Genomic DNA, 576,716 nt, shown 5'->3' on the forward strand with positions numbered 1-576,716 from the left:
GGAATATAATACAAGAAATCAAAGACCCCGAGCGAGGGATGATTACAGACCCAGATGGAATTGGAGATGTGTTTCACACATACTATCAGAAACTATACTGTGAGGAGTCACCTGGGAACTCAGGAGACATTGTGGCGTATCTTAACCCAATCCCTTCGGAACAATTCTCCCAGGAAGACCGACTATGGCAGGATGAACTTCCGCAATGGATCAAGATGTTATTATGCATCAATAGCCTCCCCAATGGCAAGGCCACTGGTTTAGATAGTATACCTCTCGAATTCTACAAAAATAATTCAACACTGCTCAAAGAATGTATGTCTCAGCTATTCATACAAGTATTCAAGGGTGGAAGACCACCCGAATCCTGGTCACAGGCAAAAATTGTAATCTTTCTAAAAAAAAAAAATACCATCTGAACCCGGTTCATACCGCCCTATAACCGTAATCAATAGCGATAGCAAAATTTTCTCTAAAATACTTGCCACTCGTTTGGCCTCTGTCATCCATAAGGTTATCTCTATCAGACAACATGGGTTCATACCAGGGCGGGGGACGACGGACCATATAAGACGGGCCATCTCACTCTTTGATGCTGCAAATATCTCCAGTGACCCAATGGCATTAGTTTTGTATGCAGAAAAGGCCTTCGACAGGGTCTCCTGGCTCTTTGTACGGGAAACCCTGGCGAGAGTCGGAATGGAAAAAGGACTCCTTCAAGCTTTTAAAACGTTGTATTTTCAGCCTACTGCACGCCATTCTATCAACGGAGCACTCACGGATACTTTTAAGATAACGAGAGGTACCTGCCAGGGATGCCCAAGCTCGCCGCTCTTATTTGCAATTTATATTGACCCTGTTTTACGCCAATTGGAAATCAATGAAATAATTAGCCCCATTGTCACCAAAGGCTGGGAAACGAAAGTTCTGGCGTAGGCTGATGATATCGCCCTTGTGACTCCCGACCCCGTATCCGCCATGGTCAAAATTGAGGTAGAAGCAGCGAGATATGGATCAGGCTCTGGGTACTCCCTTAATCGTACCAAAACGCAAATCATTGGCAATCAGAATTTAACAATCAATGACACCCGCGCAGTTAAACATGCAACTTATCTCAGCATTGACATCTCTGCTAACATTGATAAAATTGTTAAAGATAATATAGACCTGTTAATTGCTAAAACGAAACCAGACCTGATGAGAATCCATAACCTACATCTGTCTATTATCGGCAGGTGCAATATCATCAAAATGTTATTTTTTCCTAAATTTCTATATCTCATGCGTGCAATCCCACTTCAATTTTTTTTAGATAATCAGCGGAGAATTCAAGACCTATTTTCCTGTTTTATCTGGGCATATGCCAAGCCAAGAAGAGCATACAAATATTTGTTTTTACCTAAGGAGAGGGGAGGATTGGGTCTTCCTAATATAAGACTCTATTATTGGGCTACAACACTGCTATACAATCTAGTCATAATATAAGAGAAGCCAAAAGACTATTCGACCTAGGAAGTGCCTACTCCCCTCAAACTCATAATGGGTGTTGAGGTGTGGGGCTGGGCTTGGTGATTTTTAAACGACAGCCACTATAAGAAAGTCAGTTTCAAAACCCTGCAAGGGAGGCATAAAAACTGGAAATCAGTTAGTAAATTGATGGGTCTCGCCGCTACAATAACTATATACCCCTTTTCAATAATCCCAATTTACCAGAGATTTTCAAAGGCCCAATTATTCAAAAATGGTGTGACACCAGGCTGACTAAGCTGGGAGCTTTTTTTCCTCATCAGGCCTGGCCTCCTTTGATATTCTTAAAGAACGGTTTGCATTAGATCGGAGGGATTTTTATAAATACCTCAAAATTAGAGATTTTTTAAATAAGAAAGGTGGAGGGCCTATTGGCTTCGCTAGTAACGATATAATCGATAATTTGAGAAGGGATAAAGACCTATCTATACGTCTAGTTACAATTACTTTAACTCTCTAATGACAGACGATATGGGTGCACGGGCGTTAAAGAGGGGAGTGAAAACTGGGGCCTCTGAAAACCTATTTTTTCACTCTGTCGAATTAGCACAGAATACCTTGATTCCGGCCCGCCTCCAGGCTCAATATTATAAAACTTGATTCTCACTTTATTACACACCTAAAAGAATTGCGAAATGGGGGACGGGGAGAGGAACCTTTTGCCCGCAGTGTGCCTTATTTCAGGCAGATTTGATGCATATTTTAGCCTCTTGTGATGCCCTTCGCCAACTCAAGCTAGACATTACTAATTTTTTCAAGGTATGTCTAGGTGTTGACCGTGTCCTTTCTCCAACCTTGGAAGGACTCGGGGTAGCCCAGAATACTCAGGGGAAGTTTGGAGAAGAATTGGTGTTTATTGGAATGGCGATACTCCGGTTATGTCTTGCATCCACATGGCTGGATCCTAACCCTCCCTCATTTCAGCAATAACTATCCAGTTTTCTAGCAAATTACAACTTTGAAAAAGCTATATACGCAAAAAGGGGAACATGCACTCATACAAAGGGCCTAAAAATCTGGGCACCTCTGACAAGATGGATTGAGGAAAATGGGTAAATAATAAAAAAGGAAACAAGACAGAATCCAAACTAAGGAATATAGGTTGTGGCCAACTGCCTCTCAGTCCGGCGGGTGGGGGGGTGGCCCATTCCATCTGGGATGGGCCCAAGGGGAGAAAACAGATAAAAATGTAATGCATAACTTTGACTTCCTTTTGTTATCTCGTTTTTTCTCTTCTCTTCTCCGACCATGAATGATAATTGTGGTTATTTTTTGTATATTAATGTCGAACATGCATTAATAAAAAAAAAAACTGCTGAGAATTTGCACTTTTTGTTTTGACAGCAAAGAAGTTCTTATAGTATGCAAACAATCTGTTATTGCAGTTTTGGAAGCAGCAAAACTTCGCAAGTGTTAATTTGTTTTTTTGGAATGACACTTGTTTCCCCAGTGTTGAGTTTTTTGTGTTAAAACCTTTTCCAGTTTCAAAAATACCCCAAAAAATACAAAAAAAGATTCTAAAAAAATCAGAAAAAAGGTTCTTGTTAGAACCACCTTTCTTGGTTTACAACAAAGATAAACTGTCTCTGTATGTATAAGAAAGAGTATGAGTCAGTGCTTTCATGTGTGAGGGGGTGAGTAAGTGGATGTCTAAGTTGTTGAGTGAGTGGCTGTATGGGTGAGTGAGTGGGTGTGTCAGTGGCTATATGATTGACTCAGTGGGTGTGTCAGTGTGTGTATGAGTGAGTGAATGCATGTCTTAGTAGCTGTATGAATGAGTAAGTAGATGTGAGAGTATGTGTGTGGTTGAATGAAAGTGTGTGTGAGGGGTTGTATGAGTGAGTGACTGGGAGTGTGCATGAGTGAGTAAGTGCATGTGTTACTAGCTGTACGAGTGAGTCAGTGTGTGAGTATCTGTATGGGTGTGTGAATAAGTATATGGGTGAGTGAGTGACTGTATGGATAACTCAGTTGATGTGTGAGTAGGTGTATGGGTGAGTGAGTGGCTGCATGGGCAAGTGAGTGGCTGTGTGAGTGGTTGCATGGGTGAGTGGCTGTGTCAGTTACTGTATGGGAGACTGAGTGTGTGTCAGTAGCTGTATAGGTGACTGACTGGCTGTGTTAGTAGCTATATAAGTGAGTTAGTGGCTGTGTAAATGAATGAATGGGTGAGTGAATGGGTGTGTAAACAGCTGTATGGTTGAACAATTGGGTGTATCAGTGGTTACATGCAAGTGTGATTAGGTGTGTTAGAGATTGTATAGGTGAAGGAACGGGTGTATGAGTGGTTGTATGGCTGAGTGAGTGCTTGTGTCATTGACTGTATAAGTGAGTGAATGTGTGTGTGTTACTATCTGAATAAGTGAGTGGGTGTGTGAGTATCCTTAAGGGAGAGTGCATTTGGTAGGTGCTGTATTTGTAATTGTATTTGTAATTGAGTCTGTGTGTTACTGACTATATGGGTGAGTACGTGGGTGTTTGAGTAGCTGTATGGGTGTATGAGTGACTATATTGGTGTTTTGCTGGATGTCTCAGTAGCTGTATGAGACTCTCCCTTGGTGTATACCTTGAAAATATAAGTTTGTTAAACAACACAGAAAGAAGTCATTAGGAAATTACTTTACTCCACTAGATGGCATCATTCATCTGTTGAAAAAGAAAAAGAACATAAATATAAGTTAGCATTACATTTACAAAATTACCCAAACAAAACAGCAGACATAGCTTATGCTGTAAAGGTATTTCACATTATAGTAAAGCCTTTAATTTTACCTCTTTTCTCTTCTCAGCTTTCATACTTATACACCATAAACAATGGACTGTATAAAGATTCATCCTTGAACAGAGAGAAAAAAACAATCACAGAGATTGTATTAAAACCCAGAACTTCACAATATATAACTGCAAATAAGTGATGCTATACATTGCACTCACTACAATTATTTAATCAATTGTTGTACCTATAGGTACTGAACTAATCTCAATAAGCATATTATAAAAATGACTGTATTAATATTCGAAGTGGTACAATTCTATTAATAGATATAAAGCACACTTGCATTTTGCAGACTATTTTGAAAACATAACCCTTGGTAGGCCAAATGATGTCTAAAACACTGACGATCCACGTAGAACAAATACCATATACCACTTTTTAAACAGTAATCCTCCTTAGAACCTTGGTTGAAGAAACAAAAAGTAAGAATTAGGTAGTCTGAAAGTCAGTTTTGTTTGAATTTAAGGTTGCTGTCATTGCATTCTGTCCATCCACTTTCACCCTTTAAATAGACAGTATAGTGTCCAGATGTTACATTAAGTCCTTTGTGAAAGATGATAGCCATAGTAGTATAAGTTCTCCCTGAAACTGATATTTGTCCAGCATTGAAGTTTGTAATTTCTGTTACCAATTTAGATCCATCTGCTCTGCATTGATGCAGCATGAATATAAGGTATTTTCCACTTCTTCATATATGCAATGTAGACAAAACTTCTGATCTACAATTTGGGCAGGTCGTATTTTGGTTAGTTTGATCTATCTGTTGAAAGGCACAGTTTTGGAATCCGGTCGTGTTAATTACAGAAATTGCTTTGAATTGATTTGAGTGGTAGACATAAAAGGACAATACTCACACTCATGGTTCCATGAGTAACTCAGTCCAAATAAGTCATCAATATTTTTTTTTCCTCCTAAAACTCCAAGGATGGCCATTATAAACTATTGTGCATCTTGTTGAGTGTTTTTAGTAAATCATTCTGTTGTACTACATATATCTACAAGGTCTCTAATGCCTGAAGCACAATGTATTACAGTCCTATCACTACATAAACGTTGCATTAAACCACACAGAGCAGAACACAATCTCTTCTGTGGATTCTGTTCAATTGCATATACAGGATGAAGTAATTGAAAGAGTACATTGAGAATAACATTTGCATAGCAGTTGACATCAGCAGGGTATGACAACTGATAATCTAAAATATCTCCCTCATTCTCCAGTTTTTTCCTCTTAACACGCTCCTTGTTCTCCTCCTTTTCAGCAACATTCATAGATTATTTTGTAAGCTTCCGCTTTGGACAGATTATCCGCTTTTCATAAATGCAATACAGTCCTACATGAGGACCATATACACTTTTAACTGATTATACTCTTTGGCACAACTTGCATCAGCACTTACTTTACTATTATCAAAATCAACCAAAAACAAACAAGGCAATGTTCTAACTCGAAACAATGCTATTAATGGCATAACTTCTTTAAATACAGTACTACCAATATTAATAAAAGCTGCATCTAGACTTAAACCTTGAGATGTATGGATAGTTACAGCACATACTGGAGAGACTGGGAACAGTTACCGCTGGAAATATAAGTCTATTACAAGCAAAGAACATACAATATATCTACTAATCTGCTTCACACCATCAATCTGATCAAATTCACTTTACCCATAAAACCATGTCCTAATCCTTCCTCAACATTTAATTTATGCAGCAAAATTACTCCATATTTTTGCATACGCGTAAACACTTTTCTAATCCTGCACTCCTGGAAAACTATTCCTCCAATGAATCCAATTTTGCTTGTAGTTTTCCACTTAGCAATACTGCCACCTCCTGGTGTTCCATTTTATTGCTTACTGTAATTTCCAAATATTTTCTTTCTGCAGTTTTAGTAATTGTTCTTTAAAATCGGAGCACTTCAGAAGTGTAGGCATGAGGCAGACTATGGATTTTCCTTCTTTAATGAAATTGAACATTTGCTGTGCTACTGTCTTGTCTAAGCAACGTTTCCCCTTTGTCAGAACTCCTACTCTAATATCCTTCAGAATATTTCCATATTCCACGTCAGAGCTTGACACATATTTTTAAGTATTTCCTTGTATTGGCAGTTTAGCCAAATATTTATTTTTTCAATACTTCCCAAGGGATTCAAAGTTTCATCATGGAGAAGTGTCTTGAACACAGGCTGTCCTTTGATGGGATAAGTTGTAGTAGACCACCAAAGACAATCAAGTGCTTTCCTCCAAACAGAACATCATTCTCTTTGTTTTTTTTAATCTGTTGCATTCTCAAGTGTACATAGGCAATCATTAAGTTTGAGATCATGCTCACCTCATCAATGATTAAAGGTTTCAGTTTCTTCAGTACTCTTGAGACTTCATGACAAGCTCCACTGGATAACAGTTGGTACTCCAGTTTATTGTCATGTTCAACAGGTAGCATAAGTAGTCGATGTAAAGTAATTACTTTCATGTTGTGTGCAGCGAATCCAGTTGGTGCTGTTACTATACACGACAAAGTTGATTCTGGAGTCCTCTGTAGGTAAGCAGTGAGAACTTCAATTAAAAAGTTTTCCTGGTGCCCGCTTGACCACTGACATATAATAGTATTGGTTTAAACGATGAGCATTTACATTTATTCTTCTTGTGGGGGAATCCATGCTTTATTTTCTCTATTTTACCTACATGTAAATCTCGTTCTGTTCGTCATTCACTTGTCTACCAAACTGTTCCAAACCAACACTTTCCTGTCTTGCATGTTTTTTTGGTTTTTTTTTGCAGAGTTGTATATAGCGCGAACTTGACCTGAATCCAATCAGGTATCAGAGCGCTTTACATAGCACCAGTTACGTTACATTAGGACACACATTCATTCTTTGTTAGGCACGGGGAGATTAAGTGATTTGCCCAGAATCACAAGATGTTCAGCGTCATTACCGAGACTCGAACCCAGTTCCCCAGGTCCGAGGTCAAGCGCCCTAGCCGTTAGGCCAACTCCTCTCTGTTGCATTGCAAATTCCACCTCACTCATGGCTATTGCAGCTTTATTTTCAATAATTGGTTGTCCATGAAGATCTTGACTAAGTGGTCCAGAACTTTGGCTACTTTGTGAACTCTCTGTAGCAATCTTAGCAGCAATTGTTTCTTCCTGTTCAATCTCATAATTTAACATGTGCAAATACTTTGGAAACACTGAATGTTGTCTTTCACACCACTGAAAGATTCATCGTAGCAGTCTTACTCTCCGAGTAATTCCAATTCAGAACACCAAGGATTGAAGAGTTGTAGAAGTGCAAATAGAAAAACTCTTTTGTTTGGAGCTTGGCAATTGCATTTTCTGTGGTTATTAGATTTCCTTTTGTGTGTTGGACCAAACAACTGTCACAACCAACTACTGCATATATCCCTTCATCTAGGTTTTCTGTTACATTGCTTCTATGTCTGTAGTGTTGAAGCATTCCATAAACACACATTTCATAGATGTGGACTCCTTCTTTGGATAGTATGTGTCCAACAGATTTGATTTCATCACAATATCTGTACTTTCCGGGTTGAAGTCTGCTAGCAACTGAATTTCCCGGAAAGACTTCAGCACTATATTGCGTGCTTGCAAGGCCTAGACTTACCCAAGCAATTCCCATTGACTTGGAGTACAAACTGGCTGACCTCAACCAATCTCAGCATTCCTAGGAGCCTATCTCTCTATGGGAAAGCTTTTTCGAGTTGAAGCTGTAAAATGTCTTGGTTAGAGTTTTTTCTGCAAGCACTTCCTCCCACATCACCTTCATCTCTGTCTTTTGTAATGTACAAAGTGACGTAAAGAGCAACAGTGATGGAGCTATCTGCAACAAATTGTATATCCATATTAGCATTCCACATTTTCAGAATCACAGGGTTATACTCATTAATATACTTGGAGGCCTCTACTCTTCTCAGGTTCTATATGTTTTTCGGTTATTTTCGTGTCAGTGTACGTCTGACTGCAGATTAAAAGCTGTTCACTCTTGGGAAATGAGAGGTTGTGGAAATCCAAAACAACATCTTGTGTATAGTTTTCCTTTACATCTGTATTTTTGATGGCAGTACTTGCAACATCTATGTGTTTGAAAGCACAGAACGTTTTGTCTCATTCCTTTTTCATCATGGTCTTACGGAATGGCGCATGTCACATACTGTTCTATGAAAGAGAGTACAGAGTCATCATTGTCTGTTTCAGATTTCAGTGCATCTTTTATCCATAACAGCATGTGAATATGAGGAGCATCTCTTGCTTGGTACTCTTTACACCACTAACTTAACCAAGAGGAGGATTTCTAGTATTGCCGATAAAAGACAGCATGGCTTGAAGCCGTGGTTAAAATATCTACTAACATTAGCAGGAACTAAAGAGCAAAGACCTCCTGCTGTCTTCACATTGATGTCCTTAATGGTTGAGCTTGCTTCTCTCAAAAATTCAAGTAAGTCATCCCTCGCATACTCTGCACAACTCAGTGTCACAAACCAAGTAGGTACACCTACGTTTCTCAACATACATTTCAGTTCTCCATGACAACGATGTCAATACTCAGTTGTCCTGCGTTGGCACCCCATCAAATTAATCAAGTTGTATTCCAAGTTCTCATCCTTCCTATGAACTTTGTCAACAAATTCCTTTGCAGAGAGATTTTGTAGGTTAACTCCTGTCTTCTGTATGTGGTTTACAGAATATAAAAGTCCAGACAAGTCACTCTTAAATAGAAGATGGAATACACTGGCGAAATCTAGGATCCTGTGAAAATAATCTGGTTGACCTGTATTCAGCTGCTGGTATTTGTATGAGCCGGTCATCATACCAGCCACCTGCTCCAGTGGGAAATAGTTATGGAAAACAGTGGGCTTCTAAACATTTCTCCCAGACATTCAATGGGGCTCCTTTAGCTGGTTTCATTTGAAAGAGATCAATAGCATCACCAATAACTTCTTTGGAATGCCGTGGATGGATGCTATAGTGTTCAGATATTTCTTCTGATATGGATCTATCTACTTTTACAATCTGTCCAGTTGTTGGTAGTGTTTCATCCAAACACACAAGTTGATGGCCGGAATGTTGCACATTGGCAAAACATTCACCCCCAGTCACAGATCTGGTTTTAATCCATCGTTATTTTGCTCACCACGCCACCCCAGTTTAGACATGGCCATATGCAAATCAGTCTTGACCCTGTGCCTCATGGGAACAGTCCAGCCCAAACTGCCAAGCCATTTCTTCCCTGGACCGGAATCAAGCATCCTAGGACCGGTTTCGGGGTTTCACCCCTCTTCAGCCAGGATAGCTTGACTCCAGTGGCGTAGTGAGCATGGGACCCACGTCTGAGTATACCCTTCCCACATAGGGCGAACAGCAAAACACACAAGCTGATGGCCGGAATGTTGCACATTGGCAAAACATTCACCCCCAGTCACAGATCTGGGTTTACTCCATCGTTATTTTGCTCACCACGCCACCCCAGTTTAGACATGGCCATATGCAAATCAGTCTTGACCCTGTGCCTCATGGGAACAGTCCAGCCCGGTAGTGTTTCATCCTCCATACAACTTGCATCTCAAAAAACATCAACATTTTTATAATAAATATTATTTAGTTTTAGGTACAATGTAGCTTTTGTTACTTTATAAACATCCACTAATTCTAGATTGATTTTTTTGTTGTTGGTAGTGACATCATTTACAAGAACGATAAGTGGTTCATCAAGATCAGTTTCAATATTCCGTTTAAACTCTAAAGGTAAGTACACAACTATTCCATTAAGGCCTTTCTATAGCTCAGTTGGTGGCAGCTTCCCTATCTTTGGTTCCCTATCTTTGGTTCCATACAAACGAAAGCCTGAAATGGGTGTATAGATCATATGAGAATTGATTCATAAACATTTACTTCTCTAAGTTCTTCTGGAATTGATACCAATTCTAACTTGTTATGTATTGCTATGGCTGGCATTTTGTTATCATACCAATACTTGCATATAATTTGCATATTGACAAATCAAAGTTTTCTTCTACAAATAAATATACAGCAAATTCTTGCCACTTATCTCTGTTATCTTGTTCAGTTTTTGAGAACAAAAGAACATTGCAAGTTTGGCTTTTGTGGTGAGTGCATCGACAACAAATACAAAATTTGGTTTCTCTGAAGAAACTGTTTTAAACTTTGCAATGTCTTGATTAAAGAAATCAATACTAATACCTGTGTCTTAATCCTCTATACCTGCACACACCATCTCCTTATTCCCCCTTCAAGACTACAGAAACAAAACTGAACATCTTTACTAACTTTTTCTACCTCTGCCATGTAATAGAGCTCTATTAATTTCTCCTAAACATAAGGCAGGTGTTTTCACAAAGTAAAGTCTCCTAACCAAATTTCGCATTTTAGAGTGATGAACAGCTAACACTCTGAAGTGATGAACGGCACTTCTGCACACTTTCTTCAACAGACATGCCAGTGAAAGTCCCTGAAAATTTGTATACTTTCTTACTTTGCATGGATCTAATCCTTGCAACGTGACGATTTTTTGTTTCAGACTACTGCATGGACATTATTTAGGAAAGTTCACAATATATCAACTGATTCCCGCCAAGCACTGCAAATACTGCTACAGTTCAATTTGTGTACAAAGGCCAGTCTATGCTTTCCTTGTACCTCTTCAGCTATCGCTTCCTCTACATTCCGTGGAACTATCTCTGTGGTCCCCATCAATGACATGTGGGTGCCCTGGGTGGGACCAGGGCACCCTCAACAGAGTCCGGGTCCGGCGAATGGGGTCTCTGAAGCCAAAATCAGCCCAGGAGGGGGGTCGCGCGCCCACTCCCTTTATTTATAAAGGGAAAAAAGAAAGGCCGGGCCCTGTGGGATGTGGTCCCTGGGGCTGAAATCAGTCCGGGGAAGTTGCTACACGGCCCCCCTCCCCATTCCAAAAATACTTGGCCCAGGGATGGGGTCCTTGGGGCCGAAATCGGCCCAGGGAAGGGGGTCTACCCAGCCCCTTTCTTAAAAGAAACAACATTCCAAAAAGCCAGGCAATTCACCAAAGGCCCCGCCTTCTTTCTCCACCACTCTGCAAACATGCATCCTGGCATGCTGCTGGTTGAAAGATGAAGTCCCCTTGTCTCCAGAGGGTCCATGGTGGCCAACAAGCCCTCCTGTTATCTTCAGTAAGTCCCACATAGCGGGATTACGGAAAGGTCTTTGGAGGCCATGCCCGCTTTCTCACCACAATGAAATGCGTCTACTGGTGCGCTGCCGGTTGGGGAATGAACTCACCTTGCCTCCTGTCGTTCTTTGGGGGCCAGAAACCCCTCCTGGCTAACAATAACTCACCCCACCCGCAGTGCATTGCTTATGACCTCCCATATTACATCACTCATGCAATGATCAGTGACATCACTGATGACATTTCCAATGTCATCACTGATGGCATCATCCACAGAATCACTAACACACCCCATTAGACCTTTGATACACCCACTCCCACTCAACCATTCACAGACCCATTCATAGACCCATACCAGTACTTACACACCCGCTCACTGCTTAAGAGATCTAAACACACATCCACTCACTCATCCATACAGCCACTGATACACTCACTCAAAAATACAGCCACTGACATATCCACACATACACCCATACAGCCACTCACACACTGAGCCAGTCACCCATAGAGCTAATCACACCCCTAGTCACTCACCCATATAGTCAATCACACAGCTACTTACTCACTTATACAGACACACACAGACCAACTAATTTACTCCTACAGATACTAACACATGATCACTCACCTATGCAGTCACAGACACAAGCACACACTCACCCATACTGCCACTCTCACATTCACTCACTCACCCATACAGTCACTCATGTACCCCATCACTCACCTAAACTGCCTTTCACATACCCAGTTACTCACCCATATACCGCTAACACATCCATTTACTCATCCACACAGCCATTCATACACTCATTCACCCATAAAGCCTCTCACACATACACTCACTAAACCATACAGCCACTGGCTCACCCACTCTCTCATCCATACAGGCAGTCAAACACCCCCTCACCCACCCACACACTCAGACAACCATACATGTACTCAGGTAACCAATCACTCACCAATGCAGCCACTCACTTACCTACTCACATACCCATACAGCCACTTAGGCACTAACTGACAGACTGATACAGACATTCACACAACCAGTCACTCACCCATACATTCACTGAGACACCTAATCACTCACTTATACAGGCAGTCACCAGTCCACTGAATCATCCATGCACCATACACCCACTGATTCACCAATACACCTTAGTATATATATTTAACACTCATATTTGTTTTAAACACTCACAGTCACTGAATGCTGTTATCAGTGATGTCATTTGAGATGTCATCAGTGATATCCATGACCATGTCATGAGTGATGTAATATGTGAGGTCACAAGCAGTACATTGCAGGGGGCACAATTTATAGTTAGCTCAGCTAACTAGAACTGCTGAATTTCACAGATTTTGTACGAGTGAAACCTGAGCCTATCTATAATGTCCCTGTAACCTTTGTACTTTTCAATGAAAATATATATATGTAGAGAGAGAGAGAGAGAGAGAGAGAGCGAACAGAACAAGAGAGAAAAAAACAAAGTTTAATAGCCGCGTAATGTTTAAAACTAAAAAAATCACTGAAATTTACCAGTTATAGCTATCTCATTTAACTATAACATGCCCTAAGGTAACTATAACTGGAACCCCTACCATGCACAGTCAATTAATCAAGAGGTATTTGTATAGCGCTGCTTTTCACCAATTAGAGTATCCATGAGCTTGCTGCAGGGCTTACTCAGAGTGAGGTCTTGAGTTCTTTTACTGAAGTTGGTGAGGGTACCATGTGGAGGTAGAGGGGGAGGGCATTCCAGGCTTCGGCAGCAAGGTAGGAGAAAGATCTTCCTCCTGTGCTGCTTTGGAGTATGCGGGTGATCTCTGCGAGGGTGAGGTGTGTTGAGCGGATGTTCCTGGGTGGTCGGTGGAAGTGCAGGCAGTGGTTCGTGTAGGCAGGACCCTGGTCATGGAGGGCTTTGTAGGCGTGGATAAGCAGCTTGAAGAATTATCTCTTCTGAACTGGAAGCCAGTGAAGGTCCTTCATGTGGGTTCTCTTGGGCAAGTTGAGGATCAGTCTGGCCGTTGTGTTCTGGATAGACTGAAATCTGTGCATGAGGGTGGAGGTGGTACCTGCATAGAGTGCATTGCTGTAGTCTCGTCGGCTGGTTATGAAGGCCTGCATTACTGTCTTTTTGGTGCAGATGGGCAGCCACTTAAAAATCTTAGACGGATTTGGTTTGGCTTTTCTCGGATAGTTCGCTGTTGAGAATGATGCTGAAATTGCCACCAGGAGTCATCCCAGATGGCAGTGTGTTTGCCGAAGATGAGGACTTCAGTCTTGTCTGTGTTGAGCTTGAGACAGTTCTCTCTTATCCAGGCTGATACGCTTTTCTTCACATTTTTTAGGGGGAGGGAGGCACGCGCCCCCCGGCCACGCCACTTTTGGCCCCAGGGAACCTATACCCCGGGGCCCAGTGCATTTTCTTGGAGGCGGGGGCATGCAGCATCCCTACCAGGACAGGCAAGAGCAAAGACCAGTTTCCCTGCACGAGCAGGCAGGGAATCCGCTATGTCCAGGGGTGGACTTCCCAGTACATAACATTTGAGCCTGCCCTGTCGGTTTGGGTCCCCAGGGCCATTATTATCTCAGGGAGGGAGGCCATGTGCCCCCCCTCACTTATTCACTTATTCTTTAGGTTTTGTTGCGCTGGGGCATTTAGAGACTCTGGGATGTCTGCATAGTTGCCCCCTCCCCTTAAAAAATGAGTCCAGCCCTGGGTGATCGGTCTTCGGGTTGAAAGCAGCCCAAGTAGGGGGCCACGTCCCCCCTCCAAGTTAAAATTGCATCTGGGTCCTGGGAGATGGGGTCCCGGGGCCAAAATTGGCCTGGCGAGGGGTGCACAGGTCCCCTCCCTGTTAACATTGCAGCGGGCCTCGGAGCATAGGGTCTCCAGGACCAAAATCAGCCAGGGAAAGGGGGCCGCACGCTCCCTCCCCCTTTAAAAATGTGTCTGCCCCGGGGGATGGAGTCCCCGGTGCTGAAATCATCCTGGAGCAGGGGCCAAGTGCACCCCCCAAAACATAAACATCATAAAGCTTTGAGCATGAATTGCTCAAAAACTGAACGGATTTACACCAAAATTCAAAACACAGTCTTTGTGGACCTAGATCTAGCTTCCTGCCAAATTTAGTGTAAATCCTGTTCAGATGTGTGGGCGTGTGGAAAACACGTTTTGGGACCACCTTTTTTTCTCAACCCCGCTTGATTGATAACCCTTAAACTTTCCACGCGCAAACTCGGCAAAAAAGAGCACTCTTTTGGAAAGTTACATGGAGATTCGTCACACAGGGCCAAAGTTAATAGCAACACAAAAATATGCATTCCCTATGGAAACGCAATCCTAACTATAACTACCCAGTGGGTAATACATACATACATATATCTATACATATATATATTTATTTTTATTTTTTTGACATTGAGGAAGGCGTGCAGCCGAAACGCGTCTGTCCACGTTCGTGTGTGTGATTAAATTCTAAAATACCGTTGTCAGAGTGCGCCTCGATTTGTGACCGAAGTTGGAGGAGAAGGTCACCCTGCTGGATATATATATATATATATGCAGCAACTTGCTCAAGTAGAAGCAAACCGAGTTATTAATTGAGGTTAGTTTCACGCGCCAACCTAGTAATGAATTATGGAGTGGTTTACAGGCGATATGTATCTATGCCTGTGGCGTGTCACCATATGGGGTTCCTATATGAGCTATTTAAATCTATTGCAAAAAAATATTTATGAAATCTTTTCTAAGCAATATGTGCTCCCAGGTTTTATGGTGCCCCCTAACCATGCCCTAACAGATTTAGATATTTCATTTATCTCTATATATCTCTGTGGCCTTCTCTCGTTTTTTAGAGATTACAATGTATTTCACATGTATGAAAACGAGTTTACGAATTGTATGCGTATCTTAGACATTTGTGTTAAAAAAAACAACATGAAAATCTGTTTTCTATGTTCATTGTGATGATGTCACGCAATCTTGCACTTGCACTTTAAAAATTCAGGCTTCTGACGACAGCGTCATGTGATCAAGGCCTCCAGTAGGCCGAAACGCGTAAGGGCGGTGGTGCAGGTTATGGACTGAATAAAAATCAAATAGCACCTACTTCTGGGTCCGTGTTCGTCTCTTGCGCGCGTATGCTGTGCAACCTTTGAGGCGATTCCTTGTGGCGTTTATAGTTTCTCCGTTCAGCTTCTACGGAGTGTCACGGACCCCTTCTTTGCTTGGGCCGAGCAACAGGAAGCACCCTTCCGGTCACCCGGAAGTTCTACGAGCTCCTAGTCGGAGCGGATGCGGGAGCCCCCAGTCAGCAGACTACGACCCCTACCGTGAGCCAGAGGCCAGCTTGCTTGGATTGCAAGCGGCCGTGAAAACTGCAAAGGTAGGAGGTGTGGCATTGGGAACCGGTTAAGAAGTGTGCTTATTCACCTACGCGAGCATCGCTATTCAGCGCAGTGCATCTAAAGTGAACTTATTTTACTACAAATTATCCGAAACCTGAGCACTATAGCCGCCAGCGCTGTGAGAAGCCGTGAGGAGGCGGCAATGGAAATGTTCGATGATTCACCAGTCATTGAATCTGAATCGATTAGTTCTGCGGAGGTCCCCAGGGTGGGCTACACGGATTTAAAAGAACTATTTAGAAAACTAGAAAAGGCTATGCGAATTGAGACCTCGAAATGGTGGGAGCATCGTTCCCTGTCACGCTATCTGGAAGTTGGGCGCATACCGCATGGTTTGCGTATTATGCTGGCGCCCAGCTATGAAAATCCGGACCCTCAGATGCTGAAAGATTGGGCGGAATGCAACTTACAGTCGTCTGCCAACCTGTTGAGAATCCTGGTCAGGTATGCTGAAAGCGATCGTTTAAAAATCCAAATAACCATCGAAGAACTAAACGAGCAAATAAACAAGCTTGGTTCCTCTGATTTGGAGAAAAAATATCGTGAGGAGATGCATACCCGATTAGCCAAAGAAGAAGAGTCCATCAAGAAACGAAAGGCCTTTAAATTTCAAAGGGACAAAATTGACTATCAAAACGGTCAAATATTTACATTCGCAAAGAAGTTTGTCACCTTGAAACAGAAGGTATGTCAGTCTGCCACAACATCTCAGTTTGCAGCCAGCAAAACCGGGGGGCAATCATCATCCTCTATCTCTGACCTCAGCTCAATTCCAGGTAGTGAGTCAGAAAATGAACAAGCCTCTGCCAGCAAGGATTTGGGGTTTATAAGGCTTACCCCGGCGCAAGAGGTGGATTGCCTGCGGCACGACAGACGACAAACTCTAAGGCCACGCGCACAGAACGCAAGAATGGCAGGAGAAACAACATCAAGCGAAGGGAACGTAGGCAACACCGCAAAATCCAACAGCGGTCAAAGACCGCAGAACAGCAAAAGAGGTCAGAAGCGATGGACTCGCAAGCATTGAATGCGGCTATCAAACCCCTCGCTGTCATCAACCTCACCAACATGCAACTTAGTACCAATGAGGAGAAAATCCTTGCCCTCGGCCTCTCTTTCTGTCCAGCTGACAACTTCAACTATGCGCAAACTCGCATAGACGTTTACAAATTGATACGGAAGTTGAAACTTCAAACGTTTTTTGAGCTAAACAAAGACAGAGCTAATACCACGCAAAGGGAAACACCTGCTATGTACTTCAGTCCTCCAGTAGGCACTGTGGGTGACTTCAATCTTCTTTGTGATCTTCAGCGGCTACACGAAGAGGGCCGAGTTGACGATCTCTCGCAAGTTGATTTTGCTCCTATCACCAACAAACCAGGTACAACACCGTTTAAACCAAAGTTCACATTTAACCCCATCATGGTCCATGACAACATAGAAATCTACAATGAAATGGTTACCTGCCAACTGAAATCTTTGCACAAATCTGTCAAAAGTGCCCGGCAAATTCAACAACACTGGAATCATGGTTATGGGCAGTTGATGAAAAAGATCCAAAGTGATGACAATGTTATTGTCCGTCAATCGGATAAGGGAGGAAACGTTGTCTTGTGGCCGAGGCAGTTGTATGTTGAGGAGGCCCTGTTGCACTTAAATGACAGGATGTGCTACAAAAGAAGCGAGTGGAAAGTGGTAAAAGCAGCATGGGGCGATTTCTATAACAAACTATTGGCATGGAAGAGCGTGGGTCTTCTCAGCACTGAGGAATTCAAATTCTTGAAAGTTAATCATCCCATCATGCCGGTTTTCTACCTTATCCCTAAAATACATAAGAACACTGTTAAACCTCCAGGTAGGCCAATCATCTCGGCCAGGGGCAGTATTTTGGAGAAAACATCGCTCTACGTTGATTTTTTTCTACAAAAGTACGTGAAGGGATTACCATCCTACATACAAGACACTAACGACTTTTTGAGGAAGATCAATGATATTGAGTGGCAGGATGAATACTGGCTAATCACCCTGGATGTAACCGCTTTGTACACCAGTATTCATCATCAGGATGGGATCAAGGCGGTGGAACACTTTCTGAGGACGGAGCCCATTTATATGATGGACCACTGCAAAATGATTTTGGCCATGATTAACATCTGCCTTAATAACAACTTTTTCTTATTCCAGAATGTTGTGTTCCAACAACTAAGAGGCGTGGCAATGGGGGCTTGCTTTTCCCCGAGCTATGCGTGCTTACACATGGGCATGTGGGAAGAGCAAGTCCTCAATAAAGATTTTAGTGATGTCATGACAAATACCATCATTACATGGCATCGCTATATAGATGACCTTTTTGTGGTTTGGAAGGGGTCGAGAACAGCAGCCTCAGACTTCATTCAGGCCATTAATGTCAACCAGCTTAATTTGCAGTTCACAGCCCAGATCAGCCAAACCCAAGTTAACTTTCTAGACGTAGAGGTCTTTGTTCTTGAGGGTAAACTACATACCAAGCTGTTCCGCAAAGCAACTGTGGGCAACACAGTGCTGCATGCACACAGCCATCATCCTGAGCATCTCATACGCAGCATCCCCTATGGGGAGATGCTGCGTATTAGACGCATTTGCAGCACTGATGCACACTGCGTGTCAGCCCAGGAACAAAGCAAACTTAGGTTCCTAGCAAGGGGCTATTCCCCGGCAGTGATTGACAAGGCTATGGCTCGAACTAGATCTATGGCTAGAGACCAATCTCTAAATACCAGAACTGCAAATTCCAATTCTGAAGATGCCTCTAGTCCAGTATCCACTCAAGAGGACACACCTAGACTGATCTTAACCTATAGTCGCCAACATCACAACTTGCGTAGAATCTTCAAGAAAAATTGGTCGCTCATTCGCCATGACCCTGTAATTGGTAACAATGTACCAAATGCCCCTGCCATAACTTTTTGGAAGGCTCGGTCCATGAGCAATATGTTGGTAAAGAGCAGTCCCGAATTAAGTAGCAATACAAGCAATTGGCTACAAGCCAGCAAGGGATTCATTAAATGTTCCTCTTGCAAGGCCTGTATGTTGGGCAAGAGCACAACTACTTATTTCTCTCCGTTCTTCAGCACACCCTGTAAGATTACTAAGAAACTTACATGCAGGACAGACTTTGCAGTTTATGTGCTGGAGTGTACGTGTGGCCTGCAATACATTGGTAGTACCAAATTGCAGGCACACAAACGTATACTCCAGCACATGAGGGCCATCACCAATCATGACGTATCCTATCCTGTAGCAAGACACTTCGGTGATAAACATAACAGCAACCTTGAACATCTCAGCTACTTTGTCATCGATTCGGTGCCTCCACTCAGACGTGGTGGTGATCGGGAAGCTATCCTTAGAAAACTGGAGACGCGGTACATCTTGGAGCTAGATTCCAAGGTACCAAACGGATTAAACTCCAGTGAGGACTTTTAAATTTAACAAATACTCCAAACTTGCCCTGTATGTGTAATCTGCACAGTACCTAATAGCACATGTTCCTCGAAAAAGTTCAGATTTAATGTAACTGGTGATCATTCTTTCCCCTTTGTTTATTTGTTTTTTCTTACAATTTTTGTTATCACCTTTTTTGTCTCTTCCTTTTGTTTCACTAACCACTAAGATGTTGGGTTTAATATGGCAGCACAAGCACTTTTTTGAATGTAGTCAAGCTTAGGAGGTCTCAGCAACTATAGTGGCCAACTTGTCTTCGGGGCAATGTTTAACATAAGTTGCAACGGATTGAACCAGTTATATGCAGCAACTTGCTCAAGTAGAAGCAAACCGAGTTATTAATTGAGGTTAGTTTCACGCGCCAACCTAGTAATGAATTATGGAGTGGTTTACAGGCGATATGTATCTATGCCTGTGGCGTGTCACCATATGGGGTTCCTATATGAGCTATTTAAATCTATTGCAAAAAAATATTTATGAAATCTTTTCTAAGCAATATGTGCTCCCAGGTTTTATGGTGCCCCCTAACCATGCCCTAACAGATTTAGATATTTCATTTATCTCTATAGATCTCTGTGGCCTTCTCTCGTTGTTTTTTAGAGATTACAATGTATTTCACATGTATGAAAACAAGTTTACGAATTGTATGCGTATCTGACATTTGTGTTAAAAAAAACGACGTGAAAATCTGTTTTCTATGTTCATTGTGATGATGTCACGCAATCTTGCACTTGCACTTTAAAAATTCAGGCTTCTGACGACAGCGTCATGTGATCAAGGCCTCCAGTAGGCCGAAACGCGTCATGGCGGTGGTGCAGGTTATGGACTGAATAAAAATCAAATAGCACCTACTTCTGGGTCCGTGTTCGTCTCTTGCACGTGTATGCTGTGCAACCTTTGAGGCGATTCCTTGTGGCATATATATATATATATATATATATATATATATATATATATATATATATATATATATATATATGTATGTATTACCTACTGGCAGTCGCCTGTAGGTAGTTAAAGTTAGGACCTAGTTTCCATAGGGAAAGCATTTTTTGATTTGCCAACAGCTTTGGTGCATTTGACGAATCTTTGCAAAATTTACAAAACTCATGGGCCATTCACTTCAGCTGCTGTGTTGGAAGTTTCAGGGAGATTCAGCAAGTAAGGGCCGAGAAAAAGGGGGATCCCTAAACACTTTTTCTCCATGTTAATTTCCATAGTAAACTTTAGGCACAACTACAGCCTGAACTGCTATATGGAAAAAAAAAGAAAAGTCCTAGCCCGGGGGAGATGGGGTCCCCTGTGCCGAAAATAGCCCAAAAGGGGGGGCCATGCAGCCCACCCTTCCTTGCATTAATTTAAAAAAAAAAAAAGAAAGGCCGGGCGCCTGCAGCCCCATGGACTGCCACCTCCCCAAGCTTTTGAAATAATATGCGGGGGCACCTAGCCGCCCCCCCGCAGCCCCAGGGACCGCCACCTCCCCGGGGCATTGTTCATTATGGGTGGGGGGGGGCCTCGCAAGGCCACCAAGCCCCGGGGACCACCACCTCCCTGGGGCACTAATTATTCAAATGCGGGGGTCTGTTGTAGACCCCCGAGCCCCAGGGACCACCACCTCCCTGGGGCTTTGCATACATGGGGAGGGGCGCCGCGCCACCCTGCTCCTGCCATGTCCCCTGTGGCGGCCACCACCGGGACATTGACGTTTGCTATGGCAGGGCGGGAGCTGTAGCAAACTCTGCTTTCCTTTGTTTAAGCGAGAGCAGGACACCTGCTCTCGCTTCAACGAAGGAAAACAGAATTGATTTTGGGCAAGGGGAGCTGCATGTTATCAGCTCCTCTTGCCCAAAAGCAGTGCCAGCTCCCGTAGGAGGCGGGGAGCCGCCAGGGACCATGGAGGCATTGGGGCTCCCCCCACAGTTCCCAACTTGAGGGCTGGCCCCGGGGGTTGGGGTGCCCTGGGCCACAAGTGGCCTAGGAGAGGGGCCACGCAGCCCCCACCCCTTTAATAAAATTTTAAAAAGGAAGGCCGGCCCCAGGGAATGGGGTCCCCGGGCTCATAATTGGCCCAGGGAAGGGGGGCCCACGTGGCCCTCCTCCTATAAAATAACTAAATTTGAAACAAGAAACCGGCAACTCGACCTCAGGACACATGAGGACTTCATCCCTAGAGCAACAGTACACCAGGAGTCGCGTTTGCAGAGTGGTGTAAAAAGGGGGCGTGGCCTCGGATCACTCTCAGCAATCCAGGTGTGTGGCGCTTACTGGAGGTACGTGGTGGGCTAGTTGGCCCCCAGGGATCCTCAGGAATGAAGGGGACTTAATACCCCAACTTAGAACACGCCAGGAGGTGCGTTTGCAGAGTGGTGGGGAAAGGGGGCGTGGCTTTTGTCCACCTCTCAGCAATCCCACTGTGTGGGGCTTACTGGAGGTAAGAGGTAGGCTAGTTGGCCCCTAAAGGACCCCCAGCAGTGAAGAGGACTTCAATCCCCATCCAAGAGCACGCCAGGAGCGTGTTTGCAGAGTGGTGGGCAAAGGGGGCGTGGCCTGCTATGAGAACTTAGCAATCCTGCTGTGTGGGACTTACTGGAGGTAATTGGAGGGGTAGTTGGCCCCCAAGGATCTCCTTAGGGGCCAACTACCCCTCTTGTTACCTCCAGTAAGTCCCACACAGTGGGATTGCTAAGACGTCTTCGGAGGCCAGGCCCCCTCTCGCCACCACTCTACAAACGCGCCTCCTGGCAGACTACAGGATGGGGAATGAAGTCCAGTTTTCTCCTGAGTGACTTTGGGGGACAAGAAGCCCTGAGGTACCTCCTGTAAGTCCTACACAGCGGAATTCCTGAGCGCTGGTCGGAGGCCCAGCATCCTTTCTCCACTACTCTGCAAACGCGACTACTAGTTAAAGAGGTGTTTGCAATGCAATATGTTTCGCATTTGCGAGGATTAGAGCTATTGGTGTTGTAAATGCAAACGTTTTTTAATAATGTTTTTTGGAGTGAAGTGGATGTACGTTGTGTGTATTGGAATTATGTGGTATGTTGTGCAGTGAAATTATGTGGATAGAAAGTATGTGGTATTTAGTGTATAGGAATTACGTAGAGTGGGATTATGTGTTATGGAGAGTAATTATGTTGTATGGTAGTCTGTGTTGTGGAGTGGTAACCTCAGGTTAAGTCTTCCTCGTTTCCATAGAAGCTCAACAATGAACTCAGTGAGACAAAAAAAGAAGGAATCACTGAGGAGCACTTGTGGACCTAGTCGGAGGTATGAGCAGGGCCACTGGAATTATGTGACTGTTTGGCTGCACCGACTTTTGCGCAATTATACATTTTCTGCATAAATAATTAATCATCTGCTCCCTAATCTACAAATTTGAATAAAAAAAGCCTTGTTTCTAGCTCAAACATTATAAAAAACAGCAGCGACAAGTGTTACAGCGTGGTGGAAGGCACTTTGCAAACCAAGAATTGTCACCTGTCACATATTGCTAAATGTGGGTGTTAAATTGGTACTAGTGGTGTGCAAGCCACTCTTGCTTCCTTCTGCGCCTCTCTTGCCTCTTTCTGCATTTCTATTGCTTCTTTCTGCACGTTTCTTCCCTCTTTCTGCAGGTCTGTTGACTCTTTCTGCACCTCATTTGCTTTTTTCTGTACCCCTCTTCCCTGTTTCTGCACCTCTATTGCCTTTTTCTATATCCCTCTTACATCTTTTGTGTGCCTTTTGGAGGTGTGTCACTCCTTAGGCGTCTCTTATCAGCGCCGACTTTACTGTGCCGACTGTGCAATATCTGGGGCCATGTTCCTGTCATGTTTTTGTCTTTGCTGTGCATGTTTAAAAAGATTTCAACTGCAAACTCTACGATAGTGGACCAATGCTTACAGTTTCGTTTTAAAATGTCTGACACAAGATGAGGAGCACACTTTCCGCTTTACCTTCTCACTGAAGCCTTCAGCGTCATAGTGCCAACACCTCTTCTGTGACGACTCCTCACTCCATTCACGTTTGTATTCCTTGGCTGCAATATGTTGTGCAGGTTAGTGCAGAGAACCACACGGCTCTACGTCAAAAAATGCATGCCTCCATTTTGTATCTACAGGGCCAAGTATTGCCAATAAAGTTAATTTCGTGAATCAGGTACTGACGATAAAGACGGTTTTAAAGTGAGGATTGCTGTGAGCGTCGCTGCCTGTAGATCGTCAAGGGGTCACAGGTATTGTCATTTTAGTTAAGTGAAAATTCCATATTACAGGGAATGTCCTTGTGAAAATATAGAACTAGTATAACATCGCCATCTTGTGACTGTTTAGCGCCACTGCACCAGGGCAAGGAAATATACAGTTCACTTGTCTAAGACACCGAGTAATCTCGAGCATGAATTGAGGAACGATGTTTTGACTCGAGACTTTGTTGAAGATCTCAACAGTGAGTCAGAGAACCTATGAATCACAATGGTGACATTGCCTGACTAGAGACAAGAGAGAGTAAAGGGACATAGAGCCCCCCCCAAAAAAAACTGATCTTGGAAGCCAGAGTCCAGAGTGTGCCCAGAACAGGGACAGTGATTACTGTGTTGAACTTAGTGATATGTTGGCTCTACGTGTTATTAGCTATAGTAAGACCATAAAGGTCAATGGATTAATTGTTGCCTGTTTTGAAGTTTTCAGCAGAGCTATGTACTTCACCTGCTTTTAATTGGCAAGGTACTATTCGGGTGAGAATTTGCTCACCGGTGTTATAGTCTAAATTAATGTGTATTTACATTACAGTGTTTATAGGGAGGTGGATTCCCCCTTTGGGAAGGTACTGCGTGTGTGTGGTTTATACGGAGGTGGATTCCCCCTTTACAATGATTTGGGAGGTTATTGCATGTGTGTGGTTTATAGGAAGGTAGATTTACCCTTTATAATGATTTGGGAGGTTACTGTGATGTAAAGGGAGGAGGATTCCCCCTTTTAAAGGTTACTGCGGTGTGTGGTTTATAGGGAGGTGGATTTCCCTTTTTGTGTGATCTTGCAAAAGTGTGCAGTAGGGGTAAGTGTACGGTATATTACTGTGCGTGCAGTAGAGGGCATGTGATATTCCCTGGTCCTGCTATTTGTTTACATTTATTATTTCTATTTTACAGTTTATTACTTGCATTATTATTACTGCATTACTATTATTACATTTTACATTTTTATAATTATTACTACATAAGGAGAGTTTTTCTAATTTTAGTACTGTGTTATATTACGTTTATTTCTGGGATGTTTATCTTCTCTTCCTTTGTTTATATATGTGTATACTGTTTGATTTTCTTCAATCGTTATAAAGGGGAAGATGTGTAGTAATCTGCTTTGATTAAGTAATGCATCTTTCTTGACTTTGTTCCCTGCCTGATGCTCTTACAGTATGATGTCATTTGGAATGTGAGGAATGTTTGTACTGATGGAAGGGCAGGTGAAGATGGGCTGAGTAGCCAGGAGGCTGCTCCTGGTGGGGCTTATATTGAGATTTGCATTGGAACTTACCAAGATATAACTGAAGAATAAACTACAACTATAAGAGCTTGTCTACGAGACTTTATTTATTTCTACACTTCCCTTGCCTGTTTCTACACCTCTTTTCCCTCTTTCTGCACCACTCTTGCCTCTTTTTGTACCTCTTTTGCTTCTTTCTCCATTTCTCTCTCCTCTTTCTGCACCCCTCGTGCCTCTTTGTGCACCTCTGATGCTTATTTCTGCACTTCTATTGCCTGTTTCTGCACCTCTCTTGCCTCTTTCTGCAACTCTCTTGCCTCTTTGTGCACCTCACTTGCTTCTTTCTGCACTTCTCTTGCTTCTTTCTGCACCCCTGTTGTCTCTTTATGTACCTCTTTCTGCACTTTTCTTGCCTCTTTCTGCAATTCTCTTGCCTCTTTCTGCACTTATGTTGCTTCTTTCTGCACCTCACTTGCCTCTTTCTGCAGTTTGCCTCCTTCTGCACTTCACTTGCCTCTTTCTGTAACTCTTGCCTCTTTCTCCACCTCTCTTGCCTCTTTCTGCACCTCACTTGCTTCTTTCTGCACCCCTTGTGCCTGTTTCTGCACCCCTCTTCCCTCTTTGTGCAACTCTCTTGCCTCTTTCTACACCTCTCTTCCCTCTTTCTGCACCACTCTGGACTCTTTCTGTACCTCAGTTCCTTCTTTCTTCACCTGTCTTGTCTCTTTCTGCACCCTTTGTGCCTCTTTCAGCACCTCTGTTGCTTCTTTATGCAGTTCTCTTCCTCTTTCTGCACCCCTCCTGCCTCTTTCTGTACCCTTTTTGTCTCTTTGTGCACCTATCCTACCCCTTTCTGCACCCTTCTTGCCTCTTTCCACCTCTGTTGGTTCTTTCTGCACTGCTCTGGCTTCTTCCTGCACCTCGGTTCCAAATTTCTGCATCCCTCTTGACTTTTTCTGCATCCCCTTACTCCCCCTTTCTGCACCTCTCTTGCCTCAGTCTGCCCACCTCTTCCCTCTTTCTGTACCCCCCTTTTGCCTGTTTCTGCAACTCTTGCCTCTTTCTGTAGTTCTCTTGCCTCCTTCTGTACCTCACTTGCCTCTTTTGCACCTCTGTTGGTTCTTTTGCACTGCTCTTGCTTCTTTCTGCACCTCTCTTGCAAATTCCTGCACTCCTCTTGCCTCTTTCTGCACCCCCTTTACCTGTTTCTGTGTCTGTCTTGCCTCTCTCTGTACCTCTGTTCCCTCTTTCTGTACCTCTTTTGCCTGTTTCTGCAACTCTTGCCTCTTTCTGCAGTTCTATTGCCTCCTTCTGCACCTCTGTTGCCTCTTTCTGCACCCCTGTTGCTTCATTCTGCACTTTCCATGCTTCTTTCTGCACTTTCCAAGCTTCTTTCTGCACTCGTCTTCCCTCTTTCTTTACCTTTCCTGCCTGTTTTTGCATCTCACTTGCCTCTCTGTACTTTTCTTGCTTCTTTCTACACCTCTCTCCCCTCTTTCTGCACCATTCTTGCCTCTTTTTGTACCTCTGTTGCTTCTTTCTGCACTTCTCTTGCCTCTTTCACGACCCTTCGTGCCTCTTTCAGCACCTCTGTTACTTCTTTCTGCACTCTTCGTGCCTCCTTCTGCAACGCTGTTGCTTCTTTCTCCACTTGTCTTGGTTCTTTTTGCCTCTTTCTGCACTTCTCTTCCCTCTTTCTGCACCCGTTGCTTCATTCTGCACTTTCCATGCTTCTTTCTGCATCTGTCTTGCTTCTTTCTGCACCCCTGTTGTCTCTTTCTGAACTCGTCTTTCCTCTTTCTGTACCTTTCGTGCCTGTTTCTGCATATCACTTGCCTCTTTCTGTACCTCTCTTGCTTCTTTCTGCAGCTGACTTGCCTCTTTCAGCACCTGAATTGCTTTTTTCTGCAGATCTATTGCCTCTTTCAGCACCTCTCTTGCTGTTTTCTGCAGATCTCTTGCCTCTTTCTGCACCCCTCTTGCCTCTTCCTAAACCTCTGTTGCTTCTTTCAGCAATTCTCTTGCCTCTTTCTGCACCTCTGTTGGTTCTTTCTGCACTGCTCGTTTCTTTCTGCACCTTACTTGCCTCTTTCTTCACTTTTCTTGTTTCTTTTTACACCTCTGTTGCTTCTTTCAGCAATTCTCTTGCCCTTTTCTGCACCCCTCTTCCCTCTTTGTGCAACTCTTTAGCCTCTTTCTACACCTCTCTTTCCTCGTTCTGCACTTCTCTCGACTCTTTCTGCACCCTTCGTGCCTCTTCAGTACCTCTGTTGCCTCTTTCTGCACCTCTCTCGCTTCTTTCTGCAGCAGACTTGCCTCTTTCAACACCTCTGCTACTTCTTTCTGCACTTCTCTTCCTTCTTTCTGCACCTCTCATGCTTCTTTCTGCAGCTCACGTGCCTCTTTCAGCACCTCTGTTGCTTTTTTCTGCAGATGTCTTGCCTCTTTCTGCATGTCACTTGCCTCTTTCAGCACCTCTGTTGCTTTTTTCTGCAGATCTCTTTCCTCTTTCGGTACCCTTCTTTTCTCTTTCTGCACCTCTCTTGCCTCTTTGTGCACCCTTGTTCCCTCTTTCTGCACCTTTCCTGTCTGTTTCTGCACCTCTCTTGCCTCTTTCTGTACCTCTCTTGCCTCTTTCTGTACTTTTCTTGCCTCTTTCTGTACTTTTCTTGCCTCTTTTTGCACCTCTGTTGGTTCTTTCTGCACTGCTCTTGCTTCTTTCTGCACCTTACTTGCCTATTTCTGTACTTTTCTTGCCTCTTTCTGCACCACTTTTGCCTCATTCTGCTCCTCTCTTGCTTCTTTCTGCACCTCACTTGCTTTTTTCTGCAGATCTCTTGCCCCTTTGTGCACCTCACTTGCCTCTTTCAGCACCTGCGTTGCTTTTTTCTGCAGATCTATTGCCTCTTTCTGCACCTCACTTGCCTCTTTCAGCACCTCTCTTGCTGTTTTCTGCAGATCTCTTGCTTCTTTCTGCACCCCTCTTGCCTCTTTCTAAACCTCCGTTGCTTCTTTCAGCAATTCTCTTGCCTCTTTCTGCAAGACTCTTTTTGCACCTTTGTTGTTTCTTTCTGCACTGCTCTTACTTCTTCCTGCACCTCACTTGCCTCTTTTTTCACTTCTCTTGGTCCTTTATAAACCTCTGTTGCTTCATTCAGCAATTCTCTTGCCTCTTTTTGCACTTCTTTTGCTTGTTTTTGCACATCTCTTGCGTCTTTCTACATCTCTGTTGCCTCTTTCTGCACTTCACTTGCTTCTTTCTGAACCTCTCTTGCCTCCTTCTGCACCCTCTTCCCTCTCTGTGCAACTCTTTCTGCATCCCTCTTGCCTCTTTGAGCACCTCTTTTGCTTCTTTCTGCACTTCTCTCTTCTTTCTGCACCTCTGTTGCTACTTTCTGCACTTCTATTGCTTCTTTCTGCACCTCACTTGCCTCTTTCAGCACCTCTGTTGCTTTTTTCTGCAGAACTCTTGCCTCTTTCTGCGCCCCTCTTTTCTCTTACTGCACCTCTCTTGCCTCTTTCTGTACCTCTGTTGCCTGTTTCTGCACTTCTCTTGCTCTTTCTACACCCTTCTCGCCTCTTTTAGCACCTCTGTTGGTTCTTTCTGCACTGCTGTTGCTTCTTTCAGCACCCCTCTTTTCCCTTTCTATACCCCTCTTACATCTTTTGTGTGCCTTTTGGAGGTGTGTCACTCCTTAGGTGTCTCTTATCAGCGCCGACTTTACTGTGCCGACTGTGCAATATCTGGGGCCATGTTCCTGTCATGTTTTTGTCTTTGCTGTGCATGTTTAAAAAGATTTCAACTGCAAACTCTTCGATAGTGGACCAATGCTTACAGTTTCGTTTTAAAATGTCTAACTCAAGATGAGGAGTACACGCGCCGCTTTACCTTCTCACTGAACCCTTCAGCGTCATAGTGCCAACACCTCTTCTGTGACGACTCCTCACTCCATTCACGTTTGTATTCCTTGGCTGCAATATGTTGTGCACGTTAGTGCCGAGAACCACACGGCTCTACGTCAAAAAATGCATGCCTCCATTTTGTATCTACAGGGCCAAGTATTGCCAATAAAGTTAATTTCGTGAATCAGGTACTGGCGATAAAGACGGTTTTAAAGTGAGGATTGCAGTGAGCGTCGCTGCCTGTAGATCGTCAAGGGGTCACAGGTATTGTCATTTTAGTTAAGTGAAAATTCCATATTACATGGAATGTCCTTGTGAAAATATAGAACTAGTATAACATCGCCATCTTGTGACTGTTTAGCGCCACTGCACCAGGGCAAGGAAATATACAGTTCACTTGTCTAAGACACCGAGTAATCTCGAGCATGAATTGAGGAACGATGTTTTGACTCGAGACTTTGTTGAAGATCTCAACAGTGAGTCAGAGAACCTATGAATCACAATGGTGACATTGCCTGACTAGAGACAAGAGAGAGTAAAGGGACATAGAGCCCCCCCCAAAAAAACTGATCTTGGAAGCCAGAGTCCAGAGTGTGCCCAGAACAGGGACAGTCATTACTGTGTTGAACTTAGTGATATGTTGGCTCTACGTGTTATTAGCTATAGTAAGACCATAAAGGTCAATGGATTAATTGTTGCCTGTTTTGAAGTTTTCAGCAGAGCTATGTACTTCACCTGCTTTTAATTGGCAAGGTACTATTCGGGTGAGAATTTGCTCACCGGTGTTATAGTCTAAATTAATATGTATTTACATTACAGTTTTTATAGGGAGGTGGATTCCCCCTTTGGGAAGGTACTGCGTGTGTGTGGTTTATACGGAGGTGGATTCCCCCTTTACAATGATTTGGGAGGTTATTGCATGTGTGTGGTTTATAGGAAGGTAGATTTACCCTTTACAATGATTTGGGAGGTTACTGTGATGTAAAGGGAGGAGGATTCCCCCTTTTAAAGGTTACTGTGGTGTGTGGTTTATAGGGAGGTGGATTTCCCTTTTTGTGTGATCTTGCAAAAGTGTGCAGTAGGGGTAAGTGTACGGTATATTACTGTGCGCGCAGTAGAGGGCATGTGATATTCCCTGGTCCTGCTATTTGTTTACATTTATTATTTCTATTTTACAGTTTATTACTTGCATTATTATTACTGCATTACTATTATTACATTTTACATTATTATAATTATTACTACATAAGGAGAGTTTTTCTAATTTTAGTACTGTGTTATATTACGTTTATTTCTGGGATGTTTATCTTCTCTTCCTTTGTTTATATATGTGTATACTGTTTGATTTTCTTCAATCGTTATAAAGGGGAAGATGTGTAGTAATCTGCTTTGATTAAGTAATGCATCTTTCTTGACTTTGTTCCCTGCCTGATGCTCTTACAGTATGATGTCATTTGGAATGTGAGGAATGTTTGTACTGATGGAAGGGCAGGTGGAGAAGATGGGCTGAGTAGCCAGGAGGCTGCTCCTGGTGGGGCTTATATTGAGATTTGCATTGGAACTTACCAAGATATAACTGAAGAATAAACTACAACTACAAGAGCTTGTCTATGAGACTTTATTTATTTCTACACTTCCCTTGCCTGTTTCTACACCTCTTTTCCCTCTTTCTGCACCACTCTTGCCTCTTTTTGTACCTCTTTTGCTTCTTTCTCCATTTCTCTCTCCTTTCTGCACCCCTTGTGCCTCTTTGTGCAACTCTGATGCTTATTTCTGCACTTCTATTGCCTCTTTCTACACCTCTCTTCCCTCTTTCTGCACCACTCTTGACTCTTTCTGTACCTCGGTTCCTTCTTTCTTCACCTGTCTTGTCTCTTTCTGTACCCTTCGTGCCTCTTTCAGCACCTCTGTTGCTTCTTTATGCAGTTCTCTTCCTCTTTCTTCACCCCTCCTGCCTCTTTCTGTACCCTTTTTGCCTGTTTGTGCACCTATCCTACCCCTTTCTGCACCCCTCTTGCCTCTTTCCACCTCTGTTGGTTCTTTCTGCACTGCTCTGGCTTCTTCCTGCACCTCGGTTCCAAATTTCTGCAGCCCTCTTGCCTTTTTCTGCATCCCCTTACTCCCCCTTTCTGCACCTCTCTTGCCTCAGTCTACTCACTTGTTCCCTCTTTCTGCAACCCTCTTGCCTCTTTTTCCACCTTTGTTGGTTCTTTCTGCACTGCTCTGGCTTCTTCCTGCACCTCGGTTGCAAATTTCTGTATCCCTCTTGCCTTTTTCTGCATCCCCCTACTCCCTCTTTCTGCACCTCTCTTGCCTCAGTCTGCCCACCTCTTCCCTCTTTCTGTACCCCCCTTTTGCCTGTTTCTGCAACTCTTGCCTCTTTCTGTAGTTCTCTTGCCTCTTTCTGCACCTCACTTGCTTCTTTCTGCACCCCTTGTGCCTCTTTCTACACCTCTCTTCCCTCTTTCTGCACCACTCTGGACTCTTTCTGTACCTCGGTTCCTTCTTTCTTCACCTGTCTTGTCTCTTTCTGCACCCTTCGTTCCTCTTTCAGCACCTCTGTTGCTTCTTTATGCAGTTCTCGTCCTCTTTCTGCACCCCTCCTGCCTCTTTCTGTACCCTTTTTGTCTCTTTGTGCACCTATCCTACCCCTTTCTGCACCCTTCTTGCCTCTTTCCACCTCTGTTGGTTCTTTCTGCACTGCTCTGGCTTCTTCCTGCACCTCGGTTCTAAATTTCTGCATCCCTCTTGACTTTTTCTGCATCCCCTTACTCCCCCTTTCTGCACCTCTCTTGCCTCAGTCTGCCCACCTCTTCCCTCTTTCTGTACCCCCCTTTTGCCTGTTTCTGCAACTCTTGCCTCTTTCTGTAGTTATCTTGCCTCCTTCTGTACCTCACTTGCCTCTTTTTGCACCTATGTTGGTTCTTTTGCACTGCTCTTGCTTCTTTCTGCACCTCTCTTGCAAATTCCTGCACCCCTCTTGCCTCTTTCTGCACCCCCTTTACCTGTTTCTGTATCTGTCTTGCCTCTCTCTGTACCTCTGTTCCCTCTTTCTGTACCTCTTTTGCCTGTTTCTGCAACTCTCTTGCCTCTTTCTGCAGTTCTATTGCCTCCTTCTGCACCTCTGTTGCCTCTTTCTGCACCCCTGTTCCCTCTTTCTGCAACCCTCTTGCCTCTTTTTCCACCTTTGTTGGTTCTTTCTGCACTGCTCTGGCTTCTTCCTGCACCTCGGTTGCAAATTTCTGTATCCCTCTTGCCTTTCTCTGCATCCCCCTACTCCCCCTTTCTGCACCTCTCTTGCCTCAGTCTGCCCACCTCTTCCCTCTTTCTGTACCCCCCTTTTGCCTGTTTCTGCAACTCTTGCCTCTTTCTGTAGTTCTCTTGCCTCTTTCTGCACCTCACTTGCTTCTTTCTGCACCCCTTGTGCCTGTTTCTGCACCCCTCTTCCCTCTTTGTGCAACTCTCTTGCCTCTTTCTACACCTCTCTTCCCTCTTTCTGCACCACTCTGGACTCTTTCTGTACCTCGGTTCCTTCTTTCTTCACCTGTCTTGTCTCTTTCTGCACCCTTCGTGCCTCTTTCAGCACCTCTGTTGCTTCTTTATGCAGTTCTCTTCCTCTTTCTGCACCCCTCCTGCCTCTTTCTGTACCCTTTTTGTCTCTTTGTGCACCTATCCTACCCCTTTCTGCACCCTTCTTTCCTCTTTACACCTCTGTTGGTTCTTTCTGCACTGCTCTGGCTTCTTCCTGCACCTCGGTTCTAAATTTCTGCATCCCTCTTGACTTTTTCTGCATCCCCATACTCCCCCTTTCTGCACCTCTCTTGCCTTAGTCTGCCCACCTCTTCCCTCTTTCTGTACCCCCTTTTGCCTGTTTCTGCAACTCTTGCCTCTTTCTGTAGTTCTCTTGCCTCCTTCTGTACCTCACTTGCCTCTTTTTGCACCTCTGTTGGTTCTTTTGCACTGCTCTTGCTTCTTTCTGCACCTCTCTTGCAAATTCCTGCACCCCTCTTGCCTCTTTCTGCACCCCCTTTACCTGTTTCTGTATCTGTCTTGCCTCTCTCTGTACCTCTGTTCCCTCTTTCTGTACCTCTTTTGCCTGTTTCTGCAACTCTCTTGCCTCTTTCTGCAGTTCTATTGCCTCCTTCTGCACCTCTGTTGCCTCTTTCTGCACCCCTGTTGCTTCATTCTGCACTTTCCATGCTTCTTTCTAAGCTTCTTTTTGCACTCGTCTTCCCTCTTTCTTTACCTTTCCTGCCTGTTTCTGCATCTCACTTCCCTCTCTGTACTTTTCTTGCTTCTTTCTACACCTCTCTTCCCTCTTTCTGCACCACTCTTGCCTCTTTTTGTACCTCTGTTGCTTCTTTCTGCACTTCTCTTGCCTCTTTCACGACCCTTCGTGCCTCTTTCAGCACCTCTGTTACTTCTTTCTGCACTTCTCTTCCTTCTTTCTGCACTCCTTGTGCCTCCTTCTGCAACGCTGTTGCTTCTTTCTCCACTTCTCGGTTCTTTTTGCCTCTTTCTGCACTTCTCTTCCCTCTTTCTGCACCCGTTGCTTCATTCTGCACTTTCCATGCTTCTTTCTGCATCTGTCTTGCTTCTTTCTGCACCCCTGTTGTCTCTTTCTGCACTCGTCATTCCTCTTTCTGTACCTTTCGTGCCTGTTTCTGCATATCACTTGCCTCTTTCTGTACCTCTCTTGCTTCTTTCTGCAGCTGACTTGCCTCTTTCAGCACCTGCATTGCTTTTTTCTGCAGATCTATTGCCTCTTTCTGCACCCCTCTTGCCTCTTTCTAAACCTCTGTTGCTTCTTTCAGCAATTCTCTTGCCTCTTTCTGCACCTCTGTTGGTTCTTTCTGCACTGCTCGTTTCTTTCTGCACCTTACTTGCCTCTTTCTGCACTTTTCTTGCTTCTTTTTACACCTCTGTTGCTTACTTTCAGCAATTCTCTTGCCTGTTTCTGCACCCCTCTTCGCGCAACTCTTTAGCCTCTTTCTACACCTCTCTTTCCTCGTTCTGCACTTCTCTTGACTCTTTCTGCACCCTTCGTGCCTCTTCAGCACCTCTGTTGCCTCTTTCTGCACCTCTCTCGCTTCTTTCTGCAGCTGACTTGCCTCTTTCAACACCTCTGCTACTTCTTTCTGCACTTCTCTTCCTTCTTTCTGCACCTCTCTTGCTTCTTTCTGCAGCTCGCTTGCCTCTTTCAGCACCTCAGTTGCTTTTTTCTGCAGATCTCTTGCCTTTTTCTGCACCCCTCTTGCCTCTTTCTAAACCTCTGTTGCTTCTTTCAATTCTCTTGCCTCTTTCTGCAAGACTCTTTTTGCACCTTTGTTGTTTCTTTTTGCACTGCTCTTACTTCTTCCTGCACCTCACTTGCCTCTTTTTGCACTTCTCTTGGTCCTTTATAAACCTCTGTTGCTTCATTCAGCAATTCTCTTGCCTCTTTTTGCACTTCTCTTGCTTGTTTTTGCACATCTCTTGCGTCTTTCTACACCTCTGTTGCCTCTTTCTGCACTTCACTTGCTTCTTTCTGAACCTCTCTAGCCTCCTTCTGCACCCCTCTTCCCTCGCTGTGCAACTCTTTCTGCATCCCTCTTGCCTCTTTGAGCACCTCTTTTGCTTCTTTCTGCACTTCTCTCTCTTCTTTCTGCACCTCTGTTGCTACTTTCTGCACTTCTATTGCTTCTTTCTGCACCTCACTTGCCTCTTTCAGCACCTCTGTTGCTTTTTCTGCAAAACTCTTGCCTCTTTCTGCGCCCCTCTTTTCTCTTACTGCACCTCTCTTGCCTCTTTCTGTACCTCTGTTGCCTGTTTCTGCACTTCTCTTGCTCTTTCTACACCCTTCTCGCCTCTTTTAGCACCTCTGTTGGTTCTTTCTGCACTGCTCTTGCTTCTTTCAGCACCCCTCTTTTCCCTTTCTGCACCCTTCTTGCCTCTTTCTATACCCCTGTTCCCTCTTTCTGTACCTTTCCTGCCTGTTTCTGTACCTCTTTCCTCTTTCTGTACCTCTGTTGCTTTTTTCTGCACTTCTCTTGCTCTTTCAGCACCTCTGCTGCTTCTTTCAGTACTTCTCTTGCTTCTTTCTGCACCCCTCCTGCCTCTTTCTGTACCTCTCTTGCCTCTTTGTGCACCTTGCCTACCTTTTTCTGCACCCCTCTTGCCACCTCTGTTGGTTCTTTCTGTGCTGCTCTAGCTTCTTGCTGCACCTCACTTGCCTCTTTCTGTACCTCTCTTGCTTCTTTCTGCACCTCTCTTGCCTCTTTCAGCACCTATGAGTTAGAGGGAGTGTTAATCCCCCTGCCCTATTATTTACTAGGGCCTTACAGGGGAGGTCATGCCAATCACAGGGGTACCACAACCCATATGTACCCTAGTGTATGTAGGTGTTTTCACTGTATTCTAAGTGTCTTTCAGCATAGCACTGCTCTGGGCCTGGTTAGTCAGAGTCAGTTACCACCAGTACCAGTCAGCAAAATGTTGGGGGCACAGGATGACTTTGCAACAAGTCCTCTTTCTGCACCTCTGTCGGTTCTTTCTGCATATCTCTTTCTTCTTTCGGCACTTTTCTTCTTCTTTCTGGACTTCTGTTGCCTTTTTCTGCATTTCTTTTGCTTCTTTCTGTCTCTTTCTGCACGTCATATGTCTTTAGGCATAGTTAAATATCAGCATGTAGAAAACCTTTGAAATTCACTGAAAAAACCATAGGTTTCATGGACGTTATACTTAGGAATTAGCATTTTAAAAAACTTTAAAATTCCCTATAAAAAACATAGGTTTCAGGGACGTTATAGTTAGAAATTAGCATTTAAAAAAACATAAAAATTCACTGGAAAAAACCACAGGTTTCAGGGACGTTATAGTTAGTTGAACATTTCACTTGTATAAAACCAGAGAAATTTGGCCGCTATAGTTAGTTGAGCTAACTATAACTCATGCCCCCACAATGCACTGCTGATGGCGTCACATATTACATCATTCATGACTGGGGCTGGGTTTAAAAAAGCTTGCATCCTTAGTGGTACTAAGGTACAGGGGAAGAGCATTCTGAGTTGCGCAAAGGAGGTGCCTCCCCATCTCTTCCTCTTCGCCTTAGACACTACTGCCACCAATGAATCAGCTGATTATAAAGTTCGAAATGGATGGTAATAAGGAAGTCGTTTAGTTTGATATTTAGGGTCTCATCCATAGAAGGCTCTTTGGGCTAGCACCAGTCCCTTGACCTTCACTTTTTCCCGGATTAGAAGCCAATGCAACCCCTTAATATGGACCTGAACAGAGATGTTCCTCTGGATGTTCAGCAGGAGCCAGGTTGAAGCATTCTGCATCAAATGGAGCCTCATGAGTAGATGCAAAGGGAAACCTCAATATAATGCATTGGTGTAGTCCTGCCAAGAACTAACACTAATAGTTATAAAGAGATTGTGTGCGGTTTCTGTTTGAACTATTATTATCCACAACACATGGATTAAGAATAAGATAATACATTTGTTCACATAAAATATGATACAGAGTGCACATTTGATTACCCCTTTGAGTATTGTTTTTATGAGAAAAGGAGATGAGCAGTGTAAAACAAGAAATAAGCAGCAATATAGCTGAGGTAGTAAAGGAAAGAATACTTTGAAGAGGATGTGCAGAACAGGAGAGAGGGACCTGGCACAGCTGTTGCCTTCAACTACGTGCTAGGCACAGGACCCATATCCAAAATACCCACATGACAGTAAATCATTATTCCCTGTGTTACTCTACATTGGACATGGATTTTAACCCCTTCGCTGCTAGGCCTTTCACCCCCCCCCCCCCCCCCCCACCCAGTGCTAAGCCTTTTTTGGGATATTTGGAGTAGTTCGCGCTTAGGCCCCTGTAACATATTGACCACATAAGGTATCCATGCCAAATTTGCGTCCTTTTTTTCCCAACATCAGGGGGATTCTAAAGGTACCCAGGGTTTGTGGATTCCCCTGGAGGGGACCCAGAAATTAGCCAAAATACAGCAAAATGTTTTTTTTTGTTGAAAAATGGGAAAAAAAGGGCTACAGATGGAAGCATCTGTTTTTTTCCCTGCAAATGGTATCAAAAAGTGGTTGTGGGGCTGAAATCACCATCTTCCCAGCTTTCAGGGACAAGCAGACTTTTGTCAGAAAACCAAAATCTTTTACACAGTTTTTGCATTTTTCTGGGCCATTGCCTATTTTTGCTATTTTTTGTGCTTTCAACCTCCTTCCAGTTAATGGTAGAAATGGGTATGAAATCAATAATGGATCCTGGAAAGCCATACATACAGTAGACAAAATTGTGAATTCAGCAAGGGGTCATTTGTGTAGATCCTTCAAGGTTTCTTCATAGAAACTAACAGTTAAATATAGGAAAAATTTAAAATTAGTTGAAAAAAACAGCCATTTGTGCCAACGTTTTCACCTGTAACTTCTTCTAATTGTGACAGCTGTTTGAAAGCAATGTACCGTTACATCCGCTAGCATTCCGAAATTGTGAGTACCCATACTAGCATATGACTTATAGGTCATTTTTCAAAATGACTTTTTTTTACACATTTTCTTTCATTTGGAAGGCAGAAATGCATCGAAAGTCAATAGGTAATAACAGTTGCTCTACAATTCTGTGTTACCCTACGTCTCCCGATAAAAATGGTACCTCACTTGTGTGGGTAGGCCTAGTGCCTGTGACAGGAAACGGTCCAAACCGCAATGTGGACACACTTTATTTTTACAGTGAAAACTGACCCTTTTTTTTGCAAAGTGCCTAGCTGTAGCTTTTGAACCCTAGCTCTGCCGGCACGTAGGGAAACCTAGCAAACCTATACATTTTTGAAAATTAGTCACCCAGGGAAATCCAGGATGGGGTGACTTTACTGGCTCTCACCACGTTCTTTTACCCAGATCCCTTGCAAACCTCACAATAAAAAAAAAACATTTTCCTCACATTTCTGTGGTGGAAAGTTCTGGAATCTGAGTGGATCCATAAACTTCCACCCACCCCGCATTTCCCAAAGTCTTCCGAGAAAAATGGTACCTCACTTGTGTGGGTAGGCCTAGTGCCAGCGAAAGGAAACGGCCCAAAACGCAATGTGGACACACCACATTTTCACAGTGAAAACTGACTCTTTTTTTGCAAAGTGCCTAGCAGCAGAAAGGCTGTAATGGTGGCGGGGGGTGGGGGCATTGGCGTGCCCGTTTCGGGCAGCCCCCACCCTAAAAACAAATGCACAAAAAAAATCCCCAACGTTTATTGGGCTTTCTGCCCCCAGGGGGATGGGGGGCTACTGAAATAGAAATCCCTCCGGTGCCTGCACCAGAGGGATTCCCGGTGGCATGTGCCATGATAGCCGGGAGCAGTCGTGGGCACACTAGCACCGTTAACACCGAGCCTGGTATTTGTAACTTCAAGGCAGACTGTGTGCTTAGTACCCACATCTGCCTTCAGTCTATACTGTGCAGGCTTTTACCTGCAGAATATGCACAGCATTGCCGGTAGCCATGCGCTTTGCCTAGTACCTTTGCCAGCAGTATTGGGGTGACCTGTGGTCATCTCTGCAGCTGGTAGATTCTTTGTGCCTCAAATTCTCCTCTAATACTGGTTCAATCATTGATCTATCACATTAGACCTTTACAATTGAGACCAATATTATTCTGCATTATCAAGTGCACCCTTAGCTCCCACAAGGTGATATACTGCTATTATTCTCTTGAGTGCACCTTCTACTGCATAAAGAATGAATAATTAGATTTGCTAGGATCTCATCAACTATAAGTACCTATAGTGAACATATTATTATGAATCTAATTTAATTTTAAATACACAGAAGCACAGTGTCAAGTTGTTTATAAGAATATCCATTTTTAATTTTACTTAACACGCAGGGCCCGATTTAGAGTTTGGTAGATAGGATACTCCACCACAAAAGAGACAAAGTATTCTGTCTGTCAAACCGTCAGTCAGCCCGTTCTATTTCAAGTCAGGCAGCCCATCAGTTTTGAGACAGCAGCACCCTTGCAGGCTCTGCCATTGGAAAGCATACTCCAAAAATCTGACAGAGTTGGTACTTTTGGAGTAACGTCATCAGACCACCCACCATATCTAGAGCAGATGGTTTTATGCCTTTTTTCTCTCCATCAGTGCCAGGTTTAATCTGGCAGTCATGAACAGAACAAAAAATAATGACTTCCCTACAACCTCGGAGAAAACTTCTATGGGGTGGTGGTCGTTACATTTTTTGTCTGAAAAACTAAAATGTATGTGCACTACTGTCTTAAAAACAGCAGCCTTGCATCAACATTTCAGTGCCTTCACAGGAGCTGTCATGGCGGCAGCTCCTGCGAAGGCACAGAGATCACCGCAGGGCTGGTGGTGATCTTGAAATTTAGCAGTCAGCAATTCAGCCAGAGTGCTGGAGGAGATGACCTCTGCAACCCTGACAGTGGCCCCCCCCTCCAGGTTTAAATAGGCTCTCAGTCTGTTAACTTGTCTAATCAAAAATAAGGATCTCTGACACTGAATGGGATTTCCCTGTTCTTAGCTTCAATATTGTATGGTTACAAGAAACATCTAGCTATGGACTTGCCACCTTGTCACTACAGCGACAAGCTCCTCCATGGATTGCAAGGCAGTGACGAACGATTCTCTGGATATACACATACGTTTCTTCAACCAAATGTCCAAGGTACTCATTGATGCTGGATCTCTTGTTCACTCTGATATCATGTAGAATACTTTAAATATTGAATTTGATTCCTTGATTCTTGATGTTTGTGGAGTACGACTTATGCAATTAGCAAAACCAACTGGGCCACAACAACAAAGTACTCTGATTACCCTGAAGTAGCAGCCAATAAGTGCATTAGTGCAAATTATACCCGATTACTACATATATCAGAACAATATAGATTATTAAGGACCACTGCAGAGGCAAAGACACAATTCCCTTAACAGCACATTGGCTAAGTATGATGATTCTGGTGCAAGTCTAAATCTCCTTTGGGAACACACACACACACTGTTGGACCTGTCAGCCCTAGGGTGGTCTCCCCTTCTATTTTTGTATCGTGCCTCATTTTTTCCACCCTCATTTTTATGTTGGACTAGGTCTCCGGGCGCCTTTTCATTGCCAATCAGTGTTAAGGTGCAGGTGCTCCCTTCTCCCAAGATGGCTGCCACAGGCCCCTGCTACTGCAGAGTGGTCTTTCATAGTAGCACCCTAGCTGCCAGGAGCTGGCTGGAACCCCACAACAATGTTGCGACTCCAGCCCGCATTTTTGTCCCATAGGTAGAGTGGGGAAGCTCCTGGAATGTGCTGGAACCTTCTAGAAGGGAGGTGTGGTTTTTCTTTTGCCGCCTTGGCCAGAGGTCACCTGACCTAGGGCTACTTAAGTGAGGGAGGGAACTTTTTGTGGTGAGTTGGCCCGTGGGGTGAAGCAGAGCTAGAAGAATCCACCAGGATTGTAGGCGGTAGGGCCTAGCCAGGGACTTATGCCTCTGAGAGTGACAGGATTTAGGTGCTGCCTCTTAAGTGAGTGAGGGACCCTGTGAAACCCACTGATCTTGCCCAGCAGTAGGAGGACCCAGAGAACCTCTGCCCAGCCTGACTAGGAAGGACCTAGTCGCCTTCTCCATCCCTACCCCCCTGTAACAGAACCCCTTTAAGGGCGCCAGATACATCTGCGCCAACAAGACTTCATCTAACTTCTGAGAACAGAGACTTATATGCCAAGCACCGAGACTGCGTGTCCAGACTGACCCCTGAAGCCGTATGCAAAGCAGATTGAAGAGCCACCAGGGATCGACCAGGTATTAGAGCTGTGACCCCTGCGCTCCCTGACCTGGCCTGGGACCCCCGGCAGCGTGCTCCGCTGAGCGCGGAACCCCCATCCTTAACTTGAGCACCCCCCCTGTGACGTGGAAGCCAGCGCGCTCACCGCCGCGGGGCCCCGCCGCTGCCGTCGCAGCTGTGTGAGAAGGTGCGCGAGGCCTGGGGCTGAGTTTCCCCATCATCGCTGGAGCGGACGCCGTCTGACGCCGAGAACGAGGTAAGCCCGGAGGCTGGGATTGCCCCTGGTGCACCCCCTACTGGTTGGGAACCGCACCGCACCCTCAGCCCGGGTCCCCTCTCCGTGGGAGTTCCCCCCTGCCATCGCGACGGAGAGACCCCGCCGAGGGATCCTATCCTTGTGCCCCCGGGACTGCTCTGAAGTGCGGTGCCCTACGAACTGCACCGGAGCCGAGAGACTCGCTCCTCCCGTCCCGGGCGCTCCCCGCTAAAAGCTCCGTGAGGCGCATTGGCTGTCCTACCCCGTATTGAAGTACTCAGTGCCCGTAATTACGAGTAGCGCTCTGTTGCTCCTGTGCCGGATTGAAGTGCTCAATGTCAATAATTACGAGTAGCGCTCTGTTATTCATGTGCCATATTGAAGTGCTCAATGTCAATAATTACGAGTAGCGCTCTGTTATTCCTGTGCCGGATTGAAGTGCTAAATGTCAGTAATTACGAGTAGCGCTCTGTTATTCATGTGCCATATTGAAGTGCTACGTGTTAGTGATTACGAGTAGCGCTCTGTTATTCATGTTCCATATTTAAGTACTACGTGCTATTGATTACGAGTAGCGCGCTGTTATTCACGCCCATGTTGAAGTGCTACGTGCTAGTGATTACGAGTAGCGCGCTGTTATTCATGTTCCATAATGAAATGCTAAATGACATCTATTACGAGTAGCTCTCTGTGCTAGATGCCCCGTTCTGAGGTCGTCACCAGTTAGCGCGCATAGCGCCATAATCACCCCCCTAAGGCGCTACAGGAAAGTGAAGCACGCGTGTACCTCTAGGTGAAGGGTAGTTGTACCTCAGGCAGTACTGATATGTTATGAATGTCATTTATGGTATTACCAGCTTATGAAATGTACTGCTACCTCATGAACTGCATCTAACGTGATCTGCTTGGATAAACTTGAGTATTTACTTAACTCCTACCGTGTGGCGTCACTTATTGTGTGTGTTCCTTGTCCCATGTGAGGTGCGTGTTGCATGGTTGCTTTACACACAGACCTTTGGTGGCCCGACCGCTCGTGTCACGTTACCGCCCCATAGGGCCTGGAGACCCCAGGTCCTACACACATATATGTATTGGTCTTTAATAAAATAAAAGTATATCTGGGATAAAAGGCAATTAGGAACAAGTACGATTAGTACAGAATTTTGAGGTGTATTTCTGCATTAGCATTTGACAGTCTGAGCTGCATGAGATGTACGGTTGCCAAAGCTTCAATTTGATACAGCCCGTAACCGCCACACTGGGGGAGCAGAACTCCAGCCCCCAGTCATCCTTGCGGCAGACACGCCGCCCACATCATTGCGCACCAGGAGGAGCTTTAAGCAGCACCGGGCTCCCACAGGACGGGACGTGCGCGGACACACCCGGGCCAAGGGCTGGCCCATCTGCGCCCGACAGAGGCTGGGCCCACTCTCTTTCAAGTGATATAGGAGCGCCAGCTTAGAGGTGAGTGTTCACTTGTAATAACTGGACTGGTAATAGTTTGGCCAAATACTTGTGAAGGGGAAACTTACTGGCCCACTACCTGCGCCTTCCGCCATTACTCTTGACAACATGCTGGAGAGGGTGGTCAGCATTGCGTCGAATGAGTGAGAGTTAACAGAGCGCAGATTGTCCTTAGGAAGTGAGGCAGTACAGACTGGCTCTGCACCTGGAGGGGTATCAGCTGACCCAGCACCTACTATTACACCCTGCGACCCCCTGCATCAGACATTTGGCTCTAATAAAATGCTGTTTCCTAGTGGGAGCACTCCTGGTGCCCAAGGGCATGATATGCCTGAGACACAGCCAATTATGGGTACCCCAACAACTGCCATAGCACAGGCTACAAAACATAAAAGGAAGCCTGGGAAGCCTGCGTGTACCAAAAACAAACAGCCCCCACGCACTAGTTCATCCCGCTTTTGTTTGTCCTCCTGGATGCAATCATCATCCAGTACTAGTATCTCCGAACCAGCGTTGCGTGGGAAGTTTAGCCATTCTATTTGCACTCAGACAGAAGTTGCACTTGCAGCACCAGATCTTGGGGATGCTTTTATTAATACTGTATGCTCACGAATTAGTGATACGATATACACAAAATTTACATCTCTTATGGAAGCATTTGGATCACTTGGACACTGTAATGAACTCACCAAACGGGGAGAGACAGTCCAAACTAATGTTGTCCCAGGGGGGTTGTCTATTCCTTCACCCAATGCTTTATCTCAAGTCAACCCACCCTTTACTGTTACGTGCCCGTCTGCTGAACCCTTAGTTATATCCTCTTGTAAAACATGCACCCAATAAAGGGAGTGCCTTCTCCCTAAGGTTAAGAAAGTGCAGAAACCTCTTTTTTTCTAACAACGGCCTACCAACCTCGGCTAGGATCGATCCATTTGTGCCCCCCGTTCTTACACTCGAACCTATTATCGGACCGGTTGGTGACCGATAGAATTTGGGCATATTTAGCAGTATTACATCTGACCCACCGAGTGGAATCCATCCTAGGCCTAATACAGATGTGTTGGGACTGCCGCCGGAAGCCTGCCCCTATGTTTTGGTGCTGGCAGGGGTACCAACCCTCAAGAAGGAACAGAGGGAAACCTGGGATCAACTGCGCAACAAATGTGTGGACTGGTTGTCTAAGAAGAAGAAGTTCAATGTGTTAAATGTGAAAGAGAATCATGGTGTGAAGAGTGGGGTGGGTAGGTGACTCACTTAAGAACATAGAAGGGGACTGCATTGTTATTACTTTTCGTAGACCATCTATGATAATGTCATTGTTCAGAAGCAAGGAGATTATAACTACAAACCAGTCAAAAATGTGGTCCCTACCATTGGGTTACTTTTATAAACCAACCTCCAGATGCCCTTTAAATTAGCCTGTTTTCTCAGCTTTCCAAAACAAATTCTCAGCACTGTCCGATTTGTATACCCAGGATAGACTACCATTGCCCCCTGAGACTGATGGGGCGTATCATATATCTATATGCCCTCCACATATAATTGAGACACACGATCATGCAGCTACAACTATCCCTAAGGCCTGTGATAACCTAGATTTGAATATACTTACCTGGAACGTTGCTGGTTTACAATCAAATATAGATCCAGCAGACTGGCTGGAATTAGTTAGACAGCAGGAGATTCTTATGTTCCAAGAAACCTGGGCCACTAAAGACATATATCTTGAAGGGTTTGAATGTTTTAATGTCGTAGCCCCAACTCCCAAATCTGGTTGAACTTTAAATCTGAGTGAAGATTGCCGCAGGGGGTAGTGTCAAGGTTTTACACACCCAAAGTGAGACATTTCAAGCGTTATTATACTAAAGGGGGGGTATCTATTTATCTACTTAATTTCTATAACAATGACTTTCACAGTTCTCCCAATGCAAATTTTTATTAACTTATCCGACTTTGTCACCAACCTAAAGAACTGCAACGGTTCTGACAAAAACGCTGGCATCTGTTTGGAGGGGCGATTTTCTTGCTAAGCGCCCCAGTGAAGATACTCCTGGTCCAAGGCCCAGCAGCAGAGGACAAATTTTCCACAGGGGTGTGCAGTTAAAGAAACATTTACGAAATCATGATTTGAGTAATGTTATGGATATTGCTGCTGTAACTAATAATAATAATAACTTACCTGATCCAACATTCAGAGGATGGGACAGTGCCACTACTACTGATTATATCTTAATTTCTCCCACCCTTGAGGACTTTTTATTGAAAGCGGAGGTTGTTCCCACACACCAAGGCGATCACAACCCGATCAAAGTAGTGCTGAGATTGTCCCCCAGGCCGACGTATAACACAGAATGTGGCACTAGGAATTAGGTACCCTCAACATATGAATTAAGATTAGTGTGGCAAGGGGTTAATAGCGCCGATTTGTTTCATATGGGTTAGAGACAATTTGAGACTTATCGACTCCTGTCCGTCAGTACAGGAATCCAATCTTGAGGTAATTAGCGCATTTACTAAACTTTGCGAGGCCATATAATCTGCGTAATCAAAACCTGCTGTCGCTACACAGCATGGACCTAGATGGTTCAATAGTGACTGTTTAGTGATTAATAGAAAGCTACACAAGGCCCTATCAACCAATCCTAGGTGTCACCTTTTAATTAAGTCGCTCAGACAGAAGTATAAGCTGGCTATTTCCCATAGGAAGGAAGAATTATGAAATGAACGATGGGATGGTGTTGCCGGTATCGCTAGATTAAAGAATGGGAAAACTTTTTGGGCTACTGTTAAAGATATGAGAGCAATGGGACAACCACTAACACCGATCAGCTGTAATATAACTAGCGAGGTCTGGGAGGCTCACTTTTCTATGATATACACAGCTCCCACATATGATGAAGATCCGTTGAGCTCCGAGCCCCTACAGGGATATTAATATCCCTACCTGAAGTTGTGAAGCTATATACCAGAGCCTGGGCAATAAAGTATTATTGTACCAAAGTTTTAAAAAGGGTGATCACTCCTAACCTAGCAGTTACAGACCTATCTCCCTGATTGATAATACTCTGAAAATCTTGGATTAAAACATGGACTGAAGACAATTTTATCCTACAACCATGCCCACAAGGTTTCAAGAGTAAAGTAGGCACTATTGAACAATGTTTAATTCTCAACCTAATAATTGGAAAATATACTATAGCCGAGCGGTCACCAACATATTTGGCAATTATGGACCTGACTTCAGCTTTTGATTATGTTAATCGGTCACGATTATGGTCCATCTTATTAGAACATGGGTTAGACGAGGTTTTAGTACACTTTTTAGCATATTTGTATAAGGATTTGAAAGCTCGGGTCAGGATCAACACTGGTGGGGAGGTCTCAAATGACATCAGAGTCTGTAGAGGGGTCAGGCTGGGATGTGTTCTGGCCCCTTTACTTTTTATTATATATATATGAACAATCTACACAAATCCCTGGCAGTGCTCACTAATGATGTCCCCAGACTTAATGGTAACACACTCCCCGCCCAATAATACGCAGACTATGCAGTATTAATGGGCCACACGCTTAATGCCCTATGCCTTTTAGTGCGGGGTTTTATTGATTTTATGGCCAGTTTAGTCTTATGCACTAATTTAAAAAATCTTTTATAATGGCTTGCAGGCCAAGGAAGCGCCTTTTAAATTCCATCTCTGTGGGTAATCAAAGTTTACAATGCACTAGCACTTTTCCCTATCTGTGGTTGGTCTTTGCTGCTAATGACTCTTGGTTTGATCATATGGTATACTGCAGGAATACGTTTTCTAAAGCTAATAATTCGGTTCCAAGTCTCCCCCAACCTAAGAGGGCGGGGGCTATTTTAGCCATTTTCATTTTCTTAAATTTTCAGTGTATACCTACGTCAACCTATAGCACAGAGGTATGGGGCTTCTCAAAGAGTTGCAGTATCCAGTGTGATTAAAATAGGTTCTGTCGGAAACTTTGGGTGCCCCTATCTCTACGTCCCAATATGTTTGCCATATCAAATTAAAATTACACTATATTGAAGGTTATATAAATGCCCACCATGCTCTAATTTGGCTAGACACATTGGAAAAATCAAGCGGCGTCTATCACAAGAGAGATTATAGGAGCCTGCCTTAAGTGTGAAAAGGGAATGGACATTCCTTGGCTAGCTGAGGTGAGATTGAGTCTATGCAGGGTTAATGATGAACACTTTTTTGTAAGCCCAAATGAGATAGATACCGCAAGCAAAAAAGATCTCTGGACGGCACTCCAAATGCATTATAGTAAGGCAAGACTTGATAGGGAGCACAGGACACAAACTGTAGTCACTTTTATGCCTATTGAGAATACTTATCAGTTGGCCAGCTAGCTCACAAAACCTATAGGCCGTTGGGAGAGAGGACTACTTTTCTGTCTGAGGGCTGGCACAGCAAAATGTTTACTTTGTTTCCCTCCTGGTTTTCACGCCAACTTAGATTTCTTGCTAAGCCCGTGTGACGGCTAGAGAGGGCAAACTACATTACATTTTGTTTTCTTCTGTAAGTTTTATATTAGTATGCCAAACGGTTTTTAATACCTTTTTAAAAAAAAAAATATTCACCTGTTCACCTTGAAGCCGCATATAGGACTATCCTCAATTTGAAAGATGATGAACTGGTCTTTCGTGTAGGCGCCTTCCCGAAAACTGCAGTGCGTGCCCGTAATACGATGTGCACTTTATGAACAATGTTTTATCGGATGTCTTTTATATTTGTTATAAGGATTATCATGAAGTTGTGCATTTTATGTGCTGTATGAGATGTTTTCTTTATTGGATATGTTTTTATCCGAATAAAGTAATTGAATTGAAACATCTTTGGACAATCTCTGGTTAGTGCAGGACAAGGACAAGACTTTCTCTAATAGTGTACTGGTAGGGGCAGGTGCTTTTGATGCACACTTGCAGAGGTTGAAATACCTCAAGGAGTAGATTCTAAGTGTGCCCTATCTTTTAATTCATTTTAATACTTTTTTTTTACTTCTTAATGTGATTTTTAAATTACGGGTAGTAGAAACTAAAAAAACAACTATACATATTTTGGCATAATTTTTGTTTGAGGTGTTGACTTCGGGTATACTGGAGACTCCAATGTCTCTGACGTGCTAACCCACCTTTCGCTTCTGGATCAGATCCCATGGTTGCTTTTGGCACTTATTAATCAAATAAATAATTGTTTATAAATTAATAAAGCAAATTGTGCAATCTCTGTTCTCCTTTTTCAGGCTGATCCTACCTGACAGCACTGGTGTCTAGTTGTGAAAGACATATTGTGGGCTTGCAGCCTGTCAATTGCTTACTATTCGTTGGTTTACTCTCACTCATTCGCCTGCTTCCTGTTCAATGGCTTGCCTTAACCATTGTGTGTATGTCCCGCCCATGGAGCATTTCCTATTTATTTGTGTTCTTCCACTACTCAGTTTTAGGGAGGTACTTTTTCCTTTTAGACTTAAGCACTCCTGATGCATTTTTCAACTGTCTCCCTAGTGTGGCCCCCCCTCTCCACATTGCTTTCTCCTTCGTCCATTTGCTATTCTCTGCCGCCAAACTTATTTCTTCATATATACTGATCCAACTTGGAGGGGTAAATAAAAAAAAAAGATTGTGTCATTTTGTAGGTGCATGTATCTGTGGTATACACGCCTACAGAATGATATGGGCAGGCACAAAATACACTTTTTTAGATTCTTCTTTAGCCATGATAGACAGCATCACTAAAAACCATCGGCAAAGCCAATGGGTCCCAAAAGTGAGACCTATTGGCTTTGCCAAGGCTTGTTTAAGAAAGATGCTACGTGTCAATTTTGGACTTAAGGTCAGCTTGGGATGGTAGCCTTTAAGTAACCAAGAAGATACAATTTAAAGATAAATGCTTGCAATTTAGCAGGCTTCTAGTTAAAAAAGTATATCCTTCCTGTTTTGTAACTAACTTTATTAGCAGTGAAACTGAAAAGTTGATATTACTTTACTTTTTAGAATAACTGCAACAACAGAGAAGTGTTACTGTATATGGTCTTTGTCATTAAAGCTCTTTTTCTTTGGATAAATGGTATAAACTAAGGTGAGAGAATAAAGCATAGTAGATTGAAATGACCAGTTAAAATCCAGAAAGTTCAGATTGACTTGCACCACGAAACTGATATTAATTAGTAATATAAACAGATGTGGTCTCTATCTCAAAACAAAGTGTGGCTGTTAATGTTGGAATGAAATAATTTCTATAACACGCACCCTATTATGTGAATTGTTATCATCACTTTCTGATGTTACAAGGATGAACACAAGAGACCTTTAAACTATTGTCAACTATGTGACTGCTACACCAGCCTAAACATAGAATTCTGCCTTCCAAATATCAAGTATAGAATGAGATTGGCAATAAACTGTTGCCAATTATATTTGCTTCAGTATCTATGATGCGTCCTGTGTCCTCCTCATTGAAAATGTATTGCATTACTACGCTGGAGGTTCTTTTTTAAATATGCATGGTATATCACTCCAGAGATTGCATACTGGAATACTATACCAATGTATTGTTTAGATGTGTATGTGAATATCTAAAATTGGAAACCATATAGGTTAGATATTGTACAGCTTGTATGTCATTTCATTATGATAATTAATTGTAAGACATATTGTGCAATTCACTGCAGACAGCATGCTTATGTAAATCATTAACTAGTGGCTGAAAATTGCTATATTACATCACTTGTATTGACTTAAATTGCACTATATGATGAAAACCTGAATGAATGATTTGTTATATTTACTCCAAAAATCATGCTAATATTAATACATACCAGATTAGTGATTAAAACCCTGCCCATGCCCAGCAATAAACCCCACTCAAACTGATTGCACTCAGTCTTTGGCTATGCACAGCAAGTTCTGATTACGTGACCTGGCTGCCTAACTCACAAGGGGCACAAAAAAGGCCTTCTGGTGTGTGTAGCACATCCCCTAACACCCCAAACCTTAGTAAGGAGAGCCCGAATATCCTTTTATCAGAGATTTGCATATATTATCCTTGATTTAAAATTACATCATTTATCCACTGCCCACAAAACCAACGAGAATGTCCCTTTGGCCATGCCCTGCTTGCAGGACCCATGTTTGCAGTACAAGTATGTGACCATAGTGTGGTGTTCATCTAAATCTGAATGAATAGAAGACCGAGGTACATTTGGTGACCCTTGACAACTCCATTCCAATGATGGTGGGCCTCCAGACCTGTGCCCTCTACTAGAAATCTTGGTCTAATCTTCTATAGGGATATTTGTTTTAAAAATCAAATCCAGGAAGCCTGGTTGAAAGGATTATCTTCAGCTCAAATGTATATGTTAGACACTTTCTTTCCCACACACACTACACATGTTGTGTCAAAGCCTATGTGATGGCTCACAGACTTTTTCGGTCTGGGGGCTCCCTTTGAACAGCATCAAACTTCGGAAGCTCCAAAATGTATTTGTTCATCCAGTTTGCAACCTGCAAGGCAGGCATCATATAGGGGCTGCTCTCCAAGCCTTGCCTAAGCAGTTTAGGAACACAAGCTATAAGACTCTATGCATGAGACACCAAGCCCTCTGTATGACTGGGGAGTCTTCCTTTGTAATTAGATTTCTCAACATGTGCCAATAAGAAATTTCAAGGACTAGTGCCCTTGACCTCTCTTTCAGAACTCTGGAATGCCATCCCGGTCGTATTCTGGCAGCTTGTGGATTTCTTTCAAGAAAGGTCTCAAAACGTTGTTATTTTGTTAGGCTCAACTGTTTTACCACTCTTTGGGCCAAGATGTCTTGGGCAGCCATGCAAGTTATATATGTCAATAAACCTTACTTAGAATAGACCCGTTTATTTCAGTAGATGTTGACATGTTTGAATTAAAAAAAGCATTTGAGTGGAATTTGAAAAGTTACTCTTAGATATCTAATAAGAAAACCTTTTGGTTAAGTTGCAGTTTAACGTTACAAAGGTATCTCTTGATTTCACATAACTTTACATCTTTGAGAAACCTGTACAAAATGTGGCAGACACCTGCATGTTAGTATTACACTGGACATCAAATTTCAATCAGATGCATGAATGTGGAGAGGTAAAGTGTAAAGGGGTAGGGTGTCAAAAAATGATTAATTGTTGTATAAACTGCGACCGGATACGCTGGCGCCGCATCTCCGTGCTATGTTCCTTGCGGCCCACTCGGTGGGTTCCCTCCCGCTAGACCAGCGTCTGGCTACCATCGTGGTTATCCACAAGGAGGGGAGGCCACGGGACCGGGTCACATCCTATCGACCCATTTCGTTATTGAATGCGGAGCCCAAAATTCTCGCCAAGGTGTTGGCCAATCGGCTGGTCGACGTAGTGTGTGACTTGGTCCACCAGGACCAGTCCGGCTTTATTCCCCATCGTAACACAGCGCTTAACCTGCGGCGTTTGCATGGGGTACTCGCACGTGTCCCGTTCATACGGGAGCCGGCCATCTTGGCGTCCTTGGACGCCACTATGGCGTTTGACACACTTGAATGGCCATATATTTGGGCGACGCTTGCGAAATTTGGGTTTGGCCCAGGGTTTATCAGCTGGGTTAAATTGTTGTACTCTGGCCCACTGGCGCAGGTGGTTGTGAACGGTAGAGTGTCGGCTCCGTTTGAGTTGGGCAGGGGCACGCGGCAGGGCTGCCCGTTATCGCCGCTCCTTTTTGCGCTTGCCTTGGAGCCCCTGGCGGAGTGGCTGCGGTGGGAACCTTCTATTCGTGGTCTCCGCTGGACCCCCGAGTATGAGGACCGCGTATCTCTATACGCTGACGATATTCTCCTGTACCTGGCTTCCCCACGTAAATCACTGATAGTACTGGTTGATGTATTGCATTCATTTGGTCGTAACTCCGGCCTTGTCATCAACTGGGCTAAATCGTGCGTGTATGTTCTCTCTGGGGAGGCTCCTATCCTTCCGCGGGGCTGTCCTATCCAGATCGCCCCGCAGGGATTTAGGTACCTGGGTGTCTTCATTACCCTGGACGCGGAGGCCCGGTATGATCGGAACTTGCTTCCCTCCCTCCAGCGCCTGAAGGAGGATGTCGCGCGTTGGCGGCGTTTGCCGCTCTCGCCGCTCGGCCGGGCGGCATTGTTTAAGATGATGTCGCTGCTGCGTTTCCTGTACGCTCTGCAGAATACAATGGACCTCGTCCCGGCGCGCTACTTCCGCGAGGTGGAGAGTTTGCAGCGCCGCCTGTTCTGGGACGGGAGACCGCGTATCGCCCTGGCGAAGCTGACGCTCCCGTGGTATGACGGGGGGATTGCCCTCCCGGATATTAAACGGTATTATTGGGCCTCCCAGCTGGCTGCGATTAATCACGGCCTATACGGGCCCGCCCTAAACCCGGCCTTTGAAATGGATAAGATGCTACTGCCGGGTGGTGACTATAATCGAGCGCTCTACTCCAGCTCGCTCGACGCACGTCTGACGGGCCCCACGCGTGTCATGGTACGAGTGTGGCACGCGGCTAATGTAGCGATGGGGTGGAAGGATCGTTTGACCCGGGCGTCACCACTGTACGCATCTGAGCAGTTGGGCTCCCTGTGGACCTCGAAGGTCTGCGAGAAGTGGGACATGATAGGCATCAGCAGGGTGGGGGATCTCTGGACGAGGGGGGGATTCAAAACGTTCGAGATGCTGCAGACGGAATTCCAGTTGCAAGACAGGGAGTACTTTCGGTATATGCAGATCCGTCATGCACTATGCTCCGCCTTCCCGGACGTCGCCTCCATCCCGGAGTACTCCCCTCTGGAGGAGAGAGTGCTGGATGGACATGTACCGGAAAGCACGATCTCATTAATCAATAAAAAACTGATTAATGACCGCTCGGGATTGCGGACTCATCTTCGCGAGGCTTGGGTTGCCGATGGATTGGAGCTGGACGACGAGGACTGGGTCTCTGCGGTGGCCTCCCCGAAAGAGGTGGCCATACCGGCCCGCCTTCGCTTCGTCCAGCTCAAGATACTCCATAGGGTCTACATAACGGGGCCAAGGCTATTGCGTATGGGCTACGCTGTGGACGGGTTGTGTAAGCGTGGGTGTGGTTGTTTGGGGACCTTTCTTCATATTTTGTGGGAATGCCCAGAGGTGGAGCGATTCTGGCGTGGTGTGCATGAGGTCCTGCGGGTGGTTACGCGTGTGTCGCTACTGCCCGAAGCGAGGAGATGCCTGTTGAACGTGTGGGAACCAACCGACTATTCGGCGCCACCAACGTGGTGGGTGACTCTGGTATATATGGTGGCCAAGCGCGATATTGCTCAACTGTGGGGTTCCCAGAGGTCCCCGACTGTTTCGGCCTGGAAGGAAAATATGGACTGGTGCATGTTTCGGGAAAAGGTGGTGTATGTAGCGAGAGGTAAGCCTGGGACATGGGTGAAAGTATGGGGCCCCTGGAACGCCTACCGCGGGGGAATCTGTGCCCCGCCGTTATTGCCCGATCCATCGCCTGCCCCGTCCCCTTAGCCGGTTTAGCTCTCCGGTACCGGGCACTGAGTCCACCCAGTCCCTGTCCTGACCTTCTCCCCCCCCTTGATACTCCTATGGATTGGGAGGGTCCCCCTTCTAGGGGAGCACATGCTGCTGTTTTCGATCGTGGGTTGCCTTGTGGTTTGATTTTTTGTTGTTATTTATGTTAAAAAGAAACCGTCATGTGGGGTCCGGATGGTGTGGCCATCAACGCTGCTAACTCCTGTACGTTTCCCTTTGCCGCAGCATGCGTTCTACTGTGTGTATCATATGCTCCTCTTGTTTGCTAGCGGCCGGCCTGAAGGTTGTAGGCCCATCTTTGTATATTTTTTGAACTTTGTAATAAACGGTTTCAAAAAAAAAAAAAACAAAAAAAAATTTATTAATTTGCTAATAACTATGATACTGTTTGAGAAATCATTATGAAATTCAGAAGGCCAGTAGCATGCTAAGTGTTGGCATGTCAATTTTGTTCAGATCTATCTAGTGGGCGGTAAAGCTCGAGGAAGGTGTAAAAAAAATCTTTGACTGCCTATAGCTTTGACAAATAGTTGAGAGATTTGCATGAAACATGTGGCTCCAAAACTTGCCTTACAGTGTGCGTGCCCAAACTGAGTAAGACTACTGATGAACACTAAGTGAAGCAATCTTACTTGTTTGCACAGGGAACACACATATACTGCTGTGTAGTTCTTATAAAACTATATAGGATCTGCGCGTTTAGACAACTTACACTGTAGGACTAGTGTCCGGATTGATTCTAGACACCCCCACCGAGTATGTTAGCCTGTATACCAGCAAGCTCACACTCACACTAGAAACCCCTCTTACCAAGGATAGAATAGTTCTTGGAAACTACCGAACATGACAACCCTGATTCCTCAGGATCGTGGAAACAGTGCGATACGTTTCGCTCAGTCACTCGTGCTCACTCCATCTCAAAGAGATGCACAGAATAAACGGTGGGGACGTTTTTCAATAAGCATTTATTGAACCAGCGTCATTCTAATGTAAAATAGGTGTGCTGAAACAACCATAAGACAGAAGCAGATATAAATGATCGTAAGCACCAACAGAGTAAAAGGATGGTAGATAGATTTCTACCAAAGTGCTAAAACAATTAATACAGGCGAGTAGAAAAATACATGACAGTAAAAAGCGCACTCCTACGATGCGAACCTAACTAGATGTACCTAAGTGTACCTAGCATGTATGTAGGTGTAAAAGCCAGGAATCACTCTAGGATAAAGTCAACCCCATTACCTAAAGTGAGAGAGTTTGGGACCCCGTCTTGGTCTTGAGGTGGACACCCCACAAGGGATGTCAGACCACTGGAGTGTCTGCATGCAGGAACCTTAGCGTCCAGGAACCTCTGCGTCTTGTGTCAGTGTATCAGCATGGAAGTCCTTTTCTACTCTCCTGCCTCAGCAAAGATATGGTGTTTATATACCAAATGTGGTACCCCCAGGGAATATACCTTGCTGTGTCATGTCGGACTAGGATGATGGAAGGAATGACCCTTATACATAGTTATTATGCAGGAGATGGTAGTCCTGCTGTGATTCCAAAAATCCTCATGCATAATGAATAAGGCTAGTTTTCAGAGAAAACCCCATGTCTTTTAGTCATTACCGTAACTAGGTAAAAGGTCAGTACCAAGAAGCGTTTTGTAGTGTAATGGTAGGGGAGATATAGGTGAAAGGTCAGGTTGCTACCTGAGCCTATATTGGGCACCTGTATGAAATATTACAATACCATCTCATCCACAATGGATACAGCTCCACTTTGTGGAGCCTAAGAGTGCATGTAGATTATCTGCTGCATCTTGATGATAGCCCCCGTCTTATTCATTTAGAGAACTGTTGTATACTGCAAAGTTATGTAGGTACATTATTAAGCAACTGAACATAATATAAATATGTTATAGCTTTTTAATAATAGGTGCCACTGACTGGACAATACATTATATATTATACTGTGCTACGTATAGCTTTGTTATTGCCCACATCAGCGGCAGCTCCTCCGCTAAGGTGGATGAGCGTAGCCCCACAGCTCACTGAGCAGTTTAAAAGGGAAAAATAAAATGATAAAAACGCAACGTTATCATTTTATTTTACTGTACTGGCTCAGTTGTTGGGGGGCGGGATGGGGCCGGGCTGTTCAGACCTGGGGGAAGAGTGGTAGGCACTTTTTAAGTGTGCATGACAATTTGGCTGGCCGTTTTGGGCCGGCCAAAGAGTCAGGCACACTTAGCATGTTCTCTACCGGGCTGTATTGCACAGCCTCGGTGGAGAACATGCACAGCCTCCCAGCCCCTCTCTGAGCGTCGAACCATGGCGCTCAGACCAATCACAATGCTGCTATAAGGCAGCGTCGTGATTGGCTAGGGGATTCTGGGAGGCTGTGTTCTTCCTGCTGCCAGAGAAGTGGACTGAGGGGAAGCAGCGGCCGGCCAGAGGCACCCAGGTAAGTGCCTTCATTTCTTTTTTTATTTCCCTTCTCCCACCACCTTTGCCCCCGTGTGGGCCACTACTGGCCCACACCACTCTTCAAAAGTTAGACTCGTCTGCAAGACTTTTCTGACACCTGAAAATCAAAGTTGAAAAAAAGGTGGAACTTCTGAAATTCAAAAACTGTCACAACGATTACCCAGTGGCCTCACATTTTGATAGAGTTGGAATAAGCAGAGCATAATCATGCTTTGATTCTTTAGTCCACCGTTTCCGGTTTCTGACCATTTCTCTTAATTCACTTACATTAGGAATTTTGACAGTATCTGCAACAGATAAGGTGTTCACAGTGCTATAACTTTAAACCCCACAAGTGCTTTGCATTTTATATGGTCTAATTCAAGTACATGGCAGCACAGACTAATAAATGTAAATAATGAAGATTCCTTCCTTTTTGCCTTCGCACAACCTGGTTAAAAATGTACATTTACTTAGAAATGGTAACAAAAGTAATAGTTCATTAATTGTTAAATGTACATGCTGGTATTTCTCAAAGTCCAAATGTTGACTTACAAAAATGGCAGGAATTCTTTAGTAAGCAACATCAGTGAGAGAAAGGATTGATTTGATAAAGCCCAGCTTATGCCACTCGTCGGGCATGGCTTGTGCCAATTTGTAAATTACTTGGAACCAGAAGGAGCGAAGAAGCGGGAATAATTTTACGGACAAATACTTCTATCCCAATCATTACAGCTGTAGCAAAATGTTTAAGTTGTTCATGGGCCATAAGGTCACACTCCCTTTTCAGCTAACACATGCTATTTTGCACCTGTATTTGGAGATTCACAACTACACTTTGGTCAAAATGTATTTAGCTTTGTAATACTGGCCCCACATGTTAGGACCATAGCTTAGTACCTTGTTGTAGAGAATTGTAACGGTGCTTGCTTTTAGGGGTTGTTCTTAGTGATAGCAACTAACTCTTTTTCTACCACTATTTTACGTTTTTTTTAAATGTTATGATGATCCAATTGCATTTTTTTTAAAAATAAGTCCTACAATCATGTTTAGCTACTTTGCACAATGACAATGAATTATCCATTTAGTAAAATGTTTTGTATTTCGCTTTTATGACTAATTGTCGAATAAAGCTTGCTTGACTGACTGATTTGATAAAGCATGTTGTGTGCGAAACTCAGAGTTGGCAGATTGAGTCACTGCTCCTGACTGCATTTAGAAAGGGAGTGCACTGTTGAGGTGAACAGTGGGTTGAGGGCAGTGAGGTTCTTTCAAAGCATTGTGAGGGAATTTATGCACTTACATCACGTGGTTCAATTGATACATCAAGTGGTGGGCTTTGAGTACTACAAATTACAAAAGCCTTGAACGCTGGATATATGTGGCCATCACAAACTGAAAAAGACATACAGACAAAATTATCAATACAAATTTATTGGCAAAAATATATATCCAAACCAAAAGTCAATCAAGAGCAGAAACCAACATAATATAATTTTTACAATAATTCCATTGACACGAAGACTTGTAAAAGTAATTTAGAAAAAGCTATATATAAAAAGACAACATACTGTATATTGACTATGAAAATACGTGATAACTTAGGAACTAAGAAAATACACATTTTGTATTGATCCCTCTATTGAATCCTATGGGAACACTTTTGGGAATTGTATCTTCCTTCTTCCCTACACAGAAATGGTGCTGTACCACACTGAACCACGGATAATCCACAGGACAGATGAGCCCAAATGCTTCTCTCAGAGATCCTAATTTATGGCTGTTATAAATGGACAAACAATGTGAGCTTCTTAATGGGCAATTTACTAGCAGACAGAACAGAAAGTACTTGATTTGATTACATGGTTATACAACAAACCGATTAACGCAAACAAAGGTCCATGCTCTTGCATCAGTTGGTCAATAATTTCAATGGAAAATGTTACACTTGTTTTTTTATTTCACTATAATCTATAATTTCCAGAGTTTAGGAAGCTGCAATCACTGAAAATAGATTTCACATCTGTGAACATCAATTACATAAGCCTCTTCCTTATAGATCTCAATCTCATAGTGATTCCTAATGACGTTTCCTCCAGATGGTAATCATTAATAATCCATACCTTAAGAGGTAAGAGTGATAGACGGTTGAAACAAAAGCATCTTTGAGATAAAAGCAACGCTTAAGATTCTTTTTGAAAGGGGTTTATAAAAGTAAAACAAATGTATTCAAAGATTCCCATTGCACATGCGTATTCATGAGCAAGTGCAGGCAGCCATCTTGAAATGGTCAAAAAAATATTTTATAATGACCGCACCCTATAGCGAGGCAAGGGATGGAAAATGAGCTCGAGGGTTGGGAAGAAGAGTATGTGGGGTCATGGTGGAAAGGGGAAAGAAGTTAATAAATTAGTGATGCGGTTAAGACATACGGCGTAGCAGGGAGAGCAAGTGGGCAACAAAATAGTTCCTCACATGCAATGCACTGGAGGATCTGAATGCCAGCAGTAAAGGAATACATTAATCAATGAAAACACAGGGGGACCAAAATGTTTATGGGTGGAACAAACTGGAAAATAGCAAGGAAAGCCATAGAATCAGATGCAGGAAAATGAGATCGACAACATATCCATCCAATCATCAGAAGGCGGCTGACCCATACCCTGTTTTCTGTACGTAATGTATTGGAAACAATAGGTCTCCAAAACATAGTTAAAGTGGTGTGCAGCCAAGAACTAAAATTAGCCCACTCTAGTTTAGAAAGTGAAATAAGGGCACTAAAGTGCTTAAACACACAATGTTAAATATTATATAAATAAACACTGAGCAGTTTTCTTTTAAATTACCACTATTTTGTAAACATTTTTTGAGTTACAACCATGTTTAATGACCCCAGTATATAAATGAAATATGCCACAGAACATGACTATTACATGTATTAATAACTGGTCATCAATTTCAGAACAGCAGATGGTTACTGTACTTTATTATTTTAATTCCTATTCTAAAATATCCAGAGCAATCGGAATAAAAGATACATACAAAAATATTCAATATTTGCCATAGCAACAGAGTTATCTTGAGTAGTCAGCAAAAGGACTAGCTAAACATTTTGTTTGGGAAAAAGAGGATGGAGAATGGGAGTTAAATAATCTCTCACATCATACCAAACATAGAATAGCCTAGCAGCACAGATTTGATGAGTGTTGGTGTAAACTACTGTACTTCACCTGCCTTCAATGATAGCACCATTGCAAAATCCAGAGTAGACTTGATAAAGAGAGTAAGACCGTGATCAACATACTACAAGAAATGGTTTCGTAGGAGTCATTATGTTAATAAAATTAAAAGCATCTAGTTCTGTAAAACATTCCTTGATGGAAATGTTTTACATTTCAATTTAGGGAAATTATATTTAACAAAATCTGCAATATATCATAAAAAAACAGAAAGAAAGTGGAGAAATACAGATTTCTATTTAGAAAGCCATGACAATTTCTGCTCGAGACCAAGACAGGCAAATTCAGCCTGACTACAAGACATTAAAGAAGCCGTAAAAGAACGACACATTACATTGAAATAAACCTTCTGGGATCCCAAGTAGTGTAGAGGCTTTTACCAAGCCTCTCTGGCTCCAATGCTAGCTATTTTTGGCCAAAGAGAAAGGAACTTAAGGGGGTTGATTTCAAATACAAGTTGGAACCACTGTGCTTGACAGCTCCACAGTATTCTGTTGCACAAATCACTTTCCAACCAACAGATTATATAATGTTTTAGCCTGCTTCATCTCTTAGCTGATGACCTGTTATTTGTCTCAAGTGATGCCCCTTCCCCACCCTCAAGAATGGTAACAGACAGCAAGTTACTATTAAGGCTCTGCACATCTGGATTCCACCATGCTGTTTTCATGTGTGTATAGACAAACACATTCCACTACATTGACAACTACAAAATCCAGTTAAGAGGTGTTTATGGGCATTGGCACAGTTGGTTTCCATTCCAATATTATTCTAAGAAAGAATCTTGTAGGATACATCTTGAGATTTGTAGTTAGGCTGCACTATGGTACTAAGATGTAATCAGAATGTTGCACTGTAGTTAAACATTTGAGTACATACATCTTAGTGAACTTGTTCCAAATAGTTTAATTTTCTTGCAACATTTATTTTCACAGACAAGACATACACACACACACACACACAAACACATGCACTACAATTCACTAAACAGTTGTGATACTACATTCAGCGACACCATTAAGGTTTTGCAATTTTAGTGACACAGGTATGTTTTTGACAGCCAATAAGAAGGAGATATAAATGGAGAGAGATTAGGTGTCTGAGACAGAAAACACTTGCATTCAATGGGCAAAGGGAAAAATCTGACTTTCCTGTAAAAGAAAAATTTAACCCCTCTTGTACAAAAAGGCGATCTCTGAATCACAGCCTAGAACATTACTCATCATACTTCAATGGCATCGGCCAAGCTAGAGGAGTACAGGCAGATTTCTCCAGAAAAATATCTCAAAGGTAATCTTTCTTCATAATGAACTAAAACATGCTTCTTTTGTCGGACAAATGTACATGATCTAAATACTTCCAAAAAAAAAAGTTCATCCATCTTATGTACATTTTACGTATGACTTGGATAACACCAATTACAAGGTGAATTTCCAGCAAAGCAGGAAGTACAGCTCAGGGTCGCCTTGCAGCACTGACTACCAGTCCCGTGTCTTAATAGACTAAACCTCAAACCTACGAGGCTATTGCTTTCCCAAGGCACCCACCATCTGCAGCTCTTCTTACTGCCAAGTGACTTTCTTAAGGGAGGATTCTTAAATACATTTTTGTTTACGATTTAAGAAAGCAGTCTTCCCTTATATCAATGTCACTTTCACAGCATATGAAAACGTGCATCATTTTGAAAGCAATGACATATTTGGCCAAATCTACACTTTTTCATTTTGAAAAGCATAACCAAACCTGTGGAAATGGTATTTACAAAGTTACCGATAATTCCCTTCTACTAATCTGAAGAGAAAGTAATGCAGATGCTGGGAGACCGCTGATGACTTGATTGGTGCTTGCTGGGAACAAGCAGTTCTGTCCTTTCAGATATGTACATCAGTTTTTCCTCCTGTAAGCTACTTGCTGAAAACCTATTGGCTTCCACACTGCTTCCAGTGCCAGCCCCTGTATCAACATTGGCTGGACTGTTTGAGACCGTAATACCACTCACCTGCTCAAAGGATCTACTGAAAACAGAAGTGGCAGTGTTGCCCAAGCTGTTGCTACCAGGTTTGGGCAGGGATTGACTTGTTGTTAAAGTTAGCCTCTTCAAAGATACAAGTTCAAGATTTTCACTCATGGCTCTTTGAGTCTGCTTGCGAGCAAGGTGATCACGGCATGATTCTACTGCAGCCTCTTTATCCTTCAGTCCAACCTTGAGTCCTCCGGACCTTCGCTGAATCTTCGACAAGGGTGGCTTGCCGCTGCTGCTGTTGTTACTGTTGTGGAACATGGCTGATTGGCTTGTGCTAGAAGCTGCCCTCGAACAAAACCCCTCGTCAACCTCAGAAATGTCCATCAACTCATCTTGACCTGTTAAATCGACAGCATCTGCCGGAGGGAACAGCAAAAGTCAGATGTACATTTAAACTAAAATAATCTTCTCATTTGATATAATGTATAGACAGAATGCAGAAATCCAGTGACTGCCACCAAGCAAACTATTGGCCAAAACGTGCAAGAAACATACCCATACCTGTATAGGGATTCATATACACCATTGTCCAATTGATTACTTAAGCATCAATGAGTAAAAAGGCATGCCAATATGATCAAGTGCCAAGTCTCGATATGTTATTCATGCAGCAGATTAGAGCACATGAGAAAACCGCTAGACAGAATATACATTATTGTGAGAAAATAAGACCATGAACCCAAGCAGAAATCAGTGTAATCAATTCAGAAGATTTTCAGTGCCCAACAACTTACCCTGATTGTAAAATCATTTTAGCAAACCCCATAAGCATATAGGACTGAAGACTGGAAAGGTCAACTTTTGCAATTGAAGTACACTATGTACGGTTGGTTTAGATAAAGAAACCCCAGTAAACTGCAGGATCAGAATCACATACCTCTCCATGAGATCGGTTCTAAGACATTTTCGGATTCACAATTTATTGGGAATGATTGCCACTTTGTGGTCGGAACCAGTAGACGATTGCTTGGATAAAACGCTTAAAATGTTCTAGAAAAACATGCAGCTTTCATTCAAGATAGTAAACTACTAAAGACTATCCCACAGCTAGATTCACTGTACGATGTGAAAAAATGAATGGTTTTTATTTCTAAGGAGAATCCTGTACACCAATAATGAGTCACTGTCTCCACCAGAGAGTGACTTATGAACATTCAGAGAACCTTTTGTGTCTATTCATTTAACCAAAGAAGAATTCAGACCTGTTCCTTTTAGACCTTACATGCCATTTCAATCACAAAAGGTCCACAATCTAGCGTAGGAATCAAAGATTTCTAGGTAGTAAAGCTGCAGCATTTAGAATATTTTGCAGAGATTCCAATCACAGGATCATAAACATTTACTGCCTCAATAACTTTAGAATTGTTACAAAGAAAATATTTGAAAGAAGGCACTTTTTCTTCACAGTCACTATCTCCCACAATGTCTAAATATGCAGAGGATAAAGATGTACATTTGCTGCGCAGGCACATAGAATTATGGGAAGAGGGTGTAGAGGTGCTGCTATTGCAGAATAGGGGGTGAGCTTAAGGGTGGATTTGAAAAATTCTATTGTGCATTTTTTAAAGATGCTACCAAAACTTCCTCACCGAAGATTAACTTTTAATGATAAACCAAATACTACCATGCCAAAATTTACGTATGCACTATCCACCATCTAAGCATTCTTGCATCATGAAAGGAAATAGGCAAGCAAAAAATGGTTTAATTAGTAGGAACAATGATTGGTCCCCATCAATAAAGAGACCTCCCTGAACTTGAAGATAATTTCATGCCAATGGAGTATGGAAAGAGTGAAAAGACTATAGGCCTCCACCTTGAGAGGACTGGACTGCTAACGACTGAAATCGCACTGTGCAACCACATCCATTTCTGACACAAAGGATGAGAAGCATGGGGCAAATGTTTTAATGAAGTTTCAGAAAATGTCTGTGGATGTCTTGAGAAAAGGAAGAGTGGATGGAGGAAAAGGGGGTCGAGAAACAGAGTGAGTGAGAGCTAAAGCTAATTCAGCCTATGTGAAAAAGCAGTTTCTCTGGAACTGTCTGCAGTCTAATATTGGTCACCTATTCTCCTGCAGTAGGCAAAGGAGAAGGGCAGCAATGGTGTCAGCTACTTGGTAATAACTTTCTTCCGTACTGATGAAGACAGCAAGTCAACCTTGAAAGAGATGGATCAAAACTTCATTTCAACAGGTGAATGTCTAGGTGTAGTATTGGAATCCCCAAATTACTCCTTGAATAGAGCTCATGAATCTGAGGTGGAGGTGGTGGGGGATAGGGGGTGTAATACCACCTCACCCCACAGTCATCTATAGTCTCACAGGAAATACGTGCCCAATATTACATTCTAAACCGACTAAGAGGCTCTCGGTGTGGTGGTACCAGGTAAGGTGTTTGTCCCATAAGACTGATTCTGTAAACACAGACGCTAGTTAAAAATGACAAAAATTCTCTGATAAAAAGAAGATAAATTACAAACAAATGTCACTAAAATGAAGCAGAGAACACTATGTTTCTGTTACCGTCAGGTGCAAAGTAAAATTAAGAGGTATAACACTTGGTATTATTTGCGGTGTAAAACAAGTATGACGTAATTTGGAATCTAACATGTCCTTCTGTCACATTCAAATCTTTGCCAGCTTCATAATCGGCTTCTGGACCTAGTCACCAAGTGGCAGTAGTTCCCAATAATTTGTCAATCAGGGGTCAGCTCTGAGAATAAATTTGATTGTTAAATATTACATAATTTGTAAGAGATTGCTCTATACTTCTGCCTGGTTTACCAAATTCGAATTAACTACAAGAATTCTGAGCTTGCCACACTTTTGAGCGGTACATACATCCAGGGAGCAAGTTAAACTGTGCAGGGTCTGCAGGCTGGTTAAGAGTGTTGTCTGAGACGGTTTTGGCCAAAGGAAGAAGCATCCACACATTGTGGTTGCTGTTCCTCTGTAAACATGCAGCTGTGACCCTTTCACCTTCAGGTACCTTGGAGTGCAGTTGATTACACATTCTTCTAAAACTGCACTCTGCCAGGTGAGTTTATTCCAACTCCATCCTCCACCATTTTCCTTACAGATTTTTGCCTTCTGATCTCTGTTACTCCTCTGCCCTCAGCTCTGGAGTCTGCTGTGGATTCCTGCAATCCCTGCAAATCATTCTCTGTTTGGGCTCTGCCCTTCTCCCCATTCCCGGTTCTCTCGACTGATACGTTTGTGACACTAATTTCAGGAATGATCAGGTTGCCCAACTCAGAAGATTCAACACTGTTCTCTGGTTGTTCTAAAATGGAAGACGATAAGATAAAATAATGGCTGAAACAAAAGGTGACATGATGCAAAATAGAACATAGAAGGAAAAGTCACAAAACTGACAGACGAAAAATAATGCCAAGACAGACCACATGTTTTCATACTGCATTAGACCAACTGTGAAGCTAAGAAAAGTCGCCATATTAGTAAGAATGATATGAACATTAAATGGCGTTACATGGAAACCTTTAGAATATGACCCACTCCCATGGGCTTGTTCTAAACATTCTACTTTGAACGACACATATTTCATTTATAATAGTCTCTCCCTGTGAAGGTTTCCCTCATCCACAATTCTGTTTGTGCTCTTCAGAACAAGGAGAATACACATATAACTGGTTGAATGTGTAGAAGTAATTTTCTTTCATAACAATGCAGTCAGACAGGAACTACCAAGCCACCTGTCATTGTCCTAGGGTCTTTCCTCAAATTCACAACAAAGTGTACTAAAACATAAATAGGAGCCGGGCTGAATAATTTTTCAAGATTTTCTTTTTCACGTTTCTTCAAAAATGATGGTCTCGAAATCAGCCTGTAATTGGGACTTCAAAAATACTGATGGTTAAACAGATGTCAGTCTTGATATTAAAGATAAGAATCAAATGTACACAGCTCTTCCGTAGGACAACTTCATGCTATAGCAACTGGTTTCGCGTCATTTCAATTTTATTTCATCAGAAACAAATTCAGACAATGGGCTTGGTTCACATAGGTATTTTCGGCCATAAACCTAAGCTTTTTGGCAAAAAATACATTCAATAATGCCTACTAGAAATTCACAAAATATTTCCTGTTAAGGGTTAATGGTTTTACTGCTACAAATTTTTCTGCCACAAGTATGGCGATATCTGCGAAGTAAATCCCACAGAAGGGGGCAGAAATGGGCATGACAAGGTGTGGATTGCATTGCAATCTTGTAAACCTCTACAAATGTACATTGTGGGCATTCACAAACTCTAATCTGACCTCTTCCCCACTGGAAATGTTCAAAGATTTACTCCAGCCAAGGAAATAATTCCCTTCCATTATGAGAAGGGAAATGGATCACCCCCAGATTTGGTTGGGGCGTAGGGGGAAGGCTTTGTCCACAGGAGGGGAAAAAAGCGTTTCTGTATATTTGGCTGCCTTTCCCACTATATGCGATGGCATGCTGTGTACCATTCAGCACAGTGGAAACAGGCAGCCTTAAAAAACAGAAAATCACGATCGGTGTAATCGAATGCCCGGAAACCTGGAAACCAGCTCCTGACTTGGATTTCAAGGTATACTATTACACCTTTTTATTAAAATGCTAAACTTGTGAAAGTGGATTCAAGCAGAGTTGTAGAACTCCACCCATACACCTTCTTCTGTAAATTGGGTAGAATATGTCGACAACTTGAGTTTTTTAATATGTGCATTATGGATGACAACCTCACTATGTCTTCAAAACAACTTTTTAGTCCTAGAGTTTTCATCAACAAATCATTTACATCAGATCCGTTAGTCTACTAAACTCAATTAGAGCAATCTAAGACTGCCACACACAGGAGGCCTTGGATGGTCACATGCAAACCCGCCTCGCTTGGATTAAATCCACTGTCATGACGTTAAGAGCGAATACTCCTGCTTATACATATCCCAGCATTCATGTTCTAATGGCTAGATTAGGGACAGCAATTACCTGGAATATAGGTAAATGTAATAACTAGTATATGAATGGGAGTGTCTGTGCACATACACTCACAAGTGTACAACCAGGCAGGCGCTCAATTCATTGCGGTTTGTCCGAATATTGCTTTTAATAATGTTGTAAGCAACAAAAATAAAATGTTAAGTGGCAAAGAAAAGCGACCGGCTGTATATTTTTTTTTAAGCACCCAAATGTTTGAATCACTTATGCCACATTCTTATTGTTCAGCCATACGATTTAGATTGTCTCTCACTAATAAGTTACAGTTAAAAAAAAGGAATGAAATCTTCACTTTAGCCGTTTTATACATGCGTGTGACATGGCTAAAATCTAACATATTTTCTTTTTTGCAGATAAGCAAAATTAATTATCTTTCCAGCTCATTTTATGCTTTAATGAGCACACGAGAATGCAGTAAAAATGTACAAGAGGGGAATAAATCACCCAGTACAAGGATCTACGATCCAAACATTCGGATACCGACAACAGTTTCTCTCAACCAGCTGCGTTGTAAATGGACAATGGGGAATTTGAAAGTTTTAAGCCTGTGGTACCACATTAACTCGCAACAAATGTAAATGTTTCTTTGGGACCCTAACTGTCTGTAATTACATTTATGTATATTGCCATAATCTGTGAGAAGGTATTCGAAAATTGCTTGTAATGTAGCGAGCTGCCTTGTCTTTTCCTGTACTCGGGGACTTGAGTAGAATCAACTCAGTTGTATGGCAGTTACCAGTTTTCTACAAGGGCAGGTGACACACATCTAAAGGAGAGAGTGTGCAATGAGATGTGTGAGGTATTTAGACAGACCCGTGGTGCTTGGCAGGAGATAGTTTGATTAGAACTAAATGGGCAAACTAAACCACGAGGCATCCCTAAAGCATCTGTATGGACTATGTAGTACAAAGCGAACTGTTTCTGTGTCTTTCCGTGCTCTCTTTTGAGTTGAAATAAACTCATATAAAAAGGGGAGTAGAGGAATTCATCTAGGACGTCCCTAAAACTGTATAATTTGAGAACGTATGGGCGGAGAACTCCATCAAAATAAAACTTCATAATGTCATCAAGCAAGATTTTCATGAAGAATGTTTGAGTACCAGCCGGTCAAGACGGTCAAACCTTTGAATCCAGCTTTCCTCTGCGCTTTTCTTTCCAATACATTTTAAAATGACATCTCCCTCCTACCCATCTACCGTTCTGTCTCCTGCACTGCTCACTTCCGCCCTGGCCATTTCCCGTACCCATATCCCATAATATACCTGAATGACTCCAGTCTAGCACAACATTAGTCACAGTAATCACAGCCCGCAGGAGCAAGCACCCCGCTTATGCTCCGGTGCAAGGATCTCCCATGAATCCTTCGTTTCCCAAAGTAACAAGCATTGGCATAGCCAATAGGTCTCGCCTTTGGGACCTTATAAGTGTTTAGCCATGCAACAGTTAATGTTGTTGCAGTAAGGATATTGTGCTGCATAACTAAATACTTATAATGTCCTAAAGGTGAGATCTATTGGCTATGCCAATGCTTGTTTTTGTTTCTTCTAACTTTATTATCGTAAATTCAAGATTGATAACCACATAAATGTAATCGCATAAAATCACAATCCATAACAGATGTGTGATAAAGTTAACAAAATAGTCAATGCATATCGTTTGTCATATCTCGTAATTGTGTATATCAATGACACATACATTTTACTTGCACTGGAAACACAGCGAATGAAAGGAGGTGGTGTACATACAGTTCTGTGTTTGGCTCCAAGAGATAGCATACAAAGAAATACTAAGGCACAGAGTTGAATTGCATTGTCAGAGTTGTTGCAGTCTGGCAGAGCGGTAGAGATCTGAAATAAGGACCACTGAAGCCGTTTGTAGGTCACCATTCTAGAGTAGCAAGAGGTAGCAAAGAGTTGGACTGAAGGCCACTGGCAAAACTGTGTGCGAATCTTACTATCATAATTGCAAGGAATGCTATAGTAGAGGTGCACTGGCATGGTTGTCTTAATCAGTATTAAAATAGTAAGGCGTGAAAATTGAAATAGGGCATAAGCTGAAATAGCTAGGGCGTAGTAATTCAAGTGAACACAAAGCTGTGGGCGCATTGAAAAAGCATGGAGAAGAGGGCGCTGGTGTTTAATACGGAGCTGCATAGGCAGAGCTGTGTGTGGGTTCTTGTGTTTTAATTTGGGGTGGCGGGCTGCAGTCTGGCTCGAGTCACACTGGAAGATCTGACTGAGTCCCAGTGCTGAAATAGTAGGATGTGCTGAAATAGTAGGGTCTGCTGAAGTCCAGCTTGAATTGCGTTGGTAGAGCCTGGTTAGTTACTGAAGAAGAGTAGAGGGACTGCTGTTCAGAACCAAGGCACGCTGGCTGAGTATTGCTTGGGTAATATTAGCAGAACAGTGGGGGTGACTGACAGCCAGTATGGAGGCACATCACTGCAGCTGTGATTAGTACCCACTACTCACAATGAAGGGAGTACCACCATTGAGAAGTAAGGAGCAATCACAATGTTGTGTTTGGATCCCAGTTTTGAAAGAGTAGAGTATGCGCTCACTCAGAATGGAGGAGTATCATCAGGGCTACACTAAACTAGTAGAGGATGATGTGGTCAGAACTGCAATACCGAAGCTGTGTAGTAGCCATCTTAATTGACATGTATCGATGGGAAAGTCGGGACAGAGGTACACTGGAAAGGCTGCGCTTAGGTCCCAGCACCACATTAGTACAAGGCACTGATGTCAACAGGGACAATCACTAGCAGAATTGGCCTTCTGTGCCAGTAGTGGAATAATATATATATATTTTTTTAAGTATGCCATATCAAGAGTGATTGCAACTGAAGGCCTGTGCAGAGGCTCCAGTTCTTGACTAGATGTAGGTATTAGAGGAAAGACTGAGGTGCACTAGTCCTGCTAATGGCATAATAAGAGAGGCTGTTGTCATGACGCGGGAGGCCTTGACAAATCTGTGTGTAAGTTTCCGTGTTGAAATAGCTATAGACGCACAAGGCCACGACTAATGCGCTTCAGAAGAGCTTTTGGGGGTGTTTGTACTGGAATACCAAGAGGGACTGCAGGTCATGATTTAGGTGTATTGGAAGAACGGTGTTTAATGATTCTAGTATCGGAATCGAGGATGCTGCACAGGTCTCTGTGCTAGAACAGTAAGAGTTCTCACAAGTACAATTTCCAAGACGGGTCTGAGAAGTACTGGAAGAGCCAAGTGTGGGGAATGCTAAATATTCAAAAGGGTGTACCTGAAGAGCAGTTTGCGGGTCCTAGTACTGGAATAACACTGGTGTTGCAAGTTGAGACTGAGATTCCCTGGAAAGTATGTGTATATGTGTTGCATAGTGCCCTACTGCTAGAATGAAAGACGCTACACATCAGAAGATTGTTATTTATTTTGCAGTAATTACATAGAGCAAAACAGACCAAAAGTAGTGCAAAGACAAATAACTATACATGGTCCTTGAAGCACAGTGCAGGTTGTAGGATTACACAGACCTATGCAAGGAATGCCATTCATAAGACAAGTTGGAAAACAAATGCGGAGGGAGAGTTCTGCATCAGTCCTAGAACAGTAATAACGGAGAAAGTAGTGTGCGAGGTGGAACTCCGATGGACTGGCAGACTATGGTTTCAGTTAAAAACTTGAAAAGCAGGTGTGAGGCAGATTAAGACTGGTGCATGTTAGCAGAGCTGTGTGCGACTCCCAGCGTCCCAATACATGAGTATGTGATAATACTGCATGAAGGAAGAATGCCAACCAAATGATTCGATCCAGACAGAAGTTAACTGCAGCGGAACTAATAAAAACACAAGGCTACCCGGGATCATTTTTACTAGGATCCACCAGTATTGGGTTGAATGCACGGGCAGCCCGTGTAAGTAGCGGGAGAGTGCTTTCCATAGTCTCTGCTTTCATGCTTCAGCTGGAGATTGAGTACGATAGTCTTTGTCTCAGCAGGGGATGCCCTCCCTACAGTGGGTGCCGCTCGTCGCACAAGGCTGCTGGACACTAGGAGGCTGCTGTTTGCCCTTGCCTGAGACTGCTGGGACTGCTGTGCTTTACGGACTTTGCACTCGGGGAGGCTGCTGCTTGACATCGCTATCCCGGGACTGCGAGGACCAGGGTGCTCGTTGTTGCTCTGATCGAGCACACCTGTGACCTCTTCCCGGCCCCTCCCCCATCTAGTTCATTACTGCTCGCGGCCCCCGCTCCGCGGGTGCCGCTCGTCGCACAAGGCTGCTGGACACTAGGAGGCTGCTGTTTGCCCTTGCCTGAGACTGCTGGGACTGCTGTGCTTTACGGACTTTGCACTCGGGGAGACTGCTGCTTGACATCACTATCCCGGGACTGCGAGGACCAGGGTGCTCGTTGTTGCTCTGATCGAGCACACCTGTGACCTCTTCCCGGCCCCTCCCCCATCTAGTTCATTACTGCTAGCGGCCCCCGCTCCGCGGGTTCCGCTCGTCGCACAAGGCTGCTGGACACTAGGAGGCTGCTGTTTGCCCTTGCCTGAGACTGCTGGGACTGCTGTGCTTTACGGACTTTGCACTCGGGGAGGCTGCTGCTTGACATCGCTATCCCGGGACTGCGAGGACCAGGGTGCTCGTTGTTGCTCTGATCGAGCACACCTGTGACCTCTTCCCGGCCCCTCCCCCATCTAGTTCATTACTGCTCGCGGCCCCCGCTCCGCGGGTGCCGCTCGTCGCACAAGGCTGCTGGACACTAGGAGGCTGCTGTTTGCCCTTGCCTGAGACTGCTGGGACTGCTGTGCTTTACGGACTTTGCACTCGGGGAGGCTGCTGCTTGACATCGCTATCCCGGGACTGCAAGGACCAGGGTGCTCGTTGTTGCTCTGATTGAGCACACCTGTGACCTCTTCCCGGCTCCTCCCCCTTTCTATACATTTGTACAGCATAAGAGTCCCGCCTCTACGCGCCAGCGGAACGCACCCGGAGCGAAGACCGGGCAAAGACCGGGCAAAGAGCGGGCCCTCTGAGGCCCTCAGCGGCACGAGGAGACCGGACCGGGGGAACCCCTTCTTCCTGCCTTTAATCGTGAGTTCTGATCCAGACGATTGTATTGTTAATCATGGCCGAGACTTTGTCCACAAATACGCCCATAATTACAGGTGGTACAAATAAAGGTACACTGGACGATTATTTTACTAAGGTTGCTGTGGCCATTGGGAAGGAGACCATGTTAGCTGAACGGAGGGCTGAGCGACGGCGGTCAATAGAATGTATTAAAAATAGGATGCCCATGGATTGCTTGCTTTCTACTACCCCTTTCGAGCTAAGTTCTCTCACTCTTACTCAGGAGGCATTAGCCACTGACAATGTTCCTATGTTGCTTCGAGACACCCATTCTCCATCTGATAAACTTAATTGTCCGTATGTTCCCATTGATCTACTTCCATCTAGTACTTTTATTAAGGAAACTGATACGATCATTGTCTCTTCTCAACCCGAGGCTAAAGCCACTAAAAAGAAGGTGGGGAGGGTTGCAGTGTCTAAAGCTCCAAGGCCCCCTCCCACTAAAAGAAGAAAGAGGCTAGGTGATCCTTCAAGGAATAAGATTAATCATTCTGACTTTGGCAAAGGACCCATTCACACTTTAGAATCTGTATCCTTGCCAAAAGCAACACCTATTTTATCTACAGTACACACCATGGCCACAAGTACCTCTACTCTATTGGTACCTTCCTCCCCTGATCCGATTTGTCCCCCGCATTGCCCAACTAATGAAGGTTCGTTTGTAGCCCCTCTTGAGGGCATCGAACAATTGTTAAGGTCATTCGTTTTACCTATAATTGAAAGATTAAAAAATATTGAGCAACGTTTGGGGGATTTAGAATTGGCTATCACTAAACACGCGGGGGTACTTAAAGACTACGTACATCCAGTTTTGCCCCCCCGTGGTACCAGTGTCACCCTCTATTTACACCAGGAAAAATGATAAGGTTGGTTCTGATAGCCAGCTTATGGCCAAATCTTCCAATATAGCCCATTACCACCAAGTACAAAATGATGTGGGCGAAACGATAAAGGAAGTGCCAGACCCTACTTTAGGAAATATTCCAAATGTAAGGGGTGGTATTGATCCTCTAGTTAGGGCAATAGACCGACCAAGGCATCAAGTTGACTTACCCCCAGAAGCAGTCCCATATGTGATAGTGCTCACGAGAGTCCCGCTTTTGGAAAAGGGTAAAAAGGAAGGCTTTTATGAGCTTAAAAATAAAACTATGCACTGGCTCATGCTAAACAGGCCCCTTCCCCTTAATGTTAACGGGGAGATACTCCATGTTCGGAGACTCCCTTGGATGGGTTGTAGAACTAAGGATATCGAGGGGGGATATAATTATTATTAATTTCAGAGACCCCAGAGCAGTTACCCACATTCTTGATTACCCTCTGGGTAATACTCGTGGGTCCATTAAGCCCCACGAACTGTCATACTTTTATCCAAGACCCCCAGTCTTTCATAAGGCATATCCCAGGGCCCCGGCCCGAATGCAGACATACCCCCTTGCATTTTCTATACCCTTTGACAATCATCATTATACTTACGCACCCATTCCCGCGATCCACGAAAGCATACCAGATTGGGTTACAGTGCCGTTCGGGAGCCATCGATACGGCCCTAGGAGGGTCGATTTCAGACCACCATTTACCCCCCTGGAAGTCGCAAATAGATTCGATGCCCTATCAGGCTTTGATGATTGCGATTGACAGAGGAGTCTTTCTACTAACGGGCCTAGTACTCTGGAGTACCAGGTTGTGGACACTGACCTGATTCCCCTACCGCAGATTTCTTCCCCGCAAAAATCTACTCCCTCTGGGTTAGCCCCATTTTCATCTGATCCCTACGTATTGCCTCATGAACATGTTTCTGTGTCAGCAGAGGGACCAGCTACAATTATTGACCCCTGTGGCTCTTCGCCCCATGATCAAGCTAACCAAGTTTCTTTGACTGGCCATGTAAAAATTCTTTCTTGGAATGTGGCGGGCCTTAAGAGCAAATTGCCAATTTATGAATGGGGCTCTTTCATGGCCCTCCACGACATTTGTATGCTGCAAGAAACTTGGGCATTATAAAGTAATCAAGCCCAGGGTTTTGCTACATTTGATATCGTGGCTAGCAAGGGTGAGAGGGGTAGACCGATAGGGGGTTTGTCTATCTGGGTCGGTACGCACTTAGGAGTAACTGCGTCACAAATAAGCACTAACTCGCAGGACGTCCAGTGTGTATTGCTGACTACACTGGACGGGCAAAATATTGCATTGTTTAATGTATATTCAAGGCCAGTCAGGCGGGGCTTTGTCTCAGTGGCCATTGAGACTCTGTTGACCCTAATCCACACAATGGATCCATCTACTGTGTTAATTGTGGGCGGCGATTTCAATTGCCACTTTGAGCCACTTATGGATTACTCCTTTGACGATCCAGATGACATTGATTCACTGTGGGCGATTCCCTGTCCATTGGTCTCCAGGGTCAAGGTTTGGTCACCGCTAGTTCTACAACTGCAGTCATTTGTATTAACAACTTCACTTCGTGCCTGCAATGGAAGGGTGGAACCTGATAGACCGGGAAATGTGACATTTAATCGGCACAACCAATCCTCTATAATTGATTATTTATTTATAGAGGCTAGGCATTGGGACAAGGCGCATGAATTTAGAGTTATTGAAAGAACTGATAGCGACCATAATGCCTTGGTACTTTCACTTAGGATAGGGAGCTTTGGGCTTAAATGTCAAACTGTGGCTGAACATTCTGCCACCGTGCCCTTAATTATCTCAAATTGTAGGCGAAGAGTTAAGTGGCCGGTTTTCCAGTTGTCCGATGTAAAGTTAGCTGCCCTATATAAGATCATTATCCCATATATTGAAGCAATGGGAAAAGTTGGACACCTAGACAGGGCATCGGATATCCATGTTAATTTGGTGGCAGCAATTAAGGATATTCTCTGCCCTGTGAGGAGGGCCAATCCATTAAGGACTTCGTCCCCTCAGTGGTTCAATGCTTCCTGTCGAGCCTCCAGGAAGGCTCTTTTTAGCGCCATAAAAACCAGAAACAGGGAAGCCATTAAGCTACATCGCTCCGCGTACAAGAAGGTGCTCAACGATGCTAAAAAGGACTGGGAAGCTGCCAAGTGGGAGAATCTGGGCTCTGCACTTGGCACCAACAACTCGAAACTTTTTTGGACTATTGTAGCCTCTGGGCTTAGCGGCCACAGTTTGGCCCCTGCCCCTAACATTGCCCCCTCTGCCTGGGAAAGCCATTTTTGCGCCCTCTATGGCACTTCTGAGTCTGGTGATACGGCCAACAATGATATTGAATCCCAGCAACTCTATACCTTTAATATGCCTGAAGACCTTACCCGGTCAAGTGTTGCTAGCCAATGTTTTGCCCATGATGAATTATTTACCTTACGGGAGGTTGAGACTGCCCTGGGAAATTTACCCCCTGAAAAAGTTCCTGGTTTGGATAAACTGCCTGGGGAACTTTTTGGGACACAACCAAAAATTTGGGCTCCTTACCTAGTTACCCTTTTTAATGGGATTTTGTTGGGTAATGATTTACCGCCCACCTGGTTAGGAGCCGAAATTGTGCCGATCCTTAAAAAGGGTTGTCCTCTAATCCCCTCAAATTACAGACTCATCAGTTTAATTGATACTTCTCAAAAACTGATGGGGAGGGTTATTTTGGATAGGATCCTCGGGTGGATCAAGGAAAAGGGGATTTTATCCACTCTCCAGGCAGGATTCAGGTCCGGCATTTCCACCTTAGATCAGATATTTCGCCTGCAGGTCCTGTACTGGAAAACAGCCAAGGTCGAGGGTGGCAGCCTCTACCTTGTATTTGTGGACCTGCGGGCAGCCTTTGACCTGGTCCCGCGTGGGAAACTTTGGAAAGTCCTTGCGGAATTGGGTCTCCCGCCGTACCTGTTAGCCATTCTCATAAAATGACATCAAAATAACTTTGCTCAGGTTAGGTCTGGAAGGAACGGAGAACTCACAAACCAATTTCCAGTCTTGAAAGGAGTTCGCCAAGGGTGCGTCTTGGCTCCTACTCTTTTCAGCCTTTACATTAATGGCCTTATTGAACATCTGAAGGGTGCACCTAACATCGATGCCCCTAGACTGGTTACAGGCAGAGTGCCCGCTCTGATGTTTGCGGACGACACTCTTTTGTTGTCCAAAACATCATCGGGCATTCAAAACATCCTTGACGCATTTGTAGAGTTTTGTCATCTTCGGGCTGGAAATCAACATAGGAAAAACAAAATTTATGATTTTCAACCCACCAAAACGTACCCGTCCTAATCCTGTGCTCTTTGGCAGCCCTCTGGAAAGGGTTAAAACGTTCATTTATCTGGGCGTTACCCTTACAGAGAAATTTGAATGGCACAAACATATTGTTAGATCAACACTCAGGCTCACCCAGATAGCAGGTGGACTAACCAAAGTCTTTAAGGAATCCACATATAGGCCGGTCTCCCCTGCCCTTACTATATATAGTCATCAAGCAAGGATGTCAGCAATATATGGGGATGAACTTTGGGGGCATATGCAGTCCCAGTCTGGTGATCTCAAGAGGGTGGAGCAGTCTTTTGTTAGAAACTTGATTGGTCTACCGTCTAGTACTCCGCTGATCCCTTTGAGATTTGATCTTGAACTTATTCCAATAGAGGAGTTGATAGGCGCAAGGCCAATCATGTACTGGAAGAGGCTATGGTCTGTCCCCGAATTGGCTGATTATAGAGCTGAATTTATTGAGATTTGGCCTGTTCTTAGATCCAAAATGATTCCCTGGCTTAGGCATATTAAAGCACTTTGCATCCGGCTTGGTTTCCTTGGACTATGGGATACACCGGAGATTAATTGCGCTGGGTTATCCAAGAAAACACTCCTCTCCTACATTTATACGTCAAATCTCCAGACGTTAATGAATTCATCTTTTGTGGGGAGGTTATCTTCTGAGTTCCTTTTAATAAAGACAGAGCCCAGGGCTGAGGCATTTATGGACTTAATTGAACCCCCAGTGGCCCGCAAGCTGTATGTTCAGCTACGTTATGGCACCCTTCCTATTAGATCTTTTACCTCTAAGTGGACTAAGTCAAATATTTTAGCCTGCCCTGCATGTTCTTACCATACTGAGAATATTTCCCACGTTTTATTTTTTTGTCCCGCCTACTCTGTACCCAGAAAACGTTGGTTGATTCCTATTTGTAGGATTCTCGGTTTTTCGCATTACACATATGCTTGTAGGATATTGACTTATGATACCCATCCTCCCATTGTGTTTGCTGTTTCCCGTTATTTGTTGTACATGTGGCGCATTAAGCAGAACTTTTTTTTAACTTAATGATTTTAAATGTTTTTTATTCTCATTTTATGTATCTGTACTTTTAATGGTCGATGGACCGAAATAAAGTTATTACAACTAGACTTTTAAGGGTCTGTAGTTCAATCGTAATTATCTAACTTGCAACTGTTCTTCATGAGCAAAGACTAACTTGAAACCAAGGTCTCATTTAAGATGTTGCTTTGTTAAGTTGTAAAAGCATACATAATGTGACCTTGAACGTATTTAATCACTTTATCATAACACATTTACTTTACTAAGTGCATCTGTCACCTTGGTACAGCTATTAACTAAGAAGAAGGAAGACTACTAAGACCTATACTGAGAAGGAGAAAAAAACAGTTTTGTCTCTCTGCCGGAAGCAGATGAAATTCCATGAGTTTTGGGGTCAAAAGGGAAAGGGTTCAATAACTTAGGAGCTAGCAGCAAGAAGGTAATCATGCTTGTCCTAGTCTTGTGGACACGAGCAACAGAACAAGCACAAGCGCGGCACGGCAGCAGGGGGAGGGGAGAGAGGAGGGGGCCAGCGCGATTCCCTTGCGGGAGCGAGCTGCAAGGCGCGATAATTGATAACATGGCGCCAGCTGCACACTCCTGCAAGTGAATCGCCAGACGTGCACGCGTTGCCATTGGAAGCAATGCAACGCTTACACACGTTTTTTGCCGGGAAAGCTGTGCCGATTGCTAAAGGTCTCTTTCCTAAGCAGCACATGCGCGCTGCATAGGCGAGACCTAAAAAGGGAATCTGAAGCCATCTGTCACCTGCTTGTGACACGGTGTTTTGGCACCACGAGGCTGCAGCCTACAACGGTTTCAAAGCAGCAGAGGGGCAGTCTTATCAGCACACCCCAATTGTAATCACTAGCACCCTTCCTATACAAGGCCTTGGAACCACACGAATATAAGTCGATGCACGCCCATTCTGACCTGAAGCAGTCAGAACTCATTTCATGAACACAACACCCAAATGTGCCGACTTAGTGGTATTCAGAGCGGATTTACAATATTTTAAAATATAAGTGAGTAAGAATTGCAGTGTCAAGTAGAAAATTGCGTTGCCTTACTAACAGGCAATATTTTACGGTCTTCCTTTTTGTTACGCTACCATGCTCGTCACTACACCCCTTCAACCAGGGCTGTTTCTGTTTGCCTTATTTTTGCTCTGGTCATGCTCTTTGCACATAGTCCCTGCACCTCGTCCTAGTGAGAGTGGCAGGGAATCAGACTAAACCGTTTTCAAATGCCAAATGTGCAGCAAGGCTTAAAATGTGGTTTTTAGGTCGAGCCTGGGCAGCGCATGCACTGCTCTGCGGCATGCTGTGTTGAGGTATGGCATAGAAGCCCCGTCCATCTTTTTAATTGGCTCCTGTCACTGTCCTTGTGAAATCGTTGCCTTTCATTTGTGAATAGGCTTAGTAGTTCCTCTTTGGTACCGCCTTGTCTGCATTTGTTACCTCCCATAATGACAGGACCTTTTACTGTTTAATTACTGAATACCTTGCATTAGCTGCTGGGGAGAACTCTGCTCAATTTATGTAAACAGCACTTGCAGGACAACAGCATTAGCAATGGCGGCCGCTTTTATTGTTTGTATTTATAACGCGCCTTAACGCGCCATGCACGCTTTCACTTTTACAATGCATTCTTTGTCCGCGTCTTTTACTGTAGAGTGGATATCACTGGAAGGCTGCCTGCCATCTCCCTAATTAAGTTAGGTAGCAGTGACCACAACCACGCGTGGTTTCTGCACTGGCGGACATTTTTGGGGTTTGCATTTGCAGCGTGCTATGCACGCTTTCACAATGCATACGTCGCCGTAGTGACACTGCTGCTACTGCGGGGGAAGCTCACCCGGACACTGGATGCAGGCCGCCTGCTCCCCAGGATGAGCATCTACTGCTGCAAGCTCTGTGGCTGCCACTAGTGCTTGGACACGATAGTACTTCACAATGCATTTTTTAAAACCATTTTCTAATGGAGCCATTGTTTTGCAGCACCTTTTACGGCAGACGGGGATATAAATCACTGGAAGGCTGGGAAATGCGGCAGAGGATATGGCGATCAACTGCTAGGCTACGTTTCCTCTAAAGTTCTTGTTAGGTGTGTGTTTCCCGGGTAGGGAACAGTCTCCAAAATGGTTCGATCTACCGGCAAACTTGTAACGTTGTGTTGTGGGTGATCACTCTGTTTTGCATGGACACTCTCCCTCCCCAAATTCACATTTTTAGCCCCAAACATTTCCGAATGCAACAACACTGCCAGGTTGCCATCCTCTCCGAATTTATAAGTGGCATATACAAAAGCTAAATGCCTGTTTTGTGCACCTAACTTTTAATACGTTGCACCAAAACAGTTGATATTATGGCCCTTGTTCTTTAGCTCAAACTGTGACCCTGACAACAACAATGATCTAACAGGTGCCTGCTAATATTTCTAGATTTGGCACATTGGTAAACACCACCATGATAAAGTACCAACCCCCTTAACACACCATGGATAGACTTACCTACAGCACAACCCAGTGTTTGCTCCATGTTTTCCCCTAGCATAAATCTTTGTGTAATATGCATTGGTGCAAGTATCATAAAAGGTGTGCAGTGTGTTTTTTCTTTTTTACACAGCTTTCCCAATATGACACCCCTTCATGTCTCTGTTACGATTTTGATTAGTTCTATCTAGGTTACTCATCCCAGCCTCAAATAATGGGCAACTTCAGAGAATAGGGAAAAAGTCAAATTTGAATTAAATCCTATTAAATGTCCCTGCTTTTTATGTGTTTGCGATATGCATGTTTGGTTTGCGATTGCTGTAAGGAGAGACACGCCTAAGCATTCAATCTATTCACCCGTCACATGGGAAATGCATTGCAGTTGCCCAAGTTTCTGGACATTTAATACAGAGACAATGCTTGTTGTGCTTGCTCTTCACAACAAAACGCGAATGAGGACTGCGTTCTCAACTACAGGATGGGTTGTTTGCAGACTGCTGACAGAATGCGTTTGATAAATCACAAACCACCTGCCTGATGCTAATATCAACTTCAGAGACATAGAAAGTAGCTTTGACAATTGCCCCTCTGGCTGGATTTAGATGTGCCAGCCATATATGATGGCCTACCTGAGGTGAATAGCTGATTCACCAGCACTACAGGGTGGCAAAACGTCTCCTCTCTGATTAATTGGGAGGTGAATTACTTTCTAAAACATGAGGGAAGATTATTACTTTATGCTATTCCAGTCTATCACACGCATGTAGACAATAGCAACATCCTACGGGTGGGAGCGGAAGAATGGGCAATCCCATCCCTTGGTGTGATTGTAGTTTTAAATCACCTTTCTACTGGTAATAGTTGTAGTCCATGTGCTTAAAAGCAAAGTTTAGTTCGGCTTTAATTATTTGAGCACAGCTATACATTTTTTTCTTTTTTAAAGAATCCTTTGATATGCAGCACATGTCATTTTCATGCAGAACCTCCACACACATTTAGACTTGTAGCTAGGCTCAGAGCTGGATTTATGTAGTAGTCACTAGTTTTCTAGTCTTGTCAAGAGTAAATAACAAGCTATTGCAATTCAATAGGTCTCCCATTTGCGAGAGTTTGAGCTATTGGCATTGTAAATGACAATGCCTTTTATTTATGTGTTTTGAAAACCGTCAGGAGGTGCTAAAAAACGCCTTTTTTTGTACTTCTAGTCCTTGCTTAGTACAAGCAAAGCTGGCAATAAAAGAGGCACTGTTACTGCCAGCCTTGCTTCTCGTAAGCAACGACTTTTAGTACAAAGCGTGAGTTTACGCACCGCTTGCAAGTTTTCAAAACATAAATAAAAGGGCATTGTCATTTAAAATTCCAATAGCTCAAACTCTTGCAAATGCAAGACCTATTTTCAGTGCAAAAGCTTGTTACGTCAAGGTGGTAGAGACACAATGCAGTGGCATTCAAGTGCAACTGGCAAATAGTGCACATTCTGCAGGGATACACTGCAGGGACAAGCCCCAACCCCCAAACTTGCTTCAGCAGCACCATTAAAACGCCTGTTCCCATAGCCGATTAGTTATTTCAGGCTTTGTTTACGTAGTTTTATTCTGAGCCTTTATTCTACTGCTTATCTATTTTATTTGTTTATTTTTTTGCTCCAGTACCGGGCCATGTTCAGAGCGGGGTCCAGGTCAAAACGCACAGGCTGCACTCCCCTTCCTATGCTTGTAAAGTCCTTGTAAGCTAGGTGTCCTTTTACCACAGTTGTGTACCTCCCTGGAACAGGCGAATAATACAATCTTTACCCAGAAAGCCTACTCTCAGCAAGCCAGCTCTGACAACAGGGCCTGGAGGAACAATCAACCCCACGTTCATTCTGTATATGCCATGCATTGCCAGGACCGAGGTGCCCATCTAAGACACCTTTTTAAACTCTATAGGGTTTGTTCTTTAAAAGGTGCCTACTTGCTATGCCTTCAAGGTTTAAACAACCACTACATTCATGGATTCACCCTGTCTTGTGTTGGCTAAAACCAAAGACTTACATTTTTTGCACAGTAAAGCACGTGAAAGTAGTACGATGTTCATTGTAGGCGATACCAGGCGCGCAGCACCCATTGGACTCAAAGGGCTTTAGCCCCCCCCCCCCCACCCCCGTCGTGTGTGGCAGCCCGGGATGAGACAGCTTCCCGGGCACACACACAGCCGCGCCCGAGCACTTCACAGGTCTTTAAAAGACCATTTGCATATTAATGAGGCCTTGCCGTTGTTTCACCCCTTCTAAGAGCCCCTGTAGCTCCACTCTGCCTATTGCTTAAAGATTCAGCCCCCCCCCCCAAATGTTTTCTTAGCCCCCCCGAAATTTGGCTCTAGTTGCGCCTCTGGGCGATACTTACTCTTTTCTAATCTGTATATATTGGAGTCTGGGTTTAATCAATATATTTGGTCATGTAAGTGCATACTGGTAATTTACTAAGTAAAGTAAAATATTATGAGCTGCTCAAGAGTGTTCGCGTGATGACGAATGGAGTATCCGGTTAAAGGGAGAGACCATGGGAGTGACAAACGGGTATCTGCTGAGGGAGGCCGAGCAGAAGAACTGTGTTACACGCTTCTGTAACAACACGAAGAAGCTATCTTTTATAGGTGCGCTTTGCTACCTTCTTCCAGGTACCATTGTGTCACTGCAACCATGGAAAGGGTGCAAGCCTTTGAGTGCAGCTTCATGTCTGTATTTTGGGGAGAAGGATGATGTTTTCGACTTTTAAAAGGAAAAAAAACCTCCTATACACGCAAACTCCGGCTCCTCTGAACCCAGGAATGTGAGAGAGTTGAAGGTAGCAACAACACCTTCAACATTCAACTGCTCTAAATATAACAAGGATATTCAGTTCAGGAGCTCTAGTTATTTCTAAAGTCTAAAGCCCCGCCCACCAGATTTACCGACGTCTCTGAAACGGAAGTAATCACACGTCCTGTTTCCTGAGGAGAAGCAGGTGTTCGCTGCCCTGGCTGACACATTTCTTCCTGTATTATAGTTAGCATTTTAGTCATGGTCAGCTATTTCACTGTGTTTTGGAAATTTGTGCTTAGCGTTTCACGTCTGACAGAAGAGTTTTATACAGCCATCTTTGAATGGCCAGTTTAGAGTTCAGGGGGTCCACAATAATGTACAACGAACCACTGAAAAAGGTCCCCAGGTGTTACACTGGTAACAGGCCTTTGCAACCTGTGCAATGGCCGCATCTGGTTTTCAATTGTGAGAAAGAGAAATTGTAGCAGCCATTTTGGGATGGGTTAGGGAGTCCAGTTCTTTAATGAGATTTTAAATATTTAGCAGTGTTGTTCTGCTACTTTCTAAGAATGCAGTGACAATTTCATGTAATTGTACAATGTGGGTGGATCAGGTACTGCATCATTTTGAATATCTGAAGTTCTGACACTGCTAACCGAGTGCTTAGCTGTGGTGTCACAGACCAAACTGGATGTTAGGCATCAGTGTGGTTTAGGGTGGCTCTGTTTTGGAATTTACCTTTGTGCTTACAATCTAACAATTGTGTGTTTATAATCTAATACTTGTCTTACGGTCTTTTTGAGCTACAGTAACTAAAGTTGTAACAACTTTACATTGACCTACAACCATGCCTAAAGTATATTACAAAATCGTACATAATTTCAGATTTTATTCTTCTATGAGTGTGAATAAATAGGAACTCGAAGTTGCAATGTGTGCACTGTTGAAAATATGTGTGCACAATCATTGTGCCACCTTGAGTGAAATGCTGGTTTTAATATGGGTAAAGATCACTGCAGTCCTGTGCTCACTTCACAAGTGTTTAACTCTTCCTCGTCCGGCATGAGTGTAAAGTTTTGTAACAGTGTTGCATTTATATTTGGGCGCTGTGCCCTGGATTGAGTGATACACTGCAGTTGTTATTCACAGGTTAGGAGATATCCTCTTCTGGGCCGAGAAACATCCTATTTCCTATCAGAGCGGTACTCTATTTCATGGGTTGCAGTACACGGTCTCTTGGATTGAAAGATGTCCCATATTCTGGTCTGAGAGATATCCTGTGTTTTGGTTAAATGGATACTATTTTTGCTGGGCTGAATATGATCTTTTGGGTTGATAGTTATTCTGTTGCTGCTGGAAGACTCCGTGTTCAGGCTGGAGGGATACAATTTCCTGGTTTTAGAGGAACCCTGGTGTGAATGGGTTGTATCCATTCTATTCTAGACGTCAACCGTTAATTTTTTGATTCAATGTTGGAAGATATCTGATCCAGAGGATGAGAAATGCTCTGCGGTGGCACAACAGTTGCAGAGATGACCCACTCGTCTTGAAGATACTCATTTGTCAGAGTTTGGATGTTATCTGTGAGAAACGTGGAGCTTGTTTGTATCTGCCTCTGTGCTTACACTACTGAGTCTGTGTGATTGCTTTGTGCAGAATATATGGACTTCATCTTATGGAGTTGATGTACAATAAAGTTCTGAGTTAGTGTGCTTCACAGTCAAGGCGATCCTTTCTAAGGAACAGAAGCTATGCGATTTTAATGTCATTGTTCCACTTAGAAGGAAGACGTATCTTGTGCATTCTGTAAAGAAAGGAGAAGTGCTGTATGATGTGGTGATGTATATCGGGTGCTTACACGCTGAGGAGAGCTGGCCTGGAAGCAGAGTGCTTAGCAGGGACAAGTATTCTATTTCTGACAAAGGTTGATCGGGTTGGCTGTGTATGCATGCTCCATCATACTCCACTGTAAGTGCACAAAGCTAGCTTTTTGGCCCCACTGCCTTCATCTAGAAACAATCAAACTGCCTTCATCTGGAAACAATCATCTTAATCACACAATGCAAAGGTATGTGTCACCAGTGTCCAGTGTTTTAGTGTTTTGCACTGTGGTATAGGTTTCACAAATCTCATAAGCATCTGCCAGTTCCAGGACACACAGCACTCTAGACTATATAGCCAATAACACCCGCACTGCGCCCATTCCATGATGGCATGCAAATCTTATATATATGTATTACCAAAGACGGCCAACACTCGTAGTTTTGTGGTCGTTGTTGGCCGCAGTTTTATTACCTTTACATACCTACACATTTTGTAATTCCCCTGGATGTACTATTATGGCCAGGGCCATAAATAATCATCATGAACCATCATAAAATCGGGTGTCATACATCATTTTGTTGCTCATCATAAATTACGTGTCATAAATCATTGGTGTATCGTAAATCGTTGTGCCACAAGCAGTCATAAATTTGCTGTCATTAATCATTCTACATTATCGGTCATAAACCATCAGCCACAAATCATTTGTTGGTCATAAATCACTTGCTTGTCATAACTCATTTGCATATCGTAGAGTCGTAAATTACCCTGACAGTTCGTTATTCTGCTGTTTGGCAGGCATATTACCTTCCTTGCCACTTTTGGGCTCAAACACTGTTCTGTTGGTTTCCACACCACTTGGGGGGGGGGGCTCTCCCCGAGTTAGGCGCCAACTCGCTACCTTGCTAGTCTCTTTTTGTGCCCTGCCTTCTGGCAGGGTCTGGGCTGTGAGCGCCGTCTCCGTTTGCTACCCCCATTTGTCAGGCCTACTCACCCTGCCGTAAGCATCCCAAAGTGAGCGCCCCTACCCTTCTCTACACCACCCTATTGGTGTGCCTCCATAACCAACTAAATGTACCCTTATCTGCCATGCCACAAAGGAGGCTCACATCTTCCTCGAAAAAAACTTTGGCGCCGCTCTCCAGCTCCACAATGTAGTAGTGAGCTGCAGTGTGGGGGGCGGTGCCTTTTATTCCCCCCCAATCTTCCCTCCGAACTTGGAGGTGCACCCTGATTGGGGGGGATTCAAAACATCACCTGGTCCTCCCCCATTGGCCAGGTGACCAGGCGCCTTTCTTGTGCTAGTCTTCCACGAGGGAAGCGACCCCTCTGCTTCAGGGCGCTTCCAGGCGGCAAAAACCTGCTCCTTGCAGGGCTCTGACGTCCGGTATGACGCCGGCCCTCTAAGCCCCCCTTTGGGGGAAGCCTCTGCAAAGTTGGTTTGAGTGCTCACATATGACGTAAGATTAAGCAATCATCATAAGTTCCACTTAACTGTGATGTCAACTCATACCCCCACAATATATTTAACAGGGGTTCCAAGTTGGTCAAAACACAAAACTAAATTCCCACTGATGCCGACAGATGATTTTCAGAAAATACAAGGCACAATTTGTTTCATATACGGTAATTAACTGCTTAGTTGCTTAGATATTTTGTGACTTCCACAGGTCTAATTCCTGAATTGTATCTAAATAAACTCCATAAGTTATAATACACTGTTTACACGGGTATGTTTACAACACAATTCTCCTGTTTTTACCCAAAGGTTTATTTTTTCAAATGCACTTCTCATGTTTACAGTAAACTTTCATGGTCCCAGAATAGTTTGGGATTCTGAATTGTTGGTTTGTGCATAAATGGCAATTCTCAGTTTTTATGCTTATTTCAGATGTAAGGAAATTGTTACATATAAATATAGACACTTAAGAAACAGTCCATACACCCAAAACAAAGTTTTTTAAATTTGGTTTGCACACTGTCAGGACCTGGCACTTTCTGCAGGGTCACCAAAGACGTCTGATGTTTGCCTTCCTTGGCTGAACCCATTCTTGTTGACTTTTAAGAGTCTGTGAACTTTTTCTCTGCCAACCAGTGATAAATTGTTTGTGCTTTCCCCAATAAACATGGTAAAATTGCCATACACCCAATCGGTACATTTAATTTACTTACAAGTCCCTAGTAAATGGTCACACATGTACCCAGGGCTTGTGAATTAAATGTTATTATGTACTGGAGCATTTATATTGCCAATCACTAATGCAGTGTTTTACAACATGTCTCAGGCCTGCCATTACAGCCTGTAGTGCAATTTTAAACTGCCATTTTGACCTGGAAAAATACGTTTTTTGTCAGGCATAAACCTACCTTTTAAATACTTATAAGCTACCCATAAGGTAGGCCCAACTGCTCATAGAGGAGGGTGCTCGTATTTAAAAAGTTGGACGTGTGGGTTTAAGTTTTACATGTACGGGCAGTGAAAAACTCTCAAAGGTGTTTTCTACTGCTGCAGGCTATCTGTCCCATAGGCTGACATTGGGCACCTTATTACCTTAATAAGTGCTAACTTCAGTTTAGGACCAGATAGAGATATGCTATTTACACTCAAATGAATTGTAATTTTAAATCCTCTTTAATGGTAAAGTTGGGTTTTATGTTCCGATTCTGAAAATGCCACTTTTAGAAAGTTGTCAATTTTTCGACCAAATGTGCCTTTCCACCTGGGTCCACAGTCACATGACTGTCAATGGCTCTCCTGTGGTGTTTTGTATTTTGCTTTCAGACACGGAGACAAAATAGGCCTAGGTGTGAAGGGGAGAGAGTCTTCCTTATATGAGGGCTGGGCAGGAGTTGTGCCCTTCCGTGAGTACACTTCAACGGGCCCTGCCTGCAGCACACACACACAGGAACCTGACACCAGGACTATGTTTGCTTTTGTCACCATTGACAGTTTGGAGCCAGGACCAGCTTTGAGGGAAGGCCTTGGAATTCACCCAAAGGTTGGCACCAGGTATAAATGTGGCATCTTCAACTCCCTCTCATCAGAACACTACTGGACCTTTGGAGGATTCAGAAGAAGCACTGCCCTGATGGCTGCAGAAGGAAGATTGGACCAGGTGCCTTGAACCCAGGCTCCCCAATAGTGAATCCAAGGGTCAATTGGCTGACCTCCTGTTTGGGCTACAGGACACAACAAGCTTTTAGCAGCTGCCCAGTAACTGCCTAGCTGACCAGCACCAACTGGACCTGCATGAGCTCTGTTGCTGACCTCTGCTGGAGTGAGTCATGATCTCCAAGAGGTGCCCTTCAGGTTTTGGACCCTTGGCTGGCATAAGACTGTACTCCCACTGAAGGAAAGGGGAAGATACAGAAGTTTTGGGTCCTCCCAACTGCAAAGTGATCTATTTGTGCAAAGAATCGACCTCCTGTGACGACATCCAATGAGAAGCTCCAGCCGGTGCTGCTCTTTGCGCCGACAGCGCTAGCCCGCGATGACCACGAACACGAAGCTCCATCGATGACCAGTTCTTTGCACTAAAACTGTGACCGTCTGTGATGCCCAAACTGTTCCTCATGCCAACAACGACCTAGTCATCGCCCCCTACAACACAAATGGTAGCTCTTTGCACAGACTTGAGAAGGTAATTCTTCATTAGGACAAACCTGATCCCTGTATCTGACCCACGCACCATTGCAGTTGGCCTGAACTCATGACTTTCCCCAGGTCCAGAGCAACCAGATAAACGCGAGTGGCGCTTTGTGCCTTTTGGTGCTATTTTAAAAACTTTAAAAACTCACATCTCTGGTTCTGCTTACTGCATTTTTGCTGTTTTGGTGTCAGTTTATTTATTACATTTTACTGAACTATTTTAAATTGGTTTGAGATTCCTGCGTTGTCTTTACGCATTGCCTCCAAGTTAAGAAGTGCTTAATTTGAGCCGGTGCTTTCCGGTGCTCAGCACCGGCACTTAATTGGTTTCTGGTGCTCGGCACCTAATTGTCAACACCATACTTGGAACAGTCTACCACATGGCACTAATTTAGAGATGAGCAGAACCTACCTCCCCAGCCATTCCTTTAGCTTTGGGGATCTGGAATAATCATTTACATGCAAGGGAAATGGCTAGTAGTTGTTTTGGCAGTGATGGGTGGTGCAAGCTACAGTGGCCTCCTGGTCAGAGCCCTGGCACTTAATATTTTACAAATTAAGCACTGAAGTTAAGCCCGACTACTTTAGTGGCAAGCTATCAAAGAGTTAAGCTCAGGTTTATTTAGAGACTTTTGTAGTTTATCTGGACAAGGACTGTGTTTATTATTTGAGTGGGGCTCTCACCCCTCTCAGCAAATAACCCAATTTCTTATACACACGATTTTTAGGTCTCGCCTGATCCAGTGCATGCGCTGGTCTGGCCGAGACATTTTGTGTACGGGTTTTTAAAGTGCTGCCTGTGGCCTAAAGCTTGTGTGCACATGAGCGTGCACACGCGCAGCCACCATGTGTCTTTCCTCCACGGCGCTTGATGGCGACCGCGATCACTTTCTCTTTCGCGGGCCGCGCGGCAGTGTCATTTTCACGGCCGCGCGGCCAATGCTTGTTGTTGCTTGTTTTCCTTTCCATATGGGGCCAACCCTCACCTTCCATTCCTCCGTCGCTCTGCCTCCGCAGCACACATGAGCTGCCTCTCTCCTGGTTGTAGTCATTGCTCCCGCAGCTGCCCAACACCCGCCTTTACCACTTTCAGGCTGGCACCAGCCAGGAATGAGGGGGAGGAGGAAGAGCAAGGATCTATTAACCTCCCAAAAGCGGGTCAGAAGCCGGTTAAACTAAAAATTACAAACATGGAGGTCTTGTGTAAATATCAGAAGGTGGTCTGCAGGGGTAGGCTACATACACCCTTTTGATGCCACTGCTCAGCAGGCTGCTCTTCGGTTTACCTATTTGTCAGTTGCGGAGCTGGGTTCTCACCGCAACCAGTGGTCGTTTGAGCTCGAGCATGTGTTTGTGTCAAAGTTTGGAAGTACGCGAGAGTAAACTTAAAAGAAAACCATTGGCAATTGGTTCACACGTTAACTTGCATCCAGATACATTCTTTGTGAAATGCTAAAAAAAAACATTAATCAAAAAGGTACGCTTCTTTTCAATGTGCATGCTTCAAGACAAAAATTATGCGAATTGCTTATTTGACACAGGATCATTGCTTCTCATTTAAATAACCATAACATGTTGAAGCAACAGAAACATCGAAGTATTCGTTTTCCCTAGTAAACAACTTGCAAACAAACAACCACAAATATTAAACTTTTAAAATGCAGGAGGCAAACAAAAGTTTCATGCAAATATAATACGCAGTACGATACCAAATGTGTTGTAGTTGTTGACAGAAATATCGATGTGGTCTATTAAGACGTGTTAGCTCACTAAACTGCCTGCCCAGTAAAGCCTTGCTAGTCTACACACATTACTGAGGGAAAAACGCCCATCATACATTTTGCAAGTATACGTCTGAACATACTACAGTCTGCGTTTCTTTTACTAATAAAGACTCGCACCTCTTCCATTACCTGGTCTGCCCATTACAACAGCACCCTCAAGCACACCCACCCCTCTTGTTAAATCACTTAGTCCTTGCCATTTCACTTCCACCCTTTCCTTATGTTCGTCTCTGCAAAGCAGCCACAACTCCCACACACATATTTCGCTTTTGAATCAGTTTGTTCTTCCCCCTCATTAGTCCTTCATGTCTCTCTTGTGCATTTGTCACTTCTTCCCTCCTTTTAGCCATTTCCACCCTCCTGTGGCCCTCTTCTTAGCTTGTCCCAAGTTCTTGACTTTTTAGCATTCATACATTTTCCTCTCTCTTTCCAGTTTTATTACTCCGGGGTTTTCACCATCTTTCTTTCTTCCCGATTTTTTCCTGTCTTCCTCTTTCCTTCTGCTCCCTGACCCCTTTCTTCTCTCTTCCTCTCGTTCCCAATACCTCTCTAATTCCTTCATCAAAGCTCTTTGTTGAACACTTTTACTCTACGTATGCACTAACTAAATGTGTGCTCCTTTCTTTTTGGGTCACCGTCTCGTGCTAATAGTGCTACACCCTCTCCTCCTTTATATGGTGTTCTCTTGCTCTCCCTTTGCAATTTTACTTAGTGCAAACCTGGCCCAAAGGTATCCTAGAGCTTTTCATAAACACTAGATTATATTACACAGGGTCCCTTTTTTAGGCACAGGGTGATTAAGCGATTTCGCCAGAATCTTACGATGTTGAGCTGAGGTCGAAACTCAAACTTGGTTCCCCAGTTCCATGCTACGCAGTTCAGGCCTCTTTGGAGACATTGCAAACTCTAATGCACTTGCCCCTTCTTTCTTTCCTCTTATCACTAGCTTCTTGCTTTTCTCCTCCTCACTCTTAAACTCCCAGTCCTCTGTCACTTACTGTCCCTTTATCTTTTGTGTGAACTGCAAGACATCTCGAGCTACACATTCGCTCATTAAACGGCAGGAGGTGACCCTCGACCCTGCTCGCAGGCCAGGTCGCTCCCCACGCCGCACGGCTCCTCCTGTGCGCTCCGGACTTCCCCGTGTTGCCTTCCACTGCCGTGAGTTTGCCGCTGGTGTACTCTCCCTGACTCTGTTCTGCTTGCTCTGTTTTGCTGCCTCTGATTGCTCATTGTATTTTTCTGCCAATAATAAGTATTTTCCTGATTGCTCCCAGCGCCCCCTTTTCTTCTGTACCCCCACCGCTCTATTTACCCGTCCACGCTTCCCGTCGCTGCTCCCCTGCGGCCCGCCCCTTTTTACTTCTGTGACCCGTTCCCGCTGCCCCGCTCCGCCTCCCAGCTGTTCCTCCCTCCCACTTCGCCTTATATGGAGGACGCCGCGCAGCAGTGAGTGTGACCCTCGACCCTGCTCGCAGGCCAGGTCGCTCCCCACGCCGCACTGCTCCTCCTGTGCGCTCGTGACTCCCCTGTGCTGCCTTCCACTGCCGTGAGTTCGCCTCGCCGCTGGTGTACTCGCCCTGACTCTGTTCTGTTTGCTCTGTTTTACTGCCTCTGATTGCTGATTGTATTTTTCTGCCCATAATTTGTATTTTTCTGATTGCTCCCAGCGCCCCCTTTTCTTCTGTACCCCCACCCCTCTATTTTCCCGTCCCCACTTCCTGCCGCTGCGCCCCGCCCCTTTTTCCTTCTGTGACCCGTTCCCGCCACCCATTCGCCGCCCCGCTCCCGCCTCCCAGCTGCTCCTCCCTCCCACTTCGCCTTATATGGAGGACGCTGCGCGGAAGTGCAGCGGACGCGTGCAGCGGGTGCGCCACTGGCGCGCCGGAGGCGCGCCAGAGGCAAGCCCGTCTGCGCCCGTCCGTGCCTGGACCACGCCCAGCGCCAAGACCCCTGGACCCCGCAACCGCTGCAACACCAGACATCTCTACGACTCCAGCACCCTCCACGCTCTCAACACCGGCCGAGACCACCGCTGCATCCAGGCCACCCCCAAACGCACCCACGGCCAGTTCTCCTGCTGCACCTGCAGCTTCACCTGCGACCGAGCCACCAAACCTCCCAGGATCAGGGCCAACTACCTTCGCTGCATACTCCTCAACACCCGCTCAGCACGCAAACACGCCATTGAGCTCTGGGACCTGCTCGACACCTCCACCCCCGACGTGGCCTTCCTGATCGAGACCTGGTGGAACGATGCCTCGGCACCCGACATCGCCATAGCCATCCCGGACGGCTACAAGATCACTCGCAGAGACCGCACCAACAGGACTGGAGGAGGAATAGCCATCGTACACAAGTCCACCCTCAAAGTCTCCTCCCACTCAGACAACACCCTTAGTACTACCGAACACCTGCACTTCCAGATCCACACTGACCCAAACACCATCCTCAGAGGAACACTCAATTCAGCGACTCCATCGCCGACCTCGCCAGCACCCACGCACTCGCCTCCACGGACTACATCATCCTCGGGGACTTCAACTTCCACCTCGAGAACAGCAAAGACACCAACTCCACCACCCTGATCGACAACCTCGGCCTCAGACAACTTGTCACCGATCCAACACACGCCTCCGGCCACACGCTTGACCCTATCTTCTCCACAAGCCCACACGTCACCTTCAACCACACCACCGAACTCCACTGGACCGATCACCGATGCGTCCACTTCACCTACAAGAAGCCAACCACACACCACTGCACCAAACAGCTCCCCCGCCGGGGCTGGAGTAAAGTCACCAAGGACCAGCTGACCACCTCCCTCACGCAGAACCCACCCATAGACACCACGGACCCACACGCCGCTGCACGCAACCTCAGCCATTGGATCAACAACTGCGCCAACACCCTCGCCCCACTCAAGAAACCACCCAACAGCCACACCAGAAAGAAGGCTACCTGGTTCACCGAAGAGCTCCAGACCTCCAAACGGACGTGCCGAAAACTGGAGAAGAAATGGCTACACGAACGAACACCAGATAGCCACACAGCCCACAAGGACGCCTCCCGCAAACATCACCACCTCATCAGACTGGCCAAAAGATCATCCCTCAAGAGCCGCCTAGAAAACAACACACACGACAGCAAAGAGCTCTTCAGCATCGTGAAGGAACTCTCCAACCCCAGCGCCAACACCACATCCCACCCTCCCAAGAACTGTGCGACTCACTGGCCGCCTTCTTCCACCAGAAAATCGCCGACATCCACTGCCGACATCCACGCCAGCTTCGACAACACGACCGCCCCACCACACGGGACCCCACCGCCCCAGCGAACACCACCCACGGCAACCTCCTGGCCCAACGTCAACAACGACGAGACACGCAAGATCATGAACTCCATCCACTCCGGATCACCGTCAGACCCCTGCCCACACCACATCTTCAACAAAGCCGACACTGCCATTGCCCCCCAACTGCGGAGGATCATCAACATCTCCCTGAGGACTGCCACCTTCCCGGAAAGCTGGAAACACGCCCAAATCAACGCCCTTCTGAAGAAACCCAATGCGGATCCTAAGGACCTCAAGAACTTCCTTCCCATCTCACTGCTCCCATTCCCGGCAAAGGTCACCGAGAAAGTCATCAACGCACAGCTGACCCACTACCTCGAAGACAACAGCATCCTAGACCCCTCCCAGTCCGGATTATGAAGAAACCACAGTACCAAGACAGCCCTCATCGTAGCCACAGACGACATCAGGACTCAACTAGACAATGGAGAAACATCGGCCCTCATCCTCCGGGACCTATCAGCCACTTTCGACACAGTCTGCCACTGCACACTAAAGGAACGCCTCCAAGAAGCCGGAATCCAGGGAAAAGCCCTGGACTGGATCACTTCCTTCCTCTCCGGCAGAACACAGAGCGTACGCCTCCCCCCCCCTTCCGCTCCAAGGCCACCGACATCATCTGCGGCGTACCCCAGGGATCATCCCTCAGCCCGACGTTGTTCAACGTCTACATGGCCCCCCTCGCACAGGTCGTCCTCCGACACCACCTCAACATCATCTCCTATGCCGATGACACCCAGCTGATCCTCTCCCTCACCAAGGACCCGACCACCGCCGAAACGAACCTCCACGAGGGATTGAAAGCCGTCGCCGAATGGATGAGGAACAGCCGACTTAAGCTGAACTCCGACAAGACGGAGGTCCTCATCCTCGGACCCACACCCTCAGCCTGGGACGACTCCTGGTGGCTGACCGTGCTAGGAACAGCACCTACCCCCACCGACCACGCTCGCAACCTGAGAATCATCCTCGACTCCTCCCTCACCATGGAGAAGCAGGTCAACGCCGTCTCCTCCGCCTGCTACAACACCCTCTCAATGCTCCGCAGGATCTACAAGTGGATCCCCACTGAAACAAGAAGGACTGTGACCCAGGCCCTAGTCAGCAGCAGGCTAGACTATGGCAACGCACTCTACGCAGGCATCCCGGCCAAACACCTACGACGACTGCAACGCATTCAAAACGCCTCCGCCCGACTGATCCTCAACATCCCCCGCCGCAACCACATCACCCCCCACGTGAGGGATCTTCACTGGCTCCCCATCGTAAAGAGGATCACTTTCAAGCTCCTAACCCACGCACACAAAGCCCTCCACAACACCGGACCAGCCTACCTTAATGACCGACTCAGCTTCTACACCCCCACCCGCCAGCTCCGCCAACCTCGCCCTCGCCGCAGTCCCCACATTCACCGCACGACCGCCGGTGGCAGATCTTTCACCTTCCTCGCCGCCAAGACTTGGAACTCCCTCCCCACACACCTACGGTGGACCCAAGACCTCCTCACCTTCATTAGACACCTCAAGACCTGGCTCTTCGAGCAGTAGCAGCCCCCCCCCCAACTATGGATCAAGCAAAACTTAACAGAATCGTTTTTTCTTTGCCTCCTGATACTTTTAGTCTTGTCTACCCGCTTATAAATTCAGTAGCACCACAGCAAAATGCAAAGAAAACTACTGGACCAGAAAAGATACTCGTAAATGAACCTGGTAAACTTACACAGACTTAGTAATGGGGCCCACAGAACACAGGCACAGCATCACTCAGCGCCACCACAGCATCACTCAGCGCCACCACAGCATCACTCAGCGCCACCACAGCATCACCCAGCGCCACCACAGCATCACCCAGGGCCACCACAGCATCACCCAGGGCCACCACAGCATCACCCAGGGCCACCACAGCATCACCCAGGGGCACCACAGCATCACCCAGGGGCACCACAGCATCACTCAGGGGCACCACAGCATCACTCAGGGGCAGCACAGCATCACTCAGGGGCAGCACAGCATCACTCAGGGGCAGCACAGCATCACTCAGGGGCAGCACAGCATCACTCAGGGGCAGCACAGCATCACTCAGGGGCACCACAGCATCACTCAGGGGCACCACAGCATCACTCAGGGGCACCACAGCATCACTCAGCACCACCACAGCATCAGGCAAAAACAAGTTGCCAGCATTGCAAGAACAAAAGAAAACTGAGGAAATGTTTTATTGTAAATACTTTTTTTAATATGGTCGTTCAGTTGTACATAATGCCTTCTTGGTCATATATAAGGTAAGAAAAATTATTCTGACACTTTTTTTATTAAAACTTTTCAGCAAGCTGAACAGCAGCCATACTTCTCAGCAGCACAGCTTAAAGACATTGACAAAGTGAATAGCTCTGGCTAAACACTTATAAGGCCCCAAAGGCGAGACCTATTGGCTATGCCAATGCTTGTTTTACAAGGTACTATATTACCAAAACAATGTTAATAATACTAAAGTGCTCATATTTTTGAGTCGTGCGCTGTGATTTGTAAGACATAATTTACAAGCGTTGCTGTAACACAAAGGGACTTTTTAGCTCATGAATCTTTTTCTTTCCATTCAATTAAAAACACGAGTCTGTTTGATATGGCTTCTTTAAATCACAACCATGCTGGATATGAATGCAGACCGAAGGAATATATATCTTTCCGTACTTGTAAATCAGTTCCACAGTGAGCTCGGGACTTTTCAGATCATTTTAAATCATGTCAGCTAACAAACTGAGACTTGACATAACTCCAAGAATTAATCAGCATGATTGGCCCGCAGCTCTGCCAAGCGGCCTGTCCCCATCACGAGGCGAGGCGAGGCGCGCGCTCCTGCTCTCCGGCTATGCCTACGCTGCAACGTCTTCTCTATTAAAACAATTTACTGTCTGGTACCTTCATATCAAACAGGCTCTGAACTAACCTCATCTCAGATGAAATTACGTGTGTCCCACGCTGAACCAGAGAAGTCGTGAGTGATAAAACAAAGCAGAAACGATCAGGTACTAACTCAAAACAAATTAGTTCTGTCTCACATGCTGTGGAGACGAGACCGGAAACTCGCATACTCTGGCTATCTGTACTTGGAGCCTTCATGAGACATTTTTTAATTATTTGAAGGGTCGTAAAGAGCTTCAGGGGGTACCATCCTGCTTTTAAGCAGTGAGAATACATTACTGCCAGTCGAAAGGTGCTTTTCCTGGTTGGGGGTGGAAATGTTGCCGAACTGAATGCCCAGAAGAGACAGCCCCCACTTGAAACCATAAGAAACATGTGGCCTCATGTAAACTTTATTAGGTAGTAACATTATTGAAACAAATTATAAACCCTGATTCATGAATTATTAATACCATACCTCAGGGAAGGGGATATTTTCTGCATAAAGGTTCTAGTTATTTTGTCTTGCTCTCAATTGGCCCTAACAAACGACACATGGTGTGACAATTAGAAATAAGCGCTGGCAAAGCCAATAGGTTGCATATGCATTATCGGCTATAAGCCAGGCCTACTGGCTTTACCAATGCTTGTGGCTAATAGAAGTGGAGGCCAGAAGATCGTTATCTTAGCTGTACTTGATTCCTAAAACATGTCATTATTTACAGAATGTTATTTGACAACTGGTCACTGTCGGCGTGGGACCCTCACTCCAACATATAGTTGGCCCATTGCATTTCAATAGACAGTATATGCTGAATGAGCACGAAGAAGCTGACCAGCCTGGAGTGTCTATACAACACCTCACTCTTAGGAAATTGTAAAACAAATTTAAACAGTTGTGGTCAGTAGATCAACAATTTAAAGGGTCTCACAATGTTTAACTTCCAAATGGGCCCAAGGCAAACGTCACATCTTCTCCCATTCCAAGATTTTTAGCCAACACCACTCGCATCCTGGATTTATTTTAGGCTAGCATTGAAAGTAAACCTACCAGTCCTACAATGCATCCCAATATTGGCTAAAAGCCAGCACTGGCAGAAGATGTTACATGGCAGCTTGGGCTCTGGAAATTGCCAATTTGAGACCTAAATGGGAAAGCTAGCATTCCATGGAGCCGCCAGTATGTATAGGTGGAGCAAGTAGATCTTTTCTGGCAATAAAACAAGTCAACAGAGTGATTCCTTTTGCATTGAAGGGATAGTCGTTTAGGTCACGTGTGGAATGACTAGGAGAAAAAAACTTGGAGTCATCAGAAAGAGGTGGAAAATGAGATGGGTGCAACCACAACTTACTCTGATGATATGCATCTGAGGGCCTAAAAGTGCCAGGGAACCTTATAATTTGAATGTGGAACAGTATGTAATGATTCTGCACTGTGGCGGCTGGAAGAGCATGTGTTTTAGACCTGCGTTATGTCTGGATTGCCTTGCGCAGGAGGCAGCCTGCTCATCTCTCTCGTTCATGTGAAGCGTTGTTGCACAGACTCTACCACCTAGAGAGCCAGGGAATAAAGTAGTCTGTGAGTGGGCCAGCTAATAAAGGGGAGGAGGTTAATCTGGAGTAGATGGGCTTCAATACGGTTATATTATTGCATTTTTTTTAGTAATTATCTCTGATGAAGCAGTGAAACGGTTTGTAAATATGTAACTTACTATACTGTATGAGTCAATGTTTAATTTGTGAAAAAGTGCTGATGCCCAAAGCTCATCTCAGAAGCCTGTGGCCAGTGCAATTAAACATCAGCATGTGGAATACCAAGGCTGGTAGTCTTTAATCCACTATCAGACTCTCCCTGCTCCTCTTCTCATTCTTGCAGATTCCTGCTTTCTCCCTTTTTGACAGTTTTTCCGTACTTCTCCTTCATTCTGATCTGTGCTCTTGCACTCAGTAAATATCTGATGCTGGTAAATAAGTGCCGGTGCCCCCCCCTCTCCACCCCCCCCCCCCCACCGGCAACCACTGGCTGAAATTAAGCACTGGTAGCAGTACCAAGGATGGAAGATTGTGTTTGTTGAATGGCTGTATATGCCATGCATGAGACCCACAGTACTGCTCCAGAGGTGCAGCTCGAGTGGTGTCCGGCTTTGGACTTAGAAAATCTCAGTTAATGGCAGTTGAAGTACACCTCAGCAAATGATTTGTGGTGTCCGATTAGAGGTTCTAAAGGCTCAGCCTTAGGAAATCCAAAGGGACCTCAGTAAAGGATCTAGGCGGGAGGGGGGGGGGGGGTAGGGCAAAACAGCAGCGAAAGACTGCCTTGGAAGCTTTCATACAAAACTTTCAGTAGTAGCAGTATGGTCAACAATGGCATAACAAAAAATAAAAAAAGTGATGGATGGAATGTGCAAAAGCATTTTCAGCTAATGAAAATTAATGCACTTAACATGCAGACATAACATGTAGGCCTCAAACGAAAAGCCATATTTTAAAACCATGTGAGAGCACTAGGTTTTCACACTTACATGTATTAAGTTAGAAAAACTGCTGAACGCATTTTATTTGTTCTTTCTTCACAAAGGTTAACCTAAGTCAGCTTGTGAGATGTTAAACTTTCTATTTTTTTTTTTTTTTTAAATTTCAAGTATTTTATAATTTTTTTTATAAACAAGTACATTAGCATTTCCGTTACGAGGTACCAGCCAAACGTGGCTGGTGTTGCAGTAGTTACAGGTACTTGGTATACATGTTTAGCTGAACCCCTTTACATTGACTTGCTGGGAAATTAAGGATAGGATGATAGAAAGAGAGAGGATAGAAAAGAAAGGGTGGAGATAGGATACAAGAAGTGTTCTATAGCAGTTAGCCTACTCTGGGTTGTAGCCTTGTGTGAAAACCGACACCCCCAAGTGGCCTCACGGGGGTTCATAGGAGTCCAGATACGTGCCGAGCGACTTCCACATTCCCCTAGTAGCTGGTCTCCAGGGTGAGTTTTGCAGGGCAGTGCTATCTGCAACTCTGAGGTACGTCACCCAGTTGACCCAGCCTTTGTATGATGTCTTAGCGGTAATATTAAACTTTCAATGATGCAAATGTGCTCGTAGAAGCAACATTTAATAGAAATAGTTAGATGTCGACCTTCCCATAGGTATAGTTTTCATATATTAAGATAATGTATTAAAATGTTTAGTTTAATTTCCGCAGAATGTTTCAAATAAAATATTAATTTACTTAAGTGTAATGTGTGAGAAACTGATGATCTAATGAAGAAATGTGAAAGCTTAACCATGAACTGTAGTTTCTTACGCAAGCCTCAATATCGGGAACCCTACGAATGCTTCATTTTATGTTGCTTTCAAGTGCTGATATTTACTTTTGACTGCTTATACAACTGAAGCTTTTCTGTTCACATGATGACACTGTACACTGAATGGATGAGACGATTAAAAAATGCAACAACTTGCTTCAACTATAGATACGAGAATGTTATATCTGTGTGTTCCTAGAGTAGGATCAGGACATTTTCCATTAGGCTATTTTCTTCTTTTGAGATTTCCTGACTTCCCTGAGAGACCCATTCTATTTCCCTGCATGAACTTATACTGCTCTGAGACTCCACTGAATTTCCTGAACCTCTGTTTATGGGAAGTTCTGCTTTGACTGAGATTTGATGCTAAAAGCTTTATGCTTTCACCTCTCAATTTAGAGCTCTTTATTTGTGCTATCAGTCTTTTCGCTTACTGCTCAGTCCTACAATAGGGACTTTTTCTTTTTGGAAAACACTGAATTACTTTTTTTGCTGAATATTAATTGTTTATGATTGCTTTACTGACTACTATTGATGACATTTATTGAGAATTCTAATAATGACTAAAATATTTGAGACTTTAATAAAGCTTTGAAACTCACACCAACTCTCATTGTCTCATATAAGGTTTAAATGGGAACTGTGATGAATACGTTGATTTTGATTTGCAGCTTGTGATTAATTCTTACTTATGACAAAGGTCGATTGATCCGTGTCCAGTAACAGCGGGGACTCTCTTTTGGATGAGTTGGTAAGATTGATATCGTAAACCAACTTATTTAACAAAAGTCTCTGCTTCATCAAATGCTTCAGTCAATCTGAGCCTTTGGTAATTACTCAGCTCCTCATCTCAGTTTTCTTTTTGCTCCCTGGGCCACAGCAAAAAAAAGAACTACCTAATGCAAATCAGTCTTGGCATTGCACCACAGTAAAAACTATAAGGTAAACAAAGGGAGGGATCATGACTCAATAGCTACGTCATGCCGTCTCTGGCAGTAAAAAAAAAATGCTAAAAAGCTTACAACAAATCAAAATGCTAATGGATAGTGCCATTAAGTTGTTTTTCTGAGACATTAGGAAATGGCATGCTGCTTCTGACCGATGACTACTATCAACCTCATCAGTGCCAGGGGAAATAAAAAAAAAATCAGATCATACAGCAAAGTTCCCAAGACTTTCTTTCCCAGTTGGACAACATAAAGCTAACAAAGAGAAAGTGCAGTAAAAGGCCTTTGAATAGGGAGGGTAACAAAGGAACAAGTTACTTAACTTAGGTAACGATATCTCTGTAAGAGACATACATTACAGTCTGACGCCTGGGAGTAATTCTAAGGTAAGGAATCCATAACTAATAGTCTCTTTCAGATACAGCAAAATGTTGGTCTGATTTTAAAATGTCTGATGAAACATAGGCACAGGCAGGTCACAAATACTGGGTGCAAATTGCATACTGATCGACCTCTTTGTTGTTTTGCAATGCATACTAACCGATTGTGTCACAATTTTCCCATTTGTAGAGGGTGCAAAAAATCCTGCATAGACATTTGGAACCCCCAGTGGAAATGCAGGGATGGTGACCTGCAAAGGATGGAAAATCTCCATCCCTGCATTTGCATGCTACACAGGAGCTTTTTTATGTCAGCCTGTGTCCACTGAAGGGACAGGTGTTCTTTTATTTAAAGTTTCCATTTGTATACTGTCAGCTCCCATCAAGACCACCTGACACAATGCCCAAAAAGGAAGCTCTCACAAGGTCCCCTCTTCCTGTGCGAATCTGCTACCACATCATCTTGAGAGCTGGTAACTTTTCAATGTTTTGCGACTGCAATTGAAGTCACAAACAATTGATACATTTCATAATGTATTGCAACTATAAAGGGATAACAGTTTCACACCCTCTCCTAAATGCAATCTACAATGAGTCAAACACCCCCTAAGCGAGTCAGAAAGACTTTGCTGACAAAATGTTTAGTAAGACCTACTGCAACCCTGACCTTGCCTTGCCCTTCTGACTCATGTTGGTGCCTGTCTCCTGCCGTTTTTCCTGTTAGCTGGTCATACTGCCCAGTGTCTGTAGCTACTCTTTGTTTGTGCCATCAGTTCCATCTGCCCCATGCTTCTGTTTAACAGTGCCTTTGTGCATCCTCCACAGACTTGCTTGAAAGTCTACAGAGCATCAGCCTCACCCACCTTGAACAAGGCCCTACTCACATCAACAGACACACTCTGGACCCCATCTTCTCCTCCAGTGACAAGGTTAAAGTCAGCCACAGCACTCCACTTCCACTCACATGGACGGACCACTCTATCGTCTACTACACATAACAGTGCCACCAACCACCCCTATGGAGTCCAGCAACATCCCAAGCTGCTGTTGGAAGAAATGACACAAAAAAGTTCAACAACTGGATCACCACCTGTGCCAATACCCTGGTGCGCTTGAAAAACACCAAACCCAAAAGATCCAACAAACAAGCTAGCTGGTACAATGGTGACATCAGAGAGTCCAAGAGAGTTTGCAAACAACTGAAAAGGAAACGGAGAACCACCTGGGTAACCCGTGCAAGAACGCTACAACTCCGCACCTAGACACTATCACGATCAAGTGAATGTGACCAAGAAAAAGGCTGTGAACCGAGAATCGAAACTAGATCCAACAACTACAAGGAACTTTTTTTCCATCATCAAGAAATTCATCAATCAACATCCGCAACCAACACCGTCACCCCTACAGAAGAACTCTGCAACAATCTCTCCGACTTCTTCCATAAAGAAATCACAAAGATCTACTGCAACTTTGAATCCCAGTCACCCCCATCAACATTCCCATCCTGCTAACCTCATCAACCAAAGACTACCAACAGATAGCATGGAACCATCTATCCATTGAGGAAACTGCAGCAATAATGAAGAGAGTTCACTCAGGGATGCCCACAGACCCATGCTCCCACCATATCTACAACATATGAAGAGCCACAATCAGCGCTGCACTCACTTCCTTCATCAACACCTCCCTCAAGACAGCCACCTTACCGGAAAGCTGGACACATGCCAAAGTCACTGCACGCCTCAAAAAACCCTCAGATGACCTTGAAGTACTCAACAACTACCGACCTCGCTGCTCCCCTTCTCAGGCAAAGTCATTGAGAAGACCATCAAAAGACAACTCTCTGACCATCTAGAATACTACAAGCTCCTGGGTGACTCGCAATCAGCTTCCAAAACAACCACTGCACCAAAACCGCCCTCATCATTGCCACAGATGGAGCACACACACCATCCTCGACTGTGGACAGACTGCAGTCCTCATCCTCCATCATCAGTGGAGTCCCATAGGGATCATCACTCAGCCTCTCACTTTTCAACATATACATGACTCCTGTGGCTAACATCATCAGATCCAACTGAATCAACATCATTTTCTACGCTGACGACACCCAGCTAATTTTTTCCCTCTCAGATGACACTGTCAACACCAAGACAAACTTGCGTGGCCAACTAAATGAAAGAGAACTGTACCAAGCTAAACACCAACAAAACTGATTGGCTGATCTTTGGGAATACCCCTGGTACTCCACCTGGTGGCCTGCCCAACTTGGACCCACATCCACCCCAACTGACCACGCTAGGAAGCTACGCCTCATCCTGGACACCAACCTCACCATGAAGTCCCAGGTCAACGCCGTCACCTCCACATGCTTCCACATCCTCCACATTTTATGTAAAATCTTCAAGTGGCTCCCACTGAACACCAGATATACCATCAGGCAGCCCCTAATCAGAAGCAGATTAGACTATGGCAATGCACTGTACATCGGCATAACCCATCTTCTTCACAGACTTCAAACCATCCAAAATGCCGCCGCCAGACTTGTCCTTAACATCTCGCACTGATCACACCCCGCTCCACTGGCTCCCCATCCAAAAGCGCTGCTAGTTCAAACTTCTCATACATGCATTCTAATCACTACACAACACACGCATACCTCAATCACTGGCTTCACTTCCACCAACCCACCAGACTTTGCTCAGCATTATTCTCACTTGCGCACAAATCCTGCACCCACAGAAGCAGAACGAGAAGTTGATCATTTACCTACCAAGCTGCCAAATCCTGGAACAACCTCTCCCAACACATCAGGGCCTCCTCCTCCTCACTTCTTGAATTGCGCAAGAAGTTGAAGCCCTGGCAATTCAATTAGTCTTTTTGCGGGACCATCAAGGCGGCCTGTACGAAGGCCAGCCTCACCACATGCCTACTCTAACAGACTCAGCATCTGGATACCCTCATGGGTGACAAGCAGTGCTCAACAAATACATTACATTACAAAGCACTCTTTTGCAGACACTAAACCCTGTGATTTTACAGTGTTTGTGACTTCAGAAGTGTTTTGTGCATCAGGTCCTTGGCTCTTCGTTACTAAGCAGCTTTTTCCGATTCAGCACATTCCTAATGCCCAAGTTTGCCGAGTTCATTTAACTTTAAAATGATCAGATAATGACTAACAAAAAGACCATTTCCCTGAAATGTAGAAATAAAAGATTCTGCCAAATAAATGCCTTCCTCATCTTTTTTATATTCAGTTTCAGACTGCCACTGCACAGCAGTTCCTGAAAAAATATTACAGACTGGATATTTCTCATGATGTATGTCCTTTATCTCAATGACAATTTTCTATTTCAAAGTGAACTTTGTGCAACATATCTTGCGAAAATTGAGTTCTCAGACTGTTGGACCAAGGCAAAATAGCAAATCGGTGATGTTTTAGGCAAATAAAATCAGTGTTTTCAAAGTGCATAAAAACTGTTCTGGCGTTTTGGAAAACAAGCCAAGCTTTCTAAAGCTATGGTAGTTATTTAGGAGTTTGACAAAGGGTTTCCCTAAGTTCTTACTTATTCAGGATTTTATTGCTGAAATAGTTAATTAAAATATTTAAAAAAATTATTTAGGATTCACTTTAAACTTTAGATTTCTTGTGATTTAGCGAAACGTTCAGCTCGTAAACCTTCCGATTTTTAAAGATACTCCTCCCCACGTGAGCAGCTTCATTAATGCGGAAATGCTTCTTTTCTTTACATCACAAAATAGGAAGAGACAAAGTGTGATTATTTGATACTTTCCTCTAGTTGTTAAGTAGCTCAGAGCCATGTGCAAAATCTTCAGCTAGTACTTGCTTTTTATTTACCAGTACTTTGCAGGCTGGGATTGTCATAACCATACCTACAGTTATAATCTTTAAACTGAAAACCCCCAAATGCAGAGCCCTGTTGACTGTAAAGCCTGGAATTGCTCGGTCGCTTAGCACCTTTGTTTCTGTAGAAGTGTACTTGGTAGAACTGGCGGTCTCTAGTTGGCAGAGGTAGGTACCTTTGACCAAATAGGGACCCTAGCTTCTAAATCAGGGAGGGGGATTACACTACTGGATAATCCCTGCTCACCCCCTTGGTAACCTGGCACAAGCAGACAGGCTTATCTCAGAGGCAGTGTTAAGCCTTTGTGAAAACATACAGTAATACAGTGAAAACACTACAGATGGACACCACACAGGTTTTATAAAAATAAGTATTCTTTATATAGACGTAACACAAGTCCACAAATGACAAAAATCCACAGTACTCTACTGAAAATAGACTTAAAGATGGTAGAAGTAACTTAGTTCAAGTTGGTGATAAATGCGACACGTTTCGCACAAAAGTACCTGGAAGCGTAACGCAAAACAAACTAAAGGTTCGTAGGGATGGAGATGCGTCAGTTCCTTGCTTCGGGAGAGATGATGTGTCGCGCCTCAATGCTTGCGCAGAGTAGGGGCTGCATCTTGGTCCTTACCGTAGAGGAGGTGATGCGTTGATTCTCGTACTGCATTCCGGTTCCGATGCGACAATATGGTGCCTTGATGCGATGCGACAATCCGGTGTGATGCGAAAAGATGGTGCCCTTGAAGCGACGACAAGAAGACGATGCGTGCACGCCCGGCGGCCGTGCGGCTAATTCTGTAACTTTGGAACCGCGACAGGCCCTGCGACACGCTTCTCCAGTGATGCGACGGCAACCTCTTCGGCGGCGACACGCTTCTCCGGTGATGCGTCAGGTAACAGCTTTGACGAAGGTACGCTTCTCTGGTGATGCAGCGGCAACCTCTGCGGCGGCGGCACGCTTCTCCGGCGATGTGACGGCAACAGCTGCGACTGCGACACGCTTCTTCGTTGAGTCACGCTTCAAGCTCCCAGCGACATGCAGGCTTCTGCGGACAGAATTCCCAGCAAGGAAATTTAAAGGGGAGCTGGTGGTGAAGTCTTTTGTCCCTGAGACTTCAGCAGGAGGCAAGCACAAGTTCAAGCCCTTGGAGTAATATTCTGAAAGATGATGAAAGTTCTTTGAAAGTTCCTTCTCCTCTCCTTGGCACTGAAGACACCACTGTAGGCCAACCCAGCAACACAGCACACTGGCAAGGGGGCAGTCCAACTCCTACAGCTTCCTTGGTTCTTCTCCTTGGCAGAGGTTAGTCTTGTTGTTCCAGAAGTGATCTAAAGTCTTGGAGTCTGTGTCCCCATATTTATACTACTAAATCCTTTGTCCTCTGAAGGCAGAGGGGCCTGTACCTAGTCCAAACCAGTTCTGTGCAGTCCTGGAACACTTTGTTTACAGGACACCTTCTTTCCTTTGACAGTGTGGGCCAGGGTCATCAGATGCACCACAGGAGGTGGAGTCAGCTTTGTGGAAGGCAGGCACAGCCCTATTCAGACCCAGGTGCTACTCCTCCCACCACTCTACATGCAGATAGGTCTATTCAGCCCTGTGCTGACTCACCCTGTCTCCTGGACTCTCCCAGCCCCCGTCACTTACAAAGCCAGACACATAATACACAAGCTAGCAGAGGCAGGCTGGATGGTTAGGTAAGAAAATACCTACTTTCTAAAAGTGGTATTTTCAAACACAGAACGTTAAAGAACAAGTTACTTACCTTCGGTAACGATGTATCTGTAAGAAACATTAGTTAGTTAGATTCCTCACCTTAGAATATCCCCAGGCGTCAGGCTGGATCCGGAAAGATTTTTGTAGCAATACCCCTTGCGCGTCGCTAGGCGTCGTCTGCGGCTCCGCGTCCGTCGTCGGCGTCGTGCGCTGGGATTACGTTGTCAGAGTACTTAGACACCGCCCTCGCGTGCTGACGTCAGTTCTTATACATAGCTTTCCGCGCCAGGGACGCTGAGCCATGCAAGAGACCGACTGGTGCCAAAAAATCTGGGGCCCTGAAAGGGAGAACCTTAACCCTAGATGTCGGTTCGCAGAACGGGGAGGGTCAGTGAGGAATCTAACTAACTAAAGTTTCTTACAGATACATCGTTACCGAAGGTAAGTAACTTGTTCATCTGAAAGAAACACGTTAGTTAGATTCCTCACCTTAGAATAGATACCCCAGCAATACCAACCCCGGAGGTGGGCCTGTGAACCAAGATCACACCAGAAAGTCCTGGAGAACAGAACGGCCAAAGTGGCCATCTCTCCGGACTTGGCTGTCCAGGCAATAGTGCTTGGCGAACGTGTGCAACGAAGCCCACGTCGCCGCCTGACAGATGTCCTGCAAGGGGACTCCCCGTTCCAGGGCAGTTGTCGCCGCTGTGGCCCGGGTGGAATGGGCTCGCAGCCCAACAGGAGGGACCTTTTTTGCCAAGGAATACTAATACACAACACGACCCATCGCGAGATGGTCCGCTTGTGCGCAGCTTTACCCTTCTTCGCACCTACATATCCAACAAAAAGTTGGTCGTCCACCCGACACTGGTTTGTGCGGGCCAAATAAAATGACAGCGTACGTTTTGGGTCCAGACGGTGGAGCCGCTCTTCATCTTTTGAAGGATGCGGAGGCGGAAAGAAGGTGGGCAGCGTGACAGATTGCCCGATGTGTAAGGGAGTCACGACTTTAGGAAGAAAAGAAGGACGTGTCCGGAGGACAACCTTATCCGGATGAACCGAAAGGAAGGGAGGCTTAGCTGACACAGCCTGGAGCTCACTCACCCGCCTAGCGGAGGCGATAGCCACCAGGAAGGCAGTTTTCAGAGTCAGTAGACGAAGTGGACAGTTGTGAAGGGGCTCAAAGGGAGCGCACATCAGAAAAGTAAGAACAAGGTTCAAGTCCCACTGAGGCATTACGAATGGAACAGGAGGGAACATATGAGTAATGCCCTTGAGAAAACGGGAGACAACAGGGGACTTGAAAAGAGAAGGCTGATCAGGAAGCCTAAAGAAGGCAGAGATTGCAGCAAGATAACCCTTCAAGGTGCCCAGAGCAGAGCCCTGCTGGGCCAAAGAAAGAAGAAAGAGGAGAACCTCAGAAAGAGGGGCGGAAAGGGGATCCACAGCCTTTGCTGTGCACCATGCCACAAATTTGTTCCACCGGCAGGCGTATACCGTCTTTGTGGAGGGACGCCTGGCTGCCAGAATGACATCACAGACTTCAGGAGGCAAGTCAAATGGCATCAACTGTCGCCGCTCAATCTCCACGCATGGAGGTGGAGGCTGGACAGGTTCGGGTGGAGGACCGTCCCCTGCTGCTGCGACAGAAGGTCCTCCTGAAGAGGCAGTCGTATTGGGGGATCGATGGACATACTGAGTAGCTCGGGATACCAGTACCTTCGTGCCCAATCCGGAGCCACCAAGATGACTTGGGCCCAGTCGCGCCTGATATTCTTCAGCACTCTGGGCAGAAGTGGTATAGGCGGAAAGGCGTACAACAGACCGCAACTCCACTCGCGACGAAAAGCGTCTCCGAGCGAGTGCCGCCTTGGAAATTCCAACGCGCAGAAATGCTGACATTGCGCGTTCTCTTTGGTGGCGAATAGATCTAACCAAGGCTCTCCCCACTGCAGAAAGAGACCTTGCGCCACGTCAGAGTTCAGACGCCATTCGTGATCCATCATGCACCGGCGGCTGAGCTCGTCTGCTCTGGCGTTCAGAGAGCCCGCCAGATGTTGAACCATCAGGGTGATGCCCTGATGTTCCAGCCATGTCCAGAGGCGCAGAGCCTCCTGACAAAGGGTCTACGACCCCACCCCGCCCTGTTTGTTGCAATTCCACATAGCGGTGGTGTTGTCCGTGAACACCTGCACGACACTTTCCCGGACAGAGGGAAGGAAGGCTTTCAGTGCAAGTCGGATCGCCCTCAGCTCCAATAGGTTGATATGGAGCCGAGTCTCCACCGGAGACCAGAGTCCTCTGATCTCCGCCTCTCCCATATGGCCACCCCCATCCCAGGAGGGACGCATCCGTCACTACGACATGCTCCGGTTGGGGTAGGGAGAGGGATCTGCCGCTGACCCAATCGCGATTCGTGAGCCACCACTGCAGCTGGTTCGCAGTGCCCTCCGAGCTCAGGACATGGTCGGACAGGTTGCCGCGATGCTGGGCCCACTGAAACTTCAGGTCCCACTGCAGAGCCCGCATCCGCCACCTGGCGTGAGGTACCAACAGGATGCAGGAGGCCATCAGCCCCAGAAGCCGCAGCACCAACCTGACCGAAACCCAGGACAAAGGCCGGAAGATGGAAATCTGGGCCTGAATGCCCGGACCCGCTGTTCCGGCGGATAGACCCGGAACTGCGCCGAATCGAGAACCGCTCCGATGAAAAGGAGCTTCTGGGAGGGACTCAGGTGCGACTTCGGCACATTGATTGAGAACCCCAGCGAGTGCAGGAGGTCGGCCGTAGTCTGGAGGTGGGAGACGACTTGCTGGGGCGAGCCCGCCTTCAACAGCCAGTCGTCGAGATAGGGGAAGACTGGAACCCCGGATCTGCGCAGATGAGCTGCGACCACCGCCATCACTTTTGTGAACACCCGAGGGGCACTGGTGAGGCCGAAGGGGAGCACGGTGAACTGAAAGTGCTCTTGACCCACCGTGAACCGCAGGCAACGCCGGTGGGCCGGCAGGACGGGGATGTGGAAATAAGCGTCCTGCAAGTCCAACGCTACCATCCAGTCTCCAGTGTCTAGGGCAGCCAGAACCTGAGCTAAAGTGAGCATCTTGAACCGGTCCTTCCGGAGGAAGGCGTTGACGCTCCTGAGGTCCAAGATCGGGCGTAGGCCCCCTTTGCCCTTCTTGGGAACCAGAAAGTAGTGGGAATAAAAACCACGACCTACTTCTGGACCAGTAACGCGCTCGACGGCCTCTTTGGCCAAGAGGGCCGAAACTTCCTCTCGTAGAAGATGCAAATGATCCCCCGACATACGGTGGTTCAGCGGTGGCATGGCTGGAGGGGTCATCTCGAAGGGGAGGGAGTAGCCCCTTCGGACGATTTGCAGCACCCACCTGTCCGACGTGATGGAGCGCCAGTGGAGCAGGTGATGGCGAACTCTGCCGCCCACTGGCGTTGAATGGGCCTGAAAGCTCGGACTAGGAGGGCTTTGAGGCGGATGCTGCCGGGGTGGATGTGGACTGACCGTCACGTTGACCTCCAGTACCGCCTCGGCGGAATCCACGTCCGCGAACGCGTGCAGGTTGGTTCTGCGGCCGGTGTCTGTGCGGACGTGAAGAGGCGCCCCTTCCTTGGCCACGAAAGGGACGAAAGGCGGAAGTTTGCGGCCGCGGGGCCGAAAGACCCAAGGACTTGGCCATGGCCCGGGAGTCCATGAACCGAGCCAGCCCACTGTCCGCCTTCTCACCAAAAAGGCGAGTGCCATCAAAGGGCATGTCCATGAGGGAACTCTGGACATCCCCCGAAAATGACGTGGACCTCAGCCAGGCGTGACGCCGAAGCGCCACCGTGGTGGAAATCGCCCGACCCAGCGAGTCCGTGGTGTCAAGTCCACACCGTATGGCATGCCGTGCTGCATCTCGAACGTCAGCAAGAGCTTGAGTGAGTCGTGTGCGGGCCTCCACCGGGCACAAGGACAGCACGTCCTCTACCGTATCCCACAGAGAGTGGGAATAACGGTCCAAAAGGCAAGCAGTATTTAAAGACCGCAGTCCCAAACTCAGGGACGAGAACAGTTTCTTGCCGAACTGTTCCAACCTCTTGGATTCCCGATCCGGAGGAGCGGACGGGAAGGAGGATTGGGAGGTTGAGGTCTGGATAACCAGACTCTCGGGGGTGGGGTGTTGGGAGAGGAAACTGGGGTCACCCGGAGCAGGGCGGTGGCGCCGGGCAACGTTCCTGTCCAGAGGAGGGACTGGGAAGGGCTTGGACCAAGTGCCCTGCAGAACGTCAATGAGGGCCTCATTAAACTGCGAGAAGGTTAATGTGCCAACAAGGGATTTATTTTAAAGTGATCTGTTAATTGTGAGTTTCAAAGATTTGAATCAATAGGCATGTTAAGATAAATTAACATCAATGTGAAATCAATTCAGTTAGCTGGACATCATAAATATATAATGATAACAACGCACACGGGGGTTTCTTTTGTGATTTAAACACAATAATTTTTATAGTTTTATCCAAAGTAAAAAGAGTACAAAAGAGACATAAATTAAAGCAATATATCATGAAAACAGGGGACGGAGTTAAGTCCTCATTTCATCTAGATACACACATCTATTCCTGATTAGTTTGAACAGAGATGAAGCTCTTTTTTAGCATACAATCTACTGTGCATAGCAGATAAACTGGAATTAGATGGTAAAGTCGACGTTTCGGTCTTGGGTGGTGTCAATCCGTCAGACCATCTTCAGGACAGTGATTGCTTAAACAAGGACTCCATGTAGAACTTGGCATCAGCAATTGCCAGATCGTATTAATGCGGGAGTCAATCCTGCCGTGGTTTTATTATTTTCTGTCGTTAGTCTTCAGAATGCGAATATGGTCCGTCTGAATCGAGACAGCCTAATTGTGCACTGCGCTGTCATGTGCTTTTAAGGAATGGCTGTAGTTGCAATTAAGGCTGTTTCGATGCAGGCGGACTCCCATCTGTTTTCTGAAGACTAACGTCAGAATACTCTCAGCTGTGTTGAATTGCAACTACAGCCATTCCTTAAAAGCACATGACAGCGCAGTGCACAATTAGGCTGTCTCGATTCAGACGGACCATATTCGCATTCTGAAGACTAACGACAGAAAATAATAAAACCACGGCAGGATTGACTCCCGCATTAATACGATCTGGCAATTGCTGATGCCAAGTTCTACATGGAGTCCTTGTTTAAGCAATCACTGTCCTGAAGATGGTCTGACGGATTGACACCACCCAAGACCGAAACGTCGACTTTACCATCTAATTCCAGTTTATCTGCTATGCACAGTAGATTGTATGCTAAAAAAGAGCTTCATCTCTGTTCAAACTAATCAGGAATAGATGTGTGTATCTAGATGAAATGAGGACTTAACTCCGTCCCCTGTTTTCATGATATATTGCTTTAATTTATGTCTCTTTTGTACTCTTTTTACTTTGGATAAAACTATAAAAATTATTGTGCTTAAATCACAAAAGAAACCCCCGTGTGCGTTGTTATCATTATATATTTATGATGTCCAGCTAACTGAATTGATTTCACATTGATGTTAATTTATCTTAACATGCCTATTGATTCAAATCTTTGAAACTCACAATTAACAGATCACTTTAAAATAAATCCCTTGTTGGCACATTAACCTTCTCGTATCTATCTGCCCAAGCCCTCAAGGGTATATTGGGTTTGACCCCCATCTAATATTTTTCTCATTAAACTGCAGCAGAGGCTCAGTGGAGCTTGCTGTTGGTTGAAGGACCTCAGTGAGGACGTTAGTCCTCACGGCCACAGCAGGCAACTCCAGCCCTAGGGCTTCGGCCGCCTTGCGCAGCACCACTGAGAAGGCTGCACCCTCCTCCGAGGCCACAGTCGGAGAAGAGATAAAACCATCGTCCGGGGAGGTATCCAGACCGCTGGCATCCCCCAATTCCTCTGCCCAGTCCTGAGAAAGTTGGGCCTGAGCGGCCATAGGGTCATCATACCCCTCCCAGTCGCTCTCGTCATCCTATTCCCGATAAACAGGAGGAACGATCGGAGCCGGGCAGTAGATGAAGTGTTCACCAATCGGCGCCGGCAGCGGCGCCGTGCCAGCGTCGGGCCCGGACCGAGGCTAAACTGGGGAACGACGTCGTCCGGGGACAGCGTCGGAGTTGGAACCGGTGTCGGCGCCGGCGGAGGAGGCGTCGTGAGGTCGACCGGCGCCGACCGAGATCCAGGCCTGGATCTCTTAGGGACCTGCGGTGTCGGGGCCGGAGCCGTCGACGGCACCGGGGCCGGAGCCGCCGGCACGAGAGGTCACCCAGTCGAACCTGCGGGGCCCGAAGGCGCGCCTACAGGCGTCGACGGCGGAGCCAGGCCCCTCATGGCCGAGAGGAAGGCACTGACCTCCGCCGGAGTCGCGTCAGTCCCAGGGACCGGCGGGTATGGGGACGGACGCGGCTCCTGCGGCTCCGACGGAGCCGCGGGGGTGGGACCACCCTGACCCTCGGCCGAGTCGCGCGACCGGCGAGGGCAGTCCTAAGAGCGATGTCGTCTCTTGGACTTCTTGGAGTGCTTCGACTTACCCGAAGACCCCGACGAGCGATGACGATGGATGTGGCTCCGCGATCGGTCCTTGGACCTCCTCCTGGACCGGGACCGAGAGTGGCGCGGAGCCGAGTGCCGAAGCTCGAGAAGCTTACGGGACCGCTCCCGCCTAGCTTTCGATGTCAAGGCCTGACAGTCGGGGCACGACTCCACGTCGTGGTCCGCCCCCAGGCAGTAAAGGCACCGGCGATGGTGATCCGTCACCGACATCAGGCGATGACAGGCGTCACAGGCTTTAAAACCAGGCATCCTACCAGCACCAGAGTCGAGTCGATAGACCAAAAAGAGTCAAAAAGTTAGTCAAAAAATGACTAGGGGTAAGCTCTTACCCGATCGGCGCTTACTGGTGCGGAAAAAAGAACTGACGTCAGTGCGCGAGGGCGGCGTCTAAGTACTCCGACGATGTCATCCCGGCGCACGACGCGGACGACGGACGCGGAGCTGCGGACGATACCTAGCGACGCACAAGGGGTACTGCTACAAAAATCTTTCCGGATCCAGCCTGACGCCTGGGGATATTCTAAGGTGAGGAATCTAACTAACGTGTTTCTTTCAGATACCAACTTTACTAAAAGATGCATTTTATCGTTCTGAGTTCAGGCATACTAAACTCAAATTTCTACCATGTTCCCTGGGTCAGTTAGGATTATAAGAGGTTATAATCAAACTGCCCATTCTGGCCTATGGGGACTGGTAGCCTTGCCATAGTGAAAAACGAAAATGGCTGTAATTCACAATTAGGACATGCCACACATACCAGGACTTGTCCTACCTTATACTTACAAGGGACCTGCCCGTGGGCCTACATTAGGGGTGTCTGATATGAAGAAAGGGGAAGGTTTAGGGACTGGTAAGTGGGTGCAATCACCAAGTCGACATGGCAGTACTAGACTGCACACAGGCTCTGCAATGGCAGGCCTGAGAGACACTTTACAGGCTGCTTCTGTGGGTGGCACAACCAGTGCTGCAAGACCACCAGCAGCATTTGATTTACAGGCCTTGGGCAAAAATGGTGCACTATACTAGGGTCTGACAAGTAAATCAAGTAAGACAATCATGGAGTCACTAATCCAGTACATCAATTTAACATAGGAAGCACTTGCACTGAGGCACTGAATAGCAGTTGCATAGTGCCCAAAGCATCTAAACCAGCAAAACATATAAAAAACAGAGGAGGCAATCAGTGAAAAATGGAAGAGAGACTCACGTCAATGGTACCAGGTCTAACAGTACTGTTTAAGATATAACCTAACAGACTTAATACTTGTACCCACTCTGTATACAGGAGATAGGGAGAACAGGATACCAGGAGTAGGGAAGTTAAAGAGAAAGAAGAGAGTAAAACTGTGTGAGAACAATTCAGCAATCAAGATGCTGGGCAGAACAGACTCCTACTGCTGTGTTTGTTATTGCTATGGTCCACTTCTCTTGATGGGAATTGAGGGCAGTGTGCGGGCCGTCTGCCATAGATGAAAAGTGCCACCATTCTGCAGCGAAATTTCACAGAGTGAATGGATGGCCCCAGGATCTGCACTGCATTTACATGTCACAGAGAGGATCGAGAGGAAGTCTTAGTAGAGCGTTTCCATTGATGTTTTGTTTGTAGATGTGACTTGTCCCAAGGGATCCTTTGCTCCACCTGCACTCTCTTTCCCATGCATATGCACATATTGTGTCCCTGCTGAGATGTAGGTGGCAACAACTACAATATTAAGACAGGCACATCAACTGTGGCAATGAGTATGAAACTAAGCCGGCCACATTTTCCAATGGAATGAATAAAGTTATACTCCGAACTCTGGCCTCGTCGAGCATGGAGGTGTTTTTGCAACCCCAATGAGAGGAGGAAGCATTCATTCTCAGTACAGGCACAGGCGATCCTGCACATAGGCTTAGCAGGTGGGTTCTGCCAAAATGATCTGCTCGGTCCCGCACTTGTGAGGCTGGACTGAGGTTCTTAGGTGTCACCTATGACAGTGCTTGCAGTCTCTGCTGCAAAACATGTTATTTTACAGTGGGCTTAGAGCCCGCTCTTTGCTTACAATTGGTGAGCTTAATCCTCAATCTCATTTGCCTGCTTCTGGTTTGTCAGCTTCTGTAGGCTCTCGTTCCTTTCTTGTGTTTGTCACTCTCCTGGAACATGAACGCATTACTTGTATCCTTCCACTGCTTAATTTTCAAGAGCATCTTTTTTCTTTAAGTGCTCTACGAGAATGCTTGTTTTCCAACTGTTTCCCTTGTGTATTTCTCCATTTATGCTCCAATTTATTACCCTTCCTCAGTTGCCATTCTTGCTTAATCTAACCATGCTCCCTTGCCAGTCTTGCTTTCTCACCTCCCTCTTATCTATTTCATTCATTTGATAACTTTATTTCGGTCAAAGACCATGAAAGCACAAGTAAAATCACAAGCAAAAATTGCATGTTACATTAAAACAATAAATAGAGTTCAGATTAATACAATGATTAAGAATGAATTAAACTTGTGTTATCAAGAAAACTAATTTAATAAAAGGACGAGATGGTTATAAAAAACTTTGCCTTCTACGCCATAAACCATATAAAAAACGGGATACAGCAAACACAATAGTGGGGTGAGTATCATATGTTAAGACCCTGCATGCATGCATGCAGTGTCTAAACCTAAGATTCCTGCATAAGGGGATGAGCCACTTTTTCCTTATTGGTAGGTACGCATGGCAAAAAAACAGAACATGACATATATCTTCTTGGTTATGATTACCAGCCGGGCAGGCAGCATTTTCTAATTTTGCCCATTTATGGGTGAATGCCCTGAGCGGTATGCTGCCATGCCTTAACTGCAAGTAGAGTTTCCTTGCAAGGGGTGGGTAGATTACATCTAGGAAGACCTCTGCTCTTGCTTCGGGTTTTATTAGGAGAAACTCTGTAGTAAGTTTCCCCAAAGAGCTTGAACCGTGAAGGGCAAGTAATCTCAGCTGCCGTATATGGCCAGTAAGTTCAGTTTTGGATGTCTTGTTACAGGATACCTCCGGGAATTCCCAAAGGTCGGTCCTGCCGATCTTTGTGCAAAGGTCCTGAATATGAGATAACCAGGGGATGTTCTTATTTTTAATCAGACCCCAAACCTCCATAAATTCCTCTCTATAAGATGCCAATTCTGGCACCGTCCAAAGTCGTTTCCAGTAAAGCAAGGGCCGCAAAGTTGATAAGTCTTCAATGGGTTCTATCCCCAGGTCAAATCGTAGGGGAATGAGCGGTGTACTTATTGGCAAACCTACAAGACTTCTCATAAAGCCCTGCTCAACCATGGTTAATTTAGTGATGTTTTTGTGGCCCCATAGTTCGACTCCATACAATGAAGCAGTTCTGGCTTGCAGTCGATATATTTCAACTACCGGGGCTGCTGGTTTAAAAACCGAGACGCGCTGGACCTTGCTAATCCCTCCCACTATTTGAGACAGCTTCAACCTTGATTTTGAGATTTGTGGGCCCCAATCAAGGTGCTCTGTCAAGGTAATCCCGAAGACAAAAGTCCTGACTCTCTCTAGAGGGGAGCCATTTAGGGTGAGATTTGGACGGGTCTGTTTTGGGGGATTGAAGATCATGAACTTGGTTTTATCCAAATTGATCTCCAGGCCTCGAGCAGTACAAAATACAAGGAAGCCATCCAAAATACGCTGGATGCCCGATGATGTTTTAGATAACAACAAGGTGTCATCAGCAAACATCAGAGCGGGCACTCTTCCCGTAGCCAATCTAGGGGCATCAGTATTAACTACGTCAGCCAGGTGGTTGACGAGACCATTAATGTAAGACACACCCTTGTCGCACGCCATTCCTAACAGGAAAGCGTGCAGACAAATCACTATGCCTCCCGCACCTACCCTGAGCATAATTACCATTGTGGAGTCTGATTAAAATATTCAGGAGATAGGGGGGAAGACCCATGTCTGCCAGAACTTTCCACAACTTTCCTCTTGGGACAAGGTCGAAGGCAGAGCGCAGATCGACAAAGATGAGGTAGAGGCTGCCCCCCTCCACTCTTACAGTTTTCCAGTATAGAACCTGTAACCGGAAAATCTGATCTATAGTTGAGATCCCAGATCAGAACCCTGCCTGCAGTGTAGACAATATCTTGTTTTCATCCATCCATCCCAGGATTCTATCTAAGATAATTCTGCCCAATAGTTTCTGGGAGGTATCAATAAGGCTAATTGGTCTATAATTTACCGGCTTTAGCGGACAGCCTTTCATGAATATAGGGACTATCTCCACGCCCAACCAGGTGTCTGGGAGATCACCCCCCTTGAGGATTGAGTTGAATAGCACTACCAAGTACGGGGCCCAGATTTTAGGTTGGGAGCGGAATAAGTCCGGGGGTATCTTGTCTAAACCGGGAGCTTTATTAATCAAGAGCCTTGCTATTGCAAGCTCTACTTCTTTAAGAGTAATGGCCTCAAGCAGTTCTGGAGAAGGAATACCCACACCCACCACAGGTAGGAACGGTTGTCGCTCTTGATGGGGCTCGGGGGTGGGGAACGAAAGACCAGTCTCAGTGTCGCCTAGGGCAGGGTCACTTCCTCTCGTTAGTGTACACTCTAGTGGTGAATCGATATTTAGGGGATCGCCCAAATTCCCGTACAGTTCCCCAAAGTGCGTTTCCCACACTTGTGGGGCTATGTTTGCAGTTGGGGGCAAGGCTCCCCTACTCTCTCCAGAGTTCACAATAGCCCAAAACGCCTTGGGATCTCTACGGGAAAGGGTTAGCCTAAGTGCCTCCCACCTTTGCTCCTCCCATTCATTCTTCCCCCTAGAAATAGCCTTCTTATATTCTAGGCGGAGTTTCTTTAGATTAGCCCTGTCTTTGCCTTTTAATGCCAGGAGCAATTCCTTTTTTGCTTTTCTGCAGAGATCATTGTACCAGGGATGTGTTTTGGCCTGCTGTTGTTTTTTCCCCCACAGGGTTAAACAAACCCACCAAGTTATCAACTAAGTGAGTATGGATCACAGTGGGGTCACTCAGGTTGTCTACACTTACATCCCCCATTGTGGAAAGGAACGGGAGAACTATCTGGTATATTTCCGCAAGTTTAGCGGGGGAGTTCTGAAAATGGGGCCATTTAACCCTCCTCCTATTATTAGAAAGGAGTACTGGAAGCGTCAAACTATTTAAATTAGGGGGAGGATTTGTTAAACCAAAGCTTCCTGGTTTGAGGGTTAAAACGAGGGCATTATGATCACTGTCTTGCCTAGGGTAAATTGTAAACTCCAATATATTATCCCAATGTCTTATTTCCATTAGTATGTAATCAATATTGGAGTTTTGGCCTGGTCTGTTAAACGTTGGGAGGCCCGGACGATCAGGTTTGAGTCTCCCATTACAGGCCCTTAGGGACAGTGCAAGGGATAAAAAATTAATTTGGAGTACCAAGGGAGTCCAAGCTCTGACAGGAGAAATTTGTGGTTCACAAACATGCCAGAACTGGTCCTCGTCATCTAATTCTCCAATATCAGAAGACTCGAGGGGCTCGAATTGGCAGTTGAAATCTCCTCCTACTATTAAAGGGGCTGGGGGATCAAGAGACAATATAAAGTGCTTCAGTGCGTCAATGGTGCCAGATTCTTGACCATTCTTGACTGGTCTAGAATAGACGTTTATTAAAGCAACCGTTGTATTATCTTTTAGTGTTAGCAGAACACATTGGACGTCAAGAGAATTAGTTGGGATCTGGACTGCCAAGGCGCCCAAGTGCGTCCCTACCCATATTGAAAGGCCACCCGAAGGCCTCCCTCTGCCACTTGAGGTAGCCAAAATGTCAAAAGTGGCATAACCAATCCTTGGATTCTCCTCCGTGGCCCACGTTTCTTGCAATAGGCAGATATCATAGCTGCCTGTGAAATTACTCCATTCGGGGATAGATAGCTTACTCTTTATCCCAGCCACGTTCCATGACAACATTTTTATTTCCCCATCTATGGCTCCATTCCTATCTGGTATGTCACCAGCCTTAAGATTTTGACAGTGATCTCGTGTTTGAGGGTTAATTTCAGATATAGTATCCCCAGGATTAACTCCCAGTAGGAAGTCCTCAGGGAAAACAACCACATCGTTATCCATAATTTGTCTTACTACCAGACTTTCCAGAGGTATACTCAAGGGACAAGGCGCTGGTGCATGTTCTAGAATGCTCCTCTCACAGCTACCCCTATCTACAGCTATTTGGATACCCATGGTGTTAACTGGCTGGGGAACTAGACTCTGGATCACGCCTGGTCAATCAACCTCCTCCAACATGCTAAATCTATTTTTTTGAGGGAATAGTGACAATATGGGGATGTTCTGGTGCCGATCCTCCCGGATTACCATTTCTCGGCATGGTCTGTCATGCAATTTATTTTGTCCCCCCACCCACCTGGTACCTCTGTTCTGTCCTACTCTATGCTGGGATACTGGATAAAAATATGACAAATGCAGTGGGATGATTTGGGTATTAGACCTAGGAGGTATCCTACTGCAGATATAATCTACAGCAAGAGTGTGCCTAAAGTTAACGATGACACAATTTCCTGCAATGGATTTGGGTGTGGGCCCAATCCAGTCTATTCTCCTTACACCCAATATTTCTCCAGAGATATTAAAGGGGAGAGGGCTATTTAAATTGAACCAATGCATACATTTGTTTTTCAATTCCAGATAGTTCTCATTTTTCCCTTGGGATAGAGGAGGGACACCAGCAAGTACAACAACATATGGAAGGGACTCGAGCGGTAAATCTATACAGGGCAATGCATTGTTAAGCCCCTCTCTAGCAGTATTACTGCTTACTTTCACTTGATTAAACATTTTTCCCCCGCTTCGGTAGTCTCTCTCTGTACTATACAACTTTCAGGATCTGTGTCCCTGGGCAAAGGAGTAGTTGTATCAGGGACAGTCTTAACCACCATTTGTGGGGGTACAGACAAAGCCTCAGAGCTAACGAGGGGATTATCATGAGCAAGAACAGAGCTGTAACAGGGGTTTACAAGAGAACTAGTCGATTTGGCTTTGCCAAAGCCTGCGTTATTAATAGTGGAAACCAATCTATCCAGCCTGGTTAGCAAAGGTTTAAAGTGCGAGCCAAGTAACTGTTCTATGTGTGTCTGAAGGTCTAGTTTCATATTGGTGGCCCAAAGAGGCGCCTGCATAGGGGACAGAGTAGGAGTGCCATCAATCAGTGTGGAAGATTTGGTTAAAGGCACATTTTTCCTTGGTACTTTGTTCTTCCCAGTCCTGGGTTTCTTGGCTACAATATTGGTCGCAGAAACCTTGTTGGGTGAAGAGTGTGGGGGGGGGGGGGAATTGCGAGCCTCTATTACATGCGTATCGCTAGTGATAGGCTGTGCACAAGGGAGCTCAGCAAAAGAACACAAGATGGAAGAGTTATAATATGGAGGATTTATAGTAACAATTGAAGCATCCTCCATTATTTGGGTAGAAGAAGGAATTGCGGGAGTGATTGATAGACGCCGCTCTGTGTTTTCTATAGCTGAAGCCACGACTCCAATTGTTTGCTGGAGCATTTTGTCAATGGCTGTCAGACTTGGGAGAGATTGCGTTGTTGCAGTCTGGTGCCTAGTTGCTGGGCGAGAAGTAGACAGACTGGATTTTTTACCAGTGCCTTTCATGTTTGCGAATGGAAAATAGAAAATACGCAATCACGCAGATGGTTAATAAACTTCCCTAAGATGATAGATATCACAAAGCTTTGCAAAGAGGGAACAATGAAGCATATAGTCCAAGAGTCAATAAGTTATATCGCCTGTGCAATTGTAGATATTAAAAGAAATAGAACAGAACATCCACCTTTCGTACTTTTCAAACAGTACCTTATATCTTGGTGGGTCCAGGTGCGGGAACGTCAGTGGGGTGGCCCTGCCCGGCCTCTAACGGGCCCTGACAGGCAAGGATGGGCCCGCCCTTGGCCCGGGCTTCGCCCGGGCGCTGTGGGTGTGGAGGCGGTCTTTAATCCCCCCCGGCGCAGCCTGGTGATGTAGATAGCAGGCGCCCGGGACTGGGGATTCTGGGATTTGGTGTTTTTCGCTGGCCGTTTCCCTCACGGCAGGGCAAGACAGTTGCCACCCTGAAGGCGGGAGTCGTTTCAAAAGCGCCGTTCCCCTCACGGCAGGACCAGCAACCTGAGGAAATGGAGGGGACAGCTGCCAGTTCTGCCAGCCCACCTTGGGTTGTCCATTTGCATACCTATTCCTTCTCACCCATTCTTCATTGTCTGCGGGTTTTCCCAAACCCTCCTGCTCACGTTCTGTTGTCTGTGTGGTTCCCCATCCCCTCCATTGTCCGCGTGTGTTGCTTCAGACCCATCCTCCCTTATATATTGTCAGTTTACTTCCCCAGGCCCGCCTATCCTTTGTTGTCAGTGTACCGCCCCAACATACAATCCCTCCAGTCCACCATCTGTTGTCACTTTGCTGCCAATACCTTCCTGCCCTCCATTGTCAGCTTGCTGCCCTATTTCATCCCTCGCACCGTCCTTTATAAGCTTGCTGTCAGTTTGCTTTCCTAGCCCCTGCTACCTGCCCTCTTTTTCAGATTGCTGCACTAGTCCCTCTTTCCAGCCATCCACTGTTTCCCCGGTACATCCCAACTGCTCTCGGTTGTCACCTTGTTCCCCAGCACCTCCCGCCAGCCCTCTGTTGTCACTTTGCTTTGTAATCCTATTCTGCCCGCCCTCCATTGTCAGCTTGCTGACCCAGTATCTCCTGCCCACCCTCCACTGTCAGCTTGCTGTCCCAGCCCTTCCCACCCACCCTGTGTCATCAGCTTGCTGTCCTATCCCCTTCTAAGCACCCTCCATTGTGAGCTTGTTTCCAGAGGCTCTCCCACTTAACCTATATTGTGCATGTGCTTTCACAGTTCCTTTAGCCCCCCCTCCATTGTCCGTGTGCTTCTCTATTATCTGTGTCCTCTAACCCACCCACATCCGTCTCTTGCACCCTCCCGCCTTCTCTGTTGTCTCGTTCACCCAACTCACTGCCCTGTTTTATTTTTTTTTATGAAAAAAGTGCACTAGTGCTGGCTGTTTTTTTTTTAGCCATACGGTAAAGCAGCCACACTGCTGTATAGCATGGCTAAAAATCAATGTCAAAGCAAGGAGCTCCCATAGGCGAGACCTTTCAGCTTTGCCAATTCGTGTTTTTATCTTTTCAGGGATCTAACACACATTGGCAAAGCGTCCATGGGCTGATGAGACACTGAATACTAAAGCAATTGTTGTGCCGGCACCAAGAATCTTTACAGTCAAAAATCAGAGGCTCTTATGATCCATGTGCCAACGGGCAAGATTGTGGCCTGCCACTGACATGCAGAACATACATGGCCTGCTAGACTTGAACAGCAGGATCCCAAATGAGAGACTGCGAAACTATACATTACCCTACAAGCACAATGCAGATCACAAAGGAAGGAAAGAGCAACGTCAAAAGAAACCTAGAAAACACAGTAACTGGAAACAACTAGTATTTTTAGAACAGAAGCCCTGCCAACATCTTCCTATGACAGAGAAGTACTATCCGGCACAAAACTCCCTGAGTACTCGATTTTCATATATCCCATTTGATTTTAAATGTATCCATCTGCATAAGGAATACTTTACGTTGAACTTTATTACAGATCATCCACTCTTCAGAATAGAAGCCTTGCACTCATATCAGATACCGCAGACATATTTTAGTGTGGTCATTTTAAAAACGCTTTGATCATTCTAAACTTGACTTTGACACTTAGGAGTGGATGCTGGATACTTTGCATTCAATCACAGGCCAGTGCATAGTTCAGAAACTCTCTGAAACTGACCGACCTCGGGTTGGCGGTCCAAAACCGCAATTACAATGTGACTGCACATGGTGCGGTCGCAGACTCACATTTCCCTGTGGGAGCTTGTGAGGCAGTCGGAAACTGGCTGCATCACAAGCTCCCATAGAAAAATGTGAGTCACTGTAAATCCCTGCACCATGTGGCAGGCACCGTGAGGTGCCTGCCACGCAGTGCATGGATTTAAAAGGGGGCACCATAGGTGCCCACCCGGCCCTCAACCGGAGGTTGCTGAAGAAGGGGGGCCCTGCTAGCGGCCCCCAAAGTCGCTTTTCGTCAGACTTTCCATGTCGGAAAGCCCGACATGGAAAGCCTGTCGGAAACCGAAATCATAATCCCGATGGCGGAAACACCGTCCACATGGGATTATGGTGGCAGAAGCCAGCCGGAGTGACCAGCCGGTTTGAATTCTAACTGCCGTAATCGTAATACGGCAGTCGGAATTCAAACCAAGGATGTTGGTTGTAGGCTTTCTGACCAACATCCTAATAAGGGCCTAAATGTCATGTTAAATTTTACTTTGCTTAAACAGCTTAGGTACGATGGCAGGTTGCGTATCAATTCACTTATGCTAAACAGTTTGACAAAAGGACAAAAATCAGATGACGAAATAAAGCAACGTTTATCAATGAATTACCTATTCAAACGATTAATCAAGGAAAGCGTTCTTACCATGTCTTTTCCATCGATGTCCACGGATTGACATACTAGTGACCGCATTTCTTGAAATTCTCGATGATGTAGGCGTGATTTCAACCTGAATACATCTTGTTCCATCTTTAGTTGACTTCATGGCACCTTGCGGCAGTGATGCCTTTATTGCATTAGCAACCTGAGAGAGAACATAAGTCTTCTAATTGTAAATCTTGTAGGTAAGACGACAAAATCAAACTATTGAGAAGGCAATTATAATGTAATTAAATTACACAGTTGTGCACTTTCCTGCTTGGCTACCAGCAGCAGGATGGAAATGCAAGTCGTCCATTAGAGCTTTCAGTAGTAGCTGAATGTTTGATGAGCTCGGTAACGATCGAAGATGTCTGACTAAATCCTAGATAAGTAACAGAACTGCAATGTAAAAGATGTCTTATAAAATGTCCGTCTTAGTTCATAAACACGAAGAATAAACTGAAAAGTGAATGGTGATGCAAGGGCTGGTCCAGTAAGCAACTAGGTTGTATCCCTGCGAGAGTAACCAATGCTGCTGGAAATGGAAGCCATGGAGTAAAGAATTGTGCATCATAGCACTGCGTTAGAGGGTGGAGGATCAATGTTTGAGGCAAAACAGTCACAAACACTTTTCATACGACCAGGTGCAATTTTCAGTGCGCGACGAAATTCTAGTAAGGCTTGTAGAACCCTCCTACCCTACTAATTACAGAGCCCTCGAGCATTCCAGCTGATGGAACGAGCTTGTTTCCACTTAACGTTTTTTTTCTGGATTCTGGCACCATTTGTTTATCCTTTTATAAATTCAGCACTACTCTTTAACAGAAACCAAGAAACATACCTGGACTTGATGAGCTGCTCATAACTGGAACTAGAAGACTTAAGAGCTCCGCCATTTTCATTTGCCCTAAAAGTTACATCCATGACTATTTTACTAGAGACCTGCCATTTCCCAACACCTGCTCAATCTCGAATAAGGGATGTCTGCTGCATCGAGCATTACTTATGTATGACTACTGGTTACACAGTGCACGGCAACACTCATTGGTAGCTAATCTTTGGGACAAACAAACATGCACAGGACAGCGCCAGGATACCTATCGGGTAACCGCGCGCTTTAAAAATCGCCATAACATAACACAATAGTCTCTAATGAGTAGCTGGCATGCCTATTTAAGTAGCGACACAGTGAAGGATGTATGAGTAGTTGGCATGTCTATACAATCACGGCATGGCGAAGGATGTGTGAGTAGGTGAGGAGTTGTTGAAATGCCTATTAAATAGCAACATGGTGAAAGATTGACGTGTCTATTAAATAGTAGCACAGTGAAGAATTTGGGTGACTGAATAACAATAAACAAACGTGTGTTTAGAGGAAAGGTCTGAAAATTAATTAGGGCAAGGAGCCCTTTCAAGGACGAGCAGGAACTGAACAAACTACGTAAGCAAGGCTATTGGCGGGCCACTCAGAGCTTGTAAATCTACAATCTTATCTGACACCATGCTTACAGCTGAATATATATGTCGCGAAGTCTTGAATTTTCGCTTAGCCAATTTGAGCTCTTATACAATACCCATCGCGGGAAGAATCTTTCAGGAGAGGGCAGACTTCGTTGCTTGTGCAAACAGGACTCTGAGGCTGTACAGCATGTAGCGTAGCCGTGATGCACGCTGGTTTGATGTTGTTGAGAAACACATCTTCTGAATAAACTCTTCCAAGAGAATAGATGAGTGTAAATCGTGTGATGAAGTAAACTATCTTTGGTAGCCACTAGCAGCAGCGGCTGGTGTGTGTGAGCTTGGAGGGCCGTGCCCCACCGTTCATAGGAGGCGGGAAAGAAAGAGGTGGGAAGGCATGAGCAGCTCAGCAAGATGCTGGCTGTATCAATAAGGTTGGAGAGTCATCTTTTTGGGTAGGTGTGTTATTTTGTACACTCGGTGGGGGCTACCTTCACCCTTACTGCGGAAGTTAGGGCAGTAATGTCAGATGAGGGGTGTAACCTCCTTTCCATTATGTAGATTTGGTCTGACCTGCTGTGGCTCAAGGCAGTCAACAGAGCGCATGAGGAGCACAGAGAGCTGTGGGGAAGGCAGGAGGCAGCGTCATGGATGGGGTGGGTGCAGGGCCGGACTGGGAACCGTATCTGGCCCTGGCAAACAGCTCGGCTGGGCCCGGAGGAGGGGGGGGGGGGTTGCTGGGGGAAAGCACCACTCCCTTCTCACCGCTGCCGCTTTTATTTCTCAAGGGGTTGATATTGCAGCTACGCTGCAAAACTGGCCCCCGGTAACAAAAACGCCCCCCATCCTAGCGGCCCACCAGGGAAACACCCGGTGCTCGCTACGGCCTGTCCGGCCATGGGTGGGTGACCTCTGTGAGCAGGGTATGAGGCGTGGGAGGAGTCACCGTTCAATCCATCTTGGGATTTCAATAGTGCACATGTGTGGCGTCATTTATTCCTTTCACTTTTTGGCAATCACTTGCTGTGTGCAGACAGTGAGTGCTTTAAGCACTGCTAATGTGCTTGCTGTGTTTTCTATCAATGGCATGGGATTCACATAGAACATTTATAGCAGGTGCATCATAACTGAGCTGTGTATGAAGGTCATTATTGCCATCCAGCCCTCTTTTACTCTGCCACATGGCAGGCTCTCTTCCCTCTAACTACAGCATGGAACACAACACCAGAGGTGGCACCGCTCTGTGATTTACAGTGGTTAAAAGACCACTGTCACGCCCAGTAGTGGCCCGTCCCCTGGAGAGAGGTGGGGAGGGTTTGGGTAAAAAAAATTAAAATTAACTTATCGTAACGCTGCTGCCGCCATCTCCCGCGCATCGGCTCTTCCTGCTTCTCGCTCTGGGCACAAGCTCCCAGCCTGCTCTGCAGCAAATCCTGATGCTGCTCCCATATGACAGAAGCTTCAGGATTGGGCTGAGCGTTGGCAATTTGCGCTCCCAGGCAGACTTTGAGCCTGTGCCAGTCCTCTTTAGCCCCAGCAACGCAGCTACAGCTGGAAAGAGCTTCACTGCACATGAGGGGTTTGGCCAGCTGAGACGGCCGGCCAAACACACACAACACACTCAACACACACACACATTTCTCATCGGATTCTTAGAGGTGGTAAAGGGGTCATGGGAGCCCAGCCCTGGAGGAAAACACATTTAATATGTTTATGGGTTAGATTAGATACATGCCACACACACCTAGTGCCAAAAACAGTGGAACGTTTTCACAGAGAATATGTTTTTTATTGCAGCAGAAGCCTCGCAAAAAAACATAAAGCAGCATAATGTTCGGATCTGAGTGATGTAATGCATCAAACTAATTTGGGTAAATGGTGTGCCATTTTGTCCTTCTTTGCCAAATAAACTCACTTGAGTATTGAATGTGGTAACGGCGTGAGTCTTGCATGCCCATTAAAGAGACATTTCATTGATCTGGCTAGGCAGTAAAAGCAGAGGAGTGACTGAAGAACATGGCGTTATGGCCAGGGCTGCCCACTTTGGAACTGGGGAACCATATTCAAGTCCTGGTGTTGGCTCAACATCCTGTGATCCTGGGCACATCACTTAATCTCTCCATACCTAATAAACAAATCAATGGTCACAGAGAGTGCTCCAATGCCCTTTGGCAGAGATCTGCACTATATACAAAAAAAAAACAAGAAGCACGCGATAGGCAGAGCACCACAAGCGTGGGTCGGGGGCACGGAAATATGGGTTGGGCAGTAAGGTGAAACAAGCAGCTTGTACAGAAGCACACTGGGCTTGAGAGCGATATGGGACGGGTTGAGAAGCATAACAAGGGAGATAGCAGTATAAAACATGCACTCTCATGGAGTGCGTCAGGAAAAAAAACCAAGCGATTTGGCAAGAGGGACAATGGGAACAAGCAATAGAGTGGGAGGCAGAAAAAAAGGACCTCAAGACAAGCGCGATCAGTGAAAGGGCACCTATAAAGAAATCAGTCAGTAGTTGGTCCATGTTCCACACGAAAGAAGAGGTAGTGAAGCCGGCTCAAGTAGGCCAATAAGGAGGCAGCAAATAAGAGTGGCAATGAAGGCAACAAATGATAAGCAACGGGGAAGCTCCAAACCTCTTATTGAATAGGATATTTCTTGCAAGTGAGAGCACATGCCCTGCCTCAGGGGAGACCTAAAAAAAGAGGAGGGAAGTGGGAAAGTCAGAACTTGGTAACAGGTTGTGAACAATACCGGCACCAATGGCCATTAGTCTGGTAGGGGTGAGTGGCAAAAAGGAACCAAGCATCTGAACCCTTGCAGATAGAGGGAGGAGGAAATGGCTAGGGCCTGGAGTATCTCACATGGAGTAAAACCTGTTAGCAGTGCACTGGCACTACTCTGGTACTGAAGAGCTCAAACTAGAATTAAAGTGGAAACCTATTGCACAGTGCATATAGTAGACAAGGCCTGGCTCTGGGATTCTGGATCTTGGCGGGTCATGAAACACCATGACTAGGCCATGGAGATGTAATGGGGGTGTGGCTAAAATAATTTCATATCCATATTCAAAATCATATTTGAAGATGTCTAGTAAAAGAGCTAGAAAGATTAGTTCACGAAGTATGTCTAAAATTGTCTATATGGTATTGTGAGCAATTTGAGCCTTGTACCAGGTTGCTTATACAGGTTGCCCATGTACATAGAGCAAGGTTGTTATCCAATTGTATAGCACTGTTGAAGACGATTTTAGCTTTTGGCAGGCTTCAGACCTCCTTGTGAACTATTTTATTGTACGTAAGTATCTAGTTTCTCAATGTGACCTTCAGTAGTCATCAGCTAAGTGAATGATCTGGTGCACCCTTTTCCATTTAGTCCCCAACCTCAACCTTACCGGGCAATTTACTGACTTCTGACCCTGATCTCTACAGTTGGTGGGTTAGTCCACTGAGCCATCAAGCCTGGCATGCACTAGATGGGAACATGTCACCCTGAAGTCTTTCCCATAAAATAGAGCCGTAGGAATAGGGCAGTCAACGACACAAAGATATCTATATTACGGGGAGCCGCTTAGATTCTGTGACAATGTACAATGGTAAACAATGAATGCAGATCCCTCACTTTCTTCTATGAGAAGATCAACTACCCACTCCAATATTAGCATTCTGCAAATAACTTTTAAAGGGGGCACTCTATCTACCTAAGCAAATCACAATGACAGAAAAAAAACACAAAAGTCTATTGACTGTTCTGTTCAGTAATGTAGGACCCAACACGTATCAAGTGAATAACATCTGGTACTAGAGGGTACATGAGCCACAGTCCCAATATCAGCAATACATTCAAGTTCTCCACTTGTATGAAGACAAATATTGGAGTTATGATTTACGAACAAATAACTATTGAAAACAGGAGTATTCAACCAGATTTCTAAGCTGATTAGGTGATCCAGAAGGTGTTTTGGATCGCCAGAGGTTTAAGATGTTTTAACAAATCAAGGGGATAGACATTAACATGGGAATGTTGGAAGAGTTTGTCAATTCTAGTGTTAGAATTTAATTTTTAATATTTGGTTTCGAAGACAATTGACAGGCCTATTAGGATGCAATTGAATGCAGTCTGTCTGGTGTTTAATGGGTGACAGGGCATCAAAAGTAGCATGGCTAGTCTACTGGTCCATCTTGGCAGGACTAGGCACTGATCTACTTGCCTTAGGCTGTCGCACAATAGCAGTCCCTTTGAAGCTTCACAAGGTACATGTCATTTATGTGATAGCACATCACTTCCCTAACTAGCATGAACAGCGGTAGCAAAGAAGTAAATACCCTTTGTGTGACCATTTGGGGGCAAAAAAGTTGGAATCAAGGTCAAGTTATAGGCAGTATCAACAGTGTTGCACTCAAGACCCTTATCTGAGCAAAAAGATATGAGATAAAGACGGAGGCCTTTAAGTGAGCAAACAAACTTTCAAATAGGGCGCCTCAGCCTCAATCTGCTAGGACAACAGTCCAAGTAAGAATTTCAGCTCTGTGACATTTACAAGTACAAATAAGTCATTTCACCTCTGGGTTTGAAGGTTCAGGCAAGGAGCTATCATTACTTTGCATGTTTTCATTAGCATAACACACTTATTTTTAGCAGGGAGGATTGGAAAAATAATGGTTAATGAAAGACATTAGACTATATTAACAAATATACAATTATTTCCTATCTGACGCAAGAGGGATAATGATCAATATTCTGTAACCAAAGAAGGGAGTACCCCAAGATCTAATGCCTCTAGGTGCTACCTACAGATGTCCTAATGGACTCCACAATACTGAACTGTAAATTGACAGTGGTGTGTGCCATCATCCATCACAAGCTGCGGCCGATTTGATTACCGAACACTCAGAATTCATTTCCATGAAAGAAATCTAAAATCTACATATCAAGAAACATCTCAGTTATGAACACTGATCAATGATCCTAGGTCAGTTATTCACTCAATCAATAAATGAAATCACACAATGAGGTCTCTTCATACCTCTCCACATGGGTGTAGATATTTACTCAGCATTCACCTGCTTTATTACCCTCACTGGACACTACCTTGTAAATGTGTCTCTCAGTTTATTTTAAGGCTGCAGTTTGTTACTCCTCTGTCCCCTTTTATGAAATGAGGATCATGGGCCCCACACCAGGTCTGGGACCCTGAGCCCTAGTACAGGCAAGAAGTGATGGAACCTGCAGTGATGAACATGAGCTTTTTGGGGGTAGGGTATGGGTATGATGGGAGTATGTGTGGGGAGTTGTTGGAGGGTGTTAAACAGTGTTCCAAGTGCACAGTACCCCAATAGTGACAACAACCATACACAGTGCTCCACTCAGTGTCCTCAGTCGAAAGTACAGTTAATCTCATTCCCTTCATCAGCAAAAAACTCAACGTAAGGCACTCTATTATCAGGGAAATACAAGGATGTGGACAGTATTAACATTGTTTGGTGGGCAATTTTTCCTGCTGCTGTGAGCTATACATATTAAGCAAGTCCCAGATTCGTTTCTGGACTTGGTTGACTCCACCATTCACTTTCAGAAGTTGATTAAATATAAATGACCTCTTGGGGACAATGTCAACTTTTATTTAAGGCATTACTCGACAATTAAGGCTGTAATGTTGACTGCGCAGGCAGTCTACGAGGGACGGCTCCTCTGCTAAGGCGGAGGAGTGTCACCCCACTGCTCTTTGAGCAGGAAAATAAAATGATAAAATAGTTATTATAATTTTATTTTTCGCCAGTTCAAGGCTGGGTTAGGGCAGTGTGCGGCTGGAGGCACAGGGGGAGGATTGGTTTGTGTACACTAAGTGCACATGACTGCTTGGCCGGTCGTCTGGGACCAGCCAAACAGTCATGCGCACTTAGCATGTTCCTCACCAGGCTGCATTACACAGCCTGGTGAGGGAACATGCCCAAGTACCCAGTCCCCATCCGAGTGCCAATCTGCGATGCTCAGACCAATCACCACACAACACAGTCATGGCGGAAGAGAAAAGTTTTTTTTATTATTATGTCCCCCCGCTACCCACTCTTTCCCCGCCCCTCCACTCTCATTTTCTGTGAGCCGCTACTGTAATCTACCTCTTTCTCCTGTGACTGTATTTGCATTAGACAGCTCTATGGGTTGATGCAGTAATGGCTGTGGATATTGCGTTTAGCTTTCAGAACCACAGACTTGAATGTGGGGAGGGAGAACTCAAAATGAAACCCTCAGAAGATAAAAAGCACACTTATACTTGCAGTCAGTTAATTAGCATACCAAGTAATAAAGCAAAACAAAAAATAGTGAACCTACCAGCAAGGGCTCTGGATACAGCTCCAACTGAGCTCTGTATATAACATCATCTAAAGCTTTCCGAGCCGAATCCCACTCTCCGTTATAACTAGAAAGACAAAAATGACAAAAATGACCAAACTGCAGTACACATCACAGTGCATTATGAATTGACAATCATGTCTGACATTTTATATGGAAAGTAGAGATTGTGTAGGTTTCTTTTCCCACAACACATTGTTGAGACCATTGCTATAAAAGTGTTTTGTTTTTTATACTTCTGGCATTAGCTAAGACCTTTTGTTTTTTGGTAAAAACAATTGTATAAAAACAGACTTATTAACCTCTTCACTGCTAGGGCTCCCCCCCGTGCTAAGCCTTTTTTGTGGGCTATTGGGCTATTTGGAGTAGTTCACGCTTAGGCTCTTGTAACTTATTGTCCACATAAGGTATTCACGCCAAATTTGAGTTCTTTTCTTCCAACATCCTGAGGATTCTAAAGATATCCAGGGTTTGGAGGGGACCGAGAATTTTGCCAAAATACAGCAATTTTTTTTTTAGATAGGAAAAATGGGGAAAAGGTGCTGCAGAAGAAAGCACCTGCTTTTTTTCCTGCAAAAGGTTTCAACAAAGGGTTTGTGGTGTCAAAAATCACCATCTTCACAGCTTTCAGGAACAGATAGACTTTTGTCACAAAACCAGAATTTTCTACAAAGTTTTGGCATTTTACTGGGACATAGCTTATTTTTCCTATTTTGTGTGCGGTCAACCACCTTCCAGTTAGTGATAGAAATGGGTGCGAAAGCAATAATGGATCCCGAAGAACTATACATTTCTGAAAAGTGAGGTATCATTTTACTTGAGAGACTGAGGGGAATGCTGAGTGGTAGTACATCTATGCCGGGGCCATGATCCCAGAGAGAAATGTGAGGAAAATGTGCTTCTTTTTAGCTTAATTTGAGGTTTGCCGGGGACTCTGGGTAGGAAAACGTTAGGAGATCCACGCAGGTCACACATCCCTGAACTCCACTGGGTGCCTAGTTTTCAGAAATGTCTGTGCTTGGTAGGTTTCCCAAGATGGCCCCCGAACCCAGGATCAAAAACGCAGGTGACTCCCTCACAAATCCAGGTCGATTTGTGTAATTTTGATGTCTCCACAATGGGTTTTGGGCCCTTCCCTACCACAGGTATTTGGCCTGCCCACACAAGTGATTACCATTTTTATCAGGAGACCTGGAGGAACGCTGGGAGGTAGGATATTTGTGTCAGCCTGGTGATTCTACAACTTTCCCACACAGGAATGTGAGAAAAATTTGATTTTGTTAGCTAAATTTGAGGTTTGCAAGGGATTTTGGGTAAGATAACGTTGGGGGATCCACGCAAGCTACATCTCCCTGGACTCCCCTGGGTGTCTAGTTTTCAGAAATGTCTGGGTTTGGTAGGTTTTCCTAGATGGCCGTCGAGCCCGGGACCAAAAACATAGGTGACTCCCTCGCAAAACCAAGTCTTTTTGTGATCGATAATTTTGAAGTGTCTACAGTACGTTTTGGGCATTTCCTGTTGTTGGCTTTAGACTTCAGCACACAAATGAGGTACCATTTTTATCAGGAGACTTGGGTGAATGCTAGGTGGGTGGACGTTTGCGGCTCTCCGCAGACTCTAAAACTTTCCATTACAGAAATGTGAGGAAAATGTGTTTCTTTTTACAAAGTTTGAGGTTTGCAAAGGATTCTGGGTAACAGAACCTGGTGAGAACCACATCCTGGCTTCCCCTGGGTGTCTAGTTTGCAAAAATGTACAGGTTTACTAGTTTTCCCTAGGTGCCAGCTTAGCTGGGGTCCAAAACCCACATCTAGGCATATTGCAAAAAAAGGGTCCGTTTTCAGCGGAAAAATGTGATGTGTCCATGTTGCATTTTGGGACGTTTACTGTCGGGGGCACTAGGCCTACCCACAAAAGTAAGGTACAGTTTTTATCATGAGACTTGGGGGAATGGTGGTTAGATGGAAGTCTGTAGCTCCCTGCAGATTCCAGAACTTTCCATCACAGAAATGTGAGGAAAATGTGTTTTTATTTACAAAGTTTGAGATTTGCAAGGGATTCTGGGTAACAAAACGTGGTGAGAGGCACACAAGTAAACCCATCCTAGACTCCCCTGGGTATCTAGTTTTCAACAATGTACAGGTTAGCTAGGTTTCCCTAGGTGCCAGCAGCACTAGGGCCTAATATCCACAGCTAGGCAAATTGCAACAAAAAAGGTTAGCGCCTAGTGGGCTTTCTGCCGCCTTGTGGAGTGAGGTGGAGGCAGATCGAAGGCTATTGCCCCGATATGCCACCAAGGAAGGACAGAAAGACTGTAGCCATTTTTGGGGTTGGGGACATTGGCATGCCCATTCTGGGCAGCCCCCAACCCTATGTATAAATAAATAGCATAACCCCTGGCACCTAGTGGGCTGTCGGGGGCTATTGCCCCCATTTTCCTCCCCGGGGAGGCACAAATCCTATGGCTAATCTTTTTTTTGGGGGGTGGAGGCATTGGCATGCCCATTCTGGGCAGCCACACTAATGATTTTAAATCAAATAATGGCACATATAATGCCTCACCCTTTAAAGACACAGCCTTCCAATTTCATAAAGTAAGTTAAAAAACTTGATCAACCATGCTGACATTTTGTTTAAAGCAAATTTGGAAATGGGAGAGTGCATTCATATATTGAATTGAGTCCTTTAGGCCCGTCCAATACCATTTGAGAAACATTTTTTACATGTTATTAAAGTGACTTATTGGCCTTATTCTCCAATTAGCAGGATCGTTACGATTGCCATTCATGAGCACTGAGATGATTTCCATGCCCAGCCACATGTAAGTAATGTGTGCACTTCAGGGTATGGCATTAGAAATGGTCTGGATATAAGGCCTCAGATCTTCGGCTCTGACATTAATAGATCAGCTATTATATTATCTAAGCCTGAGTTTTACCCATTTTCTGGGAAGAAAGCACTAAGCACATTCCCACATGAAAAATAAATCCAGGTATCAAACAGATTTACGAAAATAGGTCAGAAATTTCCATGTGTCGTTGTTACTTGCCAGAAAATTGCATCAGGAGGCTTACACTGGCAGTGCTTTTACATCAAGAGTATTCTCCTTTGCATCACTGAATGTGAGTGCATTTTTTAACATAAATTGCTATTTTTTTATTAGATAATATATACAATGCTTATTTAAATGGAATGTAGCTATAAAATGTCAAATGTTAATGAATCGTAATCCATCTATATAGTGAGTATATATATATATATATATATATATATATATATATATATATCCAAGAAAGAAGTGACTCAAACAGATAGATTCACCAAAGAACAAAAATATATTTCCACTACAACGTTTCAGCTTCCGCCTTCCTCAGGTAGTACAAGATGGTTTGCTCTGTGGCTGCACAGATGACAGCTGAATTTTCAAAAAGCATCATGAGTGAAGATTCCATTTGGAATGTGGAATCAATGCAGTCCAGAGAGCTCTTGAGATATGCAGTAATCAGGTTGTGTTGTCAGTAATGTATACTTGCTACTTCTAGCATCAAACCACTGGTATGGCTACGATACATTGATGACATATTTATAATATGGAATTCAGGAAGTAGAACATTGGAACAATTTACAGCTTATATCAACAATATCCATCCTACCATCAAATTTACCAGCAGCAATACTAAACAGAATCCTCATCTCCCTTTTCTGGATGTGCTACTCACCATTCATGAACACAAAATTACAACTGATCTGTACCACAAGCCTACAGATGCTCATTTGTATCTAAACTGGACTTCATGTCACCCACACCACACTAAACTGAGCATCATCTACAGCCAAGCACTCAGAATAAGACGCATCTGCAGCAATGAGGAAACCTGTAAAGACCATCTACAGGAGCTTGCTACATTATTTAAAAGGCGAGGCTATCCTCTGCATATCATACAGCAACAAATTGACAAGTCTTTGCAGATACCCAGAGAAGCACTTATTTCGAATACCAACGGCAGAAACAAAAGTGACAGAACTCCATTTGTAGTGGACTATCATCCATCAGCTCCTAACTACAGAAATATAATGCAAAAAACATTTCCCTTACTGTCCACTTGTGAAAAATTGCAAAAGGTTTTTCCAAAACCACCAGTCATTGCTTACCGCAGAGCTCCAAATTTACGATCTCTTATTGTGAGAGCTGAACTCAAGCAAGCTGTAACAAATGCAGGGGTTCATTGCTGTGACTCTAAAAGGTGCATCACGTGTGAATATCTTTTACAAACATCATCTGCAACTAGTTCTGTTACGAGAAGGACCTATGCAATAAGGCAGCATCTTACATGTCGCTCAACATGCATTATTTATGTGATTCAGTGCCAACGGCAAAGCTGTAAAAAGCAATATGTAGGCCAAACAGTGAATGACCTCCGTACACGATTCAGGAACCACAAATCTGCAATAATTAATAAGAAAATTGACCAGCCTGTAGCCAATCATTTTAACCTTGTGGATCATTCACTATCAGATTTGAAGATTTTCCCCGTGGAACATGTTTCAAAGGAAGAACTACTGGACTCCAGGGAAAACTTCTGGATGTACCGTTTAAAATCACTGCATCCAGATGGACTGAACATTACTGACAACACAACCTGATTACTGCATATCTCAAGAGCTCTCTGGACTGCATTGATTCCACATTCCAAATGGAATCTTCACTCATGATGCTTTTTGAAAATTCAGCTGTCATCTGTGCAGCCACAGAGCAAACCATCTTGTACTACCTGAGGAAGGCGGAAGCTGAAACGTTGTAGTGGAAATATATTTTTGTTCTTTGGTGAATCTATCTGTTTGAGTCACTTCTTTCTTGGATATTTTATTTCTTTGTGACTCATTGTATCCTTTGGGATCCAGATTTTTGCCCTGGCTGGCTGTTGTTTTCTTGTGATCCTTCATCTTCAAGTATATATATATATATATATATATATATATATATATCAGGATACGGTTGCTCTGCAAGCAAGGGCGCACTCGGGACTCAAAAATCCTGCAAGGACATCAGCGCGCACCTCCACATTATCAGCCTGATGCGTTTCGGAGATGATTCCTTTCTCAAAGGCTTCCATCAATAACTCGCTATGCTGCTGACGCCGGTATTTACCGCAAAGTGGGGATTCAAGCATGGATTTGGGACACTAACGGACACTTCTTCACAGTTGGGGGTTCATTTGAACTTTCTAATAAATCACATCAATTACCATTTGGTTTAATGTTGGCTGCTGTAAAACTTCATTTCTCAGTATGCACTGGAATACATGGTGAAAGCTCATTGGAGGATTAATATTGAAATGATGGCGTCAGCAGCATAGCGAGTTATTGATGGAAGTCTTTGAGAAAGGAATCGTCTCCAAAACGTGTCAGGCTGATAATGTGGAGGTGCGCGCTGATGTCCTTGCAGGATTTTTGAGTCCCGAGTGCGCCCTTGCTTGCAGAGCAACCGTATCCTGATGTTTACACGCCGGCTTCGGGCGTGAAGGGCGCACCACCCTTGGGATGCAAATAAGGGGCCACGACACGGTATTTACCGCAAAGTGGGGATTCAAGCATGGATTTGGGACACTAACTGACACTTCTTCACAGTTGGGGGTTCATTTGAACTTTCTAATAAATCACATCAATTACCATTTGGTTTAATGTTGGCTGCTGTAAAACTTAATTTCCCAGTATGCACTGGAATACATGGTGAAAGCTCATTGGAGGATTAATATTGAAATGATGGCGTCAGCAGCATAGCGAGTTATTGATGGAAGCCTTTGAGAAAGGAATCATCTCCGAAACGCGTCAGGCTGATAATGTGGAGGTGCGCGCTGATGTCCTTGCAGGATTTTTGAGTCCCGAGTGCGCCCTTGCTTGCAGAGCAACCGTATCCTGATGTTTACACGCCGGCTTCGGGCGTGAAGGGCGCACCACCCTTGGGATGCAAATAAAGGGCCACGACACGGTATTTACCGCAAAGTGGGGATTCAAGCATGGATTTGGGACACTAACGGACACTTCTTCACAGTTGGGGGTTCATTTGAACTTTCTAATAAATCACATCAATTACCATTTGGTTTAATGTTGGCTGCTGTAAAACTTCATTTCCCAGTATGCACTGGAATACATGGTGAAAGCTCATTGGAGGATTAATATTGAAATGATGGCGTCAGCAGCATAGCGAGTTATTGATGGAAGCCTTTGAGAAAGGAATCATCTCCGAAACGCGTCAGGCTGATAATGTGGAGGTGCGCGCTGATGTCCTTGCAGGATTTTTGAGTCCCGAGTGCGCCCTTGCTTGCAGAGCAACCGTATCCTGATGTTTACACGCCGGCTTCGGGCGTGAAGGGCGCACCACCCTTGGGATGCAAATAAGGGGCCACGACACGGTATTTACCGCAAAGTGGGGATTCAAGCATGGATTTGGGACACTAACGGACACTTCTTCACAGTTGGGGGTTCATTTGAACTTTCTAATAAATCACATCAATTACCATTTGGTTTAATGTTGGCTGCTGTAAATCTTCATTTCCCAGTATGCACTGGAATACATGGTGAAAGCTCATTGGAGGATTAATATTGAAATGATGGCGTCAGCAGCATAGCGAGTTATTGATGGAAGCCTTTGAGAAAGGAATCATCTCCGAAACGCGTCAGGCTGATAATGTGGAGGTGCGCGCTGATGTCCTTGCAGGATTTTTGAGTCCCGAGTGCGCCCTTGCTTGCAGAGCAACCGTATCCTGATGTTTACACGCCGGCTTCGGGCGTGAAGGGCGCACCACCCTTGGGATGCAAATAAGGGGCCATGACACGGTATTTACCGCAAAGTGGAGATTCAAGCATGGATTTGGGACACTAACGGACACTTCTCCACAGTTGGGGGTTCATTTGAACTTTCTAATAAATCACATCAATTACCATTTGGTTTAATGTTGGCTGCTGTAAAACTTCATTTCCCAGTATGCACTGGAATACATGGTGAAAGCTCATTGGAGGATTAATATTGAAATGATGGCGTCAGCAGCATAGCGAGTTATTGATGGAAGCCTTTGAGAAAGGAATCATCTCCGAAACGCGTCAGGCTGATAATGTGGAGGTGCGCGCTGATGTCCTTGCAGGATTTTTGAGTCCCGAGTGCGCCCTTGCTTGCAGAGCAACCGTATCCTGATGTTTACACGCCGGCTTCGGGCGTGAAGGGCGCACCACCCTTGGGATGCAAATAAGGGGCCACGACACGGTATTTACCGCAAAGTGGGGATTCAAGCATGGATTTGGGACACTAACGGACACTTCTTCACAGTTGGGGGTTCATTTGAACTTTCTAATAAATCACATCAATTACCATTTGGTTTAATGTTGGCTGCTGTAAAACTTCATTTCCCAGTATGCACTGGAATCCATGGTGAAAGCTCATTGGAGGATTAATATTGAAATGATGGCGTCAGCAGCATAGCGAGTTACTGATGGAAGCCTTTGAGAAAGGAATCATCTCCGAAACACGTCAGGCTGATAATGTGGAGGTGCGCGCTGATGTCCTTGCAGGATTTTTGAGTCCTGAGTGCGCCCTTGCTTGCAGAGCAACCGTATCCTGATATATATATATACACACATATACATATATATATATAAATATACATATATACACATATATATATATATATATATATATATATATGTATGTGTGTGAAAAACCTCGCATTCACTCCAGCGATGTTTCGTCGTACAACGACCTTGATCACATGACACAGCCAGACTGTGCTACCGCCTTTTAAAGTGCAAGTGCAATGAACATAACCATAGACGTAGAAAATAGATTGCATCAGGTATTTTCTCGCTTAAATGCTACATATTAGCCATATAAAAGAATCCTGCACTAACGGCTAATGGCTTGACCATCATATAAATAAACATTTTCATGATATCCGCTTAAATGCTTAATTCCTGGCTGGGCAAGATGGCTGCTGACTGACAGTGAGAGTTGCTGCAGTCTCTCTCCCCCTGAGGCATTTAAGGATGTGCAGATAATGGGATACCATGCTACCTCGCACCTACCTGTATGATTCACTGGTCAGGGTGCTGGGTTTCGGATGTCATGGATGCTTGCGGAGATCTAGGAGATTTGCTTTGCCCCTACAGCTGATATCTCTGTATCTCCAGAAGTACGCTGGAGCTGTCGGCAGGTTATGGCCCCCAAAGTGAACAAGATTGTCAAGGAGTCTGCTAAAGACCCCCAATGGAGGCCATGCGGGGTCCGAATCAAGCTCGGCGTGGGGCCCCTTCGAAAAAATAGGCTGACGCGAGCGAGAGTAAGCAAAAAGATGCCGGCGTAGCAAGAGGCACCCGTCTCCATGCCGCGGCGGCAGCGGAGGGCTCTCTGAGGCAGCCGACTGTCGTAGAAGCCTTCATGTCGGCTTCAGTCTCTACCGTCTCTCTCCGAAAGCAGAATGCCCCCAGCTTAACGGGGGCCACATCATTGGGTACAATGGGGGCTGCCGTAGCGGAGACTAGTTCGGCTCTACTCTCCGTCGCGTCTGAGTTTGCAGCTGAGCGCACAACCCGGACCGGAGCAGGACCTGTATGCGAACCAGAATGCCGAAGCGGAAACCTTGCCATCTCTGCCGTCTTCCCTAGAACTGCTTGGAGAGCAGGATGAGACAGCGAGTGGAGATAGAAATCCTGTGGAACCTGATGATCCTGTGGAACTTGATGATCGGCCCCTCCAGGCTAGTGCCAATGCTCGCTCTGTCAGGACAGGCGATAATGGCCCCGTTTCTATCGTGGAAGGTGGTAATGCTGGCAATAACTGTCCAGTCACTATGACCGATGCTTCGCATATGGCCATATCTCTGGACAATGCTGCTGGCCAAATTTCGATCCCATTGTGGTCAAGAACGCCAACGCCCAGTGATCCCAATACTTCCGATGAGACAAATTCTGGGGAGTCTTCTACTACACAAAAACGCATCGTAGTAGGTCTTCAGCTTTGAAGCGACGGGCAAGATCCAGAGCTAGACTAGCTAAATCTGATTCAGCTACGGCTCATAAGCTTGAATGAGACTATTCTGCCACAAGTATGACCTATGGAAACGATTAACAGGTCGCTGCGCAAGGAGGCTCCATTGGCTCTGAATCCGCTGCTCCACCCTCGCAAGAGTTACTGTATTCTACTCTCAAACAGATGCAGGGAGAGGCTAGACTGGAGAGTCGAAGATCACTCCAAGCCACCAAAATATTGCAGGGCTCCATTCGCAAAGTAAATAAACTGTGCACTGATATGGATCAAATTGTCACTCACATTGAAGATATAACTGTTGCCTTGGAGGAGGGAGTCGGTAAGCTACAGGTATTCAAGGAATCTCAGGAAAAACCACGGCGACTCGAGATGCAAGATCGGCTGCCATGCATGGGTCATGTCTGACCTATCTGACTGTAAGGGTTGGTGGGGGGGGGGGGGTCTTTTGGTAGGGAGGGTTGGGGGTGGGGTGGGTAAGGGCACAGCACTGCACAGTACAAAACGCGAGGGAAACTTTGGTAAACAGCTATGGAAATGGGAAGAAAATGAGCTTAGGTAGACTAGTTTTGGTTGAATTAAAGAGGCAATCATGTTTTTCTTTAGAGGGAAACTTCCTTAATATGTTATAATGAGTCTTCGAATTGCTTCAATCAATGTCTGTGGGCTAAATGACCAAGGTAAAAGGCGGCAATCTTACTTGAAACATTACAAATTGATATACTATGTATTCAAGAGACCCACATAGAAGGCACCAGAGGTAACGTCCTGGAACAACTTGGATATAAGCTTATGGTTAATATCAAGCAAGCTACTCGAAAAAGAGGGGTCGCTATCCTTACTCGGAGGAGGGATATAATAGCTAAAAGAAAATTATCTGATAGGTGGGGCCATTGGGCTGTGGTCGAATGCTCATGGGGAGGTGACATTTTTACAATCTGCTCTGTCTATAGATCGACTGGTGATGACCCTGAGGTCTTTACATTTTTGGATACTGAGCTAGCAACATGGCCAACTCCTGTAATAATGTGTGGGGATTTTAATATTAATGGGCTGGGTGGGCTTTGGAGTCGTGTGGGAGGTGGATACTCCGGTCGGAAAAGGTGGGCTTTTAAAGCCCTTACGCATTTAGTAAGGAATAATGGACTTACTGATGTGTGGGCTTATTTAAAGCCCGAAGACCCTAGTAACACATTTTTTTCTGCTCCCCATAAGGCTGTTTGCCGTCTTGATTATTTCTTGGTATCACATTTTTTTATTTCAAGGTTTTGGATAGAGAAATATCCCCGGATACTCTCAGATCATAACCCCTTAGTTCTCACGGTTGCCCTGACTGGGGGGGTGAGGCCCAAACGGGTCTGGACCTTTGAAAGGGGGCTTCTAAAAGATCCAGAATATGTGCTCCATATGAAAGATTGGAATAAGGAAATTCTGGGATATTAACAGGGAGAGCGCTTGTACAGGGATAGTTTGCGAAACGTTTAAAGCAGGGGTCAGAGGTGAGACATTGAGCTACAGTTTGCACCGGCAGAAAAAGGTGGCACAGCGAGAGGAAGCACTTTGTAATACTCTGATTGGGATGGAGGAGGAGCTTGCTATTGCTATTAATATGGGCAAACCAATCAAGGATATATTGCTCCGGCTGGCCCTAGCCAAGGCCGAAGTAGGAGATCTGACAGCTGTTAACACCGCTGAAAGCTTTCTGGCTAAAAGAGAGCATTGCTAGGAGTTCAGTGAGCGGGTGGGGCATACCCTCGCAGATAGATTGAGACAAAAGAGTATAGTAGGGGAGATACTCGAAATTGTGAATGATAGTGGGAATATAACGGCTGACTCATCCGGGATCCGGGAAGTGTTCAGACAACTTTATCAACGTTTATATAGTGAAATATCTTCGATGGAGCAAAGTTCAATCCAGGAGTATCTAAGTAAAATCCCCTTGCAGAGCATTGCCCCTGAAGACAATGAGATCCTTGTGACCGCTTTGACCCAGGATGAGCTCTTAAGTGCACTGCGCAGTCTACCCTCTGGTAAGGCTGTCGGTGCGGATCAGATCCCACTAGAGTTTTACAAAACTTTTGTGGATAGAATCGGACCTGAACTGGTTGATATTATTTGCCAAGCTGAAAAGGTTGGTTCTCCTACAGAGTCTTGGGCAGGAGCAGGTATTATAATTTTTTTGAAAAAGGGTAAGGCACCCAGGGAACCCGGGTCATATAGGCCAATAACACTTATGAATAGTGATGTTAAAATCTTTTCCAAAGCTATGGCGACACGATTAAATTATATTATTGGGAAAACAATTCACCCTTGCCAGCACGGGTTTATACTGGGGAGGAGAACGACGCAGCATACTAGTCGGGTTATAACTCTTTTCGATGCAACAGAGGTCTAAGGGGACCCTATGGCGGTCATGCTTCTGGATGCTGAGAAAGCATTTGATAGGGTCTCCTGGGACTACCTCTGGGAGGCTCTAAGATGGTTTGGCATTAGGAGAGGATTCATTGAAGCTATTCAGGTTTTGTATAGAGCACCTACGGCTCGGTTAAGATTGAATGGGGGCAATACCGCACCTTTCTTTATTAAGCGTGGGATAAGGCAGGGCTGCCCGTGTTCCGCTCTCCTTTTTGCCATCTATATTGATCCTTTAATACAGCAGCTGGAGGCTAACAATGGAATCAAGCCTATTGTTTGTCAGGGGTTGGAAACAAAAGTTTTGGCCTACGCGGACGATGTCGCCATCGTTACCTCCAATCCCTCAACTGCGTTAGCTGCAGTTGAGATGGTAGCACATGACTTTGGCAGGCTCTCTGGGTATGCCTTAAAATAAGCACAAAACCCAGATAATTAAGAACAGGAATGTGGATTTGGATGATCTGCGAGTAACCGAATCAGCTGTCTATTTGGGCATAGATATTACACCAGAACTGGGGAAGTTAGTGGCAAGAAACACGAGCCCGTAATTGGGATGGCAAAATCAGAATTTGACAGATTTAAAAACTTACATATGTCATTAGTGGGCCGCTGCAATGTGATAAAGATGGTGTTTTTACCCAAATTACTTTATCTGTTCAGGGCAATTCCCTCAGAATTTGAAAAACATTGGTTTGTGGCACTGCAGAACATAGTGAATCGATTTATCTGGGCGCACGGGAAAACTAGGAGGGCTTTTAGGTATATGTCACTGCCTAGGGAAAGAGGTGACTTTGCAGTCCCTGATTTTAAAACCTATTATTGGCCTGCAGCCCTCCAATATATGAGTAGTTTGTTTGGTGGGTGCCCTACGGATCCCTAGGCCGAAGCAGGGCTCCCAGATGTGTACAAGTTATTGCTTGGCGATGAAGCGGCGAACTGCTTTATGAAATTTAGTGAGCCTAGCTATTATAAGAGAACAAAATATAAGACCCTGCTGGGCTGCACTTAAAAAGAAGACGGGTCTCAGGAGAATTAATTGCTACACAATTGTACAAAAACCCTATATTTCCTGGAATTTTCTCTGATGTAATTATGGCAGAGTGGGCGAGGCAAAGGGTTCGGAATGCAGGGGATTTAATATGGACAGATGGAATTTGCCAGTTCAGCAACATCCAGTCTGAGTTTTGCCTTGAAAGGACTAACTTTTTTTAAATATCTGCAGCTACGAAGCTTCTTTAGCAGGAAGGTGGAAGGGCTCAATGGCTTTGGCAAAGTTAAAGTCATTGATGCTATAAGGGATGGTAGGAACTGCACTATAAAGACAAAATATGCTGAACTAGTAATGCTCAAGCAGGATGATCTGGAAAAACATGGGAATAAATGGGCAGAACGGTTGGGTGTAGAACCGGAGAAGTTTCTTGATTCCTTAGAACTGGGGCAGACGATTGTGTGCTCTGCAGGGCTTCAAGCTCAGCATTATAAGACAAGTTTTGCACTTTATTACACCCCGGCGAGGATTGCAAAATGAGGGTGGGGGGGGCAGGTAGGAGTTAGATGCCCTCGGTGTGACTCGTTGGATGCTGATTTAGCTCATATGTTTGTGTCCTGCCCACATCTTGAAACCTTAATGAACTCCATCGAGATATTTCTTGACCTGACATTGGGTGTGAAAGTTAAGCTAACCCCGGCTTTAATACTTCTCGGGGTTAGTAGCAACGGAGTGCAAGATCCATCTTATCGCTTCCTCTTCCTGGCTATGGCCATAGTGCGGATCTGTATCGCTTTGGCCTGGTTAGACCCAGTGGCCCCAACATTCCAGCACTGGCTTGCGCAGCTGCTTGCCATGTTTAATTTGGAAAGAGGTATTTACAAGAGAAAGGGCAAAAGAGGGAGATTATTGGGTGGGCGCATCTGGGCTCCTATTCTGAGCTGGAAGGAGTCTCAGGCTTCTAATGGTCCCTGATCCATTTGAATGCGCGGGGGTGAAATCTATTGTTATTGTCAGTCATATCAAATTTTGTTGTTTGTAAATTTTGTTAGATACTTGTGAATTGTGTGCCTCTTTTGATTGTCTTGTGTAACAAGATGATTTTTTTTTTCTTCTTTCGATAGTTAAGAAGATCTGATTAACCTTCACGTTTTAACTTCTTGTACAACTCTGTGCCGTTTATATATAAAACTGCAATAAAAATATTTAAAAAAAGAAATGCTTAATTCCTAATGCATGAAATTATGGCTAAAGTTACATTGTGCAAAACCCTATTGCCTCCATTTGAACAGAACCAAATACTGTGCGTATATTGTCAGTCAATAACTTATGTACAAACTATAAACATATGGATATAGAAACTTAATAGTGTTTCCTATATAGAGCTCATTAGTACAACAATGCAATTGCTTCCTATCTAGTTTCCTGCTTATCTCACCCCGTTTATCTATGGGATCAATAACATACTAATATTTGTCAATAAACAATTAAAGTGACGATGTGCTGATAGAAAAGTGCCTAGTGTGAATTTAAAGTGCATGTGCTAATTGTCCTTATTCGCCGGTTGCTTTGTATTTCCAACATAATTGTTACCCCAAGTTTTTCAGCGTAAAGAAATTATATACTACAGCAAGGTGCAAAATTCTAGCTAGTGCAAATGTACAATGAGCATTTCATAAATATACTGTAAATATCACATTTGATTCACAGTTGATTCCTTAACTAGATACATAAATATTCCTGGTTTGTTTAAAATACAAATACATAAAATATAATCCATAAAACCAACTGTTAATAGTAATAAATATATATATATTATCTACTGGCGGTCGCCAGTAGATAGTTATAGTTAGGACGTGTTTCCATAGGAAATCTGAAAATTCTATTTTGAATAACTTTGGCGCCGGTTGACGGATCCTCGCGAAATTTTCAAAACTAATGGGGCGCTCCGCTCAGCTCCTACCCTGGAAGTTTCGGAGTGATTCGTCAAGCGGGGGCTGAGAAAAAAGGGGGGTCCCAAAACGCGTTTTCCCCATGCATTTTCCCATAGGACCTTTAGTCGAAGGTACAGCCCGAACGGCTGAACAGAATTACTTGAAATTTGGCAAAGAGGTAGTCCTCAGGTCAGGGATATGCCTTTTGCATATATGGTGTCAATCTGTTCAGTAGTTCCTGAGAAAATTGCAGTTAAAAATACATAAATATCTATATGCGCGCACCGTGCGCGCACCTTAACGTGCGTGAGCGTAATTGTGATTGGTGGTTACATGTCAGTCAACATTCGAATCGGTCGAAATCAGGAAGTGTTGGCCGCCATTTTGTGTGTGACAGTGAAAAAGAAAGGTGGAGAACGTGAAAAGGGGGCAGGGTACAGAGTTCCTGACTCCCTAGCTTTAGTCAGGGGGTCCCTGAAGGACCATGAAGGGTGAAAAAAACTTTTTTTTTTTTTAAATCGTGGGGTGCGCACACCATGCGCGCACCGTGCGCGCACCGTCGCGAGGTACGCGCACGGTGCGGTCGCGGCGGAAAAAAAATCATTAAAAAAATAGAATTCAAAATCAAATGTAAGTGTTTAGATGTTAGGTGGCTCTAAAAAGAGCCGTTGTGTTAATTGAGGAACAGAGGAACTAAAAAAATGAAAAAGATTATAGGGTGCCGCATGTGTGCTGCTGTATCTTGGTCTCTATTAGGGGAATGCTCTTATCCCCATAAGAGAGAAGAGCATTGCACGCATTGCACCGTATATGCACCCTCTTGAACAGAGGGTGTATATCCAGAGGAACAGAAGCAGGTGAAGCTGCCGCCGCAGATGAAGTGCTCGGCTGAGCTGCCGATGATGTGCACGGCTGAGCTGCTGCGGATGTGCTCGGCTGAGCTGCTGGAGGGTTTTCTCTAGCAGCTCGAGCATAAGCCACAGGATGTACTTCTCTAACGTGCCTGATCATAGTGAAGATACTAAAAGAGAATTTCTTTTTAGGATCTCCTCTTGATAAGACACCATCACAAATAGTGCAGGTGACTTTGAGCATTCACCTTCTTCTGCCCCTCTGGAAAAGTGAAAAATTGCCATATAAAAGAGTTTTTCTGTTTCCTCTGCCTCTGTGACACAAGGGTCTCCTGCTCACTCCCAGAAGATGACTGCTGCTCTGCCATTCTCAAGTACTGGAGTACTGGAAAAGCTGCTCAGCTCCTTCTCCCAGGGAATCAGAAGTAAGAATGAGGGGAGTGGGTGTGGTGTTGGAAGTTTCTGGAACTGAAACTACTATAAACCAATGAAAAGTGTTGTTTCTAAATCACATGACTTGCCGTGCGCGCACGGTGCGCGCACGGTGCGTGCACGGAGCATGCACGCATATGCGCGTACGGAGCACGCGCGCATGCGCGTACATAGCACGCGCGTACGGAGCGCGCGCGCATGCGTGTACGGAGCACGCGCGCATGCGCGTATGGAGCATGCGCGTATGGAGCACGTACGCATGCGCGTACGGAGCATGCGCGTATGGAGCACGTACGCATGCGTGCACCGTGCGCGCACCGTGCGCGCACGGTCAAAAACCCTTAAAAAAAAAAATAATTTTAAAGTGTTTATAAGTTTATAGAAGATATTAACTATGCTGTTCAACTTTATCCAAATTTAAAAAAAAAAAAAAAGCTGAGCCATTCCATATTACAGGATAAAGTCAATCTATAACTATATATATAGGTAGCTTATTGTAAAATAAATATTTAAAAAATATAATAATACATTCATAAATTAGCATTTAAAAAACCTTGCAAATTCACTTAAAAAACCATAGGTTTCACACACGTTATAGTTAGGAATTAGCATTTAAAAAACCTTGCAAATTCACTGAACAAACCATAGGTTTCACACACGTTATAGTTGGGAACTAGCATTTAAAAAACCTTGCAAATTCACTGAACAAACCATAGGTTTCACACACATTATAGTTAGGAATTAGCATTTAAAAAACCTTGCAAATTCACTGAAAAAACCATAGGTTTCACACATGTTATAGTTAGCTGGACATTTAACTCGTACAAAACCATTGAAATTCCCCTGTTATAGTTAGTTCAGCTAACTATAACTCGCGCGCCCGCAATCCACTGCTTATGACGTCACATATTACATCACTCATGACATGGTCAGTGACATCACTCATGACATCACTGATGACATCTCAAATGACATCACTGATGACATCACTGATGACGTCAACCATGTGATAAATTACCACATCTTCTCACACCCTAATATAACCTTTGATACACCGACTCAAAATTTCAGAGTTCCATTCTCAAAACCATAGATACTCCAATACCAATAGGATCTTACAGCCAGCAGAGCCCCAGTCGCTGACATTTGCTCGGCCACTCATTGTGAGGGCTTGGCAGCCTTTTTCGTGGAAAAGGTGGAGGCCATTTACCGTTCTTTCCCTGTTTCCGGCTCGAAAACTATTAGGTCTTTGCGCTTCTTTCCTGAGCTCTCGATGAAGGGATTTAATAAAATCGCGGTGAAAGTTAAATCAGGTTCTCCTATGGATCCTTTACGACCTGCCCAATTTAGAGATTCTGCGACATTCTGCTTTCCTCCGCTATGTGACCTGGTTAATCTATCTTTGATGTCTGGCTCCATTCCCGACAGTTGGAAACAAGCGCTGGTGATGCCTATTCTAAAAAAACCTGCCCTGGATCCTCTAAAGTTTGAGAACTATCGCCCCCATCTCTCTCCTTCCTTGGGTGGCAAAACTGACTGAGGCTCATGTTAACACTATTCTATCTAACCATATCCATTCTGTTAATATTTTAGATCCTACTCAGAATGGCTTTCGACCTGGCCATAGTACTGAGACTGCGCTTCTCTCTATGGTTGAGTACCTGCGAACTTTGGTGGACTCTGGTCAAACGGCAGCTCTAGTGCTTTTAGATCTCAGTGCCGCATTCGACACAGTCTCCCACGCAATTCTACTACAGCGTCTGGTCGAGGTTGGTGTTGATCACGTGGCACTTGACTGGTTTCGATCGTTTTTATCTGGCCGCACTTTTAGGGTTGCCACTCCTCCCTTCCAGTCTAAACCGCATTCTATTACACAGGGTGTTCCGCAGGGGTCTGCTCTCAGCCCCACACTTTTTAATATCTATGTCCTGCCGCTGGCTGCTGTCGTCAAGCGTTGCAATCTGACCATGGTGTCCTATGCTGACGACACGCAGCTGGCGGTTGCCATAAGTGGGGCGTCTGACACAGAGGCCACAAAGTTTCGTGAGGGAATCAGATCAGTGGCCTGTTGGCTGACAGATAACTGTTTGCAACTGAATGCAAAAAAAAACGAGGTGCTTATCGTCGGCAATCAGAGCCATCTGTGGGGTGATCACTGGTGGCCATCCGAGCTTGGCCCTACCCCTCTTCCTGCCACCGAGGTAAAGAATCTAGGCATCTGGCTAGACTCCAAACTTAGTTTTGTTTCACACACTAAGAAAACCGCTGCCATATGCTTCGGGATTCTTCGTAGGCTTAGACCTATTTTCAAATTCTTCGATGCTCCAACCAGACAGCTTATTGTACAAGCTACTATCCTGTCTCGGTTGGACTATGCGAGTTCTCTTTTACTTGGAGCTAATCAGTCCGAGATTTGTAGACTTCAGCGAGTTCAAAACGCTGCCGCCAGGGCTCTGGTTGGCCTGCCGAGACGTTGTTCAGCCAAAAAATCCATTTGTGGATTTCACTGGCTCCCTGTATCTCAGAGGATTAAGTTTAAAGCTCTCTGCCTCTCGTTTAAAATTCTGAAACACTCTTCCCCTCAGATTTTGGAACATCTTATCTCGCCGTATGCACCATCGCGATCCTTAAGATCTTCAGGGCTCCATCTGGCTACAGTACCACGCTTTAAAAGGGTTAGGGCCGGGGGCCGCTCTTTTAGTGTGCTTGCCGCCAAGCTCTGGAACTCACTTCCTGCCCACATCCGGGCCATTGATGATCTCCTGACTTTCAGGAAGGCCATTAAGACCTTCCTGTTCTCTTTGGTTGCCTAGTACTGTCAGGGTTTGTTCATTGTGTTGCTTGTGTGCCGATTTCTTGCTCAATAAGCGCCGGGACGCCCCTTTGCTGGGGCAGCTGTGCGCTATATAAATCCGGCTAACATAACATAACATAACTACATACCCACTTATTAACTCTTAGGTCTACATACACCTCCACTCATTCACCTGTACAGTCACTCATACTTACAGTCACTCCATACAAAACTATCATATGCATTTATACACCTATATAGACACTCACACACTACCAATCATCCATAGAGGTACTCTCACACCTAGTCTGTCGTGCAAATAATCACACTCCCATTTACTCACCTATGCGGTTATACACACTCAAGTTCACTTACTCATAAAAATAGTATCACATTCTTACGTTCTTATAGAATCATTGATACAAGCACACACTCATCCATACAGTCACTCTCACAATCACACACTCTCACATCTACCCACTTATATACTCTTACACGCATATATACTGCCTTTCACATATGTAGTTAGTCACAAATGTACCACTGAGATATACATTCAATCCCTAACACACCCATACATACACTCACTCAACCATACAGTCCACCACAGATGCACTCTTAAAACCATGCACCCATAGAATCACCCACTCACACATCTATGCATAGAGTCACACACACCCTACCCACACAAACACTCAGGAACCCATACAGATACTGAGACAAGCAATCAATAACTCATATACACACTTATATAGGTATTCACAAAACCATGCAGCCACCTATACACCAACATACAGACACATACAAACATTTACACAGTTTAGTCACTAGTCTGCAGTAAGATACAGTTAATGACTCACTTATAGAGTCAGTTATGCACCACAGAAAATCATCCATTTACACACTTGTACACCCACTTATTCTTCAACAGGCCTTTCCCTATATATATTAAACATATTAAAATTGTTCAGAAACACATACTCAATGGATGATGTCATCAGTGATGTCATCAGTGATGTCATTTGAGATGTCATCAGTGATGTCATGAGTGATGTCACTGACCATGTCATGAGTGATGTAATACGTGACGTCATCAGCAGTGGATTGCGGGCGCGCGAGTTATAGTTAGCTGAACTAACTATAACGGGGGAATTTCAATGGTTTTGTACAAGTGAAATGTCCAACTAACTATAACATGTGTGAAACCTATGGTTTTTTCAGTGAATATATATATATATACACACATTGCTACCCACAATCCAAAAAGATCCATAAAATATTCTTATAAAAATTCCCTACTCTAGTTTCAAATACTGCATATGCACAAAGAAAATTTCATCAGTTAGTATGCATGCCAAGAAGATTCAAACAAAAGAGGGTAGGTTGCATACACATGTATAATCCTATAGCGATATTCCCTTACTCATTGAGATATACACTATTATGTTAATACCACCATGTCTTCATCAGTACTGACCCACTTTACTCCCAGTTATTACCTGTACATAGACGTAATCAGTGTTAAATTTGCGCTTTACAAGTACACCCACATTTACATTTACATTTTAAATCATAAATAAGTATAGAGATCCTCGCTAGTGTTGAGGCCTCCCGGCTGTTTACAGTCAAACTCTAATATAAAATTTGTTTCAAAGCGTCTAAGATCCCCTCCTCTTTTTTGCGGTGGGACAGCCTCTATAACATAGTATTTGAGCTGACTCAAATTACTATTGTGCCATGTTTTAAAATGTCTTGCCACCGGATAGGTGGCATCATTATTTGAGATGGCCTTGATATGTTGGAGTATCCGCTTGTGTACAGCCAACTTAGTGCTACCAACATACTTTAAATTACAACTACATTCTAAAATGGACACAGCATACTCGGTCTTACAAGTCAAGTGCTGTTTAATATCTTGTGACTTGCTATTAAATGCTGTTTTATATGTAGTTGCATTCATGCCATATTGGCACGCCTTACATGCGGAGCACTTAAAAAATCCCTTCCAAGCCGTTAACCACATGCCATTATTGAGATCCTCCGGGCTGCTTTTCACCAGCATATCACCCATACTCAAGGTTTTTCTGAATGTGATTGCTGGGCTGGGTGGTAAGAGTCTGCCTATCACAGGATCATCCCTAACTATTGGCCAATTCCGCCTAACTATAGCTCTTAGTTGCTTTTCTTGCCTGGAAAAGGTTAAAATAATTCGAGTCGGTTGCTGGGCTTCATCATCTGCATTGTTTTTCTCAATACGATTAGATTTATACAATAAGTCATCTCTTGCCTGCTGTTTAGATCTTCTTATGGCCGCATGCACTACCTCAGTTCTATATCCCCTAGCCAGGAAACGTTCTTTACTTTCAGCTTGCTTCTCATTAGTATCTTTGTCATTGCTACATATGCGCTTGATACGAAGCATTTTCCCATAGGGGATGCTTTTAATTAAATGAGGTAGATGCGCACTGGTAGCATGTAGCAATGTGTTGCCTGATGTCCGTTTCCTGTATAATGTAGTCAACAGACAATTATTGAATACTTCCATTTTTACATCTAAAATGGTCACAGTGTCTTTACTAAAAGTCGAGGTAAACTGTAAATGAATATCATTCTTGTTGATCTTAATATATATATATTATACTGCCTTCTTCATTTTCAGGGGGGGGGTGTTTCAGTCACCTAACCGTCATTATAATTTAATTACATTATTTTCTCTGGGAAAAATCCCAAGCCAGATCCCCTTTTCTTTTTTCAGATTGTTTTCTCTCTTTTGGGGAGGGTGGGGGAGGGGGCGTCAAAAACCAGCTCCTTTATATACTGGTGTCAAATAAATATATATATATATTCTAATGCCCATTTACATATATATTGATATATATTTTATTTTAGAAAGCTTATATATTGTATTTAATAACACATTTTCTACTTATCTTTAAATTTTACTTTAGTTAATTTATTGCATTATAATTTTTTTATATTACCTTTACATGAAATAAAATTCTTTTTACAGCTAACAATTAATTAATTTTCAGATTAAATTCCTATTTTCAAAAATTAATTTAAACATGAATTACATTACTATTGGAGGGAGGCACTGTGTAGGACAGAGTCTGCATAGGACAGTGTTTTTTTGTTTGCTAGTAACTTCTGCACCTTTTAAGGAATCTGTACAAATCTTTCCAAAAAAAAGAAAAAGTTCCGCTGAACGGAATTACACCAAATTTGCAAAAAACTTGAATTTTACTCAGAAAGTGTGCGGTTTGTGATTTGCTCCCAATCCACTAAGCTGTTTGAGAAACTTGCTTTTAAAGAGCTGCTAGGGTTGGGCTTAAAGGGGCTAAAAAGGTTTGTCACACAGGAATCCCACAGTATCAAACATTTTAAAAAGGGTCCTCTCTTTGGCCGAGGGAGCCTTTTCTTCCATCAGCAACTTTGGTACAGTGGGACCGGTCTCAAGATACCAATCAGTTTGATCGGCTGGCTGCATCTCAGAATACAATGTTTGAGCTGCCATTACAGAACTTGGAGCTCAGTCCATATGCCCTGAAAACGTTTTTTTTTGTTTATTGGGTATAAGGGGGCAGGGAACACGCTGATGCTAGGCACTTATTGGGGGGGGGGGGGCAGAGGGACCAAGGGCCATAATATATTTGTTTTAATTCATCCGCAGTAAACATGTGGGACCCAATGGGGCCTCCAATGAAGTACCACTGTATTCTCATGAGGCCCAGTGCACCCTCCAGTGAGGTGATGTTACTCCTGCAGCTTCTACTGCTCAATCTTCATCCCCATAGTAACACAGTGCCACGCGAGCATCCACGAAGGCCAGGTGCTGTGGAAGGAGTTGAGTCAGGGCATTGCCAGTCATTGCACAGGGCATCTGAGTGGCTTCAATTCATCTGAGGAACAAAAAAAGGGCACACTCACCTAACATGAAATATGAACCTATTGAGATGGTGTCGGCACACCTTAAAAGATATTTAAAACAAGTGCAGACGCTGAGCAACAAGACAGCAACCAAGCAAAACCCTCTGCATGCATAGATAAGCTGTGGTTTGAAAACTCAAGATATTAGAGGGTAACCGACCATGTGGGGACAGTTTTCCCAGTGGCACATACAATAAATCGTGCATATTTGTTTTTACCTGCTTACCCTTTAAACAAATCCTCTAAAGCATCTAATTTCACTGATGTCAATAATATTTTCCATTCATGTATTATTCCAAATAAAACGTGAGTCTTTTTGGGATGCTCCAGGAATCCTAGCATCACGTTGAAAAACTTTAAGAAATTACTTTTTTATTGCTGTTTTGATTGCTTGTCCTGTCATAACCGAACACAGGGAAGCTAGAAAACCTCTGCAATTTGATGACAGGATACATAAGATTAAAATGATAAGAGTTAAAGAATGCATGTACTTTAAGCGAATGAATTTGCTGCATAAATTTGAAAAAATGAGGACAAGTTGTAGTGTAAATAAATATATGAATGATACACTATTGTAAATCAATGCAATACAGACAAAATCTAAAAGAATATATTTTTTGCGTACTAAATGAAAATCAATGAAAAAGCGGAAAAAAGATGGAGCAGGCAAATGCATGTAATGTCCAGCAATTATAGAACAGAGTTGGAAAATCTATTTTTTCCAAGTTTCGTCTTTTCTCATTTTTTTTTTTTTTTTTAAAGGGTTTTTCAGCATCTGACATTCTTTCTACCTCACTTTTTTTTAAAAATAAATAAAAATGTATCCTTCCCAGTTTTAAAAAAACGACCCACATACAATCACAATTTTACAAATTAAGAACCAATTAATGAAAAAAAATATTAAGTAGATGAAACATAAAAATTATGAAACAGGACAAGTAGATATTTATTTAATTATGAAGCAACCTGCCCCATGGACAAGTAGATATTTTATTAAATTCCACACCCCTGAAAATAAACAAATGTAAACTCTTTTAAAACGGAAAGTGGGTTCATCATCTGGGTAACTTACAGCTAATAAATATATTGTCTAATGTCATGTATCAAGAACTTTAGAAGACTGATAGGAAGAAAAATAACTGTGCTTATAAGTATAGTATGAAAATCTGTGTGGACATGCTAAAACAAAGAATGAATATGCTACTTACCAGTATGCATCTGTTCTTGGCATGTAGGGCTGCTGACATTCATATCTGTGCATAGATCGCCGCCTAGTGTTGGGTCCGGATGTTTGCACGTTGTTGTCCTGGAAGAGTCTTCGAAGTATCCTGGGATAGGTGACTCCTCCCCTGGACTACAGTGCGCATGGGCATCCTCTCCATCCTCAGATTGTTTTTCGCCATTGTGGCAGTGATGGAGTAGATATAGAAAGTGATGACCATGCTTACAGTAATTCTGAGAGCTGCAGCTGCTACAGGCGCCGGGGAGGAGGGAGGGCGATATGAATGTCAGCAGCCCTACATGCCAAGAACAGATTCATACTGGTAAGTAGCATATTCAGTTCGAGGCATGTGGGCTGCTGAATTCATATCTGTGCATAGAATATATAGCAGTGCCCCCTTATTAGCGGCGGCTACCAGTGCCAGCTGCAGCGGTCTGAAAAAGAGTTTTGAGAACAGCCTGTCCTACAGCTGCCTGCTGTTTTGATTGCACATCTACACAATAGTGTTTGGTAAATGTGTGTGTAGTGGACCAGGTGGCTGCTCTACATATGTCATGCAAAGGAATGTTTCCTAGGAAAGCCATTGAGGCCCCTAACTTACGTGTTGAGTGGGCTCGTGGGGGAATCGTTAAAGTACGTTTAGCCTTTTGATAGCAAATTTGGATACATTTAACGATCCATCTGGCTATTCCTGCTTTGGAGATAGCGTTACCTTTGTGGTGTGGGGCAAAGGCAACGCAAAGTTGTTGTGTTTTCCTAAAGGGTTTGGTCCTGTCGATATAATACATGAGGGCTCTTTTGACATCTAGTGTGTGGAGTGCCCTTTCTGCGACAGTTTGTGGGTTTTGGAAGAAAACGGGCAGTTCAATGGTTTGATTCATGTGAAACTGCGATACCACCTTTGGCATGAATTTGGGGTTGGTACGTAGTACGACCCTGTTGGCGTGAACCTGTATAAATGGCTCTTGAACGGTTAGTGCCTGGAGTTCACTAACTCTCCTCAAAGAAGTGATCGCTACTAGGAAAGCTACTTTCCAGGTAAGGAATTGAATCTCGCATGAGTGTAGAGGTTCAAAGGGTGGACCCATCAGGCGTGTGAGGACCAAGTTGAGGTTCCACATCGGAGCCGGTGGGTGGCTTGGAGGAATGACTCGTTTGAGTCCTTCCAAGAATGCTTTGATGGCAGGCACTCTGAATAGAGAGAGGTGCTGCCTGGTCTGCAGATAGGCTGATATTGCGGTCAAATGGACACGTATAGAGGTGTACGACAGATTGCATCGGTATAGGTGTAATAGGTAACAAATAATGTTTTGGATGGATGCGTCTAGCGGGTTAATGTCATTATTATTGCAATAAATGACGAACCTCTTCCATTTGGCTGCATAGCAAGCTCTGGTAGTGGGTCGCCTGGCCTCCTTAATGATGTCCATACAGTCAGGTGGCAGGTTGAGGTAGCCAAACTCTAGGACTTCAGGAGCCAGATTGCCAGGTTCAGCTGTTGCGGATCTGGGTGCTGAATCTCTCCATGTTTCTGCGTCAAATGCTCGGGTTTGATCCGTAGCCTTTGATGCGGCACCACGGAAAGTTCGAGAAAGGTGGTGTACCACGGCTGGCGTGCCCACGTTGGAGCAACCAGGACGAGCGTCAGTGAGTGTTGACGCAGTTTGCGTGCCACCAGCGGTATCAGTGGTGCTGGGGGAAAAGCGTACGCAAATCTGCCGGACCAGTTCATCCATATCGCATTGCCCTGCGACTGCGGATGTGGGAACCTGGCGGCAAAGCTTTGGCATTTTGCGTTTTCGCTTGTCGCGAATAGGTCTATCTCTGGATGACCCCACTGCTGGAAGTACGGTTGGAGTACTGATGGGTGTAACTCCCACTCGTGCATTTGGTGGCTGTGTCTGCTGAGCAGATCCGCCATCTGGTTGTCCTTGCCGGGGAGGTGTTCCGCCATGAGGAACATGTTCCTCTGAATGGCCCACTTCCACATGCTCTGAGCCAGATGAGACAACTGTGGAGAGTGTGTTCCTCCCTGCTTCTGTATGTAGTACATGGCAGTCATGTTGTCCGTCCGGATCAACACGACTTTGTTGCACAAGTGTACTTTGAATGCTTTCATAGCGAGGAAGATTGCCATCAGCTCTAGGAGGTTGATGTGCATCTTCTTTTGTTGTTGTGTCCATAGTCCCTGCACTGTGTAATGGAGTACATGAGCTCCCCATCCCTGGAGAGACGCGTCCGCCGTCAGTATTATCTGTGGGGCAGGCTCTTGGAACGGTCGGCCCTTGCAAAGGTTTTGTGGATTCCACCAATGCAGAGAGTTGTATGCCCGACCGCTCACCAACACTAGGTCTTTCAACTGTCCTTGAGCCTGATTCCACTGACGTGCTAAGCACTCCTGAAGCGGGCGCATATGTAGTCTCGCGTGTGGGACTATGAAGATGCAGGAGGCCATCATGCCTATCAACTGCATGAACACTCGCGCGGGCAGGGAGTGTTGTGGTTTGAACTTGGAAATCAGCATTTGCATGCTGTTAATTCTCACTAAATTTGGCTGAGCTGTGGCTGCCAGAGTGTCTATAGTTGCACCTAGGTACTGTTGTAGGTGTGCGGGCTGGAGATGGGATTTTGGGTAATTCAGTGAGAACCCCAGACTGTGAAGGAGGTGAATGGTGCGGGACATGTGGCTGGCACATTGCTGGGCTGACTTTGCTTGAACGAGCCAGTCGTCCAGGTAAGGGTAGACGTGTATGTGCTGTCTCCGTAGATGCGCCGCCACAGTAGCTAGGCACTTTGTAAACACCCTTGGTGCCGTTGTCACGCCGAAGGGAAGGACTCTGAATTGGTAGTGCTGTCCTTGAACAGTGAACCTGAGGTATTTTTTGTGTGATGGGTGAATGGGTATGTGGAAATACGCATCCTTGAGGTCCAGTGTGGCTGGAAAGTCTCCCTGCTTGAGCAGCGGGAGGACTTGCTGGAGAGTGAGCATGTGAAAATGCTCGGAAAGAATGTATCTGTTTAGGGGTCTCAGGTCTAATATAGGTCTGAGTGACCCGTCCTTCTTCGGTATTAAAAAGTACAGGGAGTACACCCCCGTACCTTGCTCGTGGACGGGTACGACCTCTATTGCGCCTTTTAGAAGCATGCTTTGCACCTCCTGCTGTAAGAGCGTTAAGTGCTCTGAGGACATAGGACGGTTTTTTGGAGGTATTGTGGGTGGAGTGGAGGTTAGTTCTAGACAGTAACCGTATTTGACAATATCTTTGACCCACCTGTCCGTGGTGATGGAGTTCCACGTGGACAGGAACCTTTGTAGCCTTCCCCCGACAGGTGTTATGTGGTCGGGAGGAAGGGAGAGGGCGTCACTGCTTGTTCTTGGGGGAGGACCTGGTGTTGCCGTAGCCGCGTCCTCTGCCCTTTGTACTGGAGCCACGATATCCACCCCGGGTGTTTTTATCGTAGGTGGTTTGTGTATTGCTTTTGTTGTATGTTTGCTGTGACCCCTGTCCTCTACCTGCTCCTCTATTTCCGGGGCGACGAAAGGAGCCGCTCCGAAAGGACTGAGTTTGGAGAGCCCCCATGGACTTTGCAGTGTCCGTGTCCTTCTTTATTTTCTCTAGGGTGGTGTCAACCTCCGGGCCGAATAAATAGTCGGGGTTGACAGGCTGGTCGAGTATGTTGTTTTGCACCTCAGGTTTGAATCCGGAGATTCGTAACCAGGCATGTCGTCGCAGCATGACGCTAGTGTTTATGGCCCTGGCAGCTGTGTCTGCGGCATCCAGCGCGCACTTGATGGATGCGTTTGTGAGGAGCTGTCCCTCCCTGATGAGGATCTCTGCACCTTCTCTGAATTGGTCAGGGAGATGTTGGATTAGTTGCTCTAATGTGTCGTAGTGCGCTCTATCGTAGCGAGCGAGGAGTGCTTGAGTATTGGCAATGCGCCATATGTTGGCTGCCTGGGCGGCAATCCATTTGCCAGAGGTCTCTAACACCTTGGACTCTTTGTCCGGGGGAGGAGCGTCACCTGTTGTTTGTGAGTGTGCCCTCTTGCGAGCATTCGCAACGACAATGGAATCCAGAGGTAATTGGCCTCTGATGTAAGTAGGGTCCCCAGGCGCTGATCTGTATTTTTTGTCGATCCTGGGGTTTATTACTCTTGCCCTGGTGGGTTCCTTGAAGATGTCCTTTGCTGGTTTGAGGACACCCTTCAACATGGGTAGAGTTTTTATATTCCTTTCTGAGGATGCAAAAGTATCCATAAGAAAGTCGTCCTCGACGGTGTCCAAGTGAAGTTGCACCCCATGATTGGCCGCAGCACGTTCAATTAGAGCGTTGAACGCTGCCGTGTCCTCTGTGGGAGATGTTTTTGCTCCATAGAGTTGCGGGTCTTGTGCACCTGGGTCCACAGGGTCATCCCAAGTTTGATCAGGGTCTTGTTGGCCGTCAGGGTCCATGTCTCCGGGGTAGGGGACTTGGTCACCCATGTAGTCCCCCAACGCATCCGTGTCGGAGTGTGTGGGAGAGAAGGATTGTGGATCCTGGTAGGGTGAGTGGAAAGGTTTGTAAAGAACTGGTTCTGAAGCCACAGGCAGCTTTCTTTTTAGTGGAATCCTGAAGGAGTCCAAAGCCGGCTCTGAAGTTATTTTCCGTTTGTGGATAATCATCCTGCCGGTGTCGGCGTTGATTATATGCGATGGAGACGTCTCCGCAGAGTGTTCGGCAGGCGTGATTGTGGTATGGGTCACCCGTGTCCTGATTTGGAACATTTTCGGGGCCGTGGATGGTGGTAGGCCAAAAATAATGTTGGCTGGTGTCGAAGAGGCTGCTGGAGCTGTAATTGGCTCGGAGCCCGATGTGTCCTGGAGGACCATTTTCTTTTTGGTGCTTTGCGCAGCAATGGGTCGCGTCTGGAGCGCCCTCGAGTCTTTCGCACCGACCGGTTTTGTTGAGGTGGTCGTGGATTTTTTCGGCGCCGGTGGGTCATCGAGTCGAGGGGCGGGAGTGGCCGTCGACTTCTTCGATGATTGTGGCTTAGATGTCGCCGTGGAAGCGGTGTGAGACGCAGCAGGCTGTTTGACCTTTGGGGTCGGAGTCGATTGCGTCGGTGCCGGGAGCCGAGCAGGTTTGGTGGTACCGAAGGCCTTCTTCCTTATGTCGACTCCGACGTCGGCCGCTTCGAGTTCGGCACCGAAGTCTCGTTTGGTGCGCTCGGTGCCGATGTGTTTTGCTGGCGTCGAAGGTGTGGAGGGCCTCGATCCGACCAGCGCCACTTTCGGTTTCGGTTTCAAGTGAACCAATACTGCTTTCGGTTTTAAAGAAGGGAAACCAGCCATTTTTGGCATTAATGGCTGCCGCTGAATGTCCGAGGCCGGGCCCGAAGAACTGCGGGATAAGTCTTGGGTAAGGCCCGAAGGCGATCCCTCGACCGGAGCCATAGACTGTTGCACTGGGTTTTCTTCAGTCTGAACGGGTAGGCCTTGCTCGTCACCGGAGCTACTCTCTTCGGCCCCTAAGGCCTCATCGTAGTCTCCTACCTCGGTGTCGTCTTCATCTCTGCGAAAGAGTGTTTCGTCGACGTCTCCCGATCCGGAGTCATGTTCGGAAACGGGACTGGAGGGTAGGCTCTCCACTTCTTCGACATCTTCGGTCTCGGCGTTGAAGATGTCGGCCGGGGCCGGTGCCGCTTGCTGTGCCTCGAGTCTCGCCGCTCGTCGATTCCGTAGAGTCTTCTTGGATCGAAATCTGGCACAGGCCATGCATGTAGATTCGTCGTGATCCGGTGAGAGGCATTTGTTGCACACCGGATGGACGTCGACGTGGGGGTATTTCGCATTGCATACCGGACACCTCTTGAACGGTGTCCTCGATTCCATCGCTGATGTCGAATCGACGGTCGGGTAAGATGCGAAAGTTTGTTCTAGAAGTTAGTAAACTAACAAAGATACTATCGATACCGATCGATAACAGTACCGACGCGAGCTAAAGGCCTTTTGGCCTGAAAACAGGTTTTCCTAACTTGAGTCAAGATAACACATCCGAACCCAATGGCGGAAAAAAACAATCTGAGGATGGAGAGGATGCCCATGCGCACTGTAGTCCAGGGGAGGAGTCACCTATCCCAGGATACTTCGAAGACTCTTCCAGGACAACAACGTGCAAACATCCGGACCCAACACTAGGCGGCGATCTATGCACAGATATGAATTCAGCAGCCCACATGCCTCGAACCCCTTAATACACATGCTCTCCAGAAGAAATCATCCAATCAAAGTATTTAGAAACTGAAACGTCTGCTCCACTGTGCCACTTCACAAGAAGAAAACAGTTTATTACTTTCTATAGAGCATGCTGTTGTGCCCAGTGCTCATCAGTGTAAAAGATTCTTTCAAATAAAAACTTTCTGACTCCTTGAATTCGCAATGTGTACTCTGTTATGAAATATACAAAAGTGAAGACTGCTAAATTACGTGCTTGGAAAGCAGCCCTCCTGATGTTCTATTCAAGAGTTGTATTCACCACTACTCCAGACTTCCCACCCCCTCTCTCTGATATAAATTGCTCATATCACCTCCTATAAAAGCACAAATTAAAAGCCCAGCATCAACGCCATCCTCTTCATATTAATGAAAGGTAACATAACCACTATCTTAGGGACTATCGCCACGAAACGTACCTCTTGTATTGCACTATTGCTTCTTCATTTTTGAATGCTGAAAAATCGCTAACGAACACCCAAAGTAAGCCACCTCATTATAAACATTGTAAATCATAAACATGGAAATGGGACTGAAAAAATGCTACCGTACTCAATTAGGTATAGTATATCCGCCATGATTGAACAGGTAGATGTGACGCAAATCGCCTGTTCCACTGAAAAAACGACGACAAAGAACGACATTGTTGAAAAAACCTTTAATAAAAGTCAATGCTTCAGCATCTAAACTGACAAAATGACAAAAAATGTCTCCACGGAATTGAAATAACATTTATTACATGGTTTGAAAACCATCCACCATGAAATCATAAACATTAAAGCAAGATTATATATCAGTCTTGTTTGATGTAAACCGGTATTTCAAGTTCAGACAGAGGACTCAAAGGACTCAAAATGACATGCTCGTTCCATGAAAGAGACGGTGCTGTGGAAAAAACTAATGAATAACTTTATTGATAAAAATGTCCGTCTCCTCACCCACTGGGCAGCTTAGACTCCAGTACCATAATGTAGGTGGTGACCAACCGTATCGCTAATGAAAATATATTCCAGATATAATAAGTAAAAAAATGAAGCCATAAAAACCCAATCCAAAATGAATATTATACTTTAGAAATCAGTATATAACATGGTAACCTAATGTTAAAACACAATGAACTCTCAGTGATTAACTGCCCACAAATAGAAAGACGTGTTTAAATGTACCCAAGTAACCCAATAATCAACCAATCACAACTGTGCTCTTGTGGCTCAACCCTGATACTTAATGCAACGGCGATGTTGAAATCCAATGCAAACTCAACCCCTCAACATCTACGCGAAATTAAGACCTTAGGAGTATGGATAGAACCCGAGCTCTCAATGAAAACACAAGCGGCCAAAACTGCAGGTACTTGCTTTGGGCTCATGCGCACCACACGCAGGATCCTCCCCCTACTCCCCCCTGCATCCAGGAAACTATTAGTCCAAGGGCTTATACTATCACGCCTGGACTATAGCAACATGGTCTACTTGGGGGCCCCCGAGTACACCCTGGCGAAACTGCAACGTACTCAGAATGCAGCAGCCCGTCTAATCATGAATCTCCCCGCCAGAGCATCAGCGAAACCTGCCATCAAGGCCCTGCACTGGCTCCCCGTTCGCCAAAGGGTGGAATTCAAAGCCATGTGCACGGCTTACAAACTGATTAACGGAAGCGGCCCCTCGATCCTCAGCGACCTGGTTACGCCCTATAAAGCTCCCAGATCCCTGCGGTCCGAGAATGAACATCTAGCCAACATCCCCAAATTTAAAAAGACTCGCACTGGAGGTCGACGATTCTCCGTGAAAGCCTCCACGGGTTGGAATTCTCTCCCACGTACCCTCAGACTGGAACCCAACTACTTAGGGTTCAGAAAAAAACTGAAAACACTCCTATTCCCTAAGTAATGCCACCCCCCTCTTTCCTCTCATTTGGATATACAAACCCTCATAGCGCGGGGATGCCTTCGGGTCACCAGGCGCTTTATAAATCGCCAAATAAATAAATAAATAAATAATAAATAGGGACACTTCACCAGCTTTGTCCAAAACCTCAATGACTTGTTTCAAGAATAGTAGAGACCCATAAAAAGTTCCCCAAAAGAATAAAACATAGATTTACAGTGTGTAGAGAAATGAGACTTGGATGAAATTTCGTTCAACGTATACTCAATGGTTATGTGTCTTCCTGTGCAGCTTATAATTTATAGAAAACAACTCATGTCCATCTGGTCAAGTGTCTCAATTGCTTCTATGATTTGAAACCTCAGTTGTGAGATAGTGTGTTTGGAGTCTAACCAGTAAACCACTAAATTGGAATTTACATTCTGATTTCGTATCATGCTCTTATTATCAGTGATCCAAATGTTTACTTTGCGCTCAGTTTTGCCTACGTACAACAATCCACATGGACATTTTATACCGTAAATACAGTTGTGTGTTGCAGGTGGAAGGATGAAGTATTTTGATGGCCTCTCCTGATCTGGTATGCGTGATACGATTGCCAATTATTACATTATTGGAATGTATACAATTATAACATCGTCACATGCCACCCGTTTCCACTTTAGGTGTTTTCTTAGGTGCTTTCAAACATTAAGATTTTGTATTCTTGTGTATGCAAATATAGGTTTATTTTCAAATAATCCACACACTTATTTAATCTGTAAATCCAGGTAAAAAGGTGTGAATGATAGATCAAGAGAGTGCTGGGTACCCCATGGTGCCTGCCACACAGTGCAGGGGTTTACAGGGGATCACCGTAGCTACCCCCTCGGCCACCAACCATAGGCCGCGGAGGCAAGGAGGCCCTACTCAGGGCCCCAAAAGTCACTTTCCGACAGCTTTTCTGTGTTGGAAAGGCCGGAACGGAAAGGCTGTTGGAAACTGACATCGTAATCCCGACGACAGTAACGCAGTCCATAGGGGATTACGGTGCGGTTTCTGAACGGCTGGAGACTCAGAGAGCCGGTTGGAACCGCATCAGAATGACCAGCCGGTTTATGCTCCATTTGCCGATATCATAATTCTGCAGTCGGAGCACAAACTGAGTGTGTTGGTTGGAAAGCCTCTGACCGCGGTCAGAAAGCTTTCCGACCGACATAGTAATCAGCCCTGATTCATAACAATTTGTACGCACTTATGTGCTATTCCCCTAGCCCTACCTACAGAATCCATCCTTAAAAACAAGACTTTAGATGCTGCTCATCTGTAGCTTCGGTAGAAGGTCTGCTGTATGGTAGGTAATACAATATTTTTTTTTTTTAATGGAAATAATATAGGGGTGGAAATACTGCAATTGTAAAATGGGTTTTAACCTCACAAAAGTTACAGATGTGTTTTCCAAGTCAATATTCATAGGCAGGCAGCAAAGAATGTGGAAGGCTACTTGAGTGGAAGGGTATGTGGTTTTTGCAACTTCTTTGTCAGCTTGTGACTACAGCGGGAGCTCCTGGAAAGAGACTTTCAAACAAGCAATATGTAGCAAATTACATGGACGGAATCATGAGAGGCGTTTAAATACCACTTGCAGAAGGGATATCCACAAAGAATCTTTCTCAAAATGAGTCAAACAAGTGCTTTTGAATGCACATTGGGCCAGTGACATTGATCAAACCATGCCCATATTTTAAGACCAGTTTTGGCTATCAGCAAACTACTGTTTGGAACAAATTAACCATCAAAATTTGAGATAGGTTAAACAGTCCTTACTTTTGACTCAGCAGCACATTGCCCCTTTGCAATGGGAAAGTGAAACCTCTATAGGGCAGAGTACAGTGCGGAATGAATAGGAGCCTTGGGGCCAGAGAGTGTCAAAAACAGCGCAACAAGGCGGCGGGCAAGCTGGTTTTATATGAAATACTCAACACTAGTGTAGGAAGTGCAGTGCACACAAGAAATGAAATATGAAAAAACTAAAAAAAATACATTTTGTTTATAAACACAAGAATTAGTGTGGTAATAGGTGTGCCCTAACTGAATGTTGCACATTCAGAGTGCATATTTGGTCTGCCGCTGCCAGCCACTTTTCAGGGGGCATTCATAAAAGCTAATGTGAGGTCTACCGCATCCTGAAAGTTGCAAATTGTATGGACATGGATGGTGCAAATTATCCCTACTTACCATCATCTTCCAGACACCATTTTAGCGGCGCTGCCTTAAGGGAATTGGAACTTTGTGAATGAAAACACAATTTGGCATAACACCGTGGTTAGAAGGTGCGTTAGGGTGTAGGTATATATATTCAACAATGTATGCATTCTTTTTATCTTTATAAAAACATTGTTGGTATTACCCTAGGATCCCTGTGCCTTTGGCAAGCACTGTAAAAACAAGAAGTCACTAACTAAGAAAATGTGTATGGTTAACAAGTGAAAATTCAGGAAAGTCTGAACTTTGGTCTTAAAAACTGACTTAGCAATAGTAGCCATTTTTCTTTCCCTACTGAGCAAAAATTAGAAGTTGACCTGAAAGTGCGAGGAAGGATAAGAACCGCTACTGTTGCTTAGAGCATAACAGAGGAAGAACATATAAAACTTTCACCAGGGCAAGTAAGCATTGAATACAGCAAGCAACAAGACTGATGCTTGGGGACACCACAAGTGATGTCAGCAGATTCGAATAGGAATTGGCCAAATTTCATTTGATGCGTACAATTATGCAGGAAGGATAAAAAGCATGTCGACGTAGTTCTACTGATGCCTGCTGTCGCAGACAGGCCATCAATCTTCAATTGGTGGGCATCAGTAAGTAGGGGCCTCCTACATCAACGAAATCTGAAAACTAACCTATGTTGCTGCTAGGCAGTTAATACATGTCTGGTCTCAAAGTTGTGCAACATTATAAATCACCGACGGCCCAAATCACAAAGCTTAGCCTTTTAAAGAGGGACATTTCCTCCTGTAATTGACGGTGTCCTAGAACAAGTAAGAATCATCACTCTTTTTTTCTCTTTCGGGAACAATTCCAATTTTTTAATGCTCAATTAGTACAATAACAGAGATGGAGACCATATTTACATAGGCATAATAGAGCCGATATGGAAAAAGCAACACCCATGAAAGCATATCGAGAATATACAGTGCAATTATATCTGCTCTATTATACCTATGTAAATATGGTCTCCATCTCTGTTATTGTACTAATTGATGTGAATGTACAGCCCTGAGGAAGCTCCACAACCAGACGGCCTGTGTAAGGGGGCAAAACACGTGTTGGCTGTTTTTTGCTACACTTGACTCGGAATACTCGAACGAGTCAACCGTTACATACCTTACTACAGAGCATTCGAAATTTGTAATTGTTTCTGAAAGAGAAAAATAGAGTGACAGTTCTTACTTGTTCTAGCACACCGTCAAGCCTAGTATTAACAATGGGGAAGGGGTCTTCCATTGCTATAAACAAGTGAACAAAAACTGTTAGGCTCTATTATCGCAGGAGTACTGAGGAGCGGGCCCATTACCCCCAATTTCCTGATCATTTCCTCCTGTAGCATTACTCCTGTATTTGGAATAAAGATAGGTCCTCAATAGGATTTACAGAAGAACCTAGGAGCATTCAAACAGAACAACTACAATCAAACAAGTTTAAGTACTCAAATGCGTAAAATGTAAGCAAGCAGTTTTATTAACTGTGGTAAATATCCATAAGTGCTCTGGGGCCCAACGGACCTTTGCACCTGGTGGTACCGTATTACAGAAGGGAGCACGGGTGCTTGTATGGCACCTTCTGTAATACCGATAGCAGGGGAACACATTACGCACCTGCGTGACATCAAGTTGACATGCCGCACTTTTAAGTTTAACAAAGGTGCACAAAACGCTTTTTTTTTTTTTTTTTTTTTTTTAAATCGGACCTTAATCATTCATTCGTATATATAGGAAAGTACAACAGCTATACTTACAAGGCATAATATATTCCAGTTAACATTTGCACCATGAAATCAGGGGACACGGATATTCTGCTCTTTCCACCCTTGTACTTTCTTACATGCTGGCGAGGATATCCGCAAACACAAATCCTAAAATAAAAAGAAGTCAAATATATTAAATAATAGAAGATATGAAGATGCTCTTTAGCATGATAAGTCTTCCAGCATGCTACCAGTAATGACAAACTTACTAACGTATTAATAAGAGTATATATTGCTATGCCCAAGAACGCTTGCCCTGTACCAGCCAGACTCAGAGCTCTCCTCTGCTCACTCCTTATCTAGCGTGTGTTAGAATTTTAAATTTGGGAAATAAAAATAACATGTCTTACAGTTAGGGGAACAGATTGTGTTAGATAAAGCCTATCAAAATGTGTTCAACAAAATTAAAAATCATACAACTTGAAACAAAATATTGTTATAAAACTTGCGCTTCAACAAGCTGTGTTTAAAGGGATGATTTTGAGCTCTCTGCCCTCCATCCCTGCACCGACCTCTCCAGTGGCACCAGTAAACACTTTGCAAAGGGTCAGGCTCTGTCACGAATACCAACTAGTTGGTACTGGCACATGACTGTTTTGCAGGTAGCCATAGCAGAAACATATTTTGATCACTTAAAACTATATCCTGCCATCTCAAACAAATTTTTTTATAAAGAAAAATCTGCATGCTATTTGTATTCTTTTTTGAGATCTCCATCGGCTATGTAAAGCCATTTCCTCTACACGCCAAGTCGCATTTTTTCATTATTTTGTTGATCACTTCAACGGAGTACGGGGGACAGAGTTGGCTAACCCTACTCTCCTCCTCAAAAACCCCAAAACATACTTTCTACAAAAATTTCAAAAGAATGAAGATATAATGAAACAGCACAATATGGTGCGCGGGGTAAAGTGTTCGGCTTCAAACAGACAGTAGAGTTCATTTATGTGGCTGCTTTCTTAACTGCAAACGTTTTGCACATCTATCAAAAGAGAAGTCCCATACATCACCTTTTTGGAAAATCTCAAAACCTATAGAATGAATTTACTGCAAATAACAAAAGATCTATTTTGATAAAAGTTTAATTTCATGCCACGGTTCACGCAGATCTGTTGAGCAGTTTTTCTTTTGCTGTAGCAGAGTAAAAACTTTACAGGACCTAAAATTGGAAATGCTTCTTTAGGATCACACTCAATAACTTTGTTCTCCCTTCCCCCGAGCAACCACAATGAAAACACAGCACTTTAACTGAAGTGCTGACAAGTTTCGTGCAGGTTCGTACCACCACGTTTACTAAAAGCCTAATAAATCCTTTTCACAAGGACTACCTTGACTGGAGACTCGCGATGTATAGTCACTAAAAACACTTTGTTAGTGGTACTTTATGGTTGCTTCTGCTTGTGAGACGCATAAAATGCAGTATTCGTGATCAGAGCAAAGATGTAACAGATGGTTTCTTCTGCTCAAAACACTCCATACATATTATTAAAAACCTCTGAAATTATATAAAATTACCCTTTTAAGTGTGGTTATGTTTATGAAATAACACCTAGAAATGCCTGAAATTTCACTAGTTACTCAAACCATAACTCTTGCCCCTGCCATAAAGACCAGAACTTGCCCACCAAACACACTACTTACAACTCCACAACATTAGTAACAGTAAATTATGTCAGTGTACACATCTATTAATAAATAATAACACTCAAACAAAGTGGCATATCCTTGGCAACATCATCCATAATTGTAATGCTAAGGTGAAACGTATTGTTACCAGTGATGTCATCAGAGGTGTCCTGTGTCACATCAAGTTTGAGGTTGTGAGCAGGGCCTTTGGTGGTCTTATTATGGTTTTCATATCAGGGGCACGAGTTACGGTAGTATACCTAACCATAACTGGCCAATTACAGTGTTTTGTTAGGTTTAATGCTGCAACCATAAGTAAACTTAAACTGTGTTTTTTAATGTAAATTGTATATGTTACAGAGGTGCAACTATGCCTCTCCTAAGGTTGATGCCAGCATAATAGAAAATCCAATTTTTGTATTTTCTAAACTTAGAGAAGAACATCTGAGATATTGAAATGCAAATTAGAAAAATGCTTAAAAAATTATAAAGGGGGAACCAAATTATTCTTCAAATGCCAATATAATGGGATTTGTCATAAGAGATTTTTCTCCTCCTACAACTCTGAAAGTGTTGAATAGATAGTATTTACATTTTTTAAACGCCAATGTTTGGTTATTCAATAACTTTTCTTGGGCATCACATTTGGTTTATTGCTGATAAAATCAATAAAACCCGTTTAGAAAAAAACAACAACAAAAAACCAGTGTGGTCCAGGCATGGACTTTAAAAAAAAATTTTTTTACTTTTCCCTATACTTTGGTATATGAAGATCTCTGCCCCGACTGTGGAGTCTCTCTATGGTAAACTATAGGAAAAAAGAAAGAAAAGTTTATGTGACTTGAAAAAATAAAAGATTTTTTTTGTTAAACAATCATGTAAATTAAAGTATATTTATTTAAATGAACAATAAAAGAAAAAAAATGCTACAGCCTTAACTCGTCGTAAAATTACACTTTTATTACTTTGAATATATTAAATTAAAATTATTTTTCCAAAGTTTAATATAAAAAAATTCTCACCTAAAGCAGAAATTTTATAATTTCTTATTATATATTACAATTATTGAAAGTGATGTATATCTAATGTTACCTTGAATTTTACATTTAAAAGGGTATGTTAAAATAAAATAATGACTTTATTTTTATATCATATTTTACAATTGAATTAATATTTATATTGATAACTATTTGAAATAATTTAATTTGAAATTTTCTACAGGGTTCTATATTAAGCCTCTACTGCCTTTATTTTCTAGGGGAGGGTGTTGCAGTACCAGTGAGATGAAGCTGGAGTACATTTACTACTGTTTTGGGGTCTTTTTTCTAATTGGTAACTGTAGAAGTGCAATGCATAAATAGGAGTGGTCTTATTCTTTTGTTTGTGTTGTAAATATTCCCCATTTTCCAGCTACTTCCCGATGTATTACTAATAAAAAAACCTATGTATGTGATGACTCTGCACTTGGGGTGGAGATCTCCGCACAGAAAAGGTAGGTTTGTGAATAGCACTTTGCTGTACGTCTGTAGTACTATTGAAGCATTACAAAACGTACCATAAAATACCACTTGTAAATAGGCACTATAGTGTTTTGCACAAGAGTGTGCCGTGTAGGTTTATGCTACGTGGCACATTCAGTCACCTCCAAGCGTTCCATTTCTGCTTCAGAAGTAATACTTCTATATATAGTTAGCGCTACTGACATAACACTCACTGAATTGTCATTAAGATGTTAAAAGCAACAGAGCTGATTTTATCTACTTCTAAAGGATGAATCCCATATGGGATTTCAACCTGAAGCTTCCGAGGCAATGGCGAAGCACCAACGAATACACTTCTAGCACCGACGGTCCTTTAGAAAACTGCCTCTGAGCACAAGTGATTGAACCGTCAGCTCCCACTGACAAATCTTTATCTTTGTATACGTCAGTCACTGACAAGTACAGTGGGAGCTCTGGCAGGAATGATAAGCATGTGTTCAAGCAAATAACAGACTGCAGTCATTATCTTTAATTTGTCTTGTCAGCTTTCTTGTATTAAAGTTGCAGACAGCAGACACTCAGTTTTCAGGGCAGCATCAAAGACAGCCAGTAGGCAGCTCAGGGAGGGTACACACCGCTTCACTTTCTCATCAAATTTGCTGAAACAGAATGCTGCACAGCCAATCACCATCTCCTAACCAGCTGCTCGTGCCCACATATGACGTGGACGTTCAAGCCCAGAAGTGGGACTACCCACCGGCTTGAATAAAAGGGACAAGTTCAGAATGACACAGCAGCACCAATTACTGGCAGAAAAGTTATTTAATAGAGAGCCAGACATGCGCATGTTAGCCGAACAGATGCTTGTTACTACTATGCACAAACTTAGCTTTGCAATAATTATGGAGAAAATATGCCTTTTAATGAGGTCAGAAAAATGAATGCAGCATAAAATACTTTCTCCGTGGAACTTCTGCACAGTACCCTTGTACATAACCCCTACCAGGCAGTGAGTTCACCCCCCCTCCTTCCTTGGCGCCTTGTCATCCTACATCCCTTTCCAACTATAAATCATTTCAGGGACAACCTATTATGGTGCATAGAAAGGCCTCAGTTTATTTTAGAACATGGATTATACATCTCGCAACTTACTGGTTGGTCCATTGCAACCCATGTTACTTTACATCACACATTGTCCTCCCAATGCTTGGCTCGGTCCTTGGATGACAGCACTACCCTGCCCGAGGGTCCCCTTTATGCAAGTGTCTCAGTGTTTGCAGGTCTGGACTTCCCTTGCTATCGACTCTGTGGGCATCCATTAGGTCCGGCCCGGGCTACAAATGCTGTTCCGCTTGCACTGGACCCTTGCTGGACACTCGGCTGCTCCTCAGTGCCCCTGCCGGTGTCATCCCAAAGACACTGTGCGAGCAGCTCTCCTACTCTGTGGTTGTGTGCTGTCATTTGCTCACCCTGTGTCCATGCCATGAGGCATCCCAACATCATTGTGTGAGCAGCTCTTCTACATATGTTACTTTCCCCTTCGGGTATTTCTCTGGGTTGTCTCCGCTTTCCCCCCTTCCCATCGACTCTGGTGCTGCGACGGCCCCTTGTTTTGGCGTGGGTGGGTGGGACTCCGAGGCGATGGGTCCCCTTTTGACCTCCATGACCGTATGCCCCCCTCTGCTGTGACTGGGTGGCTTGCGGTCCGACGGCGGGACCAATCCGGTGCGCCTCCTCTTTTGCAGGCTTTTGTGGGTGCTCCCGCCTTCGGAAGGCATTTCGCATGGGACCCTACGAGGTCCGGCTTCACCTTCCTGGCCCATGTTCCAGCACAAAGCAGCAGCACTCCAAGCTGCAATTCAAATGAAATGTTCGGATAGTAGGAAACCAAAATGTCAAGATGCCATGGTCTACAATTACAATATTCAATGGCTATCTTGTAAGCTGATCAAAAATGTGAATGCCAGTTACAACCAACAATGGCTGATCCACTGCCACTCTTAGTAGAGAGACTAGAGTAATCTCCCTTTTCAGTATCACTATAGTATACTACATTTATATTTGGCTTAGTGAACGTATTTAACAGAAGTTTATCATCCATGGATATATAGGGGGAGGATGTGTTGCCTAAAATCTGTAAAACTGTCAGTTTGGGTAGTTCAATTCATGGAGTACAGGGCATACTGATACTCTTAAAATGCTTCACAAATCCGCTAAATCGTTTTGTCATCTCTGATTTTTTTTTTAAATCTTAATTTGATTACATTTCCATGTGACACAGTTTTACAATTTGGACTTGGGAAAGGACTTACCACATTGTCAAGGAGGTATGTGCTAGTTCATAAAACAATATTTAATCCGAGTGGGACAAATATTCAGATTCGTCAGAAAACTAACTCTGAATAAAATAGTCAAAACACAGTCTTCGACATTCGATTTGGATTTTTGGTCCAGAAAAACATCTGCGCCCCTCTTTCTGATTTTCGGAAACAATAATGGTGTGAAAATAAACATTAAACATGCTTCCTTGTCGCTTTCCAACACACGTGTGTGTGGAATCTCACATCTTATGTAGAAATGGACGATGAATACTTAAGTACCTGGTATAGCCGACCCAAAGAATGATACCGGAGGCGGAGATAGGTGTTTTATATTGTGTGAACCAGGATCCTGGGATGAACCAGTTTATGTTTGGAATTACGAGATACTGATTAAAGGGCTTGTCTTTACTAGACCGAAGCACCTGCCCCTTGTGCATCAGTAAATTCAGACCCCAGGTCAGATTTCAGATTGTCACCGGGCCCTGTATGTGAATTATGGCCAGTATCCTGAAAATCCCCATGCATTGCGGTCACCTTTCCTTTCACTCTAAGTAGTTTGTATCATAGACGGTTGTCTAAGCGGTACGTACTCGGTACTCCTGTTTGTTGTTCAAATCAAGCATCTCAACTAATGTGCAAAAACCTTTAGAAGCACTATCTGTCAACAGCTGAACGCCATGGTTGCACTTTCTGCCAGAAGTAATAGCGACGAGTTCATAGTGCCACTACAAGTGGTAGCAGCAGGCATCTCCTTGAATAGTCACTGATTGGAGAAAAAAAGCCATGTTGCACAAAACACCTCCAGAAAGACAGAGTATCCAAAGTGGAGGATTGTGGAGGAACTGGTCACTCCCAAAATATGGACAGGAGTAGATGATGACTGCTTAAGGAGCAGGAATCTAGGAGACGGAGTCCGGTTCCAGGAGACGGAGTCCGGTTCCAGGAGACGGAGTCCGGTTCCAGGAGACGGAGTCCGGTTCCAGGAGACGGAGTCCGGTTCCAGGAGATGGAGTCCGGTTCCAGGAGATGGAGTCCGGTTCCAGGAGACGGAGTCCGGTTCCAGGAGACGGAGTCCAGTTCCAGGAACAAGTATCCCATAGCTGCCAAGTTTTCCGACAGCTTATGTGTGACATTTTCATAGATTCATTTTACTTACGAGTGACATTCAACTGTCAAATATGTGACTCCTAGAGTGACATATTCCAAGCAATTAAAGTCCACAGAACGAGATAAATATCACAAATGATGCCATTTTAAGCACTAGGAAGCCCTAAAAAGATCTTGAAACTACAGCACAATCCCTGAAATGGAAGTCCCTAACCTACTGCAGCAATGCGCAGAGATGAGAATAAGATGGACCCTCCAGAATGTGACAGAGATATCGCCTCATTGCGATTATAATGAGTGAACTTCAGTGTCGAATGCAGCTGGACGCATCTGTGCGTCAGATCTCACCGGGCAGTGAATGCCAGGCTGAGCTTGAGAGCATGTTCTTTGGCCGGGCTGGGCAGGGGCGGAACTGGTCTGTAGCAGGCGGTGCTAATTGTACTAGGCTGACGAGTGGGCCTGTTGGTGATGACAGGCCTTCCTTGGGCCTTCCCCTGCAGCAGGACGGACATCTACTCTTTGCCGCTGCAGAGTAGAGATGGCCAGCTAGTGATTGCCTGGTTCTGCATGGTCTTGAGTCATAGTGTTTCCTGTTGTTTGAGGGGGGTGAGAGTCCTGAGCTGTGTGACTGGAGTAAGGGCTGGTTAGCACTGGCGCTTCCGAGAATGAAGTCAACCAGCCAAGCAGACTGGACAGGGAGGACCCCAACCCCCGGCGCTCAAGTTGGATACAAGTTGTTGTGTTGACTAAACAACAATCGAGACACCAAAATCATGTCTGAGGGGATTGGGGAACAGGAGAGCCCTGTAAATCAATTGCTCTCTCAAACAGCAAAACAATATTTGTACTACGTGTGGTGTGTGTTAAGTTGATGCTGTGTTATGCTGACACCCAACGCGTAGCTTAATCAGAGTCCACTGAAATTGGCACTACATATTGGAAGCAGACAGGCCACTTATTAAGGAAAGCATCTCATGTATGACCCAGTCAAGTCAGGGTGCTGACAGGCAGCCTAACATGAATAATGTAACCACTGTAGCACTTATCTACATAACGTGTTGTGTGGGATTAAGTACTATGCACATGGCTATCATGTTTGTCCCAAACAATTCTCAGATCACATCACCCACATCTAGTGTCCAACAGATATATCATCAGCTCGCATTATTTGTCCATATAAACATTTTTGCATAAATATCTGTCAAGTCAACTACTGCATATGTAACACAAGAAGAAATAAACTGATTCTTCACCTCATCATAGTACTAGATGCTTTCTTCATCTCCAGTGAAATGTCAGGGTAAAAGTCTAGTAATTCATGGTGATGTCAACCTTATTAGCCTCCCTTGCTGCTTTGACCAGGCTAATCTCATCATTAAAGCACAGGATCTGTACCATCACTGGCATGACTGGATTCTTCTGGGGGAGCTGCCCAGGCATGCAATGAGCATTGTCTACAACCAGTGATTCCAACAGCATATTACGAAGAACCGCCTTACAAGGCAATTGATGCAAGACTCCACAGAGCCGCCGCTCTTAATGCTATCTGGTACGCCCAGTTGTCTCACATTGATGTAATGTGACAAGTCCTCCATCTCATCTCCCAGATGCTTGTTTGTCTCCACAATCATTAGCCTGATGTCTGGTGCCAATTAGTAGAATGCGAATCTTGTGACTTGCCTGCCATAGTTTCTTATACTTGTGCAGAAGAGTGTGGAGTGCCCCTACTGATTTAATGAACCTGCCAAATGTTGACTTATTATGTTGCATACTGTGATATCTCTTAGAGTACATGTGCAGTCTCAGCAGCAAAGAACAACAGCAACAGGCCTCTGCCACCCTTAGATCAGTCAAAGGATTGGATATATACAGGTCTCTGATTTGCTGCAGGCCCCTCCTTAGGACTATGCTCCACATTAATCTGCAGTGGCAACCCTGCATGGGAATGCAACATGTGAGCAGAAGAGGACAGAGACAATGGGTCAGTTGCCCATCAAGAGCAAAGCCCTCTTCATCACCCCAATTGCAGAGTAGGGGACAGCATAATAGCAGTCAATTATCTGCCCACTCACTCCTCTGAGTAGAACCTCCTCCAACATGAGCGAAGTACTAGGGTCTAAAGACACAAAAGCATGCAGGTATGGCAGACCACTTACATATCTCGCTGACTCACTCATCTAAGATTCAAGTCTCTTATTGTTTCCCTTCCAAATCAAATCGTGTGATATTGTTTGCAATGCACGTGATCTAAACAAGTCAAGATTCTGTGCCTAATTTTCTGTTCAAACTTAAGCATTTTCAATTTAAAAAAAAGAGGCAAAAGGTCTTTGAGCAACTCCGGAGAAGACTGCCATAGTCTTCTTCGTAAGATTTATCTCTTTTGGGTGATGCAGCATAAAACCGAATTGAGTGTGGTGTGGTGAGAATAAAATGGAATAGTGAGAGTCTCAGGCCCATAACAACTCTCCCTAAACTTGTTGATAGCATCAAGGCTATCACTTTAGCCTTCACGTTCAAGAGTAAATTAGGCAATATGAGGCGCAATCTATATCTATTTCACAAATTCCATGCTCTAATAGTAACATGGTGCTTCCGCCTGCCCATCTCAGAGTATTGTTGAACAGCTTTCAGTTGAGACTATGTCCTGTGTAATCAAGTTTATAAATTTACAAGCTGTTGATAGAAGTTCTTAGTTGGAGAAGTTCTCCCAAACACCAAAAGGGAGAAGAAACATCAATAGCAAATACAACCTAAAAATAAGAGATGCTAAACTTGCATACATTTTTCTGAGGTATTAAACATTTTTTGCGAATGGATTGCATTACTTACCATTTATATTTCTAGGACAGTTTGATTCGAGTTGGGTCGACTATGCCCAGAGTCTTCCTGATACAGCAATGCTGCCCAGTATTCTCTGAGGAGAGGGTATATGGAAAGGAGACGGTGAAAATGAGATCTGAAAGGTGTCTCTCACGTATCTCTCTAATGAGTTATGCTCCTTTAGATAGGGAGTGTTAGGAATCAGACATCCCAGTCAGAGCATCTCTTATCTGCAGGGGTATAGAGAATACAGAGACCCACCTTGGTTCCCGGCCCAGTGGGGACACACAATAGCTAGTATTTCCCCAAACAAGGCAATTTATAATTAATTATTCTTCTACCAAGTATGAGTATCAGAATGATAATTATCATGAAAATTACAGCAGTCACTCCAAAATTTAGAGTACTTTCTAGAACAGGGGTCTCCAACCTTCCCAGTAATAAGAGCTACTTATGTTAAATAAAAGTCATCCAGAGCCACTAATATTATTAGTGTTATAATGGTGACCATATCAGACGAGATCACATTAGTGGTGTCCGTATGCAAGGTGACTAGCAGTGGGTCACATCAGTGCATCAAGCAGGGTTACTGGCACTCATGTTAAAAAGCCTTTATAAATGTGGAATGCCTCTACATGGGTAAGAGAAGACAGCCATAGCTGCAATGCGGCTGGCACCATGGTTTTGATATCAGTAATACGTCTGTCTCCCCAGTGCCACCTGGTTTAATATTTTGGAAATTATGAGGTTTCAAAATGCACACTTTTTTGTCTTGAGTACATACTTTTAAATTGTGGTCAGCATAGACTAATTCAACCAACTGAAAGGGTCTTATTTAGTAGGTAGGGGAGCTACTTAAAGTAGGTGGAGAGCTACTATTAGTTCAGGAGCTCCTTGTTGGAGAAGCCTGTCCTAGAACAACCCCAAACATAATTCTTCCCACATCCCTCCTGCTAGTCTAATCCGTACTTAATTTGCATATATACTTCCAGAGCCAGCAAGGATTTGGCAGAAGTGATTTGTTCAGGATGGCTTTTCCTCAACACATTTAGAATTGGTTCCAAAACCGACAGAGGGATGATAATCAAAGGTTCTTTACCATAATTTGTGGAAATTGCATCATTATTTAAATAAAGTATTTTGTTTCATACACAGTTCTGTACATTAGGCCGGCTAAAGAATATCAGAGCATCCCAGTGCACTTAAATAATGATACATTGAAGTTGGGGGGAGGGGGTTCTAAAGAGTATGTATGTATTGAGTAGGAAGATAGTAAGAAAATGATACAGTAACATTACATTCACAGCTCCAGAAAGTTACATTCTAGATCCAGTAGCACCAAGACTGGGTGCGTTTTCTTCATCTCAGCAGTTCAAGAAGCTGTCTACTCAGAGTACAAAAGCTATCTTTCAGAGGCTTTCAATCAGAAGTGTGACGTGAATATGGGCATCAAAGATCACAAACAGTGGGAAAAATCATAAATTAAGAATGACGTCCTCTAATCAACTAAGATTTTCTGTTTGTTAACAATAGGGTAATTTGATTGTCTAACTTTATTGGAAAGGTCAAGATGGAAGTCATACTGTTTCTTTCTCAGGGGGCCATACAATTCACAGAGAAACAAAAAAGGCGTTCCCTGGATCGACAATAGGAGGGAAAACCACAATAGGCTAAACTGGGTAAAAACGTCGCAGAGCATGGGCAGCTAGCAGGACTAAGTAGCACTCAACACTGGAAACATCTGCTTTAGCCTAATGTATAAGCAAAGGTACCAGGGACTGGTAAATAAGTGGAAAACAGCCAGAACACAGGCCGGATTGGAAAGCCACCAACATTCTCCTCCCTGCTTATGACACGTAAACCAGGAGAATATACAACAACGGATATATCCCTTAATCCCTTGGCAGCCCAGCACTTTAGGAGTTGAGAAAAATGCTTTCTGTCCTGGTCCAACTGAACCAGGCTCCAAGAAGTAGATGTATGCCCTCTAGTGGCCCAAACATTCCCATTAGCCCCTTTTTGGAATTCCCCAAACCTTGTATAAACTTATATAACACATACACACCAGTGAGGCACACAAAGGCAAGCCCGTTTGTGCTCGTCCACGCTGGGACCATGGCACCACCGGGATCTCCTTGCCCTGGACGCCGCAACACCGACTGCTGCACCTCCTCTCCTTGAGCAACCAAAGGACCCTTTATCTGCCTACACTGCTGCTTTTCCTGCAATGCAGGACCGCCAATCAACACAGGGTCCCATGCCACACCTGCCCGGAAGACCATGAACAACCCAGAACCACTCCAGTGCATCTTCTCAATGCCCGATCCCTCTGAAAACACCCCACAGAAATCTGGGACACATTCATCACCCTCTCCACTGATGTAGCCTTTATCACTGAAGCATGGCTCAGTCCCTCCTCAAACCCCTACATCGCCACTGCATTCACCCAGCAGCTACATGATGATACACCGAGAACACACCAACAAACACGCCGGAGGCATCACCATTATCTTCCAGGAAATCATCTGATACATCACCATCAACGATGACCCCACACCTCTCATGAACACCTTAACTTCTAACTGCAGACTGACACCAAGACAACGGTAAGAGGCACACTAGTATTCCAACCCCTGGTACCTCGACAGGCCTTCTGCGACGCCATCCCCAACTTCATTGCAGACTCCAATCACTACTTCCTACTCAGCGACCTCAATTACCACATGGATGACCTCAGCAACATCCATTCTACCACTCTGTTGGAGAACATGAACAACATCGGCCTCCACCAACTGGTCTCTGAACCCACGCACAAAGCAGGACACATACTCAACCTCATCTTCACCTCCAGTGATGGAGTCAAATTCAAATTCAGCCGCGTCACATGGCTAACATGGTCTAACTATACCATTGTACACTTTACCATCCCCGGCGCACAGCATACAACCACTGGGCCCTCGACCCCGACACCTACCGACCACACACGCAACCTGGGAGTCATCCTCGACTCCACGCTCTCCATGACCAAGCAAGTCAACGCAGTCTCCTCCTCCTGCTTCAACACCCTCCACATGCTCCCCAAGATCTACAGGTGGATCCACACGGACACGCGAAGAACAGTCACCCAGGCCCTAGTTAGCAGCAGACTCGACTACGGAAACGCCCTCTACACTGGAGCCCCGGCCGAACTCATCAAACGACTACAAAGAATCCAAAACGCCTCTGCACGCCTGATCCTCGACATTCCACGCCACATCACCCCCCACCTGAGAGACCTGCACTGGCTCCCTGTCAACAAGAGAATCTCCTTCAAACTCCTCATCCACGCACACAAGGCACTCCACAAGACCGGCACAGCCTATCTCAACAGTCGACACTCCTACTTTCCAAACCGCCAGCTCCGCTCCGCCGACCTCTCCCTGGCCACCATCCCGCGCATTCGAAGAACCACCACCGGCAGCAGATCCTTCTCCCACCGCACCGCCAAGACCTGGAACACCCTTCCTCTGAACCTACGACAGACCCAAGACCTGCTGACCTTCAGGAGGTGACTCAAGACCTGGCTGTTCGACCAGTAGCGGCAACCTCCCTCCCCCTTCCTCCTCAGCACCTTGAGACCCTCGCAGGTGAGTAATGCGCTTCACAAATTCTGTGATTGATTGATTGACCGGGCAGCACAGCTCCTCCCATGGCAGCTCAGGCAAGGTAACAAACACAGTGGACTCAGGCCCTCAGCGCCACCCAACCTAAAGCATCATCAGACCTAGAACAGACCATCCAGAACTTCCCCACCCGGATCACCAAATGCATCAACAGAGTCACCCCAATGAAGCCAATGTGAACCAACAAAACCTCAAGGCAAGCTAGCTGCTACACCCCAAAGCTCAGAATCACCAAGCACAGCTGCTACAGACTCGAGAAATGATGGTGCTCCACCAGGACCCCTTACGTCACAGCCGCTCACAAAGCAGCCCTCAGCAACGACCACTGGCAAATCAAGGAAGCCATGAGAGCAGCCATCACAGCCCATATCGACTTAGCAGCCGACCACATGAAAGAACTTTCCAAAACAGTCAAGGAATACTCCAACCTGGCAGCCACATAGAACACAATCCACCCATCCCAAGAACTCTGCGACACCCTCTAGGATTATGTCCACAGAAAGATTGCCACTATATACAACAACTTCGACCCCTATCCCACAGTTCTCAAGTTCAACAGCCTTGGTCAACCAACACACACCAACCAAAAGATTTCTACATGCACACCACACAAACCAACACAGCCATCATGTCATCAATCCACTCCGGAGCACCCACTGACCCATGCCCCCACCATTTTTTTTAACCTCTGAACCAATCGAATCAGTACAAAACTCAATCGCATCCGCAACACCTCCATCATCACAACAGCCTTCTCAGACGATTGGAAACACACAGAGATCAGACCCCTCCCAAAGAATCCCTACTACGATCCCAGCGACCTCAAAAATTATCGATTATCTCTCTGCTCCCCTACCCTGCCAAAGTACTCAAGAAGGTCATCAACCGGGGGAGGAGCCTAGCGCGCACCCAAGATGGCCGCGTAGGTGTGAGGCTCCCGAGGACCTCCGCGACCTCCTGCATAAATCCTGACCGAATCCTGTCCTAGATGAGGGGACTGTGTTTGTGAACCAGAGTTGAGGTGACGCCCGTTTTCCGTTTTCAATTCGGACCTCGGACACCGGCGGGAGCACCGATTAAGGTTTGCGGCCTTCTCCACGCCGGCCCCCCGTACTGGAGTTGTGGGGCGATCCGGCGACAAAGTGAATAACAGCGGCGGGCAAGGCTGGGCGACTCGCGCACCCCGCACTTTCACTTTCGCTTTTGCGCCCTCCTTGCTGCCAGGCGAGGTAGGGTCGCGAAGCGGTGTGCGGTGGTGTGGCCTCGTTGGGGTGCCCTGCCGGCCCGCCGGCTGCGGTCCGTCCTGCGGAGCGGTGGTCGCCCCCCCCCGGAGCCCTTGAACGGGATTGTCTACCCCCTTTTTGAGGAGATTGGCTCGATTTGGGACCGCGACCATGGCCACAAAACAAGATGGCGACCGGGCTAAGGTGAAGTCGACCCGTCGTGGCGCGGCCCATCAATCCAACAATATGGACAGCTACACCCTCCAGAAGGGATCTCCAGAGGCGCTGCGTAGATCCCCTACGGGCCCGACTGACGCTCCTGCTCTGCCCACGGACCTGACCCTCCGAGACGTCATGGGCGCCATCGCCGAGATGAAGGCCTCGGTGGACCAGCGCTTTGACACTCTGGCGCAGAAGATCGACTCGGTCCTCGTGGACGTGGGCCTCGTGAGAGCCGATCTCTCAAAAACAAATGACCGGGTCGATTCTTTGGCCCACTCTACCTCGCGCCTCACGTCCGACGTGGCGGCCCTCCAACAGGAGGTGCGCAGGCTCGGCCAGGCGAGCGCCCTGATGCATCGTCGACTGGAGGATTCCGAGGGTCGGGCCCGGAGGAATAACGTCCGCATTATCGGGGTGCCGGAGGGACGCGAGGCAGAGGCAGCGGATCTGTTTGTGGAGGACTTGGTCCTCACCCATCTCCAGCCTCGGGGGCTGAGTAAATTCTTTGCAGTGGAACGTGCCCACAGGGTCCCCGGGGGTAGGCCTAAGACCGGAGCCCCTCCGAGGCCTCTCATCGCCCGGATTTTCAACTTTCGGGACAGGGACGCTATCCTGCAGACCTCCAGGCTACAAGGGCCGGTCAGACTTGACAATATGGATATCAATTTCTATCCTGACTTTACTCCGGCGGTCCAAAAGCAGCGACTGAGTTTTCTCGGTGTCAAACGTCGCCTACGGGACCTGAATCTCAAATATGCGATGCTTTTTCCGGCTAAGCTGAGGGTGGAGGTGGATGGCCGCACGCACTTTTTTGATCGTACCGAGGCGGCCGGGGACTGGCTGGACACTCTGCCCGGAGATCGGGGCCGGGGGGGTGGGGGGGGGAGCGGTTGGTGGGGAGGGCCCGCCGGATCAGGACTGAGGGACTAATGGTAGGCCTTGCTCTGGACTGTGTTATTGTCACCATTGACTGTTAGGGTAAGTTCCCCTCCTGCGGAGGTCGTGTGGGGTCTCTTGGGGGATCTCCCTCCTCCTCTGGGGGACTAGTTAGTTTTCTTTCCATGGGGCGACAGGCACACTGCACTTTGGGGGGGCTGTTCGGGCTCATGCAGGGGTGCAGGGTGGGGGGAGTTCTGTTGGGATGGGTGGGTTGGGGTGGGGTGTGGTTCGTTTCTACCGCAAGGCAAACCCTTTATTGTATTGGTTTTTTTGAGATGCTCTCGGGGGGACAAATGATGGCTTCTGTATGTGATGGGGGGTAGGGACCTGACGTTGTTGTCCTGGAACGTCAACGGACTGGGTGATAGGATTAAGCGGGGTGTGGTCCTGCAATATCTGAAACGGATTTCGCCTGATGTGGTCTTTTTGCAGGAGACACACCTCATTGGTAACTCCTATTGTGCCATGAACCGACGTGGTTATCGTTTGGTGGCCCACTCGGGCTTCACATCAGGCTCACGAGGGGTGGGCATTATGGTCAAGACCTCGCTCCCGCTAGAAATAGACGAGGTGCGCCATGATGAGAGGGGACGCTACACTGTCTTGGTGGGGAGAATGGAGGGCAAGGTAGTCGTCTTTGTCTCAGTGTACGTCCCACCGGGGTTACAGTCCACCACCTTTGCGGACCTGGGACGCCTCCTGCTTGACCTTCCGGGGGGGCTTCTGGTGGTTGGGGGGGACTTCAATGCGGTGGCTTCTGGGACTCTGGATCGCTATCCCCCTAGGGACCTCCCCCGGGCACAAGCGTGGCTGTCTGGCCTTTTGGACACGCTGGGATTGGTGGACTGTTGGCGTCTGAAGCATCCCACTCAGCTGCAGTACACCTTCCATTCGGGGGCCCATGGTAGCCTTTCGCGGCTTGATTATGTCCTTGTCCCTGCGGCCTATGCCGGGAGAGTGGGGGAGGTGCGCCATCTGGCGCGGGGTATCTCAGATCATTCCCCACTCCTGTTGCACTTTGATGTCTTCCCGAGGGGGGAGGGCAGGGTAGCTCCAATCAATGCCTGGTACCTGCGCGACCCCACTATTCGTGCTGACTTGATTAAATCCTTGCAACGGTATTTTGAGGAGAATGTGGGGTCTGTCCCGTCTGCCATTTCCCTGTGGGAGGCTTTCAAGACTGTGCTTAGAGGGGAGGCCCTCTCCTTTATTTCCCATGCCCGGAGGCGCGCACAGGAGGAGGTGACCCGGGTGGAGGCCGAAATCACTGAACTGGAGGGTGATCTGGGGAGTGGGGTGACTGACGCTGCGCTGCACGTTCTACACCTTAAGCAGGCGGCCTATAGGTCCCTCGTCACGGAGGCGGCCAGGGGCCTCAGCAGGGAGCAACAGGGGCGATTGTATGATGTGGGTGATAAGGCTGGTAAGTTGATTGCGTGGTTGGATAGGAAGGAGAGAGCTAATCGTGTGGTCCCGCTGATTGAAAGAATGGATGGTGTACGTGTCACTGAGCCGGAAGGCATTGTCTCTTGCTTCGCGGATTATTTCCGCGAGGTATACTCCCCGGTTTCTCCCTGCCCGGAGGAGGATTCCCATGCCCTGCTGCGTGACATCGCGCTGCCCTCCCTCTCAATGGAGGACAGGGAGTTGATGGATGCCGCCCCCACCTCGGACGAAATTGCCCTCGCCATCCGCTCGGTCGCTTCTGGCAAGGCCATGGGCCCGAACGGCATTCCCATCGAGTTGTATAAATTGCGACCGGACGTACTAGCACCCCACCTCCGCGCTATGTTCCTTGCGGCTCACTCGCGGGGCTCCCTCCCGCCGGACCAGCGTCTGGCTACCATCGTGGTTATCCACAAGGCGGGCAGACCGCGAGACCGGGTTACATCCTACCGGCCTATCTCGCTCTTGAACGCGGAGCCTAAAATCCTCGCCAAGGTGCTCGCTAACCGGCTGGTCGGCGTGGTGGGCGATTTGGTCCACCAAGACCAGTCCGGCTTCATTCCCCATCGCAATACGGCCCTTAATCTGCGGCGCTTGCACGGGGTAATCGCGCGTGTTCCGTTCGTGCGGGAGCCGGCCATCTTGGCGTCCCTGGACGCCACCATGGCGTTCGACACGCTCGAGTGGCCCTACATCTGGGCGATGTTGGCGAAATTTGGATTTGGCCCGGGATTCATCAGTTGGGTCAAATTGTTGTACTCGGACCCATTGGCACAGGTGTGGTGAATGGTCGAGTCTCGGCCCCATTCGTGCTGGGACGGGGCACGCGACAGGGTTGTCCCCTGTCGCCGCTCCTTTTTGCATTGGCCCTGGAACCCCTGGCGGAGTGGCTGCGGTGGCACCCTTCCATCCGAGGTCTCCGTTGGACCCCCGAGTATGAGGACCGCGTGTCCCTCTACGCTGACGATATCCTTTTGTACTTAGCCTCCCCGCGCAAATCACTGATTGTCCTGGTCGATGTTCTGCGCTCCTTTGGCCGTAATTCAGGCCTCGTCATTAACTGGGCTAAATCCTGTGTCTATGTGCTTTCCGGGGAGGCTCCTGTCCTCCCTCGGGGCTGTCCGATCCAGATTGCCTCGCAGGGATTTCGATACCTGGGGGTCTATATTACGCTGGACCCGGTGGCCCGCTACGAGCGAAACTTGCTTCCCCCCCTCCAGCGCTTGAAGGAGGACGTCGCGTGCTGGCGGCGCTTGCCGCTTTCGCCGCTCGGCCGGGCGGCATTGTTCAAGATGATGTCATTGCCGCGCTTTTTGTACGCTCTCCAGAACACTATGGACTTGGTCCCGGCGCGCTACTTCCGTGAGGTGGAAAGCTTACAGCGCAGTCTGTTTTGGGACGGGAGGCCGCGTATAGCCCTGGCAAAATTGACGCTCCCGTGGTACGACGGAGGGATTGCCCTCCCGGATATTAAGCGGCATTACTGGGCCTCCCAGTTAGCTGCAATTAATCACGGCTTCTATGGGCCCGCCCTAAACCCGGCATTTGAAATGGACAAAATGCTCCTACCCGGTGGCGACTACAATCGAGCGCTCTACACTAGCGTGCCCGATTCCCGCTTGACGGGACCCACGCGTGTCATGGTGCGAGTATGGCACGCGGCTAATGCAGCTATGGGATGGAAGGACCGCTTGACCCGGGCGTCACCGTTGTATGCGTCGGAGAGGCTTGGCTCTTTGTGGACCTCGAAGGGCTTCGAGAGGTGGGACATGATAGGCATCAGTACAGTGGGAGATCTCTGGACGAGGGGAAGATTCAAGACATTCGAGACGCTGCAGGCGGAGTTTCAGCTGCAGGGCAGTGAATACTTTCGCTACCTGCAGGTCCGTCACGCACTGGGTTCCGTCTTCCCAGACGTGGCCTCCATCCCGGAGTCCTCCCCCCTGGAGGATAGAGTGCTAGATGGCCACGTTCCGGACAGCACGATCTCCCTCATTTATAAGAAATTGATAAATGACCGCTCGGGCTTACTGACTGGCCTCCGCGAGGCTTGGGTTGCCGATGGGCTGGAGTTGGACGACGAGGACTGGATTTCCGCGGTGGCCTCTCCGAGGGAGGTGGCCATCCCGGCTCGCCTTCGCTTCGTCCAGCTTAAGATACTCCACCGGGTGTATATGACGGGGCCAAGGCTTCAGCGTATGGGCTATGCCGAGGATGGATTGTGTAAGCGTGGGTGTGGTGCTTTGGCGACTTTTTTACACATTCTGTGGGAATGTCCGAAGGTGGAGCGATTCTGGCGTGGTGTGCATGAGGTCCTGCGAGCGGTTACACATGTCGCGCTGTTGCCTGAAGCGAGGAGATGCCTGCTGAATGTGTGGGAACCGACTGATTACTCGGTTCCGCAGACGCGATGGGTGACTCTGGGATATATGATAGCTAAACGTGACATTGCTCAGCTGTGGGGATCTCAGAGACCCCCGGCGGTGTCGGCTTGGAAAGAACATATGGATTGGTGCATGTTCCGAGAAAAGGTGGTATATGTGGCGCGGGGTAAGCCTGGGGCATGGGTGAAGATATGGGGCCCCTGGAACGCTTACCGCGGGGGTATTTGCGAGCCGCCGTTGTTGCCTCCCGCTTCACCAGCTCCATCCCCATAGTTGACCCCCTCCCTCAGCCCTGGGCACATTGTTCTCCCAGTCCCGGATCAGTTTCCCTCCCCCTCTCTGGATTTCTTTGGACGGTTGGGGTTCCCCACTTGAGGAGCACGTGTCGTCATTTTCGATTGTGGGTTGCCTTGCGGGTGTGGTTTTATGTTGTTGTGTTGTATAAAACGAAACCGTATTGTGGGTTCAGAGTTATGTGGCCCACGTTGTTGATACCTCCTGCTTTATCGTCTATGCAAAGCCAAGTGCCTTATTGTATGTATGTCATTTGCTTTTGTCACTTTAGCGGCCGGCCGGAAGGTTGTAGACCCATACTTGTATATATTTGAGATTGCAATAAACGGTTTCAAAAAAAAACAAAAAAAAAAAAAAAAAAAAGAAGGTCATCAACCAACACCTCACCTAATACCTGGAACAAAACAACCTTCTTAACATCTCCCAATGAGTATTCCGAGCGAACCACAGCTCGGAGACCACACTGATCGCAGCCACAGGCGACATCAGAACCCTCCTTGACCTCGGGGAGACTGCAGCCTTGATCCTCCTTGACCTCTCAGCAGAATTCAACAACATATCCCACCACACTACAACAGAGGTCTTCAAACTTTTTGATGCCGAGACCCCTTTGACAAACTCTTTTAGGCGTAAGGATCACCTTCTGACAAACATTTCTAGCACCTGGTACTCTCATCATCGGCAACCATAAGTGCCCCCAATTTCCACAGCAAATCATTTTTATGGTGGGGAAATCATATCAAACAGTGTTTAGCAAACCAAAGATCAGTGATCGTGGGGGCGTGGTCAAAGGTGTAGCTATAATAAAGGATCTCATTTATGAGGAATTGCATAGGGCAGTGCCACATGTCTTCTTGCTGTGCTGCCCTACGCCAACGTCAAAGGGCAGGAACGCACCATATTTATCAAATACGGTGCATTTCTGTCCTTTCCCCTTGCGCTGGCGCACAAATTGCTGCCTGGCACCAACATGGGCAGATTTGCTTTTGTGCAGGAAGGGGCATCTTCCTTCACAAACAGTCCCGTGAGGTGTTTTCCTCGTTCTAGGAGAGCTGCAGAATGCAGCACCATGGAAAGAGGAAAAAACAAGGAGAAATTAAAACATTTCTCCTAGTTATGCCTCCGCTGGGGAGGCATACGTTTTTGGCCCTGCCCCAGTTTACATAATTTTGTAAATATGGGGCCGTATCAAAATCCATGGGAACCCCCATGCAATGCCCATGGAGCACCTCCTTGAAGCAGAGTAAAGCAACGCAGTGACTTGCAAAGCTTTGCCATACTTCATATCAATGAGGCAATGCAAAGCCATGCAGGGATACTTTGCGCTGCCTCATAGGTATCGTTGAGACTCTTGCGCCACCGGAGAGTCAAAAAAAGTTTTAGGTCTTTCACTTTCAGGTACCTACATATAAAATAATGGGCGGTGTAAATGAAAAATACATTTTTAACAAGTTGTTACACAGTGGGAAATGCACTGTGGTACTTTATGAAACCTATATTAGTTAATGCACTGCAGAGGTCTGTGTGTAACCAGAGAGCCACAGATTTAAATCTTGGTTGGTGCAGTGGAGAATAGAGACTTGTGTATTTTTAGTGCTACAAGGTCACAGCCTGTGACAAGAAGCACTGTGAATAGGCAAGTCATTATATTATACTGTCACTGCATTACCCAATCTAGAAGATAGACTGATACAAAATGTGTAAATAGTTTCACTATAAAATGGTGCTTCCACAATGTAGATTTTAGTAATTCCACGTATTGCAATTTTTTTTTTTTTAACAGAACTGTCCTTTCAACACCTTCTTAAGAGTACTAAGGGCTGTGTAAATACAGTTATGATTAAAAGCAAGCACTGCCCAGCCCAGCTGTTAACACTTTGCGCTACAACTAACAAAATCAAATCTTTGTCATCACAAAGCTTGCAACGATTCACGGGTCCCAAGCACCCTTTACACTTGCAGATTAACTATAAGGGAACATTTCATTTCTTTCAGGGGACCAGGCACCCTGGCAAAACAACTTTTCACAGCCCAGGAGACTCAGTTGGTGCATTTTAGCAATCAAAATTAGCCATCTTTTTCCAAGACGAAAGCAAATGTTTTAGATTCCAGGACACAATCAAGGAAGACCTCTTCACCTGGCCAAAGGAGCGAGATGCATGAGCAGTCTCAATACTCTAACATTAACCTAGAAAAGGCCGCAAACGCTGTGCCCGGCCGGAATAACGGCCAAATAAAGCCCACAGCACAAACACACCACGGGCCGAGCTATGAGGGCATGGAAAATGTCGCAGCTCTAAATCCTCGGGCAGACGGGGAGTTCATATTGATTTTTACCCCTGAATTTGAGACAAGGGGTCCAGGTGACATCCTAAATCGTGCAAACATCCTGTATCTTCTGGCAAGCATACCCTCATTGGCCTATCTAACATCTGCCCAATTCACTTTAAAAAATACACTTGGACAGGGAACAAGAAATCGACCCTTACAAAGTGGCTCAATTAACTAGATATCCAAAACATAATGGCAGAAACAGATACTCTTAAGGACTGGGGCATCCGAATAGACAGATGCCCAACTGAAAAGTACCCAGAAGTGCTTCTTCAGAGGTCACAAAACTAAGAAGCACCTCGTACACAGTGTAGCACATTAAGAGGCACCAAGACAATTTCAAGCCAATCATTCAACAACAACATCAAAGTGGAGCTACATAAAGGCACCACTAAGAGACTTTGCAAGGAGGTGAGCATCTCCCAGGTCGACAAACAGGAAGATTGGGCATGGCTTACCGTTGCATTGCATTCCAAGGATTAGGGAAACTCCTAGTACAAGGAAAACATCAAACTCGCATGGTTTATATAAATGTGGCCCAGCAGGGAGGTTTAAAATATACAACCATAGAGGCATTAAAATGGAGATATTAAACACTAAGTTTAGGCTAATTAGCTGGAACGTGGCAGGGTTTGAGTCGATCATGACCAATAATGAAGCCATGAATCTACTGATGTCTGGAGACATTTAATGCTTGCAGGAAACTTGGATGGAAACAGCCAACTACATTAAAGGCTACCAGGCCTTCCATACAATGGCAAGTAAAAAAAACATCTTCGGAAGACCAAGCGGAGGGATCTCGATATTTGCAAAATTAAATCTGCAACTACAATTCGAGGATTGGCCCACATATGCACCAGATGTCCAGATTATAGCAATAAATGGGCTCAGAGTAGAGGGCACTCCACTCAAACTTGGAGTAATTAACTTATATGTCAATCCCAAAAAAAAGGATAAAAACAAACATCAGAAGGATCATTAGGCTAATTAGAGCATACCGCCACGAGAACCCTGGACATGAATGCATCATTACTGGGGACTTTAACATCAGAGACTTATGTGGCCCGGAACAAAATCATGAGGACCGCAGTCGCAAGCTTATGGAAGCCTGCATTAACGAATTCAACCTGGGATCTGCGAATGATGCATGCCAGCTGACAACGACTCCACTACCTACATTTAAAAATATCTCCACGCTTGACTATATTTTCCTGAGCAAGAATTTGCTGAAGAGATGCGTAGAGTATAAGGTACTATCTACTCCCGGAAGCGATCATTAACCAATCTCTGCTTTGGTCAACATTAGTAGCATGATGCATGAGGAATATATAACTGCAGGTAACATGCTCAGTCCAGATAATGAAACAGCCTCAATTAAACGTATCAAATGAGGCCTATAAGCCGGACAAAGTATATTAAATGGAAGCAGAACACATGCATAAATGGCCCTTAGACCAGTTGGACAGAAATCATGATCTCGCTACTCAATGCATTAACTCCAGGAATGCAATCTACTCATAATAATAAACATAAGCAATTGGGGAAATTTAACTACATGGACAATCAAATCTTCATTCAGAGCAAAAAGAGCTGCCGCTTGGCAGAATCAAAGCATAGGAAGGAAAGGTCTATACAAACGGAAACACAATTGAAGATAGCAAGAAAACAACACAAAATAATTGCTTGGCAACTAATACAATCCAGCATAGAGGAAAAATGGAGAATCATTTATACATTACTAGCACCCAACAAAAGCAAGGAATTTTGGAGATCTATTAATGGCCTACATGGTGGCCATCACATTCACAATGCTGTGCCTGCCAACAAATGGGCTGCTCAAGCCACCAACATATACGTTGACCAAAAAACACCCATGGAAAGCATTGTCAAGGTAGAAGACCACCAACATGAGGAGAGCAATGCGACGGATCCACATCAAACAGAAAGGGAAATATTAACCATCCTCCAGGGCATCAGGAAGGATGGGGCGCCAGGGCCCAACGGGTTGCCTGGGCATATCTTTAAGGAAGATCGTGTATACTGGGCACCCCATATTCAAACCTTATTCAATCACTGTTACAATTTTTCTGTTGTTCCGGATTCATGGAAAGGTTCCATCCTACATCCCATTTACAAAAAGGGGGATGCATCAGATCCAGGGAACTATAGATTGATTGCACTATTGGACGTGGAAGGAAAGGCATTTGCAAAAAGGCTCTTGAAAGAACTAGAGACATGGATCACGAAAAAACAAGTAATCCCGCATTACCAGACTGGCTTTCAGCCGAATTCGTCGACTATGGATAACGCCATTGCACTTTCATATCTGGCAACGAAGTTTAACTGGGCCCGTCTCCCCTCCACTATACGCATGTTTTGTGGACTATAGTGCCGCCTTTGATGGAGTCTATCGAAACATCCTGTGGGCAAAATTTGCTAAGTGGGGCATACCACGGAAACTGCTTGCGACTATCCTATCACTCTATACCGGCACATGGGTGCGAGTAAAGCTCACTAGCATATGCGCAACTGCCAGGATCTTTACAAACAGGGGGTTAAAACCGTGCTGTGTGATCACCCCCACCCTGTTTAATTTATACACTGCTGATCTGGGAGAAGCACTGTTAAAAATCAACATCTTTCCCCCAAAATTGGGCCACCTCAGACTGCCAATTATGCAGTATGCAGATGATCTCGTCCTGTTGGATTACACAAGAATTGGCATGAAAAGGGCTTTAGAGACGCTACATAACTACAACATGGAAAACAAGCTTGTAGCCAATGCATCTAAGACCAAAGTGCTGATATTTGGTCACAAGCCAAAAAAACAAACACTGCCATGGCAGCTGGGTCCTCTAAAGATAAGCACGCCCAACAAGTACACCTACCTAGGAGTACAATTTACAGACACCTGCAGACCTGTCCTGCAGGTTAAAGCACTGGAGGCAAAAGCAGCTAAGCTAACATATGGCTTGTGCAAACTACACCACAAGCTTGTAAGCCACTCGACGGAGGGGATCCAACGGGTTATGCAAGCCAAGCTAAGCTAATGCCAACACTCAGTTATGGCCACCTTGTCTTCCCTGGTTTGCTGACTAAATAATTGGAGGGTCTATACACAATGGCGTATAGAAAAGTTTTCAAGCTCCCCTACACGACCAGGCGTTCACTGATCCGATTAGAGTTCAATATTACAACAATGGACATTGAATGTAAAAAAGACATAGTCAAACTCCAACATGACGTGATCAATGCAAGCCCGGGCTCAATCAGGGCAGCGCTACAGGTGGTCTTTACAGACAACAACAGTCGCTGGGAAAGGTATCTCTTGATTGCCAAACAATCACTGGGACCATCAATCGAACCTTCTACAGACATACCATTAAAAAAAGTGTAGAGTAAAGATCCTGCTAAACTGTGGCAAGAACATCTCGAGGCAACTAGACCTTGAACGGATCAGATTGGTCCTGGGTGCAGAAGGCCTTGTTAACTCACATGAAAGTACCACATGCCAGCCCTACTTAAAAGCCAGCATTGGAAGGCAAGCCCTACAAAATGTCATGAGAAGGTGGATCTTAACCTTGCCAATACAAGACTATAGAGCCCACTGGAAAAACTGGTCATCAAGTGGCTCCGGCTGTTGCCTCTGTCAATATCACACAGTATCTGCGGAGCATGTTATTTGTTGTTGCCCAGCCTTGCTTTCTCCAAGGTGCTTGTATTTAAGATCCATGCTTATACATCACAGCGTTAGATCTTGCAAGGAGGCCTTAAGGCATATCTACACCACCACAGTCCCGATGAAGTTGGCATTAATTGGAAAGTTTTATGCGGCTGCTGGAATGCTCATACGATCAGCTAGAGAAGAGTCAGCTGAATAAACTACGCCTCAGTACCACCAACACTTGAACTTTGTACACCCCCCATGTCAAATTCTGCATACGCTGCTACTAAACGGACTGTTTTTAGTTACTGTATAGTATTCTTGCACTTCAAACACGCGGTCTTAATCAGATTTTATGTTTTTAACTCGCACTTCTGTAGCTTTTGTAAAAGATTTTAAATAATCATACAATAAAGTATTATCACATTATTATCACATGGTAAGTGAGGTTGGGGAATGCGTGATCCATGTCCCCCCTCGGGGTCGCGCCCCACAGATTGAAGACCTCTGCCATAGGGCATTAACAGAGTGCAAGCCAACTTGGCCTTGGAGTCCGCTCTTCAATCCTGGGATTAAGTGGGAGCAGGTCCAGCCCTTGGGGTTTCTCTCCACAGGTAAATAAGCAGATCAGTGCAGAGTTTTAGTCCTTTGATTCAGCAGGTGTGCGCTCTCCTTCCTCAGGTGGCAGCAGCACTCAGGCTGGTAGCCATCATGCCAGTTTAGAGTTTATGGGTGGAGAGGACCTCTAAACAATTAAGAATCTTTCCACAGGCCACCCTACCCAGCCATGCATCACTCCCTAGGTGATTTACACTAAATACTAATGTGCATCTGTCCAAAGTTAGGATGTCAGAATTTTCCTTTTAAGGTGTCTGCAGAAATTAAGGTTGTTGAGGCAGGGTTTTCTCCCCTACTGGCATTGGTTCCACTCTGGCTACTTCAAAAATGGCATGGTAAGAGTTACATCTGCCTTGACAGGGGCTGTTTACATGTCCCCGCATTGTCTGGAAATGCTATAAGAGTGTGTTCAAATCAGTTTCTTGTTGGTTTAAATTTTAAATAACTAATAGGGTCCATGATCTATGCTTTTTGCTATTCCAAAACTGAAGTTATTCATTAAAAAGTAATCCACTGCTTTTCTATGAGAACCACTCTGCAGTCAATATCACCATCACAAAATGTAAAGCTTAAGTTGACATCTTTAAGTAGCATGCACCAGCCATGTGACTAGTATAGGAAAGGTTTGGCCCTGGGGAAAATTTCTGCCATGCCAAATTTGCACTTAAAACGACGACTTTGATAGTGCACCCGACATTTGGGAGCTGGGAGGAAGGAAAAGTACAAGATAAACACTAGGTACAGGGGCAAAGAAAATCAGTAGTCACTGTTAAAAATCTAATGCTTCGGCCTAGGGTCAGAGAAAACACCTACTTTAGTAATATCAGGCCACCGTGTCATTGATTTACCTATATTTCAAACGCCATTTACCATGTCATGAAAATGTACCATGTTAGCGCTTGCAGTTTTTACCATAGCAAACCATCCTCTATAACGAGATGCTTACCCAACATGCAATCCCTTCAACAATGGCTCTCGTCCTGCAGTCTGGTGACCTGGTTGGTCTTCATAAAGTTAGCCACATTCGCTTTTCACATAAGTACTTCGACGGGCACATGTTTTCCCCCACAAAAACACTAGGGTCCTATGGGCTTGCTCAGTCAGTTAATTGGCCATTTATTTTGCTTTAGCCAAAAGATGAACAAGAATTTAAAGCTTGAAACAACTTGTAAACTCGCATGCGAGCTGAGCCAATCCCTTCAAAATGGGTAAAATCTAGAGCACAAGTGCAAACAGGGAAGAGCAGGAGGTTTAACATTTGGACTGGCTGAGTTAAAGCTATGCATTTCTAGCTTCACAAGCACCGTCGAAGGACTACTCACAAGAAGTAGGAAAATCAGAAATTACATGCTACTGAACAGCAAGTGGCAGGGCACTCCAAGAGGCAAGATTCACAGAAAACATGAAGTCTCGGAATATTTACAACAGTGCGCGTCAAGATTTGCTTGGGCAGCTCCAGTATTCGGTGTTCTCCCACCACCTTAGTAGACAAAGACCACATTACATATGCTTTCAACGATTCACAGGTCCCAAGCACCCTTTACACGTGCAGATTAACTAACAAGGCACACATTTGCATTTCTTTCAGTGCGTTCAGGCACCCTGGCCTGAAAACTTTTCACAGCACAGGAGTCTCAGCTGGAGCATTTTAACAATCGAAATTAGCCATCTTTTTGCAAGACGAAAGTAAATGTTTCGGATTACAGGCACAAGTGAGGTTGGGGAATGCATGACCCACTTCCCAGGACACCACGGACCCCCTGGGGTTCGCGCCCCACAGATTAAAGACCTCTGCTCTCCAATATCAGTATACAGGAGACCTCCTTTAAGTTGATCGCCTCCTTCCTTGCAGGACGTACACAGAGCAGCCGGGTGCCCTCCCTTCATCTCTGAACCCAAGATTATCATATCTGGTGTACACCAAGGATCATCTCTAAGCCCCACATTGTTCAACACCTTCAGGAATCCACCTCGCTGACATTGTAAGGTCCCACGGAGAAGAGAATGGTCTCAACATCATATCCTACGCAGAGGACACACAACTCATCCTCTCGCTCACGAGACCCACCCACCACCAGAACAAAATTCAGCGACGCCATGACCAACATAGCCAACTGGATGAGAGCCAATTTACTAAAACTAAACTCCGATAAGACAGAAGTACTGATCTTTGTGAGATTCATCTCGAACCACAGCTGGTTGCCAGCCAAACTCGGACCCACACCTGCACAAAAGACCATACAGGCAACCTCGGCATCATCCTAGAAAGCGAACTGACCATGAAGCAGAAAATCAATCCATTCGCTCCTAGTGCTTCCACACCCTTTGCATGTTCTGCAGAATCTTCAGATGGATCCTAGTCAACACCAGAAAGACCGTCACCCAGGCCCTCATCACCAGCCATCTCAACCACGGCAAAGCACTCTGCGCCAACATCTCCATCCATCTCCTCAAAAGACTCCAGAACATACAGAATGCGGCAGCCAGACTCATTTGGGACCTCCCTCAACAGATCCTCATCACCCAGCACCTCAGAAACCTCCACTGGCTCCCTATCCAGAAGAGATGTCAGTTCAAGATCCTCTTACACACCTATACACCACCACATACAAGATTATCAAGGACCGGCCTGAATCAACCACTAACTGAACTTTCCTCAACCCACCAGACCCCACGCTCTACCTCATTAGTCCCCGCACACAACCCGCATATCCGTTGCAGCCGCAAAGGTGGAACGTCCTGACCCTCCACCTTCGAACAGCACCCTCTCTTGCGAACTTCAGAAATAAACTCAAGACCTGGCTTTTAAACAGAGACCTTGCACCCCAGCGCCCAGATACCTCCAAGGGTGACAATGCTACATTCTAGAAATACTGATTAAGGTTTGTTGCTAAACTGGTTTCTCCTAAAAGGAGAATCTCCAAAGGCCATGCACACCTTGGCTTACATGTGTGCTTACGCAGTCATTCTTGTTCAGATACGGTCATACCAAGCATGCATCCAAAGACTCAAGTCTTATTCTAGCACTTTACCTGCATATATAAGGCTAAACCAAAGTTTATGTGGTTCCGCATTGGCATACAAGGCTACACTTGCCAATATGGACCTGTATCTAAGAATACAGAACTATACCTGTACCTAAGGAGCTACACATGAGCATGTGGAGATACATGTGCACAGGTGAGTCTATATCAACCAGTGTATAGAAAAATTACCTTTGCATATAAAGCTAGACAAGACCTATGAGCTGTACTGAGCATGTATGCCTATACCTATGCATATAGGACTGAGATGGGTATATAGAGATATACCCGAGTTTAAAAGGTTGTACTGGGCATATGGGGCTAATCCTGGGCCTATATGGGCATGCCTGACCATTTAGTCTTTGCATGCTCATTATAAAGCTCAACTGCACAGTACACAAGAGGCAATACGTTTGCATTATTAAAACATCAGAGGAGACTACAACTATTCAGTGTAAAACCGTCTGCTCATATAAGTCTTTACTAGAGCCTAAAAGTCTGAATGGCCAAATCGCAAATCCTGATTACACTATTTACATGTTGATATTGAATGCCTGGTGTAGTATCTTTTGAAATTCTGTGGTAAAGAGTCAAAGTGTAATTAAAGTAACAACCCAAAACTTCAAACACAGAAATTTAGCATTTAAGTTAACTTTATAAAAGTAATTCCCTATCTTACACATGAGTTCATGACCGCACATAAAATCACTGACAAGAAAACAAATTACATCAATGTTGCATGTCATTGCACCTGTAATGATCTAATGGCACTTCGGCATCTGAAGGCACTTACGGGGTAATAGGACACTGTTCAGGATACAATATCACTTCTTAGGAACAGGACTACATTCCTTACATATATGATTTTACTTTAGACGCAAATGATAGCACTATTGTTGGTAGCCAAATGACAGCAAGTTTTGAAAATATTATGAAACTTTCCGGGTATATGACTGCTCTTTTGGGAATACAATGTCACTTTCTGTGCAAAAGGTGTCTCTTTTGGGGCATTTGGGCATCCAGCATTTCTAGGAATACCAATCACTTTTTCTATTATATATGAGCGCACTTTCTAGTGACTCGCTCACCGAGTTTCTTAGTGTCTTATTGGTCAACTTACTCATCTAGTCACTCAATAATTCATAAACCCCCCAACACACATTTACTCAGCCAATTACTGACCAATTTTTTAAAGTTTTAAATATTTAACATTTTATCCTATTGTCCCTTCCTACAACAGAAATCAGTATAAGACTAACGTTGGAAAATATTAAAAAGAAACCATTTAAGGAAGTCATGAAAGAAAATGTTCGGAAGCACATTTTCCCTCATGGTAATTACTGAACCTTGGGACAAGTTCACTGGCAGAAGTCGGCAGAACTGGCTCTTACAAAATGGAGCCCTTTCTCTCTGGGTTTTCTTTATTATTTATAGATTGGTCAAATGAAAATGGAGTATACTTGCTAATTCCCATAGGCACTTATGACATCCAGTTCTTTTATGCATTTATCCAGCAAAGACAATGATCTTTGTTTATTTCTGACCAGGACTGAGGTAAAGATGACAGGGGCTCCATTTAAGGCTATCTCCAGTGGTGTGTTAGTATTTTTTCTTTTGTTCCCTCTCCAAAGTCTGGCCACATCATCATCAGTCTCCCCATCAACATAAGGGGCATTTGTTGCCATAGTTTCCTGATTTTCTCAGAGGCAAACCTTGTGGGGCTTCCAGATTAACTGGGAATGGGATAGGAGACATGCTATTGCACAGGCAGGGCTCGAGTCGGGGTACCACGCGGGTGGACGGCGTCCCCCCACTTATTTTACCAGGTTTTTCCGGGTGGACGCCGTCCCCCCTGCCCAAAAGCTGGACAGCATTGTGTGAGCAGAGAGCCCGGGTGGGAGGGAAGTTTCCCGTAAATTACCAAAGATATGCTAATATTTGTAATTGGAGACTTTAAGAGGCACCGGTGGTGTGTGCAGGCTGGAGTGATTGGGAGGCGGAGCGAGCAGGCGTTGGCGGTTAACGCTTGGAATGTGTGTCCTTCTGTATCTTGTGCACTTTTGAGCACTTCGTTGTGCAACTGGGGCACCCCCTCGGGGGAGTGGGGGGGGTTGCAAAGGACATCGAGGAACAGACCAGGGGTAGCAGTGCTGTGAAATGCCCCGTCATCTAAAGGCATATGAATACTCATGAGATTCCTGTTATGACGTCACTTCCGGTGACAGCGTCCCCCCACTTCTTTTCATGAGATTCCTGTTGTGACGTCACTTCCGGTGACAGCGTCCCCCCACTTCTTTTTTTAGGACTTGTGCCCTGTGCACAGGGACTACTTTTGGATGTATACTAATACTTCTCTTAGTTTCATTTGTCAACTGGGATCTGCATTTGCCTTCTAGTTTGATAGCAGCTCTGTAATTTTCAGCTGGCCACTGTTCACAGGCCTGAAGGATCCAAGAGGATCCACCTAAAGAACAGATCAACCACCTACTCCCTCTATACTGAATACTCACTCACTAATGCCGTGGGAACAGGGCGCAGGAGTGGTTGGATAGGTTATCGGTTTCTCTGTTGCCACATAATGCTGCAGTCACAGATGAGTGTATAAGCGGACGCTCATCCCTGTTAACACCTGCTCTGTGCCCTGTTTGCAATATGAGAAGGGGTGCAGAAGTAGGTGTCAGCTGACCCTCTCCTCTGTGGCAAACCACAAGAGGTCTAGCTTAGCTGGCACTTGCTCTTGCCACCTGTTCCAAATCTAGAGGGCATAAGGGTGAGTGGCAGGTCACCTAGTCATCCTATTTTTAGGTCTCTGCTCCAGACGACATGCATGCACTGTCTCAAACTGAGACAAGCTGTATCTACATCGTGGGCTTGCAGCCCACCCATAGGCCTCCCATTTGCTGGTACCATTATTGCTCCATATTTCATCCTCCCCATTTGTCAAGGGCATGCATACGTCATGCCTTTTCCAGTGTTTAGCCCTGAACGAGCGCACGGCCCAACTACATTTAAATATACGCAGCAGGCATTGTAGGGCATGGTTTTGGGACTACTTTTCGGGACAGTGTTCTCAGTTCAAATCACGCCAAAACGTGACAAAAAGTAGGCTTTTGGTAATGAAAAGTGGCCTTTATACCAAACTGGCTAAGGTAATTTGATGTACAGTACGTGTCGAGAATGAGATTATGCCTATTCCACAACTTTTTTCGAAGTTGAGCTTCCTGAAAGGTACGCAGGTAGATACATGCCACATTCAATAATGTGGCGTCTCACAGGCAGCGTCATGCAAAAATGTATTCTTTTCCATCTAAGAATTCTTAGCTGCTTATAGTGTCAAAGAGTATACAAACCATTTGAAGAGGGGGTCTTCTTAGGATCCATATACCTAGAAGGGTAGGTAGGCTTTTGCTTTCATGCAACCTTAGATGCATGCATTGCATCCAAACATCCCTTGTTTTGATCAGTGCAGCAATGCCACATATGAGAGACTGGGGGCAGTGCGGATGCCGGGGCGGCGAGAAGTCCATCGAAAGACACAATGAAGGAGCAGCCTTGTAATGGATAGATGCCTCCCGTACATTTGCCACCCCTTTAAAACAAAGCTGATTCATTTGCATATGTTAAGGTTTCAGTATAAAGCCTGCCCCAACATTTTCCAAACAAGCCAGCCTCTTTAAAAACCCACTAGGTTTGGAAGAGTCAGCCACACGACCGGGGTTTTTTTTCCCCCCATCATCAGCTTTAACCCAGTGAAAGAAATTACAAGTGGTACAAAGGGTGAAAGGAGGGAGAAAAGATAGAAAACAGTGTCAACAGGCAAGAGTAAGACAGACAAGAATGATATGGTCACATGCAAGGACGTATTTACCATGTTTGTGTCAAAGCCCCATGGTTGCCTTGCTAGGCTACTGCCTGTGCACATTTCTCCTTTTGTTTACCCACTTCACATTTATTAATGATAGCCTGTAGCCAGAAAAGGAGACTTGGTGCATGGAGACATTTCTAGTACAGTTGTACCAAGCAATCCATTCTCTTGGGGGAGAGGAGGTGGCGTAATGGCCAGCCCTGCTGACTTTAGAGCTGGGAGCCAGGCTTGAGTCTCCGCGTCAGCTCAACATTCTGTGATTCTGAGGAAATCACTCAATGTCCCCATGCCTCCCAAAAATGTATGCATCCTTGTGTAATGTAACTGGTACTCACATAAAGCACTACAATGACTTTGGTTAACGTTTGCATTATACAAAACTGGAAAAAACAATCCAGGAGAAAATTAGGCATGGATGTGTGGGATGGGCGTTTAGACTGGACGTGCAGCTCAATCATGCGAGCAGGCTCAGTGTTCCATTTTTTACTCAAGGCTCTCAGTCCTAAATTATCAATCTTTTTCAGGTCTGAAACCGATTGATCTAAAAAAAAAGGCAAGAGAACATGCAAACAGTTTTTAAAGTTATTGCCAATGGAATGCACATGTTTTCTAAAAGAGTGCCCTCGTTAAATCACATTTTGTCCTCAGCCCTAGGCCTCCTGAAAGGGGACTTGAATGTATTACAGCATGAACAGGCTCAGTTAAGAGCAATCATTCTACTAAATTTGGGCATTAAAAACACTTAGATCAGCTTTTGTGTCTTGGCAGCTTTATGTTTGAACCAAATAAACTAACGGTTCACCAAAAAAGAATGGCAAAAAAGGATTCTACATAGACCCTATTAAGTATAGAACAAGTTGAAGAGGCACCATTTACAGTCAGTGAAACGCCACCTATTACCTGGTTAACTCATGGTATTCCCCCACTCAGAACAACCTCTCATTTTCATGACGGTCAAAAATGTAAATCAGTTGGTTAGTATGAAACCACGCACAACTCACAACTGTTCCAGTCATGGAAATTTCCTTTTTCACACATCTGTTTAAACAAAAATGAAGACAACCCTGTGTATATCAGTATGGCAAATTGTTGAAATCCCTTAAACATTTCCTTTTATCCGATATCATATCATTGCATGGAATGAGTAGTGCTCTGATTCCAGGGTTCAGTTGTGTTTTATCCATTTCCCTCCTTGCATCTATTGCAACACATCATTAACTTCTGAATATTGGCTCTCATTTATTTTTAACAAATGTTACTTGCCTTGGATTGAAACTGGCAGCCGTACCTAATAGGAGTTTCAGAAACAATACAGTGTTGTGGCAGGACCTTGTATCCCCCGCCTAGTGATATTATTAGGAATATCTCTTGGCCTAGTATAAGCATTAAATCTATGCATTTTGGCGATTTGAACAAACTATTGTCTAGTCTAGTCTGTTATAACAAGAAGTCCCTTTGACTTCAGTTGTCTAAGTTTATAAACTGCAGACAGCCAGAACTGCTTCAGAAATTCAGAGGCTGTTGCACAATACCCGACACATTTTGCAGATATCGTGCAAACGATATTTAATCGGTTTACCACAACTGATGTTGTGCCTCTTTTGAAGAACATTGGCTCTGATCTAGTGACTGGATTTAAAGCAATATTTGGACTGATTTCGCCATTTTTCCATTCTTTGGTCTCCAGGTTTTTGGGAGGATTTCTGTAATAATATTCCTAACTGGCCGTGGCATCATTATATTTCTCCTGTTCTGACAAAGTAATCAACAGATTGAATTACCCATACCCAACTGAACAAAGCTGCAAAGAGACTAGCACACTATATGGGACATGGTTGGCTATCTGAACTCAGGGAGCACTGGATGCTTACATTTTGCAAAATGAATGCTACACAAGTAAAACCTGTGTTCTGATACATAAACTGTCAGACTGACATCATCTTCAACTTGCATCTGGAACTGCCCTCTGTGGATTATCTTGATATGGAAATGATCATTCCACCTCCACATGAGTACCAGAAACAATGCCAAGCAATGCATCTGTCCCTTCTACAGGATGCTACCTATGACAGAGCAATACCACCTGTGGCATTTTTCGACGCAGCTCTTGAGTGGCTTGACGCACTATTATCTCTCAAGCCCCCTGGAGAGAGCCACCATTACCATCAAGTAACCAAGATGAGCAACCTGGTCCCTTAAATGCACTGGCTATTCACTATGGACATGCTCTGTATGGTTTTAGTAAAGATCACACATATGCTGCAAGTGCACTCGACGATGTCGACATGCTCTCTAATAAAACAGGAATTCAACAAGTTGACCAAAAATAAGAATTTAGTACATATACTACAAACGCCTCAATGAACTATATTCATGAGTTATTATTTACTTCTCATATTTTCAAGTGTATTCCCTTACCAACGTGGCCTCTGTAGATCCCTGCTACAGCCAAACATTTTCTCATATATTCTATGGGATCTGTGATACTTTTGTTTCCAAATGCCGTACTATGACCACCCACTAGAGTCTATCTGATATTTACTTTTTATTGATCTCATCTGTTACCGTTTCGCTCTTTCGTTTTCCAACCATTTATTTATCTCGCTGTCTCCCCTTTGCATTTGACCCGTAACATGGCGTGGTAATTATTCTGCTAGTTGACAGTGGGGACTCGGACTTAGAGATCTATGCCCTCGCTGACTCATCTCCAACCAGAAGTTAAGCCACAATAAATCTCTTGGCGTGTTATGAGCCCCAATGTACCCCAATATAGGCCTAGGTAGATGCACAACCTTTTACCTACATGTATCCTACATTGCTCTACAGAACGGCTCTGGTGCTGACCTTTTACCTAGTTAGGTGCCAAATTAATGTTGTGTGGTTTTCTTCGAAAATTAGCCTCATTTATTATGCATGAGGATTCTTAGTATCACAGCAGGATTACTATCTTCTGCATAATAACTCTGTTCAAAAGTCACCACTATCGTAATCCTTGGCCGACAGACCCACAGTACCATGACACATCTAGGTAGAACCCCTGAGGGTACCTCTCGGGAATATAAGTCCCACATCTTCGCTGGGCAAACCAGAGGAGAAGCTTCCATGCTGACACTAGATACTGAAGTCCCTGCACTCAGATACTGCAGCAGGCAGTGGTCTGACATCCCTCGCGGGGTGTCCAAATCAAGACCAAGATGGGGTCCTTCATTCTCTCCCATCAGGCAATGGGGTTGGCTCTTTCCTGGGGGATTCTTAGCTATACACCTACATACATGCTAGGTACACTTGGGTACATCTAGTTAGGGTTTACATCTTAGGAGTACTCATAATTACTGCCATGTATCTATATGCCTGCATATATTCATTGTTTTAGAAACCATGGTAGAATTCTACCTCTGTTGGTGCTTATAACCGTAGATATCCGTTTCTGTCTAATGGTTGTTGCAGCACATGTATTTTATACTAGAATGACGCAGGTTCAATAAATGCTTATTGAAAACGTGCCCACCGTTTATGCTGTACATCTCTCTGAGACCGAGTGAGCATGAGTCACTGAGCGAAAAGCACTGCACTGTTTCCACGATCCCGGAGGGGTCAGGGTTGTCATGTTTGATAGTTGCCAGAAACTAATTCGCTCCTTGGTAAGGTGGTGGGGCTTATAGTGGCACTGTGAGATAGCTGGTCTGCAGACTAACCTATCCTTTGGGGGTGCCTGGACACCAATCCCTTAGTTTATGTTGTCTAAACACTCGGATCCTATATAGATTTGTAGGAACTACATGACAGGCTGTCTTGACTCAGCGTATGGATTTCACTGACCTGGACCGCACCTGATTAGATTGCAACTGGGACTGAAAGTAATATTTCACACGCTGGATACAGGTACCTTGATGAGAGAAGTACTATTGTTTTGGAACCTACAATAACTCTCTGAAGAGTGCCAATCCTTATGGAATATACTTTTTACTCAGGTTACGATCTCTGTGACCCCAAACGCATCTCCGTTAACACCGACGCTGCATAGTTTAATTTTCTGTCGGTAAGCCCTTGGCTGTTTGATTCCACTTGGTTTTGTTAACCTTGGTATGTCCTTGGACTGCATGCTACATTACTAGGCATCTGGATTCTAAGGCTATCCTTGTAACACCTTATCTTTTACCACCCTCGGGCTGGTCAACCCTTCCTTTTTCTATGCACTCAGCTTCCTTTATAATGATGGTCAGGGAAAAGTCACAGTAGTAATATGTGCAATAACTGAAATATGCTCCTACCACTTGATTTTTTTCTGCCATTGCTTCTTCTCCTCATACAAAGTTCTCAATACTACTGCCAACCTCGATATATGTGCACCCTACTGGATTCAGTATGCATCTGGGTTTATTTGTGCTTCGTATAATTTAAAATCGACTTGATACATATTTATGCATTGGATATATTGTGCTATTAATATTTTCATTCTGTGTATGTATCTGTGTGCTATGATTCAGTTGGAACCGTTAACAACAGGGAAACCCCATTACTAATATTAATGTGCATTGTGTTATGTGCTATTCTGGATGTTTATAAGTTATTTAATTAATTTTTGTTAAGAAAATCCTACTCTATATGTATGTTGTTTGTTTTTTTCCACTATTGTGGGGTATATACCACCTATTTGACCTTTATCTTGCTAATTCTATTAGCCTTGACAAAGCCCAGGCCAGGAAGGGACAAAACACGCTGTTGTGTTTCTCCTGAAATCTGGTTCATCGTATTCTTTCAAATAAAGCAGTGTGTTCGAAGTATAAACTAGACCTATGATTCTCTGTGCAGATTAAGACTAAGGATACCAATAAGACAGATTTGACCTCTAAACCTAGAGTAGCCTTTGTTTTAGGTTTCATTTATATGTCTGTTACTGAATGCGTTTCATTATATTTTTACATGCATAATTAAGTGTACATTTTTTGTTAGGTATTTAGACCTTAGTAAATTGAGAGCATGGCTTTTCCTACACACTATATAAATCGCTATTGATTAAATTCCCTCCATGACGTCATTCAGATGTACAAGCCGGGATAACGTAAAGTCCCACAGTTAGACTTCATCATATGTAGGCCCTGACTCCACTTTGACTAGAGGAGGTCCTCATCGTCCCTCTTTCACACAAATGGAGTCGCCATCTTTCTCAATTTATGCAGAATCATTGTCATGTCTGACATTCCGTGCAGATGTCACCTGATCTTATCTTTCTAAGAACAGGGAAATCATCAAGTTCTTTGATCGGTGACTCAGATACAACCAACAAAACAACAGTTGTCAGGGTCAAATGTCTATTTTCTTCCATGTCAAGGATAATAAAAAATGCATACAAATATACAACCAAAATAATGCAGTCTGAATTGACGTCCTTTTAACTTATAAGTGTCAAAGGAAAAGTCTAGGACGAATACCTTGATGCACATAATCTATGTCAGACATTCTTAAACCTAGGACAGAAATGTAAATCTCTGTTAAATTTTAGTATATAAGGACGACCATTTGGCCAATTGTCAGGAGAGGTCATTCGCCCAGATTATCATCAGAGATCCTGCCAGAGACTATCTCATCTACTGCTGGCACACTCCGCGAAAGCTACATGTTGCCTGAAGCTGCTAATGTTGAGTCCCGGAGATAGGCTGACTGACTGCTTCCGGAGTGTGTGTTTGCTCTTCGTGGGGAACACTGCTGTCAATAGGTATGCAGTGCGTCTTCTCTACCTAAGAAACTCTAGATTGCAAGTTGCTCTTCCTTTCAATACTCTCAAAGTATAGCACACAGAAGTAGACGTTAGGGTATTAGGTTCTAGATGACATTTTAAGTGACATTTTAAACGATACTATAAATGTTAATTTTATTCTGGGTATTTATAATGTGCCTCCTTGCTGCTTTTATAATATTTGGTGTAGTTGTTTTAGACATTTTGCTAAAGAGATTGTTCTTAAAGTAATAAATATATATATATATATTTTAAACTGTTCATTCTTCTTAGTACAGTGCTTAATCTGAGGCAGTGGTTTCCAGTGCTCGGTACCGGCCCTTAATTATTACGACTGGCTGCCACATGGTGGCGCTGACTGTCTAAATTACAGCTAAATACAATAACATTTGTTTATTATTTCAATATACATTAAAAATCACTAATACCCATCACCAAAGCCATTCAGAGAGTCAGAATTGTCACACTTTGGTGATGGTTAGTAGCGGTGTTGAAACGGTAATTGGCATTACTGACCGTGGCAATGGGCGCGGCAATGGGCGCAGCAAGGCGGAGTGAACTTGTTACAGGGCCTGCCACTTTTATTTTGTTTGTTTTATTACAAATTAAGTACTGCAGTGTGTGTGATACTGTGATTGACGAAATAAGGTTTGTTTCGGTTTCCACAGTGCCCCTGATCCCTTCATGGGCTTGTTAGTAGCCCAAAAGGAATACTTCTAGATCAATGATGACTGAATAGTGTTTTGTGGGGCTACAATAACCTGGGTTTCACATTCATCGCTGGTGCATAGAGCCAAGTTCATCCCTGTCACCTGCGAGTAGGAAAGAACACTGTGTAGAGCTCTGCCACTTCTCCTCGAGTAGGATGGGGGTGGAACCACAGAAATAGTCCACTGTCATTTAGCAAGTACTGGGAAAAAGAGGCAAATTCTCCCCCACCAAATGCACTACACCCACAATGTCACAGATAATGTAAAACAGAACATCAAAAATTAGATGGATGACACAAATTAAAGCAATGGCATAACTGGTGCCATTACATATCACCTTAATAATAGCACTGCTGTTATTTATTAATACAAATATCGTGAGCTGGTAAGCAGTGCATTGGCAGGTGAGTCGTCTCTTTCATGGAGGGGGCGCAAGTTATGGCTTGTGTCATTAACCATACCAGGACAACTTGAGAGAGGGAGGAAAAGAGAGGCATCCAAAACACGTACAGCCCAGATTTATGTTCGTCTCATTAAACATATGTGAATGTTTTTGCTTGCTCTGCAGTTAGATTATTCATCTGCTGCGTAAACACATTTTCTTCTTAATGTTAAAGACCACAGATCGGGCACCGGAGGAGACATTTGCCATTGTGTACATAGCATCCTGGTGACGGGTAGCAGCACGGTTTGACTGCCACTATCTATGGACATAGCGCGAGTTTCTGCATGAAGGGAACAGGTGTCCCAGGAGCCAGGCTTTGCTTCTGCTTCCTGCTGTATGGGCCATTTCATGAGAATGCTAATGTAGCATAAAAAGAGGAACGATATTTAACTAAGTGGTCCTATTTAACAGACATAGACTTTGCTACAGCGCAGAACAGAGCACGTTATAAAGACAAGTCATCACTTCTGCTACGAGACAGATGCACCGGCCGCCCACACACCGGCCGGCTCAGCTCTGTTTCAGTGATGCCTGAAAAACAATCCCCCGACTCACTCGCATTTCTGTTTTTTGTACAGTTAGTGGGTGGTGTGTGACCAGTCCAAGGAAATGTTATGCTCCTAAGGTACATTGAATAATTACTGTTTTTTTTCATTCTTTTTGCTAGATTATGGGTCCAAAATGATGGACTGAGTGCAAGTAATGTTATGTTGAAGAGCCAAGTTGTTATTAAATAGTCCATACACCACAGAAGCACTCTATAAACATTGATAGGATGCATATACGAGCTGCTTGTGACTAACATGAATCCGCGGCCCAGCTCATCCCTCTCAATATCTCCGAATGGGGAGGTTAAGATGTACTCAGAAGGTAGGAAACCAAAGTGCTCGCAGTGAAATGGATTTAACGCAGGAAAGCGCTTTCCATGAACCGAGCAGGACCTCAGCCCTGGTCACCCGGCCCTCACCCTTCCCAGCTCAATTGTCATCCACATTCCAAGCAGTCACTCTTCTATCACTGTTCCCTCCAAGTATCAATGGTACTTCCTTGAATGGCTGTTACCTTTTCCCGGAATGTTACGTGCTCACATAAGTGGCATCCCTCATTCTTGGTATATGAATACATCTGTACAAGATGGACTTCCTATTGAATAAAACCAAAACGTTCAACTTGAACCAAAAGCTCAGTCCAGGAGATGCACGTGGAAACGGGCCACAAACTCTGTTTCACTCACTGCTGGGTGACTTCCGACGACATCTTACTGAATGAACACGCTTGCAGGATTACAAGGGTTTCCTCCTTTTCCAAGTAACATGGAGACTATGGAGTGCAATGGAATTGCAGCTCCCTGTGAAGCGACATCTTGGGCCACAGCCTAGCCGTACAGATAACTTCTATCTCTTTCTCCTCTAAGGAACCTCGACTTTAATGTCAGGGCCCATACCATAATTATCCCCAGTAAAAGACTGTATACCCAGATATTACGCATGTCTGGTCAAGGAATGTGAAATACTCTCTTCCAACCATGCAAAGACCCACTGAGCAGCCTAATCCCCTTGAAGGCCTGTTCTTAACTTGTGTTCAGAAGGAGGAGTGGTCCGGTGATGAATTATATTGCATCATGCAGGTCAGAGCACGGTGTCCTTCTGAATGAGATAAACCCTTAAAAAACCTCAAACTGACACTACAGATATGATCCCTCTATTTGGGGATTTTGACACTTTGTTTTGTACAACTCATCACAAAGTCATGAATAGCAAATGCAAATCTACTATTTTTTGTTACAAAATGAATATTTCACACTTAATGCTATGTCTCCACAAGCACATCGTTTGCATTGAATAGTATATATTCAAGCTCGTTATGTGATGTGAAGTCTCCAAAATATAGGCTTCTCTCGGTTTGCTCTTACTTCACTTAAGATGGCTTTAATCACACCACCAGCACCTCCCTTTTAACAGTGGCTGCACCTATATAAATAGTTCTAGTGTCTAAGAACAATCTCTGACAGACTAGTTTAGACTGCTTTTTTCTACAAGACACCTACGTGGCATGCGTATAGGAACATACGATGCACAGACACACACATGCTGGCTTTTGAAATGATACATAACATACACGTGTAGCTTTTGAGTCTTTCCAGACATATGTGCTCTTGCAAGGATGGGTCTTCTTCCCCAGCCTGGCCTGGAGGGGCATAAAGGACCACCTGGTTTCTGAAAATCTCCACTTGTTTCAAAAGACGGAACAGGGTGAAGATAATGTATCCATGCAACTTTCCTGGTCGAAACACAGGATACAGTGGCTAGAATAATAGTCTATTGGACCAAAAGAATATTCGCCAAGTGTGCACATTTTTAGCCTCAGTTGAGGGAAAAACCTTAAAACATGAACCCATGTTTACCTCGCCTACATGGAAGCACCCAGCCTGCCCAAAGAGCTCCGAGACACTGACTCTCACCCTGCCACCTCTTGTTCATAGTATCACTAGTGGTTGCAAAATGTATACTAAAGGCCATAAGATTTTTTTGGAAGTGTGAAAAAGGTCTTCAGATACACTCCCATGGGATAACATTAGTCCATTATTTTCTTTGACCGAGGAGAGTGGTCAGTGCATTGTGAACACAGATCTAGAGTCACTAAGGTGACCACACATATTACAGTGGTACTCGTTATTTTTGGCAGGATGGTTAAGAATGAGATCCCTTCTTACAGAACAGTTCTAATGGAGATCGGCTGCCCTACGAGAGAGGTCTGAGGTCCTTATTGCTTATAAAGATGTGTACAGTACAGTCAACATGATGATTGTGAACAATACATTTTGACTGTAACATTGGTATACTGTGTTACCTCATATTTGTTGTTGATACTTTCTACGCTTCATGGCACAATGTTGTTTCAACTGCTTGGTTTTACATTTTACTGTGAACATATCTAACTTCTTTACTTAAAACATAAGAGAGGCAGCAGCACATTGGGTATGTGCGCAAAAAGGCTTTATCCCATCAAAAAACGTAAAAGTCAGAGACCCTATCGGTAGAGGACCTTGTCAGAGTGTCAAAACGTTCCTTCTACTCTGCCATAGAGAGAACAAAGCTCATGCACAAACACATTTTTTGCAAGCATATAAAAAACACTAGACTGTCACCCATGCATCAGGTTGGTCTCTGATAAGCTGCTACAGTAGGGAAGCCACCATGTAGACCAACTATTATTTACAAGCAGGGAACAAGACGCTGTTCTTCAGTACAGGAATAGAGGCAGTGGAACGTTTTCGAAATGCATCTCACTTTCATATTAATTATGCTGTTTTATGAGATAATTACAGCTTGTGTTTCTTCGTGTATAATTATACTTCGAGAGCGACCTGACTTCCATCTGTTCCACTTACATTTCCAATACCTCACAATATTGAAATCTTCTTGTATTCTCTGTATCCAGGATATTCAGCCTTTAATTATTATGTTAGTGAATTCTTGTTCCTCCCTTTTGCTATAATGTGATAACTCGCATTCATTACAAACCATAATTAACTTAACGATTGTTTTCAATACCAACATGGATATTATATTAACAGTTACAATAGTACAGTTAGTGCGACACTTCCTGCTCCACTCCGCTTACAATCCCAATTATCTTTCTACATTTGGTCATTCCCTTCTCAAGCGCTTTTCGCGTCTTGTAATTTCCTTCGTTTTCAATATGTATTCCTTAAATGGCCCATAATACACTGATCCATATTTCTTTACAGTTGATAATAACCTCTCTATTAAATTCACACAGGGCCCTTGACGTTTCCAATTTACAACACAGTATTTAAAATTATTAGTTCACAACCTCATCTCACGGTTTTCAAATGTGTCTCAGTACCTTTCTCAAGATCTTGGTACACATTATTACTTGTTTGGATGGTTAGGCATTCAGGGATTTAGGTCTTGTAGCCCCCAAACTATGTTACAATACATGAGCCACTTCATTTGAAATCAAACAATGCTTAAAAAATGTATAAAAGGTATTTTTGCAGTACGCAAGCCAATTCATTTTGGGTTAGAATTATGAAACAAATATGTGAAAAGTACGTAGGCAATATGTAATAAATATGTGTGTTCAGACCATCAGATATTTCCCGTTATATCTTTAAATGCAGTTTAGGATGCTAGCACTGACTGTTAGTTACTCGCTGGACTCGCGTCCATTCCTGCCTCATAATTAAATTAGCCTATCAATTTTGACTTAAATCACCATCTTCAAAAGGTATATGTGAGCAGTGTGATGATGTATATACTTGGTGCATGTGAACAAGAGGAATCCGCTCACCAACTCTTTTCTTCACAACATCTCACCATGGGGGAGGTTAGGATGTACTCAGATGGTATGAAAACTAAGTGTTTGCAGAAAAAAGGGGTTAATGCAGTAGTAATTACCTAGGAGTGAGCAGCAAGACTTGCCATCGCCTAAATTACGTTTATGGCCAATAAAAATATACAAATGACTTGGTGACTTTGGTCTTACTAGTTAAGTGTACTTAGGGGCCCATCCTTAATTGCAGGCTTTACCTAGTTAGTGAAAGTAAGCAGAACTGGCTCTGGTGATTCCGGGTCCCAGATGTTTATCTGATTCCAAGGCTGTAACTAACTGATTCCCTGTAATTTATGGGTGTAGAAGATTCGGAGGGGGGGGCGGAATATCTGCTGGAACCAATAAGTCCACGCCAGGTTACCCATTTCTAATTTTTGAATGGACATGTGTGACTAAATGGAGTTGTGAGGTCATTCCCTTAAAGCCAACAGGGCAGTGGGGTGCAATTTGACAACTCTGCTTGAAGGGAGAATTCTGCTTCAGACAATTTGGTCTGCAATCTTAATTCAAGAAAACCGATGTGAACAAGGAATCACCTACAAACAAGGTCTTCCCCTAGCTAGACCTCAAAGACGTGATCAGTGATGTGTCTGCTGTATTACTCTCATCCCAAGAATATAATTTATAAGGATTACAGTCCACTTAGCTTGCTCTTGTACCATATACTTTCTGATGTATTTAATTTTTAAACCATTAGTTTAACAGAAATGCATTAATATGGCTCATTCTTTTTTTATTATTATGATCACTTAGAGGTGCACATGTAATTCAGCATCTAGATTGAGAATCCAGGGGTTTCGGTGCCTAAAAGGATTTTCATCTTGAACTCAACTTTCTTTTGCTGCATTTCACAATTACATTCTCTAGGATGAACATGGATATGTTTTATAGCATAGTAGCACAAACTGTTTAGATCACCATCCTGTTCTTGGGTCACAAGTGGATAATTGCTATCATGTTTTTATTGCACTTGCTCTGTAATAGCCTAGCTTTCTCCTTCTTGGTGGTACTCCAAACATATTTCTTATTGCAGCTGCATTCTATCACATACCAACACAATCTGCATTACAAATTATCCTTTCTTTGAAGCTTCCTTTCTTTACTTCAAATGTACGAAAACCCTTTTTATAGAGTCCGTGCTTACATGCCTTACACGAATTACATTTCCAAATGCCCATACACTCGGATCTTGACCAGTACTTACCTGGGTTTGATTTTGTGGATGTCATGTAGCTTTTGGGTCATTTTCCCCCTAATTAGGCAATATTTCGATAAGTGATTAGAAGTTGCAGTTCCAACTACGTAAGTGCTCAGCCATTTGTAACAAGCTCCAATGTTTTTTTACAGAATAATCCTTATGCGTTATTAGTCCATTCTTCAGTTGGACTTTTTTCTGCATTGTCTGTGTTAAGAGCTCAGCTTTTTTCACTTTTGCTCTATTGATGGCATTTTCAAGAAAAGCCTGTGGATAATCCCCTTCCTAGAATCTTTTCATCATGCTCAACAATTCAAAGTCTTCATCTGCATGCTTGTAGCATCTCTCCATATGGAATACTCCACTTTCACGTCTTTGAATGGCCAGTGTTGCTATGTAAAAACTATTGCTTGCTTTTGGCTTCCTATGCAGCTTGCAGCACATCATTCCATTCTTACAATATACCGTGACATCCAGGTAGCCCAAATTTTGATTAATGACTCATATTGATATGAATGAAATGTTCTGAAGATTGGTATGGACTTCAACTATAAAAGCTTTCAAGAGTTTATACTCACATCCCATTTTATGAATGAGTCCTTGATGAATGTAGTCCATAATACTAATGGTTCATCACAGTCTGGTTACTTTTAGCCCAGACAATACCAAAAGGGAGGGACTAGGGCTTGTTTAATGTCCAGCACACACGCCCCTTAAATCAACAATGAGAACAAGGAGTGTGCAGTTCCTCAATCAATCACGCGTTTGTTGAGCGCTACTACTCACCCGTAGGGGTCTCAAGGCACTGGGGGAGAAGGGGTTTCACAGGTTCCAGTTCATCAAGGAGGAGGTCTGTAGAAAAGAGGTTTCTTGTGAAGATGGGGAGAGAGGTTGTTTGTCTGAGGTGCAGCAGGAGGGCGTTCCAGGCTCTGGCCGTGAGGAATTAGAAGGAGCCGCTGCCTGAGCTGGTCTTTCTGGTGCGGGGGACCACGGGGTAGGAGAGCTGGGCTGATCGTAGGGTCCTTTGGGGTGCGTGGAATTTGAGTCGGCTGTTCAGGTATGCTGGTCCGGTGTCGTGGAGGGCCTTTTGAGCATGGGCGAGCATCTTGATGGTGACTCTAGCTTCAATCGGGAGCAAGTGGAGTGTGCGCAGGTGCTGGGAGATGTGGCAGTGTCTTGGCAGGTTGAGGACCAGTCTTGCGGCGGTGGCGTTCTGGATGTTCTGTAGCTTGCGTGTGAGGTTTTTGTTTATTCCGGTGAGAGTGCGTTGCCGTAGGTGATTCTGCTGGTGACCAGGGCAAGGGACGGTCTTTCTGTGTTCGAGGGGGATCCATTTGAAGGTCTTGCGTAGGAGGGTGTGGAAGCAGGAGGACGAGACAGCGTTGATCTGGTGGTCCATTTTGAGTTCGGAGTCCAGGATGATTCCCAGGTTGCGTCTGTGGGGTGGGCGGACTTCTGAGGGCGGGGTGCCACCAGGTGTCGTTCCAGGCGTCGGGGTGTGGGCTCATGATGAGTACTTCTGCTTTGTTGGTGTTTAGTTGAAGGCAGCTGTTATTCATCCATTTGGCAACAGCTTCCATGCCTTCTCGAAAGTGGTGTCTGGCGGTGTTGGGTTCGTTGGATAGGTAGAGGATGAGTTGGGTGTCGTCTTCGTATGACACAATGTTGAGTCCATAGGTTCTGACGATGGGGGCGAGCGGAGCCATGTAGACGTTGAAGAGCGTAGGGCTGAGGGATGACCCCTGGGGGACTCCGCAGGTGGTTGGTGTAGGGTCAGAGAGGAAAGGGGGGAGTCTGACCTGCTGCATTCTGCGGGAGAGGAAGGAGCAGATCCAGTCGAGGGCCTTGTCTTGAATCCCTGCGTCGTGGAGTCTGCATATTAGGGTACGGTGAGAGACACTGTCGAATGCCGCTGAGAGGTCGAGGAGGATGAGGGCTGCTGTTTCTCCTTTGTCCAGTAGGGTGCGGATGTCATCTGTTGCGGCGAGGAAGGCGGTTTTTGTACTGTGGTTTTTTCTGAAGCCGGATTGGGAGGAGTCAAGGATGTTGTGCTCTTCGATGAATGTGGCGAGTTGGCTGTTGATGGCTTTCTCAATGACTTTCGCTGGGAAGGGGAGCAGGGAGATGGGTCTGTAGTTTTTGAGGCCGTTGGGGTCCGAGAAGGGTTTCTTGAGGAGGGGGTTGATCTCGGCGTGTTTCCAGTCATCGGGGAACAATGCGGTTGCCAGGGAGTGGTTGATGGTGTGGCGGAGCATGGGTGCGATGGTGTCGGCGGCTCTGTTGAAAATGTGGTAGGGGTAGGGGTCCGCGGGGGCCCCGGAGTGGATTGAATTCATCATCTTCAGTGTGTCTTCGGAGGTGAGGGCTGTCCAGTTGCCGATCGTTGGCTTCATGGTGTCGGGGGTGGTTGGTAAGGGTTCAGTGTGTAGGCTGTCTTCGAAGTTGTCGTAGATGCTCTTGATTTTGTGGTGGAAAAAGGTGCTGAGTTTGTCGCAGAGGTCTTGTGAGGGTGGGATGTCGGTGGACTGGCTGGCAGGTTGGGCGAACTCTTTGATGATGTTGAAGAGTTCTTTGCTGTTCTGTGCGTGGGTGGAAATTCTGTCTTCGATTGCTTTTTTCATCGTTTTTCTGATGAGTTGGTGGTGGACTGTGGTGGCAGCTCTGAAGTTGTTGTGGGCTTCTGTGGATTTGGTGTTCCTCCAGTCCTTTTCGAGGTGGCGGCAAGTGCGTCTGGACTCTCAAAGTTTGGTGGTAAACCATCTAGCTTTCTTGGCATGGATTTTGTTGTTTTTCTTGAGGGGGGCTACGGTGTTGGCTCTGTCGGTGATCCACCTGTGCAGGGTTCGGGCTGCAGCGTTGGGCTCGTCACTTTCCACGATGGTAAGGATGGAGTTGCTGAGTGATGAGGTTAGCTGGTCGTCGGTGATTCTGGTCCAGTTTCCTCTTAGGGAGCAGGTGCTGGTGTATGTGGATGGTCGGTGTTCTGAAGGTGAAGTGGACGCATCGATGGTCGGTCCATGGGAGTTCGGTGGTATGGCTAAAGGTGATGGTGTTTCCTGTTGTGAAGAGGGGGTCGAGGGTGTGTCCTGCTGAGTGCGTGGGTTTGTTCACGATCTGGCAGAGTCCAATGTTGTGGAGATTGTCCAGGAGAGATGTGGTGCTACGGTCCCATTGGTTGTTGAGGTGGAAGTTGAGGTCTCCCAGCAGGGTGTAGTTGGTGGATGTGATGGCATGTGGGGAGATGATGTCCGTGATGGATTCGGCAAAAGGTCTGCGGGGTCCAGGGGGTCGGTAGATGAGGGTTCCTCGGAGGGTGGTGGTGGGGCTGGCCAGTATCTTGAAGTGAAGGTGTTCCATCAGGTCTGCGAGCTCGTTGGAGTGTGCGCTCAGGCGGAGGGTGGCTTTGTGGACGATGGCGATTCCTCCTCCCTGGTGGGTGGGGCGATCCTTCCTGGAGATCTTGTATCCTTGGGGGAAGGCGATGGCGATGACCAGTCCCGATGAGGTGTTGGTCTATGTTTCGGTGAGGAACGCTATGTCCGGAGTGGTGCTGTCGAGGAGGTCCCAGATTTCGGTGGCATGTTTGTGGAGGGATCGGACATTGAGGAGGATGCATTGCAGGGTCTTCGGTCCGGTTGTGTTCTTGCGGGTGGGTTGTGCTGGGTCCGTGGTCTTGGCGGTGCTGCAGGTGTGCCGGCAGCAGTGACAGCTGAAGGGTCCATGGGTGTCGGCCGGTGACGCTAGCTTGCAGTTGTTGCGGCCTGGGACGAGTGCGTGGAGTGCCACCAGGTCATAGTGTTGGCGGTGCAGAGATCCAGGGTTCCTGGCGCTGGTCGCAGCGGCCGCCATTAAGTAGGGTTCGGGAGGGCTGCACAACTGGGAGGCGGGAGGGGAGTAGGATTGGTCGCGCTGGTTGTGCTGGGGGGAGGGGCCATGGGGCAGCAGTTGCAGAGAAAAACGGGTACGAAAGGAGGAATAAGGGGGGGGGAAAGTGAGAAAAAGAGTGTGCAGGGATCTAGGTCTCCTAGTGTGATGAATCCAGAGGAGGCCAGGGGAGTACTCTTCTAGTGTGATGAATCCAGAGGAGGCCAGGGGAGTACTCCTATTAGGAGCAAGGGCCCTCACACACCCCGAAAGGGGTCATGCTTCATCATCGGGCAGCTCCTCATTGGGCCAGCACTGCAATGCCCAAAGGGCCCCTCAGGGGCACGCTGGGCATTGCAGTGCTCATAATTTCGGCCTAGGCCATCTCCTTCTCCCACCAACCCGTAAAGCGACTGGGGTATGTCAGGGAGAATGGAGTGCTCATCGTTGCTCCCTATTTTTGTAAAGTCATTAAACAAGAAGCCATTTTGCCTTGAACAGAACTCTAGCATCATAAGCAGCATTTCTGTATGTTGTAAATAACTGATCAATATGGCTTTTAAGAATTATTTACACACATCTTTGCCATGATGAGCCTGAATTTATGTACATAAGGAGGTTACATCAAATATGACCATAATATATCTGTTCTTCCAGGGAATGTAGTTGATCTTCAGCAAGTAATCTGATTAACACTGTATATGGGATGGAAGAGTAGTTACATTTTCATACAGGAAAAGATCAAGATATACTGATGTATTCTCCAGGAGCGACCCAAATTGTTCCCCCCATTCCAGTAATACCGTAATTCTTAAATTTTCCCACACTGAATGATATGTACTGTATCATTCTTTTGTCTCTCATAATGACCTGTCATCCATAAAGGTTTATTTGCTTCATTTAGGTACATTTGTTTGTCCAAGGTAACTACATTTCCTTCCTTATCAAAAGCTTTGATCACAATATTTAACAATCATTTAACCTTTGCCATTCCAAATTAGGTTTCTTTTCCTTCTTCATTTTTATTTCAATATTCCTTCTTCATACTTCATTTCGGCCATAGGCCATAAACATTTCACAATAAAACAAGATTTTCAAATAGTCCATAATCAACTATATTCTAAACATACGTGAAAATACTGTTTAGGTTTCAGCCCTAAATGGCGAACCAGCAAAGGAAATGCCAGTCCTTGAATTTATCACTAAGTCCTTAGAAAGTCATAATTTCCGGTCAGTTAAAGTGGACAATTTAAAATCAATAGTATCTAAGATCAGTTGAACTGTATATACAGTGTCACGATAAAACGATCATTGGTCTCAGTACAAAGTCCATGGTGGGGAGAGAGCGTGCTTTTCATTACAATGTTACAATCAAGGCCCCATCCTGCTCATGTATGGAAGATAGTTAAAAACAGTATAAAACGATATAGAATATTTACAATGAAAAGTAAAATCCTTCATAGTGCAAATTCCAAACAAGGGAATGCATTGTTCACAGCAACATCACAGCTTTAGCCCCTTCTTTCTTCGTATAAATCCTACTGTAAGCATGTGTTTAGATGTAGCAAATATTACATACGGTGCTGTGTTATATTTAAAAATCCTTAAGGCCTCTTGATGCTTCCTAAAACGCAGCCTATTGTACAAAGAACGGATCCATTTCTTTCTTGCCATAGCGTATGCTGGGCAAAAGAAGAGAATATGCGCAGTGTTTTCAATAAGACCAAAAGTGCATAAATTACAACCTCGTTCTCCCTAAGTACCTCAAGTTGCGGTATAGCTTTTGTTCTGAAGTACATCGTATCTTAATTTCAAGTACAAGATTCTCCCCAGATGCGGCTGGATATTGTCAAGGAAGTCTTCAAATCATGGGTTAGGTTTAATGTTAATAAATTGCATTGTTAGTCTGTCCAAATTAGGGCCCTGATGAAGTGCATTTACGACATGGCCCAGTATGTTTGTTTCAGTGTGTTCTTACAGCTTTGTACTAACTTGAGTGGCTCTGTCCAATATGAGCAGAGACCAAGTTCTGTAAACCATTTCTTAACAAGTCTAAGCCAGGGAAAGGTTAGGCATCTATCAATAGCTAGGAGTTCTTTGATGCCTTCGCTATAGGCCTCTAGTTCTGGCGTTGTCCATAGCCTAATCCAGTAAAGTAGTGGGCGTAGAGGTGTAATTTGCCCTATACGCTTTACATTTAAATTGTGAAACATTGGTCTAAGTGGTGTTGCCAGGGGTAGCCCCAAGATTCTCCTCACAGACGTATTCACCCCGTTTGTTATTTGCTTAATATCGCCATTACCCCAGAGTGCAGGGCAGCTGCCTGTACTTTACATTTGTAAATCTCTAATGCTGGTGTCGTTGGTTTACTTGAGGATAGGCTATACTTCTTAAGAATAGCCTGGGCCCCTTTTCCTTGTTACATTTGACCTTTTAGTCGATGACTGCCTAAATTTCCTGCGCCTGAAAAATAGAACCCTATTACCTGGTGTAGGTTGCAGACAAAATGTACTTTCTGGTTTGACATTGCTATAAGTAGATGAGCCCGTCTCTAAGCCTAATCTCTCTACATTTCCAGCTGTGCCTGTCCTGTGTGTTCCCAACTTTGCTCCCTTTTCTCAGTTGCCAAGGTCTCCAAACCTTTTATCACTATTTTTCAGTACATCTTCGGATGCATGATGAGTAAAAAAAATGGGTGCTATGGGAGACAAATCACGATTGGTACAGGAGTCACAGAACACAAATGTGGGAAGGGTAGTATGACAAAACCTATCTCTTGGAAAATGAACACTTTCTACATTAAACAAATGTAACACTAATGACAGACAGAACATGCTGAATAGCTAGTGCTGTAAATCCTTCCTAAAAGATCACCACCAATGTTTGCCAGTTCTGACCGGGGGCATTGTTAAACATTGGTGCCTCTGTGAAGATCACAATCTTAAAATAATATTGCAACTTCATGGTGAACAAAAGAAAGTTCAAAATACATTAGGAGTAAGACAATCTAGAAAAGAAGGGTTTGTGAAGGAAACCTGTTGGAGAGGAAACAAAAAAAGATTCAACAGAGCCATTTCATTGTTGCAAAAAACAAAAAAAATCAAAAATCAAAATAGGATCACAACTTGTGAATTGTGCCTAATGGCTGGCTAGGAGGGTGGACACAAAAAGAAAGTAATTAGAAGCCGTCATCGCGATTGAACGGAGCATTACTTTTTGAAAAAAATGTAATAAGGGAGCAAGGGAACCAAAAACAGAAACATTGCATTGGAAGGCAGTTCTTGGAAGAGTCTTTGGCTATAGCAAGAGTGTAATGCAGCATTCAACAATGATTAACATTTACATTTGCCATGTTCTCAGCAAGCTAATTAGACTTTTATACAAAGAACTGAGATGTTTTAGACAGACATGGTTGAATGGTTTGATAAAGACAATCTATTTGAAAATGTAGAAGTAAATAACATGTGAGTAAGAATAAGATACAATGTAGACCATTATTATAAATTCGGATTTGGGGTGCATTTGAAAGAAACTGAAGAAAAGCATTTAGTAACCTGTGCACATCTTAACAATGGGTGATAATGCTATTTCTTTGTCTGTTGTGAATTTGTAAATTAAAAGATAGTTATGGTAAATAAGACATATGTTAAATCCATTAATTAATGCAATGATACAAAAATAAAACAGTATTTCAAAGTGTAGTTGGAAAATGGAATTGTGTGCAAATATATCGTAAGGGCCCTTGGAAGAAGAGTGAGCAGTCTCACACCCTGTTTGCGGCAAGAAAACATTTTATTTTAATAGTACTTGGGAGAGGAGATTTATTGAATAGCAAAGGAGTGGGACAGGATTGGTAATGGTTAGAATACGGGTTATATAGTGTTTGGTAAAGTGTGCATATTTGAAGGTTGCAATTCTTACCTCACAATTTGTTCCTCTTTAATTTAAAGCATTTTCTTGTCTGTGGTGTAATATGCCACTATCAGTAAGTGAGACCACACTTACAGTTAGGAGGAATAACTGGGGTAAAGTGTCTAATAACTGGCATAGCAATTGATAATTGTCAATAATGCTTATCTTACACCATAACGATGTTGGGGGCTCCACTGAAGACAATGAAGAGGCACAGGTGCAAAAATGACTGGTAAACAACTTCTGTAACAATAGTCCAAAGATCATTTTTCTGTTTCTCTCTGTTCAATTCAGAACATTTGAACCACAGTGGGTGTAATGTTCTATAAGCATTATAGCCCTTGATTCAACACCTCCATCAGCTGTTAAGGGATCTCTCCGTTGTTAAATGACCTAGCCTGAGATTCAATTTTATCATTAAATGAAGTAGCAATTGGCAGCAGGCTAACATGGTTTATTATACCCTTTTGTGAGTTAGGAAATAATGTTAAACAATAGAAACCAGACTTGTGCTAAACAACAGTTATGAATGCATTGCTATGAAGATGATATTTTGATATGAAGGTAGATTGTGAGAAAACAGCCCATTTTGCTTGCCCCTCTTTTTTCTTCTGAATTGTATTGCTACTTTTTAAATACTGCACGCTGAGGCACTGATGTCCAGTGCCAGTTATATGTGCTTTGATGCCTAAAACATGTAGAAATTGACTAATCACGGACTGGTGTATTTAACGTTCCTCAAAGGCCATAGTATGCTGTGCAGGAAAATATATCAATGGCATAGATTGCTAAAATGTCACCTGTGGACTGCAGCACTTATAGTGCCACCCCTTTGTGCGACAAAGGAAAACATGGCGTCAGACAGATCATTGTAGCCTGACTGCTGTAGTGTAAAACCCTGCAGTGTTATCTGTTAATATAACCCTTTTAATTCATAAATAAATATTATCCTATTAAATATCAGTAAGTCACTTCTAAGTATACCTTGTAGCCCACAAGGTAGGCTGCATAATATGTGAAAGTGGGGCGTGATAAATTAATCTTAACATGTCCATACAGTGACAAGGCCATAAAAACTATTTTCACAGTAGCAGGGCTAGCTGTTTTATATAGAAAACTGGAGTACAAATTAAAATGCTAATACTGTATCACAGGAATGGAAGCAGCTAGAAGAATACACAACTATTATTAATAGTGAATAAAACTCCAAGTCAAAGGTGAATTCAGATTTCTAATAAATATTAAGGAAAATAAACTTTTAGAAATGCTCTAAACTGGATTTTAGTATTAGATTAGAAAATTAAGATTACCATAGTATATTCCCCACTCTCACCCCCAGCCTTAGAGCCCAAGTTTAATGTGGCTGAATACCTTTGCCATCTTGAATTTCCCTAAAACATTGCATTTTGGGGCTGTGTGCAGTAAAGCAAACAGGGATTACTTCCAAAGTAGAGATGTCAGGGCCTTAGAACCTGTACTCCATTGGTCAGAGAGAAACTCGAAGTCTTAGGGTGTCCTCTACTAGCAGGCTGGAAAAGCCTACAAATCTGGGCTTTCACCCAGCCTTCCTGAGACCACTGCTGGATTGGGAAAGGAAATCGGGGACTGAAGTGCTGCACTTGGCATTTGTGACCTGTGAGAAGAACCAGAAGGAGAATTACCCCTTTCTACTTGAAACCCAAGGACAAAATCTTCAAGTATCATATGACTGATCCCCTGGGGGGTTTCAGGAACATAAAAAATGGTGAAGAGGACGTTCCTGGAAGAATTCCAGCAGCAACTGCACCTGGACTGAACTTTGTTGTTGCCCTCTGCGTGACACTTAGTTTGCTCCCCATGAGGTCCTGAAGGGCTTGATAGCCTACTCCTTTGGTTGTTTGGGCACCAAAAGAAGATTGGGAACCAGTGCTGCCTGTGGTTGCTGGTGGGGGCCACTGGCATTCATTTTGGGGGCAGGCACTTATTTTTCTGCATCGGACATTTACTGAGAGCAAAAGAGGGAAAAAAAAGCAGAAAGACCAAAGAAGAGAAAGACATAAAAAACATTGTAAAGGTAGAAAGAAGGAACCAGTATTTATTGGTTCTGGCATTTAATTTCACCAGCCGCTGGCTTCAGAGCAGAGCTGTGAGCACCGGCACTCATTCTTCACAAGCTCTGCTGAGAACTTTTTCAAAACTTTAGCCCCACTAAGCTGTGGAAGTCTCAATCTGAAAGGGACTCTGTCATTTTCTGAATAAAACTTCTCTCTATGTGAGACAAACCTGAAATTCAATCAGGCGCCGTGGAGCTGTAGGTGTGATACTTTCCACAGTCAGTTACCTTGAAGCTTTGGAGCTGTCGGGCAAAACAACTTGGTGTATCCAGCACACACTTCATTGTGGTCAGCTTCAATGTGTGCATGGGTTTCGGTGACCATTGACTACCATTAGCATTTTGCACTTTTTGGCATGATTTACACATATAATCTTTTAATAATCTCCAGTTTCCTTGGTGGATTTTTATTATTATGGTGTAATTTTGCTCATTACATTTTTCTCAGGATTTATAAATTGGAGTGGGAAGTTTTATTGTACTGTGTTTTCAAGTTTTTTACTGTTTTGGTACTTCTAAATGTTTTACACGTTTTCTCTAAATTAAGCCTGTCGACTATGTGCAATAGCTACCTGGGGTTGAGAGGAGGTTTAAATTACTGAAAACTCTGACTAGACCCAACAGTTAGGGACTTTACAACTTGTGGAGAACTACAATCCATCCTAGTTGATATTTTACTTTCTCAGATAAATGTAAAACGAGAGCTGGAAAATAATTAAAATGGTAATCAAAAAATAAGTGGAAATGTACTTATTAAATTTGTGGCATGAAAAATAATCTAAATGTATTAAAAAAGAAAGCAGTGCATTGACTACGAACTGGTATCGTATGCATGAGGAGTGATAACCAGTCTAAATGTAGACCGGGTTACCATAATAAGTGAAAGTTTGAACTTAACCGGGCTAACTATGTACAATCAGTGACGACAGGTTGGCGGTGGTTGGATCGTACGACTTTCCTCCACTTGCATTGGTTCAAGCAGGAGACTATCAATGGAGGTGTCATATGATACTTAACAGATAGGGTCTTTGAGTTACAGCATTTTATATAACGGGCTTGTATAGCTTGGAGTAAGGGGTTCCGGAATCTTGAGTTAGAGAAGTTTACTGGTTCAGGGTACACAGGCACTCTGCAAAATTGGGATGTGGGCAGTTCTACGTCCACATTGCAGGGAGGCAGATGTTCTAAGGGGTATGTTTGTATTTTGATTTTGTTTTCAGGTGCAGACTAGCAAGTGGTACTTTGTTTAGTACATCGAGAATAGACAACAGTGTTGGAGATCGTTTGCTACGGTACATGCTCAGTGAGTTTACAATGTGGTTACTGGATGGGGGTGGCACTGTTGGCCCTCGACTGGGCCTCCCTGGGGCTCCCGGTGGGGGTTGCCCCACTACACGATATTTAAATGGGTGAAAATCAAGATGAGGTTTTGTCAATGGGCTGCTTTAAACGTCTCTCATGGAATGTAAATGGCCTGGGGGATCGAGTTAAATGGGGGATAGTCCTGCAATATCTGAAAGGCCAGACAACAGATGTGGTGCTGTTACAAGAAACGCATATATAAGGATCCACCTACTGTGCACTTAATAGATGGGGGTATAAACTGGTGGCCCACTCAGGCTACACGAGAGGGTCTAGAGGGGTGGGTGTGCTAGTAGGTAACTCCTTCCCCTTCCAGATTCATGCTGTTGCGCATGACCCGCTAGGGAGATCTGTCACAGCTTCGGGTCAATGGGAGGGTAGGACCCTTAATGTGACATACCTATATGTGCCACCTAGACTTCAATCCACAACACTAACTGACCTTGGTTCACATATACTAAATTTGCCTGCAGGTGACCTTCTACTGGGGCGCGATTGTACTGCAGCGCTTAATGGCGACCTGAATCGGCACCCGCCTAGACTGGGGGGAGGCCAAGGGGAAACTTTTGACAGACTTCCTCGGAGCATTGGGCCTGATAGACGTCTGGAGAGTATGCAAACCCAAAGCCAGACAAAACACTTTCCTCTCTGGGGCCCGTGGTAGCATGTCCAGACTCGACTACATCTTCTGAAATGCCACCCAGCTCCCCAGGTTTGGAGGGGTCTCCTTTCTTCCCAGGGGCATCTCTGACCATTCCCCGCTGGTAGCATACTATGGGGGTGATCCTCCTTCCCCCATATGCCACTAAATGGTTCTTAACCCTTGGTATCTCAAGGTGACGGCTATCAGAACTAAACTCACGGAGACCACCAATAGTTATTTCACCGCGAATAAGGGCTCGTGGATTCAGATGTTATACTGTGGGAAGCGTACAAAGCGGTGGTCTGCGGTAGTGGGGTGGCAGCAATAGCAGGCCATAGGAAGGAAAAGAGGTGACAATTAGAGGAGGTAGAACATGAGATTGCCCTTCTGGAACGTGATCTCGTTGTGTCGCACACTCCAGACACTACACACAAACTACTCATGAAACAAACCGAATATAGAAACACTGCTGAAGATGCAGCAAGGGCCCAACATCGAGCCACTCATCACCGGGTTTATGATATTGGAGATATGGCTAGTAAATTATTAGCCTGGTTGGACAAATGGGAAATAGCCAACAGATGGGTGGCGGAAGTTGTAGGCCAAGACGGCATGAAATTGCAGGACAAATCTGGGATTGCAAAGGCTTTCGCGGTCCACTTCGAACAGGTCTATACCTCCACTCAAAACGATTCAAAGGAATTACTAGATACACTGAAACTACCGGTTTTAGATGCCCAAGACATTAAAGACCTGGATTCAAACTTTACAATCGACGAAGTGACCAAAGCGATTGATACCTTGCAGTCCTGAAAAGCGATGGGCCCTAGTGGCCTCCAGATCGAGCTTTACAAGTTGAATGCTTCCACGATTGCCCCATTCCCATACGGATGTACGAGGATAGTGTACACAAGGGTGTCTTGCCTGAAACGCAGAGATTGGCCAATATTGTCGTCATACACAAAAAGGGTAAGCCCCCGGAGCAATGCAGTTCTTAAAGGCCTATTTCCCTACTTGACCCAGAAGTTAAATACTGGCCAAAATGTTGGCATGTAGTCTTTCCCCGTTTCTCCTTAAACTGATTCACCCGGACCAATCCGGCTTTATGCCAACTAGAAATACTGCTTTGAACTTTGGCGCCTTTATGGGGTCCTGGGTAGAGCACCCACAATCCAAGAAGTTTTGTTAATTAGGTCATTGGATGCCAAGGTGGCATTCAATATGATCGAATGGCCCTTCTTAATGGCAGTACTCGAGAGATACGGTTTTGGGTATAGGTTTTTGTCCTGGGTGCGACTTATCTACTCGGAACCATTGGCCCGGATTACGGTAAATGGGGAGAGATCAGCATTGTTTGCATTACACAAGGGAACGAGGCAGGGATGCCCCTTGTCCCACTTGCTTTTTGCTTTGGCGCTGGAGCCCCTGGCGATATGGATCAGGGGTGATCACCTCATTAGGAGGCTTAACTGGTCACCGGACTGGATGGACAAGATATCCCTATATGCTGATGACGTTCTGCTCTACCTGGCCAGGCCTCGCTTTTCTATTCATCGGGTTCTACATATCTTTACCCTATTCCAGAAATACTCAGGCTATACCGTCAACTGGGGTAAGTCCCTATGGTACGTACTGAGTGGTGAACGCCCAATCCTCCCTACAGGCTGCAAGGCTAAAATAGGCACAGAGGGGTTTGTATACTTGGGTCTATACGTTATGACGAACCCCACAGAATTTTACGATCACAACATGGCTACTCCTCTGCGTCGATTCCAAGTGGACATGCAGCACTGGAAGACATTGCCTCTTACTTTACTGGACAGGGCTGCCCTCTACAAGATGATATCCCTCCCCCGATTCCTTTATGCCCAACAAAACACACCCTATTTGGTACAACAGCAATATTTTAATGCCATTGAATTGGAGGTACGTTCCCTGCTCTGGAATTATGATACCCCTCGAATAGCCTTGGCTAAACTTACTAAAAGTTGGCACGAAGGTGGAATCGCCCTGTCAGCAACCAAAAGTTATTACTGGGCCTCTCAACTAATAGTTCTCAATCACTGGGCGCATCGACCGGGGATAGATCCCGCATATAGAATGGACAGACATAATATGGACCCAGGCATTATCTCAGGGCACTTTATGGAGGGAAGAAGCATGTCCTGGAATACACTCCTACCTCCACCACAATTTCTCTCTGGCACTCTGCAAATATCGCCTTCGGGTGGAAGGCTAATATTACACAGGTCACCCCGTTGCTTGATTCACACCACCTGGGAATGTTGTTGTTACATGTATTCGATAAATGGGACTTGATTGGACTCACGAGGGTGGGCGATGGGACAGGTGATTCCATTCAGTGATCTCCAGCAGGATTACCAACTACATAGTGGAGAAACATTCAGATACCTCCAAGTACGCAGTGTGCTACAAAAAGCTATACAAGATACGTCCCTACCGGTCTCCTCACCTCTAGAAGACAGGTTGTTAGACGACTATCTCCACAACAAAGCCATTTTATTAACATATCATAAAATATTTTATAACACACCAGACATTCTGGGGAAGGCACGTGCAAATTGGGAGGACGATGTTTCGGGACATTAGCGAGGAAGACTGGCAGGAGGCTCGGGCCTCCCCCGGAGAGGTGGAGATTCGATCCAGTTTTAAATGTATCCAACTTAAACTGCTGCACAGAGCCAATTACACGAGTTCAGTGCTTGTCAAAATGGGTATTTTGGGCACCTCGACCTGCCCTATAGGATGCGGCCAACCTCGTACATATCTGCATCAGTGGTGGGATTACCCAATCCTCCATACATACTGGAGAAAAATTACATCAGCGATGTCCTCAATTTGTCACAAAGCTCTGCAGGTTTCATCCCGCCTATGTCTTCTTAAAATCTGGGAGGCCACCGATTTGTCTAGAACTGAGAGAATCTGGGTCGCCCGAGGATTCATGGTTGCAAAGCGAAACATTGCGAGGACATGGAAGGGGGTGGCAAGACCACGGTTCAGGGACTGGGAAGCGGATATGGACTGGTGTATGCAAGCGGAAAGGGTCATATACGAAGGAAAAGGCTGCCCACAGAAATGGACTAGGATCTGGGGTCAATGGAATGTGAGTAGAGGGATGATATGTACACCTTTAAGCGATGCTCCCCCATTTTCAGTTGACCAAGAAGCTGAGTAATTTGTCACTTACACTGTAATGTACACAACTCATAACTGCATTGTTGATCCCTTGGATCGTTGTGATGTTAGCTGTACTTCAGGACTGAGATTGATGATTTGGATGGAAACTGTAATGCACCTTATTTTATCACCTTTTTTGTGTTTGTTTGTATGGTCTTTTTTTCTTTGTTTCACTAATAAAAAGATTTATTTAAAAAAAAGCAGTGATGGAAGCTAAACTAAACATAATATTGGAGCATAGGTGGATCAAGGATCATAAAGGCCTTCTACTCCAACATTCCAAAGTTTGTTAATTTATTTCTTCATGTTTATGTTAAATAAGTGTAATCTTGAATAGTTGGAATGTGCTATGCCCATTAGAGAGTTATCCTTTAGCCTATGCTAGTCATTAAAATCACTCTCCATCATTATCAGAAGTCAGTTGCAGCACAGTTCAGGACATTTCAGAGACAAAGCCTTTAAACTCTGGTGCAGTTGTTAGCAGTGGGGTATGCCACCATTTAATAGTTTAAACAAATTATAGGTTCTCCAAGAGATGTATGTTGAAGATCTGTATTAATATACGGTTATAAACATGATCATTCTCCTGCTAAAGAAAACTTAAATTAGGAGTTGAAAGGGGGATAATCCATAAAAGAATTCAGAGAAGTTGCTATTAAAGAAATACTTGAATATGGAAAGAAAAGGGAACCATCTGTAAGTAGCAGAGCCAAAAAGGTATGTGATCGACAAATATGTATTCAACAGAGCGTATAGCAAAACATAAGAGAAGTCAGTATTTATGTGTACAAAAATTATAGAAATGAATAAGCCTAAGAGAATAATTGTAAATGTAAGAGAGCATCACAAACCCTGACAAAGGGGAGAAAGAAACATGTGCAAACGAGGGAGCCAAAACTGCCAAAGACAAAGAAAAAGAAGCCTTACACAGCATGATATTCAAAAGAAACGATAAACCACTAAGACGTTCAAAAAATTGAGGAGAAAAATGCTAGATATGAAATGTAAGCTATGTGGGCAGAGAGAAATGGAGAACTTGCTTGCAAAGAGAAGGAAGTGCACCTGCAGCAGTACTGGTATGTTGAAAGAGTCACAGTAGAAGCTTTTAAAAGGAAGCTATTAATAGTCGTACTGAATAGGATGATAGTGTTGACTAGCCTGGTAAACAGTGGAAGACCTAAGGCATGTACAATTGCTCAGAGGACTTTTTACAAGGTAGTCAAGGGGAAATGGACACAAACCAGGCACACGTTTCTGAAGGGAGGGAGGAAGACTGAAATATACTATTGATGGTGGTGGGTGCGGTTATCAAATAATAGATTACAAACCAGTGAAAAAGAAAAACAACAACAACCAGTAACAGTTAACCCCTTCCCCGCTCATGACGGAACCGCTCCGTCATGAGCCACGATTGCCGTGTGCTCATGACGGAGCGGTTCCGTCATGCCACGACCGTTGGCGGCCGCTCCGCCCACGCGGCGCTGTTTCCCCGCCTGTGCGGGGGGACAACGCAACTGGGCGGAGTCATGACGGAACCGCTCCGTCATGAGCACAGCTCAACCGTGGCTCATGACGGAGTGGCTCCGTCATGAGCACAGCGCCACCGCGCTGCCCCCCCCCGCACCCCCCAGCGCTGCGGCGGAATTCCCGCCGCAGCGAAAGGGTTAAAAATGAAATCTGATGACGCTCTGCCAATAATGGGACAGTGGCGGTCTCCTCAGCCAGTGTGTCGATGGAAGCGTTCCACATTGTGCATTGTAAGACAAAACAAAAAGATTTAGAAGTGAGAATATTTCTACAAGTGTGCACTCTTGGCACTGCCAAGGAGTAAACAAAAATTCTGCAGAAGTTAGGTCCCTGCAGATTGACAAAATTGAGTAAATATCAGGGTACTCGCTTGCATGTTTGTTTGACAAGGTATGTGACAGTAGATTTCATCAAGTTAGAATGATGTCTTTCCCATCATACCTGCATGCCAGCACTTCTTCAAGATCTATCTGAAAGGTGTCATTGAAACTGAGAACCTTTCAAGAGACATCTGAGATGAATAGTCAGGGAGGTAACAGCATGAGGAAGGCCTACTACTGAACAGCACCCAGAGCAAAGCAAAAGACTTAATGTTCAGTATGTAGAGAACCAATTCTGGAATGAAATAGACAAGTTAATTGTAAAATGAGCAGAAACACCAATGCAGGCTTCTGTTGCTGTCATACCAGAGGCTAATGAGGAACGGCATTGGTTTAAATTGGCTTTGTACCCCCTGATAGAGGATTGATTTGATATTAGGAAAATGCTGGGGTTGTGCAAGTACAGACAAAAGAGATTTGATGACAATATGATGCCGAGTAGTGCAATTCACAACGGTACAGAGATTGATGTGTTGCCATGTAAACTAAAGGAGCAAAATGTATATGAAAACATCATCCAAGAACTAGTGTGTAACCAAATAAAGACATCTAAACTCCCTCCACATACATTTTTAAAGAGGCTAACCGGCAAGGTTGAATGCTTTCCTTAAGATCGGAAGATGAATATTTACACACTAGGGATTGAACGCCAATTTTCTGAACCAAATGTAGTAGTCTAGTCACGTCAAATGATTTATTGCTTGATTAATCAAAATCAGCAACAATACAAGAAATTGGAGCACGATACAATATAAAAAGATAAAATATTACAATAAGAAATCCAGACCATCATCTTAAAACCACTTAAACTGCAAGTTACATGTACTAAAAGAGTTGCACTGGGGAGGCCTGTGTAAGCCTCAGAATGTAAACAAAAACAAGCTTTTCCTAATAAGGTAATTCCTGTCTTGTGTCAATCCAATATTTTAATATTGTTTAAAGTCAAGTACATTTATCTTGCTTGACTGACTTGTTTTTTATACTGACGGCGAAAGCTGTTGATGTCTGCAAGCGTGGAGGGACACCACCATGATCTGAGTGATCTTAACTTCTTACTGAGCAATCTTTTCTGGGACCTGAGATCTTTCGTTAACCACAGCTTTGAAAAGGTGGATCTGGAGGAACTTATTGTTAATTTGGCTTGTTGGCTGTTGATGAGATTGGCACAAGGAGTTCTCTGTCATTAATTGTATTAATTGAAGGATAAGTCTGATCAGATAGGTTTGCTTTCCAAGAGGTATATTTTGCAGCCACTTCTGACCTCTACTTGGTTCATTTCCAGTTATGGTGAATGCAGTTTGATCCAATGGAACTTAGGATGCCAGTCGGCCTCAGCTTGCTGGTTTGCCCCGCTGAAGGAGACCGGTCTTCCAGAAAACTTTCTAAGTCCAAATGTAGAGGACTTCCCGGTACCAACGCCAAGAAGCAGCTGTTCAAAGCAAAGGCCATTGCGGGCATGGACTTCACCCACTTGAAGCTTTCCCTCCTTCAAAGACAACTGCACCGGGACCACGCTCTTCAACAACTCACCATCATCAAGCCCTGCTTCGGGTCCAGTTTGCAGCTTACCCCACCAACGATTTATCAAGGACCACTTTTCTCATCAACTACCACTTTTCTCCAATAAAGTTTCAAAGTAGGTAACCTTTCCACCAGGACCAACCTGGCCCTTGTATGTGACCTGTGTTCCATCGCCACCAGCCTTAACTTTTCACTTTGACCCGGTCTAGCGCCACTAGATAACTACGTTGGCACTTTCTGGCATTATATTTTAATTCAAATTTTAAATATTAATATCTACCGTTCTACTTATTGGAGTTTTGTCATGCTGGTTTCATTTGGTTTATTAAAATATACTCTATTTTATTTTGGAAATTAGTTTGGAAATTTTCTTGTGTTCTTTTTCACTTTATTACTGTTTGAGTACTGCGTAAATACTTTACATGATGCCTCCAAGTTAGCCTGCCTGCTTTGTGACAAGCTACCAGAGGATTAAGCACAGGTATATCTAGGGGCCTTATTGGTGCACCATGACAAGGACTTTAATTTTTATTTGAGGTTGATTCTCACACTTTCTCAACTAATATTCCAGTTTCTTGCTAGAAGCTCCAGCAGAGAGCATGGACCCTTTGTTTCCCTTGAGTGGCCCGTCCTGATATGCTGATGAGAGCTCGGTGCAGAGCTTACACTTATTGTGCTCATGTTCTGGGTACCCCTGCTTGGAGCCATCATCTTCATTATCTACTGAGAGGAGTCATTACCTTCGAGAAAGAACCTAAATGCACTGCAAAGGAAAACTTAATTATAAAAATAAACCAGGCCAAACCATTTTCTAACCACAGACAGTGGATCCACATCCCCCGTCTAAAAGTTCCATATAAAAGCAGGTCCCAAAGATATCCTCTTTGATCCAGTTCGAGCAGCTTCACTGCCCAAGAAAAGCTGCTGTATTCAAGGACTGTTATCACTGATGGTCAGTCTCTTGAAGGTGAGGGGATATCTCCTGGTTTCTGCACATTTTTGGAAGCTGTCGGTCTGCTAGTGATCCTGGGAGCTGCCTGTCTACTACCAGAGGAAAGGAGCACTTTGTCCTGCAAGAGTCTGCATGCCCATTGAGGAGAGTCCAGCTCTCATATGAGCGCAGTGTGCAGAGCAGTCCAGAGGGAAGAGAGGAAATGTGGAAGAGTGTTGAGAAGTCCTGGTCTCCGTGCCTAACAGCCGAGTCTAGACCGACTAAAGAGAGGTTGTTTACAAATTGTCAGAGTCCACTGCAAAGTAAGGACAGCCAGATTTGGACATCAATGTTGAGAAAGATGTAGCTGTCCTGTGCCGACTCTACCTTTGTTTCTCTTCAGTGATTATATAAGCAGCCTGGAGGTGGCAGAAGGCCACTGTCCTATTGGAGCCTCAGCCATTTCAGCCAGCTGATCACGGACAAAAGGAGGCTGGGCTACCGGAAAGAGCTTGGTGAGCACGATGACTTGCCCCGTGTCCCATCCAGCAAGCACATGGTAAGAGACAAGGCTGGATTGGAATTAAAAATCGGCCCGGGCACATTAAATAAAATTGCCCACATTTGCATATTGTCTTTCTGCAAAACACTGCTTCAGCAAAATTTTATTTAAAAAAAGGGAGGGGGTTAAAAAAAAATGCACGGATTAGTTTACACTGGTGAAACACCTTAAAACAAGTGAGGCCACTTCTACTCAGGCCCCCTGCCCCCGCTCAAAATGCATATACTAATGGCCCAGCCCAGCGAGAGAAAGGGAGCGACACCTCTTGCCATTGATAAAAGGGAGGTAATGGACGCCCAACTGCCTCCAGAAACGCCATCCGCAGTATCCAAACAATGCAGAAACCACCCAAATCGGCCCAACAGACTGCTTAAAAAGCAGCCCACCGCCGGAACTGGACACCGGCCCCTCGGACATTGCCAGAGTGCCTGCATTACCAATCCGACCCTGGTAATAGAGAGTGTGTCCCACATCGGGAATATCTATATGCCTACCAGACACCAACTGAACTTTGACTAACAGAGTTTGATGGCACAATATATTGAACATTGCTACCCCACACTCTTACGGGTCACAGAACGCTCATGAGCTGCTCATCTGCAAGACAGTGAGGCTGCATTTGAGCTCTAGTTGGGTTTACTTACATGTTCCGATTCTTTAGAGAACTTTGTAGCTCTCACAGTGCATCCCTGTAAACCTGCTAATTCCCTGTGTACTGTATTAATTTGTGTTGTGGTTTCAATACTTATTTTACAGGAAGATAAGCACTGGGTTGTAAATTACATCACTGCTTCTACTGTGCGATTGTTCGAATATTGAGTCACTAGCCACGCTACCTCCCTGAGACACCTTGGACTACTCGCCCTGGCAGTCAAAAGTGGAAAGAGTGTAATTGACAAAGTTTGGAGATCCATAACCGGATGCGCCCTAGGACCCCAGTGGCAATTAACCTCAACCACCATGTTTGGGCTCCAGAAGCCCCGCTCTGCCCTGTGGATGCCCAAATGGGGTCTGCCACTCCCCACCCAGGACAGTAGGAGAGTCCAGTCAAAACGTGCATAGGCACCGAGCGGGAGTCTAGGCCTAAAGAAACTGATGTAAAATAATGAAAAGTAAGAAAATAAGGTCCTCGGCTAGGAGCTGAAAAGTAAAAAAAAAAAAAAAATACTGGAAGATAATGTTGGGTTTCGTCTTTCAAACAAAATATGGCCTGTTACGAAAATGTAACTGTGAATGCACTCTTTGCGCCAGACCCACTCTGTGAATGCCTGGAAGAAGTGGGGTAAGTGCAATTTACCGGAGAGCTAAAAAAAAGTGAAGAATTGGAAAAAGTTGGACATGCAGTACACATACACCATGCATTCAGCAAGCAGTGTCTCCAGTCTGCCAGAAACAACAATACAACAGGATGTAGTCGAAGATTGCAGTTAAAAATATTTTGAAAATGAGAAACATACTGTATAAAAGCACTAACGCAGACATGGGCAAATAAAGCGTAACTGGTGTGTCAATAATCCCCATGGCTTTAGTAACAAACTCCAAAATCCTTCCCACATTTGTGATGTGTAATAAAACTAGACTATGTAAACGGCAATCCAATAAAATATACATGCCATTCATAAAACTTTAAGACATGTAAAGACGACACATTAACAAACACTGCGAAACACCGACAGCCCCAACATGGGCCCGTGCGTCGGTGGAGAGCCTGTTAAAGCTGTTTAATTGGACGCGTTACAGGCTGGGGATTAAAGAGCAGTAATTTGTGTGTGCTATTTGTGAGACCAGATAAACCCGCTGCTTCTTAGTTTCGATAAGAAACACTGACTTTCATTAAGCTCTTGAAACACAGCGGAAAATTAAAAGCACTTAAGTACCCCGGGGATCAATGCTGCCCATCAAACGCCGATGAATTCATCCGTGTGGCTCGCAGACACTCAGGAAAGCGTGGAGAGGTGACGAGCGGAGTTAAACACATCTTGACAGCGCCCTCAGCATTACTTTCGCAACGCCTGGCACTGAATGGAGCGCGCTCTTCTAAGAACGCAACGCAAGCAATGACGCCGGCGACGCCGTTCACGCGGATATCTGCCCTCGCTTGAACACGGATGCTTTTCACTCTCTCGCTTTCAGAATGTCTTACAAAGGTAACAAGGCACTTTAGCATCTTTCTGACGTCATCGTTATGGTACATTACAGATCTGGCAACTTAAAAAAACCTTCAGTATGTGAAGGAGGAGTGGGGATCAACAGGGTCGGACTGGGAACCAAAACCGGCCCTGGCAAAGCGCTCGGCCGCCCCCCTCCCCTCCCCATGGGGGGGGGTTGGGCGTGCCGCCAGGCTCTTTGCCAGGGCCGGTTTTCGGCCGATGTTGTTACAGGGCCGATTTTGCAGCTATGCTGCAAAAACGGCCCTGTAACAAAAAAGGCCCCCAGGAACCCAAAACTGGCCCCCACCCGTGCGGCGCACCGGGGGTTTGCCCGGTGCCCGCTACGGCCAGTCCGGCCTTGGGGATCAAAAGAGATGACCCTGTGAAGGGAGTAGGCGCAGAGTCCGTCGGTGCCTTACCAGCCATGGAGGGACACTGGACCTGGGGTCACGAAGAGTCCAGGGATAGACGTCCGTCCTATCTTCTGTCCCATCGTCTCACGGTCAGCTTCCACTCCCCAGCCAAGCTCACTATTCTTTTACTTCTATCTACCCAGCACCACTCCCTGCCACTGTCTCTGCTCCCCCCCCCCCCCTCTCTTGGTCACACCATGCCCTACCTGCCCAGTCTCTGTTCGCCACGCATCCTCTAATCGCTGACACCATACGCCCATGGGTCATGTGCAGTTGTAACAAAAGTGAGTGACGCTACATATATTGCAACTCTGTGTGATTAGCTTCTCCACTCCAGAATCTTTGCATTCTGGGACTCGAAGTCCTGGTTTCAAGTATGGGGATTAAGAAAACACCAAGTTCCAAAATGCAAATTAAAAAAACCTAGTCTGGGTTCTGTAACAGGTAGCCTCATATAGACATGGGAAATTTGGCAGGGCTGACCTGGGTAATGGCTTTGTCTTACGCCCACCAGTTTTACATTTCACCAGCCACCACTGGAGGGAAAGGAGAGGAAAGCATTCACATTTTAATATATATATTACTACAAAAAAGAGAATATACAATATCTATGACAATAAAGCATTAGAGGCAACTCAGACCATCTATAAATATGTATGCGTATGTGGCCAAAGTATGCATATCTGCCTAGCCTTTTTGAATGCACAACTGTAAAAAGCATTGGCAATGCAATAGATCTCGCATTTACACGAGTTTGAGCTATTGGCATTGTAAATGACCATGTCTTTTATATATGTTTTGATTTTTAAAACATAAATAAAAGGCATGGTCATTTACAATGCTAATAGCTTAAACTCTCGCAAATGCGAGACCTATTGCATTGCAAATGCTCGTTTTACTTTTTTGTACTTTTTCATCCCTAGTCTTCTAGTGTCTTGGCTGTGGGTGTGCAGAGAGCCCGGAAGGGTGAGCTCATCAGACAGGTGTATACAGGTGCCGGGAGTTGTTTTTAACTACAACTAAGGCAACCCGCACTCACTGGTGGACGTAATTATGGACCAATTAAAGCACTATGACTGTGACTTAAAGCATCTTTTAAAATACACAAACAGGTCAGATCATTCAGTGAGTTAAAATCTACTCCCAACATCTTCACCGATCCGAACGTCCCTACGATGGACCCCAGAAGGGTGCTCCCATCTTCCAGAGCACAGTTAAAGGGGCGCTATTAAATTAGCTGTTCCTTCGTGAAAAAATTGCGGGTTACGCAGGAGCCGAACAGGTTGTCAGTGGGACAGGACCTTTGGAGTACGTTTGACTACAAGGCTACCCCCTTTCCCTCTATCCATGAGAAACTTTTATTCCACTTAAATCGGGTGGACTTTTTGCATACATCTCAGAAGGAGATACAAGTATACCCTCCATTTTTTCACGTAGGAACAGCTTTACCTCCATCAAGACCCACAATTTTACATATTTTTAATATCCGCTACTTCCCCGTGAATAAAGAGATACCTGGGGAACGGAGTAGGATTTTTATCTTTAGACCCCCTGGCTTACATCTCCTAAGCGCTCCCTGAAATACGGTCAAGCCCACCCTGACCTTTAGGAGTCAGGGTGAACCCGATGATGAAGCATGACACCAATAGGGTGTGTGAGGGTTAACTAACAAAAAGGAGTTACCTCTTTTCCGCTTTCAGCGGAATACGCCACATAAGTGTTGATTTGAGCTTGATGGTTCTGGATACCTTACGGTAGTTGTAGTTTAATTGGGAGGGTGTATCCACTTCCTTAACCTCTCTTACCCCTCGGTACCGGTGGAGTACGCTCCTCCCGTCATGTGTGGTTAGTATTATTAATAGCTCTCAAACTGCATGAGTGTAGTACAAGGGGTTAAAAAAATAATCCGAGGGCGGTGACCGTGAGAAGCCGTTGCCGCGCTCAGTATTAAATAAAAAAAAAATACTAAAATATACCGAAGCAGGCGCCGCACTCGGTATTAAATAAAAAAAAAAAAATAATAAACTGAGAGCGTTGTCCCTGAAATGGGCGCCGGGCTCAACATGCAAATACACAAAATAAAGCAGCCGCCATTGTCCCCATCAGTATCAATCACAAAAAAATAGTGCTCACTAACTAGATAAAGCAGTCCGAGTAACATGCAAAGTAAAAGGTCCAGTCCTTGTGGGCGGTAACAAATGGCGACAAGGCAGGACTAATGAGCCTCATAAAGAGTCAGAAGCCAGCATTTACCAAGGACAATGATACCAGCCAATGAAATACATAGGAGGAGAGTGGGCAAGGCTTCTACAGCATACTCTACTATAGCATGCCTCGCAGAGCGATAGGGGCATGCGCGCTGCCGCTAGGCTCGACCTAAAAACAGTAGATGCCGTACAAGCATTTCCTGCCTGCGCCTTGGGCAGTGTATCATCCCAGCACCAAGGTCACGCCTTCCCCTGGCCTCATCCCGATAACACCCCCTGGCTTCTACTATCATACGTACTCACACTGAACACCTCCCCCAGCTCCCATCCAGAACAATTATCGTACACACCCAGGTCGTACTCTCCAGATCAGCTACACCCCAAACTACATCTGGACACAGCTCGCTGTCTACACACATACCCAGCCTTCTAGCACACCAACACAGGACCTCAGCATCTCTGCAGCATGGCCACATCACACCCAGCACACCCACGACTGACTTTTGAACACGCCCTACACATACACCTTGCACCTAATATTGCACTTTCAGCAGAGCTTATACAGCCTCCATCACCCCTACACACCCCATCTGCACTCACACTCACAGATACACACGCGCTGCATGCCAAAACATATCCCAGCACACCCCTTTCTCCCAGCACGTACATATCACATCTTGTCCCCTCACACACCCAACATCTCTATACCACAGCCTTATCATAGTTCAATAACCCTCTGCAAACACTGTAGCACACACCCCCATAGCCCAGCATCTGCCGAATAGGCATGCCATCATTACATGTATATCACCCCCATCGTCCTTATTGAGTACCACACATTAGACACCTAACAACCTATAATGTGCCCAACAGCATCACACCTTTACACTCCAGAGCCCATAAATCACACTATATACCACCCACCACACACAAACCCCTCTGTATCATACACACGTCCCACCTTAACACCACCACACCTCCCAGCACACACAGACAAGCCCCAATGTCCCAACAGACACCCCTGAAGCCCTAGGCTGACCCTGTCACACCAAAGGCTTGTCCCAACACCTCATGTGCCCATCGCGCCCCAGCACCACTTTACCACACTGACACTAAGTCCCCAGGACACCGATATCATACTCACAGCCAATCAGAGCCCCCGGCCAGTACACAACCACAGCACACCCACAACGCCCTTTCACGCCGATATTAGACCTAAGGCCACCCACCCCCAGCGTGCACCGCACATCCCTGCCCACAAAGTGCATAATCTGGACCATGCGTGAGAGTTCCAGGTGAAGATTAACGGAGAGGCGCGTTTGAGCATTCAGTGAGCATTGGGGAGAGTGTTCTGGGGCAGCAGCTGTCACACTGCCGAGGAGAGTGCTCTGAGTGAGAGACCCGAGTGATGCAAGCGCGTGGTGACTGCTCTTGTCAGCTCACATTGAATGCGAGGGTGATCAAAGCGGGGAGTGAGTCCTTGGAGAAGAGTGCTCTCCGTAGCGAGTGAGGGTTTGGAGGATCCAATGGTATCAGGGCTCTGAGAAGACAGTGTTGTGAACTGCCAGAGAGTCAGTGGTTTGGGAAAGAGCGAGTGAGGAGTCAGACAGCGAGTGTGTGTTCTAAGCGCAGTGGTGGCAGCTCAGAAGACAGTGCCCAGAGAGAGCAGGGCGTCCTATAATCTGCTACAAAGGTTAAATTCCTGTTCTTGCAATGTTGAAACCTGATGAGTAATAAATTGAGCGCAGCATCCCTGAAGCGTGGTGTTCCTGAAGCAGGCGCCGCCCTCGGTATTAAATTTAAAAAAAATATAATAAACTGAGCACGGTGTCCCTGAAGTGGGCGCCGCGCTCAGTATTAAATTTGGAAGAAAGAAAAAAAAAAACAGAGTGCTGCATGCCTGAAGCGGGCGCCAGGCTCAACAAGCAAATACACAAAATAAAGCAGCCGCCATTGTCCCCATCAGTATCAATCACAAAAAAATAGTGCTCACTCACTAGATAAAACAGTCCGAGTAACGTGCCAAGTAAAAGGTCCAGTCCTTATGGGTGGTAACAAATGGCGACAAGGCGGTAAAAAGACGGGACTAACAAGCCTCATAAGGAATAGGAAGCCAGCATTTACCAAGGACAATGACAACAGCCAATGAAAAATATGGGAGGAGTGTGGGCGAGGCTTCTACAGCATACTCAACTACAGCATGCCTCGCAGAGCGAGCAGTGTATGCACGCTGCCGCTAGGCTCGACCTAAAAATGTAGTGAAGTTTAAAAAAGAATCAAGACTGAAAGCCTTACTGGAAGTCTGTGTACCAGTGTTTAAAATCGGTGTGTTAACCATTTCCTTTTGGTCACTAAAAGAAAGGGGACTCCAACGTATATACAAACATGGAAGGTATTGTGCCTCGCTAATTGGCTGAAAAATGCCCTAGTATGCAGTTCTGGACTATTATATACGTATGAATTCAAATATCTTTACTTAACACATATATGTGTAATAAAGTGCACAGTCACTGTGCTACACAACTTGACTTACCTTCCATTTCCAGTATGTTTCACATGCAATCGCAAGCAGTGTTCTTCACAAAAGTGAACAAGTATTGGCAAAGCTAGTAGCTCTGGCTTATGAAAGTGCCTCTTGTGCCAATGATGGGTTTAGGCACTCAATAGTACACATGTACTCGGTCACTCACCTATTGCGCTTATACATCCAATCATCTATCCACTGACTCATTCTTGCATTCACCCTCTGACCCAATCACAAAAAAGCACACAAATTCAACAAAATTTGGAATGGCATACATTCCTCATCACTGCCCAGAGAAACAGAAACACCTTAAACTATCTATTTTTCTAACACACTTTTACAGCACTGCATACTCATGTAGGTACCCATGAAAGTTCACCTCAGGCAACTGAGTAAATAAAAAAAAATGACCACAGCTGTGTGCAGGGCAAGCCCTTTTTTGAGGAGCACACAACTTCTTAATAATCAGAACATGACTCCATCCACATATTGCGAGACAGGAGTCCAAGGTCCCTCTCTAGTGATGCTCACATAATTGTCTGGCGACAGCTGTGCTGTCTAGCCAGACCAAAACCAGAAAGACAAGTAAGGCTAGGAACTGCCAAGACATTAGGTGACTAAGCCAGTGTTTGACCTAGTACCGAAGTGGTCAGATTGTAACATTGTCGGATATACACTTGACTCTTAATTTGAAAACGCGTTGAACAAAGGAGTACAAGGCTCTCTATTTGGAACAGACCTTAGAAACTAGTTTTCTATAATGGCAAGCAATTTGCCAACTGTGTTAACTGACTGAATCAGGAATGTCAGTGATTTGGACAGCTGTCCCTGCTAGTCTAATAAACAAGCTAATATGTCCCCAGACACTCAGAAGTCTATACAACTCCAAGAGATTCGGCATTAATCCTAAAAGGTTTTTACCAAGGGGTGTCTAAACCCCAGCATCATGGATTTTATTTTTCTTAATTATATCTTATTGAGCCGACAATGGATTACATGCTTTTTACATTAAGTGTTAATCATAGTAATACATTCTGTATTCTTAGTCCATCAAGTCCCTCTTCTTCACTGCCATCCTGCTTCTCACAGCTGTAGCATCATTACAAGTCTCTGACAGAAGTGAAGCACCCACACTAGCAGTCCACAATTAAAAAGAAGCATGCAAGTATTTGAGAATATGATTGCAATGACTTCTTTGAGAAACTGTATGTGAGCTGAGACCTCATTGCACATTGGAAAAACAGTGCATCCTTTTCTTCACTTCTTCAATTAAAGGAGTATATGCAATATAAAGGTTGTCTCTGATAATGTGGAAATTCCTGAGAGCATACCAATCCTTATTAGAACATTGGAATGTTGAGAGCTCCATTGAAGACAACGGAGTGCTCCATGCTTCTACGGGCCGGTAAAGACCCGCAAAGCAACATTCCAATGCTTTACAAAGGCCTTTCGGAGCTGAGCTGCGAGAAGACTTTGTTTTATTTGTTAGAACATTCTGCCCTCTAGTGGCAGAATGTTCAAATAGCATTATAGCCCTTAGTAGCAGGGCCATACCGGCAATTAAAGTCCCTCACCCTTGTTCAAGGCCCTTGCCTTCGGCTCGGGCCTTTAACACGGGAGCGGGCCTTTAATAGCCGGTATAGCCCGCTATAGCGGGCTATAAGGCTATATTAGAACATTGGAATGTTGAACGCTCCATTGAAGACAATGGAGTGCTTCAGGCTGCTAATGGCTGGTAGAAGCCCAGAGCATCAACATTCCAATCTTTTCCTCAACAAAGGCCTCACGGAGCCTGAAGGGACTTCATTACAAGACCGGAGGCTACCATTATGCATAACATTTTATTTGCAACTCCTGACAGCAGACACTTTAAAGAACTTCAATAAATAACAATCCAGAACTTGAATCAAAAGTCAATATGAGCCTCCTGCATAGAACACTCGGCCTCTTTTAATTGCTGCTCCTGTTCAGTTAAGTATTTATTTTTGCCTTATTCTAAACAGCTTTGTTGTTGTTTAAAGAGGAGGAGTATATGTGGTTGAATGTTTAAGCTTCTAATTTTCAGAAGCAGTATGTGTTATTTTATATAGAAAAAACTAAATTTAGGAAATGAGTAGGATGTAGTATTTTAGAAATGTAACCTGTTTAGGGAGAGGGGAATAGCTAATTAATTCTTTAGTCAGTGTGTTTTCGCAAGTGAGCTTAAATCAATAAACAAGAGAGATTTAAAAGCAAGCCCCGTGTTTAAACGCGTGCATGCTTACTGTATTTCTGCAGCCCGAGGCTCTTGTTGTATGCAGTGGGGGTCGCGTGCACTCAGAGCATTTGCTGTTGCATGCAATTGCTGCGCGAATGCAACAGCTTACACAGGCTGCAATGGCAGAGCTGTAGTTACATTTTCCATGGCCTCTCATGGGTGGAATAATGCATGCTTCAGCCCATTGGTGGCCTATGGGGTACCTATGCCCTGGGTACTTGTGTACCATATACTAGGGACTTATAAGGGTACCCCAGTATCCAATCTGGAATGTACCAAAGTACATGTCAATATATTTTAGGGAGAAAGCAGATAGACTGGGGTCCTGATTAGCAGGATCTCAGTCAGTCTAGTCAAAACAGTGTAACATCAAGCAAAAAGAGGGGGTTAACCATAAGAAGCAGTTCCTACTTTCCTACAGTGAGTCCCCTGGACCTTTCATGTTTCGACGTTGCTCCTTCTTTGATTCCTGTGCTGGTTGCATTTGCCAAGGCTTGTTGGTGCTCCCGCCGGACACTGACCCCTCAGCACTAGACATCCTTCGTGGAACAGCTCGTATCCGGCTCCTTGTCATCTTCGACGTCTCCTGGTCCCTGCAGCTGTAGAGTCAAGGTCTCCTTCACACCTGAAGCACCCGACATCGGTGGGCCTTCGTCTACCGAGCCCCTGGTCACTCTTGAGTGACCCAGACTCTGTCCCCTCTGCTTTCAGGTTCCTTCCATCCAGAATCCCCCTGTGGACTCCACCGGACACTTTTCTTCTTAACAGCAGTGGCATTTGTTTGAAGACTCGCATTGAGAATGACAGCAATTTCGGACGCCACTTTATCCCCATGCACTCACTCCTCTGGGATAGGTAACATGGGTACTTCGGTATGCATGGGAGGAGTGGCTCTCCAACCATCTATGTTCCAAAGGGTTTCCTCGCAATCTACTGGGAAGGGTCCTTAAACTCTAAAATTGCAACTGTGACTCTCCCATTGAATTGTATGTATGTGTGTTTTCACACTGCACCTGTCCTCCGTGGGGTCCCTACTTACTCACCTTGGGTGGTTCCTTGGGGTCCCAGCGATTCTACACATTTTAGACATTGTCTTGACTCGAGTCGTGGTTCTTATACCACTATTTTAGTATATGGTTCGGTCTCCTCCGGGAGTCCACTGTGTATTAGTGCTACTTACGATTGTTTCTGTGCTACAGTACTGTGTACTTTGTGTTTATCTGCGTGTAGCAGATACTGTGAGATATTTAAGGTGCTATAATAATAAATATATGTTGTTATAACTACTGTGTCGTTTTACTTTCATTTAACAAATACAATAAGGTTGCATTCTGGTAAAACAAGCTGCTTAACATTCCTGCAAGACTAAGCCTGAAGGCTGCTCTCCACAGCTACCACTTGGATAGCTTTCTAAGGTTATCTTTGACCTCTTAAATCACCATAAGGGTTGTTTGGACTGGTGCAAGGCGCCCACTTTTCAGCGGTGTTGAAATTGGCATGCGAGGTTCCGTTGCTGATGTTAGCATTAGAAGATATGTTAGAAAATGAGGAAGGAGATATGCATCCTTTGATTCAGAGTGGAGTGTTGAACCTCCTTGTTTGGAAGGTGTCAGGGGATCCATAGCATTTGAGGGCCTTTTGCCGGAAGCTGCAGAGTTACTTGAGGAATCTTGGACACCAGGAACACGGAGATGATATAAAGGAGTGTGGAAGCTTTGGGTTTGTTGGTGCATGGAGAGGAATTTGGATTCCGTGGATGCTCCTGTAGTGGAGGTGGTAAATTTTCTAGTGGAACAATTTAAAAAGGGATTAAGCTATAGAACGGTAAATTGTTATAGATCAGCAGTTTCAGCAGGACATGTTTTTGTTGGAGAAAGATCAGTGGGTAGCAATGTTTTGGTTTATAGAGTATTGAAGACTATGAGATTGAAGAGGCCTCCATGAGCACATTATGATGTGTTGTGGGATGTGAATTTGATTTTAAGGTTGTTCCTTGATTGGCTGGTGAACTAATATTTGAGTAATAAGAATCTTTCAATTAAGTGAGCAACTGTTTTGAGTTTGATATCGTGTAGGCACGTTTCAGATGTGAAGTGTTTGAAGTTAAAAATAGGATTTTTTGTTCAGATGGTGTGTTTTTGAGATTCAGAAAAGAACAAAGACAATGTCAAGTTCAGTTTTTTATCCAAAATATGAGGAATGTAGGAAATTGTGTGTGGTTGATTGTCTGAAGGAATATGAGTGTAGAGTGTTGGAGAGTAGAAGAGATGGTGAAAATCAGTAATTGATTTCTTTTGTCAAACCAAATAAAGCTGTAAGTACAGCGACCTTTTCAAGGTGGGTGAGAATATGGAAAAATTCAAAGCTCATTCGATTAAGGGTGTGATGGCAAGTAAGTCTTGTTGGTATGGTGGAAGTTTGGAGAACATTGTGAAAGCAGCAGATTGGTTAAATGTGGATACTTTTGTAAAACATTATTTCAGACCAATTGAGCATATTTCGTATAACCTACTGTTTATGCTGCTAGGGTGTTTATTAGAAATGTAATATAGAAACCTCCCTGTAACAGTAAATATTGATGCACTGTTTTATTGTCTTTATATAATGGAATTTGTAATTACTGCACATTGGCACTTTAAAATGCAAAATGTGCAATATTCTGCTATAGTAACTATTGATGTATTTGTATTGCATTTTATTTATGTCATTATATATAGGGAATTAGTAATCATTGCACGTTGTCACTTTAAACTGCAAAATGTGCAGAATCTTGTTATAGTGTTTTTTGATGTGTTTTTATATGTGTTACTAATGTAATTAGCCATGTATGATTAAGCCCAGACCCGATTGGTTTTATATCCTTTTCTCAGATGTACAATGTATGGCGAATTGGTCTAGTTTTGTGATATTATTATGAATGTACTGGTAAATTCTTAAATAATATTTGTGATACAATTTTAAATATTGTGTGATGTGCAAATGTTTTGATTGCAATGATTTTTATTAATCAAGCAATAAAGATTTATTATTATTTTTAAAAAAAAATTAAGTTGGAAGTTTGTCTTCGCAGAATCGCATTTAAAAAGAGGCTGAGTGTTCTATGCAGGAGGCTTATATTGACTTTTGATTCCAGTTCTGGATTGTTATTTATTGAACTTCTTTAAAGGAGCTGCTGTCAGGAGTGGCAAATAAAAGGTTATACATAATGTTAGCCTCCGCATCTTTAATAAAATCCTGAATCTATTGTCATGTTAATCGGAGAATCGTCATTCCAACCCCCTCTGGCTCTGTGAGGCCTTTGTGTTTTTAAATTAGAACATTCTACTCTCTGGGGTGGAATGTTCTAATAGCCTTACAGCCTTCCTTAGCAGCTATACCGGCCATAAAAGGCAGTGGCTGCTAGAATTATTCAAATATGATGGGGCGCAACAGCGTCAAGCTCACCATAGATACTGCTCACCTGGGTGGGTACTTCTCTCCCCGATCAGCGTCCTCGAGCACGAAAGGGAAGGACTTGCATACTGCTCAGTGGAACGCCAACAAAAAATCCTGGAGCCTTTCTCATGCTGTTTTCAGCATAAGAACAGCTTCAGGATTGGGGGCCGCAGGCTAACCCAACGCTCATTTTGAGGCTGGGGGCATATACCAGCAATCCCTCGGATGTTTCACAGCCATGGGATTACTGGGTGTACAGTGCACCTGTCTGGCTGGCTGTAACAAACCAGCCGGCTAACCCAACATGCGCACTCGCAGGATTCAGACCCGCCCTAGCACACACACTGTGGCTTATAAGTAAAATGGCACAGACATGCCATGTTACTTATTTGTGCGTGCCTGCAGCGCTCGCAGCAGGTGGGGTAGCGCTCCTCTGCTCTTGAGGAGGAGCCACCCCCGATTAAAGGCCTGCTCCCTTGTTAAAGGCCCAAGCTGGATGCTGGAATGGGCCTTTAATTGCTGGTATAGCCTGCTAAGGCAGACTATAAAACAACCCACCAGAATCTATTCAATATAATTTATGTAAGCAGCACTGATGTAACTAGAACATACCTAAACTTCCAGAATTGTGAGCATGTAATCACCCACTGAAAAAAGCTCAATTGATGTTGGTAATACAGCAAATCAAGTTGAAAGATTTCATCACTGTACATAAAGCATACTGGAAGAATTGCCCTGGGTACATGCAATATCTTGCCCTCACTAGAACCCACCCAGGCACCGGCAGTCAACTATATAGCATCGGATCTTTCCTCAACCAACTCTCAGGAGATTAAAAATAAAATAAAAGAAATCATATAAGAAGTTCCCTAGGAGTTCAAGCCACAAAGCTGTGGAATGTTGTGAACCCAACCTTGAGGCCAGACTCAAACTCCCTAAACTGATCCAAAACTTTTATAAAAAGAGCCTTTGACAAGACCACAGCACTAATGAAAGCAAGTAAGAAAAATCTGATAGTGAAATGCCCTACAGATCCTTTGACTAGAGCCAACTCACAAACCCAGACTTTCCAATCAAACTGTAGAGTGATTTAAGCACCTGTGAAGTGGCGCAGCAACATATAAAACTTTCAATTGAGCCTTAATACCGATGGGATAATAAACCCTCTGGAAGGGATTCATCTTTGTAAATCTGAAAACTGTAGTTCTCAAAAGAACCCTGTGCTTGAAACCACACCCCGAGCAAGAATCGGCGGCAGGTGGGATTCCTGGATTATTGGGGGCAAAACAATAATGGCAAATCTTACAGCTGCCTTTAGAACTCTTACCTGGAGCATATCTGACACAACGACTTCAGGGAAACGGCAGGCAGGTACGTCAAGGCCGAATTGTAACATAGCAGCAGGAACGACAACACTTCAAACCTGTAACGCAATACATAAAGTTAAACTAATAATAAAAGATCATCACTTATTTTAGGGGCGCATTAGTAACTGTCAGAGTACATTGTACTTCATACCTGAACTGCAGCAGACAAGAGCAAAAAACCAAAGGAGAACACTCAATAATCGACAGGAGAACACTCAATAATCGACAGGAGAACACTCAATAATCGACAGGAGAACACTCAATCGACAGGAGAACACTCAATAATCGACAGGAGAACACTCAATAATCGACAGGAGAACACTCAATAATCGACAGGAGAACACTCAATAATCGACAGGAGAACACTCAATAATCGAAAGGAGAACACACAATAAGCGAAAGGAGAACACTCAATCGAAAGGAGAACACTCAGTAAGCGAAAGGAGAACACACAATAAGCGAAAGGAGAACACTCAATAAGCGAAAGGAGAACACTCAATAAGCGAAAGGAGAACACTCAATAAGCGAAAGGAGAACACTCAATAAACTGAAATGTTTTTATAACTCTCCATGTTTTTGACAGCAAGTACTGTATGGAAAATGTGAATTAGGAGCTTCTAAAAAAGGGAAATACCACACAGCATTTTGACAGGCGTGATAGGCAATGATGTGCACCAGCGTACGTATGTGTTTGTTAAAGAGAGTGGTTGTATTGAAACAAAACCTTCAACAGACAGAGTAATCAATAGGCAGGACAGCCAATACTCTAATGAGCGATGCATCAAAGCAGAAGACTTGAAGGGGCAAGTGGAAAGAAACAGTTACAGTCAGATATCCTAACTTTTCTGAACAATTCAGGGCTTAATGTGTGGCAGTTTTGCATTAAGTGGAACAATATTGATGACAGACGTCATTGTAATCGTGAACAAATGTCTGCAAACTATAATTTTGAAGACTTATTTAAAAAGTAGTTCAGTTCAAGCCCCTTGTCAAGTGAAACATAATTAGTGTTACACTTAAGCAAAACATAAGGCAATCTGAATTTTCACTTTTTGCTTTTCTCTCGTTTTTTAGACAAAGCCTTTTATTCATGCAAAAATGTCTGAAAGCTATCATTTTAAAGACTTGTTTAAGGAGTTCCAAGCTCCTTGTCAGTGAAACATAATTACAATGTTACACTTAAGCAAAGTTTACGGCAACCTTAATTTTCACTGTTTGTTTTTCTCTCTTTTTCAGAGAAAACATTTAAAACACTGTAATTATGTTTCTTATGACAACGGGCCTAAAATCCAGAAAACCATAAACATAGTTGAGAGTCTCATATTTTCATGGAAGAAAATGAAATGGATTCAAACTAACAAGGAAGGTAGACTGAAATAAAGCAAGTGTATGGAGTTTACATGAGGCGTTCCTCAAAGATACGGCTCAACAATGGCATGGCTGGTCTTGGGATTCTTGAGCTCGGATTCAGAAAGCACACCACTTAGTAGTTATAGCTCAAGAGTTCCTTTTGGGGCAGGACAAAGGCTTATTTGCATTTGTTTTTCGCCTGCCTGCAGTTGCACAGTGAGCAAAATAGGCAATGGAATGGAATGTAATACAGAGTAATGAGCAGTGGCTGCTCACCACTCTTTTGTTTTGGTTTTTCTTAGTGGTTATTACTCTTGCCGCTGTGGTCCCTGCTGTGATGGTAAAGTAATATTTTATAACCATACCTAAAGCCAACCCCCCACCGTGCACAGCATTCTGGCATGCAGAGCACGTGGTTGGTCTGGCAAGTCCTGGACGCACTCAGGCACACTAAATGACTTTGTCAAAGAGTCAACACCAAAATACAACAAGTGGTGAGCATACCAATGTACATAGAGCTGAGCTATCATCTTTCTCCAAATATCAACAATATTTTTAATCTAATGTATATTTCAGTCATTCACACAATGCAATGTATATCAATATTGATTATAAAAACGCTTCATAAAGTTTAAATTAAAAGAATGCCTATAACGCTTTCTTAGTACATTTTGTAGGTGAAACACGTTAATACAAATAGTCAGAGGTCCTTGAGACTTTCTTTTAACATTTTTCGGCCCAGAAAATACAATCATAAATACAACCACAAGAGGGCCTCACACTCCAGCCGAAGAGTACATAGCTCCAGCCAGGCGTGGTTTAAAGAAACTGTATGTTCTCATGGGGTCAGGGATTTGATGACTCGTGAGGCTCACTGTTTTTTTTTGTCGCTGGGGTTGTGCTGGACTCTGTTGTTAAAGAACCTTGGCGATGGGGCGAATTTGTACATTGAATGATAGTGGCGAGATTGCAGTGTCACGGTACTCCAGAAGATACTTTCCAAATAGACCCTCTTTGTATTTGTTGATTGCAGTTATTGATGAAGAAGGCCTTCAATTCTAGCGCTCGCCTGGGAAACCCTGTTCTGCCCCTTAGCCTCCTCTATAGTATTGAGTGGTCAACTGCATCATCACATGCATCGCAGAGTTCAAGCTCTGCTGAAAGAAATTACACCAAATTTGGCAGAAAGGTAGATCTGGATCCAGAAAGCGTGCCTTTTACGATTTGGTGTGAATTAATTCAGTAGTTTTTGAGAAATTAAGGTCCAAAATATTTGTAGATTTCACACCACAGAGGATCCATGGTTCTAAAAGATCAAAAGGCATGAACTAACTGGCTGCAACCACATCAACAAAGATTTGGCAGCAGCCTTTTTAGGACTCAGAGACTCAGTTCCATGTCCTTCAAATAGTTTATAAAAAATCACAGCGGGCAGGCTACTCTGTCCCCGAGGCCTGGTGGGGGTGAGACTCTGAGGACCCCCGCCAGGCCCACAACTAACTTATTTTTTTAAATTGGCACCGCGGCCAATCAGCTGAGCCAATAAAGAAAAACGCCTGTTTTAAATAGGAGTCTCTAGTGGTAGGACCGGGATGTCTGTAGTTATATTTTTATTGGTGAGTGGGAAACGATTCCCAAGCCATTTTAGGCCCCAGGGACTCCACTACCCAGCGCTGCATTTATTTAAATGGGAAGGGAGCATGTTGTTCCCCTCCCTGAGTCTTTGTATTTGTATGCACTCTACTTTGCTTCCATCTGAGCAGGACCACAGACTTTAGCTGCCCCCATCCAGGCGGGAGCAAAGCACTGGAGCCCGCTCCCGCCACACTCGGGGTGAGTGCTGGCTGAGGAGTCAGCAGGGCCAGCCGGGGTTCTTGGGTCTCCCCCTGCTGCCCTCGAGTATTGGCTTAATTTGGCTGGCCCGGGTGGGCGCACCCTGTAAAAAAGAAAATTCTGGCTCCCAGAAGGGGCCACCAGGGCTTTGGGGCGTTCCCGAGCCCCTCTCATTTGCATAAAAAAAGGGCTAATAAATGAGCGGCTGCGCCATAAATCTCAGGCATAATTTAATTATTATCAAGTTCTTTAAGCTTTACAGGGCAATTTCTGAATGCCAATTTTGTAACTTTCTAATCTATCTCCCTAACAATATTTTGTCTTGAACCTATTTGAAGACGCATATTCTTGTGCTACCTCTTTATTATTAGACCTTCAATTTCAAAATTAAACTCAGCAGGTAGCGCCCCTGCAGCCTACTGCTAAACAAATCTAATATCAAAAATGGTATCGGAGATTAGTGATTTATGGTTTGTGATTTTAAAGCTGGGATTCTTCAAAGCCCTAATACTTTGGATAAAAGGACAACTCATCATGTGAGTAGTTTGTAAAGCTCTTTAAAAATGATGCTTTAACCCAGCGAGCGTGGGAGTTATTTTTGTAAACAACCATGTGATGGACGGGAATTATACCGTTTCATTCAGAACCAGGTAAGTATTGTAGCTTCCCCGGGAGTTTTTCCAAGTACCCAGTTAACTACAAGTTATTGAAAGCATGATAAGTAAATTGTTGAAAAGGCACCACATATGTTGCTACAGGACAACATCTTTGTTGTGAGCAACTGCAGTTTAAAAAAAAGAAGAACTTGTTTTATAATAAAGAATATATAGACATTTCTTACTTTGTTTTTAGCTGATATATATATATATATATATATACACACACACACACACACACACACACCTCTGCATTGTTTGCTAGTCTATTTGTCCATATGTAAGGTATTTTATTTCAAATACAATAAACAAGTTAATAGGTAAACCAACTAAAGAAATAGTTGAAATGTCTCCTGCACACGCCTTTTACTGACGACAATAGAGCTCATAAAAAATTATTTTGATTCCAGTGACTCATGAGTTGTATGTACAGACTTCACCGAGATAAAGATGGCCTCCCTGCTCAGCCTCACTCCTTGCTTTCAGACATAGGATTACGAAGCTGCTTGATGCTATACACATTACACTGTTCCATGCCAGAGTAGCGAGACGGATCATCTAATGTTAACCATAGACACATACAGAACATATGATGCAACAAGTGGTGCAACAGCAGTGGCCAGACAGGTCCAGGCACATCTGTTAACTTTTGACTCCTCTGGAATCACAATGCACACCCACTTCCATGACAGTAATGGCCCTCGTCACCATGTAGGATGACTTACGGCAGAGAGTTAGTGAGCATACATTTCCCAGTAGTTCGAGAAACACAGAAGCGTGGGATAAGATGGTCTAGCAGATAACCAGTGTTAGAAATGGGATTTCTGGTTGGCTAGGGCTTGCACCCAAGCAAGGCAGAAACCACCACTCTAGTTAGGGCAAGGGAGTTACACGCTGAAGATAACCCCTGCTCACGCCCTTGGTAGCTTGGCACAAGCGGTCAGGCTCGTCCCAGAGGCAGTGTGTAAAGCGTTTGTGCAACACACACACAGCAGCAATACACCAGGCACACTACAAAAGAAACTCCACACAAGGTTATACCAAAAATAGCCTTTGTATTATCATAAACACATTAGAAACATAATCACACCTTTACACTGTGCCAACTGGCACTAGGCAATATTCACACTAGGCCCAAACCTCATTAGCATAAACACATTACGCACTAGGCCTCACCAGCATAAACATATTATGCATAAACATCCTAAACATAAACAAATGTCATAGGCATCACAAGCATAAATCACATTACGCAATCACATTAGGCATAAAACAGATTATGTAGCTTTGTAGAGCCTGGCACTCTACCAATCTCACCCACAATGACCCCAGGCCATCTGGCCTTTCACCTGGGCCCTAAACGCCCTTTGTCCAGAATGTCAGGGCTTGGCTGCCAATGCAGCAAACTCCAAAGTGCGCAATTGCGCAGGCCTAAACGTTGTAGCTGCCACTACTTGCTCTGCAGTTGTGAAGATCACTGTGGGCACCAATGGAAAAGGGGCACTGGCACCTCTGTGCCCTCTGGGCCCCCACTGGAGCCCTGCAAACAATGTGCCCTCAAAAGTTGCAGCTGCCTGCGCTCTCGCAGGGCAGCTGGGATCAGCCGTGAAAACACAGGCATCACTCTATCTCTGGACCCCCACTGGGGCCCTCTCAACAAATATAGCACATTGTTGCAGCTGCCCTCTACGGCGGCGCAGCTGTGGGCAATAAATCAGTACTGGCACTAACGTGCCCTTTAAACAACTGTGCCCCCAATGTTGGACAAATGGCACAGGCACTACACGTGCCCTCTGAGCCCCACTCCGGGACTCTTAGAAAACAGAAGTGCCCCCTTGATGCAGCTGCCCGCATTTGCGGTGCAGCTGTAAAAACAAAGACTGGTACTCGCAGTGCCACAGGGGCATCAACCCGGCCCCCACTCACAGGGACTCGGGGACTTCTCCACCGGACCCGCCCATACTCACCGGGCTGCTCTAGGACTCCAGCAGACTTCTTTCCACTTCGCCCGTGTTAGAACTGGGAGTCTCTAGTTTGCAGAGGTAGCTACCTTTGACCAAATAGGGACCCTTGCTTCTAGTCAGGGTAAGGGGGTACACTTCTAAAATAATCCCTGCTCACCCCCTTGGTAGCTTGGCACAAGCAGACAGGCTTATCTCAGAGGCAGTGTGTAAAGCATTTGTGAACACATACAGTAAAGCAGTGAAAACACTACAAATGGACACCACACAAGTTAGACAAACGAAAAAAATCTACAATACTGTAATCAAAAATAGTCTCTAAAATGGTAGAAAATAGCTTAGTTCAATGTAGATGGTAAATGCGACCCTTTACTCTCAAAGTACCTTGGATGTGTCACGTAATACAAAAAAAAGGGTCGCAGGGAGGGTGATGCGTCAGTTCCTTGCTTCGGGGGAGGGTGATGCGTCAGTTCCTTGCTTTGGGGGAGGTGATGCGTCGGTTCCTTACTGCAGCACAGGGAGGTGATGCGTCGGTTCCTTACCGGAGAGGAGGTGATGCCTCGGTTTCTTACTGTGATCCAGTGCGAGGCGACAAGATGGCGCCTTTGATGCGATGTGATGATCCGGTGTGATGCGAGAAAATGGCGTCTTGATGTGATGCGACAACGTTGGATGTGATGCGTGCATGCCCGACGGCCATGCGGTGAACTCGGTAACTTCTGAGCCGCGACAGGCCCTGCGACATGCTTCTCCGGTGATGCTCTGGCAACCTCTGCAGCGGCGACACGCTTCTCCAGTGATGCGACGTGCTTTGTCGATGATGCAACAGCAAACAGCTGCAGCAGCGGCACGCTTCTTCGGCAATGTGACGGCAACTGCTGCGGCGGCTATGCGCTTCTCCTCGTTGCGTCACACTTCCAGCTCCCAGCAACTCGCAGTCTTCTCAGAGGGCCCAAATAACAGTAGGCACCTCTCTGCTGGCAGAATTCCACAGCAAGGGAATTCAGGGGAGCTGGTGGTGAAGTCGTGTATCCTTGAGACTTCAGGCAAGAGGCAAGCTCAATTCAAGCCTTGGAGATTCTTCTTCAAGATTGCAAAAGTACACACAAAGTTCCTTTTCTCCTTTCCTTGGCAATACAGTGACCACTGCAGGCCAACCCCAACAGCACAGCACAGGGGCAGTCTCCTTCTTCAGCTTCCTTGGTTCTTCTCCTTGGCAAAGGGTCGTCTTGATACCCAGAAGTGATCTAAAGTCTTGGGGTCTGGGCCCCAGTATTTATACACCAATATCCTTTGTCTCTGAAGGCAGAGAGTGTCTGTACCTAGTCCAAACCGGTTCTGTGTATTCCTGGAGCACTTTGTTTACAGGACTCCTTCTTTCCTTTGACAGTGCGGGCCAGGGACATCAGATGCACTACAGGAGGTGGAGCCAGCATTGTGGAAGGCAGGCACAGCCCTATTCAGAACCAGGTGCAGCTCCTCCCACCACTCTACATGCAGATAGGTCTATTCAGCCCTGTGCTGTCTCACCCTGTCTCCTGGAATCCCCCAGCCCCTGTCACTCACAAACCAGACATGGAATGCATAACCTAGCAGAGGCAGCTTGGACAGTTAGGCAAAAAAAGACCTACTTTCTAAAAGTGGTATTTTCAAACACAGAATGTTAAAACCAACTTCACTAAAAGATGTATTTTATCATTCTGAGTTCAGGCATACTAAACTCGAATTTCTACCATGTTCCCTGGGTCAGTTAGGATTATAAGATGTTATAATCAAACTGCCCATTCTGGCCTATGGGGACTGGTAGCCTTGCAATAGTGAAAACGAAAATGACTGTAATTCACTATTAGGACATGCCACACACACCAGGGAGTGTCCTACCTTATACTTACAATGCACCCTGACCTTGGACCCACCTTAGGGGTGTTTGATATGAAGAAAAGGGAAGGTTTAAGGACTGGCAAATGGGTGCACTTACCAAGTCGACATGGCAGTCACAGACTGCACACAGGCTCTGCAATGGCAGGTCTGAGACACACTTAATAAGCTGCTTCTGTGGGTGGCATAACCAGTGCTGCAATCAAAGTAAATCAAATAAACCAATCATGGAGTCACTAATCCAATACAACACACTGCAACAGGGAGCACTTGCACTGTGGCACTGAACAGCAGTGGCACAGTGCCCAAAGCATCTAGACCACCAAAACATATAGCAAAAACACAGGAGGCAACAGAAAAAAATGGGAGGGAGACCCACACCAATGGTGCCAGGTCTAACAGCACGGTAACCAGGAGCACGCGGGGTCCTCTTCTCAGGTCACGAGGGCCCCCGTGCAACAACCAGCTGCCTCTCCTCCGGACTTCCACTCAGGGGATGAAGGGGGGCGGAAATGGAGCTCGCGAGGCTCTCACGCTAGTCAGCAGGCCCCGCCCACAGTCAGGCGCGGGTGCCTGACTTCCGTTGCCGGCACTCCTTTTCTCGCAAGCAATGCGGGGTGGGCACCCACCACAAACCTTAAATGTGGGGTGGGCTCCCGCTTGGCAAGCACAAAAATGCAGTGTGGGCACCCGCTCACAAACACCAAATGCGGGATGGTTCAAAAAGGCAAAGATAATTGGTGGCATCTTTATATACCGCTCTACTGGCCCAAATTCGAGTAAACAACCATACATCGCATGCGTTTGCTTTGCAGAGGGGGACTAGACAGGGGTGTCCCTTGTCCCCCCTCTTGTTTGCGTTGACTCTGGAGCCACTTGCGCACTGGATCAGACGTGAGGTTTCAATACGTGGCATGAGATGGAGTGAAGATATAGTGGATAAAATATCGCTATATGCTGACGATATTTTGATTTATCGGACATCCCCACAAACCTCACTTAATAGTCTTTTTAATGTCATCACCAACTCTGGTAAATACGCAGGGTATACTATTAACTGGTCAAAGTCGGTACTGTATGTCCTGCATGGCCCCCCACCCAAACTACCGCGTGGTTATGAAATTGATGTGACCACCGAAGGTTTTAAATACTTAGGGATTTATATTACTTCTGACCCCAAAATATTCTACGATTGGAATCTTCTTGGCCCCCACCGACGACTACAAGTCGATGTCCAACATTGGAGAACACTGCCCTTGTCCCTCCTGGGAAGGATAGCTTTATTTAAAATGCTTGCACCCCCTAGGTTTTATATGTCCTCCAGAACTGCCCATTCCCCATTGCTGACACATACTTCACTGCTATAGAGGAAGAGATCCGGACTATTGGACGGCAAGGCACCTCGCATTGCCCTCCGCAAGCTGACGAGGGGGTGGTACGATGGGGGAATCGCTCTTCCTGACCTCCGCTTGTACTACTGGGTCACACAGTTGGTAGCTACGAATCACTGGATTCACGGTTCCCCGTCGAATCCGGCCTTTCACCTATAGAGGTACCAAACAGGGAGGGAGATTTGGGAGCCCTCTATAATAAGGTCCGGAAAGGCCGGTACCTTAGACCCATGTCGCTGACAGTGGCAATCTGGCACCAAGCAACTAAACGTCTAGGATGGACAGATAAACTCACGAAATCCACACCGCTTTGGTCCACGCAGAAATTGGGGCTACTCTGCCATCACATGGGCTTCCATAAATGGGACATTATCGGTATAACAAGTATTGGCGGCCTGATACACAGGGGCAAACTCCTCACCTTTAAAGAGCTGCAAACTAAACACAACCTTGCTTCAGGAGAAATTTTTCGATACTTGCAATTCGACATGCACTTCAGACTAATATCCCTGACTTGTCCTCCATACCAGACTCTTCTCCTTTAGAGGACCGCCTACTCTCAGAAACGCTTCTAACAAAGGCTGTGTCCTGCACATACTGCAAGCTCTGTAATAACTTACCCGATTCCTTCCAGACCCTCCGGAACCAATGGCAGGTAGACGTAGGGCCCATAAATGATGAAGATTGGCAAACGGCATTAATGTCCCCTAGGGAAATGGTGATAAATCATCGCTTTTGTCTTATCCAACTAAAAATCCTACATCGCTCCTACCTTTCGGGGGTACTTCTTGCTAAGATAGGCTGCAGGACAGACGCACTATGCCTCCGAGGGTGTGGTCAGGATGGCACTTTTTACCATATCCCCTGGAACTGCCCGAGATACGCCCTCTATGGGAAAATGCAACCCAAAAAATGAGGGACACGTTAGGAAATCAAATCAATCTGACGCCAGGGTTGGGGATCCTGAACATATGGGAGGTCACTGATCTGACTGAAATAGAACAACAGTGGGTGGCACTGGTAGTAAAGAGAGCTATTGCAATGTCTTGGAGTTCCAACACACGGCCTTTAACGGTTGGCTGGGTGTCGGAAATGGATCGCTACATGATAGCAGAGAAAGAGGTATATAAAATGCGAGGCTGCCCTAAGAAATGGGATCAGAAATGGAAGGGTTGGAACATGTTCAGGGGCGAGATTTGCACGTCACCGACAGAAGATATGGCAATGCACAGAAGAGCAGAACAGTGAAACTCTTGTTGGCTATGATATGTAACATGTGCGTGTTCAATACTTTACCTTCTAATTGATATGTACTTTGATCTGCATAATGACAGATTTGATTTAATAAAATGTTTAAAAAACAAAAACAAAAAGGCAAATATGCGGGGTGGGCACCCGCCGTCAAATAAAAGCAAAAGGCGGGGTCGGCACCCGCTCCAGTCAGCATCACAGGGAAATCCCTACGACGGGGATTCCCTCTAAAAGGACGGGCAGCTCAGTGCTGCGCAGCCCACGCTCTCCCCTTCTTTGGGGAAATAAAGCACAGCGCTCATGATGCAGCCCAGAGCTGCAGATGACACAAAATAAAGGCTCCTTTCTCCTGGGAAGATTAGAATATAGCGCTCACCAGGCGCTACAGGCAACCAAAGTCCTTAGGTTCGTGGGGCATAGTTGGGCCCAGGGAGGCTAGCACACAGCAGGGAGGCAAGCCCTTGAGGCAGTTCCTCCTGGGCCCCCAGCAGCAACAAGCCCCAGCAAAGTCAGGAACAGCACCCTTCTCTTGGGGTCACAGACCCTATATTTATATTACAAATTCCCTTTGTTAGTCTGCTCTGGCACAGGGCTAGGTGGAGCCAGTTGCAACTGGTTCTGGGGCATGTGGAGCACTTTGTGTACAGTGCTCACACCCTCCTTTGTGAGATGGGGGCTCTGTCATCGGACACACCACAGGGGTTGTAGCCAGCATTGTACAGGCTAGGCACAGACCTATTCAGGGACCAGGGACTTCTCCTCCCACTACTCCAAATGTGGATGTCCCATTCAGCCTAGCGCTGACTCACCCTGCCCCTCCTGGAGCCACACACACCAGACATACAATTTACATCAGGCAGACAGACAAATAGCACACAGAAATGCCAACTTCTAAAAGTGGCATTTCTAAAATAGTTATAATAAATCTGTGCAAGCCATTGCGTAGCATTTATTACTATTCCAAACATACCAAACTTGACCACGCTGCGCCTCTCATATCAGGAATTACCACTGAAACACTTATCAGGGCATCCCCAAAGCATTTCTATGGGAGGGCAGCCCCACATTAGTGAGAAACCAAAATGGCTGTTTGTCACTACCAGGACATGTCACACACTTAAGGTACATGTCCTATCTTTTACCTACAATGAACCCTGCCCATAGGGCTAGCTAGGGCTTACCTTAGGGGTGACTGATATGCAGTAAAAGGGGGGTCACAGACATGGCACACACTTTAGGTGCCACTTCACAGCGGCAGTAACACTGCACGCACAGGCCCTGCAATGGCAGAGGCCTGAGATAGGTTTGAAAGGCTACTTTGGTGGGTGGCACAATCAGCGCTGCAAGCCTACCAGTAGCTTTTAATTTACCAGCCCTGGGTATATGGGATACCACTTTACAAGGGACTGACAGGTAAATTAAATAGGCCAAACAGGTGTAGATCAATCTTACCATATTTAACACAGAGAGCACACACACTTTACACTGGACAGAAGGGCTAAAGTGCCCAGAGTCCTAGCACCACCAACACTATGTCAGAAAAAAGGCTAGGAGAAAGGCAAAAAGTTTAGGGATGACCCTGCAAAAAGGGCCAAGTCCACCAACCAGCATGTAGAACCTTTTTAAATTGGGCCGCTATGGGATAATGCACGAAATGCCAAAGAGGACTGAATGTTCTATGACCTCCGCCCACCTAATAAATTCCCCCAATATAAGAGTTCTGTTGCTCATGATACTCATGTTTAGTAATGGGTGTCCAACATCTTTAAATGTTACTTTACTTGAATGATGGATCATCTGGAAGGTTTACAATCCCTAAGAACTTGGCAAAAAGACTAAATCATATTCTCTTACCAAAATTGAGAGGCATCTCAACTGTCTCTGGTCAGCCCGGCAGGATAATCACGTTATCGGTATAGTAAGACCCCTGGGGTCATATTTTATTAGAGAACTGCCTTTCCTGCCTCAAATTAGTGCACTAAGAGCCGTTTTCCTCTGCTTTAAAAGCTTTGCACCAACACGTCTACCTGCAAGCTTTCCAGAGCTGCAAAGAGCTGTCAATACATATTGGGCCATTCTGAATAGTCTTAGTTTTACATTTCTGCCAAAAAGAGAAGACATTTGTGGTCCTTGCTAGTACAATTTTCTGCTTCCAAGTATATTGTTAAAGGAGTCCATGCCTACCTTGCAAAATCTATGCTGATGTATTCCATACACTTATTTTTGTAACAAATGTCGAGTTCGTTTTTTTTTTAAGGACTATAAAAAGAAAACTGAATAAAATATATATTTACAACACTGTAGAATGTGTAATAAGATTGAAGCAGGGGGTTAAAACAGAAACAGAAAGCTTAATTTTTCTCTTTAAGCTGGGAAGTTCACGACAAATCGATCTCTCTTTTTTTTTATTAAGTAATATCTATCTTTTTGTCAGTGGACATCTCAAATAAATACTCTTCAATCCCTTCATCTGATGGGCAAGTTCTTCCCAGAGGTTTCCACGGCAATGTCAAAATGAAAAGAGCAGCGGCGCAAACATTTTCCTAGGAGCGCCCATTAGTTCTGCCGAAAGTCAGGATTGCTGAATACGAAAACTGCTTAGATTGATTGTTCGCCACACCTCTGTCTTCCACTGCCCTACACTTCCTCTCTCATTAGTTCACTCATAAAGGATCTGTTTTATCACTGATTTTCTCCTTTCTCGCTGTTTTCTTATATTTCTCTTCTTTCTTCCTCCCTTTTCAGTCATTATCTCTGTTGCTCTGGGTCAAAGTCAGATCATGAAAAATAAATTCTGGTCCCTCAGAATTAGTGTCAGTGCGGACTAATGGCACGCCCCGGCACAAGCTAAGCATCGCTGTCAACACGACCATCGCTTTTTAACTTTGTAACGAAACTGGATTTCAAATATGCCTAGATTGTGGACTCTTTTAGAAAATCGTTTTTACAACCTTGCAAAGTAAATGTGCCCTCTAGCATCTCACACGGACAAATGTGGATCAACTGATATATGTATTTATGTATGATGCACTGCATGAGGCCACCTAACTTTGTGATTGGTTCAGCAACCCTTTATAAAAATCTCCTACACAGTTCACTCGCTCTGTCTTCACACATCTGTGTACCAATATTTACATAGTCAAATATTTTATTCAAAGAAATACTTAAGCACAACTCCAGTTAATGTCACAGACTCCATTTGCTAGACAATCATTTTCTCCTGATGCTGCACTACAACTCCATAATGACTCCAATTCCTGTTATGTTATCAGTGGGGCTTAGTTGAAAATCCAGATCTTCAGCTTCTTGCGAAAATCAAGAAGAGAAGTTGAGAGGATTAGAGGCTCCCTTCTCACCCTTTATATCCCTTGAACCCGTGTTCTTGTTTTTCTCCACTCATATTTGCTAAAGAAATCATACGTCCTGATGAATCATACATCTCCTGTCAATGCCATATAATTCCTTTCTGTAATCCACTATGGCTGTGCTTTCACAGTCCTCTGATTTTCGTTTATCGTTTTCTACTTATATTCCACTGTCAATCCATATATGTTATTTCCCTACCACTTACTGGTCACATTCCCTATATATCATGAGGTTTGGGAACACCCTACGGATAGGTAGACCGCTGCTTGCCTAAAAGTAAAACGTTTAAACCCTTCACCCTCCAGGTATGCTAGAAAGGGCAAAAGCCTCCTGTTTGGTCATTCTCCTCTGCGAGACAGTTGCCCTGTGCATCATATCTCAGAATGTGATTTCCTGATTATCTTTTTAGCCCCAGTTTGGGCATTTTTCACCTTGTGTTTTTTCTGCAAGCAGTTTGTTTTTGCTGTATTTTGTGGTCCTGATTTTGGCTGGCTTAGTGAGCACCTGCAGAACTTGTGTTTTTGATACTTCTGGCAGTAGATGTACCATCATACCCAGATGTGCCTAATGGGACCTATTGATGCTCCTTCCAATGTATGCACTTCACAGGCTCCCCTGTTGGGCTTGAGGCTGCACCTGAAGCTGCGGTCCTTGGCAACATTGGTGGAACCCATACATGAGAATAGATTCCTCTCCTCCGGCTTTTGAAGGCTGAGCGTTGGTCCTCACCATGAGCACCCTGCTGGACATAGGGCTGACGTGTGTACCTGCTATATGTGCATCACTGGAGTCCCATCACTGGACGTCACTAGTGCACCTATCTCCATTTAAATTTTGTTGCACAGTTGCTGCTTAGGGTTGTGAAGGGTTCACACTGGGAGTACAGACTAAAATGGCTGGAGCATAAAAGCGAATCCTACAATCTTTGCTTAAGTAACGCAAACATTTCTAATGGTGGTGCAACCTCTCTTTTGTGTTTGTCAAACAATGGTCCAGTTAAAGTTCTTCTGCAGTAAATGTGCCTGATACAACTGCTGGGTTACACAATGGGAAATGCTAAATCAAATGCTGAGACACCTTAGCTATATTAAGAAAGACTCTTCCCTAGTATCAATTTATTTCTTTTGCCACCTCCCAGACCCAAAACACCCCAGTATAGGGGTGCAGCTGTGGAGGGTAGCTTTCTGGTTGCTTCTTATTCTGACTAACCAAGTGGAGTGCTGATCTAAGGGAGGCACCTAAAATGATAACCAGAGGAGAGTAAGTCCTATTATTCCTTCTCGCACATGAAATCTAAATTCATGATTACTCCCTCGTTGGTCTAACTTGTGTTTTAAGTTTATAAATGTAAACAGAGTTTGCTTTGAATAACTAATTTAAAAGCGGTGTTGTGCTTGCTTGTTTTAAAACTGATTTCACATATTGTGCTGTATTTTGTTTCATGTAACCAGTACCATAGTTTTCGATAAATGTAATCGTTTAACTTTTTATCTGGCAAAAGTTCAAATTCTGCTGCAGAGTTGCAATTAAATTTGTACTTGGCCACTGTGTTATATTTTTTCTCCGTTTGCATTTTAAAGGTACAATTAGTTTAGCTTTTATTTTGCTAATATTTTACTGATTTGCGGTTACATTTTGTTCTATCATTGCTTTGTACTGCTACTCTCTAAAGAGACGTAATTCTCTGCCATCTGTGTAATTAGTACAGGCTTGAGTCATTGCAGATTAATGGTTGTCAGGAAGCTTAAACAGTGTTTATTTGCACCCAGTATAGTATTCTTGCTAAGCTTTAATCCTTTATCTTACATTGCTGTTATATCGCAAGTAAGTGTAGTTATAAATCTCCTGCGGTGTTATTATAGTAAAGGTTTATGTATGGAATTACGTATATGATGTTAACCCCTCCTAGAAGATCAAAAATGATGTTAACATTAAGCGTTGTGCATTGCAAAAATGGTGGCTGACTACTCCTTGTTGGTGAATGGGCCCTGTTTTATAGATCCCACCAACAAGTTGCAGACAAAATGCAGAAAAAAGTGGGGGCTTCAATATGCGGGGACTCATTGCCAGCTTAAGCCCCCCACCATCAGCGGTGTACAGGTGGAACCGGATTTGCCGGGGGGTACCCCCAAGCAAATCAGGTCCCGCCACTTCACATCCCCTGTTGGGCATAACATATCAATACCACAGAGCTGGGACTGCGAGGACACACATGATCCTCACAAGATGACCTTTTAATTGGTGTTGTGGGGCCAGTGTATGCAGGAGGCAGTGGTTCAATTCTCCGACATCCATAAATATGGTGGGGGGGGGGGGGGGGGTCAGAATGGAATCCACTGATAATCCGTGAGGAGAGAAACCGAGATCCACAATCCAACCGCATTACACTCGTAAAAGAGAGATTCTTTTCGGTCTTCAATAGCAGTGCCAGACTGATATAGGATGGGAGAGAAAACGCTACTTGGTCCTTTTTAGGTCTCGCCTGGCGTAGACTGCGCAGTCTCGCTGGCAAGATTTAATGAGTTAGAGTAGATTTCTCTAGTGGGCTTTAAGCCCCACACCTCTTTTCCATTGGCTGGCGTCACCGTTTATGCTAAACGGTGGCCAGCCATTGGAAAAGAGCGTCTAGTGACGTACACTTTTCTCTTTTAGTGTCGTCCCAGTTGGACTGGCTCGGTTCCTTTACGTCTGTGGTAAAAGCTTTTCTTATCTTTATGGGGCCATGTGTTTCAAACATATGGCCCCATAAAGACAAGAAAGCTTTGCCAAGGACGAAGGTTAAAGCCGACCGTGCCTTAGCTCAGTCAGGCGTGGCGAGACTCCACCCCCTCTGCCCTGCCATTCCCGCACACGCGTTCGCGGCTCCTGACGTGCTCTCCGAGGGAGCCTTGGTGTTGGGTGCCATTACAGCTATGGGTCCAACTCAAAAGGGGGGGGGGGATTTAATTTATTTTTGTTTCTAGGGAGGGGTGCCCCTTTAATTAGATGCTGTACCTATTTCGGCAGAGGTAACTGCTTTGTATAAAGTGTAGTTTATTTCTCCCTGTAAGACGTGTGCTATTAGGTAGGAGCTTGTCTATGGAACATATATACCCCGGGGGGGGGGGGGGGGAGCACTGCGAATGCACTTCCCTTCTACTGCTAGTTAGGGCTGTTAAATGTGCAGAGTTCCTGTGTCGGGGTGGGGGGGGTCTTCCTCTGCGGAGGACGAATAAGAGAAAACACTCAGCTGGCTCTTCTTGGGGAAATTTCTATCTAGAGGATCCTTCCAGTTGGCTTTTTTCTAGGGTTGCTGTCTTAGTTGGGGCTGTATCGAGGTTTTGACCGTGGTAGAACATCAACCCGTATGTGCCCTGCGTGTCAGGGCCGCTCCCCTTTCAACGATCCGCTTCCAGCCAAAGCGTGGGCCCCTGCTTTCCTCGTTCCTCCTCTAGTCTTCCTCCTCCTCTACCTCCCACTGACTCAGAAGACCACACCCCTTCGAATGACATCATCCAACTGCGTGAAGTTCCAGGTAATTAACTCTATTACGAAACCAACCAGTCATGGCCATCAAAAGCGGACAACAACAAAAACGCGAAGTAAATTCAGTGCTTGTTTTCTCAGGGTGCCAGTTATCATCACTGGGACCATGAGTCCACCCGAGGGTCTGCATAGTTTGGGGGTATCAGTCTGCCCTAGTGGCCTTTCATCGGTTCCAGGGTGACTCCTTCGTGGTCTCATGGATCCGCCTCGAACGTTGATCCGGTCACTGGGACCAGGAATCTAACCGAGGCGCCCCAGAGTGGTTGGGTGTCATTCCCCTGGCGTCAGGGCCCATCTTCGGCGTCCGGGTGGCTATAGAGGGTCGCGGGCGCCAGTTCTCTGAGGCCCTCACCGATGATAGCATGTCGGCGGGATCTTTGCCAGGCCCGGTGCCAGAACGATTCCTCTCAGTTCAGTGGAGAGCCAGAGCGTGCGAGGCAGGCCCTGGCGAGCGGAGGGAGGAGGCAGTGGACGGACAGATGGCGGAGAGTAAACAGGTGACACCGAAAAGCATAAAAAAGACCTAGACACTGAAGCACTTTCCAGCATGTCTGACAACGAGACCCACACGCCGCAGGCCACCCAGGAAGCACCGGAAGCGTCCGAGACCCCCTGCACAGAGCTCAAGGTCACCATGGAAAAATGGTGAGTGCCCCTAAAATGTGATGTTTGTCTACAGGAATGTACCCCATAATACTACTAAGCACAGTCTATACAGCGCGAACCACAAACTGGGCTGTTATTAGGTGCTATTACTATTAAATGGAACGTCTGTGGGGGTTCAGTTTTATTGACCTTTGGAAATGAAAAGGCGGACATGCCGGGATCTGAATGGGAAAACCGCAGATTATACACAGATCTGAACTGTACAGCAGGTGGGAGGAGCCTTATAAACTAGCTTGCTAAATATGGCAACCCATGGGCTGCAGTTAACAGGGAGGTCTCTGCAGCACGCACATTAACCAACAGAGCTGTCTTACTAGGAGTAGCACTGGTGTCCTGTAATTGAAGCAAACAGCCCTGTGGTTAGAAGAGAAGCGGCCATAGGCGGTCACCAGGGAGGTGACTGTGGTGTACTTGAAGGACAGGCACTAATCCAGATGCCTTGGGTTTTATTTATCGCCAGCTAATTAAACCGGATTTTGTTCTGTGGGCGAACACAAAATAGTGTTACTTCGTATACACTGGAACTACAATATGTGAACAGCGGTCTGCGCGCACGTATTTCCGTACCTAGCAAAATAAACCAGTCGGATGACTTATTGCATGTGAATCCCTGTGACTGGCGCATTTTCACGTGTCCTAAAGGCACTAGAGCGCTTTAGCTCAGCCCCAGGTCAGAATTTTTTTTTAGGCCCGGGCAGAATAAGCGATTTGCTCAGAATCATAGGATGTTGAGCCTAAGAGACTAAACGGACTCGGACCTGGTCCCCCAGTTCCAAGGTCAGCAGCGCAGCCGTTAAGCCACATCACCTCAATGCTATAGCCGCTTGAGGATTCAGGCTGCGTGTGCATCTCAGATTTCTGCAGAAGGCGCATCCACAATCTTTGCAGTTTGCTGGAAGTGAAGCCTTTGGCCTCCAAGGTGTTCAGATATATCTGCAAAAAGCACATTTACTCGCCCAGTTCATGTACTATCTTCAGGAGCTTCTCTGGTGATCCAGTGATCTGACAGATGGCAGACATTTCACCAAAATCTCCCAAAAAAGGAATGACGAATTCATATAACAAGCATTGAAAACGCAATAGGTCTCGCCTTTTATTACGTTAAAGCCATTTGCTTTGCTAATGGTATTTTATAGCAAAGCAAATGGCTTTAACTTAATAAAAGGCGAGGCCTATTGCATTTTTAATGCTTGTTCTAATCATGGCATTACTCATTAATCATGGATTGCTTGGAGCAATAGTCAAATTATAACTTTTATCCCAAGAGGTTTCACTAGCAAAAGAAAAATAGCATGCACCTTCCTGAATGATTTTTCAGTAATAAGGGTAAGGGATTTTAGAAACCGTCTCCTTTTCACTGAATTTCCTTCTGCAGAAGTTCAAATTCCTAATTTAAAAAGAATCCTTTTACAGTTGTCTGGGAAACCAATGCTAGCAAAAATGTACCTCTAATTCATATTGTGCCAAACAAACAAGAATGACCACCCCCAATCTTTTTTGGGTAAGGAATAAAAAAAGGCACAAATGTGTATTTGAAATAAATGTTCAACACTCGTTGTCTAGAAACATTATAGATTTTAGAAGCGTTTCTGTAGGGAAGCTCATGATTACATTTTATACTTCCACAGTATGGAGAAGTAGAAGCCTTAACACATACAAGTGACAAACCCATCAGGCAGATGTGGGCTCCGTATAAACACTTAGAGGGTCATTAGGATGAGTCCGCCCGCCATCATGCTAATATGGATGACGGTGTTTCCGTGACACCGCCACCATGTTAGCTGCTTTTCACCCCGGTTGACTCTGCGACCGGGCGGAAAACCGGCGGACGGTCTATCCGTCCGCCGGGGTCCCCCCCGCCATGGTAATGTGGCAGGGGTGGGGGGGGAATTTGGAAGCAGGCGGTGGTTTTCAGCGGGCTGATCGCCACCGTCATATGGGCGGTGGCGATCCACCCGCTATCCAAATGAGCCCCTTAGTGTGGAGCAGAAACGTTTATTGCATCTAATACTTTGTGCTGCATTAGTTTAATAACACAGAGTTCCCCCAGCAGATAGCCGTTTTTCTTTTATCTTAAGTGTTTGTGATGAAAAACAAAATCATACTAATGCAAGTGTTGGGTCAGTAACATTTGTCAACACTAGATAGGATTTAATGACAATTTGACATCTTGGTGCTTGGGGAGAAGTGCCACATTTTAAAGCCAAGTGTGCAAGTAACTGGAGTTTAAAAATACTGACCCTCACGTATGAAGCAATTTTACGGTCGGTATGGGTTAAAGATACTGAAAATCAGAGCATTTCCAATCGCAAAATGGTATTTCCTAATTCAGCAAATCCAATTTGCAGTTCGGTAGCAAATTGCTTTTTGGTTTTGGGAATATATACCAATGCGGTATTTGCAGAAGGTGTGTTAATGGCTGCCCTTCCAAATACCGAATTTTTAAGGGATGTAATAATGTTTGCGACCAAAATCTGGAAGCTAAACATTCATACTTTACCACCTCCTCAAAGGATGCAGTAAGCCATTCGCAAATGGGAAGGGGTCCCCATGGGACCCTTTCCCCTTTTGTGAGTGTTCACAAAAAAGTTTTTAATGAGCAGGCAGTGGTTCATGAGACCACTGCCAGTTCATAAAGAAAGGTTGTGTCATTTTTTACCTTTAAGGAAAACGGATTGCACTTACAAAAAAAAAGTTGCTTCATTTAAAAGCAATCACCGACATAGGGGCTGCGGACCCTAGGAGGCCACCATGCCTGTCAGTGTGGTCAATCGTAGCGGACCTCAGTTGACGACCTACCTCATGTATATTAATGAGGTAGGTGGATTGCAAACCACTACGAATCGGTATTTTGGGAACCAACCTATTAATGCATAGGTAGGTTCTCAAAATACCAATGGATTCTTCATGGTTTAAGTTTCTTTATTGTAGTTTTAATTATAACATACAAAGTTCGCTTGATGACCTATAAGTGCAGGTAGCAGTGTTCCAGTTACGTAATATCCCCTGAACTCGCCCCCCCCCCACTCCCCAACCCGGACCCAGACACCAGTTCAAGATAAGTAGTATAAGTGTCCCTATTTCTCATGTCTCTCCCCGGCATAGTGTTTTCGGTGGATGCTGCGTTGGTCTCCGATAGGCGAAGGAGGTGTAAGTATTTAGGGCTTGTGAGCTCGCGCCAATGGATTCTTTAGAAGTTAGTGCTCAAATCGCAACCACTTATAACAAATCCATTTTTGTAAATCCCATTTAAGGAATCTCAAAACTGTGAATCGTTATTTGTCGCAATTTATGATTCCTTGGATAGAATCTTTGTACATGAGGCCCAGTGTTTTTTTTTTTTACCCTCCTGGCATTTCTCCCTACTAATGCAGATATTTTCAATTATCTCAGTACCCAGTTACATATATTACTATGTTTTCACAGGCACTACACGAGATCTTGATTCCATATGTCTAGCTCCCACAATTACAAATTTTTCATCTAAAAAGACATGTCGCACGTTTCTACATGATAACAGCAGGTACAACTGCCCAGTGAGACACTGTCAGTTTCACGTGCCTATAGTTAATACCAGCTTTCACGTGCTCAATAATGGGTACTGCCGGTTTTCAATGTAAGAAATATTTTTTGTCAAAGTTCAAGAAAAAACATCTTTCAAGAATAAAGTCACGTAAAATAGCATTAGCGTTAAGCCTGATTTACAACACGAAATTCGTGCTCAGTTTGCCTACCTCAAGGCATAGATGTTGTTGATACGCTGCGTAGGGCAGTCGAGCTAAAAATGTGGAGTGAGGCCTTGTTGTTAACATGTAGATCAATAGGTACCTGAGGGGTAACGAGTCGCCTTGTTTCTTCTACCGACCAAAAGCATCGAGGTACACATGCTCCATGAACTCTACCTGCCTGGAAGCCGCCACCAATAGTCCAGGGCTACACCTTGTCGCCTGCCTGGCAGAAGCCGACCAAAATAAAATAGCACATACACAGACCCATCTCAGCTCCTAGAGGCGTAATGCAGCAGGGCGGTAAGGCACAAAAGAGGCCTGCGTGCAGAGAACTTGAGCTTTACACGTACTCCAGTAGATAGATTAAATAAGCATTATACGACTGCTGGGTGAATGAGTTATTGAGAAATAGTTTGCAACCGACTTAGGTATATATTTTTTCCCCTTATACTGCTCTACCAGTATTAACAAGCCATATGTCAGGAACTTCCACCTTTCCATGGCAGGTAATAAATGTACAATCTGCAAATGCCAGTAACTTGCAATACAAGTTGCCACTCTTCCAATAACTGCAGCCACCCCATGCTCAGTGAGAGGAACTGCTGATCCAACATGCCACCAGAAATAGATCTCGCCAGTATTTATAGGCGCAGCTACTGCTGTTGCCAGCCTCCAAGCGGCCCACAAAAAGATAGCCAACGTTCACATGACCAGTAGCAGGTACTCCAGGTTTCGACATGCCCGGCACAATGTACTCCCAGTTCTAAAGTGTTCATCAAAAGAAACGATATTCTTATTATTCTCAGTAACACTTCCAGTTTCCACATGCTCACTACCAGTATTACCAGTTACACAAGTCTAAAACTACTTCGAGCTTCTAATCCCCCGGGACCGGTATTACCGGTTTTCACAAGCCTGATAACACGCGGCCCAGAGACCTATAATAACAGTTCTCACATGTCCAATAATGGTAATGGACACCTTCCTCTTGGTAACAGGTATTGATGGCTCTAAAAAGCTGGTAATTGGAGGTATTGCCAGAATATGTTTTAGCATCACCAGAGACTCGTATATTTGGAATAAATCATTTTTACGACCCACTTTTCTCTTGAATAACCTTTGTTAATACACTGTTGAACCTTTAATAATATTCTTTTACCATGACCATTTCCAATCCTTTCAGAAATGTGGTAGGCACAGTAAAATAAGACATTTCTTATGCCCACAGTCACACCACATCTAATTTTACAAAGAAAAAACTACGTTTGAATCCAGTTATATCAAGAAGCTGAATATCTTTGCTACTCTCCGCCTGTTACAACGTTATTGTTCATCACATGCACCATGAACCCCTGAATGCACCCGGGTAGCAACTGTCACAGTGCCGTTGATGTTCTGAAGCCTTGTGCAGAGCCATATCACACAGGAAAAACCTCTCGACTATTCTAGCTCAGCTGCTACTCTACAAAGCGCCACTTGTCCTCACTGGGCCTGTCCTACTGTACCAGATTTTCTGGGTCTCAGAAGACTGTTCCTGGTTTCAAAGGCCAGACTGAAAAATTGCATGAGGCCCAGGCAGGGGCTGCAGAAAAAATCTGAGCTCCTCCTGTCCGGACACCCCATATCGCACAGGGGGAGCATGGATGCCATGGTTTAGCTCCTGCCAACCCTACACAATCCTTACCCTCTGCTGACTGCCCATGACCCTCAGCAAACCCCCCTAAAGCATGTGCTCAATGGAGGCAGAATAGGGCTGTCATCCGGCTCTGAGATCCACGTGCGCATTTATCGCCGCTCAAACTGAGTCCGCATGTCATTCTTCATTCTGGGCAGAATACCTTGGGATAGCCGGATGTAGGTGAGGGGACACCAGAGAGATTCAAAGATTTATATAAATTATGTATCGATCTGCAAACTTCCATATGCATGAAAATGGATAAACCAGGCATTTACACAACAGCTCCAGGAGTTCCCAGCCCAGAAGAACTTATCGGACCCATCACAAAGACGCAACTAGAACAGTACCCATTTTGTTGGCGCAAATCTCAGAACAGAAATGTATGGATCAGTGTTGGGCAAATGTTTCTTATCGACTTATCAGGAGCCTTGAACAACATTAACCTACTATCCTTTTGAAACAACTGTAGCTCACTGAATCTAGGCTCCTAGCATTCCTCTGGATTCAATCTACTTCAATCAATGGAAATTTACATTTGTCGCACTAGCATGCAATTGCCGATAATCATACATGTTCATTCGGAACGGCGGCCTCTCTTCTTGATATTTAGAACAACCTATTCCTTAGACACTTTTTATGGACATTATATACTATATACATTTCTTTTTTCTTTAGGCGTCCCCCAATACCAGTTCCAGGTTTCCTTTGCTAGTATGGAACTGTGTAACAAGGGTTTTTTGTGATTGTATATCCTACTGTTGGACATAGCGCACTATAACTCTCTACACTACACTTCTCTTGTGATTCTCTTGGTACTGCTCCTATACAGCTGTCTCTTACCCGTATGGGTCTAGAAGGAGGCATTAAAATCACAAACAAATATAAAAATAATTGAATGGCCATTTCTGCTCAAAACGGATCCTTCATGACATGAAAGGTTTTTAACGTCAGGACAAGCAAGCGACGAGTTTCCTGGACAAGAGTAACAAGCAATGACTTACATTTCTGTATATGGAAAAGTCATTCATATACCGAAATAACCATTCTTATGCAATCAATTGTCACTCGAGTGCCAGTTTCACCAATTCAAGGTTCTAATAGTAAGTGAGAGAGGGGGTTAGAGGAAGGGAGGGGCACACAGAGAGCGGGAAAGTGTGAGAGTGAATGTGAAAGACTGAGTGTATGGGTGTGTGCATTTTTTTTACTTTACGGCAAGAGTATCTGTTTGAGTAGGAATTTTCAGTTACAGCAACTGTGTTCTGCAAACTACTTATAAGTCTCAAAACACCTACTTGTATCGTAGGTGAAGTTACGCACAATACACAGTTAGTTTTATGATGTACTGCAAATGCTTCCAAATCATATTACTAACACAAATTTAGACCAAAGGTTTACCTGTTTTGAGCTGTCAACATTTCCCTTTGTGGATGAGGCCCGCTGTACTCAACTCTGCTCAAACCATGTTGCGACAGAGCCCCCTCGGTGAGAACCATGGAGCCAATGCCAGAAGGCTAGGAGAAATAAGATGTGCATTAATAACTGTGCACAAGAGTGACCTGCAGACCACTGCCAACGCAAAAGTATACAGGACTAAATAAAGCGCATAACTAGGTTCTGCTCTACATTCACTTAGCAAAAGTATAGAAAGTGCTGCACAGTTTTGGGATGTAAACTTGAAAGATTATTACTATTTAGGTGCACGTCCCTAAATGTTTGCCAGAAGGCAGAGGGGCACAGTAGTAATGATATATATATATATAAAAAAGACTGAGACAAATTGAAACGGAATTTATTTTGCTACTCGACACTAAAATGCCCAACGGTCTCAATAACAGCGATGATTTGCACAATTTTCTCTAATTAATAACTGGTTTTTAACATTATTTAATATACTATCTTGGATCCCAGATTTACTATCAATGGTTTTTATCTACCGTTTTATGACTAAAGTTTTCTATAAGTTTTAGATTTTTTATACAAAAAACTTTTAGGATTTTTTTAGATCTCTTAAGTGGTGATAGTAGCTTTTGGCCTGTTTTAAAGCCTGGGGAATCTTGTCCAGTTTTTGATTTACTATATATCATAGTTTTTTGAGGAAATTGCATTCTGTCTGGACCGATAGCTATTGATATATAAAAATATATTAATTGAATTTTTGTAGATCTTCTTAAATATCCACAATAGTTTATGTTTGGTTTTAGGAAGTAGAGTGATAATCAAATGATCACTAGCTTCCAAATATTTGTAAATTCATTTATTTTTCCTTTTTATCATTAGAAACATCTGGGTATTAATACTGAAGAGTGGGACGTGACAACTTAACGTGATGATACTAACTGAAAGATTTAAGATAAGGAAACTACATGAGGGACGTTGATTATCTGCTGCAATCTTTGAATGTTTGATTGTTTATATTTTATTGACTGAAATTGTATGTTTCTGCACTTTAGCACTAGATCACTTTTTTGCACTATTTTTGCACATAATGACTTACCATGCATACGGAATCTGATGCATATATTTAATGATTTTTTAGGCCAGTGATGGTGGTTACTTATATGGCGGAAATTTATTTCCAATAGAGATTTTTTCAATTAGAAGTGTGTAAATAACCTTGGCTCTAATGTTTCAAATTAAATATGTATAGGCTGGTTACATGAATTTAAAAACACTATGTTCTTATTATTGTTTGGTACTGTATGAGCTGCATATTTATGTTCAACATACGACTCCCGTGTGGGAGATACCATCAAAAACCAGTTCTGTAACTTAATTCTCTATGATTGGGCAATGGTAATCATGTGCTTTTTTAAATGTATTATTTAAGTGCACTGATAGGTCCAGCGCGTCATGTGATCAAGACTGCCTGTGTGCAGTCGAAACGCGTCATGCTGGGCACTTGCTCGTATTGATTTTGTATTTTGCACTTGCATTTGCACTTTTTTTGAATCTGCTAAAAAATGAAAATAAAACCGAAGAATTAACTATCCATGCGGTGGTCCGTACCTGTTTGGTGTAATCAAGACGTCGATTACTTCAGGATGGTGGTGTGCATATATATATATATATGCACTGGGTCAATCCAATCCTTCTAGATTGGCCATCATATTCCATAGATATAAGTCGGACTTCAGGAGATAGGTTCACGAACCATTCTCGCAATTAATCCCTGCTCCACAGCTGGTGGTCAAGTTCCATTTCCTAATGAGCTGAAACATCTGAGCACTGGCTTCACTTACCTATTCACATTCCTGTTAGTTACTGGACAGGCACGCCTATACTCTTTCTTCCCGCAGGATTTAAAGATCTTCAAAATATTTGTCCTTCTTTAGCCATGTTCAATTAGCACTTAAAGGGTCACCTCTTGGCACTCATTGCCAAACATGAAACCTTATTGCAAACTCTCTTGTTTGTATGCATAACTTGCTTCAATATTTTGTACCTCATCCTACACTGTGTACAGAGCACTGGACAGAAGCATTACGTAAAACTACATACGTAAATAAATCTAGAGAGAATCCCCCTATCTTTAGTTTTGAGTGGATCATTCTTCTAATCTAGTGTCCTACTTGGTTACTGTCAATCCTGGGCCACCCCATATGCAAGGGGGGTGAGGACATGTATACAGTGCATAATGAGAATCCTTAACAGCACTGCATTCCGTGTAGTAGAGACCCAGCAAGGACCCATAATAAGCGACTTTCAATCTCCCTTGGTAGAACTAATTCTCGTTGCACTGCTGCTGCATTTGCTTTGGATGCTTGGAATTACAAGGAAGCTTGCCCAGCTGCTGGTTGGCTGCCATCTCTTGCACTGTCTTCATGGATACATTCGGTAGTTTAGGGGGACCAAAGATCACAATCCCCAATGGCAGCTCCCAGCTTTTTATTTACCCCCTTTTTCAAACTGGGCAAATTTGTGCATAAAATTTGATCCTTCCCAAGCACAATTTGCCTACTAAATAAGCAGCATGTTAACCTTTTAACGGCTGCAGCCAACCACTCAGGGAACATGCTTAAACGTAAGAGGGTGGGAATGAGCAAGAGAAGAACAGGGACTCCAGGTCCGAATAATCATCAAGGGACAGACCATAGTACCACAAGCATTGGCAAAGCCATTCCCGTCAAGCGTTGGCTACCAAAATTTTGGCTTTGTCAATGCTCAATTTTTATTAGTAAGGATTTCTGCAAAACTTCATAGCTGAGGGTGCTGCTTAAAATTAAATATATTTTGGTTCCAAAAAGTACACCTGGCCATAGTAGTAGCTGGGCCGAAGGGAAGTGCTTTGTGGATGTGCTCTCTGTGAAAGTGCAGAAGGCTGTATACTGTAATGTATAGAACAAAAATTAGATTGACACAATAACAGACGAATGAATGAAGCAGGCTGCCTGAAAGGATAGATATAAATTTATATATATATATTACATATTATTTTAGAAAAATCAAACGTTCCAGGCTAACTCCAGACCTAAAAACGTGGTAGTGGTAGTGTACTGGTTACCTTGCAGACTAGCTTCGAATTCAGGCTTCCATACTTAATCAAACTCCTAAACCAGTGAAAACCACTACCTCCCTCTGACCCTGTTCCCTTGCCTGCCAAAACGTGGGACATTCTAGAGGTGGCTCTGATCAGTGTATGTACTACAGAAGAAAATACATTTATCAAAGATCAAAAGGGAGGGGAAAGTGAAATAATGAAACAAAAATCGGCGAATGATGACATGGTGGGATATTACTAGAAATAAAAAGCAGACAGTTGTAGTAGTAGGGAAAATCAAGTCCTAATGCAGTCATAACCCACCCACTCCAGCCAGAGAGAGTTATGAGGGTAACTTTATGTAGGGCAGAAAATGAGAAGTGTGCAAATGAAACAGGAACCGATATACTTGTTAAGCAGGCATCTATCAAATAATACTGTTCACGTGGTGGTTTCCATACCCAATGCCAGAATCATCGGCTGCGCTATAGAAACCACACCAGTCACTCGCGTTTAAGTTATAAAAGCTTTCCCACCTTGCTTACCTCATGATACACTGATGGTTTTGCTAACGAAGGAATTGTAAAAGACAACACCTTGCTTCGTCCTTGTTCATCCACAATTTCCTGTGGTAAGAATGGAGAAAACAACAATTGACACAAATCCAAACACAGTTTTGGAAAGTCTGATTTATGTTTTACACACAGGGCCGTTTCTACTATTTAGCCAAGACTAGGCGGCCACCTAGGGCGGCAAAAGGGGGAAGGGCAGCAAAAAACATGAGTTTGGGAATCCCCTTGAACGGCCTTCGACCTCGAAAGCGCATTGGGAAAGGCCTTCTACAATTCAACGTAACGTCACGTCACGTTCAGCGCCACGGGCGGGGCCGTGCGTGCCGATTTCCGACTTCCGATTCGCTCTTGACCAGATCGAAGTCGGACCTCTGTGCTCGCACGGTCGCACCCTGTGCTGACCCCAAGGTGCCTGCCCGCTTCTAGGAGCATCCGTTCTTCTGAGAGGTAAAATTACCACCTTATATGAAATCAGATCTACTCTCGTGTGTTTCTCCGGGAATGAAGTAAAAGACATTTAAATTAGAAAGACACTTACTGGGCGTAGAGTACTGTTCACCATCCAGTGCTTCAAATGGGCAGATACTTACAGGCACCAAGTACCCGCACTTCATTAATTCGAAGGGAAGAGCACCTGCACTTCTTAGCAGTGATGCAATGCTTTTAGCACGAGAGTACCTGCACTTCTCAGAAGCAAACTGGTACTCTGAGATACCGATTACCTACACTTTAAGATTCCTTGGCTATGTCAAAACTGAGCATGACGCAATGGTGCTCCGTGGGTCCCGGTAGGAGTCGCACTGGTCCCACTGCGCATCACCGGTTTCATTTATCCGCTGTCTTTTAAGTGGCCTGTGGGGAGGGCAGGGGCGTGACAGCACTGGCTATTTACGACTCGGTGTCGATGCCTGCTCCGTCCGAAGGATCAGCAAGTAGAAGAACTACACTGCGTGCGCTGATCCGACAGTAAATCCTGGAAACGTGTATTTGGCACCACAGCAACACAGTGAAACACTACTATTCCAAACTCCTCCGTGGGTGCTAGTTCCAAAGCAAGTGCTGTGGCACCTACGTATGGTAACCTTCCTCCCTCACCGCCCCACATTCTAATCTTCTACACCTCAGTTAAAACTTCCACAGTCCTGATCACCCTCCTCACCTGGACCGGCAGCGCCCCCTTCCATATTATCCACCATGTATACCTGGGAGTAACGGAAAGATAAAATTTCTGTATGCACTCATCTCATGGGAGCCTCATAGCGAGACCATGGTATGGGGAATATGGGTGTAAATAATGTAACTTATCATTTGGGGTGCTTTTGTAGCGAGTACACACATAGGTGGAACTTCTGCCACAGACTTTCAGCCATTGCTAGAAATTCCACAGGCAGGTAGGTTTGCTCATTTTAGCAGGAATCCATTTGGGTGATTTACGCCTTCCTTGGGGGCATGTCAAAATATGGCAACATTCCCTCTGCTGGCATGCAGAGTTGCAAAATCTGCAGCATAAAGATGATACTTCTGCTGCTCAAACTCTAAACCTGACCCTTGTTGTATTTGCATCTGTAGGATAGGTCTGCAATATGAACAATCTTCAAATCCCATACAACGGCTCAATATTGCATTCATACTAACGCCTCTGTAGAATGATTAATTTCCATCTACCTCAAATTGTGTTTTATTGTTTATTGTTGAATACAAGTTATTTTATATCTAATGCATTAATTATTCTAGCCTGGATGACAGGGGGAGAGAGTGATGGTAGTAAAAGGGAGGGGGCAGCATTTTTCAATTCTAGCCTAGGGCGGCAAAACACCTAGAAACGGCCCTGTTTGCACAAACTATACTGCAAATATATCATAGCTGTCAACAATGTTATTTTGAAAACTAATGTGAGCAGCTTTCCAAGGGAAAAACCTTTTTGTTTGGCCACATACAAAAGTAATGTTTAGACAATGAACAATAACCGAAAGATCAGGTTCCACCAGCTTTTTTACGTCAAAACTCACATAAAAATGTTTACAGCTCGAGGGATAGGCTATAACCCAGGCCACAAGTCATGTCACCAGATTAACCAGTATTTCGTTGCAAATCACAGACAGCTAAAGAAACTGGGGGGGGGGGGGGGGGGGGGGGGAGGGTGAATTCAAAGAATACTACTTCTAATTACCCAACATAAGCCTTTAACAGAGCATCAACTCACGAAAGTGTGCCCAAACTAAAAAATGCTTGCAGATATCATTTAAAAGGTCCCAGGAGAGGGGATGGGACAGAAAGGCTACATGGGCTCATGTTAAACCAGGGTTGTCGTGTATAGTACCACTGCACCATGCTGTAGGCAGCATGCAATGTGTGGAGCAGACCACCAATAACTGGGGAGAGGATGACGGGAAAAGTCACATTACAAGATCATCACATTTATTAGCTTAGTTCTCTTCTATGACTTACAATTTACCAAGAAGATAGTCTCAATTCAAATGCCTCATTAGAAAGGTTTCCATTATGCACTCCTTCAAAGAACAGGATCTAGACTCCACCTGTGCCTCTGGGAGAGTCTCCAATGGAGCTGACACAATGACATCTTCTGCTTATACCCCTTTATTGCCACATAGGTCCCCTCCTGTATGGAGTTTGCGGAGGATACGATCTTAGCCTGGCTTCCCCTCTAGTGTTACCGCCCTTTGCTCAATTAACCTTTTTTTTCTTACTGCTACTACTGGCAACGGCCCCATCAGTGTTAGGCAAGACCTACACCTCCGCTGCTCCAGCAACCAGCACCCTCCATCTTCAGTGTCACACCTATAAACATCTGGGTGAAGGAATCCACTGACTCTAACCTATGTGAAAGCTCGGAGACAACTACAGCCTTCAAGGTTGCCCCAGGTTCACCTTCATTCCAGATCTCGGTCAGAATCTTTCATCATAATGCAGAGTATTTATAATTAATGCTATCTATTTGGGCTTTCAGCCCTTGTCCTATAATAGTGGACTACTCGTGGGTGGACTTTAATATGGGGTGTTGGTGCCCTAAAGGGAAGTTCACAATATTAATGCACAACAAACGTAATTTCAAGCGATGTCTAATGGTAGAGAGCACCACCCCTCTCTCCAAATTGTGGCGACAGCCAACTTGACATTCTCACTCAAAATCCCCAGCACACGCAATATCAATAAACTCAAAGTCGATTGCAATATGTAGTTAGTATCCACTTCTTTATTCTCTTCTTCTCAATTCTTTCTGTTCTCAGCCGATACGCGTTTCGTCATGACTAACTTCTTCAGGGCTAAGAAATTATACACAAAATGAAATTACTAACACTTCCAAGTTGATCTCTCACATCAAAATGGTATTCCTCAACCAATAAGCATCTATACAAACGTGGAAACCCAAATTATTCTCATATATATCCTATTAATCCATGTGAGTTGCCATGCACACCATGCCCCCATGTTATGGCATGCAAAGTAATTAAATCCCAATTGCAGGAAGACACCAAATGTGCAAAGGATTTACTCATATCTAAAAAGGTCAGGTTTAATTGAAAAGAAAGTGTACCTATTGTTACTGTCGTTCAGTATATCTAAAAACATACGTTTAATGTACTTGTAAGAAACTAAACATACTCCGATGTCCGAAAAAAACCAACATTAGTATCAAATGTGTATTGTTAATGGCACCTACTTCGATATCGGTGATAATTCCAAACCAAATGCCCATCTCCATCTACTATTCATCAATAACATCTGCCAAAAATGTCCACAGGCCATATCTGGACCAGTAAATAATCCTATTAAGCACAATTAGATGGTTACAAATATTCAAATAATCCAGTCCTTGTATATCAACAATCCATTAGTATATCTTATTTCTCTTACCATAATATTTTGTGCACTATATATGTCAATATTAACACCGAAAAGGTCTTTTAGTTCAGCCCCAAGGATATTCAAACTCTTTGTCCCGACCACAGTTTATGTCCGATACACAGTATTCTGCGCTATCTTCAAAAGTTTGAAACGGGGTATGTGTTACTCCAAACCCATTCGTCGTAACTTTCCGTGTACTAAAAATATCGATATTCCTATAAGTATCCTTAACGCAATACAGAGCGTCCACTCCGTGAGTACGCCAAGTGTGTAGCGTGTCTGGATTCACCACAAACGCTTCAAAACTGCTGTTTACTAAAGCACCTGGCGTGTGTTAGTCGAGAGTGAAATAGGACTCTATACCACCGAAAGTGGGCGCCATATTAACATGATGTCATAATGCGATAACGATACTGTATCCAGTATATCTCTACGTGCTTGGATCACAATCTTACTCAGACAATATATTGCCCTCTCCTAGTCAATCTCCTATTGTGTAACTTCTGAAATACAATTAAAAATAAAATATCACTTGTACCGAATTACACAAATTATTTAGTAAATAATTTCCGTTCTATACGCCCGACATGTAAATCTGGTGTGCATGGCATTCTCTGATTCATCATTGCCCATGAGTGTATTGATACACTCATTTAACAAACTACATCAGCTACCTAATCCACCAATCTCATCAACATCTCGATACCAGACGTCATCTAAAAAACCGCAATACAGTATTGCAGTCTCAAAGTTCCCATCTAACCACAGATCTCATGACACACCACACATTGAATTGTTAATACAACATCAGATGTCATAATTATAAATATATTTATCACGTTCCCAAAACATAATGCATCTCATGGTCCACATTAAGACCGCTCTCCACACTTCGAAGTCTCAAAATCCAGGTTGATTCCCTCCTCCTGAGAGTGAGTTCCCTATTGCCTCCTCTTGTGTGTATTTTTTTGTTTTTAAATATACTGAACAACAGTAACAATTGGTAAGCTTACTTTTCAATTAAATCTGACCGTTTTAGATATTATTAAATCCTTTGCACATTTGGTGTCTTCCTGAACTTGGGATTTAATTACTTTGCATGCCATAACATGGGGGCATGGTGTGCATGGCAACTCACATGGATTTATAGGATCTATATGAGAATAATTTGGGTTTTCACGTTTGTATAGATGCTTATACCATTTTGATGTGAGAGATCCACTTGGAAGTGTTAGTGATTTCATTTTGTGTATAATTTCTTAGCCATGAAGAAGTCGCATTAGTCGTGAGGAAACACGTGTCGGCTGAGAACAGAAAGAATTGAGAAGAACAGAATAAAGAAGTGGATACTAACTACATATTGAAATCGACCTTGAGTTTATTGATATTGTGTGTGCTGGGGATTTTGAGATAGAATCCTATAATAGTTGCCTGTTTTGACAAAAGTAGTAACAGCTTCCTCAGTAAGACACACTGAGGAAGAACAATTATCCAAGACTGACTCAAGGTGAGAGTCCATCATCCAATCCAGTGTGATATCACCATCTCATAAGTCCGCCCTGTTTTATCCCCTTTTCATAGGCAGCATCGCCCTACTATGAGGGGAAGTTCCTGGAAGGGTAGCAATGGTTATACTCCCCTCTCACAGATGATAACTTTGGATGGCTCTGTTAATCAACTATGTGGTGACTACTAAAAGGGTTTCAAAGACCTTTGGGATGCAGATACTCTTAAAAAAACAGGTATAATCAAAGTAAAAATAAATATTCACAGTTGAATCAATAGTTTAAACAAGAGAATGAGGTATGTAATAAATACAGCAAGGAATGTGGGAATTACCGTCCTACTAAAGGGCCCTATCCTAGCTCACTGCAGTCATTCCCTCAGAAATGATTGCAACCGAGTAACCACATTAATCATAATCTTATCCAACCACACCAATTGGCATATAAAACAGGTTAATGATCTCCTTATTGGAAGTCCCTGTGTAGTGCAATGAAACCAATATGACTGTCTAGCGTAAAGGCTTTTTTAGGCCTAACTACAGGGAGCTTAAGCAGTCTGTCTGACATTATGCAACACTTAAAAATATACATAGAGAGGGGTTTTAGGTTACTCCCCTTTAACCACTCGTTACTGTGTGCTCGTCCCCTCAACCCTTTATTTAATTGTGATGTCGTTCACATTAGGATCAGCCCAGACAAGTATTGAACAGTTTAAGAGTTTGCAGCACTGACTGGAAAATTAGTCCATTGCAGGAAGGCATGGCTCAGCCAAATTGCCTAGGAGTCGGCTCTCCATGGTATGTGGGCAGAGTATGCCACTGCAGCACATTAGCCAGTGCTTGTCTGATGTGCAAGCGGCTTCCCCTTTGTGAAGGACATGTTTGGCTCATGTCTTTTAAACTCCAAGAGTTCTTCAGCTTGTGGTCAGACAATAGTCCAAGATGCACTTGCCTTTCTGGGGAAAAGCTGTGCCTTCACCTATCTGTGATGATAACATGGGTGATCACTCGCATCACTGCATTCTTGAGGTCTCGGCTTCGGAGAAGAGAAACAGAATCCATGGCAGGGTTCATCTCTGTTGGCCCATTTATGTCCACAGAGCATTCCCTAAGAATAGCAGTGGCATCGAGGTATTCAAAGCCTGTAATGAAGGACACTGTTAGGGCTGAAGACTAATCAGGGAGACAATATTTAAAGAGTTCTATTTAAGCCAATTAGTTATATGGGAAAGTTACTGGTGAGTAAGATTTGAAAAAGAATACTTCTCAAATCCAGAATAGCAACGAAATGCAGAACCAGAGGAAGTTGTGCATTGGTTGCACTGTTCAGTATGGTGGATATTACCTCTCACGCTTCTTCCTCGAAGCACATACTGGATAGCAGAAGTGAATGTGTGGTCTACGTCCCCTCTGGGGAACACCTTCCTCCTTGGCACAGTACCTCTTCCGGTACTCTGGCTCTTAATGGAGACAGTGGGATGCGGTCGCAATTCTTCAGCACCCATGTGCTTCTAGCCTCTGTCAATAGTGTAGAATTCACAAATTGGCAAGTTCAACCCACCTCTTTGTTATTGGCACTCAAGCTTCAGCTCCTGCTGCGGTGACACCTCAAGGCTTCCAGGCCCGATCTTTTAGCAGAGCGAAGCAGGTCCTTCTCCATGTCACAGCAGGCTGCTTCAGTTCATCCCTCCTTAGGTCCTCTGCAGTTACTCTTCTTTATGTCAGCATTTTCCTTGTACATCACCAATGCCCCTTTTCCTTCAAGGTAGGGTCAAGACAGCTTCTCATGGCATCCTTTTGAACTCTCCAAGTTTTTGGTTCCGAACCTGGCAAGGGGAGTGGGCAGCATCCAAACCCGAAAGCTCCGAAAGTTTCTCAGTCACTACTATTGCAGGACCCCAGATTCTGGAAGAGAGAAATCTTGGCATCAAGGCTGGGCATTTCTGTTCATCCCGGTGGAGGGTGGCCCTTCCAATGAACAACAGGGCAGGATAGGGCAAGGCAAACAACCAAAGGTTCACATGAACCCTGATACTCCTCTCCGCCACGCCCAAAAGTCTGATCTACTAAAAAGGATCTCCAGACTGTCCTAGAGGGACCTAGCAATTCAGACTGCTGTCTGGACTTGCTCTATTCTCCACCTTAGGTAACCCTTGGATGTAGGAAAACGAAATGCAATCCAGTGTCCACAACCACATGTAACATACAAGCTCTATGCATACTCTCTAGCAACACAAACACTATATACATGCTTCATATGTGCCCCCACATGGTTGTGATGAAGGACCCTGGTACAGGGCACTGGTAAACACATTTTAAAAGTTCAGGAGAGGACAGTAAGCGACTCTCCCTGGCAGAGACAGTTACAAAGTTCTGTCCTGTCACTACAAACTTTTTGCTGCCACCACGGTCAGTCCTCTACAGATGAATAAGCAGATGGTAGTCACACTCAGGAAAGAGGATACACATGGTATGCCCCACAAAAAAACAGGTCACAATCGGTGTCACAGAAAATGCCTTCAGTTCACTTCGGTGGTAGTTGTGTGCTATTTATTCCAGCAGGTGGGGGGATTAAGTGGTTCTGATGGATTCAACCAAGGCCGGACTGGCTGGACCGGGCATCGGGCACTTACCCAGGAGGCTGGAAAGGTTGGGGGGGCTGCTCTTATTACTGGGGGCAGGCTTTGTAGCAGTGCAGCAACTGTAAAAGTACTGCAGAATTCCTTGTATATACAACAGTTTAACTCAGGTGATTAATGTACCTGCTGATCAGAGATTTTGTCTAGTGGCAGCTATGACTCATCTAACATAGGGCAGACACACAAGGCTGCCGGACAGAGCATGCACTATGCAGATCACAGAACAGCATATCATGTGCTCAGCTCAGTGGGTTACTGCTTTTGTCACTGAGGTCCTTTTATTACTGTGCAGTTCAGAAGTTACTATTGTAATCTAGGTTAGAAAGTTATGTTTTTCCCCAGTCTTTCGTTATCCTAATTTTGCAAAAACAAAGGGTTTGTTTGGGTAGAAATAAATTCTTATTAGTAAGTCAACCCTAATCACTGTGTTACGTTCGGAATCCTGAGTATGTGCTGCCCCAGACCAAGCTCTCTTAAAAAATGCCTACCAGCATGGATGACGTGTGAATCCTACACCTTATAGTCCCCTTTTGTCTTATGTAACTTTTTCTATACATTGATTACACATGTATGATTTATTGTCTCTGTACGCATGTGTGATGTAAAATGCTCCAACACCCTCCACTGGTATAACAGGCGCTATAAAACAAATGAAATACATGTGAGAGAGGGGCTAGGGAGAGATGAGAGGCACTGTTGGAGAGTGATAATGAGGAAATAATTGAAGAGGCCGATTGTAGCATCCTGGTGCACTGTAAGGTTATCATTTACTATGCTTTAAAAACAAACACAATTGAATTAACAATAAAAACTGTGTTGTAGAATGCACCATTTTTTTCCCCTCCAAATTAGTCTTGGGCAGAGAACCCCCCCAAACCCGTTTGCAGTTGTCTGACTTGCTCTCTATGCACCGTATAGGTGCTGGTTTGACAAAATGTGCCAGTGTGCTTTGGGTTCCCAGTCCTGCCCAGAGTTCAATGCTTCTACAAAAACTGATTTGACGACTTCTGGTGAGTTTGTGGAGACCGACGGAAAGACCAAGGATAGGAAGGCCATGTGGGTAGTCAGACAAGGCATTGCTTTCATGACCGAAGGGGTTATACATGATATAGCAAACTCCGCAGATGCTTTCTTGGTCATGTAATTTCAAGTTTCCTGTGACCTCTTTCCTTGTCTTCTGAGAAATATGGTTTTTGGAAGTGTCTTTTCACTTGTTACGGTCTGCTAGTGTCATGTAGTAAAGTGGAGTTTTAAGCAGAATGTTTGACTCTGTTTATTTAGGTGAATCCAGACAGTCCTATAAAATTTTTAGGAAAGCCTACAGTCTTTGGGATTCATTGTCCTCTTCTGAAGCCTATGCTATGCTATGCACGGCAGAGCACCTAACCAACCACGAGGAGCGGATGGAAATTCTGACCCTGAATAAAAATGAATCCTATTGTGTCTGCCAACTCCCAGCTAACAAATAAGAATTGGCTTACAATAATTTATTCATGAAAGAACGTCACGTCATATGCCTCACTAATCAACCTTCTCACCTATGTTTTGTTTATTTTGAGAATGCACAACGCAGCTCAAAAGACTGAAAGTACAAAGACTGTACCAAAATTGACCTCTGCCAAAAGAATGATTGAGGATCACAGCAACATCACACATCAAACAGCATACAGATAACCGTATGAAGGCCAATCACACCTGGCCTAAAGGATCCAGTGCAGTTTTCTTAATACTGTGATGCAAACATGATAAGAAGGTTACATCCACACGGAAACTGGCCAGGGATAAGCTCCACACAAACACAGATGTAAGAATCCGCAACTTTCTTTCGGATTCAGACATTCCTCTTCCAACACAATAAAACAAACATGGACTGCTTCCAAAGTGCCTCTTTCTTCTGCAGTCCAACAAGCAGGTGACTTTGATGATCATCAGGTGCCCATATTAATGCAGCATAATCCATGCCCAAACTGTGTCTTGATATTGTCCGGGTGGAGTACAAAGCGAACATTTGAAATCTTTGACAAAGTGCCCATAATTAGGGGTGTGTGTGAAGTTGCAAAGCCAAATGGCTCACAACTCTGCATAATTGTGTTTTTGAACTAATAGCAGTCACACGCTACCCGTCATTTAAAAAAAAAATGAGGGTACAGTCAGGATATTTGGGAGCTGGTGCCGCACAGCAGCCACCCTTCCTGTCTGCTGCTCTGCGTGCCCCGCCCCCATTTATGAAATTTCAACCAACCTACTGACAGCAATTCTTATGCCCAGCCCTCCAGGCTGGCAGTGTTTCTAGGTCTTGTAATGGGCACTGGGGGGTGTTGACATACAACCTTGTTGGCCCACCGCCAGCCTATTCCCTGGAGATGCTGCTGTCTCAAGTACCAAATGGTGTTGGTGGGAGACTACCCCTGTGTGCAGTGCCATGTGCAGGTCCATGATGACCTTCGGGGAAACTTTAACATGAGGTGGTGAAAATAATGAAACACCTTCATTTCAGGTTTTAGCAAGTGCACATGAGCAGTAAGATTTCCCTTTGCTTATGCGTTCCCACCTCTTAAGCTGATGGTAAAGTATTACTGTTTTGCTACCAAAATTCGGTTGCAAAACCGTAATAAATCCCTATGCGGTATTTGGAAGCGATGCCCAAAACACACCCCTTCCAAATTCCAAATCGCAAATGCAAATTGCGACTCGGTAACAAGTTACTGAATTGCATTTTGCATTGTGTGCATTTGAAAAAGCATTTTAGCGTTTGCAAACTTCCCAATTCTGTGAATCAGGCTGTTTGCGACCGCAAAAATGCTTAGTACATCTGCCCTTTAAGTGTCTCAAAGTCTTATTTCAGTATACTAGAAAAGGGCAGTCTTCTCGAAATGAATAAATTACTTTGCCATTATAGCCACAGTTCAAACTTCCCCTTTTGTCGCCAAAACACCAACGTTTCAGAGAACATAACAAAAAAATAAAGCAAATACGGTAAATAAACACAACAAAAATGTACGCCAAGGTTTGTGTTCCAGTTTGTGACTTAAAGTTGGTATTTGGTTGGTTTTCCTCCCATTTCTCTTTTCAGGTATGTTAATAACCCAACCAGGCATGTCTAAACATAAAAAAAAGGAACAAACTGAAAGGTAATCGATCTACAGCGGACATAAAATCAATGACTTATGGTCAATTTTAGAGGTATTGTGTAAAACTGACTCAGAAAGTGAGGTGCTTATAGTGTGGTTAGGTTGTGGTGGTTCTGTCTCTCTTGTGAACTCATTGACATTATTTATATGATTAGCAGGTCTGAGGTAGTCGGGGCTTTAATTGTGTGGAATTGTGCTGACTGAACATGTGAACTGCCCCCAAACTAGTGCGACAGCGGAAAAAATGTGTTTCCAGACTGCAGTAATTTTTTTCATGCTGGTTTTGCCAGCTTAAGGAAGACCCACTCAACTACTAGTAGTTATAAAAAGTCCTCAAGCTTCATCAGGAAGCAACTGTATCTCAACTGACTATGAGGGAACTAGAACGGAATCTTGTTGGTTGGCTTTAGTTTATCCTGATGACGTAGAGCAACGGAAGCATTCCAGTGTGTGAGTGTTTAAGGAAGTGTCTTCAATCAACGGTCATGTGGATCAAAATTGAGGTAAAAGGCTTTCTGAGTGAAACAAAAGGTCTGTGGTCCCTCTAGAGCAGGCCAGGACCTTCAGTACAGGATATGCCCAAGAGGTGAGTGGGTTTTTAGAAAGTTAGTTTTAATTGCAGTCGTATTTATACTCGAACCACACACATCTGAATATAGAAGAATGCTCAATTCAGAAATTAATTTACCTTTGGATTGAAGGTTTAGGTTTAGAAAAATTCATTATGAAAACTACCGAATTTTCACTTCCTTTTATACAAGAGACGTCAAGTTATGAGGAACAAGTCGGAAATGTGAACTAATCAAAAGTATTTACATTTCTGCCTGAAAAGGGGACACAAGACCATGAATTTCTGTCCCCGTTTGGACATAAAGCAGTGCAGTTATATGGTTAGAGATATAATTTATTAACTTGAGGTTGTTACACTGGGAAGAACAGAAGAAAGAATAAAGGACCACGCTTTGCCCCCATACATTTAGGGGACCCTTCTGGGTTGAAGAGTCCCTGAAAGATTCTAAAATGCCGCGAGAAGTGTCAGAGGGATTGGGGCAGCCCTACTGAGATGGTGTTTACTGTTTCATACAGAACGTTAGACGATCCACCAGCAGTGTCACCTCTTCAAGACAACCACAAGCCAAGGAAATTAACAAACAGGCTGGGAAGTGTTTGCTTTAGATTTCATAATCGTCTACTCTATCGTTATGTCCAACTGGGACACGCACTCATGCTATACATAACCAACCTCGAAGACATCCCAGAGGTTGCCGTCTCGAGGCGCAACTGGTGGTGTCTCCCCAAGCACCCAAGAGGAAAGTATCTCAAATTAAAAAAATATTTTAGTGATAAATTCACCTGCTAACTTCAATAAACTCAGACAAACATGTGAGGTTGATGTAGGTCCACTAGAAGAGGAGGAATGGCTGTTTGCCATTATGGCCCCACAAGAACCCTCAATTTCAACCAAGTTCAGCCTCCTACAGCCGGGTTACTTCCACAAAATGTACACAACACCCAAAAGGCTGTGGCAGTTCCGGCGGGGGCCAGGTCTGGAGTGCCTGAGATGCCGGGCTGCTATTAGGGAATATATGCATACGGTATGGACATGCCTGAGTTTGGAGCCATTTTGGTCAGGGATTTTTAATACACTTCATAGAATAATGGGCCAGCCAACCGAACAAAGTCCCAAAACAGCTTTATTAAACATACTAGAAGATGCAGGCTTCACAATCTATGAGAAGCGGTTCCTGAAACTCAGCCTCACTCTGCGTAAAAGGGGCACAGCCCAAAACCGAAGGAGTCAATCCCCAACCAAACCTAAATGTTTGAAAATGAGGTACTGACAGGTGCCGAAATCTGTAAATCCCTATATATAAGGTCAGGTGTTGGCCTCAAAAGCATTAAAAGCATGGAGCCGATGAGGCGAGTACTACACAAATGAGATCTCCGATTAACACCCACTACACCCTTGTCAGAGAGATAACAGAACAAGGAAACATAAATGGTTGCCATACGATAATTCCCTACACTCACTTGTACCTCTGTATATTCAACTGCAGCTCGGGGAAGAGACCTCCATCATAGACCTGCTAATGTCGTGAGGATGTATCTGTAATATTCTATCAGTGTCCTTGTTTTCTTTATTCAAAATCTCAATCAATGCATTTCTATAAAGCACTGAGGACTTGGGATTCATATTCAGGCATATTTAATATAATTTGTCATTTCTTTGGAACGTCTCCTGCATAAACCCACAGTACTTACCCGCATGTGATGATGCAATGAAGATCCTACATGTGTATCTAAGACAAGATTAATTGTGGGTACACAGCGTGTGTTTACAGAAGAAGCATGCTGGTCCAGTGGAGCTATAACTCAAAGTGTGATGTGTGTACATGGATCCAGCTGACTGCTCGCCTGAAGATAAACACAGATAAACACTGCTTGCTCTGTACGTGTAGTCAGGAAGTGCCCAGAAGAATCATTGTGGAAACAGGAGCTTGCACAACAACCGTGTCGACAGACATATCTTTTAACAAACAAAAAAAAAGCATTTGTACACTAAGCAGAATACTGCATGTCTGCCAGCATAAGTTAATTCAAATATGAATATTTACTATGAACTTTTTGATAATTATTCAAAGCAATTTCAATCAACTGTTTTTAAATGCAGTGACTTTTTAAGCTTATTATTTAGTCACTCCAGGGTATAAACAAGATTTACTGAACGTATAAATCAGTTCACTTAGAGCAATGTGGGGTAGTGCCTTTTGCTCATGGTGTCAGATATAGGATTTGAAATTGATTTTGGGGAAACAGAAAATAAAAAGACCTTAATTGTCTTGGTCAATAACAGAGAGGCTACTGTAGGGGAATTGTGTGTTGCTGTGAAATTCAATTGATGTGTTTTTGAATGGTTTAAGGAGTAACATATTGGTGCTCAATTTATGGGTTGTGTGAATAGGGGAGTGAAGTGTGACACCAGAACAAATAACGCATGCACTACCCGTGAAGCTCTTCTGCAGCTTTGTTTTGTGGATGTGGAATAGGTTTAATGTATCTCACCAATTATTAGAAGTTGAGTTGTTAGGCCAAATATACTGTTATAGCATAGTTCGTTACAAAGAAGATAATGCTTTTATGTAATGGGTTCTCACAAAGTATGTTGTGACAGATGCCAAGACTAACTATGTGGGTCATTTATAATAAATGTATTAAAGCTGGAGTGTTTGTCTATTATGCAAATCTGTCAAAGCATAAAAGAGGCATTCTGGGACATGAGAAGTCTTGTATTTTTTCAAAGCAGGGAGATATTTTTTTGTAATGACATCATGAAATAAGAAAACTGGATGCATGGATGAATGAATGAATGATGATTTGTTTTATTAATTATACACTAAATACTAAAGATGGACATTAATAATGCTACTTGAGTACGTACCACGTGTACTGTATCCACACATCAGCTACAATATAAGCGACAAAGCTATGGAAAGAATTCTCTCAGAGTACAGGCCCAGATTACAGCCAAGCTGCATAATTGTCATGAAACTAGCTTAGATCCATGGGTTGCGTTTTGCCTCTAACTAATAATCAGAATAAGGACGGTTCAAAATAATGCAGATGGGGAGACAGAATCTTCTTCTGCTGGCTGCACTCTGGCTACTCTGATGCATAACTTGCACACTCCACATACTTGACCATTACCATGTATCAACTATGCCCACCACTTATGCTCTGGGTGGTCAGTCATCATTCTCTCTTGCAGAGGCTCCGGTGGATCAGTGTAGGCTGTCTAAATAGTTAAGTCAGGGGAAGGGTGTCTGAAATCTTGGGGATTTTAACCTGTGGTAATCGAGAAATAGAAGGACCAGACAAGCGAAAGACCAGGTTAGCCCATGAAGATCAATGCATTTAGGAATCAAAGTGATATCAAGACCGGAAATTTGACTGCTAAAGCTCAGCAGATTTAACAGGAAAAGAATTAGCAGTTGTTGGAAATTGGGTTACTTGTTTGGGGGGGGAGGGGTTAAACCCTACTCAAGCAGCAACCACGATCTCTGGCAAAATCCTTATCCCCTGGGATGATATTTAGATTGTTTGTACTCTGGACTTTGTTAATGATCACTCAAAGGGTATGCTTCAGGTGACAAACACACTCTGACCTCTGAAATGCGAGGGAGTTTGTTGAAGACAGCTTATCCTTAGCAGGGATCCATATCTCATCAATCATGACAAATGAATTTAGCAGAAGCAATATTAAACTCTTGTGAATTTGAAACAAACTTAATTTAACCCGGGACATGCTATAGAAACTCCCCATCGGAGCCAGTGGAAAATGAGTCATATCTCAAAGATTGTGCACTCAAAGGAGCTATTTGCACCTGCTTGTAACTCAAAAATCACTTCCAGTTCAGAGTGGGATGGTCCAGGAGAGGGGGCTGTGACTTTCAGTCCAGTAAACAAAAGTCCTATTGACTACATCATCATGCCTGTTACCGGGGCATGGCTTCGGCGCCGACGCAAGATGGCGGCTTCTCCCTAAGCTCTGTTACGAACCTGGAGCTTTATTGCTTTTTCAGCCTCTTTCACACTGTTTTGCCTGACTTCGGATGTGGCTGTTCCTTCCTGATCATTGGTGGTGAATTACTACACTGTTTCTGACTCATACAGGTGCATTTCTGGACCCGTGAGCCGTGGCAGTGATTCTCCTCACATTAACGCGAGCGGCCGCCATTTTAGGTCGCAGCGCTTACTTTACAGATTTTTGCCTTCTGTTTGTTTTTTCTCATACAATTTCTGCTGACTCCGGATGAGTCCTAACTTTTACAATCATTGACTGCCATTCCACTAACTTTTCCTACACCATGAAGGTCCGTTCCTGAACCCGTGAGCCGCAGTGGTTACTTTCCATTTCCAGACGCGGGCGACCACCATTTAGGTTGCGTTGCTCCAGCTAAAGGCTTCTGATAATGCATGGGTTTTTACTTCGCCTTGGCCACTATTGATATTATTAGTCTGTACTGGAATACTTTTTAGGCCCATTGGTGCAATTGTCCATGGTCTCCCCCTTGCTGGATGTTGTTTTCCATAGTGAAAGTTCTTTTCCCTACCTTGACTACCTTTATATTACATTATCAATTTGCAACAAGGGTCTACATCTTTAATACTCCTATTTTTCTACAAATACATCTAAATTGAGGTTATTTTGCTCTGTGACCTTTTTTCTGATTTATTGGTTCTGAGCTTAATATTTCCTCCTTGTTCTATGGGCCGGACTCGACCCTCTCTATGACCTACTTGAAGTCCTACTCATTATTGCAAGATGGCCAGTGACTTACACACCTCCTCCAAACCTCCTTTTTCGGGCACAAAATCAAAAAGAGCGAAGAACGACCCACCTTTTCCCATTTAATCTTCCCAGAATCCTGTCTTAGACTCTATTTTGGATGAGGATCGTGGTCTTCAACCGTTCATGTCCGCAACTAATGAAAAGCTACAACAAATTGAGGATCAATGGATTGTTATGGAGGGGAAGATGTCAGAATTAGAACAACGTGTGAGAGACCTTCAAGATATTTCTACCAAAATACCTATGCTAGAGCAAGAAACACAAAAGCGTAAGCTCCACACCAAAGACCTTGGAAACCGAAATAGACTAAATAACCTTCCCCTTTACGGTCTTCCCGAGAATATTGAGGGCTCTGATATTTTGTCCTTCTTGAAGCAATTTCTTCCCGATTTCCTGGATCTTCAATTTTCACCGCCTCTCGACATTCAACGTGCACATCACTTGGGCCGTCATCAACCTAATTCATCCAAACTACGTGGTATCATAATGCTCTTTTTGGAATTTACTGACCTGATGCGTGCCCTGAAGGCTGTCAAAGTTAAACGTCGCCCTATCTGGCCACAATCTTTCTATAATGCTCTTTTTGGAATTTACTGACCTGATGCGTGTCCTGAAGGCTGTCAAAGTTAAACGTCGCCCTATCTGGCCACAATCTTTTTATTTCACAGAATGTCTCCAATGCAACTAATGCACGTCAAAGAGAATTCTTAGCTCTTCGTCCTCAGATGAGACACTTGAACATTCAATATGGCATTCTTCACCCATGCCTCTGCAAGAACACCCATGAAGGTTCCTCACGTTCTTTCGATGATCCAGATAAGCTGAAAGTTTTGCTGCGTAGTATTTCCTCTCACAACATGGAAACTAATGCTCGAGTTCTTTTTCAGATTTTTGCTGTCTCTATTCTAATTACATACTTCTCTTTGTTCTTTACTAATCATCTTCTTCTTTCATTCTATTGTACTACTCCCTGTCTTTATCTATGCTGGTATCTAATTATCTTTAATTCTCTGTATGCGTTGTTCTCCTTTTCTCATCAGTCTTTATGTCTCCTTTTATTATGAGGTTTTTTGTAATTTAATCTCTTAGTTGCATCCTTGTTGCCATTCTTGTTCTCAACGTTAACATGCCTCTCAACTACCTGTTAACCGTTTCAATTCAGATCTGGATCTTTATCCTTGGTCTGTCCTCCATTTTTCTCCATCTTATTTTTTTCTCCCCACTTTCCTCTTTCTTGTATTGGCCTTTTTTTCTCTCTTCTTTATCTTCCCTATTCTTTCTTCTTGTTCTCACAGGAGTTTTTCTTATTCATTCTTCTTCCCTTTTCATTACCTTTTATTTATGTTATTTTTTGGTTCTCGTTAAATGGTGTCCATGTTATCCTATGGTTGTCCTTAAATGGTGTCTTTTTGTCTCTTTTATTGGTCTTGCAGCCCAATTTACCCGCTTCCATATACCTTTCCTCTCTTTGCAACATGTTTAATGTTGTCTCTTGGAATGTCCGTGGTCTGGGTCACCCCGTAAAGCATTAAAAGGTACTTTCTCATTTATTTAAACTTAATTCCCATGTAGCTTTTTTACAGGAAACGCATTGTAATGATATTGAGTCTTTTAAACTTAAGCGTCAATGGGTTAACCAGGTTATTTTTTCTCCTGCTGCGAAACGTAAAGGTGGCATTGCTATTCTCTTCCATAAATCCCTTAATGCTCAGATTTTGTCAACTCAGTGTGATACGAATGGACAATGGGTTTTGGTTGATGATGTTTTTTTTTTTTAAAAACAATCCCTTTTTTCAATATTTATGGTCCAGTCAAACTAGACCCTAAATTTTGGCATAATATTAAATTGAAGCTCTCTTCTATCCCTAACCCCAACATTATTATTGCCGAAGACTTGAATGATTTGTTGGATCCCTTTACTGACAGAAAATCAAAATACAAGTTTAAATCTAATAACTCCCACAAGGCTTTCCAATCTACCATTTCCTCTCGTCCATTCTTCGATGTATGGAGAACATGTAACCCTGACATATGTGAATTTACATTTTTCTCTAATGTACATCAAACTATGTCTCATATTGATTATGTTTTGGTTTCTAAATCCCTAGTACCCACTATTCAATCATCCGAAATTGTCTCTATTTTTATTTCTGACCATGCTCCTGTTTTGTCTTCCTTTGATATGTCCTTTATCACCACCAAACAGGGCAGATGGCGCTTTAATGATACTTTATTATCAGACCAAACATTTGTTTCAGAAGGGACCTCTTATGAATTAATTTTTCAAATCAACCAATCTCAAGATACATCTATACATAATAACTGGGATGCCTTCAAAGCTTCCTTCAGGGCTTTTACAATAGCCTACTCTGTCAAAAAGAAAAAAGCATTGAATGTTACATCTCTCTCTACCCTGCTACATATTAATACTCTTGAACACACTTACTTCACATCCAAATCCTCCTCGAGTTTAAAAGATTTAATTAAAGCTAAATCTACCCTGAATAAAATTGGTACGATTGACGCTTGTAATGTCCTTCTTAAAATCAAGTCCAAATATCATGGGGGCCAAAACAAGGCTGGTAAAATGTTAGACAATTATTTAAAAATTAAATCCGAGAGGAGGACTGTTGGTCCTGTTCATTGTGAACAAAATAATAAGATGTTGTCCTCAGTTTCCAACATTATTAATGAACAATTATATACTGAGGATACGGATCGCTCTGAAAGGGATAGTGAATCTTTTTTTCAGGGACTCCCTAATCCTCCCTCCTTTCCTGACATTCTTTCTTCTCTCAAAAATGTTATTTCCCCTCTGGAGATTGCTGATGTTCTTAAGTCCTTAAAAAAGCCATAGCTCCTGGCCCTTATGGCTCTTCTGTTGAGCTTCTTTCATTTTTTCCCCTCCATTTTAGTACCTAAATTACTTGATCTTTTTGTGTCATTTTTGTCTAACTCTAAGGCCAGCGGTTCTTTTTGAGAAGCCCTCATTATTATTATCCCCAAGCCTGATAAAGACCTCACCCTATGTAAAAATTACTGTCCCATCTCATTCATTAATTACGAATGTAAAAGTTTTGCGAAAATCTTTTTTGTCTCGTTTGGAGGACATTATCCCCCTTCTCATTAAACCTGACCATTCCGGTTTCATTAAAGGCAGGCTTGCATCTGATAATTCCAGAATGTTCTCAAATATTCTTACACTGGAGAAAAAATATTCTTCTCCCTTAGCAGCCTTGTCGCTTGATGGTGAAAAAGCATTTGATTGTATACATTGGCATTTTATGTTTTCCACCCTTCGTTGGTTTGGTTTTGGTCACAAGTCTATCTCTTTATTCAAACTATTATATACTGAACCATGTGCCTGTGTGTTTGTTAATGGCCATTTCTCCCCCTTTTTTAAACTTCACAGAGGCACTAGACAATGCTATCCCCTTTCTCTGATAATTTTCCTCCAATGTTTAGTACCTTTTCGTAAACTGGATCAGATTGTTTTTTTGTATATATTTAGATATATTTTTGTTTGTATTATCAAAAAACTCTTTACAAAAAAATTGTGTTTCTAATGAATGTTATCAAAATAATATAAAACGATTTGTACTGATTTACAACAGTTATAAAATAATACTAATTAATACAATTATTTTTTTTACAAAAAGGAAAAAGATCATGTATTTGTGTATCTGTATGTTAAAACTATGCAATGATTATATGTAGTTGTTAACCCAAGATTTAATCTATGGTAAAGAAATCTAGGTCTTAGGGGAGTTGTTCTTTGGTTTAGTCGTTTAGTCTTCCCCTCTTGCTCCCTGACCTTACACGCCTTTTAGAGGGGGTCCTTTTATTTACAAAAGTATGTCTAATCCTTTTACTTCCTTAGATCCTTTTTACAAGAGATTTCTTTATCTTCTAGTGTTTCTGGTTACAAGTTAAACTTTTCTAAAACAGAGATCCTACCATTAAATTCCTCTTGTTTTCATTATAGGTTTCATTAAACTAACTTTACATGGTGTCCCCAAAAGATTAAATATCTAGGAATCTGGTTCTTTCTACTATACCGGATATACTTGTTCATAATTTCTCTGCCCTAAAACTTAAACTCTAAAAATTACTATATTCCTGGTCTCCCCTATTTCTGACCTGGTGGGGTAGACTAGATACTATTAAAATGATGATTGTCCCTAATGTTTTTTAAACTTTCTATGTTACCCTTCAAAATTCCTAATTACTACTTTTCCCAAATAAGTTCTATTTGTACTAGGTTTCTTTGGAATAACAAATGTGCTTGCATTGCCCTACTGAAGCTAATTAGACCAAAAAATGATGGTGGTGTTTGATTTCCTGACTTCAAGTTATATCACACTGCTTTCTTATATCTAAAGATTATCATGATTCTCCCGTACCAAATTTGGTTGTTTTTTAGCGCTCTTTATTACATGAATTCTCTTTTTGAAATGTTGTTTCTATGTCCAATTGTACATTTAAATCTAAAAACCCTATTTCAAAATACACCCACCATTTATTACACACACTTTTTAACCATGGATCGGACCATCGTCAAGCCTTCCTTGCATCTTCTATTTGGTACAATAAATGTATTACATTTCGCCACAAATCATTTTATTTCAAACATTGGAAGGAAAAGGGTATTTGTGTGTATCAGTTGATTTCCCAAAACTCTACTTTATCCTTTCCACACTACAGGAGAAGTATGACCTTCCTGATTCTTGTCTCCATCAATATAATCAGTTAACTCTTGTGCTTAAGTCATATTTATTAAATAACAACTTCACACCTGATGTTACACCATTCACTCCTGTGACACCATTGTACAATGTTCATAATGACTCCATCCATAAAGCTTCCTTTATATACAAATCTCTTTCTCTCCCTGCCACTATGAGAAGCAAATCCTCTATTGATTTTTTTATGAGAGAAAGACATCTCAATCATTAGCCATCCAGCATTGGGACCTATTGTGGAGAAAAATATTTAAAACTTTTAAAGCTGCCAATATTACACAATCTTTATTTTTTATTTATATAGAGTTCTAATTACTCACAAAATTGACCCATCTATTTCTCCCTCCTGCTGGTCATGTCTTTCCTCTGATGGTACTTTGACACACTTACTTTATTATTGTCCTAACGTTATTGAATTTTGGAAATCCATTTGTGCAAAATATTTATTGATTTTCTCATGTAATATTCAACTTTCTATCCAGAATGTTTTCTTCCGTACTTTATCTAATGATTTTGAAAATCTCTCTTCAAGGCCTGTCTTACTTGACTTGTTTCTTGCTTTTAAAGTTATTTTATCATGTTGGAAAGACAATTCAGTTATCTAGTATAACTTGGTGGAACTTTATTTGTGATGAACATAGAATATCAACTGTTTCTTCTCAATCTCATCGGACTTACTTTGGCTTCCTTTTACTACTTTCCTATCTTCACACTCATCAACTCCCTAATAATTATTTTCTCTCTTCTTCCCCTTCTTCCTCCTGTCTTTCTCTCTTTCCCTTTCTTCCTTTCTCCTACTATCCTTTTTGTACAAAAATTATTTTAATGCATAAATAACCTTTCATGTTTGCTCTGCTTATTATTATACTTATATTCCATATTACCATGTTTGTTTTTTATGGTATCACTTATTCATATGTATCTATTTAATGTTATACTCTGTTAAATAAAGTATAATTTGCTTGTGTTTTGTAGTGTTTACTATCCCTTTATTTTTCATAAAAAAATATTTAAGTAAAAAAAAAATCATGCCTGTTACCATATTCCATGTATAGTCGCTGTACAAATATTAGGAGTCAGTGTCCCCTGGGACACTGTGCTGTCTTCAAATAACTGGGGATGACGTCACAGATATTTTGGTACAATAGATGCACATAATGAGTGAGTGTGGAATGAACTACCTCTTAGTCTTGCAGGTCAGATGATAGACATTCAAGAGGAAAAGAAGTGGTGGCTGAGTAAATATTGTTATTTTAGGATCCTAAAAAAGGGCTATTCTCTTTTTTTTTGGGAGTTGAACAGACGGGTGATAAGCTTTAATATGTGGGATTCCAACTCTAAAATCATGGTCACCGTAGATGTTGTAATGAAAGTAGGGAAGGGGCAGATGGTGAGAGGTCAAACTCAGTGACCCCCTTGGGGTGTTGCTGGAAACTATATTCTTATTGTTGATGATTTTTTGTCAGGGAAGACAAACTCCAAAAAGCAAAGCCTGCAGGTTTAGTGCTGTTCAAACATATACCGAGTAGGATGTATAGGACACGTACATAAGAAAGATGCATATTATCAATAAATGACCACAAAAGGATATCATAGCTGTTAATGAGAAATGAAGGGAGCAAAAAGAGGGGATGAGATAAAGAGAAGACTTGAAGTGCCCTACAGGAAAAGATGGTGGGACTGGTTAATTTGGTGGCTCCTAGAAAACAGAACAGGTTTGAACTTTTGAGTCAGGTACTAAAGCCAGAAAATAAAGCCTTTCTAGCATGATCTTGAGGTGTATGGTGTCAAAAACTGAGAAAAAACGTAATTCAGAGAATAAAGGGTTTGTATTGTCAGAAGCACACAGGGACTTGCAAAACACAAAGAAGAATCTAGCTTTTTGAGAGATAACAAAAGGCTATTGGTCTAAGATTGGGCTTCTTCAAGATGGGATTTGCACTTGATACACTGGAATACTCTAGTTTACTATTCAAGTCTATGAGTGTGTAAGTTACAGCAAACTTCTTAATGCAAGTTTTAGGGGGCAAGACTGTCAGACGTTGAAGAGAGAACAGGAAAGGTTTGCCTAACTCATAAATAAGGGTTTTCATTTTGCCATTAGTAAACAGTACATCTGGTAGTACAACTAGAGAGTGGAAAACTCTCTAGGGTCTTTTGTTCAGGGTGGCAAGTACTACTAAGAAATGGCCTCACCATAGGGTAGATACTGTGGCCAATGAATGCAATTACTGGTTTTCACTACAGATTAAATTAATTGTATTGAATTTATTGTGGTAGAACGATAGAGGGGTAGGCATACGAAACAAGTGTTATAAAATAGCACCTTAAAAGGTAGAAGGCCTTGCCTCTAAATTTCTTGGGGTGTTATACCTGCGAATTAACCAGACAAAAAACAACAAAAGAATGTAAGGCCGCAGCTACAGGATAATGGAGGGGGGGGGGGGGGACATGTTCGCTCATGTAATGAGCAATGCCTTACCAAAACTACAGAGCAGGTTCCGGTCCACACACTCTTGGTCAACTCAGGAGTCTGAGAAAGGTCGACATGTTTATGTTGGAAAGTACACCACACATGAAGCTGTGTGTGATCAAACCTCTGAGTGACAAGAGTGCCATACATGAGAACATCAATGAACCAAGATGAAAAAGTATGAATCTTTAGTGACAATGTTCTAATCAAGAGGTGACCCGACATAATATAATCACACATTTAGCCAAGGCAGTATCGCTTACGTCCATTTATCTTGTTTTTGTTTGTTTTTTGGGAGAGGGAAGGAGAACATTGGCAATCCTAACTTTAAATGTGTAGCTATGGACATTTGATGAAAGAAGCTTGCTATGACACAGGGTTATTTTTACTCAAGTCCTTTTGCACTTTGAGAAGTCCCTGTAACACAACTGAACTTTTGAAGGTACTTACTACAAAATAGCTAGCTGGTTGCATGCTATCAAAAATATAACAAACAATTTCAGCAGTCCCACTAAATGTAGAAGTAAATCCAAGGGAGAACAACTCCTAATTTCCTTCTGGATGTTTTATGAAGCGGGCCCCATATTAAGCCTCCTGGCTCCATAATGAGATATCATGTGGAACGTGTGTAGGTGTGGTCCATTGGAGTTCATACAGCTTGCTGACAGCATACCCCAAGCTCAACTATTTTTTTCCGCTTAGCAGTGACCGTCTACACAGAATCATTGCTACTAAGAGGGAAAGCTACGGGTACAAACCAGATTATAAATGCCGAGGAGGAGTGCCTCAATGGAGCCTCTACTTTGCAGATCCCGGCTAGCTGAAACGGTGAGGTAGCACCAGATAAACTCCGGAAGGAACTGGAGTGTGAAGCGCCGAAGCCTTTCTTCTCCGCTCCGGTAGAACTCAAAGAGCTGATGGCACACAGGTTCCAGCAACTGAACGGGAAAACAAAACAACATTTTTGTTTCAATGGTTTTTATGGTTTCTTTTTGAAAAAAAGAAAATTAATCACATTAGCCTCCGATGGATGCAACTACCGAAAAACCAACTGCCAAACACCCTCCCAAGTTCCCACCTACCACTTGAGACCGTTCTTAAAAGAGTTCATCACTCGTCAGTCTTCCTGGGCCACAGACGATTCAAACCAAGGAACCGAGAGAGATCAGTTAGTCCCAGGGCTTGCAGGATTTGTTGGCAACTCCTACCTCTGTAATCCTTCTTAAATAGGAAAGGAGAGAGTTCCATGGTTTAGTGAAAAGTTTAGCTGTATCTGCTAAGTCTTAAGATATTTTCTCATGTCCCAATGGATACCAAACTTTATGCAACCAAAGCTCCTATGTAGGCCACAAACGTTTACCCCAAAATAGATAGAATAGAGTGTTTGTAGCCATATGGAGTTGTGGAATCCTCTTGCCAGCTGTGGAAGGAAATGGGTCCAAACCCTCTAATGGCTTTCCAAGCAACGCCAGATCAGGTAGCTTATCTATGTGCTGACCGTGGATCTTTGAGATGGCGGAGGAGATCCTATCCGTAAAGTCCCCCAGGTGGGGGCAACACCACAGGATCTGCACTGGAGAGCCCACTTCCTCGCTTCCCCACAAGCAAGCATTAGAGTGTGTGGAGCTGGAAGTGCTTACTTTGAGCCAGTAGTTTCCAGTGCTCGGTACTGGCCCTTAATTGTCAACATTGGCACTTATGACAGTCTGCCACATGGTGGTGCTGTTTGTCTAACTCGGAAATTAGGAATTTTTCCAAACGGTAGGAGTTCCCTAGTGGTGTTTGCTTTGATGCAGCTCTGGGTGACCCAGTGTGGGATCTATGGATAGTGAAATCGCTTGGTCTCAGTGATCTCATACACGTGTTTGATGTCCTCAACAGGCTTCAAACTACCCCCAGAGTAAAAGTCCCAGAGGCGAAAGCATCCCTTCTACCTAAAAACCTGAAAGTCACAGATTGATGAAAAATAAAAATTTAATCAATCTGGGGTTTACTTACAGTGGAATGGGGGGGGGAATGTTGCACACCTTTTTAAAATAATAATGATCTTGGTTACTCAACCTTAGACATTAGCGTGGATTTGGTTTTACTTGAAGGGTGACTTACTAACTTTTTGACTTAACACCAGCATTGTTATGTAATGATACCACACAAAAGCTTTTTGAATTTGACATCATATATGTTTTTATGACAGGTATAGCCCCTGATGAAGGGAGCTTCTTGTCCCGAAATGCATTGGGCGAAGACTCTCAAGCATTTATGACTTGGAAATTGAATTGTTTAACATAATATCTGATTGTTATATTGACATGCATAATGGATTGAAAATAATATATGCATTGTAAATTATGTTATCATTGATGATTTTGATGAACAACAAAGTATGAGATTAAATACTTGAAAAGTGAAATCGAATTCTGTTAAAGACTTTTATAAATGAAGTATATCTTTCATGCAGTGCATGCTTGTGCCCAAGTTACTTTTCACTTGGCCCCTTTTTTCATTTCGTTTACTTACAGTGGCCTCAACAAATCCTACTCTCAACAACCTTTTAATTACTGCCATTCCCTTACACCATCAACTCGAAAAGTACTTGTACAGGTCCGAACTAGAAGCTGCACCAAATTCAGTCAACAGCACTATCATCATCTGTGGTGACTGCAGAACATTTACGAAGGCAAGTTTGACAATAAGACACATCTTCTGCGTACTGCTGCAAATAATCCCAGAAGAGAGTTAGTGTGTACACATCGTTGTCCCTCACAGTGTTGCATCAGGCTCAAAGGAGTAGAACTGCTGATTATTGTGGCTGGGCTCAGAACAAAGACATTCCAGAAGAATTCAGACTGTTCACAGAGACTCAAGTAAACGCCGGAGGGTCACTCAACTAACCCAAGGTAAGTATTAAAGGTCACTTAAAGGCCAAGACACGTGCACACAAAAGTGAGAAGACTGGGGAATCTATGGTTTCCCTTCAAGGCAGCACACAGTCCGCCCACAAAGTAACCTCTCACCACGTTACTAACCTTTTGAATCTCAAGCCTCCCTGAATCACTGCCATGGTTGATGCAAGGACCACCTAGTATGAGCGGGGCAGCAGCATTAATGCTGCAGAACAATACACAACATGTCCATTCAGCATATACACAAGTCTGCAACAAGGAAGTTGTCAGTGGCTCGGATATATACAACTACTACAGAGTCCCATTTACATTTAAAATGGAGAAGATGTGATATTAAAAAGATATAGGGAATCAAGAGCATACTATGAAATGTAAAACAAACAAGTGCATGCATAATATAAAAATATATATACACACTCACACATACACATACACACACACACACACAAAGCAGGAGTTTGCAAACATTTGGCTTTCATCTAATTTCCTTCACCGCACCTAGTGCAGGACAAAGTTACTTACCTGCACTCCTTTCTATATGTCTGAATACATACTGCAAATGAACGTACTCTCCCAGTCTTTGAATTCATGGCTCAATGCCTGAAACAAATCATTTTAATGGCAGGACATACTATGATCTGGCTCCAGGGAATTCTGGATTGTCAATCAGATTGATTATATGAAATGTCAGAGAACTAAACATCCCAGTTAATCCAGTGAGGTCTTGTGCGTGCCTCAACAGACACGTCATATTGGGAAAATTCACTGCAGGGTCTGGCGATGTGCTACACTTATACTGGGGATGCAGCGATCCAGGCTGAGCTCCTCTCAACACTGTTAGAATTTACTGAAAAAGCCTATCTGGAAGTAAAGTTTTGGGGCAAGCACACCCCACCAGGGTCTATGTAGAACGTGCATGCCCCAGTAGATCCCTAGTGAACAAAATTCGTCACCCAGTGTGCCTCAGATGAAATTATGGAGAGACAAGTACTGGGGGACAGAGTTTATGACACTCGCCACACCCTACGCAAGTTCTCCACATTCTACTTAAACCTACATGCAACGTACATTGCAGCTGCTGATGATACTGTTACCTTTCTTTGAGTAAGTGGTGCCAGCATGGCTATAAAACACACACCTTAAACATTTAATAGTGCAAACAACGCTAGATGAAATCACAGCTGTAATCTTGGACAGGCGAGGAGTGATGGTCTCCCTGTGAGTTGTATAAAGAATATTAAGACGTCCCAACACCACATCATCTCCAGGTATACGAGGAGGCGGCACAGGCGTCCTCCCTCCCTGGTTGTGTAAGATGCTTCTGGTGGCTCTAGGCAAGCCTGGTACACCAACCACCCTCCATCCCGGTGTTCCATTTAGGCCCCTGTCACTGGTCAACAAAACGGCCCATATAATTCTGGGGAAGGATCCTGACTGTTCGCTATCCCTTACCAGCTATACTCAGAAATTGAAGCAGTCGCTGTTTTATAGTGATTTGTTCGATTCAATTGAATATCACTATTTGTTTGCTGTTCTGGAGAGAACTGGAATAGGAAAGGACTTCCTAAAATTGATCAAATTTGTTATACGTAGAACCTAGCGCTCAAGTTCCATCAACAATACTCTTCACATACAAATTCAAATAAAAAGAGGAATAAGACAGTTATGCCCACTCCAGCCAATCCTATTTGCCATTGCAGTCAAACCACTAGCTAGCAGTAATTACATAAACACAGGACTATATGTGACATAAATCTGTCTTAATCTTCTTTCCAATAAGAATGTGGAAGGGCTCGCAAATGTAAATAACTGGGTAAGACTTTAGACATGGTGGGAAGGAAAACATGGCGTCCATTTTTGCCTCATTTCTTAAAGGACAAGAATTAAAAAAAGTTAGAAGTAACTGCAAAACAAAAAATGGGAAAACATTATCTGTAAGAACTGAAGGGCAGAACCAAAACAGAACAGTAGCCAGAAAAGAGAACCAGCAATGCAAGGTCTGCTCGCAAATGTAAATAACTGGGTAAGACTTTAGACATGGTGGGAAGGAAAACATGGCGTCCATTTTTGCCTCATTTCTTAAAGGACAAGAATTAAAAAAAGTTAGAAGTAACTGCAAAACAAAAAATGGGAAAACATTATCTGTAAGAACTGAAGGGCAGAACCAAAACAGAACAGTAGCCAGAAAAGAGAACCAGCAATGCAAGGTCTGCTCGTAAGAAACCGGTGCACAGTTCCGAAGTCAAATTTGGGCATTCCCACACACCTGTTGGCAGCTGCAATTTCAAACCGTTGAGACGTCTTCGTCAGATATTCAGAACAGCACAGGAACAGCGATTTATACAAATCTTCTGTGCCCTTGAGGCTCAAGCATGCCATCTTTTGTCAGAGCTGTAAAGTGTTTGCCAAGTACTAACAAAAGAAGCACGTAAAACGAGTAAATAGGATTTAACTCTACCTCTAAAGGCTGCTTGGCATCAACTGGGCAGGTTTCCATTCACACCGTCCAAAAAGGGTAGGAACAAACGTCAATGTTGTCAACAATCAGTCACCTCTGTTTACATTTATTAATTATTGTGTAGTTTGTCATTTCAAACGCATATTTTAAAGCAGCCTTGATTGAAGTGTAATATTTTTTTTCTATTTAGTGAGTGTGCACGAAATAAGGTGTGCACGTTCTTACTGCGTAAATCAAGGGTTGTAATGCCTCTGCTCCCTGTGAGCGGCACCAAAGCACGTAACGCTGGTCCTGGGGTGTACACGGACTTCTACCATGGTTGTGTAAGAATGCGTGATGATGTCATCAGTTGCTGCACTGAGGTGGGCGAGCCACCGAAAGCTCGACCCAGGTTCGAGCCTGGAGTCTGGCTCTAGCTCAGCTTGAGGCCCTGTTGAAACCTCAAACCTATAACGAGCCGAGCTTTCACGTGGCTTCTGCCTACCACCTAAGCTCTACCCCGAATGTAGCATAAGGGCTGGAGTTGCCGACTTTGTAACTGGAGAACAAGGTTCAAGCCTCGGCTTGGCTCAACATCCCATGATTGTGGTCAAAATCACGTTTCTCTCCTTGTACCTAACAAATTAATATGCCCTTGTGTAATGCTGCTGCCCGCGTCACACGCAGAGGGACATCAGCAGGGCAGCCTTCTAGTGGCCGCCCGTCGGAGCCTCACCCCCCCCCCCCCCCCTGCTTCGCCTCGTAGCGAGGCCGCGCCTCGGGAGGGGAGGCCCCCAATGGGTTTGCCTTAGGGAGGCGTGCCAATAGGGTGGGCGAGGCTAGACCCCCCCCCCTTTTAGGCGCCTCACCCCCTCAGTTCTGCCTCTGCTTCCTGCGCCGCTCCTCCTGGCCACGCGAATTGTCGCCTTTTGAACACGCCGTCTGGAGATGTCCTTAGCTTGGGTCCGGGAGCTGCAAGATAGTGCGGTGAGTGTGCCCCCCATCTCTGCTCCTCGGGGCGAGACACCAGGTTGACCTCGCCTGGCGGGGGCAGCCTTACCCGGACCGGTAGCGGGCTTGTCCGGTTTAGCGCTGGAGAAGTGGCAGTGAGCTGACCCAAGGCAGGTCTTTTCCCCTAGGTCTCACCCCTAAGAGGCAGTTTTCCCTTGGGGTCACTCTTCTTCACACAGCAAGCCCCCACCCTCCCCAGCCGTATTCCGGCTGCCCGCCAGAGGTCCACGGGGACCGAGTGGGCTGAGCGGTGCCAGGGCCGGGAGACGGGCATCTACTCCCGGGTACGCGCGTGAGTTGGGGGCAAGGTGGGACAATCTCCTTGTTTATGTATTGTAGGAAGGTGACGGAGGCTGTCACTGTTGTTTGATAGGCACCAGGGCCAGATGACATTTAAGTGCATTGTGTGCTGGAAACTAAGGAGCGGGTCCATTTGGTAAGCGCAGGAGCACGGGGGGCGTTTCTAGATCTAAAAGGAAAGTAGAGACAACCGAGTTAAGTTCCAGTGCAAGGCCACATTTGGTAGGGCAATTCCAGGCGTAAAGCATTAGCCAGCCAGCCCTGGGAATTAGGCAGGCGTACGATTAGCTAAGATTTTTGTTCAAACTGAGGGAGAGCATATCGAACATAATTAACTGTGGAACCAGAAAAAGCTTTACAAAGCAATACTGTAGATTTCCGGTAGAATGCTGTATGGATAGGCTTCAGGGATAAGGCCATGACCTTTCTGGAAGGGGCATCTTCTTCGACCTGTGTCGAACTGGGAAAGGAAGTAAGGCGGGCTCGATAACTCTGTATTCTACCTGCGTTGGCACATCTTGTCAGGAGTGATTGTCAAAGGTTCTGCCTTCAGCCAGTCTAGGTTAACACCCATCCACTCCAAGCTAATTGTTCATGGTGATATTGGGCCGCATATACACAGCCCAGTATCAGGCCCCTGGGGTTGTCAGTGTCGTGAATTACTAAATTCTACTGCACTGGAGGTGTGACCGGGTTTTACACTAGCAGAAGTTTGGGAGTGCAAGCCTCCACCTAGGGGGGGGGGGCTGGCTGAATTTGATGAACTACTTCAAACGTTTCACAGCACTGCACGTGGGAGAGTGTCAATTACCTGTGCATACTTCAACCAGACACCCCAGAATGAGTGTCAATTACCTGTGCATACTTCAACCTGATACCCCAGAATGGCAGGCCCTCATCTACATGGTAGTAATTGAGAGAGCAGAGAGCGACCATACCTCTTGAATTTTGCACTTAAACTTTCTAGTAATGGGAAGGGCTTAACACCTTCTGAAATGAGCATGACCAGAGATGTGCTGCCTTCCACTGACATTTGACAGTAGGGAGTCAATGGCCAAAAAGGTAAGCATGGCAGAGTTAGCAGTTTTATCGATTGTTCATTTATTTGGACTGGCATGCTGTAGGAAGGTGGGATCGTCTCAGCGAATCACTTGCCAACAATGCTGTCACCAGCTAAGGTTTGTAGCAGTAACCATTCAGAGACAGTGACATGAAGCAGCCAGGGACAGTGAGCATATGTTTCCCGTGTGCTGGGTGAGAGCACATAGACAGAGGCTGTTGCCCCCATACTTGCTGATGCTCACAGCTTTAAGGGCCCTTCCCCTCATTAGATACCCGTGATGTCAGCTTGTGTTTATATACGTAGGGAAAGCGGTGGACTCACACGATACCTTCACCCTGCTTATTGTGCTATAGCTGTTGGGAACACAATTCTAAGCCAGGAAGGCCCCATATTTGGCCAATTGAAAATTCTTAACAGGATTGCAGGTCCATAAACGCCTAGTTCACCAATGCCATATTTTCCAGCCTGAGAAACAGATTTAGGTGTTGCTCTTCTCGCTCAGCCTTTCCTGGAGCCAGGGAGTTGGGAAACGTTCACAAATTTGGGTCCTCGAGCTGAGAGATGCATTCTTCGGCAGCTCAGTCAGTCACATTGGCTTTATCGGGAGTTATCAATACATCACCTTTGTAGACAAAGTGGAAATTAAACTTTCTTCGTGCTACGATATGAAGGGAAGTGATGGAATGAAGCATTTCAGCTATGGTTCAATTCTGGCTCCATATGTAGGTGCCAGATCTTCCCATAATTACGTTAGGAAGATCTGCAGTGGCATCGCTAAGAAAGTTAGGAACACCATTCACGTCTAAGCTGATCGGCAGTGGGGCCAAAAGACATCCTTTGTTAGTCTGCCCTGGGCTTCTGAGTAATGTTGCAAATTAATGCCGTCATTTACGGGTTACAGAACAGGACCCATAATTTAGCCCACTAAAAGCTGGCTCGCAGGGGCAGGGCACCTATAACAGCGAAGGGAGAAAGGGGGGCTCTGGCAGCGACGGAAGCCTCCCCAGAGCTGTGGCGGAGTTACAGGGCGATCTGGAGGCAGAAGGGTACAGTAAGGGTACCTCTGCGACAGGCGGTACAGTAAGGGTACCCCTGACAGGCACAGTAAGGGTGCCCGAGCCAAGGTCCGGGAGCCGAAGGAGGTTCTGGGAAGACCGCGACGGCGCCCCGTTAGTCCTTCGGGCGGTTGGGGGGCCTGACCAACTGGGGGTGTGCCACAACACGCTCCGCCCCTGTCAAAAGGGGCGGGAGTAGTAAACAGATCACGTGATCCAGTGGATGATCTGAAAATATGTGCCGCACTGCCGGGCATCGACCCACCGTGCGTGCTGACTCGCCAGGCGGGCGGAGCAGCGAGGGGCTGCTTGCCCTGGATCGCCCGTAAGATAACCCACTTATCGTCATACTTATGTTGTAAGAAATAAACCTGCAGCAGTTCTTCACCCACAATGAAAGTGTCAGTGTAATCCTTGGGTGACGTCTGTGCATGCGTGTTGAGTGGAGCGGATGACGGTGTGGTCACTATGCCGCTGCCCGCGTCCCACGCAGAGGGAAATCAGCAGGGCAGCCTTCTAGTGTCCGCCCGTCGGAGCCTCCCCCCCCCCCCTGCTTCGCCTCGTAGCGAGGCCTCGGGGAGGGGAGGCCCCCAATGGGTTTGCCTTAGGGAGGCGTGCCAATAGGGTGGGCGAGGCTAGACCCCCCCTTTTAGGCGCCTCACCCCCTCAGTTCTGCCTCTGCTTCCTGCGCCGCTCCTCCTGGCCACGCGAATTCCCACCCTTTCCGCTTACCCCGCGCAGCGGAGGCAGCGCGCTATTGTAATGTTTTAATGTTTTTCCTTGCGTTGCAGGCGGAGTTACAGGGCGATCTGGAGGCAGAAGGGTACAGTAAGGGTACCTCTGCGACAGGCGGTACAGTAAAGGTACCCCTGTCAGGCACAGTAAGGGTGCCCGAGCCAAGGTCCGGGAGCCGAAGGAGGTTCTGGGAAGACCGCGACGGCGCCCCGTTAGTCCTTCGGGCGGTTGGGGGGCCTGACCAACCAGGGGTGTGCCACAACACGCTCCGCCCCTGTCAAAAGGGGCGGGAGTAGTAAACAGATCACGTGATCCAGTGGATGATCTGAAAATATGTGCCGCACTACCGGGCATCGACCCACCGTGCGTGCTGGCTCGCCAGGCGGTCGGAGCAGCGAGGGGCTGCTTGCCCTGGATCGCCCGTAAGATAACCCACTTATCGTCATACTTATGTTGTATGAAATAAACCTGCAGCAGTTCTTCACCCACAATGAAAGTGTCAGTGTAATCCTTGGGTGACGTCTGTGCATGCGTGTTGAGTGGAGCGGATGACGGTGTGGTCACTATGTAGCTGGTGTTCGCCTAAAGCACTCCAATTGCGACGAACAGTTGATCTCGCGCTATAAAAAAGGGGCAGAAAAATGCACACAGAGGTAAAAACAAAGATTAACTTTACAAGAAGGGACAAATAGATACACATTTAGTGGATGATCTGTAAAAAGCGAAACCAGAAAACCTGGATAAATTGTGGCTCCCCCGCATAAATTGTGTGATCTCAGGCAAATGTTTTATTTAACCAACACTTTGGTTTCTTCATATTTGCGTATGGAAGAACTTAAATATATGAGTTCAGAACAGCAGCTGCACAGAAACCAACTGTGTCTGATTTATCAGATTATAAAATTGCTCTATAATAACCTGGCCATATACAGATTACACATGAAAACTGTCTGGCCTCTTGGTTCACTAATGACACTGTCGCCATTGCGGGGATGGGGGCAGGAATGGTTCCAACTTCATGTTTAAAATATATTACTTTTGATAAGTACTCTAAGTACAGTGTTACAATGTGACATATTAATGTCAAAGCTTGCACATTGAAAATAAATCATCTTTTTGGAATTGTGAAGAGACTATCATATTTAATATGTTTACCGTATGATTTACATCGAAAACATTTTCTGGGCTCAGCTCGTGCACGGGCACTAAGAGCCAAGCCAGACCCTTGGCTCGGCTCTGGCTCGGCTCGCCCACTTCAACAGCTGCAACGAGCACAGGTGTGGACTCGCTGGAGGTGTGCATGGCCCAGACTGCTACATGAAAGTATATGGTGAAAGGAGTTGTCCCGGGTAACTTGACATGGGCTTCGACGGAGCGCTATCGATGCGTGCGCCAGTTTCATAAATGTGAAACGAGAACGACATCTGGAGTTTCTCAGAGGAAGGGGTGCAGACAGACTCAGGGGGTGTCTTGCTGTTGATGATTTTAAGTACAGCTTGTTTGCCCTGATGGATGCTTCACAAGAGACAGACACTATTACCTCCTTTTCTCGCAGATTTCACTAATCGGGGAAAACACCATTTTTTTTGCTTTGTCCCAAGGTTGGGTAATCTGCAACTCAAGGGCTCCCCACAGGGAAGGGTTGGTTTTCTGCTCTGTGGGTCACTGGTAGTCCTAGAGGAGAGCAGCTTTCTTCACCAATCTCGGAAAAATGTGATCATCTGCAGAGAGATATATGAATTTGAGGAAGCTTTTTACAAATAGTCCTTTACATTGTTTATTGCTTTTCACATGGGTGTGGATTGTTTGTCTGGTGTAATACATCTCAAGTGTTGCAGGCTCTTCCCTTCCCGGCAGGGTGCATGGATTGCACATGCAAGCACAACGAGTCACCAAAACGACAGAGGTACAAACGGTGTCATTACAGGCCCTCTGATACCCACAATGAGGTAAGAGGAAATTACATCACATTGCCTTTGACACTCATGACATTAGAGGAAGTACTCATCTGCTCCCCCACATACCTAAACCAGTTGCGGCCGGCATGGCTCACGGGTGGGGGCCGGGCGTGGAGTGGGGGTACGGGCGAGTGGTCACGAGGGAAGGGGGGGTCACGCGGGGAGAGGGATTTAAATGTAAAAAAAATTGTTTAAATAACACTTGCCTTCACAGCTGTGTCTGCTCCTGCTTTCCTGCCTCCGCAGGAAGCAGGCAGCCTCCCTCCCCTCCCCTAAGCCAATCACAACGCTGCAATGGCGGCGCTGTGATTGATTGGGACGCCGACTGCAAAGGCGTCTATGCGGAGGCCATTTTCTCCATGTAGGCTGCATGCAGCCTACATGGAAAAAAGGGAGAGTGAGCATGACTCGTTTGGCAAGGAAAATGGGAGCTGTGACACCAGTGGGGCTGCAAAATAAAACCACAATTTGGGTGCAGGGGCCCCACTAACCCCTGAGGCCCGGTGCCACTGTGCCTACTGCACAACTGATATTTAAGGCCCCTGAGCACAACCTAAAACATCCTTAGCCAAGGTGGTGCCGAATCGCTGGAGGAACAAATTTATGTCACCCCTACACAGGTGAAAGAAATGAAATTGAATGTCGGTTGCACTCCTTGTTAGGTCTCGATAGTCAGCTTACTGTCTCATAATATTCTTAGGGTGCTGTGGGATCCTCTCCCCTGATCAAAGGGATGTAACGTATACTATAAACAATGTGCCTTCCCACTGGAAGGTATATCCCAATTAGCACTCATCTGATAGCTTCAAACTTTAAAGACACGTAGTCAAGTGTAACTGTTCAATTACGACTGTTTTATTGACACAGTAGTAAATTTAAACTGTTTCCTCAGTGAAATCGTTATATTATTAATTCACTCCACTTGTACATTTCAATCTTGGTAACATCGTATTTGGGTCACAGGATTAAATCACAGGGTTAAATCCCAATGCATTTCGGGGCCTGCCCTTCCTCAGGGGCTACGCCCTATAAACAGAAATACAACCACTTAATAATATCTGAGCCAGAATGCTCCAAAAAGTGAAAAACTAAACACGAATATGCCAAGAACCATGCGAACATTAATCATGCCGTGTGAGCCACTCCGTGTAGCATGCGTTTGATATCTGATCTACTAGGGGTGCATAGATTAAAAATAGCGCTATAAACAGTAGAGTGCCCGAAAACATGCCGCGGTGAAAAGGTTGAAAAAATGGTGTAGCGATAAAGATCTGATTTTCGAAAAGGGTTATCATTGCGTGTTTAACCGTCTACATGCAGCGAAAGTGGGGCGCGAGCGCTCGTTTATAAAAACAAAATAAAGATCAACAAAGTTCAACTACCGTGACGCGTTACTCTACTAAAATGGTGCAAAGTGCATGGACACAAAACTACCAGTTTAAAATAGTGACATACCTGGTTTAACTCGCCTGTCGGCCATTATTATCCCTCATACCTTATTCAGTGAAGGGGGAAGTGATACCGTAAAGCCCCGGAAGTAAATAAAGAAACGAGCGTAATCGCAACTAATAGATGTTGAAGAAAGACTTATACTTGGAAATGCTCAACTGGTGATATACTACACATATCGACATGAAAATAATCAGATCATGGTTATAACGTATACCTGAATAATACTGATAAGGCAAATAATACAAAAATAATAGGATCGTTAAACAGGATGTGAAACATGAATCTAAACTAAAATTAAAATAATGTTAATCTAATCAACCAATGATTATGCCTCGGTTGTCGTTCCAGCACTATGATACTGAATAATGTCATCATCAATTTACAAATAACAACTGTACTCCACCCGATCATTCAAACCTGTTGGATGTAACGAGTTCAATTTAAAAATCCAAAACAATTCTCTTTGCAAAAGAAATTTTTTGTTATCACGACCACTTCGTGGTTGGATTTGTTCCAGAATTAGGAAACGTAGTTGACTGATGTTATGTCTGGATTTGTTAAAGTGTGTAGCTATGACTGATTTTGGATTATTTAATCTAATGTTACTCTTATGTTCTGTCATGCGAATTTTCATCTTTCGTTCTGTTTTGCCCACATAGATGAGTCCACACGGGCACTTGAGAAGGTATACCACAAAACTGGAATCACAGGTCGCTGTAACTCGTAATTTAATGGAAGTACCCTGAGTTGGGTGTGTCACTGTTGTGCCTTTAATAATGTTATTACAACTTCCACAGTTCAAACAGGGAATGGTGCCCTTATGTACATCTTCTGTTGTTTCATTATTGTGTTTCAACAGTTGTTGCAAGTTCATTGTACGTTGGTATGCAAATATAGGACTTTGATCAAAAATACCATTGAACTCCGTTTCTGCATGTAGCATTGGCCAATATTTTTTGATTGTTTGTTTGATTTTTGGCTTTTGGTTGAATATTTTGTTACAAATTCATTTTGTTCATGTCGTATTCCCAAATCACTCACAGAAAGTAGTTCTTGTCTGCTCTTTTTGTTAGCTCTTTCACTCGCTTGGCGTAACACTGTATCTGGGTATGCTCTTTGTTTGAATTTCTTCAACAGCTTCTCTTTATTTACCTGGTACAGTTCCTCAGTAGATGATATTCTCTTGATTCTGAGTAATTGAGAGTATGGTAAATGTTGTTTTAAACTCATTTGATGGAAGCTTGAAAAGTGTAACAGATTGTTTCTGTCTGTATTTTTGATGTATACTGAAGTTACCAAGGTATGATCCGTTATCATCACTTCCACGTCTAGAAAAGAGATACTTTGTTTGCCAATGGTGTGAGTAAACTGGATGCGGTCATTAACCATGTTCAACTCTTGTATTACTTCCAGTAGTTCTTCTTCTGCGCCTTTCCAGATAAGAAAGATGTCATCAATGTATCTTGTGAATATTACGGTGTTGTCCGTCCACTTTTTTTGAGAGAGAATGTGGTTAAGTTCGAAATGGTGCATGAACAAATTTGCATACGCAGGAGCTGCGCAATCGCCCATTGAAGTTCCGTTCAGTTGAGTGTAAAATTGATCATTCCATGTGAAATAGCTATGGTATAGCGTAAAGTGCATTAATTCCATTAAGAATACATTCAAGTTGATCTCTTTATCGCTCCTTAAGAGAAAGTATTCAAGTGCCTGAAGCCCTGAATTGGGTGGAATTGAAGTATATAATGCCTGTACATCCATGGTGCATAGAATGTATTCAATGTTTTCTGCCAATTTGATTGTGTCCAACTTTATTAAAAAGTCGGTTGTGTCCTGGACATATGTAGTCATTTGTCGTACTAGTGGTTGAAGATGCCGATCAATGTATTTTTCTATCGGTTCGTGAATGGAATTCCGAGTACTTACAATTGGTCTAAATGGGGGGTGTTGTAAGTTCTTGTGAATTTTCGGTATCATGTACAAATAAGGTATACTGGGATTTTGCTTGATGAGGAATTTTTTATCTCTCTCGTTGATAGTTCCGAGTTGTAAAGCTTTGTCAATGATGGATGTCAGTACTTGTTTAAAGGCTGAAGTGGGGTCAGAAAGTAATCGCATGTATACTTTGTCATCTGAAACGTGTACATCAACACTGTTTTCGTACAATGAGTTATTCAAAACCATTAATGCTCCACCTTTGTCAGCTTTACAGCATGTAATTGCTTTATTGTTGGCAAGTTTAGAGATTGCGGTTCTTTCCTTGATAGTCAAGTTACTGGCTTTCGATGTTTTCGATTTGAATATGTCATGAAGTTCTTTCCGTACAATTGTTTCAAAGGTATCCAATATTTTGTGACTCACAGGTGCTTGAAATGTGCTGTCTGGCTTGAGATCCATAAGGGTACCTTGATTGACTGGTTCAATGAATGTGCTCACATTCTTAAAGAAATGTTTAAGACGTAAGTTCCTCATGAATCTGAACAAACTAACTTGTGTCTCTAATTCATTGCTTTGATACGTAGTTACGTATGACATGCCTTTCTGTAGTGTTTTTGTTTTAAAGTTGGATAACTTGGTTGTAGAAATATTGATCACTAGGTTTTCTGGCTCCTGGTTGATTTGGCAATCGGTATGGTGTTTTGTCCGCCTGGATCGCCGGGTGGGACTTGGCTTCTTCCTAAAAAAGGAATAGTAGTTGAAGATGTTGTACCCCCATTTCTGGATGTAGTTGGTCGTCTCTCTTGGTTGATATTCAGGTTGCTTGATGTGGCGTCTTTGGTTTGTCGATTAGGTTGTGCTCTCTGTTGGGAATCATCAGACGATGATGTGTCATCAGTGAATCGGTTACCAAATTGTCGTCGTTGTCTACGCATTGCATATTCTTCTGCCCAGCTGTAAACTTCCCCTAACTTGTAGTCTACGGTATCTCGTTTGAATTTGCGTAATTTCCTCTCGTTTATTTCCGTTGTGTGTTTCTCTAGTTGGATATTGATATCCTCTAAAGTCTTTTGCCAATCATCCACAGACAATTTGTCACTTATTTCCTGTTTAAGTTGAGCGACTTCTTTTTCAAGTTCTTCTAATGCTTTTGAAAGCTCCTCGATAATCAGTAAAATTAGATCTAATGAGCATTTGTTAAGAATCCCATACCATCGTTCTGTAAACCGTGCATTGTTCTTGCAAAGTGTTGATTTTAATGGTATTCTTAAGCCTCTTGGTATTCTTTGGACTTTGTGGTAGCGTATCAATGTGCTGGCATGCAACCTCCGGTTGATTTCCCTTTTAGCGGCAAATAGTAATTGTTTTATGTTGGATTGTATAGATCCTGTGCTGGTGGAGATGCATTCTGGCTCCTGAATAAGAGAATATATCAGATTTGTATCCTCATTGGTAAATCCAAATGTATCGGCTTTGTTGCCAGTAATATTAGCAATGTCTTCGTATGACATTTTATTATTGGGTGCAGACACGTTGTGATCAAGAGAAAATGAATGAAATTGAAGGTCGGTCGCACTCCTTGTTAGGTCTCGATAGTCAGCTTACTGTCTCATAATATTCTTAGGGTGCTGTGGGATCCTCTCCCCTGATCAAAGGGATGTAACGTATACTATAAACAATGTGCCTTCCCACTGGAAGGTATATCCCAATTAGCACTCCTCTGATAGCTTCAAACTTTAAAGACACGTAGTCAAGTGTAACTGTTCAATTACGACTGTTTTATTGACACAGTAGTAAATTCAAACTGTTTCCTCAGTGTCCATGCACTTTGCACCATTTTAGTAGAGTAACGCGTCACGGTAGTTGAACTTTGTTGATCTTTATTTTGTTTTTATAAACGAGCGCTCGCGCCCCACTTTCGCTGCATGTAGACGGTTAAACACGCAATGATAACCCTTTTCGAAAATCAGATCTTTATCTCTACACCATTTTTTCAACCTTTTCACCGCGGCATGTTTTCGGGCACTCTACTGTTTATAGCGCTATTTTTAATCTATGCACACCTAGTAGATCAGATATCAAACGCATGCTACACGGAGTGGCTCACACGGCATGACTAATGTTCGCATGGTTCTTGGCATATTCGTGTTTAGTTTTTCACTTTTTGGAGCATTCTGGCTCAGATATTATTAAGTGGTTGTATTTCTGTTTATAGGGCGTAGCCCCTGAGGAAGGGCAGGACCCGAAATGCATTGGGATTTAACCCTGTGATTTAATCCTGTGACCCAAATACAATGTTACCAACATTGAAATGTACAAGTGGAGTGAATTAATAATATAACGATTTCACTGAGGAAACAGTTTGAATTTACTACTCTGTCAATAAAACAGTCGTAATTGAACAGTTACACTTGACTACGTGTCTTTAAAGTTTGAAGCTATCAGAGGAGTGCTAATTGGGATATACCTTCCAGTGGGAAGGCACATTGTTTACCCCTACACAGGTAACACCAGATCACATACGAGAAACACACGGCACCCAAAATGTTGGTCCTGCCAAAATTCTTGGTTGCATGCATACGCATGTTAAGAAGTATTACAAAAAAACACAACTGCTTCTCAATCTTGGAGAGACAAAGGCAATGTTTCACTAAAGTGAAAGGGGAGGGTCACACCTGAAAAGTTCAAGAAGCTGATATGTATCATGTTACCATCATTAGAAGTAATACTTTTACATTTTTATAATTTCTCCTTCACAACAGGCAACTTGGACAGTCTCACAACTAGAAACGTGGAAAGAGTGTTTCAGAGCATTTTATGCCCAACGCTGTAAAAAAGCTTATCTCCCAGTACGGCCCACATCAACTAGGGGGCACCACGCAAGCTCTCCATTTAGGATAGGCCTCTGAGAGTGACATTTCAATAATATGTTTATTTGAGACAGAAGTCCCTTTCTGATTGATAAGATGCTGGACAATGTGACTAACACATGCACTGCACGCAGACACCATAAACAAAGATGGGCAACGATCATATCAAGAAGCCCCTTGGCATGTATTCCTTTGTTAAGGTTGGATAAAAACACTTTTTGAAAAATACATTTTAGACTTGTCTTTAAACTTAGCACCTTAAGAACATTGTTAAACAATGGTTTAATTTGGAAAAGAACAAAGCCTATCACAGACGGGGACAAACTGTACACAAAGCAAAAAACAAAACAAAGGAAACACTAAAATGGGAAGGATAAGAAATCCAAGTATCAATTTTCTTACTTTGCAGAAGAGGGAAAGTAATGAAGGTACTAAACTAAGACAACAAGAATTGGTTGATAACCTCTAAGGCTCACACTCATCTCAAAGCACATATATCCCGGGTCAGAAATATTCTCCAATCTTTAGACAAAAACTTTGTTCGGTTGGAAAAGACTGCAGCAGTTTGGCGGGGGATTAAAGGTGCTCCCCAGGATTTCCTGAAGCAATTTAGGCTCTTAGATCAAACCATCAGAACCAAAGTACAAACGCTAATCAAACGATTCCTCTCTATCATTCCTGAATTGCTAATATATGAAACCTGGTGTTACAGAGGTGAAAAGAAACAAGGGAAGAAGGTGTCCCTTCCCGAAGAATGGACTCCTGCGCAGGAACAAGCCACCAAAGTGAGGGGCGAGTGAAACAAGTTGCACATAAAGAGAAAGGTACAATTGAGGCAAGAAGAAACACCATAAGCAGTGAAGGTCCACACCGCAGAGTGCAGGGATCCAACCAGACGTGTGGGACCCAAAAGCCGATAAATGAGGGGTTGAGGGTGCAGCTGTGAACCGAGAGGCGAGACATACGGATCAGACAGCTGTAGAGGCAAAGCTGAAGAGGTGTCCTAATTACACAATGGGGTTGAAGGAGGAACGAGTAGCTAGGTAGAAAAATCAGGAAAAGATGAAGGTTTCATAAGCATTTTCTCTAAAAGATGGTTGGACTTCGGGAGCCAAAGATTGGGAGCAGGTGCAAAGAACACAATCAAAAACCTGGTAGCACAGAAAATGAGAAGAGTGGGGAAAAATGCCTTCATGTGCTGTACAAAACCTCACACAGGCTTTCATCTTAACTCACTTAAAACTTTGTTTCATCAAATAGAGTTATGCAGAACACAGTACACAGATTTTCATTTTGCATTTATTATACAACGTGCATTTGTAATGTATTTTCCTTAATTGAATATTGCATATGTTTTGTTCTGTTAAATTCCTACATAATTATCTACAAATGTTTGGTTTAGAGCTACATTTGTTGCTGCAAAGTATATTAATTGGTTCCATTGTACATACAGCAAAAGCCTGTCAGTTCAACAAAGGCACATCCATTAACAGTAATGTGCGGTACTTTGCCTAAATATATATACACCTCGAAGTGAGTATACATTGATTCTGGCCCACATCTGAATGTTCCAGATTGTTAAAGTGTGCTATTTGCCATAATTGTACACTGCAGCATGCCAGAGTGTTTGGATGATGGCCAGCCAGGCCCTTGTAATTTCTTAATGGGGACTCTGCGTCACAAGTCCTGGATACTTACTGAATTAATTGTTATTGCTGTACCTAAATTATAGTTGAACCACAACCTTATTGAAACCTCTGCCATTGGAGGAAAATGAATGTTTACAGCTACTTAATGATAAAGTCAGCCCAGAAGAAAAAGGAAGTTGTGGTGCAGCCACCCACCTCACTCTGTGGCTCTTGGATGACTCTGTACAAAGCAGACACCAGAGCACTCCTCTCCTTCAGACTTGAAGCGTAATTTCCGACGGATGCCTCCGGAAGTGTCTGAAACAGACAAACAGACGAAACAGCTGAGGGTTCCAGTACATAATGTGATGTTTATATTAATATTCCAAAAGTGTACTTTCAGACTGAATGAGATCACGTTCAGCACTTGAACACACACTACAAGAGCAGCCTCACCAGGCATGACAGAGTCTACCTTTTCAATCAATCAAGATTTATATCGATCTGGTATAGTTCCTAAATGGATACTTAACATACAACAGAACACAATAAAATTAAACAAAATAAAAATATAAAAATGTAAATTCATTATAGTAAAAACAATTACATACATTTAACAGCAGAAAAAAGGAAATAGGCAGTCAATAAGGCTGATGACAACCCTGGAAAATCATGCGGTTCATTCAGTAGGAGGACAACTAGAATAAACGCTTCCTGAGGCTCAGTGCAGCTCTAAGAAATTGTGAGGTTGCCAAACGTTCGAAGGCGTACTTCAACTTCAATAGACAAATTAGTACTGGATGGCAATACCTCAGCCCTAAGTTCCTTCATACTGTACAAAAATATATGTATTTCTTGATACTCCACACAATCAGTAAAGAACCAATGCATGCATGAACAACTATCTAGAAACCTTATCACACAAGCCACCAGGAGCATAGAACTCAGGAACCCACCATTTGGAAAGCTAATAATTTCTGCAAAAATGTACCTTTTATTTTCTAGAACAGATGATGATGATAAACTATACATTAGAAATATGTTTTGCTTTTGATCCACGTCTCATCTTTTTAATTAATATATTTTCAACCCATGTACCAATCTTTTCAACATCTGAAGAGCGTGAAAGATCACTTTCTCATTTTTGATTTTATATATATTTGCACATACAATTCGGAGAATTACCTTTATTGGATTTTCAAAAGATTGAGTCAAATCATGTTTTTTCTCTCTCCTAGTTTACATTAATGTCCTATTTTAATGCATCTGATCCCCTAAAAAATGTGGTACAACATATGGGCACAAATTGCTTTAGACAGTCGGACCACTGGCTCCTGACGTTTGATGGCACTATCATTTAGGAAAATTGGCCAGCTCCTGGTGGAATCACCAATCAGACTAAAATGCAAGGTTGCAGCACACAAGCTTAAGCCTGTTGAAAAGCCATAATAATATGCATGATACTAACCAGACTAGATGAACAATACAGTTAACCAGCCGTTTCCTCTGTGCATGCATATCATATACAGCTCTAACATGCACAACCAAACTTTTTTCAAGTTGGCTCCTCTGTCTATGAAATAGTCTCCTTAGACATGTAAGGAGGTTGAGGATGGCCAGTCTGATGGTTGAGTAAGTGACCACAACCCAGCCATCTTCCTTGTCAGACTTCACATATGTACAGAATCTTCTCGAAGGGTTAGCATCAGATAGATAAACTCAGGAAGGTGTTCACTAAGGACAGGTGCAAGAAATTGGGTTACTGTTTGGGGGTGAAACCCTTCTCAAGCAGAAATCACAATGCGTCTCAGGGTTAAGTCACAGGCAAACCCTAAATTAACCTGTGCTCAACACTCGGGTACCTCAGTACAAAGTAGTCAGGCTGAATGTGCTAAATATTTGTGCAACGCTTCAAACAGTAACACAGTGACAACACACCACAAAAGAAGCCCACAACGGAGTTAGAAAAATAGAGTACGTTTTAATCAATAAAACAAGACCAAAATGACAAAAATGTAATCAGTAGAACCGGAGATTTTATTCAAAAACAGCGCCAAAAGTCGTAAAGCGACAACTATGGATATCTGGTTACATCGTCGGGACAAAGTCACAAGTTCAGGTTGACCATGACGGAGCACGGAACAGCTACAAGGACCTAGGTAGGCCCTCTGAACAAAATACCTTCAATCCTGATTTGCGGAGCATTCAAGAATCCACTAATAAGTATTGCCCAGCCGAAGCAATGTGTTGGTTCCAAGATGTGGCATGGCTGCGGGGCGAGGTCCTGTTTAGTTATAGAAGATCCCGTAGACGAGGGTTTGCGATGGGAAGCCCGGAGTCGGGGACGTGAAGCCCAGTCAGGGCGATGTGTCGGTTATGAGAAGATGTGAGGCTGTGATGAGATTCCTACATCTGCATCGAGGCTGCCATCAATGAGAGATGCAAGGGCCTGCGCTGAAGATGCGTTGCGTAGTGGTAGTTCCGAAGGCGATGCAGGTCTTTGCGACAGGTCCAATCCATGCAGCAGCAGATATTCGCTGGTACCGCTCAGGGATAGCCCATGCAGTAGAGGAGATGCATCGGTTCCACAGGATACACAAAGGCTGGCAGTGCACCTTCCGCCCATTTCTAAGGGTCCCTGACTGGGGTGGTACCACTTGGCAGGGTAGACTCACAGATGGTAGAGTCCAGGTGCAAGGTTGTTGGAAGCCTGTTATTTCCCTGAGGCTTCAGATCAGGAGGCCAACCAACTAGATCTTGGAGTAACTCTGGGGCTCAAGCCATGCAGATCCAGTCCTTCTTACCCAGGCAAGAGGGCAGCAAGTCAGTGCAGCAGGGCAGCACTTCCTCCAGAGCAGCAGTCCAGGAGAGTGGCAGTCCTGGTAGCAGCACAGCAGTCCTTCCTGGCAGAGTATCCACAGATCCAGAAGTGTACTGAAGAGTTGGTGTCTGAAGTCCAGTATTTATACCCAATTGAGCCTTTGAAGTAGGTTTGAAGCTTCTAGAGGTTTCACTTTGAAGTCCCCAGGCTTCCTGCCTCCCCTGGCTCCAGACTAGATACAGGGGGAAGGAAGCCCTTTGTGTGGAGGGAGGACAAATTCAAATGGAAGTGGGGCAGTCCCCATCTCCTCTCTACCATCCTGCTAGTGATGGCCCATCCAGACACACCTAATCTCCCTATTGTGTGTGCCTGTCTAGGAGGAATACACAAACCTCAACTGTCAGCGACATCCAGTCATGTAACCCAGATAGAGGCTACATGCATCAAATGGCTAATGCAGGAAAATGCCAACTTCTAAAAGTGCCATTTTCAAAATTGTAACTTAAAATCTGACTTCACCATAAGTTAGGATTTTAAATTATAATTCAAGAGACACCAAACATGAACTGATCAGCTATTCCTATTTGGAAATTACACTTATAAATTGTAATAATGTAACTCCAATGTTGGGAAAGGTAGGCCTTGCAGTAATGAAAAATGCATTTAAGAGTTTTTCACTACCAGACCATGTAAAACTTAAAAGTACTTGTCCTACCTTTAAAAACACAGCACCCTGTCAAGGGCCTACAGTAGGGCTGACTTATATGTACAAAAAGGGAAGGTTTGGGACTGGCAAAAGGTTTATTTTGACAGGTTGACATTGCAGTTATGAACAGACACAGCTGCCATGGCAGACCGAGACATGTTTAAAGGGCTACTTAAGTTGGTGGCACAATCAATGCTGCTGGCCCACTAGTACCATTTAATTTATAGGCCCTGATCACATGTAGTGCTACCTTACTAGGGACTTATAAGTAAATTAAATATGCCAATTGGGGATAAGCAAATATTACCATGATTTAAGTAGTAAGCACACACACTTTAGCAATGGTTAGCAGTGGTCAAGGGCACAGAGTCCTAAGGTCAGACAAAATAGAGGAGGAAGGCAAAATGTTGGTGGCAAGACTACCCTAAGTTAGACCAGTCTAACAGGCAAGCATGATTGAAGGATACTTATGTTGCTGAGCTACAAAATATTTTGTCCAACTTGACCCTCTTTCTCTAAATGTCTAAAAAAGCATCTGCATCCAAGCTTACTAATTTAGTTTGCTAAAGGCCGTAGGAAGGGTTAGGCAAATCCCTTAGCTGTGTTTGAGGAGGTGGCCAGGTTAGTAATCTAAGAAGCCAGAGTAGTTACTTTTACCGCCAATTGGATAGGACAAAGTCCTATCAAATGGATGTATAGAGTCAGATGATAATTATTAATTTCCCCAAAATAATATTAGTTATTTGCTCTAGATTCAGAAGTTTCACCTTGTAACTGTTCACAAATCTTTTCTGCTTTGTACACAGTTTCTAGACACATATCAACAGAGTGCAGGATTAGAATCTCGAAAGATACAAGCGTGAAACGAATAGTTTCTTACCTGTCGGTGTAGTTTTGCAGCTTGAATATCTTTCTGGATTCACTATGCTGTGCATTATTCCGCGATCTTGTGGTTGGGTCCGGATTCGTAGTCTTTTCTTTCTTTTTTTTTTTTTTGTAGCCCAGGTGGGCGGCGATGACCCACCATGTGGTGCACCTCCCGTGACGTCGTCGTGCTTCCTGCGGAAGTCCCACCTTTGGGGCGCCATCTTCGGGTTCTTTTTTCCTTTCCTTTTTTTTTTTTTTTTTTTTTTTTTTAAAACCCTAGGCGATTGATTAATCCTTCTTGTCCATTTTTTCGTGTACGTTTTCATTTCTTTTGATCTTTTCCATTTTACCCCCTCTTCCTCCAGCCTCATCTTCCTGGCGGAGGTGGGTGGGTTCGCTAGTGAATCCAGAAAGATCTTCAAGCTGCAAAACTACACCGACAGGTAAGAAACTATTCGTTTTGCAGCGTGAATCTTTCTGGATTCACTATGCTGTGCATAGACTTTGTAGCGGTTTTCCTAATTTTGTGGCGGCTGGGTGGTAGATGAGCGTTGGTCGTTGAAAATGTGTTGAAGCACCTTCTGTCCAACCTGTGCTTCCTTGTTCATCTGAATGTCCACGCAGTAGTGTTTCGTGAACGTGTGCACAGATGCCCAAGTTGCTGCGAGACATATGTCCTGGATGGGCGTGTTCGCCAGGAAGGCCACGGTGGCCCCCTTCTTCCTTGTGGAGTGCGCCTGAGGCCCCTCCGCTAGCTCCTGTCCAGCCTGTTTGTGGCAGAATTGAATAGTGAGGCAATCCACCTAGCGATGGTGCCCTTAGTCACTGGCCTACCCATGAAGCTAGTAGCAAAGGACACAAACAGCTGCTTCGACTTCCTGAGTTCCTTGGTTCTCTCAATGTAGTGCATCACCGCTCTTGTTGCGTCGAGGGTGTGCAGGGCCTTTTCTGCGTTTGAAGTCGGGTTTTGGAAGAAACTTGGTATCTGAATACTCTGATTCATGTGGAACGCCGACACCACCTTGGGTCCGTCCTCAGGACTATTCTGTCCTTGTGAATCTGAATGTAGGGTTCCTGTAGGGTTAGTGCTTGAAGCTCGCTCACCCTGCGTAGTGAGGTTATGGCCACCAGAAAGGCCGTTTTCATCGTCAACATCTGCAGTGTGGCCTTGTGAATGGGTTCAAACGGTGCCTTCATGAGCTCCCTCAGAACCACGTTCAGATCCCATGCCGGCGGCGGCAACCTTTTCGGGGGGGGGACATCCTTTTGGCTCCTTCCATGAATCTCTTCACCACCTGCGAGGTGAAGAAACTTCCACCCTTTTCACCTCTGGTGTAGGCCACGATCGCCGCTAGGTGTACCCTTCGGGAGCTCGAGCAGAGGTTACTCTTTAGAAGGTGTGTGAGGTACCTCAGTACTGTTGAGTCTCTTGCCATTCTGTTTTGCAGGCCCTTTTTCCTGCACCACACAGTGAATCTCTTCCATTTTGCGCTGTAGCATTTTCGTGTAGTTGGTTTCCTTGCCTCCCGTAGCACTCGCATAGTGCTCGGAGGCAGTCTTAGGTGTGCGAACTCTAGGTCTTCAGGAGCCATGCCGCCAGGTTGAGGGTCTCTGGCTCTGGGTGCAGGATCTCTCCGTTTTGCATTGAGAGCAGGTCCTTCCTCCTCTCGAACCTGTATGGATTGCCTTGTGCCATTTCTTGAATTTGTGAGAACCATGTCTGCCTTGCCTACTGTGGAGCCACTAGGATCAGAGTCATGTTGCTGGTTCTGCACTTGTCGAGCACTCTGTGCAACAGGGGTATCGGTGGAAAGGCGTAGGCAAATGTCCTCGACCAGCTTATCCATAGGGCATTTCCCTTGGATTGCTGATCTGGTTGCCTGGACGCGAAGCTTTGGCATTTTGCATTTTGGCGTGTTGCAAATAGGTCTATTGTGGGAGTTCCCCATCTCCAGAAGAGTTTCTCCGTTTCCTGGCCATTGAGCTCCCACTCGTGCGATGCCGAGGTCTGCCTGCTTAGCCAGTCTGCCTCCACATTGTCCTTCCCCGGTAGGTGAATTGCCAGTATATCTATCCTGAGAGGTATGGCCCATCTCCAAATCTCCTGAGCTAGAGAAGAGAGAGGGAACGACTGTGTCCCCCCTTGTTTGTTGATATAGAACATTGCCGTGGTGTTGTCTGTTTGAACCAACACCCTCTGGTTGTACAGGTGCCTCTGGAATGCCTTCAGGGCTAGCAGGATTGTTTTCAACTCGAGGTAATTGATATGGCGAACCACATCTGCTGGAGCCCACACACCCCTCACTCTGAGGTTGTCCATGTGCGCTCCCCATCCCTTTTGCGATGCGTCCGTGGTAATGGACATTGTTGGGATTGGTGGTGTCAGGCTTCTCCCTGCTGTCATGTTGTCTCTGTTCCACCAAGTTATCTCCTCCTGCACTGCGTGCGTAACAACCACTAGATCCTCCCAACTTCCGTTTGCTTGTGACCATTGCTGTTGTAGCCATTCCTGGAATGGTCTCATGTGCAGGCGTACATTCGGCACCAGCTGGATACACGACGCCATCATCCCCATCATCTTGCTCACTGCCCTCACTGTCAGAGCTCGCCCCTTCTGGTAGAACCGCGTCTCCTTCAGTAGTGCATCTGTCCTCCTGTCGCTGGGCACTACTGAACTGTTGAGGGAGTTGATTTTCGCCCCCAGGAAAATCTTCACCTGCTCCGGTTCCAGCGATGACTTCCCCCAGTGGATCAAGAACCCCAGATTCGTGAGAGAGTCTGTTACGAGTTTTGCGTGCCTCTCGCACTTCTCGCGTGAGTTTGCCTTGACCAGCCAGTCGTCTAAGTAGGGGTAGAGATGGATTCCCTGTCTTCGTAGGTGGGCCGCGACCGCCAACAGGCATTTTGTAGACCCTTGGCGCCGATTTTAATCCGAAGGCCAGGGTTGTGAACTGGTAGTGTTCCTGCTCGATGTTGAACCTTAGAAGGCCCTTGTGTCTTCTGTTTATAGGGATGTGCAGGTAGGCATCCTTGAGGTCCACGGTGGCCATGAAGTCCCCGTCTCTTATTTGGGGCAGTACCTCCTGCAGCGAAGTCATTTTGAACTTTGGCGTTCTGATGAACTTGTTTAGGTAACGCAGGTCCAGGATGGGTCTGAGGTTTCCGTCTACTTTCGGGACCACGAAGTAGTTTGAGTAGACCCCTTTGTTGCGTTCTCTGAACGGCACTGCCTCTATGGCTCTCTTTTCTAGAAGTTTCCCTGTTTCTTCTCGGAGTAGTGCCAGTTCTTGGGCCGATCTCTGTCTTCCCTTTGGTTTCCTGTTTGGAGGTCTTTTCTCCAAATCTACGCAGTATCCGTACTGCATGATGTTCCGTATCCACTTGTCTGTGGTTATACGCCGCCACTCCTGAAGGTAGAACCTCAGTCTTCCGCCTATTGGTGTTGTATGCTCGTAGGCTTTTGAATATTCTCTTCCCCCTGATGTTAATTTTTTGCGCCTCACCCTTGGGGGCATGACGAGGGTAGGCGTCCTCTTGCGTGTTGAGTCACTTTGATGAGGGCTGTTTCCCCCCCTCTCCTCCTTTGGCCACGTCCGTTCCCTCTCCCGCGAAAGGACTGGCCCCGAGGTTGGTACTGCCAGTTTTGCTTCTGTTGACCTTGTCCGTGACTTTCACCCTGCTGACCCTGCTGGAACGTCTGGTGCGATGGCCCCTGCTGGCTTCCTCCCCTACCGTAGGGTCTCCTCGAGGGATTGCCTCGCCTCATTCCCCTCAGCTGTAGGGCCCCCATGGACCTCGCCGTTTCGTTTTCTTTTTTCAGCTGGGTGAGCTTCTCGTCCACTGTTGCTCCGAACAGTGTCTCTCCGTTGAAGGGGGTGCCAAGGATGTTGTTCTGCACCTCCGGTTTGAATCCCGAGATTCTTAGCCATGCATGCCTTCTCTCGGTGACCCCTATGGCCATGAGTCTTGCTGAAGTCTCTGCCCCGTCCAACGCCGTCTTTATACAGGACTTGGCGATGTTCTTGCCTTCGTCTATCAGGTGTGAGGCTCTCTGGCGGTATTCTTCGGGGAGGTGCTTTACTAGCTCCCCTATCTCGTCCCAGTGCTGGTACTGGTGTCTATTGAGGAGTGCATTGGAATTTGCCATGCGCCAGTGCATTGCGGCGTTCCTCTCGACCTTTCTTCCTGTGAGGTCTATCCTCCTGCTCTCCTTATCAGGTGGTGGGCCCGAAGTTGCTGGTACGTTGGCCCTTCTCCTGGCCGTGGAAGCTATGATGGAGTCGGCGGTCACGCTACCTTTGATGTAAGGGGGGTCCAGGGAAGAGTGCTTATACTTCTTCTCTGTCCTGGGCGTGATCGACCGGCAGGTCGCTGGTTCCTTGAAGGCTTCTCTCCCCTAATTCATCACACTTTGTAGCATGGGGAGGAACTGGCTCCTTGTCTGGATGGGGAGCAGGGTCTCGAGGAGAAAATCGGCTTTCGGCTTCTCCTCGTCGAGTTTGACGCCGAAGGCTGTCGCTGCGCTCCTGACCACCATATTGTACACCCCGATGTCGTCGGGTGGCGAAGGCCTCGAAGGGTACGTGTCCACGGGCTCCTCCGGGTTTTAGGTGTCGAGATCCTGCCATTCGATGTCGTGGCTGGTAGATGGCGCCGAGTCGTAGAACGACTGTTGGTCTTCTTCCTCGGCTTCTCCGTCATAATAGGTCTCGTCTTCCTCTTCGAGATCCCTTGTTAGGCCCTCGGTGTCGAATTCGTCCTCGACCTCGACGACGTCCGCCGATGAAACCGTTGGAATCTTGAATTCCTTCATCTTGGCGTCGAACTCCTTCTTCCTTTGAAGGATGTTCTCCATTTCGGCCTCGAGCCGCCTCTTCTTTTTCTCCATCTCGGAGATGCTTTCGGCGTCGACCGCGGGTCTTTTCGACGAAACTTGCGTCGACGTCGACCGTTCTTTCAGCGTCGATCGGCCCGTTTCCTGGGTTGTCTTCGACGACCCTTGCTTTTCGGCGTCTTTCGGCACCAGGGAGTCCTTTTCTAAGGATCCGCTCGGCCTCTTGTCCATGGTTCCCCCTTTGGTCGTCGAAGTTTTCGGCGCCGGGGCTCCCTTCGTGGACTTAGACTCTGATTTTCTCGAGCCACCCTCGTGTTTGAGGTCCTTTCTGTTTTGCGCTCGACGATTCTCTTACCTCGTCTTCTTTTTTCTTGTCGGTCTCTACGACCGTGAAGTTTTCGGCTGTCTCGGCGATGTTGTCCTCGTCGTCCGTGGAGAGGCCCAGATCGTAGAGCGACGGGGCCTTACCCTTGCCATCCATGCTGGCGTTGGCTCTTCTCTGCCGATCTCTCACCCTGAGCATCTTCGGCGCGAAGGCTGAGCAGGCGTTGCAGTCCTTACTCTGGTGTTCGACCGGTAGGCAGAGGTTGCAGACCGGATGCTGGTCCTTCTGCGCGAACTTGTGGTGGCAGTTTGGGCAGAACTTGAATGGCGTCTTGTCCATTGCGCTCAGGGCCTCTGAGTGCGCATTCTCCAAGGTCGTCGAAGAAAAAGGGCGCTGAACCTCCTTTCTTCGCGCTCCTGATGAAATCTCTTCCTTTCCTGTGATATCCTCTAGTATTTATCGCCGAAACTCGCTTTTCTTTCTTCTTCCTTCGAGTGTAATTCTGGAGCTTCCCGATGACGATCCAGACCCAACGGCGGAAAAAATAATCTGAAGATGGAGCCCCAAAGGTGGGACTTCCGCAGGAAGCACGACGACGTCACGGGAGGTGCACCAAATGGTGGGTCGTCGCCGCCCACCTGGGCTACAAAAAAAAAAATAAAAAAAAGAAAGAAAAGACTACGAATCCGGACCCAACCACAAGATCGCGGAATAATGCACAGCATAGTGAATCCAGAAAGATTCACGCTGCAAAACAAAAGCTTCATAATTTGTTTGTTTGCTTGACCAGGCCACTGTTTCGCACTCAATTTTCAATAACAGCAATTGCAATGATCTGCCTAACTACAGGTCAATTTTGTTACTTGATTATATTGCAATATTTTATGTAAAACTCTCCATGCTTCAGGCCTGAACAACTGAGGCAAACATCATGTTGAACCTCAAGGCAGGTATCAAAGCATGCATAGGAAACACTGATCAAATGATTATCCTTTACTGTGCCCTGTACAAAACAAATAACTTAGATTTTGAAAGGAGTTGGAAAACAATCAACACCGCTGAATGATCTACACTTTAGGCACTCTTGGATTGAGATGCCGACCCCTCTTTATTTAAAAGAGTTGCTGAATTGTATTCAAGTAATGTTCAGGGGGTTGTGGCATGTGTGGTGCAGCAATCTATTCTAGCAAGACCCCTTTATCACAGCCAGCATGAGAACCGTATTCGGGGTGCTCTTACCCTCTCAATGGGGACATATCACTTTCAGTATCTGGATCATAGCTCACAGGACTTTACAATCACTTCACAAATATGGCAATAAGGGGCAACAATACATGGAAACCTTGCAAGTTGCTCTGTGTTAATTTCTGCCAAACAGATTGCATTAGACTTTCAGCACCAGTACCATTTTTTCTTCTTTTAACCGCCCTCAGATTTTAGTATCCTTTCACTAGTGTTGTGAAAGGAATTTGGACCTCGGCCAATCCTTCCATCCCTTTAATCTGCTATAAGCATAAATGAGAGTAATTCAAGCATTCAATCCATCACCTTGCCGTTTTTGCATTTGATGCCCTAAGTCAGTGGTTCCCAAACTCTTGACTCCTGAGGACCCCCGCTGAATCACTACTGGAGTCCGGGGTCCCCCAAGCAATTTCTACAATTTCGGGGGCCGATTTCAGGGGGGGGGCTGAATCTTTAAGCAATCGGCAGAGTGGAGCTGCAGGGGCTCTTAGAAGGGGTGAAACAACAGTAAGGCCTCATTAACGTGCAAATGGTCTTTAAAAGACCTGTGAAGTACTCGGGGGCGGCTGTGTGTGTGTGCCTGGGGTGCCACACAGGTGGGGGAGGGGGCGGTTTTGTATATGCACTGCCAGCAACCTGCCAGGCCAGTGAGTGCAGAACACTTGCATCACCCTCTCTCTGCCTGCCATTGCGCTCCACAGGGCCGGCTTTAGTGCTGGTGGCGCCCTGTGCGACAATGTTTGTTGGCGGCCCCCCAATGACCACCTCCACCGAGGAGTCTCTCACTAGCACCCTTTAACAGTGACGAAGTCTCCATAACCACACTCTCAGATGCATTGAATTAGTTATATAGCGCCACTCATACCAGTGCATGGTCTCCGGGCACTTTACATCACACACACATTACACAGAGACAATCAATCATACGTGTGTAAATCAGTGTATAGGAAATGTTACATAAGCCAAAAGACTAACAAGTGTAGGAGTCACATGTCATCCATACTGGTAGGCAGTATAGTTTAAGAGTGCTTGGTGTGGAGAAGCACAAACTCAGAGTCGAAAAAGAAACAGCATAGTTGGGATTTCTCTTTAATAATAAGAATCAATTTCTAGCCAAATTAATCCTTTTTGCAACATTAATCAATGTTCTAATAATGTATTCTTTGCAGTGTGTATGCAGTTCTGGGATGAAAGTTAATAGCTCACTATAGTGTTTTAGGACTTTAAGTTATACATTGCAAGTAACAAAAGGAGGTTTCTTTTGAAAGCAGTAACCTGCTGATCTGTACATCATTCGCACTCTGTAATCACTTGGTACACGTTCTTTGCAGCAGGCATATTAACCCTCTGCACTAACTTCACATAAGTCAAAACCTCAACTATGCAAAATGCTGATCTCTCTCGGACGATAATTAATCACAGGAGTTATTGTGACATTTATGTGAGGCCTGGTAATTGCCGGAAAGAAACGCTGCAGCAGGTGCTTCAAAAGCGTAATAAACGTTCAAGCACGGCGCCCCCAGGAAGCCAGCACCCGGTGCGGTGGCAACGGTCGCAACGCCCTAAAGCCGGCCTTGGCGCTCCATGCTTCTGAAAGGTAAGAAAAACACGTGCATTTGCGTTTTAAATGTCCGATCCTGCAGCAGCACACTTCCAGGGCCCATACATGGCAGTAACCAGATTCAAGGCCCCATTCTCCCGATTTTTTTTTACAGAATCTCCCACTTTGCTCTCCTGAAATGTTGGCATGTATGGGTAAGTACACCCGGCCTCAATAAACACAGCGTCCTAATTCCCCTGGCCTTGCCCACTAGCTGTAAATTGTAAATTAATTAAAAATAAACACTCACGTGCTCCTCAAGTGGTCCGAGGTGCCGGAATGCTGGTGTTCTTAGCCGAAAGCGGGCGTTGGGTGGCAAAATGCTCCTGGGCTGGCCGCAAACGCGAGGGAAGACACACTGCCGTGCGAGCGTGCGCCCCTATAAAATAATAAGCCAATCACCCTTCAGCTTCCACCCTAAAGCTGAAATGGTGATTGGCCCGATTCTTTTTGGTCCTGCCGCCCCTGCGCTGTCATTCAGTGCTTGTAGCCGTAGTAGCGCATGGGCGCTTCAATATTTAATACGATCCAGTCCGCGGACCCCCTGGGAATGTGTCACGGACCCCTGGGGGTCCGCGGCCCACAGTTTGGGAAACGCTGCCCTAAGTGAACCAGGTATGGCCAAATGTGGGTCCCGGGCTAACTGTGCCACTGGAACCAAACTATACCCAGCTGAAGAGCCCATACCAAGTTCAAAACCAGCCCTGGGTTGATTGTATTCCGGTTCAGGGAGGACCTGGCATAGCGGTTCGGGCTGGACTGTTCCCATGAGTAACAGTGTCAAGACTGAGTTGCATATGGCTGGATCCCAACTGAGGCAGCATGGTGGGCGAAAAGCAATGGATTGGGATGCAGCCCGAGTAATTAGCAGTAGCTGAGATAAATTCAAGCATTGCATCATCACCTTATTTTAGTATTTGACGCCCTAGTGCACCAGGTACGCCCAAATGTGGGTCCCAGACTCACTGTACCACTGAAACCAAGCTATAGTCGACTGAAGAGCCCATAACAAGGGTGAAACCGTTTCTGGGTTGCTTATGTTCCAGTTCAGGGAGGACCTGGCCTAACAGTTCGGGCTGGACTATTCCCATGTAATGTAATACGACATTTATATAGCGCAACTTGCACTCCAAGGAGCATCTTTGCGCTGTGCAGAACCCGGAGAAGTAAACTAACCAATTAACTGCAAATGATAAAGGCAGACAGGGAATCAGATCAGAGACTTGCACAGGGTGTTCAGAGGTGGTAAAGATCCAGGTTTTTAAGGCCTTCCTAAAATGGGATTCAGATGTAATCTGATGAAGATGAACCGGAAGTTTATTCCAGGCCTTTGTGCCTATCACTATAATTGATATTCCTCCCTTCAGATCCAATCTAAAAGCTGGTATTTTCAACAGGTTGGCGTTTGATGATCTTAAACAGCGAGATGGAGTGTATTGTTTATATCTGGTTTGAAGATATTGAGGGCCCATGGAGTGGAAGGCTCTAAAGGTGATAATAAGGACCTTGAAGAGGACCCGTTTATGAATTGGCAGCCAGTGAAGTTTTTGTAGCGCCGCCAATGCGGATGACCTCCTTGGCCACCTCAGCACTAATCATGCTGCAGCATGCTGGACCATCTGCAGCTTGTGGAGGTCTGACCTGTTGGTACCCTCATATAAGCTATTGAAGCAATCTATCCTAGAAGTAATTAAGGCTACAGCAACTGTCTGCCTAGCTGAGATGGGCAGCAAATCAAAACATTTCTTTAAGCTTTTGATGATGTGAAAGCATGTGCCAGCTACTGCCAAAGATTGCTGTTTAAAGGAAAGGTTGGTGTCGAATTTTATTCCCAAATTCCTAACCACGCTTACTGTGTTAGGAGGAGGGGTGGTGTTTACTGGCCACCAAAGTATGGGAGAGAAAAAAAATTCTTTGCCCAAAGGTAGAATTTCCGTTTTTTCAGAATTACATTTAAGATGGTTTTTCCTCATCTAATCAAAGGTTGTGGTAAGACACAGGCGGAGATTTTCTTCCGAATGGGTGGTGGTTTTGTCCAAGACCAGAATTAACTGCGTATCGTCCGCATATGAGATGGTCTCAATGTTAAAGGACGATATCAGCCTGATCAGTGGAACCATATATGCATTGAAAAGAGTAGGGCTTAAACTTGACCCCTGAGGAACTCTGGAAAATATTAACTTTTCTTGTGACTTGTATTTTCCTAGCGTGATCACTTGTCTGCAATCTTGCAGGAAATTCTTTAACCAGGCTAGGACAGTACCGGAGATGCCGAAATCTGCGAGACAGTCCACAAGGATGGTATGTGAGACCGTATCGAAAGCAGCCGACAGGTCTAATACCACCAGGACTGCTCTTTTTCCTTGGTCAAGTGCTGCTCTTAGGGATTCCGCTGTGTATAATAGGGCAAACTCTGTGGAATGCTGAGCTCTGAAGCCAGACTGATTAGAGAGAAGCAGATTTGCTTCTTCCAGATATGTTGTAATTTGTGTGTTAACGAATTTCTCTGCGATCTTACTCAGGCTTGGTAAGAGTGAGATGGGGCGTAGATTGGAAAGGGTAGCAGGATCCACCAGTTGTTTCTTTTGGAGTGGTTTTACAGCTACCAGTTTCCAATCTGCCGGGATCTTGGCTGTTACTAGCGAAGAATTAATTATGTTATTAATATTAGGGTTAACAATGTCAATAAGAGCATGTAGTAATGTGGGGGGACATGGGTCAAAAGGTGACCCTGATTTCAAGTTTAGGATTGCCTGACGCCAATCTTCCAGATTTATTGGGCCAAAAGTTCCATACAGGTTCTCGCCAAGTTTGCTGAAACCTCACTATTGAAGGGTGTAGGGCTGGGGGTGGGAAATCAGTTTGAAGCGTCCGTACTTTGTTAAAAAAGTCTGCAATATTGTTACATAGGCATTGAGAGGGAGGAATCTCTTGTTGTAGCGATTTAGGATTAGTGAATAAATTTACTATTTTAAAAATCGCTTTATGGTTGGTTATAGTGGATTTAACTGCCTCAGTATAATAGAGTCTTTTTGTCGTCTTAATCAATACATGATATTCTCTGGGAGCTGTTGTAAAGTTCTTTATTTCGGTTTCCTCATAATTTCTACGCCATTTGCGTTTCATAAGTCTGACACGGATTTGCAACCATGAAGCAGGGGGGTTCTTGCTTGGGCGGTCATGATGTGGAATCGAGGTTACCAACCTATCTCTCAGGGTGTGCATCCACTGTCCAAACTGCTGAGTGTCTGTTATAGGATCTCCGGATACAATGGGTCTGCATGCCAGAGCATCTGAGCATAGATCTGGATGCACTATTAGTTCCTTCCACCTGGGCTTATCCTGTTGATGAGCCATGCCGCATTCCTTAGACGGAGTCCTAGTCTTTACCAAGATCTCAAAAGGAATGAATTTATGATCTGTCCAAGTTTGTGTGACCGGATGCTTGGATGAAATTGGAACAGATGCAGTCCAGCGTATGGCCAGCATTGTGTGTGGTGGATAAAGAACGTTGTTTTAGGCCAAGTATGTCCATTGTCTCCTTGAAACAGATAGCCCCTGGGTCATCCTGAGAATCAAGGTGAAGGTTGACATCACCTAACACCCATGAGTAACAGGGTCAAGACTGATTTGCATATGGCTGGGTCAAAACTGAGGTGGCACGGTTAGGTGAAAAACAATTGATTGGGATGGTCCGCAAGAGACTGCCAGCTGCAGAGATTAATTGAAGCACTTCAGCAATCACCTTGTTGTCTTTGCACATATTCACTGATACATACTCCAGCTCCCGATACTAGCAGTACTGATGGCTTTGTTTCCCCTATAGGCACAGTATCTGGGATTGTTTTATTGCTTCTCTTACACTTTCCTCCATAGTTCCACAGAGTTTTGCGCCCAAGTCTAAACCCTTCGTTCTATACCAATAGAATGGTATGGCGCACTTGATAATTTGTACCAATACTGCTGTTCTATTAGTTCTCAGTGGGTAATGACAGGTAACTCAGGTCTTGGCTGGCTACACTGTATTGTTGTATTAAGAGCCACACTCCAGTTTGGACTTTCGTCTGAATTTGGGAGATGAAGGGATTGTGCAGAATTCTGAATATAACAGATTGAAATTAGGTCCTTTGCCAACTAAACCCACGTATTCTTTAATTTTTTTTCATGAGAACACTAGGCATGACATTCACGGTGCCAAACATTTTAATATGGATGAACTAGGTATTCATTAAAATGTCACCTCTTCAGACCCTATGGGAAGTAATTCAGTAACAGTCAATTTGGATTTAACATCTCGCATATAAACTCTAAACTTCTTGATCACCAGTAATGTAGGGTGAGAGTGGAAGTGGATGGAAAAGAGCGAATTACAAACTTAACAATTCATCTTGTCCAATGTGGTTCATATCCACACAAAACCTAACCAACCACTTAACAATATATAAGGTGGTATCATTTAATCGTAACATGACCACATCAAGAAAGGATTCCGCTGCATCAGTCGGACACAAAATATGCTGCTGTCCCTCATTTACTACTTGCAGCCTTCTAGGGCGCCATGAGGCTGCAACGAGTGCAGTCGAAATAATTTTCCTTCCTGATGACCTACACTGCGTGCTTCCTCAACAGGCCTGGTTTACTGTAATCTAGGAACCTGAGAACATGCTTCCCCTCAGTGGAAGCTATATACCAAATGGCCTCTCTCAAGACTCTTTCCACAGCAAAGCACTTTTCTGCTATGACCATTTCTCCAGATACTAAACCTCCTTTCACTTTCTTGGTAGGCGGTCTGAACGCCTTGTGAACTGTATCTTCAGGTAAGGCTCAGCTATGAGAATCTACTTTAAAAAACAGACCTCTGGGTTAGGACAGTGAGGTTCCTCTTCTGTCACCTGGGCAGATACACCCAAAAGATGGATGTTAGTGGCACTTATGTTTTGGGATTAAAATTTTATGTAGGTTATGGAACTGATTTTAAAGGTCTGATGTGATGTCTCAACGTCTTTCAAGTCTGTCATCTTTAAAACTTTCTTAACAAGATCCATCAGTTTAACCTACATTCTGGTCACTTCTCCATAAAGACAAAGATGGCATCAATGGAGGTAACTTTCCTTTCAGTGTTACAGCTGGTACATTAAGCTAGTGATGCTGGTCAGCCCACATCCACTTTTGAACCAGTGCAAGGTGCCAGACTTGGGAGTCCAGACCCATCCACTGGGACTCAGTTTTCCGCAAGCCTATTGGTGCCCTCCTCAACTGCTCTCGGTCTTACAGCGTCAACTGCAGCTTCTGGTGGTCCTAATTCTACCTCTAGTTAACAAGTGCGGCCTCCTCTATGGATATTAGGGCCCATATAGGATCTTCTACCATCAAGCTGGCCACTCCTACCAGTGCTGTTACCTCTACGGCACTAGGGGTAGGGAGGCATTTGAAAGTGTACATGTAAGAGAGGAGCCATGCTCCATATGATCCCTTCAACCAGAGAAAGTCAATTGGTGATCTACCAGTGCACTGCCTGAGCACAACTGCCTCCCTTACACCTTATGCCACCACCGTGTCACACAGTTTGCCAGCTGCTGCCTGGGTTTCTGGCTGGTGAGGCCAAGTCAGAGCGCCAAGATACTACACTTTTGCCAGAGTACAGCTAACCACACCCCTTGCATGACCTTTATATGTTATGTTCTTCTATATTCTTGTCATGTATCTTGCGTAAAGAGGAGGGCCAACAGTTCCAAAAAGTGACCTATTGACAGAGTGAACTGCCACATTGCCATGTCTAAGTCACTGGTATTTAGATGCAACTACTGGAGATTAATCTGAAGAGCACAACCTATGCCTTCAATCGGTACGTATAAATGAGAGCAAGTGACTTCTCTGCACGACTAGTGCTTTACTAAATGCAATTATACACCCCAGTTTTAGAATTGACGCTATTCAGCTAGATAAAAGGTGTAGCCATTTTAAAGTCCTTGGACAAAGTTTGCTGGTCTCTGTTAGTAATTGTATGAAAAGATTAGTTCTTTAAACTCTGCCCTTTCAGAACCAAACCGCAAAGAAAGACAGAGAATACGGAGTTGAGGGTATTGTCATTAAATAAGAGCAAGATATTCTGTTACTAAACATACAAGGTACAGAGTGAAAGAGTTGACATCATTTAGAAGTGGTTATTCTCATATGAATTGCTCTGTGGCATAGGAGTCAATAGAGCACACCCCTAATTGATGTTGCAGCACATTACAATTATGGGGACTACCATAAAGACCAGCCACCTGTGCTGAGCTTGGGTACAGGAAATATACAACAGTTGTGTGCACCTTTTCAGCTCCAAACATCTTGTAGTAAACATCACCTCTTTTTGAGGTCAGAGGACTCTGATAAGGTCCCAAATATGCATCCATTCAAACCCTAATCAAGCTGTCTAGAATCTGTACTAAACCACTCACTGAAGTAGATGGCAGTAATGAACTCTGGCTTGAAATAGGTGGAGGGCTCCCATATGTTTCTGTACACAGCTGAGCAGCAAGGAAGAAATATTCAGGTAGTTGTTGAGGAGGACTGCTTTTATAACCCATCTTCATTTTATAGATCTTTGTAAAATCTTCAGTTTTAATCTGACCTGAGCAAACAGCTGACTAGAGGACAGAAATGGCATTTGAACAAACAGGTCAAAACTAGGGAAACTGTCAAACTTGTTGTAAAGTATAAATTATCATAAGCTATGATGTGGGCCATCTCTTATGTGCCTTTTAAGAGAGCTAGAAAGGTCTAATTCAATTCCAGTACATTTGATTGATGTAAGACCATATTCATACACCATCCCAAGATGTGGACCCATTACCCCAATGTGCAACATTAAGTTGGTTATGATCTATAATTGATTTACTTGCCGCCATAGGTTAACCCAATAATAGCCTTCCCACGGACCCACTAGGGTTTGATTTATCGGTTTGGGAAAGCAAATCCAGGTATTAGCATTTGTTGTGATGATTCAATGACTTGTAGACAAACACAGGTGAGTATGATGTGTTGAAACGCATTACAGAAAGAGCAAAAATGGGGACATGTGGGAAAAATACCCATTTTGCACAAGTTTAAACGAGTCTCTAATTTTATTCATTTGCAAGGACAAAAAGTGCAGTAGGAGGATCGTGCTGGTCCTGTGTAAATTACTGACCTCGATTTTGTGAACATGCCACTTTTGTATAGTTTGCCACCAGATCTCATGTACAACTCCTCCCAAAGTTTTTTGTACTGGTTTTGCACAGAAGGGCTCACCAATAATAGTACCTGGTCGGAGACTATAAAATCACCTGGCCGTACGTGTTAAGAGCGTGTCCCAAAATCAAAACGTACATTTTAAGGAGAATTTGAGTGATACCTAAATTTGGAGAAGACAATGTGATTATGACAGTAAAATTAAATTTCATGCAGATTCTTAATCCTGCTCAATATTGATAATAACTAGTTAAATGTAGCCTTATGATCACGTTTCCTTTTATAGATGCAGTGAATTTAAAGGCACTAACATTATCAACCTCACACAGGTGATAAAGATGAGATGGCCTTGCAGGGATGTAACTGTGAGATGCAAGTAATTCAAATACCAAGGAAATGCCTTTTATTTGAGAAGCCTTCCCCCAAAGCAAGCCATCCTAACAAGACAAATCTACCTGCCCCCTCCTCTATATCACGTGGCCCCCGAAAAAAACAGTGAGCTCAAATTTTATCCCCAAAAAGAGATCCCCCAGCGAGCAATAACTCATTGCTGACTTGGCAGTGTCAAATTACCACTCCGCATTATCCAACCAGTATGTAAAAATTCCTAATAAAATGATTTAACAATAGTCACGCTATAACAACATTCCCAACAAAGTCAAAATATGTATTTAAAAGTACAAAACCAAATAACATATTGAAGAATGTAGTAAACAGTGTTTACATCCCTACATATTTTTTTTCTTTCAAAATAATCTTTATTAATTTTCAAAAAGCAAACCTGCTTCTAAATGTATAGCTGAATAAAGGAAATTGGTTAGGGTGTAGATTGTCACAATATCTTGTGCGTGCTCCTTGCCAGGCTGTTTTCTGTCACCTATCATTTATAAGTCCATTAAAGTGAGAGAAAAAAGTTTGTTTATGTCATGGGTCATCTCAGAAAGCAAAGAAGACATCTTTTCTGTCAGTTTGAGTCTGCCAAAGTATCTGCAGAATCTCAGAGCTAAAGTGCACACATATCACGCTGAGAAAAACCGCTAAAATGTGTCAAGCATACAGAGCCTGCTCGGTCACGTAAACAAAGACTCATCTTCCCTACTGTGACACTGAAAAGAACTTGGTAGGTGATAAAATGCTTCAGTGACTAATAGGTCTGTTGGTAACCGTGTTATCTAGACATCACATGTTCTACTCGCAGCTTGTCAAACTCAGACTTTCAACATTCTACGACCTATGAGTACCACTGAGTGGAGTACAAAACTATACAAATATATGTTGGACTTGAAAGAGTATTTTAAAAAGCGGCAGACGCTCACTCAGAAACAGTTACAGAGAATTGCAGGGCAGGAAACAAATGCACAACAGATGGTGACAGAAGGAGTGGGAGCTGTCAGGCACTATATGCAGAAAGTCTTTAATATGCTGGGATGGCAAAACCATGTAAAATCTTTCTTGGCCTCTTAGAGAACATCCGTACAATCTAGAGGAACCGGTTTTGTAGCATCTAACAAATACAAGGATGCTGGGCCATGATACCGTGCCCTCATCTTGCTTCCTCAATGTAATACCTCGTCAGTTGGGTCAACTCTTTGCACCACTCAGACCTGTCTAAGGCAGATGCAATTGCAAACACTGATGTACCTGAAATACTAAATTCCTGGATTTCTTCCTAAAGGGCCCCCACTTGTGGGGTGGGGTTGATCCAACTCGCACAGGTGTTATTTGGCCATGGTTTATGGGCTGTGTTATGCAACTAGTGCATGGTCCTGTTCTACACGGTCAGCTGTTGTACATAAATGGTCCAGGATACACTTTCCAGTACATGCACAGCACGGTAGTGAAAGACAGAGTGGTGGTTTAAACCACTGCTCCATCCTTTGCTGTAGGCTTTTGCATGGTAACAGGGACCTCCTCCTCTGCAGCTGAGTGTAGTCTATGATGGCACCAGTGTGGGAAAGCTTCCTGCTACACTAGAAGCCACCTTCTTAGGGATACTCTAGATGCATTGACTCTGAAACTCCTTCTACAAAGCATATAGAGATAGCATGTACCCAATGGTCTCTTTGCCCGTGAATTCAGTACACTTACCAGATGTACAGGCAAACAAATGTGTGCAAGCCGCAACATAACTGACCATAAACACCAAAGTAAGGTACTGTAGGTCAGTCTCATTAGGATACATGTTGCTGAATTACGAAGCCACTTGTGCCTCCTTTTCAAATTACGTTGACCCTTACGCTGAGAGAAGAAGCCACAGATACTTGTGCGGCCCTTTCTGTAATAAACATTGCGTGAATGAACATTTTGTATACATTCAAATGTGTAAAGTGTGTCCTCTCGTGTCTAGACACATTGTACGGAACTCAGAGAAATATGAACCCCCAGTAGAAACAGAAAAGGAGTGTCAGTGCAGTAACAAGACAGTAAGGGCATTAGATGTGAATCTCAAGTAAAAGGATTCAATCTTTTAAGAACAAAACGTTGCCAAACCCTTACTTATGTTTCAGAGGGTTGAGAAGATCACCATACTATAAGCTATTGCAGAGACCTACAAGTAGATCTTTTTTTCAAAACCTAGAATCAAGTAAAGCTGGAGTAATCCAGTAACTAAAATTATAAGTAGACTTGTAAATATTATTAATTACACCCAGAGGAAGAGCGGAGCGGGCCTCACAGAATACCCTGGGAGTAAAGTTGGAGCATGCATGAATAGTTACCGGACCACAAGAAGAACTATAGGGAGCTGAAAGGCACAGAATATTGATCCATCCAAATAAAGGGGAAGGGATGCATTAGCCATCAAATCAGAAGCATTAGAGAAGACGCGATCTAACTCATGGCTTGCCTGATGGGTAGTCAAGTGAACAAGTTAGGTTAGGTGGATGGCTGTGGCAGCATCGATCAAAGCAGTGGCATCAGGATAAGGAGGGTCTTCGAGATGGAAGTTTGGATCGCCATGCATAGTAACATTCACATATTCCAGCATATGATGCGTGATAGAATTATAATTTTAGTAACTGTTCAATTGCACTAGAAGTAATTATTAATAGGAAGTATAGCAGAACAAGTTTGATTTTCGAATTATATCATCTAGAGTTTGTGCACTGCTGAATAAAATCAAGTATTTGTCGCACTATTACCTTAAATTCTGACAGCCATTCCTCCACAACCCCTTTGTCCACAGCAAGCATTTTCCCACATCTGGTGCTTTTCAAATTTCACCCTGGATTGAAAACAATGCAACAGTTAGAATATCTTTTAGGCCAACTTCCAAAGATGCTTCCTGAATTTGTATTTTGAATTTTAATCATAAGGTGCTTCACCCTGAAATATTTCAGAGGCTAACATACATACTTTACTGTTTGAAGCATCTTGGATCAATTCAAGCCCAAATCCTCATCACATAATCATCTTCAAATGGGATATACATTTGTGAGACCCTATTAAAGCTCAACATCTTACTAGCATTCACTACTAGGCATAAAGGAATATTTTGCTGGCTGACCTCAGTCTGAAACATTTATTTTTCTCAAATAGTCTTTTAAAAAATTCATAACACCAGAGAATGGTCCAATAGGAAAACACTTCTTTCTTGTTAGACTCCTCAACACCTTATTCCAACAAACGTTTTTGTTTGAACAAACCGAATAGCCAATGCTCAATATATTGTCTTCTTTCTAATAATCTTATTTTACACGTGTTTTATAATATTACGTTATTACTTCAGCAAATGGAGTCGTAAAGGACAAAAAAACTCTTTTGGATAGCAGTGAGCTCTTGCACTTATACCTGCACCCATCTGATTTTTGATGTATTCGTCTATTAAAACACAGCATCATTTGCTTTAGAGAAAAGGCTTCACGTTTGGTTAGCAAATCAACATATTTAATACAATTAATTTCACTGCACATTGTAATCTTACATTGTATACTTTTTGTACGTATGCATTTACGTGTGGAAAAACGAAATCAGTAAAATTCTGCAATGGAATACGGTCTTCAAAGTAAATGTTGGCATCATAAAAAAAATGGCCATAATCCCACATACATGTGTTGTAGATCAATATGGCAACAATATATTTTTTTTAATCTGGATAAAATTATGTTTACATCCTCAATTCAATCACCTGGAGATTCTATACTTTTAAGAAGTGTTTTTCAACCATGACCTTATCTGTTTCTTTTCTTAAGCTACCACTAACTGTTAAATGTATTACACGGAGACATTATTAGGACCTATTAATCGGCACCTTATTAAATTCAAACTTGTGTCAGTCACAGTCATGAGGCAACAAATTTAAATAACTAAACACAAGCACAACATGTGCAGAAATAGAGGGGGTAAAAGAAACAAGCATTTGCAATGCAATAGGTCTCGCATTTACGAAAGAGTGAGCTATTGGCATTGCAAATATGTGACTGAAGCCCCCGGTGACAAGAAAACACTCCAGCTGCATGGCATCTTTGGGCGCCTGACGTGACGTCATGTGACACATTTCACTGCTTGGCCAGTGCGGGACAGCTATCTAAACGCTTGTCTCCTTCAAGAGAACGCCACAAGTTTAATGTTTACTACCAGGGCTCCCACTGATACGGCTGCAATAGGCCCTCAGTGCAATTTGATCACAGGGCGCATTTACGAAATGAACGTATTAACTTCCGGCCCAACGAAGTCTCATGTAGGAAAGCGTTAATGCTATAGGGCAGGTGGCTAACCGCCTTGCTGAAGAGATCTATGCAATCTAATGGATCACATATTAAAAATGCCCGCGGGGAAGATTTAGCCGCTCATCCTTCAGAGGTTGTCAATTGTGCCAATACTTTTGATTCCTAAGCACCAAGCAACAGTTCTTGTGGGGTGTGTGCTGCTAACTCTCAGAACACTGAAAGCAGTGTGGTTGTCAGGGGTGACTACTGGACTGCAGCTTTGGCACGCATCCTCCTCATTGCAATTCGTATTTCCACATTTTATCTGCGCCTGTGAGCCTTTTTCTCTTTTTAAAGTAGTTTACACTTCTAGTAGGATTATTTTATGCAATTCGATGTTTTAAACAGAATCAAAGACTTTAAGAGACCACTTCCGGTGATGTGACCGGGATCAGATGCCATGCACTGGTATTTCTTGAGATGTCATTATGAGGGTCAGCAGGGGTGTGGCGTCATAGTGACCACACCGTCATCCACTTCAATCAACACGCATGCACAGACGTCACCCAATGATTACACTGACACTTTCTTTGTGGGTGAAGAACTGCTGCAGGTTTATTTCATACAACATAAGTATGACAATAAAAATGGGTTATCTTACGGGCGATCCAGGGCAAGCAGCCCCTAGCTGCTCCGCCCGCCTGGTGAGCCAGCACACACGGTGGGTCGATGCCCGGCAGTGTGGCACATATTTATTTTCAGATCATCCACTGGGTCACGTGATCTGTCCCCTACTCCCGCCCCTTCTGACAGGGGCGGAGCGTGTTGTGGCACACCCCCGGTTGGTCAGGCCCCCCAACCGTCCGAAGGACTAACGGGGCACCGTTGCGGTCTTCCCAGAACCCCCTTCGGCTCCTGGACCTTGGCTCGGGCACCCTTACTGTGCCGGACAGGGGTACCCTTACTGTACCGCCTGTCGCAGAGGTACCCTTACTGTACCCGTCTGCATCCAGATCGCCCTGTAACTCCGCCACAGCTCTGGGGAGGCAACCGTCGCTGCCAGAGCCCCCCCTTCCTCCCTTTGCTGTTATATGTGCCCTGCCCCTGCGAGCCAGCTTAATGGGCTAAATTAGGGTCCTGTTCTGTAACCCGTAAACTACGGCATTAATTTGCAACATTACTCAAAAGCCCAGGGCAGACGAACAAAGATGTCTTTTGGCCCCAACGCCGTAAGCTTAGACGTGACTGGTGTTCCTAACCTTCTAAGCGAAGTCACAGCAGATCATCCTAACGTAATTATGGGAGGGTCTAGCACCTGCACATGGAGCCAGAACTGAACGATAGCTGAATTCCTCAATCCATCGATTCCCTTCATATCCTAGCACAAAGGTTTTGCTCTGCCAGAGCCCCCCCTTCCTCCCTTCACTGTTATAGGTGCCCCGCCCCTGCGAGCTGGCTTTAGTGGGCTAAGTTATGGGTTCTGTTCTGTAACCCGTAACTAACAGCAATAATTTGCAACTTACTCAGAAGCACAGGGCAGGCTCACAAGGAGATTTCTACAAGAAGCGAATTGACTTCAATCCATCGGTAGGAGTGGATGGGTGTTAACCTAGACTGGCTGAAAGCAAAACCTTTGACAATCACTCCTGACAAGACGTGCCAACGCAGGTAAAATAAAGAGTTATCAAGCCCGCCTTACTTCCTTTCCCAGTCTGACACAGGTCGAAGAAGATGCCCCTTCCAGAAAGGTCATGGCCTTATCCCTGAAACCTATCCATACAGCATTCTACCGGAAATCTACAGCATGCTTTGTAAAGCTTTCTCTTGTTCCACAATTAATTATGGTCGATATGCTCTCCCTCAGTTTGAACCAAATCTTAGCTAATCGTACGCCTGCCTAATTCCCTGGGCTGACTGGCTTAATGCTTTACGCCTGGAATTGCCCCACCAAATGTGGCCTTGCACTGAAACTCAACTGGGTTGTCTCAACTTCCTTTTAGAGCTAACAACGCCCCCGTGCTCCTTGTGCTTACTAAATGGCCCGCTCCTTAGTTTCCAGCACACAATGCACTTAAATGTCATCTGGCCCTGGTGCCTAACAAACAACAGTGACAGCCTCTGTCACGTTCATACAATACATACACAAACCTCACCAAGGTCGCAGAAGCGGCAAGCCAGGCAAAAGTCTCGGTAAACCATGTCACTCTGTGCTCTCCCTGGCCTCCCTGTGGAACAGGGAGAATAACCTTAAAGATGTTATGTATGACACACCACCCCAGGCCTTCCGCTTGTCTCCAAACAGCTCAGGCTGATGACGTTCCTGTATAACCTAGCTGCCCCTATGACTGAGTTGCAGAAACATTACACCAGCTGTTTCAGAATAGCAAGGCTAAAGATGAAAGGCGGCGGCATCTCTTGACTTAAGCGTGGAACTCACAGTAATAAATACCTTCAAGATGTTCTGTATGCCCCAGAAACCCAGGCCTTCAGCTTGTCTCAAAACAGCGCAGGCCGCTGACTTTCTGTATGTACTGCGTTGCCACTATGACTGATTTGAAAGAAACATTACACCAGCTGTTTTCAAACTGCAAGGCAAAGGACGACTTACACACGAGGCTGGTAAAGCAGTGGATACTGCTAAATGTTGCACATGGCCACACAAGAACTCACACACTAGGTCAGCCTGCCTATCCCAACGCAGGCAATAACCGATTAATCACACCTCCTTCCCGGCCAAGAGCCATTGACGGATCTCTAATAGTGTGGGAGAGCTGAAGATTGTCCTTGGATAAGGGTGAAACCCATCAAGTTTAACAATGTATATGTAGACTCTATGAGTCACACACTGGCCACCAGAAGCGGCTTCCGTGAGATGGCCTTCTCAGTAGAGGGCGTGGAGCAAGCACCTCCACAGCAAAGTGCACCACCCTTCGCACAAAGACAGGCCCGAGAATCTCGCAGAGCATATTCCAGATAGGCAAATCATGCTGCGTGAAAATGCAGGATTCGGCAACATATTCATTTGCTCCTTTGTGCCCCCTGCCACAAACTTCCCTGTGCAAGAGTGACAGCACCATCAGAAACCAGCGAGAGGAAAAGGGGGTGCGCCTGGGAGGAAGCATCTGCATACTGAAAAGAAAGGCCAAAGAACTGAAAAGCAACAAGCACCTTTGCCAGGTGTAACACCCACTCTGATCTGCGCGCATTGCCGCCACATAGACAAGAGCAGTATAATACAATAAAATCTGTTTCCAAAATAGCGTCATCCTGGTGTTCCCCTTTGGGCCTCCCATCCAAGTACTACCCAGGCCTGACCCTGCGTAACTTTCAGGGTGACAAGAAAGACAAGAAGGACCTGGCCCATAAACGACACCAACGGAGCTGAGGGAGCCCTGAGCAAGCTTCAAAGATTGTTTAAGAGAGAAAACTAATCTGCAGGGCTACCCATCTTGCTCAGGCAATGACTATGGCATTAAGGGGTAACGTGTCTGTGGATGCCAAGGCATTGAAACGCTGCCTCTGGGCGCCAGGTACATTACATATTCCTCGAAGCCATTGCATCCCTATATGTACTACAAAAAAAAAAAAAGGAGGGGGGGCACTACCCACAACCAGCCCAACCATTGGCTGCTCAGTGGTTCTATTTGCATAAGGTGAAGTAACCACGGTTGTAGATCATTTGCCTAGCCACCCGAGAGCTGTCCACTCCCATCCATAGCTGCTGAGGTTTCTGATTTCTATGTGTGGCATTTCCATCATTTCAGTGCAACTGTGAGGATATTCAAAAGACTATGAATTACACATTCTTGCGCGCAAAACATCAAACAATGATACGGTGCATACAACCTACCCATGCCAGCTGTCCTCTGCACATTTCAGAACAAGGTAGTCGACAGCACCCTAAGAAGGGGGGTTCCGTGATGAAAGTGTTGGGAGTTCATCAACCACCAACTGTTTTCTGGTATGGGTGGGGGACTCCTCCCTGAGTACCTGCCTATAGGGGGGGGGTGAGGTGCCAACCCGCCCCGCTAGCTCAGAGTGCACCAAATACCCAATGAAAGGACACTCCCCTCAGTGTCCATCCCCGTCACAATTGTCAACCACTACGCCTTGTCGGTGCGTTATCCAGTGCGCACCACAACACGAGACCGTCAAACCGCACCTTGAAGGCCAGACTTATTCATGGGCGATCTTGTGGGGAAAAGTAATTGGAAAGCCCTCCCCTGCTCACGCCTAACCAAGCAAGCGTGTGCACAGAAACAAGCTGCTGTAAGCGCAAGCCCCAGCAGCGCCACCCCCAACGCCAGACAAGACTGGCAGAGGTTCGGACCGTGCATCCTGAATCGAACGGACAGCAACAGCCACACCTGCGCACGGCACTGTCACTCACAATGGCCCCCAATGTAATGTCCCGAGCAACCAAACAAAGGCCCCTTGTAGATGCATGGCTAGTGAGCACTGGATGCTGCGCGTGATATCCTAAAACAATGAATATGCCACATGGCGGGCAAGGAAACATAGCGGATCAGGGAACATATCCAAACCCGATTATACACTTTGGCCCCGTGGAATTTCGAAACAGATACCTTGACTTCTGGTATCTGGGCGTTTTACATGAGCACCATGTCCGATATCTGGTAACGCATTTAATTTATAAGGTACGACCAAGAATAAATATGCCAGGAATAACCTGCAGTAAAGTGTCGTGCGGGGGCTCTAATTCGTTTCCCCTGGTTCACTGTATGGCAAATGTCTGCCCCGTACCCCCAAGACCGGCAGCAGCGCCGGGAAAATGCTCCTGGTCAGTGTGTGTGTAGGCGGGGGACAAGCCAAACTCAGCACAGACCCCCCACACGCACAACCACTTAGGTGGCCGTGTTCAGTTAGTAAGTTACCCGGCATGGGAGGCCGCGACCTGGGCGACGGCCGGGCGGCTGCTGCATTCCACTGCCCGCCCGCACCCCGGGCACCTTGCCAGGCGCTTGACTCAAGCCTCAATACCCGGGGCTCCAATCTCAGCCACTCACCGCGACGCATTCATCAATCAACCGGTTCGCCCAGAGCACCCACCGCGCTCCAAAACCTTGAAAGCTGGACCTGAAACAATGTCGCAAACGGGCGGCGCACTCGAACCTGGCATACCGCTCCCAGTCAGCACCTCACAGCTTGCCGGAAGGCATATGAGCTGAGAACATTATGGCTGCAGGACGGCCTCAAATGCAAAGCTCTGAACTAGCCTAAGGTGAAAGCAGCCTGGCCGGAACGCCGCACATCAGACTGTTTTGCCAGCGGCAGCTACATTGTTCCTGCTTTCTTTATAGTCATGTCTCTAGAAGGGTATTCCGGTATGCCCCACTTGCAGTCACTAGCTGAAGATTAAACACTACTCTCTGTATAAAGGATTTTAAGCTGGGTGTATCGGAACATAGAATGTAAATGCGAATCTCAATGAGCCAATCAACTATCAAATGGACAAGTGATACTGTAACGAAATTGGCTCTAATATATGGAATGCCATTCCCAGATGAGAAGACAGATTGCAATTCAACAAGGATACGTCTGGAGCAGTCACTGCAAAGCGCAACAGGTAGGAGATACAATATCCTTGTGCGCTTCAGTGCAGGTCATGTAATGCGGTCCAGGTTTAACTATTTGCCGCACCGCCCCCCCCCCCCCGGGTCATTACAGGGGGGGGGGGGGGGGGAATCAACGAAGCACAGGAGAGACAAGTGTCTTTTATTACCATGCCTAGCAATCTTGCCTTGGGGCCGTATTAACGGACAACATTCCGATAGGAAGTCTTAACGCCTGGCGAGGATACGCGTAGTTTATACCAAGGTATGTTACTGAGACTCCTTCCTGCTCCAAGCTATGCTATTGAGACTCCTTCCTATGCAAATAGTGTCCCCTTCTGTGCAGCGTAGCTCAAGCCGATAGGCCGCATCTTCTCCCTTTTAAAAGGGTTAGAGCAACTACAGGCATGTAAATCCTAGAAAATAATGCAACAAAGTGATAAAGTAGGTGTGTCATAGGATGTTTTAGTGGAATATTATCTGATATTGCTTGCACTACTGCCGCCCCTCCTCACTGTTGCACTGCTGCTTGAGAGAGAGAGAGAGAGAGCTCGCATATGCGTAAAAGAAGCTTGCACCGTAGAATGGGCTGACCACCCTGATGGAAGTGGTGCTTGTACCGTTGCTGTTAAATCATCCTCTAAATATACTAATGTTTGCGCAGATGCGCCCTTATGGACAAACCAAACCAAACCATATTGGAATACACGTGATCACTCATCTGTAAACAAATGTCTTCATAGAAACTTTGTGGCCGGGCCCCCTAGATTGCCAGTAAGACACTACCCGTTAAGTGTTAGGAGTCTGTGCTGAAAAGAGCCGCACTTTGCACTGTGTGCCCCCAGCAGTGTGCAGCACTCCCTGTCCAGCAGTGCCGACAGGAATGACAACACCAAATTTAAAGACGAACTATGCGTACCTTGTCTCCTATGTATGTTAAAAAACATTCCTTACCATGTGAGCTAAATCCAGAACATTCCTGACTCGTGTCGCATCTGTGCAAGTTGAAAACATGCGGTAGGATTTGACGTAAACACTCCATTCCTACCCTAAGTAAACTAGCAGCATTGTTAAATGATTATCCCTTTCCCAGAAATAACAATCGTTTGTCGTTCCCAAAACTGCTGCTAGTGCAATTAAAAGTCTGCATCAGTCTACCATGTCTGTGTAGCATTGAAAACACTCCACAATTTACCATTGGACACACCCTAGCCCTAATACCTCTTTTGCAAGACCGGCCCTGGTTAACCTTTCAGTCACGCGCCAGGGGTCGATGTAGAGCGCATGGGTGTAGCACGGAGGTGCAGGTGAGCTACATACAGTATATGAGGATAATTTTTATCCCGGATATGACGATAATTATTGTGTCGAGCAATCTTGGCGCTGGCAGCAGGAGATACGGACCCACCCCCTAGACAGCTGCTCGAAGAAACGTTTAAAAAAAAAAAAAAAACGTTTTGCGGGCGCTTCACATCTGACCTCGACCATAATTTGCCGACCCCTCTCTTTTCAATGCGTTGTTGGTTTGACCAGTCAGTTACAAAAGACAATGCTGAACCAGTGAAACAAGCAATTTCAATCCTGGGTATACTAAAGCGCCTCCTTCCTGCGCAAATCTTGTTTTCTCCGTATAACAACCAGGGAGTCGTACTCCCTAAAGCCCGCAAGAACTGCTTTACATTGAGACCGGTAGCAACCCCCACTTTTAAACCATGGCAGACCCGCCACTCCCATTCTACATACCGCGCCAATGCACGAACACGGGTCTTCCGCCATTGCTGCAGGCAGGCGACGATATTCGGAAAGTTCGCGGGCGATGTTGCCGAGGCTGCATTGCCGGTCTCTGGGCGAGGAGGCGAACCAGGGACTTTTCTACATGGCTGCTCAGAAAGTGCATGGTTGATGTTGATCCAGACAGCAAACGCACCCGCGAACACAACTGGGCCGGCCCTGCCAGCCGGTATTGTCGCATGTCGTGAGCCGCATAGGGGGGACCCACGCCTACGCGGTTCTAGTGCCCGATGCCCTCCACACACGGAGCCCAGCCGCCGAAGGCGCCGCATTCCACATGGCCTGCTCTCTCCGCCGTGGCCATCGGCTCCAAGTGCTAACTGGGCAGGGAAGGGATAATTCTCCCGAAGCGTGCTCCCCACACTGGGGAGGTTGCAGTTCTGCCTCAGCCCCCTCAAGCTCCATTAAACCTTAGAAGAGGGGGGGGGGCACAATGTGGCTACCTGCTCTCCCCTACACATCGGGACTCCCAGGCGTTGATAATCCCGACCTGGCTCTAGCTACCCCCAGGGGACCCCAATGCTAGGATGCCGAGGGTCGGCTGCTCTCTTCCCCGAAGAGGAAACCCACCAGGGGATCTCCCTCACCAGCTGGCCAGGCCAGTCCGACGGCTGCTACATGGGAGCCCAATAGGACAGGCCCCGCTCCCTCACTGCCTCCAATGACAACCACTCGGGTGCCGCGTAAGCGAGTAAATTACCCCGGATTTGGAGGCCCCGACCTCGGCTACGGCCGGGCGTCTGCTGCCACGCACTCAAACCCACCCCTGCCCCGTCACCTCCCTTAAGCTCAAACCCCCACCGGTACCGGCAACGCGGACCTCGCGAGGGCCGAGCTAACTCCAGGGTGAGAGGAGTGCCTCCCGGGCAAAACCGGGTGGTGGGACCCCAATAGAGGGGGGGGGAGGGGGGAAGCCGACTAACCTCGTGGTCTGCAGCAATCTCCAGCACGACCGATAAGGCGAGACGTCGAGGGACAATTCGCGTGGCCAGAAGGACAGAAAGCAGCGGAATAAGCGTGTCCGAGCTGGAGCGGCGCGCAGCAAGCAGAGGAGGAACTGGGCGAGAGGGACGCCTAAGTAGGGGGGCTAGCCTCGCCCCCCACCCCCAACGACCCGCCTCCACCTACACACTATTGGGAGGTCTCCTCCCTGGGCGTAGCCTCGCGCGCGAGGGGGAAGGCTGCGACGGGCGGCCACTAGAGAGCTGCCCTGCTGATGTCCCACTGCGTGGGACGCGGGCAGCGGCACTTCCTCTATGATTCAGCTGAATAGGGACAGTCCTATGAACTAGCCAGGTTAAAGAGAAGCAGAGGCCATTCACAGCATGATCCTCACTCAGATTACACAATTACTCTTCAAGCTCCCCAGCAGAATTAACTTCAGAATTTACGTAGCGAGGCCTAGACAGACAGCTATGGACGCTTTCAGCTTAGCCAAACCTTGTTGCAAGTTTGTCTGTGGTAGTTTTATAGCGCAAACTTTGCCAAAATGCAGCGAAGCGATATACAGGGTCCAAGGCAAAGACAATGTCGGATATTAGGGGTAGCTGGTGATTAATTATTAATAGCAAAGTTTGGATGATTCTGAATCCTGTTATAGTCTTCTTTCATGAGGAATATCTTTAGCTCTTTTCTAAACTGGAGCAGGGTTCAGGCAGTCCTGCTGGATATGGAGATATTGTTGCAGATGCTGGAAGCGGCCGCCCGCCATTTGTTTTTGTTTTTATTACTTTTGTTACAATTGCGTCACCCGCGCAGGTGCTGCGATTACATCAAAAGTAAATAAATAGAAACATTTTTTTCCCTATTTCTTTACTTTTGATGCAATCGCGGCACCCACGTGGTTGACGCGATTGTAACAAAAGTAACGAAAACGAAATGAAATGGTGGGCGGCCGCTTTCAGCATGCAAGCAAATAGGACACGCACTCTGAAAGATAGTGTCCTACTGTCTTAATCCAAGTTGGCAAGATATCTTGCCCACAACGGACAGTGGTGGAATACACTGGATCACCTGGTGCCATACAGGACGAGCGATGGTGCAACACAGGACCAATCAATGCTGCACAGGATGATTCGTGGTACAGCACAGGGCAGAGACAATACCTGCAGCACTCCCTGATGTGACAGACAATACCTGCACGACCCCGTTCTGTGGCACAGACAATACCTGCATGACCTGGCACAGACAATACCTGAACGACCTGGCACAGACAATACCTGCACGACCCCCGATGCTGTGGCCCAGACAATACCTGCACAACCCTATGCTGTGGCACAGACAATACCTGCACGACCTGGCACAGGCAATACCTGCACGACCCCCCCCATGCTGTGGCACAGACAATACCTGCACGACCCCATGCTGTGGTAAAGACAATCTAGGCACAGTCCCTCCCTCGGCACAAGCCCTCTGAGTGAATACACTGGAACAGCCCTTGTGCAAAGACCTCCCAAGCACAAGCCCTGCTTGGACACAGACCACGGCTGCACGCCTGCACCCCCTCTTCCGTGCATGTACAGGACTGCAGAGCAGCTGCTTCTATACAGGGTTCACCTGTACAGACCAGAGGCAACCCTACAGGTGGCACCTGTCCCCCCTGCACAGACCTCAAGAGCAGTGTCTTGAAAAGGGTGTCCAGCACCTGTACAGATCATAACGACCCCCGGAAGAAGTAAGAACACATGGTGCACGAGTATTGTAAAGTCCGCCTCCGCTCCTGTAAAGATCACACCGTCCCCTGTAAGAACACACGGTGCACGAGTATTGTAAAGTCTGTCTCTGCTCCTGAACAAATAACACAGACCCTGTAAGAACACACGGTGCACGAGTATTGTAAAGTCCGCCTCCGCTCCTGTACAGATCACACCGGCTCCTGTAAAGACAACCCCCCCTCCCCGCTGATTGAAGGGGGTGAGATCGTGACATGATCCTGGGGTAGCCGTGTCCTCCGCCCACCCCCGCCTCTCTCCTGATCCTGGTGAAAGCTGCACCATATAAAATGGACATGTTCTGTGTAAAGAGGTCACCCTGGGCCTACAACGGAACCTGCTGCCCTTGAAGCGAACCCGGTGCCTCTACAGGGGAAGGACCCCGTACAAAGTGACCCATCGGCCTAATGCGAGCACCCTGTATAATGTGGGTGCCGCGGGTACTGTAGGCACCCTGTAAGGTGCGGACACTAGTATGCTTGGTACATCCGGTGTGATATGGGCACCCAGTATCGTGCGGACACCCTGTGTGATATAGGCACCCTGTATATAATGTGGAAACCATGTTTAATGCGGATACCCCATGTGATGCGGGCGCCCTGTATAATGTGGGTGACGCAGTACTGTTTGGCTCTCTGTAAAATACAGACACTAGTATGCTTGGTACATCCTGTGTGATATGGACACCCTGTATCGCACGGACACACTGTGTGATACGAACATCTCGTGTAAAGAAAACTGCCCGTATCACGAGGACACCCTGTGTCATGTCTACAGACTGCGTGATGACAACAACCTGTATAATGTGACCACCCTACAGATTCCCTGTATATAATGATAAAATCCTGCTTAAGTTGGACTTCCTATGTGATGTGGCCGCCCTGTATAATATCGACAGACCTATGTGCGGTCACCCTATGCCTCTCAAATTTGTAATTATGCATTATACATTTGTGTAACCCCAATCACTCCACCTTTTCTTAATATGTAATCTTGAGTGACAATGTAATTTGTTAATCTGTAACTCTCACCACGAGTAACTGTGAAATGTGCTGCTATGTTATTCTTAAGGTCTCGCCTGAGCCAGCGCACGCAGCCGCCAATCACTGCTGCGCGCGCACAACTCGCGTGCTTACCACACAGCGCGTCCCGTCCTCGCGATCACTTTCAACTTTGATCGCGATGACTTTCACGGCCGCGCAGCCGTTACTTTTACGGCCACGCGGCCAATGCTTGTTTTTTAATGCTCTTTGATCACTGCCTTCAGGCTATAAGCCCGCAGACGCGAGGTTTTTGCACCATATATCTTTAGCCAAAGGCATTCCCTATGTCTCACGAGGTGTGTTGACGATACGTGCCCACTCCAAACAGACCAACAAACAGCCAGCATCACACTACTTATACACGACCCACAAGCTTTCCCTCATCCTAAACACGTTCGGCTGCTATCCGAATCTGAGAAAAGACACTCCGCCCGAACCCACTGACCATCACAAGTCAATGTAGTCCTTCTTCTTTGTCTATGGTTAGCTGATCACGTTTTTAGGTCGAGGACTACCGGTCTGCCGAAAGGCAGAACCGGAAGTCGGAGATTTATTGACTTGGAGAAGAGGGGCTTGATCCAGCCCCTCTTCTCCCCTGTTCTCCATTGGCTGGCCTCGTAAATGCTGGCCAGCCACTGGAGAAGAGGTCAGTCACTCCGATCAGGCCCCGTCCTTTTCGGATCGGGGGGCGTGTTTTTTAAAGAAAGTCTCATTCTCTCCTCCAGCCAATGGCTGGAGGACAGAAAAGACAAACACGCCCCCGAATCCGAAAAGGACACTGCGTTTCTCCGAGGCATTTCTGCTGTGCCTCGGAGAAAGGCGGTGGTGTGCCTTTTGCTCTGCCTTGTTCCTGAAATGTGTTTTCATCCACAGTTCGGAGTGCGGCTCGGTCGCAGGATCAAGCATCGTCAGTTGCTCCCAGCAGATAAATAACATGCACTCTTCCTGCTTCTGACACCGTGTCTACACGCTTGAATGGAAAGCAACACTTAGATATGAAATCCCACTCTCTAAATATTCATGCATTCTTATGTGTTCAGTAAAAGCACAAAACGGAGATAGGTTAGTGCATTTGGTGTGCGGCCTTCAGCAGACCATGCTAGGCGTGTAGGTATTCATACGTAACTAAGAAAATGTCATTTACAGCTGCTTAATTCACAATACGTTTTGGGTCCTTCAACCGCGAACTGAGGGCAGCAACAGTGCCCGAAAAGAGAGAGTGAAGACGAGACAGAATGACAGGCTGCCGCTGGTATGTTTTTTTTTTTAACACATTCTGCCAACTCACCCGCCTGCAGGTGATAACTGCACTCGAGCACGCGCAGGTCTGTCGGGATAGCAGAGTTCGGAAGAGGGACATCCCCCCCCCCCCATCAATCACTGCACTCGACTCGAGCACGCGCAGGTCTGTCGGGATAGCAGAGTTCGGAAGAGGGACATCCCCTCACCCCCAGGGATCACTGCACTCGAGCACGCGCAGGTCTGCCCGGGACATTAGCCCCCCAGAGGTCACTGCACTGAAGGACACACAGGTCTGGCCAGGTAGCAGAGGTCGGAGAAGGGACATCCCCCCCCCAATCACTCGAGTGCCCGCAGGTCTTCCCCGGGACATTAGCCCCCCAGGGATCACTGCAGTGGGGCTCGCACAGGCAGAGTGGGCCTCTGGCATGGGCGAGCTGTGTCCATGGCGCCAATATTCCAAGGGGCACATGTAGCTGTGTGCATTAAGGTTATGCCAACACCAGCGCCTTTCCCTTCTTGCTCTAGCCTTGTCTGTTCGCTTCCATCTGAAGTTCCAGTTTAAAATTGTTGTAGTCCTGCGTTATATTATGGTGGCTGAGGTTTTTAGCAGCCCTTTAGCCCCATCCCTTCATCCTCTGACCCCTGCTGGCACACATCAACGGAACCACCATCTGGGTGAGGCAGCTAAGCCATGGGTGATTTAGGTGAGATGGGGGGAGGGGGATGTTTGTGCTCAGGGGGGAGTCCCTGCTCTTCCAGGTACTGACCAGTGAACACAGAATGGGCCCCCTGCTGCCTCGTTTCATTCACTACCGTCAGGAAGTGCGCCACACTTGTCTCTTCCCACGCCCAGGGCACTATTTTAGCAAAGGCCCCAGGGATCAGTACATTGAAGCACGCGCAGGTCTGCCCAGGTGACAGTGATGGGTGGGGGGCTGGGGACATTTCCACCCCCACACCACCCCACTGGGATCAGCTGGGATCGTGTGACCCAGAAACCAGCCTCCTCTCGGCGTCCGCCTCCAGCAACACCCTTTAATCGGTCTCTATTCCTTAATGGCTTTGAACGGGTGACTTCAAGCTGGAGGAGCAGACATGGACACCGGTCGATTATTGCTGATGGTTATTCGACCGTGTGAAGTGGAGAGAAAACAGCCGGCCTCGCAGACTTCCCAAGCGCTAGAAAATGCAAACACAGGTCTTTGAGGGCGAAATACTTTGATTTGATTTGCTAAAAATCTTATTAGGGTGGCACAAACCACCGGAGATCTTGTGTTTGCTATGTACACTATAACGCACAGGCCTTTGAGAGGGTTAAAGGTCGATACCATTTTGAGTGACACCGAAGAAAAGTCTGGATTTTTCCAGATTCAAATAAACAGAGCAGCAACATAATAAAGCGCCATACGAAGGTCAGGGGTGGATTCGTTTCATCCCGCAGTGGCAAAGTGTGAACACTGCAAAACAGACCGGAAGTGATATGGTTGGTTGCGGGTGCGAGGCTGTAAAAGGGGAAGGCAGTGGGAAGGGAGAAAATTGAGTGTTATGGGGGCACGGAGCAGAAAAACAACTGGCGTGGGTGGGAGAGACATGAATGACACATTGAAAACAGGGGTAACATGGGGTGCTTCTAACGTCAGCGCTGGGACAAGAGACACTGTGCATGGAGTGCAGGAGGGGGGCCGATGGGGGCTCGAAGAGGAGATGTTGAGAGAGGGCGGAGGAGGTACTGAGAGTGGAAACACTGGGAGAGTCCTTAGAGGTGGCACTGTCAGAGGAGTTCGGGGGTGGCGGTAGATTAGTAGGGGGCATGGGAGAGAGATTCTGGTTAAAGGGTGTCTAGAGAGGAGATATTTGGAGAAGGCTCCCTGGGTAACGGGATATTGAGGGAAGGTCGGGAGAGAGGCTAGAGAGAGAGAATACAGGAAGAGTGGACGAGGTGTGAGGAGACAGTAGTAAGACAAGCATTTACAATGCAATGGTCTCGGCATTGGTAAAGTTAGAGCTATTGGCATTGCTCATGACATTATTTTTGTTTATGTTTTTGTTTTTAAAACATTTAAAGAAACGGCATTGTCATAAGCAATGCCAATAGCTCTAACTTTACCAATGCCGAGACCATTGCATTGTAAATGCTTGTTCATTGGGCAGCAGTGGATCTGGTTGTCTAGGTTATGTTTTGTGACTTCCTGGTCTGCTTGTTGTCTGCTTCACTTTATATGTTAGCTAGTGAAACCGTGGAAAGGAACAAGACCGATCTGTACCATCTGGCCTCGCTGCAGTTTCCTTCACCTCTGAACAATACACGTATTCGTTTATCAAGTGTCCAACATGAACAGAAAGAACTTGCAGAAACAGGCTGAAACCCTGTCCAAAGTAGAGAAACACTGAGTACGGAGTGGCTGTGTGTTTGCGGAAGAAGTCTTTGCCATTCATTCGCGTCTTGAGATTCTGGAAGGTGCAGGAGCCAGTACCCGATTAAGAATTTGCCTGGCATTCTTGTTTACCATTGCAGTTTCACTCACGGTGTGTGCTCCAACTACAAGGGGAAAGGGTGTGGTCTCACGGCTAGACTGCCGACCATGGAGCTGGAAAACCAAGGTTGGAGCCTCGGGGTCGACTCCACATCCTGTGATTCTGGGCAAATCACAATCTCCCGGTGCCTACCAAAAACAAGCATTGGCATAGCCAATAGGTCTAGCTTTTGGGACCTTATAAGTATTTAGTTATGCAGCACAATATCCTTGGTGCAACATCATCAACTGTTGCATGGCTAAACACTTATAAGGTCCCAAAGGCGAGACCTATTGGCTATGCCAATGCTTGTTTTACTCATGTAATTTACTTTGCTCTACTGTAAAGCGCTCTGACACCTCTGGGTAAAGTACTGGCTATATGAAAACGCATAAATAAATAAATCCATCCTGTATAACACGGGCACCCTGTGTGACGTGCATGCCCCCTGTAGATGGGGTGGGGGGGCTCTCCCCTTCCATGAGCCCTGCGGGGAAGGTTTACACTCAAAAATGCAGAACCCTATGGGATAGTCAGTGTCCCGCCTCAGACTGACACCCCCTCGACCCCCTTCTCACCAGCCTGACATGCTAAAGCCTCCCCCTACCCCTGCAGCCGCAGTATTCCAAAGTCCAACTTTTACATCTCTGCAAAGTATACTGCGATTAGGAGTGGGGACCTCACCAGTCAAGCAAATGAAGGGGCTGCAGAACATACCCAAGGGCATAAAAAAGGACAGTGCACCCCAAAACAATTTCGGACGTTAGAGTGATGGCATGAGAGTGCTTAAGAAGGGTGAGGTGATGTGTTCGGTTGAGACATCCCTTTCCCAGAAGAACCATCCCAACCGCAGCTTAAACCGTGCTTTATTTCTTTTGCAGTTCTATATAGCGTTTACTAGACAGAAGGCGTCGCAGCGCTATAAAACATTACACTTGAAAATCTAACAGACAGTACATTGGAGACATTCATGATGAGAAAGCACAAGCTCACACTTCACCAAACTGACATTTAACCAGTAAGCATCTTTACCTCTGCTTAAGTAGTGCACAGTGGCGGCTATTCTGACAGAGCGCCTTGAGGCTGTCTAGGCAGGTTGGCCAATTGGTTGATCAGCCCATACATGCTGTTGCCAGCTGATCCAGATAAATTACTCATGTCAGGAGTACCCGTACTTGTGACTGAGAAGTTCACTGCAGTGCTGCAACCTGCACAAAATGTTACCGGCACGAGAAAACCCTACACGAGCACTCTTCAGCCCAAGATAAAATGGAGTGTGGACCTTTCACAACAGTTTTCCATCAGCAGTGCTGCACGTGCCCATTGTATAGTGCCTTGACTTTTACAAAGAACATACTCAAGGATATCGGGCAGTTTCCCCCTTTAAAGTTTCCCACCTGCTGGAAACAAAGCCTCGCGTCTTGGTAAGTTAAGAGTTGTAATGTTAAATTTGTCGCTTTTTTACGATGTTAAATTACCTTTTATTCTGTTGTGTTATGTGTTAGAGGCTTCATGTATTATGTTATCAGTTTAAATTTTCGTTTAACTTGCATCTCGTGGCACTGTTATGTCACAAACATGACATTATGTTTATTATTACGTTATATGTTGTGATAGAGCACGCAATCACTTTCTTCTACGTTGTGTGACTTACGATATGACTTTGCTGTCTGATGGTTTGGTATGTATTTTTAGGAGACACATATCCAAACCACATCTAGGCGCCTTCCTGCTGCCGCAGTAGCCCCATATGAACCGGCCCTCCTGCACTGTTTGCAGCTGTGCCATGCATTAAAACCATGAAAAACGCCTCCTTCAAATCTGCTGTAACACCGGTAAACCAGTTAAGACAGGACGGAATCACACTTACCTTTTCACTCGCTGGGGTCAGACAATAAGAATCAGTAATTGTAAAAATGGAATGTCCTGGGGTCCGTCCGGCAGAGCTGCAGTCCGCCTTCAGCCCACGTCTGCCAGCTGGTTGGAGCCGACTCGAACAGTTACGCGGTCCTAGGTGTGAACACTAGCGGGTCCGGGCCCGGAGGGAGGCTTTTGTTATAGGGGAGGGAGAGAGAGAGGCCGGCCCCCTCCTCCCAGGCCTAACAAGCATTTGCAATGCAATAGGACTCGCATGTACATGAGACCTATTGCATTGCAAACGGGCGGGCGGGAAAGCACAGACAGCGGGAGAGAGGGGGCGGGAGTGGGTCGCGAAGACATGGACAACGGGAGTGTGGGAGTGGTGAGAAGGAAACTAGTGCTCACAATCTAAATAACACATACCGTGCAACACTCGAAGTAAAGGGGCCAGTAGCTACAGATGGATACAAATGATGACATGGCCGTCATAAGGATAGACTAACGAGCTCATAAACGAATCCAAAGGCAGCATTTAGGAACAACAAAGACAAGCCAATGAAAAATATGGGCGGGGAAGTAGGCGGGGCTTCCATCAGTACTGAACTACCCCAGATCTTCCCTAGAGCAGCACTTACGCGCGGACTCTAGGTTCGACCTAAAAAATGGGGAACAAAGGAGGGGTCACTTTCAAGTTAACGAGTTTGAGAAATTCACCAAACCTGAAAAATTGATGTACAAATATTTATTATAAGACACTAAAGGTGTCCTCGATTTCTCTAATCACTTATATTCAGCAGATCAGAACGATGATCAATGGGTAAAGGGAATTTTAGCACAATCTTTCTCTTGCTATTCTTCTGGGCCGTGTCTCATCTGCCATAGTTTTAATATTGAAGAGGATGCTCATCCAGATTATTCCGTGCTCAAACTTGTGCCTACTATGCATGAAATATATATCCCTCCAGCTTAGAATGCAAGTTGATTTGCTGCAAACCCTAGGGTATAAAATGATTACCACTGACGACAAACTTGCAGTAGTCTTGCAATTTATTAAAAAAAATGAAAATGCTGGGACATTTGAAACTACTTAAGTCGATAGAGTGTTCCCCTATTTGAGATAAGTTACCATCCATCCTGCAAATTTTGGAACCCATGATATTTGAACGGAAGCCCGGTATAAAGACTGTGGTCATGGCTGATGACATGCTTAACCAGTTATACAAGAGTTCAGTCCACTGGAAACGAGATGTAGGCTAGGTTCCATAAACTGCTTGGAGTCAGAAGATTGAGGAATCAAATTAAGAAATTTTAAGCAATTATTTGCCCATGGCGTGCTATGGAAAAAGGATTTCCACCACTCCTATGCAGGAGAAAAACAGATTTAAGAAAATATTAAAAAAATAATAAAAGTACTTAGACAAATGGCTAAAAGTTCTGTGGAGGCGGCATTAATGGAAAAGCATTAGGAGGTGAAAGAAGCAACACAGACAGATGTCCAAGCTTTTTTGGTGGCTGGGACAATAGGTGAAGGTAAGAATACAAATGAAAGGGGCTTGCAAGCTAACACCAACTATATTGAATCCATTGATTCAGGAATTCCATTTTGTGTTCATTGTGCTTAATAAAGTAAACCAGGATAGCTTTTTAAAGCCGGGGATGAAGCATGAGTAAAGCTGCTTAATAAAAGCAAAGAGGGAAGTGTTTACCTGCACCACTGCAGCTCTATCAGTGGACACAGAATATGAGAATAAATGTGCTTAGGGCAGTGCTATAGCTACAAAAGTAACATTGATGCATAACTGGTTAGTAGAGTGTCATTTCATCCTGATTTACTTCACTGCTGGGGAATCCAACTGGAAACTGTCAAGAAGATGGGTAACGCTCTTCAGATGCAGGCCATTATTATAAAAGAAAGATCGATGAATGACTCAATAGGGGATGAACGTGGCATATTACATAACACCGAGCACCCTCAGTACCAATTGAAATTGACCTTCAGGGATTTAGTGTTTCTACTTCTTTCTTCTATTATTTTGATGATGGCCTTCAGACACTGCACAGACTTGGGAGCAATCACTTTCCGCAACACTTTGCTGTAATAGCCCACATGACAATAAGCTCTCAATCTCTGAAGCTAGGATTCATGGGCGGAACAGAGGCTTGAAAACGCCTTAATGGGCAGGCATAGCTGAAAATATTTTTTTTAAACCGACCTAATTGTTGAGTGATCGATACTTTTTTTAATGTGGAACTTATGATTGGGTCAGTAGTTGTTACATGCATGCCCTGGGAGAAATCGATAATAGACATTAGTTTTCCTATTCTCGCTACTATAATGAAGGGAAATCAGGATTGGTCACGGAGAGAATATGGAAGAGTTGCCCCGCAAATGTGATAGTAAAGAAAAGGAAAATTCAATATTGTCGAGAAGAACAGTCATGCCAGCTGTTTAATGAAACAGCCAGGAAAACACATTTTCAATTTAAAGAAGGGATATAAAACATGAATCAGGATTGCTAGGAAATCTTAGGATGAAAGGAAATGGGTTGTGATGTACTTCATTCTCACAAACCAAGATACTAGAAAACATTGGCTGATAATTTACCGTATGGATGACATATATAAGCAGGTTCATTGTTTCTTTATACGATCTGAGAAGTGGAAGGTAAAGTTATTATAGAATGGAAATGCATTCGCAAAACCCAACTGCAACCTTTATGGACTCCAATAAATTAAATAAGTACAAATAAATTGATTGCGGGAACCAAGCCCACTCACCCTCTTGTCTCTAATGGCCTTGCAGTTCATGTCTATAAGACAGACACTGATTTTTGTTTGCATTTCTCTTCGGAATTTTAAAGATAAGATGATGATAGATGGTCAAGGGAATAGTTTTGTCTCGTTAAGTAGCAATTGTAATCAGTATGATGTCTTACACAGAAAATCTTAGGGCTTTAAGAGGAAAAAAGCCAAACATGTAGCAAATTCATATGATCAAACAAGCCTACAATGGCATTTAATGAGCAACATGTTGCTATCTCTAAGACAGCAATTTATTAAATATCAAATAAAAAATCTCGATTATACGGATTCTGTACGGAAGAGGTGCAGAACCTATGAATGTGCCCTCAATTAGCTATGCTAAGAAAAGTGAGCCTAAAACCATATTCCTACGGCATTGGGCACAAACAGTGTAAACTGTAGTTGTCTTTTGTTTCTGGAATATTCTCACGGATTAATTAGTGCAGACAGTTGCATGGTTGGACACTGGCATTCATTTTGGGGAACCAGGACTTATTTTTCATCATCAGACTTGAAACCAAAGCAAGAGAGAAGAAGGAAGAAGAGAAAGATAGGAAATCAGCGACTACGGAAAAAAGAGGTTTGAAAAAGAAAGTGCAAACGTGAGAGGAAGACACAACAAGTGTAGGGTGGTGGAAGAAAGAGGCACGAGGTGGAACAAAACTAGGCAGCCGTGGTATTCAGTGATCCCATGGGGTTGCAGTGATGTCATCTGCGCATGTCGATTGTGGTAACAATGTTTCTGGTGAAGAGGACAAGATATGCTCGCTAACCTTAATGCCATTAGGTTTTCACATTATACTGGCAGACTCACTGATCTTGTTTTTATGTCATCTTTAGGTCTGGTTTGTCGCTAGCCTTGAGGCGATTAAAAAAAACAAAAAGAGTTCTTAGGAGTACTACAGAGAGAGTTGCTGTGGCAACCCCCAGATTTTGGGTAGCCCGAGTACAGCTTTTTCTGCAAGAGTGCTCTCCCTCTGAGCACCGGAGAGCATTGCCCATCAGCCGTGTGAGCCGGCAGCAGTGTGGCAGCAATAGAAGGCTCATTAATGCCCATATAGTATCTACTCAAGCTATTGAGTTGCTAAGGGATGGAGCTGGGACTTTAGGTCACACACATTTATTTCAATGTGATGTTAAACACAGTCTCTTAGACAATTATATAATAATGGTGTTTTCTCCTCAGCAACAGCACAGATAAGAGGAGGGCCGTTCTCTTCCCACCATTAACTTCAAAGCGCAGCTGTGCATTTGTGGTCAGCATGGGATACCCAAGGCTACTCAAAACGACATGACATATTTTTCATCCCTTAAAAAGTATTTTTCCGTTCTCTAAAATGAACCTTTATTTGATTGCTTGTGTTAAATGTAATATGCATGGTTGCCTGGAGTTTTAAAAGAAACGTGATATGACAATTATTAAAAAAATACCTTCACATATTGTGCCATCTTTTCCGACTGATGAGCTGGGATGTTGCGCAAACCAGCACTCCTGCCCATTGCATTAGTTCTGGCAGCAGACACGGGGGCAACAGCAATCCGGCAAACGACAAGTCTGTCCCCTACACATACAGAGCACTTCCTAGGACGAGTACACAACAATCTTCTGATTATTAGCACTACTGCTGCATTGCCATGCCCAAAATATTAACTTGACAATGCTACCAGCTGTTTGTCCACCCAAAGTCCTACACTACTGCCTCATCACTGCAATGCATTACCAGTATTCCTCCGAACACTACATCGCCAGCCCTACTATTACAGTTGTACCACTCCTCTCAAGCCAACCAGCATTGCAATACAGCATCATAGCACTGCATTCTCTTCAAGTAGTATACTACTATCTCCCACACCACACTACACTACCAGTGTCAAGCACCACTGTGCCTCTCCGCAGCATTGCACTCCAACCTCAGCACCACACTACACTGCCACATGCCACTATTATTTCCCAAAGCTACCACTACCATCAACCCAGCACAATACTTTCACTTGCCAGAAGCATACTACTGATGCCCACCTTACTGAAATACCACCCACATCAGTCTGTACAACTAAACCCAAACCCTGTTTAAGCACCAGACTACCATCCCGGAACTCCACTGTCATTCTATCACCACACTCCCAGCCGAAACAATGGTATTGCTACTCTTCCATTGCATGACCACATACCACACACACTACCACATTACCAATCCACAACTCACAAAACAATTTCCATTCCTTCCTCCATGCAGGCCTGCATTTCTCCTGCCAACCACTCTTCAAAACATTTTCACTGAGCTCAAAGGCATTGTGTGCCTGCAATCTTTAAAAAAAAAGTGGAAATTTGCACAGGGAACTTCAATGGTTTGATAAGAACAAATACCTGATTTTGGAGACCTGAACTCAGTTGGCTGCTTCACCGCAACGGCAGAGGAGCGTCGCAGCACTGGCTCAGAGCCAGCAGCTGAAATATAAAACTATATTTTATTATTGTTTCAATTTTCAGCTGCTGCCTGAGCCAGCGTGTGTAGGGAGAGAGGCGGGCCGGGCCATGGAAGGGAGGAGCGATTGAGTGCTATGTACACTTCTCAGTGCGCATGTGTGTTTGGCTAGCCATCAGTCGTGGCCGGAGCAGGTAAGAGCGGTGGGTGGGGCAAAGCATAGGGAGAGTGAAGTCGACAGAAGCCGACGAGGGAAAATAAAATGTAAAAAAGAAAAAGTACTTACCTTGAGCTCGGCACATCAGGTTAGTGGTTTAAAAAAAGATATACATTTTCCCTCTTAGTTGCCTGTAGAATTCACCCCCCATCCACCGCGCCCCGCCCCACCACCCTACCTGCACCAGTTGCGACTGCCAGCCATCTTATGCTTGCCAAAATGAGCACTTAGGTTTCTATAACCCGGCTTCTACAGTCGGTGGAGAAACGGCACAGACTGCCTCAGCCTGAGAAGAGCGTCAAGCCAACACGCTCACGCCAATCCCGGCGTTGCTTTTATAGTATGGCAGCAGCGTCTGGATTAAATGGGGTGTCTGTCCCAGGGACTGCCGGGAGCAGCAGGAGAATGGAGGAGCACCGGAGTGGGAGACAGACGTAGGATCAGGTAAGTTTTTATTTACACTACTCCCCCAGCCGCTGCTTCTGCCTTGACGCCCAGCCACTAAATATTGGCAGCAGTCACGACTGCCTGAACGGTGAGTCTATGCGAGTCTATAGTGGGTTGCGCCTGTGTGCATGCAGGGTGAGTCCAGTGCCTGTGTAAATTTGGCATGAGTCTTATGTCTGATAGCAGAAGGAACATTGTGCATGTGAGCGTGCAGGGTGAGGGGAGTGTCTACCAGTGGAGATAAAATTGTGCCTGTGTGAGTGAGGCATTTGGCTTTGTGGGTGTAGAGGAGTCTTGTGCTTGTGTACACACATGGAGAGGGATGTTTTTGTGTCAGCTCAGAGTGGGACTATGTGAATGCACGGTTTGCTAGTGTCAATGCAGGGTGTGCTTGTGTGCATCCCGGGTTATGCGTGTGTCAGTGTGCGAGTGTGCGAGTGTGCGAGTAGAATGAAATAGGCGTCCAAGTGAAAGGTGCAGTTCAGGCTTGGAGAGTGTTCCTGTGAGTATGAAGTGAGCTGCGTCTGCGTGAGTGTATGGTGCATAGTGCACCTCGGTGACTGCAGGCCGAACCTTTGTGAGTGCAGGGTGAGCTGTGTGCTTGTATGAATAAGGTGCAGCACATTAAAGCCAAACTACTTGGCATTGCCGATGCTGGTTTGGTTTGAACCTGCATTGTGTTTGTTGTAATGGTTTAAATTAACCACAAAATAAAATGATTTACTCTTTATTGGCCCACAAAAGCAGCAACAGGCTGCAAGCTAACTCTACAGCTTGTGCTACAGCTTGTGTCGACTCTAGTGTGAGCTTCGACCTTGTGGGCGGTTACACTCCTTCAAATTGCATGAATTACACAAGTGTCCAGGCCTCCTGTTGAACAGTGAAGACATGGCACAAACTCTGCCCTCTGAAAGCGACGCAAATGATGAAATACATAACTCCAGAGGATGTTAGCCCGGAATTTGTATTTTTCAGAAGAGCTGTATTTCCAACAGGAACATTTTATCCTAATTTCAGTCCCTCGTGGATTCTTGGCGTTCGAGACTAAAAATAACTCATCTGTTCACCGTGTAGCTGGTACTGAAAGAAACGTCCAACATGCACATCACTGTTCCGAGTCCAGCAGCTCATAAAGGTGTAAAGATTAAATCTAAAAAGCAAAAACAATAAAAAAAACCTTCGCCAAAAACAAAAGAGGAACGAATAACAAAGTATAAATAGACTTTAGACTGATAATGAAACTCATACAGGGCCGGACTGACAATTCCGGGCACCGGACAATCCCCCGGTAGGCTGGATGGGGTGGGGGCCGGTTTTATGATAGGGGGCCGGTTCTGTTGCTGGGGGCCGATTTGGCCGTGTCGGACCGACCGTACAAAGTAAAGTTAAACATAACTTTGCATTAACAACAACCCTCCGTGACGTGCGCAGTGACCCGCCGGCTGATTTCAATTTAATTTAGGCAGCAGCAGGCAGCTTGCTATACCGGACTCATTATAATTTATTTACAAAAAATACCTGACCATGTGATCATTAATGAGTGACGTAGATGCCGGCAGCGCCCAGATGTCACCTCCTCCGCGTCTGCGCGCTGTGGTTTTAGTTAGTTGTGAGGTCTGCTGCCTGGTGATGCTCATGCGCATTTGGCTCGCGCAATAAAAAGTGCGCGCAGTGTGACTTCGAGGTCGAGGAGGCAAGGCAGGCATCTCAGAGGCCATGGGGGGATTGGGAAAGAGCGAGGCACCCCCTAATTGTATTCCCCCTGTCTGGACTGCCGCCCGCAGGTGAGTCTATTTACGACTAGACTGGTCACCGTCCAGTCGTTTAAATTGCATTAAATCCTTAAATGCTTCTGGCCTGATCTGATTCATCCGCGGTGGTTGCCGGGACCCTTGCCCCTTAGGCCCCTTTTGATTTAATTCTTTCTGGCCTGGTCGCAAGGTCACGTGCCCCTGTCTGTTGAGAGTCGCAACCAGGCGACCGGGGTTTGCCAATGTCACTGTGGCGCTGTCTGTCGTGACCGGGGCGGGCCGGCCAGAAGTTGAATTATTCTTGGCCGTGTGCTCAGATTATGGAACACCGCGCGCTGGCTCTGTCTTCCTGTCAAACTTAAGTAAGGGTGCATTGTGCAGGCCCAGGGCATTGTGACGTGAGAGATTGGATGGTTTAAAGAGAGAGAATTGTGTACCAGTTGTCAAGCGCTATAAACTGATAATTAACTCCTTAGTATTGAATGCGTACAATAAGCAGGGCTTTACATTTTTGGTCTCGTACGCCCAACAATTTTAACTCCTCCATATTCAACATTTAAAATGTAGTCTAAACATATAATTGATGCGTGGATTAGCGGAAGCCACATCAGGTGATAGCTTCATAACTCGTTTGCTTCTGGTGATAAATGCTCATTCAAATACTAGGCTCCTCTGCGCTAGTAACTCGGTTTCAGAACCTAATGTACCCTCAGTAGCATGCTGCAAATACTGAAAACAACTTTTATGGATGCTTCCACCCGACGCGTTGACAACATATTAAAGGCGGGATGGTTTTGTCGTCAAATATTGTTAATGAAAATGTGCTCTTATCTTTCCCATGTTGGCTGCTCTATGGAGACGGATGCCGGTGTGATCTGGGACTACAGTCCTTATATACAGCAGGCTGGTGCTGGAGCTAGTCTGTGACCTGAACAAAAGGAGCGTTTTCTCTATTCTCAGATAAAACTGCATCACACTACTGATTCTTTATTGTTGAGGGGGAGGTCACCTTTTTGTCCAGCTGGTATTGCCTTTGTTTAGATGTAAGGATTGGAGCATCGGCAGAAGGAGCAGGTTATGTTGGCAGGACCGCCTCGCCATCACATAGAATTATCCCGTCTTCCAGCAGCACTTGCACTTGACATCGTCACGCTAACATTGAAAATTGCTGTTCCTTTTCACCTTGCTGTAGTGTAATGGCCCTCATGTGCTCATGATTTACATACTAATCGGCGAACAGGTTATAGGTATTTTAATGTGCGGGGTGTTTCTTCTTGATTCCGCCTGCATCAGCAGAAACATTGCGTTGGTGGCGGGGGGTGGGGGGGTAGACGAGCCTCTGTTAAACGTCTGGGAAACCTAGATGAGTTAACTAAAGCTGACTGATTAAATGCAAAAACATGATTCGTTTGGTTCAGCATTCTGCATTCAGTTCTTCCACTGTGAGAGAGTGGACACGTTTGTCAGGCCCAGCCCACAAACTCGATCTAAGCAAAGTTTTTAATTAACGCCTCCATTTTGCCTCCATCTAATTAAACAACACTATTGGAATTAGCATGTAGATATTCCCTTTACTAGAAACAAGTTGCACACAGGTGTGGCACTCCTCGTTGGATGACCTGTCCTCCTGAATTACGGAACCTGGGAAAGGAAAAGGGGCCTAAGGGGCAAGGGTTTAGGCCCCGGGCCAGGAGTCGGACAGGACCCGGTCTGGTCCCGGACCTCAGAGGGGGTGATGGCTAAGTTTGCGCTGAAGCCCGTGAATATTTACAGGTTTTGCCTGAATTCAGTTGTGCCGCAGTCTGCCCTACAACAGTAGGTCATTGAGGATGGGAAGCAGAGTTGAAGGAAGAGGAAACAAGAGGAATAATGAGAGAAGGAATGGAATCAAGTAATGGGGTGAAAGGAAGGAGGAACAAGGGTGAGGGAGGAATGAGAGAGCATTAACCAGGATAGGAATTAAGTAAAGACTCTTAGGTGATCATGGAGAAATGGTAGGGAAGAGTGAAAGGGAAAAGAAAGGAATACAATGGAATGAGAGGGGAGATTATATTTAGAACATGGGTTAGAAAAAGGGAGAGACAAGGAGGATAAGAACTGAAAGGGTAAGAGAGCAGAGGAAAAGAGAGGAAAATCCAATGGCAAAGGTTTAAGAATGGAGAATTTGCCATCTGAGTAAAAAGCGTAGAAGGCAGGATTAGGAAAAAGAGTAGCAAGGGAAAGAAAGGTAACAGGGAGAATGCCCATTTTTCTGGGAAAGAACACGTTTTTAAATAAAGTATGATAAACAGCTAGATGAAGATTATTGAATCTGGCTGAAAGTACTTGAACAGGAGTGAATGTGAAGAAGCCAGGGGCATCTCATAGATAGGAAATGTGTTTAATAGCCAAAGTAGTGCAGTCAGAACATCCTATTATAGCTGAGCTACACTTGCAGTTGCAGTTTAGGGAGATAGTGGTCTTGTTGTAACTGGTGCTCCTCAGTGAGACACTAGATGCCACCCCCAGTGTATTTATTAAAAAACAGAAAATAAGATGTATACTTTCTAATGCATGCAATCAGAATAATGCTAATCAGAATAATGGAAAGGAAATTGTTCAAAAAATGTCAAATTCATACTATGAAATTTATTTTTAGGTTTAGCTAGAGCCAGCGCATGCGCTGGTCTGGCAAGACATTTAGAAAGCGGGTTTTTAAAGTGCTACCAAAGGCGGCCACCAGCTTGCTGTTACGCGCACAAGTGCATGCGCCTCGCTCCGCCTCTCAAATGTTCTGTTCCTGATCTCTTTTGACTTTCACGCGCACACAACTCCCGTTCGCGCCCACACATTTGGTTTACACAAACAACCGGCTTGTTTTAACATTGCAGCCCCTGCCAGGCTGAGGGGCGGGGGCTGCTCTCTATCATGCTAAGAATGCAGGGTTGGGTTTTTGCCGTCCTTTGCCTACATTCACAGCATTTCAGAGCAATATGCAAACCGCATCCCTGCCTGATTGATATTAACGGGACAAGTATTCTGCGGTTTCTCCTGTTTGCAGTTTGTTTGCGCTGACGTATCCCACAAGGCAAATTACAGAGTAATCGTGCACAGTAAATGCATCTGCATTGCAACCCGATATGGGTGCCCGGGGCTCTAAGTTACTGCTGGCTCCGACTTCCTGTTGACATTTAATACTAACTGTAAGGATTGGTTTGTTTTAAGCTGTAGCCTTGTACAGCTATCGAACACACTTTATCTAAAGTTAGCACCCCTCCCATATACTGATTCTGCAAATCTCGTGCTGCCTCATAACAACAGTGTGAGCCTATTACTGCCATCAATGTACACAGACTGCACTTGCATAGCTACCATGGGGAACCAGGCCGCTTGTGACACCTCCACCTATTTTGTTCCAACAGCGGATTGGATTCTGGAGCTTGCAGGTTTCCCCCCGTTGTACGTAACGCTCCTACAATTACAAGCATACAGAATATTTTGGCTAAAAGCAGGATGGTGTAGAGGTGACATACGACACGGGCAGTGGCAGCTGTGTGATGGTGTGACAGCACCACGTCATGGACATTTACCAACACACATATATTGTTGGCCGCTTGCTTCTTTGAAAACGCCGGATGTGTGTTCTTTTTAACTCTGCACGTGCATTGACAAGGGCGGAATTGAAACGGCGTCACTACTTGCCTGCACCATCACAAAGCACTTTTGTTCGTCGAAGGATCCACGCTAACTCCCTTTCTTTTGTTTTTTCTTTTCTCCTCCCAGTGACAGAACAGCAAGATACTATTATTACTGGCACCCAGAGGCGCAACTAGAGCCAAATTTCATTGGGAAGGGGCGGGGGGGCTGGGAGGGAACGGGGCTAAGAAACAAATTCGGGGAGGGGGCTGAATCTTTAAGCAACCTGCAGAGTGGAGCTGCAGGGGCTCTAAAAAGAGGTGGAACGACAGCAAGGCCTCATTAACGTGCAAATGGTATTTTAAAGACCTGTGAAGTGCTCGGGTGCAGCTGTGTGTGTGCCCGGGAAGCTGTCTCATCCCGGGCTGCCACAAACGATGGGTGGGGGGGGGGGCTGAAACCCTTTGAGTCCAATGGGTGTCGCGTGCCTGCTGGCACCTGAGGAAGCAAGTGCTGCAGTCCCAGTGCGTGCACCGAGAAGAGACCTACTTCCTGCTGGCGACCTGGGCAACTTCAAAAGGAACAAGCACTATGGGAAATATTTTGAACCAGAGGCTTACTTCCCCTCGTGGGTAGGGTTCGCTGCACAGATTGTCTGATGATTTCTCCAGCAGGCTTCTTGTTGCCACGTGTCCTTAGCCGTCCCATCTCCTTCTAGTGAAAGCACAGTGTAATATCATAAACAAAATGAAATGTTACAGGGCCGTGAAGAGATGGTTCTCAAGGCAAGAAATAATGTCCTCATATCTTTCACATTCCCCACAATGATATAGGCCACCAGGGGTTTTGAATTGTAATGGATCTCTTGTTATTATAGAATTTCACAGTCTTAAATTCATGTAAATTGCATTGCGCCTGGTCCTTTCGGTCCAGCAGTGTCGTCAGCGTGAGAAGCACTCTCTATCTTACACGTCATTAAGGTGCCTCCAACTTCTTTTTCGAATAGTATTATCGCCCTCTTTTGTATCATTTTAGAACAAAACAGGAAATAGACAAGCATTGGCATAGCCAATAGGTCTCTCCTTTGGGACCTTATAAGTGTTTAGCCATGCAACATTTGATGTTGTTGCACCTAGGATATTGTGCTGGATAACTAAACCCTTATAGGGTCCCAAAGGCGAGACCTATTCGCTATGCCAATGCTTGTTCTTTTTCATTTTAGTTCAGTTCGACAACTATTTATCCACACTGAAGTTGCGACCGTAGTTTTTTTAACATCTCATTCTACAAGTTCATGACATTTAAGACAACAGCCAACACATGTTTTGCAAAAGTATAAACCCGCTTTCTCAGGGCTCTTTCTCTCAATTTGGAAAAGTTACTCTTTCCATCTATTTATAACATATTGTGTTCCAAATTAAAAGTATCAATGTATCTTGATAGGACGGTTTATTCTGTTTTATTTATTCGTTAAGTGTTTTTCTTGCCCGCACTTACTACAATACCTCTTTCTTCCCAATACACGCACCAGATTTACTTCACTTGGTACTGCGTGTGCTTATTCTCTACCAAATAGAAGCAGTCTCTACTGTATCATACCTGTAATATAACATGAGTTCCTTCTGACCTGCAGCATGCCTGCTGTTTGGTTTACCCCACTACTTACTAGTATGCATCGTAGCTTGCTGACTGTACAGTTGTACATGACCTGTGTGGCTACCCAAGGCCATCTCAGCCTACGGCCTGTGCAAGTGCATTCTTGCCTGTCCTTGATGCGCCTCTTTCCATTCCATAGCTTAACACAGAGTCAATTAAAGCTGTCTCTAGGCCAGACTTAAATAAGAAACACAGATGTGCCTGTAGTGTTGGAAGCCTGTCCACGTTTCTACCAAGCCCATAGCTGTTTCTGATTTTCTTGGAAACCAGTCATCTTCACAAGGAGCACAATGGAGGACATGGTTTTTCCTAGACTGTAAACAAAGCAATCCCCTCTTGCCAACCAGACCTGTTCTACCATTGGTTGGTTTGATGGTCTCTGGTTAGTAAGGGTTTTGCATGGCCCCAGCTCGAAACCCTCACAGTGCGAACTCAATGCGCGCCCTTTCCGCGTCTGATAATGAGCTCACTGATGGTGTGATGAACATGGAGGATTTTCCTTGCTTGGCACAAATGTGTGCATAGGCCATGCAATTATAATATATGATGGTGCACTGTTTGTATTTTGAACTTGTGAGGGCTTTATCTTGGATATACTGTGACAAAGCTGTTGGGCCAAACTCTTACAATGTCCTTCGCGTACATCTCTGTCCTCTTATCAAAGCTCATCCATCTATCCATCCATCCATCCATCATATATCCATCCATTTAAATGGGATTACTCTCCGTAGTCCCCTCCAGGTTCTTTTGAGATTCAAAAGGCTGCGCACACGTGATGCACATGCCTGTCATAAAGTGTCCTACAAGTTGTTGCATAAGTGGCGTGCCCTTGAGGACAACCTATGCTTCATGTTCATGGTTGGGCTAAATGGTTGGTGGGGTCTGTAACTATTTGCTGCTGATACAATGACAGTGGGATATGCCAATTATTAACTCCTCAAAGTAAATGGACATAGAGATCTGCTAATCTGCTTCACATAACACTCAGAATACTTGAAAAGAACTTAAAGAATATGCATCCATAAACTCTCTCCTGTGTTAAACATTCAAAATGATACTGGGACTTCATGGGGAGATGCTCTTAAAGGATGATGAGCTGTAGCACTAGTCTTCCACAGGCCTCCCCTGTGAAGTGTTTTTTAGATACATTATTGTTCATACTGACTGCTGAGACATGGTTAGATAAGTCCTTGTTGGCCTAAGATTTCTCCAAATTAAATGCAGGTTTGATCTGCTTTATTACATCAAAAGCCATTTTTGTTAGCTCTTAGGGCTCAGTGCACTTTACCAGCGCTAATCAGTGCTAAAGTGCTTGTGCTCTTTCCTTTAAACATGGTAAAACTGGCAAATTTAATTTACTTGTAAGTCCCTAAAAATGTGGTTCTACATGTCCCCAGGGACTGTAAATTAAATGCTGCTAGTGGGCCTGCAACACTTATTGTGCCACCCACGTAAGTAGCCTATTTAAACATGTGTCAAGGCCACGGCCTACCATTGCAGTCTGCCTGTGCAGTTGTAAAACTGCCATTTTGACCTGGCAATTGGAACCTTTTGCCAGGCCTAAAAATATGCCCTTTTACTACATATGTCACCAGGATGTCACCACTAGCGCAAGCCCTAGTAGTGGTTGCTAACTGTTGCGCATGCTCGCTACACACCATGTGGGGGCTGGTCTCACTTTTACTTCTCTCTGATTTACTACTTGTGCCTATTTTTGGTGCTCTCTGAAAGAATGTCTATGGGTACATATGACTGGGTGGGTAACCTGGTGCTCTTGAAGGTCATCATCTACTATTTACTGTGCTTTGAAAGTTGATACAATTGAATATGTAATGAAAAATGTGCTGTAAAATTCACCATTTTGGTCGGTTGTTTTTCAAAATTTTCTTGGGGGGAGAACCCCCCCAAACCCCCCTAATAGCGGTCGGGCTCACTCGCTACGCTCGCTCGCTACATGCTGGACGGGGGCTGGTCTGCAAAATTTTACGGGGGCTGGTCTGCCAAATTTTGCCAGGGCTGATTTCAGTTCCCAGTCCGGCCCTGAACTCATACCGCCTTTATGTGTTGTCAAGAAACTTTTTACTATTACCCAATTTGTTGAGTGTTAATCGTTATACCGAAAATATAACCGCCAGAGGTTGTCTTGCTCGGACTCAAGCTCATGCCCAGCAGATTTCCAGGGGTTAGATGCAACCACTAAAATGTCAATAGGCAACTAATTGCAGACCAAGCAAGGACCAGTCACAATGCATTTGTTTTGGACAGCATCCATGTCGCGAAAAAACACTAACCGCGTACTGTTCCTCGCAATTACAGCCTTGTGTGATAAAAAGGTTATTTTCTCAAACCTGCTAATACTTTTGCAACAAAGAAGGCTCAGGGAGAAATCAGAATACACAGGGGATATGAACTATATCCTAATAAATAATACTTCACACTTTACTCCAGCCCCCCTACCCTCTGGCTTCTCTTCAAGCCTTTTTATGCCATTTTTTTAATAAACTGCTTTCACCTCATCTTTTCGATATCTTTACCTTTTAATCGAGATGGGCAGCTAGCTACCTTCCGGTGCAAATCCCTTGCCCTTTGCCATTCCCTCCTACCAGTGAATTCCTGAAAAACATTATTTCTAAAACAACCCACGCACCTAGGGCCATGTGACTGTAATGCGCATCTTACGGGCATAGGTCAACTACGATCACCTCACACAGGCACAGTCCATTTTATTCAGCAGACATACTCTGCATGCTTCAGGCAGCCGATTATAGCTGCTAAAATGTGCCTGTCCAGGAAAACATCAGTTCATCCCTGAGTCCAATTAGAAGCCACACAGAGCGGTAGAGACAGAATCCCCAGTGCTGTCCGAGCTTGTTATAAGGCTGTGCTTTCACTCCTATCAAGAAGCTGTGAGAAGGAATTTGATGAGTTTTCTCCTTTTCAAATCTAGCCTTCTTCCTCAGTCTGGTTCCTCGTTGAGAATCATAGCTTGCAGGTTCTTATGTCGAGCGCCAGTTGGAGCGCCTTCAAAACGCCCACCAGAAACCCATTGGTAAGGCCGAAAGAAGAGATGCTGCGCGACCGCATAATACAGAGTCATCACTGATACAAAGCAAAACGCTAAAGGCAGCTGCAACTAGGAACAATGCAAAAAGCTAAAGGCAATGAGGAACAAGTATAAGAGACAAAACCGTCACTTACAGTCAAGAAAGAAGATGGCATCTTACGACCTACGATTGGGCGTAATGACCCAAGTAAAAGCACAAGGCCAGTGCTTGCAGGAGGTGCCGGCCCAGAAGAACAGCTGCCACCACCTGAACAGCATATGCTCTTGACGGCAGTAGAAAGGAGTGCAAAATACTATGTAGCTGCGTTGCTGAAACTACCATTGCCCTTCGACACAGACAAAAAACAAGAGTATTGGCACCAGATTGACTGAATGGATCGAGACTTTCGATGATTTCATAGATGTCCTAGAAGAAGCAGATGATAAGAAAATCACAAAGTACCGAAATATCTTTGCTGATGACAGAGTAAAAGAAGTGTTGAAGAAAATATCACAAGCTGATGAAGCATCATACAGTCAAATCAAGAAAGCATTAGAAGCCAAGTCGAATCCAATGCCGAAAGTCGACCATGAAAGGTACATTTTCAATCAAGCACAACAGCAAGCTGATAAAACAATGGATGAGTTTGTTGAAATACCTGATGTGCTTATCAAACTCTGCAACTTTAGTGTATTTAATGATGAAGGAGCAATATGTCTCTGAGTTATCGATGGCTGTCTTTCTGACTCTGTCAGCAGATGCATGTTGAGAGAGAGCCTCAGCTTAGTGAAAGTACTAATGGCCACCAGGGCTGAAGTAAGAGCAGATCAACAAGCTGGTGACATGTAAGCTGAAACAGCGAAATGTGAATCAGCGTTGGTCATGAAAAGTAAGAACAAATACCGTAGTAGACGCATGCAAGATCAAGTCTACAAAGAAGAAAAGGTTGTGTTTTCGATATAGGTTTTCACTTCCACATGAAGATAAATATCTAGCCATAGGCCGAAAGTGCAAAGGCTGCCATAAGGAGAACCACTTCATAACTGTTGCAAAGCATAAGAGAAACTAACCACGCCACAGCAAGAAGAGAAAATGGATGTCAGAAAGTTCCAGAAGCATTATCGCCACGTTCACAAAGCAAAAAGGCGACATCAGTTAAGGCAAGTAGACACCAGACAAAGTCGATCATCGTCAAGGTCATCCTGTGGAGCCTCATCAATGTCATTATTGAGCGCCAGTGAGGGAGATGGATGTGTGCGGGAAACAGTCGGAACAATGTGGGTAGAGCCACGCATCTTCCGACTATGCAAGTCCTACCACACATGCCTTAAACACGCATATGCGTGGTTTTGGCACTGCGAGGTCTAGCTGCTTCCTACAGCTAAGTGGAGGCAGGAGCCAGGAAGAGAGGACGCGGTGAGGCAAGTGGGGCAGGGGATGGGTTTGGTGGGGGTAGTTTGTATGGGTTTGGGGTTGTTTTCAGGGCTGGAGGTTGGGGTTGTTTTCAGAACTGGGTTCATTTTCAAGGCTGGGGGGGGTTGGGGATGTTTTCAGGGCTGGGGGGTCCGTGTCGTTTTCAGGGCTGGGGGGTCCGGGTCATTTTTAGGGCTGGGGAGGGAAAGTCGGGTAGTTTTCAGGGCTCTGGGGGAGGGGGGGGGGGTCAGGGGCAGTTTTCAAGTCTGGGGGAGGGTGGGGTCGTTTTCAAGGTTGTGGGAGGGTCAGGGAATTTGTTAGGGCTAGGGAGGGTCAGGGTAGTTTTTTTTAAATTAGGGGTTAGGTATTAGGCTTAAGGACAGTGGAAGGGGTTGAGGTAGTTTTAGGGACAATGTGGGGGCGGGAGGGGGGCGGGGACAGTGTTTTAGGCCTCAGGGGAGGGGAATGGGTAGTCAGGGCATTTTGAGGGCTTAGAGGAGGGAGGGTTAGTTTTTTTTTTTTTTTTAGAGCTCGGGTGGTGGGGGTCAGGTAGTTCTTTAAAATAGGGGCTAGAGTATTAGCCCGAAGGGCAGTGGAAGGGGTAGGGGTAGTTTTAGGGACCGCGCAGGGGGTTTGAGGGGGTTGGGTAGTGTACATTAAGGGTTAGTGACAGTGTAGGAGTGAGAGAGGTATTTGGACCACAGGACGAGGGTGGCAGGTAGGGGGTTTGCAGCTTGGGGAGGGGAGGTCGCAACCCTAGTCAAATATACCCCTTTGCCATTTATGCCTTTACCACGCAATTGCTTGGTAAAAGCATGTGTGGTAAAGGAACGTGTTGTTAAGACGCATTTATGGTTCGAGCTGCGTGGTAGTGGCACGTGTGGTTCAGCCATGAGTGTCTCTATCATACAACCGATGTGCGCTGATGGCAACGAACAACGAAAAACGAGCACATGTAGGTCTGGCTGCGTGCAAGGAAGAACAGACAAAGGCAAACCACCAAATGAAACAGCAAAATTAATTTGGGCATTGCGCAAAGATGACAATAAAGGTAAATGACCTTTATTATAGACAGAGAGGTGCATCGATTAATATCATGGAAGTCGAAAAGTTCAACAGCCTATCTCCTGTGCCATGCCTCAACCCATCAAACACGAAAATATACATGTGAGGTGATTCTAAATCATTGGAGAGTCAAGGGTCAGTCACACAGACTGAGACTTAAAACAGTATCAGTACAAGTGCCAATTCATGTTTTTCACGGAGATTTGTCCAGTGCTTGCCTACTTAGTTTTGCCGACATTGCTGACAACGGACTGATATCTATCAAATACAACCTCGACACTAAGGCTGAAGTTGTGACTCAGTTCCTGTCATTATTTCATGGTCAGGGCAGGTTTAAAGCAATAAAAGTGCAGCTTCAAATCAATGAGGATGTTCACCCTGCTACCCAGCGGCACCGCAGAGTCACTTTCCACTTGCAAAAAGCCGCTAAGAAAGAACTAGAAATGCTGTTGAAGCAGGTCATCATTGACCGCTCCCCTGGTCCTTCGTCATGGGTGTTGCCCATATTGGTGGTGCATAAAAAGGACAGCGAGTGTTCTTGTGCGCATCTATGTTGATATGCGCCAGGCCAACAAAGCAATCAAGAGAGAAAGACATCCTGATCCACACAGAGGACATGATCATGAAAGTTATTGGTGCTAAAGTCTTCTCCCTTCTTGACCTGAACAAGGGATATCGTTAACTCTAATTGGAAGAGAATTGCAGGTACATCATTACTTTCATGTTAGTTTGTTCAGATACAAAAAATTGAGTTTGAAGTGTCAACAGCTGCAAAAATATTTCAGGATGTTACACGTCGAATAATTCAACCTGTCACAAATGCTTTTAATTACAATAATGACATACTGGCATTTGGAGCAACGCAAAAGGAGCATGACAAGGCTCTTACGCAGGGGTACCAGTTACTTGCTGATGCATGTCTCATTCTAAAATGCAGCAAAGTGTGAGTTTCAGAAGAATAAACTCAAATATTTTGAACACCTACTTTCTGATGGGGGAATGACTCCTGACCCTGATAACATGAAAAAGCACTGTCAGCTACTTGGCCCCCGCAAGACCTCACTATGTAGAGATCCTTTTTAGCCATGGCCAATTATGTAAATTTGAGATTTTTCTATTGTAAGTGCCCCAATGAGATAGTTGAGAAAACGAAATGTCCCATTCCAATGGTCTGCTGAATGCTACCAAAGCTTCAAAAGGATAAAACATGCAATTGACAATGCAACCGAGATGACCTACTTTGACCCCAAACTACAGACTGAGATCACAGTAGATGTGAGCTCAGTGGCTCTGGGGGTAATTCTTGCTCAACATAATGGTCACTCGAATGCTCAGAGACATATTGTGGCCTATGCAAGTCCGAGCCTGTCAGACACAGAACATGCCTAATTTCAGCAGGAGAAGGAGTGTCTGGCCGTGGTGTGGGCCTGCAAACATTTTCATGTGTCTCCGTACGGAAAACGTTTCACTATCATAACAGACCACCAAGCACCATCTTCAGGATTCCGAAAGCGAAAATGCCCCCTCGCATTTTGAGGTGGGGTTTGCGACTGCAAGAGTACAATTATTCAATTGTACCCAAGCCGGGTAAAGGCCAGAACCCTGCTGATTACTTTTCATGAGTACTGCTACATCGTCGCAGTTTGTCATCCAAAGCTGCTGAGGAGTATATCAACTTCCTTGTGAAGTCCAGTACACCAGTGGCCACATCAATCTAACAGATTATTGTGGCCACTAATGCTAACAAGAATATGCTTATCCTCAAAGACATAATTCTAACACAATCCTGGAAAAGGAGCATTCGGCCTCTTTCTGATGCCGAATTAAAATAATGTACAGGATGAACTGTCTGATTAAGGAAGATGTGGTATTGAGAGGCTCCATTCTCATATCTGAGATTCTAAGACAACAGGTCATTGACCTAGCCAACAAAGGACGTTGTGGCATTGAAGCTTCTAAAAGAGCCTTAAGAGACAGAGTGTGGTTTCCAAGCTTAGCTGAGCAAGTTGAGAGGGAACTAAAAAAGAGTCATCTTTGCAACTGTCTTTCCCACAAAGTGACCCAACACCCATTGACCATGTCTGACCTTTTTGCAAAGGCTTGGGAAAGGATTGCATTTGGTTTCTTTGGGCCCCTAGGAAATGGACATCATTTCACAGAAGTCATTGATGAGTATTCGTGTTCCCCTATGGTAGAGGAGTTATCATCAACAACCCATGACAAGGTCATTGAGTGGCTGGACAACATCTTTGCAGCGTGGAGTATCCTCGCCATTGTCAAATCTGACAATGGTCTGCTGCTCAACAGCAAATATTATAGAAAGTTCCTTATCAGAATGAATATCAAGCATTAAAAGAGTACACCTGTGTGGTCCCAAGCAAATAGTGTTGTGGAACGATTTATGGGTACACTCAAAAGGGTAATTCATTGAGCATCAATGGAGGGGATTTAATTAAAGCAAGCCCTGTGTAAATTCCTTTGTGCTTATCATTCAGCTCCTCACTCCAAAACGGGTGCAAGTCCCACCACCTTCCTATTTGGGAGAGCCATCGGAACAAAAGTGCCACAATGGACAGTAGACCGATCCTTGAGTGCCGACAAGGTTCCTGTCAACGACAGTTCTCAAAATTGTGAAATGAAGACGTACGCCCATCAGCGTCAGAAAGCTCAAGAAACAGTCTTCAATGAGGGTGACTTAGTCCTGGTCAAGCAGAAGCAAAAGCAGAAAACAGACACTCTGTTTGCTGTTGAGCCTCTGAGGGTTGAGACGTGCAAATGACACATGGTGACTGAACATCGTCCCGACAGTCCATCACATGGGACTCGTCACATATTAAGCACCAACCTCTGCGATCATTAGCTGCTGCACTTGCAAGTGAGACCGTCTGGCCTGACAATCCAGAGGATGCATCAGAACCTCTACCATCAGTGCATGAATAGATGGCATCTCAACCACTTCAAGCCACTTAATCTGGCTGACTAGTGTGAACGCCTTGACGACTCATCATAGAAATAATGTAACTGTTGTTTACATGTACTTTTTATTTAACAAAGGGAGAGATGTAGTGTTATGAGACTATAAGTGCTAGGACCCTTGCAGTTCTGGGCAGACTCAATAGAGAAAGTATGTAACTTGCTGGGAGGTGTTACGGTGTGGTTATTAACGGTTATGACGTATTCAGAGAATAGAATGGGATTGTATTCCAAGGAACAAAGACATGCATTCCAGAGCTCCGTGTGTGGCATATCCCTTTGCATGCTTCTGGGCTGAGGAGGATGCTACAGACATTTTGTAGGGCAAAAAACAGAAGCCCGTAAGGTCAAAGTTCTGCAGGAAGCGAAATCAAGTGCAGCATCCTCAAGCATCTTTCCACAATAACATTGCAAGCATAGTGGTTTTGTACCCAAAACATTATTTTAAGTACTGCTTTTCTACTTGTGTTCCCTTCCAAAGTCTCCAGTCCCTCTCTCCGCATACACAAAGGCGAGGATATGGTTATGGACAGGTACGTCTATGTAAGAACCTAGTAAAGTGTAGATTTTGCCTCTGCTCTCCTTCAAATTTGGGTAAAGTGTGCCAGGTGCACAGCACCCTCCCATAATCCTCTTAGCCCTCCTATCCGTAAACGCTTGAGACATTCACATGCGGTATCAGGTATTGGAATAGCAGAATGGATTCAGCAGGACAACCTTTGAGGCACACCAAAAACGGACTCCGATGCCCACCACCACAAACTGACCAAGAAAATTATCCTAGTAGTCTATGGCTTCCAAGAAGACAGTCCATATCCGCTCATGAGCACAAATCTTATAGTGCAACAAAATAACACAAGAAACACTTCCCACTCAAACCACCTTTGAGACAACAGCACTTGCTTATCTATTGCCCTTGTCCGCCCCAAAAAAAAAAAAAAAAACTCCACAGCTGGCAGATGGCTTCATACATGAACAGCATAAAAATACGTGGTAAAGGGATGTGCCAAAGTTAATAGGCCTCAGCTGTCAAGGACCGAGTTTTGCTATTGCTTAGATCAATACTTTTTATTATATTCCATGCGTATGCATACATCAAGACACATGCAGGACTTAAATGGGGGGGGGTGCGCTCCGTAGTCTAAGACCCGGCAGTCATTAAAAATCGACTTTCAAACAGGTCCCTACTGGCCTCTCTATTCCTAACCTTAAATTTACAGGCAAAAAAGCCTATCGAGTTATCACCAAGGACTAAAAATACTAAAGATATTCAATATCAGCGATACAATCCCTGTTAACATTTCACATTTTACTTCACCTTGCATTCCCTGAGAATACTTGGTTTTCTCAAGATCATTGCTGCTGTAGTTATTTCTTCATGCAGCATATGATGCTTGCACAGTGTATATGTATTTTGAATTGGTCCGCGACCTGGTGTCTGTGTGAGTTCAGGTTGTGGGTGGGTGTATGACAACGCAAGAATGAGAGCTCTGAAGAGGGGTCAGAAGGCAGTGCAAGTTTCTCGATGTGCCTCTCCGGAGGTCATAAAGGTGTGCAGACTACATACACATCCTATCCTTGGCTGCCAGTAGAGTGCACAAAGGAGTGATCACATATGTGCAAATCGTTTGTGTAAGAAATGCAGATATAGGATTTCAGTAAGATGGGGACAAAAAAAAAAGGTGCATGTGTCCAACATTGAGAGACTGCAGATGAGAGTTAAGTGAAGGGGTGAACAGGGGTGTTTGACACACTCCAGCACGAAAATCATTGTTGCTATTCATTTATTTAATACAGCTAACAAGCATTGGGCAAGCCAATAGGTCTGGCTTATTTTAGGTATATGTGTTGGCTGTTGTGTGACACATCTGAATGCAGTAAAAGGAGACTCATATGGAGGCCCCCAAATACTGGTGGGGTAGCACTATTGCTTAATTTGAGACGGTTGTTGCAGCTGGTGGGAACTGGCACTCATGTTTCTAGACTGAGACTTATTTTCTCATCATAAGACTATGACCCACAACAAAAGAGAAAAAGACTGAAAAGGGGAAAAGAAAGAAGAATAGAATGATGGGAAAACAGGGGCAAAGGGAGAAAGCAGAAATGAAAAAATTGCAAGAGTGAGATAAAGGTAAAGGGAGTGTATGGTGGTGGGTTAAAGAAGCATAAGGCGGAATCAAGACAAGGCAGCCTTCGCATTTGGCATCTGAGACTCTGCAGTGCTGATGGCAGCCTTTTCGAAAAAACGTTGGCCACCTGCACTTATTCTTTTAAAAATTAAATATTGAGTGGCACACTGAGTGAAGCATCGGGTTTTAGTGTACTGGTTTTAATTCATGCCCTTATTTACATAATCCACACCTCTTGGAAAGGATTGCTAGATACTCTTATTTGGCCATGTCCCTTATAGAGAGGCCCCCGCACTCTCGCCAACTTTTGCATACCATTTAAAGCACTCTGTACATGCATGCAGATATCACTGGTGCAGCAGGTGTAGAGGCACCAGTCCCCAGAGCCATACGGGACCCATCAAATTCTGAAAATTGCAGTATTTACTATCCCAAGGTGTCAAGGGCCCAATTTCCTTGTTTGCATCCCGACCCATGGCATCCTGCCTACCCTACTGCATGCAAGGCTGGAAATTTTGGAACTGGCTGGGTGATGATAGGAGGGTAGAAAGGTATGAAAACACATGCACTCCCATATAGTGTTAAATACAAAATAAAATACAACCCTCTCAATTATGCAGTGGAAGAACACAACTCATCCAATCAGAACACAGAGCTGAAGGCTCATGAATAGGTAGGAAAGCCATTGAATCAGGAGGCAGACAAAAAGATCGACAACAAAGCCATCCAATCAGGAGCTAGTGGCTGATCCAAAGCCCACCCTAAGTATACCTACAGCATTGGAAGCAACAGGTTGCCTACAGACAGCAAGAGGTCTCAGCACCTGTTCATGTGTACCCAGAAACCAGCAAATGTTTTACAAGTACGGCAAAAATGGTGGGTGGGGGAAGATAACCGGCAGAAAACTCAGAGGGGTGAGTTTAAACCAGCATTCTTGACAAGGGAGAATGACAAGAGATCAAATGCTCGAGTAACTACTCTTGAAGGCGTCTGAATCTTGTGTACCTCAGAGTAATTAATTGCCTGCAGTGTAGAAGAGGGGGGGTTAGAGCATGGTGGTTTTGAGTCTCTGACATTTAGCATGCTTCAGCATAATCAGAAACTGAAAGGCGCCGTAATGAATAAATGTGCTTTCTCGCGGACCCTTGCAAGGCCACTCAAATCATTCCACCTCTCCCTCGCTCATGCAAGAAACAATCAAAATGTCCCTGCTTTGCTTTGGTGCTTTTACCAGCCACTGATATAAACTGGAAAACTTGAGGTATGGGGAAAACGTGTTCCGGGTCACATTCTTGTGCCTTAATACAAGTCAAACTGTCGACGACACAGATCACAAACTGCTTTAATTCATCTTTCACCTGCTGTTCTGGGTTGATGAATATCTGCTTTCCAGAAGCTTTACCATTTAGCTGAAGAGAACTGTTCTAGGTTTGAAACAGTAATCTGAGTGCAGAACACATTGAATTTCTGAAAGGCAGAACACACTCCCCCTCCAGAGCATCCTGGCAAGAAACAGAATTCTATTGCAACTCAACACAAACACCCATCAAAACAAACTTCACCTATAGAAACCTAACAGATTATATGTCAGCAATCAAAAAAGCTAAGAACAGATACTAGTCAAACAGAAATCAAAATGCTAAGGGCCTCATGTAGGTAAATTACATTTACCACTTCATAAATACCGAATCATACCGATTCGGTATTTATGAAGTGGTAAATGCAATGTAGGTAAAAAGTCGGTAAATATTACAGATTCGGAAAAATTCGGTAATTACCGAATCGGTATTTACCGATTCGGTAATGAGGCATACCTTCCCATTGATTCCTCAATGGGAAGGTATGCCTCATTACCGAATCGGTAAATACCGATTCGGTAATGGGGGGAGCACATTCAAGGGTGGCAGGGTGTCACATTGACACCCTGTTGCACCCCTGATTCCTGCATGTGTGCACATGTGGCACACATACATGCCCTGAGGGCATGTATGTCTGCCACATTGCACACTTAAACGTGCACAAAAATGCTTTTTTTCACCTATTCGTCATTTACCACCAACCTTTAGTTGGTGGTAAATAACGAATCCCCACACCCACGACACACTCCCCCTACATCTCATTTCATGATTCGGTATTTACCGAATCGGTAAAATTACCGATTCAGTAATTTTACCGATTCGGTAAATACCGAATCATGAAATGAGCCCCCTACATCTCAAAAGCCCAAATACCGGTCGGTAACGGTATATTTACCGAAAATCGGCCGTTACCGACCGGTATTGGGCTTGCTACATGAGGCCCTAAATGTGCTAATAAAGAATTCTATAAAATTCTCATCAAATTTCATAAACCAAATTGCTTAGAAGGAGCACATCCCATTAATCAAGATTTCACAGACAATCTGGCAAATCATTACACAACCAAAGCAAACACGTTGGACTCCTATATAAAACAAAGAAAAAACACCAGCACCGACCCTTTTCCAAAACAATCCTCCAAGAGTAGGATAACCCAGCCTCTGCATTCCTTCCAACAAATATCACACAATGAATTTGTGGACCAGGTCAAAGCAAGCAGGACTGCGTGCAACCCTTCTAACCTATGTCCACCACAAACGTACAAGAAAATTCTTCTAACTACCTTCGCTGCCACACCAATAAGAAAAATCATCAACAATTCCTTAACTATGGGGAAATTTCCAGAAGACCTAAAAAAGTCATACATATGCACATTACTAAAGAAAACAAACCTTGTCCCGCTTAACCGAAATATCTACAGACCAATTACAAATGGACCTTACCTAGGCAAGCTAATGGAAAGAGCAGCATTCGCCCAGATGTCACAATCCATTGAAGATAATTTAATTCTTTCAGACTTTCAAACAGGATTCCATCCAGGAACAGGCACAGAGGCTGCCCTCACTGACATCTGGGAAGGACACAGTTAACCCAAATGGGGTTGCTTCACTTTTTCTCTTGGACCTCTCAGCCGCATTTGAAATGATTGACCATGAAACTCTAATACAAAGCTGCCATAGAAGGGACTGCTCTCGACTGGATCACATCCTACCTTTAAAACAGAATTGGGTCATCCACCCCTCCCTTTCTCTTCCAAATTGTATTTCACAAAAGCAGGTGTCCCTCAAGGCTCTATCATCTTACCCATGCTTTTCAACCTCTACATGAAGTCATTACCATCACTGATTAATCAATTTCATCTCACATGCTATGCAGAGGACACACACATACTTCTTAAACTGGAAAGCCCCAAAAACATTAGAAACTCACAAATTTTAAGTCGCCTCAGAGTCGTTGATCAGTGGATGACATGCAGACATCGCAAATTTAATGCTTACAAAATGGAAACACTCCCATGTGGCGAATGGAAAATTATGACCCACTTACCGCCTGGCCTGATTATCTGGGAACACTGTCTAAAGTATCTAAGGAAGTAAGAAATCTCGGAATTACCATGGACTCCAAGCTGTAAATGAATGCCCAAGTGGACAAACGAGCAAAATACAGCTTCGTTATTATAAAAACTCTGCTACACATTTCCCCCACCTGAGATTTCCACACAAACTCCAGGCTACTATCTCTCTTGTTCTGTCACAACTCGATTACGCCAATCGCCTCCATCACAGATCATCTGTAACAACTATTAAAAGAATACAAAGGATTCAAAACTTTGCAGACAGAATACTCTTACATATAAAGGCACAAGCCCACATCTCCCCTGCCTTGAAGGCCCTACGTTGGTTACTGCATGCCAGAAGATCCACATTCAAGCTGGTTTGCATCACCCACAAAACAATACATGGAACAGAGCCGCTCTTCATCAGGGATAAAATCACCAAAAACATTCAACAAAGGAACCTCCGTTCTAGAGTGCAACCTTGACCCAAAATCCCACCATACAAGAAACAAAACCACAGGTAGCACACCCTTCTCTGTTCAAGCAGTCAAATAAGTGAACTCTTTACCCCCCGGATAACTAACTTATCTTCAGAAGACTGCTCAAAAGTTGGCTCTTCCCCTCATAATCACAATCCTCAAACACATATACAACATATCCCTGTGTATATAAGCAGTTATTGGGATTATATATATGTGCACCTAAATATGTGTATTCCTTTATATAAATGTGTATAATAGTCTTGTTTATAAATATACAGATTTTCAGAAGTTCTGCTTGACAAATGTACATATTAGTTATGGTTATATGTTTAACATGCATCTAGGTCACTGCATACTTAGTAGATTTTTATAATAACTATTCATCTAAAATAGCTTCACTATAGGGAAGAATAATATATATATATATATATTCACTGAAAAAACCATAGGTTTCACACATGTTATAGTTAGCTGGACATTTTACTGATAAAAAACCAATGAAATTCCCCCGTTATAGTTACTGTAGGCAACTATAACTCACGCGACCGTAATCCTCTGCTGATGCTAATACTGTATTTAGACACTTATTTGCCCATGTCTTCTTCCATTAAATTTTAGCTATACATATATTACAAATATTTTTTTTTCATAAAGACACATATGTCATCAGCAGAGGATTACGGTCGCGTGAGTTATAGTTGCCTACAGTAACTATAACGGGGGAATTTCATTGGTTTTTTATCAGTAAAATGTCCAGCTAACTATAACATGTGTGAAACCTATGGTTTTTTCAGTGAATTTGCAAGGTTTTTTAAATGCTAATTCCTAACTATAACGTGTGTGAAACCTATGGTTTTTTCAGTGAATTTGTACGGTTTTTTAAATGCTAAGTTACTTTACGCCATTTGTGGCGTGCGCGCCCACTTAACGCAGTTCGTTCCGTGCGTGCACGGTGCGCTTCGCGCACCGTGCGCGCACAGTGAGCACGCAGTGCGCTTCGCGCACCGCGTGCCCACGTTACGCTAGATGGGCCATGAACGCACGATGCGCTTCGCGCACCGTGCACACATGGAGGTCATATGATGAGCATCGTTGTGACAGGTAAAATATATGTTTTGTTTATCTCATTATATCATTATGAACAGCCCATTGGAGGGCGCGCAATTACATGTACTTAAGAGGCGGGGACCGGACTGTGTTTTACTCCTTTCACCGTCAGCCTCTGAGGAAGAAATTGATTTTCGAAACGCGTCAGGCAGCGGTGCATCGGCTGCGAAAGAAATCGGCTGTCCGGCGTCCTCCATACCTATTAAATGAGAGTTCAAGCTTGGAGCTCTGTGTTGTCTTTTCGAGTGCCTCTCGAGTCGTGTGACACAAGCAGGAGCGTTGATAATATATATATATATATATATATATATATATTATCTACTGGCGGTCGCGAGTAGATAGTTATAGTTAGGACCGTGTTTCCATAGGAAATCTAAAAATTCTATTTTGAATAACTTTGGCGCCGGTTGACGAATCCTCGCGAAATTTTCAAAACTAATGGGGCGCTCCGCTCAGCTCCTACCCTTAAAGACTCGGGGGGATTCGTCAAGCGGGGGCCGAGAAAAAAGGGGGGTCCCAAAACGCGTTTTCCCCATGCATTTTCCCATAGGACCTTTAGTCGAAGGTACAGACCGAACGGCTGAACAGAATTACTTGAAATTTGACAAAGAGGTAGTCCTCAGGTCAGGGATGTGCCTTTTGCATATATGGAGTCAATCTGTTCAGTAGTTCCTGAGAAAATTGCAGTTAAAGTACATAAATATCTATAGCCGCGCAACGTGCGCGAGCGTAATTCTGATTGGTGGTTACATGTCTGTCAACGTTCGAATCGGTCGAAATCAGGAAGTGTCGCCCGCCATTTTGTTTGTTTTGAGTGCGAGAGTGAAAAAGGAAGGTGGTGAACGTGAAAAGGGGGCAGGGTAGAGAGTTCCTGACCCCCTAGCCTTTGTCAGGGGGTCCCTGAAGGACCACGAAGGCAGAAAAAAAACATTTACATTTTTTTTGTAAAAAAAATCGCGGGGTGCGCGCACCATGCGCGCACGGTGAAAATCCCCCCAAAAAATGTTTAATACGTAGTTTATTGTAAAATAAATATATAAAAAATATAATAATAAATACATAACTTAGCATTTAAAAAACCGTACAAATTCACTGAAAAAAACATAGGTTTCACACACGTTATAGTTAGGAATTGGCATTTAAAAAACCTTGCAAATTCACTGAAAAAACTATAGGTTTCACACATGTTATAGTTAGGTGGACATTTCACTCGTAAAAAACCAATGAAATTCCCCAGTTATAGTTAGTTCACCCGCCACTCTATCAAAAGGATGATGTCATGAGTGATGCCACTGACCATGTCATGAGTGATGTAATATGTGATGTCATGAGCAGTGGATTGCGGGCGCGTGAGTTATAGTTATCAGAACTAACTTTAACGGGGGAATTTTATTGGTTTTTTACGAGTGAAATGTCCACCTAACTATAACATGTGTGAAACCTATGGTTTTTTAAGTGAATGTATATGTGTGTATATATATACATATATATATATATATATCCATCCATCCATCTCCTACTGGTGATCGCCAGCAGTGCGTAGTTATAGTTAGGACCTAGTTTCCATAGGAAAAGCGTTTTTTGATTTGCCAATATCTATGGCGCCGTTTGACGAATATATATATATATATATATATATATATATATATATATATATATATATATATATATATATATATATATCCATCCATCTCCAGCAGTGGGTAGTTATAGTTAGGACCTAGTTTCCATAGGAAAAGCGTTTTTTGATTTGCCAATATCTTTGGCGCCGTTTGACGAATTGTCACAAACTTTTCAAAATTAATGGCCCGCTCCGGTCAGCTCCTGTCTTGAAAGTTTCGGTGTGATTCGTTAAGCGGGGGCCGAGAAAAAAAGGGGGGTCCCAAAACACGTTTTTGCCATGTTAATTTCCATAGGTAAAATTGGAACAGGCTACAGCCCGAACTGCTGAACGGAATTACACCAAATTTGGCAAGAAGGTAGCTCTTGGTCCAGAAAGCGACCTCTTTTTTTTTTTTAAATGGTGTAACTCCGTTCAGTAGTTCCTCAGAAATTAAAAAAATAAAACTTTCGATATCTGAGCACCGAGGAGGAGTCGCAACTCCTCCCGACTTCTGATTGGCTGCCAACACTCCAAACCAGGAAGTGTTGGCAGCAGTCTTGTGAGTCGGTAACCGAGTCACAAAAAAACAGTAAAACAAAGATGAAAAACAAGAAAAGGGGGCAGGGTAGAAACCCCCTGACCCCATAGGCCACGCCCCTTTTTGCACCACACTGCAAATGCGCCTCTTGGCGCACTGCTGGTGGGGCGATGAGGTCCTCATGTGTCCTTAAGACCTCAGGACACAAGTGGAATTCATCCTCCGAGCAGCAGTGCGCCAGGAGCCGCGTTTGCAGAGTGGTGCAAAAAGGGGCGTGGCCTCGAACAACCTCTCTGCAATGCAGCTCTGTGGAGCTTACTGGATATACCTGGTGGGTTAGTTGGCCCCCCATGGACTCTCAGGATTCAAGGGGACTTAATCCCCCAACCCAGAACGCGCCAGGAGGTGCGTCTGCAGAGTGGTGGAGAAAGGGGGCATGGCCTGTGTCCACCTCTCAGCAATCCCACTGTATGGGGCTTTCTGGAGGTAAGAGGTAGGCTAGTTGACCCCTAAAGAACCCCTAGCAGCGAAGGGGACTTCAATCCCCATCCAAGAGCGCGCCAGGGAGTGTGTTTGCACAGTGGTGGGCAAAGGGGGCGTGGCCTGCTATAAGAATTTAGCAATCCTGCTGTGCAGAACTTACTGGAGGTATTAGGCGGGGTAGTGAGACCACCTACTTTCAGACGAACCACAAAGGGAGGTAAAACGGATGCCGTCCTGGGGTCCAAAGCCAGGGAAACAGGTCAACAGACCCGATTTAGAGGGAGAGAACCAGGTCAGCAGAGCTGCTTTAGACGGAGAAAACCAGGACATCAAAGCCGCTTCAGAGGAAGAGAACCAGGTCAGCACAGCTGCTTTACAGCCAGAGAACCAGCTCAGCAGAGATGCTTTAGAGCCAGACAACCAGGTCAGCAGAGCTGCTTTAGAGCCCAAGAACCAGGTCAGCAGAGCTGCTGTAGAGCCAGAGAACCAGGTCAGCAGAGCTGCTGTAGAGCCAGAGAACCAGGTCAGCAGAGCTGCTGTAGAGCCAGAGAACCAGGTCAGCAGAGCTGCTGTAGAGCCAGAGAACCAGGTCAGCAGAGCTGCTGTAGAGCCAGAGAACCAGGTCAGCAGAGCTGCTCTAGAGCCAGAGAACCAAGTCAGCAGAGCCGCTGTAGAGCCAGAGAACCAGGTCAGCAGAGCTGCTCTGGAGCCTAAGAACCAGGTCAAGAGAGCTGCTCTAGAGCCAGAGAACCAGGTCAGCAGAGCTGCTTTAGAGCCAGAGAACCAGGTCAGCAGAGCTGCTCTAGGGCCAGAGAACCAGGTCAAAAGAGCCGCTTTAGAGCCAGAGAACCAGGTGAGCAGAGCCGCTTTAGAGCCAGAGAACCAGGTCAGCAGAGCTGCTTTAGAGGGAGAGAACCAGGTCAGCAGAGCTGCTTTAGAGGGAGAGAAGCAGGTCAGCAGAGTTGCTCTAGAGCCAGAGAACCAGGTCAGCAGAGCTGCTTCAAAGCCAGAGAACCAGGTCAGCAGAGCTGCTTTAGAGCCATAACCAGGTCAGCAGAGCTGCTTTAGAGCCAGAGAGCCAGGTCAGCAAAGCTGCTTCAAAGCCAGACAACCAAGTCAGCAGAGCCAGTGTAGAGCCAGAGAACCAGGTCAGCAGAGCTGCTGTAGAGCCAGAGAACCAGGTCAACAGAGCTTCTCTAGAGCCAGAGAACCAGGTCAGCAGAGCTGCTCTAGAGCCAGAGAAACCAGCTCAGCAGAGCTGCTTTAGAGGGAGAGAACCAGGTCAGCAGAGCTTCTTTAGAGCCACAGAACCAGGTCACCAGAGCTGCTTTATAGGGAGAGAACCAGGCCAGCAGAGATGCTCTAGAGCCAGAGAACCAGGTCAGCAGAGCTGTTCTAGAGCCTAAGAACCAGGTCAGCAGAGCTGCTCTCGAGCCTAAGAACCAGGTCAGCAGAGCTGCTCTAGAGCCAGAGAACCAGGTCAGCAGAGCTGCTTTAGAGCCAGAGAACCAGGTCAAAAGAGCTGTTCTGGTTCTCTGGCTCTACGTCAGCAGAGCTGCTCTAGTGCCGAAGAACCAGGTCAGCAGAACTGTTCTAGTGCCGAAGAACCAGGTCAGCAGAGCTGCTATAGAGCCAGAGAACCAGGCCAGCAGAGCTGCTCTCGAGCCATAGAAGCAGGTCAGCAGAGTTGCTCTAGAGCCTAAGAACCAGGTCAGCAGAGTTGCTCTAGAGCCAGAGAACCAGGTCAGCAGAGCCACTTTAGAGCCAGAGAACCAGGTCAGCAAAGCCGTTGTAGAGCCAGAGAACCAGGTCAGCAGAGCCACTTTAGAGCATTGCTATGAAAGCATTTAGTAGGAGGCAAAATGATGAACCAAACAGGCAGCTGTATTATGTGCGAGAGGTGTACTCCTCTGAAGTTATAATATTATATATACATATATTTTCATTCACTGAAACAAAAGACAGGTTTCAGGGATGTTGTAGTTAGAAATTAGCAGTTAAAAAAACCTTAAAAATTCCAGACGGGTACGCAGTCCACTTACTGTTGCGGTATAGCGGCTGTCGATGTATATTCCTACTACGTCGCGGCTCACCTATTAATCATTAACGACTGGTGGTACAACTCACCTACGGATCCGGCATTCGCGCTAGACCATGCGGTCATGGGAGGGACTCCCCTCCTACAGCTCCTTTACAGTGCGCGGAACCTTGACATCTGCCACATGCCAGCCAAACCACGATTACGTTGTGGCGATACATGGTTAGACGTATGGGATGGCACAGGCGACTCCCTTGTGGTATGGTAGTTATTTGCGTCCAGTGGCTGCACTGAAATGGTTCCGCCAGTGGGACCGGATTGGTATTTCAACTTTGGGGGATGTTAGGTGGGGCACTGTCCTTAAATCATTCCAGCGACTGCAGGAGGATTTCCAGCTCCGCAAAACTCAGTTCTATAGATACCTCCAACTGCGCCATGCTTTGACTCCCTTGCTAGCAAATATACCTGACCTCCCCGAATTTCATCCATTGAAAGGCCGACTTCTTATGGGGATCTAGGTGCCCAAAACATAAGACAGATTTACCAGACGTTGACGACACACTCCAAAACGACCCTACATAAAACAAGAAGGACTTGGGAGGGTGACATTCCTGACTTGACGGATGACGATTGGGCGGAGGCGATAGCTAGCCCCCGTGGTGCCGCTGTTGCTTCCAGATACCGTCTCATACAGTTTAAGTATGTTCACCGCGTGTATTATACTTGACGTTTTGACGCAGGGTATCGACTTGCCTTAAGGAGGTGTTGTTGTGGGACCTCCCACACAATCCCCGTCTGTTTTTACTTCATTGTACTGACAACATAGGTGGGAACCGATATAAGAAGCATCTCCTCTTCCTCGCCCTTACTATCACCAAAAGGGACATTGCCCAACTATGGAAAGGCACCTCTCCGGCGACATTGGGGTAGTGGCAACGCAAACTTGATAACTGCATGGGAGCAGAAATGGCGGTCTTTCAGGTGCGGAGTTGCCCAAAAAGCATAGGAAGATCTGGTCTCACTCGGCTAACTACCGGGGAGTTGACCTCCCTCCTCTACCATCTCAATCCCCGTAACAGTGGTTCTATGGGTGGTTTGCAGACTACACTGCGTATTGTATTGTTTTGTTTATCTGGATATGCGGAGGTAGTGACATTTGCTTGTAATTGTGGGTGGGGTGGGTAAGTCTGTGCGCAGTTTTCAGTGTATTATTATTATTATCTTTTGTTTATTTTTACAAATTGTACACGTTACTATTTCCACACCTGTAAACTCTTGATAATGTGCCTTTCTATGGATTTTGTTGGGCTTCTGCCCTTGTGGTACTTTTCAAATCTAATAAAATATGTTTTTTTTTTTTAAACTTAAAAATTCACTGGAAAAAAACACAGGTTTCAGGGACCTTATAGTTAGGAAATAGCATTTAAAAAACCTTAGAAATTCACTGAAAACACAGGTTACAGGAACATTATAGTTAGGCTGACATTTCACTCGTACAAAACCAGAGAAATGTAGTCGTTATAGTAGGCTGAGCCAACTAGAACTCACGCCCCCACAATGCACTGCTGATGACATCACATATTACATCACTCATTACAGGGTCTGTGACATCACTGATGACATCATCCACATAATGTCTGATGTACCTACTCAACGCAGATTTTTTTTGTTTTTTAATGCTTTTTTTTGGCCCTGGAGGTCCCTGTGGTACCACCCTCAGCAGGCCATGGGGATCAGGGTCTTTCTACACTGCCCCCTTTTCTTGCTTTTTATCTTTTTTTAAACCTTTTTTCTTGTGACTCGGTTCAACAGAGTCACATGATGGCTGCCAACACTCCCTGGTTGGAACTGTTGAAAGCCAATAAGATCTCAGGTATGAGATCGGAATGGTTTGCGGATCCTCCGCAGCCATAGTTTTATATCTGAGAAATGTTTACATTTCTCAGGAACTACTGAACAGATTTACACCATTTAACAAAAAGAGTGCTTTCTGAACCAAGAGCTAATTGTTTGCTAAATTTAAAGTAATTACGTTCAGCAGTTCGGGCTGTAGCCATGTCTAAAGTTTCCTATGCAAATTAACATGGAGAAAACGCGTTTTGGGACCTCCCCTTTTTCTCGGCCCCCGCTTGACGAATACCCCCAAACTTTCACCACAGCAACTGAAGGGAGTGGGCCATTAGTTTTGAAAAATAAATGAAGATTTGACAAACGGAGCCAAAGATAATGGCAAAAGAATAAACACTTTTTGAATAGAAACAAGGTCCTAACTATAACTACCTACTGCCCACCGCCAGTAGGTAATATATACATATACATATATATATAATAGCGATACTGTTGTGCTTTATACACTCTTTATGCATACAACTAACTTTGAGTAACATCTCTGATATATCTGACAACAGGTCTAACATAATACAAATTTTTGTTAGTTTGTTCTGTTTAAGGTGACTGTTGTAATGTTTTGAACTTCAACTCCCAGAATTCAATGGGAGTGATTAACAGGAAATGACATAAAAAGTCAGTTGACAGTAATGTCACCCACCGTGAAAAAGGCCGTCATGGCCGAAACGCGTCGGTTGACAGACTGGGCTTTGAAATAAAAAAGCTTTAAAAACAACTGTTTCCAGAGTGCGGCGTATTTTGGTATAAAACTGAATTCGGCCTGGGTTTGGCCCCACGCTTGCACCCGCTGCTGTGCGATCCGGCAGTAAACCCCATTGCTGAATATATATATATATTTTCACTAAAAAAACAAATGCTACAGAGACGTTATAGTTGGGCTCAGATCTCACTCATACAAAAGAATTGAAATTCAGCAGGTATAGTTACTTGAGGTAACTATAACTTACACCTCCGCAATGCACTGCTTAGGACCTCACATATTACAAAACTCATGACATGGTCAGTAACATCACTGATGACATCACTGATGAACTCCTCCAGTGAGTGTAAGTCTTTTCTGAGAGAGTTTGATTGTTAAACATATATAATAAGCTACTACAAAAGTTTAATTAGTATACTAGGTGTACAACTAATTAGTGATATTATTTCTAACATATATTATACTAGTGGCTGTGTGAATGTGTGTAGCTGTGTGTGAGTGGCTCGTTAGGTATCTGGCTGGGTGTGCGAGTGGCTGGGCGTATAGGTGGGTGTGTGAGTAGCTGTTTGGGTGAGTGTGTGTCTGATTGGCGGTATGAGTGAGTGACTGGGTAAGTGGCTGTATGGGTGAGTGAGTGGCTGTTTGAGTTGGTGTTTGGTTAAGTGAGCTGGTGTTTGAATGGCTGTATTGGGGAGTGTTCCTCTGTGTGAATGGCTGTATGGGTGAGTGGGCAGATGTGGGAGTGCTTGCATGGATGTGAGAATGGGTATGCAAGTGGTTCTGTGGGTGTGTGAGTAAGTGTGGGAGTGCTTGTATGAATGAGAGGCTGTATGGGTGAGTGAGTGGATGAGTGAGTGGCTGTACAGGGGAATATATGGGTGTGTGAGCAGTTGTGTGGGTGAGTGTGAGGGTATATGGGTGGCTGACTGGTTGTACGAGTAGCTGTATGGGTGGGTGAGTGAGTGAGTGTGTGTGTGTGTATATGCTTGTATAGGTGAGTGACTGGGTGCGAGAGTAGCTCAATGGTTGAGTGAGTGGTTGTGTGAGTACTTGTATGGGTCTGTAAATGGGTATGTGAGTGGTTGTGTGGGTGTATGAGCCATTGTATAAGGGTGTGAGTGGTTCTTTGGATGATGTCATCAGTGACATCACTGACAATGTCATGAGCGATATATTATGTGAGGTCATAAGCAGTGCATTATGGGGGCGTAAATTATAGTTAGCTCAGGCAATAATAACTTCTGAATTTCACTGGTTTTGTATGAATGAAACCTGAGCCTAACAATAACGTCCCTGTAACCTTTGTTTTTTTTCAGTGAATTTCTATGGTTTTAAAAAAAAAAATGTAATCCTCTCTAAAACCTGTTACCTTTAAGAGTGGGTGTGAGTGGCTGTGTAGATCTGTGAGTGAGTCTGTGAGTGCCTGATTGAGCAGGTATGTAAGTGTCCATGTGGGTCTGTGTGTGTGAGTACCTGTGTGAGAGGTTGTGCCAGTGCCTGTGTGGGTCTGTGAGTGAGAGTGGGAGCGCCTGTGTATGTCTGCAAGTAGGTGTGTGAGTAATGCTATGCATTTTGGGCTTTTGCATGGGTAGGGTATTTAAAAGAGAGAACCATGGACTCTGCTCTTGCCAGGAGATGACAACAAAGAAACCACTCCTCACAGTCAATACACATCAGATTGTGCTCCAATAGCTCAACAATGAATTCCCCTCCATTAATGTTTTTCAACGTGGAATACGAGAGGAAGCACACTTGCTTTGCTTCACCAAGCCCAATAATTTAGGATAGTTTGTGCTTTACTGAAGTGGAGCTTCAACTGGGGCCCCTGCTAGGTTTATTTTTGTAATTGCTTCCCATTGTGGTTTAATTTCTGTGAAATCAGCACCAGGGCCAGAATCAAACCTCATTTTTTTCCCAAGAAGAGTCCCCAGTTTTTCTGAAAACGTCTACTCAACTGGAGTATTTTCATTTGGTTAGTTAGTAAGTGCTACCTTGTTGGGTAAATGTCTTGTGCATATTCTACACTACAGCTGAGTAAAGGACCACGAGGTGTGCATGTAATTTCGGCAATGTGATTGTTCCTCCAGCATCTTTATCCACAAATCTGTAATAATGTGAATCCTTGTCCACAGAATACGATGAGACTACAAAGAGGTGAATATCCCCCAAACAGGGGTACTTCCCCTTATCTAAATGAGCTAAGTGCTTTTTTTTGGTGGGGATGTCCTTGTATTCCTCTTTATCAATAACGCATCACCAAAATAGGCTTGAAATGCGCAGCTTTTGTTAAGCTGTTCATTAACGTGGGAAAACCTTTGTATTCTACTAAGGAAAACAGGGCGTGGCCAAACTGGCGGAGCTTGCAGAGGATTTGGGGCATTTGTATACTCGGGGTAATTAAAAGGGAGAATCATGAACTCTGCTCCAGTGTTTGCGCAAACTAGCTTGAAGCATAGAACCAGTGTTTGCACACAAGCCAGGGGTACAGACAAGTGTTTACACAGTAGCCTGATGCATTAAAACACATGCCCTTCTGCACACTAGCCTGCAGTATAGAATTCATATCAATTTAAACACTAGCCTGAGGTATAGAACTGGTGTCCATGAACTAGCATGGATGGCTGTTAATTTGTCTTGTAGGACTTTGCAGTTATGTCTTTGTTGTCTCAGTTTTTAAGAGACCATCATATTTTACGTGAGGTTTGTTTCGTGACTTACATTTAAAAAATGTCCTCCTGCACATGCTCTTAGATCCAAACCAGACCATTGGCTCGGTTCCTCCTGTTAATTTGTTGGCTTGTCCACCTCTTTTCTGTGTCTCTTCCCGTGCATGTATCTGCGGTCCTGTTACGCGTCTCCTACCCTGTGCACACACACTGTACCGTTGTATGTCCCCTCCCTTGTGCATGCACGATGCATCCTTAGATGTCCCCTCCGCACGCATAAATATTGTGCGCCACAAATGTTCCCTTTCCTAGTACAGTGCAACCTTAGAAGTTGCCTCCCCTATGAATGCACTAATCATTAAACGTCACCTCTTCTGTGCATACACACTGCACCCACTAATGGCTCCTCTCTTGAGCAGTGCTCCCTCTTAAGTGCATGACCACCAAAAGACTATTAGATTCTCCATTCAACGTGCTTGCATAGTGCACAGATTCATGCGAGGGGATGCAGAGGGAGCAGCCCTGGCTCCTTTCTCGCCTGTGTGCCTTGATAGACATCCTTGGAATCAAAGGAGAAGCTGCTGCCACTGCTACTACTCAACTGCTCCATCAGTCTTCAGGAAAATAAGTACACACATTTTTGGGGAAAAAGGTCCAAGATCCATTAATTAAAGAAGCTTGCATGAAGCTTGTGTACTCATTTGCCTTTTTAAATGTCCCACAGGCGCAACCCTGACAGACCAGCATATCTGTGGACGGTCATTTCATTAGCATTTCTCATACAATGAAGTCATATCATTACTCCTCTGGCGCTGTGGATGGGCTGAGGTGTATTCAACCTGCTTCCACAATTTGTCTGTTTCACAGCTGGGTCTTCCATTTTCCATCTAATCACCACAGTACTGATGAGGGGTGACTGCAGCCTCCGTTCTTCATGGACATGTTTACATGAAAATGGACGGCGCTTTAGAGAGACACAACGGAAAGATGCACCACCGCGTGAACTAAGCAGATTGAGCGGACAGGTGTCCGGTTCCTTCTGTGAACAATTGGTGGTCTGCCAGGAGCCCAGGGTAACCATGTCCAGAATGCAGCATGTGTACCCTTGTAACTGTTGTGGAGGCCACACTGCTTATAGGCCTCAAGTGAAGTGAAAAAAGGAGAAACTTGGTTGTCTAGTGTGGAGTCAACAGTATGCCAAGGACACCAGTAGTAAAAGATTCCAGTGGACACACATGAAACCCAGTCACAAGCGGTAACCATGTTAAACGCAGACCTCAGCGGTACTAAACCCCCTGAGCAGTCTTACAATTCTGTACATAGTTGATACAGTTCTGTTGCACTGCTTAAGACAATGGGCACCTTCGTCTCTGAGAGACACGGGCACTTGTGATATTCGGAAGTGCAAAGGGTGAGAGCTTTGTGAGGAAGTCAGGGAGGCGTGACACCATGTCCCATCAGTATGGGGCACCCCAGTTGACCACACCCCGTTTTTATTTTGCTTATCTGAACAATTGCACACCGATATCCAAAGGGGTTAGACCAGGGGCGACCCACAGCTGGCAATCATTGCAAACATTTTATTTACGTCACAGCAGCTTACAGTGAGACCTACTGGCATGGACGACGCTCAACAGGTGTTTCATTCTCAGTATCCGGAAGCCATAAAAGGGGCTGTGGACGGTAGCTCATAATGTGATTGCTTGTATAGTCAGTTTGCAACCTGCGTGGCACTGGTTTATACTATAAAAGATTACCACCGATTTTACCCTTCATCCTGGGGTAGATGAAAAGACTACTCGTTTTTATGAAAGTGCATAGACCACCTGCTGGAAAGGGTGTTGTGTGCAATGTAAATGCAGCAGGTGCAAATATTGTTCTTATCACAGAACTTGCAGATAGAAGGTGGCTAACGAGGAAGGGGATAGGGTGACAGAAAGAGCCCTAAACTGGCCAGCAGCAGAGTGCAAAGTGGCAGAGAGTAGCAGATGAAAGTGGATTTAGCAAGCTGCTCCCTTTCTACCCCCAGGCCACACCGCAAGGCGTGCACCTATGCTCTCTTTGCCCGCTTGTATCCTGTTACCTCCCGGCAATGCACACCTATTCCTACAGCGTACGTGGACTAATGATGTGCCCGGTTCACGCGTTCATGCACCTATGAGCGTACTCATCTTCCTGGCAAGGATACACAGGGAAAGAGCACCCACTGCGGGATCTGGAGAGCACATTTACTCTCTAAGTTTTTCATATTCAGCAAACACATTTCAGGAATCCTGTTAAATGCTTCTGAATGCTCGAGCCAACACTCGGCCAGCCCCGGGGATGGGATGGTCGGCAGGTCCAAGTTTGGCCATAGAGATGGGGCCCAGTGCACCCCTCTCCTCTTATTTATAGTAAAAAAATGAGTATTATTGTCATGCATGAGTGAAACATTTTTACGGCTAAATTTGAGATTTGCAGGGGATTCTGGGTAGGAAAATGTTGGGGGGGGGGGGGGGGGTCCAAGCAAGCAATACCATGTTGGACTCTGCCAGGTGTCTAGTTTCAGAAATGTGTGGGTTTGGTAGTTTCCCAAGATGGCCGCCAAGCCCGGGCCCAAAATCCCAGATGACCCCCCTTGCAAAAACAGGTTGTTTTGTGAGACCCAGGGGATCACTGGGTGGTAGGAAATTTGTCTCAGCCGGTGTTCGCACAACTTTCCCAGATAGAAATTTGAGAAAGAGTGATTTTTTTTCCAGCTAAATTTGAGGTTTAATCCCAGGTGACCCTCTTGCAAAACCAGGTTGTTTTGTGATAGGTCATTTTGATGTCTCCTCAATAGATTTTAGGCCATTCCCTGCCATGGGCACTTGGCCCACCCACACGAGTGAGGTACCATTTTTATCGGGAGACTTTGGGGAATACAGAATTGCAGAGCAACTGTTATTACCTATTGACTTACAATGCATTTTTGCCTTCCAAATGTAAGACAGTGTGTAAAAAAGAAGTCACTTAGAAAAATGTCCTATAATTCACATCTAGTATGGGTACCCACAATTTCGGAGATGTGCAAATAGCTACTTTTTCTAACTTCTATATTTTGTTCCCATTTCAGAAATACATAGATGTCTTCAATACCGATTTTTCACTGTTCATATTTTCCCAAATGAATTGCTATATACCCGGTACACAATTTAAAACCATTGCAAGACGCTGCTCAGTTATTGGCTCTGGGTTCCTCGGGATCTTGGTGAACATACAAGTCCTATATAGCCCCACAGCCAGAAGGGTCCTGTGGATGTAAAGGTATATTGCTTAAAATAATCTGTCATATTATTCGAAAATAGGAAAAATTTAAAATTAGTGTGCCAACGTTTTCACCTGTAACTTCTTCTGTTAGTTTCCATTAAAAAAAACTTGAAGGATTTACACAAATTACCCCTTGCTGAATTCAGACTTTTGTCTACTTTTCTGAAATGTGTATCTTGCCAGGATCCAGTATTGGTTTCATACCCATTTCTACAACTAACTGGAAGGAGGTTGAAAGCAGATAAAATAGCAAAAATATGCTATGTCCCAGTAAAATGACAAAACTGTGTAAAACATTTTGGTTTTCTGACAAAAGTCTGTCAGTCCCTGAAAGCTGGGAAGATGGTGATTTAAGAACCACACACCCTTTGTTGATACCATTTGCAGGGGGGAAAAACGGACGCTTGTATCTGCAGCACATTTTTCCCCCATTTAAAAAAAAATTAATTGCTGTATTTTGTCTACTTTCTGGGTCCACTCCAGGGGCATCAACAAACCCTGGGTACCTTTAGAATCCCCATGATGTTGGAAGAAAAGGACGCAAATTTGATATGGATACCTTATGTAATCAAAACGTTACAGGAGCCTAAGCGCAAACTACCCCAAATAGCCCAAAAAAAGACACAGGGAGGGAAAAGACCTAGGAGTGAAGGAGTTAAAGGCCTGACAGTAACTACAAAATATACCAGGAGAATATCAGCCATTACTACTGCCATCAGGGATGCAACTCAGGTGTTAAAAACAAACATTATATGCAACACTAGGCCAATAGCATACACTTTACAGTTAGCATAGATCACATTAAGAATCAACCGCACACATACATAGGAAACCCTCATTCACTACAATATTAAATTTCTACACAATTGTTAAGGGAAAAACAAAATACTAAATGTCAGTTCAAAAAAGTACCCTACTACATACAGCTTTAATCTGCATCATACTTTTGACACTCAATGAACCTATATTAAAAAATGAAGTCCTTATCAGCACAAAAGTACGTACTGTAAATATTTTATTTCTCTATGGAAAGAGTTTACTTTGAATCAAACGGTTTGCAGACAGTGAAACTATCAATATAAATACCCCACAGAGTATTCAAAAGAATCTACTGAGAACAGTGTACACACTATGCAAAAGTTGCCAAAAAAACACTATTTGCTAAAAAAAAAAATACCACAATCTGAAGGTGCTGAAAACACTTACTACCTGCACCTTCACACTGTGGTGAAAACTTTGACAGTTCATCTTTTCTATCAAAACTAGAACACATAGATATCTTAGTATCTAGTGCAGTCTTCTATGTTAAGTATGAATTATCAAATGACAAGACTATCTAATTACTCATGACTCCATACAAAAGTTAGTATCCACCACGTAGGATCTTCCTCCGGTTGGAAACATTTTCTGCACAATCAAAATGTTGTGTGGAGCATAATGAATACAAGTCAACTGTCAGTTGCCCACAGTTACTCTTGACTGCAAACATTTATAATATCATCAATAACTCTACCAGCTATAGTGCATTAGAAGCACATGAGTTTGGTAAACACATCCATTATCAGGACCCAAGTTGCACAAAACTATGTAGAAAAGGAGACCGGTAGTTACCCACCACTATGCAAACTGTGAAAGAAACTTGCACACTCATTGGATGATGTCTATGTAGTAGAATGACAGAAGAATATACTCTGGGCTGACGGGTGTGCATAGTAGGGTATATGGAAGGACAGGCCTCTTCTTTGAGACCTCTCTCTTAAATGATGGGTGTGAGTAGTAGGGTGTGGGAAGGGACTAGCCTCTCCTTTCAGACTGCTAGGTCAGGTGTCTGGTGCACATAGGAGGGTGTGGGGAGGGATTGGCCTCTCCTTTCAGACCTCTCTCTCTCTCTCTCTCTCTCTGATGATGGGTGTGCAAAATAGGGTGTGGGGAGGGAATGTACGACGTTATTCCGCCCTCTTTTTCCCCGCTTGGAATCACAACGCGGTCGTTAAAACGACCGCGTTGTGATTCTGCATACCATTACTCCGCAAGTCGGCACAGCTACTTAAGGAGGGGGGGCGCTGGATGTTGGAATAGTATAATTTACTATTCCAACTCCAGTGTGTGCAGACACTAGGGAAGGTGTTGGATTTTAAATCCAACACCTCCCCCCCCCCCCCCCCCCCCCCCCCGCAAGTCGTTCTTCCGACTTGCGGAGTAATGGTATGCGGAATCACAACGCGGTCGTTGTAACGACCGCGTTGTGATTCCAAGCGGGGAAAAAGTTGCGGGGTAAACGTTGTTTACCATGGGGAGGGATTGGCCTCTACTTTCAGACCACTCTCTCTCAGATGATGGTTGTGCGTAGTAAGGTGGGTGGATGGATGGACTTGCCTCTTCTTTTAGATCACTCTCTCAGATGACAGAAGTGCGTAGTAGGGTTCATGGGTAGCAACACACCTCTCCTGTCAGAACTCTCTCTCAGATGAAGGGTGTGCTTAGTGGGATCTGTGCATGGACTGACCTCTCCTTTCAGACCTCTCTCAGATGATGGATGTGCGTAGTAGGGGGTGTGCATGAACTGCCCTGTCCATTCAGAACTCTCTCTCAGATTTCGGGGTGCATAGTAGTGTGTAGAGAGAGAATGTCTCTCCTGTCACACCTATCTTTTGGATGATAGGTGTTATTAGTGGAGTGTGTAAATGGGCTGACCTTTTTCTTTTTAGACCTCTGTCTTAGATGACGGGTGTGTGTAGTACAGTGTGTAGATGGATCAGCCTTTCCTTTCAGACCTCTCTCTCAGAAGAAGGGTATGCGTAGTAGACCGTGTGAATAGAATGGCCTCTCCTTTCAGACCTCTCTCTTAGATGATGGGTGTGCGTAGTAGGGTGTATGAATGGACTGACTTCTCCTTTCAGACCTCTCTCTCTAATGATGGGTATGCCTAGTAGGGTGTGAGTGGGAACAAGTCTTCCCAAACCAATTGAAGAAAATAGACTCTTACTGGAGATGACGTTCATCAGACTCCTTCCTATAGTAACAAGTGTGCATACCAGAGTGTATTTAAAGATCACCTACTCCTTCCTAATTTTCACGATCCCGCGAGACTCACAACATCGCAACTTTAATTTAAATAAGAAATAGCCCTCTGCTCATCACAGTACTCTCTTAAACACCTCCTCTCAAAAAAGAAGGACCACAATAGGCATTCCTGTGAGTGTATTGAGAACGTATCTACCTTTTGCTGATCATGGTCCCGCAAGATCCTAAAACTTAGTTGAAAATATACAATTATTTTCTTCTGTACATTTTTAAAATTAATTTCCACAATCTCTCAGATTTTTCACAGTAAATAGTAATGTTGGGCATCTTTTTCTAAAATTCCAACAGCCAGCCAATCACAGAGCTCACTCTCACAGGACTTGTGGGAGCCTCTCACTCCAGCAATAGCGTGAAGGCTCAAGGGAAAACTGGGCCCTCAGCCAATCACAAGACTCCATTTTTGATTTTGCGCTCTCGCACACCTCCCCCCGGCACAGTTTGCTCATGAATATGTTATTGTAAATGTTGCAGTGATATTACCACAGAACTCACAGAAGGGGTCATGACTGATGTAATTTGTGGGGTAATTAGCAGTGCATGGCAAGAGCACGAGTTCTAGTTTCTTTATATAACTATAACTACTGAATTTCTATAGTATGTGTAAAATGTGAATGTTTAAGGTTTAACGTAAACCAATAAATAATATCTAATTACCATATGTTACTCCAACCACCTGCTTCCATCCACCCACATGGGGGACCCAATCTCCCAGGGCACGGCCATATTCCAAAAAAAAGGAGGGGCATGCAGCCCACTGATCCCCAGGCTGATTCTGGCCCCAGGGACCCCTCCCCCAGGCCCTGCCAATGTCCAAAGGGGGAGGGGGATACGAGGCAACCACCCCTGGGCTGATTTCAGCCTGGACACTTAGGACCCCAGGCCTAAGGGGATGGGGTCCTCTGGCCGAAATCAACCTGAAAAGGAGGGCAACGTGCGCCCACCCCCCAAATATATATGTATTATTCCCCCTGGGACCTGGCCCACCCGGGAGACATAAAAAGAAAAAAAACAAGTTCAAGAGACCGTGCTTTTTTATTTATTTATTTTTTATTTTGCAGTGGATCCTACGTGAATTGATGGGAAAATGGAAAAAAAACATTTGTGGCCCCCTAAGGCGGTGACCCCATCAGCATGCCTAGGGGGGCGGGGGGTGTCAGGGTATTCCTACCCTGCCCCCTTGTCTTTTTTCTTTTATTCCTTGGAGGTTCCATGTTGAAACGGCGGCAACCAATCACAGCATTGCTTTTAGCGTGTGAATCTGCATCTCTAGATCAATCTTGTTTCTTTAATAACTCAAAAACTACTAAACAGATTTGCACCATATTACGAAAAGCATTCTTTGTGGACCAAGATCTAGCTTTCTGCCAAATTTGGTGTTATTTCATTCAAAGGTTCGGGATGTAGATGTGTCTAAAATCCCTATGGGAAACTGCATTTGTGGCCCCCTTATTTCCCGGCCCCCGCTGGACTAATCACCCCGAAACTTTCCAGATAGCTATAGAAGTGACTGGCACACTAGTTTTTAAAATTGCATGAAAATATGTTAAGCGGTGCCAAAGTTATTATCAAAATAAAAAATGCTTTTTCTTTGGAAGCTAGGTCCTAACCATCACTACCAACTGCCCCACCCCTACAGGCGTTTTTTGTTTTGTCTACATCTTTGGCGCCGGTTAACGAATCATCACGGAATTTTCCCAAAAACTTGTTCTGCTGGGTCTTATTGTGCATGGAAGGTTTTGGCGTGAACCATCAAATGGGGGCAGAGAAAAAGGGTAGGGTTAAAGAAGAAAAAAAAGTAATTTTCCAATTTTAATTCCCATAGGGATTTTGAACACAACTAAGGCCCAAACTGCTGGACAGAATTACACCAAATATGGCAGTAATGTGGCACTTGGTCAAGAACGCGCACTTTTTGGTATTTGGTGTAAATTCATTCAATAGTTTGAGATATTAACTGAAATCCAAATTTTAATATCTAAGGATATAGATCCTCCGTGGATCTGACAGTCAACATGCTGATATTTGATTGCCTGACAACACTTCAACCAGGAAGGTATAGCAGCCATCATCGGACCTGGCTTGGAAAAAAAAAAGTAAAAAAAGACAAGGAGGCAAGGTAGGAATACCCCCCCCCCCCCAGCCCTAGTGTCCTCCTAGGACCCCTCCCCCCATGGCATAAAAGCATTTATTTTGTATTTTCCAGCAGAAATCGCAGGAGGCTCCGTAACTGAAAGGGGGGGGGGGGCAGTGTGGCCCCCCACCAGGCCATATACGGCTCCAGAGGACCACCACCTCCCCGGTGCCAGACTGTGAAACAGAAGGAGGGGCGGCCTTCCTCGAGCCATTATTTGCACCTGGGATCACAACCTCCTAGGGCCAGCACCTCCTATCTCTCGAGGTGCCCACCCATGGGAGATAGTGGTTTGCTTTTGCTCTGCAAGAGCTGTGACAGCTTCTGCAAAGGGAGAGCAAACGCTAACTCCGCGCCCAGCAAGCGGGAGCTGTCAAACGTGAGCAGAGTTTTCATCTGTTTCCCTGCCTGATGTCATGCAGGCAGCGAAACAGATGAAAACATCTCTCACACAGGGAGCTGCATATTTAGCATCTTCCTGCATGCTGGAGCAATACTGCCCCCGCAGAAGGCAGGGAGCCGACTGGGACCTCGAGGGCCTTGACGCTCCCCCTGCTGTCACCAATAATACAACCTGTGAGGAGCCAAGGTGCCTAGGAAGACGTGCCGGGCCCTGGGGGATGGGTTACCCAATGCCGAAATCAGTGGGGATTGGGCCGCGCAGCCCCCTTCCTCCATTTAATTTTTACCGGGGCCAAAATCAGCCTGGAGAGGGGGGCCACACAGCCCCCTCCCCAGAAGTGGACTCTTCTTGGAAAAAATTATGAAACCTCAGGAAGCACATACAAATATAAACATAGCAGATGCCCCAGTCGAAGCTCCAAGTTAGTAAAGCACAAACAAGTCTAACTTCTTGGGCATTGGTGAAGGCAAAACAAGTGTGTTTCCCCTCATATTCTGAAATCCGTAATGGAGGTGACTCCATTGTTAATCTATTAGAGCCAATCTGCTCTGGAATTACCGTGACGAGTGATTTCTTTTTTGCCACCTCCTGGTGAGAGCAGAGTCCATGATTCTCCCTTTTAATTACCCTCAGTATGCAAATGTGCAAAATCATCTCAAAGCTCTACGCACTGAGGCCATCCAATTTGACCCTCATTCTCTAAGGGTTGCAACCCACACGTTTAAATACCTCGGTATACAAGTGTACAGAACAGCACTGGACCTAATAGAAGACAATCTGGGGAAAGCCATTAGATCAGTCAGAACACAGGTTCTGTTCTGGTCCTCTCTTCCGCTCTCTGTGATGGGGTGAGTGGCGATCTCAAAGATGGTGGTTCTGCCACGTCTGTTGTATTTCTTTACTAACCTGCCTGTGACGATCCGACTACACTCCTTAACTCGCTGAACAAGCTGCTGTCTGACCTAATCTGAGGTGCAGGCTGCCGGAGGGTGGGATTGGCTAAATTACAACTGGATACCGATAAGGGAGGGATGGTGCTCCTGATTTCCGTGCCTACTGCTATGCCAGCCAACTGCAGTGGCTTTCGTACTGGCAAGCACGGCGTAACCTACATGAGATAGATTATACCTCTGCGGATATAGAACGAGGAGGACTCCACACGCTACTCCTGCCGACGGCTCGTGTACCGATCAGTGCCCCACCACTCCTACGCACAGCGCTAGAGTACTGGAAAAAGGCAGTTCATTACACGTGGAGTTGCCCCCCGTACTCGGATAATTTGCCACTCCTAGGCATCCCTACTCCTACAGGCCTACTTACTAAGCGGCACCTCCTAGCCTGGACGGAGTTCGGAGTTTACCACAGTGGGCGCACTGTTGGATGAAGGCACCCTCCTGGATCATGGCAATTGTGTACGATGTCATGGAGTCCCTGATACACTATACCTCACTCACGCCGCACTCATACAATTTGTAAAGAAACATTGGGCCCCACATAGGAAGACACTGGCCCGACATGAACTGGTCTACATGATCTACCTGATGTGAGAGGACCGTCACCTCACTAAATGGCTATATAAAGGTATAACAGCACACACTAGGGTACCCTTGACAGAATTGCAAAATAGATGGTCCACAGACATTGGCACCGAATTAACAGACAAAGAGTGGGGCAAGATCTTAGAATACCCCAAGAAAATCCAGCGCAATGCCAAGTTTAAGTGCATTCAATACATGGTTATACATAGGGCATATCTTACTCCACATAAGCTGCAATGCATGTACCCGGCCACACAACACCACTGCTCCAGGCAGGTTGGAAGATGCAGATTTGCTCCATATGCTCTGGGTGTGCCCGAAGCTGGCATCATACTGGCTGGAGGTGGTCACCATAATCAGGACCGCGACTGGGATCCCTTTTCCAGATTCCCCCGCCATTTGCCTATTGGGGTTGACGCGTCATCCCAAAGTGCAGAAAGTACAGTTTAGCTTTATTGACCTAGCTTTGCTAATGGCCAAACACACTCTCACAATGAGATGGAAGTCCATTACACCCCCAACACTCTGTAGCTGGCATGGGGAGGTGGTGCGATGGAGTAGCGCTGAAAGCGCGGCGATCCGACGGGAGGAAGCCAGGGGTCTACGCAAGAAGTTAATCTCCCTTGAGTGGGATACCATTTTAGAAGCGTTCAAAGCCCTTGCGCCGCCGCCGGTCCCTCCAGCGCAGGCGCAATAGACACCCGACTACCCAACCCAGCACTGTCCAATTCGATACATGAGTGATAGGCCCTGTTGGTCTATTACTACACAACCTGAAATGGTAACTAGGAATATTGGAGCTTTGTCGATTATGGAGAGGGCGGTTAATGGAGTATCACACTGTAAAGTGCAATGTGGAATGGGGCCAGAAAAAGTTGGGTTTGGGGGGAGGGAGGGATAGCCTTTATTTACTACATTACATAAACCTGTTTATTAGATGTTATTGGCATTAAAGCACAGACTGTAAGATACCACTTAAGGCTCCCCTAGGGACCATAGATTGCCGACTATGGCTGAGCAACGAACTGCTATGCCTTACTGTATTTTGTGTGTATCACTGTTGGCGTAACTGCCTACTGGATTCTTGGATTATATTGCGCATATACATGTACACTTTGTAAGGGTTTATATGGTAATGGCAGCTGATTGTAACCCGACAAAAGATAGAATGAAAAATCAAATAAAATATATTATAAAAAAAATAATCATCTCATAGCTCCACCCGTTAGGCCACACCCCTTTTTCCTTATTAATATGTAAAGGTCTTCCCGCCTCTTTCTATGTTAAGAGACAGCTTACGAAAACGCCCTCAAGTGTGTTTTCTGCCAATTTTGGTGACGTTTTCTCTATGCAGAGGAATATGAGGACATCTCTAACAAACAAAGAAGCACTTACTTCATTTAGTTAAGGGGAAGTACCCCCGTTTGGTGGAGATTCCCCTCTTTGTAGTCTTGTCATCTCCTCTTGATATGGATTCGTGTTATCACAGATTTGTGGATGAAAACACTCAATGAACAATAACAATACTGAAATGACATGCACACCTTGTGCTCCATTATGCAGCTGTAGTGTAGAATACATACTGGACATTTACCCAAATAGGTCTTAATTTTTTGTTGAAATCAATCAATAGGAAACAATGTTATTGTTCATATTAATAATATGGTCTCATTTACTTCATGAGTTATGTTATTCTGAGAACATCACAAACAAATTAAATAGGTGCAAAAAACAGAACATCTGCTTATTCTAGTATGTTCAGGGTGGCTACCTTTTCCGGTTTGCACGCAGTTCTTGTTTTAGAATGATGAATTGTAGTGAATAGTTGTTTCTTTCTCATTATTTTGTAGTGCGCTGACTTCCCTAGATTGCACCAATTACTGACACACCCATAGAGACACTTAGACACCCAATCACACAATCAAGTACTTGCGCGCACCCACTGACAGACCCACTCAGACACTAATACACCCACTCACAGACCCAGACACATGCACATCCACTCACAAACCTACTCAGACACTCACGCCCACGCCCACTTACAGACTCAGACACTCATGCATCCACTCACAGATGTACTCACACACCCTCATACCCACTCATGAACTCACTCAGGCACCCACTCACAGAACCACTCAAACACTCTCACAGTCACTCATATACCCATTCAGACGCTCATGCACCCACTCACAGACCCTGTGAGACACTTATGTAGTCACTACCAAACCCACTCAGACACATACACCCACACTCACACTCATTGAGACACTGACACACTCACTCACACACTGAGACACTCATGCACTCATTCACACATTCACTCTCAAAGGTTACAGTTAGGAAAGAACATTAAAAAAACTTCACTGAAAAACAAAGTTTACAGGGACATTATGTATACACACAAAACCATGGAAATTCATCAGTTTTAGTTACCCGAGAAAACAATAACTTACGCCCCTACAATGCACTGCTTATGACCTTCCACATTACATCACTCATGACAACTCAAATAGCATCACTGATGACATCATCAACTTGGTGTGTTTTGTAAGAGTTTAGGAGTGTTAAACATAGATATTAACCTACTGCAAAAATCTGAATTTTATACATGGTGTACTACTAATGAGTGATACTATTTCTAACATATGTGATCCGAGTGACTGTGTGACATCCGTATCAGTGTGAATGGGTGTCTGAGTGGCTGTATGGGTGAGTGAGCGAGTTTCTGGCTAGTTGTGTGGGTGTTTGAGTGGTTATGTGGGTGCATGTGGGGTGCATGTTTGTGGTGGTATGGATTTGTAAGTGGGTCTATGAGTGGTTGTATGGATACGTGACTGGGTATGTGAGTGGTTGTGTGAGCATGTGAGTAGATGAGTGAGTAGTTGGATGGGTTTGTAAGTGGGAGTGTTTTTTTGGGTGTGTGAGCATCTGTGTAGGTAAGTGAGTGGGTGTTTGAGTGCCTGTATGGGTGAGTGGCTGTGTGGGTACATGAGTGGGTGTGTTAGGGGCTGTTTGACTGGGTGTGCGAGTGGCTCTATAGGCGAGTGAGTGGCTGTATGGCTCAGTGAGTGGGCGCCCGAGTAGTTGTATGGGTATGTGAGTGCTTGTGTGCACATATGAGTGGGTATATAAGAAGCTGCATGGGGGTGTGAATGGTTCTGGGACTGATGTAATTTGGGATGTCATGAGTAATGTAATATGTGAGGTCCTAAGCAGTGCATTGCGAGCATAAGTTATAGTTTGCTTAGGTAATAACAACTGCTGAATTTCAATGGCTGTGTGTGTATAATCTTAGCCTAACTAAAACGTCCCTGTAAAATATATACACACACACACACACACACACACATATATATATATATATATATACACACACACACACACACACATACACAACCGTTGGCAGTAGTTCTAGTTAGGATCATGTTTCAATAGAAAATACCTTTGTGTTACTATCATTGTCCTCCGTTTTGACAAATCTGCACAAACCTTTAAACAAAGTGCTCCTTTTTTACTAGTTTTAGCATAGAAAGTTTTGGGATAGTCCGTCAAGCAGGGGCTGAGAGAAGGGAGGGTTCCAAAATGTGTTTTCCCCACATATTTTTCCAAAGGAACTTTAGACACAGCTATAGTCTTAACCACTGAATGGATTTACACTGAATTTGGCAGAAGGCTAGATCCTGGTCCAGAAAGAATGCTTTTTGTGTTTTGGTGTAAAGCCGTTCAGTATTCTTGGGGAAATTAAGGTTAAAAGACTTTGTATATATCATGCCACAGAGGATCCAGGGAACAGACCGATCTCAAGCTGAGATCTGATTAGATGCCACCACATCAACCAGGAAGTGGTGGGAGCCATCTAGTACTCGAGACTCAGTCCGAAGCCCTAAGAAAAAATCAAATAAAGACATAGGGAGCAGAGTGCGGCCCTTATTCCCAAGCCTCTGAGAGGCTCGGGGACACCATCTGGCAAGAGCATTTTTAAATCTCTCGTCAAACATGGGCGTCTGCTCCTAGCGGGCGGGAGATTGAAAAATGCTCCAGTTGGCTGGGAAACAAAACACATATTGCTTCTGCCTAGAGGGAGCAAGCACAGATACCTGCTCCTTCCGTGTGGGAGCCAAGTCGGCTGCCGCACCATGCAAGGAATTGGCTGGGGTTGCGGGGACTCGGGTGCCCCACCCCGCAGCCCCCAACATGTTGGTTGATAGGTGCCCAGAGTGGGCATCAGAGCAACAACCTATTAAAAAGTAACCCAGGGGTGGGGTCCCTGGACACAAGGAAGCTCAGGGTGGGGGGCTGTGTGTCCACTCCCCTTTTCAATAAAATACAGCCCCAGAGGATGGAGTCCCTGGGGCCTATGAAATCTTGAGTATGGGGATTGTGTGCCCCCTCCCCTTTCAAATAAGATATGGCCCCAGGGGATGTGGTCCCCGAGGCCAAAGGCGGCGTTTGTTGGAGGCTACCCACCCTCTCAGGCCTAATGAGGCTCGGCGAGGGGGCCTAAAGCCCACCTCCACTTTTTAACTAAATTTGACCTGGGAAGCGATCCCTATGTCGAATGAGGCTTGTGGAGGAGGGCCACATGACCCCCTGCCCTTTCTTATGGTATTGGGCCCTGGCGATGGGGTCCCCAGGTCCTATTAAGGCTTGGTGAGGGGGGGGGGGGCTTCAGGCCACCTCCCCTTTTTTGTTGAGTTTGGCCCCAGGGATTGGGTTTCCCAGGCTGAATGAGGCTCAGGGAGAGGGTCCTGCAAACCACCTACCATTTTTTAAATTGAATGTGGCCCTGTGTTATGTTATATGAATTTGTACCGCGCACAGATACTCCGTGGAGTGTCCCGGCATGAACCTGAAAAGGGGACAAGGTCAAAAGGCAGAGCTAAAAGAGAAAGGTTTTTGACTTTTTCTTACAAGGGGCAGGATCTTGCATGCCGCGCAGAGCCAGCGGCAATGCGTTCCATGCCAGAGCAGCTTTTCGGGCAAGAGAGCTCCCGCCAAGTCTTTGGCGGTTGATCCGAGGGATCTGAGCCAGAAGATGTGAGGAAGAATGCAGCTGTCTCACAAGGACGTAAAAGGCAAACCTCTTCTGAAGGTAGGTGGGTCCCAGGTCATGGAGAGCACTATGGGCAATAGTCAAACTTTTGAATTGTATTCAAGCCTCCGCCGGAAGCCAATGCAGAGAGCGCAAATGAGAGCGCATACTGAACCTGCTGGGAAGACCTAGCAGGAGTCTGGCGGCTGAGTTTTAGAGTTTGTGGGATGGGATCCCTGGGCCCGAAGGTCAATCTTCCCCCACATAAGCCAAAGGCTGTGCGCAGTGTGGGGCGGGCAGCCTGCATGGCCAACCCTGTGCTCACCACGCACGGTTAAGGCATTGCGCAGTGTGGGGTTGGCTGCCTCTGGGCGGGTTGGCCACAGGCCTTATCACAGGACAAGCCCTACCAACCTCTTGACACACATTGGTAAAGGCCGTGTGCAGTGTGGTGTTGGCTGCCTGCAGGGGGGTTGGCAGTCAGGCCCTGTGGACAATCTCAGCCACGCACGGCCAAATGCCTTCTGTGGAGAGCGTTTGGCTTTACATATGGTAATAAAATATTCCTTTGCGTTACTAAAACCCTAGAAATTCACTGGAAAAAACAAAGGTTAACATAACATTATAGTTAGGGGAAATGTTCAGTAACAACATAACGTTTTAAACTGGAAAAACCACAGAAATTCAGCTGTTATAGTTCTCAAGTAACTATAACTCGTGTCCTAAGGTAACTATAACTTGCGCCCTCCCCATGCACTGCTAATTACCCCACATATAACATCGCTCATGACATCTTCTATGACATCATTGCTAATATCCCTGCAACATTTCCAATGAAATATTGATGAGAAAAGTGTGCCTGGCAGGGGCGCACGCTATAGTTACCTTAGAGCTCGAGTTATCATTACCCGAGATAACTATAACTGGTGAATTTCTGTATTATTTTAGAGTTTAAAACGTTAGGTTGTTACTGAAAATTTCACCTAGTCATAACTTTACTTTAACCTTCTGTTTTTTTAAGTGAAAAAATTAGATAGCTAGATAGACAGCCAGACAGACAGATGGACTGAATACCGCTTCGTCCTCTTTAGGGCAGCACGCTGGCAGGTGAGCAATGCTGCATTTAAACAGTCTGATCTTGAATCGAAGTCCAGTTCATTGTGTGAAATCCCTGAACACTGCTGGAGCATGAGTGCCTTCACGGATGATTCTCTGTCACATAGTGGGGGCTATTTTACAGTTCACAGCATGTACCGCCAAACATCGCACATAGCGTCACTGCCTACAGGTTAAATTACACAGCAGATAAGTACTTTTACTGATGCATTCATGGAAACCTTGACAACCTTTTCGGTTTTGCAGTTAAATGTAATTTCTTTGTATCGATATTAATTTCCGGTATCTTTGTGTGCAGCTCGGCGGCTCCCACACGCTCTCATTCCTATACAGCCTGCACGGGAACACGCTTGAGAGCAACCACAGACACGAAGTCTTTTCTAAAGCACATCCTACGAGTACTTAGCTCAGGAACATTTTCCAGCACAGGAGAAGAGAACAACCCATCCTGCTTTCCTGGAAGTGATGTCACGTTTCAAAGGCAGTGTAAGCTTTTTTTTCCCATCTGCAAGGCGCCAATGCCCAACTAAGATTAACATTTTAAACTTTAAGTAGAAAACTGGGCTTCTCGTTGGTATCAGCTCCCCAAACTTCGATAAAACCCCTTGTTTAAAGGACACCCAGCCAGTACCCGACAATCAACAACCTCTGCAAAATACTGTGCTCACATATCTATCTACATACGAGAACTGCAGAGACCGTGCTAACTTGTATCGAACTTCAAAACCTTCACCCACTACAGTCAGCAATCTTCCACTCGTGCTCCATTTATTTATTTATTTATTTATTTATTTATTGCACTTCAGAGTCTGAAGAAAGATGTTTTTACGACTTTCCTAAAAGAAAGGAGGTTCGGGTTTAGCCCTATGTAGTCACGAATAGAGTTCAACAGTCTTGGAAGTAGTCAGGAAAACGAGAAGGACTGTGTTGCTGTTTTTGGCTTTTCTGGCATATCTAAATTTAAGCAACCTCTGCCTTTAGTTTTTCGTCATCACTCCTCGAATTTGCTGTTCAAATAGGGCAGCAGAGTAGGGTGAACTGCTTCATGGGAAATGCAAGCTATCTTCACGCAAATACTTGCTCGACCGATAAATGGTAATCTTAATCTGCATGCGGTCTTTAATATATTGTCTAACACACTCAAAATCAACTATGTCAAGCATGGCTTTCATTGGAGCTAAACTTTTCAGACTGTCATCACCACTTGCAGTCCGTGATTCTGTGTCCTGTATCTCTTCCAACTCATTCTCTTTTGTTCCAGGTTCAACCACCGCCACTAACCAATCATTCTCGTGTATTCTGCTCCCTGTAAATTGTCAAGACGATCATGGGACGGACTACTTCTAGGTGATCAAACGCTGGATAACTGTACATAGCTTCATCATGCAAAGAATGAAATCATTCAACCCCCCCAGCCCCCAACCACACCAGTCCAAATAATTCCAGCTCCAAACTTGTACCAACAAAAATATCATTCTCTCTTCTACCTTTCCCGTAAAACAGATATATTGGGGTTTTATTTCGCCAGATCTTCACATTCATCACCTAAAAACCACTACACTTTATGCCTTGGTGAAGGCTCAAGGACACAGCAAGAGACACAAATGCAAAAATACCCCCTCATCCTCACCTACTACTCCTTTGCAAACCTTTTAATGTTATGTATTTTGCAACCTGCATCATCATGTTCAACCTTCCCTCGGCTGTGCTCCGTGCATGCACCAAGCAGGCTGGCTTCTCTATAAATTACTAGTTCCAGTCTTCAAATTCATCTCCGGCATCACTTCCCACAACCTGCATTGCAGAGGTCGGGTTCCTCTACACCCGTGGCTACCCCTTGAGTCACAGACCCAATACATCTCATTATCACTAAACACCCTGAGTCTCCCTGAGATTCTTGTCTGTTTTTGCCCTAGCATCCATCACTGAAATAAGTACTAACCCTTGAATACTCTATCTCTGAACTCCAGGAGCCTCTTTATCTCCTCCACTCCTAACACATGATGTCTCTTGAACAAGAACATGCTCTAAAACCTTTTGTATAATTCTCATGAAACCTTGGGAATTATCCTGTAATGTCACCCCAACCCATCTTTCCCAGGTATGTATCTTTTTGATATACTCTTTAAACAACATTTTCTTCATCCTTCTATACAAATCAATTAATATACATAGTGCAATGATTAAATATGTGCTCAATGGCACCCTAAAATATAACTATTTGCAGCTCCTATTAGTTTTAAAAATTTAATCCTGAGTGATTCTAATGTCAAAACAAATATCGCAAAGGGTAGATCAAAAGACAGAGTGGGGCCTGCACACAATCAGGCCAGTAAATCACCTACAGGTCCAGGGGTTTGGAATTTTACTTGTCCAAGGAACTGGATGTGTCCTAAATATGCTTGCCCCCTAAAACAAAAGCCACTTGTGCCTTTTGATGCCATGCAGAGGGATGACAAATTATGGCAGTGTTCTCAGTATACAAAAGCTCCGATTATAGCCACTCTGACATATGCCAGGGCTCATGTTACATATTCTTGCTTAGATTCCAGTAAAGGTGAATTTTGCCATCAACCTTTCTGCAAATCTACAAAGGCTCTAATTAAGAGTTGATTGGAGTGGAATTTCCATATTGAATTCTTCTCTGCCAAATTATGAGTGGGCCATTGTTCCCGTACCTGGATTTACTGGGTTCGGAAACAAGGGACCTCATTTTACCATCTGAAAGACCGACACAGTTAAAAAAAAAATGGACCCTCGGCCATGGCAAGTGTGAATGTAGTACTCTCCTCCTCCAGACTAGAGTCTCACCTTCCCTCCACCATCCCATACTACCTCCTCCGCCTTGCACCACAGCAGCCCCCTAAATTCCCAGATCACTTTTATCACCTGCTCAGAGCAGGTTGTGAACATTATAGTGATAAATCCCACAGGAAATGGAATAAAGTGCTTTACTGAGCACGGTAAAGCCAGGTCTGTCTGATTACCCCCATTCCATATGGAAAACACATTATTCCACAGTAGACAGGCTGTTACTACACAATATCAGTTTTTACAAGTACAGAATTACCACAGGGTCTGGAAGTAGGTGTGAAGTTGTAGGTCCAGTGTTACATGTTTAAGGGTATTCACCAACTCCTTTCCAATCTCTTTCTATATTGGAAAAGACTGGAAATGTACCTCAGACAAAAGGGAGTAAAACGTTTTTCTTGGTACACAAAAGGGTCTGTAGGGAAGGTGAATTTAAAACTGCTGAGCTAAAGTGAAAGGAATATCACTAAAGTTTTTTAGGGATACAGATAACATACCAGGCCTGCTTCTGTTAACTTGTGAATAGCTGAAAGTTGTATATCTGGACTGATATAAGGACATATACTCCTAGGAGCACTTAGGCAACTCATTTTTTATAATGGCATGTGTTTTCCTAAATTATGACTCGGACAAATAGTATTTAAACCTGCAGAATAGTAAAGCAAATTTATATTGCAACTTGCACTTTCTTTGGGTGCATTTTATTTTGAAAGCAATTGCCAATCTTGCGTTCATGCTTCTGCACATATTTGCATATAATCTGGGAGCATTATAATTATCCACAAATCGTTATATTTTTTACCATAAAAGCTGAGCTCACTTCATTTGCTTGGTGCAGGAGCACTTGCCTTAATCTAAAGGCTTTGCATTAATGAATCATATATACACATCTGAACAACTTATACATATGGATACACATCTTGCCTTAGTCGCAGACAGTCCTCTTTTTTCACAGATCCATACTGTGGTACTGTAAACTGGTAGTCAAATGGTTTGTGCTGCAATGGGTCTCCCCATAAATTAACAGCAGACATTACTGCTAGTGTCTGGAATCATTTCATGCATCCTGGCACTTTGAGCACACACTGTGTAATGTTATGTGCATTTTGCAAGAAACATCAACTCCCTTTGCAGCAGTTAAGGGCTGCCCAATTATAACAAATACAGTTTTTATTTACAAACATGTACACAAATGTTGCAAATGCAATAAATGCCAACTCCAAATGCGCAACACAAATATTCCCCAGCTGGCCTGGTTGACGTGCGCTTTGTGCTGCACTGCTGCAGCATTTGGGATGCTGCTTGCTATCTGCGGCACAAATAAATGAGCCCTCCCCTCTGGAGACAGAAGCTGGAGACAGAAGCTGGTGCAGAATTCTGTTCCTGCTGCAGGCTCCAGTACCATCTTCCATGGGGACTCGGGTGGCAAAAGAAGCTGGTGCCTGAGCCCATCTTAAAACTGAGTGTGCCCCATCCAGAGTATGACCCTGAAGCCCAACTCTGAAGAAGTCCACGTATCAAAACCAGATGCTAAGCGGTCACTGAATATGTCAACACAGGGGCAGGGGCAGCAAGGCAAAGCTGCACTAACCTGGGAACTTGGCTTGTCACTGTAACAACAGTCCCAGCAGCAGTCACAGAAAATAAATGTATTTTACAAATAAATAAAAAACAAGCATTGGCAAGTCCAAAACGTCTGGCTTATGAATTCACGGTCAAGCCAGACCTAAATATCAATGTACTTTAATGACTGTCCTCCTCCCATCTGTGATGCTGCCAGAGAAAAACGCCATAAATTATCTACTTACCGAAGACATTTTATAAGCATAACAACTGCATGTGTGTGTGCCCTGAAATTTCAACCTCAGGCAGCTGGATAAATAAACAAAATGATCACAGCTGTGTGGAGGGCAAGCACTTTTTTTGTGGAAGCACACAACTTCTGCCCAATCGAAACATGTACTCCTGGCTCCCAACACATAGACCCTTACTAGTTTTGCTCACATAATTTTCTGCCAACAGCTGCGCGGTCAAGCCAGACCATAAAAAGTGGGCAGCTAGAACAGGGGCTGTCAACTTAGAATGACTCTTCGAATACACCAGCTCTGGGCACCATGCTGCGGGACATGAGCTTTAAAATCTTTCTGCAGAAGCAGGGTGAATTTGTAGGTGAAGACGGTTGATGGCTGTCCTGCTCCTGCCACAGAAGAAGGAGAAGGCCGCATAATTTTCTTTTACAGTTCAAGACGTTTTACGAATGGTAGAAGTTGTAGTAACTCAACTAAAATGTTTTTGCAGCTAATACAATCTTACACGTATGCAACATCCTAAAGGGAAAAAGTCTGAATATTTTTGTGGAAAGGGGATGTCATATTGGATATACATTTAGAAATCTCATTATTTATGCTGTTAATTTTAGTTATTAAAATTGTTATGCTATCATAACAGATTGAAAATACGCTTACAGGTTTTTTTTTGTTAAAAAGGCAACACCAAAAATATATGCTGAAAAACTATATTTCACAAATTTCCTGTAGGCTACTCCATAGGAGATGCACTGCACACATGGCTATTCTCACGTCTGTTTACTCATCCTTCTGGCTATGGTCACCTAAGCTGTTTTTATAAATGAGACTGCAGAGGGAATGGTGATTGTTTAGTATTGTCCTTGGCAAACAGGAACTTGGAGGCCAAGCAGAAAGCAAACCAATGCATATTCATCAATAAGAAAGGGTGGGATAAGCAGTTATGCTTGGGCCTGATTCCAGGATGACTGACAGGAACTGCTGCCTAGGTGAGCTTTGTGCGAGTTTAAGCGGGACATTTTCCACAGAGGAAGAATCCTCTTCACTAGCGAAGGAGCACAGCTTATATGGAACTTTTCCTATTGAGCAATTTAAAGGTTAAAACTTCCATGATCAGACACCTTCCTGCCTTCTAGAGTACTCAAGATGGAATGTAGACCCTCTCCTGGAAAAAGGAGAATAATCTTCTGGGAACTAGCGTGCCTGGCGGCCATGCAGACAGCCTGGTTGAGAAAGCAAAAAACACACAATTGATGGACAGAATGCAGAACCAATCAATACATTCACCCGAGTCAAGAGATCTGGGTTAAATCCATCATTCTTTTGCTCACCATGCCACCCCAGTTTAGACCTGGCCATATGCAAATCAGTCTTGGCCCTGTCAAGACTGGTTTGCTTATGGCTGGGTTCAAACTGGAACGGCATGGTGAGCAAACAAACGATGGATTTAGGCCCAGACCTCTGTACTGGGGTGAATGTATGACCTTGTTCTGCATTCTGTCCATCAACTGTTGTTTTTGCATTTGTCACTTCGAGTGGGACGGGTATGCCCAGACGTGGGTCCTGTGCTCTCCATGCCACTGGAATCAAGCTATCCTGGCTGAAGAGGGGTGAAACCCCAAAACCAGTCCTAGGAGGCTTGTTTCCAGTCCAGGGAGGATCTGGCTTGGCAGTTCGGGCTGGACTGTTCCTATGAGGCACAGGGTCAAGTCGGATTTACATATGGCTGGGTTCAAACTGGAATGGCATGGTGAGCAAAAAAACGATTAATGTAGGCCCAGATCTCTGTACTGGGGTGAATGTATGACATTGTTCTGCATTCTGTCCATCAATTGTTGTTTTTGCATTCGACAGCCTGGTTGAGACGCAACCAGGCAGATTCACCCTGGTGCCTGTTCTCGTGAGATGCAGAGGTTGTCCAGCAGTCATCAGAACTGGATCTGTTTATCCTTTGCATAGAATGTAAATAGGCATGCACTGTGAGTTAACAGTAGGGCACCAACCCAAGCGTGATTCTAGTACCCTGCTCAAAGTAGGTGAAGTTGGAAGCGATGGGAGTGCGGGCAAGGCCAGGGGTGAAGGCAGTAGTGTGTGCAAGCAGCATAAAGGCTTGTGAGTGAGAGGTACCAAATGAGTTTAAGTTTCCCTGAGTCAATGTCTATGCACAACGCACCTTCTGACGGGCTCCGGGGTTGTGCACAGTTACCGTCTGCTCTGTTGCAATGGGTGCAATTGCATTCCTTATTACAGAAACCAGCACCCAACCTCTGCTTATGTGTGCCTATTCCACCACGCGAGGGCTCCAGGGTTTCCTGGACTCCACTCACCAGGATGGGACATCTTTGAATATTTAAACATAGCAATTATCTATGTACCTGAATGTAAACAGGACCAAGATATAAGCCTGATCATGTACAGATTAGCACCAACCCAAAGAACACTGTTTGATGCTTGAAGTGTAAAAATCGAGAACAAAAAAAATCATAAAACTAAACAAATTTTGCTGATCAGCAACTAGACCTGCAGATGTGCCACAAGATGTCAGGATCAGAGAGTCAGCGCGCCGCCTACCGTGTACTGTATACGCGGAAGGCAGACCACGTCCGTGCCAAAACTACAATTCCCGGTGGGCGTTGCGAGAGACGTACCACGTGACTCACGCAACGCCCGTCGCGGACGTAAAGAGGGGAACGGTCGACTCCTTCGGAGCCGATAATTCTTTTGGAGTAGACGTGCGCGAGAAAGCAGTGTGTTTTGGAGTAAGGAGCACGGAGGCAGAAGGAATCAGGAAGCGAGGACTGCACACACCCCCGGAGTCATCCACACTACCGAGGTAGGCGTGTTGTCACTGGTTCTTACTATGGCTCCTCCTAGGACCGAGTTCCGAGACCAAGAGTCTCAGCGGACCGGAATGTTTGGGGTGTTTCCCTGAGCAACTTAACTTTGGAAACGTTATCGCCCCTCTGTTGGAGAGACCGGTTGGTCTCATGCAGAGGAGCGGTTCTATCTTACGGCCACTCACCCATTAGGGAGTGGGTCTCAGCCCGGTCATTTCTCTCGTGGCGAGAGAGCCCCATGACTCACAGCTATCTGTTGCAAAATTCCTTATTGTTTATTCGCTGTCTTGTGAGGCAGTAAAGACCTACCATCACTTGGTGTGCATAGACGAGTGTGGGATTTCTGATGCATGTTTCCTGCATATACTGGCAGAAGCAAGACGTGCAAAAAGGCACGTTCCCGCCGCCAGTCCTCATTATTGTTTCTTTTCTTGTGTTTCGTTTATTAGACATAGGAGAGAGCCTCAACACGAAGGGGTGGTGCCATACCCGCTGGGCTTGAGAATAGTGGTTCAGACACAAGTGGGTACATGCAAGAAGAAAGTACTAAGACATGTCGTGTTCCATGTGTTTTTCTCACTGAAGTGTTGATCCATATGTGTGGTCTTTCTTTTCTTTTGTATTAGTTGCCTGAGACCTCTGGCCACTGCCTCTTGCTCTCCCCTATATGTTTAGACGTACCTTCTTTGCTTTACAGGTGAGAGGGCGCGCCAGAGTAGATAATGCTGGTGTTCATGTCAAACGCGCATATCAGACTATATAGATAAGGGTCTCATATGGTGTTTTGTCTTTTCTTTGCTTTTCAGATCTCCCTCCCTGCAGTCCCCACCCTTTCCTTCCCCCGCTCGATTACCCCAAAAGTCCGTGTTCACTCTCAAGCCAGACTTGGGGTCATCCAGAGGTGGGCCCCTTTAGAGCATCAACACAGCCCCGGGGACATCGGAACGAGGAACCTGACACAAGAAATGTCTGGTCATACTACCAAGGTTTGAAAAAGTTATGATTCGAGGAATACAGTTCTGGGGGCAAGCTGCACGAAACTGGAACCAGGTTCTGCCTGAAAACAGTCGATGCTTGACCCAATTCCCTCCAGCCTCTGCTCATTTGCTAAATAAGCAGGTTGCTTCTTAGTGCCAAGATGTTTTTTGATATTAAAAAAACTATAGAAAATTAATCATATACAATAAAACTTGCAGCATCTTCCTGGTCTATGATGGGAGCTATAAGCTGAATGGAAATTGAAGATAAATGCTTCATGCCGGGAGAATACAGTGGTTTACTTGGAATACACAAACCTTAGACCAGTTGGTGTATACCCCCACCCTGGTTTGGAGAACTGATCCTGGCTGAAATTACAAGAGCCTGCAGACAGTTGGCTATAATCAAGCAAAGATGTCTGCTTTATCGAAGTGTCAAGTAGAAGCTTGGAGAAGGACTGCATCTGAAGGTTAGCCTACATTGTAGCTTGACCCCACATATCCCCCATGATTTTGCAAGAGCTTGTAACACCTATATGAAGCAGAAGGTAGATAAAAGCACAATTTCCTTTTCCCCCCAGGTCTGCGAGTCTTAGACAATGCTGATCACCCGCATTCTGGAAAAATTCGAAACATCTCTGCTGTGGAGATATTCCACTTTAAAAGTGTGACAGGTCATTAATCCAATGTGCTAGTCTGCCAGCGAATATGTTGGGATCCACAAGTCCCCAAGGTGCTTACAACACCTACATTTTTGAGTATGGACAGATATTTAAAAAGTACACACCCTGAAATGTAGTACCTGTAAAAAATTGATGTTTTGATTGAGGGGGGTTGAAAACTCTTCTCAAGCAACAATAGAAATCCTTGCAAGAGTAAACCACCAAAGTCACTAAATTAATTTAGCTCGGCATAAAAGCAGTCAGGGTTAACTTAGAGGCACTGTGTTAAGTATTTTTGCAAACACAAGGAGATGATGGACGGAGCACTGAATTTATTTAGGCACTCACCCACAATCACAGATCTGGGTTAAATCCACCTTCTTGTGTTTGCTTTGTTCGCCCTAGTTGGCAGGATATGCCCAGACGTCGATCCCTTGCTCACTTTGCTACTGGATTCAAACAAGCCTGGCGGATGTGGGGTGTTACCCCAAAGCCAGTCCCAGGATGCTGGTTTCCGATCCAGGGAAGACCTGGCTTGGCAGTTTTGGGCAGGACTGTTCCCATGAGGAACAGGGTCAAGACTGATTTGCGTATGGCTGGTTATGAACTGGGGTGGCGAAGTGAGCTAAAGAACAATGATGGATTCAAACCAGATCTGTGACTGGGGGTGAATGTCTGAAAAGTTTCAGCGATCCATCATCTCCTTGTGTTTGCTTAAGTATTTATTCAGCACACACAGAGTAATACAGTGAAGACACAAAACAAGACATATCCCACACCAATTTAGAAGAATAGAGACAAATTTAATTTTAAAAAATGAGACGAAAACAACAAAAATCCAAACAGCAGAACCTGTAATTTTTAAGGATTATGTAAAATAGCGCCAAGAAGCAGAAAGTGCTACTTGTGGGTATTCCTGGTAACTGTGGGCACTAGACTGTTACAAAGTCAAGAATTCAGGCCAACTGTGATAGGGTGTGGGCTGGATTACAGGGACCAGGTTAGCCTCACTTAAAAAGTTATCTTCTCAAAGTCCGGCGCACAGAGTTCAAAACTTCAGGATTTCATACGAGGAGCTCTGCTGATGCGTTGTCCCATCTTGCAATTAGTAATGCTGAGAGAACTAGGAAAAGCAATAGACTAGCTAAATCTGCAGCATTTTATACAGCATCTTTCTATTGAGGAACACAGCAACAGTAAAAGCATCAAGACCCTAGAGCTCATGATTCTTCCCCATTGGCTACCCGTCTACTTTAACTCAACCCTTATTTCTGTTGCTGTACCAGGCCTACAAAATGAGTGGAGGTCGGGTGTCTGTTCTATTCAGCTGATCATCAAACTAACTGCCCTATCATTCCTATTTGGAAATAAAAATCGGCATGCCAGTTTGGGGTTTGACTGCTAGAGTTTTTGTTCCCTCCACTATTGTGGATTTTCTACCTTTGTCTAAGGAAACTAGGACTAGAACACAAAGCACGTTTCTTTGGCAAAGTCGATAAAGAGCCATTTTGGAAGAAAACCTCTAGTGTAAAATCCATCAATGCCAGTCACTGTCAGACCTGCCCACTCATACTCTGACACCGTGCGTCACACAATTTCAGCACTCTACACACAGCCATCCGGTGAGGAGCAGCAATCACACAGTGGCAGGCAAGAGGAGCAGGAAACCACTGAACAGAGTGGATTTCCAGTTCCTCTTTTGAGGCTGCAAGCAGCCAATGTCCAATAAGCGCTGTGAAAACACCCTGGGACATAGACAGCAGCCACTGCAACCTTTGTGGGTTTTTTTGGGAGGTGGAAGGAGGTCCCTGGGGGGAGGGCACATGGGCAGACGGTCTCACCATAAAGCCCTGCCCCCTTCCCCCAGGGAGGGGGCAGGGCTTTATGGCAAATTATGGCGAATTTTATTTTTAGTGTGGCAGGTCTGCACTGTAGTTGGAAATTCGCTACCAAATGCAGAATGGAGTCTCTGCCAGTGGCAAGTGTATTATAACCCTGGAGGTGCAGACTGGGACTTCAAATTTTTTGTAAGTGGTGTGCGAAGTGCATCTGTAATCCAAACATATTGCAGCCTTTTGAAGAATGCCTCACTGCTCATCCTTGATACTCTTCGAAAGCCGACTGAACAAAGGAAGTTTTTTGATTATCCAATTGAAAAGGTAATAATGTCTGAGCCCCTGTGGTATTTGCAGGGTCACTGGAATCATGTAACTGTGCAGAAAATGCCACAGCCGCAGAATTGTGATTTTCCGCACTTGCCACATAATCTGAATACTTTGCAGATTTGAACAAAAAATATTTTGCGTCTCAAAAAAGATCAATAGTTAGCAAAAATGAAGTGTTGCGCGTTGCTGTCCAGTGGCAGGCTCTTTTATGCGCAGTGGCAGGTAACCTTTCAGTTACTGGCTACAATATTTCATGGTTAAACTGAAATTAATGAGGTGAAACCTTTCCCCAGACAGTGTTAATGCTTAAAAAATGACAAAATAATGAAGTAATACCACAACAATACGTAAAGCATTATGATGCATATTATGCTTTTCTTGCTGCATAAATTAGTCAACCCTTCCACATTATTTGGTCCTCCGCTGCCACATAATTCTAGTGGCTTTGGGTATTAGTGGTGGATGACAGCACCTACAACGAATATAGCTTAGTAAAAGCTGGATGCCACATGAACCAGACAACATAATTTCAGGTACTATTTCTAGGTGAGAAGCCCCCTCAGCCGGGCTCGGTTTCGAAGCCATTTCCTTTGGATGACAATTTGGATGGGCAGTGGGCGGGGCTTGGTATCAGCTATGCGGCTCGTGCCTACTACCCCCTGAGCAGCCTGATGTAAAGGTCCAGACCACAGCCCCCGGGCCTTTGAACATTATCAGCACCGCCGTACACTAGAATGTGATTAAACAGCCCCAATTGTGATAAGTGCAAGGGTTGGATCGCCGTGCAAAGTTATTATTATTCTCTTTAATAAGGACCACATGAAAGGGAGCGTGCGGCGGGGGTTGGACGCGAGTCAGACATATGGTTGAGATTTCTGCCTGCAGGAATGCTAGTGATGCAGATACGGAGATCTAAACCACATTACGCCCATTAAACTAATAACGGAGATAAATAAGGCAATTTACGTGGACTGAGCAGGAAGCCGCGGCTGCACTCATGAAAAGAAAGGGCGCTATCAGTTTAACGAGGTGCGTGTCTCTGGTAACCTGTGGAGTTCACCCTCCTCGGGGGATAACATCACACCGCGGGCAGCCATCTTCCTGCTTTGTCCTCTGTGATGATGTGATGTGTGTCAGGGAGCACGGCCGGCAGCGCAACACCGAAACTAACTAGGAGGGAGGGAAAGTGAAAGTGCACCATGCACGCTTTGTTCACGCGGAGACAGGAGATAAGCACGCATACGGAGTGCACATCTCCTGTCCGCGAGTGCACATCTGTCCACGCGTGCGACCTCCTGTCTCGCTTCGGCAGAGAAACCGGCGACTATAGGGCTCACCAAGGCGAGCGGTGCATGCGCTGCGTCGCTAGGCGAGACCTAAAAAGGCATAAAACAGCAATTTAAATGTCACCCCAGCAAAAATAAAAAAAGAAGATCAAAGACACAATGGCTGTCAGCTACACGTCATGTCGCACCTGAAATCTAACAAAAGGCTACATGATGCTCCATAACCAAAATCGGGGAACGCAACTGGCACAACACCATCCACAAATGCTATGGCTTTTACGGGAAGCCATCCAAATAAGGGAAACCCATAAAGAAGTACATGAAAGTAAAAGGTTGAAAGTTGGTAACCCAAATCGCACTATCTATATTTACTGCTTCTTATTGCACTTTTCTGAAGAAATGATTCATGGTGGTGTTCCACCATCGGTACATCTGGTTATAGCCATAGCCCTCCCCCAAAAAATACTTAATTTTTTACCATCATACGTTGTGTGTTACAGTTATTACTTATTTCGCACATCATCCCCATAACACAGACTGGATTTCAAAAAGGCCAAGGAACGACAACAAACATCATGGCCCTGTCCATACTTATGGATGCTGCAAGAGAGAATAAATACGCATTGTATCTTTGTTTCATAGACTATGCAGCAGCATTCGATCATGTGGACCGTAATATACTCTGGATCAAACTGGCTAGATGGGGAATTCCTTCCCCACTTCTGAATCAAATCCGATACCTGTACACAGATACGTGGATCAGGATAAAACTGGGAGAAGGCTCTCGATTATCCAGAAGAATCCCAACAAATAAAGGCCTCAAGCAAGGTTGTGTCCTTTCACCAGTGTTGTTTAATCTGTTTATGGGTGATCTGCCTGAAGATTTGGACAGATGTTCATCTCATGGTCCAACGCTAGGAGGAAAAACCTTGACAAACCTGCTCTATGCCGACGATTTAGTCATACTCAGCCGCACCCCTATTGGGCTACAACGCCTTCTGGAAACAACTAATGATTTCGCAAAAAAGAACATTTTAAAAATAAATTTCTCAAAAACAAAGACCATGGCAGTCAACTACCATAAAAAAATCAACGCCAAGGTGGTACCTTGACGGGCATAGAATACAGCAAGTAACTTCCTATGAGTATCTGGGGATCCTCCTGGACCACAACACCTCATGCAAACCCCAGCTGGAGACCTTAAGGAGAAAAGGGATGAAGACCTGTTTGGCACTTAAATCTCTAAAGAATCTGTTGCCAGACCTCTCTGGAGCCCTTCCTAAAAGTATTGAGAGCTAAACTTCAACCTACAAATCACATATGGGAGCGAACAAATGCGAGGAAGGGATGCTATAACATTAAACAACATAATAACAACTTCATATCGTTCAATATTCCAACTTCCTAGAAGTCTCCCCAGCCCAACTTCGACTAGAATTTGGTGTACAAAACCAAATAGTGGAGAGAATGGGGGCCTTTGTAAAAACATGGCATAAAATCAGACTAGCAGAAAAAGGCACTTTAAATAATCTTTTATGGATAGAGATAACACGTACCAGCAAATCTCCAACCAACAAATACCTCAAAGATTCAATTGCGAAATTAGGTTTAGAGAACCTATGGAATACTTCAGCGACTCACACGGTCTTTAAAAAGCTAACAACAAAAGCGACAAGAAGTATCTCCCTCGCATTAGACAAGGAAGCATTATCAAGTCGAGCGCACGGATGGACAGTTCTTAACAATTACAAAAACGGCAAACCCCAAACGTACCTAAATCTAGGAATAAAGATTCATACAAAACAAAAATTCCTATAGTTAAGACTGGGGGTCGGACCGATAAAAGCTTTATTACCGCCATGGAAAAGAAGAGGACTAGATTTCAAATGTAGATTATGTGGATTGGGCGAAGAGAATATTACCCACATCATCTGCATATGTGACAAATTGAAAGACATAAGGATATCACTGCTAAAGCCTTTATTTAAGCAGAGCGGCGTGAGGTCATGCAGACAGGCAGTACTCCTATGTTTCAATCCGACAGTCACTCAACTAAATTGTCGCCTTGCAAAATTCTTGGACATTACAGAGAAAAGATTAAAAAAATTTAGATTAATTTACTGACAACCTGTAAAAAATTTCAGACATCGAAAATAATACATGGACCAAGGAATGAACATCAGGATTAGATTCCCTAATGATTCAGGAAAGTAGAGATTATCTCTTTGACGATGGACAATCTTCTCTCGCTTGCACATTTTAAGATTTTTAACCTTTCTCTTTTTGTATTGTATACTTTTAGAACATTGTCTTTTATATTGTACATAACCTGAATCATCATGTAACTATCCTCTCTTTGTATGATCAACATATGCAATGATTTTAATTAATTTTATGCATAATAAACTTACTTACTTATTTCGCGCACCGGCAGCTTCAAGGTAGAACAAGAAATTGATAGTACAAGTATATATCAGAACATATATTTGCCTTTTTCACTAGTGTCACCACATCCACACGAGAGAAGAGTTAACCTCCTGTGGTTGCCTGGCTGTATTCACGTCTAATGTCACCTCAGATGTGAACATAAAGGCCACGTGGAAAGAAAATCGACACGTTAGTATAGCAGCGATTATTTCTAAGCGACTCTCTCTCAAAATTGGGAATTTTTACATTTTAATTCGACGACAAAAACGTAGATTGCTGTAGGCAATAACTATTTATAAAGTGCACTCTTAACAAGAGTGTTTGTGGCAACGCACCAATCAAAAATACGGTTTTGTACGGTGGCAAGATACACACACATCCAGCCAGACCACAACAAACAGGCTGGGGCCCCTGGTTTTAACGCCGTAAAGTTTATTTGCGCGATTGTAATAAACTCCACGAAGAAATACAGAGGGGTTAAGACTAGTATTCGGCAGCAACATGTGAAGCAGTTGCAGATGTACAGAATGTAGGCATCAGCTAACATACCCAGGCAAGCTTCGGCGCGGGCCTGACTGACAAGGACGGCTCGTGACCCGGTGCCCGTCACTCCGCCACCACGGCTCCCTGCGGTAATGGGATGACGGTATGCTAAATCAAGCCCTAAGCTCTTTAGGGAAGGGAGCGCCTGAAAACGTCAAGTGTGGCGCTCCGTGAAAAGTAAGCTCTTTGAAAATCCGAAATCTCGTCAGGCATTATTAGTGACATAGGATCCTGACGAAAGAAACTGCGCAGAAAAACTCAGGACGTTCAAAATCCAACTCTGGAATAGCTAAAAACGTACAACCTACGCAATCACAACATAGTGCGGGTCTGTCAGGTTATATCAGCTTGAAAATCCGGACAAGCCTTTCCCCTCATACGAACTCTGTCAGAAGGCGCGATTTCACGTGTAGCTGCGCAAACACTTTTAGACTTCTCCAGGATGCGTGTGTTTACAAAGGATAATAATAACTTGTTTTCACACCACGCGCCTTCCGACTATACGTGCTGTACATAACAAGTATACCTATTATCCAATGTGATGGACCTGGGAAGGATGGAAGGTTAATCGGCACTGACAGGATTCTCTGTGGCGCGCGCTGCCCACCGAGCCATAATCAACCCCACGAGCGTTAAATAATTCTTAGAAAATGGAGGGAGAGAATGAAATATTACATTCTTATAGATGGAAAGCAGCCTGCCAAAAATTGCATTCTAACTTTGGTGTATTTTAAATTTTTTATTCCAATTTGTTGCTAGGATACAAAAGAAAGAGCTTCAGTTTTGTTAAATGGTGTCCCTCCTCTAAGAGGCAGATTTTTTGGGTGTTTTTTACGAGATCAAATATTATTGTGTAAACAACTTGGAAAAGTGCTACCATTTAAAAATAAAATGGTTAATGCCAAGAGCTAAGTATAAATGCATATTAAACAGCTAATCCGAAAAAAACAAAAGAACTCTAGGAATTATTGTTTTAACTTAAATATTCGGCTATGAAAGATGCCACAAGATCAGCAATAAATCTTACAATGTCAACAACACAAATACCCCATTTGCAAATAACAGGCCGGCACGGATTCATTTTCACACCGACGCTGGGTCCAGAGAAAACAAACCCCGCCCTGTAGAAAGTCTGCAGGGCTCCGCGTTTCCACCGCCGCGGTACAAATGTTAGATGACTCAGAAATAAACTGTCTGCAAAACAGATGCAAGCACCGAAGGAAACACGGCTATGGCTTGGATGATAAAAGTATGGCGTGCTTCCCAGCTCTGAAATCCTGTTATGAAACAGCAGTGTCTGCTTAAAGTGTTATTGTGCACGCGCAGGGCGCCAACTGTGGCTTTGGCCAGGACCACGGGTGTTAGACACGGTGTAACAAGCATTGGAAACAGTCCCGGCTTTAAAGCAATGATGTATGGTAATGTGAAGCATTACAAGTAAATAGCATGGGAAAGGATTTGTGTGGAAGCAAAAAATAATATAGGTGTAGGTTAAAAGGTCAGGCGATAGTTGCACTGTCAAGCCACACCCAAAAATCCATGTAGGTTAATGACAGCCCTCCTCCCATCTGTGCTCCTGCCAGAGGGAAAAAACAACATCAATTATTTAGTTATGTTGGACACTTTAGTAGCATTGCAATGTCATGTGTGTGACTCTCGAAGTTCAAGCTGAGGCAACTGAATAAGTAAGAAAATGATCACAGCTGTGTGAAGGGCAAGCACATTTTTGGGGAGGAACAAAACTCCTACTCAATCAAAACAAGTGTTCCTGGCTCTCACTATAGGAGAAGGGCCAAAGCCCCACTCTGGGTGATAATCATATAATTGTCTGGCGGCAGCTGCACAGTCAAGGGAGGCCCTACAACGGAAATCACCACAATGAAACTCAGTCAGTATAGGCAGGTAGATGAGAAGCGCCCTGGATGCGAAGAACCAGTTTAGTCTCAGAAACTGAATCAGGAGAAATTTCAACCAGGAGAGGACCTAAGGGACACAGAGAGCGAAGCCTGAGAACTACCCGATCATGAAACCCTCTGAGAAAGGACAGAAAAGCATCAACCCAGACACTCCCTACTGTTTAACAAAAGTGATCACCATGAGAAAAAAACTTGACAAACATTAAAGAAACATCCCACAAAAGTTCCAATGGAGAAGGCTGCAACACCAATAGGGATAGACGATAGGGCGCAGATGGGGCAGTCTTGTGGAACAACTCGCCCCAGACACTTTTTGCCCTACAGGATCACGAACAATTCATAAAACACATATGAACACAAGGATCTCCAGTTACAAAGTAGTTTACCTCTCTCTGAAAACAGGCCCATTTATGCCTGTCATTTATCTACAAAAGTAGACCTACCATGCATAAATGCACTTATTACAACACAATTTTAGTAAACCAATGCAAGGGTTGGAGAGTGAGTGGATCGAGAAAGCATGGTTTGACTTGTGTTTGTAAACATCTGCAAACTTGACCGTTTGTGGCCGTTTACAAACGTCTTTCCGACCATTCCCACTCGGAAAATGGTTTAATAATTACTCCAAGAAAGGGATAGAGTAAACCTCCTTCCAGACTAGAAAGGGGGAAAGAGCAGAGCAACTCCAAACTTCATAGTGGTGTAGGGAAAGGCTTTCTATAGTGGAAAATGTTTTTTGTTCGGTGGGTGGTAAAAAAGCAAAACAAAGCGTGCACTTGAATAGGGGGCTGCTTTTCCCCACAACCCAATAATATCTTGCACACAATTCAACATTTGGAAACTGGTGACATTTTTAAACAAACACATTGCTAAAGCCATTAGTTTGTGCGCATGAAACTTATTGGCTTTGACAATGTTCTGTTCTCCAGAAAGTCACCATGCATGCACACTCAGTAGCCATTTAAAAATGGTTCTCCTTAAAACAAAACAAAAAAAAACATTTCATGCTGGCAAAGTGCATGCGTATGCATGCGTGGCAGCCATTTTTTAATGTCTTTTCTTGTATTAACCCCTCTGACGCTACTGAGGTGACCTCCCTATCAAGAGCTTCTACCGCCAGTTGCTATTGATAGGGAGGACACGTCAACGTGTCTGGCACTGAAGCAGCAGCTGCTGTGTGCTGCTATTGTGTGCCCCTCTAGGAGAATCCATAACCCCCCCCTCCCCGAGTACATTTAGAATACCCAGGATGCTGGGTGAAAAAGAATGCAAATTTGTTGCGGATACCTTCCGTTGAAAGAAAGGTACGAAGGTTTCAGCGCGACCAATCCCAAACATCCAAAAAGGACTTAGCACCATGGGTCTGCAGTGTTGAGGAGTAGGCGGCAAGTCAAGTGGTTAAAGAAGAGCATTCCAAGACGGCCACCGCACATATGTGAACTCATGCAACACCACGTTTGAATCTTTTAAATCCATTCAAAGATGGCTGACTGACTATTGGTGGGCAGCAGTGACCACACTAGGAGATGGAGGGGCAAGCAGGCGTTGAGGGGCAAATATTTTATGAAGAGATCAGGGGCTAAAGGAGGGAGGAACAGCAGAGGAGACAAAAGGAAAAATATTACCTCAAGCAGTGAAATGCAAAATTGAGACATCAGCAGTAGAGCAATACAAAATGTCGAATCAAAACATGGTGAGGCTGAAATACTCCTTGGGTGGGACACGTACAAGAACAGGGTGGAAAGCCATCGAGTCTAGAATGTGGTTCTGAGACAGACAAAAACGCTTCTGAATCATGAGCACAAGGTGGACACACGGCCTATTCTAACTCTACATTGGATGAAACACATCTGTTTTCCAATTTTCCTATCAAGACCTAAAATTCACACACCTTACCCAGCAGAAACTCTAGAAAGTTTCAAATGGTGCAACTTTTCAGACATAATACCAGGCTTTAAGTGGGCCGGGTCTCACCAGTGCTGGGAGGACCTGTCTTGGCAGTTCGGGCTGGACTGTTCCCATGAGGCACAGGGTCAAGACCGATTTGCATATGGCTGGGTCCAAACTGGAATGGCATGGTGAGCAAAAAACCGATGGATTTAGGCCCAGATCTCTGTACTGTGGTGAATGTATGACATTGTTCTGCATTCTGTCCATCAACTGTTGTTTTTGCACATGCTAAGCACAGCATCCAGATACACAGCGCCTCACTGCACAATAAGCGCACAGATTCTTCTTACCATTCAGTGCCTCAGGTAAACTCCCGGCATGGATGTAACAAAAATGACTCCTAGCCCCAGAAATGAATGCCAGAGCCCACCAACTGCAATCACCTGCAAAAATTAGGCACTGCATTTATCTAACTTTGCCAATAACCGATTCCCTGTTACTGACCCAGCCAGATATGTTAAATCCTGAAAAGAATTCTCCTCCAATTAAATCGTAGGTAGTGGCGATTTCTTGACGCTGGAGCAATTTAAACCTTGTATAGGCCGAACCGCTGGTATTTATTACAGGTAATCAGAGCACTGCGTTCAAACAAAGCTCAATTATTATGGGTGAGAAACCAAAGGTCAGAGGAGTAAGATAACAAGGATTGCAAAGGTATCATCAACTTGCCCTTTGTAGCATTGTTAAACCAGATTGGTCGCACACTGCTACACCTACCAGGCGTGTTCCCCCAATGAAAATGGTCCCTGAAGGTCAGCGTCGGCGGATACACCTATGCTCGAGTGTGAATGCAAGTATGCGTGGCGTGTGCCATCCCTGGACACGTGTTTCGAGGTAGTTGCCTCTCGTCAGCAGGGAGTAGGAAAATGTGTGGGGTTGCTGTGTAAGCTGCTAAAATCGTTATCAGGTCTAGTACCTCTCGTAGCGCGCAGGTGCGTAACCATGAGTCCGTCGACTCCACCGGCTCAAGGGAGCCTGAATATAAAGTTAAACCAGATTGGTCGCACACTGCTACACCTACCAGGCGTGTTCCCCCAGTGGCATAGGCGTACTCACCGTTGCTACTACATTATCCAGAGTTCTATGGGGCTATTTGCTGGTATGACGAGCAGTGTGCGACCTACTTTGTTTATGTATTTAAGCTCCCTCGAGCGATTTGGGCTGACGAGCCTTGGTTCCGCACCTGCGCGCCGTGAGAGGTATTTTACCTTTAATATTTTGGCAGTCTACTTGGCACCCCACATACCTACCTGCTCCCTGCTGACGAGAGGCAATTACCTCGAAACACGTGTCCAGGGATGGCATTATAGTGACATACTCGTGGCATAGGCGTACTCACCGTTGCTACTACATTATCCAGAGTTCTATGGGGCTATTTGCTGGTATGACGAGCAGTGTGCGACCTACTTTGTTTATGTATTTAAGCTCCCTCGAGCGATTTGGGCTGACGAGCCTTGGTTCCGCACCTGCGCGCCGTGAGAGGTATTTTACCTTTAATATTTTGGCAGTCTACTTGGCACCCCACATACCTACCTGCTCCCTGCTGACGAGAGGCAATTACCTCGAAACACGTGTCCAGGGATGGCATTATAGTGACATACTCGTGGCATAGGCGTACTCACCGTTGCTACTACATTATCCAGAGTTCTATGGGGCTATTTGCTGGTATGACGAGCAGTGTGCGACCTACTTTGTTTATTTGTTTATGCCTTTGTAGCATTGGCTAACTTTGCTCGCATATAGCCATTTTATGTTTTTGACACTCTCCCTGACAAAATCAAAATACAGAAAAAGCAATCTAAGGGAGCTCTGTTAAAGTTAAATAAAATACATGCAATCTGTTTCATCAACTCTAGACATCTGCTGTGGTAAATCTCTAGCCAACTCCATGTATAACTGGAGTTATATGATCACTTTTAATAGTGAAGCTTCATTCAGATTTCATACCGCTTTATTAAAAGTATGTTCGCAGTTTATATTGGTACTTCTCTGTTCTTGTAAAGTAGGAGTCATGCACAGCTGGTATTCTCTTGCAACTTCATCGCCTCATGCATCCGCATAATTTTCATCTTTGGCCAGATAGAGATGTTATGACTGATAGACTAAACCGTGGTTCGGCAATTGATATCTTCTGCCTGTTTCTTGTTTAAAATTCTCTAGGCACAATGGATTTGTCTTTATTTTGTTTGGACTTCACCTGTTCAATCTCTCATGACAGTCAGACCCAAATGAGAACCAGATTTGCTTCACATGCAGAGTACACCCAGTTACAAACAAACTATTTTAGAAGTTAAGATGTAATTTTGGGAGTGGAGTCAGCCACCGTTCGCTATTTGGATAACTACACTGTTCACATTTTACCGCCATGTAATTTCAGACAGCATTCCAGACACAGTTTTGGATAGGGATTATTCCACTGTTTGAGTTGGAAGTACAATCCTTTCTTAGGGCTTTGATGTTTGGAGCAAATTTCTTGGAGTTTACTAAAAATTCCAGGAGTACTTTGGAGAGCTGTCATCATACCTGCTATCCAATACTACTCACGTCTGTAAACATTTATGCATTCAAGAATGTAGCATGTGCATATTTCTTAAAGTCTACATGTGATGTATTTGCCTTTTTTCGCTGTACCTGGAAACCACTGTTCATTATGGAGAAAGCCTGCTCGTACACCCCCAATAATTTTAGGGTTTTTCCCTTTCCTTTCCTCTCAAATACTGCATTGGCTTCTGCCCTCACCCGAGTAAATATCAGCATTTGTAGGGTGTCAAACAACGTGTTAGTAGAGGGTCACAAATATTCATAAAACTGCAGGTGTGTGGCTGTTCACCACATGGAGGTGTCAACTTCCTGGAATGGCCAAAACTCACCCTGAGAGCATATTCACACTGTGTAACAGCAAAGTAGAATTTGTTCTCATAAATGCAGCTGCCTGCACAAAACAGCCCCTCTTAGGTATGCAAAAAAAATAAAAAAACTTAGCGACTGGGTCATTTGAGGGAATTTTTATTTTCTTCCCAAATCAAGTATTTTGAAACAGCTAAAAACAAATGTAAAATCTATTATTTTCATTTTTAACAAGGAGTATTTTTAGCCAATCCAAGTTGGGAATTCACTGAAATAAAAATACGCCTTTTTCACCTTTAACTCTTTACTTAGGACACACTGGAGTGACAGAGCGTCTTCCTGTGTCAGATGACAACTCTGGATATAGTACTAGGCCAGTACACGCAAGCTTTGACAGAGTCCTCTGTATCAGTAACTATCTATTTTTTGTTTGTAGTATTGGACCGATTGGAGACAGCAAAAACTAACAAGTTACTTACCTCTGGTAACAATCTTTCTGGTGGATAATCTAACAACAGATTCCTCACCTTCTGAAGAATCCGGTTGCGTCATACTGGGTCCGACAACTTTTAAAGCAGTTCTCCTGTGTGCCACAAGTTAGCATTATGCAGCTCCACACCAATGTAGTTCCACTCCGGTAATGACAAGCAGAGTCGCATATAAGCGCCGCACATCCGTGCTGAAGTCAGTTGCTTTCTAGGCTGTCTGCTGGCATGATAAGCAGAGCCCTTCAGAAAATGAGTATGATCACTGTGTGGATTTCCAAATTGGGACTTTTTTTAGATGGACCCAGTTCACAACACATAGATGCATGGAGTATCCACCAAAGCGAGCATTATCGAAAGCAAGTACCTGGTTCACCTGATGGATACTTTTAGATGCAGATTCCTCACCTTGTGAACATATACCAGGGCAGTACTTACCAAGGCGGTGGGTTTGTGAACTGCCTCACACCAAAAAGTCCTGCAGGACTAAACAGGCAAAATGCCGTGCTCAATGGACCCGAATGTCAAGACAGTAATGCTGAAGGTGTGCACCAAAGTCCATGTACCCGCCTGACAGATGTATAGGACAAGCACGCTGCGTGCCAATGCAGTGGTTGGGCCAAGGTGAGATCAAGCAAGGAACACCAGAAGGGAGACAGCCTGACTGATATGAAAAGGAGTGACTGATTTGGAAAGAAATGAAGCCCAGGCCCTTAGAACCAGCTTGTCAGGAAAGAAAGTGGCATAAGATGGATTTACACAGAGAGCCTGAAGTTCACTCTCACGTCTAGCTAATGTTATCACAATGAGATAGACTGTCTTTAAGGTCAGAAGTCTCAGTGGACAATTGTGCAGTGGTTAAAAAGGGAAAGAGATGCACATCAAGAAAGTGAGAACAAAATTGAAGTCCACTGAGGCATCACCAGGCTTTTGGTCATATTAAATGATTCAAACCTTTTGAAAACCTCATTACAACAAGTGATTTGAATAATAAAGGCTATCGAAAGAGACAATAAGTAGCCCATAACAGTGCCCAAAGCAAGTCCTTGCTGAAGCAGGACTTAACAAACAGTGAAACGTTAGACAACTTTTCATGTAAAGGATCAATTTGCTGGGTGCTGCACTAATATACACAATTTGTCCCATTGGCTGTTTTATACCAAGTTTGTGGAGCATCGCTTCGCACCAAGATAGGATCAATGACCCTGGGGCCAGGTCTAAGAAGGTCAACGGTTGCTGCTCAAGCTCTGGGAAAGGAAGTACACAGTGTGCAGGCTCAGGTGCAATAACCTGCCCTGCTGTTGTGACAGAAGATCCTCCCGAAGCCGTAGCTTTAATCAGAGAAGTGATGCTCCTGCCCAGGAATTCTGGTAACCACACTCTCCTGTCCCAATCCGGTGCCACTAGGATGACCAGGGCCCAGTCATTCCTAATCTTCTTCTGAACTTGGGGCAGGAGAGGTAGTGGTGGGAAGCCATACAAGAGTCCTGAACTCTATTATAAATTGAAGGCGTGTACGAGCGAGAGCAGTTTTGGAAACTCCAACGCACAGAAGTTCTGACATTGTGCATTCTCAGTAGTGGGAAAAAGTTTGCGCCAGGGCTCTCCATATTGCTCAAAGACGACTTTTGCCACCTCCAGATGCAACTGCAATTTGTGATCCGCTAAGCGCCGGCAACTGAGTTTGTATGCCCTGGCTTTTCCAGATCCCGCCAGGAGGTTCACCACCAGAGAAATCCCTTGGTGGTCCAGTCATTTCCCGAGGTGCAGCATCTCCTGATACAGGACCCAAGACCTCACTCCGCCCTGCCTGCTGTAGTACCACTGTTATATTCCATATAGGTAACCCAATATAGTCCCGGGTAGCATCACAACCTTTCACCTATATTCGACCCTACATTACATACATAACGGGCTGCTAGGACTGACCCATTACCTAGTTGCAGTACGGCTTACAGAACGTGGGGTTTTCCAGGCTGAAATTAGTTCTGGTCAATTGTGCACTGCTGTGCTTGGAAGAATTTTCAAACAATTGTGCCGTGCTCCAGGGTATCACTCCCTGCCAGAGAGTGTGTAAAACTCAAACAATAGGTAACGACCCCACCCCTGTGGGGTGTATCCCCGGGCACTGGACTGGAGTAACGAATTTTTTCGTGGTTATCAATGAATAATTTGCTCAATTATGTACTTGAAAGTTTTCACGGATGAAGGTGTTTTTGAAATCCTGCTCTAGTTGTAACAATGGCCAATGTTTTTTAACGGCCTTTTTTAAGTATTGGCTCGTGGTAGAGAATTTGCTGATGCATGTGATTCTTTCAGCGGTGGTTTTGGGTCTTGTCAAAAGTAGTTGTTGTCTTGAAAAGTTGCTGACGCGTTCTTTAGCTTCTGTTAGTATGTGTTCTGGGTATCCTCTGTCTGAATCTACAGCAGGATTTCAAAAACACCTTCATCCGTGAACCGATATTTGCCTATACACGAGGCAAAAACCTCGGAGAGCTCATTAAATATTCACCCACTAAATCTCCAGAAGCTACCTACAATGGCACGATACCATGTTTAAATTGCAGCAACTGTCACAACATCATGAAGGGGACGTACATCATGCACCCCATGAAAGGACATAAAATCAAACTACAGGTGACAGCTACATGTGACACTTCTAATATCATCTACATGTTAAAATGCCCATGCGGAAAAGTTTATGTCGGACAAACGGAACGTAAATTAAAAGTTCGATTGAACGAACACAAAAGTAACATAAGAACCAAACAAACCAAATCAATGGTAGCTCATCACTTTATTGAAGCTCAACACCACAACAGTCAGTTAAAAGCTTGCATTTTAGAAGTAGTGCAAAAACGAGAAGGAATTGATAACCGCACAGCATTGCTGCAAAGAGAAAATCATTGGATTTATAATTTGAACTCTCTACAGCCGCACGGAATGAATGACAGGGTGGAATTTTCTTGTTATTTATAAACATTTAACCTACACCGATCACACTGACTGCGATATTCAGCCTTGGGTACCGTATCGGAAGGCTGCCGTTTTCTCATTGATTGACAATGTCTTAGAATTGATTAACTGTATTCACAATATAGACTGTCGAACAACGTTTGTTCATCACATACCACACAAACAGCATGCCCTGAGAGTTTAATTTAATTCTTTTTTAATTCTTTTTTAGGAACTTTTTTTCTCTCCCACACGCACACTCCAACAGTCCGCTTTTCACCTTTAGTAGCACGTCAATTACGTTTAAATACCTCACCAGACAGTGAGTCACGCACTAGCAGCACACTCATGGAAGGCACCTGAGTGAACCGACGGTTTCAGCTCCGGTAAGATCTTGATATTTGCCTCCGTAGTCCCCTCCAGCTTGTATATTTACTCTTCAACGCCCGTATTATACCTATTTAGTCACTTCTATATAGTGATTTCAGTTACAACCTCCACACATCTTCTTTAAGCTTTTTTAGTTTTCTTATGTGAATTAACCGCCATGTGGCACGATGTTCACCCACACGGTCCCCTTACAGCCTCTTTGAGTCTAAAACCACGCTTGATACATTAACACGCCATTTGTTTCACATTTGTTACAATGTATGTGACTAGTACTGTGTATTGTATATATCCATCCGGTATCATTACAGACAGTTTAAATCTTTTGTTTTAGATGTTCCCTGATGAAGGCAGTTTGCCGAAATGCATTGGAACACGGATTGAGACAACTTTGTGAAAGTAACATGTTGCATTTTGGGAAATGAAGTTTTCCAACGGATTAATGAAAAATCAAGTGAAAAATTAAAAAACTTTCAAGTACATAATTGAGCAAATTATTCATTGATAACCACGAAAAAATTCGTTACTCCAGTCCAGTGCCCGGGGATACACCCCACAGGGGTGGGGTCGTTACCTATTGTTTGAGTTTTCCAGGCTGACACACTGACGTGAGATACTGAGGTTCCTGCATGCAGACACTCCAGTTGCAGTGGTCTAACATCCCTTGCGGGGTTTGCAGCTTGAGACCAAGACAGGGTCCCACAGTCTCTCACTTCAGGTAATGGGGTTGACTTTATCCTAGAGGGATTCTTGGCTTAACAGCTACACACATGCTAGGTACATTTAGGTGCATCTAGGTAGGGTAGCATCGTAGGATTACGCATTTCATTACCATGTATTTTATATACTTGCCTGTATTCATGGTTATAGCAAGATGGTAGAAATCTACCATCCTTTTACTTTCTTAGTGCTTCTAATCATGAATATCTGTTTCTGTCTAGTGGTTGTTTCAGCACACCTATTTTACACTAGAATGACAAATGTTCAATAAATGCTTATTGAAAAACGTCCATATCATTTATCCAGTGTATCTCTCTGAGACAAAGTGAGCATGAGTGACTGAGCGAAAAGTATTACAGTTTCCACGGTTCTGAGGGATCGGGGTTGTCATGTGCGATAGTTGCCAAGAACTATTTTCTCTTAGGAAGAGGAGTTTTTAGTGGCACTGTGAGCTAGCTGGTATACAGGTCAACATCCCCGGTGGGGGTGTCTGGAATCAGTCTGGACATCAAGCCCACAGTGTGTGTGGTCTAAACGCGCAGATCTTGTATAGGTTTATAGGAACTACATGACACCACATGGCCGTGGTGTTATCCGAGAGCACCTGCACCAACCTTCTTTTGCTGGTGGGCAGGAAGGCCTTCAATGCCAAGTGAATCATTTTCAACTGGAACAAGTGAACATAAGTGTCCTGTAGGTTCAATGACACAATCAATTGTTCAGGATCTAGGATGGATACGACATGGGCTAGCAGAGCATCTTAAATTTGCCCTTCCACAGAAAGGTGTAGAGAGGACAAAGTTCTAAAGTAGGACAAAGGTTTCTGCCCTCTATGGCACATTGAAGTAGCAGGAGTAACACCCAGTTCCAATTTCTTAGGCCTGAAACCTCTCCCATTGCCCATTTTGAAAAAAGAGCCTGCACTTCTTGCTGTAAGATGGACAGATGGTCCTGCATCAGCAGCCTTAAGGTGGTGGAAAGTGTGGCGGGGTAAAAATGAATGGAAGGGCATAGACCTGTTGAAAATTTGGAGGACCCACTTGTCTATCGGGATGGGTTGCCACACTTGGAGGATATATCGGATCCTGCCTCAGACAGGGTGCTGTGTGCTGGCAAGGACACATTAAAATGGTTTTGTAGTTGCAGCCACTAGAAGGGCAATGGGGACTGAGCTGCACAATGTCCCCGTTGTCCACATGGTCACTGAGAACTGCGACATCTGCCACAAACGGGGTGAAAAGCCTGTTGTGCTGGAGAAGCAGTCTGGCATTGATGGACAGGAAAGCCTCTACCATGGAGAGGCTGAAATTGTTGGTGGAATTGTCTTGTAGGAGCAGAAAGTCCCAAAGATCGAGATGTAGCTCTGCTCTTGTTAAGAATCTACAAGACTGAGTCATCTTAATCACGAAAAAGGTGATATCTGTCAAAAGGCATGCCAAAACATCATTGGACAAACTCATGGACCTCGCGCAAGTTAGACACGGAGATTCAAACTGGCACCCACGGTACACTCTAGACAATCAATTGTGTCCAGTTCTGAGCATATCACAAATTTTGGCACATCACAACCATCCTGAATAACCCGAGTGAAGATACCTGAAGGTCATCTGAAACAACCAGTAAACCTTTACGCACGGTAGCCCAAAGGGCATAGCAGTAACGGCAAGGAGAGAACTGGCTTTGACCCATCTCAGAGGAAGGATCACAGAGGAGAAAGTTCTCTTGCAAAAAGAACAATTGATGTACAGAATGCAGAACAATGTCATACATTCACCCCAGTACAGAGATCTGGGCCTAATCCATCGTTTTTTTGCTCCCCATGCCAATAGAGTTCAGTCAGACCCAGCCATATGCAAATCAGTCTTGACCCTGTCTCCCATAGGAACAGTACAGCTGGCACTGCCAAGCCAGGTCCTCCGTGGAATGAAAACAAGCATCCTGGGACCAGTTTCGGGGCATCACCCCTCATCAGCCAGGTTAGCCTGACTCCAGTAGCATGGAGAGCATGGGAGCCACATCTGTGGTAAGGGCAAGGTATCAGAATCAGAAAGGTTGCCAAGAAGTTGGACACGAGTCAACACTGGGCACGACATCCATTGAGGTCCTGGCAGATTCAATTTGGAGCTGGATAGAACAATAGACTGTATATCTTCCTTGGGCATCAACATCGGTGTCGATACGAACAGAACCGACGTGGGGGATAGCAGCGAAGCAGGCATCAGAGTCAATGCTGGACCTGATGTGGGCTCAAGTGGCAGAAATGGTGCAGGGGGTGGATGCCCCAGCAGAAGGCCAACTGGAGACCCCTACTGATCCTCGGGGCCCAATGGCCCACCAGAGCGAACCAGTAAAGTGCAAAAACGCACAGCGTCCCTGAAGGCTTCTATTTGCTGCAACGTCGCCAACCGACGTGGGAATGCAGGGTGCGTTAGGACCAGGCTCAGAATGGGTTATGATGGAGATTGGGTGTGAGACCGAAAGGCATGTTGAGACAGTCCCTACATGGTTTGAACCTTGTGGGTCTATGGGGTGACATTTCCCTTGTATACTGGATACATTTCTTCGTAAAAACTGGTCAAAAACTTGGAAGAAGCTCCAGATCCGCATCTGTAGGCATAGAGCTAAACGAACTAACGCCAGTGCCCATTGTGCCACTTATATGCGGCTCCACTAATCACTTCCAGAGCGAAACAACAAGCGCAGAGCCGCACAATGCCACCTAACAACACACAGGAGAACTGCTCAAAAGTTTCCGGATCTAGTCTAACGCCTGGGAATAAGTCAAATGGTTAAGAATCTGAAGTTAGAAGTATCCCTCAAAAAGACCAGTATGCCACTTTTCTATCAGAATTTTCTGGCAAGTAAAGGTTCAGCTGGTCTATGGCAAATAAATTCCATGCAGAATGATTGGTCCTTGACGCTTGGTTGTCTAAGTGTCAATCTTTGATTGTCCTTTCTGTATCTCATACCACTGATGGCTAAAACCTAGCTGTCACTGACTGTTGAAGTTGATGCACAAGAGACCATTCTTCTGAAAGGTGGGCCCCACATACCGCAGAGAGAAAGTAAATCTTACACTAAGTATTAAAACTAATTCTTTCCATCCCACAGTTCTAGCTAATAAGTGCATTGTATCTTGGGCATGAACCATTACTGCACACTAAAAATTATTTGAGGGTATTTTAAATGAATACTGAAAAAAGTAAGACGAAATTAAGTGATCATTAAGTCAATTTCAACAAGAAGGTTGAGCATTAAAGTAAATACATAGCTGGACGTGTAAAAATGGATTTGGTTGTCACAGCACTTGCCATTGCCAAACCTTGATCAAGTATCCCATAGGCAGATGGGCAGTCATGTCGATGAATAACAGGTGCTATTATTACTCATGTCAATGGCAATTTTTGTTTTCTCATTCTGAGGTAAATGCAATAGGTATCATCAAGAATTTAAACCTGTGACCTAGGGATGATTGTGATGTCTTCAGAAGGTGTATTAGCCCATCAACATATTGTAAAATCTATAGGTGCCATTAGTTAGTGATGATGAGACACATAAGAGAAGACCACTGTTAACAATTTAGGAATTCCAGTAGTATTTAGAGCAGGGGATGCCCAATGGAGGTCCAGAAGGAGTGTATCCGAGTCAAATTTTCAGAATTACCACATATTATAAATATGCATACAATGAATCCACAGGAAACTAATGTACAAAGGGCCAGATGTAAGACCATGACAATTTGCGACTCGCAAATTGCGCTGGATATGCGAGTCGCAATATGCGAGTCACAAATTTGCCATGTACAACAGTGTCTGAAACACTGTTTGCAGTTCCCAATGGGATCGTAAATTGCATGCCTCATCAATATTCATGAGGCACTCGCAATTTGCGACCCCATTGGCAATGGCTGGCCCTTCCAGGAATGGTGGCCTGCTGGGCTCAGAAGACCTCCATGTCTGAGACTGCTTTTAAATAAAGCAGTTCTTTTTAAATGCAGCCCGTTTGCCTTAAAGGAAAACAGGATGCATTTAAAAAATAAAAATGAAACTTTTCATTTTCATTTTTTAAGGGCAGGCAGTGGTCCCTGCCCTTAAAAAATATTTTTAGAGCCATTCACAAAGGGAAAGGGGTGCCCTGGGGACCCCTTCCCGTTTGCGAGTGGTTTACCACCCTTCTTTGAAGGGTGGTAAACTGCGACTGCAATTGTGGTTGCAGAACATTCATACATGGCATTTGGGGTCACTATTACCCTTCCTAATAGCGAGTCGCAAAACACTATTTTGCGAGTCGCATGGCCCACATGATTTTTGCATGCGCAAACAGGTCGCAAACCCTTTAGCGCATGCAAAATTGGGTCGTACATCTGGCCCATAGTCAGTGATTCTCCTGAAACGTAGGCATTGATCTGGCTCTCATGGACATATGTTGGACACTGGCATGGGTATGGACCCCCTCTTAATCTCAGGACACACTGTGCAGACAGCACTGCCAATTAATAGTTCAACTGAAGGGCCTGTGACAAATGCTAGTAATGAGTATGCATCACAGGGAGTGTATTTGGAACAGTCTGACGAATATGAAATACAGGGTCTAGCAACATCAAATAAAGTATGTGTGAGACACCTTCATTCACATGAATGTAGTAAATGGAGCGTCTGGTCAATCAATTACAGAGAGTTGGCAAAGGTATTTTATTGACGTTTTTATCTCAGTGTGTTTGTGTAAGGCTTATCTTGCTATTCTATTATATACACACACACAATACTGTGTGAAGAGTCTAGCAAAACTTTCAAATTGTAGAACTGGCTTGCAATTCAGAAACTAATTATTAAACTCTGATGCAATCTGCTGATCACTTAGACCGACTATATTTATTTGAGTGTTCCTTTAGAGCTCAAAAAAGGAATGTGAGAAATAGAATATTATGATACAGAATCACAGATATGTATATCACAATCGATACCTATATACTTATGAGGTTATGTGTGAAAGTCAGGTATTGTGGTGCAAAAAAAACAAAAGGTTCATTTGTAAGTGGGAGGTGAAAAGGACAATTCTATGTTGTATTGTGTGTAAAGTACAGCTAGGACTTAAACGAGGAGAGCGTGGAGAGATAGAGAGAACAGACCACGAGGTAAGGCAAAATAGGGAGAATGGCAGAGAAATTAAACGCAAATTGCGTAAGACCTATTTTGTGAAAGGGAACTATGAACAGGTGAGATGTTTGCTTATGTATGAACTATGCGGTGTTTAAGTGGGTGTGGGGTAGGCTTGTGACAATTCATTAAATGGGCTTTAAGGCCCTTTGGAACCGTACTAGGGAAAGAGTCTGATCTAGCTGGGAAGAGTACTCCAAAAAAGCATTTCTAGAAAAAGAGCGCTGTAGAGTGGTCTTTTCCTTGAACTGAGGGATATCCAAACATAAGAGTCATTTGCTATGAGAGGCCCTAATTTCAGCAGAGCTAATGAGTTTTGTTCATGAAGTATTCATGTGTAGGCTATTTTATGCGATATATGCGATCTGGTAAATGTTGCATGCAATCCTGTATATGTTGCATGCCTCAAGTGGTGATCAATTTAGGGAGTTCAGAACTGAGAATATAATAATTTTCTAATAGCAGAAAGCCTTGCCAGCGGGATTTTGCCTTTATCGAGGGGCTGCAAAGCGAGCTCCGGTAAGTAGATGATTAACAAATTGAATTTCACCATGGCCTGAATTGTTAAATTTAAGTCCTTGCTTGAGAGTAAGATGCTGAGATTTTACAAGTTTCTCAAATGATGATAGGCATTACTGTCTATATTCTTAGAATCTGTATCCAAGTTAAGCTTCAAGTCAAGAGAAAAATGAAGGAATTTTGCAGTGCTAAATATTCTTGGGAAGAGGCATAGAGTGGGCATGTATTTAATCTAGGTCACGTTTGTGCTTAGGGAGAATAGTTGAATTTTGATAATTTCAGGGTTGATAAATTGCTAAATCTGGTGCATGCACAACTCTATATTAGAGGGGCATGTATTCAAAGTGTCGAGGTTGCCAGGGCAGTTGGGTCTGACATAGAGTCAAGTGTCATTGGTGTTTCACCAAACTGAGATTCCAGGCTTGCATGACAACTCACCTCCTGGCTCAACATGCAAGTTAAAAAGTAGTGGGGCAAAGATCGAGCTTCAGGGCACGCCAAATCTTTATGTACTGGAAATCATTTATGGACAGAGCTTATAAAAACAATCCTTCTCCTATGCAAGTTCAGGCGGCTGTCCTAGTTAATCGATCGTATCAAATGCCCTGGATAGTTTGGGAGGGAGCGAGTGACAAGGGTTTCCTTCCTCCAATACCTAAAGGATGTCTTCTGTGATTCTGAGAAGAGTAGCCTCAGTGCTATGATAAGAGTAGAACCCAAAATGGAAGTTACTCGGACGGTGGAGTTTGATGGTTTAGTCCTTCAGTGTTTGGGCCACATATATTTCAAGGAGTTTTGCCAAGAAGGGAAGACCAGTAATGAGACTAACATTTTCAGTGAACTATGGCAATTAATGTCTTTTAAGCAGCAGTCAAATATGTCCTATAACAAGGGACATAACCTTGTTGAAGGGAGGCATTTACTACTTTACAATAATTTGGAATAAGAGCATCCAGCTCCTCTTTAGCTAATAAAGGGCGGGAGCGGGAGTAGACACCAAACAAGTATTGAAAGAGTCTGGTGAAATGTTGATAACCTCTGGATTGACCTGTGTGAAGGAGCTGCATTTAGCCAAACACTTTTACCCCCGGTGTATTAATTACAGTATTCGAGGGCGGTGGAAGTGAAACCGCCAGCCAGTTTATTACACCCAGATTTATTAAGCAAGTCAGGGGTATACTTGGATGCTTGAATCTTCGAGATTTTGAAGAATTCTTTCAGATGATTTTTGGACACTGAACGCCTCTTTTTACAGAACATTTATTTTGAATTGTGCAACTGCACTTTCTACCATTTTCTTTTACATTGTAGTTGCAACAGCCAATTTACAGGGCTCGAAAGACTGAGTGTCTCTAGAACACAAAGATAATTCTGCAGTTAGATAGTTAAGCTTTTGCTAGAGTCGACTCTTTGTTTCAAGAACTATTTGAACTGAGCTGCGAATGACTTACTGAACTCACACCTGTATCTAATCTTTGGGTGAATCTATATATCTCTGGAACTTTATCACCGACATTGGGGATAGCACCCTAGAATGGCAGAGGGCACCACAAAGGGTGTCCTGCCTGATAAGAGCATGTAGGTAAGATGCTATACCCTGTAGTTGTACCCTCACCTAACTGTGTAGTATACCATTTTGTTCCAATATTAAAAGTTTTTTCTTTTGGTAGAGGCAAGCAGTAGTTGGCCAGTGGTCTATTGAATATGTTGTTTGAGTGACTTTGAGTCTCTGCCTCCCTATCACACACATACTACCCTAAGAAGCTTCAGATTGTTCGCCCTCGCTACCTAAAGTGAGGAATGGTGTTCTTGGCCCAGTTTGCGGAGCCATTGGGGGACCGACCCTAGAACTCCAGTAACAAACAACCTCATCCCGACAGCTGCGGCCCAATAGTCCCCGTTAGCCCTGTGACTCCCCGAACAATATCTGCCATCATGCATCTAGACACCTGTACTCCACCAAAGCTAAAGCTAAATACATAAAACCAATTAGAAGAACCACTAAAAAAAATGTTGACTCTTCTGTAAATTAAATACAATATTTACACGGGGTGCAAATTTATACCGGCTAAAATCTGTAGTTGTGCCCTGACTATTCAATTTGAAAACAATAAATATCACCACATGAATACGTTTTATAAAAGGATAATGTATAGAATGCTTGAATTATTCTCTACGACTGAAAATTACTCTCTGATCGATTCCATTCCATTATCATGTTCAGTGAGTCACTTCCATTAAGGAGCAAATCAAAACAAATCAGTCTTGATTCCCAGCAAAAGGGATTCCCAGTACAAACTAATAGGACGTGTTCTTATCAGCAGAAGACAAGCGGTCCTAGACATCTTCTGGCTTAGTTGAGCTTTATCAGTGAAATGTAGGTTGTGTCCCATAGTGAGCTTCAGGACCCATATGTGGCATATTTGTAACAATTAGGCCATCCCACTGAGAAAAATGAAACAACAAAGCTAAAAAAATATAAAAGTTATGACCTGTACCCAAAGCAATTACATAAGATTCAGAACAATTCAAACATCTTTTTTGCCGGATCCAAGGCAGGAACTCCCAAAGTGGTCCAGCCATGCCAAGATGTGCATCTCTTTATCACTATGTCACAGGGACTCAACATTCAACTCCAAGACCTAATAAGCCCAAAACAAGTCTGATGCCGTTTTTGTTTTCATTCAGAATTTTCATGGTCTACCAGTTTGGGCTGGGTTCTTTCTATTGGAGCAGGACCAAGAGTAATTTGCATATGGCGGATTCCCTTCAGTAATATCGCAGACAAGCTGAAGAATGCTATTACGGAATGGCAACTAGAGTAATGGCCAGTGTTTTATATGAATCAAAGCATTTCCATCCACCACCTTTTACAGCCTACATAGTGGAGAAATGGGGGTAAGCTTGCCCTGCTGTATTGACAATGCCCTCTCCCAAACCATTTGAAATACGTTTAAACAGGCCCTGCCAATCAGAATGTTAAATATATAATCACATTTATAAATTGCACAAGCAAGAAAAATTAATATCAGCTTCATTTATTACGTGATTTCCCTCTAGACACCACACTAAAATATCCACCATCCCCCTCCATTAACATCCTTGCAGCGCCCACGCAGACACGGTATCTGTTGAACCAGAGGGCTATTCCTTTCGAAAATCCACTCTCGTCAAGACCTAGCTCCAAGCAGAAAATATAAAGTAAGAGGATTGTCTGTAACAAAAGGACTGATGGAAGTAAGAGGCAGCCCAGAGCACAAAATTTTAAGTAGGCAAGATTAGCTTCAGATGTGGTCAGCTCTTCAGTAAATCTAATGCGCAGAGAATTTTCCTCTCATAATGACTACCAACTTCTGCCTTCAAGGTAAGCATGAAGGCTCCAACCTACAACAAAAATAGCAATTTAAAACTATTTTCAAAGGGGTGTTCTTTGCAAGACACCGTCCTTCTGGACCGTACTAGTATTTTGGTGCGGTAACGCAAGACGAGGAACTACCAATACTATTACAACCCAGGCCTTTTTAATGAATGTACATACCATGCATGGAATGTATACGTAAGGTGAGTAACGCACTATATACACATTTATGTATTTAAATGTGAAGGAATCCTTCAAACTGCCTTGGTTTTAATTTACTCCTAACCTCCTTTCCCACTTCCCATCATAAAACCCTAAAATTAACCTTACCTCCCTTTACCTCTACCCAACCCTACACCCTAAAATTACCTTTACCACTACCCAAGCCTACATCCTAAAATTACCCTTCCCTCCATTTACTGATTACCACACCTAAACTTTTTTTTTTTTTAATAACATAATATGTGTGTTACCTAAAGACCCTTACCTGCATGGTAAAGCCACAAAATACTTGTGTGATCTTTACCAGCATGGTAAAGGCACTGCGCAGTAAACACTTTATTGTAAAGGCTTCTTACTCAGTGACTGCGGGTGACAATGAGGAAGAATGCTGTAATAGCAGATATCTTCCCACTTCCCCCATTAAAAGCATCGAAATCCATTATCTTGGTTTTTTTCCCCCCTGTACAATCGTAACCAAAAAAGATTACACCTGTCTAACTCCAGGGTGAAAGGGGGGTGCACAGTGAGCAATTGAACGGTGCGAGTGAAAGGTAATTAATGTGCCTCTGTGCAGGGTTCCAGTGTATATTGTGAGTGCAGGATGATTGGTGTGCCTCAGTGAGTGCAAGGTGAGAGAAGTGCCTGTGAGATTGCTGATTGAGGGGTACCTGTGCGAGCGCAGAAGGAGGGGTGTACCTGTGAAGACCCAGAATGGGGGGGGGGGTGGCCTATGAAAATGCATTATGAACAATGGACTGTGTGCAGGGTTTCACTGTGTATTTGAGTGCAGTGTAAGGAGTGTGCTTATTTGAGTGCAGAGGCAGGGGTGTGCTTATGTGAGTGCACAGTAGATTATGTGCTTAAGTGTAGGGTTCCTGTGTGTGCCTGTGTGAGTGTGGGGGCACGCATGTAACTTACTAAGAGCAGAGAGAGGAGAGTCCATGGGAGTGCAGGGTAAAAGGTGTCTGCATGAGTGCAGGGTGAGCAGTGAACCCCGTGTGAGTGCACGGTGGAAAGTATGCCCTGTGTGGGTGTACTATGCGCAATATGCCCCTTGTGAGTGCAAGGTGAGAGGTGTGCTTGTGTAAATTCAGGAATATATGCAGCACAGACTTACTGGCACTGACAATGTGTGGTACTAAGAGGATCTCTCGGTCTGATCGTTGCCATTCCCACCATCACCTAACCGGTCAAAGAGCTGCTGTTTTTTTGTTACACTTCGATCTTTAGAAGCAATTAATATCGTCTGACAACTGGGAAAAGTGACAATTAAAGAGAAGCAGAATTTTAGCTTTACGTGCCAACCTTCCTGCATGAAGAGAAGATGATATGCACTATGCTCCTTTGTTTCTCTGCCTTACTGCCAAGTACAAATAGGTGTCTGTCCAAAACACACATTGTGGCTGCCTACCGATAAACCAGCAACAATGCCTTACAATTGTGTTTCTTGGCTTGAATAGCCTTTCCTCTGCTGCACATCTTGGAATAGGGAACATTAAATGGGACAGGTCCTGCTAGGTCTTAGACCAATCAGTAATTACAAACATTGGTAAATGCATTATGTTTTCACCTATGTGATTAATATTGAGCTGTTTTTGTTGTAAGTTGCAGCTTGCTGAGTAGCTGTACATTAGAAGTTACAGAAAGTCTGTGAAAGTGTTAAGACTTGATTATGTAAATATATATATATATATATATATATATATATGTTTGTGCTGTTACTAGTGGTATAGTGTAAGTAAAGAATAACATTTTGTAAAATTAAATGAAATCGGAGAATAATAGAATTAATTGATGTAATAGCAATATTATGTGTTTAGAGGAGTTCTGACAACTTTTGGGCTCGGTGCCACTGCACCTGCTGCACCATTCAAATCATGGCCCTGTAAAATATAGCCTAGCTCTTGCATATTAACTTTATTTTTAACGTGCAATGTTTATTACATTTAGAATTTGATCATAATGACCAAATAGATTACGTTGAGAAAAAAATCAATCAGATAATGCCTACAAAGAGCAACGAAAGGTACAGATGCAGGAATAGAAAAAATGCCACAAATGTTCTAGGGCTAAAGCATCTACTTTACACAATTACGTAAATAAAAAAAAAGCATTCCAGCATACTGTTAGAAGTGGTCTGCCTTTTCTGTGGGAAGAGATCTTATCTTCATAGTGAATGGGGCTTTAACAGTGAGAACAGCTTTAGAAGACATATCGTAAATGCATGCAGCCAGGAGAAGTCAACAAATAAAATAAGTTCCAGAACAAAAGCGAATGAACAAAGTAATTCGGCAATGGGAACTGATAAGAGCCCCCTTTTAAGATCTATTAAATACAAGAGAGCAAGCGCTGTGCAGGCAAAACATAAAAACTGATTTTGAAACACGTCGCTTCCAGGCTTGATATACATGTCCTTATGTTTACAGCTAAAGCCACTTATCGACTTTTTCAATAATGAATGTACAACCCCTCACGGTAATCCATGTCTGCGATACAGTCCTGGTTAACACTTTACAGTGGTTTACTTCATCTTGCATTGCCTAAGAGTGTTTGCTTTCCAGGATGCTGTGTTTCTGTGAGATATGTAGATGGAGGATTTCAGACAGATGTCAGGAGGAAAAGGGCACAAGTGTGTAGCAGAGGAAAGGGGTGAGGTGGAGAACATGTGTGTCTGAGACACTCCAATGCCCACTACCCCTTCCACAGAACTTCGCAATATCAGTCTCATATTTTCAGAATTGAAACAAAATCATCGTTGCTATTCAACTATCTGATACTGCTGACAAGCATTGGCAAAGCCGATAGGTCTGACTTGTGTATATGTTCACTGTTGTGAGATATGTCTGGATGTGATAACAGAAAAGGCAGCTCATTACTAAGCAGTTGGCACTCTGTGTAAAGCACAGGAATTTGGTCCATGTGTTTTGAGCCACACCCCTAATAACATAGGCCATCCCTCTTGGAAAAGATTCCTAGTTACGCTTCTATTGCCACACCACTTTTGGAGAAACTATCTTTTTCGTCCCACTTAAAACACTGCTTGTAGTTCTGTGTGTTGCAACTGCTCTACTATATAAAAGATGCACCAAGAGATTGAGGTTCCAATGGATTATAGTTACTTTAGTTATTCAGTTACATATTTTCTCACATTTTGTTTCGTAAAACTCCTAATAGGTATTGTGCCACATTCAGAGCAAAAACAATGGTAAGAAGAAAAGGTTTTGTACATAAATAGAGAGAGGGAACACATTAGATTGTTTTACAAAGGGCAGTGAAAAAAAGAGGGCTGCTGGAAGCTCTTGTCATCAAGTGAGTCAGGCAAAAGGAGCTAGAAATCTCCTTACCATTGCAGATGATGTTGCCCTTTAAGAGATTAGTTTTCAGAACTTCTCTGTAGTCTGAAGTGGAGGAATGTATCAGCAAGTCTCATTTACTGAGGGGTATTGATGCAAATCCTGGAAGTGAAACTAGAAAAGAGTTGTATTTTAGTTGTTTCCATCACTACACGTAATATCAGGTCTGGCTTTATTGTCCTCCTGAATGTTGGGTTTGGCTTCCAAGGAGTCAGGCATTTTATGAGCTACAATCTTGGAGATGATGCACCACTAGGTGTTCACAAGAACGTGGGTCTACAGAGACAATGATGGAGCTCTGCTAGCATGGGACTCACGTGGGAATAATTCTTTAGACATTCGATGAGTCGAATAGGGGCCTGAGCTATGGAACAGTGGGGTCATCTGTGACTAGAGGCGTTGCCCCCTTTAACGTCCCAACCACAATAGAACTCAGTGGCATAGCAAGGGTGAGACAGTCCTCAAAGCAAGAAAGGATAATGCTCCCCAGTCACCTGGTGGTCTAGTAAAAGATCTGCACAACCGGGGAAAGTGGGCCCCTCAAACCTCTAAGTCACCTACTGAAACTGCAAACTGTGCACTTGTAAATAGAGACTACGCAGCGGGTGGGTATTTACCAGGTGCACTATCTGCATCAAACACTATTTTACCCCCCATTTTAAAGTGTTCAAACGGCACGAGTGGTTTGCCTGCCTAGGGCCTTTGTGTAAAAAGTGCCCTGAGGGTGCCACAGGTTTTGTTCACCTACTTTTTGTGCCTCTGCAGCACTTTGATATTAGAGAAGGGGAGGGGCCGCATATGCTTGGGTGGCACCTTCTGTAATACAGGTCATGCCAGGGCACCTGTATGTCCAGCACGATCCCTATAAAGTGTTTCCTCATTTACATGGATTATGGCACCATGCAACTGAGGAAGCACTTTGATCTGCAATCACACATATTATTGTCGATGCAGGCATAAAGGAAAAGGAGCTGTTAAAGGGATCACAGACTGTGCCACAAAATGCTGGAGCACAGTCAGTGCGCACCCTTAGAGCACTCCTTTTGAGGGGGTAAAGAGCATCCTATGGACCCCCCCTCCCTCTCCCAGATGCAATCATTCACTGCACTCGCCTGCAGAGGGATCTCTCTCTCCCCCTATGAACTGCAGGCAAAGTTGCCACCTGCAAAGAATGACTGCTTCAAATAGCCTGGTCCAACTTTCACTAACATGAAGCTCCCAGGACAGGCATGACTTTACGGCTGCTCTGTAGGCATCACATTCACTGCGATAAGGCATACCCTACCAGTCTGCACTTGGTATGCCCATTTAAAGGTGGGCTGCGGCATAAACAGGGACTGTGCACTCTTTGTAATATGTGCCCTGATGTGCACCAGCTTTGACCTATCAGAATCTGGACCAGCAAAATACTAGAATACACGCAGCAACTAATACCAAGTCCAGCACAAACTGGAGTTTGCAACCGACTCCATTATTACCTCAGCAATCAGGATCAGGTGCTAAGGGTAAAGAACCAGATAAAGAACTGTGGTTCTGAAGTCTGGTTCTAAACAGTATGTGTTTTCTGTGAAGGAGAGATTGCTGGTAACAGTTGAGATTGGTTTAAAGCCAGCAATCAACATCCAGGCTGGGATGAGAGCGGGCAGTCAGAGGAGACAGAGCTTTTCAGGTCTTGCCTAGCGACGCAGCGCATGCACTACCCGCCTTGGCGAGATCTATTGTTGCCGCTTTCTGTGCCGAAGGGGGACAGATGTGCACGTGCCCGGACAGGTGATGTGCACGTGTACGGCTCGCACAATGCACGCATGGTGTGCTTTCACTTTTTTTTCCCAGCACTCTATTTGCAGATATACTCAGACTGAAACGCTTCAGCGTTTCCACATCAGGCAAGGGGTCACGAGATACTGAACGCTGCACGCGTCACACATTACATTTGCTACACGCCGATAAGTCTGGAGCACTGTCTCTTCATCTTTTAAATACTTTGGTTTTCCGCACGCCCTGCGCGCTTTCAGTTTCATTTTTGTTTTATAATGGCAGCGGCCACCACCACACCACTCGCGGGTCTCTGCCCTGAAGCAATGGCGGTTGCACAGAGGCACAGGACTCACTCGACCTGGACGCAGCAACACTTCACCTGCGCGCAGGCAGGTAAGCGCTCTTTATTTCACAGGACACTTGTGGCATCAGTGACTATACTCTCTGCTTGCCTCAGGCTCTCTAAACATGCAGTAGGGACGAGAGAGGCTGCAGCAATCGCATGCACCATTTCACGTCTCTGCTGCATGAAGAAAGCTATTGGCATAGTAAATGAAGTGCTAGTCGGAGGTTCAAAACCGAGCGTGGGAATCTCATTTTTTTATGCTTGCATGCACGATGGGTGTGCTTTAAATAACAGACCTTCCCCAATTGGCTGCATATAATATGCCAGTAGGCTAAGTTGCTCTTCTGTGCAGCTTACCTGCCTCCTGTAATTGTGCTAGTGTGGTAGGAGCTGGTGCCAGCGGCTGGAGATGGGTCGGAGGCCCAGTGTTGCTGGCTGTCTCACCCGACATGTTGCTGCTTGGCAGGTAAGTATTTCACAAATGCAGGCTGCTGTGGTGACAAGCGTCTGTGCTGTTCTCTACCCTCACCGTGCTAGCAGGGACTGATGGTGCCTTTGGCTACATTTCCAAACTGTCGTAGTTCTCTCCATGCGCATTCTCTCTCTTTGAGAGAGTGGTTTCAGATCAACAAAAAGGGTGTGATGTTGACAATGTGGCAGGGGACACACGGGAGCACTGGTTTTCTGTGTACAACATAATTTAAAGTCAACAATTGTTTGCATGCCAGAACAGACAGCCCCAGGTATATATTTGAAGAGATACAACTACAAGTCCCAGAATGCACAGTGTTATTGGTTAAAATGCCAGGAGTAGCAGCTGGGGGGCTAATGGTGTTGCCCATGGAACGTAGCTTATGTGGCAAAACTGACAACAGCATGTATATATATTTTTAATTCCTGTCCTACATAAACCCCAATCTTAGAAAGACACAAAACTTGACCTTGTCATTATCCAGACCTGTTGAATGTTCTCGTTCATATGAAGTAGGGGGAAATCATTCTCTAGAGGAATAAGCAGCAGGCATTGGCAAAGTCAATACGTCTGGCTGTAATTTGCTAAAGCATGCAAAAGCAGGCCTGGAGAAATACAAATCTGTATACTAAGATGTATGTATCTTGAGCTGGTTTTAAAGCACACCTATATACTAATGTGTGAAAGATGTACTTTTGAGTGCAAGATCAAGGAAATGAGCTTAATAGCAACATTTTGTACTTATTAACAACAACACGGGCATGGAACACTTGGTGTCACCACGCCCCTTCTCTTCTTTCGCCCAACTATCCTACATACAATGTGACTCCCTAGGCTCTTTCTGCTTACACATACGCTTCCATACTTTATAGCGTGCACTTTCTTTAAAAAAACACTCCACTGCAAATAAAACCACATAAACAAAAAACAGTGTCATTTATAACACCAATAGCTCTAACTTTACAAAGGCGAGACCGAATGCATTGCAAATGCTCGTTTAGTCAGTGTTCTGGTGAATCTCGAATGTGTGCTTAGCCAGGAGAACTCAAAAAGCATCAAAGTAAAGATCAAAAATGGCAAGGGAGAGGAATAAACCTAGAGGTTCTCCACATGCCCCAGGTAGTCACTGGAAAGCAGGGATGTCTAGCTGGAAGGGTTGCCATCAGGTGGAATGATAGAAGGGGGCTCGTCAAATCACATATATGATGAAAGAAATGCAGAAACAAAGACTTGTAAGCAGCCCACACCACTCACAATGGTGCTGTATGGTACCTCTACGTCAGGCATTACTGATGTCCTGTTCAAAGTGTCATAAATATTTTGTAAGGCAAGATAACATTACCTTACCTTACAGCAATATAGAAACGGAATCTACATAAAGGTCAGCCCTCCACAGTGTGTGTAGCAGTACTCACTGGGTCATTAGCCAAAATTTACGACATCACACTGCAAAACCTGCTCACCAAGACTCGCTATGAAGTGAACCGGAAGGTAATTGGAGCATCTGTGAGCAGCTCAGTGCATCTTTATCATACACATTAACAGAAAGTTGTAAATTCATTTCACACAAGTAGCTCGAGATTCACTGTAGACAACAGCTTAGTAAAGGAGTCCCCCCATGGTTCCATATTGTATCCATCCATTTTCAAGTTTTACATGGAGCCACTTGGTGCGCTATTCACAAATAACAGCATCAAGATTCACTGATATGCCGATGATACACAACACTACTTGAAATTCTCTTCTACTTCAGAAAACTAATGCCTAAAACAGCTCCAACCTAAAGCTCAAACCAACCAAGACAGAATTCCTGTTATTAGTCAAGAACAACAAACAATACAAACTTCACTCAATGACATGAACCTTGATGCTTCAAACCCAACTTTCATCAAATACCAAGTCACTTAGATTTACCGGACACCAACTTCACCCTTAAGGAACATATTGCAAAGAAACAAAGATGGCCTAGAGCCGGCTTTCTCTTTTAAAAGGTCACTAAGTTAACTTATGCTTAACCCTGGCTAGCTTGGCAAAAACCGCTGTCTGGCTTAACTAAGAGGCACTATGTAAAGTATTTTTGCAGAACATAACAGTAATAAAGTGAAAATACAACAAGAAAAATCCCCACACCAATTTAGAAACAGAGTAAGGTTTACTAAGTCATTTGACACCAAAAAGACAAAAATCCAATCAGTAGAACGAGAGTTATGAATTAGTAAAGTTTTCACTAAAAATAGAACCTAAAAGATCAAAAGGGCCAACCAAGGACATCTATTTGCACAAGACTGGGTCAAAGTAAAAAAATATGGCAGACCACGATGGAGCGCGGTTCGGATACTAGAAGTGGATTGGGTCCGGTCAGCGCTTACCTACGGTTTTAGAACACATTTTGAGAAAAATGTTCTGAGAAGGTGATGTTCAGTGAGGCAATGCTTCAGGCGGTGTTCGAGGAGGGAGAATTGTTATTGGGGAGCCTTGGCTCGAAGCCATGGTGAAGATTTCTAAGTTCAGACTTAGTCCCTTTTTTGGGTGTTGAAAAGCTCCAGCGGGACGAGGCAGAGAGCTGTAGCCGAAGACAGTTCTGCGACGCAGGATACCCCTTTGGGGAAGGACCTGCTGAACAGGATTTGCTGTTGCAGTGAAGAACGTAGCTTGGGATGCTGCAAAGTCAATCCAACCGGCGATGCACCTCGGGCAGATGGGCGAGCAGGTTGGTCCCAGTCTCTCTCTTGGTTCCCAGAGCAGTTTTTGGCCAAAAATGTTCGAAGTCCTCAGTTTGGGAATTAGCTATCTGGGCACCTATAGCACCACAACCAAGGGTCCAGGACTGGTGAGAAACCACTTGGGGGTTCAAGAGTCTCTCAGGCTGGGTCCAGGTGCGGGTTCAAGATGGTGGGAGCCCTTTGTCTCCCTGTAGCTCTGAACAGGAGGCCACCAAACTAGCCCCAAGGAGTCACTCTGTTAGTCCTGGGCATACAGCAAAGCAGTCCTTCCAGGTACTGCGAAGCAGTCTTGTAGAATGCACAATAGGGTACAGCATCATGCAGTCCTCGAGTCAACTGAAGAGTGGGTCTAAAGGTGCTATTTTTATACCCCTGGTCCCCTTCCTCTGGAAGGTGGGAGAAGTTCTAGAAAGGTTCTTTGAAGTGCCTGGAATTTCCTGACTCCCCTGCCCTGGCTCCAAGCTGGCTGCAGTGACGCAGAGGCTATAAGTCCTTTGTGTTAGGGCTGTGGTCATACTCTTACTCAGCTGCAAGTGGGGCTGTGCTCCGCTCCGCCCCTCTCCATCCTGAAAGCAGATGGCCCATTCAGATACATCTAATCCCTCTATTTTGTGACTATGTCTAACTATCAGTTACACCCAGTCATGTGACCAAAGACAGGCTGCAGGCCCAAAAGACTTAGGGCAGAAAATGCCAACATTCTAAAAGTGGTATTTTGAAAAATGTAATAAAAAATCCAACTTTACCTTTAAAGAGAATTTTTCATAACAATTTCATAGCTACCAAACATGAACTAAATACCTAGTCCAAATAAAAAGGTAGAACTTATTAAATGTAATAAAGCAACCCAATGTTATCTTATGGGACAGGTAAGCCTCACAGTCGTGAAAAATGAATTTCAGAGGTTCTTGCTACCAGGACATGTAAGACTCAAAAGTACATGTTCAACTTTTTAATTGCAACACACCCTGCCCTATGGCTACCAAGGGCTACCGTAGGGGTGAATTATATGCAATGAAATGGGAGTTTAGGGTTTCGAAGGTGGTTATATTGCCAGGTCAAATTGGCAGTTTAAAAAAGCATTCAGGCTGCAATGGGGTAGGCCTAGGACATATTTTAAGATACTACTTATGTGGGTGGCACACTATGTGCTGCAGGCCCACTAGTAGCATTTAAATTACTGACCCTGGGTACATGGTAAACCACACTACAAGGGACTTATAAGTAAATTAAATATGCAAATTACATGTAAATCAATCAAACCATGTTTAGGGTAGTGAGCACAAGCACTTTAGCACTGGTTAGTAATGGTAAAGTGCACAGAGCCTTAAAAACGAATTCAGCAAAAAGTGGAGGGTAAAAAGCTAAACGTTTGGAGGTGATCCTGCAGAGAGGGCCAGGTCCAACACGCTTCTTCCAGAAAGTGAAGTCAGAACTGTTGTTCAAGAACTCATACTTTTACATCTGAATGGTGGTAATGCCCTGTTCCATGGCCTCCCAGGATCGACAAGGACACCTGTAGAGGACATCTTAGATGCCACAGCATGTACCATCCAGGCCCTGGAGCGGTCACCACAACACCCCTTCCCATCTTGACTGAACTCCATTGGGTCCCCCTGCTGGAGCACACCACCTTCAAAACCAGCTTTGTCATTTACAAAGCTATCACGACCAGCAACACTGCATATGTTACAGCCCCCAAGCTCACCATCTCTGGGGATACTCAGCAAACCTGCATCCAGAACACCATCAGACTGCAGGCTAAGAAGTGTAAAAAAAGAAGAAAACAAGGCCATAAGCCTTTTCCATCTATTTAACCAGAATCTGGAACAACATCTCCATATTCATCATGACCACCCTTAACACTGCTCCAATTCATGAAAGAGTTTAAGACTCTCCTCTTCAGAGAACACTAAATCACAATCCAGTAGCCATCAACAACACAGTTTCCTCTCCCACTACTTGTTGACTTGATGCTCGTCTTTGACAATCTACAGCACTTTGTTGTGTTTTGACTAGGTATGCAATATAGAAATACCATACATAAAAAATAGGCTATAACTTCAATACATTCCAGAGTATATGGAGGAAATAATTGTACTGCTGCGAAACCAGAGAGGGACCCTATGGCAGCAGGCTCATATCGCCCACTGTCTCTGTTAAATGGTGACTGAAACATACTTAGCCATGTGTTAGTGGCGAGACTACTGCCATTACTACCTCAATTAATACACCCAGATCAGTCTGGTTTTATTCCCCACCGCAATACTCTATGTAAGTTAAGACTCTTGGCCCATGTGTTGCAGGTCTCTCACTTGAAGATGATTTGTACGCACTTGCCTTTTTGGACATAGAACAGGCATTCGATTCTGTTGGCTAGGACTATATTTGGTAGGTACTCACCGAGTTGGGATTAGGAGACGATTTCATTAAATGGGTTTGATAACTGTATACGCCTCCAGTAGCGAGGGTGTGCACTGGCCAGTGTGCCTTGGCGGAGATACATCTGCAGCGGGGCACTCAGCAGGGATGCCTGTTGTCAACCTGCTCTTTGTCATGGCAATGGAGCCGCTGGCATGCCATCTTAGGTCTGTCATGCGTGGATGGGGTATTCGGGTTGGTGAGACCACCCATGTGGTATTGCTGTATGCTGATGATGCAATGCTGTACATGCGTCAGCCTGACGTCTCGATCTTACTGAATGCCATGCAGGAATTTGGTGAATATTCTGGCCTATATATTAATAGTACCAAGTCGGCCCTATTCCCAATAGGGCTGTTGTCGAAACTGCCCTTAAAGCAACTGCCAAACCATGGAAACTAGATGCGGTCAAGAACCTGGGTTTATATGCAATTCACGGTGAACAGCGGACTTATGAGTTGAATCTCTGGAGCATGATTCAGACTCTTCGACCATCAATTGACTTCTGGAATTCACTGCAGTTATCCCTCACAGGTAAGATAGCCCTTGCTAAAATGATCATGTTACCCAGATGTTTGTATATGCTGCAGGGTGCTATGTATGAGGCCCCTCACTGGGTCTTTAGGGAATTAGACAGTCTCTTGACCCACCTGTATGGGCAGGGAAATGCTGCAGAATAGAACTGGCAACCCTGAAGAGGGAGTGAGGACAGGGAGACCTGGAGGTCCCGGACTTAGAGTTGTATTACTTACCAGCCCAGCTTCAACATGCTATCCACTGTTTTGATGTGATGACAACTGGGAATGGTCATTATTGGAGGGAATGCATGGGGATATCGACTGAGTGAGCTGTTGTTGTGGTGGAAGAGGGTCCCCGAGTCATTGCCCCATATAACTTGACTTTTGCGTCGGGTCTGGGAGCGGATGGTATGTAGTGTGTTGCGGCGTGCCCTGTATGCTCCAGACTTAGATGAGTAGGTGGTGCGCCCTTTCGCTGTGATTACATGCGATATGTCAGACAAATAGAAAGCAGGGCGTTGCATAATGTTCTCTGATTTATATCCGGGAGACCGATTCTTCGTGCTTCAGGACGCCAAAGAGACGTTCACGTTTGGGCATGGGAAGTTTTTTACAATAAGCAGAAATTGCAGCAACGGCCCGACGATTGTGGCTAACGTTTCCAGAGGCCCCGGCCTAGGCCTTCATCACCATTGGCTACTCTCCTGTCCCAGGCTGGAGGCCGTAGACACACAACAAACTTATACCGGGCACTCATGGCAGACCGTCACAAGAGGAGACTTAGGTTGGAAGAAACATGGCAACGGGAGTGGGAGGTGCCTTGTCAGATAGGGATTGGGTAAAAAATATACGAGGCCGTTCGAACAGTGTCTATAAAACCTCGATTTAAACTGGTACAATATAATTACATACATTTTGTGTCTCCAGAGCGGCTCCACACTATTTACCTTAACAGATCCTCTGTGTGCCCCAAGTGTGGTCAGGGGAGGACGATTTTATTCACATGGTCTGGCGATGCACTGTTATAGCAGTTTATTGGGCAGAAGTGCTATCTCATATTAAGGAGGCTGCCGGGTGGGAAGTGTCCATCACATCAACAACGTCTGCCGGACCTACTTCCATCTAACCCAAAACAAAACACTGGAGCAGGCGTTTTGTGAATCTGGGCCTTGTATTGGCCAAGAGACGAATGGCGATACGATGGCTCGGCAAGACCCCCCCCCCCCCCTCCCCCCACCCCCCTTTAAACAGAACTGGAGAAAGGATATGATTGAGTGGGCAGGAGTGGGGGGGGGGCACATATGCAGCGCGCGAGGAGAGATGATAAACTGCCCGATTACTTACTCTCCTGGGGGGTAATTACTCAAACACTAGCCACCATGTCGGAGGAGGTGGAGGTAGCTGAATGAGGGTCTCCCTTCCAGGGTGGGAGGGACACAGGTACAGTGGAGGGTGAAAGGCTGATCTCTATATATAGCTGTTATAGGGGTTCTAAATTTACGTGGGACGAAGGGAGGCTCGTTACCCTCGGGGGGGGGGGGGGGACAATAAAGTAGATACAACTGGCTTTTATTATAGTTTTTAAGTAACATGCAGAGCTTGTGTGTGGAAGCTAATGGGGGGGGGGGGGGTGGCAGGGAGGACATTGCATGGGGAGTTCTAGTTTCGATGCCGAAGAGTTGTTATATTAATGTGGCTCTAAGGGTGGGGGGCAAATGTCTACATTTGCTGGTAATGAGAACCGATAGCAATCATCCCGGATGGCACTCACGCTAAGTTCATATAACATTTGTGGATGTATACTGACTGCTTGGTGCGCCATCACCGCCCACTGCGGATACGATTTGACAATGAACATGACTTTTCTTTTTTCGTGAAATGCAACTAAAGAAAATTTGAATTAACACATATATTCCAGAGTGCATTCAATATATCCAACCCCAAAGTTTCTAATAGTAGCTTGTAAATCTACTATGGACAACAGCACCAGCGCCCAAGCAGTAAGGTCCAATATTAGAGGCTTTCTCAGCAGTAAAAGAGCACAGCGGACCGGAGCACCGAGCTACCAACAGGTCAAACAGAGCGACAGGGAGCATCGACGCGGAACCTGTACAAAGGGCACTGCCAGGGATTCATGTGAGCCAGCTGTTGCAGGTGGAGCCCATCAGCACTCATTTTCATGGACTGGCACTTATTTTTCCTCATCTGACTGATCCAGAGTAAGAGAGAGAAAAGCACACACGAAGGAAAGGGAAAAAAATGTAACAAGGAATCTGTAAGAGTGAAATAAAGAGGCAGGGACTGTCTGGTAGTGGATTAAAGGAGGCGTGACGTGGAACATTGGTATTTGGCACACCAAAATTAAGTAGTGCCAGTGGTGGGCTTCTAAGCATATTTTGGGGCCCTAACACGTATTCTTTAACAATTTGCAACTGGGCACAGCCATTCACTTTTGCACATCTAAGGACACATTTCACTCTGAAAAGGAATCTGTTCTGGACGTGATGCATGTGTTGAAGGCTAGAATCAGGGCATTACCGGCTGAACTACACTCCCATGCTTAGAGATCTCAGGAAAACGTGCATGAATAGCCCGATTTTTTTGTATTTGTTTATACAAATCACTCCAAAACCCCAATTTTCTCCAGGCGCCAAAGAACACTGTCATATTTGTCCCTTGCTATATACAGCCCCAAGGAGAGGGTGACTGACGGAGAAAGCGTGTTTCATGGGCCAGTGAACTACAACACATATCTCACTGCTTGGAGCACTGAATGGGAGGAGGCTGGTCCCACTGGAGGCTGAGAGGAGATGCTCTTTGTCCCACTCGTATGCACCCAGCTGCCGGCTAACAGAGAGATCTTTCTGGCTAGACAGATAGGGGAGTAAGACAATGTACCCCCACCGCCTACTGGCCTGCAGCATGGAAAGAGAACAAACCCCTCACAGCTCATCATTTCAGACATTAACTCATACAAACATGTCTGCGGCCTACTCTCGTTTGGCTGGCGGCTTCAAAGGAAAGCCACTGATTCATCCACAGGGACACACGCAATGCACTGACCTAGATGACGGTTCTGTTTCCAGTGCACTAGTCATATGGATAATTCAGCCCGCTCGGCCTCTTATTTTCATTATTTTGAATTTCAGTTTCTCTCTGCAAGATTACAGCCAGGACGCACTAGAAGGCCCAATAACAAGCCTTGCTGCTACTGAGGGGTCTACAGCACCATTAGTTTCACCTTTTGAGAGGTGAACTAAGGGTTTAGCCCCCACCTTTGGCCCATACATTGGAAGTAAAACTTTTTACGTGGAAATGGTGAAAGGACAAAGGGGTTCTCAGGTTAGCTGGTGGATTCAAAGGAGAAGACAGGCAGACTACATGATACTCCAAATAAATCATGAGAAACTGGCGAGTTACGTAAAACTCTAAAGTATTAAAGAGCTGTTATTCACACAGCAAGAAAATTACATGGGAGAGAACATCCATTTTGCCACTTGAGTAGCCAAATCATCAATAAAAGAGCGAAGGATTTAGACTGCTCATCTGAACAAGAGTTACGCAGAATTTTTAAATTGAAAAAAAAAAACAATTCTGCAACAGGGTTACACGGAATCTTATTTAAAAAAAATGTATGCAAAGCCCTCACTAATGTAAAGCAGAAGAAACAACTGAAACGATTAGGGCAAACCAAAAATAAATATATAATAAGATCTAGGGTAGCAGAAAGAAAGCCTGTTCTACCTGCTCCGAGCAAAGAACGACACTGACAATTATCTTCAGACCAATCACACTGAAGAGACACTAATTTTGATGGACAGGGACTATAAGGAGCTGGGTTTCTAACGACCTGATAAACAACATAAGATGATGTAAATACAGAAACTAAAATGGACCGTAAACATGCTTTAGTATAATATCAACACATAAATATTTGCCTGGCTACAAACCTCTATTGATTGGGTACATTTTATTTACCTTACGTATTTTATTATGTGCCTTGCTGAAGCAGAAATCTGAAATAAAGCATTACAATCTGTTTTTGACGTACATATTTTTTTATAAAAAGTTTTGCCGCTGATAGTAATAATTCGCAAGTCAGAAGGATACAGACTCACATTTGCCACCGGGACATTAGAAATGCAACAAAGGATCACTGCGGCACAAACTGAGCAAGGCCCAGAGCCAGGTCGCAGAAGTGTCATGTGATGAAAGCCCTTGTGAAAGCCCCGGGTCTTAAAATAGCTCCAGATACCAATTAGGGGCCATAACATAAAGTGTCAAACATGTTCACGCAAAAACAGGTCCACATAGTAACAAAGTCACAATAAAACTGTGCATGGTCTGTCTAGGGCCACTGGAAAAAGTAATATTTAGACCCAACGCACCTGCAAACTATGAGAATGCAGGCAGCGCTTTCAGGATTCAAATAAACAATCCTGACCTCTGAACCCGGACCTATAGTTGGATACTGCCCTGCAGACGACCTACGTACTCTAAATGTAATAATAATAAAAAGGAGGCGAACCCTCACCCACCAACCCAGGCGGGACTCCATGTCTGGCGGTACAGGTCCGCGGTAGATTCAGCAGGGCAGCCAGGTTAGTGGGGGAGGGTTTGCATCCCTTAAAAAGTAAGGGGCAGATTTACAAGCCCCTTGCACCACTTTTGCGTCACTTTTACCATGTTAAAAGTTACGCAAAAGTGGCGCAAGGGGCTTGTAAATCTGCCCCTTATCTACAAAGCGGAGGTTGCCTGGCGTAAGTAAGGCGGTATCGAACTATAGGTCCGGGTTCCAAAGTCCCAATTGTTAATGTGATATCTGTACAGTAATATATGGGCGGATACAAGTGTCTGACAGCCCAGCCTCTCTCCCCCCACGTGATTATTGTGTCTGAAGCCCTCCCAGGTTTCCCAGGTCCGTGCTCAAGTATTGAATGTGGCCCAATGACGGTATTTATAGGCATTCTGGTATTTGTAGTCCTGTTTAAAAAAAACAGGTGCACATCAGAATTCAAACTAATAAATAAAATGGTATTGATGGAGGGGCGTAAACGTGGACTTCGAAAACTTGATGGTCGTTTCTGGTCCGGCAGAAAGGACGCATTGTGTCTAAATGCACTAATGCAAAGGCGAACAGCGGCCTCACGTTTTGCCGTTACACTTTGCTAAGCGCTCCCAGGTACAAGATGGATGAAGATTGGGCTCCTTGCACAGCCTTCCTACAAGGAACCTGTACCAGGACCACCTACCAGTCGTCCTGGAGACGACGCGTAGCCAAAGCTTGGCCATTCAGCCAACAAGAAGAATACTGGGACTTGTATGCCCGAAAGTGTCATGGACAAATTGAAACTACAAATTCACGTATAGTTGGGGTCGATGGAGGTAAAGACGGGGCATGATAAAAGTCGCGCTCGCAACAGCTAGGAGAAACAGAATTCTTAACATAAGACAACGAACAGCATTACTGCAATGCGTGTGCCTAGCAAACTGCCCACGGGGTAAGAAGAGAACACGAGAATAAAGGCAAGTGAACCAGCGCAAATAAAAGCACGACAGGGAAGGGCGAACAAAACAACCGAAGCCTCCAATTGTTGGGAAGGAGCCGGATTCAGATGCCAGCAGCTCCGAGTGACAACCACAGCTCAAAGCCCTCCGGCCTCTAACCGCTACAACAAGGGAACTTTCAGCCAATGGATTTTAAACGAGCAGAATCCGTAAATATATTTCCCACTTTGTGAATAAACACGAAGCAGCCAGCACTGGCTTTTCCACCGCCTCTGCCCCGCATGTACCCCTGACTGCCGGTGTGCACCGAGTGAACCCCACCGACACTGCCAGTGATTTCTGTTCCCCTCCAAGGCTACGCTCATACGGACGGGTGCAGTGGCCCTCCATGCATGCAAGCTACGTGAACATCTGCAGGCTGCGGAGACTGCCGCCATCCTATGAGCTGCGGTTCTAAGCGGGCCTTTTATCGAATGACTACTGTAAACAAACAAATGAACACTTTTCTGAACTTGAGGAACACGCAAAGGGAACCGAATCTGTCGTGAGCAGCAGCCGACAACGAGCTTTGAGGAATACGTCCAGAAACATCATGCCCTGTCACCCACCGGGAGGCAGCGTAATTCACGCGGCTACTGAATGCGTGTCGTAGGATGTGAATGAACTGGTTACTGCAAAATAACCACAAAATGTGGCAACACCTTAAAAGTCCTTTACAACTCCGCCTCTCTGACAGGAATAACTAGAACACCTTACAGACAGCAACAGCAGGCGGGTGCCTGCCAGCAGCAGCCGCAGTCCGGGCACAGATGTGGGAAACCCTCAGCAACACCAATGACATCTGAGAAAGTGACAGCTGCCAGAACCCATTAGACAGTGCCCGCCGCCCCGCGTGCCCATAGACTGGCAGAGTGCACGGCCAGGCCAGCAGACAGTGCCCGCCGCCACGCGTGCCCATAGACTGGCAGAGTGCACGGCCTGGACTTGAGTCTCACGAGCCCCGCGTGCCCACAGACAGAGTGTACGGCAGCGTGCATAGAGCCAGGACTGTAGACAGTGCCCGCCAGCCCTGGGATCCCACAGCCAGGGGGTGTAAAGCAGAGTGCACAGCCAGGACTGTGGTGCCCACCAGCCCGCGTACCCACAGAGAGTAACGCCGGGACTGTACTCACCCAGTAAAGTTGCCAGGGAGGCTGCCCTCTCGCTTCCTCTGCACTCAGCTCGGACTCCAACTTTCACTCTCCTGGAAACAAACCGCCTTCACGAGAAACAGTCTCCGCAGGACTACAAGCGACAGTTTCTCTTAGGGGAAGTACTGCAGGCGAGGGGGTGGAAAACAAAGAGCTCCATGGGAGCCGGGGCGGCTGCCTCCCGGCGTGCAGCGGCGCATCGCAGCCTCATCTCCGGGCGCCACACCCCCGGGTGACTCAACCCGCCGTCCCGAACCGACACATGACGTCAGGCAGCGAGAGCCGAACTCGGGCTCCAAGCGCTCCTTCTGCCTGCCAAATATCAGAAAACTATTCCTTGTAGGGCGCCGTGGTCCACCAGAGACGTTCTGCTGTTGTACCGCTGGGCGGCGCTGCTCCGGATGCAGCCTGGGGGCGGTGCAGGCCCTCCGCCTGCCCCGAGGCCGCGAGAGATGCGTGAGCTCGCGGCTCCGTGTAGCTCCTCTGCGGGTGAGGGCGGGCGAGACACCACAATCTGCACTTGCACCGCCGTGACTCGTGACAGCGCTGGGTTGCGAGATCCTCGCGCCGTGTTCGCAGTTCACAGGGCCGTGTCACGTTGAACTGCTTTTCACACAGTAAATTAAGAACTACGCACTTTAGCAATTATCCGGAACCTCTGAGTGATGCCTCTTTATGAAGAACAGCCCAGACTGTGAGAAGTAACTGCCTGGATTACTTCCGGTAATCCTTGTTATTCTGATTCTTTTCTTCCTTGCTACAGTTTTTATGGGTGCTCGTGGACTTGAATGCTTCATCCTTTCCCCGAAAACAAACGGTTATTTTGCTTTCCGGGAAACGGAATAAATAAACTTGAAGCCGGAATACAACTCTGGAGAGACTAGCAAGAACGGCAAGGCAGAGGAGAAATGGAGTTATGTCTTAATGATGAACTGCTAATCTTTAATTTTTACGAGCCCATCCTTCCTGTCCCAGTCCTTTATATGAAGAGAGATACCACACGAAGCGCAGATAGAATCTGAATTCCAGCAAACTCTTACCCTTTCAAAGGGTCTTACCCATAAAATCACACCCCACGTCCTCCAGGGTTATCTGCCAAAGCCCCTAACATCAAGCTAGAAGAGTTTTTTTAAATGGTAGCGGCACCTTCAGTCGATAACCTTCAAGTATTGCCCGGCGGTAATCGCCTCTTATACCATTCGATAATTAACCAACAAAAGAGGCAGGCGCCGGAGACTGGAAGGCAGGAAACAAAGTTTTATTCCGTCGGAGCAGAACACGTCAGATCGGACAGCAAGGTATCGTCTCGAGGTGCTCTACCCACATCTCTGAGGCCTGGCCTCTTATACACAGGTTTATTGCTTTATTACACGTGACACATTCTTGTTAAGACTTTGATGTACGGAAAGGCATCCTTGGAATCCCCACTTCAAGCTTGTTCCTACACATATCTACAGTGGAAGTCCCCACCCCACCCACAGTAAGAGATGGCTATCACACAGGTGGACATTCCGCCAATTCCCGGGGGTGTGTGTGACTGGTCGGGTCTCAGGGGTTGGGGGCCTTGATCTACTGTAATCCCTTTGATGTGAGGTGTTTCCCTTACAGTGGGGGCAATAAACTGCATCCGCAGGGCTAGGTGATGGCCTGGGATCGGTTCGGACAATCGTGCGCAGAGGAAGGGGGTTATCAAAGGGATGTATGACCATGTATGGGATGAAAGGAGGTGTTGGTCAGGCGCGGGATGTGGTTCCATGGCAGGGTCACGCAGAAGGAGAGGGTTTATGGCCCCTGTATGAGAGAGCGGGGGTGGCCGGCGCGCGGGGGGATGTTTGCAGCGCCAAGGGAACGTGCTGGTGATTGGCGAGGGGCAGAGGGGCCATGGTGCTTTCAAAATGGCTACTGCTTAAGTGAGCGTACGGGCCTGAGAGGGGACAAGGTGGCGCCGATTATGTTGACATCGCAGACCAGATTTTAACAGTCCTCCCTTTTCAACATATCTAGCCAGCTTGTCTAGCCGACATCCATCTTCGTTAAATTCTTAGCCACGACATCGTAAATGCTTTCATGCGTTCCTGTTTCAAAGTACAGAGTCTCAGGACAGACAGGAATAATCTGACACAATTGTACATAATTACATGCAGTTGAAGTGATAGGCGATGAGGTAGCGCATACAGAGTTACATCAGCTGCGTCATATGTCAGACCCGAGATAGGTGGAGGGAAGCTCGCTTAAACACAAACCTGATACCGTAAAGAGTGGTCTGACAAAACAAGGAATATTACGTACATTACTTAAGGCCTAGACTTCGTGTGGATCAAACTAAACAGCATAGTCATGTGTACGGCTGATGCTATACAATTGTCATTTATACTAAGTTAATGTTTCTTAACTATTAGTGTGCAGTTGGAAGTGACCGATAAAAGACCTTGGGAACTTGATTGGAGGATAGTCAATTCAAAGGTGGTTGGGAGAGGAATTTCAACTCAACATGAGTTACAGTCAGAGAAGGGGGGGGGGGTAATGTCCACAAGGGAGTTCTTCTTTCCAGTGTCCTATTACCGCGAGCCATCACTGGTAAGCTCTCATTGTTCTTCTTCTTTCGTTGGCACTGTTGAGCACCGGCGGTAGAGATAAGGTCCAGCTCAAATCCAGGTTTTCACGTTGCAGGGTGTGACCACTCTTTGCTCTCGGATCACAGTCCTGTTTTGTCCTGTTCCTTAACTGATCTTATCATAGGTACCTTGAGACGGGGTACCCGCATTTCGTTCCTTTTTCGTCAAGTCAAGTTCAAAATCCCATATGGAAAAGAGAGGGGGGGGGGGAGTAGGGACGTGCCTTGGGAGGCCGAGGGAGGAGGGGGTGGAGTGGGATCGGATCAAAAAGCGGACCAAGGAGAGCAGAATCTTTTAGCACTGAGCCCATCAATCGGGCTCGACGGGCTGGGACTTCAGGCATGAGCTGATCAGTGAGCAGGGGGCTTCGGGATAGCCCTTCTTTTTATCGCTTTCCATGCTGAGAATGGTGCCTCGTCCCGCCTCTTTTTGCTCCGTGGCTCCCCCTTGGTCGAGGCCATAGATGTTCCATGATCCGCAGCCAGGCTGTGCGTCACGTCCGACCCCTCTTCTCCGATGACCACGTGTTATCTTTGAATGAGTACAAGAAACAAAATCTTAGAGAACTGGTTGGGAAGACATTTACACACTTCATTCTCTCTCTCCCAACCCCAAGAGGTCGGGGAAACGTTTATCGGTCGCTCTATGGTGGAAGTCTATTAACTCTTTAATCATTGCTGTGATGCAGGTTTGTGAGTGTTCTTGCAAATTTCCATCATTAGGTCTGCTATGTGTTCATTCCTGTACCTTATAAGTGTTACAAGAAGTCTGACATCCAATAACTTCCTGGTCTAGCAAAATTTGAACCCGCTTCCCCGGTAGAGACTCGTTCTTCTAACACAAGCCCTGTCTATCCATATTTTTCTCCAGGGACTGCTAAGTGTATGAAAAAGTGCGAGGTGCTACTGTCATAGGCTCACAAGTGTCTGTTTCGGGGAGGAACACAAGTTAAACATTTTTTTTTTTTCTTGCTGGAGACAATAGTTAACCTTTATCGGTTTTAGGCGATGTATCTTCAGAAACAAGGTCATCAGTTGTATTGCTTAAAATATCCAAGGACGGCTAGTACAGGACTGGGACTATACTGGGAGGACGGGGTGCTTAGACGCTCTATTTCTGCACAATTGGGCGGGGCGATTCTGAGCGAGGGATGTGGAGTCGTTAGAGCCAGAAAACAAAAACCACTGACAAATAGTTCCCGTGATAAGGGCCAGATTGGGAGACATCAGTCGTCTTACCTGTCCTTTCTTTCTCAGCCAATTAAGTTTCAACATTTTACAGAAAGGAGAGGTAGTCGTGTGGTAAACTACGGTCGTTTTGCTTCTGTCAATTTGTTCGAACACCGTCGTGTTTAGGCCAATTATACATATACTGAGGACGTACTGTTTCGTCATCTATTCAAAAGAGGGCAAGGGAGCTTTCAGCGAGGAAGAGAGAGAGAGAGAGAGAGAGAGAGAGACGTGCGCACCAAGTAGGCTATTTGGTACACGTACGACATAAAACGAGAGAGAGAGAGAGACGTGCACGATAATAGGCTACTTGGTGTACACACAACATAGAGCAGCACGAGTCAGTTTTACGTCCAGGAACACAAGCTGGGGGAAAACATAAATTCAACGTTCACGTACACACAAATACCGAATAGGGTGTAACGGTACATACATCGAGCACAGAAACCTAAGACGAAGACACAGGGCTATTTTCGGTATCATCCGTAATTCATTTTGGGGGGGGGGGGGGTCGGACTCTTTACTCCCCTCCCTTTCTGGGCAATTTATTGGAGGTCTCATTTAAAAAATAAAATAAATAAATACTCACTCCTCTTTTTCCGGTCGGACATTAGTCCAGTCGTGCTTATACTCACGGTGGAGCCTTCCAACCCCTGGGCAGGCGGTGATCCAGACTGAGGAAGAGAAGCGGTATCGGCTGGACGTTCAATGGTACAACTCTTATTTTCTAAGTGGATGGAAGATGAAGTGGTGAATCTAAAACATGCCAGTATCCCTAACTTCTGGGCTGAGGGGGGGGATTCGGATGAGTCCCGACCTGGGGTATTCTTAACTTCTCTTATTTAGTCAGCACACGAATCGACTCACTGGTGGTACATTTGGGTTATCAGTTGGAGTCGGGTTCGTCGTACGGGAATGACCCTTCAAGTTTCTGGTGTAGGTCACCCTCCAATTTACTAGCTCCCGGGAGAGGGAGAGTCCTTCCTTCAAACGAGGAGTTACCATATTCGGGTTTATTTTCCCATCCCCTTGATCGGTAGACAAGCATTTCAGTCATACAAAAGACGTTCTCTTCAGCGACCCAGGCATATGCAATACATACACATTCATACCGTACAATCAGGGCACGTACGCACAGTCATACAATACAGTTTTTCGTGTTCTCAGTGGTTGTCTGCACTCCACGCACCATCTCACAACGTTTGTCCATGTCTTTCCCTACATTTGAGCATAGTGCGGTCCATGGCCACTCCATTCTTCAGTCGGAACTCCGATGTAGCCTACAGGGAAGAAAAGAAGGGGGGGGGGGGCAGCATTCAAAGTACGTCAGCGTGCATAAACACGAAAAAGTTCTACTTACCACGTACCAGGCTAGCTGTAGGAGCGTTTAATACCACAGATCTACTATATCCTTCCTTTTTACTATACAAAGATGCTTCATTTTATTTGTCCCTAAATTCGAGTCCCCTCGTCGTGCAGTTGTTTCTCAATCAGTCGTATATTATGGGACAGAGTACCATACCTTGCATTCGGCAGATACCTTAAGCTACAGTCAACCATTTTCTAACAACTCTGGAAAAAAGAAGACAGGTGTGATGGATACAAATTTTTCATCAATCCAAAATTCAGGCAAAGGGTCTGTATTATCTGTCTTCTATTGTTTGGGAATATTGGTCATTATTAAAAACCTTCGCCAACCCTAATGATTTGCTATGACGCTGATCCCATAATTCATTCGAAAACCCTTTATTGAAAAGAAATGTCAGTACACAAATACGGGCCTACAACCGTATAGGCCGGCCACGGTGCAAGAGGCGTCGAGTATCATGAGCAATACTACCTTAATGCGAAAATAAAAATAATCAATAATGAGAAGACCAGCATAAAATAAGGTTGTTCGCATGCCCAGTCAGTACCCTCCTCATTCCCCGCCCGTCATGTGCAAAAAAAAAAAAAAAAAGAGAGACCGTATATCCCTTAACATCAATGCCAAGTAACCTGGAACGCCATAAGGAGTTGTAGGCCCCTCCTACATCGGCGCCATTTTGGGGCGAGGTCGGGTGGGTCCAGTGTACAGTCTAGATGTTTCCACTAGCTAACGGTCGGACCAGAATCCCTTTCGGCAGTCCAAAAAAATTTCCATTAATGCCAACAGAAAGAACAGACAGCATGAATCGTGACTCGAAGGTGGGGAAAGCAAAGTTGTTTCCTACCGGATCATGCTGAGGTTCCACCAGAACTGATTCGGGTTGGTAGACTACAGTGTCTCCTGGTAATTCAAACAGAAACTGGCGTCAGCATGAGGGCACCACCATCTCGCAGCGACGCCGTGGTCATTTCGGAGAGCGGGACAGCAGGCGTGTCTCTCCGCCGATACCCTGAATCAGTCTCTCTCACGGCACCAAACGGGGACAAGGTGGCTGCCGCCCGGGGCAAAGGCAAGTTAATGTGGAATGATCGAGCGATAGTGGCGGTTGCCCCCACCGGAAGTCCGCGGGAGTCGAGGGCCAATGACTCCCGTAGAATCTGCAAAGCTGAGAGGACGTCTTCCAGGGTGGGGCCCACGCCCGAGCAGGCAAGCTTCCGAGTTCCGAGGTAGCCCACAGCCATCTTAGTGGACCAGGCCCGAATCCGAAGAGCCGGCCGCCATTTTTGAGACTCCTGTGGCAGCAGCAGTTCTCCACCACGGCCACCAGAGTGGGTCTCCCGACCAACCAACTGCGGGGGCCCACTTCTTGGGTGGAACGCTAATGGAAAACTTGGTGCAGAAAGGAACTTCCGCCTGGGTGGTCGTCCGGCAGGTGAAACGTTTAATGGCTGCCCTGCTGCAGCTGGCCGGTGAGTGAAGCGTCAAGGGGTGCCCTACTGCAACTGGTGAGCCTCCACCTGGGGAGGCGGGGGAGGCCCGTTCGCGTCGCCTCCCCCCCAGGGCACCCCACGCCGTCTTTCGGTGCTGCATTGTAGGACGGCCAGGCCGGCACAACAACTTGCTGGACACCACCTCGATGCCGTCCGGGTATCGGCGCATCGTGTTGCCTCCGGCCTCTTCGCACAACGGACCGTCACTGATACCGTCTCACAGGCGGATGGATTTTGTAGGCCCTTTTTATAGCCCAAAGCCGACTAAGAGACAGCAATGTTGCTACTTCGAAGAAGGAGGGGCGGGGACTGTGTTACGCAGACGGTGAATGCTTTGGGATGGATGTTGCAGCAGGCTGCCATGTAAATAGTTGTGTTTTAACGTGTTTTACCCTGTTGGAGTGTTGCATATACCTACAAGTTATTAAAGCGTTGTAATCATACTATTTTGTTGGAGTGTGGTATATATAGGTTGGGAGGGAGTGTATGGAGGGGGCATATAGGTGATCGGAGGACCTAATAGCAATTCATCGTTCGCCCGCTGCTTGGAAGGCAACTCAGGGTAGAGCGTAGAGGGGGTCCTAACAGGGCACTGGCCTGACGTTTCAGATTCTTGTTTTTGTTTAGCTTCCTTTCTCTCCTTTATTTCTTCTTCTAACTTTCTAGCGACAAGGTGAGCTGCCTTTCGTAGTTCTTTTTCTGCCTTTACTTCTTCCCTCTTTTTCCGTTGTGTTGCTTCTTTGCGCCACATGCCGATACTGTCGAGCATAGTGGGCATAGTTTTATTGCTACGTAGAGCTATTTCTAGCGTTTCTATTTTATGGTCATCAAAGGATCCCATCAGTGGCCACTGACTCTCGGGGTCCTTCTTTGTATATTTATGCCATAGTTTGCTATAAGCTACGGCGACTAGTCCATATTTAGTAAACATGTCCTTATTAGGGGTGCCTTCCAGTGGAGCCGGATGGTTCATCTCTAATAAGCGGTCCGGGCATAACCAACTACCAATCAGTGGGGAGAAGATAGGCATGACGGGTTACAACGGGAACAAAAGTCTGCACTACCTATCTTTTCACTGCTTGCAAAGACTAGATAGAATATTTCTATTCTACGTTATTTGCAAGTAGAGAATACCTCCAAAGAACCAATATCGAACAACCAATGTTCGGACAATCAATCAATCAAATGGTGAGAAAGAGATAGGCACGACGGGTTACAACGGGGACAAAAGTCTGCGTTACCTACCCTTCACTATTTGCAAAGACTAGACAGAATATTTCTATTCTTCGTTATTTGCAAACAGAGAATATCTCAAAGAACCAATATTCTTCAAAACAATCAATGTTCGGACAATCAATCAGTGGGGAGAAAAAAATAGGCACGACGGGTTACAACGGGGACAAAAGTCTGCGTTACCTAACCTTCACTATCTGCAAAGGAAGAGAGAGTACTTCTACTCTTCCCCGTTTGTAGACCGCGAATATCTCAAAAGGAACAATCAAGTAAGCAATACTAGTATTTTCAATCAATCAATCAATCGTTTCGCAATTCGTCGTGTTACACGACCTTACCCGGACCGCATGGACAGTTTCTCGTCTTCCGCCTCCAGCGCCCGATCGTCCTCTACTCTCCGTATTTGCCGCGGCACTCCTGACGGTTCCCAGTCAGGACCGTAGATCACTCGAGAGAGGTCTGTTCAGAACCAGTGAAGTTCGGATGATCGGCTGCCAGACGAGGGTCTATCAGGCAGGCGCTCTTCCCGATCGTTGCAGTCGTTCACTTTGTCGTCAGAACCTCTCCCACTGGATCCACGTGTCGCTGATGGGCCCCACGCTTGGGACGCCAATTGTTAAATGGTAGCGGCACCTTCAGTCGATAACCTTCAAGTATTGCCCGGCGGTAATCGCCTCTTATACCATTCGATAATTAACCAACAAAAGAGGCAGGCGCCGGAGAGTGGAAGGCAGGAAACAAAGTTTTATTCCGTCGGAGCAGAACACGTCAGATCGGACAGCAAGGTATCGTCTCGAGGTGCTCTACCCACATCTCTGAGGCCTGGCCTCTTATACACAGGTTTATTGCTTTATTACACGTGACAAATTCTTGTTAAGACTTTGATGTACGGAAAGGCATCCTTGGAATCCCCACTTCAAGCTTGTTCCTACACATATGTACAGTGGAAGTCCCCACCCCACCCACAGTAAGAGATGGCTATCACACAGGTGGACATTCCGCCAATTCCTGGGGGTGTGTGTGACTGGTCGGGTCTCAGGGGGTGGGGGCCTTGATCTACTGTAATCCCTTTGATGTGAGGTGTTTCCCTTACAGTGGGGGCAATAAACTGCATCCGCAGGGCTAGGTGATGGCCTGGGATCGGTTCGGACAATCGTGCGCAGAGGAAGGGGGTTATCAAAGGGATGTATGACCATGTATGGGATGAAAGGAGGTGTTGGTCAGGCGCGGGATGTGGTTCCATGGCAGGGTCGCGCAGAAGGAGAGGGTTTATGGCCCCTGTATGAGAGAGCGGGGGTGGCCGGCGCGCGGGGGGATGTTTGCAGCGCCAAGGGAACGTGCTGGTGATCGGCGAGGGGCAGAGGGGCCATGGTGCTTTCAAAATGGCTACTGCTTAAGTGAGCGTACGGGCCTGAGAGGGGACAAGGTGGCGCCGATTATGTTGACATCGCAAACCAGATTTTAACAGTTTGACATCACAACCAACCTAATCAGAGCATAGTTTCCCCTCCTCAGAGAGGTTAATGGAAAGGGAATCTCTTCTCCCAGGATGTACTTTGGTGGCCAGTGCTCACCTGGCACTAATCTTGTATAAACTCTGCCAATTTACTATGTGGGGGAAACATGTGTCTACCCTCAAACAGGGCCTGGAGACAGAGGAATCACACGATGCACAAGTGCAGGATGGGGCTATCATTGTTTTTCTGTGGGAGTGACGTAGCTTCAGGCGGGGTGCTTATGTGTGCCCCCACCCCCTCCAAATAAATGCATTCTTGGCTTGAGAGTTGGGCCAAGGGGCCCGGAGTCAGGTCTTCTATGCCTTTGTTGGTTTTTCTCGTTGGTCTTCCTTTGTCTAAAAGGATTTAAAAAGGATCTTAGGCAGAGGCACACCTAATGCAAATACTTTTTGAACCTGTTCCTCATGGGAATAATGTATCCTAACAGTGGCGTTGCTAGCCCTCTGGCCGCCCGTGGCGGTCCCTGCGTTTGCCGCCCGAGGCGGCGCAGTGAAAAGAAGGGGGGAATGCTGGCAAGTATTCCCTGTTTGCCGGCCTGCGGCAAATCATTGAGGATCGGGGTGGGGGGGAGCCTTGGTCTTGCAGCCCTGAGATGACAGGTAATAGCGGGGCAGGTCGCCACCCCCTAAACTTGTGCTGCCCAGGGCGGACCGACCCTCCTAGCTGTGCCACTATATCCCAAACCCTGGTCGTCCCTCCACCCTTCGGCATGCAGTTTTTTAGTTGGGAAATGTGCGATTCACACCTCCCGAATCTCACTGACAAAGCAATGCCCCCTGTGGGCCGAGTAATTTTCAATTTCCATTGAAACTAACTGTTTTACACTAAAATTGTTTTCAATCAACTTAACCTAACCCTAGTGACAGATGCACTAAAGGCGATTGAGGTTGATGCTCTGCTCACAGTTTCCACTATTTGGCATCAATGGCGCCGAACACTTGTCCCTAATGTTGCACACATTCATAATCATTTAAAAAAATGTATGTAGCTAATTTGTGACAGGTCCTTGGGCCTCATTAGATTGGGATGCCAGCAGTCATCATACCAGAGTGCATCTTCTGTTCCCCACACATTATAATCTGCTTCCACCAGAAAGGACTTGCACAGAGAGGTTGATGAGTGCCACCTCCACAAGGCTGTGGGGTGGAGAGGAGAACTGATTGTCTTACCAATGCTTTGATACACCATATGTGTCCCTAAGAGGCACCAGGTCAGCAGTCTCAGGGGTATCTTGGGATTAGGGCCCTCATAAACTATGTCAATAAGGGGGAAATGTAGGATGTATCAGTTGCACAGACAGTTTTGTTATTGCAATTGATACAACACTCTTCAACCAATTAAGATAGTCGTTTTTCTGATATATTTCTTCATCAGTATAAGGTTCTTCATGTTTATTAAGATCATCTAAGAGCTGTTTAACTGCACTGATGTCCCACGGAGTAGCAAAAAGACCTGATGTGATAATATCAGCCAGGAAAAAACGCGGGACGAGGTATTTAAACCATATTCATGCGTCACAAATCTGATAAGGGAATTTAGCCCCAAAAATATGAATATGGCTGCAGCTCTAGTGTTAGAATTGAAAATGTTATTGCCCCCTTGCTCGTGCTTTATACTGTGTTAAGTTAGCATTCATGGTGCTATTTTATTAGTAGCCAGCATTCTGCTCTATGATAGAAGCTAAGCTGCTGCCTCATTTTGCATGCCTGAGCAGAAAACTGTCTCCAGGCATCTTCCCTCTCCATTCTCCAAGGTTGAGTTCAGCTGCTCTAATGAATGTACTCTCTGTTGTTGCATACCTTAGCTGTTAGATAGGGTCGTTCACACCTTCACTCCAATGGAGAGCATGAGTGAAGTGGCCTTGGAGTGAAGATAACATGTACCCGGTCCCAGGACGTCAGCTCATCCTTCTGTGCCTCCTTTGTTTGTTAGTGCCTGGACTGGAATTTTCCAGTCTGGGCGTGCAGGGGTGTGGAATTTAATAAAATATCTACTTGTCCATGGGGCAGGTTGCTTAATAAATCTACTTGTCCTGTAACAAAATCCACTTGTCCCTTTGGTGCCATGTAGTGCGGCGACAAATTATGTCAGCAATCTCATTATATAAGAGCTCTGATATAGCCTCTCTGATTATGCCATGGTTCATACCATAGTAGTGGTTGAATACTTGCTATCCCCTTATGTTGCCACGTTTCTGCAGATCTACATACTGGGGCAGAAGGTAGTGAAAAGCAATAGTGTCAAGGCTAGAATGCCCTTTTGAGTCTGTGCAAACCTACTAACTTGCATATTTTAAGGGTTTTCAGCAACTCTTCTCTAATCTTTTCCCATGCTGAGAAATGTTGGAAATTTACTCCTGACAATAGCAGACGTAAACTTTCTTCCAGAGTTGGGAAACAAAAGTGGTTGGGGGGGAAGTGAACTTGCAAACACTCAGATTTTCACATAAGCAAAAATGCAGTTCACAAATATTTTCTAGGAGAACTATTTCTTATCCTACTTCTGTAAATTCTTGGGAATTCACGAAAGCCGTAGCTTCACTTAATGCAAGGACATATACCATGGGTGCACTTCTGAGACTCTCTTTTGGTCTGGCGTTGACCATGACCGTTTGCATTTATTAAAATTCTGTCTCTGTCTCTCTCTCTCTCTGTATCAGCTGGCTTCACTGTGAGTGACAGCATTCTGCTCTTTCACAAGGAGCATATCTACACACAAACTAGTTTTGTTCAGTGCTAGTAACTACTGTGGCAGTGTTTGCTTTTTGAGACCAAAAGCAATTTTTGCTTTGGCCAGTTTGTTATAATGGTGAGGGCCCGGCAGCTCCCACACCAATAAGGTTTTACAAAAACCATGCCGAAACGAGTCACACATTGACAAAACTAAAAAGCTGACCACCAATACAGACCTACTGGCTTTGCCAATGCTTGTTTATTTTGGTTTCCCATAACCTTATTGAAACTGTTTACACTGATTATCCAATATGAATATTTTTTGGGAAATACTAGCATGAATCAACACATGTTACTAAATGATGCTGCAAAGAAATGGTACCTGAAATTTTACAGTAGTTTAGCAAAATGTTTTTTTTCCTGCTTTAATTTATTTATGAACGTTTTATTTTGAAAGCAAAGAATCATCAATCTTGTTTTCAAGCTTCTGCAAAGATTTGCATCAAATCGGAACATTCTGGGAGCATTATACATAGCCTCATATTGCTAAACTTTGAAAACGTGTGTACACATTTTTATACTGGAACCACTGTCCGAGCTTACAACATGTACTTAGAGTGCTCACCCTAATAATAAAGTGTTTCAATAAATGAATCATAAATACTAGTTTGAACAGCATTAACATTTGGACAAAAATATTACCTTAACTGCTGACAGTGCCCTTCCCTGATCCATAATGTGGTACTGCAAACTGGCAGAAAAAGGGTTTGTGCTGCAGGGGGTTGGGCCTACTTGTCCCAAGGACAAAATCTACATGAAAACTTGTTGCGCTTGACCCAAAACAATATGTCCTGGGCGTCGGGCTATAGGAATTCCACATCCCTGGCGTGTTCTTAAGGGTTTGGATTTGTATAATATCTTGTGTTATGTTGGGTGGAGTCAGTCCCTCGGCAGCTATCTCGTGAGGCTGGTCAGACTGGACTCCGCTGCAGCGCAATACCAATAAATAACTTGGTTTGTATTCTCTGCTGTTTCACTGACTCTTCATTTCTTGTGGAAGGCTGAGAGGTGGTCGCGAGTGACAAGGATGGCCCAATTTGGGTCCAGCGTTCAACTCCCTGTTCGGGCGCCAACTGGCGGAAGTGACCCGAATTGGGCCACCCGGGTCACTCGCGACCACCTCTCAGCCTTCCACAAGAAATGAAGAGTCAGTGAAACAGAAGAGAATACAAACCAAGTTATTTATTCATATTGCGGTGCAGGGGAGTCCAGTCTGACCAGCCTCACGAGATAGCTGCAGAGGGACTGACTCCCACCAACATAACACAAGATATTATACAATTCCTAAGAACACGCCCAGACTGGAAAATTCCATTCCAGGCACTAACAAACAAAGGAGGCACAGAAGGATGAGCTGGCGTCCTGGGACCAGGTACATGTTACCTTCCCTCCAAGGCCACTTCACTCATGCTGTCCATTGGAATGAAGGTGGGAACGAGCCTATCTAACAGCTAAGGTATGTAACACTAGAGAGTACATTCATTAGAGCAGCTTAACTCAACCTTGGGGAATGGAGAGGAAAGATGCATGGAGACAGTTTTCTGCTGAGACATGCAAAATGAGGCAGCAGCTTAGCTTCTATCATATAGCAGAATGGTGGCTACTAATATAATGGTGCCATGAATGCTAACTTAACACAGTATAAAGCATGAGAAGGTGGCATTAACATTTTCAATTCTAACACTAGTAACAGATCTTGCAACACAGGAGATGGTGGGGCATATTCAGGAGTCTCGCCCCTTTAATTTTGCCTGTATCAATACTATAATGTCTGCATTTATCTTAGTCTAAGATTGAGTACAGCAGCAACCTTAGAGGTTTGAACCACACAGTTCCCTATACCTTGAACTCTTTCATTTCTGTGAGCTGGTGTATGCTGTGCATGGACTAATGGTGGCTTATTATGTGGGACAGACACCTTTCCCTACAACTGTTTAGCATTTCTCAATTTACACTTTGAATCTTTGAATTCATTTAGGTACCAGTGGGCAGGTCTGCTTGTAACCTTGCCCGTAGAAAGGAGATTAAAAAACTTGGAATATAGGAACAAAACGGGTCAGATTTCTAGTGCAATAGGAGGGCTTGAATTTTAGCTATTTGTGCCGTAGGCTACCGAGAATACTTATGTAAGTATGTAGCGCTTGGAACTGTTCATCTGAAAAAAATCTTTGAACTGCAGCACAAGCAGTGACATTTTTCTGTTTAGTGCCAGCTACAGTCTGTGCGGAACTGCCATACAGAACTACCTCTTATACTTGTGTATGGAGAGAATATGAGAAGATTTCGCCATTGACTGTTTATATTGTACAAATTCTTGATTTCTCATTGGATTCATACTCAAATTGTACATCTGTCCACATCTACTCAACTCAGAACTAATTAATCTGTAAGATACCGTTAGGATTTTAGGGCTCTCCCTAATTGTAACAGCCCATACCCACTCGCCAGGGCATATTCTTGCAGGGATCTGTTAAAATCATCCTGGGCTAATCATCAATGATCCCATCCCCCAATCTTGAAATGATCATTGCCTAGTTTTATTTAACCTGGCTGGTACTACATATAATCCTTTGATCCAACAAAATGACATGACCATTAAGTACCACAAATGGGAAGTGATGAAAACCAACCTTAAGTTAATTACCACATTCTCCAGCACTGCACTCATTCTGACTGGAAGACTCGCGGAAGACCTTGATTTAGTTAATAATTACATTTTTAATTGAGTTAGCACCAATTACTTACTGTAAGAATCGCCACCAAAAGGTCTACACCCCATGGTTTCCCTCAGCTTTAACTGAGCAAAAACGTCATTGCAAACTACTTGAACGTAGATGGAGCAAGGCCTATAGTCAAGATGACATTGCCCAGTTAAAGACAGCTCCAAAAATGTATCATAAGTCGATCAAGGAGTCAAAAAAGTCACATTATACATCCAAAATTGGAGAGGGCCGGTACGACTCTAAAACCATTTTTACTATTTCTAAAACGTTTCTCCAACCTGAAGAGCTTGCCAGGGAGATTCCTACCTTCCAGGCTCTCTGCAACTAAATCTCAATTTTCTTCGAAGACAAGATATCTGCCATCCAACAAGGCTTCAGCTCAATCCCTAGCATTTACAGGTCTAAAGATACCCCTTCAGTGGGAGTTAATAATTCCTCTAAGGCAGGATTAACTGTATTTCAGGAATTCTCTCCAGCCCACTCTCGACAAGCTACCCTGACTTGCAAATCTGGGTCGCCCCTCGACCACCCTCCCTAGTGGAAAGAAAATGCTCTGTTACCGCCTCCCAGGGAGGCAAAGCACTAACAAAGGGAGGTGGCCAACTATCTTTCAGAAAGGATGTTGTCATAGGCTTTTGGTAACTGTGACCAGAAAACCACTTCTATTGTGCACAATATATCTCCGTGTGAGAGGTGGATCAAAGAGTAATACAAGATCGAAAGGCTCAGGTGTTAAGTGAGGTTTCTATTGGTATTTCAAAAGTACATAAACTTACTTAAATTAAAAGTTACGTCTCTAACTAGGGTCTTATTAAGCTCTACACAGAGTGATCTTCTTTGTAATGTTCTCTTTTCTTTAATCCTTCTAGGCTTTCGAGGTTGGCATTGGTGGAGGAGTTCATCTTACCCAGCTTACCTCAGGAAAGGTATGTGTTTTAATCCTTCTAGGTCTTCAAGGCGGCTATTGGCTGGAGGAGTTTGTGGTAATGACACTGACACAGTAGGTATTCAAAACACAGGTTTATTCTTCAAGTAAGCACACGGAGCATGATGACACCTTCGCCAGCCACAGCACCAACTGCCATTGGTGGAATCCTGCAACCGCGGCACAACAGAGGGATAGAACCCTGGATAGGTCATGGAGAGGAATACAACAAGCACTGCAAAGAGCAAGTGCCACATTACAGTGCCACATTACAACACCCCCCTTCTACCCACAACAAACAACCGATAGCAGAAGGATAAAAATGCAAGAAAAGTACAAGAAGAGGCAAAAGGGGAGAAGAAAAGCACCAGTAGGGAAGAAAAAGAAAACAGTTTTCATGTTTGAACATTATCCTCTAAATAACAAGGAGGTCTGCGGAACCTGGGAGAACGGGCAACTCTGAAGCCCACATCAGAAGAAAGGGAAAGGGAACTGGAGGCATCCCCAGAGTCAGTCTCCCTTCTGGCCTAGGACCCATTGAAGAGGACAGCTCCGCATCACTCATCAACATAAAACCATTCAAACCATCACCAGACCGGACAGAGCTAGGTTAGTTGACCATGGAGCCAACCCCCTCTCCTTTGCGATACAACGCAACCATGCATTTGTTACATTTGTTACCACTGTCAAGAAGCACATCATTATCAAAGACATGCTTAACCCTAAATGGACCCCAGAACTTAGACAAACCTTTGCAAGGTCAGCCATGTTTAACCTTGACGCAGTCATCGGCACACACACCTTTGCCGTCACACTTGACCCCCTCAACCTGGTTGGATGCAAGTTTGGGAGATGCAAGCCAAGCAGGCAGAAGTTTGTTGCCAGGCTTTCTTCCACGCATTCTTTCAAACGGGATAAACTCAGTCGAACTGTTGACAGTTGTGCGATGGGCCTAAACCATCTCACCCACCATCACCCTAACATCCTTTCCACTCTGTAAGGCCATGGAAATGGTACCCTTTACCAGGCGATTAGCATGCTCCACCATGCCGTTGGCTTGGGGGTTGCACAGAGCCGTGCGGTGGTGAATAATCCCACATTTACTTAGAAATTCCCTAATCTCATGCGAAACGAGTTGAGTACCATTATCCGTGACAAGGATGCGGGGTAGATCCTCTTTCTGAAAAATGTCCTTCAACTGCTCAATGGTCCTTTTAGTAGTAACATCAGACATGAATTTGACAACAGGCCACTTAGAATGAACATCTATTAATACCAAGGCGTTCCTCAACCTCTCCTCCACACCTTGCATAGGCCCAATAAAGTCTAAACAAACAGTACTCCAGGGTACACCAGGATCTTCAATGTGACCCCCGTGGCATGACCACCCGTCTTAAGTCTCTTTTCACTCTCCTTGCACCTGTCACACCCAACAACCCAGGACGTGATCTGTTCGTCCATGCAGCGCCACCAGAAATTCTCACGCACTCTTTTTTCAGTCATGGTTTGACCAAAGTGCCCTTCATGCGCAAGCCTGATAATCCTAGACCTCAGGCCTTCGGGAGGCACAGACCTATTGTTCCTTGTGAGGACTTTAGCGTCACTCATGCTCAACTCGTCCAAAACCTTCACAAACGGTCTGACTGAGGGAGCTAAAGCACTTTCCCTCCGCTCTCCCAGAACTAACATACGTCCCACACATTTGAGAGCAACATCCTGATCCATAAAATGGCTCCAATCTTCAGACGAGAATGCACAACCAACGCACTCCTCAACATCACCCAAAGAAGCTAAAGCATCTTCTTGCTCCCAAGATGAACCAGGGCAATCCTCACCCATGACCTTTAAGGACAATCGAGACAAACAATTGGCTTGTGCATTTTTCCACCCAGGAATGTGAGCCACCCGGTACCAATACTCTTGGAGCCTAGAAGCAAGTCTGGCGACCCTCGCAGAGCCTTTACCAGCGTTTCCGGGGCTCAACACCTTGACCAAAGGCTTGTGGTTTGTGCGAATACAAAAATCAACACCCCACAAAATGGTCCTGAAGTGCTCGACAGACCAAACAGCTGCTAGAGCCTCGCGCTCGATAACCAAATAACTGCTCTCGCATTCAGACAAAGAGCGCAAGGCAAAAGCCACAGATTTTTCAACACTCACATGCACTTGGGACAGCACGGCTCCCAGACCACAAGCAAGCACGTCAACCGTCAGGAAGGTTTTGAGACGAATATCAAAGGGCGCAAGAATATTAGCCTCGCAAATATCCTTCCTTATCAAATCAAAAGAGTGTTGTTGGACATCACCCCAAACAAAGGAACACCCATTCCTCAACAGGATCCTGAGTGCTTCAGTCTTGGCAACAAAGCACTTAACAAATTTGGCATAATACTCGATTAGGCCCATGAAGGACCTCAACTGGTCCTTATCACTGGGAATGGGGGCACCTCTAATTGCTTCTAAAAGATCAATCTTAGGACGAACAACCTGCACAGAGATGGTATGGCCTAGATATTCAATTTGTTCTACCAGAAACTTGCATTTATCCTTCCTCAGGGTAAGGCCAGCCTCCCTCAGTCTACCCAGAACTTCCCTCAACGTCTTGTTGTGCTCATGAACAGACACACCAAAAACAAGGATGTCGTCTTGGAAAAACTTAACGTTATCCAAACCCCTGAAAACCTCGGACATGATCCGCTGAATACCCTGGCAGCGGAGGACAACCCAAAGGGCAACCTTGTGAAGCGAAACGTGCTTCCATGGTAATAAAGGCTGTGATTTTTTTCGCGTCGTCATGAAGCTTGATCTGTTAATAAGCACTTTTCAGATCAGGTTTGGAAAAGTACTTACCACCCTTAAGCAAAAGCAACAGTTCATTGATGTTGGGGAGGGGAAAAGTGTTATCAACCACGTGTTGATTTAAACTTCGGAGGTCCACACAGAACCTGAGCTTCCCATCACTCTTCTTTGTGATAACAACCAGAGACCCATTCAGAGGCCTCAACTGGTTCGATAAAACCTTCCTTAAACATGTCTTCCAACATTTTGTTTTACCTCATCCCTCACAATAACAGGAACCCTTCGTAATTTGTGTTTGACAGGGATAGTGCCCTCCTGGAAAACAATTCTATGTGTATACCCCTTCCTGACAAAAAAAGATTCTCCCTAACGACATCATCCATTTCGGTTAGAATCTGTTCAGTGGTTACATCAGGCATCACAAGACATGACCCTGGGAGTGGGGATCGATGACAATATGAAAGTCAAACTGGTGACTCCAACCCAGCATGGGGGGCCCATCCTCTGCTACGTAGATCTTCCCCAAAACCTGTCTTGATTTAAAAATGACAGGAGAAGAAAAGTAGCCTAGAACAACAATCCTCTCCCCTTGATAACCCCTAGGGTCAATGTCCTTGGGTAAGAGTGGAACTAGGGGCCACTCTTTCTCCCACATCCACTTCCGCACAATGGTATACAAGGAACCACAGTCTACCATCAGCTCCACTTGTTTGCCCAGGATTCCGAAGGAAGCCTTGGGGCGGCACTTCCTCTCGGAATCACTATTGTCCGGCAGGACCATTAAGACGTGGTCCTCAAGGTCCCCATCCAGACTGAAATCTTCTGTAATGAGAGAGGGTCTATTTTATATCATAGGATGCCACAGGCCCGTTCTGTCCACACCTGAGGTATGAGACTCTTGTCCTTGCCCTGCCAGCCTAATTTGTAGGCCGTGTTAAATTGACCAGAGGGCCCTGTGTTACTATATAACAAATACCCTGGTCCATCCTTGTCACTCAGCCAGCATGAACCCCTACGTAGGCCCTGCCAGCCTAATCTGTAGGCCTTTTGTTAAGTTGACCAGAGTTCTGCACCCATTTTTACTGAACAGCAGGCCCTAGGCTTGTCTGACCAAAATCCCTGCCAGTCTCTCTCAGCGAGGCCTCCTGCTCCAAACTAAAGAGCCCCCACCCTACCCGTGTGCCAAGTTCACTAGCACAGAGTTCACTGTTTCTCTATTCCGTCGACATATGGCACATCACATACTGGGTCTGTACAAGAGAAATACAGAAGTTCTCATCGCAGCCGCGTCAAGCTGGGGTGATGAATAACCAAGACACATATCCATATATGTATATTTTATTCCTTTGCATTACATGTTTTCTGCTTGCCCTATGCAATTTACGACAAGCGCTTGGCCTGAGAATATAACCTTTCACCTAGTCTACGTTCCGCATTTAGTGGGATAGACACGACACGTCTGATAAAATGTGCAAACCATGCACTAAGTGACGTGGGTAGAAGTGGCATGAGATGACATTACTGTAGGCGCTTCTCATAGCCTTAAAATGTATAAAAAGGGAGCTCACACAGTCCTCGGCGGACTACCCCACCCATCTGTTAGTAGATGGCAGGTGGGTGTGGGTGCTCCCCAAGAGCTCTTGTTTTTTGTTTTTAAGATACAATTTAACTTGCCAATATATTTGCTGTATATGCTATGTATGCTATTTTGCTATGCTATTTTGTCCCTAAATTGGTGTTTTCTTATTGAGCATTTCATATTTATATTACATTTGCAAAGCTGCTTTCTTTTAGGTTTTAGGTAGGTACGTGAGTATTCTCAGTATTTTAGATCAAGTGTGTTTTGCATTCTGGGAACATTTTCCTTGATGTAACTTATGTTTTTCATAATGCATTTATAAATGTGTCTTTGAGGTTTTCTGAAGTGTCTCCCTCCAATCAAGTTCAATGCCTTCTGATTCATGCGAGGTCACTATATTTGTATTTTGTATTTTTATGCCTTTGTCTTGCAGTTTTTTAAAGTTGCACCTTCTTAACAAAACTGTTCAAACTCTCAGTATCAGTTTCCATGGCTCACATGTCTGTTTCCTTCATTTTTAGAGCGAGCGTTCCCAGAAACTCCGGCTCAAATTAAGGTGCCCCTTTTGTCCCTAACTCACTCCCCCGATCATACGGTGAAGGTTCCCTGAGCCCTGTGCTCAGCCCCCTGCCCCCTTGACCCTTAATAAATCTCCCTCCAACATTTGGCGCAGTGACTCGGATTGGCAGTACCGGCAGACAGGAGACAGCTGGGACCGAGGGGACGCAGACGAAACACTTGTGACTCCTTTCTGGCTGAACCACAGAGAATAACGCTTGGGTAAGTTTATGTGACTACCTGAAGTGATTGTGTCTTTTTTGGTAACAGTTTGTGGGGAGCGCTTGTGAGATATCTGCGTTCCTTCTCCCTTTCAGTTTTCTTCCCTGTCTGGCTGGTCTCACTAAAGGACATTCTAAAGCTGAGGAAGCTTGTGTGCGAAATGGAATTCTGGGCCAGAGAGGGAAGTTAGGAAGTTATGTGATTTACGTGTTTTTCTTGCTATAAATAGACAAACGTTATTACAGTGCCTTTCGTAGAGCCAGAGGGAAGACTGCGTCTGGCATCTTTCAGTGCTCATTTTTTATTATTGTTATACCATGTTACCGTGCCTCTCTACATATAGCAAGGGGAGGGCCTCTGTCTAAGTCACTAGGACTTGACAGGGAAGGGAAGATTGCGTTTGGCATCTTCCAGTAGTTAACTATTCATTATTATAAGTTGTTACTTTGCCTATCTACATATAGCTAGGGGAGGGCCTCTGTCCAAGGACCTGACAGGGAAGGGAGGATTGCGTTTGGCGTCTTCCAGTGATTATCTATTCATTATCATAAGTTGTTACTGTGCCTCTCTACATATAGCTAGGGGAGGGCCTCTGTCTAAGTCACAAGGACCTGACAGGGAAGGGAGGATTGCGTTTGGCGTCTTCCAGTAGTTATCTATTCGTTGTTTATAACATGTTACCGTACCTCTCTACATATAGTTAGGGGAGTGCCTCTGTCTAAGTCACAAGGACCTGACAGGTAAGGGAAGGTTGCGTTTGGCATCTTTCAGTGATTATCTATGTGTTTTCTGGTGCTTCTCTGAAAATTCAGAGGTGCCCCTATTTCAATACTAATAGGGAAGAGGTTGATTACCGGACCCGCCTAGCTAACGGGCTTACGGATATCTCCTGTTTAGAGTGGATTAGAAGTGGTTTCCCCGGGATGATTTATTAGATATTATATTTTCGCTAGCTTAAGCATTATTTTTTTTAGGGCTTACATTGTTTTTTAGGTCTCGCTGAGCCCCAGCGCTTGCGCTGGCTCAAAGAGATATTTTGTATGTGGGATTTTCAAAGTGCTGCTGGCTGGCCTAACGCTTGCGTTCACGCGATCGTGCATGCGCGCAGCCGGCAGCAGCACTTTGAAAACTCGTGTGCGTCATCGCGATCACTTTCGCTTTCAGAGCGATCGCGATGACGCACGCGCACACACAACTCCCGCTTCTCCCCCTCCCCCACCACATTTTGCGTCTCCGGCCGCTCGCGCGCGGCCAACGCTTGTTATTTTGGGGGGCAGGCAGAGTGAGATTAAGTGATTTGCCCAGAATCACAGGATGTTGAGCCCACACTGAGGCTCGAATCTGGTTCCTAGCTGCAAAGTCGGCAGCATTGGACGTTATGCCACACCCTCTCCTTTGCACTTGAAACGTAATTGGGGCCACATTTTAAGTACAACCAGGGGTTTACAGTGCTAACAAAATCTTTAAAATGGTTTCAGTTACAATCGTGACCAATATATACGCAATAGGGAGCAGTGAATAGTTTCTGTGTTTGACAAGATTTACCTCTGATACTGTTTGTTTCTTTCCATTTTTTTACCTTTTGAATCGAAAGAGCGCTTTACATTTGCACCAGCTACACGACACGGGGTCACAGCGGGTTTTTAGGCACGGGGAAACTGGGCGATTTAGCCAGAACAACGGAATGTTTCCTGGACCAATCCTCGTGACCGTGCACGCGTTCTTCCGCAGACTGGGTCATGCAAAGACCTGAAGGTTTGGAAAGCGCAGCTAGAGGTAAACTAAAAGGGGACATATGTAAATAAGATAGTTTTGGATGAGCATAAACGCAAGTTGCTACTAAGCAGGACTGAAGTGTTTTCAGCAGTGTGCTTGTTGTTGTGTACACACGTCTAAAGTCGGGAATTTGCTTGCTGTATTTGGCTTCAATCAGCCTCAGTTTCCATTACACGTAACGTGCAACGAATTTGCGGTGACTACTATAGCAATACATGACAACAGACGCAATTCCGGTGGAGGTCTCCTGATTTGTGAAGCCAAAAATGGCTTTATTGTATCCGTCTCCTGCCTAAAATGCCTGTGCTTAAATATATGTCAGTTGGTAAACTGCATTCCCCCGATTTTTCTTTTCAAAATCTCCCACTTCTCACTTTTAAAATGTAGGCATGTATGAATATGATAAAGGCGACTAAGGTGGTTTTAATGTGAAGAAGTAAGTTGGCCGCATCATAACGCTTTTTTCAATGACTTTCAGCCATGCTGAACAGCAGCCCTGCTGCTATACAACATGGCGAAAAGACATTGACAAAGCCAATAGCTCTGGCACTACCGCTTGGCTTTACTAATGCTTGCACTTTAATGGTTGCCAGGTGCCTGCTTTGCTTTCATATAACACTTACCCTCAGAGCCAGGTGTCCATATATTTAGCTGCTCTATGAAGGGAGGATTTTGGCGTACATAAATATGCATCGAAAAGACACCAAGGTACGGAAACATTATAGGTTTACAATAGGATGTATGTTCACTACACACAGGCGGACACTTTCTGACCTAGTGGCCTGTGGCTTCAGATCGGATTTCTGATTATGTGAGAAGGCCCTTGCAAAGAGCTTTTTAGGTCTCGCCTGAGCCAGCGCGCAAGCGTTGCTCTGCTAGGCTTTTAGTAAGGGCTTTAAACTCTAAACACACGCTCGTGCGTGTGCTTTTTTTTTTCCATCACCCGCTATTGGCCTTTGCATGCGTCTTTCTAAGCAAGCAATTGGCCAAAGGAGGGTGTATGTCCCGCCTTCTCTCTCCCCTGGCTTAGGGAACTCGGGAGCGGGCAGCAGCACAGCCAGGTGCCAGCTGCATACTTCACATTCCTTGTAGTGACCACGCGCACCGCGCTTGTTTTTAAATCAATTTGTCTAAGTAGTAGTCAGGTGAGCGTGTTTTTGAGGATCTGGCCAGTCCTAATGAATGCATTCGAAACATAGCAATAACTTTTTGTGCAATGTGCAAAGATCTGATAAACAGAAGAAGAATGTAAAGCAATTGGCCAAAGGAGGGTGTATGTCCCGCCTTCTCTCTCCCCTGGCCTAGGGAACTCGGGAGCGGGCAGCAGCACAGCCAGGTGCCAGCTGCATACTTCACATTCCTTGTAGTGCCCACGCGCACCGCGCTTGTTTTTAAATCAATTTGTCTAAGTAGTAGTCAGGTGAGCGGGTTTTTGAGGATCTGGCCAGTCCTAATGAATGCATTCGAAACATAGCAATAACTTTTTGTGCAATGTGCAAAGATCTGATAAACAGAAGAAGAATGTAAAAGCCTGAAAGGTTGATGTGTCTGACAGTGTATTCCCTAACAGTAAGTACAGTAGACACCACTCCAGGATTAAACTAATTTGGAGGCACGTGATATTAATTCTCTAAAGTGTGTTCATTCATAATTCTTGGCTTGCATACCAGCCTTGATGGGAATTGTGCCTTCTGCATCAAACTGTGGCTATTTCTCTCACGCGCCAGCTCGAGAGGGCTCCTGGCCCTGGGGAGACATTCTACACAAAGAAACCATAGAGAGAGCAGGGTGCTGTAAATAACAGTGCTGCGGGCCTTGCTGCCACGCAACCAATTACAAATCTTCACAATGAAAGCGGGTAGCCCGATCCTCACAGCTCCACCTGGTGCATCATGTGGCAGTCACCCCCCCCCCCCCGGCCAGAGCCGTTTAATTTCTTCACGGTTCATTTTCATACATGCATAGCGTCATTAATTCCAAGCTTTGGCTGATGGCATGCATGGCTCTGCTGAGATGAATATCCCAGGATTCGTTTTTAAGTACACTAGAGGCACAGAAAACGACAGTCGGGGTAACCCCATTGTATTTGTATGGTGTATAATACCGCGGGATTGACTACATTTGCGACTTAATTTAATTATACAGAAAACGCGTGAAGGTATAGCTAACTAGACCAGCGATATCAGTCGAATGATGAGCATGCAATGCTCGCGATTTGAAAGAAAATAATGGTTTGCTCGTCCTAGGCGGAAGGGGAGGCTCCGTCACACAAAAAGGCATCCGAATAAATCAGATTAGACGCCTATCTGTTTCACGTAAACAATCTGCTGCAAGCAGAAAATGGTTTGCATAATGTGGCATCGAAATTGGAATTCACTGAATCCAGGGGCAGGTAAAGGTGAGGGGGGAGGAGGAACTGCGGGGAGTCACAAACTGCAGCACTATTTTTAAATTGAATTTTGGAAGTAAGGACAGTCAAGACACAGTGAAAGAATGTCGTCCGCTTTTGGAAAGGTGAGGAGACAATTACCATGTTTCTTAAAGATATCAGTGTTGATTTTCAGGCTTCTTTAAAAACATTTATGCAAATATTTGAAAACGCCTGTACATGACAATATTGTGGACATGAATGTAGGGCATAAGATTTAGGCATGGGAACCATTAGAAAATTGCCAGTCAAAAAATGTACTTTAAAAGATTTAATGAGGATAAATCGTCATAATTACAAAGTCACATATACTCAGTTTGTAGGTTTTGTATACTTAAATGAGTTTTGCTAAATTTTGCTAGTTCACAAGCATTTCTATTGTCACTTTATTTAACCATGTTCAATGTAACCATTGTGTTAATACTTATCGAAAGTATATGATAGCCAATTTACAAAATCGGTACTCTGCTAATGTGTATCTTATCAATTGTTGGGATTAGGAAATTATTAAATTAAATCAGGTTGCTTTTTTTCTGCCTTACTCTTTTTCTAAAATCAAGGCAGATATGCCGAGCATGCCATCCCTTTATATATCTTCTGAATTTTGTTGTAAATGATAATTTTTACTACAATGAAGACAGGTCTCTATTAGATTACATTTCCTAAATATTTTGCAAGCGCATTTTAAGAACTTTTGTGCTTGCATGTAAAGTTTACTACATTGTGGCACAACACGCATGTAGCGCAGTACACCCTTGACTACTCACTAAACGTCCTGTTTTTGCATGGCTGCTCTCCATTGGAATGCCTAAGCATTCACACTCTCCTGATCAGTAAAGACAGCTAATAATGTGTAAAATATGCTTGGGTAAATTGCATGTTTACATTTTCTATGTCATAACTTCGATTGTTTCAGGAGTTTTATGTAACGCATACTTGGACTAAAGGATTTGAGTACTTTTCATGAGCGCCAGATTATATTACAAGTTTCTTTAGGGCGAGCCTGGGCAACGCATGCGCTGCTCTGCGAGGCATGCTGTATTGAGGAATGCAAATAGAAGCTCCAACCATTTGTGCCCATGTTTTCAATTGGCTCCTGTTACTGTCCTTTCAAAATCGTTGCATTTGATTGATAAAGGCTTAGTAGCCTCTCCTTGGTGTATCACCTTATCTGCATTTGTAACCTTCCTTAAGGACTGGACTTTTTACTTGTGTTTTTACACTGTCTACTTTTTCTACTCTGTGAGTACTATTTTTCTTTAACAATCTTCCAGTATTCCACCCGCGACATGCTTTCCTACAAGGCAGCATGCCACCCGCTTTTATATTTTTAATAGTAATACCTGCGGGTCCCCTTTAACTATAGCAGCCACGCTTATTTATTTAATTTGCAGTGCGGTCCGCTTTAGCTAAAGATGCTGCGCTTATTTATTTATTTAATTTGCCGTGCGCGCCCCTTTAAGTATAGCAGACACACTTTTTTCTTTTTTACATTTTCCAGCATGGTCTGCTTTAACGGTAGCTGCCGCACTATAGAACCTTTATTCATTTAAATTTTTGGTTAAAGCACCCCATACCGCGCTTGTTGGCTTTCTTTAGACGCTGCTCACTGTAACCTGAATACGGCGAGCAGCGTCTAAAAAAAGGGGCTCAGCGCCACTAAAGTGGTCTCGCATTTGCGAGTGTTTGAGCTATTGGCATTATAAATAACAATGCCTTTTATATGTGTGTTGGGTTTAAAAACACATAAATAAAAGGCATTGTCATTTACAATGCCAATAGCTTAAACTCTTGCAAATGCGAGACCTATTGCATTGAAAATGCTTGTTTTTACTGTTATGTAGATATATTTTGTGCAACGGAGATAGAGTTTACGCCTGTGCAGGAAGGTAAGGAGTTTGCATGATGCAAATCTCAGCTTTTTGTGGGCTCAGGAGCAGTTCCGAGTCCCGGATAAGATGTGCCACTCTACGTCTTGTGACTGGCACATGAGGATTTATGATAAACAGTTATCAGACTTCCTCTGCTTTTGTGAGGGACTGTCAGTATACATTTTTATTTCCAAAGACAGTCAACATGAGTATTGTTTGATTATGGTTTGTGAACAGAACACCTTCCAATTTGGTTTTTTGTTCTCTTCCTGTGTTAAAATGAAATGTAAAGACGTTTATTTTTTGCTATGTTATTTTAAGACATCCTTCTGTACGCATTTAGGCCAGAAGAGGAGAATGGGCAAATAGTGCTGTGGGTTTATATATATAGATAGACGTGTACATAATATGCTTCACATTATGTATAATTGAAGTGCAAATATTTTACGGTCAAATGTCTTTTTATTATGGACTTTTTTAGCATGCATTGTGGTTGTCTTTTAAAGCATCTGTGCCTGGCGCAACAACCTTTTGTGTATTTAGTGAGATCATTAATAACTAGAATTGTAACTGTTTTTATAAATGAAAGCTGTTGCCATTTTGTGAATAAATAGTATTATATAGTTACCCCTTGCCCCCCACCAGCCGCTGTCTGACCCATGTGGTGCAGAACCACATTTAATTAGCACAAGTCATTTTCAGATAACTGACCACGTAGTGCACAACAATATACCCCGAATTGTTTAAATATTTCCTCACATTTATATTTTGAAGTATGTATTTGGCGACAGGAGGTTGCGTCTGGTGTCTCCTACTTTGTGCCACAAATACGTGTGTATGGGACCGCATCGGGCAGCTCACATTTGTTTCGAATTTTGATTACCTATTTGGTGTAAATTGTATTGTTTGAACGTTTATTTCTGCAGGGAATGGGAGGCATCTTATCGCGTTGAGTTTAACAGTGTCTTTTTTCAACTGCGTGCTTCCAAAAGGGGAGCTACTTTCCTTCATCACATCGCATTGTGGTTTCCTATCTCAGGCCTGGCAGTAGCCAACGCCTTTCGACTTCTCTCATATTGTAATGGGTGTCCTCTGTTCTTCTTCTTTTTCAGCTACATGCGGTGTAATTTAATAGATATAATGTCTGTCACCTTCTCTCGATTTGCAATTTAGCGTCTCTCCCTCTCTTACCTGGCTTATAGGCCTTTCTGCCTGAAGTGACGCAAATCCTGTTCAATAGGTGCTCAATTTCATTATGAATCATGGTCAAGAATCTTGTGACCTTTGAGAAATTTTTTGTAGCGTGGGTGGCACTTCTATTTTCTTAAATATTTCCCAGAAGTGACCACAATGCGTCATGTCCTATAGGTCAGAGGCACCTGATAATGTTGTCCTTTTGTGGTCAATAGTTCATCATTAAAAGAGTATAAAGATCTGCTCCTTAGTTCATTCGATGGGCTACCCCTCTGCAGTGACCCTTTGGATCACTGACGCCTGTGTGGTCACCTTCAGCCCTCTATCTAAGCATCTTTGGCTGAAGCTCCAATTTCTTATTGTACTTTGAAATGGTCTTTTTCTGTCTCCTCGGCCTTGCCCTTATTCTAAAACATTATTGCAAAGCACTAATGGTTGTCCCTCCTAACGTAACGTGTGCATTCCTAGCATTGCAGTAAAGTGTATGTTGCATTTTGAAAGTATTTCCATTGACTTAAAATATATTTGCATTACATGAGTTTGTTCTTTGCTCCAGAAATGTGTCTTTAAATGCCAAGACTTTTCTAAGACTCCCAGGCTATATATTGAATTTTAAAAAGAAGGGGTTCTTCTTTCATATAAATCAGACAGCTATTTTTCCCTATCGTTTGCACGTCTATTTTGGCATACTTTTGCAGAAGCACCCCCTCAAATTAAGCTGCCTTGGTGCAGTGCCCCAGGACCATGAAATTTCACCCTTTCATTGCCTTTAAACGTACTTTGAAATTGTAAATTCTTGCATGATTAATTTTCTCATTTAAGGGTTTACCTTCTAGATACTTGAGCGTCATAAACATCTATTCTTATGTTACTATTTCTGGCTGATTACAATTGTAGTTTTGAATAGTCTTTCTGGAGCTAACAAATTGATGAATATATTCTCTGCTGTGTTAATGATTTGATGAATAGAAGTGCCACTTCAACGTAAGACCTTTGTTTTCAGAAGGGAAATACTTACCATTCATCTCTTATTTTGCTTATGGGTCCTCCTCATCTCTTTCTCTCACAGTGGTACCACAGGAGATGTTATATATAGGTGTACGTCTCTTGTGCACTGCAGTGAGAAGTGATAAGCAAAAACATCGGGGTACGTGCCAAGCACACCCACTTTAACTGAGACAGGTTCAACTAGAGACCACGCAACTGGTGAATACTGTGTCTAACTTCCAAGTAGCTGCCTTTACGACTCTTAATTACGTCTTTTTGAGCATGGTTTTAAATAGGCTCCCCTATTTTAACTCATTACACACTGAATTAAGTACATTCTGTTCCTTGACAGTCACACCTCACGCTTCTCATCTCACCTTTCTGGCGTGCTTACAACCGTAGTAAAGGATCCTCCCACTTGAATATTCAGTAAAGTGGTAGGAAGAGGGGGAGGAAGGTCTTTGCATGCATTTCTCGCCACAACACAGAGCACCTTTTTGCGTTTTCTGGTTGCTATTATGCTCTAGACTTGGCCCAGCGTAAAATGATAGACCAGCCACACAAAAGAAAGAGTGTCATAATAAGGTGAGGTCAAGGACTGCCGTCCCTTACCGCCCAGAGCACAAGGATAGAAGATGTAATACCAGGTAAAATGGAGCTGTTCCTTTTGATATTTTTGCATCATGGCCCACAATATTAAAAAGACTAAAAATGCCATCATTATAAGTAATATAGTTTCCTGGCAGAAAAGGAGATACTTTCAGTTTCAAATGCATATGAATATCTCTCTATTTGAATGGCCAATTATAATTCACACTGAAGATTACACCAAATGCTGTAGTACTTAGCAACCAAGTACAGAATAATTTACTCCTACCTGCGTCCAAATTCAGCAGCAACTGAAGCAGGCACAAGCAGTAGCCCGAATGCTAGGGCAGATCCAGTAAGTGCTGCCACAAAGAGCACAAAGAGCACACAGTTGGGGTTAGTTAATAGGGAACATTTTGAAATTGTGTCTCATGGCCAAGAAAGTTAGTGACACTAGACTTAGAGCAACGTAAATGTCGGAGCAGATGGTGAACATTAGACAGAAGATTGGAATAAGCAAGTTAAGACTGAAGACTGTGTCTTCCAATTTCTTGTGCACGGAAGTGCACAGAAGAGGAGAGATAAAATGATGGAGTGGAATGCACGCTAGTGTCAAATGCTGCTAGGTCTCCTCAGCCTTTCATCTTTCCAAGTTGGATAAAATGAGTATTATTGAGTTAGGGTAACAATAAAGATTTGCTATTTTGCGCCACAATACCATTCTGAGTAAACGTGCACTTTACAAAAAAAGCCATATTATTTTAAAATAAGCTATATTTTACGTACAATTAAAGACAACACGTGTCTGTATATTACATGGTGTTGAAGGGTTAACAGATTTTTTAGGCTGCCTTCAGAAGTAGCATTCCTGGCCGACCACAGATTCTGGGCGTTGAGCCAGGCAGGAAAGGGGCTTCCTGTGGTTGTCAGCGAACATGAGATTGAGAAGAAAGAAAATGTATGTGTAGAAATATATTTGTGTCTGTGGAAGTGAACAAGAGAAATAAGTTGCCTAGAATCACACAATTATTTGGTAACGGGGGAAGCCAAGATTGAATACAGTGTTTCAGGTTTCACGTTGTGCAGTTTAGTGAAGGAATATGTATGTGTTTATGTGCAGATGGGTGAGAGGAGGTAAGGAATACGATTTCGGATATGCACAGCTGTGTGCAGCCTTCAAAATATGAGACAACCAGAGATTTGTAGGAATAAGATTACCACAGGTAGCCACCACATGCCCCAGTGCTAGGAAAATACGAAAGAATAAATAATACGTGCAGATATAAAGTAGATTTCAATGTTAAAGGAGATATGCATGGAGTGAGCAAGGCTCAGTATCGCAGTATTGTCAGAATAATGGGTGTGAATTTAAAGAGACCTTCTAAAAGTAGAGTTGCAGACTTTAGAGGTGGTTGCATATATTTTGCAGTTCGACCACTACAAGTTTTTATCTCTCATAAAAGTTTCTATCTTCTGTTTGGGTTCTTCTTTCGCTTTCTTAGTTAATCAATGATTAGAGGTTTTGCAACATTATTATCATGGATCACTCTGTTTTCACTCACAAATATTACAATGTTATGACAACAACTTAACTCCCCATATACTTCTCCCTGAACAATTAATATATGTATAGGTTACATCAACTAGACATCAGAGTGGTATTGAAATTATGTAAGAAGGCATATATTTGTATAAATTAACACCCGCTGAGAAGTTTCTTTCTACTCAGGTATCCAGGCAGAAGGGCCTGCCCCATCATCCCTGAGTCCAAAGAAGAAGAGGACAGGTAATCAGCCGCAACAGGAACACCGCCATCTTCACAAGCAGATGTTCTTCAGAGTTGGAGAGAATATTGGAGTAATAAATTACAGTGTAAGGTGGAATGTGCTAAAATGCATTCTAAATGCAGTGCATTCGCCAGGGACTACAAAGGATAGGAGTAATAGGAAAAGTAGTAATGTTGTGTTTATATTATGTTTAGGTATTGATCATTAGTAATGAGTATATGCCAATACAGAAGGATAGTGTGCATTGAATAACAGTGCTTCGTATTATAATGTTTCAAGGATACAATGTGTGCAGATTTAATGTGTTTTAATATAGAGGTGCAATATTTCAGGGTGTTTGAAAATAGGTTTCAAGGTGTAGGGATTGGCACAAAGGGGTGTGGAATTTAATTAAATATCTACTTGTTCATGGGGCAGGTTGCTTCTTAAATATACTTGTCCTGTAACAAAATCCACTTGTCCCTTTTGTGCCATGTAATGCAGCGACAAAATTATGGCAGCAATGTCATTATATAAGAGCTCTGAAATAGCCTCTCTGATTATGTTAGGGCTCCTTCCATAGTAGGCTTTGAATACTAACAATTCCCTTATGTTGCCACGTTTCCACAGAGCTACGTACTGGGGCTGAAGGTAATGGTAAGAAACAGTTCTGGCTCACAAATAAAAAAGTGGCTGGAGGAAAAGTGAATGTGCAATGGTTCAGATTTTCGCTTGAGCAATATAGTACACCTGCATATTTGCTCATGCTTAAATGCAGTTCACAAATATTTTCTAGGAGTACTATTTCTTGGCCTACTTCTGTAGTCTTGTGAATTCACAAAAGTTGTATATCTGCACATACTCCAAGGAGATGGGTGCACTTTATTTAATAATTAGGCCCATAATTAGGTCTGGCGTTAACAATGACCTTTTATGTTTAGTAAAATGTTGTCTCTCCCTCCCTCTCTTGGCTACCTTCACTGTGAGTGACTTCATTCTGTTCTTTCACAAGGAGCATATCGACACACAGTTGTTTTATCCAGTGCCAGGAACTACTGTGCAATGTGTGATTTTTTTAGACCAAAACAATTTCTGCTTTTGCCAATGTTTGTTATAATGATGAGGGCCCAGCAGCTCCCACACCAATGAGGTTTCACAAAAATATTGCCAAAACAAGTTGTGCATTGACAAAGCCAAAGGGCTGACCAACAATTTCATTGGCTTTACCGATGCTTGTTTATTTTTATGTTGAAAAGAAATGATACCTACCTTATTCCAGTAGTTTAGCGAAATGTTTTTGCATTTTTGGGATAACATTTTTATTTTGAAGGCAAAGAATTATCAGTCTTGCTATCAAGCTTCTGCAAATATTTGCATCTAATTGGAGAGCATTCTGAGAGCAGTATACATAGCCTCACATTGCTGAATATTGAAAAAGTGTGTACACATTTTTATACTCCAACCACTGTCAGTAGTGCAGTCTGAGCTTACAACATTTACTTGGAGTGCTCACCCTAACATAAAGCCTTTGCATTAATGAACAATAAATACAAGTTTGAACAGCATTAACAAATGGACACAAATATTACCTTTATTGCAGACAATGCCTTTCCCTGATCCATAGTGTGGTACTGTAAACTGACAGCCAAGGGCTGTGTGCTGTAGGGGGTTGGACCTACTTGTCCCAAGGACGAAATATGCATGAAAACTTGTTGCCCTTGACCTAAAAAAAAATATGTCCTGGGAGTGGGGCTACGGGAATTCCACATCCCTGGGCACAGTTTGACAAACTATGAGTGTTTTTGATTACTAAAGGTGTTACTGTGACAGAGATTTTCATCTGTGTTTGCTGTTGGGTCAAGCTATAGTACAATGTTTTAATTCCTCTTTTGCAGATAATGAATTTCTTTTTAAAGTCTTGTACAGGGATGCCAATATAATTTTTGGGTTCTTTCCTTCATTTGGAGTTCCCTCCTTACCTCAGCTGGACAACACATGCAACGTGCACCATTAACAGCTCAACTATTGCAAGGGCTGTTGCTTCCAGTTCCAATTGTAGAATGTGCTGCACACGCCTCCCTCAAAGACTGTGTATCAATTGGTAAAGAATTTATTGATGCAGATGTACAAAAAATAATAGCATATGATTATTAAAAGGGCTGTGTGGAAGAAAAGGAAGAAGGGAACAGGGGAGGATGTATGCAAACAGAAAAAGGATATGAATAGGCCCAAATAGAAATATTTACCAACGATAATGCTTGCTCCCATCTCCCATGACCCGTCTTTTTCATGGTTCATCACTTGTACGACGTGATAGGAAGATCAGACTGTTTTCCTAAAGCTATATTTCCACTGCCTCAGGCCACTTCATTTCCCCACATTAAATGGATTTCATCAACATACCCCCCTACTAAAACTACAAGTACGTGTTGGTTATTGTGTGCATGATCAGCAAATGGACTAAAGAATGCCAATTCAAGAACAGCAATGCACAAACTATTGCCAAATGCCTCCTGAAAGAGTTCATACCGCGCTTTTTAGTACCTATGCTTTTGGGTTCTGAAAATGGACCGGCGTTCATCTCACATGTGATTGAGGGGTTGTGCAAGGGTCAAGGACCCACACAGAAACTACATGTGTTCCACGGAAACTACCAAGTGAGAATGGTATCCCAAGCTCATCCTGAAGAGTTGCACATGCTACACAGAAGCGAAAGGATGAGTGTGTAAGCGGGCCCCAAGGATACATCACCTAAAGAACGTCTGGAAACATCAACGCCCCAACCCCTCAGTCTACAAGTTGTGACAACGAGACATCTTTACCTTTTCATCACTTTGTTTTCTTCATATCGAATGTGCCTAAGTAATAGAAGTGCTTGCAAACCTCTCAAATTACTTGAAGACAGGCACCAACAGTTTCCTTTTCTGTTTACAGGTATCATCTCTGAGGCTCTACATTATTATTCAGCAGACTTTTTTTTAACATAGTGCAAGTGCAGCAGAAGATAAGACATTCCTCCAACTAGTAACGCTAGCCACATATACCAACGATTGGAACAATGCCTCAAGACTTGCTCAAGACTTTCAGAACAATTAGAGAACATGATCATGGGTGTTGCTAGCAGCATTGACCCCCATTGCTGCTATTATAATGACTTTAGTACCACATTGAATAATTTGCCATTGATAAAGACGGGACAGGAGGACAGTTGACAGAGCAGGATGTTATGTTTGCACACACCGGCCTACCGACACAGAAAGCAGCATGTGTTACAATGTCATACCTGTTTGTCCTAATGTACCATATGCTCTTCACTAAGCACACCGAGTACGTAGCGGTTGCACCTCCTGAGAAAGGCATAATTAGCAAAGGGAGAACAAGGATAGAACAGGGAATGTGAATAACTTAGCACTTATAGAAGTTGTAGAAGTAACAATAGGACTACACTAAATGCAGCCTGCTACCATTACCAAATACCTCAAAGACCTGAAAGGTATGCTGTAAGGATTTTGTTCAAGAATGAACAAGAGGAGGGATTGAGAGAGGGTCTATTTTATATCAAAGGGTGCCCCAGGCCTGTTCTGTCCACACCTGAGGTATGAGACCCTTGTCCTTGACCTGCCAGCCTAATTTGTAGGCTGTGTTAAATTGACCAGAGGGTCCTGTGTTACTATATAACAAATACCCTGGGCCATCCTTGTCACTCAGCCAGCATGAACCCCTACGTAGGCCCTGCCAGCCTGATCTGTAGGCCATTTTTACTGAACAGCAGGCCCTAGGCTTGTCTGACCAAAATCCCTGCCAGCCTCTCTCAGCGAGGCCTCCTGCGCCAAAATAAAAAGCCCCCACCCTACCCGTGTGTGAAGTTTACTAGCGCAGAGTTCACAGTTTCTCTATTCTGTCGACATATGGCACATCACATCCCGGGTCTGTACATGAGAAATACAGAAGTTCCCACTGCAGCCGCGTCAAGCTGGGGTGATGAATAACCAAGACACATATCCATATATGTATATTTTATTCCTTTGCATTACATTTTTTCTGCTTGCCCTATGCAATTTACGACAAGCGCTTGGCCTGAGAATATAACCTTTCACCTAGTCTACGTTCCGCATTTAGTGGGATAGACACGACACGTCTGATAAAATGTGCAAACCATGCACTAAGTGACGTGGGTAAAAGTGGCATGAGATGACGTTACTGTAGGTGCTTCTCGTAGCCTTAAAATGTATAAAAAGGGAGCTCACACAGTCCTCGGTGGACTACCCCACCCATCTGTTAGTAGATGGCAGGCGGGTGTGGGTGCTTCCTAAGAGCTCTTGTTTTTTGTTTTAAAGATACAATTTATACAATTTAACTTGCCAATATATTTGCTGTATATGCTATGTATGCTATTTTGCTATGCTATTTTGTCCCTAAATTGGTGTTTTCTTATTGAGCATTTCATATTTATATTACATTTGCAAAGCTGCTTTCTTTTAGGTTTTAGGTAGGTACGTGAGTATTCTCAGTATTTTAGATCAAGTGTGTTTTGCATTCTGGGAACATTTTCCTTGATGTAACTTATGTTTTTCATAATGCATTTATAAATGTGTCTTTGAGGTTTTCTGAAGTGTCTCTCTCCAATCAAGTTCAATGCCTTCTGATTCATGCGAGGTCACTATGTTTGTATTTTGTATTTTTATGCCTTTGTCTTGCAGTTTTTTTCAGTTGCACCTTCTGAATAAAACTGTTAAAACTCTCAGTATCAGTTTCCATGGCTCACATGTCTGTTTCCTTCATTTTTAGAGCGAGCGTTCCCAGACACCCCGGTTTAAATTAAGGTGCCCCTTTTGTCCCTAACTCACTCCCCCGATCATCCCGTGAAGGTTCCCTGAGCCCTGTGCTCAGCCCCCTGCCCTCTTGACCCTTAATAAATCTCCCTCCAACAGTAACAGCAACACTGGGTTTGTTGAAGACTCTGCACATGCGGGGGTATTGGCCTCTGTGCCCACACTTCCAACAGTCTTGCTTTGAAGCAAAACACCATTTTGAGTCGCACAGATGGTAAGCGATACCACATCTAGAACACCCCTTAGACCTGGGAGCTTTTTCTGCCTTGGCTTTAGACTTGCTGACGGAAACTTTGGTGGCTTCTTCCTTTTTCCCAATAGCTGCTACATCCCCTTCGATGCCCTCCTTCTTGCTCATTTTCTTCATGTAGTGTTCAGACTCTTCAACAACTTTGGCAATGGAATAGCATCCTTCAAGGTGGGGTTCTTTGCAACTCAAATACGTTCTTGGGTTTTCTTTCTGTGGCAGTGGACTATCAGTTGGTCCCTGATAAGTTCATCTGTCATCTGTCCGAACTTGCATTTTATTGAAAGCTCCCGTAGACGAGAAACAAATTCATCAAGAGTTTCGCCAGGCTTTTGTGGCCTTGTGTAGAACTTGTAGTGAGACATGACGATGTTCTCTTCCTTGGCAAAACTATTCTCAAGGCGTAGCTTGGCTTTCCATAAACACATCTTCAACAGGCTGAATATCATCTCCTAACATTTGGAGTGAGTATTTGAAGATGTGATGTGCCTCTTTACTAATAGTACCTAACAATGAAGCCTTCTTTCAGGTAAAAATTCAAGGCCATCTAGAGCTATAATGTAGTTGTCAAACAAGTCAATCCATTCCTCCCATACCATGGACAGTTGGCTGAGAAGCCAAAAACAGTTCAAAGAAACATAGACTTGTTGTAGAACACAAAAGCAATGCAAAAAGCTAAAACCAGAGGAAGCTGATGTAAAATGACTAATGGATGGAGAAAAACGGACGCAAAAATGAAATTGACCAGCAGAGGGCGAGCTAGGATAGTCCTTTGACGATTAAAGACTGCACTCAGCAAACAGCAGACTACCTTCCTCTAATGGGTCACCTGACCCAGGACTGGAGAAAGCAAGCAGCAGGGAAAAAGAGCTTGCTTTGTCACAGCCGTGAGGAGCGGAGAGGAAGGCCACAATACGCAGATAAGATCTGTGAGTAGGAAGGCTGGGTACAAACAGTGTGAGTCGCCGGGGTGTCATTGAGACGGGGCAGCGTGTAAGTACACAGCGCTCCCAATAGACAAAGTTGAAGCTTGACGAACCATAGGCCTCGGCAGCGCGAGGGCAAACAGCTGCCATCTCTTCCCTCAAGCAGCGGGCCGGTCATACGCGTCACAGCGGGTGGCAGACAGAAGAGTTACCACACACTTCAGGATGGCCAGTGACAGCAGGAAACGGAGGAAGCGCAGGGGCATGCAGCGGCAGCTTCTCACCTCGAAAGTAGGTACACGGTGAGAGCGGCACCCTCCATACAGGAGTCGGTAACTTCAAAGCCCTCTAGCTGAAACAGGTCACACTTCTGTGCTCAGATGGTGTCACCACATGTGGCTGGCGGTCGTCCCCAAAAATTTGGTAATGACATCAACACAGGGGTATTCAAAACACAGGTTTATTCTTCACGTAAGCACACAGAGCGTGATCACACCATCGCCAGCCACAGCACCAACTGCCGTGGGTGGAATCCTGCAACCGCGGCACAACAGAGGGATAGAACCCTGGCTACGTCATGGAGAGAAATACAACAAGCACTGCAAAGAGCAAGTGCCACATCACAACAGAGTTCATCTTCCCCAGCTTACCTTAGGAAAGGCATGTGGTAGGTATTAATAGAAAAATAAGTTTGTTTGATTGGTGAGGAGGTGTCACGGCACAGACTGGTAAACCACTAACCTTAGGAGCCAGAAACAGCGGGAGCGATGCACAAAGCTACTTAACCCTATTCCCTGTCATGGAGTGTCCTGAGAGTGCCTATCATTCACTCACTCAGGAAACACCATTTGGGGGAAAGGGAAAAAGGGACAAAAGAAACAATAAAGATGCAGCAGTGGAAACATACGATGAGGAAATGGCTTGGAGCTGTAGGTTTCAGTCCTATTCTCTCTACTCCAGCTGTCTAGCCGGTGTTCCCTGTAGCAAAACACAAGAACAACACATTTGTAACATCCGCAGTAATTATAAAGGCGAAACTTATTTAGAGGTATGTGTATGCACCTACATCAGTATTGCCGCATTTAGCCTCATATAAGAACATGAAAATCCCAAAATAAACCCAAAAATAAAGAAGTGTTCATTCACTTGAAAGCACACTTAGTCTTTTAAAGTATTTGTACGACAGAAATGGAAACCAATTGTACTTAGCTGAGTAGCTGTGTTCACTGTGCAAAGTAAGGGGGTAACGCTCCTGCGCACCCACTGATAAGGAAAAAGTTGCTTCTGTTTCTTATTGGCTCTTTAGGGTGATTGGTGTTTACGCGACCCAGCGCGTCTGCCAGGAAAACCAAGAAAAAGCAAGATGAACGAGCCTCTCACCGGCTCTTGAACACGCTCCAGCACTTATTAAAAGAAAAAAAAATTGCAGGCTTTTAAGATGCCTTTCCAACTCCTGAACTCGCTCCAGCGCAGTTTAAAAATACAAACAAAGGCAGAATAAAGGAGCTTCACTCCAGCTCTTGAACGCGCTCCTTCGCGTCTACAAAGAAAACAAAAAGGAAATGACAGCAGAGTGCGAGCCCCTAGCTGGCTCTCGAACGCACTCCAGCGCATTTTTAGGTAATTTCAACAACAAGCTTCACGGGCCTCTCTACGGCTCTCACACGCGCTTCAGCGCCTCTTCAGGTCAAATCCAAGAAACGCTACACGAGCCTCTCACTGGCTCTCAAACGCAGTCCAGCACATCTGCATCTCCATCTCTACCTCACAGTGGCATACCTGCACGAGCCACTCAATCAAAAACAAGCATTGGCATAGCCAATAGGTCTCGCCTTTGGGACCTTATAAGTGTTTAGTTATCCAGCACAGTATCCTTGGTGCAACAACATCAAGTGTTGCATGGCTGAACAATTATAAGGTCCCAAAGGTGAGGCCTATTGGCTATGCCAATGCTTGTTTTGAGTGAGTGGCTCGTGCAGGTATGCCACTGTGAGGTAGAGATGCTGCGAGTGCTTTTACAGGAGCCCCAGTGACATTGCACCTTTTCAAAATGTATCTTGGGTCTGGTGTAATACTTCTAGCCCCTATTCCTGTGTTCTCGCACCCAATGCATCCTTAAATGTCCCATGTACAGCCGGGGTTGACACTCCTATTACCCCTGCCCTTCAGTGACACTTTACTTGTCACAGGTGGTGGTGGTGGACGTGGTGGTAGTGGTGGATGTGGTGGTGGTGGACATGGTGGTGGTGGACGTGGTGGTGGTGGTGGACATGGTGGTGATGGTGGACGTGGTGGTGGTGGACATGGTGGTGGTAGATGTGGTGGTGGTGGACGTGGTGGTGGATGTGGTGGTGGTGGTGGATGTGGTGGTAGTGATAGATGTGGTGGTGGCAGTGTACTTCTAGCCATGTGGTGGACATGGTGGTGGTGGTGGTGGACGTAGTGGTGGCAGTGTACTTCTAGCCCCTATTCCTGTGTTCTTGCACCCAATGCATCCTTAAATGTCCAATGTACAGCCGGGGTTGACACTCCTATTACCCCGACCCTTCAGTGACACTTTACCTGTCACAGGGGGTGGTGGAGGATGTGGCGGTGGACGTGGTGGTGGTGGACGAGGTGGTGGACATGTTGGTGGTGGACGTGGTGGTGCTGGACATGGTGGTGGATGTGGTGTGGTGGATGTGGTTCTGATGGTGGATGTGGTTGTGGTGGATGTGGTGGTTGTAGATGTGGTGGTGGTGGATGTGGTGGTGGATGTGGTGGTGGTGGATGTGGTGGTGGATGTGGAGGATGTGGTGGTGGTGGACGTGTTGATGGATGTGGTGTTGGTGGTGGACGTGGTGGTGGACGTGGATGTGGTGGCAGTGGTGGATGTGGTGGTGGATGTGGTGGTGGATGTGGTGGTGGACGTGGTGGTGGTGTGGATGTGGTGGTGGAAGTGGTGGTGGACGTGGTGGTGGTGTACGTGGTGGTGATGGTGGACGTGGTGGTGGTGGACATGGTGGTGGTGGATGTGGTGGTGGATGTGGTGGTGGACGTGGTGGTGGTGGACGTGGTGGACATACTGGTGGACATGGTGGTGGACATGGTGGTGGTGGACATGGACGTAGTAGTGGTGGTGGATATGGAGGTGGACATGGTGGTGGTGGTGGATGTGGTGGTGGTGGACATGGTGGTGGATGTGGTGGTGGAGGATGTGGTGGTGGTGGACATGGTGGTGGTGGTGAACGTGCTGGTGGTGGATGTGGTGGTGGTGGATGTGGTGGTGGTGGAGGTGGTGGTGGTGGATGTGGTGGTGGACGTGGTGGTGGTGGACATGGTGGTGGACGTGGTGGTGGTGGACGTGGTGGTGGGGGAGGTGGTGGTGGTGGACGTGGTGGTGGTGGTGGACGTGGTGGATGTGGTGGTGGACATGGTGGTGGTTGTGGATGTGGTGTGGTGGATGTGGTTGTGGTGGACGTGGTGGTGATGAGGTGGTGGTGGACGTGGTGGTGGTGGACGTGGTGGTGGACATGGTGGTGGATATGGTGGTGGACATGGTGGTGGTGGATGTGGTGGTGGATGTGTTGGTGGTGGACATGGTGGTGTTGGATGTGGTGGTGGATGTGGTAGTGCACGTGGTGGTGGTGGACATGGTGGTGGTTGTGGATGTGGTGGTGATGGATGTGGTGGTGGTGGATGTGGTGGTGTTGGCGCTGGACGTGGTGGACGTGGTGGTCATGGTGGACATGGTGGTCGTGGTGGACGTGGTGGATGTGGTGGTGGTGGTGGACGTGGTGGTGGTGAACGTGGTGGTGTTGGACATGATGGACGTGGTGAACGTGGTGGATGTGGTGGTGGTGCTGGACATGTTGGTGGTGGACGTGGTGGTGTTGATAGACGTGTTAGTGGTGGACGTGGTGGTGGACATGGTGGATGTGGTGGTGGTGGTGGATGTGGTGGTGGACTTGGAGGTGGTGGTGGTGGACGTGGTGGTGGATGTGGTGGCGGACGTGGTGGAGATGGTGGTTGTGGTGGACATGGTGGTGATGTTGGATGTGGTGGTGGTGGTGGACGACTATTGGGTAGGAGGGTGCTGGCAGAAATGCGGATGGAGAGGAGGATCTCGAAGGGGGCACATGGGAGAGCAGAAAGAGACTGAATATTAGATACAAAAACGGTGAGAGATAGAACACGAAACAGATTTAACGCAGTGGTCCCCTCTTATAGCGCATGTGAATGTTCCTTAGCACCCCGTTTTTAGTAAGGGGGACCATGGGGAGATTAATTGAATAACCACGCATGATGATCGCGTGCGATTAATTGATTAATCACATATGATGATCGCGTGCGGAAGCTGGTGTTGTTCGAGTCACGGTGTTGGCTTACCAATGTGTGATTCTGGGAAAATTAGTTAATCTCCCGTGCCTTCTAAAAGGCAATGTGTTCCTGTGTGAATATCCTCTTGTGTAATGACTGGGGGTCTTGTAAAGGTCTCTACTACTCTTGAGTTCAGTTTGCGCTGTTTGAATTTGCAAAACAAACAGCCAGCAGACCTTGTAGAGCAAGAGCCTATTATATCCGTTCATGTAGCGCACGCACAGCAGTAAGGGCTCTGTACAGCCCAGTACTGCACACTACACAACAAACAAATATCCGTTCATGTAGCGCACGCACAGCAATGAGGGCTCTGAACAGCCCAGCTCAGCACACTACACAACAAATATCCATTCATGTAGCACACACACAGCAATGAGGGCTCTGTACAGCCCAGTACTGCATTTAAAATTTATAGCGCATTAAAGCGCAATGCTCCGTTAATAAAAAGAAATACGTCGTGCCTGCAGTGAGAGTGGCTCACAAAGAAAAGAAACAAGCCACAGCATCAATCTGGTTAATGTTTGGGAGGTGGGAGGGGTGTTCTGTGCAGAAAGGCATTACGGCGCTCTAGTAAATAAATAAATAAAACAAGGGCGGTACGCGAAAGTGAAAGCGACTGCGTTTGGAGCTGATAGTACACGCTGTGTTTAATGAGCCATGACGAGGGAGGAACACCGCGCTCACTCCTGCGGACCTTAGGCCACGGCAGAGAGAAGGCAGGACATGCACCCGCCATTGGCCAATTGCGTGCTGTTTTTCTTATAAAGACGCATGCAAAGGCCAATAGCGGGTGAAGAAAACAAAAGCTCACGCACGAGCGTGTGTTCCAAAGTTTAAAACCCTTACTAAATGTCTCGCAGAGCAGCGCATGCGCGCTGGCTCAGGCAAGACCTAATGACAGCAGGAGGGGTGTGAAGCGAGGAAGCCCCGACGCCAACAAGTCCCTAGCGTGCTCCAGCACGATGTGTCCAAGCAGAATCTCAAGCAGGCTGACATCAAGTGATTGACAAGCACCGGGCTGCTTGCAGACGGTGCTGATATAGACTGCTTACTGCTACAACCATGCGATCCTCCCACCAGGTGTTCTGGAAGATGTAGTTCTGCTTCACACACACACACACCTTCCTTATACATGTATACAGTGTAATGTATGCGGATCCCCATGCTATCTGTGCTTGAACGTGACAGGAGGCTGAATGCGGAAAAGCTGTCATAAAATGTTAATCTTATGTGTGATGCTCGGAAGAAATTGGTATGCTTATTACAATTTGTATTTCTTGATGCGCCTAACTGGGTGCTGTTTCGGTGTTCCATTTCCTGCAGATTGCAATTTGCATCATTGCTCAAGTCTGTGTTTTTTTCATTTTGATATTGAGTCAATTCGTGCCTGAAGTATAAACTTCGATGTGACCTTTTGAATTATTAGGTTGTTGACAAAGTATATGTCCCATAAGAAGTTTCACTCACAGTTTACTGTTGAAGTATGAGTTGCGATTTCTACGCTTTCTCTAGCATATGTTTGTCCTGAAGAAGCGGATTGGTTTTTCCGCGAAATACGGGTTGGCAACTACAGAGCTTTAGCAACTACTGTGTTTTATGTGAAACAATGTTATCAAATGTACAAATTTATGTAATTGAGTTAATATTCTATTTTTGGTTGATTGTATCCTAACAATACCTTTGTTCTTAAAAAAGCGCATATAAAAACAGATGCAATACCTATCCATTGTATTTAATATATTTATATTACTCCCCACTACCCCCACTGTATTTGAATTAATTTTTTATCAGCAGGATAATCTGACATAAGTGGGTGAGTGCGCAGGGCCTGAGCTCAGTTTATCCAATCTACTATCGGGTAACAATAAAAAGCTGTTGTCCCCTACCCTGTATTATTTCCTGAGAGCCTCTTTCTATAATCTGTCTTTAGTAAATACAGGCTGCTTCCCTAAGTCCTGAAGGGATCTGGTACCCCAACACAATTCTAACATTTTAGAGGAGAAAACTATTTTGGCCATCTACTACCTGTCAGGATCCAATGACGGATACAGATAGCCCTGCTTAGGTATCAGTGAAGTCAAACTTTATGGAAGGAAGCAATACCACAACTTACAGAGAAAATGTTCCTCTAGTCTTTTAATTTGGGCTGCCTGCCCTTTTGCCTTCTAGCTTAGCGTAAAAGCAACATCAATGCATAATTAGAGCCCAAAGTGACCAACTTCTCTTTAGGACTCCCTTTAATGTCGGCTGCCATCTGCTTTTCACCAGCAGGGCCCCCTCTCTGATAACTGGGTTATTGTGAGGCGTTTATGCTAGTGCTGGGCAGGTTAGCGTGGCAACACCTGGTGAGCCATGACCCTTCCTTGGGCTGTAGTGGATCCGAGACTTGGGTAGGTGGGTCCACTCAGCCTCCCTCATTGCTCACGCATAGCATACCTGGTGCTGTCAGGCCAGGGGCATCTACACTCGTCTCTGGAGTTCCTCACTCCTTGTACTCCTCACTGGGTTTCTACTCTCCGTCCCAGTCATTGTCAGATTCCTAGTCCCATCTTCTGTCTTTGTCGGGTCTTTCTGGACTATTCTGCCGTCATCAGGTGCTTTCCTTCTTCTCCATTGGCTACGAGGACCGACCTGCTGTTTAACTAGCATGTAAGCGTCAGGGTAGTACTACCTGTTCCCTGGCTGTACATGCATACCTGCCTCGCGCTCTCTCTCCCCCTCTCTCCCCCTCTTTCTCTCTCTTTCTCTCTCTCTCTCTCTCTCTCTCTCTCTCTCTCTCTCTCTCTCTCTCTCTCTCTCTCTCTCTCTCTCTCTCTCTCTCTATATATATATATATATATATATATATATATATATATATATATATCAAACACAATCCTCACGTGTCCTGCAAAGGATTAGAGGCGCACTCGGCTTTCAGTAATCCTGCATTTTATTCAAGCCGGAACATGTCAACATCCCTACGCGTTTCAGTCTCCTGACCTTCTTCTCGGGGAAATTGCGTAAATGTTTGTGCTGTTGCCTTTTATGTCGTTGGCCCCTCCCTCATCTGGGCCAACCACAGTAGTGACCTCCAGATGTATTCTGGTCATAGTAGTTCGTTAAAACCATCGTGGTTTAGAAAAAGACAACAGCCATCTTTAAATTAATCCCTGGATGGGCCGCAATATTCATGTTCCATATATTTCGGCATCCACGCCTGAAAGCTCCTGGAAAGTCCATTATCAAAGGCAAACCAGGACCCCCTACGCAGCAATCCGCGATTAGCGAGGTGGTGCAGCCTCTGTAACGGCGCTGGACCGGCGCCGCCAAAACATCAAACACAATCCTCACGTGTCCTGCAAAGGATTAGAGGCGCACTCGGCTTTCAGTAATCCTGCATTGCCTTTGATAATGGACTTTCCAGGAGCTTTCAGGCGTGGATGCCGAAATATATGGAACATGAATATTGCGGCACAAACATTTACGCAATTTCCCCGAGAAGAAGGTCAGGAGACTGAAACGCGTAGGGATGTTGACATGCTCCGGCTTGAATAAAATGCAGGATTACTGAAAGCCGAGTGCGCCTCTAATCCTTTGCAGGACACGTGAGGATTGTGTTTGATGTTTTGGCGGCGCCGGTCCAGCGCCGTTACAGAGGCTGCACCACCTCGCTAATCGCGGATTGCTGCGTAGGGGGTCCTGGTTTGCCTTTGATAATGGACTTTCCAGGAGCTTTCAGGCGTGGATGCCGAAATATATGGAACATGAATATTGCGGCCCATCCAGGGATTAATTTAAAGATGGCTGTTGTCTTTTTCTAAACCACGATGGTTTTAACGAACTACTATGACCAGAATACATCTGGAGGTCACTACTGTGGTTGGCCCAGATGAGGGAGGGGCCAACGACATAAAAGGCAACAGCACAAACATTTACGCAATTTCCCCGAGAAGAAGGTCAGGAGACTGAAACGCGTAGGGATGTTGACATGCTCCGGCTTGAATAAAATGCAGGATTACTGAAAGCCGAGTGCGCCTCTAATCCTTTGCAGGACACGTGAGGATTGTGTTTGATATATATATATATATATATATATATATATATATATATATATATATATATATATGATTCCACAGCAGTAAACAATTCAAATAAACCGCCAAAACAGAGGAGCACTCATGGGAATTTGTTAAGGTGCTATTTAATGTGCAGAACTTCCCCCAGCACTGACAGACACGTTTCGGCACTACACCTTTTCCGAGGTCAGTGAATCAATTAATGAAACACCATTTTAAAGTGATGAGTGCATGATGTACGCAAAGTTTCATTAAAAGCAAAGATGGCCAAAAAATCTTACAGCATCAATGTGTCTATAATGGCGACCATCTTATAATGTATTTCCGGCAAGGGTTAACAATACTAAAATCTATACATGTATTTACACGTTTATATATACTTTGCAAACATATAGGAGGCGCATATAGAATTTCATTAACGCTGTGATAAATGAATATGATACAGAGATATATAACATTTATCTGTTAGGCTAATGACATATGGTATTCCATAACTTTATCGATCAAACAGCGACTCCTGGTTTGCAGAGAATAAAGCCCTGAATGGGCAAACCATGTAGATGAGCAGAGAGCGATACCATGTATTTACACGTCCGTATACATTTTGCAAACATATAGGAGGCAAAAATGGAATTTCAGCAAAACACTTTAATGAATGAATACGATACAGAAGAATATAACAATTCTCTGTTGAACTAATGACATTAAAAAAACTTTATCAATCAATCAGCGCCTCCTGGTTTGCAAAAATAAAGTCTTGGATGGGCAAAACCATTTGGATGAGAATAGAGCAATGAGGCAAATATCTGTTACAGTAGGAAGACCATTAGCAGTGGGAAAACTAAAGTCCAAAATGGCCTTAGTAGAAACTTGCATTGTATCATCAACAATGTTAGGGCAAAGGGCAAAAGAGGAAATGAAAAGGTGAAAAAATGAGAATGAGGATAGAAAGGCAGGTCATAGGACAGCAAATCGTTGTAAAACATGATAACATGACTTTAATCAAGATGAACCTAAAGCTCTTCTTCATTGTTCAACCCTATGAGGGCCATAGTATTTAGATCAATGATGTATTTAGATTCTAATACTCGGAAGCACCTGACTCTATCCCCGCCTGTCTCATTTTTAGGAACCTGATCAATGCAGAAAGATTTGACTAGATCACGGTTGCTATTGTGAGCGGTCTCAAAATAACATGCTACAAGATATGTAACATCTTTTTTAGAGATTGCCCGCATGTGTTCGAGTATGCGTTTTTTTGCTGGGTGAATGGTGCTGCCCACATACCGTATCAGACACGGGCATTCCAGGCAGTATTCTGTGAATTCGGAATTACAATTCAACAGTCAATTGATCTTTCTCATTGCCTTTGGTCCATTTTTAGAAGTGCTATAGTTGGTACCTTTCTGGCTATATTTACATGCCTTGCCTTTCATGCAGGGATAGAAGCCAGTATTACTTTCTTTCATTGGGTTGGTCGAACGATGATGGCTATATACCAAGTGATCATTGATAGATTTGCAAGGTTTATATGTTATCAATGGTTGTATGGGAATAACATTTTTAAGAATGGAATCTGTCTGGAGAATATGCCAGTTCTTTTTGAAGACTTGCCCTAGCAGTGGCGATTTAATGTTGTATTGTGTGATCATCCTTGCTGGTTGCATCTCTGTACTGGAAGTAAATTTATTAGTTCTTCTAGGTACCAGCAGGTCTAACCTAGTGATTTTCTCTGCCTTTTGTTCAGCTGCAAGTAAAACCTGATGGGAATATCCTCTTATTTGGAAGCTCTTCAAAGCATCTCCTTTGGCTATATGATATTCCTCATGTATGGTACAATTGTGTTTTATTCGCAGGAGCTCTCCTTATGGGATATTGCTCGTCATGCTTCTCGGGTGAAAATTTCTAGAGTGTAGGACAGAGTTACCCGCTGCCGGTATTCTATACAGTCAGGTCAGAACGTTACTACATAGACTTCTAGGTCAAGGTAGACTACGCTAGTGTTGCTAATGTGACCACTAAATTTAAGGTTGAGATCGTTGTTGCTGAGGAAAGTTATGTACTCTTCAGCTGAAGGGCGACTGCCCCTCCATAAGATGAACGGTTCATCAATGTAGCGGGCCCATAGTGTCACATTGTCAAACCATTTTTCAAGTACCTTTCTCCAGGACCCGTGTTTCTCCCACCAGCCAACGAAAAGATTTGCATAGCTGGGGGCGAAGCACATGCCCATTGTGGTCCCCCATAGCTGCCTGTATAGTTGGCCTGAGAAAATGAAAAATATTGTTCTCCAGGCTGAATTTTACCATTTCTAAGAGCATGGCGTTATGTTGTTGAAATCTAAGGGGTCGCTGATTAAAAAAACATTTAACCGCAGCAATACCTTGTTCATGGTTTATACAAGTGTACAGACTTGTGATGTCTAAGGTGAGAAGTAACATCTCCTCCACCCACATGATTCCTTCTGTCTGCCTCAAAAAGTCCTATGTATCTTTGACATAAGAACCTACATTTTTCACCCATGGGGCTAAGAAGGAGTCAATGTAAATAGAGCAGTTTTCCAACAGACTATTTATTGAAGCAACTATAGGCTGACCAGGTGGTCTAGTCTCATCTTTGTGCACCTTAGGGAGGTGGTAGAAAGTGGGGAGAACCGGATATTCATAAAATAGGAAATCATATTTATCTGTGTCCAACATCCCCTCATCTCTCCAAGTTCTTCGCAATTGGTGGAAGGTGGTTATACAGGTCACATATTCTGCTCTGTTGACCGGTAAATAGCATTCCTTGTCCTCCAATTACTTCATGGCTTCGTTGACATAATGTTCTTTTGAGAACAGAACAATGTTCCCCCCCCTTAGCCGAGGGCTTGATTACTATTGAGTCATCATTTTTTAGAGATTGTATTGCTTGCCACTGGGTGAGGGGGATATTGAATTGTTTGGTTGCTTTTACTTCTCTCTCCAGTTTCTTAAGATGTATAATCATCGCATCATTAAAAACATCAATGGCATCATGTGGTGTCTGTGGAACAGTTCTAGATTTCTTTTTGAATACACTTTTGCCACTGGTTTGCGTGATTCCGGTTTGTACCAGTCAAGTGGCATTATCCAATGTGTTCCCACTGTCCGTGGCATTACTGGAGGATTCTAAAGATTGTAATGTTACAAGAGTCTCGAGGTCATTGCCGGTAAGCAAGTCCATATCATGTAGTGTATGGAAGTTGCTAGAACTCCTGGTTCTCCTAGGGTGTAGCAGGTGCACTTTCTATAATTTGAGTTTTCTGATGTATTTGAACAGGTCGATTCTTGCTTCAACTTTGTCAAATTCTGCTGTGGGGCAAAAAGTTAATCCCAATTGTAATACGCGGATTTCATCTTTATTCAACACTCTCTCTGATAAATTGATGATGGTCTTGACATCTACCATCTTCCCTGTTTGCCCTTGCTTTGTGTGACTCTGGGTGATGGCATTTCTCCTCCTTCCTTTTTGCCCCGTCTTGTTTTTCGTTTCTTTTTTGTTCCGGTGTGTGTATTCTCGGTGTTGGTCTTTGGCGACTTTCTCAGGTCAATCTGTATTCCTGAAAATAAGTAGGCTCAATATTCTTGTCTCTATCTTCGGTACTTGTCGATTGTTCTCCCTCTGATGTTTCTACCTCGGATTCTGAGGTTTCTCTATTCGAGGGTGCGCCGTTTTTTGTTGACTAAGTTTTTTTCTTGATATATCATATTTTCGGGCAAAAGTTAGAATCCTTCCCGAGGCATAATCCTCTTCATCCCATTGAAATTTGGATAGTTTACGTCGCTGTATGCCACTTTCATAGTTCTTCAGTCGTTTCATCATTGCTGTCTTCAATTCCTCACTTTGTTTGTTGTCTTTATCCTTTTTAATCATCTCTTCCAAGTTTTTGATTTCCTCCAAGAGTTTTGTCCTATCACTCCAGGCATACTTAATGAGAATTCTGACCATTCCCTCTGCTGATTCTGTAGTGCAGTCCGACCAGTCTTTCAGTCTTTTCATAGAATGGAACAGTAAAAATACACAGTCCTCTGGGAATGCGTTCCACTTCCAGATATTTTTCTAAAGATGTTGCCTCCAACCATTTTCTGATTTCCTTTTAGTAGGTTTTTTCCAGGGTTAGGTATTGAATCTTTAAGTTGCTAGGGGGATTAGTGGAGGTATTGGATACAGTTGCACTGCTTTTTATGCGTCCCGTTCCTTGCTTGAAAATGTCTACTGCAGCCTCCTCAAATAACCAAATCTTTTCAATTAGATCGATCTTCAAACTGCTGTGTTTGCGTAAATATGACTCAAATATCCACAGAGTGTTAGTTTCACACTTTTCCAATAGACCCTATATGTATATCACAACTGCACCCTTTCACACAAACCATATTAGGATAGTTGGTAGTAACTTGTATTAAATTATTATATAATACTCCCAAACATTTGTCATGTCTTTGAGGGATAAAAAGGTAGATTTCCTGTATATAAGGAGTATCTGACCTATATTATGTTAGCATGATGCAACTATACGTAAACTCCCTGTTTGATATATATATGTTTTTGCTTGGAGGAAACTCGTTTATTTCCTCATTTCCTCTCTGTATATCTATTGCTAAAAGAGTAGGCAGAGAACCATACCAACGCCATCTTCTGATCATATGCTCGAGCACGGGCCTTGATCACGTGGATTTGTCAGGCCCCAGTTCATCTGAGTTACTGGTAGCAGCTGAAGGTAGGCTGATTACTCGACTGTTCTAAGACTCAAGGTCGCATCTGGCTTTGGGGGCGATAAGCGCATTCCTGGAGGCGCCGTGTCTACACTTCCAGGCACCAAGACGAAAGGGAGTCACCCCTCCTGACCTCATCAGTAATATATAGTCAAGCCTTTGTACTGGTCTGATGTCTGCCATATATGGTCCTTTCCTGGAGCTCGAGGGCCAACTGGTGTTTTTCCTTTTACAGTGATTGTATGTGTTGAACCGAAAAGTATATAACCTCATGTTTGAATAGGAGCCAACAGTCTTCTCGGCGCACCTGATGGGTGAGGTTCGGAGAGGCTCCTCCATAGAGTATTTTGTTTAATAAACGATTGAACTTTCTTCACTGCCAACTGACTGATGATTGGGTAATGGTATTGGGACTATTGGTAGGTATAGTCCTATAGTTTATTTTTATGGTACTTCAGTTGGCGACTCTGGTGGGACTCCGTGACTGGGCATCCTCCCCGTAAACAGGTGGTAAGGACAAGGGGTAATTCTGGTCGAGCGGGTGGAAGGAAAAAGGATCCTTTGAAATTTAGCCATCTTTGGTATGAACTTACTCCGCTCTCACGATCAGAGTATCCCCAGCTGCTAGTGACCCTTCACCGGACTCCTACAGGCGTAACCCAGGAGCTGACCGTGTTGGTCTTCAGGAGTTGGCAGTGGAGAACACGCAATTGTACCTGTGTACACCAGGTGAGTGGAATTGTTTTGATGTCTTTGGCATGCACTGTTGAGCAGTGCTTTTGAAGCAGTTAACTGTGTAAGTATTTGGTGGTCAGTGTACCACGGAGAATCTTGGGGGTCTGACGGGGCAGCATTCATGGTGGCTGCACGTATAGATGCTCCACGGACCTTTTGTGAATAATAGAGACGCCGATCGGACGCCCGGCGTGGCACGTGTGGTGCGCGCCCGGCCGGACTGCTCTTGTAAAAGCCTGTGGCTGTACCTGGGTAGCCTTGGGAACATATCTGAAGTGGTGCTAATGAAGCGGGCTTAGTCAGAATAGTCCCAAGAGTGAACCAGGAAGGCTGCGGGATGGTCTGTAGGTCAGTCTGTGGTTATACCTGTCTGACGGTCTCTTGGTAGTCTTTGGAATGCTTGATTTTGGTATCTGTCGGTCTTGGAATCTGAATTTGATTGATTCTCCATGGACAGGAGTCGACGGGCTCTGTTCTTTGTTTGAAGAGGCGTTATTTTTGAATATTTTTGTATGTATATATATATATATAGCATTGTTTTGTGTATGTTTGAATGAGCGCGAGGTTGTATGTTTTGCGAATGTTTGAACATGGCCATGTTTGGAAGTTTATTTTTATGATCGAATGAGGAACACATCATGATAATAGCCATGCCGTATTTTAGTAAATTGAGTTGTTTTGGATGTTGTTGCCGCCCTAATGATACACGTTTGGCTGAAAGTCAACCTGCCCCGTCTGAGGGCAGCCCAAGTTATGATATGTATGTAAAGCATGGTATTACACCTCTCTTGTTTAATACACTATGGCATAAATATGCTAAAGATAAAGTGGAATTACAATGGCCCTTAACCGGGTCTTTTGATGAAAAAAAGATAACTTTTCTGCAGGATCGATTATTTTCTAAACATAGTCGACAGTCAGTGTTTGACTCCCTAAGCCTGTGGCAGAAGGAAGCAAAGCGTAGACGTATGCGGGAGGAGAAAGTATGTAAGATGAAAGGAAGTCGGGCGATTACGCAGGAGGCTATAGCTTATGATAAAGCACAAACTGAGCAAGGTATTGATTGTGCAGACAGACAATTTAGATTGCAAGTAGATAAGACCTATGTGGCTAGGACTGAAGCGGAAGATGAGATAGAGGATTTATTGGATACTCGTCCACCTCCACCTTATGCTCCACAGCATATATATCCCGTTGTTCCCCCGACTCTAGTACAGGCCCCTTCAGTTTCCGCCCCTGTTGTTTCCTCTTCCCTTGCCTCTCCGGGAACGTCCTCTGTTTTGTCTCCCTCAGTGTCTGAGACGGCTACTTTATGGTCTGTTACACCGCCGTCTTCCGTTATGTCCACAGCTGTTTTGTCTCCCCCCACACCTGTGTGGGCTTCCCTTTCTGCAAGCACGACCCCATCTCCAGCTGTTTCGACTCCATTTCGTGCTCCGGGGGATTTCGACGCACGGAAGTTGTTTACCCGTTCGGCTGTAGGACAGAATGAGAAACAGATGATTGAGTATCAGTCATCCCAGTGGATGCGACAGCCTATTTACACTATAACTGATATATGGAACATGCTTCGAGACTATGAGCCTGTTATGCAGCAACATGCCTTGAAACACATGGCTGCACGTATTATTACTCTCTGGGAACAGTATTTCCCAGGAGGGATGGCCCCCCCAAGTAATGTATGACATACGGGACAGGGCTCATAAGTCTGAACTTAGCCCAGTTGAAGTGTATAGAAATGTGGAGGTGTTAATAAATTATCGAGAACGGATGCATCAAAAGTGTCCCTCGTGGGACACTCAGCACCCTATGCGAGAAGTTCATCCTATCTTTCATCCTGAAATACCGGAATTAAAGGATGACCGGGGTGTGGTGACTAGATCTCATGTAGAGGCTCGAGTGCAGGAGCAATGGGTTTACACCCCCTGGAAGAGGAGTGAAGTCCTCTCGCTAAAATCACAATTACCCGACCCCCGTAAGAATCCCACGGCTTATTATAAAGAACTCACAGAAGCGGCCTCTTCGTCCGTCATGACCTTAGCTGACATAGAGCTATTTTTTGCATTGTTAGTTCCCGTTGACATATGGCGTCAGGTGCATGATCAGGACCATGCTCAAGAATTAGACTGATCATGGGAGCAGATAAAAGATTGGGACAAGGATCGTAAGCCTAGAAATAAGCCAAACATTGCATTATTGGCATTACCTGGCCGTATTATCACTTACATGCATTCCTTAATTCCGCCTCGTAAGGTGGATTGGGACAAATTGACCGCATGTAAACAGAAGAAAGATGAAAGTGTTTCTGATTTTTTCACTAGGTTTGAGGGCGTTTTCATTGATTTTAGTGGACAGGATTTATTGTTGAAGGCGGTATACGATTATTTGTTAATCATTTTGTGACCAATTTGTTACCAGAAGTCTCTGCACTGCAACAAGCCGCTGAAAGAACCTGGACCACTTCCATGCCCTCGGTAATATTGAGTATGGCCCAATATTACGAACATAGAGAAAATGAGAGTAAGGATAAGACGGAAAAGAGAACGAAGGATCTTAAAACACGGGTGTTGTTGCAACAAGTTGCTCAAGGAAGAGGCAGAGAGAGAGGCGGTAGAGGGTTCGTCCCGAGGGGGGCGGGAACTGGATGAGGCCGAGGGCCGGCTGTTGTTTTGGGAATAAATCAGTGTGCTTATTGTAAGGAGGAAGTGCATTGGTGATTTCAGTGTCCATTGTTGCCGGCCCAGAATGGGGCTATGAGAAGTAGAGGAAGAGGTCGGGGAAGTGTGGATCGCAGTGATATGCGACGAGAAGAGGCGACGCAAGTTGGACAAGAAAAGAATTATTTTGATAATCCAAGAGGTAGGCAGTATGATAATGAGGAGTGTGCCATGGATGCGACCGAAGGGTATGCTTATACATAGGATAGCCATGGACAGAGTGAGGGCCAGGTGTCAGTACCCGTTGATCAGCAAGGACCTTATGTAGAGGCGCATTTGATGGGGACATCTGAAAAGTTCTTAGTTGATACAGGTGCAATGAATAGTTCTATTTCTCATTCCCTGGTCCCAGGGGCTGCTCTGTCTGGGCACAATAATGTTTCGGTAGGATTCTCGAGAATTTCGGTGGTGAGCCCCATCTCCAAACCTATTCCTTTCACAATTGGTCCTGTTACAATGGACTCCCCGTTTCTTTTGACTTCCCATTGTGGCGAAAATTTGTTGGGCTTGGATTTGTTGAAGAAATTACATGCTAAGATTCATTGTTCACCTGATGGTGTTTACTTGACTATTAATTCCCTTGGGAAGCATACTTTGCAGTGTTTCACTAAAAATGAACCCCTCCCTCCTGAGTTTGATGCTATTCCAGCAACATTGTGGGCCCCTGGTGATACAGATGTAGGATTATTAAAGATTCCGCCGTTTCTATTACTTTGAAGCAAAATGCTCGGCTTCCTCGTATACCTCAGTACAAAATTTCTCCGGCTGGCGAGAAGGCTTTGCTCTCCATCATACAAGATTTGGAAAAAAGGGGTGTGGTGGAAGAGACAGCTGCTAATGTTTGCAACAGCCCCATTTTACCTATCTTAAAGAAAGCCCCTGTTGGAAGCGATCCTGACTATGCTGATACCTATCATTTCGTGATTGATTTGCGTGAAATTAATAAAATAGTGGTGCCTCAATACCCTGTGGTTTCAGACATCACTACTATTCTCACTATGATTCCTCCTACTGCTAAATATTTCTCTGTGATTGATTTAAAAAATGCTTTCTTTAGTATTCCGATTCATCCTGATAGCCGTCATATTTTTGGCTTCTCATTATCTGGTCACAGCTTCAGGTTCTGCCGCGCTCCCCAGGGGTACACAGAGAGTCCTAGTATTTATAGTCAAGCTTTGAAAACATTGTTGGATGATTTGGTCTTACCCCCGGTAATGTACTTTTGCAATACCTAGATGATTTGTTAGTGGCCTCTGATACCGAGGAAGGTTGTAAGAAGGCCACCGTACAATTATTGTCCCATTTGGCTGCTAATGGCAATACATTATCCCTTTCTAAATTTCAATGTTGTCAACAGGAGGTGACCTATCTCGGTCATCTACTGTCGAAGGAGGGGAGGAGACTAACCCCTGAGTGTGTGACTACCATTTTTAATATGTCTGTACCTCATACTCAGCGTGATGTTCGTGCGTTTCTCGGCATCACTTCTTAGTGTCGCCAATGGATCCCTAATTTTTCCCTTCTTACTGAACCTCTTCTGTACTTAACCACTAAAGATGTGCATGAACCTTTACCCTGGATTGATGCTTGTCAAGATGCTTTTGACTCTTTGAAATCTGCGCTTTGTTCTGCACCTGTTCTTGGTACTCCTGACTACCGAAAACCTTTTGTGCTTTACGTACACGAGGTGGACGGTTGCTCGCTTTCTGTGTTAACACAAGGATTTGGTGGTAAGCAGAGACCTTGTGCCTATTTCTCGGCGGTGTTGGATAACGTCGCCAGAGCACTCCCTAGCTGTTTAAGAGCTACTGCTGCGGTGGCTATTCGACAGTCGGAAGGGCTCGTTCTGAACACTGACCTCACAGTGATGGTACCGCACGCTGTGGATACATTATTGAACAAAACAAAGACCCAGCACCTTACGAGTGCGCGTCTTACCGGATACAAATTGACTTTGTTTGCCCCACACATTACGATTAAATGATGTGCCACTCTGAACCCTGCTACGTTACTACCCCTCCCTTCGAATGAAGAGAACAATGATGTTCATGATTGTATATTTCGGACAGAGGAAGAAACGAGGGGATGGGTAGACCTGACTGACACTCCTCTATCTGACCCTCAAGGGGCGTTGTATGTCGATGGCTCTTGTTTCAAGTTACCAGATGGCACGACAACTGCTGCATATGCGATATCTACTCTTCACACTATAGTTGAGGCTTCTCGAGTACCCTATCAGTCAGCCCAGGCGGCTGAATTAGTGGCATTGTTTCGGGCCTGTGAGTTAAGTGAAGGACTGAGAGTAATATTTACACCGACAGCCAGTACTCCTTTGGCGTGGCTCATAGTTTTGGCTGACTTTGGGCAGAAAGAGGTTTTCTTACTTCTCATGGTCAGTGAATGCAGCATGGCCCCTTGATTTTGCGATTACTGACAGCATTGACGTTACCACAAATAGTGGCTGTAGTTAAATGTAGTGCACACAAGGCAGTGGTTGATGCAGTGGGGGAGGGTAACGCCTTTGCCAATCAAGTAGCTAAGAAAACTGCAAAATCCAAATTGACCTCAATGTTTGTGACTAGCTCTGCTAGGTGGGTGGCTGAAACAGAGATGTTTGATAATACCATGGAGAGTGTCCGAGAAATACAGAAAGAAGCTACCCCTATTGAACTGGCCCACTGGAAGGAGCGAATTGGGAGATTAGATGCAGATGGTTGTTGGATTGATCTGGCAGAAAAGCAGCGGTGGCTGTTGCCTAATGCATTAGTGGACTGCTGCTCATTTGGTACAATATTGCATGGTTTGCTTACGACATAATCCAGGGGGCAGGGAGCCTGTTCTGAGTGGAAACTTTGCACCACCATCTTTGCCTTTTGAGGTGCTTCAAATGGATTGAATCCAGCTGGAGCGCGTTAACAAAGTATGTCCTGGTCGTGGTATGTGCTTTCAGTAAATGGGTGGAAGCCTACCCGACAAAAGAAAACACTGCTTTGGCAATGGCAAAAGCGTTGGTAAAGGAGTATTTTCCTCGCTACGGATTGCCTCGTGTGATCAGGAGTGATAACGGAAGACATTTTAATGCAGAACTCATCACACATATGTGTAATGGACTACAAATTAAACAGAAATTCCATGCGACTCGACACCCCCAGTCAGCTGGGTTGGTCAAGAAGTATAATGGGATATTAAAGCTCAAATTAGCTAAAATTCAAGAAAGTACTGGATTGAGGTGGCCAGATGCCCTGCCACTGGCATTAATGTCAATACGAGTTACCCCACATAATCGTTCTGGTTTGTCTCTGTATGAGGTCATTTTTGGGCGCCCTGCTAATGTTTGGGGCGTCCCGAGACCCAGAACGTTTCGTGATATAGAGTATCCTAAGCTGACAGACTATTTGCATGCTTTGACTAAAGATCTTCGTTCCATTCATCAACAGGTTTCAGCAGTTTTGCAGCCCCTGCCGGAGGGTCCTGGACTTCGCTTGGAACCAGGACAGTGGGTTCTGGTCCGTAACTATCAGCGAAAATCCAGCTTGGATCCTCGTTGGTCTGAACCATTTTAAGTCTTGTTGGCCACGCAGACGTCGGTAAAAGTGAACGGCAAGCGACACTGGATTCATATGTCACATCTGAAAAAACTACCCCTCCCTCTTCCATATGATCAGCGAATCCAGGACGGGGTTCTGACTCAGGAAAGTGAGCGAGTTCCTCGATTCATCCCTTTTTCTGACACCCAGGAAATTGGAGAAGGGCAAGGAGAAGGTGCACTGGGCTCGGAAGGGCCTCTGTCAACAGCACAATTGATCGCCCCAGATTCTGTTGTTCCTACAGCTAACCCAGAGGCTCGCAGTACCCCTGTTTCACCGGATTCGTCAGCCTCTGTTTTGTTCTCTGATCAAGAAGTGCCTGGCCATACTCGATACAACCTGAGGCCCAGAAAACAACACGGTACACCAGGTGAACATGGTAGGAGATAGGGAGAGACTTGAGTGATAGGGTACAGACCTGTGCTATGAATGTCTGTTAGATACGCTTCTGGTGTACTGAGCGAGACACTGGACTGAACGCGCTGAGAGCCTTGAACATTTGTTTGCTCTGTTCAGAAAGAAAGACTGAATTTCATGTTCAAAGGGGCCCAGGTTGTGTTTTCTTCGAGGGTTGTGTGAGAACATAACTCCAACGTGAGAAGTTTGTTTTGGTATTATCTGTGATGAACGATAGGAGCCTGCCTGTGAGGCTCTAAACAGACACAGGAAAGAAGTACCCTCTGGCAGGTTGGACTGCATTGCCCTAGTTTATTGTTGGACTTTTAGTCAGCATGTATCCCTTTGCTCGTTTCGCTCCTGAAGAAGAACGTCCTTTTGTACCACACTATTTTCCTACATATATGCCTGTTTTTTCTAGTTCGACCAATCGTGTTAAGATCGCATTTATAGCTGCTATAGCAATATTGCTAATTATATTACTGGGAGTATTCATATATTTAGAATTTCGCCACCCTATGCATACTGTTTTAGGAACAACTACCCCACCTCCGGAACATGTGTTGAATACTTTAGCCCCTCATAAGGAAAGACATCGTCAGACCTATGTGAAAAACGCATTCATTGAAATGCTTCATCAAGTACACAGTGCCACCAATACTACAAATTGTTGGGTTTGTGGTCTTTTACCATCTGTTCTGCACAAGCACGATTTATTTATATCCCTACCTTTGTCTCATCTGGGAAGTTGCGAGGCTTGGTTCAAATTGCTTTCTATGATGTATATGCATTACACTGTGGACGCTCAAAGGTTTTCAGAGAGAGATTATGAAATGATTTTAGCATATATTGAGGTTCATCAAGGATTCCACCCCGATGGGAATAATGGAGAGGGTACATTAGATCCGAATGCCTGTATGAATATGTATATAACGCATGAAAATACCACTTGGTTGAAAAATGAAATTTCGGACTTTGTTGAATTCAATTTCACTCAATATTATCGACACTTTCAGGACCTTAATGTTACTGAAGATAGGGCTATTCCAGTGCCTGGATTAAACAGTACCTCTACGTTTTGTGTTCAAGGAGTAGGGTACATATCAATAGGAGAAAGCCGATGTAATTACACTTATCGGTTGCATACCTTTTGCAGCCCTCTGTTGTTAACCCCTCCTAATGTATATTTTGTCTGCGGAGAAAGTGCCTATACTTGGCTTCCACGAGGTTGGACTGGACGTTGCTACCTATCCTTCCTGTACCCTCCAGTCTATATTGCCCCTTCTAATTATCACAAGGATCACCAACTAGATAAACATAGCGAGCCTAGTAGGAGAAATAAAAGGGTGATAGATACCACCGATGTAGATCAGACCGATACTCCACTGCAGTATTTCACCGACATTATGAAGGGAGTGTTACCCTTTTGGGGGCCTATGATTACTAGCCAAGAAGTACGACGTTTGTCTAGAGTAGTTGAAGGGGTAATTAACACTACTGCAGGAATACTGACCAATATAACAGTAGAGCTACAGGCGACCAGACTCGTTTAGCTTCAAAACCATATGGTTTTGGACGTTATCTTGGCAGATCGAGGAGGAGCATGCCGTGTGATCGGCAGCTCTTGCTGTGTTTATATTCCTGACTCCGCCCCCTCGGTTCGTTTGGCTATTCAGAAGCTACATCGTTTAGATTCCGAGATACATGTAGAAACTGGTACGTGGTCTCTCTCTGGTTGGTTCTGGGGTTTGCTGTCTACTTGGGGATGGAAATTTTTTATGGTGCAGGCATATATAGCAGGTATCATATTCACGTGTTGTGTTTGTGTACAATGTGGACCTGCATGTTGCTCTTATTGTGCGACAAAACTCACTTCCTCTGCGTCTGGTCCATCCCCAACAGCGGTAAAAGCTCAGCTCAAGGACCTAATGCAGATTGATGAGGGAATATTTGAAGATTAAACTGTTTTAGTTAGCTACATCATGCTAAAAGGGCCGTTCTGAGGGATAAAAAGGTAGATTTCCCGTATATAAGGAGTATCGGACCTATATTATGTAAGCATGATGCATCTATACGTACACTCCCTGTTTGATATACATATGTTTTTGCTTGGAGGAAACTCGTTTATTTCCTCATTTCCTCTCTGTATATCTATTGCTAAAAGAGTAGGCCGAGAACCATACCGACGCCATCTTCTGATCATATGCTCGAGCACGGGCCGTGATCACGTGTTGATCACGTGCAGTTGTCAGGCCCCAGTTCATCTGAGTTACTGGTAGTAGCTGAAGGTAGGCTCTTTACTCGACTGTTCTAAGACTCAAGGTCGCATCTGGCTTTGGGGGCGATAAGCGCATTCCTGGAGGCGCCGTGTCTACACTCCCTGGCACAAAGACGAAAGGGAGTCACCCCTCCTGACCTTATCAGTAAAAGATAGTCAAGCCTTTGTACTGGTCTGATGTGTGCCATATATGGCCCTTTCCTGGAGCTCGAGGGCCAACTGGTGTTTTACCTTTTACAGTGATTGTATGTGTTGAACCGAAAAGTATATAACCTCATGTTTGAATAGGAGCCAACAGTCTTCTCGGCGCACCTGATGGGTGAGGTTCGGAGAGGCTCCTCTATAGAGTATTTTGTTTAATAAACGATTGAACCTTCTTCACTGCCAACTGACTGATGATTGGGTAATGGTATTGGGACTATTGGTAGGTATAGTCCTTTAGTTTATTTTTATGGTACTTCATCTTAACGGTATGTAAAATAATGAATCCCCCTGATATTGGATACGCTGCTTTCTCACACATGCTTTCTCACACAATGCCTATCTTCATGTCCGGTTCAAAGTGCATGCATATATATTTATTACCTACTGGCGATTGCCAGTAGGTAGTTATAGTTAGGATGTGGTTTCCATAGAAAGTGTTTTTTTCATTTGCCAATAACTTTGGCGTCCTTTGACAAATTCTTGCAAAATATTAAAAACTAGTTTGCCACTCACTTAAGCTGCTGTCTTCAAAGTTTCAGGGTGATCCATCAAGCGGGCCTGAGAAAAAGTGGGGGGATCCCAAAACGCATTTTCCATGTGTTAATTTCCATAGGAACTTTAGACACGCCTACAGCCCGAACTGCTGAACGGAATGACACCAAATTTGGCAGAAATATATATTTTGGTCCAGGTAAGTGCCTTTTCGTGAGTTGGTGTAAATCCATTCTGTAGTTGCGGAGTTATTAAAATAAATTTAACGTTGTATATATAGAGGCGCGGATCCTCTGAGGATCCGATAGTCGTCCTGTTCAAATCTGATTGGCTGCCACCACTTCAAACCTGGAACGGTTGGCAGCCATCTTGGGACTCAACCTGAGCCGAGACCCACAAAAAAAGTTTTTAAAAAAGAGAAGGGGGAAGAGTAGGAATACCCTGACCCCTTAAGTCTCTTGGGGGCGTCCCAGAGGGACACTGCCAGGGCAAAAAAACATTCAGAAAAATGTCAGTGGATGACGCCGAAAAATAAAAAGAGAAGCGCAGACTCCAGCGCTTCTCCCTTTTTAAGCCACCAGGAGGGCCAGATACTGGGGGCATGTGGCGATTAATCTTTTAAACAAATGGGGGAGTCTCATGCCCCCCCATGCCCTGGAGACCACCACCTCTCCGGGGCTACTGTAATATATATTGGGGGCCTGGCTGAGCCCCGGGGACCACCACCTCCCCCGGGCTGTTTGATTTTGTATTGGGGGGCCTCACAAACCCCCCTGAGCCCTGGGAAACACCACCTCCCAGGGCCACATCTTTTTTTTAAATGGGAGAGGGGATGCACGGCCTCCCACCTGGGCCACTCTTGGCCCCAGCTACCGCCACCTCCCCGTGGCAGGCCCACAGCTCCCCCCAAGTCACAACAAACACTCTTCTTCCAGCAAGCGAGAGCTGACAAAATGCTCTCCCTTGCTGGAAGTGGAGCATTCCTCTGTGTCTCTGCCCACTGTCAAGCAAGCAGGGAAACAAAAAAATTGCTTTCAGACACATTGAGCTGCATGTTTAGCAGCTCCCTGTGTCTGAAAGCAATGCTGGCTCCCACAGGAGGCAAGGAGCCGGCAGGAACTGTGGGTGTGTTCATGCTCCCCTGCCGTCCCAATATAGAATGGGTGCCATGCCCAACAGGATGGGGTCCCAGGGCTGAAATTGGCTAGTGGAGGAGGGCCCCGTGGCCCTCGTCCCATATAAAAAAAATGCAATTAAAGGCCAGTCCCAGGGGGATGTGGTCCCCAGGGCCGAAATCGGCGCAGTGAAGTGGATGCCATGCCCCCCTTCCCCATTGGTATAAGGCCCGGCCCAGGGGAGTGGGGTCCTTGGGGCCGAAATTGGCCCGCGAGCGATCACAGGCCCCTTCCCCCCAAGGGGGTTCTCTCTTGTCATCTGCTGCTGAGACCAGAGATCATGTGCTAAACTTTTAAAAACTAAAAGTATGTAAAGTGCCAAGAAGCCTTGCCTATTTGACCCTGCCCCATATACATTAGTGGCATGCAATGTCTTCCTACCCTATTCCCAGGATGATGGACAGCTTACTAAAAGGCAACACCGCTGTGTTTCCTGCCGATTTTGGAATGTATTCTTTATGCCTAGGAATACGATTGCATCTCCACCAAACAAAGAAGCAGTTACTTCTGCAAAGTACAAATCATCCAAGTGTGTTTTCTCTGCAGTTCCACTTTGTAAAGTTATCTGGTGAAGAAGCTTGATGAACAATCCCACTGGCAAAGTTACAGACACACAAGGTCACTGGAGACATTTCCTTGCTGTCCTTTACGCAGCTGTAGTGTAGGAGACGCACTATGCATTCACCCAACAAGGTAGGACTTACTAATTAGCCAGGAGGAAGTACTCCACTTGGGTAGAGTTGTTGCACAAAACGGTAGCCTCTTCTTGGATAAATATGCAGAGCTGGATTCATTATGGAACGGTGCTCATTTCATAGAAGTGAAACCTCAACAAATAAGAGTTAGGAAAAAAAATAAAAAAATTCACTAAAAAACAAAGGTTAAAGGGACGTTATACTTAGGAAACAGAATTTGGAAAACCTTAGAAATTCACTTAAAAAACCAAAGGGTACAGGGCTGTTACAGTTAGGAAATAGAATAAAAAAAACCTTAGAAATTCATTGAAAAAAACAATGGTTACAGGAACGTTATAGTTAGGCTTAGATTTCACCCTACAAAACCAGTGAAATTCTGCAGTTATAGTTACCAGATTTAACTATAACTTACGCCCCTGTAATGCACTGCTTATGACCTCACATATTACATCACTCATGACATGGTCTGTTTGGTTATATATATATATATATATATATACATATATATATATATATATATATATATACATATATATATATATATATATATATTACCTACTGGCGGTCGCCAGTAGGTAGTTATAGTTAGGACCACGTTTCCATAGGAAATCCGCAACATTCTATTTTGAATAACTTTGGCGCCGGTCGACGAATCCTTGCGAATTTTTCAAAATAGGTGGGGCGCTACGCTCCGCTCCTACCCTGAAAGTCTCGGGGGGATTCGTGAAGCGGGGGCTGAGATAAAAGGGTCCCAAAACGCGTTTTTCCCATGCATTTTTCCATAGGACCTTTAGACACAGCTACAGCCCGAACGGCTGAACAGAATTACTTGAAATTTGGCAGAGAGGTAGTCCTCAGGTCAAGGAAGTGCCTTTTGTAGGTTTGGTGTAAATCTGTTCAGTAGATTCTGAGAAAATAGCCTTTAAATCAATATATATATCTGAGCCAGCTTACGGTGCGCTTACGGTGCGCTTACCGTACGCGTACGGTGGCGTGCGCGAGCGCGATTTTGATTGGCTCTTAGCTCTTAGTAAACATTCGAATCGGTCGAAACCAGGAAGCGGCGGCCGCCATTTTCTCTCTCGCTCCCTGAGTTGGGCAGCAAAAACGAACCCCAAAAATGTGTAAAGAGGCAGTTTCATGAGATCCTAACCACCCAGCATTGATACAGGGGTCCCCAAACCACCCCCAAGCCCAAAAAAAAATATTTTTTTTTTTCGGAAAATCGCCGATTACGCTTACCGTACGCGTACGGTAAAAATTTATAAAAAAAAAAATTATCCACATTCTCCCCACCCCGTGTGCAAATGGTGCCTGAAGGGCACCATTTGTGCATGGCATATTACAGCTATGAATTTAACAAAGAATACATTTCACAAAGATGCGCATAACATGTCCCCCATGTGCGCACGGTGTGCGAAGTGCATCGTGCGTACATGGCCCATCCCGCTTAACGTGGGCACGCGGTGTGCGCAGCGCACCGCGTGACCACCGTGCGTGCACGGCACTAACTGCGTAAAGTGGGCGCGCGGTGCGCGAAGCGCACCGCGTGCTCACTGTGCGCGAAGCGCACCGCGTGCTCACTGTGCGCGCACGGTGCGCGAAGCGCACTGTGCGCGCACGGAACAAACTGCGTTAACTGGGCGCGCACGCCACAAATGGCGTAAAGTAACTTAGCATTTAAAAAACCGTACAAATTCACTGAAAAAACCATAGGTTTCACACACGTTATAGTTAGGAATTAGCATTTAAAAAACCTTGCAAATTCACTGAAAAAACCATAGGTTTCACACATGTTATAGTTAGCTGTACATTTCACTCGTAAAAAACCAATGAAATTCCCGCGTTATAGTTAGTGCAGGCAACTATAACTCACGCGACCGCAATCTTCTGCTGATGACATATGTGTCTTTATGAAAAAAAAATATTTGTAATATATGTATAGCTAAAATTTAATGGAAGAAGACATGGGCAAATAAGTGTCTAAATACAGTATTAGCATCAGCAGAGGATTGCGGTCGCGTGAGTTATAGTTGCCTGCACTAACTATATCGCGCGAATTTCATTGGTTTTTTACGAGTGAAATGTACAGCTAACTATAACATGTGTGAAACCTATGGTTTTTTCAGTGAATATATATATATATATATATATTTAATATATATATATATATATATATACAACTCACCAGAGAGTGCAAAAGCAGTTTACGAAAAATACGAACTCACCGGAGAGATGAAGTGATCAATGAGGACAGAAATATAAACTGTGAATGGAAGAAAAACTCACCAGAGAGTATCAATGGATTAATTGATTTCCAATCTATTGGCTTCCCACAAATATTGAAAAATATTGAATAATCACACGTAACAGGAAGACTTTTATATGGAACACAATAAAAGAGCACTGAAAAACTAAAAAATAGAAATGCTGATAAAGAAAATTTGCACATTTGTAAATTAATTCACGTGCACACTACAAAAACCACAATGCATCACTAGGCAAACAACAAAAGATGAGCGCATGTAGAAATAAAAGAAGTCTGTGTCACACAATTTGCATCCCGTGATCAAGCCTCAGGAGAGGTGAAACGCGTTGGGTAAAGCAGCGTTTTTGTAAATAAAGCGCCTTTAAACTTCAATACACGAGTGAGTGCATTCTTAAACTACAAAGTGTGCTGTCGCAAGGCAGCGCTTTTGTTTTTTTCGATTGAATATTAAACCGACTGGTCCCCGTCGGAAAGAATGCACCGCCCTAGAGGGGAGCGCCGGCGTCAACATTGGGACACTATCGAATGAATATATATATATATATATATATTATTTTTCACTAAAAACACCAAAGGTTACAGGGACGTTATAGTTAGGCTAACTATAACTCGCTCCCCTGCAATGCGCTGCAGATGCCGTCACACATTACATCACTCATGACATGGTCAGTGACATCACTCATGACATCTCAAATTACATCACTGATGACATCATCCAATGAGTGTGAGTGTTTCTAAAAAGTTTAAGAAATATATATATATATAGATATATTTCTCTTCTCCATGCTTCGGTACAGCCGCCGCACTACCAGAACAGCGGGTGTGTCATCAAAAATTGAACCACCCAAGCACGGTCCAGACAATATAGCAATCTCCTCTCACAAACAGCAAGGGATGACGACTCCGTGTACTGGCCATAAATTGCTTTATTTTGGACAGCTGATAAGACGCGTTTCGCCTGTCCAACAGGCTTGTTCACCAACCATCTGGCATTACGATGCAACCTGCCTTCCTGCTCCAACATTAATGAAAATGCCAACGCGTTTCAAGGCCACAGGCCTCTTCTTCATGGGCAGCCAAAAACATCCCATTGAGGCTCACATTAATTTAATTTCCGGCTTTATTTATTTCCATTTCAGCCCTCAGTGGGCGTGCGCTCAGTGCAGTATCCCTTGATGCATGATGGGACTCAGAGTCCCTGATGTGAGCATAAATGTTCGCTTAAGTAAGTTCAATGTGCGTTTCACTTTTAAGGCTAATTAAATCTCCTTTGGTAGGATTCGGTGCATTCAGGCAAGTTTAATGAGCATAAAGAATGCTGCGCTGTGACAATGTTGAATAGTTCAAAACTTCAGCCTCTCCCAACTGGCGAAAGTACTCACTCCCAACTGGTGATGGTGCTCCTCTCCACAGCCAGGCTGCCGTGTAAAATATTTCCAAACAAAATGCCCTGAAGCAATGAGAGGGCAAGAGGGCACACAACAGCATTCAGACCATCTGGCATTACGATGCAACCTGCCTTCCTGCTCCAACATTAATTAAAATGCCAACGTGTTTTAAGGCCACAGGCCTCTTCTTCATGGGCTGCCAAAAACATCACATTGAGGCTCACATTCATTTAATTTCCGGCTTTATTTATTTCCATTTCAGCCCTCAGTAAGGCTTTTCTTTACCTCCCATGCCTGGGAACTAAATGTAGTTATAAATTATGGTGTTTGATCTTCGAGCTCCCTTTTAATTTTTGAGATTAGCAAATCTTCCTTTTTTTCTCTTCTCACCTTTTCACATGCTTGATCAATCACTTTCCAGGAATATTCCCTCTCTTTAAATCTTTGTTTCATTTCAATCATTACATTCTGATAACCTTCCCCAGAACTACAATTCCTCCTTGCTCTAAGTAATTCCCCATACGGTATACTTTCAATTAGGTTTTTTAGATGACAACTGCCTGCACGCAACAAACTGTTCTCTGTTGTTTTTTTGCGGAAAAGCGTACTTTCTAGTTTGGTAATGCAAACTTTCACCTTAATGTCTAGAAATTCTATTTCCTCTTGATATATCTGACTCGTAAATTTCAAGTTTAAATCGTTTTCATTCAGATTGTCAACAAATTCCAGCCCCTGTTCTTCACTTCTATTCCTGATACAAAATATATCATTGATATATCTAACCCAAAGGACAACGTGGTCTTCAATAGTCTGGTGTTACTGACTACCTGCTCCTCCCACCAGCCTAGGTATAATCCAGCATAGCTGGGGGCAAATCAGATCCCCATCGCCGTGCCTTGGGTTTGTCTGTATATCTCTTGATCAAAGATTAAAAAGTTATTGATTAGACAAGTGTGCATCATATCTAGGAGCATCTCTGTATGTAACGAGTAAGATAGTGAACAGGCTCTTAAAAAGTGTCTACATGCGCTAATCCACAAGTCATGTGGTATGCATGTATAAAGGCTGTTCACATCAAGGCACATTAGCCAAAAATTATTTTCCCATAGTATATAATTGATTAGACACAAAAAAATCCCCTGTATCCCGTATATATGTGGGAAGCCCTTGTACAAAAGATCTAAAAAATGAATCTACATACTTTGAAGTGTTTTTGTACATATTTCCTCTTGAAGACACTATCGGTCTCCCTGGGGGTTATCTGCGTCTTTTTGTAATTTAGGTAACATATAAAAGGTCAGCAACTTAGGGAAATTACAATTCAGGAAATTATATTCTTCCACTTCAATTAATGCCTCATCTCTCCATTTTTTCTATTGTTGCTGTATTTGTTATAACTTTTCTCAAATTTACAGTTTGTCATAAAAAAAACACAGAGGTCCCGACGTAGCCCCTTCAGTTTCTCTCGTGAGTAGAGACAAAAATGGGGGACATGACTCCAGAAATTAATTAGCTGAGTCACTACCAAAATTATTTGTAAAATTATTCACATAGAAGAGAACACAACATACATAGAACGACACCACCCTTTTCTAGAGCAACCGTATATTGATCTAATTGTGAGTATCTAATTGACTTTATTTTTTCATATCAAGAAAAATACATAAAAATATTTTGTCTATAATATATATAGTTAACTGTGTTCTTTATTTCCCTGGTGTCGTTTTATGTATGTTTTGTTCTCTTCTGTGTGAATAATCTTACGAATAATTTTGGTAGTGACTCAGCTAATTAATTTCTGGAGTCACGTCCCCCATGTTTACCTTCTAGTGGTAAGGCGCACTCCTTTTTCCAAGAGAGATACTCTGTGACAAAAGAATGCAATCACTTTAGGAAATCATACATGAATGCTTTATAATGAGCTTGTGCATGCTTTTCTTTCCCCCCCTTCAGATATATGTGGTTTACCTCCACAATCCCTAAAACCACTTGCGTAGATCACCATAAAGTTTACCCTTCTACTCTCAGCAAGGTAAAATTGGACTTTGGTGAATAATTGCTATCTTTTATCAAAAAGATTAATATAGAGAGTTTTTTGGGGGGGAATCATTGAGAAAATATAAAACAAGAATTACAGAAAGAAATGCCAGTTTACTTGGGGGTTCCTTATTCAAACTGTAAGCCTGTACTTGAAGAAAGGAGAAAACAAAAACGAGAAGTGCTTAGCTATTGCACTATACTGAGGTCCATGCAATGGGCCGAAGTAGCTGGAGTGGTGAGTAAATGACAGTTGTAGTCAAGGCGAAGGAGGCCTTGCAGCACCAGCTGAACAACCAGGTTCCAGTCTTCAAGGTTGTAGAAAGTTGTCTCGAAAGGGATAGGATTTCAGGAGAGGTTGCAAGCCCTCAGCTTCCAGACAACAGTGTCTGGACTGGTCTTGTTGCGGACAGTGGGGCTCAGAACTCACCGAGAGTGAGACCCACCTCTCTCTTCAGATGGATTGACGATGCCAAGCGACGACCACACCTCCAATGTGGTACTGGCAGCGCGTCATGCTCCTCATGCAGCTCGTCATGCTCCTAGAGAGTACTGCCCGCCAGTCAAAAGACAGCCTATGGCAAAAAACAGAGGAAGGAAACAGAGGCCCTTAATTAGGCAATTAGTCAGGAGTTGTCATCCAAATAAAAAATAATACCAGACACTCCAGCAGGAAACAAAGGCAGCAGGAAATGGAGGTCTCTAATTGCTCAGTATTGTATAATTAGTCAGCGGCCGTTGTACAAACTAAAACAAAATGCCAGAGACTTCTGCAAGAAACAAAGACAGCAGGAATCAGAGATCTTTAATTGCTCAGCAGTGGATAATCAGCCAACAACCACTGTACAAACTAAAATACTAGATATTCCGGAAGGAAACAAGGACAGTGGGCAACGGAGACTTTCATTTGACTGCTCAGCAGTACATGCCATTTGTAATTCATAAATCAAACTTTTTTTATAGTGTACACAAGCTTAAGTGCATGGTATGCCTTTAAATTAAACACTAAGCAGAGCACGCAAAATAAATACACTGGAAAATAGTAATGATAAAAGGGAACATACAGCACAGGCAGACCGGGTTATGACAATTATCCCTTAACTCTACCCTTCTCTGAACCCTAAACACCCCTTACTCCTCTTAAGGCTACCAATTCCTGACCCTAAAAACCCCTTATTACCCATTAACACCTAAACTGCCTAAACCCTAAAAACTCCTTAGCGCTATCCTTCCCTGAATCTTAAAAAACTCACATTACCCCTTAACACCTTCCTGAACACTGAAAACCCCTTACTACCCCTTAATGCTAATCATCTAAGAACTCTAAAACCCCTTACCACCCCTATTGGAAATGGCCCTCTCTGCAGGGTCGTCCCCAAACCTTTTGCCTTCCTCCCCCTATTTTTTGCTGAATTCGTTTTTGTTGGCCTTAGAACTTTGTGCACTTTAACACTGCTAACCAGTGCTAAAGTGCTTGTGCTCGTTCCTCAAAACAAGGTAGAATTGGCTTGTACCTGATTGGCATATTTAATTTACTTATATGTCCCTAGTAACATGCATTACATGTGGCCAGGCCCTGTACATTAAATGCACTAGTGGGCCTGCAGCTCTGATTGCGCCACCTACTTAAGTAGCCCTTTAAAAGTGTACCAACCCTGACATTATAGAGGCTGTGTGTTCAATTTTAAACTGCCATGTCGACCAGTCAAAATAAACCTTTTACCAGGCTGAAACCTTCCTTTTAATACATATGTCACCCCTACGGTAAACCCTTTCAGTGTGCAGTGTATTTAAAAAGTTGGACATGTACTTTTAAGTTTTACAAATCCTCCTAGTGAAAAACTCTAAAATTTGTTTTTCACTACTGCAAGGAGTTGTCTTTTTTTAGTTTATAAGTGTAATTTCCAAATGGGAAGCGACAACTGGTTCATGTTTAGTGTCTCTGGAATCCAAATTTAAAATCCTAACTTATGGTGAATTCAGATTTGAAATTGCAATTCTGTAAATGGCACTGTTAGAAAGTTGGCATTTTCTTGCCTTAACCATTTGGTGACTGCAGTCTGCCTCTGAGCACATGACTTGGTTTGGTTAGCAGTTGTGCTTTGTGCAGTCTTCCTAAATAGTACCACACAATGGGAGCTTAGGTGTGACTGGACGGGCTATCACTGGCAGGATGGGAGGGAGGAGCCGGGCCCAGTCCCACTTACACCTGAATTGGATACGTCTTGTCTCCACGCTAAGGGCTGCATACCCCCTATTGTTAGTTTTGAGCCATGGCAGGGAAAATAGGGCATCTGTGAACTTCAAAAGCATGGCTCTAGAAGTGTCTCCTCTTCAAATGCACAACTGGGTATAAAGGAAGTGCCCTAGGAACCACAATTTAAGTACACTTCTGGACCTGTGGATACTCTGCCAGGAAGAAGGACTACTGTTTTGCAGAAAGGACTGTCACTCTGCTGGTTTGCTACTCTGAAGGAGCTGCTGCCATTCTGTGCTGACATGCTGCCTGCTACCATCTTGCCTGGGGAAGAAGAACTGGACCTGCAATTCCATCTTGAAACCAGAAACCATAGAGACTAAAATGACTAATCTGAGGCCTCTTTATCTGAGCCTCAAGGACACAAAAGGCTCCCCAACAGCTCCTGGACCCTTCTTCAGCGGGTTTCTGACCCCCAAGAAGTGCCTCTCAGGTACTGGATGCTTGGTGGGGCTCTCAAACTCTTAAATTTAAGCTTCTGGGCTCTTTGTGACCACAAACGGGCCCGTTCGCATCGGATCTGCGCCACTCGCACCAAAGATCAGCACAAGCTGCCACCAACCCTTCTCTTCACACAGCAGCATTGTCACCCAGCAGTGGACCGCCAATGCGGAGCTCCAGTCCGTCCATCCACGACGCCTACCCTGCTCTTCGCGCCATGCCGACTGCAGCCCGTGATACTCTTCTTTCTCCTGGCAATTTTCTTCAACACAAACAGGACTCCGGGCACAAAACTTGTGAAGGCAAACCTTCAGGGGGACTATTCTGGGACTGTATCCAACCCACGTTCCATCGTGGTCAGCCTGACCTGTTGACTTTGACCAGGTCCAGTGCGACCAGATAGCCGGGGTTGGCGCTTTATGCTTTTAGGAACTATATTGCAGTGTATTCTTTAAATATTCCTAAATCTGGTTCTACTGCTTGGATGTTTGTTGTTTTGGTCTTGATTTGTTAATTACATTTAGCTCTATCCCAATCTGGCGTAGGATACATTTTGTGTGGTATTTTTACTGTTTTCCTGTTTGAAGTGCTGCACAAATACTTTACACATTACCTCTAAGTTAAACCTGACTGCTCTGTGCCAAGCTACCAGGGATTAAGCACAGGTTCATTTGGGGTTTGCTTCTGCCTTGCCCTGACTAGAATTATGGCTTCCCCTTGACCAGGGTCACATCACAGTCAACCAGTAATCCAATTTCTAACTACCCTCTTAAAGCTAACCAGCTCTGAATCATTAAACCCTTAACAACCATTTACGCTACTCTTCCCTGAATCCTAAAAACCCCTTAGTCCTATTCTTCCCTCATCCTTAAATACCCCTTACCACCCGAACAATACGCTTCTTTGAATCCTAAAAATCTATTATTACCCCTTAACACTTTGCAGATTAAAGTAGAGCAAACTCGGCCTAGGAACATTGAAGTGCTTAACATGTGCACCATATTGTATTACAGAAGGTGAGAATTTTATTTTTAGGTATGCGCCAAGTAAGTGATTTGTCCGAAATTACAGGATGTTGAGCTGACATCAGAGCATGGACCTGGTTCTCCAGTTCCAAAGTCAGCAGTGTCCTCTCCATGCACAAGAAAGCTGAACTAGTCTATTATAAGGATTTAGTTTGAAGCCACCCTAGTGTATATTATATTCAGAAATATTACACCAGATATCAAATTTAGTAGGGCAAATATAATAATAAAGTAAACAATGTAAAAGCAGGCATCATATTAGATTATATTAATTAATGTATTACTGAATCCTAGCTAATTGTCATTAGCATTGAAAGGTCTGCCATCAGAAGGGTTACAATACACTGTATGAATCCGCTTTTTCAAGTCTCTAGCTTTAGAATTTCAGCCTATTTTTGTTAGGCGTTAAGCCTTCAAGGCCATTCTCTGTTTTTAAGATTCTAGTTTGCTGTTAGTCAGCAGCCTTGCTAGAGAAACAACAAGCTCCCTGGAAATCGAAAAAGTCTTGTCTCCTCCAGAGATTGACGATGCTGGTTTTATAGTATTTCCCAGAGCTATTAGGAGAAACTAGCTTGTAACTTTTGATTGAGTGTGAGAAAAACTCAGTAGAACTCTTCTGTATTATTACATTTTCAAGTCTATGTGTAAAACACTATGCACTATAATACTACATGAATATATAAACTACAAGCACACTATCAGAGCATAACCCATAGCATATCATATCATATCATATGATAATAGATATAAATGCGAAAAATTATTCAACAGTTATTATTGAGAAACAGCATCTGAGGCTTTTAGGCCCTGTATAAGTAGTTAGCACCTAAATAAATGATGCAAAAAACATGAAAGAAGCAGATATTCTACGAAATTCTTAGTAGCTTTAAATGCTAATCCCTGTCACCCTCAGAAACCGCTCCTCCCATCTTCTGAGGTTTTGAATAACTATTCATGTGAGGTTTGTGGCTTAAGTTTAAATATTAGTGGAAATGCAGAGAAATATAATACTTCCTTCAGAACCGACTGTTGTCGCATAACGCATGATGCCCCAGGTTCCGCGGGATTCTGGGAAACCCCATTAGTCTTAATGACCTCTTTTTCACAGCCTCCGATAAGGGTTGTTGGGCAGTCTCTATCTCCAGAAACTTTAAGTTGTGTCTTATTAATTGTAGGTTGTTGCCTAAACATATGTCTGAAATGTTCCTCCTTTTGGCCGACAACACATGGGATTTTGTATTTGTAACTGAAACATAGTTGAAGGAAAGTTCCAACTCTGACCTGAACACGGCTATTCCTCCTGGGTATCATATTTTGTCTGCCAACCGGAACAGGGATAAATTGGGGGTGGGGTGGCGATTATTTTCAGGGATATATTTGAGCCATTTTCCTCACCCTTAGGCCGAAATGAAAATCTAGTGAATCTTATTTTCAGTATCAAACTTGTCCCCTCCTTTTCTTTCTCTGGTCTCTTGATAAGCCCATGTAGCGCTACCCCCTATTGTTTGATAGCATCAAACAACTTTACTTGCAATACGCCAATTATACAGTTTGGAGAGATTTCAATGTCCATGCAGATGACCCTGAATGTACCCAAGCTGACCATCTTATTCAGTCCCTGGCTGGTTTGACTCTTATTCAATAGGTCTAGTACCCTACACATAAGGCTGGACATATGCTGGATCTAATTTTTTCTAGCATTCAGGTTAGCTCCTCAGAACGGTTCAGTGACTAAATATCAAGGGACAAAATATCGACTACACAAAATATCGACACCAAAATATAGAAGGACAGAATATCGACTCCCTATCTACAAACAGGTAAGTACTAAAATATCGATTCCAAAATATAGAATGTTAAAATATAGTTAGCCAAAATATCGAATTTTTTAAATGTATTAAAAATAATATAAAATTAATTAAATATTAAAAACAATTAAATAAAACATACATAATATAATATAAACAAGCTTAAAATGTAAACATAATAAAAAAAAAGTAGAGATTTTGTTGGATAGTGAGAGCGTAAAAATTACTATTCCCACTCCAGTAATTGCAACAGTAGGGAAAACGTTGGATAGCGTAGGGGTAAAAATTACTATTCCCACTCCAAAGAGTGCAACAGTAGGGAAAGCGTTGGATAGCGGGAAGGTAAAAATTACTATTCACACTCGAGTGAGTGCAACAGTAGGGAAAGCGTTGGATAGCGTAGGGGTAAAAATTACTATTCCCACTCCAGTGAGTGCAACAGTAGGGAAAACGTTGGATAGCGTAGGGGTAAACATTACTATTCCCAGTCGAAAGAGTGCAACAGTAGGGAAAGCATTGAATAGCAGGAGAGTAAAAATTATTATTCCCACTCCAGAGAGTGCAACAGTAGGGAAATCGTTGGATAGCAGGAAGGGAAAAATTACTATTCCCACTCCAGTGACTCCAACAGTAGGGAAAACATTGGATAGCGTAGGGGTAAAAATTACTATTCCCACTCCAGAGAGTGCAAAGTACATAAAGCATTGTATAACGGGAAGAGAAAGATTACGATTCCCACTCCAATGAGTGCAACAATGTTGAAAGCGTTGGATAGCGTAGGGATAAAAATTACTATTCCCACTCCAGTGAGTGCAACAGTAGGCAAAGCGTTGGATAGCGGGAGGGTAAACATTACTATTCCCACTCCAGACAGTGCAACAGTAGGGAAAACGTTGGATAGTGTAGGTGGAAAAATTACTATTCCCACTCCAAAGAGTGTAACAGTAGGGAAAGCTTTGTATTGCGGGAGTAGTTAGCACCTAAATAAATGATGCAAAAAACATGAAAGAAGCAGATATTCTACGAAATTCTTAGTAGCTTTAAATGCTAATCCCTGTCACCCTCAGAAACCGCTCCTCCCATCTTCTGAGGTTTTGAATAACTATTCATGTGAGGTTTGTGGCTTAAGTTTAAATATTAGTGGAAATGCAGAGAAATATAATACTTCCTTCAGAACCGACTGTTGTCGCATAACGCATGATGCCCCAGGTTCCGCGGGATTCTGGGAAACCCCATTAGTCTTAATGACCTCTTTTTCACAGCCTCCGATAAGGGTTGTTGGGCAGTCTCTATCTCCAGAAACTTTAAGTTGTGTCTTATTAATTGTAGGTTGTTGCCTAAACATATGTCTGAAATGTTCCTCCTTTTGGCCGACAACACATGGGATTTTGTATTTGTAACTGAAACATAGTTGAAGGAAAGTTCCAACTCTGACCTGAACACGGCTATTCCTCCTGGGTATCATATTTTGTCTGCCAACCGGAACAGGGATACATTGGGGGTGGGGTGGCGATTATTTTCAGGGATATATTTGAGCCATTTTCCTCACCCTTAGGCCGAAATGAAAATCTAGTGAATCTTATTTTCAGTATCAAACTTGTCCCCTCCTTTTCTTTCTCTGGTCTCTTGATAAGCCCATGTAGCGCTACCCCCTATTGTTTGATAGCATCAAACAACTTTACTTGCAATACGCCAATTATACAGTTTGGAGAGATTTCAATGTCCATGCAGATGACCCTGAATGTACCCAAGCTGACCATCTTATTCAGTCCCTGGCTGGTTTGACTCTTATTCAATAGGTCTAGTACCCTACACATAAGGCTGGACATATGCTGGATCTAATTTTTTCTAGCATTCAGGTTAGCTCCTCAGAACGGTTCAGTGACTAAATATCAAGGGACAAAATATCGACTACACAAAATATCGACACCAAAATATAGAAGGACAGAATATCGACTCCCTATCTACAAACAGGTAAGTACTAAAATATCGATTCCAAAATATAGAATGTTAAAATATAGTTAGCCAAAATATCGAATTTTTTAAATGTATTAAAAATAATATAAAATTAATTAAATATTAAAAACAATTAAATAAAACATACATAATATAATATAAACAAGCTTAAAATGTAAACATAATAAAAAAAAAGTAGAGATTTTGTTGGATAGTGAGAGCGTAAAAATTACTATTCCCACTCCAGTAATTGCAACAGTAGGGAAAACGTTGGATAGCGTAGGGGTAAAAATTACTATTCCCACTCCAAAGAGTGCAACAGTAGGGAAAGCGTTGGATAGCGGGAAGGTAAAAATTACTATTCACACTCGAGTGAGTGCAACAGTAGGGAAAGCGTTGGATAGCGTAGGGGTAAAAATTACTATTCCCACTCCAGTGAGTGCAACAGTAGGGAAAACGTTGGATAGCGTAGGGGTAAACATTACTATTCCCAGTCGAAAGAGTGCAACAGTAGGGAAAGCATTGAATAGCAGGAGAGTAAAAATTATTATTCCCACTCCAGAGAGTGCAACAGTAGGGAAATCGTTGGATAGCAGGAAGGGAAAAATTACTATTCCCACTCCAGTGACTCCAACAGTAGGGAAAACATTGGATAGCGTAGGGGTAAAAATTACTATTCCCACTCCAGAGAGTGCAAAGTACATAAAGCATTGTATAACGGGAAGAGAAAGATTACGATTCCCACTCCAATAAGTGCAACAATGTTGAAAGCGTTGGATAGCGTAGGGATAAAAATTACTATTCCCACTCCAGTGAGTGCAACAGTAGGCAAAGCGTTGGATAGCGGGAGGGTAAACATTACTATTCCCACTCCAGACAGTGCAACAGTAGGGAAAACGTTGGATAGTGTAGGTGGAAAAATTACTATTCCCACTCCAAAGAGTGTAACAGTAGGGAAAGCTTTGTATAGCGGGAGGGTGAAAATTACTATTCCCACTCGAATGAGTGCAACAGTAGGGAAAGCGTTGGATGGCGGGAGAGTAAAAATTATTATTCCCACTACAGTGAGTGCAACAGTAGGGAAAGCGTTGGATAGCGGGAAGGTAACAATTACTATTCTCACTCCAGTGAGTGCAACAGTAGGGAAAGTGAGGGATAGCGGGAGGGTAAAAATTACTATTCCCACTCCAGTGACTGCAACAGTAGGGTAAGAGTTGAATAGCGGGAGGATACAAAATACAATTCCCACGCCTCAGAGTGCAACAGTAGGGAAAACATTGGATAGCGTAGGGGTAAAAATTACTATTCCCACTCCAAAGAGTGCAACAGTAGGGAAAGCGTTGTATAGCGGAAGGGTAAAAAATACTATTGCCACTCCAGAGAGTGCAACAGTAGGGAAAGCGTTGGATAGTGTAGGGGGAAAAATTACTATTCCCACTCCAAAGAGTGTAACAGTAGGAAAAGCGTTGGATAGCGGGAGGGTAAAAATTACTATTCCCACTACAGTGAGTGCAACAGTAGGAAAAGCGTTGGATAGCGGGAGGGTAAAAATTATTATTCCCACTCCAGTGAGTGCAACAGTAGGAAAAGCGTTGGATAGCGGGAGGGTAAAAGTTACTATTTCCACTCCAGAGAGTGCAACAGTAGGGAAAGCATTGGATAGCGGGAAGGTAAAAATTACTATTCTCACTCCAGTGAGTGCATCAATAAGGAAAGTGTTGGATAGCGGGAGGGTAACAATTACTATTCCCACTCCAGTGACTGCAACAGTAGGGAAAGAGTTATATAGCGGGAGAGTAAAAAATACTATTCCCACTCCTGAGAGTGCAACAGTAGGGAAAAAGTTGGATAGCGTAGGGGTAAAAATTACTATTCTCACTCCAAAGAGTGCAATAGTAGGAAAAGCATTGGATAGCGGGAGGGTAAAAATTACTATTCCCACTCCAGAGAGTGCAACAGTAGGGAAAGTGTTGGATAGCAGGAGGGTATAAATTACTATTCCCACTCCAGTGACTGCAACAGTAGGGAAAGAGTTGGATAGAGGGAGGGTAAAAAAACTATTCCCACTCCTGAGAGTGCAACAGTAGGGAAAGTAATGCTTTAATTTTAAAATAAAATTACATTAATTATCAATACCAATAAAAAGTTAATTAAAATGAATTACAATTATTAAAAATTAATTACCATGTTAAAAAAATAATTACCAATTAATTACAATTAATCAGTAATTATCAATTAATTATCAATACACACAAATTTAAAAAAATAATATTTACTTTATTACAATTAATTTACTTCCCACCCAATTCCCCTATAAACCCACAACCCACTCACAATACTAAAAAATACAATTAACATTATTATCAATTAATCAATTAATAAAAATCATTTAGCAATTAATAAAAATTCATTAGCAATTCATACAAATTAATTACCCATTAACAAAAAATAATTACCAATTAATAATTACTTATCAATTAATTATCAATACACATAAATTAAATAATTAATATTTACTTTATTACAATTAAATTACTTCCCACCCAATTCCCCTATAAACCCACAACCCACTCCCAATAATAAAAAATACAATTAACATTATTATCAATTAATCAATTAATAAAAATCATTTAGCAATTCATAAAAATTCATTAGCAATTCATACAAATTAATTACCCATTAACACAAATTAATTACCAATTAATAATTAATTATCAATTAATTATCAATACACGTAAATTAAATAATTAATATTTACTTTATTACAATTAAATTACTTCCCACCCAATTCCCCTATAAACCCACAACCCGCTGCTAATAATCCAAATTAAAATTAACATAATTATCAATTAATCAATTAATATAAATTCATTATCAATTAATAAAAATTAATGACCAATTAATAATTAATTGTCAATCAATTAATTATCAAAACATCTAAATATAATTAATATTTCATTTACCATAATTAAATTACTTCCCACCCTATTCCCCTATAAACCCACAACCCGCTACGGAATTAAATTACGCAATAATTAAATTACATAACATTCATTAGTTTAAAAAAATTAAACATACATTACAAAAATTATACATAATGTTAACACATATACTACCATACATAACACTAAAAAAAATTCGATATTATGGGATTCTATATTTTTAAAGTCGATATTATGGAATTCTATACTTTTACATTCTATATTATGGAAATCGATATTTTGTACCCCAATTTCGATATTCTGACCTATCTATATTTTGATTTTCGATATTCTGTGCATTCTATATTTTGGAGTCGATATTCTGTCCATTCTATATTTTGGAATCGATATTTAGGTCATTCACCCCTCAGAACATCTGGTATGGTCTGATCGTTTTTGTGTTCCTTTCCCATTTAATGGAGCTCGCCATCAGAATAGAATGTCCACCCAACCAGAGATGTAAAGAAGATGGCAGAATCTCTTGGAAGAATCCTTTGCACATTCTCTCGATTTCTTATCTCCTTATCTTTCAGGGATAGCAGACTCGGATGTCACTCTTAAAATGTACGTGGCGAAAAGATACAAGCGTTCTGCTCCCTGGTTTTCCCCCGCCCTAAGGGCAGAGAAAAGCCCATGCAAAAACTTGGAAAGAAACTGGAGGAAATTGTATGATCCAGAGTCTAAGCTTCTATATAAAGCAGCTCTCAGCAAATTTCAAAAGAATATACAAACTACTATGAGAAAGTATTTTTCGCGCCACATTGAGGCGGCCTGTAATTCTTTCAGGGATGTGTCCAAAATCATGAGGTCTATCATATCCCCTGAGGCAGTTAAAAGTGCCATTAATCCTTCCGCTGAACTCTGTGATAAAATATCTGTTTTCTTTGATGAGAAAATCCAGAATCTGTATGCCACAAACCTATCTCGCCTCTCAATGGGATCACGATGCCTAATTCGCCTCTCAATCTCAAGGCATCTTTTTCTGAGTTCTGCCCCATTTCTCAAGAAGACTCACTAATAAAGCTTAGGAAATACAAGTCTGGCTCCCCAAACGACCCGTGTCCTCATCATATCTATAGGATGATGGCTCACCACCTTCTTCTTTCCCTAAAGAAATTTTTTAACTTCTTTGACTTCTGGTGTATTACCTTCTTGGAAACAGGCGTTTCCTTTGCCACTTCTTAAGAAACTAAATGCAGACCCTTGTGTCTTGAGCAATTATAAACGTATCTCACTTCCCCCTGCCTCAGCTAAAATTTTAGAGAAAATGGTGAACCAGCAGTTATTTGCCTTTTTGGAGGCAAATGGCTTTCTCCATGACTCTCAATCGGACTTCCGCGCAGGTTATAACATCGAAACCGCTCTTCTGGATGTCACTGAGTTTGTAAGGGAGAAGCTTAATAAAAAGCACACCTGTTATGGTGGTTTTACTTGACCTGCCAGCAGCATTTGACACAGTGTCCCATTCCATCCTTTTGAATATGTTAAGTCAACAGGGAATCTGGAGAAGGCCCTGGCCAGGTCTAAATCCTTTTTTGGAAGGCAGATCCCAACAAATGTATGTCCATCCTTTCTCTTCAGCATCCAAACCTTTGGTTTGTGGGGTACCTCAGGGATCGGCCCTAACCCGATCCTGTTTAATCTGTACCTCGCCCCTCTGGCTGACTTGATTGAAACCTGGCATGTGAAGGTGGTCTCATATGCAGATGACACTGAATTGCTATTTTCTTTTCAGGAAAGTTCAGAGCTAGCTAAACATAATGTTAAGGAGTGCCTCAAAGAAGTTGGTGCTTGGATGGAGTTAAACTGTCTGCAATTAAAATCTGACAAAACTGAAGTTTTGGTCTTCAGCCAAGGTGGGCCTTTGCTATCAAACCTCTGGTGGCCTCAACAAATAAATCCCCTGATGTCTAGCTCCTCTGCTAGTAATCTAGGTATTATGTTTGACTCTGCCCTCTCCTTCCCTGCTCAAATTAGACAAATCTAATTGGTCTGCTTCCTAAAATCGAAGACCGTAAGGAAGTTTTTGCAGCATTTGGTACCAAAGGAGACTCGTAAAATAGTCAATCAATCAATCAGCAGTTTGTATAGTGTGGCAACTCACCCGGCAGGGTCTCAAGGCACTGGAGGGGGGGCTGCTGATCCTCGTGGGTGTGGAGGAATCCGTTGAAGAGCCGGGTCTTAAGGTCCTTCCTGAATTGGGTCAACAATGCAGATTGCCTGAGGTGTAGGGGTAGGGTGTTTCAGGTCTTGGCGGTGACGCAGGAGAAAGATCTTCCTCCGGTTCTAGTCTTGGGGATCTGTGGGACGAGGCCATGGTGAGTTGAGAAGAGCGGAGTTGTCTGGCGGGTGTATGGAATGCGAGGCGGTGGTTCAGATATTCTGGTCCTGCATCGTGGAGAGCTTTGTATGCATGTGTGAGGAGCTTGAAGGTGATTCTCTTGTTGATTGGGAGCCAGAGGAGTTGTTGGTGGGGTTGTGTTTTGTGGCTGTGGTGGAGGATGTCGAGGACCAGTCTGGCTGCAGCGTTTTGTACATTCTGTAGTTTCCTGAGCTGTTTCTGGGTGACACCGGCGTAGAGTGTGTTGCCGTTGTCAAATCTGCTGGTGATGAGTGTGTGGGTGACCTTCTTTCTGGATTCTGTGGGGATACATCTGAATGTCTTTCAGAGCAGGCAGAGCATGTGGAGGCAGGATGTGGATACTGCATTGATTTGGCGGTTCATTGTGAGCGAGGAGTCTAGTATGATGCCGAGGTTGCGTGCATGGTCCGTAGGGGTGGGAGGGGGTTCCGAGTATGGCAGGCCACCAGGAGTCGTCCCAGGCTGAGGGGGTGGGCCCCACGAGTACTTCGGTCTTGTCCGAATTGAGTTTGAGGATGCTGTTTTTCCTCTAGGTAGCAACAGCCTTCATTCCGCTGTGAAAGTTGATTCTGGAAGCTGTAGTTTTGTTGGTGAGGGAGAGGATCAGCTGAATGCCGTCGGCGTAGGAGACGATGTTGAGTCTGTGGCTTCTGACAATGGCGGCGAGGGGGCCATGTAGATGTGGAAGAGGTTGGGGTTCAGAGAGGAGCCCTGGGGCACTCCGAAGCTGACCTCTGTAGGTTCTGAGAGAAACAGGGGTAGTCTGACTTGCTGTGTTCAGCTGGTAAGGAAGGAGTGGATCCAGTCCAGTGCTCTGTCATGGATGCCGGCGTCGTGGATTCTCGTGATTAGGGTGCGGTGGGAGACGGTGTCGAAGGCAGCCGAGAGGTCCCGTAGGATGAAGGCGGCGGTTTCGCCCCAGCTGAGGAGGGAGCAGATGTCTTTGGTGGCGGCAAGGAGTGTGGTCTCGGTGCTGTGGTTGTTTCAGAAGCCAGACTGGGAGGTGTCCAGGACATTTCTCCATTCTATGGTAACGTCTCGATTGGACTACGCCAGCAGTCTCTATCTTGGCTTGCCTGCTTGCTTGACATACAGATTTCAGATAATTCAGAATCAGCAACAAGATTGATAAAGCGAGTTCCTCTCCATCAGCATAGCTTCCCCCATCCGAAGCAGCTTCAGTGGCTCCATGTGGCAAAGCGTATCAAATTTAAAGCCCTTATGCTGGCCTTAAGAGCACTTGCTGGATCAGACTGATCCCCTACACCCAAGAGAGAGTGCTGAGGTCTCCGTTTGATGCAGATTCCTAAATTGTTCAAGGTTCATTATGGAGCAAGCTCTTTCACGGTCCTTCAAGCCAAGTGCTGAATTGCCTGGATAAGGTGGTCGGATTTCTGTGTTTGCTTTGAGCACCGGGGCGCTTCTGCTGCGGCAGCTGAGTGCTTAACAAATGTTATTTGATTGATTGCTATAACCACTTTCTACCAAATGTGTATGAGGGGCATAGAAAGGACATACTTGGCTCAAATGCAAGGAAAAAAAAGCCCTGCCCCTGATGAAGGTTGAGTAGAAAAATAAAAAGCTCAAAGTAGTCATCTGGGGACAGTCTCCCACAGAAGGAAGCCTGACAGACAGGTTTTTGTGCAGCAGTAGAGCAGGGACAAGATGGATATGGAGAATAGCGGAGGAGGAGAAAGATAGTCTGTGGAGACCAGAGATGGAGGAGTGAATATAATTGAGTTAAGAGATGTGGAAAGGAAAGAGACATTAAGTGGTGACCAGTTTGAGTAACAGGGGTGTAGGGGAGAGGACAACAAAAAATAATAAAATGCTTAGACACAGCAGCTTACAGGAACCAGACAGGTACAGTCCCATGGAGTGGCTGTGCCTGAGCAAGTACTGTGTTTTTCTGGTGTAGGATGCAAGATCACCTTAACAATACTTTACACTCTTTGGGAAAAGGTAGGAATCCTAGTATAAAGGTGCACCTGTAGACACTACGGGCCTCCCTGATTTAGTATTCACAACCCGGCTGGATATCCCATCCTCCATATTACAAGTGCCATAGGATATAAAGCACTTGTAATACAATGGATGGGATATCCCTCAAATTTGTGACAGAATATCCCATCCGCTGAACTCTAAATCAAGCCCTAAATTCACCAAGAGTAGGAGGGGAATGCAAAACCTACCAAGAGTCTCCTGAAGTGGCCTCATAATTAACCAGGACCATGATTATGAAGAATCCACGTGTTGCTGCTGATATCTTGGTCCTTCCTATATGTGATTGAATATTGGACTGGTTTAATCTAAACAACGGTCTAGGAAATGGCATTGCCTCAGCTGTTTCTACGCGATGGCAGTCACCTGAAGCATCCTGAAACTAGCTGGCAGCATGAGTTTCCGTGGTGATTGATGTGCTCTGAGTGCACCCCATGATTATGCCCTCATTGTTGGGCTAATTGACTGTGTAATTCAGTTAGCTTGATTTGGAACCAATACATTCTTACATTCTGACTGCATGAACGAAAACCATTTTTTAAAACAATGTAACTGTTACGTCATTTTTACTTTCAACATATATCAAATGAAAGGAATAGTCTTAATTGATGAGAGACAAAACCTGGGAAACACCTGTCAAGAGATTTTCGGGACTGGATGAGCAAGTACTAGTCTGCTAAGATTATGGAAATGTGCGTTAAATAAACATTTTAAACTGTATCTACCGCTCTGCCTCAGGAGGACTGGCGTAACCTTTTCATTGTGTCAACCACACCTGTGGAATGTTTAATGAGCCCCTTCTAAGTGAGGGGGAGGTCCGCTGGTGTTCTGAGTCAACAGGGCATGCATTCACATTGTTTGTTGCTTCACCAAATACATGCGAACAAAAGTAACCCCCCCCCCCCCCCCCCCAAAAAAAAAGGACTTCTATTCTCTGATGTGTGGGAAGAAGACTCAATTAAATGCTGGGAGAATTCCAGTACTAAATGAGAAAGTGCTTCACTGCTAAGGGTATTAACATATGAGTAAATTAATCTAGTTGAATTGCAACTACTGCAAGCCTTGGGAGGACTATTTCAACATGTTGTCTGTGGACCACACCTAGAAATATTTCCCATTACATACTAGGAAACCTGGAATTGTTCTGCAACTAAGCAGTAATGGAATTTCTCCCAGGTGGCTTTACATGCTGATTCTGTCATGGGAGGCTAAATGAGCTCATATTTAAATCCAGAAGAAAACCAATAGAGTCATACACAAATCCGCCTTGACTCTGCTCTAAGAGGGACAGACGAACCAACCTGCCATACAAGGTCCCGTCTGTACTGGAACACAAGCAAGCCAAGACCTCTTCAGTATAGTTCAGCTTGAGTCCTGTGGCACAGTGAGGACGGGATCCACGTTTGGTCACACCCATCACACTTAGTGCATCACACTGAAGAAAACCAAAAGCTATGAATTGAAGGCTTGAATTAATCTCAGCCACTGGTAATTACGCGGAACCACACCTCACTCCATCGTTCTTTTGCTCACCATGCCACTGCAGACTAGTCCCCTCTGAACAAAAACTAAAACAACAGCCGGCTGGTTGCTTGTGCTCCCTTTATTCCTACTTGTGTTCTTGTTATCTTACTCACTCAGTTTCCATGTCCTACTCTTCATGCGTCTGCTTCTGCCCTCCTTTGCATTCCTTATTTGACTACCATTGGCATGTCATTATGTTTACTTCTTGTAGCCTCAGAGCAGAGATGTAACACAGGTCCCTACAGCCCCTGCGGTGCAGAACTGTCCCCCATTTCAGGGTGCCACCATTCAGTCTCTGTCCTAAATATGTCTGTCAGATATGGGAGCCTCAAGGGACCCTCACCACATCCTGCACAGGAGGATTTTATTTTGGGTCACTTCCTTAGAACTACCCTTACCCTGTGAATTCTCCCTTTTGATTGAAGGATTTATCAGTCTTTAGTCTGGTTGGCAAAATGTTTGAGCAGATACTCGATTGTACTTGTCTCTGTGGACTTCAAAGCTGCTATGTCCCCTCTTTCACCATTTCTATCTACCTCTCTCCATCCGAACCACTATTTTTCCACCCCTGCCTCTCTTTTCTGTCATTATCTCAATTATTCTTTTCAAGGCTATTTTCCCTTTGCATTTGTTCTCAACATCTTCAGCAAACAGCCTGTGGATTTGAGGGCACAAAGACACTGCCGATCACCATCATCAGGCTTCTTATGTAGCACAAATACAACCTGGCATGGCCATCTGCGCATTGCTTTTCAGGATTCCAGATGATCACCCAGTCTACGCATGCCAAAGGCCAGACCAGCACATCTCACCTGACTATTCCTTCTGAACCAAAATGAAAAGAAAATATAAATTGAAATACTCTTCCAGTGGTGGGACCAGATTTCCACAATGCCCCAGGAAATTCACATTGTTAGGTTGAACAACTGCAGGCACAGTCTAGTGCACACAAAACAAGCAGGCAGCCAAACAAAAAGAGGTAAGGGCAAGCAAGAATAACTACAAGACACAGGCAATTACAATTTTTGTAGCAGAATGGCAATTTCTACCCAAAAGAGCCTGCCACCAGGGCTGATCGCTGGCTGATCGTGGTCCCAGCTCCTCGAGCAATTTCTTCGACCTACCAGACAGGGTTTCCTCCCACACGTTTGACAACACATACTTACATGCCAGGATCCTTCAACAAACAGCCTCGATCACTGAGGTTGGATGTGGGTGATTAACTAGTCTTGAAAAGAGCAGTAGATACAGAGATCATGAGTCACGCGTTTCCTCTTTTAAAGGATTGAACTGCTTTGGAGCATGTGCTCATAGTGAAGAGACCCTGCAAAGGACGACCTTGAAAGAAAAGGCCTGCTTCTCACCGCCGATCGCTTTACCACCTTTTACATTGTGATTCATCGAGCCTCTTGTCCAGCGAAGCGAGCTTGTGAGGGCAATCTTGTGACATCCCTGCATTGAATCGCCCCTACGCGGCCTGCTTTTCTTTTAAGTTGATCAGTGCAGCATCTCATCAAAATGGACTAAGTTTTGAAGAGGACTTGCCAAGAAGGCCAAAATAATTTACCAAACAATAATGTGAACAGTAAATCGTATGTATTAAATGTTTTTGATGATTCAGAAAAGTGTTTACGAATCACTAAATGTGTTTAGAAAGGGATTCTCGATTGTGTATGTGGAAGGGATGTGTTGTAGGCATCCCTTCCAAATACCACATTAGTATGCTATGTATCAATGTTTTGTGACCGAATTCCGGTTGCAAATCTTTGATGTACTTACAGACACCTCAAAAGAGGTGGTAACCAATTCACAAAGGGAAAGGGGCCTCTTTGGGACCCATTCTCCTTTGTGAATGTAAAAAAAAAGTTTAGAGAGGAGGCAATGGTGCATGCCTACTTTTAAACAGACACAAGAAGAAGATTTTCTTTTTAAACCCAGTCCCATTTTCTTCACGGAAAATGGACTGTATTAAAAAAGGTTTTTATTTTTTTATGCACTTTGCGACCTACCTCATTAAAATTCATGAGGTAAGTTGAACTGCAAACCACTATGATTGTTTTTTTTTGCAAATCAAATTATTAGTACTTACGTTGGTTAACAAAATATCACACTGGTCGCAAAAATACTGGTTGCAAATTGTGACCAGTATTTTGTGGCCAGTGTTTAGTAAATCTGGCCCATACTACTCTGGAATCCTTTGCAGGAGCAAAAAAAGGAATTAAGGGCAGGACACTCAATCAGCAGTTGCTTCAGATCCTATACGTCTGCCTCTAAAACATTTAATTATGCGATCCTGATGGCAAAGTCCTTCTCATCTTCTTGTGGGCCATCTTAAGGGCAGCCAATAAGACTGCATTTCTAAATGGAATCTGTGCATACTATGATCAGTTAGGTTGAGTTAGTATGGCTGGATTTGCTTCACCATCACAGATTCTCCAATGTGATGTGAGTCAGTGATATTCATACAATGGCTTTTGCCCAGTGGATATCTACATTGCTTTTTGGTTTCCAATATCACAAACCGGACGGTCGTGCTAATGGTGACCTACCAGGCTCTTTTTCCTGAATTAGTTCAAAAGCATCGCAACAGTTTATTACAACATTGTTTCCTGTGAAATGCGTCACACAGCGGTGATGTCACTAATTCCCCCTAAGGTAAGAGATGCTTATTTATTAGGGCCCCTGATGCCTTTTTCCATTGATTATGCACTGCTTTGGAATGTTGGAGACTGAGAGGTAATGTTAGATGCCAATAATGTTGGACTATTTCCGTCCTCCAGATCCATGGCTGTCTATGACAGTCTCTAGAATGTTTTGGTCTGGGAAATACACAGATCCCAGAGTTCCATGTAGTAGACTGGTTGGAGATTTTTATGACAGAAATAACCAAATGAGCTCTGACAAAAGAAAATGCCCTGCACAATTTCTGGATGTACATTTAAAGAAGGGAGGGGTCTGGTGGAACATATGAGTGAGCTATTGCATATCTATTATAGCAGACCTAGCGATGTGAGTAGGCAAGCATTGCTGTTCATGAAATACTAGTGAGAACTCCGATGGGACTGGCGAATGGGCGGTGGGATTTTAGGTGTTTCCTTATACACTGATATCAGGGCAGACTGTGCAGTTACAGCATATTATCAAGGTCATACTTAAGTCTGGAATTCAGGCTCAGGCAAATCTGCAGTTATCACTTTGCAAATTCTTTTTTTATGAATTGCGGATTTCTGTGCAACACTGTGGCTCAGTTTGGCATGATGAAGGCTTAACCAGGTGCCTGTCATGGGCCTTGCTAATTCGCCACAGTAGTTGGGTTTTACCAGACATCCAGGCATCTTCTCATTCCTTCGTATGAAAATAGACCTTCCCATCTATTCTGACTCTGCGAGCCCATTTTACATCCTCCTTTATGGAAGCCCATCTTCAATGCTCTTATCCAGGGTCTGCACGTCTGGTGCCATCGCGCCATTGTCCGTGTGACACAGGTTCTGTGGTCTCTGAGCTCCAACCTGCTATGTTAATCTGTCTGGAAGATGGGACCCAGGCAGGCTGGCTCTGATTTGACATTGTAGCTGTTCTACTCAGGGCAAGTCAGGCTATCAGCTGAACCAACGAATAGTAGTGCAGCCCTGACCAGGCCTGTCTCTGGCTGACTGGCTGGCGTGAAGCTGTGGTTGTGCTGTCAATCGTCTCCCATAGCATTGCCTTTCGACATTCTCTGGGCCTGACATTGGTGTGGTGGCATGAAAAAAAGATGTCAGGGATATGATCACAGGCAGTGTGACACAGTTGTGGGTGGTTGTCTTCAGAGGGGGTCACCTACACTGTCAACATTGAAACATTAGCCAACGCAGAACAACAGAGATCAGGGTTAGAATCAGGATATCTCCAATTTCAACTTTGTCCCAGTGAGAGAGAGTAGGTGGATCCACAGCATCAGCATCCAGGCAGAAGAGGTCAAAGACATGATGGACGTCACAGACTGAGCTCTCATGAGCAGGGACATGTGCGACTGACAGTGAGCCAATTAAGAAGTGTATCAGCAGTGGATGACTTAAAATATTTAACCCTCCCACCAGATAGCAGTGATTTGCTGAGGAAATGTAAACGTGTCTTAAACTGCAAATTACTTGTCGCAATGACTTTAAGAACATCCCTGACATCCAGTAGCAAATTCATAAATGCTAAATTTAACACCTAACAAAATGGCATAGCCGGAAATGTCATGTTCAGAATTTACTTTACATGTATTTGCTATAACTTAAATAAGCAAAACAACTAAAATAGGTGTTTGTTATTGCAGATATATATATATTTTTTACTAATCTTGGTAAATTTAGTAATAGGTAGTAGCGCTAGTCACTCCACGAAAACGGTACTGGTGAAAAATACCCCTAGTTAAGTTATTCAGATTCTTGTTTTAGTTGCGAGTAGACCTTTACAATGATCATGGACCACCTCACAGCCACAGATGTACTTCATGGGTTGGATCTATCAGGCTAGAAAATGTATGATACAGAAAATAATTGTTCACAGAGACCATTTGTTACCATGGCAATTGTGAACTATCTCAAAATATATATAAACCATCCATTAGACAATGTTGTGATTCATCAGACAATATTTTGTATCTTTTTCTTGTTCATCATGACTCACCTTTTACTAATAATGCATATGGCATAACTGCAGTAGCTGCTATATCCTTTAGCTGCTTAACTAGTCAAGCCTCTTACACCATTCAGGTTATTTTTCATTGCAGAGTACAAGTAAAGGTCACATTTGTTGTGTCAAAATTTGCAGATAAACTGAAGACTAAAGCGAAAAAGCTTTTGCAGTGCAAAAGGTCTCTCATTAGTTCAATTTAGAGCTATTGGCATTGCAAGAATGTTGGTTAGGGTTTTTTTCCTCAAAAAATATTCTAGCAGTAGCATAACTTATATAAAGAAAATCCATGAAGCAATGAAAGGGTGCAGTAACCTTGCTTGTTACTAGGTGTCCCTGTTGACCTCTATTAGCCATGTAAGGTACTGCACCCTGCAATAATGAAAAATACAACTCATCCCCAGGACGGGGTCCAGGCCCGCCTTATTTATTCCCAGGCAACAGGGCTCACTGACACTCACAGGAAGCACGGTAGAGCTTAGCCTTCTGCTGCAGCTGTTTTCTTGCTCAAACTCACTGAAATCCTTGATGCACATACTAAATTTCTGCTGCGCAGGCGCAAAAAATGACTGCAGAAAGTCATTCACTTAACGCCACGCTTTAGCTTCAGATGTTTAAAGCTAAAGCACGAGGTGCAACAATTTCTCCAAAATTAAATAAATATGAAAAAGGTTGTGTGTCCGCTGTATTTTTTTCTATTTATTTACTTTTGTAGCAATCACGGCACACCACGCTTTAGCTTAAGATGTTTAAAACGAAAGATTGGTGTGCCGCCATTGCTACAAAAGTAAATAAATGGAAAACAATTGCAGCGTCTGTTTGCCTTTTTTAAGGTCTCGCCTAGCGTTGCAGCGCGAATGCGCTGCCATCGCTTTGCGAGGCATACAGTATATACTGTAGTTTGGAAGCTTCGTGGAAGCTCTGCCCACTCTCTGCCCATTGGATTTTGTCTTAAATGCTGACTTCCGATTGGTTTGAGGCTTGTTAGTCCCTCCTCATTCATCATTTGTAGCCTTCCACGGCTATTGACCCCTTTACTCCTGACACTATTTTCTTTTTGGTCTTGCCTAGCGTTCCAGCGCGAATGCACTGCCATCGCTTTGCAAGACATGCAGTATATACTGTAGTTTCGAAAGCTTCGTGGAAGCTACGCCCACTCTCTGCCCATTGGCTTTTGTCTTAAATGCTGCCTTCCGATTTGTTTGAGGCTTGTTAGTCCCTCCTCATTCATCATTTGTATCCTTCCACGGCTATTGGCCCCTTTTTCTAACACTATTTTCTTCCCTGTCTCCCCACCCCACCGCCCCCTCCCTCAGTCTGTGACTTCTCACCCCCCCACTCCCATCCGGCACTTCCATTTTCATCTTTATTATTGCCACCTTGAAATATGCGAGTTCAAGCTGCATGCTGTACAAAAACCTCTTGTGTTTAATGAACTAGATTTTAATGTTACTCTAAATATAAAAAGACTCTAGGCAACATTCGGGGTATGCATGGCAACTTACGCCTCTTAGTTCACAAATGACATTGTTATCGGGCAGGAGGAGTGGCAGTGTTTTAACTCATGCTTATAACGAGCACTTTTAATAACTTCCTCTCAATTCAGTGCTATAACCTTGTGTACTGAGGTGACGCGCTAAAGAAATGCACTTTTTTGAATTCTGAAGAGACATTATCGTTCATTTACATCATGTTTACTGTATGATTAACATGCCGATAATTTTCACGGCTCGCCCACTGGCTCGTATACGCTTGGCTCATCCACGGCTGTCTTTACTTGTTAATTAATATATTAGCTTGCGCACCTCTAGCAAAGAGGGATGAATGGATACATGAAAGTGAGCCCGGTAGATGGTAGAGAAATAGACTGGTGCAGACAAACAGACAAAGTCGGTCTCCATTGCCTCACGTCAGAATCATCACTTTCAATAACCTGGAAATCTGCCAGCAACTCGCACATGCCCCAACCTCATACCCCTCACCTATTCTTAGCAGAAGTGGCAGATTCTGAGCTGTGCCCTGCTGGTGCAGAGGAGCACGACAGAGTCTGTGAAGCGCTGGGATCCCTAGCCTCTCTGGGCGGGCACCTAAGCCTTCCGGGTGCCTTCACACTCAGGATAAATAAATACATTTTTTTCGTGCTTTAGTTGCCCCTCTGTGAGCACTGTCTGGTAGATGGAGCTCTGTGTTATTAAACACATTCAGAGAGGTGGTTGTGTACAAACAAACAACAGCCACAATACCGTAGGTTTTGAACGTGTAGTTGAATACCTGCTCATCGAGTACCTCATTGGCTGATCATTCCATGGCACTACCTAAATTACATTTGGACACATTTGCTCAACTTAAAACACTCCCTTCTATGGGTCATTTAACAACTTGGGGCTTTGGGGTTAGGTAACCTACTTTGGATGCTGTGTAAAAGAGTAAATACAAAAATTAATGCAATGAAACTAAGCAACCAGTACTGTCTAAAACACTGTGAAAACTGACATGCATTTCTTGCATTTTATTTATTTAATGTCAATTTTCTCATAGATGAGAGTAAAGTACTCTTCATATCTTAATGAAATCTGCACACTTTTAATTAATAGCACCGGGCGACCTTTGACAACTAGGCAATGAATAAATTTTCATGTACCCCCGAAGCCCCCTGGCCCCCCGCCCCCTTGGCAAACTTAATTGCCTCCCAGTGTTTGGGGGATAACCAAGACGCAGGAGAGTTAGTCAAATAGTCTGGAAAATGAAAGAGAAGCCGGGATTCAGATTCACATGCTCCGATCCAGAACACATTGGTTAGTCTGTAAGCACTACTTTTATTAATGAGTTTCGCATTAGTAAAGCACCAAGATGTGCATGTTTGGCGACACTTCACCCATGAGGTACGTGCCAAGCAATTGTTGACACAATCCACACTTTGCGCCTTTTTCAATATATTTATTACGAAGTGCAGGACCTTTCCAAGTGATTTTGCACACTACATACATTCACTCCAAAAATAAAACGTGCAGGTAAAAAACATTGCCATTTACAATGTAAATAGCTCTAACTCACAAATGCGAGACCTATTTGCATTGCAAATGCTTGTTTTCTATTTATTGACTTTTGTAGCAATTACAGCACTAAGCGCTTTACCTTGAGATGTTTAAAGGTAAAGCTCGCATTGCCGCGTTGGTACAAAAGTAAATAAATGGAAATAAAATGTGGTGGCCATCCTCCTTTCTTCCTATTTATTTACTTTTGTAGCAATTGCGGCACACCAGGTTTTAGTTTCAGATGTTTAAAGCTAAAGCGTGGCATGCTGCGATTGCTACAATAGTATATAAATTTGTGTGTATCTATTTACTTTTGTAGCAATCGCGGCATGCCACAATTTAGCTTAAGATGTTTAAAACTAAAGCGCGGCATGCCGCCATTGCTAAAAAAGTAAATAAATGGATAACAACTGCTGCATCCGCCCACCTTTTTTTCTATTTAGCTTCAGATCAGGGGCGGACTGTGAACAGCAACCAGCCCTGGCAGATTTCCTGCTCGACCGGCCCCAGAAGGAGGGGGGGTTTGCTAGTGAGAAGCACTGCTCCCGCTTTTGTTTCAAGGGGCAGATAATGCAGCACTGCTGCAAAACCAATCCCTACAGGTACAAAACTGGCCCACTGGGGAAATGCCCAGTCCCACTATGGCCAGTCCACCCCTGCTTCAGAAATTTAAAGCGAGGTGTGCCGCAATTGCTGCAAAAGTAAATAAATGGAAAAGAAATGCGGTGTCCGCCTGTGCAGCATGTCTTGCCTGCTTCAGCAAGGTATTAACTAAATAGTGCTCACTTACTGTTAATGAAACCTAGAGAGTAAGGACACATGTAAGAGGGGCTGTCCTCATGGCAGGTAACAACAGAAGAGAGGGAGGAACTAAGGAGAGACTACTAAGCCTATTCACAAATCAAATAATTAGCAAAGGACAGTAAGAGCCAATTGAAAAGATGGGCGGAGCTTAAAGCCCATACCTGAATACAGCATGTCTTAAAGAGACAGCGCAAACGCTTCCTAGGCGAGACCTAAAAAACACCCGTCACTCACCCCATAGTTCCCTTCCAACCCGACCACCTGCAGGCAGCAGCTGGGCTAGCACTGATTTCAAAGGGTTTTGCATAGTTCAAAAGTGGGTGGTGCAGTGGTGAAAGTGGGCAGTGGCGGATGTACAAGTGGAGGATGTCCCTTTATAACATTGGGGGCTGGCTCTTATTTGTGAACAAATTAAGCACTGGCAAGGCCATAGGGTGTTCAGGAAGAGCCACCCTGGGACTCTGCTGATCACCTCCTCCTTGCGCATAGGTTCCACACTGCTGCAGCTTTCATGATTATCCTAAAGTCATGGGTGGCTTTAATTCCTTCACCAAGTTGGCCATCAAGCCATTGCCTATTGAGGGATCCACCCTGCTTAGGAAACTGGGAAACCCAGAGAACACTTGCAGTGATGCAAAATTTCCCACCACTCCAAATTATAAAAAATGAGAGATAGCTTTGAGTGAGCTAGAGACTAAGAAGAGGCCACAAAGAAGTGTCTCTATTTCCTGACAGCATGCCAGCTGTTATCATCTTCAGGTTCATTCTTATGCATTCAGCAGCAGGGCGAACCTCTACTTGTACGCACGAACCGCAACACCCGTGCCTCCTCCCCCTACCAGCTGTGTTGTCCTCTCAGCCTTCAGAAGAAATGCCATGTGCTGTGGCAACTTCTTCCATCCCATTCAACTGTCCTATGACTGGCCTCCAGAGATTTCTACTCAGAGTACAACAGAGCTAATTTTGCTGCTTTTTCCGAGAGGCTGAGCTGTCACATTAGACTATAAAGATGCAGGGGGGGAGCTGTGTGAAGAGTGTTGCATCAGCACCCACAGATGGTGGAGGGGGTGCCAAGTGTAGTTTGGCCACTCGATGTAATGTTGGGTGGCCTAGCACAAAACCACATATAGCTAGATGTTTGTTGTCACTGGGTTCAGACGCTTGGCAGTCCCAGTATTATTAACTCCAGCCTATGTGGTCAGGGGACTATAGCACACGGAAAGAAACATGGGTGAACACGCATATAAGCCTCTATTTCTAGGGACACAATACTAAGGTCCAAGTAGGGAAAAACAACAAACACTTTGGTCCTTAGTCGGTTTTTCGTTTTAACCATCCCTTGGTGTCCGGCATGGGCGAGCTAGACCACTTGGTCTTTTAGACTGGATGGAATGACAATTCAATGTCCTCGGAAGAGGCACCCATCATGATCAACACTTAGATCGTGCCAGACATTGTACAGGCTCTCTAGGATATGGCGCGCTTTGGGGGTACATTGGCTCCACTGAGTATTGTGTACATGCCACCTATTGGTTTTGACAGCTTTAAGAGCCTTCTGCAGGCAGTCGTCATGGCTGATAGCTTGGCAGATGGTTGCTATGGACAGTGGGAAAGGGTGAGACCGGTCCGTCACGTATCTGATGTAGGCCTCTGCTTCGTTTGCCTCTTTCTCTGGTGTGGCAGCAGGTTTCAATGCAGTACCTCGAAACAAAGGTTTATGGTCAGTAGTGACCATGAACGGATGTCTGTATACGTACAAATGGAAGTGTCTGTACCCCCAGTAGATTGCTATCACCTTGATTTGAGAATGCTTTTGCTCAGTCTCTGCGAAGGCCACCAAGGTCCACTCTGCTACTGCATGTTGCTGCATCAACACGCCCTCCAGCCCTTTGGGGCCGGTGTCAACTGCTATGGTGGCATCTCTTTGGGGGTTGAAGTACACCAATGTCATGTCCGCTGACAGGGCATCTTTGGTTGCTTGAAACCAGCCGCGGTCCGTGCAGGTAACAGCAGTGGGGCCGTGTAAGGGGGGATCCCGAAGGAAGATGCAGAGGGAAAATTAAATAAATAATTAATTTTCCCTCTGCATCGCCCCTTGGAATTCCCCCTTACAAGGCCCCACCACTGTTATCTGCATGGACCACAGCTGCTTGAAACTTCTTTTCTTGTTCAAGGCCCTACTGTCAGGGCACTGCTGTCTTGGTGAGGTCAGTTAGCGTTGTCAAGTCCTTGATAAATCTCCTGCAGTAGTTTACCGTCCCCAGGAAACTGTGTATCTCTGACACTGATGCCGATGCGGCACATCTTTGATGTGATGCATTTTGTCTGGATTGGGCTCGGCCCCTTCTGAGGAGAACACATAGCTGAAGAAATGGAGTTATGGTTTGATGAATTTGCTTTTACTTCAATGCAAGGTCAGGCCAGAGTCTTGGATCCTTTAGAGGACTTTCCTGAGCTGTATATTGTGTTCAGGTAGGATCTGGCATGGATCATGATGTCAACACTGACAATGATGATTCCGGGAAGATTGGCTAGGAGTTCGTGGATGACATTATGGAAAACCTCGGTGGCACCCGAGATGCCAAAATTGAGTCGCTAATAGCGCCATATGTCTACATGGGTTGAAATGGTTGTTATGTAGTGGAACTCTTCCGCTAGGACTAACTGGTGATAACCAGAATGTAAGTCCAGTTTTGAAAACCAGCATTCCCCATTCAGTTCACTGATCAGGTCGTCTATCGTGGGGGTCAGGTGTCCTTCTCTATAAATGGCAACATTCGGTAGGCACATGTTGACACATATTCACACTTCACCAGGTTGTCTGGGGTTCCTAGCCACCACAATTGGGGATACCCATGGTGTGGTCACTGTCCCCTTTGCAATAATTCCAGCTGCTTCCAACTTGTTCAGCTCTTTTTTGACTTATGGCCTCAAGTGGAAGGCGATGCATCTGTGTCGGAGTGCTACTGGCTGCACCGATTTGTCTATATGCAGTTTTTTCTCTCTGCACTGTGAGATATTAGGATGGCCTTATCTTCAATTATTGACTGCTTCCTCATTAAACAGTTAATTACTTTTCTTAAATCTACAGGAGAGATGTTACGATACCATAATGAGCTTGCCCCTAGAGTTTTAATGGCAGATTATAAGTAATTTCAAGGAGATCTTCATCTGGTATCTAGATAGTTCTAGACTTAACATTTTGCTCAGGGTATCATCGGTTGATGATTGAGTTTCTGCCAGGTTTTCAAGTAGGCCCCCATCTTTGCAATTGACTGTTTTGTTAGTCCAAACACCAGTCGAAATTGGGTGGGAGAGTCATTAGGTGCTAATAAGGCGTTCATAAGTTTTTGAAACAATTGCATCAAGACCAGCAGTGTCCCTCCCACAAAGGGCTTATCTGCCTTATGCTGATGTTGGTAGCAATTGGGCAGCGACAACCTTTATCTGTGGCTCGAAACTAGGATCAACCATGGATCTTTTTAATGTCTGAAAGGCTACTGTTAATTCACTGCTTTTCAATTGTAGCTCACATAGATATGGTAAAAATGAGCCTCGCTCATCGAATAGAACACCTAGGCAACTGGACTCGCTTGCATGTTCCAATTGTAGGTTGTGTAAGTACCCATGAGATTTGGGCTGCCTGCTTCTTTTTATTACCATGATCTTGTTTTTTTTATGATTGATTGCTATACAATTCAGTGTTGTGTGAGAGCTCATCAATAAGGCGCTGTAGGCCACCTTTAGTTTGTCTAATCAGTATTATGTCAACCGTATATATAAAAGGTTTTAGATAGGTAGACTTCCGAGTTTGGGCGGATCTGAGTAGACTGCATTAAGCGCCTTTGAGATGTCAGCTGAAATAAGTTGAATAGGTAAGGTGCCAGAACACGTCCTTGTTTCAAACCCTGTCGAATGTAGATCTTTCTCACAAGTGTGGCACCATTCCCAATTACTCATGTGCTGGATTAAAGAAGTTGTATTGCTTTCAATGTAGGTGGAATGCACCAGAGAAATAGTTTAGCACAAAGGAGATTGCATCTAACCCAGTCAAACGCTGATTTAAAATCAACAAAACAAAGTGTTTTTTGATTCAGTTTCATCTTGTACAATAAAGGAGAGTGTTCCAGGATGTTTGTTGTGGTCCCCGCTCCGAGGTGAAACTGGTTTGATTAGGCTGTAAAACAAATTCAGTTGCCCATTTAGTTCATTCCTTTAGGAGGTGCCTGGCAAAGTTCTTGGCCGCGTTATCTAAGAGGGCGATTATTCTGTAATGTAAATTTCTGGTTGCCATCTATCTCCTTCCAAAATGCGGGCAATCACTGATCTCCTCCAAGAGTCAGGAATAGTTTGGAGTATGATGGCATTATTAAAGATTGTGATAATTTGTTAGGCCAAAAAGTGGAGTTGACTTTGTACACCGCCTGTGGAATGCCACTGGGTCTTGGTGCACCATCATGTCTACCAGTCTGAATTTCTCTTAGAACTTGGTCATTGGTGAAAGATAGTCTGTGGATAAACTTGGTGGATAGTTGTGTACTTTGATAGTTTTGAATGCAGAGGGTGAGGACCCGGCAGTTGTTTATTTTGCAATTGCTGGAAGCAGGTTATTGTACCCAATGGGTTGGATTTCTGTTTTTGGACAGAAAACGTGTTTTAATAGTGTGCCCAGCTGGACAGAGAGATGGTTGAATTATTCATCACATTTGGCGCTCTGCCTAAACTATTTACCAGTTTTTCAAATGCCTTTTTTGAATGTTGCAGCTTTTCCAGCTTGGCATGGTCATTCCTTATTGTTCTTCTCTACCTTCTCCTTCTCTTCATTATCTCGGTGCTCGTAATACTGAGCCATACTTAATATTATCGATGGGGAGGAGTTAGTCCCAAGTGCTCTCCGAAGCCTGCAACCGATACGGGATCTCAGGAAGCAAGTTTGTAACAAACTGGTTAACAAACAGCCGGATACCCACTTCCAACGACAAGTCCTGCCCACTGAAATCCAGAAACACACCTTCAAATCTAGTGAAGAAACTGGATAACCTTTCATCTTTCTTCTGACGACATGCTGTTAATTTATCCCAATCTTCTCTTCTCGTGGGATCAAGGAGTGCATATACGTGATAGTTTGGCCCAGCAAAGCTAAAATCTCAGCTTTAGGTTTCTCACCAGGATTCCTCTCCTTATCCCAAGCCCTAATCTCGCCCAAGTGCCACCCAACTCCACTATATGGTCCTGCATATGCACCTGCCGCCAGATATCAACCTGCACCAGTAAACTGAAAATCATCTCAATGTTGGCCAGTGTCATCACCGTGGAGGACGCAGCCTCTGTCAGCTCTTTATAATAGGCAGTGGGATTCTTCCTGGGGTCGGGCAACTGGGTCTTAATAGGTAAAACCTCACTCCTCTTCCAAGGAGTATAAATCCACTTGTCCTGAAAACGGCCCTCCTCCCACTGCTGGATGACCTGGTCCTGCCCATTTCGAAGCTCTAGTATTTCGGGGTAGTAGATGGGATGTACTTCTCTCATCGGGAACTGAGACACTGCAATCGGGCTCTTTTGGATTAACCTGCCTCAGTATGCAATCAGCGTGGCAACATTGCTAAATACATCATTAGGAACCATGCCAGTCGCATACACACTATCCTGAATATCATAAATAATTTGAGTGGCAATACCATTAAAGCACTATTCCCATAGCCCAATCAAAGTAGCTGACACATGCTTGAGGGCGTGCTGCTGCACAAATGGCTCATAATGTTTCACGACACTCCACTTATCCTTCACACTGTAAATTGGGCTCTGGGCCCACTGAGAGGCCTGGTCAGCCACCATCTTTTTCTCCGCATCACCCACATCAGTCCGAATCAGCACTTGCCCCTATCTTTCCTTAGCAGCCTCCTGGTCCCCGTCATCCAATCCCTGTACCAGTGTGCCAGCATACAGCAAGGATGAGGAAAGGGAGTGGGGAGAGGACACACTCATAGAAATTACAGGAACCGGGGACACTAATGTCTGTGTGGTGGGTGTAAGCGAGAGGGACGGGAAAGAGCTCGGGGCAATGGGCGCAGCAGATTGGCCTGTAAGCACTGCAGTCTCAGCCGATAGAGCTGAAGGGGAAACAAGAGGTGCTCCATCCGAAATGGCCAGCGCGGGGGCCAGAGTCGGCAGCATGGGGTTTGAGTGGGTCTGCGGTGTACATCCTTTGCAGGACATAAGGCAGGGGTGGCTGTACATCTAACAGATCCTCCACCAAAGGATCACCTTCTTCACGTGCGATATAAGACTTATCACATTGCAATTGAAACTTCCGGTCAGCACACTCTATAGCCTTTTGAGTTACTGTCTGCATCTTCCCTCTCCGGGCTTCCTTCTTCGCTCTTATTCGTCTTTGCTTAGCTTCCTTTTGCCATATCTGAAGATTATCAAGCATAGACTGCCTACTTCTTTTTGCAAACAATTTATCCTGCAGGAAATTCAACTTCTGCTCATCAAAAGTACCTGTCAAGGGCCATTGCAACTTGGCGTTGTCCCTCGTATATTTGTGCCTTAATGTCCTAAACATAATAGGGCCAAGGCCATGTTTCACGTACATGTCAAAGTGTCTTCCGGAGGCGCAGGCTGCCTCTCCTCCAATCCAGCATCAGGAGAGCAACGACGGCCCGAAACAGCAAAATTTGCTAAAACAGGGCATCTTCAAAAATACAGAAAGACAAAGGCCCTACATGCACCCAACCAATAACTTACCTATTCTTCACACACAAGTCCGTCCTCGGACTGCACTAAACACTTACATCCCAGGGACCGATGCACGGACCGCACCTATTCTTCAAATTAGACTCCACATCACGAGTCTTAAACAGTAACCAAATCCCATGCGACTTCAAGAAAGGCCAAATTACCAAGTCGCCTGGCGGAGGGTCCACATAGACACCCTGTATCTCCAAATTGGTCTGCAGACCTGTCGATTGTACAAACAAGCCAAAAGGAAAAAGGTCTCCAGACCGCAACCAAACTTATTCAACATGGCGCCGTATTTACCAGAAATCAAGGCAAACTCACCTGGTGCACACAGGTCGAACAAAGTTATTTTCCACTGCCGACTCTTCGGACCAAACGGTCAGATCCAAGGGTTTCGCCTTTTCAGGACCCCAGCCGAGATGACCACTAGACAAGGAGCCGCCCAATCAGACAGGTGGGGCAGCCGGCGAGAACCAAGCTTGGTCATGTGGGTATCCCCGATCCGCCCATCTGACCGGACTCCACCCCGACCTCCACAACCCGACTACGGGTGAGATGGGTCAACTGGTGGAGTCCCTGTTCAGGCGTCAAATGAGGGAAGTGACCCAAATAGGGCCACCCGGGTCACTCACAACCACCTCTCCACCATCCCAATAATAAAGAGTCAGTAAAACAGTAGAGAATACCAACCAGTTAGTTTATTGTAAAATACGCTGCAGCAGATCCCAGTCTGACCAGTCTCCTTAGATGACTGCCGAGGGGACTGCCTCCCGTTCGATCAGTAATACAAAATATACATTCCTACACCTCTAAAGTCCTGCCCAAGTTGGAATTTTCCAGCTCAGGCCGTGATGAACAAAGGAGGCAAACAAGGATGAGAGATGGCACAGAGCTGGGTACATGCTATCTCGACCCCAAGGCCACTTGGCTGGTGTCTACCATCATAAGATGTGGGAACGAGTTTAACTAACAGCAAGGTATGCAACAATAGATAGTACATTCATTAGTGCAGCAAAGCTTCAACCTTGAGAAGTACAAGCTGGAAGTGCCGGGGCACCCTTTCTGCTGAGGCAAGCATCATGAGACAGAAGCTCGATCTTAGTTACAAAGCAAGATGGTGCCAATAAAGATGGCCATGAATGCTAACTTAACACGGAATAGAATTTGAACATGGCAGAGGAAGATTTTAGTTCTGGGTATCATGGAAATAACATTTCAAATCTAACAGTAAGGTCCTGTTCAGCTTTTTTTGGGCGTCGCAGGTGGTCGCAGAGAGGAACAATATTTTGCGAGCTGCAGAAGGAGCTGCAGTTCTGTTTTGCTTTGGACAGCTGATTGGTGAATAAGTGTCTAAAAGAGAAGTCAAGAAGTGTTCCCAGTTGGTAATAGGGGGTAGGTCTTGATTATACGTCCATTTGTGCCGCAATATTTTCTATTGAGTCAATTGTGCTCTCAGTCCATCTAACCCTCTTAAGATAGATTTACTCCAAGTTGCCTGGCAGATTGTTTGTGGGCTTGTGCATGGAGCAATTAAAAGCGAGTTTAATCACTTGTGGACGATGGTCACTTTCCAGTTTGTCTTCAATAGGAAATGTGTTTATTAGGGGAAAAAGAATAGGAGACACCATTGTGATGTCAATGTTACACCATGATGTTGATGAATGATAGGTCCATGCCGGGGGTCGTTTGGAGTAAAATCGCCCAACTAAGACACCCAGACCGCGTGCTTTGATTTCTTTGACAAATAATTCACCCCTGATGTCTCTGTGCTTGGTCTTAATTTCAGCCTGGGTCAGAATGAACCATTAGGAGCCCTGCTGATATAAGATTTCTTCACATTCTATGTTCGGCATCAAGCTCATGTTGAAGTCCCTAGTTACAAGGATTTTAAGCTGTTGGTAATCATGCAGCCTATTTGTAAGTAGGTTAATTACATTTATTGACAGTAGGTTCCTTGATTTGCTGTCTGGGTGTATGTATACATTGGCAAAAAGCATCAGGGCGCCGAGCTCTGGTTGCCAGTTTTATAATAAAACCATCAGCATATGGCTGTCTTTGTTATCCACTTGTTCAATTTCTATTTTTAATGAAGTAGGTTCATAAAGTGCTAGAAACCAAGTGGGACGGCTATGCCTGCTGTCTGGGGTACATTCTCTCATTTGCCCTGGGTTTGCCAGGAGGTGTGTAGCCATAAAGTTTTTCTTTTTGTTTCTGGCTTTGCGCCATTTTTTCTTTTGCCTTTTTGCCATTATGGTTCCTATTCGATCTTGCAGATCATCCATTGCGCCTTTGTCCTCTTCCTGAATTTGTTTATTGTTTGTGTTTAGCGTTATCATGGGATCGGTTGATATTGGCTTGGCTTTGGCCATGGTCATGGAAATATCTGATTGGGCATGGTCTTCCTGGCTAACCTGGCTTGTGCCATTTCATTTTGCCTCCTGGTCTAACTGGATTTGTGTGGACTTTGTCACTTTGGGGCAGTTGTTGTTTCATTTGGCTTTAGTGGATCAGCAGACTCATTGATTAAGGCTAAAATGGGAAAAACAGAGATCACGGGTATAATTTTTACTGACTATATGAAAGTAATGCAGGACAGGGGGCAGAGTGTTTCTACTTTTTTTAGAGCCAGAGCAGATGGCAGCTAGAATGTTAAGAATAGGTACGCTAAATGTTAGAGGATTGAACGCTTTAAATAATAGGCAACGTGTTGCTCGGGAATTGCAGTGGCTTAACTGCGATATTATTGCACTTCAAGAGACACATCTAGCATGGTCTAAGCGAAAGCACTTAAGTGATCTAGGGTATAGTGTGCTGGTGTGTACCAAGCAGTCTACTACAACTTGTGGGGTAGCTATACTAGCAAGGAGAAATCTGGTTGACGGGGGACGAGTTTTAGAGGACAGTGCTGGTAGGTGGGCAATCTCTGAATGTAATGTAGGAACTTTTAAATGTACTGTTTGCTCCATCTATGGATCTAATTTTGATGAGGCAGCAGTCCTGGAATACCTGAATGTCGAATTAGCAACCTGGATCGCTCCCGTAATTCTCTGTGGGGACTTGAATATTAATCTCCACTCTGGAACATTAGGTAGTGATCAATATAGGTATGTAGGTAGGAAACCAAAGGTATACAGGGCGCTAAGATCCTTGGTGAAAGCACACGGGCTAACAGATGCTTGGGCCTATCTTAGGAAGACTGATCCCGGATATACTTTTTTCTCGGCTCCTCACCAAAAACTATTTTGCCTAGATTATTTTTTAGTTACACACAAATTGCTTTATGATGCACAAATACAGGTTTATCCCCGAGTGACGTCTGATCATGGGCCAGTAGTGTTGTCCATTCGGATACTACACCCACCCTGCATACCCCGGGAATTTTCCTTTGATCGTAAGTTATTGCTGGATATCAAATTTCAAGAATATATGAGTGAGTGGATTCGAGAGTTTTTTAATTCAAATCGGGGAAGCGCAGAGGTTGAGATAGTCTGGGATACGTTCAAAGCAGCTTTTAGGGGAGAGGTGCTCAGCTATGGATTGTATGCTCAAAAACAGCTGCGAAAAAAGCTACAGGAGCTTTACCAGGATCTAGGCAAGGTCGAGGAGTTGCTGACTCAAGACATTGCTCATAACAGGGATACCTTTGATACTTCAGCCGAGGTGACCCGATTTAAGGCCAAGGTTAATAATCATTGGAGTAAGGAAGCAGCAAAGACCTTTGAGACTAAGAGACAGGTGCTGTACGAGTATGGGGAGGCAAGTGAGAGGTGTCTAGCCCAGAGAGCGAGGACTAGGGAAACTGCTCAGCGAATTAAGAGTATGAAAAATGAGGCTGGGCAATATGAAGAAACCGAGAGTGGAATGCTAGAAGTTTTCAGGAGTTTTTACGCCTGTCTATATGCAGCAGAAGAATATGACAGCAATAGAGCTTTGGCCTTTCTTGGGCAAAACGTCAGGCAAAAATTAGATCAAGGATTAGCAGATATATTGGAGGCCCCTATAGAGATGTTCGAATTGGAAGCGGCTCTTAACGGGTCCTGATAAGCTCCCGCTTGAAATATATAAATCTTTTTTTCAAGTTCTAAAACAGGACATGTTAGTCACATTCCGAATGGCCCAGAAAGGGGAGTATCCTATAACATGGGGCGAAGCGAGTATAGTGGTGTTTAGAAAAAAGGAAAAAACCCCGGATTTACCAGGCTCATATCGGCCTATCTCATTATTAAACACAGATGGGAAAGTATACTCAAAGATTTTAGCTACCAGACTATCAGAAGTGATAACCCCTTTGGTTTCTATTTATCAGCATGGGTTCATCCCAAAACGCGGTACAACCGATCATGTTAACCGGGTGATTACTTTAATTGATCATGCAAATGTATCGGGGAATCCACTGAGTCTTATATTACTGGATGCAGAGAAGGCCTTCGACCAAGTATCGTGGGCCTTCTTATGGGATCTGTTGAAACTTCAGGGATTTGGGCCAAATTTCATCAAATCAATACAAGTGCTCTATCAACAACCTAGTGCACAGATTAATGTAATGAGGCTTCAATCTGCAGTGGTAACAATACAACGAGGGACTAGGCAGGGATGTCCTTGCTCTCCATTGTTGTTCACTTTGTATATAGATCCCTTTTTAAAAATGATCGAGCGGAGTAGCAGGGTACCTCCAGTCAGGATACAATCACAGCAGTACCGTGTATTGGCGTACGCTGATGATGTAGCCGTGCTTTCACCAAGACCGTCTATTGCTATGCCCAAAATCGAAAATCTTGCAAGGACATTTGGATCGGTATTGGGATACAAATTAAACACCGCTAAGACTCAAATACTTTGCATGAATATTAAGTCTTACGATGATCCACGAGTCTTAGACGAGGTCACTTATTTGGGAGTGCAGATTACTGCTGGAGCCTCGACTACGGTAGAGGTCAACTGGCAGAAGCTGATACATGGGGTCCGTAAACAGCTGGATCAGCTAGAATGTTTACATTTGACACTGGTTGGTAGATGCAACATCCTGAAAATGATGGTATTACCTAAGGTGTTGTTTCTTTATCGATGTCTACCATTAGAGATTACCTGTACACTTATCTCACAATTGCAAGCAATCTGCATGAGGTTCATGTGGTCCCAGGGGAAAGAGCGACGGGCTAAGAAGTATATGATGCTGCCTAGGGCAGTGGGTGGCTGGGCAGTCCCTGATTTTCTTTTGTACTACTAAGTATGTATGTTGCAGCGAAAGAATATTTTATTAACCGGTCAGGGACCCGTGGAGCCAGCACTGCAAACTTCTATATATTCTCTGCTTTTAGGGACTGAAGCTAGGAACCGTCTTTTTATTGACATAGATTGGAACTATTACAAGCGCACTAGGTTTAAGGTGATTGCCGCTGCGTACAAGGTTTGGAGGGCAATAAGGAAGCAATATAATATCCGAAACGTGTCTATTTACACCCCTTTAATCGCACCGTTATTGCATCCCAGTATATGCTGGGATCATATAGTGGTTAATTGGCATTTAAGAGGTTTAATAACAGTGGGAGATGTATATACATCAGATGGGTTAAAATCTTTCTCCCAACTGAAGAAACAATATCAGCTAACCACTTCGCACTTTTTTAAGTATCTGCAGCTGCGTGAGTATCTTGTTAAATTGAATATTGTGAATGTGTCTAATTCCCTTATTGAGGCAAATAAAAAGCGCGCTCGCATAGGGGTATTATATAATATAATTATTGAGACAATGTCTAGTGACTTGGAAGCTCATCGTATGAGATGGGAAGAAAGATTGGGGTGCCCTGAAATACCGTTGGAGCTCTCGATTGAATTGGCTAGCCGTTTATTTATGTCTGCTAATCTTAAGGCACAACATTATAAGACTCTGTTCTATCTTTATCGCACGCCTGATAAAATTGCATAGTGGGGAGGAGATCCAGATGGAAAGTGTTTCAGATGTAATATTTTACATGCTGATGTAGCACATATTTTTGTCACTTGCGTTAAATTATCAGAATTGCTCAGACATATAAACAGGTTTTTATCCGAGATTCTCGGCGCTCCTATACAATTGTCAATTAGTGAGATTTTGCTGGGTATAGATGTAGGTGGTGTGCGCACAGACCCCAGTAATGAAGTTAGGTATCTGATATTCATGGCAGCAGCAGTGCTTAGGATGTGCATTGCCTCAGCGTGGTTACAAACTGATGCACCCCTAATTGATATGTGGAGAACTCGTTTTCTGTTCACGTACAATATGGAATACAATTTGTATATCTTCAAGGGGAGGCGGAAAAAGGCATCGGGGCAGCTAATATGGGGCGCCGTTAGTGCATATATGGACATGTAAGATTGAGGTCCTAAGATGTCCAGCGTACCTACTATTCATCTGTTTTTTTTTCTCTCTTTTCTCTTTTTTCTTTTTCATTAATATTTAAGGACAACTTAATGTAAACTGATTAGCCATATACCTGTCTGCAATTTGATAGGATCTAATGGAGGTGTTTTTGATGTCGTTTTTTTTTTGACAATGTGTGTAACGAACGATATAATGGAATTATTTCATGTATCAGTAGTATAAATTGTCTTTTAGTTTGAAATCTGCCGAACACTATTGTAATCCAAACTCTGTGAATCGAGCCTGCATTGCATAATTGATTGAATATTGGGTTATGTTTCTTCTTGTTTGTACCCGTGGTCTCTATTCAATAAAGAAATAACATTTTAAAAAGAATAAAAAGATTAAGGATTCTCAGCTGTGTGCTTGGCACTAGAGGAACAGAGATTTCCTTTAATCTCATGAATTTGATTTTCCAGAGCCGGTGGAAGTGTGCTTTGTTTGTCAGTTATTGGTGCACAGAAGCATTCTGTTTTTTTAAGTGCAGCATAGGTTTGTGCTCTGAGTATTACATCATTCAAGCCCACTAGTTTTCAGTTGATTTCATACACAAACACTGCTAATGCATTTAGTAGGTCCACGTGCAGGTCCACTTTATTGGATAGATAGCTCAGGGCATCCACCATTAGCTGAGAAGCTCTTGGGAGAGACTGCCAAAGATCATCTGTACTGGCAAGTTGCTTGTTCTCAGAAATGTGATGAGCAAGTTGTGAGACTGTTTGAATCTCCTTTGCAGCTAATTCTTGATTTGGTTCTGTCAAATGCAGTGACCCGAACTGTGGGTCTGCAGAAATAAGATCTTAGAGTCTGCGTTGTCCTCAAGTCCAGGAAAGGTTCTTTGTTTACCTCTAGGCGGGGATGCTGTTGAAATGAGGCCCCAGTGCCAGGATAGGAGGTGAGTGGTCAGGCTGGGGACCAGTGTCTGATGAGAGCTCAATTCAAAATCAACTCACAGGCAAAATAGAAGAGACAATGGCAAGTGAGAACAGGAGTTGTAAATGTATCTATGACCTCAGACCTTACCGTTGGGTCAGGGAGCAGTGCAGACCCCACTCTCCACTCAAGAACATGTTAGACGATAGGTGGTGGTGGTAGAAGGACTGCTAGTAGAAGGGTGGCCAAGCAAGGTTTAGGTGTGTTGTTGTTATTGGCCACTGTGTCATTGTCACTATTTGGGGGCTCAGTATCAGAGAAGGACCCTGTTTGGCTCAGGCTGTTCTTTTTATTTTATTTTTCTCTCTGTCTTTTGACTTCTCTGGCTTGAGTGATTTGATGAAGGGAACTGTGGAGCATCTGCACTGGTACCACCTGTCCCTCCCGTGGGGCCTCAGGAGTCCCCCTAGTGGGTACTCTTGCAGCCTGGGCTTCCAAGGTGAAGAGAAAAAAAATGCTCTGAGGAGATCACAGCCAGATGAAGACACAAGTACACCAGCTGCTGTTTTAAGCACGTTTCTGCGCTTATCGCCACCGCACCACCCAGGACCGCTCAGACTGCCGAACCACCCAGGACAGCTTGGGCCGCTCGGACTTAGCTTCTCAGTAGCTTCAGCAATCAACTGCCAGGCCTACGCACTTGAAGGAATCACAGCTTGCAACATTCACCAGCGAGACCAGAGGAGGGTGAGGCAGTGAGCAGGGGTGTAGACAAAAAAACGCTAAGGGGAGCCCACCGAAGGCCTGGGAAATGCTGCTGTGCCACTCAGCACATAACCACTCAAGCATGACGGATGTGACTCACCAATTCTTCAACCACCCATTTACTCCAATCAACTCCACTCCGGTCCTCAGTCCCCCACCTTGATTCTCGCCTTAATTCTTGGTTTTGGCCCCAACCATGTTGATTACCCCACCCTGTCCCGGCTCCGACACCGCTCTCCTGGTTCTCCCCGCAGTCAGCGGCAAACTCCTCGTTCCTGCTACAATCTTACAAAGTGAGCAGTCCATGTGCTCCATAGAATGCCATGACCTAGCCCAAATAAAATAAATCTCCTCCAACAGTTTCAGGTAATATTTTATTATTTGTTAAATAGTAGAATGTCTCTCATCTTTTTCCCTAGTCATCTTTATAGGACATAAGATGAAACCAAAAAGCAGTTTGATGCCATTTAAATTTGACAAGTAGGAAACTGGAATTTCCACCTAGGTCATTTAAAAAAACTGGCAGAGGTCTGGAATTAATGGTGAGATCAGATTCACCACCACCAAAGAAAGGCAGCTTTAGAAATGGTGTACATTAAGCACATCAAAGTTATCTATTCAGAAGCAAACTATACAGACCTGACGATAGCTTGCAAAAGACCCACAAAACATTGGAAAGAAATGCTACATCTGCCAGAGAACTAGGATTGCAGATTTGGCAATATACACTGGACAAACATTCCAAAAGAGACCTGTAGAGTAACTCATTGCAGCCCATTGTATTAGAACACATGTGATTTATGTCTCAATCTTGGTTCTCCACCACACTGCTGTGGACTGCAACTAAGACAGGCTTAGAGCATTACTTTTGTGATTTATGTGTGACACCAAAACCCTTCCCACATAGACTTCACTGCAAACACAACACCTTTCCAACCAAGGGCTCCCTTGCAGTGTATCATGATAAGCATCTGATTAAGTGCTTAAACACTGCATCAGGTTATATAGCACTGATCCATCAGAGAGTGGGAGGATGAGGTAAAACAGAAAAGTGAGTTACAGGTTTATAAAGTGCTACTAAATGCAAGTACAATTACAGTAACTTAATGGGCCAGAATGGAAAATGCTGCTGGAGCACTCACTTCTGCAGAAGAGCATCACACTTTTCGTTGTGGTAAGTAAAA

The 576,716-nt window shown here is 44.4% G+C and overlaps 1 protein-coding gene across 1 annotated transcript; it reads right to left on the reverse strand.

Moving 5' to 3' along the window:
- Nucleotides 1-56,688: 56,688 nt before the first annotated feature.
- Nucleotides 56,689-467,507, reverse strand: HYCC1 (hyccin PI4KA lipid kinase complex subunit 1). Its single transcript, XM_085631524.1, has 11 exons — nt 467,151-467,507; nt 339,543-339,625; nt 317,009-317,110; nt 298,201-298,380; nt 273,710-273,790; nt 270,083-270,198; nt 245,365-245,460; nt 165,579-165,695; nt 129,824-129,911; nt 122,036-122,195; nt 56,689-60,888 (listed from the first exon to the last, which is right to left on the reverse strand). The coding sequence occupies exons 2-11, from the start codon at nt 339,591-339,593 to the stop codon at nt 60,296-60,298; spliced, it is 1,584 nt and encodes a 527-aa protein (XP_085487650.1). The 5' UTR covers nt 339,594-339,625; nt 467,151-467,507; the 3' UTR covers nt 56,689-60,295.
- Between the last annotated feature and the right edge of the window lie 109,209 nt (nt 467,508-576,716).

Source organism: Triturus cristatus, chromosome 10 (assembly GCF_964204655.1).
Source record: "Triturus cristatus chromosome 10, aTriCri1.1, whole genome shotgun sequence".
Classification (NCBI taxonomy): Eukaryota; Metazoa; Chordata; class Amphibia; order Caudata; family Salamandridae; genus Triturus; species Triturus cristatus.

Bases quoted from the DNA above. Each gene is read 5' to 3' on its own strand.
- HYCC1 (XM_085631524.1), bottom strand. From the start codon at position 339,593: ATGCTTGCTGTGGACAAAGGGGTTGTGGAGGAATGGCTGTCAGAATTT. The intron at 129,912-165,578 runs GTAAGTATAGCT...TTGTCTTTCTAG, and splicing joins ACTGGAATATATTATGCCTT to TTATAACGGAGAGTGGGATT. The intron at 122,196-129,823 runs GTAGGTTCACTA...GTTCTCTCTCAG, and splicing joins TGTATCCAGAGCCCTTGCTG to GTTGCTAATGCAATAAAGGC.